A 474,671-nucleotide genomic window follows, 5' to 3' on the forward strand; every position below is an offset into this window, starting at 1 on the left:
TAGAATACGGCGCTATCAACATTAAAGTGAGTTTGAACGTGGTGTCACAGTCGGCGCACGAGCGATGGCATCCAGCATCTCCGAGGTAGTGATGAAGTGGGGATTTTCCCGTACGACCATTTCACGAGTGTACCATGAATATCAGAACATCAAATCTCCGACATCGCTGCAGCCGGAAAAGATCCTGCAAGAACGTGACCAACGACGGCTAAAGAAAATCTATCGACGTAACAGAAGTGCAACCCTTCCGCAAACTGCTGCAGATTTCAATGCTGGGCCATCAACAAGTGTTAGCATGGGAACCATTCAAAGAAACATCATAGATATCGGCTTTCGGAGCCCAATGACCACTCTTGTATCCTTGATGACAGAACGGGACAAAGCTTTACGTCGCGTCTGGGCCCGTCAACACCGACATTGGACTGTCGATGACTGGAAATATGTTGCATAGTCGGACGACTCTTGTTTCAAATTGCATCGAGCGTATGTATGTGTACGGCTATGGATACAACCTCATGAACCCATCAACCCTGCATGTCAACAGGGAACTGTTCAAGCTGATGGGGACTCTGTGGGGGCTCTGTAATGGTGTTCAGTGTGTGCAGTTGTAGTGATATGGGACCCCTGACACGCTTAGATACGACTCTGACAGGGGACAACTACGTAAGCATCCTGTCTGATCACCTGAATCCGTCAATGTCCATTTTGCATTCCGACAGGCTTGGGCAGTTCCAGCATGACAATGCGACACCCCACCCATCAAGAATTACTACAGAATGGCTCCACGAACAATATTCAGAGTTTAAACACTTCCGCTGGCCACCGAACTCCACAGACATGAACATTATTGAGCTTGTCTGGGATGCCTTGCAATGTGCCATTCAGAAGAGATCGTCAGCCCCTCATACTCTTATGGATTTATGGACAGCCCTGAAGGATTCGTTGTGTCAGTTCCCTCGGCCACTACTTCAGACATTAGTCAAGTCCATGCCACGTCATGTTGCAGCAGTTCTGCATGCTCGCAGAGCCCTACACGATATTAGGCAGGTGTACCACTTTCTTTGGCTCTTCTGCGTAGGATGCATGCATAATTGTCGAATTTGTACAAAAACTTTAATTTTGCTACGTTGTCAGAAAAATTTGTCGTCCAAATTCTTGCTTTTCTAGGTGTTTTTTTCTTTTAAAAGATAAAAATCTGTTGTTTTTTGTGCTTTATACAGCCATTTATTCAGGCTGGAAAGAGCAAGGGCGGACCATAGGTGTCATTGAACACTCTTACTTGACGACAGAAAATACTCCATATTTTCATCAATGTTCTCTCAAGCCCTACATTTGAACTTGAAACAATCACTTTGACAGAAGCTCTGTTTGAGCGTATGTCATTTGAATACATTTGTACTGTATGCAAACTCTAGAGGACTCTCAGCGAGGTGACATTCAAGTAGCTGGAACAACCGAAATTGAGAGCAAGTAATCGGTACTCAGATCTTTCCAAAGGCAACCAACATCACACAACAAACAAAAGTGCATTGAATGACTGTAACATGTCTTCAAATGATTCCAGAATCAGTTACATATTATATCATGTCATGATCATAAATAGCAGGGCAAGGGAGGCATCAGTGTATTTTGTTAGTGCAGGTTGCCTACACCAGGGGCACACCTATTGTCCTCCTTTCATTGACAGGTCATTAATTTATTGTTCTATTAAAAGGATTAAGACCCCCTGGGGATAATCTTTCCTTTTGATTGACAGGTCCTTAACCTATTGTTTCCCCACCCCTCCCCCTCCTCCTCCCAACCCCTCAGGAAATCTCCAAATCCTGCTCCCTAGCTGCTATAGGTACACTTTCTGGTCTTAGTTATTCAAATAGTCCCCTCTCACCCTTATCAATTTGTTGACTACTTATTTAAATTGATCAATTAATTAATCCATCCCCCTCCTGGTAAACACTCTATCCCTCCCCCTTCCCACCCCTGCCTAAAAGTTGGCAGCTCTGCGGTGGAGAAGATGGATCTGATGACAGAAACTTCACAGGCATATTGTTTATTTATAAAAAAAAAGATCAGTGTGCAGGGACTGGATTTCTTTTGTTCGTCATTCCCTGCTCCTTGGAAAGATGCAGGTCTTGTAAGAAGTAATTAAATCGAACACTCTTCTTCTCACTTCAGTCACGCAAGGAATACCATCATGAAAAAACTGTCACACGTAATTACGTTGTTAAAAGTTTTTCGATTTCGAAGCACACACTACCCACTATCCCATCCACTGGACCACACAGAACACTACAGCACACACTGCCAGAATTCGAGTTGTACCAACTAGCACCTGAGAAGCGGCCACCAGACACAGGTGTCCCTGCTCAAACACCCACAACTGACAGACCAGATGTGACACAAATCCTCGAACAAAAGCATCAGTTGGCAGTGTCATACTTGACACCTGAGAAATTCCTGTCGAAATTCATGACCTTTCCCTGTTTCACCTTATGTTCTGCCAAGCATGCACGACAAGAAATACAATTTTGTAGCACAGGATATACTTTTTATTTGTAAAATTAAATTTGGTGGGTAAAACTCACATCCAACAACTACATGTTCTAATTATGTAATTACACTGTAGCAGATTTAAGGTATCGTCTTACTGGAAAATTTTCCTTTGTGTGCTCACCTTGACATGCAGGGATCGACTGAGCTAGTGACAATGCCACCACCAAAGGACGTTCCACCCCTTCCCCCCTACCCCTGGGCCCCTCCCATCCCTCCAAGAAAAATTAGTAGGAAAAAGACTCACTGTATGCTGAAGAAGGATCTCATGACACGAAATTCAAATCAAAATCATTAATATATTGATGTATATTCCTTATTTAGTCACTTTCTGGGAGATGGAGTTCCCCTACTTGGGCAGACATCGTGACTGCACCCCCTCCACCCTTCCTCCCCACAGTGTAATAACTTTAGTCACAAGGGAATGGAATGTAGTTCGATACAGTAGCCGCCATTTGGGCTCTCCCACATGTCTGTTTATCATCAGGGCACCACCACGAAAGTCAAAACAGCCCAATGTCCCAATTACAGATCATGTTACTAAATACCACTGACCACGGACCGGATATTGGCTCCTTTGATTTCGTGGCCCCCAAGCAAAGCCTCAAGTGGCAGCATTCTGTTGATCGGCAAATTTCAGATTCGCTTCCTTCCTCTGTTGCTCCCAAGAAGCCACTCCCTGCTTGTCTGTGTGAACCAGCGTCTCCAAACATGAAGATGGAGGCTGTCATCTCTCCTCAGAATACTGTATTCCTATTGGCTAATACTGGAGACAAAGGGAAAGCTGACTCAATTTCTATATCAAAAATAGAGTGAAATAATTCATTTGCACTATGCTGTCAAATTGTTTAACAATTTACAGGAGTCAAATAGATCACTTAAAACACTCACTTCCACCTTACTATGAGCCTTCTTCATAATAAAACATATTTGCAACATTTGAGTATCACACACACAGTAGTTTGGAAATGCTCAACAACGCCGCAAAACTTTTCCACTTTCCATATGTTGTGACTGCGTTTTATTTAAGATCGTCCAGTGTGTGTGTTGTGGTAGCTGCAGCAACATGCATTTACACTGTGTGATGTCCAGTTTTCTGTGAGAGCCAATGGATCGAAACGTGTTAATGTCAGTTTAGAACCTGACACCAACCTCGAAGTCATGGTGGCAAAAACAAAACGTATGTTTGTGCACAAATCACCTTACAGCAGAAAAAAAGAATGTATTAAACAACAAAACAGGGACACTCTCTTGCGACTGATAGTCTGTGGAATACGGTCCTCCTACAGTATAAGCGACGAAACTTTACACTGGCCTGCGCAAACGACTTCAATCACTGGCCGCCTGCTCCAGTATATCAGTACCTGCAAATTTATTAGGATCAGCACATATGCTCAATGCCAGCATGCAGACGGTACTTGTTTTTGATATATTGGAAGAGAGAGATGTGGTAAAAATCTTAACAAGTTATCTGTAAGATGAAGTTAGCGGAGTTTTCTAGTTCATAGATTTCCTTTGTTGCATGGTACAAAAGAACGAAGATAAAATGTTTGGATGAGAAAGGTTAATGTATCCTGAGGGAAGCAGATCTGCTTCAGACTGTAGTGGCCGTATGTAATTTGGAAGCATATTGCAACGCAGAAGCACAATCATCGTCCCTTTTCCAGTTCCTATATGATGTGAAGTCTTCCTAATTTCCCCCAATAAGAAACACCACCAGAACTGCTTGTACTGTCTTTTATACTATCTTGTGTTGCAGGAGCAGGCATTGTTTCGCGCTGACTTTACACATCATCCATGGTTGGCGGAGATACGACAACACGCTCCCACACAAACTGACTCTCATGATCAATTTAATTAATTAGTGCATCAATCTGATATCAGGACATGCTGCCTGGCGAGTGAAGGTGATGGCTAGGGCACTATGAATATGATTCTTCACTTACTTTCTTTTTCGGTGTATTTAACTATATTTCATTCGTCCACCTACACAGGGAGAGATCACCATCGTCATACAATTTGATGTGTCAGCGAATTTATAAAGTGATACATAGTACAAAATTTACTTTTACAACTTCTCTGTGCTGTTACCTTAAGAGACTTCATATGTGGCGAGACATTTGGTTACCTTAAGAGTGAGTTCGAAAGTGAGGGGGCGTCCTGTGACAGTGGTAGATCTTAGCACTCCGTCGTGAGCCAAAAAATGAGTTTCATATTCTAGTCCTGTGATGCATGAGATGACAGGTAAAGAAAGATATTTTTTCTACTTGATGAAAGAACACTTAGAGCGGGTATACTGTATGCCATAAACCTGTACAGGATTTTCACAACGAGTAACCATACTTTAGTTCAAAAAGGGGTCCACTACTCAGGAACACTCATCTTCAATAATTTGCCAGCGAACATAAAAAATTTAGTTACAAATAAAGATCAGTTTAAAAGGAGTCTGAAAGACTTACTAGTGGCCAACTCCTCCTACTCCATTGACGAATTTTTTAATAGTAACAAATGATGTATTGTATATACTCATACTATTAGTATTGTTATTTCAGCTAAAAAATGATTATTGTATACACTCATACTATTAGTATTGCTATTTCAGCTTAAAAAAAATTAAAAAAGTAAAAAAATTTACATGTTCCACATCCATGAGGATCTCCTCAGCACGGATCTATGGAACAAAAAGCTAATCTAATCTAATCTAAAATGAAAACCCGTGTATTGTTCGATTTCTTCTAAATTCGAAAGTAACTCGTATAAATGGGAGGAATTTACATTTTGTGTGAGAAATTAGAGGTGTATGGTCAACACCGTTGCCTGGGATTGGGTAAAGTAGATTTTTTTTAAACTGGTGCGTGCGCATCGCCCGGAGTGGAATTGTTAGAGCTACTGTATACGTCCAAGTTGCAGCTGCTTGTTTCGGAGCGCACCGCGGCTGCCCGCGATGGCGGTCACAAGGAGTCGGCAACCGAAAGAATCGGATTAGCTCAGTTTTTGATGTGTACAAAGAATGCACCTATCTGCCTCATCTTGCCCGCAGCAGCGAGGGCTGACGAACTGGCCAGTGTGCTGGATGAGTGCGACAGGAGCGGACGTGTGTTATGTGTTGCAGGGGAGAAGATTCAAAATAATGGATGTTTGCGCTGCACCTATTGGTCACATCCGAACTCTTAGTACTCCAATCATCTCCAGATGCCCTCCATGGCCGGAGCAGTGCACTCCGGCATACACACGCATCCAGGACTGCAACTACGGCAGTAACTTTCAATGACCTCTTAACGTCGTCGCTGGCGGACTACGATTGGGAACAGGGGGCGCCGCGTGTGAACGTCTGAGTGGTCAGTGCACAAGATGTGTCTGTTTTCAGCTGTCTCCAACATGTAGTCATAACGCTTATTGCTACGGACTGGATCTTGGTTGAAGTGTGTCGTTCAGTGCTTCTCAATATATTGCAGTGGCCTCTGTCTTGCAGTAGTATTTGCTGTTGTGTGTATTATCTCACGCACCTTCCTTCCTTCTTCCGAATGTGGCAAAGAGAGCCAATTTAGAAATTCTACAGTACTTTTAAAAACCCAATCGTGGCGTTAAATTTCCCATTGATCAGTTTATTGTTTCTGATAGTTGTACTGCGTGCACGCATGCGTTCGGTATGGGGAGGCATGGACAGGGCGCCGCGGCGATCAAGACCGACGCCCGACAGGAAGTGGCACGCACATCATGATCGCGAATGTGTCTCATCGTCAGGGTTTTTTTCCCATCAGATATGTTTAGGGGAAACGTTGTGGTGGATGAGGATACATACAACACCTTCGATATATTTAGCGCTACGATCTACTTGCGACGGAAATTCCATTATTTGATTTCCATAATGTTTGCATGTGATACTCAAACATTGAAAATATGTTTTATTATGAATAAGGATCATCGTAAGGTGAAGTGAGTGTTTTAGGCGATCTATTTGACTCCTGTAAATTGTTAAACAATTAATTTGACAGTATTTGGGGAGCAAAATAACTGATGATGGTCGAAGTAGAGAGGATATAAAATGTAAACTGACAATGGGAAGGAAAGCGCTTCTGAAGAAGAGAATTTTGTTAACATTAAGTATAGATTTAAGTGTCAGGAAGTCGTTTCTGAAAGTATTTGTATGGAGTGTAGCCATGTATGGAAGTGAAACATGGACGATAAATAGTTTAGACAAGAAGAGAATAGAAGCTTTCGAAATGTGGTGCTACAGAAGAATGCTGAAGATTAGATGGGTAGATCACATAACTAATGAGGAGGTACTGCATAGGGTTGGGGAGAAGAGGAGTTTGTGGCACAACTTCACTAGAAGAAGGGATCGGTTGGTAGAACATGTTCTGAGGCATCAAGAGATCACCAATTTAGTATTAGAGGGCAGCGTGGAGGGTAAAAGTCGTAGAGGGAGGCCAAGAGATGAATACACCAAGCAGATTCAGAAGGATGTAGGCTGCAGTAGGTACTGGGAGATGAAGAAGATTGCACAGGATAGAGTAGCATGGAGAGCTGCATCAAACCAGTCTCAGGACTGAAGACCACAACAATAACAAGATAATTTGACAGGTATTTCATTCTAGTTTTGATATCGAAATTGGGTAAGCTTTCCCTTTGTCTCCAGCATTAGCCAATAGGAATACGATATTCTGAGAAACGATGTAAAACCTTCATCTTCGTGTTTGGAGACGTTGGTTAACACAGCCAAGCAGGTAGTGGCTTCTTGGGGGCAACAGAGAAAGGAAGCAAATCTGAAATTTGCCGATCAATGGAATGCTGCCACTTGATGTTTTGTTTGGGGACCACGATGTAAAAGTTATTGTGATATTTACATGGAAGTAAGACACTGCGCCAAATTCGAAAAAGTTTGCAATTAAAAATACAGATCGCTATGATTTTGCGTTTGGTGATTATTACATAATACGTTGTTACATACGAAATTTAGATAACGTATTGAATTTTTCGTTAGACTTCGGTAGAAGTTTCTATCTTCACCAATTTCGAGAAAATTGATCTGACGTAGCACACTCATTTACGATCTCACCGCGCCAGCGATAAAGCCAGTTTGAAATATCCAAAATATTCCTCATATTTCATAAACGGTTTCAGATATCGAAATGAAATTTTGGTAAGTTACAGCACGTGAAGAGGTGAGTATTTTGCCATAGCGCTTATATGTAAAACTTCAATATCTACCATGTAATTCCACTAACTAAAGATTTTTTCGATGAAAGAATGTAGTTTTCAAGAGCCATCGATAGCTGGTGAAACGAGTAATGCTATGGGTTTGCGAACAACGTAAGTGAAGACATTGCACGTTTTTTTGTACTGGGGAAGTCCTTTTTCAAAAACTACTGACCTTACTTTTCCTCAGTTCCTCGGTTAATAAACCCAATAAACCACTATTTCTTTTTAGACACTAGCCAAGTAGAGGTGACAGCAGATCATTTTGAATGGTCAGTGTGGGCATGAAGAGACCCCACTTGATATTTACAAAACATACAAATGTAGGCTTCAGTTTAGAATGCACTTCCCTTCCAGCACTCAGCATTTCCCCTACAGCATCTGCCCGCAGTCCCCACCACTGCCGCTCTCCCTACGCGTAACCCTGCTGTCAGCACATCTACGAGTCACAGCATTCTGCACGCACTATACCCACAGGTTTCTAGACAAAGAAGCACATTAACAAACTCCAGTGTTCTCAATGTATTATATAATTACACATAAAATTCGATTTAGTCTTTACGTAAATTCATTTAAACATAACAACAACAACAAGATTAGTCCTACATAGATGATCAGTACAGACTATCTTTGTGTTTCTAATAAATCCTGAAGAGTGTCTTCAAACCCATTACATCAGAGACAATCCTACACATTATACATAAGAAGGAACAACTCGGTGACAGTCTTGACCAGAGAATGTCATTAAAAAACATGCAAAAGGGCATCCTTACTGATGAATGAAGTACAAACCAGCCTATAGATAAACAAGCAGCGCTAAGGACTGTATATAATAGTGAACAAATAGGGCGAAGGAATTCAGTCCAATGACAAACTGCTGCCAGATGGTACACATTCTTAAGATACTGTCATAATAAGCAAAAATCTTGTAGGGCAACAAAGATAACTGCTGTTTCACTCAATCTGAGCTATATCTGACAAATTCAGCGGCTGTGTACTTAATGCAATCTTACAACATGCAACAGAGTATCCTAACCTGCACTTTGCACAGTAAGAAAACATTGCAAGAACATATAAAAACAGAAACTTTCATCGATGTCCTTGTTCACATTTTGTGTAGAGCCAGTGATATCAGACGACAATTCCACCCTTCAATGGTTGCACCAAATAAATATTCTTGGAGAAAGACCATAAGACAAACATAGGGGGCACTGAATGTCATTTACGAAAGCTAACAGGCCGTAACAGCAATAGTGGAAGCAATCATTCTTAACATAGGCCTACTACCCCAAGAAACACACACATATATGACTTCTTTGACTCAACATGAGATAAAGATGATGGGAAAGGAAGAACTATAAAGAAATGGTGCATTGTCCTTGGTGGGCAGATAAATGACATAGGCTAGGATCATTTCAGGCTCTGCCTTATACAGCTAGTTTCGGTGATGCAGCTGTTGTAGCTATTGGTTTCAGAAAGAACAGAAGTGTTGCCTTTGTACCACTGCAAGGCAATTAACAGTGTTATTTCACTAAAAAGATGGAGTGATGAAAAGACTTTTCTCAATTTTTGTTTTCTTCTAATGTGTCAGAGGTCAGAGTGTTTGATGATGATTAGCCCAAATGTCTTTAGTCTTAGAAAAGTCTTGTTAGTGAAAATTTCATATCAAATAATGTACCAGTCTGCATTAAGTGATAACAACAATAAAAGAATGCTCCCCTTTGTTGAGTCACTATCTCCATGTTATTAATGAAAATATCTACAATCACCAAAAGAATGGGTTAAAAAACCTGTAAGGTTCTTATACTATACTATACTATACTATACTATACTATAGTGCGACTTCAATTATTCTCACCTACCATTTGGATTGGTCTGGGATTTCCATTGAGCATATTTTAACCACATAAATCACATTGGTTGCAAGCAGATTATCGGCCAACACACAGTTTTTTCAAGAAGAAAATCATCCTCCAATTTCTTGATTTCAGCCAACACAGAGGGATTTAGAGATCTTTCCACATCCATATAGCTGTACTAGGATTTGAAAACCTGTCCTCCTTAACAAAAGCTTTAACTTACCTTTTTCTCCCTATATAAAACAACAACCAAGAGTGTCAACTGCCAGACTGTAAGTAGCCTGTACTCACAATATAACAGGCTTTAACAAGACTAAGGGTGTCAACTATCCCACCGTGGCTCATTCACTAAGTTACATCATATGACATGGGAAAATAAGAGAGGTGAACATTACAAAGTGCAATAAAATGCACATTCTAACTATATTTTCTACTTTTGAGTATATAGACATCCTACCGTACAGTATGTAGGCAGAAATCTTGCATGCACTTAAGTATTAAAACTGAGAACATCTCTCCTTTCTTCAGTATTTATCCTGATCTCTTTTCCAAACACTTCATCACCAATAACCCCTAGCAAGCCCTCGATTCATACACGATACATCTATTCAAATTACATTCATTCACAAAGTACACTGTATTCTGTGTGAACATTGACTATCTTATTTAATGCACTCTACAGAACAAACATCTTACCTATTTTTCATTCTCAGAATAACCTCTATGAAATAAAACCAACCACGAACTAGTGGTTCCCAAGCAATTGAGTACAATTTCACCAAGGAAAGTTTAGTATTGTAGGCTTAGTGTTATTTCCTTCTAAAACAATGCTGAATGTTTTCAACATTTTTCTGATTCCAACTACAACAAAGAAAATGAAGTGAAAGTTGGTTTTAATTCCCTGAAACAGTCATTTAATTAGATGTATCATACTTAATATGTTAGACCTTTTGAAATTTATTTAATACACTTTTGAGCAAGAGGCAGTTGATACCACTTTCCCTGTTCAACCTTACTTCCAAAAATATTTTGTTTTTCTGTGAAAGATGAAACGCTGTCACAGGCTATCTTGACACCAAGGGAAGGGAAGTTGATAAAAAAAGGAGGGGAGAATGTAAGGAAGATAACATCAATTCAACCCCTACCCCACTGGTCAAAAACAGAAATGTAGTCAGCTACAAATGGCTGTTGAAGAAATAACAGCATAACAAACATTACATGTTTGAACATCAGGTTTTTGTTTGCCTTACTTGGGAAAACAAGGTTCTTAAAGATGTTACATATTTGATATAAATATGTCCTATTTTGTAATGTTGAAATGTAATTTATTCCATAATAAATAACAATGATGAGATAGCTTTCAAATAATTCAGTAAACTAAAATATAGTGACATTTAATTTCAATCATGTCATTTTGCCCTGTTAATAACTTTACATATCATATCCATATTTCCAAACAAGTATAATGGAACTGGGTACCAGTTGTAGGTTTTTTATCTAAAGACTTCCAGGGGTAACAAAATTTTGATTTTCAATATTTTGCATAATTATTGACCAAACTGAAACTGCTGTCATTATCTACTTGTTAATAGGTATAATCTTATATTAAAAGTTTGACACTCTAAGACAATTATTAGTTAGAAACTGTGTATACAAATATCTGGGCTTCACGCATTCAGTTCTTGTGAATGAGACCACTTAGTAACTTTCAACAAACATTCCACAGAATTTCAAAATTTTACAAAACAAAACATTTTCTTACTGATAGCCCCTCACCCCATTATCACTTACATTTTGATTGTTGATGCAGTAAAATGAGTATCAGCATGATGTTTTAATTCTTCAAACTTCATTTTTCTTGTGTACATTGATATGGTAGTAGTAAACCTATTGCCTTGCTGGGCAGCATCTCAATCACTATCTTGTAATATTGGTCCACATTCTGTATAAATGTTTTAAATATCATCATCTTGTTTTCAGCATCTTTACTACTGACTACATTCACAACACATTTTGCAGACAGTATCTATAGATACTTTGTTAATCTTTTCTCACTTACATGCTTAATATGAAATGCTTGACAAATTAAATCATTTGTAAATTAATCAGCATCTGAAGCTGTTTTGTATGTGGGAGTTCGATTCTTTAAAAGAACTGGGGATTTACTGGTATGGCACACAATCTACAACATAGTGTAAGCAATCAAAAAAACACTATTCATGAATATACTATATTCAGAGGAGTAAATCAACTCAATAAAGCTTGACAGTTTCAATTTACTGTATTAATTTGGTTTCAGGTCTATAGTCGTTAAGTGATTCTCCTCCTCCAGCTCTTTCACTAATGAATTTGGCATCCTCTGAAAGTTTCATTTGACCACAATTAATTCTCTTGCAGGCAAACAAACTCTCATCAGCAAATACTGCAACATGTAGAAGGAACAACAAACAGAATTTCGTTCTTAAAATGTACAGATTTGTATTAGAGACTGATTTAATTTCAGTGAAGTCTTCATTCACATACTGGTACAGCAGCAAACTCTGAAAGTAGAAATAAAGGCAAACTGTGAATGCTGCAAGCATCATAGTGTGAATTCTCAGATTGTAAACATCAGGGCTTGCTACAGACATAACATTATAAATAAATGGACATTTACTAACCCACAACAATTGGGATCTCACAAGCAAGTAATTATAAATAATTTGATACCATTTTCTGTATCGCAGAAGTGGGTTAGGTACAGGTCACGGGCTGTGAACTGTTGGTATGGTACCATTTCCTATTAAAGGGCATGTCTATTCATCACCAAACACTGCTTCTAAAACTGACTTTTGAAAAAGGATGCATCAAACTGTAAATGCATCACACATGTGGACAATATCATATCCAATGATAATGCATTATCCTATTCGATGGACGACTTTTCCAACTGTACAAACACTGAGGATCAATAGTTATCAGGAGTGTTTATTTGAGAGTAATACACAAAAGTTTATGCTTGACACCAACATAGCCAATGCCAGGCCATCATGCAACAAATACATATAGTATTTCTCTCCCCATTGAAATATCAAGGATGTGGTACTAACAGAGAATGTCCTTCCTGCCAGAATACTTACTTCCTTAACCACATTGGTCTAATGGTTCAAGAGGTCTTCTAAGAACAGCAGATATTGCTGGTTCCATGCTCAACACAGTCTCACCAATGCATTACAGCTGCATTACTTGTTTTAGTGGAGTTTGTTCACTGACAGATCCAGCAAAGCTGCCCAATAAACATCAAACACGCAGAAGCAGTACCAGTAGCTTCTATATGAAGTGCAAAGTGTCCAATGTGTTTGATTCCTTGAGCAATTCAGTGATCCTCTCTGCAGTAGACTACAATCTGCAGTGCCTTACAGGTTTCTTTGTACTCAACATCATCATCTACCTGGTTACAGGATCAGATACCACAGTTTCTGGTTTGAGGACAGAAATGCGACAAACATCAAGCAGTTTTCTGGTCCTGACACTGAAAATGGCATTTAGGGCCACAGTTTATGACACCTTATGCAGTATGGTAGTGCTTGTTTATGAAGTGTTAACACGAAGGCTGGCTTTCTACAGATCAGTATTAATATATCTGCATCACGTTACTGCATCTATGACCTGTAAAGTTCTCTTCATTTTCCCCGCAGATGCTCCCGAGTTACCTACACTTAAAAGTTTTGTCTGTTGCAAAATTTTAATTCAACACGTTAGCTTAGCTCTGCTAATACTAGATATTTACGTAATGCTTTGACATTTCGGATTTGCAGTGTCTGGTGAGTAACTTTTGTCTATAGAAATGCGTTTTGAATTTTAACAATTCCTTTTGGAAAAAGAGAAGTTTCACAATAACATTACTCTGAGAAATCCTTCCGATTGTACGTGTTCAAGTATTGACATAGTTCCTCAGAGTGACACTATGAAGACCTAGCCTCTCTTGACAGGTGATTCAACTACACCAAAGAGTCTTCTCAGTCTATGATTATCTGTTGATAACTAATCATTTATTTCCACTTATATTACATTAATACTCCTACATACAAATATGTTGTGTTCTCTGACACATGGAACATGGAATACTAAACTGGATCAAGAATTAAAGAATAACACACAGAATTATGAGTGTCCTGGAATATTTATGCACACTGCCACTGTGCCCGTCATCACAGTGTGATACCATACGTGACTACGTGACCTCTCCCTCCCCCCCCCCCCCCCCCCCAGCGCCAATGGTATCTGAGGTGGAATTACACAAATCACCCTGCATGTGTTGTCAACTATTTTTTTTGGAAACTGGGTATATTGTTGTTGGATTCGGTGATACCATCGGAGGGTTGTGGAACTGTACTCGGTGCCCCTTTTCCATCACAGCGCCCATTGGTTGCAAATCACAATGTCTATGTGCACATGTTCAAAATGCTAACTTGGTGATAAGGATGTGCCTAATGGTGCTTTAAAATGCTCAGTGATCTTATTTTCCTGGCAAACCATGGAGTATTTGGCAAATGTTTCACAGTCAGATCTCCATTTCTGGCCAGACAAAACTCTGACTAATTTCACCATTCCTCAAACCCTGTGATAAGCCAACCTGTGCACTGCCACAACTGCTTGTGACCAAAGTTGGTGAGGTATGAACAGACATACCTTTGCTCCAGACACATCACAGCATTTGTTGCTGTACAGCCATGCATTTTAACTTTAATCCTGCTGGGTGAGCCAGTAATCTGCGTAGTTCACCATTGTGCTGCTCAGACTGCGTGAGGACCTTGTAATCAATTGCACAGGTTATAGCTTCAACATTTGGGAGAGCGTTTGCTGGTACATTCAACTTTCCTAGCATGCAGACTATGAGAGATGCTTTCTCTGGTTACATACTGAAAGCATATGTCAGTAGTTTATGGCCTATGCATGTGGTACAGTGTTGAACTTTTAATGAGTGCTGGAACTTCCTAATTGCAGCATTTGCAGCATGTAGTTCTTCATCGTAAGTTGCTCAGCATTGCTGTGATGGTGACAGCTTGTGACTAAAGAACACGAGTAGCTGCCAACTACATTCAACTTGTTGCAAAAGTACAATGCCAACTGCAGTAGATGATGCATCTACCCTGAGTGCACATGGAGTCTGCAATATTGGGAGAGCTAACTGTACCCTCTGCTAATGCTATTTTTACAGCTTGGAAAGCTGCATCTCTTTCACATGTCCACTGCATCATGTTATTCGACTTCCGTGCACCCTTCAGAAGCTGATTCAGTGGGTCTGTTATTGGTGCAGTATTGTGTATGAACTGATTATAAAAATTAATGCTGCTGATAAAATGACATTGCTCCCTAACTGTAATGGGATGGGAACACTTGACAATGGCTTCCAGCTTATCTTTAGGACATCGGATGCCACAGACATCGACTGTATATCCAAGAAACTGGAGTTCTGTTGCCCCGAAGGTATGCTTTGTTGCCTTCATAACCAGGCCTTGCACATCCAAACAATCAAATATCTTCGTTAAATGTTGTAATGTCCTGCTTCTGATGCACACATCATTAAAATGTCGCCTATGTAGACATATCATAAATCCAAATTTTTTTTTATTACATCCATAAAGCACTGAAATGTCTGTGCTACAATAAAACAGTTCAAAAGGCATTCTCACAAACTCAAAGATCAAAGGGCCTTGTTACAACTGTCTTGTGTATGTCTGCTGGTGTAACAGAAATTTGATAGTATGTTAACACAAGTCAATAACAGAGAATATTTTCTTACCACGTATGTTGAAAGCAAAGTCTTCTATTTGTGGAAGTGGATACCTATCAGTGGTGGTCCTTGCACTGAGTTGGTGGTAACCGCCACATGGGCATCATCCATTATTTTTCTTCAGCACCACATGTAACAAGGCTACCCAACTGTTACTGAAGGCTTAACATATACCTTGTGTCAGCTTGTCACAGAATTCCTGCTTCACAACTTTTAATTTGTCTGGCGTCACACACCTATGACATTCATTCATAGGCTGATGGTCCTGGTGTAGTAAGGTATGATGTACTGTTGTGTGCTCCAATTGTGGGTTTGTTTTGTGACCTGGGAGAACTTCCATAAGAAGTGTATGTACGGAGTATTCCCCGAAATTGTGCGTAGTGTATTGAGGTGACGACATATCTTTTCCTCAGCTGTATACATTAGTAGTAGAATCTATCAGTCACCGATTTTGTAGATTGGTGACCAGGTCGTAGAAAGATAAGAAATCAGCTCCTAGAATGGGCTGTGATGCATTTGCCCCCGTGGAACGCCATTTGAATCTGCAACGTAATTCAAGATTGAATAATAGTGTCATGTGCCCCTCTGATTGGGATACATGTGTTACTAACACATTTTTGATAGGTGCATATCTCACGGTGTTTGGGAGTGCAGCAAGGTGGTCTTGCACTTTTACAGCTAAATCTTCATTCAGTGATGCAACAACAGGGGTATTAGATTTCATCTGATGGTATCTGTGCTAACGTGAACTGGCTTTTCAATTGTGCAAACCGTAACACTGGGTTATGTTGCCAGAACAGTGAGAGTCTGATCATGATTCTGCTGATCTCGTTGCTAGTAACCAGTTCTGGTGAGGCTGTAATTTCAAACTGAAAATAAGTGGGATGAGGCTGGCGTGGATTGCAATGCAATCCAGTGTGTTAGAGCCAGGGTAGTTGTCCCGATATAACGCTATGTCAACAGTCACCAAATATGAGGTTATCTTTTGATAATTCACTATTTATTTCCACACATATTTCATTAAATCTCATATGTATGAGAATGTTGTGTTCTCTAATAATTGGAGCATAGAATAGTTAACTCAATCAAGAGGCAGAGAATAACACAGAATTATGAGTGTCATGGGGTATTTTTGTACACTGCACTAAGGTGGTTGTTGCAGTGTGTTACCCTAGAAGTTGTTGAATCCAAAAAAAGCTTCAAACCTTCCCTTCATCAAAAACAATTTTACAAATTACATAAATAGATGCAAGGCTGTAATACTATTGGCGATTCGATCTTGCTTCAATTTGTCCCACGCAGCTGAACACACTATTTCCTTCTTAGCAGAGAAATGTTTCCTTCACACAAAGTTCATGTGGTTCTCCAAAATGTTATTTTGGACAGTAATTAAAATTTCGTAAAATTTACAAACTAAAAGTTCTGTGCAAATTCAATGTTTTTTACAAAAAATTATGAATTATGGGTCAGTACATGATTTATATCTCTGGTTGATATTAAACAGATGGACTGCAAAAAAGACTGACACACTGTAACAAATTGCAAACCAAAGATATGGTAAGCTATCACTTTTCAACACTCATCATGTGTATTTCCTCCTTGAAAATAAAGTCTTGAATCAGGTTGCACATTGAACAACTTTGGTGCCCTTTTCAAGTCCATGTACAAATTTAGCATTTATTGTATTGTGCAAATAGTTACTATTTTCTTCAGAATATAATTCAGTGACAGAAATTGGTATCCGAAACCCTAGAAATAGTATTGAAATGTCATATTTTCACTCTTGGTATTTTCCCAAAAAGATTCCCACTATTAAATATAAACGCTCTATTTTCAAGGTTATTCTTTCTGTGTCCGATAGTTCCACTACTGCAAATATTCAAATTATACCATTCATGGTGGTAATATTGTTACCATCACAATTCATATATAAAACTTCAATTTCTTGTGACACATACTCTAAGGGAATACCCAAATATTCACAAGATTTTGGTCCAGTTTTGTTGCTCCACAATTAAAAAGTTTTAAGACTACTTACCGAGAATCAAATACCAAGGTGCAATTTGATCTGCTGAATGAATGCATGTGGTTTCACTTAAAACCAATGTGAAGATGAAATACAATAATGCCACTTTGCGGGAAATTGTTTTTTCACGGATCCAGAAGTTTCAAAAATAGAGATCATATACTTATTTCAAGAGAACATTGCAAAGTTTTATTATTAAGAAGTTTGGAATTGTGCTTGCCACAGAACTGATAAACTTTCTGTTATCTGAAAGCAACCAGTAATACAACGTATTTCTGTGTATGAACTTGACATCTATTTGGCAAAATATGTATTTTGTACCAAAACTTGCTGAAAGCACAGATAATAGATTTATAAAAATTCATAAAAATACATAGATTTTCCAGTGCACTTCTTTCTCCTTCAATCTCAAGGATAACTTAAGTGTTACGCACCAAGCACTCAGTTTTAGAATACGGCACCTGAACTCTCAAATCACTGTTTTTTTACCATCCGATTTCTTTGGATTCCAGCACATAAGTATTCTTCTGATGTCCCTATTGCTCTGATTATCTGGTGAATGGGAAACACCAACTATTCCTGCCACCTTGAAGTGAAGTCTTGCCATATCACTCATTGCACATGACAGAACAGTTAATACTGAATGATGCTGATAAATTTATTATTATTATTATTATTATTATTATTAAGGCATTTTATTATTAATTAGTTAATCAAATTTTCTGTAAAATGTAGTAAACAGGCTATTAAGTAAATTGGGGACTACTTTTTTTAAGTTTTTTGCACCTATACAACTTTCATTCTCACTTTACCTAAACTAATGCTGAATACATCAATATGCATCTCATTTTGACATTCTAGTAATGAAGTGATGTCACAGTAGCGAGAAAATGTGAAGGTCCCTGAAATGCATATCAACAAGTTCTAGATATTGCAAGCAAGCTACCAGCTGCTGGCTACAAAACCACTCAAATACAGTTGGGGTTAAAATGTTGTGTGATAAAAACACCGTATTATCAGTATCACTTCTTTGTCAAAAGATACATTCATACTATATGTTTCTAACTCAGGAACCCACAGATATCATAATGGAGTGTAAATAAATACTAAGCATAACACCAGAAACAAAAATTAGGTTATATAATAACAACACATGGTGTCTATGCAATGCAGAATGTTGTGCAATTTAATTGGCTTTGTTTATTTGTGTTGTCTTGACACTGTTACACTAAAGTTATGAGAACATCTGAAATAATCATATAGCCATAAAAAAAGGAGTTTATTTAAAACAGTGCGGAAGTAACAGTTTTCAATTTTATGCAGTTGACAAATAGTAAAATTCTGCTCTTCTGGTGATTAAACAGAATGTATTTTGCATCAACTGGTTTATAACAACATTGATGAGAGATTGTGCTAATCCATAGAGAGAATTTCCGCTTTGTCTTGACGCAATAAATGTGGCACATTTTTCTTATGACAGTGATTGATTCTTAAGAGACAGAGTTTTAGAATGCCATTTAGATACAAAAATGGAGGCCTCTTTCATGTAGTTCAATTTTCATTTATTTCAAACAATTATTACAGCTGTTATTGTTAACCAGTGACACCAGAATGAACAGCATTTCTGCAAATGTTACAGTGCTATGCAATGGCAAATTACGATCTCACCCAAACACACAATTCCATCACAGACAAAAATATCAGTTAAATGACAGAAAAAACTAATTCTTCATAAATTAAGTACATGATTACCACAAGCTGCATTAAAACAAGACTTTTGTGTATTAAAAAAATTTTAAAACATTCACATCTTTCAAAAATAATGTAATTCTGGGGCAATGGATAATTTGATCTTTTAGTGCATAAGAATACATACACATAAATATGACAATAGGTGTCTCCACAGTCATGGATCTGCTGCAATTTTCTATAAACAGGAAAACAAACTATTTCCTAGAGTGAGAAAACATAAACAAATTGATAGTTCACATCTCAGTATCATCTGATATTACAAGACAATCAATATGTTAAACAGATGAGGATGGTATGGGAATCATGCATCCCTTTAATCATGGTTAAATCTAGTATGAAATATACCTTAACTTCAAAAAAATCAAGTTGTTTTTCTGGTCTCATCGTAATATGTTGCTACAGCTGAAATACTGAATCAAAATTACTACCATTCTTTATTTAGCTTCACGTTCTTGACTGAATTCTCTCTCTTCTAAACACAAAAACTAACATCTGTGCCAATACATTCTTATACTACTTGTAAAATTTTGCAACAAAATTTACAGTACTGAATAGAAAAATATGATTATTTCATATTGTACTGAATTTGTATAAGATTAACAATAGGATGAAGCAACACAATGCAGCAGAACCACGAAGAGTTTGGAACACAATAAAAAAAATTGAGATAATATATGAAAGAGCCAAAACAAGCTAACTTAAGATTACTGTGCAACTATAATCTGTTTCAAAGAGAAAGAGTATTTTTCAGAAGATAAAAAAGCATAATATCTATTTGCAGACTTCAAATCACAGCAATTTCCCTGAATTACAGGATTATAAAATAAAAATACCACAAAGTACTTTGTTTCTTTTCAATAAGAGTGTCAATTTGGACAATAATTATGATTAGGAAGATCAAAGACATAGCTCCCTGCAAAACAAAGGCGTTGGGAGATTAATCTGGTGAACACTCATAAGAGAGATCACCTAAAATTGTTTACCTGCATCCACTAGTTAGTTTTAACAGTAATACTATCATTGCTCACACCCTCAACAAAGATTTGTATATAAGTATAAACTAGGCTCTTTTCAGTTGCAAAAAATGTACATAATTTGCTTAAATAGTTTGCAGATTTTATATATACTTCAATATATATTCTTCAGATATACTATACCTATATTCATACATACAAAACATCAAAACATTTTATATAAATAGAGAAGTTGCTCTGCAGCCTCAACCAAGAAGTAAAAACATGAGATTTTTCCCATCTTGCTCCCACATCAGACAGATCTGAACTCATAATGCAAGATTTTCACTGCTCAGACCACAATATATCATGGATCACTGAGAACAATTATGCCACACAAAACTGGCAAGGCTACATTATCAGATGCAAACATTGGTCACACACTGTGTGTTAAGACCTAGCATGCAGAAGAAAATCTCTGGAAGACTGCATCAGGATGCTGCAGGAGAAACAACGGCATATTTATAGCATCAATCAAGGAGTAATTAACTGAAATTAGGAAATTGGAATAAACTATAAATTTAATGGGGTACTTTTTGGTTTTTTTTCTGAATCAACATTGGCTAAATCCATTTCTGGATGAGCATATAATGTATGTTTACTGCAATGTATATATAATAGATTCTTAAAACTCTTTATTTAAAACAGTATCTTTGTTTATGACAGCACATAAAAAAGACTACTATACAATGGGGTAATTGCAGCAAATATCTACTTTTTATGCAAAGTTTTATACAAAACTGGTAAAGCAATATCATAAATGGCGTGCATGATACAGATTTTTCTCTCAGTCTTAATAATACCTACCCACTACTACAGAATCTGGAAAAGTTTCTTCAGCTCAACCATGAGCTGCCAGTCTGTCTTCACTAAATCATCTCTGAAGTAGTCCTTGCAAGCATCAATTGACTGTCTTGAAATCTGAAAAAATACAAAAGAAGCAAGTCAACAAAAAAAAATTAAGTCAGGAGCCATGAAAGTTTTAAGTGGTCTGTGAGTGCACCACTCAACATCTAAACACCACACTACAGACTGACAAGACAGGCAAGCAACAATACACTCAGTAAAAAAACACCTGAATCACCACGAGTGTTATTTGCCTTAGGACATGTCTTGTGACAGCTGCTTAAAATCGAGTCTGCCTCCTACTTTCTTCTGGCCTTGCCAAGTTTATTTCATCTCTCTTAAAACCATTCTTGAGAGACTGAGACAAAAAAAGTTTCACATTTCTTTATTTGGACTCAGTATTCAGTTATGTTTCACAGTGTTGTTGAGCTCAAGAATGAAAACAGGATCCACACAGGCTGAAATCTGTTTATTGTCTAGACTAGTAGCTAATTAAGACTATCAAATATGAAGACATATAATTGCAAAACGTGATGTTTTAGATCCCTAACACATGTCAAGTGACAACAATATAAACTGGAGAGTTTTTGTACTCATGAAAGGGAAGTGCAGAATCCATCATCAGATTAATATTTTGATTTTGGATAAAGTTCCACCCTTTCATATAGGCACATGCAAATAACTGGAAGCTACATTTTGACAGGAGAAAAACATACAAATCAATACAAAATGTTAACTGAATTACAGGACTTAATCATAAGATTATTTTAAATAATCATCATATTTAAAAATATCTAATTCATATCTATTTAACAAATGGATACAAGAGTTCTTGTAACGTATTACAATGAACATGTGTATGTTCACAAGCTATACTACAACAAAAATAAACTAGTCAATGTATGACATGTAGCAAAGATTGTTTCACAATAGATCTACTTGCTACTCTGGTAATTTCAGTGACACACAACTAAGCACCATCAAGTTTCATTTAACCTGGTCAAATGAACTAATTCCAAATTTTTGAAACTGGCAAATCTTCACTACAGACATATAATTATTTTTCAGTGGATGTAAGGCATGAATCTTGAATATCTGTAGACTAACTCATATGCAAACAATAAAGAGATTATCATGATACAGTATGTGGAACAATATCAGAAAAGTTTCGCACATGTGAAAAAAAATTTCAAAATCAGAAGAAATGTGAAATTGAGGAGCAATTAAAATATATTTGGGAGGACACAGAAACTGATGTGTGTCAGGAAACTACGAGTAATAACTTTGTGTTCCTTGAATTGCACAGGATGCAGAGTTAAATTGTCACACAAATCTGATTTCTCATGGGAATTCCTTCCCACAGCAGCAGACAATGATGATCTCACGAACAACAAGTAAAATAATGTTCTCCAACGCTAAATAAAAGAAATAAAAAGGTTGCCAGTTGTGAAAAGGTATTGTCAAGAGCCGTTCTTACACTGAAAAATATACAGGGTGAGTCACGAGGTTTTCCCCCGGTTTCTGGAGGGTATTCTTAGGTTGTTTGGAAAAAAAATTCAATAAAGTAATGGGATCAGATCCACAATTAAGGAGCTGCGGTAACTCAGGCAAATGGCAGAAAAAAAGCTTTTGTTGTAGGATTTCACTATCAAAAATGCACAAAATAATTAATTTAAACAATTTTGTAGCAGTCTCTTGCATTCAGAGTGAATTTAAAGCAAGTGTTCAAAATTTCCTCACCTGCGTTTGTAGGGAAAGATTCGCACGGGAGTGAACCGCGCGATTAGCATTTCGTAATTTCACATGCTCGTTCCTCATTAACGTTGCAGCATCGAAAATGCGATGTATCAATTCTTCTCGTTTTTTCACCTTAACTTCGTACACGATGTCTTTCGTCCACTCTCAGATGCAGTAATCTAGGGGTGTTAAACCTGGAGATCGGCCAGGCCAGTTGATAGAGCCCCCGCGACCTATCCATCTATGTGGGAATTGCTGATTAACATAAGCTGTTACCATGTGGTGGAAGTGTGCAGGTACCCCGTCATGCTGGAGGTACATGTGGCGTCTTGTTTCCAAAGGAACGTCTTCAAGAGGCTGCGGTAAATCTTCTCGTAAAAAGTTACCGTGCATCTGACCATCTAAATTTCCCGGGAGAATAAACGGCCCCAGTAACTGGCCACACATAACACCACACCAGACACGGACACTGAATTTGCGTTGAAATTGAGATACTACCATGGCATGGGGATTTTCGTCTTCCAAGACATGTATGTCATACATGTTGTTGATACCATCTCTTGTAAAGGTTGCCTCATCACCGAACATTATGAAGCGACAAAGCTGCCGATTTCCATTTAACCAATTACAAAAGTGCAAATGGTTAGCACAATCATGTGGTTGTAAATGGTGAACTTTCTTCACATGAAAAGGATGCAGTCCACTCTCATGAAGGACTCTACATACCTTAGATTGTGAAACGTTCAATCGGGTAGCTAGGCGTCTTGTACTTGAACGAGGACTACGCTCTACTGAATTAAGAATGTTTTCCTAATCTTGAACGTCACGATGTCTTTCGGAGTGAATACGAATACTGGGAAGAGTACCAGTGCCTAGCAAAGTTTGATATGTTCCACTAAATGTTTTGTCACTCGGAATCCTAAGATTTGGATACCGACGGTGATATTCGGCAACAGCAGCTTTCTCATTACCATCACAAAAGCCCAAAATGTATACCATCTCTCCGTACTCATGCGATGAAAACTTGTACGGCATCGCAAAGTGTACTGTACACAGGAGACAATAACAGTAAACAGTGCCTGCAGTATCAACAACGTGGTTGTTATGCAAACGTACCAGTCGCTGCTCTTGTTTACCTAAGACTGATCGTGTGTCCTGTGAACACAAGTGTAGCGCTCTGTACACCGTGGCATGTTTCGGAACTCTGTTGTGGCTCCCTAATTATGGATCTGATCACATTACTGTATTTACATTTTTAGTTCCAAGTAACCTAAGGAATAACTTCCAGCAACCGGGGAAAACTTCGTGACTCACCCTGTATTTAACTTCACGAAAAGATGGGGCGAGACACAGCAGACGCTCTGTGCTTTTCATTCTATCAACTGATTCACATGCGGAACATGCTGATGTTTTAGGCCCAAAAAATAACTGAATGGTGGATTTCAGGTTGGTTTCGTGTTTCCCAACTTCCAAATATCTTTCAATACAGTTATATATCGTTACTTAATAAATATCATTTCGCTCATAGGAGATTGGAACAGGTATACAAACTAGACTGGGAACTTATCCACCGTTAACAGTGAAGCAACATCTCGTGTGCTTCGAAGTAGTATGACAGGGCCATTACTGTCCACGAAATATACGAAAGGCTTATCAGATAAAGCTTGTTGGTCTCGGTGTCAGTTAGTGGATGATTCATTCGTTAACAGGGAAGTGTAAATGTTGGATAATTATTACGAAACAAAGAGAGTCTTGTACTAGACGCAAAAGCTGACCCGTAACATAATTAAAGATAAATGCCTGTAAACAGACGCCAATACCGGAGCTTAGTCACCAGAGCCAGCAAGATGAGGGTTTAATGTCACGTCCACGACAAGGTCAGAAGCGACTGAGCCACAAGTTCTCATTGAGAAGGAAATCAGCCGTGTACTTTTCACTTAACCCATCCCAACATTTATCTTCAGCGGTATAGAAAAAATACGGAAAACATTAATCCGTTTGTTTGGATGGGGACTTGAACCCTGGCCTTCCCCATTACGAGATCAGCTGGAATCCGTAATAACTATCAAGTTGGTAGGTCTACCTGTCCAGTGCAACGTAATGTTAAATGGTCACATACAGGGGTCGGACAAAAATATGAAACACGGCGAGAAATGCCTGCTTGAACATAAATGCTGATGCAAGACAAAGCTTAAAAGTAGTGCTGTTCTATGTGACTACGAATGGCACCTTTGCAATGTCGGTATTACGTTTCATACGTGTCAGTCATTGTCAGAACAGTGTTCTGTGTTGCTGTTACGTAAAAGCTGTGTGAATTCAGATGTGGGTGGTGCTCGTATGGTGGATGCTTCCTTAACCAAGGGAGCCCAAGTGTTTGGTTAACTGAAGACATGAAGTCTTGTAAAGGAGTGCGCGACCATGTAAATGGCACTTCGTTTGTGAAGATCCATCTTGGTCACACAATTGTTTTTTCCTACAATTCATAATTACCGGTTTCGGATACTGCCATCTTCAGATCATAAAATCTATATATTTAAGTACACAGTAAGTACCAAGATGGCAGCAGCCGCAAACGGTAATTGCGAATTGTAAAACTTTGTGTGAACAAGACATCAAAGATTTATACCGCTTACAGGGAAAGCGAAAAATAATCATCTGCTAAGCCACAACACAGACGAAAGCGTGTGTTGACTGATCGTGACAGATGGCCATTGAAGAAGACTGTGACGAAAAACGTAGGGGCAACGGCTCCAAAAGTCACTGCAGAACTAAATGTCGCAGTCCCGAACATTATTACCACCAAAACAACAGGAAAGGAGCTCCATAAGCAGGGAATAGCAGGGCGGACTGGAATTCAAAACCACTTATCAGTGAGCCCAATGCCCTCAACAGCAAAATTTGTAGTCGAAGCCATAAAACTTGGACTACGGAGCAATGGAAGAAAGTCGTTTGGCTGGATGAGTCTTGTTTCAACTGTTTCCAATTTCTGGCCCAAATTACATCTGTCATATACTTGGGAAGTCACACCGCGGTATTCCATGGACGCCATGGTTACTCCGCTAAGTCGCATTACTACCAAAGATCATGTGGCCATTTCATCTGATCAGATCCATCCCAGGTTGAACGTTTGTTCCCAATGGTGATTCTGTGTTCCACGACGACAGGGCCCCTCTTCAAGCAGTTTGCGTCACCCAGGACTGGTTTAGTGAGCACGAGGATGAAAGAACTGTCACATCTCCGCTGGCCACCATCATACAGTATCTCAATACTCCCGGGATTGAGCCTTTGTGGTCTCTCCTGGAGAGAAGGGTGCTTGATCGCTATCCACCTCCATCATCGTTACCTGAATTTGCCATTGTTTTACAGGAAGGATCCTCTCCATCATTCATCCATTCCGATATGACTGGAAGCTGTTTTGAATGCCAACGGCCAGCATCTCGTGGTCGTGCGGTAGCGTTCTCGCTTCCCACGCCCGGGTTCCCGGGTTCGATTCCCGGCGGGGTCAGGGATTTTCTCTGCCTCGTGATGGCTGGGTGTTGTGTGCTGTCCTTAGGTTAGTTAGGTTTAAGTAGTTCTTAGTTCTAGGGGACTGATGACCATAGATGTTAAGTCCCATAGTGCTCAGAGCCATTTGAACCATTTGAATGCCAACGGGATTCCTATATCGTATTAGGCATGGTGATGTCTTGCGTTTGTCGTGTTTTCGTATTTTTGTTCAGAACCTGTAAATCTAGACGTGGAGATGTCAGATGCTTGATACAGATATACCAAAGAATCGTACGAAAGTGTAATCTATAATAGCATACGGCGCTTACAAAACTATCGTTAGGCTGTTTTTTCTCTTGTTTTGATACTGGAAATTTCATTAATGGAAGAGAGAGAAAGAGAGATAATATTCAAAGAAGAAATATTTGGTTCCTCAATCACATTTGTTGGAAGCTAGGATGTCACAGAAACGCTGAACACACTGGAGCAGAATACACTGGAAGAATGGAGTTGTCCATTGGGGAGAAGACTCTCCCTAATGTACAACTTCAACTGTCCAATGGGAGTAAAGAAACATGTGACTTCAAATATATGTTATGTAATAACTGGGAGCGTAAATTTTGAAGAATTCTGGCTTATGAACTTGAAAGCCGTGGTTATTATAGAAGTATCAGTCACTGTTGCAAAATATTGACACGATACGTATTTACATAAGAATGGAAAACCTCGCAGAAGTCAAGATCAGTTTGGGTCCTGAAGAAATCGAGGAACATGCGAGGCAATACTGATCCTATGTTTATGATATTGGTAGATTTAGGCAAAGCGTCTGACAATGTTGAATGGAATAACAATGCTAACAGGGATAAAATACAGGGAGCAAAAAGCTAACTGTAATCTGTACTGAAGACATGCGGCAGTTGTAAGAGTTTAAGGTTATGAAAGGGAGGCTTTAGTAGAGAAGGGAGTGAGGCGGGGGGGGGGGGGGGGTGGTAGTAGTAGTAGTAGTAGTAGTAGTAGTAGCAGCAGCAGCAGCAGCAGCAGCGGATGTAGGACCTATTCCACATGTTATTCAATGCGTACATTGAACAAGGAGTTAAGGAACCGAGGAAAAATCTGGAAAGGATATTTGAAGTAAGATAGAAGGAAAAATTACTTAGAAGTTTGCCGATAACATTGTAATTCTGTCGGAGATGGCAATGGACTTGCATAGGGCAACTTCAATGGAATGGATAGCGTTTTGGAAAGAGGTTATAAGATGCAGAACATCATATATAAAACATGGGTAATGGAGGGTAACTGAATTAAATTAGGTATGCTGAAAAAAGTAGATTAGGTAATGAGACACTCCAACAGCAGACGATTTTTGCTGTTTGGCCAGCAAAATAATTGACAACGGCCAAAGCAGAGATGCTATAAAATGTAGTTTTGGCAATAGCACGATATGTTTATATAGAAACAATAAATTTGTTCATAGAGAATATAAATTTAAAACTTAGGAAGATTTTCCTTGAGTTATCTGTTTTGAGCGTAGCCCTGCACTGATGGGAAATTGTGAAGATTACGCGTGTGCACTGGGAAGCCAATGAAAAGGTTCAATCGAATCGAGGAGAAGGACGAGAAGAAGAAGAGAATTGTGTTGTGATAAAAGTAGAAAGCAAAAAGAGATTTAATGATAGGGCACGTCCTCCTGAGGCGTCTAACTATCGTCAGTTTGGGAAGGGAGGAAGCGCGGGTGGGGGGATAGGAGTTGGGTTTTTCTTTTTTTAATGGAACATTTTTCCTGTTCAGGTGACTTTTTACTAATATGTATTAGTACGACGGGTTTTGGAAGCATGCTGCCATCATCATCGGTTGCTTTACAGTTAAATATACATAAAGTTGAAGTGTGACTTTTATTTGTTGGGTATGTCAGTGAGTCTATGTAGTGAGATGTAACCGTTTTTTTCTTAACATCTGTTTGTCTGGCTCACAGATCACAGTAATAAGTACGTCCCCACTTAAAATTTTCACATTCAGTTGTTTAAATTACTGTGCTCTGTGCGCAGACAAACACGGTGAAATCACAGTGCATAATCTCACTGGCAGAACCAGCAAATAAATCTCATCACATTTCAGTCTTATGTCCATGTAACTGTAAAGCATCTGTTGATGACATCACTACAGTAATCAGTGATCCGTTGAGTGTCGCCATTCTGGCTCGTTTGTCTCCGAATTGCACCACGTCAATATCTGGTTCCGCAGGAAAATGCAGCGCCAGTGCTAGGACGTGCACGCGAGCGACAACGGCCCAAGTGCCGCGAGCGGTGTGCGCTGAATGACGGCGGATCAATACCGTGTCGCGCTGCGCGGCGCGCTCAATGGGCGGGGCCCCTCATTCACACCTGACGAGGCACATGTGCGCGGGCGGGGCGCCGGAGTCGCGCAAGGTCGCCCACAGCCAGCCTTCACCTTGCCCGCCGCCCAGACGACGGGGCCCGCCACTGATGGCACGCGCCACCACGTGGGTATCAGAGCCAAGGTGGGACGTGACGACGTTCGAAATCTTGATCTGTCCTTGAAAATTAGCGACGATAACGTGGACGGACGCAAAAACAAGATTGAGGATCTGCTAGACGACGATCAGTTTAGCTCTCGGAAAGAGGTAGTTCTGACGCTGCGCTTGATAATGCTTAAGAAAAAATCGAGATACCTTCATAACTTGTTAACATCGAGTATAGATTTACGTGTCAGGAAGACATTTCTGAAAGTATTTTTATGGGATGTGAAACATGGACGATAAATAATTTGGACAAGAAGAGAATAGAAGCTTTCGAAATGTGGTGCTACAGAAGAATGCTGAAGATTAGATGGGTAGATCACATGACTAATGAGGAGGTATTGAATAGAATTGGGGAGGAGTTTGTGGCACAACTTGACAAAAAGAAGGGACCGGTTAGTAGGACATGTTCTGAGGCATCAAGGGGTCACAAATTTAGCATTGGAGGGCAGCGTGGAGAGTAAAAATCGTAGAGGGAGACCAAGAGATGAATACACTAAGCAGATTCAGAAGGATGTAGGCTCCAGTAGGTACTGGGAGATGAAGAAGCTAGTACAGGATAGGGTAGCATGGAGAGCTGCATCAAACCAGTCTCAGGACTGAAGACCACAACAACCTTCATAACATTTTCCACTTGAAAAAAGCGTTCGACAACTTAAAATGCTGAAAGATGTTTACATTTCTCAGAAAAAAGGTATAAGCTGCAGAGAAAGAGAGGTAATGAGAAATATGTATAAGAACCTAGAGGGAACAATAAGAATAGAAGACCAAGGGAAGTGTTTGTGATTATACACGGTGTTCTACGATTCCCGATACAAACTTTTTGGGCTTGTAGAGGGGGAGTAAATGCATAATATTTTAAGTAGGAACGCATGCTTGGAAACGACCGTTTCCGTTCTACGACGGGTCCACTTCTGCTTGGCGAACTGAATTAGGCGTGATGCAGAACAATTATTACGTAATAATTTGAAAGGAAACTTGACGAAACGTCCATTTACCTCTTAAGCACATTTGTTTGTTTTAAAATCATGTGTTTACATTATTCAAAACAAAAAAGAACTCAGCATACTATATGTAATGTTTAAGCGTTAAAGCAGACAAATGTGCTTAGTGATGAAGGGGTGTTCCGTTATGTTTTCTTTCGAATTGTTACCTAATAATTGTACTGCGTCACTACTAATTCAATTCCTCAAGCAGAAGTGGATGAGTTAAACAGCTGAACTGAAACCGTCCCGGACACGGGTTCCTATACAATATACAGAGTCCTCCAGAAAAATGTATACACACTGTCAGGCTCTATCGAGATATCGATATTGTCGTTCCATTTGAGTTACGAGTGTGTTGTAGAATGGGCTTTGGCTCAACAGATGTTACTGCTTTCATCTAGATATTGAGAAAACAAGATGGCTGCAGCACGCTTGACAGTCGAGCAACGAAAATGTATTGTGACGTGGTTTTTCAAGTTTGATAATGCTGCTGAAGTGCAACGTCAGTGGAGGTGGGAGTCTGCAACAGAACCGCTAACCCGCTTAACGATTAAACGCATCATTGACAAGTTTGAATTGCATGGAACGATTTGTGATATTCACAAAGGAAGATCAGGAAGACAGCGTACAGCTAAAAGTCCTGCTTCGTCGGCTCTCTCGTTCGAAACGTTTATTCATTCTCCACAGAAGTTAGCTACACAACGTGCACGTGAAGTGGGGGGTAGCAGTACAAGTGTACGAATAATTCTGAAAGCTGCAAATTAGAAAGTTTACATTCCACGATTACTGCACGCGATTAATGACGACGACCCTGATCGCCGAATGTAATTTTGCGAATGGTATCAGCAATTGGTAACTGATGACGAACAATTTGTGACGAAGGTAGTGTGGAGTGACGCGGCACAATTTAAACTTAATGGAACCGTGAATCGGTAGGACAGTGTGTACTGGGCATCGGAAAATCCGCATGTTTATGTGGGTAAAGTGGTCAACCTACCATGGGTTCATCATCTAGGGGCTTAGTAGGACCCTTTTTCTTTGATGCTACTGTCGCTGGAGATGTGTACCTGGAAATTTTACGCATGTCAATTTTTGCCAGGTATACTTGTGCTTTATGGAGCTGAAGATGTCTTCTACAAACAGGACGGGGCGCCACCACACTACCACCTAGCCATATGAACTTTCCAGGGTGACAATTTTCCGGGCCGTTAGATTGGACGAAGAGGGACCATTCAGTTCCCTCCACGGTCGCCAGATCACATCTAAAGACTTTTACTTGTGGGGAAAAGTGAAAGATAACGTCTATCGACGTAAGCCACGCACGCTGGAGGAATTTCGCCAGGAGATTACAGTGACATGTGCACGATCTCCACTGTAACACTGACTGACGTAGTTGCGGCGACCGCTCGTCGTTTCATTATGAGTATATCCGCCAACGGTGAACATTTAAAGTAAACGTGTGCTAAACTGAAGGTTGTACAACATGTGGGATCAATTATTAAATGCTAATAAACACATAAGTAATACTTTTCGTTCCTTAAAGTTTGTAAGGGGAATTTCCGAACACCCCATGGAGGGGGTACGGTAGGAACATAGTCTCCCTTTTCACTGTTCAACCTGTTCATCGATGAAGAAATGATCGAACAAAAAGAAAAGTTCAAGAGTGGGATTAAAATTAACGCTGGAACGATATCAATGACATGACTTATTCTCAATGAAACTGAAGAAGAATTCTTGGACCTACTGAATGGAGCCTACAAACATGGGCTGGGAGTAAGCTAAAGAAAAACTAAAGTAACGATAAATAGTAGACACGAGATCGGTATCCACATCGTAGACGAAGTGAAGGAAATGTTCCTCCCTAGATGTTAAATTACGCGTGACAGACGAAGCAAGGATAATATAACACAGACAAGGAAGGGATTGTAGGCTAAGATAATGCCTGTTAATATATGGCGTTATTTACGCCACACAATGCGGATGCATCAGTCGGCAGAAACGCACTGAAGCGGCCACCATCTCTACCTCAACACGTAAAATAAACACAAATACCCACCTAAAGAAGATATGTTAAAATACCTCAAACGCATCGTGTTTTCCAATGGTTCCAACCCAACTGGTTCTCCCTTGCATGCCCAGTTATTCCTTACGTTTATACACAGGGTGTTTCATATATGACGCAAGCGCACGCCCTAAGTTCGCATGGGAAGCTCAACGGCAACTTCCCTCGGCAGCTACCGCATGATAGCTCCGCGCGTCGTCCCAGAGTTGAGCATTGACTAACAAACAATACAACTGAACTACGCTTACCTTCATTTACAGCATGCAGCAAGAGAAACTTGACACCTTCTGAACACATTGTCAAAGACTCGTACAATTTCAGCGGCGAAAACTGTCTACTAACCCTACGAGTGCGTATAGACTGATTTTTGACACTATCTTTTAACAACCCCAATATATGAAAATCACACCTAGATATCGGAATGAAGTGGTCAGTTAACTATCTTGTCATCAAAACCACCTTGTAACATTGCCATAGACGCGTTGGCAGTGTGTATTCTTGCAAGGTCCAGCATGAAATAACTGTGGATCACTTCGGCAGCTGTTAGTTCTCTGACCGTTGTTCACATACGTTTGAGAAATTATGGGTTCGTGAAAAAAATTGCTCCAATGATTCACGCTGCATTAATTGCACACCACATTCCGTTTTCACATCATACAGAGACACTTTAGGAAACAGATGAGAATTAACTCTAGAACACTAAAGGGGAGGAAATGTTACACCTTTACTCAGCCTGTACACAGGTTATGCATTAGTTAACTACAATTATTAGGGCTCCAATGATGTATTACATACAAAATAAGTACAAACCGTTCCGTTTTACACCCTATCCTGACAATACCAGTTTGGCGGGAACTGCGAGTTGGTATTAACTGCAGCCGCAAATTTTACGAGGATTTAGTAATCAAGGGTTAACAGAGCTCCAACGCAGTTTTTTCTGCTAATTCACGACAAATGGAGTTACGATTCATCAGAAAAAACTTTAGAATCAAGTTAATCATGCAAACACTGGTCTAGACTGCTGCACTACTGACACTGAGCTACAGTATCTGTGTTGGTCAGCTGATGGACTATTGTTGAACTGTAAGTTTCAGCTCGTCCAGATATCTGTAAGGAGATGCTACTGACAGGTTAGACTGAACTGTTAACGATTTTCTCAGACTTCTTTCCAACCCTGTTCTTAACCTGTCTAGTTCAAGCTCAGTTAAAACACTGGTTTCCATACTTTATTTGTCCAACACGGTTAACGTCTGCCGAAAAAAAGGTACACTCGATCGTACAGTAAAAACAAACACACACACACACACACACACACACACACACACACACACACACACACACAGTCCAACGATGAGCTAGAGCACATGTGACTATGGTCGGAATTTGCCGACGGGGTATTCGTTCCCCGTAACGCCGGAGATGCGCTGGTGTTGAACGTGGAACAACTTGTATCATGGCATATGCGGCAAATGTTCGACGGAAATAGAGGACATATACGTTTCGCTCTTCGTCAGCGGCCAACAATTTGTCTCAGCGAAAAAAAAATATATTTTTTGTCTTACCATTAGGTTGAAGCGGGTCGCTTAGAATTCCTCCCCTGTTCCAATCTCTGTATTCCCCTACAGTTTTTACTCTCTACAAGCTGCCTCAAATACTATGGAAGTCATTTCTTGATTTCTTAACACATGATGTATCACCCTCCCCTCAATTTTCAAAATCTTTCCACATGTCACACTCTTCGACTCTCATCCTCTTCTTCGGTTTTCCCACAGTACATTATAGTTCATTAAACACATTTGGTACATTTTTAACTTTAAGTCATTCATTGTTTTCCTTTTGTGCCTGTGTTTTAACTTTCTTCTTTCTGCGTTTCGGCGTTCTAGGGATCACGTTCAAACTTTTTTTTTTTCATTTTCTTCCACTACTGTTTCGCTGGTTTTTTTTATTTCTTTAGATCACCAAAACCGTGTTTTCTTTAATTTCATTATTTGATCTGCTAGGCAGTAGTGCGAGGTGTCCTGATGAACACTCGCCAGTCGACGTGCAGGCATGGAAATTAGGACGCGCTCAGTGTAAAGACACTTCAGCTATCAAGATATTAGCAGTAAATTTTCAGAGTGTTCGGAATAAAGTTCCTGAATTTACTGCCCTCCAGGAAGCGCGTGGCGCGCAAATTATTCTCGGGACTGAGACGTGGCTGAACCCTGAGATAGGAAGTTCTGAAATATTTAGTGAGGGTTGGAACGTGTATCGGAAAGACAGATTAGACACCGTAGGAGGTGGTGTCTTCATTGCAGTTGACAAAAATATTAAGTCTACTGAGGTCGAAGTAGAGTGTGATTGTGAAGTTATCTGGACACGTTTAACAGGGCTAGGGGAAATAAAGTTAATTGTGGGGTGCTATTACCGGTCACCAGGTTCCACCGTGACAGTTCTAAAATCATTCAAAGGGAGTCTACACACTGTATCTCAGAAGTATCCGAATCATGCTTTATTAGTCGGAGGCGACTTCAACCTACCTAGTATAGACTGGGATGTCTATGAATTCATTACAGGCGGTACAGACAAGCCGTAGTGTGAATTACTTTTGAACACATTATCCGAAAACTGTCTAGAGCAGCTAAATCGACAGCCAACGCGTAATGGAAATATTTTAGATCTGGTAGCCACGAACAGACCAGACCTCACCGACGGTGTCAGTGTTGAGACAGGGATTAGTCATCATGATGTCATTACGACTATGGTTACGAAAGTTAAAAAGTCGGTCAAGAAGGCTAAGAGAGTATTCTTAATAGAAAGAGCAGATAAGCAGTTGTTAGCATCTCACTTAGTAAATGAATCGACTTCATTTACTTCCGGTATGATGGACGTGGAATAATTATGGGCAAATTTTAAACACATTGTAAAATACGCATTGGACAAGTATGTGCCGAAAAAGTGGGTTGCGGACGGAAAAGAACCACCGTGGTTTAACAGAGCAATTCGGAGAATGCTCAGGAAGCGAAGACAGTTGCACTCGCGGTACAAGAAAGATCGGGAGAATGAGGACAGGCAAAAGTTAGTACAGATTCGTGCTGCTGTAAAAAGAGCGATGCGTGAAGCATACAACCACTACCACCGTCATACCGTAGCAAAAGATCTTGCTGAAAATCCAAGGAAATTCTGGTCTTACGTAAAATCGGTAAGCGGGTCGAAGGCTTCCATCCAGTCACTCACTGATCAGTCTGGCCGGGCAACGGAAGACAGCAGAATGACAGCTGAAATTTTAAATTTAGCATTTGAGAAATCTTTCACGCAGGAGGATTGTACAAACATACCGCCGTCTGAAACTCGTACAGATTCCCGTATGGAGGACATCCCTGGGGATGTAAAGCAGCTGAATGGGTTGAAAATAAATAAATCGCCAGGTACTGATGGGATTCCAATTCGGTTTTACAGAGAGTACTCTACTGCATTGGCTCCTTACTTAGCTTGCATTTATCGCGAATCTATTGTCCAACGCAAAGTCCCGAGCGGCTGAAAAAAAAAGCGCAGGTGACGCCTGTATATAAGAAGGGTAGAAGGACGGATCCTCAAAATTACAGACCAATATCCTTAACATCGGTTTGCTGCACGATTCTCGAACATATTCTCAGTTCGAATATAATGAATTTCCTTGAGACAGAGAAGTTTCTGTCCATGCATCAGCACGGCTTTAGAAAGCATCGCTCCTGCGAAACGCAACTCGCCCTTTTTTCACATGAGATCTTGCGAACCATGGATGAAGGGTATCAGACGGATGCCATATTCCTTGACTTCCGGAAAGCGTTTGACTCGGTGCCCCACTGCAGACTCGTAACGAAGGTACGAGCATATGGGATTGGTTCCCAAATATGTGAGTGGCTCGAAGACTTCTTAAGTAACAGAGCCCAGTACGTTGTCCTCGATGGTGAGTGTTCATCGGAGGTGAGGGTATCATCTGGAGTGCCCCAGGGAAGTGTGGTAGATCCGCTGTTGTTTTCTACCTACATAAATGATCTTTTGGATAGTGTGTATAGCAATGTGCGGCTGTTTGCTGATGATGCTGTGGTGTACGGGAAGGTGCCGTCGTTGAGTGACTGTAGGAGGATACAAGATGACTTGGACAGGATTTGTGATTGGTGTGAAGAATGGCAGCTAACTCTAAATATAGATACATGTAAATTAATGCAGATGAATAGGAAAAAGGATCCTGTAATGTTTGAATACTCCATTAGTAATGTAGCGCTTGACACAGTCACGTCGATTAAATATTTGGGCGTAACATTGCAGAGCGATATGAAGTGGGACAAGCATGTAATGACAGTTGTGGGAAAGGCGGATAGTCGTCTTCGGTTCACTGGTAGAATTTTGGGAAGATGTGGTTCATCTGTAAAGGAGACTGCTTATAAAACACTAATACGACCTATTCTTGAGTACTGCTCGAGCGTTTGGGATCCCTATCAGGTCGGATTGAGGGAGGACGTGGAAGCAATTCAGAGGCGGGCTGCTAATTTGTTACTGGTAGGTTTGATCATCACGCGAGTGTTACGGAAATGCTTCAGGAACTCGATGGGAGTCTCTGGAGGAAAGGAGGCGTTCTTTTCATGAATTGCTACTGAGGAAATTTAGAGAACCAGCATTTGAGGCTGACTGCAGTACAATTTTACTGCCGCCAACTTATATTTCGCGGAAAGACCACAAAGATAAGATAAGAGAGATTAGGGCTCGTACAGCGGCATATAGGCAGTCAATTTTCCATCGTTCTGTTTACGAGTGGAACAGGGAGAGAAGATGCTAGTTGTGGTACGAGGTGTCCTCCGCCACGTACCGTATGGTGGATTGCGGAGTATGTATGTAGATGTAGATTATCAACCGTATTGCACAGATAGCGGAAATGGAGATGTTTAGATTACGTGATTCGCCGTTTTCAGTGGTAGGAAGGAGAAGGCGCATACGTCATTCACAGCTATGTGGAACTGTACTCCACTTCAGTAGCAATGGAAGAGTGAACGATAGAATATCCCGTGTTCGTGTACGATACTTTTGTCTTTTTTGTTATTATTATTATTATTATTATTATTATTATTATTATTATTATTGGGTTTCGGGTCATGCCCATACAGCCATCTCAATGGTGGAAAGACGATAACACAGTGTGGCTGAGGTGACTTTCGTGTCAGTTACTACGACACGAATATAAGGACAACAGAACACTCAGGCGACAAATGGAGATAATCTTCGCAAGACCGGGAATCAAATCCGGGTCCAGTCAATCACACTGTCGTTTCAACGTAGCGGATATTACGTGGCCCATTTCAATTAGCCAGTTCCAAATCGCAACATGATCCTACGATGAGCTACAGCTTTCAGGACAATTAAAGAAGAGGTGGCTGTGATTAACCGACGCTTGTTGGCGCGAGTCACGAGTTATTTCTAGCAGGGCGCTGAAAAACTCTATTCGAGAGAATGGTGGCCACTTGGTTCACAAGTAACCATGTAAATCGAACAGAAAATGTTAACCGCAGATTTTGTAAGAATAAGAAAACCGTCACTTTCCTATAGGTCACCCCGTGGTGCTATGAATTTTATCTACTGCTCAGAATACATCGTACGTGCCCTACACTGTTGTAACGCTTTTTACAAAATCAGTCTATCAAATTCAGTCTTCCCTGTGTATCATAGAAATGTTTGTATCTACTCCAAACGCTGGGGAGCCCATATGCACACTGTGTCGTAGACAGTACTCATAATCAAAGTGAAAATAATTTTGTTCTGTTATTTTCAGCACATCTGTAAACTGTTCGATTCCGCAGAGGAAAGGCCATGTTTAATTTTAAACGTATTTTTACGAGTTCTCTTGCCTCACTTCCAAGACTGAAGCGTTTGCGCTCTTTAAACCCAGTAGCAGTATAGAGGTTTATTAAAAATGGCTCTGAGCACTATGGGACTTGACATCTGAGGCCATTAGTCCCCGAGAACTTAGAACTACTTAAACCTAATTAACCTAAGGACATCACACACATCCATGCCCGAGGCAGGATTCGAACCTGCGACCGTAGCAGCCACGCGGTTCCGGATTGAAGCGCCTAGAACCGCTCGGCCACCACGGCCGGCAGAGGTATATTACAGTTTCTTTTGTGTTCTACTAATGACGGTGGAAATAGTAAATGAGTTTAGCTATTCGGACAGCAAAATACAGCAGAAGATGATATAAAATGCAGACTGGCAACAGCAACAAAGACTTTTGGGAAAAGAGAAATATATTAACATTGTTTATAAATTTAAGTGTTTGAAAACTTCTCTTAATGTCATTTCCTGAAGGGTAGTCTTGTATGGAAGTGAAACGGAGAAGATAAAAGCAAGTTTGTGTTCACGGAAGATTAGACGGATATATTGTATAACCAATGAATTTGTTAAAAAACAGCTTCAGTCAATTTGGTAATGCAAAGAGGGGTGGTGAGATATGAAGTAGGAGCCGATGGGGGGGGGGAGGGGGCGAGGGAGAAGGAGGGGGGTGGAGAATGAGAGAAAGAAAGAGAGAGGGGGGGGGCGGTAGGTAGGTACGGGTACTACGGTCTACAGTAAGCTGGTTCAAATGGATTTAAGTTGCAGCAATTATGCAGACAGGAAATTACTTGGGCAAGATAAACGAGCATAGATAAAAGCACACAGTCTCCACACTGATGATTATAGCATTAACAAGTTACGTGGTGTTCCATAAGGATCTCATTTCTCACTCGATAGAATTCATCAAAGATTTGTACAACTATTCTAGGCAGAATGTACACGCCTCTCCAAAAATCATACATGCTTTCAGTGGGCTGCAGGGTACACTTGTTTAATTTTTCTCAGTATTTTTTTCACATTTATGTAGAAACACTGGTTAGGGATAAATTTTACTTACGTGATGATGTTAGGGAGGTTTTTTTTTCTTCTTCTTCTTCTAATACGAGGGCTGTTCAATACAGAATTATCATAATTTCTTATAGTCATAATTTCTCGCGCTGTAGTTTAATCTTACGACATTCTGTTAGCTTAATGTGTAACAAACACGCCGTAGTGGTTTCATTGTTGGGACTCCTGGTTCCCGCCTGTGAGAGGCAGACAAGGTCAGACATGTTCAGTATCGCCACCACCGCAATGGAGGTAACACGCGAGGAACAGTATGCGGCTTTGAAATTCTGCTTTCGCCTCAAAAAAATCTTCAGCTGAGGCCTATACGATGTTACAGGAGGCCTATGGAGAGAGTGTTCCTCCCTACAGCACAGCTCAAAGGTGGTTTAAAATGTTTAACGAGGGGAAATAATTTCAAATGAAGTTACTGCTCTTACGGACGAAAAAATCAACACTGCTGCTATCAAAGTGATTGCTTCTGCTGGGAATGTTATGGTCATTTCATTCTTTGATATTCATGAAATGGTTTATCAGCATGTTGTACCAGCATACACATCAGTAACTGGACAATCTTACAGGGCTGTCCTGACAACACTGCTCAATATCAGGCGCAAAAGACCACATTTCCGTGAAGCAGGCTGGATGCTGCACCACGATAATGCGCGGCCGCATATTGCCGATGTTGTTGCTGAATAACTTGCAAAAATCAACGTGGTGTGCATCCCTCCTCCCCCCCCTCCCTCCCCTCCAGTCCGGATTTAGCCCCATGTGAGCTTTTTCTATTGCCTAACATGAAGAAACGCCTTCGTGAGAGGCATTATCAATCATCAGAAGCAGTGGTGAAGTCTGCGGTGGCGATTTTGGACTTCTCAAAAAAATGATTTCCAGCATATATATGAAGACTGGCAGAAACGCTGGGACAAGTGCATCGCATTCATGGGAGACTACTTTGAGAATGACCATCAACATTATGAGGATGCATAAAGGTTGTTGTCAAAAAAATTATCATCAATCTTTATTGAACAGCCCTCGTACAATTCATTCGTCACTACTGAAACTTACCCTTTCCATCTTTTCGTACTAAGATTTTGTTGAACGTGTCCTTGATTTGTTTGTTGAGGTTTATTGTTTCTGTGCCATTTCTTTCTCGGTTTTTGGTTTTGCTACATTCAAACTCTAGTGTCAGATTTCTCTTTTATAAAATTTTCAATATATCTTCTCACTTCATGTGTACAACATTTTTGAATATTGCTATTTAATTGAAGATATCGTATCATTATCCCAGAATAATTTGCCGCAAACGCTCAATTTTATTTTAACATCTGCTTTGTTCCACTCGATATTTCCTTTCTTTAGATTTCCTTGTACAGATAACATCTTTTGCCGTTTGCACAAACACTCTCCTTAAATTAGTTGATACCTTTCGCCTCTCTCCAAATGAACTACACTTTACAAGATGCTCAACTTATTTCTTAAATTAATCTGGTATGCCATCCTATTCTTACGTAAATTATCATAATCTACATTTCTTACTTCCTGCCTGACAAGCCAGTCTCTTTCCACATTTGCCTCTATTTATATTCTGCATTTACGATAATTTGTTACTCAAAAGTGGCTAATAGCGTCCTACACAATTTCTTTATTATTTGATAAAATATCACCAACTTCAATTAAAGTTTTATTTAGTCCTTCTCAAAACCATTTTCTAAATGACAAACACGTTGTTCTCGCAAATTCTACTAACATATGACTTCTGTCATTTCCAGTGTCACACCCATACGCAGGTACTGACAGGTGTGAATACTACCGATCCATCAGAGTCTTATTAGTCGGGATTGCAAAATAATAACATGAATTATTTACGCAAGAATGGAAAGAGTGGTAGAAGTCGATCTCGGGATAGACCTGTCTGGATTCTGGAGAAATGTAGGACAATTGAGGTAGTATTGACCCTACGACTTACAAGGTAGATTAAGTCAAGGCAAAATGTTTGTAACGTTTACAGAACGCTTTTGACAATTTGATTAAAATACACTCTTATGAGACAATTTGAAGGTAGTAGGGATAAGATAAAGGTAGAGGAAAGTTATCCACAATTTCTACACAAAACAGATATGCATGATGCCTATCCCCAATGATATTTATTCTGTGTATTGACCAGCCACTAAAGAAAAAAAACGGAGAAATTTGAAACTGTTATTAAAGTTCATGGAGAAGAAATATAAACTTTGAGGTTTGGCGATGAAACTACAATTGCGTCAGAGACGGCAAAGGACCTGGAAGAGGGAGCTGAACGGAGTCCAATGAAAATATGCTATAAGATGAACATCAACAGAAGTATAAGATGCTTACTGGCATGACGTAGAATTAAATCATGTGATGCTGAGTGAATTAGATTAGGAAATGAGACACAAAGTAGTAGGTAAGTTTCGCTATTTGGGCAGAAAAGTAACTAATGATTGCCGAGGTAGAGAGAATATAAAATACAGACTGGCAACAGCAAGAAAAGTGTTTTAGAGTCAGAAGGTATTTTCTGACGTTATTTGTACGGAGTGTAGCCTCATACGCATGTGAAACACGGACGATAAACAGCTAGGTCAATAAAAGAATAGAAGCTTTTGAAATGTGAAGGTAAAGAAGAATGGTGAAGGAACGTAACGAATTTGGAACATAAGAAATTTATTGCAGAAGTTGGCTATAAGAACTGAACTTTTGAAAGGGAATACCCTGAGGCACCAATGAACAGTCAATCTGATAACGGAAAGAAGTATGGGAGGCGGCCTGGGGAGAGTGTGTATGTGGGAGGGGATGGGACGGAGGCACTCAACGACGAGGTTTTGTGGGGACGGAAAATTGTAGACACACACGAAAGCTTGACTACAGTAAGCAGGTTCAAATAGATGTAGGTTGCAGCAATTATACAGGCATGAAAAGACTTGCACAGGATAGGCCAGTGTGGAGAGCTGCATCAAAACATCTATCAGACGGAAAACCACGACCCACCACTCGAACTTTTCCATAAAAGAATTATTGTTTTACTTTGTTGTCTTGCTTTCACATTAAAAACTCTCATCATATTGAACTAGAAGTTGCTATCACGTATCAGTTACCGTAATTTTTGTACAACTCTTCTATCTTCTCATAAGAGTATGAGCACATTGATTCACAACCTTTGTTGATTCCCAGAAAAATATCTTTCTTTCATATTCAAAAAGGGTTTGCTCGCATATTTTAAATTCCTTCAGAATCAATAGAAATAGCGAGAATTTTTCCTTTCAACAAAATTTGCATTTGAATTTTCTACTTATTGTGTTCTCCTGTATTAAACTAGATATTTTAATTTTATTCGACCTTTGCTTTTTCGTCGCAGTTCTGTAATCTCTCATATATATTATTTGATGTTCTCTTCCGATCGCCGATCTTTTATCCTACAACTGTACCTATAATGTTTATAGACGATATTTATGTTTGGATTGGACACTGGCATCTATTCTGTTTGGTTTCCCGAATCTCACTAAAAAGTAATTAAGATGTCTGATGGAGTTCCTGACTGAGTAGCTTTTTGGAGCATTATTTTGTATTACGTGCACAGTAACTCTGTACATTCCGTACTGAAGATACTTTGTCGCTCACTTTTCGCAGAACACTGTTGTTAACACACTTCTTTAGTCCTTCCGACACTACAGAGAAGTTCCGAAATTCTGATCAGGGCATCGAGGCTGTCATGATATTTACTCCACCTTTTTTGTCTTTGCTATTCAAACTCTCGTGATGAAAATTTCTCCCGCCAGCAAGACAAGACCGGCAACCTCCACCCCCGTGTGCCATGGTATTGCATTGGTGTGCACATGAGAAGGCGGGTGGTGTGGACGAAGTGCAGTAGCATGGGACACTGTGCAACACGACACTCCAGCCAACAGAGTCACACTGTCGTTTCGTTTTGGGGTAAACGTGAAATGTTTAGAGTTGATTTTCATATTATTTTACTTACGATGAAGGTACTTAGCCGCTGTGGTGTTCATTATGGATGGCATAAATCAAACACTGCACGTATTACATTAAAAATTGGCAGCAATAGTTTTCCGAGCATACAAATGTATTTATGGACAGTATGAAGTACAAACAGTGGCCCACTACTGCGCTTTCGCTGCCGTTGCTAGTTACCAAGGTGAGTAATGGTGTAGGTATAGCATGGGACAGAGAGAACCCTATCCCCATCTGTGTAGAACGCATCACAGAACCATCTTCTTGCTTGCACAACACTAATAAATGCCATAAGAAATTCAATAATGGAGACAAGTTCCCAGTTATGAATCATTATGTAATTTATTATAAACATATCTTTAGTATGGATAGGGACTGTGATGGCTGTGTGCCGAAACACAGAGGTACGCATGAAAGACTATACGAAATTGTACTAAACGCATTCTCTGAAAATTATTTCGAGCAGTTAGGTCATGAGCCCACGCGAATAGTAAACGATTGTGTAAATACACTTGACCTCTGAGCTAATAACTCGCATCAAAACAAATACAGGGATTAGTGAACACAGAGTTGTCCTAACGACATTGAATACTGCAACCTCCAAATTTTCCAAAAATAAACGAAAAATGTACCTATTCAAAAAAGCAGATAAAAATTCACTTGACGCCTTGCTGAGAGACAATCTCAACTCCTCCCAAATTAACAATGTACGTGCAGACCCGATGTGGCTTGAATTCAACAGCAGCAATTGAGAGATTTATACCAAATAAATTAACAAACGACGGAGCTGAACCCCCTTGGTACACAAAACGGGTCAGAACATTGTTGAAGAAGCAACGAAAAAAGCACGGCAAATTTAAACCAACGCAAAATTTCCAAAATTGTGGATCTTTAGCAGACGCTCGTAATTTAGCGCGGACATCAATGCGAGATGCTTATAACAGTTTCCACAACGAAACTTTATCTCGAAGCATGGCAGAAAATCCAGAGAAATTCTGGGTTGTACGTAAAGTATGCTAGAAGCAAAGACGCGTTCAATGCCTTCTCTTCGTGACAGGAATGGAAACACTATCGACGACAGTGCTGCGAAAGCAGAGTTACACACAGCCGTTCGAAATTCCTTGAACCAAAGAAGACGAAGTAAATATTCCACAATCCGAATCAAGAACAGCAGCCAACATGAGTAACTTCGAAGTAGATATCCTCGGAGTAGTGAAGCAACTTAAATCATTTAATAAAAGCAGGTCTTCTGGTCCAGAATGTATACAATTAGGTTCCTTTCAGAGTATGCGGACGCAATAGCTCCATACTTGACACGCATATACAACTGCTCGCTCGACGAAAGATCCGTACCCAAAAACTGGGAAGTTGCAAAGGTCACACCAATACTAAAGAAAGGTGGTAGGAGTAATCCACTAAATTACAGGCCCATAACATTCACGTCGATGTGCAACAGGATCCTGGAACAAATATTGTGTGAATTACGTCGAAGAGAACGATCTACTGACGCACCGCGAACATGGATTTAGAAAACATCGTTCTTGTGAAACACAACCTAGCTCTTTACACGCACCAAATGCTACTGACAAGGAATTTCAAACTGATTGCGCATCTCTAGATTTCCAAAAGGCTTTTGACACTGTATCATAGAAGCAGCCTTAGCGAAATTGCGTGCTTATGGAATATTGTCTCAGTTATGTAACTGGATACGTGATTTCCTGTCATGGGGTCACAGTTCGTAGGAACTGAAGGAAAGTTACCGAGTAGAACAGAAGTGATTTCTGATGTTCCCCATCCAGTGTTATAGACCCTCTGCTGTTCCTTATCTATATCAACAATTTAGGACACAATCTGAGCAACCGTCTTAGGTTGTTTGCTGATGACGCTATCGTTTATCGTCTAGTAAACTCAAATGAAGGCAAATTGTAAAATGATTTAGAAGAGATATCTGAATGGTTCGAAAATTTGCAGTTGACCCTAAATAATTAAAAGTGTGAGGCCATCAACATGAGCGCTAAAAGGACCCATTAAACTTCGGTTACACGATAAATCAGTCTAATCTAAAGGCCGTAAATTCAACAAAATACCTATGAATTACAATTACGAACAATTTAAATTGGAAAGAACACGTAGAAACTAATGTGAGGAAAGCAAACTGAAAACTGCGTTTTATTGGAAGAACATTTAGAAAATGTAACAGACCTACTAAAGAGACTGCCTACACTACAGTTGTCCGTCCTCTTTTGGAGTAATGCTGCGCAGTCTGGGATCCTTACCAGCAAGGATTAACGGAGTACATCGAGAAAGTTCAACGAACAGCAGCACGTTTTGTATTATGGCGAAATAAGGGAGAGAGTGTCACGGACATGACACAGGATTTTGGATGGGAACCATTTTAACAAAAGCGTTTTTGGTTGTGGCAGAATCTTTTCACAATCTTTCAATCTCCAACTTTCTCCTCCGAATGGGAAAATATTTTGTTGACGCACGAAAAGATATAGGTGTTCGATGCCAACGGTCTTGTCGCAGTGGTAACACCGAATCCCGTCAGATCGCCGAAATTAAGCGCTGAAGGGCTTGGCTAGCACTTGGATGGATAACCGTTCTGCCGAGCGCTGTTGGCAAGTTGGCTGCGAAGTAGCGGCTCTGATCACGAAAACTGACAACGGCCGGGAGAGCGTTGTGCTGATCACACGCCCCCCCCCTATATCCACATCCAGTGACGCCTATTGTCTGAGGATGACACGGCGGTCGGTCAGTGCCGTTCGGGTCTCCCGAGGCCTGTACTGATGGAGTTTCGTTTAGTTTACAAACACATTGAGTATCTTCGTAATTTATATTGTAGCACCATTTTCACTAGCGTCATTTTCACTAAGTAATTTCCAGTTTAGAAACCAATCAATTAGTAGTCCCAGTTCCAGAAATTTCTGTTGTTCAATGAACTAGTGGAGCTATTCGTTCCTATTTCTCATACACAAACAGCAGTTGACCGGCGTTGCCCGGTGAAACGTTGTTGTGATGCCTCGTGTACGGAGAAGAAATGCGTACCATCACGTTTCCGACTTTGATAAAGGTCGGGTTGTAGCCTCTCGCGATTGCGTTTTATCGTATAGCGACATTGCTGCTCGCGTTGGTCGAGATACAATTACTGTTGGCAGAATATGGAATCGGTTGGTTCAGGAGGGTAATACGGAACGCCGTGCTGGATCCCAACGGCCTCGTATCATTAGCAGTCGAGATGACAGGCACCTTATCCGCATGGCTGTAACGGATCGTGCAGCCACGTCTCTACCCCTGAGTTAACAGATGGGGACGTTTGCAACACAACAACCATCTGCACGAACAGTTCGACGACGTTTGCAGCAGCATGGACTATCAGCTCGGAGACTGTGGCTGCGGTTACCCTTGACGCTGCATCACAGACAGGAGCGCCTGCGATGGTGTACTCAACGACGAACCTGGGTGCACGAATGCCAAAACGTCATTTTTTCAGATGAATCCAGCTTCTGTTTACAGCATCGTGATGGTCGCATCCATGGTTAGCGACATCGCGGCGAACGCGCATTGGAAGCGTGTTTCGCCATCGCCATACTTGGCGTATCACCCGGCGTGATGGTATGGGGTGCCATTGGTTACACGTCTCGGTCACCTCTTGTTCGCATTGACGGCACTTTGAACAATGGACATTACATTTCAGATGTGTTACGACCCGTGGCTCTACCCTTCATTCGACCCCTGCGAACCCTACATTTCAGCAGGATAATGCACGGACGCATGTTACAGGTCCTGTACGGGCCTTTCTGGATACAGAAAATGTTCGACTTCTGCCCTGGCCAGCACATTCTTCAGATCTCTCACCAACTGAAAACGTCTGGTCAATGGTGGCTTAGCAACTGGCTCGTCACAATATGCCAGTCACTACTCTTGATGAACTGTGGTATCGTGTTGAAGCTGCATGGGCAGCTGTACCTTACACGCCATCCAAGCTATGTTTGACTCAATGCCCAGGCGTATCAAGGCCGTTATTACGGCTAGAGGTGGATGTTCTGGGTACTGATTTCATAGGATCCAACCCAAAATGCTTGAAAATGTAATCACATGTCAGTTCTAGTATAATATATTTGTCCAATGAATACCCGTTTGTCATCTGCATTTCTTCTTAGTGTAGCAATTTTAATGGCTAGCAGTGTATCTTAATATGAAATACAGTCATTTAAAATTATGAAACTGAAATCTGAATGGCACACGCAACGCAAATAGATAGCTTCTCTCACCAAAGGAGAAACTGACATGTCAACACGGTTAGTGTCCTACTCATGGGCATGTTAGAGGTCCATTTCACCTGAAACCAAAAATGCTCACTCAAAAGCACGTCCAGGAACACAGTTCTTCGCACAGTATCTAAATAATTCTGAGATTCCTCATTCAGTTGAGTAGCAGTTAATTACAGCCTTTAGTTAGGATTGGTATTTGCGGCGAACTAGAGCATGCTTAGAGGGGATTCAAAAATGCTCCTTGGCAACAACCCACCCTTACTGATGCTGACTTTGGGGCGGATGCTGCAAGCACTTGTGTTAAGTCTGAACCTCTGAGATCAATTCTCTTTAGATATGAAGGTCGTCTTGTTGACGTATTAGCACCAGTCCATTATCTAGCCGAAATTTCCCAAAAAACGTTATTAAAGTGGGGCTGACGTGCGTTTCTCCTCTCCAAGTGACATGTCTAAGCAGTTCTTCGAAAATGTGTTCTTGACAGACACAAGGCACAGATGAAATTTCCTTCGTCGTCCTTCACTATCGGCAAAGTCTTCTTTCCCCTAGAAAACTGATGTTCTTTTTTTTTTTTTTTGGAGAACAAAAACAGTAAACAGCCAAGAATGTCACTAACTGCTTCCAGATTATTTAAACCGGTAAAATAAATTGACAGATGAAACAAAAGAAATATGCAAGTCAAACTATTTCCGTGGTAGCCTTTAAGGTATCTACATAGTCTTTGCCAGGCAACAAATTTTAACTGAGCGGGTTCGAATCCTGCCTCGGGCAGCGATGTGTGTGTGATGCCCTTAGGTTAGTTAGGTTCAAGAAGTTCTAAGTCTAGTGGACTGATGACCTCAGATGTTAAGTCCCATAGTGATTAGAGCCATTTGATTTTTAACTGAGCGGTTCTCAAACTTTATAGGCGACAGAAACGTTATGAAATATTAAATACTTTACAGCACCTGGTTTTATGCTCATTCTTTTTAATCAAATATACAAAGCAACATACAATAATTTTTTTGAGTCGTCAGTCTTGATTGGTTTGATGCAGGCAGCCACGAGTACCTCTCCTGTGCCAACTTCATCTCAGAGAAGCACTTGCAACTTACGTCCTCAGTTATTCGTTGAATGCATTACAATCTCTGTCTTTCTCTACAGTTTGTACCCTCTACAGCTCCCTCTACCACCATGGAATGTATTCTGTGATGTCTTAATAGATTTCTTATAATTCTTTCTGCTTTTCTAGTCAGTGTTTTCCATATACTCCTTTCCTCGCTGATCCTCCGGAGAACATCCTCATTCCTTAACTTACCAGTCCACCTAATTGTCAACATTCTTCGGTGGCACCACATCGCGAACGTTCATTCCATTCAGCAGATCCGTAATTCTTCAGTTTCACTGAGGACACCGGTGTCATCAGTGAATCTGTTCACCGACATCTATTCACCTTTAATTTTAATCCCAAGCTTGAACCTTACTTTTATTTCCGCCATTGCTTCTTCGGTGTATAGATTGAATACTAGGGGGCGAAAGCCAACATCCCTCTCTTGCATTCATTTTAATCCGAGCACTTCGTCCTTGGTCTTCCACTCTTACTGTCCTCTCTTGGCTCTTGTACGTAATGTATATTTCCAGTCTTTCCCTATATCTTACCTCCTATTTTCTTCAGAATTTCGAACATCTTGCACTATTTGACATTGTCGAACAAATCTTATGAACTTATTTTGATTCTTCTTCAGTCTTGCTTCCATTGTCAACCACAGCGTCAGAACTACCTGTCTGGTGCCTTTACCTTTCCTAAAGAAAAATGATCGTCATCTTTCTTTTCCGTTCTTCTGTATATTATTCTGGTCAGCAACTTGGATGCAAGAGTTCTTAAGCTTATCGTGCGATAATTCTCTCACTTCTCGTCTCTTCTAGTCTTCGGAATCGTGTAGATGAAGCTTTTTCAAAAGCCAGATGGTATATCGCCCGACTCATACATTCTGACACGTAAATAAGCGTTTTGTTCCACTTTCCCTAATAGTTTTAGAAATTCCGATGTAATGTTACCCATCCCTTCTGCCTTATCTTCCAAAGCTCTTTTAGCTTCTAAATCTAATACTGGATCCCCTGCCTCATCGACTCCAGTTTCTTCTTCTATCACGTCATCAGTCCTCCCTCTCACGAGGCCTTTTCGCCTTAGCTTCTCTGCAGTTTATTTTATTTCATTCCTAGGTGACTTGTATTCCCGTATTCCGGAATTTCCCAGAACATTTTTGTACTTACTTACTTCATCGATTAACTAATGTATTTCTTATGTTACTCATGGTTTCTTCGCAGTTACCTTCTTTCTGCCTATGTTTTCCTTTCCACTTCCGTGATTGTCTTTTTTAGATATGTCCATATCTACTGAGCTATTCCTGATCGCTGTTTGTGTATATATAGCCTGAGAAAACTTTGTAAGCGTATCTCTTCATTCCTTAGTACTTCTTTGCGCATTAATTCTTCTCGACTAGTCTCTTAAACTTCAACCTATTCTTCATCACTACTAAATTGTAATCTGAGTCTATATCCGCTCCTGAGTATGCTTTACAATTCAGTATCTGATTTCAGAATATCTTCCGGACCATGATGTAATCTAACTGAAACCACCTCGTATCTCCCGGCCTTTACCAAGTATACCTCCTCTTCTCGTGGTTCTTGAATACAATATTCACTCCAGAATGAGATTTTCACTCTGCAGCGGAGTGTGCGCTGATATGAAACTTCCTGGCAGATTAAAACTGTGTGCCCGACCGAGACTCGAACTCGGGACCTTTGCCTTTCGCGGGCAAGTGCTCTACCACCTGAGCTACCGAAGCACGACTCACGCCCGGTACTCACAGCTTTACTTCTGCCAGTATCTCGTCTCCTACCTTCCAAACTTTACAGAAGCTCTCCTGCGAACCTTGCAGAACTAGAGTTCATTCATATTTTGGGTCACATACTTCACAGTTTTTTGACTTCATAAGAATTGTTCTTTGTTACGTGTGAAACAGTCTTCATTCTTTTCTTTGCAATCGTGTTGTATAGTTTCTAACGTGGGTGCATCATAGCAAGTACCACGGGAACTATGTGGCAGTAGCTTGCTACATAACATTCAGAGCTATCAGCCGTTAGAATCAACGTATCCGAGATTGATGTGAAGTTCCTCATACATTCTTTTTTTTTTCTACCTTTATTGAGTCGATATATGGCTTATGGCTTGAAACCACCTAGCTTGAAGGCGTTATATCACCGTCTTGAATCTCATAGTCTTCATTGGAAACGTTTGAGATTGGTGCTGCATCTTCCGGACTAACAACCTTTGAACTTTCGATGTGAGACCTTGTTCCAACACCTTAAAGCGCAACGCTTTTAAAATCAACAGTTTAATTTTACACGATGACAAACGCAGGGTAAAATTGTCACAAGCTACTGAAATTCGCAACTGTAATCAACAACAAACACGAATCGAATATACTGCGGTCCGAGGGCAGTGCGCGGATTCGCCGTGCCACATCAGACTGTGCGTTGCAATCTAACAAAAAATGGTTCAAATGGCTCTGAGCACTGTGGGACTTAACTTCTGAGGTCATCAGTCCCCTAGAACTTAGAACTACTTAAACCTAACTAACGTAAGGACATCACACACAACTATGCCCGAAGCAGGTCTCGAACCTGCGACCGTAGCGGTCGCGTGGTTCCACACTGTAGCACCTAGAACCGCTTGGCCACTCTGGCCCGCGCAATCTAACACTCGAGTACGAACTGCACTCTGTGCTGCACGGGTTTATGCTTCACTCCCCAGTGCTGTATGGAAAGCGAAGCCACAAAATCCTCCACCGGAGTCTGAGGTGTGTGCGGATGAGGGAGGTGGAGACAGCGTAGTGGAATGTTCGCGACATGTATAGATTAGGCAACGGGGTGGGGTCTGGTGGGGTGGGGAGATCGCATGGCTGCAAGCGTTTGAGGTGACGAGTATCGAGTGGCCACATACCTACTCGTACAAATTAAATTCTTTTGTTTGGAGTTTTTTATCATAGCATTATTGTAGATTTATTATAGTGCTTGTCTCCTTATTTTCGGCTATTACACACTGGGAGAAAAAATAGCTTTTATAAAACCAACACTGATATGGTATTTGAATAAATTGTTTTTCTCAGTGTCTGACAAGACTTATGTGCTTTGTTCTTTCGATTGATCTTACTTTAGCGGAGCCATTGCAGAGGCTTCGCAGTGTCTCATGGCTCCGCAGATCACACAGAGTATCGCTCCTCTAACCATTACACCATGTCAAAACATGAATTACACGATGTAATACAGGAAAATATCGCAATATCTGGTGTTTTTATTATGTACACAATTATGAAACTCTTGCGAACTCATCACCACCATATCTTTACCTGCCCAAATCACTGGGGCCATGAGTGCCTTGACTTATTTCCCCCCCCCCCCCCCCGGAATAAGGAATGATCAAGGCTGCAATGAATAAGTGCTCCTAGGCAGAAGTTAATTAAAGAAGCCTACGATGTGTGCCCGGAAAGCAATGTAATTATTTGTGCTAGTGCTTAAAATGGCAGCGGAGCGTTCTAACTGTAGAGTTAGGGGGGAGGAGGGGTGACACTTAGCTTCAAAGAGATGTCTTCAACATGTCTGCTCGGAGCAGTTGGGAGCGTCAGGATCTTTGTCTCTGCACATCCCTGTTTAGTGCCTGTGTCACGAAACGCGGTGGAACTGTCACTAAAACAACTTGAAACGATGAAGTTTTGTTCAAAATTGAATAAATCTCCTGCGGAAACCACGTAATTGACTGTAGAAGCTTAGGGGGTGACTGCTCTATCGCATTCGCAAGTTTCACAGTGGTTGAAACTGTTTACGCGTGTGTGCGATCTATTGAATTCTGACCATCGATTGAGAGTCCAGATAATTGCAGAAATCTCAACATCCCCAAAACAACTGTGCACAAACTTGTGGCCGATAAACTGCACATGAGGAAGGGGTGTGCCAAGCTGCTACCTTATCTTTCGGCGGACAATCAGAAGAAGCACCGGGTTACTGCCACAACAGAACTTCTTGAACTCATGGACATGTCATTATCGCGGATGAAACATAGTGTTGCGAGTACGACTCGGAAACAAAACGTCGAAGATGCGAGATGCATATTTCGGGATCCCCAACACCGTAAAAAGCAAGAATGAGCAAGTAGAAAGTGAAAACTACGTTGATTGTCTTTTTCGATGCCAAAGGTGTGGTTCGCTCCTCAAGGTCAAACCGTGAACGCCACCTACTACGTTGATGTGCTGGAGAAACTGTGTGAAAAAGGATCGTCTGAGTGAGAAAGACGGTCACCAGTACTTGGGAGCTCCACTGCGACAATGCTCCAAGTCATACCCTTCGGCACGTCCTTGAGTACACAAACTTCGCAACACCGCCGACAGTACGCATGGCTCCAGTCGACATTTCTCTTCCCGAAGATCGAAACCGCCCTGAAAGAAATCTGTTTTGGGTGTACTGAAGCCATCCAAGGCACCGTAATGAGGGCCCTTGCCCAAGTCCCTGTTGAAGCCTTCCCAGAATCTGTACTGAGTGTGGTAGAGTCGCTGGAAAAAGTGTATAGAGGCCCAATGGAACTACTTCGAAGAATATTAACGTTTGTAATGATATTTACAATAAATCTGTGTGTTAAAAATTGCATTACTTTCTAGACACATCTATCTCTACACAAAAATGCAATTTATCAAATAAGCAGAAGTTAAGACAATGAACGCTTGAAATATTTCAATTGAACCTGGGGACAGTTCCTTCAACACATCCACGACCTATAAACACTTTCAACCACCACAGCAGCTGTCGCAGTGGGGCAGTAATAAAACACTATACTCATATTTTGCAGGACTCCTCATCTGACCATCCTGTTATATATTTTCTGTGATTTCCCTAAATTGCTTAACGCAAATTCTCGGGAGTTTCCTTTGGAAGGGCATGGTCGAATTCCTGTTATATCTTTCCCCACTTCTAGTTTGTGCCAATCTCTAATGACCTCATAATCGACGGGAGATGAATTCCATATCTTCCTTTTTTCACTCCTTGACCAAAAAAGGGGAAAAACCTGAGAAATACAACCACAAACAATTTCATCCGTTACGGATATGTACCGCAGCGGCGAGGCAGTGATGGGCTCATTTCCATATTGTACAGATAATCCGTATTCTGTTCTATTTTTGTCTCACACCTTATTTACGAAAAAGAGAGAAGTGTTTAAAAAAATGTTATCGACACCGCGTATCAAGAACCTCCAGGCATAAAAGTAGTTTACAAGACAGTGTCCACTGCATATAAATATTTCCACACTTCGTAAAAACGACGCGAATGACTTCTATTTCCCAGATAACATCGTCTTGCCCCAATTAGGAGTCAATCCAACTATGTACTGACAATTAAGGAGAAAGTACGATATAGTGAATGGCTGGTTAACGTAACACTCATTATCAAGTCACATGCCTGTACTTCTCAGGATGAATACTCTGTATCTTTCATCCTCACAAGCAGTTGTGTACAAAAGAATAATGGAGATTTTAACAGATGAAGTAGTTGCATTTCAAGAATTCTTTGCAGTAAATCAACACAGTTGTAGCACTGTAAATCTATTAGGAAGTACAGATAATGTGCCAAAATGCTGCCCCCCAATACACACATTTATATCCACGTTAAATTGCTTCAACTGTTTACATCACTATTACACTGCTGACCATTAATATACTGTTGGCCATTAAAATTGCTACACCACGAAGATGACGTGCTACAGACGCGAAATTTAACCGACAGGAAGAACATGCTGTGATATGCAAATGATTAGCTTTTCAGAGCATTCACACAAAGTTGGCGCTGGTGGCTACACCTACAACGTGCTGACACGAGGAAAGTTTCCAACCGATTTCTCATACACAAACAACAGTTGTTCGGCATTGCCTGGTGAAACGTTGTTGTGATGCCTCGTGTGAAGAGAAGAAATGCGTACCATCATGTTTCCGACTTTGATAGAGGCCGGATTGCGTTTCATCGCATCGCGACATTGCTGCTCGCGTTGGTCGAGATACAATTACTGTTGGCAGAATATGGAATCAGTGTGTTCAGGAGGGTAATACGGAACGCCGTGCTGGATCCCAACGGCCTCGTATCGCTAGCAGTCGTGTATCGCTAGCAGTCGAAGTGACAGGCATCTTATCCGCATGGCAGTAACGGATCGTGCAGCCACGTCTCGATCCCTGAGTCAACAGATGGGGACGTTTGCAAGACAACAACCATCTGCACGAACAGTTGACGACGTTTGCAGCAGCATGGACTATCTGCTCGGAGACCATGGCTGCGGTTACCCTTGACGCTGCATCACAGACAGGAGCGCCTGCGATGGTGTACTCAACGACGAACCTGGGTGCACGAATGCCAAAACGTCATTTTTTCGGATGAATCCAGCTTCTGTTTACAGCATCATGATGGTCGCATCCGTGTTTGGCGACATCGCGGTGAACGCGCATTGGAAGCGTGTATTCGTCATCGCCATACTGGCATATCCCCCGGCGTGATGGTATGGGGTGCCATTGGTTACACGTCTCGGTCACCTCTTGTTCGCATTGACGTCACTTTGAACAGTGGACGTTACATTTCAGATGTGTTACCACCCGTGGCTCTACCCTTCATTAGATCCCTGCGAAACCCTACATTTCAGCAGGATAATGCACGATCGCATGTTGCAGGTCCTGTACGGGCCTTCCTGGATACAGAAAATGTTCGACTGCTGCCCTGGTCATCACATTCTCCAGATCTCTCACCAATTGAAAACGTCTTGTCAATGGTGGCCGAGCAACTGGGTCGTCACAATACGCCAGTCACTACTCTTGATGAACTGTGGTATCGTTTTGAAGCTGCATGGGCAGCTGTACCTGTTCACGCCATCCACGCTCTGTTTGACTCAATGCGCAGGCGTATCAAGGCTGTTATTAAGGCCAGAGGTAGTTGTTCTGGGTACTGATTTCTCAGGATCTATGCACCAAATTGCATGAAAATGTAATCACATATCTGTTCTAGTATAATATATTTGTCCAACGAATACCCGTTTATCATCTGCATTTCTTCTTGGCGTAGCAGTTTTAATGACCAGTAGTGTATTACCATATGAAGCCTACATGCAACAAACACCCAATTGGCACTTAGTGTTCTACATGCTTGGATATGCGAATGGCCAGGATTTCAGTGCTACTGCACAAAGTGGGTAAGGGAATGCCATCTACATTTTGTATAAATGAAAAGATTATGCAGTACGTATTTCATTCAGAAATCGTGTATGAATGTTGGTCGCCTGTGAGAAGCTTGTGTTATGCATTGTGTATAGGGGACTAACGTCCACTATGACTTATGGGAATTCAACAGTGACATACCATGGTCTATAAAGACTGCAGTTTATCACTCTGCAATATTGTAGCTTGCATTGGTCGGGATCCCACAACCGTCATGCAAATGTGAAATTGATGGGTTCAGGAGGCTGTAGCTATACGTATTGTCATGCACTGTATAATTGGTCCTCCACATGTAGCACATGAGAGGGCAGATACTATTTCCTAGGTTGCACAGGATAGTACAGCCACATCACGTACCTTGAACCACAACATTGGATTATTTAAAGTAACACACATATTCACATGGGCCACGCGAAAATGTATGGAACACCATGGATTGTTAGCGCAGTGATCACTGATACAATTTCCTTCGAGACAGTAGCAGACAGTGATGGGCCCAACGACAACAAAGGATACAGAGGTGGGACCAAATTGTGTTTTGGACATGTCCAGGATCTGGTTACAGCATCACAGGGGATGTACATGTACACACATGAAGAATGAACATTCAATCACCGTCAAACAGGCCCTGCACCTGGCATGGTAGCACAGGGTGCTATTTAGTACATAAAACATCAGCTCTGGATGATTAGCTAGTAATTTGAACAACCATAATTACATTTCTGACTTGTTAAGACCAGTGCTCTATCTTCAAAGTCCTGCAACATGATAACCAAAGACCGAATGCTGTCCACGCTGTCCTTGCTCTTCTGAATACAGAGGGTGTTCAACTGTTGCCCTAGCCAGCATATTCTCCAGATCTCTCATATGCTGAAATGATCTGGTCATTCGCTGCTGATGGACTAAGACCATCACCTGCCAGTCACAATCACTGCTGAATTCTGGCATACAGCTGAAGCTGTATGTAATGATGTGCAGATATCTGACATCCAAGTTCTGTTTGACGCAAGTCCCATCCTGGTTAGAGCTATTGTTTCTGACCGGTGGTGACAGCTCTCTACTATATTTCTTATCCTGTATACCATCAAATCATGCACTAATTTAACCACGTATTCTTCCTACCATACCCTAACTAATGTTTTTTTTATTTGCTATCCTTCTTGATGTTACAATATTAATGAACTGTAATCCATTTCCAACAAATCAATTATCTTTAATTATTACATTCTCTTGTTATCAACTTAATATGAACTATACAATACTGCCAGGAAGACATCTAAAGACTACTTGTATTTTCTTCAGCCTTTACTTTGTCACACTGTGTTTACTTATAAGGTCATATAAAATTTAATTCAATGTAATACTGACAAGTGGATGTATATGTAATGGCGGTGGAGGAGGAGGAAGAGGAGGAAACTTGTGTTTAATATCCTGTCGACATCACGGTCATTAGAGAAGGAGTACAAGTTCATATCATGGAAGTATGGAAAAGGAAATATTCCATGCCCATTCGAAGGCACAATTCTCGGAATTTGCCTAAAGCTATTTAGGGAAATCACAGAAAAACCTAAATCAAGATGGCCAGATGCTGGTTTGTACCGTCGTCCTCCACAATGTGCACAATGTGAGTCGGATGTGCTAACCACTGCGCCACCCCACTTGGTGGAATACTGATGAATCCACAACTCTATCAACTAGATGAAGTTCTATCAGAGCATGTAGCCTCAATACAGCTCTGGTCATTTCTTGATCTCCAAATGGCGAATACTGGATCATTTTGAAGTCTAAAATAACGCCACTGATTCATAAAATGAGTAAGACACAAGACAACAGTCAATGAATTACACGCAAACAAACGATGCACATTCTTTCTAATCCAAAGGTTAGGCCATCAATGAGTGTGGCTGTTATATTCTGGGATCACTGGAAACAAAAATATGTAAGAAATCACGATAAAAACATGCCATTCTTATGGTTGGTGAAACTGTGCTCTGGATCAGAACAGTGCTACTCCACTGGTTTCCTAGAACAGGTCAGTACTAAATGTCTCATTTTCTTCTTCTTCTTCTTCTTCTTCTTCTTTAGTTCTACAATTCATTGCCAACCTTGGACTCTTCAATTCTCTGCAAGTTATGATCCATGGCTGGTGTTTTCGATCCCCAGGAGAGCCCATTTTCTACATGTCTCCCATGACTCCATGTATCCTTCTGTTTGTCGGGTTACCCCATTTTCTTCGACCCTCTGGATTTCCATCTGATATCCTTTTAGATTCCGCATCACTCATTCACATTCCATCTCAATGTGGCTGATTTCACTATTGCTCTAACAGGCTAATATTTTAAAACACTGTATAGCTCATAACTGAAATACATCATCATCTATCTTTCGCAGATTGACCTAATGATCCTTCAGGTGAATTTCCTCTGAAAGGCGCCACGCCCAACCACAGCAACCAACTCAGGACAGTGTGGGCCTCGTCCTCCAATGACTGGCCTGGGCCTGGGAGGGCCCAACCACCAACGACCGACTCGGAGCCCATGAGGGCCCAACCGCCAACGATTAACTCATGGCTGTGCTGACACCCCCCCCCCCCCCAGTGGCTGCCCCAGGGCGACGAAGGACCGACCACCCAAAAGACTAACCCAGGGCAACAGACACCATTCGCAATAACCAGCCCAGTGTGGCAAGCAACTGTCACAACTGGACCAGGGGGTGTGCAAAGCTCCTCCCCATCCCATAGACTGTTAATGTACTAATGGCACATTTGTAAATAATACAAATGCTTCCAGTGTCCGCATACCTCTCTGAATGACAATGTGGCAGATTATCTCTGTGTGTAGAAGAGGTAACCGCAAGAGATTTGTAGGCCACAGTGCTCAAAGATTATCCCATCACTATTGACGCAATAATGGAATTATTACACAATGGACTATTCACGTTAGGGAGCAATAGCCACAAGAGTTTACTAACGAAAACAGCCTCAGGAGCACACTTTAGAGATCTCCTTGCCAAGTTGCAGGAGGCAAGACAAAGGATTGTGAAAGTTTTCCAAGGGACTGTTTCTGCTCCAAATGCTCCAGCTCATTCTGCACAGGATACAGTCACACATGCTGTTTCTCTGGCCTATCATATGTTGCCTCCCCCAACCCTGTGTTATCCTGACATAGCATCCGGATACTTCATTCTCTTTCCTTGGTTGAAGAAAATATGGTGTGGCAGACATTTCTTGATGAATATACGGCGGGTTTGGAAATGTAACATTTCTTGAACAGTGAAAATGCGGACTTGTAAAACGATGGTCCCTGCCAAGACTCAACCATTGAGGAAAAAAAGGTCGCACCACATAATGAATAAGTACAGAAAGATTAAGAGCATCACGAAGTTTCATAGTACGAATATGAAGATGGTATCTGTTCTTTCGGACATGTCCGGAAGAACAGATACCATCGTTGACTGTGCAGCTCTCTAGAATGAAATGATAATTAAATCAAGACCTTAAGCTGCCGACAGGTGTTGATATACATCAACGGGGCCAGTTGAAAATGTGTGCCTCAACCGGGACTCCAACCCAGGATTATCCTGCAGGGGCACTACGAATGTAGTGTGTGGACATTAAGTTGGGAATGTGGGTCTCACGGGGAGCGTCCAAGGGATAAATCCCTGGAGTCGCACTATCCTCTGTGCCCTCGGTGGGTCAGATGGATAGAGCGTCTGCCATGTAAGCAGGAGTTCCCGGGTTAGAGTCCCGGTTGGGGCACAGATTTTCAACTGTCCCTGTTAATGTATATCAACGCCTTTTGGCAGCTTAAGGTCTTGATTTAATTATCATTTCGAGTTTCATGGTCGTCGTAATTAATTATTGATAAGCAAAACTTTATGACTGGCCATGGTACATTCATTCAAAGAATGGTTTCGTCCTCCTCCAGTCAAAAATCGGAAAATATCCCTATCGATACGAAAGTGCAAAAGTATTCTCACTTGGAAATGTGGTATAACAACATATCGCTATGAATCTGGTAGGGTTGTGAAAAGAAAAAACGTTTTATGCCAAGAAAATGAATTATTTATGCGAAGGTCAATATTGACGAAATACTGCTGGTAATGACTTGTGGGCTGCTGCTGTTGTATGGTACGGAAAACTGAAAAAAATTTATAAAAAAAAATCACGAGGGACAACGAGAAACATGACTAATTGCGACATTCAAAAAATATTAATAAGTTACCACGGACTATTTGGCTACTCTCTATGGAAGCAAGTACGAGACAACAGTGACAATAACAGAAATAACCTTCGCTATTCACTAAATTTTTGGCTAAAGAATCAAGCGTCACTACCGATAGCAGATTGTTGTTGCACGCTTCTCAACCCTTTATTCCTCAACGCGCCGTTTCACAACTGTAGACATACTAAGGAAAATATGTTCACACTACAAGCAGTACATTGGGAAAGCAGAGATGTTGGAGCAGTAAGTAACTCGCAGGTCGAGCACGGAACGCAGGTTCTACTGACATGCTTGTTAAAGGACGGGCACTCACCGGACGGTTACGGCTAGGGTGCTGCGCCGGACGCGGAAGCGCGGGCGCTCTCCCGACGCGAAACAGCGAGCAACTAGCGCCCCGACGCCCGCTACCAGCCGCCACCGCCGCGGCGCTCTGCCGATGACGTCACGGCCCGCGAGAGCGGCGGCCAGCCGCGGAGGACGCCTGGCTGCCGAGCGCACGCCCATCGATTCGCAAAACACGCACCTCGAGCACCAACGGAACCGCGTCCCTATACGTGGCCAATTCCGATCGCAGACAGACTTCCGTGAGGCAAACGTTTTCCCCGACGTGCTTGTATTGCTTGCCAGAAGAGCACGTGCGCGATGCACAGATGTTATCCTCGGAGATGGATTAACAACTGTTGGTCTGACAGAGCAGAAAGGCGCACTGTGGAAGCTTTCTTACAACCGGCCAAAATCCTGGATTCGCTCATCTCCCGCTCACAAGCAGAAAACATAAAACAAAATTACACGATTTACAATTCTCCGTCACAGCATGTACGAAAGTCTAACTGCAGATTAAAATAACGTTGAGGTAAAAGTAGAGTGCGTACGAGAGGGGAGAGATGGGGGGAGGGGGGGGGGGGGGAGGACTGGAGATGTTACTTTCATTGAATCTATGTATCAGTGACTGTGAAAGTTCTCTTCGTTCTTCTAGCAACGAATGAGTAACAGCTGTAGGAAAAAGATGTCACTGAAGCTGGGGGATAAAAATTAATAAAAAAGAAACAAAGGTAACGGCGCTAGAATGAAATAAAAGAGTAAAGATAATGCTGGATGGAGAAATACTAGACCATGTGCAAAGTTTGGACTGCAAGAGCAGCATAAAAATTAAAATCAGGAGAGCAATGGCGAAGAAGAGAAGTTTACTGCAGCAATATGGACAAAGATGTGAGGAAACGAATGATGCTGTGTTTCGTACAGAGTGCGATTCTGTAAGATACTGAAAGGTGGACAGTGAGGAAAAAAGACAGTAAGGCTGGAGACATTTAAGATGTGAACGTGGCGCAGGAGGAAAAGAATGTTAGACTGCTAGCATAAAAACGAGGCGGTGCTGAGAAGTGTGAGAGGGCATGCAATTACAGTAATAAAAAGAACAATAAACTGGACAGAGCATATTTTACGATAAGAAAGGCTTATATAAACAATCTTAGAAAGGTACTGTATGTGGGAGGGAAGAGGAGGTAAGATAGGAAAAGTAGACAGCAAAAACACACTGCTATAAACTCCGAAACGTCCTTTTACATGTCAGAAAATGTTCACCCATGTAACAATTTCATGTGTAAACTGTTAATAAAAAAAAGTCGCCTTCAGTGAGTTTCGAAATCGGGACCTTTGGAACGTCGATCTGACGCTCTACCGACTCACCTACCAGAGATATTCATATTCAATTTTCACAGAAAGGCTTTTCCTATAATCCTTAGTTCTGGTGTTTCTTTTCATTACCGTTTACGTTTCTTCTACTGGACGACAGCACACAGCACGAACTTGATCGGTGTGTTGGTTGATGCTCCATCGACACACAATGTTTGATACCGATCTGAGGGTCTGACAGCTGGAGGTTTTGGTGTTGTCACATAGTTTTACACAAATTTAAAAATTGGGAACTTACCTACAATACGAACATCTTAACCAGTAATACAGTACTAGTTGCAGGTAGCCTATGTAAAGGTTACATGGCAACAAAATTTTCATTTGCAGTATTTCGTATAATTATCGACTGAATTTAAAAATTTAAAATTGCATCGTAATCTACTCGTTGAAGGTTTAACAGTTAATAATTGTCTCAGGGAATCGTAACTCACGGCGCACAAATTAGGACTGCTCACACTATGTTCACCGTATATTTTAGAATGAGAGCACTTCGCGACTTCCAACAAACTTTACACACAGTTTCATACCTTTACGAAACATTTTCTCGTTGATAACCTCCTCAGAACAATGAAAGAAAAAATGTTTATCGCTTACTACATTTTCTTTGCTTACGTAGAAAAACTTCAGCAGCTCGTACTTCTTTACTAACAACTCTATTCGCAGCACACTTTGCAGGCAGTATCTACGCATACCAATGAATATACCTGCACAATTATATCATTGTACGACACACAGTTCAGCAGATATTACATAACAAAGATTGTAATGCTTAGAAAATTAACTTTTGCTTAAAACGGGGTAAGAATTACCCACAATATACTAATCCAGTCTTTGACAGTGAGAACATTAAGCGACTTCCAACGAACTGTACACCAAATTTCGAACATTATCTATACTTTTTCGCTAGTCTATGGGTGAATAATCCGAAGCTAATGAAACCAACATACCGATCGTTACGGCTTCGAGGATTGAACCGTAAAGGTGTCACGTGCTTGAGGTCGAATATTTAACGTTCTCCCAATAGGGTCATGCAAAGAAATTTACACATCCAAACTTATCCCAACAGATTCTTTTGGAGGGCAGATTCAAGCACATTAATATCCCACACTGCACGCAGATGACGGCCGATTTCATGATAGTAAGGGGCGATAGCTGAGATGAGATCTATTTCCACTTTGTTTGCGTAGCATAAAAGTTACAAGTACGTGTGACGCCCGTAATGAGCGCCAGACGTTACGTCGTTTCGAATATTACAAACACAAATTACAGTAAATTCGGGATGTCGCCTCAACAACAGTATAAACTATTTGCTGTCTATGGTAATGGCGAAATGCCACAAAGCTGAAAGCGCTTTCACGTTATTTCTGCGCGGCATCGAAGTTCGCGGCAAGTGGCTACCAGGCCCATTGAGCTGCCGGGGCTCTCGAATGAATGGGGGTCGCTACCCCTTCGTGAATGACGCACCCCTGACGTCACAGCGGCACGTGGCGGGCCGCCCTCGGGATTCGGGTCACACGTGGAGCAGCACTGTTGCCGGGCACGAAGAGAGCATGGCTGCTGAAGCAGCTTGGAACACCGTAATCTCTACGTAATAAGTTTCAAATGTTAACTAACAACACATTCTCACAGTTGCGAACGTTGTCACTGCAATATACGAATGAGCTCTAGCGACAAATCTTTTATTTCTTTAATTTTTTATTTGTCTTTGACAGTGGACATCAGGTAATGTTGTCCCAGAAGGAAATTTAAAGTACTTCCAATCCCCCAGTTTGGACCAAAGATTTCGGGAGGTTTTCCTTGGTTATAAGGCAAACGTAGGTATAGGTAACCCCCCCCCCCTCCCCCCCCCCCGGCCCCAATTCATTCTCAACTGTGATTCCCTTCCGCGCACGACCAGCTTGCCTGGTATTTGGCTGCAAAGATCCGAGGCTCTATAATGGGCCAGATTTTCAACAGGCCACTATATTCCTTGTTGCAGAGTTTTGGAGGAGACTCTTCACGCCTCTAAAACAGACCACAGATACTTCACTCGTTCTCTTCCCAAAGAGGGAACGATGTAAACAAAGTTCTATCTTTGTGATTACAATCAAAGGAAATACCTACACAGCTGAGAACATTTCTCGATGACGTATAGATTTTTACAGACCAAGTATAAGGTCAGATGTCACAGCGACAGGAAAGGAAACCGGCAGAACAGTTGCTGAAGGGGCCATTCCGGAATTTGTCAAGTGATTTAGACGCCGAAAAAGCTGGTTGGCCCGACTGAATTTTGATTGCGATCCGCCCGAAAATGAGCCCTATGTGTTCCTCGATCGCTCGATAGGAGTAACGATCCCTTTATAAGTAAGGCATGCGTGACATCTATTACCTAAAAGTATTTTATCACTTTTTAATTAATTTTATAATGACACTTATTCCGATTAGTCAAAATTATCAGATAAGCAAGCACAAAATAACTTACACAAGATATGACCGCGAAACTAATAGAATGGTAAATACTTTTCTTAGGGTAATTTCCCCGGCATAAACTGCTGACAAATTACCTTCTGCGATTAGAAAACGTTCCCTTCATGACTCATGTTGACAGGTAGGCGCAGGAAAAATTTATTTGTTCCAGTAACTACCTGATAATTACGTGGACGACGTTCTGGCGCAAGCTACGAGGATGTTATCGACAGAAGAATAGAGGAGGGTGCCGACGACATGAATGAAACGGCTCGAGCTCAACCGAGGCCACTGCTGAATGAAGAAGCGGGCGGTGGCCTCGTGAATGGACAAGTGGGTCACTGGGTCGGCTGTAGGCCAAAATCAATGGCGTGGTGGTGCCACGTGCCGGTTTAGGGGAGGTTGTCCCGGTCAATGGTGTGACGTCACGTGCAGGAGACCCGTGACGTCATATCGAGCGGCCGCGCGCGCTGGGGGAAGCAGCGGCTGCCGGAGACTCGAGTGAGAGAGCAGGCGGGCAACACCGGCCGGGCCGGCACGTGCCTGCCCCCGAGGCGCCCCAACCCCCTGCTCGCTGGCCTACTTCCATTCACAACACGGCGGGATCCGCCCCGTTCACAACACGACGCACCGATATTCGACGCTCTCAATTATCACATTTCAATGCCACTTTCAGAACTTCAAAACAATCTACTTCAATTAAGAAAACTTTACGCGGCGGTCTATTCGGAGTCATTAAAAGCCTTCTGAATCAGAAAATATTCCGCAAGTTTATGGGAATCCGTTCGGAAAAAGGAGCAAACTTTAGAACAAAGCAAATAACCTGTTTCAAATATAACAGCATGACCTGACGCGAGAGGCCGGGTCAAGCAACTGCTGGATCATCAACGAAAGGGAGCGGCTATGAATGAGCCCGGGAAAGGTGAATGGGTGGCTGGAAGTGGGTCAGGCGAGGCGGCACGTGGATGACCTACCCTCCCTCTCCCAGTCCCGCCATTCATGTCCTCGAGCTGACGCTTACAGAACCGTGAGGTTCGTGATCAAGAAAATAAGTTATTCTTTGTGATGATCTCAGAACGTGTTCACTAATTCATCAAACTTCTGTAACAGCCCCTACTTAATTCAAATTTCCTTATCGTGACCTCCACAGCCGTTTGATCTAAATCCCAACGCCATTTAGCATTCATCAGAGAGAGAATTTGAGGAGGATTATAGGGAGCTTGAAGAATCTGTTGACAATATAATTCGAACATCTTGTAAAATTATCCAATTTCCGGAAATCTGACAGTGTAACAGAGTGGTGTTGTCTTTAGTTTTCGTCTTGTACGGTAATATCTCTGGAAGCGACCTGAGTCCACTGTACCGCTTGACCAATCGAAGTATGCACCTGTCATGAAAACAATCTATTCTTGAACAATGTGATGCGTAGTGCGTACAGGCTGTTTCTGTTCCTTATGCTTTTGTAAGCTTCCTAAGAGGAAAATATTATGAACCTTACCATAAGTGCTTACTCTCTACTTCCACTTCCCACTAACGCTGAGTACACAGTTGTTAGTTTCTCACTGAAGCAAACACGATGTAATATTAGTTTGATCATCTGGCGCACTCTTTGCGTGGATCGATTATAAGTCACTGACCCACCTGGTATTGTGTTGATGTAACGTCCTTTGGACGATGCAGTGTTCCAACGGGTTAGTAGCTCTATCCGTGAAAAATCACTGGAGCAAGTTTACATAGTGTGATTGCACCACACACAAGTCACACAAAACTTCGTCTGCTGAGCAAAGAAGGGGCACTTTCAACGCAAATTTGCTTGTATCCAATGTGCACAATAATTGAAAGCACTACAGATGTATTTCTGAAAGAGTGTGTCAGAACAGGAAAACGCTCGTTTCACGATACTGTGCGGATTCTGCCCGAGGAGTGTATTCATAATTGAATGAGGCAGATAAAAAAACTGCTTACTTCTGGAAAAAGTGTAGCCGTGTCCTGTAAAATGGGGCAGGTCTTCCACGTGGCAGCTGGATGCAAGAGGCGAGTTCGGGTGCGTCGACCCGCGTTTCCCCTCGGCTGACACGTGCCGGCCTATCGATTCGCGGCGCTCTGCAACCCTGCGGTGGAGAGGGCAGGAAGGGACGGACAAGCTGGTGACCAACATGGCCCATTCACACAAGCTGCTTCCATTCAAGCCAACGCACCTCCATTGATACTCTCCACCAGCGTGCCCTTGAGACGTGAGCTACCCCTTTTACAAAAACAGCAGTTACTGCCGGAAGCAAGACAGAATCGCAGTTGCAGCTGCAAGGCCATTAATCATTTCTTGAACAGCATGGCAATCAATGGAAAAACACGAGGATACCGAATTCCGAAGACACTGGTGATGGGTTGTGGACGCGTTTAGTGCTTAAGTATCAATACCACGAGAGCTGGAGAACAACCGCTGACCCAATAAGTTTCGATGAAAAATGACTGACTCCTGCATTATGACCGATCGCAGTGCTGCTAGTTGGCTTGAACCTCCGTCTGTCCGATTTGGTACAAACCAGTTCACGTCAGCTAGTTATGTTATCCTAAACGTAACAAACGGACTTTTAAAACGAACACTTTACGGGAACACCTCTTTCCGAATCTGCGTGGTAACTACAAAGATATTAAATGGTGTCCATGACATTTGATCATCCCCAACTGGAGACCATATTTCAAAAAATCTACTGGGTTAATGGATAGTGCAGCTGTAATGCAAATCACGGTAGTACCGCAAAGCCCATGATCTCCCATCCATCTCGAACGAGCACCGTTGAAGGTGTCTCCTGATTACGAAGAGTCGTGCGCTCGGTGGAAATACCGAGAGGGGTGGCATACTAGACTCGCATTCGGGAAGACGACGCTTCAAACCCGTGCCCGGCCATCCTGATTTAGGTTCTCTGTGATTTCCCTAAATCGCTTCAGGCAAGTGTCGGGATGGTTCCTTTAAAAAGGCACTGCCAACTTCCTTCCTCATACTTCTCTTATCCGATGGGAACGATGACCTCGCTATTTGATACCTTTCCCACAAATCAACCAACCTATCAATCTATCTATCTATGGAAATCCGTCAACAAGTTGCGTACAGGTGTCAAGGGATTCTAGGACACACTAAAGCAGTGCGATATCCTCGAACAGAATTGCTTTGACACTATAGCATATGACGGACAGCCCTCTATAACTAGACAGTTGTCCACATCTTAGCTTAGTAATGGCTAGTAACATTTTCATTAAGGTGGTCGTATTCTGAGCTGATCAGTACCAATACTTTCTATATGCATAAATAATGAGCGTCATGATTCGTAATACCAGTCACATTTCTCTTCGACTCACTGCATTACGCAAATGGTGGCTCTCTTTCCCTTCCTTCTTTTGGGATTTGAGGTATACATTAATATTGCCGTTTCATTTTCATCGTCTTCTCCTCGGTCTGACCACTGCTTTTTTCTCCACTGATCTTTTAAATTTAATTTAAATTTAAATTTAATTTTGTCGAAAGCTGTACAGCTATTGCAACTGCTTGTTAAGGTTAAATCTTAAACATATCGCTATTTCATACAAATATAAATTTACAAATGTCAGTATTTGATAAGCCAGAGATTTATATTCCCTTCTTGTTCGTAACGTGATACTGACGTTAATTTAAAAATTCTTTTTGACTCATTACTATTTTAATATTTGTTGGCAAGGGGTTATGCATTTTTAAAGGTTTCCCTACGGTTTGTTTTGATGTGGAGCATATTTAGAACATCCGAAAATGATGTGGTTAAGATCTCCGTCGTCTTCTGGATGTTCGCTGCATGTGGGAGAGTATCACTCCGATTCTGTAGAGATCGTAAGCACTCCAAACACCAAATGTTATTTTTGAGCCGTCAGTGTAAATAAATGTGGCATCCTCCATTTGTGCGCATAGCGCAGCAAATGCCCGACGATAAACGAGAGGAGGGGTACTATCCTTGGGAAGCTCACAAAGGTCACGGAGTAGATGATGATGATGTTTGGTTTGTGGGGCGCTCAACTGCGTGGTTATCAGCGCCCGTACAATTAGCCGATCTTTGCTCAGTCCAATTTCGCCTCTTTCCTGGATGATGATGAAATGATGAGGACAACACAAACACCCAGTCATCTCGAGGCAGGTGAAAATCCCTGACCCCGCCGGGAATCGAACCCGGGACCCCGTGCTCGGGAAGCGAGAACGCTACCGCGAGACCACGAGCGGCGGACGGTCACGGAGTAGGCAGATCCAGGGGCGAAGCCAAGGTGGTGCAGTAACCCCAGTTGTCAAGAAAGTTTTAGGAAAGTGGAAGGAAAGAGAACGTAGCAGTTGACGGAAGCGGACTCCCGGTGGTAGTAGAGAGGAAGGGCGGCCTGCATACCCTAAATCCAAGGAGGCATCGAAGAAAAGGGCATGGGCCCGATGAGCAGGCATGGAAGACAGATGACTACCGTAACAACTCAGAAGGACAGCTCGCCGACTGGACAGCGGAGGTTCAGCAGTCTAACCATAAAGGCTTTCCACGGGGCTAGTGTAAAAAGCTCCACACGCTAAACACAATCAACGGTGGTGGACAGTGTCGCGACGCCGAAGAATAGACGGCCGAGCAGAGGAGTAAACTAGACTGTCATAGTCCAATTTCGAGCACACTAAGGCGAGATACAGGAGAAGCACCACTCGGTCCGCTCCCCAGGAGGTACCATTCAGAACACGGAAGGTGTTGATGGATCGCAGACAGCGAGCCGGAGTATAGGAAACGTGGTAGGACTAGCACAGTTTTCTGTCAAACATAAGTCCCAAGAATTTAGCGACGATCGCGAACGGATGGTCGACAGGGCCTAGATGTAGGGAAGGCGGAGTAAACTCCGTACGACGCCAAAAACTTACACAGACTGTTTTACTGGGAGAAAAGCGGAAGCTGTTTGCGATGCTCCATGAGTGGAGGCGATCGAGACATCCTTGAAGACGTCATTCAAGAAGGCTGGTCCGTTGAGAGCTGTAGCAGATAGCAAAATCGTCGACAAAGAGGGAGCCAGAGACATCAGGAAGGAGACGATCCATAATTGGATTTATGGCGACGGCAAACTGTAAAACATTTAGCAAGGAGCCCTGGGGCACCCCATTTTCTTGGGAGAAAGTACGGAAGAGAGGAGTATTTACCCGCACCTTAAATGTGCGCTCTGTCATAAATTCACGAATAAAAAGGGGTAGCCGACCTCGAAAGCCCCAAGAGAACAGTGTGCGGAGGATGCATGTCCTCCAACAGGTATCGTATGCTCTCTCCAGATCAAAAAGTATTGTACCGTTTGGCGTTTCCTGAGAAAAATTGTTCATGATATAAGTGGAGAGAGCAACAAGATGATCAACTGCAAATCGATGCTTTCGGAAACCGCATTGCGCAGGTGTTAAAAGGTTTCGGGACTCCAGCCACCAGGCTAAACGGCAATTCACCATACGATCCAAAACTTTACATACACTACTCGTGAGAGATATGGGGCGATAGCTAGAGGAGAGATGTTTGTCTTTTCCAGGTTTCGGAACAGGAATGACGATAGCTTCCCGCCATCTTCTGGGGAAGGTACTGTCGGCCCAAATTCGATTATAAAGGCAAAGGAGGTAACGCACACTACGCTATGATAAATGCAGCAACATTTGGACGTGGACGCCATCCGGTCCTGGGGCGGAAGTGCGAGAAGAAGAGGAGTGCACGTTTAAGTTCCCACACAGACAAAACAATATTACAGCTTTCGCTATTTTGAGAGGAGAAAGCAAGAGGTCGCACTTCTGCTGCTCGTTTTTTCGGGAGAAAGAGAGCTCGAAATCTCAGCAAAGTGTTAACCCAATGAGTTAGAAATTGCGACTGGGTCCACTAAGGTATCATGCGCGACAGTGAGCCCAGTGATCGGGGAGAAACTAGACGTGCCGGATAACCGTCGAATTCGACTCCAAACTACTGAGGAGGGAGTGAAGGTGTTAAAGGAGCTGGTAAAGTAGTCCCGGCTTGCCTTCTTGCTATCGCAGATAATGCGACGGCATCGCGTACGTAACTACTTATAGCGGATACAGGTGGCCAACGTAGGATGGTGGCGGAAAACGCGAAGAGCACGTCTCCGCTCACGTATTGCTTCACGGCATGCCTCGTTCCACCAAGGGACTGGGGGGCGCCGGTGCAAATCGGAGGTGTGAGGTTATTGAACGCTCCACCGGCTGTAAGAATAACTTCTGTAAAATGAGTGACCTGATCGTCGAAGCGAGGAAAGGGACGGTCATCGAATGTCGCTAGAGAGGAGAAAAGTGTTCAATCGGCTTGGGAAAACTTCCAGCGTCTTGGGCTCATAGATGGCGGTTGTGGTTGTAATCTAAGGATACGTGGAAAATGGTCACTCGAGTGTGTATCAGCAATAGCGAACCATTCAAAGTGGAGAGCTAGCTGAACAGTACCGACCGAAAGGTCCAAATGAGAGAAATTGGTCGTGGAGATCTCCAAAGCAGGTGGTGGGCATTGAAGTCCCCAACCAGCAAATGGGGGGGGGGGGGCTACCAACGAGAAATCAGCTCTTGCCATCGGTGTGGACGATGGAATGTATGTGGTACAAAGATAGAAGGTGTATCCAGAAAGGGAAAGACGGACAGAGAGAGCTTGGAAGGAATTGTTAAGGGAATTGGGTGATAATGGACAGTATCATGGATAAGAATCATAAGTCACCTATGTGCTGGAGTGCCATCAACAGAGGGGTGGATCAAACCGGACTGACTGGAAATGAGGGGAAACAAAGCGATCGTGGGGATGCAGCTTTGTTTCCTGAAGACAGAAGACGACTGGGGAGTAGGAGCGTAAGAGGATCGACAATTCATCCCGATTGGCTCGAATGCCGCAGATATTCCAATGGATAACTGACATAGGGTGGACAGAAAAGGGAAGAATCTTACCACAGTTGCTGTCAACTCGACGACCGCTGAGAGCCGGCGGCCGATAGCGTCGAACGGCATTCAGCCAAAGGCAGAGAAGATCCTGATCCATACGTTGTTCGGGGGCAGCTCCTGCCACCAACGATCAGCCGGTTGATCGGCCGCCAGCGGTGCGCCTCGGCGGCACGGAAGACGGCCAAGGGCGGTTGCCGCCGGGTGGTGCTGTAGATGGGACACGCCGTGGCGGAGAAGGAGAGGAACTTTGTTTCTTATGAGCCTTCTTAGAACTGGACGTTGAGACGAGGGAGGAATCGATGGTTGTGAAGTCGGGGAATGTAAAAAATCTTCGCGAGTAGGCTCTTTTTTGGAAGTCCGGGCGTCCGATTTTTGGGCTCGTGATTTAGCAGGAGCCTGTGAAGGGTGAACCGTAGAGTGAGCAGGTGATAGTGGGGAGGCTGAACGGGCGATCTTTGCGCTGGCAGATCTGACGACCGTGGCACTAAACGTGAGATCGCAAGTCTGAGTGGCTACCTCCTTAGTACGCCGAGGAGACGCAAGGACAGTGCTATATTTACCTGCTGGGGGAACAGTGGGCTTTCGACTGGCGAATATCTTACGAGCAGCAAATGTAGACATCTTTCCCTTCACTCGGATTTCCTGAATAATTCGTTCATCTTTGAAAATAGGGCAATCTCTAGAGGAAACAGCCTGGTCGCCCACACAATTGATGCAACGAGGGGATGGAGGTGGACAATCACCCTCACGGGCATCCCTGCCACATGTAACGCATTTGGCCGTATTGGAACACGAATGGCTGGAATAATTAAACCTCTGACACCGATAGCAACGCGTAGGGTTGGGGATGTAATGGCGAACTAAAATTATCTCATATCCCGCTTTAATGTTCGATGGAAGTTGAACTCCGTCAAATGTCAAGAAGAGAGTACGGGTTGGTACCAAGTCCTTGTCAACCCTTTTCATGACTCGATGTACAGCCGTTACGCCCTGGTCAGACAGGTAGTTTTGAATTTCCTCGTTGGACAATCCGTCGAGTGAGTATGTATAAACCACCCCGCGTGATCAGTTTAAAGTGCAGTGCGTTCCACCCAGACAGGGAACGTGTGTAACAGATGAGTTTGCAGAAATTTTTGTGCCTGGTGGGCACTGACTGTTTCTAACAACAAGGTGCCATTTCGTAATCGGGAACACGAATTTACAGGACCTGCAATTGCGTTGACACCTTTCTGAATAATGAAAGGGTTGACTGTGGAGAAGTCTTGACCTTCGTCAGACCGAGAAACAACTATGAACTGTGGCACTGGTGGAAGTATTATGCGTGGCTGAGACTCATCGAACTTTCGCTTGTGAGCAGAAGTTGTAGACGTAGAGGAAACCATTGCGAAAGCATCCCCCATGATTACCAGCGTCTCCGATGGCGCGCTCCTTCCTCATGGGGGCCCTCTCTGAGGGCACTCTCGCCTTAGGTGTTTGTTCACACCTCAGGCCACACCTCCTGAGAAACGGACAGAGGGACCAATCAGCACGTTAGAAGGTACCAGATCGAATTATCACACCTCCGTGGGCCTGGCCTGTACCAGGGGGTACATACGTGTCCTACCTGTCTAGGGTTAGGTTAGTGTTGTTTAACGTCCCGTCGACAACGAGGTCATTAGAGACGGAGCGCAAGCTCGGGTTAGGGAAGGATGGGGAAGGAAATCGGCCGTGCCCTTTAAAAGGAACCACCCCGGCATTTGCTTGAAACGATTTAGGGAAATCACGGAAAACCTAAATCAGGATGGCTGGAGATGGGATTGAACCGTCCTACCTGTCTACCCACGGCGGGGAATTACGCGTTACCCCATCACCGTCTACGCGTGGGTCGGCCTTCAGACACGCGCAAGGAAGGAAAAAAGAAAGAAAAAGGGAGGAACAAAGAAAGGGAAGAAGAGGGGTCTCAAACGACGCAGCGGAGAAGAATGTGAAGAGAAGAGGCAAGGAAGAAAGAAGGACAAAGGGAGGACAGAGACGTTCCAGCATAGAGAGCAAAGAAGTGAAACAATGTATTACAGTTACAAGCTTCCATCTCCGGACGTAGGTACGGAATATACTCCCAAAGAGGGAGAAGGGGAAGGAAAGAGGCGGTGGGGAGGGGAGATGCATGTGGAGAAGGAAGGTATGCAGCCCGGAAAGGAAAAAGAGTCGCACTAGCTCGGGGTCCCGTGCTCGCCAACCACGTATCCACAAGAGAGTTGTGGACCTCCTGGGGGCTATTGCTAAACTGTTGGCCTAGTCTGATTAATAAGTAAGAGACATCATCATGACAGACTACTGTTTCATAATCTTTACTTCCGTGTCAAAGGAAATACGAATGTGAGGCAACGGAAGCTTATCGCTAACAATTGTGTAAGTTTGCTTTCTTCTGGGTATCCTCTGTCTGCCAAAAGCTAAGGTTTAGCCATGACAGGATTATTAATTATTACGAATCCTCTGACGCTTTTTAGGTAGTAGTTCTCTACGGGTATCAAGAGGCATTTCTTCACTTCCTACTAGAAGGGCGTAAGTTCGTGGCGACGTCAATGCTTCTAGGCACCACTACCTACTTGCCCGATATTGAAGTACACTTAGTTTTTGCAGTATACGCTATACAGAATTTGCTAAAAGAAAACTTCTGAGACCATTCCAGAGATTATCACTCTGTACAACAAGATGGTGAGGATGTCCAGTTGGGCTACTCTCTATGCTCGACTGGCAGCAAGTAAAACACCGAGAGCTTTTCCTGTTTTGTACCAATATGATTAACGTGTTTGATCAGGATAGTCTGTCGTCCGGAAGAAGCCCCAATACCTAAACCGATGCAGGAATGTTAAATTTAAAAGGTCTCACAGCTTACTGTATTCGTTGCGTACTTTCGGCATTTTTTCCTAAAGAAAACCACAGATTTGGAAAGTGGCAGATTGAGACCTTTCCTCAGGGTCGACTGATAATAGGTCAGCTACATTATTCATCTATGAGCGACGCTGTTCATAAGCAGCAGACGCTGTAGATATGAAGATATCACATGTGTATTTTAGCACATGAACAGTGTGGCCAAATACACTATATGATGAAAAGTATCCAGACAACCCCTAAAACATACGTTTTTCGTATTAGGTGCTTTGTGCTGGCACCTACTGCCAGATACTCCATATCACCGACCTCAGTAGTCATTAGACATCGTGAGAGAGCAGAATGAGGTGCTGCGCGGAACTCACGGACTTCGAATGTGGTCGTGTGATTGTGTGTCACTTGTGTCATACATTTGTACGTGAGATTTCCACACTCCTAAACATTCTTAGGTCCACTGTTTCCGATGTGATAGTGAAGAGGAAATGTGAAGGGACAAGTACAGAACAAATGTGTACAGGCCGACCTCGTCTGTTGACTGACAGACACCCACTCAACCAATATTTGAATATTGCTCATCAGTTTAGGATCTGTACCACATATGAATGACAGTGGAAGTGGAGAAGGATTTAATTTAGTAAGTACAAAAGCATCCTGGAGACGATCACAGAGTCAGAGGTTCAGTTCCTGGCTGGGTCGGGGATTCTCTCTGCCCGGGGACTGGGTGTTTGTGTTGTTCTCAACACTTCATCGTCATTGTCTTCATCACTTGTGACAGTGACTAGATTGGATTGTGAAAAAAACGGACTGTGTAAAAATTGGGACTTTGTATGGGCAATGATGACCACACTTGAGCACCCCAAAAACCAAACAACATCATCATCATCATCATCATCATCATCATCATCATCGTCGTCGTCGTCGTCGTCATCGTCGTCATCATCATCATCGAGATGTTCAGCCAACTCTAGCAGAAGGCACAGCAAGAGAGGTCTTTCGCATCACAGTGTGGTCTACTGTTGAAGTTCTGAGTTTGCATACCTAGACAAGTCAAATATATTCCTTCCATCCACCCAAACACCTCGGACAAGACCACTAAGGTACAATTAGGAAGATTCGGGCCACATGTATGCTTACCATCAACCATTCTAGCCATAAACCATTTGCAAATTGAACAGGAAATGGGAGAAATGATAGCAGTACATTCTCTACCTGCTCGAAAGTATTCGGACACTCCTATGCAAAGGGGAATTGACAGTTTCCTGTCACAAGAGGTGGATCTACCTGTATAAAAGGAGGTGGAGAGTATTGCATTGTCAGTAGAAAAGCAAACATACAGAACGGGTCAGTCAGGAGAACTGCAAATTTGAACTTGGTCTAACACTGGGTGTCACCTGAGTAACAGGTCTATCGGAAACATTTAAACCCTTCCATGGCCATCAATAAAGTTCACAGTTGGTTATAAGACTGTGAGGTGGAAACATGAAGGAATGACCACAGCTAAATCATGAGCAGACAGACCGTATGTACTGACTGATAAGGACCATCTAGCAGTGTGGACAGTGTTTGTAAACTGTCGCATGAAATCATCAAAAGAAATCAATCATAAGCCCCAAATTGTTACCAGCAATCCAACCAGCATGACTACTGTGTGTAGAGAGTTAATAGAAGTGGTTTACAATGATCGAACAGCTCTTCGTAAGCCACATATTTCTGTAGTTATCGCTAAGCAACACTTGATGTGGTGTAAAGAGTGATGAAGTGGTGTAAAAAGTGACATCACTGGACAGTGGACAACACGAAATGAGCAATGACTCAAGATGGGTGATGTGGAGTGATGAATCACACTATACCCTGTCAAAATCCGATGAAAAGTTTTGAGTTTGGTGAATACCTGGACAAAGTTACCTGCAGTTATGTGTACTGCCAACAGTCAAGTATGGATATGGTGGTGGTGTAACAGCGTGGGGTCTTTAACACATTTTACAGCATTGTGTAGTGTGTACAGTAGAGGAACAGTTAGATGATGATGACTGATTGTGTGAGAATGACAAATGCAGCCTTATCATAAAGTAGCATGTATGAGACAATGGTTTGTGGACAATAATATTTTTGAAATGGACTGGCCTGCCCCAAGTCATGACCTGAACCCTACAGAACACCACTGGGATGAGTTAGAATATTGACTTTGCTCCAAACCTCAACATCCAAGGACCTCTCTGGATCTGTTAATTAGGAAGAATGGGCTGCCATTTCTCCACAGCCCTTCAGACATCTCACAGGAATTGTCCCCGGTACAGTTCATACCGCCATAAAGGCAAAGGTTGACATGTACCACATTAATGTCCACTAGTAGATGTTCATATACTTTTGATCAGATTGTGTTAAGTATCCTCAGTTGTACACCATAAGATGGTTTGTGAAGTATATATAGATAGATAAAGATACACATCGCAGCACACAAATAAACTGCACCATTTGAGGACCTTTCTCAAAATACACTGCAATCATCATGTTTTTCACTTCTCCAGTTTACAAATAAGGACTAACAATGTAAGTATTCAGCAAAGACACTTTTCTATTCCCTGTTAATTTGGCAACCCACAGAAGTTTCTTGTCCTTATTAAGGAAAGCTGGTAATTTCTGAGTTTTACAGAATGTTTTCTGCTTCAGTGTGTTGCACTATAGTTCACTATCAGCCTTTTAGGCTCAGGGCAAGTCTCTTCATATTTGTTATTACCGCTATCTCACTCACAGAGGATGCAAGCTTGCTTTCTGAATACCTTTACTCATGTCACACCGTTCTCAACTGACATTCATTACAAGGACTTACCTGACACAGCAGTCATACTTCACCAGTTTTGATGCCAGACCTGTCTAGTAACTAAGCTGGTATTTTTGACACCTAATAAATATTCTATAACTCAATAAACTGAATAAACAATCAATATAAATGGAGCAAAAAGACATCAATGAGTATGTTACGACATTTCTGGGTAACGTGTGTCCTTAATTTAAGTATATGGTATGTTGCACAATATTAAGTCATGTAGTAGTACTAACCTTGCTGACTAGGAAATCCTTCTCATCAAAATGACGACCAAACATCTTCGGAGCTTCTCCGGGAATTGGCTCTATCTTGATGCATACTTCTTGGCCCTTGCGTGCACTCTCCACATTTTTATGGTTCACTTCAATACTTGTAACGATGCCCAAGTCGACAAACTGAAACATCAACAATAAAGTAGAGGTGAGACACGCTATAACAGATGAGTGTAGCGAAAAACAGCAGGAGAAATAGTAGGAGGGGTGAGTGTGGAATGGAAGTTAAAAAGCTATAGCACACAATATATTTATTTTTTATTTAATTGCTCACTCTCAATGCTCATTCTTCCATGGCATCTATCAAAGTATATTACACTTTGAGTTTATAAGCGTGGATGCCTCATACTGCTGTATGCATTACAAGTGACCAAAAACTTGAATATGATTGTCAGTCTGGTTGAAACGTATACAGTCTTTCATACTGCTCTTACCAATTTCCGAAAGAATTGTTTTTAAATTATATATTCAAAATCCTGTTTCAACTTTCTGGTATGTATCCCGCATCTGTTCATTCCATTCATTTCGCGCCCACAGTGTTTCTGTGTAAACTCTTATGGCCTGGAAATGTATTGCTGCAAGCATTGGCAAGTTCCAGTGGCTGTCAACGTAGGTGAACACGTGATGCGATTCGTGTGGCCAGGAATGTTGTCAAGCTATAATATCAGCGATGTGCAATTCCACTAATAGCCACAGCCTGTAAATTGAGCATTGGAAGTAGAGGCTGTGTTATGCAAAGGTGGTTTTCAGACGGCTCTTGCTTTCATTCAAGCTGCTTTGTAGAGGAACAGAGTATTCAGTTCAGGACTACTAAAAAATGCAAATAGAGCACACGGAAGAAACATACAAGGAAAATGGGTGTTGGTCACTATGCCAGGTCGTGCAACCATAGCTTCATTTTTTTTCTATTCCACTGTAACCACTGAATAGTAGTCTGCCATGCTGCGAAACTGATTCTTCCCATACTTGCAAAAAGAGGTCTAGTACTGAAAAAACACTGGTTCGAACAGAATAGAGCAACCCACAAACAGTGAAATTTGTGCTTAATTCACAATAGGCCTGGTCCTTATGCCTACTGCAAAACAAAACGACGCCTGGTGGTGTTGCAGACTGATGATGGGGTACAGAGATCCAGCCTGTCACCAGCGATGGAGGGTGGAGCTTTGACAAAGCTAGTCACTCATGCTGGTGAAACTCCACAAAAATCGTCAAACAAATGTCAGCCAAAGAACCCGAGACAAAAGCCAAAAGGCAATACATCAACAGTTCGTAGTAATAGACGGAAAGTCATCGAGTAAAACAGAAGTAATATCTGGCGTTCCCCAAGGAAGTGTTATAGGCCCTCTCTGTTCCTGGTCTATATTAACGACATAGGAGACAATCTCAGTAGCCGCCTTCGATTGTTTGCAGATGATGCTGTCATTTACCGTCTAGTAAAGTCATCAGATGATCAAAACGACTTGCAAAACGATTTAGATAAGATATCTGTATGGTGCAAAAAGTGGCAATTTACCCTGAATAAGGAAAAGTGTGAAGTTATTCACATGAGTACTAAAAGAAATCAGCTAAATTTCGATTACGCGATAAGTCAAACAAATCTGAAGGCTGTAAATTCAACTAATACAAATTGCGAATAACCTAAATTGGAACGATCACAAAGATAATATTGTGGGTAGAGCAAACCAAAGACTGTGATTCATTGACAGAACACTTAGAAGGTGCAACAGGTCTACTAAAGAGACTGCTTACACCACTCTTGTCCGCCTTATTCTAGAGTATTGCTGTACGGTGTGGGATCCACATTAGGTGGGACTGACGGATGACATCGAAAAAGTAGAAAGAAGGGCAGCTCGTTTTGTATTATCGCGAAATAGGGGAGATAAAGTCAGAGACATGATACGTGAATTGGAGTGGCAACCATTAAAACAAATGCGTTTTTCGTTGCGACGGGATCTTGTTATGAAATTTCAATCACCACATTTTCTCCTCCGATTGCGAAAACATTCTGTTGGCAACCACCTACATAGGGAGAAAAGATCATCACGATAAAATAAGATAAATCAGGGCTCGCACAGAAAAATTTAAATCGTTTTTCCCGCGTTCCGTTTGAGAGTGGAACGGTAGAGAGACAGTTTGAAGTGGTTCATTGAACCCTCTGCCAGGCACTTTATTGTGAATAGCAGAGTTATCACGAAGATGTAGATGAAGGCCCTGATCTCTTAAGACTAAGTAAACAATAAACGAATATTCTTCTGTAATTCTGTATGTATTCTACTAGCGTTTCCCAAACTGCAATTAATTCTCGGGAAGCCGGAATATCTTACAGCCAGTCTACAAGTTTAAGACCACGCCTGAGTGTGCTACAAGAACAAGAGGCTGTCGTAGGTATTACAGGCTGTTTATAGTCCATGCTTCCAGTAGATTCGACGCCAAGACTTGGAGACAGATCGACAAGGCCACAAAGCTGCATCGATCAGGCTCCTCTTTGCCATAAACATCTTCACTGTGATAAGTCTGATCTTTGAACTATTGTACATAAACGGTAACAATTTCATTCAAACAAGCAAAGAAGCCAGAGTATCCATGGGCAAACAAAGAAATACCACGATGTAATAAGAAAGGAAGGAAAATTAAGAGTATAAGGTAATTTCGGCGACAAGGTCATTCGATTCAGAGCGCTAACTCAGACTATAGGAGCTAAGGAAAAGAAAGCGACAATGTACTTTTCAAAGGAAGCTTCTGGCATTTGCCTTAATCGGCTTACCTAAACTATGGAAAAACTAAATATGGACGGCCGGACGGGAATTCGAACCACCGCCGTCCTGAATGCGAGGGTAGTATTTTACGACTGCACGGACGGGAATTCGAACCACCGCCGTCCTGAATGCGAGGGTAGTATTTTACGACTGCACCTCGCTCGGTGCTGTGATGGGGATGCGGTCGAAAACTCTAAACTTTCAGAATTTTCGTGAATGCCGAGATGGTCTGTCACGGTATTTATCATTCAGGTTTTAAACTGGACAGCCGTTTTACGCACATTCAAGTGCGGCATCTATGTTAGTCACCAGACTCGTCAAATTAAAGTTCTGTTTCTCGAAAAAGCTTGAGAAGCGCATCGTACTAGAGCGGCATTTCTTACATCTAAGTATGTCTTACAATAGTGCGAAAGATAAACACAGTAAAGACGAAAAACACAGTGACCCATTAGGTGTGTAGTTCTCTAGTCTGTAGAAGTTGGCCTTCTCTAACTTGAGCATAGTTGACTTTCGGTAGCCTTCATACTGCATGCTAAATGCTGCTGTTAAAGTTCTAAGAGTAGTGTAAGAAAAGCAATTAGACAGCCCTTTTTTTTTGTCCAGCAAAATTGTTCGGTGTCGTCGTTCCACAATTGGTAGCAGCGCTGAAAGGCTTCAACTGGTAGGGCCTTTAGCATATCAGTCACATTCCTTTGAATGCTCTCCACAGCCCCAAACTGACGTCCTTTTAAGGCATTCTTCTATTTTTTTCAGGAAAAGGAAAGTCACAAGAACTCAGACCAGGTGAGTAGGGGGAGGGGGACGGTGGCGTGTGAAACAACTTGAATGCCTTTTGAGATCAAAGATTTGATGATGGAAGTAACCACCTGTCTGCAATATGCGGTCTCGATCGATTCACCTTTTTCCTGAGCCTTTCAAGGGCATCTTTGCGCAAAGCACTTACTTGACAGTTTGTCCTGGAGGTCTGATCTCTCACGAGTAAGCACACGTTCGACGTTTTCCTCGGTTTTTGAAGTTGAAGGTCTCTGTGAGCGACGTTCGTGCTCTTTATAGGTAATGTTCCAAGTAAGCCTATCCTCAACTTTCCAAGGGCCACACTCGCGGATTTCCGAAGTTTGGAAACTTGATGACATAACTTTGCTCAGAAGTCCGCTATTCCATTTGCCTAACACACAACACAAACACAACTTCGCTGATGGCGCTCTTCGTGAGCTGAAACTCGGACTGAGCACCTGGATTCTGGATACGATGAACACACCGGCCTACACTAGTAAAACAACAAAGCGTTGCCAGATCGCTCGCAACACTGCGAGCGATATGGCAACGCTGTGTTGTTAGTTTCATTATTTTCCTCATACGCCTCGTATAGTCAACCAAGTGTCAGTGGGTTTCCCATTACGTCAGGAAAATGTTACCTTAAGATTAGACGATAAATATAGTACGAGAGGTATTGGGAAGACGCAGCACTTTGCGTGTACTGCAGGTAAAGGAAATTAGAAATTTAACAGGAAGAGAATTATCTCCAAATTATTCTCAATAAGCATTGTAATGACAATGAATTGCCAGGATATAATCGAATCGTGTCCGATCAAGTTTGCTTCGTATGTCAGAGATAAGGTTCCAGGCAGACAAATTTATTTCGCAAGTCGCATTTGAGGCTGAAACGCCAAACATTCGTCGCCACTGCTATCCATTCAAATTAAATGGAAGTCAGCGTCATCGATAGACTGTGTATGACGTGGCCTGCAAATAGAAACTTCATTTTCTGATTTGTGAGCACGGCTAACACTGTCTAGGCGGCCCTAATCAAATATTTACAGGCCCTGTGTTACAATGAATTTTTGGTTTATAAAACAATAAAAAGAAACTGAACAGTAGGATACTTCCATGCCTTCGAATGCTTCTGTCGCCTCTTTGAATCGCTCTAAAAATATATCTTTTACATTACCGGTACTGTTGTAACAACCAGCAAGTTTTTCATAGACGCTCTTCTCCGCAAGCATTTCCACGTTTTTACCATACAGTCTAATTACACAGTGTTTCGTTTAGTCTCAATTTCTTGCTTCAAGCCCATCGTCATCCGATACGTGTCATAAGTTTTCTTCATGAAACGGTCAGTATCTTTGGCAACGTATGTTGTGAAATAAACGACAGCAATCTCATTTTTCAAATCGTCTCATCGAAAATATGTTTAAGGACTGTGTTCGAAACACTTGTAATGCATGCATAATGCTGAAAGCTAGTTACAGTTCCACAGATCATCTGAATGATTCTTTAACCGAAATGATGTGGAACTGGTCTGTTTACAATGTGTACATGGTTAGTGTTAACATTAATTAACACATTGTATGCCTTGCGTATATTAGCGACTCGGTCAATGACAAACTCTTATTAAAATGCTGGGAAGTTGCTCATAAATAAAATGTTTCCTGCTTGCAGTTCTTAATACATTCATCAGATTCTTTTTTCTTAGAAATTTGAGTTGTCATCAATATCACATTGTGCAATGCCTGATCTTGATAGAAAAAGTAAGCAGCAATAGATGGGTAACAACTTTTAAGATATGTATTGTGTGTCTGCGCATATCTACTGTACCTGTACATGCATTCACACCTACAGCTTGAACAATGCTGGGCATCATTCTGACCCGTATTTCAGTGGATTCTCTTTCAATGTTGCGTGCTACTGTCGCAGGATGAGATAAAATATTCGAGACTTTCCCTATTCTGAACCGAAATTTACGAGCTCCTAACATGAAGCGCGAAATCGTCCCTCTGATATTAATGCAAACAGACGAAGGTCTCTGGCACATATTTCTACTCGCTTTTGAGGTACTGTAGCTTCCACTTAAAAAACGGGTTATGCTTCAAAACTTACACTTTGTTGTGTTCTGCAGACGTACCTTCAGACGTATAGCGACAGTCATTTTAGAACCCATTACTAAGATTTTTTTTCTTGTTTTGGACCATACTACCACCTCTGAAAGTGTCATACCCCCATTCGTAGCGACAACAGCACCGGTAAATGCAGTCCACTGTCAGAGAGATCAGTATGATTTTCGCTGCTAACTTTCGACTCGTTCCTTTCCACACCAGAGACCCTTATCTCAAATTGATACATTTGTCCGTCCTGATCTCCCCTGAAAGCCGGAGAGAGAGAGAAAAAAAAAGGTTCAAATAGCTCTGAGCACTATGGGACTTAACATCTGTGGTCATCAATCCCCTAGAACTTAGAACTACTTAAACCTAACTAACCTAAGGACATCACACACATCCAAGCCCGAGGCAGGATTCGAACCTGCGACCGTAGCGGCCACGCGGTTCCAGACTGAAGCGCCTAGAACCGCACGGCCACACCGGCCGGCAAGCCGGAAACATCAGTACGGAATCACTCTCTATATGCAGACATTTACGGACGCCAGAGCCTATAACTGGGACGCTCTGTGGCGTCGTTGGATGAAGTTTCCGGACGTGGGTTCCTACGTCAAACTGGGTAGTCCTCTCTGAAACCTCTGGAAGTGTGAAATACCTTGTACGTATTAGTGCTATTAGAGCCGTGTGATAAAGTTGGCCAACTGGAAACTGGGTTGAGTATGAAAACTATTTCACGAGCATAGGAGAGCAGGAAGCTGATCTGGGTTCACCGATTAATGTCATCCTCGCCGACGGCAGGGTAATAACGTCGTCAGCGAGTCTGCTAATAATTTTAGGTTATAATTCATATTTGCAATTGGTTTCTGAAAGCCTGTCAATCCTAAAGAAACTGTTACAACAATGGAACAATGTCAAAACCCTGATTTGACACATTTTGGAAGCTTAGGTCCATCTGGAAGTGACAATCCTGTGCTTACGTTCGTGATCATAATTCCAATACAACGTGATTGTATGTTTTACAGATCTGTCACAGATGCGATAGTGTGGTCCTGGTGGCCCATGTATCCGAACATCAAATCTGATTATTCGTCTTGGGGAAGAGGGTGGTGTCACACTGACCTAAATCTGGTGAATATGAGTTTTGTATAACTGTCATTTTAGTGCAGTCGAAAATTCGTAAATAATGTACGCTGTATATGGTCGTGCATGTCTTGCTACATAACCCATCTTTCGCACACCACTTCTGTAGACTTTTCTGCTGTAGCGCAAGTGCAAACATTTTACGGAACATTACGATACAATCTCTATTGTTGTCTGTCCAGCAGGGAAAAACTCTCTATGGACAATCGCATCAATGAGATCCGATCAACAGGGACATAATGTTACTCTTGAACTAAAGAGTTTTCATTTTGGTTCAGTTGAAGGAGGGCTTTTCCATTGTACCGATTGCCCCTTAGTTTCAGGATCGGAGGCATAAACCCAAATTCGGTCATCAGTGAAAAAAACTTTCAATGACATTTTGATCCTCTTAAAGCAGCAGTAAGACAAACTTCGTCGCGATCCGTCTCGTGTTCAGTTCTTCTCACTGTTCATTCCCGTGTACTATAACTTACTCCCTAGGTGTTACGCAGGTCCTGGATGATCTGGCTATGATCCTGCAATGTCAGATCCCCTTTTGAGATTTTTCTGGTGTGGTGTCTGTTGACAGACGATCGAAAGATCATCGTCATTGCTCGATGTTCGTCCGTTTAGCAACACTTATATAGTCTATAATCTGAAGAGCGAGCAGGTGTCTCAGACTCAGCTGTGAGGGTTCACTTTCACTAAATATTTAACAATATACGAAATATAGAAATTAGTAACTAATATAATTAATACAAGAAATGCACTTCGACAAAATATACTTACATCACCGCATCACATATCAACAGATCTCTGTACTGCGCGCACGCTGCAATAACTACTAGATGAGAAACTGATTCATAAGTCCTGTACATCTGCACGTAAATATCACACTGTACGGCAGGTACGGCGTTCTGCTGGGAAACGGGCACTTTACCCACTACAAGGCGTTGTCGCTATTATTTTACAGACAGGTTATATCAGTCTTAAGTCTGCGAGCGTTATCTCCAAACGCATGCTTCATCTGGTGCGATTCTGCATATGTTTTCCCTAGTTTGAAACAAGGCTTCATACAGACAGGCTGCTCTTTGAGGCCAGTTACCGACAAACCGCAAATTGACGGAACCGAGGCAATGGTAATAGTCTAACAACTACAGAAACTCACTCAGCTCGCAGCCGCTTGTCAAACTGATTCAATGTGGCTGTATGAGGTGAGACGCAGCGGTATTTCAGCGCACTTTTAACCATTTGAGCGCAAAATTCAAACTTACGGAGCTTTCTCGTATGACCTCGTGTAACTAAGAATTTTCGCGTAGGTTGTATGACAGATGGGTTCTTTGAAGAAGTGTCTCCCTCTCTTACGAAGGCTCAGCGCGAATCTATTCATTTACGTATCTTTAATCTCCATTAGGAGGAAACACCAAAACTGAGGCACACTTTGACATCTTATGGCCCAGACTGGGAAGAAGTAGCAACACAGCAGAACCTTCAATAGATTGCAACTCTAAGCTCTGCCAATGACACTAGAAAAGTTTAAAGTTGTTTAACTAGCTGACAAACAATAAGCCTACACTTGATAGACAAATACTACGACGTAAGTAGCACATACTTCCACGCATCTACTGCTATTACGTTTTAATTTCATCCCAAATTATCAGCAGCGAATAAAGATACTAAATTTTTTTAGAACACCTCTGACAATACCAGCGTCACGCACAATATTGCTGGCAGGCGTTGGAGCCGTAATACATTCCTGGACAACAGGATCTGTGTCCCGAGGGGTCCAAGAGTGATGCTTGTCCCTTATCGCAGCGAAAGTAGGCTACAGGGGCCTGCCGATAACCGCATGAATGGCGGCCGTTGTTGTGAATCGCGAGCTTTGTGGCGGGGCGGGGCGGCGCGGTGGGCCAGGTGTCGCTGCCTGGAACCGCGAACCAGCCGGCCGGCCGCGCGCAGCGCGACACATCCTGCCTTTTGTGTCACCAGCTGCGGGGGTCCCTCCACAGCCACTGCAGCGTGCGCTCCCATAAACACGTGGCGAGCAACTGCTAGACGCCACCGACACCCGGCCGAATTACAGGCCACGCTTTAATCTAACGCCAGTTTGGCGAGAAACCTACTGGGGCAAAACAAAAGAAATAACGAAACGATTTTCATCTCTCTATCGTTGTTGACGTTGGTAACTCAGAGCCGAAATGTATTTGATGTGTTAAACATTCCAGACTTCCCAGGCTACACTTCACTGACGATGATTTCGGAGCACACAGTCCATCATCAAAAACCAATCACATCTAATACAGAGGGTACATAAAGTCCGGCAATACTTTCAATTATTTATTGCACAAGAACTAAACATTGTGCAGATGTCATACATATTGCATTCTCAAGAGAAACTTTGAAAGTATTTTTACAAACATTCGATCTGCGAACCACGAGTGACCCGCCACGCGTCAATACGGTAAACGAATTCTTGCTATACCCGTCCCAGCATGGCATCATCGACTGTGGCAGTCGCTTCCCGTATTCTCTCCCGCAGCTCTGCTACATCACGTGGTATAGGCGGTACATACACCACAGAAAAAAGTTACACGTAGTGACATTTGGTGATCGGGGAGGCCGTTTCATGTACTCCAAGACACAGAACGCTCACTCCGCACCGGAACTCGGCATGTTTGCGACTAGCGCTGATTGTCGGCAAATTACCAAACTACAATGTGGCAACATGTATGGAGAAAAAAAAACTTTCAGGGTTTCTCTTCAAAATAACGTATCTATGATATCTGTACAATGTCTGGCTCTTGTGCAAGGAACAACTGAAAGTGTTCTCGGACTTCATGTACACCCTATATACAGATTCAATGCAACACGTCCATTAACGGATGATAGACATCCACTTACATTTTGCCCTACCACCTTCTACCGTAAGCAAAATCACGTCGAATTTATACGACTACTTGTTATTTAACACCACGTACGAAACCCTAACTACCGTGTAGTGTACTAACAAGTTAAAACTGATACACTTGCTTTGTGTGCTCCACTGTCAGTTTGCGTTTCGTAAGTGTTGTTGACAACATTGTTTTCCCGTGAATTTAACGTGATTTAACTTCAAGAATAAAGTGGTAGGGCAGGACCCCGGTGGTTATCGGTTATCTGTGCATGACCCTTTGTACGAAACACAGGTCGCTTTATCATCTTACGAGTGGCTGATATTTGCAGGTGACAGAAGTCGTGGGGTAGAGACATGTACACATACAGATGGCGGTAGTGTCGCGTACAAAATGTATAAAAGAGCAGTGAATTGGCAGAGCTGTCATTTGCAGTCAGATGATTCATGTGAAAAGGTTTCGGACGTAATTATGACCGTACGACTTACGGACTTTGAATGCGGAATGGTAGTTCCAGCTATACGCATGGGACAGTCCATTTCGGAAATCGTTAGGGAATTCAATACTCCGGGATCCACAGTGTCAAGAGTGTGCTGAGAATACCAGGTTTCAGGCTTTACCTCACACCACGAACAACTCAGTGACCGACGGCCTTCACTTAACGACCGAGAGCGGGGGCGTTTGCGTGGACTCGTCAGTGCTAACACACAAGCAACATTGCTTGAAATAACCGCAGAAATCAACGTGGACGTACGATGAACATATCCGTTAGGACGTGTGCGGTGAAATTTGGCGTTAATGGGCTACGACAGCAGACTACAGAGGCGCGTACCTCTGCTAACAGCATGATATCCCCTGCAGCGGCTCTCCTGTGCTAGTGACCATAACTGTTACACCCTTGACGACCGGAAAACTGTGGCCCGATTTCGGCTGCTAAGAGCTGATGGTAGAGTTCGAGTGTGGAGCAGATCCCGCGAAACCATGGACCCAGGTTGTTAAGAAGGCACTGTGCAAGCTGGAGGTGGCTCCGTAAAGATGTGGGTTGTTTTTACTTGGGAAGACTGGGCCCTCTGGAACAATTGAACCGATAATTGACTGGAAATTGTCATTTTTCGTAGCTCTGAGACAATCTGCAACCATTCATGAACTTCATGTTGTCAAACAACAATGGATGACAATGCACTAAGTATGTCACCGGGCCACAATTGTTCGCGATTAGTTTCAAGAACATTGTGGGTAAATCGAGCCAATGATCTGGTTAACGCAGATCACCCGACATTAATCTCTTCGAACATTTATGAGACATAATCGCCAGATCAATGTATGCACAAAATGCTGCACCTGCAGCACTTTCGCAGTTATGGCCAGCTATAGGAGCAGCATGGCCCAATACTTTTGCAGGGGACTTCCAACGACTTGTTGAGTCCATGCCACGTCCAACTGCTTCACTGCGCTGCTCAAAAGGAGGTCCTACACGATATCTGGAGGTATCTCATGACGTGTCACCTCACAGTACATGACGCAGGAGACTCCAGATTTCCAAAAGGCGTTGCTGTGTAAGATTTTGCTTGCGCGTAAAGCATCGTTTACGAGCCATGGGTAAATCAGTTGTTGCAATATGCACACTCCTGGTCATATGAAAATCGATGCTAGTCGAGATAAGAGGGTAAATAACGATCGTGGTGTGCCAACATGTGATGCGGGATTTTCAACAGTCGCATCACTGGTCCCAATTTTATTGATGGACTCTCAACAGTCATAAGTATTTACAGTTTCTAACACTTAGATGTGTGTTGGGACTTTCAGTATGTTAAAGACCTTGGAGGCAATAATAACAGTAATCTCAGAGTTTTTGCAGATGATGCGGTTATCAATAACGAAGACGTGTCTGAAGATAGCTGCACGAACATACAGCTGGGTCTTGATAAGATTTTAAAGCGGTGAAAAGATCGGCAACTCGCTTTAAATGTTCAAAGATTATAATCACAAAACGTATGTTACCTATTTAGTATAAAATTCAGCATTAACCATTTTTAATGTAAAAACTATCCAATGAGTTTAAACACTTAGAAAAGATTCAAAATGTTAATCACAGAACGTTAGCATGTATCACCCAACCGTAACGCTAATAACAGCCAGACACTTATTGACCTATTGCTTCTGTGTTATCAAACAGTTTCTTGTCATTCTTAAGTAGTTAAAAAACGGAAAGACCAACGGAGTCTTCAAATCTAAACAGTACAGCGTGTTACTCCAGCATGTGCAACAATAAAGTCGAGTGCAGAGGGACCAAAATCAACTGGATTGTGTAACTTCCAATAACAAGCCCACCAATGGTCAGATTGGAAGTTAAGGAATCCAGCTGATTTTGGACCCGCTGCACTCTACTTCGTTGGTTGCACATTGTGGCGTAACATGCTCACTAAGTTGTACTGGTTCCATTTGAATATTCCGTTGGTCTTTGTCAACGTGGTTGTACGTTGGTGACAGTTTACTTACACTTGGGGCCTGAAGTTGGCGCTTTTTGGCATCGAAACTGGTAGCATGTTTTGAACAAACGACGTTGGATTACAGCATAACTGTTAGTTTCAATTATTACTCAAGTGCATCACTCACAGTTGTCGAGCCGTATGGCGGGCAAATGTCAGGTTGGTATGTCAGAGCTGTCTGGGGCATCTTCGTTGGTCATCAGGGCTCAATTCGAAGTAGAACTCATCACTGAAGACAATTCTAATTTGGTTAATGAGATTCCTGGCCGAATATGCCCGACACCACTGCAAACGGGCTTGTCGGTGCATACAGGTCAGGTAGTCGCCACGAGGGGTGCCGTGAACTCACCCCTTCTCTGTGAGCCAGTTATTAACGGTCCTACTGGTCACTGAAGCACCAGTTGTACGTTGGATTGATGATAATGACGACTCCGGGGGTCTGAGTGCCTCTCTAACAATTGCTCGGTCCTCACGTTCTTTCATCTCTCTAAGTCGACCGCTACCTTCTTGACGCTGTGTTCAGCTAGAATTCACCCACTCCTAACAACATTGTCGAATAATAGCATCTCTCCTATTCAAACGTCGAGTTAGTCGCTGACTACTCCGATCGGCTTCTTTGACCCCAACTACACGTCCTCCCCCAAATGCTGACATTGGGATACATTGTTCACGCCCCTGTCTGCGAGGCATAGTTACTGTCCAACTGAGCATGTGGAATGAAATTCGCAGAGACTTTATGCCCTGGTATCGACATGATCCCTACTTACTATCCTTGCCAGCTGTGTGGAGAAATTATGCTGTACTGTCACAAATTCATTGATCAGCCGCCGAAGTTAACATTTTTGCATTTTCGGGCGACACCTGTATGAATGTCGATTTGTGAGCAATTTGCGTAACTCCTTCGTGGTGCGACGTTGTCCCCCCCCCCCCCCCTTCTTTCAGTGCATTACATGTTCTAAGAGTGACATGTGTATTAAACATCACAACATCGTGTTAAATGCCAATATTTAAAGCTAGTTCTGTTCACTGTACCAACAGTGTCTAATGTAGCCTACTTCATTAATTACGTAATAGGTTATTGCTTTGGCAGAAAAACGTTGGAAATATACACCCGCGATAAGCCTCCGGTAAACAGCCGTTTCACTCACAGCTTTTCGGAACAGAGCGACTGTGGGGGAAGCCGGAGTGCTGAGCAGATTGGGCTGCACTCGCGGAGCGCAAATCGAGGCCAGGCCTGTCAGACATCTATACTCACGCTCATAAATTAATGATAATTCCAGAATGTGGTACCACACAACGTGGCACTACACAAAACTGGCGCTAAAAGCATAGGCACATAGGGAACACAAACGACACAGATCTGTAAGTCCACGGTACTGGTGATAAGTTGAGAAAACCGTCCCGAAACACATGTGCTAAAAAACGCCACTGTTTCCTGCGCATGTACTCCGGCATCAATATGGAATATGATCACCATGCACACGTACAGAGACCGGACAATGGGTTAGCATACTGTGGATCAGGTGGTCGAGCAGCTGCTGGGGTACAGCCTCCCATTCTTGCACCAGTGCCTGTCGGAGCTCCTGAAGTGTCGTAGGGGTTTGAAGACATGCAGCGTTACGTTGACCGAGAGCACCCCAGACGTGCTCCATGGGGTTTAGGTCTGGAGAACAGGCAGGCCACTCCATTTGCCTGATATCTTCTGTTTCAAGGTACTCCTCCACGATGGCAGCTCGGTGGGACCGTGCCTTATCATCGATCACGAGGAAGGTGGGATGCACTGCACCCCTGAAAAAGTGGATATACTGGTGCAAAATGACGTTCCGATACACCTGACCTGTTACAGTTCCTCTGTCAAAGACATACAGGGGTGTACGTGCACCAATCATAATCCCACCCCACACCATCAAACCACAGACTCCATACAGGTCCCTTTCAAGGACATTAAGAGGTTGATATCTGGTTCCTGGTTCACGCCAGATGAAAACCCAGCGAGAATCACTGTTCAGACTATACCTGGACTCGTCCGTGAACATAACCTGGAGCCACTGTTCCAATGACCAAGCACTGTGTTCTTGACACCAGGCTTTATGAGCTCTCCTGTGACCAGGGGTCAGTGGAATGCACCTTGTAGGTCTCCAGGTGAATAAACCATGTCTGTTCAGTCGTCTGTAGACTGTGTGTCTGGAGACACCTGTTCCAGTGGCTGCGGTAAGGTCCCGAGCAAGGTTACCTGCAGTACTCCGTGACTGTCTGCGGGCACTGATAGTGAGGTATCGGTCTTCTTGTGGTGTTTTACACTGTGGACGTCCCGTACTGTAGCGCCTGGACACGTTTTCTGTCTGCTGGAATCGTTGCCATAATCTTGAGATCACACTTTGTGGCACACGGAGGGCCCGTACTAAGACCTGCTGCGTTTGATCAGCCTCCAGTCGCCCTAGTATTCTACCCCTCATAACGTCATCAATGTGTGTTCTTTGAGCCATTTTCAACGCACAGTAACCATTAGCACGCCTGAAAACGTCTGCACGCTTACTCACTGCGCCTTGCTCTGGCATGCACCAACACATCTCTGTGTATGTGGACTGCTGCCAGCGCTACCGTGCAACAACCGCAGGTCAAATGCACCGTATGGTCATCCGAGGTGAGTTAAACCCGCAAATCGTCCACCAGAGCGTTGTTTCAGCATGTATCAGCATTATCGTTAATTTATGAGCATGAGTGTATTTAACTCGGTAAGGGGTAGATCAGGCATTATTACTTAAACGTTAATCGTATTTGTACATCAAACAAATAATGTTGTCTATCTACATGTAATTGCTGTAGGTTCGAACCTGCAGTACATGAAGAATCGTTCGTTGTTGTCGTAAGTTTCCGAATTGTATGTTATGAGCCCCCAATAGATTAGCTGCAGTGAGAGTGCTATAAGTTGACAGCCAGGGGCCCTAATCTGTATCCTTCCGCCATTCTGCCGATCGGTTCGGTACGCTATCGCACCGAACGGTCTTGATTTCGAAGGAGAGCCCCAATGTTATTCCGTAAGCATTTCGGAAGCGATGCCAAACGGTTATAGTGAACCGAAACGATGTTGTCAGTCAGTTCTCCTCGCGCCAACCAATCAAAATCAGGCTGCCTCAGATCCCCGCATGCGCACTGCAGCGCCACAGTGGCACGAACTCAAAGGGGCTAGCTGCCGACAAAGGCACGCTATTCTTCACAGTACCGAAAAGTATGGTTAGAGTACATAATACTATTCAAATTTCGCTGACCACATGCTTCCATGAATGCATGATAACGATAGAAAATTGACTGTGTTCTGGAAACTGTCATAAATTTCGCTGGAAACTGTCATAAATTTCACATTATGTCTCTTTATTCTCATTCACGTCGACGTCTTGTTTTGGATTTTACATTTCGGAATACGAGTTAGAAATGGACTGTAGTGACACATTATAGTAATACATCTATAGAAACACCCGAAAAATTCGTTATTTTTTCTTTTCCGTTGTTCCTTAGTTGCTTCAAAATTCATGGAGATATGTTCCGTCTATGCAACTAATTGAAGGCAGTTGATGCTTCACAAATAAAAGCAGCGAAACGGGAATGGCAATAAAGAAACTGCCTTCAGTTAGTTGCATAGAAGGAACACATCTCCATGAACCTGAAAAATTGTGTAAGGGTGAGTCAAAGAATAAGAAGATGCATAAAATGTGGCTGTAACTCGCTCCTAGAGATACAAATGATGAAGTAGCCTATTTCCCTATATGATACACCAACCGTTTGGTTCATAAAAACGAAATTTAAAAAAATCCTTTTCGAGAGCGTGTGTCGAGTGCAGCTATAAAAGTTCGTTGTAGTTTATAACATGCATCTGATGAATCAAAGTGTTTCATATATGGTGGTACAGTCTGAAAATATTGTGGCAGATAGAGTATAAAGATGATTGCTGCTAATTTCATTCGCAGTAATTTAAGTTGTGGTCTTTGACTCCTGTCTGACTACACTCTCGGAAATCGCTAAATATTCAGAAAAATATTGTGAATTATTTGTGACAAGAAAAAGTGTAACTGTCAGTTGTTTCACGCACACCAATTTCATCTTTTATTCTTAAACATATGGAAGTCACGAAACCGAAGATACTCTTTACTGAGAAAGCGCGCTCTTACATGTAAATAACAATAATATTTCAGAAAAATGCTTAACTTTGGTGATTAACGAAGTCTCAGAATGTGTTTCAAACACGAAGACGGAAAAAAATCATATCCAGCAGTATGCGAACCTACGACCTCTGATTCGTCAGTTCGTTACCTTATCGACTTCGCTACTACGACTCGTTTGTGTTCGGTCTTTTATTCCACATAATTCCAGTCGACAGCGAGAGAGAGAGAGAGAGAGAGAGAGAGAGAGAGAGAGAGAGAGACTGGCTGACCGCTGCCGAATGTTGCATGAAATTGTGGAAGGTTTCCTCTGTCAGGCTTCACAAAATTCCATAGCATTGTTACTTAACAGTTTTAAACGCGTTTCTATAATTAAAACGTAAACCATTTGCGGAAAAAAGTACGCCAAGTAACTGGTAATTTCAGCTAACACTCATGTGATATACGTTAGCAGAGCCGACCTTTTGAAATTTAATATTTTATACTCTTAATTACGTAAAAATAACACATTTTGTGAGAATATTGACCGCAACTGTTTTTTATGTTATAATCATTCACAGTAACAACAATACATACCATATTTCTAACAAAGGATTTCCACCCGGACGTGTCCTGGTAATTCTTCAGCAACACAACCACTAAATCTGAAGCTAAAACCGTTCAATATGTTTAAAATGACAAATTATGTGTGTAAATAAACCACAATGAACGGAACGAGAGGGCCATACCGAAATCCAAAACCTCTTGGTACAGTTGTCGAAAAATCGTCAGGAGGACGGATCGGTAACAGGTCTCAGAATCTTACTGAATAGGAATTACTGATAAAGAACCGAACATGACTTCACTAGCGAGGCTAACCTACTGCACCGATCGGCATGAACGATATAGAATAGGGCCCCAGCCCTGAGAAATGATCGTTACAAGTCGGCACCATTCGGAACACTTCGTGTCGACTGTTCTCTGTTTCAGAATACTGCCACCTACACACACCTCTAATTGTTTGACAAAGTGTTCTATGAGCAGACGATTAAATGATTAATAACAGTAACTACATTTTAACGCATTATGCAACATGTGTCAGGAACACAAATATTTACTAAATGTTTTCAAGTTTCTCTTCTATTTCTTGCATTGTATTGCTACGGGCTCAATTTAGTTTCATATTCCTTCCAAGAATATGTACCGCATTTGAGGTTGGCCGTTGTAATGCGCATTCACGATTCATGTTACTTCCGCCTGAAACCTATTCCATAGCAGCTGATCGGTGCGAGGCACACACAGCCATTTGGAAGACAAACAATGTATTAACCCCCCACCCCAAAACACACACACACACACACACACACACACACACACACACACACACACACACAGAGAGAGAGAGAGAGAGAGAGAGAGATGTACAAGCGTTTCATACACAGCACTATCCAAACACTAGACGCGCCACGTATACAGTTATTACAATCACAGAGATCGGCTTATGTTTTATAGGTTTCACACGACATTTCGTGATGCCGAATTTTTGAAGGCTGCAATCCATGATTGATGCTGGGCAGCATAATCATAAACGTAACACCTTTCCGCTGGGTAGTGTCTTCGCGCAGTGGTTAGCGCTTAACAAGGTCGTGGGTTCGTATATCGTAAATTAGTGCGATTTTCTTAGGTTCTAAATCTAATCAAAAGATTTTCATTATTATTTTTATGCAATTAACTGATTTAAACTTTTTTAAAGTTTCTAATGCTTTGCCACGTTATTTTCATTATAGTATTCACTTTATTTGCTGTTATTTTTCTTCCTGTAATTCTTTTTTCTTTTCGAATCTGCCTGTATCGTCTGTAATTTACAACGAAGTGTAAACCAGGACAGCTCATCGGTTGGTAAAGAAGCAGTTCGTGTAGCCAGTGTTATGATAGTTTCAGGTAACCAATGAATGATAGCGAGATATTACAGTTTGCTTCTGGCGCTGAAACCGGAATTTTTCTTTCTTGAGTTTGCCCATTGAAGTTAGATAAGAATCGCCGTGCAAAAAGTTATCGTCATTTTAGTTCTGCCACTGATTGCTGATCGCCGTTTTCTCGGATACATTGCAAATCAGGAGGTCGTGGTTAGGTTACGGCACGAGTTTAAATTCAGGGCTACAAAACGAGTCGTCTGCCACAGTTTAGTCATTGGTCACTTAAAACTAGCTGTAGAAAGAGCACCTCGCATTTCCTCGCGGCGGCCGCTTCCAACATTGCTCCGCCTAGCACATTAACAGCGTTTGTGAGTGATCGCCGTGTTTGTGTGTCGCCTATAACCGAGCGGTAGCCGGCAGCCGATGTGACAGCGCCGTAGCGGCAAGTGGCAGACGTCAACATCACGTAATTTTAATCTGACTACAGACGCAAAGCGTTACAAAGCACGGCCGTAAACCGCGGGCCGCACGTGGCACGAATCAAGTTGACGATCGCTGTTACAAAAGTGACTTCCTTGCAGATTCTGCAGATGATCTCTTCATTTTGTATCTTCTAAGTCTATTTAATTTTCAGCGTCCTCCAGAAACACATCTGAAACGCAGGATTCCCAACTATATGCAAAATTTCGAAACAAGTACTATACTCGTTTTGTAGCGAGTTAAATCGAGGGCAGGTTCACACTTCAAATTACAGCGACACACTTGTCAGTATATAAAACGCACCCGATTGAAATATGCCACACTGACAGGTGGCGCCAGCCGGAGTGGCCGAGCGGTTCTAGGCGCTACAGTCTGGCACCGCGCGATCGCTACGGTCGCAGGTTCGAATCCTGCCTCGGGCACGGATGTGTGTGATGTCCTTAGGTTAGTTAGGTTTAGGTAGTTCTAAGTTCTAGAGGACTGATGACCTCAGCAGTTAAGTCCCATTGAGCTCTGAACCAATTGACAGGTGGCTCACAACACCAAAAGGAAAACAGATTTTGTGAAGGAGTTACACCTACTACCACCCAATTCGCAATACAGCTTAGAAAACATTCCTGTGAGAAGCCTCGCCAGCAGACAAGGGAACAGGTCCGCGCGTCCAGTGGCAACTTCCCCGTCGTATCTCCGCGCAGCGGCCGGAGTGATTAATTAAGCGAAGGCAGCCCCCACAGTGCGGGAGGCGGAGGCGGGCACGCCGCGGCTGAGCGGGACCCCGGGCTCGCATTACGTAAGCCCGCCTAGCCTCGGGGGCTGAGAAAAACCGTGAGACTCAGATAAGGTCACTACAATCTGTGGCGCTGTTGGCTCGTATCTCGCTCACTTCCGGACGCCTTCAAACGTCGGCACGATGTTCACCCGTATACGAATACGCGAAAAAGTGCGCTCAGATTCTCGACACAAGTGCCCACACCGTAACGATTCTCTCTCTCTCTCTCTCTCTCTCTCTCTCTCTCTCTCCTCTGTCGTGCATCTGACTTACTGCTGTTACTGTAAACAGTCCATCTTTTTTTTTCTTTTTTTTTCTTTCCGTCGAAGGCTAAATTTCTGTCGACAGTGACAGTATGAACCTATGACATTCTGTCCACTGGCAGTGTAAGTACGTTCCTTTTGTACCGCATTAGCCAGGATTTGACAATCAGCTCAATATTCTCCTACACAAGTCGAAAAGATGGTCTAAGTATATGCTAACTACGCATCTCTATAGGGTGTTCTGAAATTCACATTACAAAATTCTAGGACCCGGAGAGGAGAGCGAGTGTATAATATTTTGAATTGGAACCCATGTCTGGTAACACGTGCATGTATGCTGAGGGAAAGAGAAAAGTCTCAGTTGCTCGTCCTGGTATGCGATAGGGTAGACAGGGTGATGTGTACTACTTCTTGTGGCGTCGTGTGTAGAGTTTAATTTACAAGACTTCTGTAGAGACAGAAGATGATTTGCTGGCACGAGCTCTGGCTGCTGCAATAGAAACTGAAGAGAGAACACATTTGTGTATTAACATCGAACTGCTATTGTAATGCATCACTACTGTTCTGCACATACTGTACGCAAAGTTCTTTATTGTTTTGGAACATTGTAAACACGTAATGTTTAAGTGTTAATACAAACAAATCTGCTTAAGTATTAAGCTGATGTTTCATTATGATTCCTTTCTAATTGTTAGCTAATAACTGTACTGCGTCACACCTAATTCCATTCCTCAAGTATTAGTGGATGAAATAACCATCTCAACTGAAACGGTCATGGAACACAAATGGTTTGTTTCCGGACATGGGCTCCCATTCAAAATATTATGTACTCACTCCCCAACACAAGTCCTAGAAGTCTGAGAGGCGCACCTTTTCCTCCGGTGGCTGTCTGGACTGAATTTGCGGGAGAGGACGCAGTTTGTTGCCCTGAATTTAAACTAGTATTCTAACCTAACCAGAACCTTCTGATCTGCAATGTGTCCAAGAAAACAGGTATCAGAAAGCAGCAGCAGAATTAAAACCACGATCGCTTTGTTCACAGCAATTCTCAGCTAAAATATAGGATCAAACTCAAGACAGAAACTCTGGTTTCAGTGCTGAAAGCAAACTGTAATAGCTCACTATCGTTCATTGGTTACCTGAAACTATCATCACACTGGCTACACAAACTGCCACTTGATCGACTAATGAACAGTCCTGGTTGACACTTAGTTGCAGATTATACGCGATACGGGCAGATACCAAACAAAATAAGAATTGTAGGAAGAAAAATAAGAGCAAAAAAAGTGAATATGATAATGAAAATGATGTGCCAAAGTGTTAGAAATTTAAAAAATATATATGTTTAAGTCAGTTAAATGAATAAAAATAATAATGAAAGTCCTTTGATTAGATTTACAAGGGGAAAAAACACTATAATTTGTAAGAATGAACCCATGACGACCTACATGGCTGTTTAATGAGTTAAGCACTGCGCTAAGACACTACTCTGTGAAGAGGTGTTACATTTATGACTCCGCTACCTCAGCAGCAACCACGAATTGCAGCCAACAGCTACAATCATCCTGCCAGTCAACTGCCACTCTATTGCCACTTCTGCTGTGCACAACATTGTGCTTGGCAGTTATCAAGCAGAAAATTTTTCTTTGCACGAAAATTTCACAATTTCAAGAAAAGAATAGTAGCTCTGCACCTAATTAAAACCAATAACACATTTTTGACACCGTCACAGACATTACAGCGATTGATGGGATATGTGAATTTCAGAATTTTTGTAGGAGATGGAGGCTTTCAACTTCATACTAGTTGCAAATAAAATGACAACATTAAAAAACCCTAGTAATGCAAATAATAAAAATAAAAAAGCACAGTTTTCCATAGTTTATACATAGCAAACACAATCTGATACACAACTGTAGAAAGATATACTGCCAAGCAAGGTACTGAGAGGCGATATAGGGTAATTAAAGTGAAGCTGCTCACAGAGGTGCAAAGGGCTCTCAATAACATTTAGAAGTCACAGTACACTTGATAGGCCCTCTGGATGTATTCTCTTCAAAGAATGATGGACTGAGAAGAAAGGTACCAGTAAATCCATACCGCACAGTCACATATAGCAGTCGCAATGGCTCTTCTTGCACAACATGCAGTTTAACATTATCACGAATCTGGCAGCTCTATATAGTGTAGTGTAAAATGTGTCATCCACTCCACAGAATATTGCCGAGCCACCTGTCATCAATTTCAATCCGTGCCAGAAACCGAAGAGCAAATTCAGAATGTTGCAGCAGATCACGAGATTTCATTTGCTGCATCACATGAATCTTTTATTGGTACCAGTGTAAAATGGACTGCAAAACTTTCCATACTGTAGACCATGGGATGGAAAATTCTCATGACACTGCACGATCCGGGCACGTACTGCACGGTTTATTACAGCAACAACAACAGGAACCTCATCAATAACTTCCACTGGGATAGGCTGCTTTGCTGTTGTATGCGCCACATCAAACTCAACTGTATTTTCAAATTTCACTAGCATGATCTTTAAACCATTTAATGACATCTGGCATTTCCTCAGACCTTTCTGATCTAAATCTACATATATACTGATCTGTGTCTAACGCTATTTGCTCATTCTTTTCAATCATAAGCTTCTGCTTGGCTATTGTGTCTACGTTTCCTTGAAATTCAAAATGAGTTTTGCGAATTACATCCCAGAAGAAGAACAATGTGTGTTTATGAAAAACAACAGTGCAATTTAAGTGATCTCTGCAATAGCAACAGTGCACAAGAAAATGTGGAAAAGGATAAAAGCATCACACAAGTCTTCCTAGACACAGAAAAAGCCATGTATCAAAATCCCACATCTGGGAAGGTCTAGAGAGAAGAAATGGACCCAAGGCACTAACTGAGAAAGTAAAGATGCTCTACGGAAGATGTGTCAGTTGTGTTCAAGTATGAAATGAGGAAGTGCTTGGTTCAAGACAAAATGTGCCTTGTCTCCACTGCCCTTCATAACTGTGATGGAAGATATCATGAAAATGATGAAGGAGCAGTATTGACCTGCACTGAAAGAAACTGTGTTCACTGATGATGATGGTATGAGCTGGGGAGAGACAAAGTCCAAGAAAAACTGAATTTATGCAACAATATTTTTGATGAATCTGGTACCAAAGAAAGTGAACCAGAGATAGTGGCCACGAATAAAAGTAGATGGTGAGAACAGTCAAAGTTACAGTTGAATGGAAGACCCCCGGAGAATGAGTAACATTTCCTATATTTGGGGCAGTGTGATAGAATGTAAAAACTTAACTTGAAGAGAAGTTCTAATAGTACTCATTAAGCTGCCCAGTTTTACAACTAGGTAAGGTGCCTCCTTTGGGAGAGCCAGATGTCACATGAGATAAAACCAGCCATCCTCAGCACCCATTATAGTCCTATCTTGATCTATTCACTGGAGACCTGTGTACCGGCAGAGAGGGATAGGGGGGAGGAGAGGGCAGGAGAGAGGTGGAGGAGGGGGGGGGAGAGAAGAGAGAGAGAGAGAGAGAGAGAGAGAGAGAGAGAGAGAGAGAGAGAGAGAGAGAGAGAGAGAGAGGGAGGGAGGGAGGGAGGGAGAGAGAGAGAGGGAGGGAGAGAGAGAGAGAGAGAGAGAGAGAGGGAGGGAGAGAGGGAGAGGGAGGGAGAGAGAGAGAGAGAGAGAGAGAGAGAGAGAGAGAGAAATTCAAGTCGCTGAAATGAAGTTTTTTTAGATTCATACTGCAGTAAAGGAAAAAGGATAAGGTGAGGAGTAACTGAGCAGAACAGATGCAGGCGAATAAATGAGCAGAACAGATGCAGGTGTAAAACAAAATGTACTGGGGAAACTCCCCCAACTTATATTAAGATGGTGTGATGAAACAGATGGAAGATATCAGGATACCTCAGAAAGTTCCTTGAAGTTTGAAAACCTTTTGTACAGCCAAGGTTAGAAGGATCAACATAGTCAAGAAGTGGCCTCCTTTGGAAAGTATCCATGAAGAGCTGTATTGGAAGAGGCTCATTACCAGCAATCAAAAAACTGGAGCTGTGACCTAGTGGTGGTGGTGGTGGTGGTGGTGGTGGTGGTGTTGGTGGTGGCGGTGATGATGATGATGATGATGATGATGATGATGATGATGAATACATCCCATACAACTTCTTTATTGTCTTATACAATACTCTCACTATTTTTTGTTCCATTTGTATTTATCGAGTAATTTCTTATTAGTTTTCTTCTGGAAGCAAAACATTTTGAAGTTCTCGGCAAATTTAATTGACTCGGTCTATTCTGGTAGTGAATCAAAATTTTCCTGCTGAAGAAGCATTACCTTGTTTCTGACCTACTTCCACATCAAAGTCACCTATTACCATTTTGTAGTGTCTGTCTAAGGTCCTTTCTATATTTGTGTTATTGTTTTTATCCTTCTTGTTTACAATGAAGCTTTACCTGAATTTCTTCCCTAGTTTGTCCCTTTGCAATAAATTGCCTGGACAGGAAGCTGTATATCTATTATCCAAATATTTACCTCCTGCATAAAACTGTGCAGTAGTATGTGTGTGCTGTTTTGGAAATGCCTGGAAGTATAAATCTGTGTTCCATAAAGGGTACAAATCCAAAAGTATTAAAGGCAGCACTGAAGCTGTAATGGCAGGTTATGAGTTGTGCCTGCGTAGTTCAGTTGATAACAGCACTGCCCATGATAGATGAGATTTTAGAATTAAGTCCTGGTATGGACACAGTTTTAATCTGTCAGGAAGTTTCAATTCATTTGTTATCTTCATATATTGCATGCTAACAAACTGCAAGAGATGGAGAGGTAAACAACCTGATATTACATTTTACTGTAGTGTGAAAGTTTATGAGACCCTTCACTAAAATCAAATCAACATAGTAGATGACAGAGTTCATTAAATATGACCTGTTGAGTATATTGATAGCACTGTACCACAACATCATTTGCTATCTTCTAGGATTTTTGCTATTGTTAATCTATTAATAAACAATTATTGGTTGCTGATAGAGTAAGTGATCATGGAAGTAATATTTCAAGCACTTCCTTCATCTAGTGGTTTTTATCTTCAACACTGTAACATATTCATGTCTCAACAACAACTTACTGTATGTTCCAAATCCAATACAGTGAAAAGATATAAATAAATGTGTATACATATTTGGAACTACAGGTTATACGTTAAGTCTGGGAACACTTTCAATTATTTATTGCACAAGAAATAAACATTGTACAGATGTCATACCTACCGCATTTTGAAGACAAACACTGAAAGTTGTTTTTCTTTTTTCTTTTTTACAAACATTCGATATGCAAACCATGAGTGACCCAGCAAACGTCAATACGGTAATCGAATTCTTGCTATACGTGTCCCAGTATGGCATCGTCGACTGTGGCAGTCACTTCCCGTATTCTCTCCTGGAGCTCTGCTACATTACGTGGTAGAGGTGGTACATACACCAGATCTTTAATGTGTCCCCACAGAAAAAAGTGAAATCTCGTGATCGGGGAACTCCAACACACAGAAAGCTCGTTCTGCACCTGAACTCGCCATGTTTGCGACTAGCGCTATCAGCAAATTACCAAACTACGCTGTGACGGTATACGTCGAAAAAATAACTTTCAGAGTTTCTCTTCAAAATGACGTTTGTATGATATCTGTATAATGTTTCGTTCTTGTGCAATAAGTAATTGAATGTGTTCCCGGACTTTATGTACACCCTACATTTGTTACATCACTCCACAATACACAATAATGCAGGTAGTTGAGACTAATTTTCTCTAGACAGTATCTGTATTCATCTACCGTATATGTCACTCCTTCAAAAATAATTACTGGTTCATAAGTCAGAATGAGATTTCTTGTTTGTTAAGTCTTTCAGTAATATCAGTATCTTGAACAGATTCTCAACCATTTTTAAGCATGCATAGGATTTTAGAAAGGCAATAACACTTCCAATTTTACTTATCTGACATGTTTGTTAACAATCAGTAATTAAATCTGACAACAATTACTCATGCCAATGTAGACATTTACTTATTTATCAGTTTGTGTTGGATAATAATAAGTTACTTGATACAGAAACATTGATTTACAGCCCAGTATGGATGAAAAACATTTCATCAGCACTCAATTCTTGTGACTATCATTAGTAAGAGATACCCTTCTAAATTCTTTGCAATTTCTCTTTAGTTTTTTATGTAGTTCTCTCATATTTTAAGTTCTCAATTTACACTGCCTGCGAAGGAACATGAAGTATACAGCAGAGGAGTGGCAAACAAAATGGAGCCTCACAGGTTGGCAGGGAATGCAATATTGACAGCAATCACAGAATCAAGTCAAATTGACAAATAACTTGCCATATGATCCACACACTCTATACGATGTGGCATCCCCTCCGGGTTGGATGCATCCACTGATAGAGATGGGAAGTGTGTCATCAATTCCTTACATCCTTTTCTGAAGCAAGCATGTGCACAACTGTTTTAACTGGTCCTTCATATCCTCAATACCAGCACTGGGATACAGTTAACATCAAAGACGTCACATGTTCTATCAGGGACAGATATAGGGATCTCGCTGGCCAAGGGCGCACCTCACAGTTCATATTATATATATGTGTGTGTGTGTGTGTGTGTGTGTGTGTGTGTGTGTGTGTGTGTGTGTGTGTGTGTGTGTGTGTGTGCGTGCGCGCAGTGTGTGGGTGAGCACTGTCCTGTTGAACAATGGCAGCACAGGATGTAACACTTGAGGACATAGTATGTTGATGATGTATCACTCTGCCACCATAATTCTCTCAGTCACTATCAGCTATGACCAAAAGTCACACCTGAGGCTCTCCAAACCACATTACCACTGCTGTGCCCCTCCAAAAATTGGAAGAACTGAACCTCTCCCCGGGTCGCCACCTTACCTGCTGACAATGGTCATTCGGGATAATAATGGGATACTAACTCCCTAGTCCAGTTCCTGCCAGTCTACAACCAATGATGTAGGACAAAACAGAATTTTGCAGAGCGTCCATTACTTGTTTCGGATGAAAGACACAGATGTGCTTGGTGAACAATATAGTGATCCTTCATTGTGGTGGTCAGACATGGTTGACTGGAACCTTGGCAATGGATATCCCTGTCCTCATATTCACCTGTAGTCCAACATCAAGCCACTGTCATATCTCAATGACCCACAAATGTGAATATTGCACTACTTGACCAGGCAGCCCAATGGAGAGGCACAATGAGATCTCTTTCAAACTCTGTCTGTTGCTGATGCTGTCCCCTCACACTAGTATTTCACAACTCTGTGTTCTTCATAGTGATCACTAAATGCCCGGACTGGTAACAACACTAAACAAAAACAACACTACTGCACTATGGCATTTCTTCTAGTGCTCACAGAGAATTTTAACTCTAATCATTTACAGACATACCAATGGTGTGTATGTCTATGAAGCTACATTGATGTCCAGCAACATCATCTTTGTGCTTTTACTTTATGCCGGGCTGTGTATATTAACCTAATCCAGGCGACTAAAAGACATGTTTGTGATATTTTCAATACAGAGAAACGTAACCTGAGATATAAAGGTTTGCATTCTTTGACAAAAGGTGTCACTTAAATACTCATCCCTACGGGAACATGAAAAATGAAACAACATTATTTTTGAGTGAAGTTTTAAGGTCTAGGTGGAAATAACATACTTACCTTTTCTGTCACAAGATCTGATCATTGTTCATAAAATTACCACAAGTAAGAAAAATTCTCTCTACATCAGTTCATCAAAGCAATATATATCAACAGAAATATAAAAATTTCAACTTTCATCACACTAACCGCTATTCATGTCTACAATTTCAGATGTTAAGTACGTAGTATGCTACTCACATCTTTACTTGGTACACATATAGGAGTTCCTTCTTTGACAATTCCTGCTTCAACCATCACACCCATCACAATAGGATCACGAGAGTTGAATATATACTGTAACAATAAAAACACAAGTTCAACATAATTTGTAGAGATGATTCAATAAATTCAAGACCTACATTATATCAAGATATAATCAGAAGTATTCTCAAGGAACAGGAAACTTAGCACAGATGTTCCACAAATTGGACTTTTATCTTCTTGCATATACACTGATTACATGTACCAGGAAAGAAAAGCTTATCAGTAGAACTAGAGTAACCAAAAAAGAATATAAAATATGTATTTACAGTTACTAACATCTAGATAACTATGTCATTGTTTCATAACCTCATTTCTGATACTGCTGATCTTACAGGAAGAAATAGTTTATATTTAGTTTGTAAGAAAGGCATGAAATTTATCTTATGTGACAATTTTAATGTAATTGCAACAAGAGAGTCAGTGGCATTTCCAACTAGACTACATGGAAACAGTAGTACAAACATATATAAAATACTCTTAGATTTTTCAGTAGCTGATGGACAGACTGTTGGATCATAATTAGAAAATGTTAACACACAAAGGAATTGATTCATAGAAATATCACGAATTAGTAAAGACAGATTTAGAGCTATGGGTGCCCTTCCAACGCAGAAATTCAAAACCAATTTTGATGGGCATACTCTGACAATATTTACATTATGAACTGTCTAAACAACAAATATGTTTCTATGCACCTTTATCTCTTTCACTGACAGTTCTTATCCATTAAAAAAAATTGAAAGCAGAGCAGCAGTACTAATAGGCAATCAATCTGAATAACTAATGACATTCTAATATCATGCAGTAAGAAACCAAAACAGTATATAAGTATGGAGGACAGTGACAGCCCAGTCACAAAATTTTGCTACAAACAATACTGTAAATAATGGTAGCTATCAGAAAAAATTAAAACCATGTATTTTGTTCTGCATGAAGTACTGGAAAAGAAAGTGGGTGTTAAACATGTTACAGCACTTCTTAGGCAGAATGAACCTGGTAGTGATCAAACACAGATGAACAAAATTTTAAATAAACACTTCCTGACAACAGTTGGCAAGCTGCATCAAATTATTCAGAATTTTTAAATCCAAGCAAGGAAGAAACTGAATCTAATTCATTCAAGAGTAAAGAATTATATGTACGTGGTGAAATATCGAGTACACTTATGAAGGCCAATGAAGCATACTTAATGCTGTATTCCATCACTGAGTAAAGTGTCTTTCAAGCGAAACAAATAAATTTAAATAGTCTGAAGTGAAACCACTTTACAGAAAGGGAGACAAGGGTAATGTTAACAATCATGAGCCAAATCCCTTGTTATCAGTACTTTCTAAGATATCTGAGAATGTGATGTATAAGATTAGTATCATACATTAGTACTAGTTAGATTTATATCTTATTATAACCCAGTACACACAATTTGATATCAGATTTGCAGTTTGAGTTTAGGAAGAAATTATAAACATAAAATGCAATTTATTCTTTTGTGTATGAAGGAATTGCAGAACAAACTGATTAATCAGTGGTGGTGTATACACTGATCAAAAAAAAATTGTGACGCCAAGGAGGAGTTGTGCAACATAAATTGTAGGCATGTTTCTACCTCTAAAGGATGACATCCATTCAAATTCCGTGCCAGTCACAAAAGAGTGGTGCTGTTAGCATCACTATGAGGATACAAATCAGGTTTCCTTTAAATACATACAATCTTAAGTTTTAGTTACTTTTGATATTGGACGTGGTGAGATGATTTTAGTCAAGAATGCCTTTAAGGCAACAATAACACCATTAATTGAGCTATGAGAAACTGAATGTTCCTTCTACAATATTGCAACAGAACTTGGCTGGAATGTAAGCAGTGGGCACGATTGCTGGTGGTGGTGACGAGAAAGTGCGGTCACAAGAAGACCAGACTCTGGACAGCCAGTTGGCACTGTGAAGAGGGTCTTGTTCAGTGTACGGCTTTGGCACATGGTATTGCAACTGCACCAGTAATTTGAGCAGCAGTTGGCACCACAGTGACACAGTCAACTGTCACAAATCAATTATTTCAAGGACAACTCCGAGCCAGATGCCTTGTAGTGTGCATTCCACTGATCCAAAACCACTGGCATTTGTCACTTCAGAGGTGCCCTCATTGGACGGCAGGGTGGAGGTTGCGTTTTATTATGGAAGCTGGTTTGCCTTGGTGCTAGCAGTGGCCCTGCATTGGTTAGAAAGAGGACAGTTGAGGGCCTGCAACTGAACTGCGCATGTGCTAGACGCACTGGATCTTCACCTGGAGTTATGGTCTGAGATGCAATTTTGTATGATAGCAAGGAGCACTGTTGTGTTTATCCCATGCACCTGACGGCAGACTTGTACATCAATCTGGTGACTGAATCCGTTGTGTTGCCATTCACAAACAGCAGTCCAGGGCGTGTTTTCCAACAGGCTAACACTTGCCCACATACCACTGTTGTAACCCAATATGCTCTACAGTGTGTCTACATGTTGCTTTGCCTGCTCAATCGCCACATATATCTCCAATCAAACACATATGAGACATCATTGGACAACTACTACAGCATCATCCACAAACAGCATTAACCGTCCCAGCATTGATCGGTCAAGTGTAATAGGCCATGGAACTCCATCCCACAAACTGAAGTCTGGCACCTGTAGAACACAACGCATGCACATTCACATGATTGCATTCCACATTTAATCACTAAGATGTGTTACCTAGACAAATGTATACCTGAAATTTCATTACTTTACTTTAATTAATTTTTTCTGATGCAATTTTTCCCCATTATTCTATATTCTTTGATTTAACAGAAGTATTCAATTGTGTGGACAATAATACATTGTTGATTATGCAGGAGAATTATATAATCAGGGAACAACCTCCCAACTGTTCACTACATATTTGGCAAAAACAAAGCAGTAGGTTTTCAACTAGTGTCAATAGATGGGAACAGATTTAAATTTTCCTTAGGTGCTGTGAATCGGAGAGTGTCACAGAGTTCTATTAAAGATCCACTGCTTCCCTTAATACAGTACACAGGCTTATCCATGTTCTGCCACAAAATATCACAAGATTCTAAAATTTTGCTTTTGCAAGTAACATAAAATGTGGAATGTTATGGTAATGATTGTGCAGAGAGGGTAGAGTGTAACTGCAAAGAACAGTCACCTGCAATGAAACACAGTGCATGCCATTTCTTCTTAAAAATGCTCATAAAAGTGCATTGTTATTGCACAGGATTTCTTAATAATCATGAAGATGAACATTTCTTGGAGAGAACAAGACACTAGAAGAGTACATGAACCCAATCCTAATCGAAGTCTTATGTCTGGAACCCTGCTTATGTGTTTTTCAGGAACATTTTGTCACTTAGATGTTTAGAAGCATGAAAATTTTTTTAGATGTATCAAAAGCACCAGAGGTAAGGTAAGGATTATAAACCAAATTAAAATACACTTCCACTGGATCATCTCAAATACCTCAAATCTGCAGGAAGAGGTAACGAAGAGTACAGTTTAACATCGAGCCAACAGCAAGGCTATAAAAGATGGCATACAAGTTTTGATTGGAGATAGATACTGACTGCGTCCATTCCATGGAACCATTCAAGTGTTTGCTTTAAGCAAAACCATGAAAATCCTAAATTTGGATGGCCACAAAAGGCTCTGAATCATCATCCTCCTTAACGGAAGTATAGTGCAGGAAACAAGGAGTTGGCATGTGCCTAGAATTCCTCTATCCTTTGAAGGGTGCCGCACACTTCTGTTGTTCTGCTGGTGCTTTCACATCTTCAGCTTTGCAGAGTGAAGGCATCTCAGTGCGAGGGAATTTATGATAAAGCACTTCTTTTTCTCAATATTTTGTCTGTGCAAACAGGGCCAGGGTAGCTGGAAGCAGAGAAAGAGGAGATAATGATGCTTCAGTAGTCTCAATGAAAGCGAATGGAAGAACCAATCCAAGGCCTGTTGCTAGCCTGAAAAAGAAAACTTGTATGACCTAACAGGAACAGGATTTTCACATATTAGTGAATCACATATTGCTCAAGAATATATAGGAACTGTTTTACAAATGGTCTTGTTAAGTGCAAATATCTTTTAGCACAGAAAAACAGGGCAAAATGAAAATTGTAAACAATACAATTGGCATTAGACAGACTCTAGACTTTGATGTTCAGATGTGTAGACACTCTCGGAGAAAATGTTGTAGGATGCAGCAGGGATTCATACTCCTCGTGTACAACATTTCACTACTAGGTCTTATGTGAAGCTCTTCAACTACTGGGGAGAGCCTGCTCAATACTTAATTCTGAATATGGTGATTATCAGAGTCCGACTGCAAATATTCTGCTTGTCTCAAAGTAGTAACTAACTTTTTCAAACACGACTGTGACAGAATTATTAACCCAATGGTCATAACTGTTTTATTTTAATCTTGGTGTGTTATGGAAATATACTGAATGCTTCGGAACGCATTTTTCAAAGGGGAACTGCAGTCAATTTAGCTGTGGTTCAATGTTATTAAACTAAGGCAATTCCTGCAATCCTTTAATATTGACTGCTATTGCTAAAATCAAATGAATTTTTTTGTAATTGATAACTTATCTTTCACATATTAAACTGGCACAGGCAATAGCTTTCTGATTTGCTACTGCCTACCAATCACCTACTGGAGTTGCCTTCCAATCACCTACCAATGCAGCAGAGAGAATAGCCTACAGTACAGCCATCCCCCTCTTCAGCAACTTCTCTTAAAACTGTCCTATGACATCCCAAATATGTTAAGTTGGTAGCCATCAGATAACTGAAATCAACAGTATATAGAGAAACACATTCGCTAGTATCCAGCAGGTACCTGCCCTAAAGAGGACTGCTGCAAACTCAGTAGAAATGTCAGCACTTTAGTTGCTTTAGTATTTTATAATGACACAGCCTACTACCCAAAATTATTTTATTCAAGATAAAGACTTGACTCTACTTATAACCACTTTCTTATTTGCAGTTTCAAAACTAGAATTGCGCTGCTGTTCTGCATTAAAAACATGACAATTTTCAAATTTTGGTTCTAGTACAAACACTTACTCAGATATGTATGCATCAAACACATTTGCATAAAGCACTAAATAACATTACCTGAGGTAACACCTTCAACTTGCAAGGAAACACTGCAATATGCTTAAATTCCTCTCTCTTCCTTTGTCGTAGTTCTTCTCGATACGCCATGAACTTGTCGAAGAGGTGATATATAATATCAGCTTGAAATATTTTCACGCCTAAGGTATCTGCTAGCTCTTGGGCATCTCGCTCGACTTTCACATCAAAAGCCAAAATTGTAGCGTACCTAAATAGAATTAGATTGCTCTTGCATCACATTGTCATTCTGCTTTTAAGCAAATACAATGAAGAGTGAAGACAAAGGATCCATATTTCTGTAGTCATGTATACTCACTGGCTCTCATGTTCCAGCATGGTCGACGCTTTCATTACATCTTTCTTTACAACAGGTCCAATTCGTATGTTGGAATACTGCAACAAACAATAAACGAATAATGTAATAAAAATGTGGATAAAAAAATTTTCATTTTACGTGTACTTCACTTTGCAAAAATGCATTTTTAAATGAATTGCCAGTAGCTTATGCCACGATACTGTGGAATATTAAACACAATGCGTACACTAAAGAGTATTCTAGGACCATAACCATACTTGTCTCTTTGATAAGCATTTTTAAACGATTAGGAGAAATTGGAGAAAATAGAAAAGATTTGACAGTTTGTGATCGTAATTTGCTCATTATGGAACTGGTCCATATTGTTCAAAACATATATCATATGTTAGATGAAACACTGCCGTCATAAGACTGAATGATTTTAATGATTTTACAATTTCTGCCAATTATACACAATGTTTAAAATGCATCTCTTGAACAACATTGAAACAAAGTCTGAATGAAAAACTTCTTCACTTAGTGTTAAATCTGCTAACATTTCTCTGAAGTACAGAAACCCAATATGTGATTTTCATCTAAAAAGGATGGTCGGGACAAACTCCAAGATACGAGTATTGGGTGTTTCAATGGAACAACTTTTAATTGAAAATATTTACGTTACCTCCTTCAACGTACTCCCCATCACACATATTAAAGTGGCATAGGCAATAGCTTTCTGATATGCTACTGCCTACCAATCACCTACTGGAGTTTTTACCAATGTTTGAAACTCTTGCAAAACTTAATTCATAATGTAGTATCTTGCTTCTTCAGTAGTTCTATCTTTCGCCAATGATGACAAAATGTCATCTTTTCACGGTTCATTTCAAACCCACGAATATTAAGAAGTTATATTAGTGGATGCCTCACACAAATATTGACTCTAGATTTTCTGATGCAGTGTTGAGCCAAGAATTGTTCATGGTTTATTAATCATGAGCAGAAAGTTAAAAACTGTTTAGCCACTAAAATATTTTACACAAGTCTTTGACTGTAATAATCGTTATTAATTATAAGCTTTATTTTAGCTTTAGAAGCTATAAGGGGACTAACGTCTGGTGAATACTGACGTGAGGTATCACAAAGATGGCAGCCAGTTAAGGAAGACGTACACTGCCATACAGTAAAAAACATAAATTGTTTCAGCATGAAGCTGAGAGTTCTCACTGTATTGCTTTGTGCTCACTGTACAAAATTTCAACGTTGTATTTCTTTTTGAATACACAATCTGTTGGTGCACATGCTATTGAAATCAACCTCACGTTCAAATGAACTTTAAAAACTGTTTGCAGTCTTGGGTTTTGGGAAAAAATGTTCGGTTTCAATAATTGGGGTTCAGTAACAACGTCAAATATCCATCACTTGACATCAGTTAAAATTTGTCTGGACACTGTAAGCTTCAGTAATCCTTAAAAGTGGTCATTTGGAATTGCTTTTGATCAAAATTCGATAATTTCGGAATGCCTTGTTTTTCAAGCTAAAAACGTGCAACAATAAATGACTAAAATAAAATAAAAACTGCTTAGTATGACCTCATGCAACAACATTATGAACTACCTCTCTGATACTGACTCGGTGACTGTCAGTAGTTCTGTTGAATTTCTTAATATTGTCCAGTTGGTGGTGGATTGGAGTGCATTACATCTTCACTGTCTACACATCCTGCATGGAAACGTTAGTACAACTACTAAAATAGTTGTTTTAATGATAAACGCAACACATTTCCAACGTGATGTTGGACTTTTTTCCATTCTTCATAACTGACAGATGGTGATAAGTATTGCTTTTGGAAAGGTAATTCAGTTCTAATGTGGCTCTTGATAATAGAGGAAACACTAAAGTATAATCAAGATACTTTAAAAGGAGTGGTGAAATTAGAAAAAGCGCCGACTTTGTAAAGTATGGGCATAACTCTGCGATGCAGAGGTATGTAAGTTCTCCTTCCTCTTCCGCTTACGAGAAGGTTTTCGCTCGGTCCACGACTCTTAATGGTACGCTGCTGTCAGTGTCATTTCATGTAAGTTGCAACATACAGAAACAACTACTACCCTACAGGCCTCTAACATAGACAGCGTTTGTGTCTTAACAGTGCTCTCGCTTCACACGGCCTGCACAGTCCCCTCATGTTCAACAACAGCGTTCCTCCTGCTACTTCGCCGCGGTATTGTAAGGCCTCACAAGTCGGCGAGTGGGTGCAGAAGCAAATATGCTGTTTCACCGAAGGCTTCCTATTTCAGTCGAGTTCTGGCCATTAAGGGCGGTAACGAGACTTTGAAGTAGAGTGCTTCGAAGTATTTGACAGAATAGCAACAAAAAATACAAAGCAGGACCCACATCTTTTCATCTGATTATGATTTCGCATCAGAAAACATCGTAAGTAAAAGCGCTGTTCTCAACTCGAAAAATGTGCAGATGGTTTTGGTGCAAAGTCGAGCATAACTATCCATATATCGCAGCTAGGTCACGAAATAGCTGGTTTGAAATTCCAAGTGACAGAGCTTATGAAGAGCACTGACGCAGCTTCCCATTTGGATATTATGAAGTTGTTTTTAAGTATGGATTAAGACATGCATATCCAAACAGTGAAATAGCTTTATTTTACAGGAAGTGGGGGTGTGGGGAGGCGTAGTTATGGCAAATCTTCTCAGGGGCGCAGGATTACCTCGGTAAAGCTGTAAAAGTTGCAGCTTAATTTGATATTCTTTTTCAGAAATGTTTATTTTTCTATTATTTGTCTACACTTTTATATCCTCTCTACTTCGGCCAACATCAGTTACTTTTCTATCCAAATAGCGAAACTACTCACTTCCTTTTAGTGTGTTATTTCTTCGACTACATTCCATTACTCTTGCTTTATTGTTTTTTGTTAATGTATAGCCTCTTTTGAAGACGCTATCTATTCCATTCAACTGCTATCCCAAGTCCTTTGTCATCTCCTTGACAACCTTGAAAGTTTAGATTTCTTCTCCCTGATCAAATTTACCCTTGTTTTCCTTACTGCGTGTTCAGTGTACAGTTTAAATAATATCGGCGATAGGCTAGAACACTGTCTCACTCCATTGTCAGTTACTGCTTCCGTTTCATGTCTTTCGACTCTTCATATCTGCAGGCTATTTGTGCCCGTATTTTATTCCTGTTACCTTCAGGGTTTTGTGGAGTTTGGTCCAGACAACATCGTCAAAAGCTTTCAGTAAACCTATATAAATGCAATGAACGTAGATTTAAGATAAGTCGTACGAGCAATACTGTCCTCACATTCCTGTACTTCTCCGGAACCCAAGCATCTTGGCCTAAATCGCATTCTATGGGAAACTTACAATTCCTAACACTTCGTGCAAACGTGACGTTATAAGCTGTATCGAAGACTAAAAGAACTGCCTATTAACCTTCATGATCGTTCGATTCACATCACGCGAAATGAAGATACGTTCAAAACAATGCCGTGAGGGGTAGCCGCGTGGTCTCAGGCGCCTTGTGACGGTCCGCGAGCCTCCTCCCATCGGAGGATTAAGTAGTGTGTAAGCTTAGGGACTGATGACCTCAGCAGTTTGGTCCAATAAGATCTTACCACAAATTTCCAAAACAATAACATTCACCTCAAATAGAGAGAACGGGAGGTTAAGCTTTTTTCTTTACTGCAGGGCATGTTAACCTCCAAGTTACGTGGTTTATAAATACGTAAAGTTAAGCATTCATGTGGACTCGGCAGTGGGTACTAGAGAAATTAAACTATTGGTAAGAATATGCCTTCAACAGCGAAAGTGGACGATTTACTGATTTACAAGCAAAGTGAGTGAGAGAGAGAGAGAGAGAGAGAGAGAGAGAGAGAGCGCTGAAGGCAGCCAGCATAGAATCCAATAACGTATATAGGTACTCAACAGTGTTCATTAAAGTTTCTCAACAAAATAAGCTTATCTTTAGAGACTCTGAAACATAGTTTCAGAAATTGGTCTGTAATTACAAAGGATTGGTAGCCATTCTAGCAGACGAATTAAAGCAGAAGCTCATTTAGCTTACATTCAAGGAATAGATGGTGTTTCAAAACATCGATGATCTCTCGAAAACGTTTTGGTATTGGTAAAATTTGTTGTAACAAAATTACGAAAAACTTCATACTGGAGGTTAAAGAAGTGTCCTAAAAGAACTAGCTCGTAAAATTTGTACCATATTTTATAGATGTAATTTTGAGAACATTTCTCGTGGAACACAACGGTCTGGCAAAAATTACTTTAAAAATGGATACAAACAGGCTCGACCGCAGAAATACTTATTTTGATGGTAAACGGTTTTGGTCAGTTTTTTACCATCCTCATACCATCATACTGAAATATGAACAAATAATGGATTTAGAGAATGTCTGATAATAGTAGTAACAAATGTTACAAGAAGAAATTATACCCATGATGAGACTTGGTGGCGGGGAATGGAGCGGGTGTTCACCGCCAACGCTTACCATTGTAGGTATGATTTCTTCTTTTAATATTTTATATGTTACTACTATTATCAGACATCCCTATAAATCCGTCCTATGTTCATATTTCAGTACGAGGGTCTGAGGATGGTCAAAAACTTATCAATACCGGTTATCACTAAAATAAATATTGCTGCGGTCGAGCCTGTTTATGTCAGTTTCCAAAGTACTTCATACATGGCTGAGATTAGGTTACCTTTTAATTCTTTTGCAAATATGTTAGTCTTTGCTATGTTTCTTGTTCTGAGTGGTAGTTTGTTTTACGTGTTGGATGCTTAATCTGTCATAACGTGGAATATTACAGAACACATTTCTATTAATTTAATAAGGTTGTTCCAGAACATTTTAGGAACGTGAAGGTGAAAAAAAATTCATTTACCGCAGGGCGCGAATCTCCCGTTAAAGCTACCCAGCCCACCTTCATTTAACACACAACCACAACACCAAGAAGAGCCAGCGAAAGTTTGACTTCTGTACTGCAACTCAGATCCTATGAAGGCTTTGTAATGGTACTTTAATTACATAACCATTACGGCACCTCACCTCAACCTCTCGATACCAGCAATATTCTACTGTGTTTCTGTAAAATAGTTAACATATTTCTGTGACAACATTCAGATTTGATTTCATTAATGTAGAGGTACTTCGATACATCGATATGTATATAGTGCAATGATATTATTGTTATGTGTATTCTTTCTTTTATCACTATGATCTTTGACGTACTTGTAACTCTGATTTTTGGGCGCGTAAGCGGTTATTAGAGAGTCAAGTTTTGGTCGTCATCGTAAAAAGACGCTAATTGTAGTCAGTTTATGAAATGTGAACTTTAACAGTGAGGAAGATATTTTCAAGTATGTTTTATATTGTGAAGTGATGTTTTGGTACGAGTTACGTGATATTGCAACAAAAGTAATAAAAAAAGAAGTGTAATTTAAATTCGGAGTGCTGATTACTTTTTTACATCACCATTGTTCTAACTTGCAGAAGTTTAATCTTCAAGAATGGTTTATGAAACAAATCTATAAAACTTTTGAATATCGCAGAATAGGCCTCTTTGCATCCGAGCTTGGAATCATCACTACCTAGATTTTCGACGATTGAGCCATGAACTGACAACGATACCAGCGTGGGAAACACGAAAAGATGAGTGCCTAGTTTACCAATTATTCCAAGAAATTACTTTATTAACTGTGCTCTAATGACACCTGCCACATAATATAACTTTGTTGTTGCCCGAAAATGCAATATTTAGCAGCGTGAGCAACACTACAATCATAATTAATTTTTGAACTTTGTTGTGGTAGGGTTGTTAGAGCTTCAACCGGCAATACGCGTTTAACTGCAACAAATCGTACCAGTAATGACGCGTCTGTGTAAATCTTCAGTATATCACAGCCTCGAAACCGTATTTTCATAATACACAAGTTACGATACGGAATTACGCAATCCACTGCTTCCCAACAACCCAGCATCGAATGTCAACGAAAGTCGATAGCAGTTCGATAAGTGCGCGTTACGTCACAATGACGTCACGTTTGCACAAAGTCTTGTGAACTGTAAGTTACCCGGCTTCTAATATTTCAGAGATGCTACGTGACCAATACTGATGGGCAAGAGATGCGACTAACGGAGTGTTAACTAGAACGCTCGAAGAAGAACCGCTGCTCAGCGTTCCTGTCACCAGGAGCTTGTGACGAAGGTGATCTGCAGCCGTACAGAGGTAAACACGGCTGACAGACTGGGAGAGCGGTGTAATTGCGGGCAGGAATCCCGGAGTGGCACTAACTGTAGTATTGTGGCGCGTGGGCCGCGGCCGGCACAAAATATTCAGAGGCCGGCCGGCAGGGCCGCGTGGGACGGCAACCTGCGGCCCACAGCGGCCGCGCCCCGCCCCGCCAGCCGCAGCTGCCACGACTTCCTCAGGCGCATTCCACGCACCACGCTCCTTTGCTCTCAATGCAGTCCGCGACTCCGCACGTTCTAGCCACCGTACCGCCATTCCACGTTGCATGTATACCAACATTCATACTCCACGGAGTGTGGAGGGGCCTACTTCTGGCACCATGATAATTCTCCGCACCCTACCCACTTTTCTCTGTTCCGTTCAGCAGTAGCGAGAGGGACGAATGGTTGTCGCTAAACTTCAGAAAAAGCTTAAATCTATCCAATTATCTAGTTGTGGTCATTTCGCGAGACGTGTCGGGGAAGAAAATAACACAGGGTGAGTTAAAAAGGACTTTACAACTTTGGAACGATATCGAAATTTATTCAGATAACTTGCGAAGTCGGTACATGTGTCATTTCGTAGCAAACAACTTCTAGTTGCACGTAAGAGTTTCAAGCGTCATTTTGGTTCGATACGACTACCATTTACGATGTGGCAAACATCCCACCGGTAATCAATTTCTTCATATACGAGTACTCCTTGCAGCAAATCAGACGTAACTTGTGTAACCTGAGCGTAGATTCAACTTTTCATGTCGGCTAAATTGTTTGGTTGATTTCGGGATAGGGACCTAACAGCGAGGTCATCGGTCCCATCGGGTTAGGGAAGGATGGGGAAGGAAGTCGGTCATGCCCTTTCAAAGGAACCATCCCGGCACTTACCTGAAGCGATTTGGGGAAATCGCGGAAAATCTAACTAACGATGTCCGGACGTGGGTTTGAACCGTCGTCCTCCCGAATGAAAGTCCAGGGTGCTAACCACTACGCCACCTCGCTCGGTGTTCGCCAGGGGAGGATCACATACACTCTCTTTCATGAAACAACTGAGATAGAAATCCAGTAGTGTCTAGTCTAGGGAGCGAGGTGGCCCCGCGATTGTCCCTTCACGGCCAATCTACCGAGCTCGGAAGCGATCATAGAGGAAACCTCTAACTTCCGTGTGGAAATGAGGTGGTGCACCGTCCTGCTGGTACTAAACCATCCCATTCCGGTCATCTTTCTCGATCCGTGGAACTAAAAAGTTTATCCAGATACACAAATACCAGTGATAAGTTTTCTCTATGAAGAAGAGGGGCCTTGGACTTTCAGTCTGTTAAACGCACGAAACACACTTTGGGGCTGTCGCGAATGTGTTCCAGGGTTCCTTAGACGTTCTTTAGCGTATTCGGCGCAAAATGTATGCCGAACAGTTGTTGCACAGTTCATGTCATGAAACCAAAACACACCGCCAACACTGTCCGCACCAATGAAAGTAGCCATATTAACTGTGCACTACGCTGGCGCGACTGGTGGTCGAATGGGATACTGATGCACTACGTGAATCAAACTTGATGTTCTTTTCTACGAAATAACATCTACCCATTCTGTAAGTTATCTCAATAAATTTCTGTATCATTACAAAGTTGTTACGTCCTTTTTGACTCGCATGTATATTTTAAGATTCTTTCCAGAGCGCACGCTCTCCGAATATCAATAGAAATCTGTCCGTGATACACACGCCTCTCCTGCAGAGTCTGTCACTGGAGTTTGCCGATCATCTCCGTAACGCTCTCACGCAAACTAAACGATCCCGTGACGTAATGCGTCTCCCTTCGCTAGATCTTCTCTACCTCTCCTACAAGGGGCGAACAAAACGTTTCCATTCGAAGCCCGTAGAAACGGTATGCCAATCAGGCAAAATCCCCGTGAGCTTTGAGGAAATCATCCCACCGATGCAACAGGTTGAAGACAACCGTTTCGTAAAACAACGCGTCCTGCAGCGTGAAACAGTCCGTTAACTTCCTGCTGCACTAATTCGCCCGACAGGAATCTTCAGCCCTTCAAGGCATTTTTAAGGGACCGAAGGCGTGACAGTCGCAGCAGGTAGTATCAGGACTCTAGGGTGAGTGGTCGATTGTCTCCCAGTTGAGCTGGTCTGACTTCTGCGTTACTGTATTAGCGATATGGGGACGTGCGTTATAATGTAACAGCAACATGCAGACCGACAGACTGCGTACCACGTCTGGACTCTTGTCCATCTAATTTTGAAGAACCGATGGGCTGTACCTTAATGCCCTCTGAGTTTTGCGGGATTTGTGTTGGTGTGTGTGTGTGTGTGTGTGTGTGTGTGTGTGTGTGTGTGAGAGAGAGAGAGAGAGAGAGAGAGCGGAGGGGGATTGATTTTCCGTGGCTTAAACTCTGACGTGGTGGGTGATTAGTGTTTTTCAGGTATTTGTAGCCGACCCGGAATGAGTCAGTGCCTAAGGCTGTGATGAGTTGATGAAGTGAATTTTCTGAATTTGTGTAGCATGATTGGGTTTTCTGTTCAATGACTGATGAGATGGTGGGTATATTTCTGTCGGTGTTTAAGCGTATTCAGGACGAACTAGAGAGCATCAGTTGTTATCCTAGCTGCCTTGTTTTGATTATCTGCAGCTTTCTTATGTGAGCACCTGCAGCCACACTCCAGATCTCACAGTTGTAAAGTTAGAAACACCACAATCTTCCATAACTTAACTTGTGTGGTCAGTCCATTACCTGTGGACAATGAGCATAGCTGACAAGGTCTATTCGAACCCCGATTACAGGCGTCGAATGTGTGTCCTTTCCACAACTACTTCTTATAGAATTTCAGACCCAAGTATTTGATCGTGTCACACCAGGAGAGGTCCCTACAGACAACTGAGACTTGACGGTTGAGAGAGTGTGAACATTTGGCACTGCACTTGGTCCGATTAATTATAACTTTCCAGAAGTTACATGATTGTGTAATCTCGCCCAAGTGCCTTTGGATGTTCAACACCATTTAACTGGGGATCGGGTGACTGGAGCAGACAGCAGTGTCATCCGTGAAGAGGGCAAAGGATCACCCCTTGTCAAACTGAACTTGGTGCACCATTCTACAATGGTGGTTTTCGACAAACATGCTGCCCCATACACATTCTTCACTCTCCAATGGATGTCTACCGGTGTTTTTCCTTCGGCAGACAAGAAAAGAATAACAGCATGTTGGTCCCGCCGTTTGGACGCTTTTGGTAATACCGGCGCCACAGTTCACGTTTCCGCATTTACCGCAGGCACAAAAGCAAAATACACAACCTACATGTCGATGTTTTTATACCCGCTTCGGAGTCGCGCTACGTTGCATATACGTTGCAGCAACACCCTCAAACGGAAACTTTTTGATCACCTTGTATATCAGTTCTATCTGTAAGGGACCTAGTCTGAAGATCGATAATCAAGAATCAGTGGAACAAGTGTTTTCTTATTTAACTAGCTTCTTTCGTGTATGAATTACATTCCCTTCGTATTCTTCCCATGAATCTCAGAATGACATTTAATTGTTCTACAATATGTTTTGTGTGTTCTGACAATTTACGGGAGTCTTCGACAACCTGTGATATTTCGACAGGTGAACAACCCGTCATTTTCAAGGCGTTTGTGTCTGTAATATAAGGGGCGTTCACCTGTCGAAATATGGACCGTTGTCGAAAATGTCACCCGGCTGTAGTCCCGTAAGTTGTTGGGACATTTAATACGACAGGAGGAACTCATATTTTATGGGTCATTCCACTGTAGGTACCTCTAGATGACTATTACTGGGTATTTTGCTGTAGTTAGCGTTTCCAGTGATTTGCTGCCGATAGTGTAATCTACCCGAACAGTATTTCTTCGGCTATTTATGCACAATAAGTTATATTTATTTACATCCAGGTTTAACTAACAGTCTCTGAACCGCCAACAGCTTTTTTATACCTATGTTGCAAGAGTAATGGCCGTATTGTGGCCTCAGGATACACCGATCTTTACGTACGTTGAATTTGTTCCGTTAAGAGCGACGTATTGAGTTCTATTTGAAGCAAAGTCCTGAATCCAATCAAAAATCCGTTATGGTTCACAGTGAGTTCTTACATTCTTCACTAAACGACAGTGCGGAACTGTCCTAAATTCAGGGAACACAGCATCAACCTAAGAGTAGTCGTTTTCGTTCACCTCATGCCCCTACGAAGCGCAACATGACACTCGCCAACAAAGAACCTGGCGTGAGAACGGTGAACCAAATCACGTATTTTATTACACTGCGTCCCATGACCCGCATAATTTGTGCAAATGCTCACGTAAGCCGACTTAGATATCGCACACTAGTGCGATGAAGCAGTTCCTTCCTCGTAAAAACTTCAACTTTCTTATCATATTTGGAGACGAGAGCGAACCATCAGCCGAACCATTAGCACCGGCCAGTCTCAGTGTGTGGTCGGAGTAGATGGTGAGATGCCTCAGCGCGGAAGTTCGCGGGGGCACCATCATGTAGTAGCGAAATTACACTTCTTACCATTATGGCACGCATTCCAGCAGCGGTGGCAAGGTCACCCCAATGAAGCACAGATGTGCCCTGACTGTTGAGGCGATGCGGAAGGTTGACTGGCCTCATACCACACACTGAGGCCGAACCGGTGCTCATGGACCGCTTCCACCACACCACCAAAACAGTAGTGCAGAAGAACAATTCCACTTGCCTGACGTCTTGTCACGTGCTTTAAAATCACGGAAAACTATAGTTTCGACGATCTTCCAAATTTATCTTCCAGTGGTGAACCTCCCTCGGAATGCATTTCCGGCCCATATGATTTTTTTTTTCTCCTTATATTCTCAGGGATAGTTTCCTGCAGTTTGACCCCATTAGGCAAAATCATCCGGTATATTATATATCATCCTGCATATATGTGAATGAGTTGCCTAAAACATACACCCCTTTATTTCGCGAACAGTTCAAGATGTCGAAGCAAGTTTTTTGGGAGATGATAGTACGCAGAGAGATACCTAATTTTGTTGTATGGTTAATCCATTACATTTTTATATCAACCGAGATAGTAGAGCAAGCATTTTTCTTTTAGTGGAATTACTATGTTTTTTCAACGTATTTTCTCTTGTTACTACTTCACACAACAAAGGCACAGTATCGGCTGCGATTCGTGTACATGCAACTTTATACTAACGTGTAATGTATCAGAAGCGGCTTCGGAAAACTCATCCTAATGTGTGTGTATATTCATATTTAAATGAACAGTTTTTGTGGAAACATGCAGACGAAAGGCTCATAAAACGGTAGAGCCCGGCACGAGAGCCCAACCTGGTGACGTTTCCACAACAGAAGTGAATTCCGGCAGTCTTGCCTATCAAATTTAGCATATTTTCGGATATTCGTGCTGAAAGCTTCAAGTAAAACATTACCGAGTGGTATATCACTATACTCTTATTTTGAAGAGTTTTTTACAGCGATTAGAAAAAAGTATATCGTTCCATTTACCACATTTGCTTCAGTATCTCAGTTGATGCAGGAGTTAAGACTATTACCCATTCAACAAACATACGTGCCTTCTGCCTACAACCATCTGCCGTAAACACTGTTTCGATCTTTTGAACCGTTTGCGATATAAAACAGGTGCAGTTGTAGATGGTTCATCTTGCATACGTATCTAATACTTGCATACATGATAATTTGGTGGCGTAACTACACATAGCGTCTTTCGACAGCCAAATTCAACCGCGAGAGAACATGGTGCCTGTTAGCGCTCAGGTAGAATGCTTCTATGCTATTTGCTAAAGCATGCCTCCTACAATCAGTGATTTATTTCCCACACTAACGGAGTAACGGATTGTTTGAAGTGTCTCACTGCGTCCGCGACTCATGTGTAAGTAACCCAATAATATCACCAAATTTTAACGTATGTGGATCATTCGGTACATTCTATATAGAAGCGATTGGTTGCAACTTCTCAACAAATTGTTCGAATTTTTAATCGTTGCTGTTACGTGTATAAAAGATATTGTGATATACAGTTGGTAAATCACCAGACTATCCACCAACACCCTGGGTTAAATTCCAAATCTCTAAATAGCGTCTTATGAAGTGGGGTGCAGTTATTTCACTATCGAAAATGAAAGAATGTGAAGGTGTTGTCATCTGCTGTGGTGTTATCACGAACTTTGAACAACCGAAGTAATCTGACAGTTATAAAAATTCTTGTTATCTCTTTGGAATGCGTAGCTCCTCCGTGATTCGGAGCCCACGTTACACCGTAAGTCCCCTACGGATGGCCCGGTACGTCTGTTCACGAGTAGGAGGAAGGCAACGGCATAGCGCTCCCAACAGAACCATGCATACTAATGCACTGTGGCGTTCAAAACGATATTCGCAGTGTACAGCTTTCACTACTTATTTCCCTCTTGCTATCTCATTCTTATTTTTCCCCTTGGTTTTGTACCACTACGCAGGCCCAGTGTGTGCCGTAATTATCGTATGGCAGCGAATCTTGGTAGATTATTCTTATGCCTCAATGCGCAATCAATTAACGTTGAAAAGAAAAAAAAATAGTTGCACTGGTGGCCACCAAGTGCCAATCTGGTGCTGTACACTGTCTGTATGACGCTGTTTTCCATTTGACAAACCATTTCTGATCGAATAGTATGGCTATCGAGAAGACAGACCGCGCGCTGTTAGTGAAACTGTTTTATGTGAACGGCAGCAATTGCAGTACTGCATTGAGAGAGTATCGCCGACTGAAACGTCTAAGGAGAGGCTGGATGTCATTAAATGGTCTAAAGAAGATGATAATGAAATTCGAAAACAGGGATGAGCTTGATTTGGCACCTGGAAGAGGAAGGCGTCCAATCCCGGTGGAAGTTTATTTTACTTCTTTATTTAGAAAATGCTCCATTATGGAATTTACAATACTACGCGCGCACGTTCTCCTCACGAATAGCAGCAAGGCGGCCGCCAAGCTTAACGTCGCCATCCGACGGACCACTGCCCTCATTTCATGAGAAGCTGCGGAGAGGTTTGCTATTTCACGTGCTGGTGATCTGGTGATCACAAACGTTACGCCATCTCTCCTCCCCTTGCCGGCCAAATACTAGCAGTGAAAATTTTTTCCACAAACCAGGATTCGAACTGGCCTACCCGCGGGTCGAGCGCCACCCCACAAGTTTGCACCAGCGTCCTCTGACACAGAAGAGGGTCCCCATGAAAGTTACTGAGGAGTTAGCTGTTGCTGTATCTGACCATGCAGCGTGTCCCGTGTGGTGCACAAAAAGTTTTGCGATCTATTTTACATAGGTTCCCATACGATATACAGGCGCTTTAACAACTGAACCTTATGATCCACAACTACGTTCTAAATTTGCTCTTATGTTTCTGGCTCTGACAGAAGTTGATGACATGTGGCAGAGAAATATTATATGGAGTGACGAGGCACTTTTACACTGCAGTGTGCAATGAATACGTACGCAGAACTGTCGAATTTGAAGTACTGTTAAACCGCCTGTTGTGCGCGTAGATCCACTGCATTCGCCCTATGTCACTGTGTGGTGTGGTATCACAAGCACCTTTATTCGCAGTCCGTTCTTCTTTGAAGAGGATGCACCCAGAGGGCCCGTCAAGAGTATCGTGCCATCTGCACGTTATCGAAACCTCCTTGCACAGTATGTGGTTTTTCTCTGGAAGAGCGCAACTGTGTGGCAACAAGTTTTCATGCAAGATGGGGCAACACCTCATGTCATCCGTCCAGAGAAAGATCTGCTAAATGCACGAACGTGTTATCTGTAACTGTTGGTTCAAATGGCTCTGAGCACTATGGGACTCAACTGCTGTGGTCATCAGTCCCCTAGAACTTAGAACTAATGAAACCTAACTAACCTAAGGACATCACACACATCCATGCCCGAGGCAGGATTCAAACCTGCGACCGTAGCAGCAGCGCGGCTCCGGACTGGAGCGCCTAGAACCGCACGACCACCACGGCCGCCTATCTGTAACTGTTTTCCAGATGCAAGATCACTTGATCTGAATCGATGTGCCTTTTGGATCTCAGGATATCTATAACAAAAGAAAGCGTTTACCTGGGACATTTTTGACCTCTACCTGATCTGAAGGTCAGTACACAGGAACACGTTGCTCACATTCCTCCAAAATACCTGCAGGCAAGTTGATCAAATCGTTTTACGGATGCAGCATCTCGTTTGACGTCTCCGGTGCTCGTATTGAACAAATTATGTAAGCGATGGTTAATAATAAAATCAACATTTGGACTTTCTCACTTGTTTGACTTTTCTGCCCACGTTCCGTTCTTAATCCATTACATATGGAAATATTTCTATGGGTCTTGGTAGCATTCACAGCGCCAGTTTTGCATCTGGTGGCCAAACTGGAACTAATTTTTTCCAATGTACCAGGTGATAAAAAGTCAGCATAAATTTGAAAACTTAATAAACCACGGGATAATGTAGATAGAGAGGTACAAATTGACACACATGCTTGGAATGACATGGGGTTTTACTAGAACAAAAAAAAAGTATTGCTAGACGCGTGAAAGATCTCTTGCGCGCGTCGTTTGATGACGATCGTGTGCTCAGCCGCCACTTTCGTCATGCTTGGCCTCCCAGGTCCCCAGACCTCAGTCCGTGCGATTATTAGCTTTGGGGTTACTTGAAGTCGCAAGTGTATCGTATCGACCGACATCTCTAGGGATGCTGAAAGACAACATCCGACGCCAATACCTCACCATAACTCCGGACATGCTTTATAGTGCTGTTCAGAACATCATTCCTCTACTACACCTATTGTTGAGGAATGATGGCGGACATATTGAGCATTTCCTGTAAAGAACATCATCTTTGCTTTGTCTTACTTTGTTATGCTAATTATTGCTATTCTGATCAGATGAAGCGCCATCTGTCGGACATTTTTTGAACGTTTGTATTTTTTTTTTTTTAGATGTGTGTTGCATTTAAAGTTAACAATGAGAAGCAAAGGTGGCGGAAGATATGGCACTGAAAACAGTTGAAGCTCTACAGAAATAATCATCAAAACGTGTATAAACGTTAGTTTTGCACGTTCTCTCTTCAGGGTAGTAAAAACAGAAAATGCTTTCCAGCGAAGGCCAAACTCACAGGACGACATTCACCAGCATAATCGAGGGGAAAGTGGGTTACACAAGCAACAGACGCGCGTAATTGGCAGAACGAAACACCTGGCTTCAGAACATCGAAACCAAGAGGAGTGTTGGAGGAACGTCTTCGAAAGGTCTGTGCCGCGAACAACTGCCAGCGGAAAGCGCACAGAATATGAAGGTAGTGGCAGAGGAAATGTGAGGTCGGTGGCGAAGAGCTGGACGGTGGCTGCGAGGTGTGAGGGAAAGCCGCGGGCGCAGGCGCGTCCGTTCCCGGGCCGAAGCCGTTGCCCCGCCCGGCCGAAGCGGGCGCGTGGGCGCGGGCCCGGCAGGCTGAGGCGAGGCGGGGCGCTCCCACCCTGCTTTACGGTGCGCCGGCAGCCGGCGGCCGCGGCCGGCGCTGGCTGGGGACAGCCGCTGCGACGTGACACGCGGGCCGGCGGCGCGCCACCATAAAACTCCCCACGACGCATCGGCCCGTGCGTCAACCTACAGTAAGACGACCAATTCTCCCGGGACCTCCTGTATTACAGCAATTTTTCTTTAATCATTCAGACTCCCTTACTCACCGCCTCTTTCTCCTGTGTACACTGATCGCCCAGAACATTACAACCTCTTACTTAACAGCCGGTATGTCCATTTTAGCAGGGATAACAGCGGCGACGCGTCGTAGCATTGACGCAATAAGGCCTTGGTAGATCGCTGCAGGGAGTTGACACCTCATCTGCACACACAAGTCACCTAATTCTCGTAAACACCGGGGACGGGAGCGATGATCTCTGACGCCACATTAAATCACGTTTCAGATGTGTTCGTTCGGGTTCAGATCTGGCGAGTTATGCGGCCAGCACATCAACAGGAAATCGCCAGTGTTCCTCGAACCACTCCATCAAACCCCTGGCCTCGTGACATGGTGCCACATATTGCTGAAAAATGCCGCTGCTGTAAGCAAACATGATGCGGTGTATGTGGTCTGCAACCAGTGTTAGATACTGCAGCTCCACTGCACTCATGAATACCCACATGTATGTTCCCCAGTGCATAATGGAGCTGCCACCAGCTTGTCTTTGTTCCACAGAACAGGAGTCAAGGAGGTTTTACCCTGGAAGTCGATGGACTCGCGCCCAACCGTCGGCATGATGAAGGTATCGGGATTCATCAGGCCGTGCAACACAATGCCACTGTGCAAACGTCCAGTGCCAACTGTCAGGTGCCGTTTCAGTCTTAATTGCCATGTTGTGGTGTTAACACTGGAACATGCACGGGAGGCGGAGGCCCAACGTTACGAGTGTTCGGTGCGGTGTGTTGAGACACACTTTTACTCTGTCCGGCATTAAAGTCTGATGTTTGTTCCCCTACAGTTCGCCGCCTGTCCTGTTTTACCAATCTGCCCAGCCTATGACGTCCAAACCCTTCAACGTCTGAACGTGGGTTCACCTTAGTTGCGCCACATGTTCAAGACACTTACCACAGAAATCCTCGAACACCCGACAAGCCGTGCAGTTTCCGAAATGCTCATGCCGAGTCTCCGGGCCTTCACAATCTGCGCTCGGTGAAAATCATGTAGATTGCGAGCCTTCCCCATTCCACACACAGATAGCAAGCTCACTGATACCACACGCACCGTACGTGTGTATGATTAACTGTCATTCCTCGCCAGGCGACACTGCTATAGCCTAGACAGGTTTATATTGATAGTAGGTCGGTGGTGATGATGTTCTGGCTGATAAGTGTATTCTGACAGTGATCATTATCGTAAATATTAATCCCGTGAAGTACTATTGATAGTTCAAAATTCCTGACCAACAAATCTCAACACATTTTCGTATAATAATCGCTGCTATTGTCGACCTATAGTCTTTTTTTCTGTTCGTGCTTCTACGAAAAAAGACAGTTTGCCTCAAGGCATTGCGAGGAGCGGAGGAAGAATGACAGAGCCTGTGTGTCCAGAAGGGTTCTCAGACGGAGAATATTTACTTGTTGCTCGGCCAGTACTGGTAAACAACGGGCGAGCTCGCCTCGTACCAAACTGCAACTGTGGTATAAATAAGACACAGAAGTAACAAGGACTCGCGAAATCATATTATAGGGAGATTCAGGATTAAAAACAGTCGTTACATTATTTATTTCCCTTCTGACACGCACATGCTTACTGTGTGCTACGTAAGCGTGGCTTCAGCATCGATCATAGGGGTAATGCCGACTGCAGCCAACATTCTTGTACTGAAATTCATAATTGGAACGAAAACAAGTGAAAGCGTCCTCAAATTTGCTCAAAAATTTGGTAGTGGCAGCAACGACACGAAAAACGTGTGTCAGCGATAGTTTTTCATACTGTCAAACATAGCTACACAAGTACGGGTTGCGGAAATAAATTATCTATCGAAGGATGTTTTCCACGATTATAATTTGGGTAAGATGATGACATGTGGTCGAACTAAGGCAGAAACAGTTGTGAAAAAGATTTTGGCTCCAAAAAGTGTTCAGAACTTCATTTATATCTTGAGAGACCCAGCTATATCACGCAAGTCTTTCTCTATAACAAACCGATGCCTAAAACCACAAAAAAAGATATCTGTTACGTCCTCTTTTATTTTGATCCTGAGAAAGCAAGAAGGAATAGGATTTTGTACTTCACTGAACAAACTGATGACATAGCTAACAGTGTTACAGTCTGATCAAGTCTTCACTGAATTTTCATAATTTAGATGTAAGGAACATCGCTGCACACTGCGCCAGTAAGGCAAATGTGAATAGAAGACGACAAGAATTTAGTGAAAACAAATCCTCAAATCACATACTGCGTAATGCAACGAAAGATGCTTGTGATGCGTTAGATGTAGATATTGAAAAGTTTGTCTTGACAATGTATGGACATTCCTCTGTATCACCCATTCCAAGAAAATGCGATGCATTTGTACAGCTTAAATTTACTGCAATTTAATCTTCCTTAAACCTCCATTAAAATCATGGTCAGATGTAAGTGACCTCCATTAAAACCACGATCTAATGTTGGTCGCCCTACGCTAACGCTATCTAAGCGCTGTCAGATGTCCCGATTTTCGCAGCATCTCCCGATTTTTTTGGGGTGTCGTGAGCGGTCCACGTAAAGCCTTACGCTGGACGCCTAATGTCCCGATTTATGAACACTGCTAACAATTCAAAATATAGGGTGCTTATAAATTGGTGTCCATAAATGTACGGACGCGCTCCTGACAACAAAAGGCCAGTAGAAGTCCATACGAACATGGGTCCGTAACTGCTTCCTAGCGAGTCACGAAAAGGATTTTCTGTAGTATACTGTTGTTATGCAACGAACCTCAGATATGAGTTTTTACTTACAATCTTCTTTACAGATGGTCATGGTATTTATTTTTAGTTTTTCTGGCAGTCTTTTGTTCAGCATCAACGTGTGGTGTGGAATCATTCTTGATCATCTTATTACTTCCAATATCTTCGCATAACCTATTATTTGACAAATGTACCTACGGTTCCTCAGAAGCGAGGTGCTTCATTTACATGGTGGTATACCTAAACCTCTCATCCAGCGTATGTAGTTTATGCATGATGGTGATCCATCTCACTTTGCCCTTAATGTTATCCGCTGTTTCGGTAGCCAGTTTCCAAATCGATTATGAACAGAGTAAACCTTGGAATGCAGATTCAGGACATACATCGAAGCGCGACGTGGTCACTTTGAGCATTTTTGTAAATGTACGTTGTTAAACGTATCACATCTAATATTAGCAAACCATGCAGCTCGCTATCATAGGATTTCCGGACGAAGTACATCCAGACATCTTGTACAGTTTTGGTGTCAGGTATAACTCGTAGTCACTTCAAAAATGGTAGGGTGCACGAGTTTCTGAAGGCGCCTATGACGAGAACGTAAGCGTTAGAATGCGGTAGCCAAAACGTCGCGACCAGCCGATAATCTAAAACGGGCTAATCAATTCAGGCTAGGAGTGTACTCAGCCGCGTGGCTTCCACTGTTTTCCGAAAGATGGTTCGATTTCTGCCCTCCTCTCGCCCACTGACTGGCTGCGACTTCTCTTAGTACCATCTTTCCATGGCGGTGATTCGCACCCTCCTACTCGTTCATTTCGGGCTTTCGCATGCCGCGAGAATCAAAAGGCAAGGCAGCTGTGATGATGATGATTGGTTTGTGGGGCGCTCAACTGCGGGGTCATCAGCATCCGTGCGAAGTCCCAACTTTTTCAAGGCCCAATTTTTGTACACAGTCCAGTCTAACTATTGTCACGAATGATGATGACCACGAGCTGCGGACGGAGACAGCTATGACGTGTGTGCACAGCGCCGGCCGACCTTCTCAAATATTCAGTCGGTGGAAATACGACTGGCAAGCAAGTTATAGAATATGAAGGTATTTCGTAACACAATAAATGCAAACAATTTGAATAAAGATGGGGAAGGAATTCGGCCGTGATCCTTCAAAGTAATCATCCCGACATTTGCCTGGAGTGATTTAGGGAAATCACGGAATATCTACACTCCTGGAAATGGAAAAAAGAACACATTGACACCGGTGTGTCAGACCCACCATACTTGCTCCGGACACTGCGAGAGGGCTGTACAAGCAATGATCACACGCACGGCACATCGGACACACCAGGAACCGCGGTGTTGGCCGTCGAATGGCGCTAGCTGCGCAGCATTTGTGCACCGCCGCGTCAGTGTCAGCCAGTTTGCCGTGGCATACGGAGCTCCATCGCAGTCTTTAACACTGGTAGCAAGCCGCGACAGCGTGGACGTGAACCGTATGTGCAGTTGACGGACTTTGAGCGAGGGCTATAGTGGGCATGTGGGAGGCAGGGTGGACGTACCGCCGAATTGCTCAACACGTGGGGCGTGAGGTCTCCACAGTACATCGATGTTGTCACCAGTGGTCGGCGGAAGGTGCACGTTCCCGTCGACCTGGGACCGGACCGCAGCGACGCACGGATGCACGCCAAGACCGTAGGATCCTACGCAGTGCCGTAGGGGACCGCACCGCCACTTCCCAGCAAATTAGGGACACTGTTGCTCCTGGGGTATCGGCGAGGACCATTCGCAACCGTCTCCATGAAGCTGGGCTACGGTCCCGCACACCGTTAGGCCGTCTTCCGCTCACGCCCCAACATCGTGCAGCCCGCCTCCAGTGGTGTCGCGACAGGCGTGAATGGAGGGACGAATGGAGACGTGTCGTCTTCAGCGATGAGAGTCGCTTCTGCCTTGGTGCCAATGATGGTCGTATGCGTGTTTGGCGCCGTGCAGGTGAGCGCCACAATCAGGACTGCATACGACCTAGGCACACAGGGCCAACACCCGGCATCATGGTGTGGGGAGCGATCTCCTACACTGGCCGTACACCACTGGTGATCGTCGAGGGGACACTGAATAGTGCACGGTACATCCAAACCGTCATCGAACCCATCGTTCTACCATTCCTAGACCGGCATGGGAACTTGCTGTTCCAACAGGACAATGCACGTCCGCATGTATCCCGTGCCACCCAACGTGCTCTAGAAGGTGTAAGTCAACTACCCTGGCCAGCAAGATCTCCGGATCTGTCCCCCATTGAGCATGTTTGGGACTGGATGAAGCGTCGTCTCACGCGGTCTGCACGTCCAGCACGAACGCTGGTCCAACTGAGGCGCCAGGTGGAAATGGCATGGCAAGCCGTTCCACAGGACTACATCCAGCATCTCTACGATCGTCTCCATGGGAGAATAGCAGCCTGCATTGCTGCGAAAGGTGGATATACACTGTACTAGTGCCGACATTGTGCATGCTCTGTTGCCTGTGTCTATGTGCCTGTGGTTCTGTCAGTGTGATCATGTGATGTATCGGACCCCAGGAATATGTCAATAAAGTTTCCCCTTCCTGGGACAATGAATTCACGGTGTTCTTATTTCAATTTCCAGGAGTGTATATCTGGATGGTCGGACGCGTCGTCCTCCCCAATGCGAGTTCAATGTGCTAACCACCGCGCGACGTCGCTCTGTCTTCCGAGCGTCTGGGTGTAGGTAGCTAAAAAACAATGGCAACATCGATCCGACGCCTGCGAGAGCGGAGACCTGCTTCTATCTCTAGTGACCTCACGGTCTGACAATGAGTGCCAAGCATAGATGTCGGGGCTAACAGTTAGTGGGACTATTTCTAATGTGAAATTTTGGTGCCAACGACTGAACCGTCAAATATTCTATATACCATGCAGACTATGTACAAACATTCTTCAGGAGTATTAAGAACAACTTAGCTTCAAGGCAATTACTTAAAAATGTGCTTCATTTTCAAGTTTTCTTGAAATAATGTCAAACATGCAATTTTTATAACGGGTGGCACAGGAAAAACTAGGAAAGGATAGCCGTACCACTACACACATCTGCATTATTTGAAAAATTTAGGTACACTATTGTTTACAATGCATCTGTTCCTTATTTTGGAAAAACTGTTTGTGAAAATATTTCCCAAAATGTGACATGTTTCTGAAGTGATTTAATTCGCACCTTAAACCCCAGCACGTCTGATTAAAGTGACTACAGTCAACTACAATTTTCAGAAGCTGGTTAAACACTTCTCCATTATTTGCGCTACTTAGGAACGAACATCCGAAATCAGCAGATATAAGTGCCTGAAACGATTTGTATCCTTCGATGGCAATTTGAAACACTAGATCAAGTGATTTCTTTCAGGCGCCACTGCGCAGATTGAGAAAATATGACTTAATGTCACTGTTTATCCCGTTTGCAATGAACTCGTCAGTACTAACAGTAACCGATTTACATTTATCACAACCACTTATGAATTTTAATAAGCAATGTGTACCTCACATCCAACACATAACAACACACTTAAATCATCCTGAGAGGTTTCCATTTTGGTTGCATGTTCATGAATATGTTGCAAATATGTAACAAGACTAAATTTACTCGCTAATAACAGTTTTTTGTTATTTCGATAAACATCCCGAATGACTGTCACATAAGCGGTGACATAAAGGTAGACAATTCATGTTTTTGAATCCAGAAAACTCTATGAAACAGAAAATGCAGATCATTTTGCCATTTTCATTGCGAAATTGCCGGCTTATTCATGTCTGGGGTAATAATAGAGGGCTGTTTGCCGGGGTTGTCTGCTACCGTAGTGAAAGGTGTTTGCTACTGCAAGGGAGGTCTGGTTTATTTTCGATTTTAATCTCGTTGGAGGCAGATAGACTATCAGTAAAGGAATTTTAAGAAATTCTCGCGCCCCCAATATGTTTTATTGCTCCCTTTATTCTGTACCGGCGCCCTGTGGATGTCGATATGAAACTCTTGTAGAATTTCATACTTGTTACTGCCAACTTTTTCCGCTTCTGTCAACTGAATTTACTTAAGTGTGGCACTAAATGATTTTTAACTGAATTTCGTTATGAATCTTCACGCATTGCTAAATTTGCACACTTTCATGGTAGGTCAGCAGCGGTAATCCAGTATGACTGGTCTGAACGTTGACACAGACCATTTCGGGGCCGAATGCGCATAATATTTTGCTGATTCGTAACGATCTGGAGTACACTGTCTTACTAAAACAATTATGTTATCTCGATATGCTGAAATTCATTTTTATTAGTACAGTTCACACTAATTAGCATTTCTTCTTTCATTTAAATCTTATATTTAGGTGGTGTGGTTAACACACTAATCAGTGTTGATATAGTCTTGCACATGATTGAAAACAGTCTGAAAAATTTCGGATAGTTTTTCAGTTTCATGCCTGTGCATAGTATGTTGGTAGCACTTCGTCGCCTTGCCTGTTATGCTGTGTAGCAGACTTTAAAGCTGTGCGGATTAGCATAACGAAAAGGCGAGGGGTCTCGCTAGTTTTGTCCACGACTGTACATTAGATCGTGCTTATTTGAGACAAGACAATTATGCCTAGGGGCAGTGCGACAACGTCTGAAGCACCACGAGATATCACTACAGTGACCAAGTTGCGGCTTCCCTAGATGTGGCAGCAGAAAGGGACGCGCCAACAATGGTAATACAAACGACAACAATGGAGTCGAGAAAGGCACCACGTCGTCTTTTCTGAAGAGTCCTTAGTCGGTGTTCAGCGTCAAGATGGACATACCCGAGTATGGAAGCTCCGAGCAAAAAGAACATTGCCAGACTTGTCGTACGGAGCCAGTACGTAGCGTGATGATATGGGGTTCCATTGGGTATACAACACCAAATTCTCTGGTTCGCGGATATGGCTATTTTGAGAGCAAACGTTACAGTTCTGAAGTGGTAAGGCTGAGAGATGCGCCCTACCTTCGACGCCTCCGTGACATCCTTTTAACAAAATAACGCAAGACCTCATGTTGGTTCTGAGCGCTATGGGACTTAACTTCTGAGGTCATCCGTCCCCTATAACTCAGAACTACTTAAACCTAACTAACCTAAGGACATCACACACATCCGTGCCCGAGGCAGGATTCGAACCTGCGACCGTAGCGATCGTGAGGTTCCAGACTGTAGCGCCTAGAACCGCTCGGCCACTCCGGCCGGCAAGATCGCATGTTGCCGGCCACTCCGGCCTGCAAGATCGCATGTTGCCCGTACTGTTCTGACCTACTTTGGTACAAAGGGTATTTAACTGTTGCCCTCTCCAGCGCGTTCTCTAGGTCTCTCACCTATTGAAAATATCTGTTCACGGACTGACGAGAGAGTAGCAGACACTCGCCAGCCATTACGATTGGTGGGCTCTGGCACAGAGTTAACGCAGCATGAGATTGCGTACCCGTGTGTCATCCAAGCTTAGTTTGGCTCACAGCTCAGTCGGGCAGTTATTGTAAACTTACTAACGTAGTGAAATATTGCATAGTTACACGAACAACTCAGCGATAGAAATATGGCGATACTAATAGATGTCAACAAAAAGATGCCATAATCTGCATGATATTTATGCGAGGTTCCGCAGCTGGAGCTTCTGTGGTGACGTGGCGACCAAGCTTTACCTGATACAAGGGGCACGACGGGTTGATGGCAGTGAGGCTGATGGGCAGAACTAGAACGGGGAAGGGTCAGATCCACAAAAAGCTCCGAGCGGAGCGGAAGCAGCAATTTGGTGGGCGGCTTGTCGGGAAGCGACACCTCCGCTCTGGCCCGGCGGCACTTATCGCTGGCAACCTCCATGTGTGGTCCGTCCGACGCAGGAGCAGCAACTGACAAAAACTGTTACTGCCGCAGGAGGCGAAGCTGATAACCCACAGCACCATCACCTTCCTTCCTGGACGGATGGGAATATATGGGTTTTTGGATGCACGCGATCAATTTGATCCATTAACAGACATAGGGAACTGCAGGAAGGGAAAAAACCACACTTCACAGGCTCACGTGGTTCATTCCTAAATGTCGGAAGGTATGGGAAGACTTTTTCATTTGACGAAAAATAACAGGAGAACACGACATACAGAAAATCTAACAATTCCCGGTCCGGCACGCAGTGTTAATCAGCCAGAAAATTTTTAACAATCGAATTTTACTAGCTGTATAAAACTGAGGAATGGATTTAAAGGTGAGCGATTGGTGTGGAAGAAGAGATTGGGCTTCAGTAGTCCAAATTAACGAACTCGCTAATATTCCAACACTAGCTGAGGATAAAATGCACTACAGCAAGCTAAAATTCTTCAGAAACTCCGAAGGAAATAAGAATAATAAGTAGGACAGCGTACTTCCTCTTTAAGCTTGCCCAACAGCCAAAAATCTATGACCATATCACAAGATATTTTCAGGAGGCGGGCATTCATCTCCAAATTCCAAGGTATGAAGATATCGAGCCACAGCAACCAACCGTATTACTGTCTTGCTCCACAAGCCCACTCCATTCAACTAAAGGCAGAAGGAGAAAACGTCTACATCCATTTTCGTAACTGGTTGTTTGTTCAAAGCGTTAATCCCTTGCCTAGCTATGGCATGTCTCACATCCTTGAGGAGCTCCTCACTAAGAATGTATGGTACGAAAAGTGTTTGTAATTCGTATTGCTAAACTGATATTACGGAACCCAATACTAGTTGCAGGTTGCCTATCAAACGGCTTACGGGGGCAAAACGATTTGATTTTGTGTGTGTGGCTGGTGGGTGGGTGGGTGGGTGGGTGGGTGGGTGGGTGGGTGGGTGGGGGGGGGGGGGGGAGCGCACCGCACGCAGTACTCTCGGATAACCATGTGTTCAATGTGTCATCCTGTCCAGTGAAGGGAAAATCGGTGCGATACTCCTTGATGGCATGGTGACTACCGAACAGTACAAGAACGTTTTGGAAGATGATTTCATCCCCCTTAACCAAAGTTACCCTGATTTCGACAAGACGTGGTTCATGCATGTTGGAGCTCGAGCCCATAGAAGCAGGAGATTGTTTAATGTCCTGGAGAAGTACTTTAGGGACCGCATTCTGGCTCGGAGTACCGAGAGGCCACTAGCATGGGCCTCGATTAGTCGCCATATTCTCCGGATCTGAACAAATGCGACTACTTTTTGTGGGGCTATATTAAAGACAAGGTGTACAGCAATAACCCCAAAACCATTGCTAAGCTGGAAACAGCCATTCGGGAGGTAATCGACAGCATCGATGTTCCGACACTTCAGCGTGTCATGCAGAATTTAACTATTCGTCTGCGCCACATCGTCGCCAATGGTGGCAGGCATATTGAACATGTAATAACCTAAATCGAGTATCTGAAGCGGCATTTACATGTTGAACGCCATAGTTTGTAACTAATTCACGTTTTTTTCATATAGTTCAATAACTGTCACCCTGTACGACTGGATGAAGCTGGGGGAGGGAAACAAAGGAATCCTGACATTCGCCTGGGTTTAGGAAAGCCAATTTAAATTTTGATAGCCGAGCGCGAACTTGAGCCCTTCTCCTCGAGAATGAGTCAGATACCTTCACCAATATGCCATCTCGCTCGATATATATATAACCTCCGTCCGAACAGGCCTTGGTAGGCGCAACGGTACCGACCGGCCGCTGTGTCATCCTCAGCCCACAGACGTCACTTGATGCGGATATGGAGGGGCATGTGGTCAGCACACCGCTCCTCCCGGTCATATGTCAGTTTACGAGACAGGAGCCGCTACTTCTCGATGTGATCTGACTTCGGTGATCTGACTGGAATCAATGTGGCAAGGCATTTGGCTATCTTAGTATGTGGTACCTTCATATGTCAACACATCAGCGTGTTGCTTGCTTTCTCTCTGGGGCGAAAAGTCTTCCTACAAAAAGGTGACAACTTTACGATCTAAACCACTAGGTGGACTACGCCTGACGGTATAGATTGACCGTTTCGTGTCGATGTGTCCACACTTCAATACCAGACCTGCTTCCCAGCTGAAAATAATCATTAATGGCTTGCTCTTGCCTCATGTACTTGGAAGTATTAACCAACCTAAAAACATACTACGCCTAATAGCTATAACTATTAGTCTGCTAATGAAGTAAATACTGATGCCACATTTTTTTAGTACACCATCCTCAGACATCAACAGAAATACATGCCCTTATACCCGTTAAGATCTGTTTATTAAAACATCTCATTCTGTACCATAGCATTGTCAATAGCCCCCTTGGGAGGAGAACACTTCTCCAAACGTTTTTGCTTGTTCTGTAGCATTTTTTGTTAAGATATCCAGTAGGGTCCATCTTGTAGGATTCCGCCCGGATCTCTTCCACTTTGTCAAATCTCTGTCGTTCAACTTTGTGCAAGAGGATACCACACGTAACTAAGTCAAGCTGAATGAACGATACAGATGAAAGGATTGAAGTAGAGGAACCTAACAGAGCCTTCGTGAAACTACCGGCCTGCACATAACTTTTATGACATCGCAGACGCAGATCAGCGTGCTGCCGAAAGTAGAGCAAGACTCGAATTCTCTCTCGGCAAAATTTTCAAATTTTTAACTAAGTATATTATCTGAATGTAAAGTAAAACCCGTTGTAATCTTATTTCCTACCGTAACTACATATTTAGGGGGAATTTGTCATCATTTAACATGTATGGTTGTGTTAAAGTGGAGTAATCATGACAAGTCAAATAAGCATATACGGATCATTTCTCATTGATGTGAGCTACGAACTCCTTTAGTTGTGCATTAACTAAGTTCTTTATTCTTCTTTCCCATTCTCTTCATCGGACTGGAACTTGCACTTAGCTGCCTTAGATACTTTGGATGTGGTAATGTCAGCACTTCACTATGTCTAAGTAAATAAAATGAAAAGTAGTAAAACATGTTGGTCGCAAATAATAAATTTGAACCCTATAATGTGCTCTTTTTCCTAACACTAAATGTAGCTGTTCCCTCAGCAAATCTCGTTTATTATTTAGCCTTTCATCACCGGAATTAACATCTTTACGAGCTGACTTCACTAACTTCATATTGTCCACAGATTCTCGTGCACTACCATACGTTCTATGGGGGATGTCCAACACACTGTCAGTCTTTGTCTACTGATTATAAACTAGCTTCACCGTAATGTCTTCAAATACTGTGACAGATGCAAGAATTCTTGGTATGCATTCTACAAAACACACTTCATACGATAAAACAAAAGTATCTTCAACCGTAGTGTTCCAAATTCTAGAAACGAGCTTAAGAGCAAACTCTTGCACAGAAATCTGCGAATATTTTTATTTCGTCATTAATACATTAAAATCTGAACTGTAATTCGTCGCTATCAAAATTTATATACATTACTTACCCATATTCCTTGCGAAAACTAACACGGGTGAAAGTGTATCAGCTGGGGGTGGGGGGGGGGGGGGGGGGGCAGAGGGCAGCAAATGTTACGTCGCTTGTGTGGAAAAATGTTCTCGAAGCGGCCCTCAGTGTTGCGGAGGTCTTCAATAGTATGTTATGATCTCACCCGCACCCCCTTCCTGGACATTTTCTGACGTGATTTCAACTGACGGTCGACCAGAACAGTCATGGACATCAATCGAATTTGCCCGTTTTTTAAAGCTTATACCAATCGAAAGCCTGTCTTTGACCGAAAGTTTTGTCTCTTAAAGCTTGCTTCAACATTTGGTGCGTTTCTGCAACGTTTTTCTCAATTTCAAACTTCGTACAGACACGATGTTCTTCCAGGTCAGCCAACGCAAAACAGCAAGCTCATGGAAATACGCTCACCAACAACTGTCTAACCACTCAGCTCATAGCCGCTAGAGACAATGATCAAGAAGTCTTTATGGGGAGCCTCCCAATAAAATTTAACTGCACACTCAGACACTTACGCACAAAAATCAAATACTTTGAACTTTTGAATACCACCTAGCTGTTTCACGAATCTCTAGCACCGCGCTACATGATCATATATCACGTGCGGTGCGTGCAAAGTGAGTTGGCCTGTACTTGCGGAGACGGCGCGGTATTGGAGGTGACGTCGGTAGTGGTCAGTGGGTTTCCTTGTAAAACGCAATCGCGCGTTAGGGAAGATGCAGTTCGATTGTTGAAGCCAACTCGCAAACAAGTATCCTGCATGACTTTCAGGCTACAGCTAGTGAGTCTGCAAACGATTATATTAAAATACTCTGTCAGTCAATAAATAATTCAACAAATATAGAGGTTCGGTGTCAATAGCTTCTCATCAGAGGAGCGCAATAGTCGCATAAACAATGGACTGAACATAGCAAAACTAGTGTGGCCACGCGATGAACGAGAGCAATCTAAAACAATAGCAGACAGTCCCTTACCCACGATCGCTCAACAGTATGCATACTGTTCACAAATAATCGCAGTGCGTAAAATACTTGCTTACAACAGCTGCAATTGAAAAAATAAATTTTCTCACAGACTTAAGGGAGCAGGGCAAAGTTACAATTCTGTAAAAATTCCTGCAGCGACGGCGGAAAAAAAAGAGGAACCGTATATGTGGAACGCAACTTCCTGTTTTAAGAATAACATCCTCCGGGCAGAGGGCGTTCGCAGCAGTCTGAAAGCGAGAAAGAGGAGAAACTGAAGCTAGCTAAAAGTCTGAAAATACGTCGATCTATGCGCCAATTTCACAGAAACGTTGCTTTGGTTAAGACTATACATGTAAAGCGGAATTCTCTAATATTTTGGAGGAGTTATTCGGCTATCTGGTGAAGTTGCAAACAAATTCAGGAGACACGCAATACAGGATATATGCCACCTTTCGCGACTGTAATAAAACTCTTATTTAGATTATACGCGTTTAGCTATATTTCAAAGCATCTTCAGTGGTCACGGGATTAACAAAAATCAAATAGCTCTGAGCACTATGGGACTTAACATTTGAGGTCATCAGTCCCCTAGAACTACTTACACCTAACTAACCTAAGGACATCACACACATCCATGCCCGAGGCAGGATTCAAACCTGCAACCGTAGCAGTCGCGCGGTTCTAGACTGAAGCGCCGGCCAGGATTAACAGCAAGAGAAATAAACGAAAGGGTACAAAAGGCTTTAAAGCCGTCTGATGTGTATCAAACGAAAAGTTTACTATCAGTGAATATATAACCACTAATCAGTTACCGCACTGATACTTTAAATATTAAATCATTCAAATACAGTGTGTTGCTCATTGAGCATTGGCGACAGACAAGTTGGGAAGTATCAGGGGAGACAGAAAAAACAAATGCATGGACTAGGAAACAAACCACAGACGGAAACATAACAATCAATTTAAAAAAAAATGAAATGGAGATGTCCATGCACGTATACTGGCGAACAGATGGGGGATTAATTAAGTATTTTCTTTGTCGGTCTCCAAGGGGGAGGGGGGGAGGCACAAAAGTTGCACTAATGGAAGATAGATACATGGCGTTAAAGAAACACGCTGGAATAAGTTGGATATAACTGAAGACGGCAATTCAGCATATCCTTACTAACCAGTGGGCGTCAATTGGATGATGACGATGATGATGATGGATGATGATGACGACGACGACGACGACGACGACGACGACGACGACACAGCTACACGCCAAAGCGATGACTGCACAAGTTCACACCACTTTCATATAACGATATGATGATAACGTTTTCTCCTTATAGCTCGAAAAAAAAAAAGTTTGAACGTAATTGGACGTTCGTGTAAGAATTGTTGGGAAACTGTTTTTCAAAATTCGATTATGAACTTCGTAGCAGAAATTCAGAACTATCATTCCGTAATCATCTGAATCTTAAATTAGACACGAGAGCTGTCAAATAGAATAGCTTTCTGAAAAGAGTTTTATTTAAAAAAGGTTGCGAACATTTAATCAGTAGTGCCTCTCTTTTGTAGTGAAGGTTTGTAACACGGAGGCAACACTTTGCAGATATTACTGAAATCCACAATTCCTCAACCTCATTTACGTAAGTGCAACTGGCCACCATAAGATAAATTAACCCTCCTGAAACGTATCGTGAATGAAATACAGCACATAATAATGACAACAGTAGGCAGAGTGTTTCTATTTGAAATTCTATTTTTAACAAGCACTCGAGGCAACGGGTACCTTATCTAAGATGGCTATTTTTTCCCAATGCCTGGTCGGTCGCGAAATGGAAACCACAGTGAAAACAAAAAAAGTTTTGTTTGCAACGTTTAGCTACACTTGCTCTACATCGCCGCCGCTCTCCAACTTCGACATTTGTCGTAGCTTGGTACCAACTTTCCAACTATCTCGTCATATAAGGCAGCCGCCTGTGCTTTCCGCCAATTCTGTACGCTGGTCTGCAGCTCATTGTCTATGGAAAATGCTGCCTTCATAGCCAGTGGTCATGCGAGCGAAGATATGGAAATAGAAGGGAGCCGTGTCCCGTCCCTGCTATATGGTGGGTGATTAGTATCAAAGACTTCCCATCGGAAACGCTATAGGACCGTCTTCGTTGAACCTGCGGTATGTGGCCAAGAATTGTCATGAAGAAGGAAACGCGTCAGTTGCGTTATGAGGGCTGCAGTAAATCAGGCAAAACCCCTCGGAAGTGCTTCACACTTGGCGGGAGACACTACCGTCCAGTAACTTTTACGTTCTCACTATGCATTCAGAACTAAAACATTTGACGTGACGCAATAGACGGGCGTACCAGATACACTACGCAACACATCTGCGCAAAGCTTCATCGGGTTTTCATTGTGGTTTTAATTCTGCGACCGATCGAAAGCCCGCATCTCGTGGTCGTGCGGTAGCGTTCTCGCTTCCCACGCCCGGGTTCCCGGGTTCGATCCCCGGCGGGGTCAGGGATTTTCTCTGCCTCGTGATGGCTGGGTGTTGCGTGCTGTCCTTAGGTTAGTTAGGTTTAAGTAGTTCTAAGTTCTAGGGGACTGATGACCATAGATGTTAAGTCCCATAGTGCTCAGAGCCATTTGAACCGATCGAAAGTTGAAAAAAAAAATATCCCTCGTACACCTGCCACACTTAAATGTTTAGCACAGGATTCACAGAACAACTTTCAGACGATTTCGCGGCTGTTCCACTATAGAATAGCGCATGGGCAAAATGAATACTGAAATATTTCCATGCAAACTCGGATTTCTCCAATTTTATTACGATAATCGTTTCCCGTTTCTACCTTTGAAGATGGAAGTCAAAAAATTATTTTCGCAATAAGAGGAGAAAGTTGGAGACTGAAATTTCGTGGAAAGATCCGTGAAAGGATTTAGCCACGATGTGCCACCCTAACTCGTATAGCATATCTGTTAACACTCTTCTAGTCACCATAGTACAAAACTATCTGCACTTTTTTTAACTTTTTCGACGACGTCCGTCAACCTACCTCGAAAAATCCCACATCGTGCAGCAATATTCCAGAAGAGGACGGACAAGCATAGTGTAGCCTGTCTCTCTATAGATGATTTCCTGCATCTTCCAAATGTCCTGCCAATAAACTGCAGTATCCAGTTCGCCACCCCCCCCCCCCCCAAAAAAAAAAAAAAATCGGTGATGGTTCTGATTTAAATTGCTTGTAATTGTAATCCGAAAGAATGTAGTTGAATCTACAAACTGTGTTCTTTATCGAGTAACTGAAATGCAATGGAATTTTTTAGCACTCAAATGAAGGACCTCACTTTTTTATTGTTGATGATCAATTGCTATTTTTCTAGCCATTTGCGAACCCCAGATATCACTTCTGCTTTCCTCAATGACCTTCCAACCATTGAACGAACCACGACCTTTCGGAGAAGAAATCACGAATATAGGCTACAAACTGAGAGGATACTCTACAGGCACACAATTTGATTAGAAGCCGTTTGTGAAGAACGGCCTCAAAAGCCTTCTGGAAGTCTCTGAGTTTTCTTCGACCTATTTCATAATGTTGGAACACAGTATAAATTTCAAAATCGTACTGCAAATCGATATTAATAATATTGTTATTATTGTCTTTACGCCGAAGACTGGTTTGATGCTGATTTCCATACTACTCTATCCTGTGAAAGCCTCATCATCTCTGAATAACTACTGCAACCTACATCCTTTTGAATCTGCTTACTGTATCCACCTCTTGGTCTCCCTCTACCAATTTCACTCCCCACACTTCCCTCCAATACTAAATCGACATCCGTTTATATCTCTGAATGTGTCCTACCAACCGATCGTTTCTTCTAATCAGGTTGTGCCACAAATTTCTTTCCTCCACCATTCTATTCAGTATCTCCTCCTAAGCTATAAGAGTTAGCCATCTAATCTTCAGCATTCTTCTGTAGCACCACATTTTAAAAGCTTCTGTTCTCTTCTTGTCTAATCTGTTTATCGTCCATGTTTCACTTCCATACGTAAGTCTATATTCGCTGCTAACAAATTTCTCTTCTTCAGGAATGCTTTTCTAGCCATTGCTAGACTACATTTTATGTTATTTTGCTGCCCAAATAGCAAAACTCACCTACTACTTTAATGTCTTGTTTCCTAACCGAATTCCCTCAGCAACATCTGATTTACTTCGACTACATCCCCTTATCCTTGTTGTGCTTTTGTTGATGTTCATCTTCTATCCTCCTCCTCAAGACACTATTCATTCCGTTCAACTGCTCTTCCAAGTCCAATTGCTATCTCTGACAGAATTAAAATGTCATCGGCAAACCTTAAAATTTTTTATTTCTTCTCCCTGAATTTTAATTCATCTGCAAATTTTTATTTTGTTTCTTTACTGCTAGTTGAATGTACAGACTGAATAACATCAGGGATAGACTAAAATATAATCTTACTCCTTTCTCAACAACTGCTGTCTTTTCATGCCCCTCAGCTCATAATTGCCATCTGATATCTGGACAAGTTGTAAATAGTCTTTCGTTCTCTGTATTTTAGCCTTGCTACCCTCAGAATTTGAAAGAGAGTATTGCAGTCAACACTGTCGAAAGATTTCTCAAGGTCTACAAATGCTATAAACGTAAGTTTGTTTTTCCTTAACCCGTCTTCTATGAGAAGTCGTAGGGTCAGTCATGCCTCGCGTGTTCCTAAATTTCTCCGGAATCCAAACTGATCTGCCGGGAGGTCGGCCACTAGCAGTTTTTTCCATTCTTCTGTAAAGAATTAGTGTACGACTGAATTTGTGTTCGTATTTTGCAACCATGAGTTATGAAACTGATGGTTAGTTAACATATGTCAGCACCTATTAATAATACAGGTCTGTGTTTCAGTGGATTCGTTCTACTTCGTTTCTTGTGCATCGGGAAACAACGCCGAATGTGTCAAGTTTCGACATATGTCTGAACAACATCTGAAATTTTGTTCGTGTAGTTGACGTTCTTCCTTCACATTCATTCCACCTTCAAGGTTTCCCAACTTTGCTAAAGCCCCTTTTACACGATCATTTATCTTCTCTCACTGAAGCACTCGGGACAAGTAAGTCTACTGCAGCGCCCCTGGCGTTTTATTCCTGCACTGAGCCTCGTCTGTTTCGAGTGGTTCTTTTCGTTTACACATCAGCGCCAATATTTCTTGTGTTGTGACAGCTGTGCGTTGGTGGTTTGACGTGTGAACGAGTGCAACTATCCTTTGTAGGAAAATATAACAATAAAATATAGGGTCAAACAATAATAATAGAATTTATTAATGATCAAAGCAGAATTTATAGGGGAAGTTCTTGTCAGAGATCGTGTGGTAAGTTCTTTACACGCATGAGGACAGAACGAATATGAAGTGTCATACGAACATTTCAGAATATGACCAATTGTTTGTTCGAGAAAATACTGCATACACTTGCAAACTCATCAAACAATATCTAGAACGCAGTAAACAGCACCGTTTTGCTTTACCTTGTATTCTTGTTAAGTGCGAAATAACATCGAAAATTATTTTTTTCGTCAAATAATTCTTATTTTTCATTGTTGAAATATTTTCATTAAAATACATTCAGAAATTTACTCTTTTCTTATTTATGCTTAGCATAGGCTTTTTCTCTGTAAAACGTAAATATATCTTGCAGGAGAACTCTAGTAGGAAAATATAACAGGACCTTGTGTAGCTTTTCAGTGTGTCGCGAAAACAAAGCAAACAACGCAATACAGACTAAGAAGACTCGGAAGCATAAAATCCACTTCTATAGTATGAGCGAACTCGGACAGAACAAGTTAATTTCCGTTGTTAGCAGACACTGTCATAGTCCTCTCGCTTACACGATGCGCACTGTCCGTCCAGCACGGAAATTTCTAATTCCACTCTCGGCAAAATCTATGGATTACACAGCTCTACAAAATAAATTTTTTTTTTCGTTGCCAGGGAAGTTTGAACGAAAATGGGATATTGTTATGATACTCATTCCGAGTATATTTGTACTTTTTCCAAATTGGCTCTGGTTTTTGAGATATAGGTTATTTGTGGAAATGAGAGTTTCATGTGGATAATATCGACTGCAGGGTCCATATATGGTGTAATGTATTTGCTACCTGTTTTTTAATTAGTGATATTGTACTATCTTTATTAAACAATTGTGCTCAGGGAGTGTGGTTGAGGATTACATCATGCAAACATCACACTGTCAGCATCTGTTCAGTCCTGTTGTGCGGTGCGTGTGTTGAAGATATTGAGGGTTGTGCAGATTTGAATTCGGCGGTACTCGACATTCATTTGTTGGCCGAGGTAATCCCCGCAACAGCCGATAGGTAGCGTTCAGTGTAAACAAGAAAAATGGCGATGGTCGAAAGTCACACACATGTGCAGTGCAGCTTCAAGGAGATAGAACCTTTTCATCGTGACGTAGCAAATAAGAGGTGAGTATTCATTTCACACAAAACAATTAATGATGTTTGTTGGATGTGATTGACATGCAAATACAAGAAAGTTCTGCATAATATGTAGTATTTGTGCAATTTTGTTTTAGGAAAACATGAGTTCTTCACGCCGTCTTTGCGTGAACCATCCAGATGAGTTCTGCTACATTTGTGGTGAATACGTTCTTCAAAAGAACAGGAAGAATATCACTCCTTTTGTGAAGGAAGCGTATCTGGCATATTTCGGAATTAAACTTGGAGATCAAGACAAGGCGTGGGCACCCCATAAAGTTTGTAAATGCTGTGTGGAGTGCTTACGGTAATGGACAAAACGAAAAAGGAAAAGCTTAAACTTCGGAGTGCCTATGGTATGGCGAGAGCAGAAGAACCATACAGATGATTGCTATTTTTGCATTGTTAATGTGAAAGGTTTTAATAGGTTCAAAAAACGAAAGTGGGAATATCCCGATTTGGAGTCAGCAAGAAGACCGGTGGTGCACAGCAACGATGTTCCTGTACCAACCTTCACAACATTACCCACGCTAACATCATCAGATGACGAGGTGCACGGCGAGGAATGTACAAGTAGTGGTTCGGAATACGAAGGACGTGAGACACAGCCCCAGCAGTTCGACCAGAAGGAGCTCAGTGACTTGATACGAGAACTCAATCTTTCAAAGCAAGCATCAGAACTCTTAGCATCCAGGCTTAAGGAAAAGAACTGTCTTCATCCAAGTGCTAAAATAACAGCTTACCGGACGAGAGAAGAAAACCTTCTTCCATACTTCAACCAAGAAGAGGTTATAGTGTATTGCAGCAATATACCTGGACTTTTACTTGAATTGGGGCTGCCGGAATATAGACCAGAGGACTGGCGTCTCTTCATAGACAGTTCCACTAGAAGTTTAAAATGTGTTCTCCTACACAATGGCAATCGTTACGCATCTATTCCAATTGCCCACTCAACAAAACTTTGTGAAGCATATGCTAACATCAAGATGGTTCTGCAGAAAATTCAGTATATGCAGCACCAGTGGTTGATTTGTGCTGATTTGAAAATGGTGAACTTCTTGCTTGGACAACAAAGTGGATACACAAAGCACCCATATTTTATCTGCATGTGGGATAGTAGGGCAAAGCACGAACATTGGAAGCAGAAAACATGGCCTCCAAGGGAACATATGGCTGTTGGTGAAGCAAACATCATTAATGAACCTCTGGTTAGTAGGGACAAGATTGTTCTTCCACCATTACATATTAAGTTAGGACTAATGAAGCAATTCACCAAAGCTTTAGACAGAAATGGTAATTGCTTCACATACATCTGCAATACGTTCCCTGGACTCAGTAGTGAAAAACTTAAGGCAGGAATATTTGATGGTCCTCAAATTCGCAGGCTCATCAACGATACCAATTTTACAAGTGTCATGACTGTCACTGAAGCATCGGCCTGGAACAGTTTTGTCGCTGTTGTAAAATGTTTTTTGGGCAATCATAAAGCTCCCAATTACGAGGAACTGGTCAAAAACATGCTCACTAACTTTCAAAACTTAGGAGCTAACATGAGCATAAAATTGCACTTCCTTCACAGCCACTTGGATCGATTTCCTCGTAATCTAGGTGATTTCAGTGAGGAACAAGGAGAGCGGTTCCATCAAGATATGAAAGGAATAGAGGATAGATATAAAGGAAGATGGGACGGGCATATGATGGCAGATTATTGCTGGAATCTGCAACGTGACTGTTCTGAAGAGACCTATAAAAGGAAAGCGTGCAGGAAGCGGTTCGTCATGGACGGAAAATGATATACTTATAGAGAAGCTTTTCAATTATGTTTTATACGTGTACAAATGCCTATCAGGTTTTCATAGAAGCTATTTATAAAGATTATTTTCTTTTTTCATTGTATTTTGTAGCGCTCGAGTTCAGTGTTAGCAATTTTTTCTAATTTTTTGAATAAATCATGCATTATCTCAAAAACTAGAGCCAAACTTCATAAATGGTTGCTATATTCGTCCTCAGCACCACTAACCCATCCTAAAGCCACTCAAATATCCTTGGCAAGAAAATGAGTGTTGACCAGTGTTATTGAAGTCATACACACATACGCGTCGTGGTTGGTTGTTGATATACATGCAGGCACGGAAGGTGCACGGATTTCTAGTTATGAATTTGACCAGAAAGTCGCTCGTGTAAAACGGGCTTTAGTACTGGTTAGCGCGTGAGAATAAGTAGTGCAGTGCGGCGCGGCGGCGAGGCTTCCGCCAGACGTGGGCCGCACGACTTCCGGCGCGTGGGCCGGCCACCCCGCGCCCGCTTATCAGCCCATCATTGCTATGCCGGCCGCTTTCCCCGCGGACGCCCACAGGCGACACACCTCTCCCTCTCCATCTGCGTCTGCGTCCTTCACCGCGCACATGTGCTTACGCCTCCGAAGCACTAGCCACCACACGGTCTCCACACCCATATGTCGTAAAAGAATTGCCTCTTAACCGTTTGATGCCCATTACGAGGGACGACCGGAAAGTATATATATATATATATATATATATATATATATATATATATATATATATATATATAATCTCCTGGTATTGCAGATGCGAAATGTAGTTCCATATTTGTGGGCCAAAGTGCATAAGTCGAGTGAAATTCACTAGGACAGGAACAGCGTGTATAGGAGCGACTGTATGGATCATAGCTACACTATGTGATCATAAGTATCCAGACACCTGGCTAAAAATGACTTAAAAGTTCGTGGCGCCCTCCATCGGTAATGCTAGAATTCAATATGGTGTTGGCCCACCCTTATCCTTGACGACAGCTTTCACTTCCGCAGGCTTACGTTCAATCACGTGCTGGAAGGTTTCTTGGGGAATGGCAGTGTAGCGGGACTTTGAATTTCACCGCGCTACACTCGTTCCCTCAGACATAAATTATACCGTCGCAGCGGTACGAGCGCTCGACAGCAGAGAAAATCATAAAATTGTAACTCTTTTTTTTTTTCTATCCGTTTCTATTGTCTCTCGAGAGCGGAAGCTTAATGCAGACATGATCTGATTACGACGAAAAAACTTATTAATGTATAGACATTGTGGAAGTTGTTATGAAATTCGGAGGATGGAGAGAAGCAACTAAAATAAATTGCATTTAATATCAAGACGGTTTTGTATACATTAGATATTCCTGGACAATGAAACTTATTGCAAGATTTCGGAGCAGACTTTTCAAGCAGAAATGAAGGAGATTTTTGAAGACCTGGACGCCGCACGAAAGAAGACATGTTAACCTGGTAAAGGATGAACTCTTATCTACGCCATTTCCCCCTGTCAGTTACATTTTGTTATTCTCTGTTCTTTTTCAATAATTTTTGTAGTAGAAATTGGTTTAACTTTTGCTCAAAAACGCCACAAGGACCACCCCAGCAATAGCTTTTCCGAAGCACGAAGCCCGATAGCTTTTCTATAATACGAAGTCCGATTTGCTTTTCATTCTTTCCTTTTTTCACGGTCATTTACGATTTTAAAGCCCCCTTTTTATTCACCATTTATTCCCACCATTTTCAACCTTTTCTTTTATTTTATTTTCTTCTCATTTTCTTTTTTATTAACCACTACAGCAGCCCATTCTTAACGGAGTGCTGCACTGAGGAGAGGTATCGATGTCGGTTGGTGAGGCCTGGCACGAAGTCGGCGTTCCAAAACATCGCAAAGGTATTCTATAGGATTCAGGTCAGGACTCTGTGCAGGCCAGTCCATTACAGGGATGTTACTGTTGTGTAACCACTCCGCCACAGGCCGTGCGTTATGAACAAGTGCTCGATCGCCATCCCCAAATTGCTCGACAGTGGAAAGCAAGAAACTGCTTAAAACATCAATGTAGTCCTGTGCTGTGATAGAGCCTCGCAAAGCAACAAGAGGTGCAAACCCCCTCCATGAAAAATACCACCACACCAAAACACCACCGCATCCGAAATTTTACTCTTGGCACTACACACGCTGGCAGATGACGTTCACGGGGTATTTTGCCATACCCACATCCTGCCATGGGATCGTTACATTGTGCACCGTGATTCGTCACTCCACACAACGTTTTTCCACTGTTCAATCGTCCATGTTTACACTCCTTAAACTAAGCAAGGCGTCGTTTGGCTTTTACCGGCGTGATGTGTGGCTTGTGAGTAAACGCTCGACCACGAAATCCATGTTTTCTCATCTTCCGCCTAACTCTCATAGTACTTGCAGTGGATACCGATGTAGTTTGGAACTCCTGTGTGATTGTCTGGATAAATGTCTGCTATTACACTTTACGACCCTCTTCAATCGTCGGCGGTCACTTTCAGTCAACAGACGAGGTCGGCCTGTACGCTTTTTTGCTGTACGTGTCCCATGACGTTTTCACTTCACTATCACGTCGGGAACAGTGGACCTAGGGATGCTTAGGAGTGTGGAAATGTCGCGTACAGACGTATGACAAGTGATATCCAATCACCTGACCACGTTCGAAGTCCACGAGTTCCGCGCAGCGCCCTATTCTGCTCTCTCACGATGTCTAATGACTACTGAGGTCACTGATACGGGGTACCCGGCAGGAGGTGGCAGCACAATGAACCTAATATGAAAAACGTATGTTTTTGGGGGTGTCCGGATACTTTTGATCACATAGTGTATGTCTCCAGTGTGTATTCATCTAAGAGCGTCATGTGAGCCTTGGTGATGCGCCACGCTCCGGACGGCCAGTTGACAGTTGCAACCCCGCGCAATGTCCGGAGCCAGTGAGGCAGGAATTTTGAACGAGCAACGTGCGCAACGTCGAATATTTTCGCAGCAGTTCGGCGCTTCATATCATGCGGTGTATGATATTGTTCATGACACGTCAAACAGACAACCACATGGGCCAGCGAATGATGACAAGCTTGGCTCTCTTAACGTGTTACGCCGCAGAAAGGTGTGACTTTCTGAAAGGAATTGTCACTGGTGATTTCATCACGTAAAGAAATTCCTGGCCGACCAACGCTTTCCGATGGATGTGGAAGTGAGATCAGTAGTCCGTAGATGGCTGTACTCCAATCAAACGGACCTCTGCGAGAAGGGCATATTCCAACCGATACCACGACGGGAGAAATGTGTTGAGAACGTTGTTGACCATGTAAAAAAGTAGGTAAAAGATGTAAGTTCGTACGTGATTTTTTTACCTACTAAACCTTTTGGTAATAAAATTTTGCGCGTTTCTTTCCGATCTTCCCTTGTACAAAAAGAACAGGTGCACGGTCTACACCTGACAAAACTGTAAGAGTTTCCAGCTCGGCAGTTGATAAATGGCGGTCAGAGACCCATCACAGCAAAGAACGTGTGGGCTGCTTTTCTTCCCTTCCCAATACACCTCATGGCATAAGCCAGACGATTATTTATTTCACAATATTTTGTGCATGTTACCGCAAATGTCATTGTATTTATCGTAACTTTACACACTTTGCATTCCACTACCACTTTGCAAGATGGGCTTCTCTCCTTTCCTCGCTAAACACAAAGGATTTTCCGCTATTGCAGTATTCACATTTAGCGACATACAAAATCAACTCTGAAAGTCTGCTCTTAATAATTCAAATGTTATTTTCATTATTTACAATGCTAACATCTTGTTCATTTTGGTACGATGTTTCAACTTACATTCTGAAGTACTGCCTGACGAGCTATTGGGCCTAACCTCACTTCGCTGCACAGTCACAATTTCTTCATTTTTAACACCATTTCCGTCAACACGCTTGTGTTGATTACCGTAAAATTTACGACTGCTATTATATTTTAGTTTTTGGCATTTCGCGATGCAAAATCGTCGAAATACGCCTACAGCAGTCACGACAAGAAGTTATGAACACGCGCGGAGAACACGAGTAAACTACTTGTATCCACAGATAGGTCGCTTGCAATAAATCTCTGCTAGCAGTACAGTCGATATGTTCAAGGACATTCCACAGACGAGTTGCTAAGGAAATATTGGCACCGAAAGCAAATAGCAAGAAATTTTAGGCAATGTTTTGAGTTTTACAGTAGTGTGACAGCTATTCATTTACAACAAACGTGGCGCATCTACTTTAAGAAGGTATTTCAACACGAAAATGATGAGGCAATAATCACAAGGTTTATATTTTTAGAATCAAGAAGAGTAGCACAATTTTATTAAACAGAACAACAATTTCCATTTCTGAGTCCTCATGATGTCCACGTCTTCTCAGGAAAACTGCAAATACGGAAGGATATGAACACATTTTACAGAATTGTGTACTGCGTGCAGTAGAGTAACAGTTCAGAGACGATGACAGACTGTATCAGTATGACGATCCACTATGTCATAAAACAGCAAAGGGGAGGCAGTGGCTTGGGGAGAATAACGTTTCTGAAATGGTCTGGTCAACCCAGAGTCCCGTCCGTGAACCCACTGGAGCACCTTTGGAAAGAGCTGGAACATTCACTTCGTTGCAGATCCCAGAGTCGAATATCATTTTTTCTGGTCTAGGCTACTGAGGAAGAATGAACTACCATTCCTCCACGTTCAGAAAGCTCATGGGCCTCACTGAAAGTATACACAGCAGGGTGTTCAAGCCGTCATAAAAGCGACGGATGGACACACCTCATGTTCACTAATAGGTGTACGAATACTTTTGATCTGATAGTTTACGTTCTACAGTCCCCCCCCCCCCTCTCTCTCTCTCTCTCTCACACACACACACACACACACACACACACACAGGCGCAACAGAAGAGTGATTACGAAATCGGTATAAATATATCATTTTGGTTCGATGTGACCAACATTTGCGATGCGACAAACATCCCACCGGTAATCAATTTCTTCCCACATTCGTTGCAGCAGATCGGACGTAACTTAAGCAACGGCAGCGTAAATTCGATTTTTCAGGTCGGCTAAATTGTTTGGTAGGGGAGAAACATACAAACGATCGTTAATGAAACCACAGAGAAATAAATCTAATAGCGTCAAGTCTGGGGAGCCATGCGATTGGCCCTTCACAGCTAATCTACGACCATGGAAGCCATTATCGAGTAAATCTCGACCTTCCGTGTGAAAATGAGGTGGTGCACCGTCTTACTGGTAGTAAACCATCCCACTCTGGTCATCTTCATCGATCCGTGGAATAGATACACAATACCAGTGATAAGTTCTCTCTATGAAGAATAAATACGTTAACTTCGGGGCTGTCGCCAAAGTGTTCCTGGGTTCCTTCGTGATTCTTTAGCGTATTCGGTGGAAAATTTGCGCCGAACAGTTGCTGCACAGAGCGTTTGATGAAAGCAAAACAGACGGAGAGCACGGTCCGAACCAGTGAAAGTAGCCGTTTTAATTGTGCACTACGCTGGCATTACTGGTGGCGAAATGGGGTATTGATGCATTACATTAATCAGACTTCAGTTTGATTGCTACAAAATGACACGCTACCGATTCCGTAAGTTATCTCAATAAATTTCTATATCGTCCCAAAATTGTAACTTCTTCTCGAATCACCCTGTAGCGCAACCTAGTTGAAGGCAGGAGAAGAGCAAGTCATTGTATCTGTTGGAAACGAGAAACCAGGTGACAGAATAATACCCCATGAAACCTCTACATACAGACAGCAGCCTGCCAACGGTACGGAGAGAGTCCTGCCATGTGCGCGCCACAGTAGAGATGAATGGCAAAAAAAGCTGTGGTGGGAGTCGTGGCGGAGGCGAGGCAGTGCCATGCAAAGCAAGGCTTGGCGAGGCGTACGCTTTCCGCTGGCGTTTGGCGCGAAACGGGCGCTCCTTGAGAGAGACGCGGGCCAGGTGGAGGGGACAGGAACAATAATTGTGGCGTGGGCGACGCCGGTGGGCGGCAGCGTCGCGGCGCTCTCACCCCCTCCACCCCACTCCCAGGCAGTACTTTCCCGCGACCGCCAGAGCCTTTCCACTGCAGTCCGCAGTCGGTGTCGCATCGTCCACGCCCAATTGCTGCTGCCGTACACACAAATACGAGGACCGGCCTCTTCCAGCCCTGTCCTATCGTAATCTGTCGCTAAATAGATCGGCTATCTCATTCCTGATACCTGGAAGCAGCACCATTAACTGTGCCTCTTGTCGTGACGCCTGTTTCCAACTAGCAGCGCATACCCAACGACAGTTCTAAACATAGTTGATACAGCACTGAAATACCTGACTTCGTGCAGAGTTCATCGCTATCGTCCTCCTCCCAAAATCGTTATTCGTGTCAAAATACATATCACAATACTACTAAAAACGTTGCGTCTCGCCCAACAAATCAGTAAAAGCTAATGATGTACATTGCTTGCCATTAAAATTGCAACATCAAAAAGGTTTGCAAACAAAAATTTTCTTATTGTTCGTATATAATATATTAGGAAGAATACATGATTAAATTTGTAGGCAATTTAGGGATGTACGGCACCACCTCTGGTAGCAACAAAGGCTTAAACATGCTGAGCATCGCGTCGAACAGAGCTTGGACTAAAGATGCGGGACGTCATTCAATGCTGCTCCAACTCTTTGTCAGAGTTCGTCATCGTAGTGGCTAGTAAATGTTGCGTGCCAGTCTCTCGGCAAATCATGATCAGATGTTTTCAGTGGGTGAAGATCTGAACAACGTGACGACCACGGTAGAGACGGCGGTTATCGTTGAAACAACCTGCTTTTGGTTATATCTTTTTTTTGTTTTTTTTTCCTCCAAAGCCAGTTTAACCGGACTGTTAAAACCTCTCAAATAAACGACTTCCGAAATAACCTATTTACGATTTTTTATTCCTATTATTTCCTGTAATAAACGTAAAAATCGAACGAGGCTGAAAAATCTTGGCTCCTTCAGTTTCAAGATACTTAGAATCAAAGTACTGCATCAATTTAAATAGGCAAACAGAACAAAACATAGTCCGTCCACCTTTCGCTGCTTTTCTCGAAAAGTGGTGTGTGATTACGGCAAAAAATCACTAGTATTCTCCTACCGATTCTCATTTTTTGAAAAACTGCTCAAAAATCATGTTGTGATTGGGGATTATACCACTACTTGGACATTACGAGTAGTCAGTGCTAAAGGGTGAAAAATGAGGTTGAAGAACACTGTCTTTCGTGTTAATTTGTCCGTTTTCAAAGGCTACAAGCAGAAAAGGCATGTTATGTAGACACAGGCAGCGTATAAGCTGTTTTCTATTTATACTGTAACTATGAATTAATTGTTAAATTTCAAGTTTTCTTCTAATGTCATGCCACAAGTTTGTTGTGGCTTCTCTGGTTTTCAATCTTTGAAAGCCAATCAAGAATTGCACCTCATTGATAACACACTTCGTACAATGATTTCAGACTAGGGATGGTGCCATTCGTAATACTACTGGTGTCTGGCGACGGCAGTGAGAAACTACCAAATAGACCAAATGGGCAAGTCTTGCACTGCAAGTCCATGCGTACAATCTAATAAGCCACGCTGCATGCTAACAGGTACATTACTGTCTCAGCAGCGCTTTACAAATTATTATGCCACGTATTTTTTGCATCCTTCTGTCGGCGTCGTTATTAAAATAGCAATGATCGCTTTCCCATTTTTCTATAATAATGCAATATTTCAAAGCAATACAAATTTTACGTATAAAAATTACTCGATCTTTACGAAAGGATTACTTAAAACAGAAAAATTTTACCACAGCTGCAATGGCCTCGGGAAACATGCGTTCTCAAGGTATCTTGTTAACACTGCCATCAGCCTTGCCGCGTCAGAACTGCTGTCACAATTACAGGCTATGAGAAACACATCTAATTGTTTTACGTACCTAATGGCACCCCATACCATCACGTAACGCGTTGGATGCTTATGATGAGGACGAATGCAATCTGGCAACGTTCTTTCTAATTGTCGCCTCTACAAACGGATACGTCCATCCTAAAACTGTGTGCAAAAACAGAAGAGCGTCAAAGGAAGCCGAAACAACGACAGCCATGCTGACAGCTCGTGGTGCTCCAGATGGCGTCGCACACTTCGTATTCGTTCTTGTCTTCTGAATATTCATGGCTACTCGGCATATCAAATTCAAGTCTTCGCAGAGGGTTTATCGAAACACGATCAGACTATTTCTCTACCGTTCCACTCTAATAGATGTTTGCCCATCATCTTTTAGGCGCACTACGAATGTAGTGGTGTGGACATGATGGGAATGTGGGTCTCACGGGGAGCGTGCAAGGGATACGTCCCTGCAGGCGCACTATCCTCTGTGCCTCAGATGGATAGAGCGTCTGCCATGTAAGCAAGAGATCCCGGGTTCGAGTCCCAGTCAGGGCACACATTTTCAACATGTCCCCAATTAAGTATATCAACGCCTGTTTGCAGCTACGGTGTCCATTTAACTATCATTTCATCTGTCTATACACTGACATGGATCTGCGCCAAAGGATAACAGAAAGAAGATGGAGTGATTGGTTCAGAGGAGTTGTAACGAGGTGTGACTTAATGGTACACTAATGAAGCAGTCTGCAGAGAGGGAGATGTTGCTGCAGGTCATTTGTCACGCATTTAACCATGTTTTTCCGTTGTGGTTTCGGGGAGCATAAGTTGTGTGGTATAACTTGCGATCGACCTGTATATAATTGCATATTCTGTGTGTCACTTAGAGCGCTATCTACCTGCAATCGTTAACAGCAAACCTCTCTATAGCACTGTCAGCAGAGGCTTTCCAAGGCATGTGAGATAAATCATGTTCATCGATGGAAAACCTAATTCAGCACCCTCCTCTAGATAAATGAAGAGCCGGCCGGGGTGGCCGAGCGGTTCTAGGCGCTACAGTCTGGAACCGCGCGACCGCTACAGTCGCAGGTTCGAATCCTGCCTCGAGCATGGATGTGTGTGATGTCCTTAGGTTAGTTAGGTTTAAGTAGTTCTAAGTTCTAGGGGACTGATGACCTCAGAAGTTAAGTCCCATAGTGCTCAGAGCCATTTGAACAAATGAAGATGTTTGCGAAATAGTCCATTTCTCTGCCAAATCTTGGACGTAAATCGAGTCTTCAGTTTCTTATACGTGCGAAGCGTCTGTTACTATACTTTTCATTTTCGACCTATCCTAAATGTATGCAAGTGGATCATCGGGGAGGCCAGTCTTAGCATTTTTTAGTATATTGGTACATAAGATGTGCAAATATTCTCGTAGGAAATAAAGCAGCACATGGATGTCAGCAATATGACGATATACATACACAAAAAATATGAAAGATGACAAAATTGATAAAATTCGAGGAAAACCTGGTATAATCACTAAAAATTGACGTGAAATACATAAAAATTGAGAGAAATGCGATTTCAAATCGCAGAAACCGAGTAAAATTATGCTGTCTGAGAATACATAAAGTTAGAGAAAAATAGCATGAAGTGAGTACTGGACGAAATCAATTAAATTGAGTGTTCTGGAGGAAGAGAGTAGACTGATGCCAGGGAAACGGCAATATTATCCGCACATGAGCGGTACAACTAACATCGGACCACAACTTCTGTGTGCTAGAGGAAGGTTACCAGGGGGCACCGGTAAGTTGCGGCAAGACTGTTACATCTACTCTGGCTACTGACAGCGGTGTTTATTTCCTCGTAAGATGTCACTGTTTCTTCGTATGCATTTTCGGCTGCCGACGATCATTTTATAGGACTCCTGTGAACGTATCACAATTTCCGAACTGTAATCGAGCTTGAACTTCGTAAATAGCAGGCGTCATACACCTCCGGAAATCTATGCAGTATTTGTGTTACACAGAATCTATTTTTTTCCTTGGCGTGCTAGGTAGTTGTTTTATCACCTTACAGTTTGTCACCATAGTTTATCGTAGGGGAACTTACAGGGATAATGTGACATGCGCTGGAAATATAATTCTTACATTGTAATATCAACAGCGGTCCATTCCACACAACTAATAGCTCGGACAACAATCATTTCTCTCTTTCTGATATCTTCTTGGTGTGAACACCAAACACCCGAATAATATTTCGGAATTGATAGCACAGTTGATTTACGTAAAATGTTTCAATCTCTGTCCACCTGGAGCTCCATCATGCATAAACCATACGTTTCTTCTTAACCGTCCGTTATACCATCACAACACTCTCATATATCTACTATACACCGACAAGGGATGCTAACTTCCACGACAAGTGCACATCTGGTGAGATCTTGTGCACTTGGATGGGTGCTTAAGTACGATTGGTGCAGAACAGTCTCCGCTGAACGGCAGTTACGGGCTCTGCTCACTCTGTTCCTTCATGAGACTTTGAATGTTGTGGGTATAGTACCCTCCTACTTCTGGTCAGCTGCAAATTAAATTGGCGACGGGGTTGGTTAAAGGCAATGCGGGGAGATCTTTCAATCTCCAACTTTATCCTAAGAATGCGAGAATACTCTGTGACTCCCATCTACGTAGGGGAAAGATGGCCAATCGTAATCGTAAATTCCGCAGTATGACCGATGGGCTAGATGTGGATAACCGAACTACATCGTTATAGGACGCTGTCTGGTATACTTTGGTGTATACGTTCGAGAATTAACCATGAATGTATGTACTGCGCAGTCATCTACCTATATTCGCAATCTAGTATATGACGCACGCAAAGTAGTGGAGAGGTGGTTTAGCGATGATACACAAACTGGGAAGCATGCTGCCATGTCGGCGTTGAAATTACGAAAAAACTGGTAAAACTGCTAAAATTGATCGCGCACTATCAACTGTGGCGATTCCTTACACAACACACCATCTATTGTACGTGATCACTCTCAATCATCCATCATCATACCTCGCCTATAACCCCGTGGACACATTGCAGAACCTCTGTTACACTGTCTACATAGTATCGAGATAGAATGTGCAACAAATACTGTTTGTTAGCGCGGGTAATATCTAGCAGCGGCAAGATGGACCAGCTTTTATTTTTAAAATTGTATCTGAACTTCCCACCATTGACAAAATACATGACATGGTAATGCAAGAGAACCGAATAAAAATTCGTGAGATTACTGAGACTGTAGGCACCTCAACTGAGCGAGTGCGTACTATTCTGCTCGGAGAACTGGCTCAGAAGCTGTGTGCGAGCGAAGTGGGCACCGCGACTGCTCACAGTCGACCACAGGCACAGCTGGCACACTATTTCAACACAATGTCTGGTGATATTTAATCGCAACCCGCAAGACTTTATGCGATTATTTGTAACTGTTCATGAAACATGGACCCATCATTACACACCAGAGTCAAAACGGCAGTCAAAACAATGGACGAAGTCTGGTGCACGTGTACGAATTTCCCATTCTATGTGGCACGACCTTGCCGTGGTGTATGAGCTTAACTCACTGACAGTGCCACAACTGTTGACAGCCGAATTCATGTAGTCATGCACACTGAACAGTATGGATGGTGTATTATGCAACTCAAACCATACTCATCGTATTACGGTCCTTCTATCGCCGATCCCACTTGCGTTAAGACGCTTACAGCTCCAGCTACTAGTAAACTTTTCGTTAAAATTTTCTGATCTATGACGTTCCCTCCTGCGTCAATAATATGCAGTTCAAATTTGGGATCATTCTGAGCTGTCGTCGTCTTTCTACAGCGTTTAATTATGGACACCCTTACAATATGGAATTTTGATGAAAAGAACATTTCTTTACAGATACGTATACGCAAGAATGGTAGGCAAATCAAGGCGGCCTACACTTGCTTTTCATACAGTACATTGTATTTGCGATATGCGCGATGTATGCATGTATAATGTTCATTTCATCGCAATTCCTTATTACACCTTGATTATACGTCTTTATGAATGCAGTACAATTATTATTATTATTTTTATTATTGTTGTTATTGTTGGTTTCCGAAGAAAAGTCAGTGATTTGGTGAGAGATTAGGAAAAAAGAGAAGTCAATGGCAAGCCTCCACTGCAGCACAGTCAGACAAGTCTGCCGCGCCGCCTTAGCTGGTTGCACTTAACGCCATTGATCGTCGATAGTAGTATTCAACAGGCTCGTAAAAACTTGATCTTCGATTTCTGAAAACGCTTGAGAAGCCCATTGCACCGGAGGAACGCTTGTTGCTCTTATGTATGTATTCCACTAGTCCGAAAGATGCGGTCTAAGGCGCTGCAGTCATGGACTGTGCGTCTGGTCCCGGCGGAGGTTCGAGTCCTCCCTCGGGCATGGGCGTGTGTGTTTGTCCTTAGAATAATTTAGGTTAAGTAGTGTGTAAGCTTAGGGACTGATGACCTTAGCAGTTAAGTCCCATGATTTCACACACTTTTGAACATTTTTTGAAGTTCGAAAGATGAACAAAACTGGTGACCCGTCGGGTGTATGACACACTTGTTAGATCTGAAGGAAGGATTCCGGGAAAGCGCACTGCATATGTAAAGGAAATGGCAGCCAAGACGCTAGTGTAAATTATTCTGGAGCGCTGTTACAGTGATTGGAGTCCTTATCAACAACGTATGACAAGAAGTGAAGAATGAATTCAGAGACGTAACAAGTCAAACTAATTGTGAACAATTGTGGCCCGGTGACATAGCGAATCGTCACCCACAAAAATTCCATTTTTGTTTGGCAACATGAAGCTCATGAAGGGTTGCAAATGGTCTACAAGTAGACAAAAATAACCATTTCCAGACAGTGAACGGCTCAATTGGACCAGGGGGCCACGTCATTTCCGTGTAAACACAACGCACACCATTACGAAGCCGCCACCGGCTTGCAAAGTGCCTTGGTGGCAACTTGGGTGCGTGGCTTCGTGTGGCCTGCGCCTCACTCGAACCCTTCCATCAACTCTTACCAACTGAAATCGGGACTCATCTGACCCGGTCATTGTTTTCCAGTCGTCTAGGGTCCAACTGATATATGGTCAAGAGCCCTGTAGTATCAGTGCAGGCGTTGTCGCGTCGGTAGTTGTTCCCATAGCCCATTAACGCCACATTTCGCCCAACTGTCCTAACGGATACGTTCGTCGTACGTCCCACATTGATTTCTACGCTTATTTCAGCAGTGTTACTTGTCTATTACCACTGACGACTCTACGCAAACAGCGCTGCTCTCGGTGGTTACGTGAAGGCCGTCGGCCATGCGTTTGTCCGTGGTGACAGGTAATTCCTGAAATTTGGTATTCAAGGTACACTCGTGACACTGAGGATCTCGGAATATTGAATTTCCTAATGATTTCCGAAATGTAATGTCCGATGCGTCTAGCTCCAACTATCATTCCGCGTTCAAAGTCTTAATTCCCGTCGTGCATCTATAATCTCATCTGTAACCTTTTCACAAGAATCACTGAGTACAAATGACAGCTCCGCCAATTCATTGCCCTTTAATATCTTGTATACGCGATATTACCGTCACCTGTACGTATGCATATCGCTATCCCATGACTTTAGTCACCCACTGTATAACAGCCATTCGGAAGAGAATAAAGCAACCTGCGTTTCATAAAAGTTCGTTTCGTAGCATACTCCTAGGGATTGTATGTTTATGCTTCCAGTGACTGTTGTACAATCGCATAATGATAGAATAATGGGTCTCCCTGCCTTATAAAAGTGTTGCAGAGGTGCTAAGAGAATTTAAATGGGTATCTCTGGAGGGAAAGCGACGCTTTTCTCGCGAAACACTACAGTGTAAATTAAGAGAAGCAGTATTCGAGAAAAAGTGTGCGACCTCCCTGCTGCCACCGTCTTATAATCCGCGCAGGAAAAGGAGATGAGGGCGTGTACAGAGCATTATAAACATGTTACTCTTGGTCAGTACTTGAGTGGAACAGGATAGTAATTCGGCATTGTACAGTGTATGTAGAGGCAAACTGAGCTACGAAGTCTGTGACTAGGCTGTAGATAGACGACACGGCGCCGATCGCGAGCCCCGCACGGGAAGATGGAGCAGGGGGAGGCGCGGCGCGGCGCTGACAGGGCCCCGCGCCCCGTTCTCAACGTGTGCCCGGTTACGAGCGCACGGCAGATGCGTTCACATCCGGCCCCGAGCGATGGCGCGCTATATATAGCGGCGACAACACGCACACGCACCAGCACGTGGGCGACGCGCCGCCCGCTGCCGCTGCCCACATACGCCACGGCTAGACGTACTACCTGCTGTCACTACACTGCCCGGAAGTCAATCGCTCGCGACGGGCTACACAAATAGCCGACATTAAACAATGTAATCAACTGCCGCTATACGGCCCGATTTAAGTGCTGCATCATGGGTCGCCAAGAGTGTCGATAGTACAGTACTTTGCCTTCTAGTTATTTCATGTTTTTACACTAACTCAAAGTGGCGATTCGTATTTGTTAAACTGTTTGGGAACAGGTACATGCCACAAAATTTCACCCTCGGGGGGCATGAACAGTAATTTCAGTATTTCAAATTTGATCCACTTGTAAAAGTTTGTAAAAATTCACCTTAATAGCAACAAAATTTAAGCATTAAATGTGGTAACCGCTGCTATCACCGCATTACAGTATACTACGTGCGATAGTTGGTAGATCAACTTTGGTATAACTTGCTTTTGATTTTCGTGGTATCTCTTCAAACAGTTTTTGCCTGATCTCAGGCAAAAAGGTACTTTGCACACTGAACACATCCACTCAGTTCCGACCAGGCTTTTTCTTGAACTGCAAACTGCACATCTTCTACAATTTACATGATGAGTGAATGGGCTAATGTTCACTGCTTTCGTGGCTAATACATCCCTCTACGTATGGCTTCTGTGCTTGATCTGAGATGATAAACTGTTTTTGTATACAGAGAATGAAGCAGCAGACACAAACTATTTTAGCAGCAAACAAATTTTTTTACACCTGTGGACAAAAGTGAATGTCGGGTCATTGCCATCACTGTCAACACTGTTGTCACTAAAAGGAATTTCATCAAATAATATTCGGTAACATTCTTTCTCAGTTATTCTTTTTTGGCGAGACAAACCAGAGGGAGAGGAAGGGCGGTGGTTAGCGCTTCAAAATGGTTCAAATGGCTCTGAGCACTATGCGACTTAACTTCTGAGGTCATCAGTCGCCTAGAACTTAGAACTAATTAAACGTAACTAACCTAAGAACATCACACACATCCATGCCCGAGGCAGGATTCGAACCTGCAACCGTAGCGGTCGCTCGGCTCCAGACTGTACCGCCTAGAACCGCACGGCCACTCCGGCCGGCGGTGGTTAGCGCCACAATCCACACAGAAATCCGTCTGAAGTATAGAAAATTCTACTCGAATAAAATATAATATTACTTGTTTTATGGAAGGTCAACACAAATATAAACAATTACTACCAAAAATGGCAGTGTAAAGAAGGGCTACAGAGAGAAATGCATGACACTTCCATGAACACCACCAACAATGCATGAAATATCAGCTCCTGTCGTAAATACGCGGCAAAAGTACTTCACTGTGATTCTCGTACCATCTAGTGAAACTTTAGTCAAGAATTACTTGGTTAGTTTTAAAGGAAATTTGTCAATAATCCGAAGGTTGATTTGAACAGCACAGTGCTTTTTACTTGGCATGGTTCCACTGGAAGCGTTACATCTACATCTACATCTACATCCATACTCCGCAAGCCACCTGACGGTGTGTGGCGGAGGGTACCTTCAGTACCTCTATCGGTTCTCCCTTCTATTCCAGTCTCGTATTGTTCGTGGAAAGAACGATTGTCGGTATGCCTCTGTGTGGGCTCTAATCTCTCTGATTTTATCCTCATGGTCTCTTCGCGAGATATACGTAGGAGGTAGCAATATACTGCTTGACTCTTCGGTGAAGGTATGTTCTCGAAACTTTGACAAAAGCCCGTACCGAGCTACTGAGCGTCTCTCCTGCAGAGTCTTCCACTGGAGTTTATCTATCATCTCCGTAACGCTTTCGCGATTACTAAATGATCGTGTAACGAAGCGCGCTGCTCTCCGTTGGATCTTCTCTATGTCTTCTATCAACCCTATCTGGTACGGATCCCACACTGCTGAGCAGTATTCAAGCAGTGGGCGAACAAGCGTACTGTAACCTACTTCCTTTGTTTTCGGATTGCATTTCCTTAGGATTCTTCCAATGAATCTCAGTCTGGCATCTGATTTACCGACGATCAACACTATATGATCATTCCATTTTAAATCACTCCTAATGCGTACTCCCAGATAATTTACGGTATTAACTGCTTCCAGTTGCTGACCTGCTATTTTGTAGCTAAATGATAAAGGATCTATCTTTCTGTGTATTCGCAGCACATTACACTTGTCTATATTGAGATTCAATTGCCATTCCCTGCACCATGCGTCAATTCTCTGCAGATCCTCCAGCATTTCAGTACAATTTTCCATTGTTACAACCTCTCGATACACCACAGCATCATCTGCAAAAAGCCTCAGTGAACTTCCGATGTCATCCACCAGGTCAGTTATGTATATTGTGAATAGCAACGGTCCTGTGACACTCCCCTGCGGCACACCTGAAATCACTCTTACTTCGTAAGTTTTCTCTCCATTGAGAATAACATGCTGCGTCCTGTTATCTAGGAACTCCTCAATCCAATCACACAATTGGTATGATAGTCCATATGCTCTTACTTTGTTCATTAAACGACTGTGGGGAACTGTATGTTATGTCGCCTTCCTTCCACCTTTCAACTGGCTTACCCAGCCAGTTATAGCGGGAACTACAGTTTACTGTAAACTGTGGAAAAGGGTCAACTGGGCAGTTTTCACATCAGAAAACGTTGCCACAGGTGAAAGAAGATGTAAGCAACAGGCAAAAATCGTAAATCTTACCGGTAATCGAAACCGGTAACTTGAATCCGTAGTCCTGCACTTTCCACTTAGCCATATTAGATTGGTAAATAATTAAGAATGACATTTTTCCTCGACACGCAAACATACTGTTCACTAAAACTATGCGCATGGCATGATTATTTACTAGATATGAATATCACACAAGAAAACATAACAATGAAATACTGGTAAATAGTGAATTCGTGAAGAGATTTTAGGGTGTCAATAACGCAGATACCACTAACTGCAAACGTTAAACGCACTCCTTAGAGGCCAATACGGAGAAAGAATAATTATTTAAATAAATGTAACTTTTATAGTCAGTCCCGAAAATCTCTGCTTGTGAATTTTGAATACCTACGACAATACGTCTAGAATTTAAAACAAAAAAACGTAAGACGCATGCAAAACGTAATTTAGGTAAGAATATTTCATCTAATTATATCTATTTATACGCCCCACGTTTTTCGTTTTAAATTTTCAGAGTATTGTCCTTGCTATTAAAAATTCATAAGCATAAATTTTCAGGACTATCTGTAAGGGATTAAGAATCTGTATAAAGCCAGGAGAATTATTTTATACCTCTCACAAGGGAATGGTCAGACTTGTCATGCCGAAACATGTATTGCTTTTTTTAGCACTGTTATTTAACTGTGCAAAAGGTCCGTATGCAAAATTGTAGCTGCTGACATGAACTGGAAGTCACCTAAAAAAAATCACGAACAAAAGTGTGTTTCCTGCTTGGCGCTTGCAGTGAGAGCTGGCCACCCCTGGAAATGGCGAATCGCGAGCGTTGTGCGCATGGTCGGGAAGTGCGGCCGTCTTATCGCGGCGTTCATTGAAGAGGAATATCGCTGCACGGTTTTGGTGGAAAGGGGAAACGAATATTAGTTTCTGTAGGATGCACGTCCTTTTAATTTCTGGTACGTATTTCGAAACATACCGTCCTGAAACTGGTTAGAGATGTGAAAGATGTTCTGTACATGTTCACCTATACTCCGCAAGCCACTTTACGATTTACATTCAATCTCCCCTCACAGGTGATGGTGAACCATGTAAATGTTTTGCTGCTTGCCATGGAGATATACCACAGACGCCAAATGAAGCAATCAACAGAAAACACGCGTGAAGACTATGTCTTGTGTGACATGGTTGTTAAACTTCTCGACGAGCATGTAAATGGCGCAGACATGTGGCTATAAACAACTGAAACACTCGATATTGCAGACTGTGAATCTACAGACGGCGAAGACACCGACGAAAGTTGCACTCATGAAAACTCCTCGAGTAATAGTGCCACGTACCATCATCAATTATCTCCGAAAGTAACACCAGCAACTACAATTACCTTATCAGACAAAGAAAAAGCTGTGACGTATTGGTTGAACGAAAGTGGTAAGAAACGCCTACGTGTCAGTACTGTTCAAAATAAGTACCGTTTTGTCCGTTCTGAACGGGAATTGTATAGATGGAAAAAGGAAGCCGCTGGACGACGTAAGAGTCGACTGGAAATTGCGACGGAGATAAATGCGCGACTTTTTGAGCTATTTACCGATGCCAGACAACAGTCATTTAGTGTCAGCGATATAACTTTGCGTAATTGGGCGTTAGAGATTGCCAACGCGATAGGCGCTAAAGAATTTACAGCTTCTCGAAGTTGATTAGTCGCTTCAAAAGATCACATAAAATTGTGGCAAGAAAAATAACAAAATTTGTATCGAGATTTTCTTACGAATGCAAAAAATGAGATCGCTAGTTTTAGTGAATCGTACGTGTACGATGCAGGTCAGTCAGGTTTTCAAAAAGAAATGCGTGCGGAAAGAACACTGTCATTCAAAGGGGAAAAACATATTGAGGCGATTGCGCAGTCCACGACTGCACTCACCCATTCATATACTACAATTCCCATAATTAGTCTGGCTGGTTCATTGCTGTCTAAACTATATGTGTGTCTTCAAGAACCAACTGGACGTTTTGCACCACGTGTCAAAAAAACAATGTTCTACGCAAACAATCTTGTGGTAGACGCATCGAAGTCTGGAAAAATGGGAAATGAAAATGATACACTTTTCATGCGTCATGCTTTTCTTCCGTTCTGCGGGAACAAATCTCTTCTTCTAGATTCGTGGTCAGGTCATAAAAGGTCTGATTCATTAAAAGCTGTATTTCGAGCCCACCCTGACAAAGAAGTAGAGATACTTCAGATTCCACCCGGCACGACGAACGTAATTCAACCTTTAGACAGAGAATTTTTCCGTCAGTGGAAGGCATTTTGCAGAAAACTAACAGAAAATTATTGTGTGCAGATCATTGCAATTTCCTGTCTATCACCGTGACAATATTCTCAAGCTGCAGTCAGTAGTACATTATCAATTTTCCTCCCCACGGTTTCAGAATTTGATTAAATATGTGTGGCACTCGTCGAAATATACTGATACTAGGCCTGATTCATTCCTAACACCAGCCCAGTTTTGTCGACGGACATCTAACAACGTCTGTGATTCGCAGGGCTGCCATATGTAGTCTTTGCTTGTATGTTCTTGGTGCACAAAAAACCTATTTTTTGAACATTGTATCAATATTTCGCATTTTTGCGGTAACTACAAGAAATAAAATTTGGACGTGTTCTAAACCGTATATTTATTTGTGTCTATTTCATAGCTATTTGGAAAGTATTTTGTTGATAACATATCAGCCATATTTGTCAACGAATGTTTCATTATCATACGATCGCTTTCACTGGGGGAATCAGCTCTCACTGCTGTGGCGAGAGAGCGGCGCGTAGCTAATGCCACCTTGTCCCTAGATGGCGTTGGTATAACGTAGCGAGAGACGTCAGGGTTGTACAAGACGCGGTTATAAGCGCGGAAACCATGCGACAATAATGTCTTACTTTACAAAATTGTTTACATACTTCCAGGACATGTCAGCAGCTAAAATTCTGCATACAGACTTCTTGCAATGTTAACTCACAGTGGTAAAAAAATCAACACAGGTTTCGACATGACAAGTCTGACCATTCCCTTGTCAGTCCGTTTTAAAAACGTATTATACTGAAAGTTATTCTTCTTAAATAATTATATTCTGCTTTATAGTCTGAAATTTCCCAGTCGATTTCAGAGCTTTTGTTGAGCTTATAAAAGATGGATGGTAACTATCTCTTCACTTCGCACAACCAATATACTGCTTCCCCATTCTAATAAATACAGTCATGACACCCTCTTATGCACTCCAAAGCAGCCAGAAAGCTGACACTGAATCGCGCCTTTAGGACAATATTAATTTTTAATTGTTTCCTACCAAATTAACGAAATAGTTATAATTATGCGTTACACGAGTTTAGTAAGTTACCAAGAGAAATGAATTATAGTGAAACACATGTTATTGTTATGATCGTAAGCACTTTCCTTGACGCTTAACCATTTTTATATAGTCTCAGGATCTTCCCATTCTTAAAGTCACTCGGCTTTCTAATAAACGAATAATTTTATAGATGTAATTTATGTTGTTTCAAAAGTAAAATTAATTACATTTTCACAATTATTCGTTTTATACAGCCGAGTGAATGTAAGAATGGGTAAATCTTTACACTACATAAAAGTGTGTCGTGGAAAGCGCCTATGATGATAAAATAGACAATAGAAACAAAGGCTTTGCATGCATGAAGTTTGTATGTGTTGAAAATTCTTGCCCTTTGTCGCTCAAATATAGCAATAATCTGGAATTGGTGTGACAGTTGTATTGCTTTCGACGTGTTATTAACGCGTTCATGTTATTTACTCTCAACGTACAACTATGGTGGCTTATTTCGTACATTAAGGGGACATTGTACGTGAAATTCGTTGAAATTTGACATTTTCTGTTTTCTACTCCATAAAGTACTTTGGACTTTCCTCAACATTTTGGTGTATAATACATTAAAATCAGACAATAGTGAGACCTTCAAATAATATTTTCAATGTTGACGTGTGACTGTCAAATTTCGCGGCTACGCGTACTATGCCACAGTTGAGCAGTCATATCTTGGGAACTACAGTGTCTAGAAGACTGTGAATTGCTTTGTTTTGTGCCTACTGCTACGTCTCAGAAGTTGGCATTACGAATAAACAAACCAGTCCTTGGTTCCTGATACTAGTTTTCGTTGAAAGTAGTGTGATTATCGGCTATTTTTGTAGTAAGCTAACTTCTACTGCTTTTTATACGTAAATAACATGACTAAGCGTAAAAGTAACTTCAAGAAACGCAAATATGCCGGTAACAAATATGTGAGACCTTTGTTTCATCATATCGACCAAGGAAAAGCCATGTCATGCTTTGTGTCCACCTCCACCAAACGTTTGGTCTAAATACAGGCAAGCTGAATTTCCTGTACCCTGCATGAATTTACAAATAAGCATTCTCTTCCTTTGGCAGTAACTGAGGCAATCAGACCTATTTACAGAGATTTGGCAAATACTGAGCTACGAAAGTAGTTTTTACACGGGAAGACCCAGTATGTGAATGGGTCCTTCAATAATGTTGCATAGTGCCGTGTGCCTAAAAATGGATTTGTTGGCCTTACGACTCCACAATTTACAGTGTCTGATGCAAGAAAGAAAAAGAGGAGGCAAGCGCACTGGGCTGTTGTGACACGGACGGGGACAATTCTAGTGCATAAAAGAAGCAGAAATGTAAGTCTCTATAAGAATTTGTAATAAAAAACTTTTAAACCTCAATATCTCTGAATTACATTTCTTGCATTAAATGACCCGTTTTCTAAACATGTTCTGATGGTAGAGACATGAAATTTTCACAGCGTGCCAAGTGAGAGATTCAACACATATGGAACTTGAATAATTAAAATATACCGAGTTGTTTTGTTTTAATGTTCATTTATTTACAAAATTCTGTCAAAAATTGAGTGTTTGAAAAAAAAAAGATAACATGCCCCACAATACAACTTTAGTAATAATTCTAGTTCACTCTATCTAGAAAGATGCATTCAATAATTATGGAAAATTGTAAATTGGTGTCTTAAAAAAATTTCCAAGATAATGGTTCACAAAATTCGATAATTTAACATTGGCGGCATAGTACATACAATATCCTCTTAAATCATACACGTATTACATTCCATATAAATTCCCTTCTTTCCAAATTCACTGATTTGGCTGAAAGTGTAGCGAATAAAACAGCACTTCGTCGGGTAGATACGCAACGTCATCTGGAAAGAGTCAGGTATTCCGGTGTTCATTAGAAACTTTTTTTTTAAAAAAAGGCAGTATTCGGTAAATTTCTGTACGTTACAAGAGAATAGTAAATAAACCATCCTGTAATGTACCGTTTTGTATCTCCCAGAGTGCTTAGGAAGTTAAAGAATGACAAATGTGGTGTCATTCTGTAGTTATGGTCGATTTTATGACTCCCTAATGTAAACACTACGTTACAAATGAATATAAACGTTGTATTGTATTGTATTGTATTGTATGGAACTTGGGACCTAGAAACGACGGAGAGGCTTCGTCCCCGCCGCAGCCAGCAGTGGTACACAACCCCACAACAGGCTATAGCAGTCCACTCACCCCACAGCCGCCCCACACCGAAACCAGGGTTATTGTGCGGTTCGGACCCTAGTGGACCCCCGACATGCCATTTCCTTTCCCATTCTAGTCCCACCTGAATTTGAGCTCCGCCTGTACTGACATTCATGGGAATGTGAAATTCTAACCTACTTTCCTCCTGTAAGAAAATGTATCTTAAAGTAAAAGAAACGTCACGTCAACTGCCAGACCAAAACGGCTGGACCGTTTGGCGTTTGAACTCTGAAGGAAGCTTCTTCCCCTGTTTTCAATCAGAAATGTCAGATTTTAATTGTTCTAAAAACAAAGTATGTAGCAAAAGGTAGAACCATCCTTCTAAAGCGAAAACAGGTGAATAGACAGAAATTTAAATACCGGCATGAGATTGGAGAGGGGGAAACTCGTAATTTTTAAACGGAAAGGTATTATTTGACATCATACAGGCAGAAAATTACAGGAGAAAAACAACGACTCCTTCCATTTAAGCACAGCTTGCTTCGTTTTCGAGTTATCACTGATGTTCCTTCCTTACAGGTGGCAGAACGTTCATCACTCACAGTGTCGTGGTGAAACATGTCGCGAATTCTTGCTGAATACGTCGCAGACAATCCAAAAGGTAAACGACAGAAAATGGCTATGGAAGAAGCAACATCGACCCCTGTCCTGACATAGTCCAGTACGAATTCATAGCTCGGTACTCGTCGCATCTCGCAGGGAACTGGAGTCATCCGTGAATCAACACAGAAAATTTTAGCCACATATAAGTAACTCCATGCAAATATGGCATGGAACCAGATCTTCGAATTGATTATAAGAAATGGTGACATGCAAGCTGGACGAAAACTGTTTCCCGTTTTACGTATCAAGCTAATTTCTACGTGAACGGAGGGGTGGGTAACGAGAATCACAAATACTGGTCAGATGTGCATAGAAAGTGATAGTTCGATGTGGAATGTTAGGTTCTCGCATTCCTGGTAGGGATAGGAAAAACCGACCGGTTAAAACCGATACAGGTATTTTAGTTCTGAAAATTGGTATTTGTTTTGTCTCGGTTATAAAAGGGGTTTTTATTTTTTACTAATAACTGGGTAAAAAAAGAAAATATCAATTAGGTGTAGAGCTAAAATTTTGCGTTTTTAAACAAGCCTGTTTTAAGGGACGAGTAAATTTTATTCGTAAAATTTGCATTTTTTTTGAAACACTGCGTTATTATAGAAAATTGGAAATGATATAGTGGTATTTTAATACCGATGACGACAGAAACGAGTAGCAAACACATGACATGAGAATTGGTACAGCGTTGCTGAGACAATTTATATAACAGTTCACTCACAGTGACAATAAAAATATGAAGCACCTGACCTGCTGCTTGTGTCTACATAACATCCCTTTATCTGCTTGTAGACCTTGCAAACGGACAAATTAACATGAAACTAGAGTACTTCAATCCCAGTTTTCCACCTTTAGCAATGAATATTCCTAATGTCCAAATAGCGGTATGATCCCCGACTACAACATGATTTTTGAGCGAGTTTCAAAAAATTAAAATCCATAGGAGAATACTGGTGGTTTTTGTAGTAATCAAAGGCCGATCACTTTTCCAGAAAAGCAGCGAACGGTGGATGGAATCAGCTTTCTTTATTTGTTTATTTAATTTAATGTTTTAATTCCAAATTCTTCAGTCTTTGTTCGATTTCTACTTTTATTACAGGACATAACAAGAATAAAACAAAAGAAAACAACTTTTTTGAAAACTTACTTTGAGCGATTTTAACAGTCTCGTTATTAACGTTGAAAAACCTATATGACCGAGAACCGATTGTTTCAGCGATAACCGCCATCCCTAATTCCTTGATCTTTCTTCACTCACGGCACACTAACATCAGCCCTTTATATGTAACTGTGAAGACTCAGATGGCTGCTATCGCTGCTGTCTGAAGTGGGGACGTTACCAACTTTCTTTAGCACGTTGCCGGCCATTTCATTAGCTGGCCACTTCATTAGCTGGCCACTTCATTAGCTGTCCAGGCATAGCTGGATATCCAGTTTCCCAGGAGATGGTACGTTATAAAGGTTCGATGGAGTGGTTGCCCCGTTCCCTGTATTTGATCCGTAGTTGTCAACGTTTGGAAATCTTGGGGAATGCTCATCATGATACATTTTAAAATTCGTAATTACCCCCTACATATTTAGAGTAAATGTAAATACTACAAAAGTAATTTAAAACACATCCTCGCTTCCCTAAATAGGGAAAGACAGGAACAGCTCCTCCTGACTATTGTTTTGCTGGTGAATTCGTTCATTAGAGGTGTGTGTATGGCGTATTGAACCGGGGACCTAGAAACGACGGGAAGGTTTCGTCCCGCCGTAGCCCTCAGTGGTTCACAACCACACAACAGGCCATCCACCCCACACCCAACCCAGGGTTATTACGCTGTTCGGTCCCCAGGCATCTGCTCTCTAATTGATATATATTTTGAGACGTCCACCTGTAACTAATCTTATTAAGCCATGTCAGAATACTGACAAAATTAGAAGACTCATTAACATGACCACGTAAGTTCAACCCTTGGCTAACCAGGAAAAATATTGAAGTAAAAATTGTCCTTAAACAGTAGCGGTCTGCATTTATTTTGCTTTAGGACTAACTGATGAAACCCCTTTTTTCATGAGATTTGAATAGTTTTAGAGCAACGGACCAGTTCTTAAAGCCGTACTTGACGAACGCATTATAGGAATCCTTGTTCGCAGTAACACTTTTTGGGGGCAAACTCTTGCTTTCGCACATAGAAGTACACAAAAAAACAACTGTCATCTTTTTCGTCAGATTGAATCCATGTATGTGTTTTTACCCTGCGTTTTTAAACAGTCATGCCCTGTGGCTGCCACTTTCAGCACCGGTATCATTTTTCGTGGAATTACCAGAAATAGTAACAGGGACTTCATTGCTACAAGCCGCTGAAGATTATCACTTTTACTGCTACACGCTGTCGATTCGGTATCAGTATCACCATCTTGATAATCAGTCTAAGTCCTTTTGCATTTCACTATATATTTATCCCTTTTAACAATTCTGACACTAAGACATGAAGACGTAATTCCAAGCACAGGTGACACAGGTCAAACAGAACACAAACTAACGTCTAGCGGTCTACACGTTCTGACTTCGTTGTTCGTTCAATTGCTGAAGTCTTGAAATTCAGTATAAGTTAGACTCATAAATGATTTCATAAGAAAATATCTTTCGCTGCCTGTTTCGTGATTGTTGCAGAGCTGCCAATTAAAGAACAAAGAACTTCGCCAAGCTGTTATGAGTACTGTCCATTTACTGAATGTTTTAGCTGCGAGGCACATACTTCGCAGCAGGCATGTCGGCTCACTGGTAACATATGTGGTTCTGTCAAAAGGTTATCTTAAAAGAAACCCCTAATTGAATTCGTACTTTGAAGTATAAACGTCTCAGGAAACGAATTGTTCATGCTTGTGTCCGCATTCCGGTTCAAGTGCATGAGTGAACGGATAAGGACAAACAATACGGAGTCAAAGCACTCGTTCCGGCATGTGTGTTAAGCTATTTAGGAAAATTACAGGAAAGCTAAATGTAAATGGCCGGACGGGGAATCGAACCGTCGTCCTGCCTAATGCGAGACCAGTGTGCTAACAACTGCGGCTCTCGCTTGGTGATGCAGTAACCACAATTTGTACAGCGTAATTCCCTTGCCGCTTGTCGCACAGTCACTCATTCCTGCTATCCAGAGAATGGAAATCCTGATAATACTTAAAATCAAACTCGATAATTATCAGCACTTAAACTACAGAGCTCTGTTTTTATTATCATTATTCTAAGCTGAAGATCCTGTTAAAAATTCGGAGGTAAACGTTCCAAAAACAGTCGAGCAACATATTACTTTACCTCATATAGCCCTCAAGTAACGACCATACAAGAAAAACGGAGAAATTAATAATTCATGAGAAGGCTTACCGGCAGTCGTTCTTTCCACTAACCGTTCGCCAACGTAACAGAAAAGCAGGCAAATCGAGGACGGGACTAGCAGTGCTCTTCACCGCACACTATAAGGTAGCTTGCGGAGTGTACACGGAGGTGAATTTCTGGCTCGTGGACCTGTTTACAGTGCTTGATTTTCTTTTCTCTAGTGTAGTCACACACGAGACTCGGCGTAAAGCTTTGTGTCGTGCAGTCATCAAGGTCCCCGAGTGGACCTTCGGCACTGAAAGCCCATATCGATTATGTTTCGTTGAATGGTTCGCACGCTGACACTTTTTGATGGCCCAGCACTGACATCTGAAGCAATTTGTGGAATGGCTGCACTTCTGTCACGTTGAACGACTGTCTTTAGTCATCGTTGGTCCCGTTCTTGCAAGATCTTTTTCCGGTCGCAGCGATGTCGGAGATATGGTGTTTTACCGGTTTCATGGTACAGTCGTGAAGTGGTCGTACGGGAAAATCCCCACTTCTTCGGTACCTCGGAGACGCTGTGTCCCATCGCTCGTGCGCCGACTATAACACCACGTTCAAACTCACTTAAATCTTGATAACCTGCTAGTACCCGACTTACAACTATACCAGACGGTAGTTGTCTTACATACGCGTTGCCGACCGCAGCGCCGTATTCTGCCTGTGTACATATCTTTGTATTTGAATACGCATGCCTGTATCAGTTACTTTGGCGCTTCACTTTATTTTATTAAAGTAGATACCGACAAAGGACTAAACTGGTAAAAATTGCAAATCGTTAAGAGCAATTCCGACTCATCGAAAGCCTTGCCGTTCAATTCCAATGATAGTAACTTTATGGAACCAAACTTTGTTAATCATGATAACCAATATCGAACAGTTGAGTCAGATATTTCACATCGTGGTAGCAAGATTTTATATGAAGAGGGCGTTCAGCGGACGGATCTCTCTGATTAGCATAGGGAGCGCCATGTGCGTTTTCCCGCCCGCCCCAGTACCGCGGTCTGCTTCATGATTGGCAGCCGGTCACCCTGAGCCGTAGGCAACGGCTCGCCAGTTTTAATCCGATTTCCTGTCATGGTGGGGTGTCCTTCACGTACTGTGACGAAAATCCCTTCCGGCTTAGCGGCTACTACCCGGGCGAGAGACATCAGTTCCATATGGCTAGGGGGAAACCAAAAGCAAGACTTCCGTCTGTATCTCGCTCCTCTACATCTGATGCATGATGGCAAGTACAGTAACAAACCGAAAAACCTGTCCAAGTGCCACATTGGGTAAACAAGCCTTATACATCTGACATGCTACCAACAAATACGGCGCCCCTTATCGAATGATGATAATCGATCTATTCGACCAGTATTTGTTCCATCCCATAGTGGCAGAAAACACAGATTGATGCTTTATAAGGTGTAAAGTGGAGTATAGTAATAACTCGCTCGTTTTTTTTAACAGAGCCTGATAATATGTTCCACAATGCGCAATGTAAAACATATTGAATTCGTTACTTTGACTGACAAGGTAACGTGAGATATGTGTTTAGATAAAAACGCTTGCGCAAGCCTAGAAATGGCTACAAAGGACTATCAATTCAGCGAAAACAGTTACACTATAGTTCGAATAAAGTCACTTTGTTCAAAAAATGGTTCAAATGGCTCTGAAAACTATGGGACTTAACTTCTGAGGTCATCAGTCAGCTAGAACTTAGAACTACTTGAACCTAACTAACCTAAGGACATCACACACATCAATTCCCGAGGCAGGATTCGAACCTGCGACCGTAGCGGTCGCGCGGTTCCACATTGTAGCGCCTAGAACCGCTCGGCTACCCCGGCCGGCAGTAACTTTGTGATCGTCTGTACGTTGGATGACGGGCAACACTCGAACACGCGCGCTCGAGAAGAAATTGTGACAGTTGTGGCTGGCCCTCAACAATCGTTCTCGCTGAAATACCACATACAAAATTATTTTAATTGTAGTTGCTACGAGGGTGAGTCAAATGAAAACCTTAAGTTTGTAATAACCAATCGAAATTTCGCGTCGTTATCCCGTAAGTTGGTAAGCGTGCTACAAACAGTAGCGCCCTTGGTAATGGATGCAGGAGAAAGTTACAGTAATCCAATCTGTAGAGAATTTTGTGCTCTTTTAAAAAGGAAATAGAGGTCAAATCGCTAGACGCACACAAAACTGATATTTTTTGAAAAACTGCAATCCGACATTTCCAGTTAGTCAACACACATTTTAGTAATTTTTGAGAGCATTTCTCGTAGAGAAACTGCTCAGGTGTCATTCGTGAAATCATAACACCCGCTCTGTTCACTGCCATCGCCTACCACTTTGGCACGAGTGTCTGAAGATCAAATACTGACTGATCCGGTAACCACCGAAATAAATATTTTTGATGTCTAAACTGTTCGTAATCCTTTAACAAATGAAAATTGTTGGCAAAACCTGGTTTTTCAATCTTTCCAGCCACATGAACGCATTAAGAAAATAAAATAATCTACCCCACCTTTTGCCAGGTACAGGCTTTCTTTCTGACAATTTGATTGGACTATAAATGAATGCGGCTTTTTTACTTCGCTTAGGCTGGTATGTCTTTATTTTTTCTGTCGGTTTCGGCTTATGAAGCCAATGTCTTGTGAATGTCTTTTAAATTTTCCAAATGCCTAACTGGGGCTGTATTCATAATCTGTGTCTCAATTCGTACTGGTTTACATATTTTTCTACGTATTTTGACATTTAATTTGTGTCGAAAGTGTCAGAACACCTACCACAGTTTGTAAATCAAAGCGAACTGAGGCACAGATTGTGAATACGCTGCCAATTTGGCGAATTTCAAAGAGATTCACTAGGCAATGGCTTTATAAACCGAAACTGGTGGCGAAGAAGAAGGAAAAAAAACACTATATGCGAAGAAAATATACCATATTCATTCAATACACACTTGGCTGTGGTAACCTCCACAAAGAAGATACTTAAATACAATTTTCAAGTAAAGAACATTTGATTCTATCGTGCTGATGGAACAGTGCAAGTGCTCGTTAACAGACGTGTGTGGAGGGTGGCGGATGGCAGGGTAGGAGGAGAAGAATGGGAGAAGTAAAAGGCTGTGGAAAGTACCGAAATATAACGCGAGAATATTGTAATCATCAGTAAGCACGTAGTTAGGTTTCAGCGGGAGATCAGGCAAAGACTGGCTGGAACAGGGTATGGGAAACAACAGAAGTTGAATGCTGACAGGTGTGAATATGACGTAATTATTTTAATACGTCACTGTCCCAAAATACTGACTCACATGATGTACAGAAAAATGGGACAATTCTGATCCTACGACTTATGTCAAAACACAGGTCAAGGAACCTAGGTTTATTGCATTGGTAGATTTAGAGAAAGCTTACAACGATGTTGATCGGAACAGACGCAGAAATCTGAAGGCAACAGTGATAAAATACAGGAGGCGTAAGGTTACTTACTACTTGTACAAAAACCACACTGCTGTTGTAACAATCGAAGGAAGTAAAAGGGAAGCAGTAGCTGAGAAGGTGGTTGTTATTCAATCTGAACATTCAGCAAGCTGTGAAGGAAACCACAGAGAAATTTGGAAAGATTACTGAAGTGGCGAGGGAATAAATAGGAACTTCGCGGTTTGACAACGGCACCGTAATTCTGTCAGAAACAGCTGAGGACTTGGAAGAGCAGCTGAACGGAACGGACAGTGTCTTGAAAAGAGGTTGTTAGGTGAATATCGACGAAAGTAAAACAACGGAAGTCGAATCAAGTCAGGCGATGCTGAGGGAATTAAATTAGGCAGTGAGAGCTATAAATAGTAGACGAGTTGTGTTACTTGGACAGCAGAAAACTCAGTGTGGTAGGCGCGGAGAACATAAAAAGCAAAACGGCAACAGCAAAAACAGAAATGTTGAAATACTGAATGTAAATTTAAGCGTTAGGAAGTCTTTTCTGAAGATACTTGTCTGGAGTCAAGCCTTGAACAGATGTTAAGCGTGGACAATAAACAGTTCAGACAAGAAGAAAACGAACTTTTGAAACGAGGAGCTACAGAAGAAAGCTGAAGACTGGACGAGCTGATCGAATAACTAATGAGGAAATACTAAACCGAACGGGAGAGAAATAAGTTATGGCCAACCTGGTTAAAAGAAGGGATCGGTTGATAGGACACCCCTTAGGGCATCAACGAGTAGTCAAATAGGTAATGGAGGGCTGCGGAACGAGTACTTATGCAGAGACGATGACATTCGCGCAGGTCAGAGCAGCGTATGATGATGATGTTTGGTTTTTGGGGCGCTCAACTGCGTGGTTATCAGCGCCAGTACAATTATCCAATTTTTGCTCAGTCCAATTTCGCCACTTACCTGGATGATGATGAAATGATGAGGACAACACAAACACCCAGTCATCTCGAGGCAGGTGAAAATCCCTGACCCCGCCGGGAATCGAACCCGGGACCCTGTGCTCGGGAAGCGAGAACGCTACCGCGAGACCACGAGCGGCGGACGTCAGAGCAGCGTGTAGAACAGCGTGAAACATTCGGGCTACAGACCACAACAACAAAGTTTAAAGGGATTGTACACAGTATGAAAATAATCGCCTAACCATACACCTCTAGACAGAATGCCTTGGAGAATAATTTCAGGCTCTTGTACTACTCCTTCAGCTACAATACAATCCTGAATTCGTGCACAGCGACAGTAACAGACAAGTCCGGCGCTACATTGAGAGACAAAGTTTCACGTTAGTTATTGCCTGTTTCCACAAATAGACAACGGATACTGACGGTAATTCCTTGCTATCACATCCCACACACGCCCAAAGATGGGCCGGTGATGGTGCTACACAGAGATGTTGACGACCATCGTCACAACGAACTGGTCAACGAGAGAAATATATGAGCTACATTTCATTTACAGAATTTGAGGATAGCTTCCTTACACCAAAACAAGAAAAAAATGGGCTCTAAAATGCATACCTTAAGAGTTATGAGTGCTAGTTCACCTCTGTTACTGTGAAACATCCCTTCTACTGAGAAAGTGCTCACAGTTATGGTCCATACTGCCTCCTCCCAACATATGGAAAGCAGTGTGCAGTAGAAGAAATGTGTTTCACAGTATCGAAGATGAACAAGTACTCATAGCTCCTTAGATATGCATTTTAGCACTCATAGCTTATTGCATTTTACAGTCCAAATTTACTAGACACTGTTTTTGAGTAAGGATTCCGTCCTCAAAAGTCTGTAACTGTAATTTAGTTACACGCTGGATATACGGGTAATACGTGCTTGAGAGCTCTTGTTCATTACGGGTGAAAACTCAAGAGGATGGATTGTATGATGCACTGAACAGCTCCTGCACTGCTCCACGAACGCCGCAGGTTTTAACAGCAAATATGTCACCTCTCAAAAGAACACAACTGACACTTAGGGCTGCTGTAGATAGTGAAAAGATACCAGGCGATCAAGTGACTCTACAGCATCGACGTAAGTCATGGCGATGACGTGGTGTGCATGTGCCTGTCGGCTGTACGGAAACAGCGCAGTAAAGGTCGACACAGGGACCTGGCAGATTGTCAGAAAAAACCTATCGTGTTTGGGCGTGCCCTTGACCACATTATCAATAAATTTGCACAACTGTTGGTTTATCAACAAGGACTGTCCAATGTGTGTCTAACAAATGATGTACTACTCGCAACCATGTAACACTGTGCAAGAACAACCATGAAGCACAGTGTAAGAACTTTTGTGGTAAATAGGCCCTGATCGATAGGGACCGAAGACGAGCATCAAGTCTTATAAATGACAATGGGTTTCAAATTAACGGAGATTGCTGTGAATGCAGGTCCATCTCTACCATCCTCCAAGCAAAAATCACGAAGAGATCTGCTTGCGATGGAGACTTGAAATCGGGTACCACGCAAAAGGTGCACATCTTCAATGGAAGTGAACCGATGGCCAAATGAGGCGTCTAATCCGCAGTGCGTGGAGGGTGCGGTTCAGGTCGGCGGTGGTTTTGGAAAATTTTCTCGTATCATGACTTGGATAGGTTATTCAGGTTACAGCAAACATGAACCACTATGCTTGCTTATTTCTTCATTCTCGGTGACAAAGTGTTGTCCTTTCTTCCATATTTTCATACGAGTATTCAGTGGACACACTTTTCTTTCAAGATGATGACAACCAGGTTCACAAAACTACATGCTGGTTCGCCGGCACTCAGGCACCATACAGCAGCTAGACCGACCCACTAAATTACTCGATTTTAATCTAATAGAAACTGCATGGGACTATGTAGAACAGCGGGTGAAACGTAGAAGTGAACGTTCTAGCAATCTGGTAGCTCTACGGGATCTGATAATTTATGAGTAGGTTCAGCTGGATACGGCATGCATGAAAATTACTGTGCTCTTCCTTCCTCCCAGATTTCAAGCAATAGTACACGGTACTATCTTGTGTGTCCTATGGGTGAATATATATATTCAGTACGCTTGTAGGCCGGTAGTTGACCCTCTCTTTGACCACGTTGCATTCTCAACAAACCATCACTGACGTTCCCATCACTAAACAAAACTTAGTACCATCGCGTCTTTCGTTACACCGTCGGAAGCGGACACTGAACACGACGACATGTGGAAGGTATGTTGGAAGCGACAGCCGCCTTGTTCGTACCCTAGCTTCCAGAAAACAGTTTCAGATGGCTGTAAATGACATTTAGTGTGCAAACACTGATCCAGATTCTTGCCGTGCAATGAGCAACAGCTGCTCGTCTGATGTGGCGATCTGGTTATGAATCCGTATGCCACTGTCAGTTTGAACCAGAATGATAAACATGTGCACCGGCGGCGCAGTTAACACACCGCTAAACCCCCACACGACGTATTGGGCGATTATTTGCAGTGATATCGAGCCTCCTTCGGTCCCACAATACTCCCTCGCTGGAATTCGTATAATTGAACTTTGCTTGTTTATGCCAGCACAGTATGTATTCAATATTAAATAACTATGCAACATGCTGGAAACGATCGATCAATCAATCAATATTAAATAACCATGAACACGCTGGGAATGACCGATCGTTCATTCAGTACTTCAAATAGTTATTTGTTGACTCAGAACGTCGTTCACACTTACGAGCTGGGCGTTTGACTCTTTGTTTTCACTGAATATCAGTGGACCATTCAAACGTGGTGTTTTACGGCACGTCTGTGGATACGATCATTTTTCATTTTCGATTAGTTTCATAATTCGTATCACATTAATAAAAGTCATCCGTGTTTGATTTAACCTTTGAGTACTTTTCTTCTTTATTTGATTGGCACCAAGTGTTTTAAACAGGAAACATAAGAACTTGGAAGATAAAAAGTGTCGGAAGCATCAGTGCACTTGTCAAGTAGATCAAATCGAAGATAATACATCATTTTACTGATAAACGTCGTCGAACATTTTGGAAAATAAGACAAACGGTGTGAGCTACGTTTTGCTGCAAACTCCCAAAAAAGACAGACTGTAGTAGCATCTATCTCCTTCGTACGCTAATTGTAAGTCACGCCAATATGGCAGGTTCGTAGAATCTCCAAACCTCGACAAGGAAGTTATGGGTTAACATCAGACTAAAACTGAAATTTACAAGAAAAGAAACGATGTGCTCTGTTAATATGCAATTGCAATGCCGTATTTTCCATTTTCTGAATAACTCGCAGCATTCAGCATACCATTATGAGTACAAGCTATTCATTACTTCGCGGGCGAAGAGATGGCACAAAGTGATCAGTATTCTATGGAGTGCCAGTCATGTGATTGCACCAGTCGGAGAATATGTAGACAACAGTGCCATCTGGGAGGCATTACTCTTCAGTTCTCCTTGAATTATACATGAAATAGCGAACCCGGTAATGCTTCGCAATTGCTAAACAGGTACGAGAACTGGAAATTATATATATCTTAACACACTTCTCCCCCTCTCTCTGTCCATTTCCTCTTGCCCCTTTCTTTGTCCATTTCCATCTCTTTCTCCTATCACTCCCCCTCTCTGTCCATGAGCTCCTACCCCATCTCTCCCCCTCTCTCTGCATTTCTCCATCTGCTCCTCACTCCTATCTCTCTCCACTTCGTCCTCCCCCTCTACATCCAGTTCCTCGCCACCCCCTCTCCTCCCACCATCTGACCATTTACCTTTTTTCCCTCTCTTTCAACTTTGTTTATTGTTGTCGCTAACGAATCTTTGACCGGGACATGGAGTCGCTTAAAATGAACCGGTAAGTCGAATACGAATATGACAGGCCTCCCTTGCTGCAGCATCCGTGAAGATAGCAGCTTCAATGACGTTATTACGCATTGTCTTAATCTGGGAACTAATAGGACTACCAAGTTTCGGACTATTCAGATTCCGTAATAGCATTCTAATCAACAGTCGATAAACCATAATGCGACTTGTATGTTTTCTATTAAAACTGACTGCGAGGAAGAGAACAAAACAGCACATAGTTTTGCACATAGTTTTTCTTTATATATATGTATATATAAGGAGAAAGAATAAATACGCGAGGAACAATATGTCTAATGTTTAAATTCCCTGCTATTTCAGTTAAAACAGACTACAGAGAAAAAGTGAAACTGCACCTTTTCACAGCTCGACGTAGCACAATTTTTTCATGTCCGTAGTCGATTTTAACAGAAAGCCTGCACGTTGTTGTCTAAAAAACATATGTTCCCTATGTTCGCCTGAATATTTTTTAGAGTATCGTCTAAAAATTTCCAGTCCCTTTTTAATAACATTTCTCCTAGAATATAGTGTAAAAATTTCAAGTACATCGCTCAAGAACCTTTCTAACTACATTTCTCATTAATATATTATATACATATATGCATGTATATACCATATACATAAAAATTATACAGCTTATATCTGGCCAAATGTCTGCTGGAATAGTAATAATTTGAAGTAAACTGGTCAAGAACTTTTCGAGATTTTTGCTAACAACGTTTCCCTGTTATGTGATATAGTTTTATATATAACATAAGTTAAAAAAATATATAGCCTATGTCCGTGTGAATCTTTATTAGAGTGTCATATTAAATTTGAAGTAAATGGGTCAACAACTTTTCGATACTTTTGCTAATAACATTTCCCTTTTATATAATACACACATGTTTATATATCAAGAAAATGGGTAGCCTATGTCCACAAGTTTATTAGAGTACAGTGTAAAAATTTGACGTAAATCGGCCAAGAACTTTTCGGGATTTTTCCTAAGAACTTTCCCCTTTAAATAGCGTCTATATTTATGAAGAGTATATATTTAGGAAATGTGTAACCTGTGTCCGTCCGAACGTTTGTTAGAGTATCGTGCAAAAATCAGTCAAGAACTTTACGAGATTTTTGCTAACAACGTTAAAAGACGCCTTGTCTTTATGCAGCAGTACAGATTAGGACGACTTAAGAATGTTTTATACACTGTAGGAGCGGATTCCTCACACCAAAATACGAAATAAGTTTGTATATGTATGTTCGAAAATGCTTCACTTTTTGATTCATGAATTACATAACATATCACAATGTTTTGACGTCAGAAACTCACAGCAACTGTTCAAAACATTCTCTGCTCTCTTCAACGCCGGTAAGCATTCGTTACGTGAGAGAATGTCGCACTCTTTTAAACAATATTAAAAGACGCTGAATGATTTTGCAGACTACCACGACACGATGCATCTAGGAAAGCCTGCGCCCCTATAGATAGTTACTAGTATGCGTCTATGTATTCTGCCGAGTTGTTTCCATTTTATGCACAATATTTCGACGACCGACCCAGCCTTCTTTTTCAGATGTCGCTGGCCGGACCGCAGCCAGACTATGGAACGTCCAGCACCTGAAGACGACGGCTGGACCGGTCGTCGAACATTGTGCCTTAAGCGGAAACGACGACTCGCCCCAACATCCGGAAGCGCACTACTAATCAATCGCACCGACGCGAAAAGTTGAGCGATCACATATAGATAATAATCTGCTGGGTTGAGGCCTCTGCAACGAGAAGACAAGTGGCCATGGAACTGGTCCTCCCACGTGCAGCGTGGTCAGAAACAGACTGAAAAGCTTTTCAGGGTGTTGCAGGGTTATGCTGAGAAATAACAGCTGTTGAGAAAGAATTTGATATGTTGCGCCGTTTCCGAGTGAAGTAGCACTGAAGTTTTCCCACCAAGCTGTTGCGCGCGAAGTCCGAACAGAGCAGTTAGCATTAGGTGTTCTTATATCGTACACGACAGCGCACGAGACTGCTCAGCCCGTAGTTCGGGTACGATCGTTACTGCCGGTCCACGTCCTGATTTTGAATCGCTCTCTTGTTCGGTTTTAGGAAACCAAACGAAGAACACGCACAACGTACCCTGCAACACCCTTACAAGCTTTCCAGACTGTTTCAGATCACGAAGTATATACAGGGTGAATCATAATTAATACGCACAGTTGCAGACCATGCAATATTGAACTTCTGCTGGTGTCTAGCATGAAGCATTTTAATACTCCCACAACCATCTGTTAAGTACATGTAGAACCAAGATCCTAGTAGCAAAAAGATCTAGTAAAAAAGGGCTGTAAAATGAATACCTTAGGAGCCACGAGAACTTGTTCAGTAGAAGAGATGTGTTTCACAGCAGCTAAGATGAAGGCTCTTAAGGTATCCATTTTACAACCCATGTCTAAAAGCTGGTTTTGCTTCTATTATCGGGTACTTTCAACTTATGCTATGTTGGGAGAACGTCTGGAATTTCCAGACCATGCAATACTGAACTTTTGCTGGTGTCTAGCATGAAGCATTTTAATACTCCCACAAACATCTGTTAAGTGCATGTACATGTAGAACCAAGATGAGGAGATTTTGACCATGTGTTATTAATTTCTCATTCTTTCAATAGCAACAAAAAAGAGAGAAATTGGGAAATATGTCAACGTGGACTTACTTCCTGAACTGATGAGAAACGGCGCCAAAGTTTGTAAAGGTATTTCTGATACATTCGGTACTACGCATACCGAGAGTCAGGAAAAAGCGAGTGAGACTCACAAAAAAGTTTTCTTTGTGCTTAGTGCCGTACATCTGAATGCATGCAAGACATAACAGACACGTCTTTTATTTCACAGCATCTGAAAATTAAGTAGCGCTCCGTTTTCCGCAGGGTTTCCTTATTTTTTGCATGATACGTCGTGCAGGGCTACACTTCAGTGCCAACACGTAGCACAGCCCGTTTGAGCAGACTAGCAAATTTAAGGACGAGTGCCCCGAAACGACGGTGTACAAGGGTGGCATCCGACGCCCAGAACAAGAGCGCGTATTGAAGAAAGTTCAGACTCTATCATCTACGTCGGGGGAAAGCAGGGAAAAACCTCTGTTGATGAGCCGTTTCCTCTGCAATGAGCCGTATCCTGCGCGCCGTAAGGAGGAAGTCCTTCATTGCCCCGACCGCAGGCAGGGGTGCGCAGCGCGTCTCATCCCATCGACTCCAACTTTGCGCGGTAGCCACTAGCTGCTGGAGGAAGGTCTAGCCCCACACAACCGATTCTCTCTCTTCCGTTATCTACAGTCTAAGCTTGTATATCAACGGCAATACTGCTGCAGCGATCTGCTCGTTCAGCAGTGAGAGGGCGGAGCCACAGGGAACCAAACTCCGTCATTACATCCTTCAAGAAATACCTTCGCAGACCTCTGACTGAAAATTCACCACAAGAACTGAAGCTTATACGCTTAAGCTTCTTTTCCTATATAAAATTTTCAAAAAACAGTTATCCTAATTACGCTAAATTAAGTGTAAAATAACATATCCAATACTTTTACAAATTATGTTGTTTCTGTCTGCTTCCTTATTTGCTGCACTACACATAGGCCATAAACACGCCCAGTATACAATACGAGGATAATGTATTTACGGCTGTACGTAACAAATTGTACTTATTTTTCTGTGTAGTTCACTTTTACGTTAGTGTAATTTGTTCAATGGTTTTTCAATGAACAGATTCCATCCTAGAAGTGCGATTCAGGGAGGCCTGCAGAATACCTATTTACGGCTGCCATGACATCTTTGTGATCCCAACGTTTTTGAGCTGGGATATGGTAACAGATGGATGTCGAAAAGTACTAAATACAGTAAACATTGTGAATGCCCAACATTTCCAACTTCCGCCTTCCCATTCTCCCACTGAAAAATACCTTGTGAGCAGGTGCAGTGTCCTCATGAAAGATGATTTTTTTCTCCCTTTGGAATTCAGGCCTCTCCTCGTATTTTTGACTTATTATTTAATTAGCGTATGTGAATAAAAACAGAACTGACGTACATAAATTGCTTAATTTTACGAAATAAATAAAACTAGAACACTATCTACTGGCCATACTGAAAGTTAAGAGTACATTTTTTTAAAATGTGTAATCTTTACTTGTTAGACAAACCAAGCACATCATTTTAATCTACTTACTTTATGTTACTTTTCAACATATTTCCATTTCTTTGCACACCTTTTTCCACTGTTCTGCAAGTCTGAAAATGCTCTTACGATAGAACTCCGTTCTAGCTTCACCAAGACTGACGCACTAACTGCCAAACATCCAAACATCCTCCATCGTCTCCGAAACTGCACGCAGGATATGAAAGAGTTTCCCACCAAAATGTCCTGATTTTCTGCACACTGACACGAGCACTGTGAGGACGTGCGTTATCCTGTTTCAGGATGACCTCCTTCTCAGTGTTTTTATCGCGTAGTACACGACGGACCTTCGAAAGTGTCTGGGCATAGCGGACAGAATTTATGGTTTGTCCAGGTTAAGAAAATCAGTCAGAATCTTCCCCTGTTGCTTTCCATGGGGCAGTTCGAGACCGACCTCTACGAGGCTCATCTTGGATACTTGTGTTTCCATCTTTGAAATGTTTCACCCATCTCCTAACAACGCTGGCACCGCCCATGCAGACATCTCTGTGAGCATGATGAAGTCTGAGACGTATTTAAGCTGCACATTTTCCTTCTTCAACAAGTAATTCAATGACACCACGGTGTCGAAACGAAACATTGATGTCGGTCATTTTGGAAGTACGGCTTTGGTCACGTGACAGACATTACCGATGCCAGAATATGGCAACCTCGGGTGTAAAGTCTGTAGATTACGATGCTGCAGTCCTGTTTTTCCAACCCATTCAAGGGCTGCCTCTGCCACTTCAAAGAAATAGATTTCCGCTAAGCTTTTCTGCTACAGCTTGTTTACAATGTGTCTGATGGTCCGATGTTCATAGGCACAATCACATTGCGAAAATGAAGAATTTCCCCATCAGTGGCGACTTTCTGCACAGATGTCATGGCCTGCATAAATATTGTTAATTATCTTCCGGGCATGCCGCGGTAATGCCATTTCGGATGGTCTTGCACCGTGTCTTATTGGAGTCTGATACTGCTCATGGGCAATGCTGGGCTGCTAGATTGTCGCCTTTGGAAACACGAAAATAGGGACACTCCAAACACAACGCAGCATCTAATATAGGACTGTGGCTGGAACTTACAGACGTACACTATGTGATCGAAGGTATTCGGGCACCTAGCTGAAAATTACTTACAAGATCGTGGCGTCCTCCATCGGTAATTCTGGAATTCTATATGGTGCTGGGCCACTCATAGCCTTGATGACAGATTCCACTCTCGCAGGCATATATTCAATCATGTGGAGGACGAGAAGGAGATTAGTGTTTAACGTCCCGTCGACAACGAGCTCATTAGAGACGGGAGACAAGCTCGGATTAGGGAAGGATTGGAAAGGAAATCGGCCGTGCCCTTTCAAAGGAACCATCCCAGCATTTGCCTGAAACGATTTAGGGTAATCATAGAAAACCTAAATCAGGATGGCTGGAGACGGGTTTGACCCGTCGTCCTCCCAAATGCAAGTCCAGTGTGCTAACCACTGCACTACCCCACTTGGTGTTCAATCACGTGCTGGAAGGTTTCTTGGTGAATCGCAGCCCATTCTTCACGGAGTGCTGAACTGCGGAGAGATATCGATGTCGGTAGGTGAGGCCTGGCACGAAGTCTGTATTCAAAACATCTCAAAGGTGTTCTATAGTATTCAGGCCGACTCTGTGCAGGCCAGTCGATTACAGGGATGTTATTGTTGTGTAACCCACGCTGCCACAGGCCGTGCATTTTGAACAGATGTTGAATCCTGTTGATAGATGCAATCGCCATCCCCAAATTGCTCTTCAACAGCGGGAAGTAAGAAGGTGCTTAAAACATCAATGTAGGCCTGTGCTGTGATAGTGCCACGCAAAACAACAAGGTGTGCAAGCCCCCTCCATGAAAAACACGACCACACAACACCACCGCCTCCGAATTTCACTGTTGCCACTACACACACTGGCAGATGACGTTCACTGGGCATTTGCCATACCCACCCCCAACCATCGGATTACCACATTATGTACCGTGATTTGTCATTCCGCACAACGTTTTTCCGCTGTTCAATCGTCCAATGTTTACAGTCCTTACAACAAGCAAGCCATCGTTTGGCATTTACCGGCGTGATGGGTGGCTTATGAGCAGCCGCTCACCATGAAATTTAAGTTTTTAGGTCGAATGAATGACAATATAGCTACAGTAGTGTGGTTCGAGTCTTAAGTTTAGCAGTTACGCTTTACCAGGTAGCCATTGCTATGCGTCAGGCGCTCCGTCCATATTTATACGGGAACCGGCAGCCTTCCTTTTTCACGTGCTTCATCTGGATTGAATTGATTGCTTATTTTTCTTTGATCTGATAACTGCCGTTCTCTTTGTTATAGGTGTTTACGTCACTAAGCTGAAAACGCATTATTGTACTGTGTCATGCATTGTTTGCCGCATTCTGATAATGAGTGTTTACGGCCTGTCGCCGCTCGCGGCATGGCTTACTTTTGTGCGTGCTACAGGATCAACAAGAACCAGATAATAGACTGCGTATGATAGATGATGTTCTGAACGAGAGTTTAGCGAAAATTTTTCTCCGTTTGAAAATCTTTGCACACGCCTCTTTAGTACATAACATTCTGTACAGAAATTAGAGTCATCTTAGATTTAAAAATCTAGTCAATTGCCGTGCTTTATTTCTGACTGTATCACTATTAGGCATAAGAATAATACGAATATGAACATGACATGATATGTACATTCTTCCGCGTTTACTGTTGTCTCATCTAATTTCGTAGTTTATTAGGCAGACAGGATTTAAATGATATAGCAGCAAACACGACACAATACATGGCAAAATGTTTATATTCGTATTATTCTTATGATGAAGAGAATACTGCATGTGACTCACAATTCATAAAAGTTACTATTAGCAACCATATCTTCTCACAGGTAGGAAAAAATTCAGAACGTAGAGTTGGCCATATTGACAAACATCCCGAACAGTCTTGCCAGTCGGATTTTCATAGTACATTGAAAGACTGCTACATTCGAAGATGAACAATACGGAATTTGTATTTACTTCCTTGGATAATGTATAGAAACGCAGTGGTCGAAACTTGGGGTGGAGAAAAAAAGCTCGTTTTCCACCTTTTTTTTAATTTATTTACTGGCACAGAGGTTTTGGAGCCAGTATTTATCTTTGTGACTGCAAAGCATGGCTGTGTAGTGCTACATATATTAGATGGCAGAAGTTAGTTGTGGTGGCACCTGCCAACATTTTTCAGAACTTCCTCTTATGTTGCACTCGATTCTAAGCCGCAGGCGGTTTTTTGGATTTCAAAAATCGGAAAAAAAGTGCGGCTTAGATTCGAGTAATTACGGTACATGAATGGTTCAATCTTTGAGCATTTTACGAGGTGCATTCAAGTTCTAAGGCCTCCGATTTTTTTTCTCCGGATTGGAAAGAGATAGGAACATGCGCATTGTTTTAAAATGAGGCCGCATTCATTGTCAATACATCGCAGAAATGGCAGCACCATACGGCAGATGGAATTTTACCGCCAGCGGAGAGAATGAGAACTGTTTTAAATACTTAAAATGGCGACGTTTTCCTTATTTGAACAGCGTGCAATCATTCGTTTTCTGAATTTGCGTGGTGTGAAACCAATTGAAATTCATCGACAGTTGAAGGAGACATGTGGTGATGGAGTTATGGATGTGTCCGAAGTGCGTTCGTGGGTGCGACAGTTTAATGAAGGCAGAACATCGTGTGACAACAAACCGAAACAACCTTGGGCTCGCACAAGCCGGTCTGACGACATGATCGAGAAAGTGGATAGAATTGTTTTGGGGGATCGCCGAATGACTGTTGAACAGATCGCCTCCAGAGTTGGCATTTCTGTGGGTTCTGTGCACACAATCCCGCATGACTACCTGAAAATGCGGAAAGTGTCATCCAGGTGGGTGCCACGAATGCTGCCAGACGACCACATGGCTGCCCGTGTGGCATGTTGCCAAGCAATGTTGGTGCGCAACAACAGCATGAATGGGACTTTCTTTTCGTCGGTTGTGACAATGGATGAGACGTGGATGCCATTTTTCAATCCAGAAACAAAGCGCCAGTCAGCTCAATGGAAGCACACAGATTCACCGCCACCAAAAAAATTTCGGGTAACCACAAGCGCTGAAAAAATGATAGTGTCCATGTTCTGGGTCAGCGAGGGCGCAATCCTTACCCATTGCATTCCAAAGGGCACTATGGTAACAGGTGCATCCTACGAAAATGTTTTGAAGAACAAATTCCTTCCTACACTGCAACAAAAACGTCCGGGAAGGGCTGCGCGTGTGCTGTTTCACCAAGACAACGCACCCGCACATCGAGCTAACGTTACGCAACAGTTTCTTCGTGATAACAACTTTGAAGTGATTCCTCATGCTCCCTACTCACCTGACCTGGCTCCTAGTGACTTCTGGCTTTTTCCAACAATGAAAGACACTCTCCGTGGCCGCATATTCACCAGCTGTGCTGCTATTGCCTCAGCGATTTTCCAGTGGTCAAAACAGACTCCTAAAGAAGCCTTCGCTGCTGCCATGGAATCATGGCGTCAGCGTTGTGAAAAATGTGTACGGCTGCAGGGCGATTACGTCGAGAAGTAACGCCAGTTTCATCGATTTCGGGTGAGTAGTTAATCAGAAAAAAAATCGAAGGGCTTAGAACTTGAATGCACCTCGTATTACTACTGACGAGAAACTAGAAGAATTCAGAGGTCGTTGCAGCTCCAGACAACGATACATTCCCAGCAAACCAGCCAAATATGGCATCACAATACATGCTCTGTGCAATGTTTAGCCATTCTACTTTGGTTTGTTGGAAGTGTTTTGTGGCAAATAACCAGAAGGACAATTTTGTGTTTCTAACAAGCCATCTGACTGACTGAGCTGATAACAGACACAAGTAGAAATGTGACACTAGTGACTGGTATACTAGCTATCCACTGGCTCTCTCTCAACTTTCGAAACAAAGACTTATGTAGTAACCTTAAGGAAAGATAATAAAAAATTCCACGTGAATTTTTTTCCCAACAAGAGCGGAGAAATCGGATCCACAGTTCTTGAATACCAGAAAGACATTGCTCTTGTACTGTATGTAGCTAAATGCAAAAAAATCTGTTTTACTAACGTCCACAGTGCGCAATGAAGGAACATTGGATGAGGCCACTACAAAACCTCACATTATACTAGATCAGTGATTCTCAACCTTTCTGAGAACATCACACCTTAGTGCAATCAGATATTAGTTAATTTCTCCCCCCCTCCCTCCCCCCCCCCTGCCCGCGTTATCACCACCACCACCACTATGAAATATCAACATAAACGCCTCACTAATCGTCCTTTGAACAGTTCCCCTTCTAAATGATGAAAGACAAATGATAATAAAGTTACCTCACCACAATGAGGGTAGATAATTATTACAAAAACATGTTGGCTGTGCATTACTACCCTCCCTAACGACACTTGCTGCACCCTGCGCTCCAATTTAAAATCGACTAAATTAAGATATGTACAAAAAACTTGTTGTTTTAAAATCATTTGATTACTGGACTCCTTACTTCTGAAATGGCAGAAATTGGACAACTTCCGGCTGTAAACTCTTTGTGTTTTAAGACTGCTACTACTATTACTACTACTACTACTGTTGTGTTCCAGAGTCAATTAGTTGGTTTACTGCTGCAAAGAGAATAATGAAGCAATTTCTGTTCTACTGTGGGAACTACTACAACTTAGAAACAGCATTTTAATGAGATATTTAAGCACATGTAATAAATCAATCTCCATTTTACTGTCGTAGAAGCATGGTAAGAGGTATGCACCTAGTGAATGGGTTACATGAGAAAAACGTTGTCCATAAATTCATTTTACAAACTGCAATGTCCACCACATTGTATCACACGTTGATGCTAATATTTAAAAGTGTATTTTGGCAACTCATGTAATCAGTATTACAGTGTCACAAATTAGGAATAATAGAAATGGCTTTTAAACAGAAAGAGCAATCAATGAAGAAAAAAGGTAGACGTGGAATTTAGCAAAGAATAGTTCCCCAATAATAAAATATTCCTCTTTTAATAAATCTGTTTGCAAAAATCATTATCAAACAACAGTTCTCAGCAAAAAATGCAATAAATTATAAATCAACAGCATTCAGCAAAGGTGGCAGGGGTAAAATACAGGGAGCGAAAGGCTATTTACAATTTGCACAGAAACCAGATGGCAGTTATAAGAGTCGAGGGACATGAAAGGGAAACAGTGGTTGGGAAGGGAGTAAGACAGGGTTGTAGCCTCTCCCCGATGCTATTCAATCTGTATATTGAGCAAGCAGTGTAGGAAACAAAAGAAAAATTCAGAGTAGGTATTAAAATCGATGGAGAAGAAATAAAAACTTTGAGGTTCGCCGATGACATTGTAATTCTGTCAGAGACAGCAAAGGACTTGGAAGAGCAGTTGAATGGAATGGATGGTGTCTTGAAAGGATGATATAAGATGAACATCAACAAAAGCAAAACGAGGATAATGGAATGTAGTCGAATTAAGTCGGGTGATGTTGAGGGTATTAGATTAGGAAATGAGACACTTAAAGTAGTAAAGGAGTTTTGCTATTTGGGGAGCAAAATAACTGATGATGGTCGAAGTAGAGAGGATATAAAATGTAGACTGGCAATGGCAAGGCAAGCGTTTCTGAAGAAGAGAAATTTGCTAACATCGAGTATAGATTTAAGTGTCAGAAAGTCGTTTCTGAAAGTATTTGTATGGAGTGTAGCCATGTATGGAAGTGAAACATGGACGGTAAATAGTTTGGACAAGAAGAGAATAGAAGCTTTCGAAATGTGGTGCTACAGAAAAATGCTGAAGATTAGATGGGTAGATCACATAACTAATGAGGAAGTATTGAATAGGATTGGGGAGAAGAGAAGTTTGTGGCACAACTTGACTAGAAGAAGGGATCGGTTGGTAGGACATGTTCTGAGGCATCAAGGAATCACAAATTTAGTATTGGAGGGCAGCGTGGAGGGTAAAAATCGTAGGGGGAGACCAAGAGATGAATACACTACGCAAATTCAGAAGGATGTAGGCTGCAGTAGGTACTGGGAGATGAAGAAGCTTGCACAGGATAGAGTAGCAAGGAGAGCTGCATCAAACCAGTCTCAGGACTGAAGACCACAACAACAACAACAACAACAACAACAACAACAGCATTCAACAGCCACCTACCACACCACTTATCATCAATGTGTGCATAATACACTGTGTGCCTGCTCCTCTAACATTTAAGAGCTCACCTGCTCTAGAGTTAAGGTTGCATGTTATATGTTCTTTACTTTTCCTTAAACATTCACTCCATTTAGTTTCCTGTCCTAATAGATTTCTTCAATTTCTTTCGAGTTAATTTCCTGCATTGAAATCATAATATTTCTACACCAAAGTTGTATCAAGCAAGATGTTTGCAGTACCATAACTTCTGTTGTATGATTGTTCACCGAGATTCCAACAGAACTTGGGACAGACTTGTTATTTCTATATTCCATTGTTTTGTTACAGAAAAGTCGAAGTACATGCAATTATTGTCAAAGGATAATTCAAATAACTCTGTATTTATGTTCTTTCTGTCATACACCATGTAAACCAAACTTCACTGACAAAATTTCAAAGGTTGTTCACAGATATTGCTCAAGTGGTGGTCTCCAGTGGCTCCTTACAGGCTAATGATTTAATTACGATTTATTTAATGTGTCACCCCATGGGAAAGCACCTTCACACAGTGAGAAAGCCTGTAATAAGGTACCATAAAACATAAAGAAATGCAACCAACCCTCAAACAGATGGAAAAGTAGTGTAATAGGGTTGCTGTCAATGGAGGAACTTATCAGCATAGTGTTGTCATGCTGCTCTTCCATTAAATGCAGTGAACACATACACAAGGTGCTTTTAGGCAATCTCTCCATCAGTAAACCTATCCGTACTGCTGTGCATCACTGTTAACCAGGGCCAGAAAAGATATGCAATGGGAGGAGGTATCAAGGTTCAGAGGTAGAAGGCTCAGAGAACAAAGACTGTTAGGAAGAGGACCAGTTAGGTGGGATTGAGAAGATGGGAATTATTAGAAAGTATAAAGGATGAGAGCTTCAATGATAGAGTGAAGGATAGAAATCATGGGTGATGGAAAGAAAGAATAGAGAATTGGAGGATATGGCAGAACTGTGTGTGTGTGTGTGTGTGTGTGTGTGTGTGTGTGTGTGTGTGTGTGTGTGTTGTTGAGGCTGAGAGTATGCTGGTGGTAGCCTAGCTACCAGTAGGACCACCTGAACTGGATAGGCTTTAAAAATGGAACCACATGAACAGGTCCTGCATCTTATCGAAGGAGGTCTCTTTAAGTGAATCCAAACATTTTAAATAAGTAACCTTCACATCAAATCCATGTCCCAAGGCTGGACACTGAACAAGTAGCTAGTAATGAACTAGTGGTAAAAACATTTATTATTATTAGTATCAATACAATTTAAATCAGATGAAGCCACAATGCCAATTACATAATAACACAGAAATGAAAGCAAAACACCTAGTTAGTACAATATAAGCAGCTAGCAATTCCAGCACTCTGACAGACAATATTCATGCAAGAGCCTCTAAAGGTCACCAAAACAACAAAATTTTACCAGAAAAACAACACTGTGAAAGATACCATTTGTAGACTGCTACAGAACAGGAACCTGAGGCAACAGTTTCAAGAAAATTTGTGACCAGTAAGAATGGAGAGTTGGAAATAATTTACAGACTCTACATCTTGATCCTTGGGGCATACCATACAAAACTGTATGTCAAAAAGTAAAATTAGTGATAATGTTGTCAATTTTGAAGAGTAAGAGTAGAAGTATGAACTGAGCACAACCAGATTGGTTATTAATGGATTTGTAGTTTTCAGACCATATTTTTGGAGACCAATGTGTGCAATGTGTGTGGCCAAACATGCAAAATATAGGAGACTTCACAATAAAAATAGAGAGATGTACATAAGTGAACGTGTAGTGTGTCCTTTTGTGAACAATGAAGTCCAAAAAGAAATACTGAAAATATAATTAAAAAACTGGGTCTCTATGGCATTCCTGTGGAAGTTTGGCAGTCTTTTTATGCGCAGATCAGTCCACAAGTCAGTCAGCTGAACAACGAATGTCTCCTACGGGACATAATATCAACATTATTGAAAGAGGAAAATGTAATAATCTTAAAGAAGTGTGAGCACCAGGGCCCTTTTGTTCCAAAGTTCTATAGGTTAATCTACTGTTACACAATTTTCCTTATGTGTTGAAAAAATTGCTATGTTGCAAATTGAAGGTGCAAAGAGTGCTGTACGGAGTCAGTCATCACCACTTTGGCCTTAGGAAAGGGAAGTCAAAGAAAGATTATTCTAGGAATGAAGCAACATCCTTAGTACGAAATGCTCCACACAACTATGTAGCAACCATAATGACAGACATTGCTGGGGTGCTGAACTCTTTCACATCAAAGAGAGTTGGACTGCCCTACAGCTCTACACAACTGTCTAAAAGGTTACTGACAAGACAGAGAGATAACAGTTCAACATTAAGCTCTCCAAAGGCAGCACACAAGGAGCCATTTGTCTCCCTTTGCTTCTGAATTTTATGCTCGATTCATTCCAAGAAGAGAGGGCATATTCTGATGACATAATGGTCCTCATAAAGGATAACTCAAGAAGCAATATTGAAGCAGGTTACATTACATTGCAGTTAAAGAAGTGCACAATTGGTACCAAAGCGTAAAGTAAGCTATTTAAAAAAATACAGACATGTTGTTAAGAGATCTACTAATGTGACTTAATAACACTCCCATAAAAAGAAAATCTGTATCCAGATCATCTGGAAATACGAGGGCGAGTCAAATGAAAACCTTAAATATTTTTTACATGTTATTTATTGTGCAGAAGTGGTACAAAGTGGTATCACTTTTCAACATAATCTCCCCGCACTCAATGCAAGTCCTCCAGCACTTACAAAGTGCATAAATTCCCTTAGAAAAAAATTATTTTGGTAGTTGGCACAACCACTCATGCACCGTGTGGCGTACCTCTTCATCAGAATGGAACTTCTTTCCTCCTATTGCGTCTTTGAGTGGTCCAAACATATGGAGATCACTTGGGGCAAGGTCTGGTGAGTATGGTGGATGAGGAAGACACACAAAATGCAGGTTGGTGGAAGTGAACCCAGGTTTCGTCCCCAGTAACGATTCTTGCAAGGAAGCCATCACCTTCTCGTTCAAAGCGCTAAAGAAGTTCTTCACAAGCACCAACACATCATTCTCTCATTTTAGGAGTCAGCTGCCATGGCACCCATCTTGCAGACACTTTGTGAAATTGGAGCACATCATGCACAATGTCATGTGCCGACCCATGACTAATCTGTAAACATGCTGCTATGTCATTCAGTGTCACTCAGCAGTTTTCCTTCACTATGGCTTCAACTGCTGCAATGTTCTGTGGAGTCACAACTCGTTGTGCCTGACCTGGACGAGAAGCATCTTCCACTGAAGTCACACCATTTGCGAACTTCCTACTACATTCATAGACTTGCTGCTGTGACAAACAAGCATCACCGTACTGAACCTTCACTCGCTGATGAATTTCAATAGGTTTCACACCTTCACTACGCAAAAACCGAATAACAGAACGCTGTTCTTCCCTGGTGAAAGTCGCAAGTGGGGCAGCCATCTTTACACTGATACTGTGACAGTATGTGTGCATCTGCACTGTGCTGCCAACTACAGGCCATTCTGTATGCTATTTGTAGCAAGCTTACGAACTTACAGGATAACGGCGCAAAATTTCGATTGGTTATTACAAACTTAAGGTTTTCATTTGACTCACCCTCTTAACATTTTGCAACCCAATCAGAAAACCTTTTCAACAGCAAACCTGACACTAAACCCTGCCTTGAACAGTTCTGGCCACGATCCCAACTTGATCCACCACCACTGTCTCAAAATCATCCCTTATAAGCCTTCCAAGAATTCTCCACATCCATCATTGCTTCACAATCCTACCGCAGGCCCCTACAACATGTCCCTAACCTGGCCTCTGCAGAACTCTTCATTCCCTAAAACCTGATGACTCCATCATCATTCTACCAGTCGAGAAGAGATCTACCGCTGTTGTACTTGACTAATGGGGGTATGTAAATGAAGGTCTATACCAGCTGTCTGACACCCATTCCTGTGATTCAAACTGACCTACAATCCCTCCTTAAAATCTCAGGGCCATCACAAGGACTAACATATCAATCCACAGAACTTTTTACTCCAACCAAAACCGTAACCCCACCTTTTACCTTCTTCCTCAGCTCCACAAAACCAACCAACCTGGCCATCCTACTGCTGTTAGCTTCAAAGCACCCTCCAAACATATACCTGGCCTTGTTGATCAACACCTGAAACATAAAGCACAAAGACTCCCCTCCTTTATTAAACACAGCAACCATTTTCTGGATCATCTGAAATCTGTGCCTGTCCCACTCCCACCACACACTTTGCTTGTCACCACTGACACCACCACCCTCTAACCAACATCCAGCATGTACAAGGTCAGTCTGCTGCTCAACACCTCCTCAGTCAGCATCCACCTAATTCAAAACCTATGACATCCTTCTTGCTCCCCTTAATCAACTTTATACTTACTAAAAACTACTTCACCTTTGGGGTTAGACATACAAATAGATCAGTGGCACAGCTATGGAACTAGGATAGCTCCTTCCTATGCCAACTTTTCCATGGGCCATTTGGAGGGGGTTTTCCTGGGATCCATAAGCCTCCCACTTCTGGTATGGTTTAGATACATTGTGACATCTTTGTGATATGGACTCATTGTGAGGCTCACCTGTTAAAATTCTTGGAAAACACATTTTCCCAATTAACTTTAACATGGCCCTATTCCAAATCCCACGCTACTTTCTTTACATTGTACTCATCCTCGCCACAGGTCTGTTACACATTTCTGTTCACATTAAACCTACTAATAAACAACAATACTTCCATTTGGACAGTTGTCATCCTTTCAACATCAAATGTCCCTCCCATATAGCCTTGGTATTCGAGACAAGCATATTTGTCCAAAGACAGATGCGTTATAGCAATACATCAATTCACACCTCAGCCTTCACTGAACATAATTACCCCATGAGCCTACCTCAAAAGGTGATTTTATGGACCATCACATCCAATCCTGGTACTGCTGATCCCTCTAAAAAACAACTTCGGAACACACCACTTGTCACTCAGTATTATCCTGGGCTTGGAAGTATTAATTAGCTACTTCAATTAGGCTATGTCTTCCTAGAAACACCCTCTGAAATGAGGTCCACTCTGTCTGACATTCTCCCCACCACACTTAGAATAGCTTTTTGTTTCCCTCCAAATCTCCGCAATATCCTTGTTAGACTCTATACTACTCCTGCACCACTTTCCCTACCCTATGGATCCTACCCCTGTGACTGCCCCCACTATAAGACTTGGCCTATGTACCCTACGATCACAACCTATACCTGCCCTTTAACTGGCAAAACATGTACTATCAAAAGGAAAGCCACCTGTGAAATAATACGCCGTATACCAGCTATTATGTAAACACTGTTTTGGCTTTTAAATGGGTGGTTTTAAAAGTTCTCAGAATCACCAGGAGAGGTCAGTGCTAGTGCGAGTTGTTCACATGATAGTCATTGGACTGTTACCTGTAAACACATGCCACATCAGTGCTCTTGGAAGAGAGCTGTGGCAGTGACATGGCAGTTGTTGTTCCTGCGAAGTGATTTGCGAAGACGGAAAGAAATTGTGATTCACGCAGTGGTTAAGTATTTCGTAAAGAAAGGCATAAAAGCAAAGGACATTCACGTCAATTTCCAGAAGACACTGGGGGACTCTGCTCCTTCATATTCAACTGTTGCCAAGTGGACAAATGAATTTAAATTTGATCAGGAGAGCTTAGATGATGATCTGCACACTGGTTGGCCAAGACGTGTCACTACTCCAGAAATCACTGCAAAAGTGCACAAAATGGTCATGCAGGATCACTGATTGAAAGTACATCAAACTGCTCACACTTGCCAGATGCCATCTGAAAGGGTATATCACATTTTAAATGAAGAATTAGATATGAAAAAATTATCTGCAAGATGGGTGCCGCGACTCTTGACGCGAGCCCCCACACTGTCACCTTGGCAAAATTACGCGAACTAAGGTATGAATTGTTGCCACACTCGTTTTCGAGATGGGATGAAGGCGCTTGAACATGGTTGGACGAAGTGCGTTAACCTACAAGGAGACTACACTGAAAATTTAAAAAAATTTCAGTAATGTAAGTACTTTTTTTCCGTTCCATGAACTTTTCGACCACCCTTGTACATTTGTATGACTACCAACAAGTTACAAGTTAGGATGAATAGACCTATGCAGAGGGTGCAGTACCCTGTTGCACAGCATGCTCTACAACATGACAGTCGTGGCTTCAGTGCCTGTTGCACCACAAGTGCCATCTGGATTCTTCCCCCAGACACCAGTTTCTCAGTACACTGCAGGTGGGGACCGGCACTACAACATGTCCTTCATTCTTGCCATCTACCTGGCCTCAACTACGTTAATTTCGTCAGTCTCGCCATTCCTTCACAGTAGCTATTCCTTTCTTCAATCCCTTTTCATTTTCTGTATCTTGCGTTTTTGACCTGTCTATTTGCCTCCCCCCCCCCCTCCTCCTCCTCCTCTCTCTCACCTCTATCACATGCAATGCACTTAGCTTTCTGCTCTTGTTAACTCATGCACAATGTTTTGGCAGTAATCTCTGTCTTGTATATTACCCTATCTTCCACCCGCCCACAACAATCAGTCTTTCCATCTCATCCAATCCAGTAAGTCTCTCCTGACCCAGGATTCTGGGTGACTTTTCTGAAATCTCTCCATTTCTTAAACCTCACCAGTCCTCTTCCTTCACCCCTCTTCCTTCCACTTCTACCTTTCTACCAAGAGGAGGAGCCACTGGTTCCAAAAGCTTTCATATTTAAATATCTTTGTGTGTGTATTTTCCTGCCACCACTTGGTGTGTAGATTTTTATCCTTCCAATTACATAACATTTTCAAAAACTGATTATTTTCACTAATGTATCGAGATACATAGGTGGATGAGCAATTCAGTTTCAGCACTCATCTAGAGGAAGTGGATAAGAGAGGTCGAAAAGTAATACAAAAGCAGGATACACTTAGTCAGGCACCACTGCAATCAACACAACTGTATAACAAGGCTATTTAACTGCTATTGAGTGTTACTGAGCAAGTGTCAGGCTTCACATGTTGCTACTGATAACATCAGCACATGCTACAAAAAGAGTACATGGATTGCTCCTCAGGCTGTTTGGAGTTTTTGGTGCCATCTCTGCAGATGCGCTTAGTGTATTACTTGCAATGTGTCTGCTTGGCTTAGAAACAATGAAGAAAACAGCTATGCACTGTCTGAACAGGAATGAATACCGCAAAATTCAGGCCACAGAGCAACAACAAACAAGAGACTGGATTCTCCTCTAGCTGGGATGATGCTGAAAAGGAGGCTGAACGTACAACTTCTTTTCAAATAGTCAAGGTTTGGATTACAACACCTGAAGCCCCTCAATGTGGCCGACCTACTTTCCGGTAGGTGACAGTCGGCTTGGCACGTACTCATACCAAATCAGAATAAAAGAAATAAATGAACGTACAAGGGGAGAAGAAAGCATTCCAAAGAACACTAAACTGGGAATTGGAATGCACTTAGTATGTGGATGTGACTCGATCTGTGTGTAAACAACTGATTAGGGCACAATACCAGATGTTCAGGAGATCTGTAACCCGAATTAACATTGCAGATCCTTGATAACAATGGTGACACTGAGTGTAAAAAGGCATAGGAGGCACACCTTCATTTACACCAACACACTCACCCCTTACTACTAGAACAGCAGTTCCTCTAAGTACCAATCTGTGCGCACAAGGAATCCTAAATACTGGAGAGAATGGGACATTATGCAGTGGTGGCAGTATTCAACATTGCAACACACTGTAGATCCAGAGGTTATCCCCAGCAAACAGGGAGCACAGGAGAAAAACACACAGACAAAGACTGCTGTCGAAACTGAAACAGACAAATAATTCAGATTTCTTGATAATGTCCTCTGCAATATCTATGGAGTCAGCAGTGAACTTAGTGACCGGTATGCCACTGAGTGACTTAAGATTTTCTGACACAAAAACTTTTTAAACAGGGAGACAGTTTTTTGAGGTTCCAATCATGGTAGTGTCTGCAGCTCATGGTCTTGCGGTAGCGTTCTCGCTTCCCGCACATGGGGTCCCGGGTTCGATCCCCAGCTGGGTCATGGATTTTCCCTGCCTCAAGATGACTGGGTGGTGTTGTGTCGTATTCATCATTCATCCCCATTACGGTCGGAGGAAGGCAATGGCAAACCACCTCCACTAGGACCTTGCCTAGTCAGCGGTGCGGGTCTCCCGCATCATCCCCTACACTCCTCGGAGTATGGGACCTCATAATCATCATCATCATCATCATCATCATCATCTATCATGGTAATAGTAGAAATCATAATACAGGCATAATGTCATGTGGCTGGGATCTTGTCATACCTTTTACTGACTGACTGTGTAGAAGCTGAATACGGAATGGACATGAAGTACCACCAGAGTCAACTGTCATGGGCAACAATATTCTGAAAACTGCAGACTGCAATAGTAGATAGATGGACCATAGTGCAGCTTATCACTTTTCTTTTCAGTGCTTGAAAACGACAACAACCACCACCACCACCACAACAGACAAATAGCAATACACAGTCCCGAACCACAAGCTCACTGTCTACATCTACAGTCCGCAAGCCAACTTACAGTATGCAGCAGATGGTACTTTCCCTACTCCAGTCATGAAGGGTACACTGGACGATTAACTGTTGGTAAGTCTCCATGTGAGCTCAATTCTCTCTAGTTTTTTACCTTTATAGTCTCATTTTGCCAGAATCTGTGGTGGACACAGAGTGTGAAAGAGGAGGAGGAGGCAGATGTGCAGTTGCTCAGTGGTGGAGGAAGCTCACAAGATAGGGAACATAAGAGCCCGACGTAAAACCAGATGGTGAGCACATATTTAATGGTCGACCCAGTAGTCTACCAAAAGCAATGCATTCACAGCTCTCACAGAATAGTGCAATAGCAAAACACAGAATTAATTTATGATTACAAATCAAATACTAAATCAACACCGTGCAAGGCGGACCACTGCAGATTATGCAATTTGAATGGGAAGTGCACCAGACACACTGCCGAAAATAATTTTTAATAAATGAAGTCTGATTACCTAAAAGCAAAAACAACCCAAAGAGCACTATCACAGTAATAGAAAGCAGTATACTAACTGACTCTTCTATGAGTCTAAGCTCTCAAAAATTTTAACAGTAAGGCACACAGTGATGCTGAAAATATCTCTTGCAGCATGCTGAAAATTTCTCTTGCAGCATCTGCCACTTGAGTTGGTTGAGCATTTCCATGATGTTTTCATGCTTACTAAATAACCTGTAATGAAAAACAGTGCTCTCCTTTGGATCATCTCTATTCCTCTGCCATTCCTATCTGGCAAGGATCACAGGCTAATGAGCAATTTTCAATTATAGTTCAAACAAAATGTTTGTAAGCTGCCTTCTTTGTGGGTGGACGACTCTTCCTGAGGATTCAGGCAGCCAATCTCAGTCTGGCATCAGCCTCACATGCAGTAAGTTTTATGTGGTCATTCCTAATTAAATTTCTTCACACACACACACACACACACACACACACACACACACACACCATTCTAGATGTCATATGAAAGTGGCTGCTTCCAGTGACTCTTCTGCAATTGTAATGATAGAATACTTGGTCTTTTTACCTATTTAATGCAAAATATGTTACATCTATCCGTGGGCTTCCATTGCCAGTGTCATTGTAAATTACTAAAACAACTAAACTGCTGACATTTCGATCAATTTACTGTGGTCCCCAATTTTTATCCAAAATGCATTACATTTGTTTATGTTGAGAGCCAACCTACACTCCCTGCACCTAGTGTCATCCTACTGCAGGTCTTCCTGCATTTTGTTATAATTTTCTAGTGTTGCAACTTTTCTGTCTTTACATATGTCTGCTTGTGTCTGTATATGTGTGTGTGTGTGGGAGGGGGGGGGGGGGGGGGGCCACGAGCGAGCGTATACCTGTCCCTTTTTCCCCCTAAGGTAAGTTTTTTCGCTCCCGGGATTGGAATGACTCCTTACCGTCTCCCTTAAAACCCACATCCTTTTGTCTTTCCCTCTTGTTCCCTCTTTCCTGATGAAGCAACCGTGGGTTGTGAAAGCTTGAAATTTGTGTGGGTGTTTGTGTGTTTTTTTTTTTATTGTGTCTATCTACCAGCGCTTTCTCGTTTGGTAAGTCACAGCATCTTTTTTAAATATAAAGTATGAAGTACGAAACTTACAGTTACAGCACTGGTAATAACCATTGGAAGGGTTGATACTAGGTGTAGGAGTCATTTGTTTTCCCGAAGTTACACAATTTTTGCCGAACCAGCACTAGGGTGCTACTGGACAGGAACTGTTGTATGTCACTCATAAATCATAAGCCACAACATGGCTCATTAGATTATCTGCATTCAGTGAAGTAACACACATATTAGAGGCAGTTGCTTTAATTAGGCTTACTTATGAGCTGCAGTACCATAATTACTGTATTTCTAATTATGTGAGAACTGACAACATGTGTGAAAGAAAGAACAAAAGCATTACAATCACTGAAAACTATGGATTTTGAGGGTAGTGAATGAAAATAGTAATATAAAGTGAGTGAATTAGAAATTGCTATGTCTACCATAAATTCTATTGTAGTGAAGGCAATGGAAATTGAGGACAGCACAATTGTGTTTGGAATTCCTGCTAGTACGTGGACATGCATTCAGGGTGGGAAATATAAAGATGTGGAGAACTGCAGTGGATCCGGCCGGCAACACACAGCAGAAGGCTTTCCTACTAGCAGCCCAATGCTTTGAGGCTTTGTGAAAAAGCAACTGAATTGTTGGTCAACTCCGTATAGAAAGTTCAAGGCTTCAGTAGGTTGGCTGCATAAATTGAGGTTAGATATGGCATCAGTTGTCAGAAAGTGTATGACAAAAGCAAAAGTGTTGATCCTGAGACAGTGCAAGATTGGACAGAAATTCATCTGAAAGAATAATACACTCCTAAAAACATTGTCAGTGCAGATAAGACCGGCCTATTTTACAATGTAATGCTTGACTGCACAAAGGAATTCAAAGACAAGAACTGCCATGGAGGAAAAACAATTAAACAATGTGCAAGAGTTCTGCTATGTAATAATAGTGGTAGTAGTGAGAAGCTGATTTAAAAGAAAGTCTTTCATGCTTGGAACCAATGAATTAATGAAAGACCATGACCACAGAAGGAGAATAACTGTCAAATGTGATCGCTCAAAGTAAGGCTGGCTTTCAAACAAGAACAAAATTGTCTCTTAGATCTCCTCCAGCCTGAATTTCACAGAATTATAATACAGGTGCTTCCAGCAATTATAATATTCATACCCTGTTCAAGCTTGGAACAACAGTCTGTTAACCCCTGCCCAAGTCCAAAACTTCTCAAAACATTCAGACAGAACCACTATAAAAGTGCATTCTTCACCAAACTAAATAACACACAAATAACTAGGACTATTATCACGTAACACCAACAGTGTTAACAGTATGACAAGGCATATTGCTTAAGCTACAGACAAAATATTTTGAGTAAAAGCAATATACAATTAAAGACTTCAAAACATTATCATCATTACTCACTGGTATCTTGGAAGTTCGCAGAAATTCCAACAATGCCTCAAGTGAGCCAAGGGTAGATGCCTGCACATACACCCCTCTTTCAGCAAGCTTTATTTTACTTAAAGCTGAACGCAATTCTCTTGCAACTTCATCTCGCAAGATGTCCACTTCATCTGGCTTTTGTGCAACTAGCAAATTGAGCCCTATAGAAAAGAAACAGAATAAACTGATACATCATCACAATATTTTATTTTCCAGGCAGATTAAAATATGTCACCATTAAACCTCTTTATAAGATAGGTTTTAAACAAACTTAAATAATTATTACCCAATTTCCCCACTGAAATCTCAATTTTCGAAAACAAATGTATTGAGGAGTAGCCTCAAATTTAAATAGGAACTATTTATTTTGGACATCACAGTTTGGATTCCAGAAGGGTTGCTCAATGAAGAATGCTGTTTGTATGCTCGCTCACCAAGCATTAAATAATTAAATAATAATAATAATTAAGTAATAAAATATTGACAAGTGGTATTTTTTTTATCATTCCAATGCATTTGATTGTGTAAAACACATTGGTTTCTTAGAACAACTTAAGTTTTGTGCAACTGATGGCTTTACACGCAACTGGTTTCCATCATGCTTAAACAGAATACAAATAGTTGGGCTGAATAATGCAAGCATTGTTGGATGGCCGGAAAATTTTAGTGACTGGTGAGAAATCACAAAGGGCATCCCACAGGGTTCAATTTGGGTCCACTTCTGTTCTTTACAAATGTAAATGAACTTCCATTTGACATTCATCAGGCATAGATGGCCTTTTCTGCAGATGACACTAGGGCTATAATGGACCCCATAAAGGAGGAAACAATGGAAGCAATTGTTAAAATTTTAAAGAATTATTAAATGATTCACTGAAAATGGACTCACTCTAAATTTTGAGAACACACGCTATATTCAGTTTTATATAATACAGTCCAACAAACAACTGATGCAGCACACGAACAGACATCAGCAAACATGGTAGAATGCGTCCCAGATTTCTGGCTGTATGTACTGATTAAAATTTGAACTGACCTGCTAGAACAACTACCATTGCTATTTCTATAATTTTTAGTCTTAGAAACAAACGAATCAACACCCTAACAAACTTTGCAGATTTCCACTCAATGGCTTAGGGAATAATTTTCTGGAGTAACTCATCACTTAAAAGAAAGTATTTTGTAGTCAAAAGTGAGCAGGAAGAACAATATGTGGTGTCGAATAGCAGTTTTGTGTGTGTGTGTGTGTGTGTGTGTGTGTGTGTTTAAAATGACTCATTCTACAAAGTTCCAATTTAAAAAAAGTTATAACTAAACATAAAAAGTTCGTTAAATTATAAGCTGAGCTTCTCACATCAATGTACGACAGTGAAAAATCTAAAGGCAGTTATTTGTGAGTGGCACCCATATCATAGCATCTTTTGGAAATTACAGAAACTGAACAGATGCATCTTGGTGCATGCGAGATAGTGTCGCGTTACAGAAGAAGTAATCTGAAGAAAGGGGGGAATGGTTATGCATACAGAAAGTGGAATAAAGTTCCAGCCATAGACGTCTGTAAATACTGTACTGAAACCTATGCGAGTGATGTGCTTCAGTAATAGACTTGGAAACATACACAATAGTAATTCTGACAATCTATATGCACACAGCAGGAGAAATAACTGGGAATCGACTGCACAGGGAAATTTCAATACACTTTTTATCTCAGATAGTAATGATCACGATACTGCGTGAAGAGTTTGACAGAGCACTGAAAGACCTGAGTCGAAACAAGGCCCCCGGAGTAGACAACATTCCATTGGAACTACTGACGGCCTTGAGAGAGCCAGTCCTGACAAAGCTCTACCATCTAGTGAGCAAGATGTATGAAACAGGCGAAATACCCTCAGACTTCAAGAAGAATATAATAATTCCAATCCCAAAGAAAGCAGATGTTCACAGATGTGAAAATTACCGAACTATCAGTTTAATTAGTCACAGCTGCAAAATACTAACAATAATTCTTCACAGAAGAATGGAAAAACTAGTAGAAGCTGACCTCGGGGAAGATCAGTTTGGATTCCGTAGAAATGTTGTAACACGTGAGGCAATACTGACCCCATGACTCATCTTAGAAGCTAGATTAAGGAAGGGCAAACCTACATTTCTAGCATTTGTAGACTTAGAGAAAGCTTTTGACAATGTTGACTGGAATACTCTCTTTCAAATTCTGAAGGTGGCAGGGATAAAATACAGGGAGCGAAAGGCTATTTACAATTTGTACAGAAAGCAGATGGCGGTTATAAGAGTCGAGGGGCATGAAAGGGAAGCAGTGGTTGCGAAGGGAGTGAGACAGGGCTGTAGCTTACCCCGATGTTATTCAATCTGTATATTGAGCAAGCAGTGAAGGAAACAAAAGAAAAATTCGGAGTAGGTATTAAAATCCACGGAGAAGAAATAAAAACTTTGAGGTTCGCCGATGACATTGTAATTGTATCAGAGACAGCAAAGGACTTGGAAGAGCAGTTGAACGGAATGGATAGTGTCTTGAAAGGAGGATATAAGATGAATATCAACAAAAGTAAAACAAGGATAATGGAATGTAGATGAATTAAGTCGGGTGATGCTGCGGGAATTAGATTAGGAAATGAGACGCTTAAAGTAGTAAAGGAGTTTTGCTATTTGGGGAGCAAAATAACTGATGATGGTCGAAGTAGAGAGGATATAAAATGTAGACTGGCAATGGTAAGGAAAGCGTTTCTGAAGAAGAGAAATTTGTTAACATTGAGTATAGATTTAAGTGTCAGGAAGTCATTTCTGAAAGTATTTGTATGGAGTGTAGCCATGTATGGAAGTGAAACATGGACGATAAATAGTTTGGACAAGAAGAGAATAGAAGCTTTCGAAATGTGGTGCTACAGAAGAATGCTGAAGATTAGATGGGTAGATCACATAACTAATGAGGAAGTATTGAATAGGATTGGGGAGAAGAGAAGTTTGTGGCACAACTTGACCAGAAGAAGGGATCGGTTGGTAGGACATGTTCTGAGGCATCAAGGGATCACCAATTTAGTATGGAGGGCAGCGTGGAGGGTAGAAATCGTAGAGGGAGACCAAGAGATGAATACACTAAGCAGATTCAGAAGGATGTAGGTTGTGGTAGGTACTGGGAGATGAAGAGGCTTGTACGGGATAGAGTAGCATGGAGAGGTGCATTAAACCAGTCTCAGGACTGAAGACCACAACAACAACAACAACAACAACAACAACAGCAGTAATAATCAAGGACTTCTTGAGTTACTGATGACCAGCTTTGGTGTGATCCCCATAGTAACACCCCCAACAAGAACAGGACATACAGTAACAGCAACTGATAATTTATTTCTAAACTCATGTGCCTTTTCAAAAAAATCTGAATCCCAAGATGGTTTATTTGATCATGATGGTCCAATGGCAACTATGACAGGAAAAGGAAAATTTCACCGAATTCTAAATGTTAACTCAGTTACATCTTCAGGATGGAAGGACACAAAGAAATTCAATTATTTTCCCCTTACGATATTCTAAGTAAATTATGAAGTCAGATTTTCTTTACAATGGATCAAAATAAATTACAGTGGAAGCCAAGATATGGCCAGCTAACATCTAGGAACAAAGTACCTTGTGTCAAGAAGAGGTATTTTTATTTAATGTAAAGGGCCAAGCTCTAAACAAGACTTAAAATGCACAATAATCCATTATGTAAAATTCACTAGTATGTAACCAAGAAAACAAAAACCACACACAATGAACAAAAAATTCAACATTCTGAGGAGAGAGCAGAGAAAATTTGGAGCAGTTTTAGGCATTGTTTAACTTAGTAAACCAAAAATATTCCACTCCTGAATGACTGTAGCAGTGGGGCATAGGGCACAAAATTCGGGACACTGGCTACTAAATTCACAAAAATCCTTCTAAAAGTAGCTGGAAACACTGACAAAAACTATTCATAAATGGTGGAACCATTCGATATATTCAGAAAAGCATGACACACTCCACCACCAGACACCTGTTTTGCCGAATCCTTTATTAGAGGAGTCACAAAAATTATTAGGGACTAAAATGTACTAAATCTTCTGGCTATGATGCTATCTCAGCCAAAGTACAACAATTTTGTGCTAACTTGGTAGCACCATCCTCACATTACCTTTGTAACCAATCAATGAATCAAGGTGCAATTCATGAAAGATTGAAGTATGCAATAGTAACATCCATTTATAAAAGCTGGAGATAGGTCACCGACCTCAATGGAAGAAAAAGGAAGTAATATATGGATTCTTCATTCTAACAATATTATCATCATTTGAGATGCAACACTACTACTTATGAATACAGATGGGCAAAATGGTCTGCTGTAGCCTTGTTGAAAGTAAAATCCCAGCATTCATAAAAAAAAAAAGTTGGACAGTCTTGTGCAACTCTGTGTTGGATTTCTGTCTGAAAATACAGCCATTCAAAACAGAATTCACAAACACAATTACACACTTTTACATCTATACAACAAAGAACCTTGCACTGAAAAACATGAACAAAAAAACAGCTTCTGAAAAGGAAGAAGATTGAACCCTGATACATTCTTAAGATTAATGGAATTAAAATATAATATGTTAATAGAATCTGACTGACTCTGAAGGATTATTGAGATTCTTGGGAGAACCAGCCAGGATGAAACTATTCTACCTGGTGTGCAAGGTATAGCGGTTGGACGAAACTATGGGAACACCATGAGAAATGCATCCTTGAACATAAATGCAGGTGCTAGCCAAGCCTACAGGTTGTGCTGCGGTATTTGACCATGAAAGGAAGCGGACATCGAGGTCATTACAGATGGAGCACAAGCTCTGATTTTGTCAAGGATGGGAAAGGAAATCAGCCATGCCCTTTCAAAGGGATCATCCCGGCATCTGCCTGGAGCAATTTAGGGAAATCATGGAAAACTTAGACCTGGATGACCAGACACAGGTTTGAACCATTGTCATCCCGAATACGAGTCCAGTGTGCTAACCACTGCGCCACGTCACTCGGTGACAACAAAAATCACCCGTGCAATGTCTCAGTATACTGCAAGTGTCAGTTGTGGTCAGGACACTGTTCTGTGTAGTTGTGAGTGCATTATCTTGGAGTTAAGTGAATTCAAACGTGGGCAAATTATTGTTACTCATATGGCAGGTGCTTCCATAACCAAGATACCATATTTACTCGAATCTAAGCCGCACCTGAAAAATGAGACTCGAAATCAAGGAAAAAAAATTTTCCCGAATCTAAGCCGCACCTGAAGTTTGAGACTCGAAATTCAAGAGGTGAGAAAAGTTTTAGGCCACACCTCCAAATCGAAACAAAGTTGGTCCATTGTAATATGAGACACAATTTAGGTCGAATAAATGACGATACAGGTACAGTAGTTTGGTTCGAGTCGTAAGCTTAGCAGTTAAGCTGCACCAGGTAGCCATTGCTAGGCGTCAGTCGCTCCGTCCATATTTATACGGGTAACCTCCTTTTTTCACGTGCTTCGTCTGGTTTGAATTGATTGCTTATTTTTCTTTCATCTGATAAGTGCCGTTCTCTTTGTTATAGGTGTTTACGTCACTCTAAGCTGAAAATGCATTACTGTACTGTCATGCATTGTTTGTCGCATTCTGATAATGAGTGTTTACGACCTGTCACCGTTCGCGGCATGGCTTGCTTTTGTGCGCGCTACTGCCGCTTAGGCGCTTACAATTTAAAAAAAAAAAAAAAGAGAGGAATCGTCTCATTATCGAAACAATGACAAGAGACTGCTATTTGTTGTTAGTTACACTGCTGCTTTCTTTGGTAATGATCAACAAGAACCAAATAATAGGCTGCGTATGATAGAAGATGTTCTGAACGAGAGTTTAGCAAAAAATTTTCTCAGTTTGAAAATCTTTGCAGACGCTTCTTTAGTACATTATATTCTGCACAGAAATTAGTCATCTTAGATTTAAAAATCTAGTCAATTGCCGTGCTTCAATTCTGACTGTATCACTAATAGGCATAAGAATAATATGAATAAAAACATTACATGACATGTATATTCTTCCGCGTTTGTTGTTGTCTCACTCTAGTTTCGTATTTTATTAGGCAGACAGGATTTAAATGAGATAGCAGCAAATACGAAAGAATGCATGGTAAAATGTTTATATTCGTATTATTCTTATGGTGAAGAGAATACTGCATGTGATTCACAATTCATAAAAGTTCCTATTAGCAACCATCTCTTCTGACAGGTAGGAAAAAATTCAGAACGTAGAGTTGGCCACATTGACAAACATCCCAAACAGTCTTGCCAGTCGGATTTTCGTAGTACATAGAAATGCTGCTACAGTCGAAGATGAACAATACGGAATTTGTATTTACTTCGTTGGATAATGTACGAAAATGCAGTGGTTCGAAACTCGGGGCGGAGAAAAAAGCTCATCTTCCACCTTTTTGTAATTTTTTTACTGATGCAGAGGTTTTGGCGCCAGTATTTATCTTTGTGCCTGCAAAGCATGCCCGTGTAGCGCTACACATATTCGAAGGCAGAAGTTAGTTGTGGCGGCACCTACCAACATTTTTCAGAACTTCCACTTACTTTGCACTCGATTCTAAGCCGCAGGCGGTTTTTTGGATTACAGAAAACGGAAAAAAAGTGCGGCTTAGATTCGAGTAAATACGGTAGCAGAAATGTTTGGCCTCTCAATAGGTGCCGTACTGAAGATTTATACTGCTTACAGGGGAAACCGAAAAACATCATTTACAAAGCCACAACATGGATGCAAGCATGTGCTGAGCAATCATGACAGAAGGTCACTGAAGGGGACTGTGACAACATATTAGAGGAGGACATTGCAGAAGTTGCAGCAGAACTGAATGTCACACTCATGAACCCTGTCAGCAGCAAAACACTGCAGAGGGATCTCCATAAGCAGGAAATTTCAGGGTGAAATTGAATTTCAAAACCACTCATTAGTAACCCAAATACTCATAACAAGAAAACATGGTGCCAAAGCCATAAAACCTGGACTATGAAGCAATGGAAGAAAGTCTTTTGGTTGGAAGAGTCTTGCTCCTTGATTACATGTCCCAAGAGCAAAGTTAGGTGGAAATACAGTGATGATTTGGGCAGCCAAATCATGTTGTTTCATGGGCCCCATGGATACTCTTGCAACGTCGTATTACTGCCAATGATTATGCGACCATTAGCTGATCAGGTCCATCTCAATGTACAACGTTCATTCCACAATGGCAATGCTGTGTTCCAAGATGAAACACAGCGCATTATCCAGGACAGGTTTTGTACGCACAAAAGTGAATTGTTCCATCTGCCCTGGCCACCACAGTCATCAGATATCAATGTTATTGTGACTCTGTGGTCTATGTTGGAGAGGAGGGTGCACAATCGCTATCCACCTCCATCTTTGCTACCTGAACTTTCCACTTTGCACTAAGAATGGTAAAAGATTCCCTTGAAAAACCATACGGGAGCTTTTTTCATCCATTCTGGGATGACTGAAAGCTGCTCGGAATGCCAATAGGTTTCCTACACCATATTACGCTGGTAAAGTGTTGCGTTTCTGGTGATTCCTTATTTTTGTCCACACTCGGTATATAAGACTGGCAAATTACCATTACACTCTAATAAGACTCTAGTAATTCCAATTCCAAACTGGGCAGATGCTCATGTGATGACGACGATTGGTTAGTGAGGCGCTCAACTGCATGGTCATCAGTGCCCGTACAAAGTCCCAATGTTTACAATTTCTACACAGTTCATTTTCTTTTCACAATCTAGCCACTCTCACAAATGATGATGATGATGATGATGATGATGATGATGATGATGATAACACAAACACCCAGTCCCCAGGCAGAGAAAATCCCCAACCTGGCCGCAAATCGAACCCGGGACCCCGTGATCCAGAGACAGCAACGCTAGCACCTAAACCACGAGCTGCGGACAGAGATACTGACGTGTGAATATTACCCAACCAGAATCTAATAAGTCATGGTTGCAAAATACTGACACACATTATTTACAAAAGAATGGAAAAAAAAAGATCATGTGAGGCAATACTGATATTACAACTTATCGTAAATTTGTAGATTTGTAAATTTAATGTTGACTAGAATACAGTCTTTTAAATTCCAAAGGTACTAGGAATAAAATAAAGGGAGCATATGTTTATCTACAACCTATACAGAAAAGAGACTGCATCTAGAAGAGCTGAAAAATATGAAACAAATGCTATAGATGAGAAGGTAATGAGACGGGGTTGTAGCTTATACCTGGTGTGGTTCAATCTGAACACTGAGCAAGATGTGAAGGAACCAAGGAGAAAGTTCGGAAGAGAATTAAAATTCAGGGAGAAGAAATAGAAACTACGAGGTTTGCCGATGACATATTAATTATATCAGAGATGGCAAAGGACTTGCAACAGCACGTGAACGGAATGTACAGTGACTTGAAAAGAAATTGTAAGATGATCATGATCGAAAGTAAAACAAGGGTAATGGAATGTAGCTGAATTAAATCAGGTGATACTGAGGGAATTACATTAGGTAATGAAACACTGTAAGTAGCAGATGAGTTTCACTATTGGGAAAGTGATATAACTGATGACGGCAGAAGCAGAGAGGATACAAAATGCAGACAGGCAATAACAAGAAAAGCACTTCTGAGGTAGAGAAGTAGGTTAACAATTAATATAAATTTAGAGGGTATGACTTTTTCTTCTGAAGACATTTTTCTGATGTGCAGTCTTGTACAGAAATAAAATATGAAACAGTTCAGACAAAATGAAAACAGAAGCTTTTAAATGTGATGCTACATACGACTACTGAGGATAAAATAGATAGTTCAAACAACTAATGAGGAGATGCTAAACCCGACAAGGAGAAAAAGAAATTCATGGCACAACATAACTAAAAGAAGTGATTAGCTGATGATACATCCGAAAGGCATCAAGGCATCATCAGTTTTGTAATGGAAGGCAAGTGTGGGATGTAAAACTTGGACAGAGAAACCAAGACTTGAAACCATAAACAGGTTCAAAAGGATGTATTGGACAGAGAAACCAAGACTTGAAACCATAAACAGGTTCAAAAGGATGTATGTTGCAGCAGTTATGCAAATATGAAGATACCCGGAAAGGACAGACAAGCATGAAGAGCCGCATTAGATAACAATAACAACAACAACAACAACAACAACAACAACCGCCGCGACCACCACACCAAGAACAACAACTTCGTTATGGAATAGAAGCACAATAATAGTCATTACTCTATCATGCACTAAGAGGAAACATATTGCTAATGATGCTTCATCCTTTTACACAACTTTAAAGAGCAAACAGAGTGAAAAGTACTAACCTGCAATTGCTTTTTCTAATTCCTTTGCTGCTATCTTGACACCCTGTGCTGCTTGTATCTCCTTGTACTCCACATATGCATTCTGCAACAGGAAAGTACATATACTGATTTAATATTTCCTCAAACATTACAACATCATACAAAGATCTCTCAAGCAACTACTTGTAAATTAGCTCAAAAGGGTGGTAAATACTTCATTTTTCACAGCAAAATTTCTTCTGCAAATGTAAAATGTGTTTATTTCTTTTGCTCACCCACACTTGTTATATTACAGTGCATTAAACTTGATTCTCATCATATCACTGAAGATACTCCTTCAAAATCGAATCTACAGAAAATGACTGACTGACTGACTGAATAAGTGAACGAGTAGTAGCAGCAAAGGGAGGCAGCTAGTAGTTCACTGCCTTGCATGAAATAAGTATGGATTGGAGGAAACGAGACTAAACAGGGATGAACACGGAAAGTCACTCAGGACGTCGCGAGAGGTACAGCAGGATAAAGACATTGTGACAAACTGTTTCCTTCCTATAAACACTGCATGGTAATAAATAATCTATCCTGTTAATTGCATTCTGCAGTGAAACCCCTATTTTACGTTTTCGTGTGGTCCATACTTAAAAAAAAAAAACTGCAAAACTGAAGAAAATGCAAAAATTGAGGAAAACGTTAAAACATTCCCAAAATACAAGCAAAACATATGTAATTTGCACATATGACTGAAACTGTAATCCTCTCCAACACAATATAAAATCTGTGTAAGTGAAAGAAATTAAATGTGTAATACAATCTTATACAATAAATGGTGGTAATCAATTTCACCAGTTCTGAAAAATCACAGATATGTAACCGCAAGTAAAAACTCATCAAAAAACTGAGTGGTATCCGGGTACAAGGTAAATGAGCCTTTTCCAACATGCTACAACTACAAATTATATGTCATAACATTCAAAACATGCATTTTTGAGAGATCTTTCCTTTGTGCTCACTCAGAAAAAAAACAAACAAAAATTGATTACATGATTAATTACACCAAAAACTGTGAACCACAGTGAAAGACATCAGAATCTTAACATATGGGGGGGGGGGGGGGGGGTGCACGCTTTTCCTTCTGTAGACAATGGCAGTGAATGCAGCATACTCCGGTGACACGAGTGCAGTAACCTCTAATATGTTCCTAGTAAACTTTTCCTTGTTCATTGTGCCAATGGATCCAGTATGTTTCACATTATCTTTTGCAGGAACTGATGTAATCATGATGTATGGCACTGTGAAGGTGACCAGAAATGAGTCTATCAATTTAACAATCACTACAGCACTGAGTACATTTACGGATGTGTTAGTGACAGTAGAATTTCAGCTGTAGTTAGAACTCTTTACGGAAATGTGTTTGTGGTTGCACAACGTGCGATATATTTGTAAGGAGGAATAAAATGAATGTTATTGGTCATCATTACACTTGCAGCAATATAAACTGTTCTTTTAGGTCCACGCCTAGCCACAAACTTGGAAATCATCACACATACGGAAATGGAAAGCTAAATATTTATTTCATGCTTTGTTTTCTAATCAGACGGAAATATGAAAAGATCCAATACTGCAGAACCTAGTGGTATTGCATTCATAAAAAAGTCCCAGACTGTCTTAACAATGTTAAAATGGAAAATTTTTATAATGTAGCAGGAAGCGAACCTACCACCTTTAACTCTGTACGCCACGACATTATTCATTACGCTACAGATTAATTCATGAGTTTTGCCTCTTATGATAAGATCTCTTTAAGCCTTCCATCTCTGATGCTTTATTAAGGGACATTTAATGATGGGGATGATGTGTTTGTGATACATTTTCAATGAACTGCTGCTTTGTAGTAACATACTGAAGCACACGCACTTCAAAGGAAATGAATAATCAAAATGCACACAGTTCACACTGGGGGTCATTCATATGTGCGCACAAAAATTGGTAGTTGAAAGCCCACTATTGACTTCATGACTGCAAAAAGTAGTGTGCAGTCTACTCGACCCCACATAGAGTTGTCGAAGTGGAGCATTCTGCAATACTGCCAACATGTGCCATTTGTAATTCAAACTTGTCACTTGCTGTAGTGTAAACACAGCAAATTTCATGATAGTACATGTATACAAACAAGTTTTCCTTCATGTGTGGTACTTATTCATACCAAAGAATACGAAATAGCTGGTACTCCAGTGTTTCTCTGCCCCAGCAATTCATTACATTTATAACAATCTGCCTGCCATCACAATGTATTAAACATGACTGAGGACTGCAACAAATACAAACAATGCAGCACCCAACAGTTCATTTAACACATCCTGTTAACTGTGGTGCTGCAAATAGCAAATGGAGAAGCCTATCTTGGCTGCAGTCATTTGAGGCTCAATATGTTTCACATTGTGTTGACAAACTCCTAGAAGAACCACTGTAAGCAAAATTAATGCATGTTAGTGTAGGGCGTACGGGGTATAGCTACATAAATTAAACCTAGGTGGAAGCTGCGGTCACTCCATTTGCTGTACACCAATCACATCTGCCATACTTTGGATCTAGCCACCAAATAAGCTTCCTGTTTATCACTCTATACGTTAGAAGACAATATATTAGCATCAAGTCACCATGTTATACAGCTACTGGATGCAGGTGGAAAACAAACATCTGAGATGTTTTAATGTGGCAGTTTTCACCATATTTTGTAACTTTCTGTTTATTTCACCAATTAGGCAATAAATTTTTGTTATTTTTGAGGTGAATATAAAATGAAAGAACTCTCAAAACAGCATGTTTTAATATATAATTTGTCGCAGTAGTGTGTTGGGAAATGGCTCAATTACCACAGAAATTTGCAAAAGTCTTTTCAGTTATGTACCCTACAGTGTTACTAGTGGCAAAACCTACTTTTCTCCTAATAGGTTTATTACATGAAGTAAAATTTTCAAATTTCTTTCGCATTTGTTTACGGACTTGCCATCTGGTTATGTCAGTGAATGTTAAGAGAGTTAGAAAAATTGCTACCTAGGAGGAGCAGAGTGAAGTTCTCTCACTGACTTTGATTAATAGCTTCTGTCCTGTTTATAGATTATAATCCAGTAATTTAGGAATTTCAAATGCTTCGTAGGCTAAGGTCTCTAAACTTATTATGTAGAGAGCTAAACAAAATGGCATGCTCATGTTAGTGCGAAAGTGTGGTGTGGTGGCTGCGTTGACTGTTGGGTGACATAACAATACACCAGCCAGTAAAAGCTCACTAGCTAGAAACGACCAACTTTTCTTGATTCTGACCGGGCATATTCTTTAAAACTCAGTGTCTGAATTTAAAAGGTTGACGACTGATATTGATGCTAAATACAGTACATCAGGAATTCAAGATGAGACTGAGTTATAAGTGGCACAAGAAAAGATGGTGACTGGACCCCTTCATCACATATTGGCTCAGTTCGGAACACTTCCTGTCCTTTCGTCTCCACAACAGCCTAAAATATTCCTTAACTCCGCCACTACTCAGGTGCAAACCATCTGTCTTTTGTGCCACTTATAATTTGTTCAGTCACTTCAAATGCCAATAGGAAGAAAACAGGATGAAGTCAAGCAAGACGAGTAAGAACAAAGAATCGAGGTCAACCTTACTAGGAAAAAAAGTAAAATTGGGGAATTTTCAGCAAAGATCTTTTAGTTTTTTCACGGGGGGCTACGAATTTATGGTGTAGATCATGAAAGATGTAAAATCGGCAGTGCTGTTTTTCTGGGGGAATGCTGGGGGACGCGTACCCCTAAGCTTTTTCATCGACAAAGTCTTTTTTTTACGATGTTGAGATCTTGGAAGAACGCCAAAGATTTATTTCACGGACGTAAATCTTTTATTTCATTTTTTCATGTTGGTAACTGCAATACGAACGATACCAGTGCGGTTTTTGGAGGGAAAAGCAATGTCATTGACTGTTTCAAGCATTTCGAAGCTGGGCAACCGTTCTTGACAGCTGAATTGCTGGCAGCCAGTTCGACAAGCATGTAGAGCCCTCGCCCGCTAATAGTGGGCGATGGTAGTGCTAAACGGATATGCATACCACATTCTCTTGTATGTTTGGGTGTTTCTCGGCATCGCCTGCTTCATTTGAGCTGTAAAGTCAACTGAAGAGTCCAATACTTTTTTTAGTTCTACATGTTGATGATGTCATGGCTAAAAGCAGACGGGTGGTATCCCATGCTTCAGTTACAAGTAATTTTCGTTGATTATATCCAATGTCAGAGTACCCTCAAACTTTTTTTAGAAAAAAAGCACTGAAAATTGGAGAACATAAAATTGAAGTTCCACTGCATATAGGGCTCATTTCTTCGTCCATAAATCATTAACAACATGTAACACACGCAGCAATGAGAAGAATAAACAGATTCCGTCAGTATGAGATTTTCACTCTGCAGCAGAGTATGTGCTGATATGAAACTGCCTGGCAGATTAAAACTAGCAACTGAGCTACTCAAGCATGACTCATGCCCCATCCTCACAGCTTTACTTCTGCCAGTACCTTGTCTCCTACCTTCCAAACTTTACGGAAGCTCTCCTGCAAACCTTGCAGAACTAGTACTTCTGAAAGAAAGGATATTGCGGTGACACAGCTTAGCCACAGCCTGGGGGATGTTTCCAGAAAGGCAAAGGTCCCGAGTTCGAGTCTCGGCCCAGCCCAAAGTTTTAATCTGCCAGAAAGTTTCAGATTCCATCAGTGCCAATAAGAAACTGGAGGAATTATGCATGCAAAATTTTAGAATTTAGCACTTAATTTCATTTAAAAATACATCTTAAGTAGTTCCAAATGGCTTCACAGGCAGCCATGACAATTCTCTCTTTTAAAAAAATAAAAAAAATATTTTAAAAAATTTAATGCGAATTTTTGTTGATGCTTCAAATTGAAAATCTGTCCAAAATTTCAATGTCCTTTCTTATCAACACATTACTGTACAGTAACTATGTCAGTAAATTAAAATTTTCATTGCTAAAATATGCACTTGCAAGGAAAAACATTATGACTACTTTCTTAATCGCATGTTGGCCCACCTTTGGAATTCAATGCAATACAGCAATGTTTCCATGTGGCATGGATTCAAGACATTCTTGGTAAGTTTCCCATGGTACGCAGCACTATATGTCTACACAGAGGTCATGGGGGGGAGGGGGGGGGGGTGTTCAGTCCTGAGACTGGTTTGATGCAGCTCTCCATGCCAATCTATCCTGTGCAAGCTCCTTCATCTCCCAGTACCTACTGCAACCTACATCCTTCTGAATCTGCTTAGTATATTCATCTCTTGGTCCCCCTCTACGATTTTTACACCCCAATGCTAAATTTGTGATCCCTTGATGCCTCAGAACATGTCCTACCAACCGGTCCCTTCTTCTTGTCAAGTTGTGCCACAAACTTCTCTTCTCCCCAATCCCATTCAATACCTCCTCATTAGTTACGCGATCTACCCACCTAATCTTCAACATTCTTGGTAATTTTTACATCTGTCAACACCTGCATTCTTTGGGATTGGAATTACTATATTCTTCTTGAAGTCTGAGGGTATTTTGCCTGTCTCATACATCTTACTCACCAGATGGTAGAGTTTTGTCAGAACTGGCTCTCCCAAGGCCGTCAGTAGTTCCAATGGAATGTTGTCTACTCCCGGGGCCTTGTTTCGACTCAGGTCTTTCAGTGCTCTGTCAAACTCTTCACGCAGTATCGTATCTCCCAATTCGTCTTCATCTACTATCCTCTTCCATTTCCATAATATTGTCCTCAAGTACATCGCCCTTGTATAGACCCTCTATATACTCCTTCCACATTTCCGCTTTCCCCTCTTTGCTTAGAACTGGGTTTCCATCTGAGCTCTTGATATTCATACAAGTGGCTCTCTTTTCTCCAAAGGTTTCTTTAATTTTCCTGTAGGCAGTATCTATCTTACCCATAGTGAGATAAGCCTCTACATCCTTATATTTGTCCTCTAGCCATCCCTGCTTAGCCATTTTGCACTTCCTGTCGATCTCATTTTTGAGACGTTTGTATTCCTTTTTGCCTGCTTCATTTACTGCATTTTTATATTTTCTCCTTTCATCAATTAAATTCAATATTTCTTCTGTTACCCAAGGATTTCTACTAACCCTCATCTTTTTATCTACTTGATCCTCAGCTGCCTTCACTATTTCATCCCTCAAAGAGCTACCCATTCTTCTTCTACTGTATTTCTTTCCCCCATTCCTGTCAATTGTTCCCTTATGCTGTCCCTGAAACTCTGTACAACCTCAGGTTTAGTCAGTTTATCCAGGTCCCATCTCCTTAAATTCCCACCTTTTTGCAATTTCTTCAGTTTTAATCTACAGTTCATAACCAATAGATTGTGGTCAGAGTTCACATCTGCCCCTGGAAATGTCCTACAATTTAAAACCTGGTTCCTAAATCTCTGTCTTACCATTATATAATCTATCTGATACCTTTTAGTGTCTCCAGGATTCTTCCATGTATACAACCTTCTTTTATGATTCTTGAACCAAGTGTTAGCTATGATTAAGTTATGCTCTGTGTAAAATTCTACCAGACGGCTTCCTCTTTCATTTCTTAGCCCCAAGCCATATTCACCTACTATGTTTCCTTCTCTCCCTTTTCCTACTGTCGAATTCCAGCCACCCATGACTATTAACTTTTCGTCTCCCTTCACTACCTGGATAATTTCTTTTATCTCATCATACATTTCTTCAATTTCTTCGTCATCTGCAGAGCTAGTTGGCATATAAACTTGTATTACTGTAGTAGGTGTGAGCTTCGTGTCTATCTTGGCCACTATAATGCATTCACTATGCTGTTTGTAGTAGCTTACCCGCACTCCTATTTTTTTTATTCATTATTAAACCTACTCCTGCATTACCCCTATTTGATTTTGTATTTATAACCCTGTATTCACCTGACCAGAAGTCTTGTTCCTCCTGCCACCGAACTTCACTAATTCCCACTATATCTAACTTTAACCTATCCATTTCCCTTTTTAAATTTTCTAACCTACCTGCCCGATTAACGGATCTGACATTCCACGATCCGATCCGTAGAATGCCAGTTTTCTTTCTCCCGATAACAACGTCCTCTTGAGTACTCCCCGCCCGGAGATCCGAATGGGGCGACTATTTTACCTCCGGAATATTTTACCCAAGAGGACGCCATCATCATTTAACCATACAGTAAAGCTGCATGCCCTCGGGAAAAATTACAGCTGTAGTTTCCCCTTGCTTTCAGCCGTTCGCAGTACCAGCACAGCAAGGCTGTTTTGGTTAGTGTTACAAGGCCAGATCAGTCAATCATCCAGACTGGTGCCCCTGCAACTACTGAAAAGGCTGCTGCCCCTCTTCAGGAACCACATGTTTGTCTGGCCTCTCAACAGATACCCCTCCATTGTGGTTGCACCTACGGTACGGCTATCTGTATCGTTGAGGCACGCAAGCCTCCCCACCAACAGCAAGGTCCATGGTTCATGGTTACGGGCTGGAGATTTGTGGTTCCAGAAGTGTTATATCAGGTTCACTTCTGGTGAATTTGGTGGCAAAAACATCAATATGAGTGCACTACCATACTGCTCAAACCATGATAGCTGGTCTTGTGAAGACCCAGTTAGCCTTCTGGAAAGTGCCCGCAGGCTTCGAGGAAGCATCAAGTATGTAGCATCAAGCCGGTGGTCGACAATAATGGTCATTTAGTCCACTGCTGTCACAGTATCTTTGATTACTGTGAAACATCCTATGGACACCCAGATGAACGCGTCCCCTACAGCACAACAGTGTCCCCATTTGCCTTATTCTGTGGTGCAGTGCATGTTTTGAGCAGCCAATTGCCTAGATGACAGCATATCCAAGCATGACCATCAAGCTGGTATAATAAGAAACATGATTCGTTTGACGAGACAACACATTTCTATTGGGTCATGTTCCAATATCGATTAGCCTGTGCCTGCTGCAATCACAACTTACGATGTCCAATCACACTTACGAATTGTCTGCTGTCTATGTTAGACAATGTCTGCTGAATTGTATACTCAAAAACACTTGTGCCCGCACCAGCTTTGTACCCTGTTATCAGATGTGCTGCAGGTCACCACCTACCCCACTTTACATAGTGGACAAACCTCCAACCTTCACATTCTGTGGTGAAACATCTATGTTAAACATCTTGTTGCCTGGCTAAGAGTTCTCGGGCTTCCAGCTGGGTGGCGGAAGCCCGAGAACTCTTCGCCAGCTGTATATGCCGGGAAAGCATACATTCACATCTTGTTGCCTACTCATTGTTTCACCAGCCTTCAACTGCTTTCCAGAGATGTTCACAACAGTAGCCCACAAACAGCAGTCCAGTGTTGCAGTTTCCTAGATGCTAGTTCTTGGCACTATGCCATAAGAATCTGCTCTTTGGTAAAGTTGCTTGCTTCGGTTCATTTTCTCATTTGTAGCCCTTCCAGTCATTATAATGATTCCCCATCCATCTCTGCTCTGCTTATATAATTTCCCGACAGTATTATGTGCCTACAGTACAGCCAGGTGGCATTCGACTTTGCAGCAGGTTGTGGCCATAATGTTTCGACTCATCTGTTTATATAGTATTTACAAATTAAAAAAAAAAAAACTAATTAAAACCACTGACTTTATCTAAATTATAGGCCAGTATCGACAGAAATGAAAAAACAACAAATTTGGATGTAAGTACAAACCTTCACACGTAATTCCTTCATGGGCTGCGGCATCAGGAGGGATCTAATCTGCGTCACAATCGGACCATCTGTGCCTGCAAGGACCATGGTGTCACCTTCTCGAAGTCTTCCATTGACTAAAATTGCATCAATAGTTGTTCCCAGGCCAGGTATAGCTTTCACCTCCAAAACTGTTGCCTGTAAGGAAAATTTACAAGATTAGTTGCAGTTTTGAAACACCACACAGATTCCTTAGACAAAAATTAAATAATTTTTAAAAGTTCAGTTTTGTTCAGAGAAGCCTTCCAATTAATGGCAAGTGTTAATAACAAAAACTAGACACCACAGTTTGTCACTGAATACGAGGATCGCCCAGAAAGTAATGTACCACTTTTTCTTTCCTCAGTCAACAACAGTGGTATGAACGTGAAATTTTAGGTATACATTATTTGATGTTTCTGGTACAAGCATACAAATTTTTCAGTGTCTCTAACCAGCCCCAGATCTAAGATATTTCCAAAATGGGGCAAAAACTCTAGTGTTTGAGATGCAATGCAACAAAAAAATTTAAAAAATTCAAAAATATGTTCATTTTGTAGCACACATCTTTCTGAAGAGTTCGACACATATAAACATGTCCCTCTCCCTATCCCTCACAAACACCAACCACAACAGAACCTTCAACAAACCCCCCTCATAGCCAACAAACCTAGCCTAGCCACCCTACTCAATCTCATGCCACATATCACCAGTCCCAATTCAGTCCTAAACCTCTCATCCAGAGACATCTGTTCTATCAAAAGGCTTAACCTTTAGCCCCACACCTAAATTCAACCACACTGCCCTGGTTAAAGATCTCCTCTCATTCACCCAGAACCTCATCTGGAAATATCACTTCACTACCCAAACACAGCCCCCAAATACTAGACCCAGTGTTGAACCCTGTCTAGAACAGTTCCGACTGCCTTCTCAAAGGGATCCTCCTCCCCTCCCCCAAAACCATCCCTTGCAGACATTTAAGGAATTCCTCACACCCAGTGTTGCCTCCCAGTCCTTCTAGAAGAACATCCCGACAACCCCCAACATCACCCCAGCTGAATCCCGTGCCATTAAGGAGCTGAAAATAGACCGCTCTATTGTCATCCTCCCGGCGGATAAAGGCTCCACAACTGTCGTACTTGACCGTGTGGAGTATGTGGCAGAAGGACTGCGTCAACTCTCCGACACCTCAACCTACAAAGCTGTTCCCCAGGACCCCATTCCCTCCATCCAGACTGAGCTGCAAAAAATCCTAAAAACCCAAGGTCCCTCACAAGGCCTCACAACGGCTTCCATAGACTTACTCACTCCACCTGAGCCACGTACCCCTACCTTCTACCTATTACCCAAAATCCACAAAGAGAACCATCCTGGCCGTCCCATTGTAGCAGGCTTCAAAGCCCCAACCGAACGTATCTCAACACTGGTAGACCAGCACCTACAACCTATCACCCGCAGACTCCCATCCTACATCAAAGACACAAACCACTTCCTAGAATGCCTCAAATCCATTCCCATTCCTCTCCCACCTGAAACCTTTCTTGTCACCATAGATGCTACATCCCTTTACACAAACATCCCACATACCCATGGTCTCTCTGCCCTTGAGCACTACCTCTCCCAACGCCCACCCGAAGATCTTCCAAAAACCTCATTCCTTATCACACTTGCCAACTTCATCCTCACCCATAATTACTTCACTTTTGAAGGCCAGACCTACAAACAAATCAGGGGAACGGCCATGGGAACCAGGATGGCTCCGTCCTATGCCAACCTCTTCATGGGCCGCATGGAGGAGGCTTTCTTGAAGACCCAACAGCTGCTTCCCCTGGCCTGGTATAGGTTCATAGATGACATCTTTGTGGTCTGGATTCATGGTGAGGAACCACTCCTAAATTTCCTCCATAACCTCAACTCCTTTTCGAATCTGAATTTCACCTGGTTCTTCTCCAAAACCCAAGCCACCTTCCTGGATGTTAACCTTCATCTTGTTGAAGCTCACATCCACACCTCTGTCCATATCAAACCCACAAACAAACAACAGTACCTTCACTTTGATAGCTGCCATCCTTTCCACACCAAACGCTCCCTTCCCTACAGCCTAGGTATTCGTGGCAAACGTATCTGCTCCAGTGACGAATCCCTCAACAATTACACCAATAACCTGACCAGTGCTTTCCTCTCCCGCAACTATCCTGCAGACCTTGTCCACAAACAGATTTCCCGAGCAATACATTCCTCCCCGTCCAACAACAATGTTCCTACCCCCTGATCACACAGAAGCGTCCCCCTTGTCACACAATATTATCCTGGCCTCGAAAACATCAACAAATTACTCCGCCAGGGATATGACTTTCTCAAGTCAACCCCTGAAATGAGATCATCCCTTGACAAAATTCTCCCCACACCACCCAGAGTTGCCTTTTGTCGCCTCCCTAACCTCCGTAACATCCTTGTTAAACCCTACAATATTCCCAGACTACCTTCTCTACCCAGAGGTTCCTACCCCTGTAACTGAACCCGCTGCAAAACCTGCCCCATGCATCCCCCCACAACCACTTACTCCAGCCCCGCTACTGGTAAAACATACACAATTCAAGGCAGGGCTACTTGTGAAACTACACACGTCATTTATCAACTGACATGCCTGCACTGCACAGCCTTTTACATCGGCATGACAACAACTAAACTGGCTGAGCGCATGAACGGACACAGACGAACTGTCCGCCTAGGAGATGCCCAATACCCAGTAGCGGAGCATGCCCTCCAGCATAATTCTAGGGACCTAGGAACCTGCTACACCGTATGTGCCATTTGGCTTCTCCCACCCAACACCAGTCCCTCTGAACTGCGGAGATGGGAACTTGCACTCCAACACATCCTTTCATCCTGCCATCCCCCTGGACTGAACCTACGTTAAACAACCTCACTCCCATTCACTCTTCAGTCTTCTCCTCTTTCCCTTTCCTCTTTAGCCATTCACGCATCTTTTCATCCTACATAGTTGTTTATCTTTACTATATATCTCTTTACTTCTGTATGCATCCTCTTTGGTTTGAAGCTGGCACAGTACTTACAGTAGAATATCTTTGGCTTCCCTCTGACAACCATGCCTCCATCCTTGCTACCCTCCCTATCTTCCTTTCCCTGTTGCTTCATAACCTGGGTTGTGAGTAACTGAATCTCCTTTCCCTTCTTCTCTTTCTTTCCCCTCTCTCCTCCCCGATGAAGGAACATTTGTTCCGAAAGCTAGGAACGTAAATTTTCGGTTCTGTTTTATGTGTATCTATCGGCTGTACTGAGCTGAGGTAAGTACTGGCCAGCCCCTTTGTTAATGTTCAAGGAAATGTAAGACATGTTATTTGGTCTCAAGTGTGCCAAAGTGCAGTGCCACATCTAATCGCACAGCTTTCTTCTATTGCAAATAACAGTATTTTACTCTGTGGAATTCAAACACGTGTACAATGGAAACCATCAAACCTCTATTCAGGACAGTGGGAATTAAAATGTCCTGTGGTGCCCCTGCGGCTCCCAGTCACCGGTTTGATGACTTCTTCAATCCTTAGGTCCCAGCATTTTTTCCTCTCTAATCTTGCTACAGCTTTACATGGCAGGCTTTCCTTTATGCAAAAGGATCTATTACCTCATCAAAGTTCATCAAACATTTTGCTACATGAAAAATCAAAATGTCACTGTCTAATACTGAAAAAGCTGTTAATATGAATAGTACCGAAGACTGGTGTGGTTTCTCAATCTGATTACGCTTTTTGTCACTATCTGCTAGATAAAACAAAATAGGCCTTTCTAATATTGTAACAATTGTAACATACACCAAATAAGTCACACTCTTTTGACACAAATGGTTATTATCTACCTCATTTACATAAAAAATGACATAATATAATTCACAAAGTGCCAATATCAAATGCCTATTAGGCCTACTACAAGCAAAAAGTTTTATGCTAGAAAACAGTTTCACATTTCGTTCATATGCTCCAGTTTCTCAAGCAGGAGATCAAAAGTGATGGTTGTGGGGTGGTGGTGGTGGTGGTGGTGGTGGTGGTATTTTTATATAAATTTGAAATAGTTATATTCTTCCATATAATTTGTTTGATGTCCCCATTTCTTCTCGTTCCTTGTTCTAACAAAAAATATTGGCATCACTAATTCTGTAACTATTCTTGCCATTGTCAAAACTTATTCTCCAGTTACCTTCGCAAACCCTGCCAGAATCACTGGTTCTGTTATCCATTGTTTATTTTCCAGTTTGGTGTTATTACATGTTCATATATGTTTTCTGCACTATTTCAAGAGTAGAATTTAAGCAGCCGCTAACCGGGGACTGTACAAATGGTCCTTAGTGGTACAGAGTTGCTGCAAAAATTTTCTATCAAAATTTCATTTTCTTGGATACACTGATAAGATGATATATAATCTTTCTTAGCTGCTATTCCTGTTAGTCATTCATTTCCACTCTGGAAGTCTGAATCAATAATAATTATAAAAACAATTATCATTGGCACACCCAATCAACCACATAAAAAATCAGCGATTGGCATTCACCTGTTTGGGTTTATTCTGCTCAGTACGTGTAGCACTGTCCCCTGTTGTCTGCGGGAAGTTTTTTTATTTCTAGATGCGATGGGGATTCCCCTGGCAGACACGTCATGTACACTATTGCACGCATTCAAAAATCAACTTAAGATCTGTTCAGTAGTCAATTTAGAATGTGTTCAAAAATATTCAAAAACAAACAGTCATGTATTTCAAAATCATATGAACAATTTATAGAACCAGGTGCACTGGATGCTAGGCACTTTGTGGAATAAGGTTGTTTTCTGCAACGAAGTGAATTTGGGGCCACCTGAAATTGCTGCCCAGAGCAAATACCCAGTTTGACACCCCCCGCCACCCATATTCCGGCCTGCCTCCGACAGATAGCATAGCTGCAGCAATGTTTCAAAATGGTTTCTGTAAGTGATGTACTTCAGAGGCAGTTTTGGTAGAGCTCCGAGATTTGCAGCATTCGTGGCAATCATTCACAGTTGTCACACCTGACAAGATCCACTTGCAATTCAAGATGCCAAGAGGCAGCACCATTAATTCCGAAGCATGTATGAACACATTAACCACAGTCAAAAAGTGTTTCCAGTGACTTCAGTGTGATAACAACCCAGGTGACTGATTCAACATGATAACATTCAGCCTCCCACATGTTTGAAGATTTCAGAGTACATCACGAAACATGGTTTGACAGTGTCACCCTATCCCCCCCACAGCCCTGACCTAGTTCCCTCAGCCTTCCAGCTGTTTAGGCAGTTAAAGGATGCCACTCATGGAAAACATTTTGAGGACAATAAAGTGATTCGCACTGTGAGAAAATGGCTTTGTGACCAGAAAAAGGAGTGGCACCGACAGGGTGTATATGGTCCTGTGTTTCAATGGATGAAGACGACAGGATGGGAAGGAGATGAATGGAAAAATAAGGAATGTAGAAGAAACATCATTCTTTCTTGTAAGCACCTTTCATTGTGTTCAATAAAAAGTTGTTGAAAAAAGAAGTGATGCATTTGCTTCTGAGCAACCCTCGTATGCTCAGAACATGAACAAAACAAAATCACACATCGAACTGGACAACTGCAAACACATCTGCCTCCAAATGCTATACTAACAACCATGCCAACAAAATTTAAGAGGAAAGTTGAAAATATGACAATGCAATATCAAACTACAAAAATACTCATTAACTTCAGAACACAAAATTAACTCTTCCTGTTGGCAGAAAAGGTTTACGGACTTCCATATACATAATCAATTCTTCCCTCCCAAAAAGTGAAATGGAACCTTTGAAACAAATATTTGGTATAAAAATAATGGTTTTCAGAACAAGGGTGCAGATCTGCTTCCAAAGAAGAAGTTATTGTTCCAATTTTTTTTTAAATTTTAGACATTAGTTCCGTAGTACCAAATGAGGAGCAAGTTTCCATGGTCATGGAACCTGTCAGTGCAAGAAATTACAACAGAAAAGTAATAACAAGTAATAAAAGTTTATGAATCCTAAAATGATGTCAATCTACAATTTTAAGTAAATGCAATCAAAAATATAACACCGAAATCAGATTAATTTTTCAAGGAACTTCTCGACCGAATAGGAGTGACCCATGAGGAAACTTTTCAGTTTAGATTTGAAAGCACACGGATTACTGCTAAGATTTTTGAATTCTTGTGGTAGCTTACTGAAAATGGACACAGCAGAATACTGCATGCCTTTCTGCACAAGAGTCAAGGAAGCACAATCCATAAACAGACTGGATTTCTGCCTAGTATTAAATGAGTGAAAGCTGCTAATTATTGGGAATAAGCTGATACTGTTAACAAGAAACAACAGTAAAGAATGCATATATTGATATGTCAATGTCAGAATACTCAGACTAATGAATAGTGTTCGACAAGAAGTTCGTGAACTTATACCACTTAAAAGCCGAACTGCCAGTTTCTGAATTAAAATACCCTTTGAGAAAGTGAAGATTTACTCCCAAATATAATGCCACACATCAAAAGCAAATGAAAATAAACAAAGTGCACACATTTTGTGTCAAACAATCACTTACTTCACATACTGTTCTAAAATGCAGCATTAAGTCTTTGAAAAAGATCCTGAACATGGGCTTTCCACAACATTTTGCTATCTATCTGAACACCTAGAAATTTGAACTGTTTGGTATCACTGATGATATGCCCATTCCATGAAATTAAAATGTCAAGTTTTCTTGAATTGTGTTTTGGAAACTATAAAAACTAAGTCTTACTGTGATTTAGCTTTAGTTTATTTTCTGCAAGCCTTGAAATTATGTCTTGAACTGCACTATTTGAAACTGTGCCAACATTGCACACAACATCCTTTTCAACCAAGCAAGTGTCATCAGCAAACAGAAATATTTTAGAATTACCTGTAACTCTAGAGAGCATACCACTTATATAAATAAGGAACAGGAGTGGTCCCAGCATTGATCCCTGGGGTCGTGCCCCACTCGAACCTCACATGATAGCTATTGTCAATACTGTTGAGGATAACCTTTTGCTGTCTGTTCTTAAAGAACAAGTTGTGAGTTATTCCTCTTATTCCATCTTGGTCCAACTTCTGGAGCAATATTTTGTGATCAACACACTCAAAAGCGTGGCGAGTGTGACGTGGTGAAAATAGCCTCGGCAACGACCCATACCAATGTTGGGCTGGTGCCTGCTTTCGTGCGGCATGATCAGTCCCAGTTGAACTGCTCCGTCAGGAGGGTAAATATGGAGTTGGATCAGTTGCTTAGGGCGGCCACTCTGTCAGACATTGGATTGGTTCCTGTCAAGGCTATTGATAGGCACGGCCTACACCTCAATATGAAAGGGAAGGGTAAACTGGCAGGGTTGTTAGCGAAATGTATAAGGCAGGACACTAGTACTCATGGATGTACCTCTTTTTTAGACTAATATCAGTGTCCAATGAGAAGTTCAGGCAGGCAGGTGCTAAAGAGGTCCAAAATTCTCACAACAGGAAAGTAAATAATAATGCTACCACATTTAACCAAAATACTGGTGGATTAAAGAAAAAAAGTAGATTCTCACGAAAAGTACAAAATAATGTTACCATTTTTCACCAAAATATTCCGGGATTGAAGAATAAAGTAGATGAGCTCCTGGTTTGTTCAGATGACACTGAATCTGATAATGTAATAGATACACTACGCCTGTCTGAGCATCAGATTGTGTCTTATATGGAAAAGATAAATATCAGTGGTTATAAACTAGCTGCACATATGAGTAGAGAGAATAAGGTGAGAGGAGGAGTTGCCATATATGTCAAAAGTTATCACTGTGTAAAAAACTTAGATACAAAAAAGTTTTGTCTAGAGCAACATATAGAAGCATGTGCCTGTCATCTTAAACTGAAGGAGGGCTCTTTTATAATTGTAGAACTATATAGGCCCCCTTCAGGAAACTCATTTATTCCTGGAAAACTTGCATGCCTTGTTATGCTATATGTCAGATAGGGGAAAGCAAATTACTATTTGTGGGGATTTCAATGTTGATTCACTGAAAGAGTGTAATAGGAAGAATGACCTGTAAGTCTTGCTCGGTTCTTTCAGTTTGACATCTGTCATTAATTTTCCTACTCGGGTAGTAAAGGACAGCAGCACATCGATAGATAACACTTTTTTTAGACCTAGAAAGGTTTAAAAACATAAATTCTTGTCCTGTTAAGAATGGCCTTTCTGATCATGGTGCTCAGCTAGTTACAGTATATGACATAGCTCCATTCAGTAATTCAAAACTAGCCTCCAAAGTTGTGCGTTCAATTAATGACTCAACAATTAGAAATTTCAGATAAAACCTTCAGCAGTTAGACTGGGATGAGGTGTACAAGGAACCCAATGCTAATTTAAAATATAACTTATTTCATGATACACTTGTAAGAGAATTTGAAAACTGTTTCCCCAACAAAGTAGTTAAATCCAATTATAAGAAACCATGAAAAAATCTTGGCTTACTAAAGGAATAAAAATATCTTGTAACCACAAAAGGGAAACTGTATCTAACAACAAGAAAGACTAATGACCCAGAAACAGCCAAATATTATAAAAACTACTGTGCTACATTAAGAAACGGTATTAAAAAGTCCAGAAGCATGTGCATCATGTCTGAGATTAATACCTCTGATAACAAAATCAAAACAATTTGGAATGTTATTACAAGGGAGACAGGGCAACCAAGAGTACAGGATGACGGCATTACCATCAAAGCGAATGGAAACTTGATAAACAACAAGCCGGCAGTCGAAAACATTTTGAATAATCATTTTTTAAATGTTGTAGAGAAAAAAGGCTCTAAATGTTCCTTAGAAGAAGCAAGGCAGTTAATGGAAGAGGCCTTACCCACACCATTTGATACAAATGAAATTCCACCCACCTCTCCTTCTGAAATTGGGAAGATGATAAACTCTCTCCAGAATAAAAGCTCACATGGAATTGATGGCATTTCCAGTAGGATAGTAAAAGCTTGTTCCCAAGAAATAAGTGGGATTCTTAGCCACATATGTAATAGCTCTCTGGAGCAGGGTATTTTCCCAGATAGACTGAAGTATGCCATTGTTAAACCACTGCATAAAAAAGGGGATATGTCTAATGTCAATAACTACCACCCAATCTCTCGTCTGACTGCCTTATCCAAAATTCTTGAAAAAGTAATGTATTGTAGAGTAGCTTCACACCTCTGTAAAAATAAAGTTTTAACAAAATGTCAGTTTGGTTTTCAGAAGGGTTTTTCAATTTAAAATGCTATATATACTTTCACTAATGAAATATTAAATGCTCTGAGTAACCGGAAGACACCCGTTGGGATTTCTTGTGAACTCTCAAAGGATTTTGACTGTGTAAATCATGGAATACTTCTAGATAAGCTCAAGTACTGTGGTATGAATAGAACAGTGCTCAAATGGTTTAAATCATACCTAACTGTAAGAGTGCAGAAAGTTCAAATAAGCAGTTCATATAATATGCAAAAAACTGGTGATTTCTCAAACTGGGGAATAATCAAGAATGGGGTGCCGCAAGGTTCGGTCTTGGGTCCTCTGCTGTTCTTCATATACATTAACGACTTGCCATTCTATATTCACGAAGATGAAAAGCTGGTACTTTTTGCCGATGATACAAGTATAGCTATCACACCCAACAGACAAGAATTAACTGGTGAAATTGTGAATGATGTTTTTCAAAAAGTCATTAAGTGGTTCTCTGCAAATGGGCTCTCATTAAACTTTGACAAAACACAGTATATCCAGTTCCACACAGTAAATGGAATGACACCGTTAATAAATATAGATTTCGATCAGAAATTGGTAGCTAAGGTAGAATATTCAAAATAAAGTGTGTCCATTACACAAAAGCATGTAATCCGAATAATTGCTGGAGCTCATCCAAGATCATCCTGCAGACACTTATTTAAAGAGCTACAGATCTTCACTGTAGCCCCACAATATATATATCGTGGCAAACGAATCTGCTCCAGTCCGGAATCCTTGAACCATTACACCAACAACCTGAAAACAGCTTTCGCATCCCGTAACTACCCTCCCGACCTGGTACAGAAGCAAATAACCAGAGCCACTTCCTCGTCTCCTCAAACCCGGAACCTCCCACAGAAGAACCCCAAAAGTGCCCCACTTGTGACAGGATACTTTCCGGGACTGGATCAGATTCGGAATGTGGCTCTCCAGCAGGGATACGACTTCCTCAAATCCTGCCCTGAAATGAGATCCATCCTTCATGAAATCCTCCCCACTCCACCTAGAGTGTCTTTCCGCCGTCCACCTAACCTTCGTAACCTCTTAGTTCATCCCTATGAAATCCCCAAACCACCTTCCTACCCTTGTAACCGCCCCCGGTGTAAAACCTGTCCCATGCACCCTCCCACCACCACCTACTCCAGCCCTGTAACCCGGAAGGTGTACATGATCAAAGGCAGAGCCACGTGTGAAAGCACCCACGTGATTTACCAACTGACCTGCCTACACTGTGAAGCCTTCTATGTAGGAATGACCAGCAACAAACTGTCCATTCGCATGAATGGACACAGGCAGACAGTGTTTGTTGGTAATGAGGATCACCCTGTGGCTAAACATGCCTTGGTGCACGGCCAGCATATCTTGGCACAGTGTTACACCGTCCGGGTTATATGGATACTTCCCACTAAAACCAACCTGTCAGAACTCCGGAGATGGGAACTTGTCCTTCAGCATATCCTCTCTTCTCACTATCCGCCAGGCCTCAATCTCCACTAATTTCTAATTTCAATTTGCCGCCGCTCATACCTCACCTGTCTTTCAACAACATCTTTGCCTCTGTACTTCCGCCTCGACTGACATCTCTGCCCAAACTCTTTGCCTTTGCAAATGTCTGCTTGTGTCTGTGTATATGCGGATGGATATGTGTGTGTGTGCGCGAGTGTATACCTGTCCTTTTTTCCCCCTAAGGTAAGTCTTTCCACTCCCGGGGTTGGAATGACTCCTTACCCTCTCCCTTAAAACCCAAATCCTTTTGTCTTTCCCTCTCCTTCCCTCTTTCCTGACGAGGCAACCGTTGGTTGCGAAAGCTAGAATTTTGTGTGTATGTTTGTGTTTGTTTGTGTGTCTGTCGACCTGCCAGCACTTTCATTTGGTAAGTCACATCATCTTTGTTTTTAGGTATATTTTTCCTTCGTGGAATGTTTCCTTCTATTATATATCAGTTACCTAATAGCATCAGTAGTCTGACAGACAGTCATAACATTTAAAAGGAAATTAAAAGAATTTCTTAATGGCAACTCCTTCTACTCATTAGATGAATTCTTGGATATAGTAAGTGGGTAATTTCCCAACCTTCACAAAAAAAATATTGAGTGTCATGTAATATTTTGTGTAATGTAATATCTTGTATAGACACCTTTTATTAACTTGACACGTTCCACATCATTACGAGGTGTCGTATTCATGATCTATGGAACAAGTACTAATCTAATCTAATCTAAACCTCAATTAAAGCAAAAAAGATGCTTAGTATTGAAAACCTTTTATTTAGTTCATCTAGTGCCTCACACAGGAAATAGAATATAGCATTTTCATTTGTTAAATCACTTCTAAAACCGAACTATACATTTGATAGCAAATTATGTGAAATACATTGATGAATTATCCTTACATACACAGCCTTTTCAATAACTTTAACAAACACTGAAAGCTCAGTAGTAAGTTCTAAAATTGTCTACATTATCCCTTGCTCCCTTTTCATAAAGCGGCTTTACTACTGACTACTTTAATTGTTCAGGAAACTCACCATTACTAAAGGAAAATGGCTAAACACAGAGCTAGTGTGTGCAGCACAGTACTTTAATATTCTGCTAGTTTCCCTACCATTTCCATGAAAGTCTTTAGTCTTCAGTGATTTAATTATTGATTCAATCTCCCACTTGTCAGTATCACAGAGGATTATTTCAGATATCAGTCTCGGAAAGGAATTTTGCAAGAGAGTGATATGATTCTCTGTACAAACTAAGTTTTTATTTAATTCACCAGCAATGTTCACAAAGTGATTGAACAGAAACATTTTTACTACGTATTGACTTTATATTCTCGACCTTGGCCTCTGACCAGCGCACTTCCTGCACAACTGACCATATAGTTTTAATATTATGCTATGAGTTAGCTATTGTATTTGTGTACCACATACTCTCTGCCTTCCTAATAACAATTGAAGCACCTTACAGTACTGTTTGTAAAGGGCTATAGTAAATTTTGACTATTTCTAACATTTTGACATAATTCCCACTTTTTTTTTCTAAATGATATACTTATCCCACTAGTTAGCCACCCAGATTGCCTTTACTGCTTGTGCCCTATTTAGAACATTCTAATGGAAAGAAACTTTCAAAGAGCATGAGAAATGTGTTAAGAAAAGCATTATATTTGTCAGCTATATTATTGGTTCTATAAACATCCTGCCACTCTTGTTCCATCAGGAGGTTTAAAAAAACACACTATTGTCGTTGGATCTATTGCCATTGGATTAGCTTTTCACATAGTTTGTAATCATGTATAGCATTTGTTTGAGTATAAAAAGCTTTTATTGTCAAAATTTACGTATCATGGTCTGAAAGGCTATTCACCCTTTTACTAACAGAATGCCCATCTAGTAATGAGAACGAATAAAAATACTATCTCTGGATGTGCTACGGTTTCCCTGCAGCCTGGCTGGAAAAAACAGTGTCTGCATCAGGTCATATGAATTTAGAATATCTTCCAACATCCTTGTTCTTTCATGATAACATACAAAATTAATATTGAAGTCACTATAACAACTAATTTTTGGTATTTCCGATAAAGTGAACAAAGAACCCTCTCTAGCTTGAGCAGAAATGCTCTGAAGTCAGAGTTAAGGGTCCTATAAATAACAACAATTAGAAGTTTAGTTTCATTAAATTCAACTGCACCTGCATAACATTCAAATTCCTGTTCAGTGCAGTGTAACTGGAATACCTCTTTTTATGTACATGGCCAGTTCCTCACCCCGCAAACAACTACTTAAAAAACAGCCAGCTAATCTGTATCCTGTTTAAGAAGGCCTCTGAATTGTCAACATCTATAAGTAGTTCACTAACTTTATCTCTAATACCTCTTATACTTTGATGAAATATACTAATTCCTTCACTACTTGGATACCTGACCACCTTTGAAGGTGGTTCCTTTGTTAGGAAAAGAAATCCACTACTTTACAGCTACACTATTGATGACAAACAGCTGGAGACAGCGTCTGCTATAAAATATCTAGGCGTAACTGTCCAGAGCAACCTTAAGTGGAATGACCATATACAACAGATAGTGCGAAAAGCAGACACGAGACTCAGATTCATCGGAAGAATCTTAAGGAAATTTAACTCGCCCATGAAAGAAGTGACTTATAAGGTGCTTGCTTGCCTGATACTTGAGTATTGTTCATCTATCTGGAATCCCTATCAGGTATGACTGATAGAGATAGAGAAGATCCAACAAAGAGCGATGCATTTCGTCACGGGATCATTTAGCTGCCAAGAGAGCGTTACGGAGATGCTAAACAAACTCCACTGGTAGAAGTTACAAGAGAGATTTTGTGCATCACGGAGAGATTTACTATTGAAATTTCAAGACAGCACTTTTCAGGACGACTCAGACACCATATTACTTCCCCCCACATACATCTTGCATACTGACCACGAGGAGAAAATTCGAGAAATTAGAGCCAACACAGAGGCGTACTGACAATCATTCTTCCCATGCACTACTCGCGAGTGGAACAGGGTTGGAGGATCTGCCAACCTACCCTTCCCATATCTAGTGAGGTGCAGATCATGCCTACTGAAACCCGAGCTATTGATAGGCTCAACCAGCATCACTGCAAAGTGAGCCACGCACTCTGCCACCAGTGCCTTCTCAAGCCCCAGGTTAACATGCCTAATAGCAGCGTTAAAATGACATTGACCATGAAGCTGAAACATTTGCATGAAGTGCACATTTGTGCCACCAGTTTGAGCAGCTACCTTTTCCTGGTCACCACCTACATCACACTCCTCGTCCCTATCAAGACTATTCCCAGCTCCACCCACAATCACTACCAGATCTTGTTTCATAAAATTCCTACATAACTTCTCTAGATTCACATTCACTTGAGTCAATCCTGCACTACGCTCCACAATGCTGGTGATATGGTACTCGCTCCCTGCAAGTGCTGGCCTACACCTCTACCATGAGAACTACCTAGCAGCAGAACATCCTTCCTTCTATTAGAATTTGCAACTGACTTAGGCTCTCTAATTGCTGAAGTCTGCTGCATGTTTCCTACAGCTATAGCTACAAAAGGCTCCTAGACCAAGTACAACTGTCTGAATATCTCCTCTTCCTAGCTGCCTTCTTACCAACAGCCAGTTCCCATTTCCAGCACCCTTTTCCCTCCACATCCTATCTAGTTCCTCCTTTGTGTTTTGTGACTGCACCTGAATGGCACAGACCTTACGCTCCTACTTCTCTATTAGCTTATCTCTGCTACAAAGTCTGCATTTCCTGGAGGGGGTCTCATTAGAATGCCCACTGGCATTCCCACTGCATCCCCCAATGAAAATACTTTGAACAAATCTCATATCGTAACCCACTACTCGCAAACCTACAACAAAGCCCACACTTCTCACTCATGGTAAAATGTTAACAATTACTGAAGAAAACTAAATGTCTATCTTTTCAAGTTCAGTTACTATGCTAGAATGATTTACAGAACTAACAATAGTGAACTCGACTTCTGTCCACTATTAAGAAAGCAACTACTTCTATTAATACTACTAAACCACAACTAATACCAATACCACACAAACTTCACACAATTTCTTATCTAAAACTAAAAATTCAAGCATCCACTGGAACAGTGACGAAAGTAAACACAGTGAACCAAAAGTGTTTTCTGAAATATTTCACTACAAATAGTAACAGCGCTGGCTGAAAACTGACCTACTAAAATTTAATAAATGATTACAACGTGCAAACAACTTTATGAAACACGATGAGTGAAAGTTTCAGAAAATTTATTTAACCATTATCTCACGAGAAACAGCATGAGACACCACTGAAGACTACTAAATTTAATAACCAAAAAGCAATTCACCAACAACTTTGTCACTATTTAACTTAAGAACCACTACCATTGCTACTGTATGCCACAAAATGTAAACACTGAATAAAGCAGTCAACAAAACATTCTCATGATTTAACCATCACTTGAATCAACAGTCTAATTTTATAGATTGCCTGTATGAATTCTGTATACTTTTGTTAATGTTATTTTTATACATTAAAAATACTTTGCAGCATGGACCAATTTCTAACCTTGTGCAGATAAAAAAATGTTTACCTATTAAAGAAATACTAGTGACATTTTGGACAATGCTGTCCAAAGTAACTTAAATAATATTCAAAATTGATTTCATGATCTCACCTGAAGTTCCTCTGAGTACATCAGTCTCTTTGCCAACATATTCTGACAGCTGTCAACAATAAGAGCCAGCAGATTTCCCATGCCCTCCCCTGTAATGGCACTTGTAGGTACCAGGGAGACGTAACTCCGGACATCAGGATTATCATAGAATAGAGCAGCATTGAGACCCTATTAAAAAATATACAAAAATTAAAAGCTGCAAAAAACAAGGTTGAGTTTCCCATCACACACACACACACACACACACACACACACGAAGTTACCTCAAATCAGTCTTCACTGTAACATACAAGTCAAAACATTTTAATATAGCAGTTTTTGTTGTAGCCTATTCACATCTGCAGGTACAAGATGATAATATTTCACAAGACATAATGCTCAGTAAACATGGTATGCTATATTATATTGGTGAACAATTACTATCATGAGTAACTGAATAACAGAACAGTCTAGTAACATGTAGCACCTCCTTCTGCTCGTATGGTTGCAGCGATACGTTGTGGTAAGAATTACAAGAGCCACTTGAAGCAATGGGGAGCCATCCAAATCCATGACTGCTCAATAGCAGCCCACAACTCAAGAAGATTGGTCAGAGCTAGAACCAAGATATTTATGGCGTCTCGTATATGTTCAATAGGATTAGGAAACATGACATGGGAAACCATACATCCACACTAATCATGTAGACTATTTCTCAATCTCACACTAATAATGTAGACTGTTTCTCAATCTAACTAAGCATGTAGACTATTTCTCAATCTCACACTAATAATGTAGACTATTTCTCAATCTATTCTGATACAATCTGAGAGTTATGCACTGTGTTGCTGATAGTAGAAATCATCTACCGGATGCTGTAGATGAACAAATAGTTGCAGATGTTGTAGGTGAGCAAATAGTTGCACATGACTGTACATAACTAAGTAAAATTGTATAACAAAGTGCACAAAATTGCTATAAATAACTCGAAAAATGTTAGAAAGTAATAGGGTTGGTTCATCAAACCAACTTGTGAACCATGCTGCCTGTTCCTTACCAATGCCATCTGCAAAGTCTGTCTATGACTGATACCTTGTGTGTCATTGCCTACAGCAGAGAACAATCCCTAGCCTAATTATGGCCTCTCCACTGATGTGCAAATTGGGCACAGTCTTCTGAAGTGTAGCATACTTATGTTCATAAACCACAGGTAATGAATGCACAAAGAACAAATCTATGCATCACACACCAGTAACCAATTTTTGAGTGCACTAGGAGCACGTCACGTCACATTTGTAGCTGCAAGGATTACCACTACAGCCATGTAGCAAGTTCCATCAACTCCAGCTTATTATCCCTCACTTCCAACAATTTCTCTTCCCACTGATTCAGTGGTGTCCATCTCAATGAGGAAACTGCACAAGGGGGATGGCACACTGTGTTACTAAAGATGTTGTGGATGCCTCCTAGGCTACTGTATGTGTCCATGCATTTCCCTTATATTTTGTACACCCTCAAATCCAGCATAGCATCACCTCCTTCCCTATATGCTATAGTCAGAAGATGCGGTGCTGGATGGACTGGACTGGTTTCTCTGTTGGGCACAGGCACTAGACAGCTTGCAACACACTTAAATGTTTTGAAGAGGCCGAGTGATTTCATAATTTGAATGAGTTCATCTGCTCCAATTTTCTCAAGAACAAGAATACCTCACCTTTTAAAAAAAAAACCAGAATTCATTTGCTACACTGATCATTAAGAATACTATCTGAGAATGATTGTAAGTGCAGACAGGCATACAACTGTTCGGTTTTTGTTTTGGTTTTGTTTTGCTTTAGGGCACAAAAAACAACTAGGGGTCATACGTGCCCAAGTCAAAACTAGGGAATACAAAGACAGAGAGGAGTTAAAAAACAACTATACGTCAGTCCCAATTGACATAATAGAAGACAACTAAGAACAGGCACACAGAAAAAGGGCTAAAAAGGATACCATATAGAAACAGAGCTCCAAAACTAAAATTTAGTGGCCTTTGCCACATTGCTTTGGCAGATAAAAAGTCAAACGTAGTCAACAGCTCGTGTGTCATTTGCTAAAATGGCCTACAAATCAGACGGCAAACCCAAGTGGGTATATAAACAGTTAAAAAAATGGGCATTCCATCATGAAGTGGTGGACAGTTAAAACTTGGGCGCAATGTGTACAATGTGGTGGGGCAGCGCCATGTAGCAAATGGCGATAGTTCAAAAAGGCAGTGCCCAAAACGCAACCTAATTAAAATGACCTCCTCCCGGCGGGAGGGCCAAGAGCAGGTCGTCCAAGCCACTGGGAAAGGCTTAATAAGCCAGAGCTTATTCCCATGAAGGGAGGACCATTGGCGATGCCAAAGGGCCGCCACCACCACCTGACAGGCGGAGACAGACAGATCATTGGAGGGAATATAGGTACTCGCAGGCTGAGGTACGAGGACTGCAGCCTTGGCAGCAGCGCCATCAGTCTCATTTCCTGGCACACCGACATGGCCAGGAACCAACAGAAACATCACACTGGCTCCACCAAGAGTGAATAAGTGACAGTTTTCTTGGACCCCCTGCACTAAGGGATGGGCAGTGTACAGTGCACACAGACTTTGAGGGGCACTGAGTGAGTCTGAGCAGAGGACACAATTGAAAAGGCTGTGTCGCCGGATGTATTCCATGGCCTGATACAAGGCAAAGTGCTCGGCTGTAAATACTGAGCAGTGTGCCGGAAGCCAATACTGGTGCCAATGATGAAGGCACACCTGACTCCATGGTCAGTGCAAAAGCCATTAGTGTATACAAAGGTACTATTGCAAAGTTCCGTGTGAAGCCACCAGTACCAGCTGGGTATGAATCACACGTTCCGTCACCTTGCAAACGCAGCTGGTAAGAGAAAAGGGGCAGTAGCTAGAAGGAAGGTTTTTGTCCTTACTGGGCTTAGGTATGGTTATGACAGTGGCTTCACGCCAGCACCCGGGAAATGTGCCCTCTGCCCAGATGCAGTTGTACACATTAAGCAGAAAGTGCTTGCCCGCAAGAGAAAGGTACTGCAACATGTGAATGTGGATGGTGTCTGGCCCTAGGATGGAGGATTGGGATGAACTGAGAGCTTGATCCAGCTCCTTCATAGTAAAGGCGGCATTGCAGCACTCACAATTTGGAGAGGAGAAGGGTATCGCCCAAGCCGCCTCCTCTCGTTTCCAATGGAGGAAGACAGGGTGATAGAGGGAAGAGCTCGAAACTTCCGCAAAATGGTGGCCCAAAGTATTTGAGATGGCAACAGGGTCCACAACAACTCATCTGCTATTGCCAGGCCGGAAATTGGGGATTGGATCTCAGTCCCAGAGAGCTGTCGGAGGTTGGCCCATACGACAAAGGAAGGGATGGAACTGTTAAAAGAACTAGTGAATGAAATTCAGCTAGCTCTTTTGCTATCCTGAAGAGCACGATGACATTTTGCACGCATTTGTTTATAATGAACGCAGTTGACTGTCATAGGATGACAGTTGAAAATGCAGAGAGCACCTCTGCATGAGTGAATTGCGTCGCAGCATGCCTTAGTTCACCAAGGGTCTGCGACACGACGAGGTAAAGAGGAAGTATGAGGAATGGAACGTTCTGAAACAGTAAGGATAATGTTTGTGAGATAGTCCACCTGGGCATCACAACTGGGGAAATCTTGTTCTTCAAAGGTGGCCAGGGAGGAGTAAAGCTGCCAGTCACCCTTAGGTAAGCTACCACTTGGGTGTGCACGTGGATGGGGTATGAGTCAGCAAACGGATAGCACATGGTAAATGGGCATTCAAGTAGGTGTCAGAAAGAACAGATCACTCAAGACAATGGGCAAGCTGGGCAGAGCAGAAGGATAGGTCGAAATGGGAATAGGTGTGCGATCAGTTGGAAAGGAAAGTGGGTGCTCCAATGTTAAGGCAGAAGAGGCTAAGTTGGTTAAGAACGTCAGCCAATAGGGCACCACTCTGACAGGTCCTGGGAGAACCCAAAGTGGATGATGCGCATGAAACTCACCTAGTAGCAAACATGTGGGAGGCAGCTGTCCAACAAGCTGAAGGAAGTCTGCCCTGGTGATATCAAATGACGGAAGGACATAAGGACATAAATGGTACAGAGGAAAAAAGTCAGGTGGGGAAGGAAAAGTCGAACTGCAACAGCTTGAAGATGGGTAGTCAGGGAGATGGGTTGACTACGAATGTCATCCCGTATGAGCAGCATGACGACCACTGCGGAACGGAATGCCGACCTCAGGGGGAAGTTCAAAATGAATCAGTAAGTCATGTGAAAGCTCAAAGGGGTCATGAGGGCGCAATTTCGTTTCCTGAAGGCAGCGTATAAGGGGATGCTGTGAAGCTAAAAGCAGCTGAAAATTGTCTTTGTGGGACCAAAGGCCATGAATGTTTCACAGGAGGACAGCCATGATGAGAAAGAGGTGTAGGTGTGTCAACTCGGCGGCTGCCGATTGACAGCTGGTGTAAAGTCGCTACTACAGGGCACAGAAGCAGAAGGAACCTGCTCCATAGGGTGCACAAAAGCATCGACTTGCTTGTGCGGTTGGCCTGTGGAGTCCAACACTGAAAAACAGTTGGTGGTGCGCACCGGCGATACAGATGCCGGGCGGACTAATGTACCACGGGGAGACACTGTCTAAGAGGACCTTTGAGTCAGCGAAGGAGAACACAGTTTGCCTTTGGTGGATTTCTTCGAGCTTTTCCGGTTAGAGGAAGACTTGGCTGTTTGGCTGGAGGGATGGAGGAAGTCTTCACAGGAGTTCTCCTTATGTCATTTCCAGATCACTGGTTGTTTAGCTGGTGGCTTCGCCCCTTGAGGCGAGAGTTTGACAGTTTGTTGCACAGCTGGACAGGGGGGATGGTGATGTTACCGTGACACTGGGCGATTTCACAACCTCAGAGCTGAATTTGAGGTCACATGTCTGTGTGGTCATGTTCTTCATGCAGCGACGGGTAACAGGAACAGAACTATAGGTGCCACACAGGAGAACACAGGGTTTGTGACTAGCCAGTAGCTTGCAAGCTACTGTGTAATGCACTTTTTCCTTTATCCGGATCTCTTTGACAGCTCGCTCATCCGCTCATCAAGAGACACAGGAAAATCCTGAGAGGATGCGGCATGGCCTCCATTGCAGTCGATACAGCGGGGAAGAGGAGATGGACAATCGCCCTTGTGTGCATCCCTACCACAGGTTGGTGTCAACAAGATGTTCTAGTGTGGTTGAAACGATGACACTGGTAGCAGCGCATCAAGTTTGGAATGTACAGCCAGACTGTGATAATTTAATAGCATCTTTGACGGCAGCACCACTCTATCAAAGGTGAGGAAATGAGTGCGGGTGGGCACTAAGGAGGAATCTACCATTTTCATTACACAATGGACAGATATGACACCCTGTTTAGAGAGGAAAGACTGGATTTCAGCCTCAGTTAGACCACCGAGCAGCCTTGTGTAAATTACACCACGGGAAGAATTCAAAGTTCTATGGGCCTCGGCACGAACAGGGTGGCCATGGAGAAGCAAGGCAGCAAGCAGTTTTTCTGCTTGAGAATCAGAAGCAGTCTCCAAAAGTAAAGTGCCATTCTGTAGACGAGATCAGAATTTCACAGGGCCGGCAATTGCATCAACACCTTTCTGAATAATAAAGGGATTGACCATGGTGAAGGACTGACCATCTTCAGTAAGTGAGATCACGAGGAACCGTGGTGCAGTGGGAATGGTCTTGGAATCATTAGCCTCATTATGTTTACGTTTAATAGATGTATATTGGGAAGATGAGTGACTCACTGCGAGAAAATTCCCCATGACTGCCAGTGTCTCCAATGATGCACTCCTTCCAAGTGGGGGCTCCCTTCACAAGGGAGCGCACCTGCCTTAGGTGATTGTTAACACCTCAGGTCACACCACCCGAGCACCTGACGGAGGAACCAATCGGCAATTTGAGAAGGTTGCAGCTGAGGCAATCACCCCTCCCTGGGCCTGGCCTGTACGAGGGGATATGGGCGAACCCTACCTGTCAACCCACGACTGGGAATTACGCATTACCCAGTTGCTTGTTATGCGTCAGATGCATGTGCCAGCCTTCAGGAGTGCACAGGGAGGAAGACAAAAAAGAGGGACCTAAAATGCAAAAGCGGAGGAACAAGAGGAGTAGGGAAACAAAGAAAGGAAAAGAGAGTGAAAAACAAAGGCGAGACTGTTCATACCTCAGCGACAGACAATGCAGAACATTCCCAATAACATCCCAGACATGTTCCCCCAGGGAGGAAAAAAAGAATAGCAAGAGGATAGACGCGCAGCACAGAAGGGAAAAAATGCTGCAAGGGCTGGGGCCCCATGGTAGCCAAGAGTGATGAGCCCCCTGGGGCGGGGGTGGGGGGGGGGGGGGTGACAACTGTGATGCCAAATGAAAGGATAGTCTGAACAAAAAATATAGAGTACCATGCTTTCTTTGCAAATGGAAATGTAAAATAATTTTTTGTTTTATAATTTACTAAAGTTGGCTCCACTCCTATATAAGGCACGATATTTGGATGACACGAAGTATCATTAGCTCGTGTTTTGTGCAGATCATTACTGATTTTTTTGCAGAAGGATAATTTGAAAAATCTATTTCTACAGGAAGATGTTTAATTATTGGAAAACACATGACTTGACTGATACAGCCTGTGGAGTCGTAGCCAGTTCACTAATGGCAGCTCACAATCCTTGGCACAGAGGTAAGACTGCATTAGTGCAGCCAAACCACCTCGTAACAGGCAACATTAATAATCTTTAGCTATGCTGGTACTGCAGACCTGGAAACTTGGTGTTTTAATTCAGTTGAGATTGCATGAAACAGTACTATAAAGGTGTCCACGACCTGTAAGTAGAGCACTGCAAGGGTATTTAATGTTTTCAGATCTTTGACCCTAGAAAGGTGTAGTGGTGGCAACTTTGTCCACTTCTTGTCAAAAGCGAGCTCCAGAAGCCCTCACAACTTCCTTGAAACTGAGAACTATGTGGCTCATTGGAAGTACAGATTGGCCAATAAAGTTGTAAGAATGATTAGGCAACACGCATAGTTTATAAATGGTAGTTTTTTCTCATTCCTCCAACCACCTTATCACCACCTGCAACTAACACACGTCTGTTGTAATGCTGAAAGGGAGGCAGAAAACAGAAAATTACATTTGTAATACTTAAAACTGATCCTTGAATGTCTCCCATTCTCTTACTCATACGTACTTCATAAAGTGTCACCATCTTGATACCTGAAAAATTATATCAAAAGAAAGGACTATAAGAGTACTGGAAGTGTGGGAAGTTGTTTCTCGAACCCCTTTCTGTGTAACTGTGTGGGGATGTTTTGCTTCCCAAATGTTATATACCTGTAAGATGTCGGTGTGAATTACTGTTTCCAGCAATAGTAAGTTATCAATAGCAAGTGATAGCTCCTGACCCAACACTGAAAGTAATTGAGTAGCTTCCTGATTCTAAGAAATCCCGATGTTGACTGCACATTCCACGGCCTTGACCAGCAGCACAATGAACATTCCTCAGCTATCTACGAAGAAACTGTTACAGTCTCATTTCTTAGATGCTGCAACACACTGCATGGATTTCATTGCATCTAGCAGTATTCTTGTGAGCCTCAAATGTCAGATTCAGAGTCCTGTACAGGGGAAGGCCAGTTACATCCCTCAGTGTTGTTGGAAAAAAAATTTCACTTGTCTTCCTCCAGTAGTACTCAGCTGGAGTGGAAGATTGGTACCTGTGTTTCTACTGTACAGACTAGAAAAAAGAAGAGCACACTGTCAAGATGTTATCAGGAGTTGTCTTATTGCATCCCTGTCTGAGTACATAGTTATTGGCAACCTGGTACCTTCCTTTTCTGGCCTTATCCTGTGTATCACAAGGTTGGCATATTGTTCTGGATGTGGTAATGTTAGTGACAGAGGGTGGCTGAATGCCATTCCTGTCATGTCCCCCCTTGGGACAGAATGTGTGTACCTCATCAAAGTAAGAGAACATTTTTGAATCGAGTAACTGAGGCAGTACGTGAGTACCAGCCCAGTATTCATCTAACCAGATGTGGGAAACTGCTTAAAACCCACATCTAGATCTTTGTTTTCAATCCATCAGATGGAATTGATATGGGGAAAATGCACTTTCATGTTTGATAGAAACACCCCTATAGGATTCCAATACTTTCTTGGAGCTAATGCAGCATTTTAACAAGTCTAAAACCACCTGTTCTGACCACCTTTTGCTAAACCTGATTGTTCTTTGTGCTCTTGCGACCTGAAATTCTACGTCATCCTAGGCAAGTTGTTAGCATTTAAATAGCCACAGACCTGTGTGCCTGCCAATAATTGCCGGGTCCACAGAAGCTCAGGTGAATACATCCACAGCACAACACTGTTCCTACTGCCCTGTGTCCATGGTGTGGTGCATGTTTCAAGCAGCCACTCACCTCGATGACAATACATTTGGACACTACATTCACCCAGCGTAAAAACAAACATTACTAATCTGACCAGGCAACTTGTTTCCGCTGACTGGTGCAATCTCAATGACCCACGTCCACTGTAAATTTAATTGACAATGTTGTTGGGTCAACGTAGGAAAAATAGGGAGTGTATGCAGTGAAACCCCATGTTCAACAATGTCCACCAGTAATGTACACTCTCAGATCTGTCCTAGATCGCCACCTATCCTGCTTTATAGAGCAGGCCACTCTCCAACCACAATGTTCCTTGACAAAATATTGACATCCAACAACTTTTTGTTTACTCTTGGTTTCACTGACATTCAACCCTTTCCACATACACCCCACAACAGCACATGAACAGCACAGCCACCTCCATCACTTCTGAGAAGCTTGTTCTCAGGTGCAGGTGTCATAACAATTTGCTTTTTGTCAAATTTGCTTATGTCTTTGGATTTCACCAGATGTGGCCTGCATCATTACCAGCATGATTCCCCTGCTCAACTATATATTTTCCTTCCTGTGTCATGTGACCACAATACCAGGCAGCATTCTATCTCACTGCGGGAAATTGTGTTCTCATTCACTGGTGTAGATACTGCCAGAAAATCTAAACTGATGCCACCATTTTGCAGAATAGTGTGAAGCACCAACAAACCTGTTCTGCAAACTGGACAATGACTTCTTTAGTCCTCTGCTCAAATTCCAGTTGCGTATTTGCAGCTTGGCCCTTGATGATGTCCCGCACATCCTTTCTGTTCATTGTCTGCCAGTCATACAACCTGAAAGGAATCACAATAAAATTAAAATACTGTGATACAATATGGGAATTGAAGGGCTATATACAAGAAAGTGTACAGTTGGTGTCAGTTATATCTACTGAAACACATTATATGCAGTTCCAACTAAAACAGGGATGAAAACTGCCAGCAAAGAAAATTTTTTTCTTAAAACTCCTGATTCAAAGCACTCAGAAAATTAAACGTCACATTCACATATCATAAACACACTAATCTGAGTGAAAATAGCAACACTAAGAAGGAAACAGATGAAATTAACTTAATACCCCAAGAATCTAGTATTGTATGAATCCCCTACATGATGCCATCAGGGACTAAATTTTGGAACACACAAAAACACAGAGCGCCTGGGTATATTCCTTTGAACATCCCTCCTCATGGCTTGTATGCTAGTCCACTAGACATCAATTATAATTGATGGATGCCAAACCACATTACAGAGATGTAGCATGGGTAACTTTTCAGATGGACTTGGATACCAGAAAAGCAGGATCAAACAATTCCTGTATATCCCATCCTACATATGGTAGCACATGATACTTCTGAAATATCTCTTATGGAGCTGCATGAGGAAAGAACATCACCTCATACTAAAGCCTCCCTTATATAAGGTTCCTGTTGATATGACAAAACATACAAGGCAAAACTGCACATTGCATGCAACACACCTGAAACTATCATGCCTGGTGTTCGTTATGCTGTTCATCAATGAAGGTTGTCAGACTTCAGGCATCACAGAAATAGTTTTTAAATAACGGCTATCACTGTACGACAGGCTGATGATGTTCTTGCCTGAAAATGCTACATTTTGCCACTCAGAGAAGCAGTGCCACAGCAACAAATATAGATGTCTACTTTCTACCCCATGGTTCAATCCATGATCACTGTTTTAACAACACACACTGTATGAAAGTCATGGTACGACAAACCCATTTCTCTGAGACTAAATCTTCTAGCCCATTCACTCTCATTCACAGGCCGTTATGATGTGTTCTGGCATCACTAAAGCATACTGATACTTGCTTACACATTACCAGACAATTTACCAATGGCCAAGTTTATCGAAACAATGACTATTCCAAGCATACAAAGGAGTATGTCAGGCCTTTACATTTATCATATAATAATAAATGAAAAGCACCAGTTTGCTTTTGTTCTACAATATTACTTTTTTAATTTTTTTTATCATATAACTTTTTGCTACAACACTGTTCCACAAATTCTCATAGTATGAAATCATTTGGACTATTCTTTTTGTGTGTTGTAATTCTGAAAAACACCAGAAGGTATTCTGTATACCAGTCCTGCTTCAAAACAGTTTCAGAGGTGATCAGCTTACTACTGTTCAAATTACAAACCCTGTAAAAATGTTTTCACCAATGTCTGTCATACATGTGGTTCAGCCTTTGCTATTTGAAATTCTTTATAGAAATGTTAGGAAACGAAATGGTCAAAATGTGCAGAAGAATAGGTGGTGGTTTATTCCACCAGACAAAACAAGAGTACAGAAGGGAGTGAACAAAATCTTAATTCTTTTTTCCCCTATTCAAAGCAGTAATTACAACAGAGGAGAGAGAGATCCAAAATTGTTTTATTTATAAAATCATTTGGGTTTCTTAATTTCTTAAAAGAATCGGGAGGAGGAGGGGGGGAAGGGGGGGGGGGGGGGAGGAGGAGGAGCAGAAAACAGTTACAGTTCTCAGATCACATTGTTGACCACGAAATTTAAATCAACAACTGGATGGACAAGGCAACTGAATTTGTGACCTGGTATATTGTGAAATTCACAACAGAAGAACAATAATACATACTTATCAAGAGGACCTGTTATAATACCGAGAAACATCAGTAACTGATCACCTGCCAGCCCCCTTAAGGGGAGTACATGTGCCCCATACCTACACTGTTAAAACTGCAATATTAATGACCCATTATTCCAGAAACTGACAGATAGAGACCTGAAATTTTTCGGAAGTACTGGATAACAGACTTGCATGTCCAAAGGAACTTTCAATCATACTTATGAACAACACAGGCACTGCAATATCATATTTATCTGGCAGACACTGGGCAAGCAACTTTGAAGTAAAGTGTCTCCCCTGTATGGAAGTATACATAATGAATGTACGAGTGCAGGCTGACGACATATGGAAGTTGGGGTCTGGACGTGAGTCATGCTCGGAGAGCCTAATGACAAGGCGACCACATTCATGGTTAGAGGGAAATGCAGTTTCGAGCTCCAGCCCAGCATAAATTTTCATTGTCATCATTCCATTATGAAACTGATGGTTGTCATTATTCGCAAATGTGAATATGTGTCATGTATAAGTTTTCATTTCTACAAGCATATTTTATTGATATGTGGGTCCAAATGACATTACTGAAAGACTCATTCAACCATGGAGACACTCAGAAAGAAGATCATGATGAGCTAAATCTCTATACACTGCAGATGGTATGCTGTTTTTGTGCCTAAATCGTTCCTCTGTACCTTTGCCTGAGCTTAACTACTTGTGCCGTCAATCGGCACCCAGTGGACAAAGATCATGTTAGGTGGTACGATCACTCCATGACCTGTGGAAGAATGTAGGTCATATGTTGTATCTTATTGCTGTTGCATAATAATGTTGGAGTTAATGTTTTTAGCTGCATATATTCCATTAGGATTTAGAGTTTATCTATTACCTTTACAACACAACACTTAGAAAGCACTAAATGTATATGGAATACTGCCACTTCTTTTTACACAGTGCATCCAACCTCATAACATGAACATAAAATGATGGAATAAATAGCTGAAAACCATAGCCTTCTAGATTGAATACTTCCAAAGATAGAGATAATTATGTAAATCAATGCAGAAAAACAGGATTTTATTACATTTGTACTAATACATCTACATCTACCTACACTCCTCAAGCCACCATGCGGTGCATAGCAGAGGGTACCCTATACAATTTCTAGCCACTTCACTTCCTGTTCCACTCGCAAATAGAGCAAGGGAAAAATGACTACCCATCTGCCTCCATGTAAGCCCTAATTTTTCGTATCTTATCTTTGTGGTCCCTATGCGTAATGTTGTTGGTTAACAGCAGAACTGTGGGGCAGTCAGTTTCCAAAGCCGGTTCTCTAAATTTTCTCAATAGTGTATCTGAAAAAGAATGTCTCCTTATCTTCAGGGATTTCCATCCGAGACCCCAAAGCATCTCCGTAACGAGCAGCCCGCCTTGGAATTGCTTCAATGTCTTTCTTCAATCTGGTCTGCTATGTATCCAAAAAATTTGAGCAGCACTCAAGAATAGGTGTGCCAGCGTCCTATACGCAGTCTCCATTAAAGGAGAATCCTCTTTTCTAAAATTCTCTCAATAAATTGAAATCGATCATTCGCCTTTCCTACGACAGTTCGCACACACACATTCCATTTCGTATCGCTTTCAATGTTATGCCCAGATATTTAAATGACTTGGCTGTGTGAAGTAGGACACTAGCAGTACTGTATCCAGAAATAAAAGGCTTGTTCTTCCTACTCATCCTCGTTAACTTGCATTTTTCACATTTAGAGCTAGCTACCATTCATTACACCAACTAGAAATTTTGTCCAAGACGTCTTATCTTTCTACAGAACACTCAACTTCGATATTTTACAGTACACCACATCAGAGTAGTGGATCTACTGTCAGATGAGCAAACTGTGTGTTCAACAATTATGTCCTAAGCGCAATCTGGTGTGCAGCACTTCTTTCCTTTGGTGAGGTTGGCACAAAGTCTGCCATGCCTGTGTGAACAATTAGAGTGACTGCAGTTTGTTTCTGCCACCTCCAACCATTCAGTTTCCTACTGATGCACGATGCATTTGTTGGGTGATGACATGATAGTATGCAAAGAGACAGCACATTGATGTACAATACCATCCCAGCATGCTTCTTTGGGTGCTTTGTCAGCCATGTCATTTCCCTGTATCCCGATGCATCCAGGTACCCAGTAAAAGACCACCTCCTTTCCATGGCATTGGAGCAGCTGTAAGGAATCATGTATGAGTTGAATCAACTGGTCTACTGGATACATTTGGTGGACCACTTGTAGCACACTGAGCAAGTCAGAACATGAGAAACCTTGCACTGTGATGCTTGCGAAGCCACTCCTGTGCCGTCATAATACTATGTAATTCTGCATAACAGTTTGTGAATTGGATCAGGAGGCATACTTTGAATACCCTGTCAGGGAAAACAGCTGAACAACAAAGGGCATTCTCTTTCTGGGATGCATCCATATAGACAATGCTACATGGTGGTACATACTTGGAACAGAAGACAACAGAGTTGTAAAAACATAACCTGGAGTACAAGTTTTCCTGTACTGTATCAAGGCTAAGATCACTTTGAGCTTCTGAAAACGGCAAGGCGGGAATCTGTTCCATCCCTGGCTGCATACTCGGAGGTCTGATATATACAGATTCTTGAAACAGTCAGTAAAATATAGCACAAATGGCTTGGTCGCATGGCGCCAATTCCTCAAAAGCTGCTCAAAGACGTGGTACACCATCACACAAAATGCCAATGACAGTGACAGAGCTGAGATTTTCAAGGCCAGTCGAGCTAGGAGGTGCCGCCAATCCAGAATGGTGGTTCACCAGCCCCTGCACACAGACTCTGAACTGAGTTGGTCCGAAAGGCTCCAGTCAATATCCAAATGCCTTAATGGTGGACAGTGTCTATCATCTTGAGGTAGGATATACAGACTGACCCATAAACCATGCTGCCTTAATCTAACAATGCCCTGTCAGCTCCTCATGCCTTTCCACTGAGGCACTACAAAATATTCAATGATTTGAAGCCCTTTGATTATAGGTCTTTCAGGTGCAGGAGCTAGGTTAATTTCGAGTCAAATAAAATGCCATAAAACCAACCAGTGTTCTTAACATGTAAAATATTGCCCCCATTGTGAGCTTGGTTAAAACTGATGCACCCAGTCTCTGGTGAAAACCTAAAACAAGTTTTACTGGCCCATGTCTCCCGTCTTGTGATAGCTGTAGCAACTGTGTTGTTGTTGAGACTGGAGGCAGAGTAGAAGACTGCAAAGTCATCCGCAAACAATGAGCATTTAAGAGGGCTCCTGACTGCAGAGGAGATGCCACTGTCCCATGAACATATCAATCAGACAATGTATCACAAATGAAATATCAAAAGCACCAGTCCTCGAGAAGGGATTGGATAAGAAGTAGCAGATGCCCAAGGAGTCCACATTCATGAAGCTAGTGAAGGATGCTGTACCTCCATGTGGAGGCGTACGCTTCTTTGAGTTCAAAAAACACACCAATCAAATGGTTTCGGTATAATAAGTGATCCTGTATTGCAACCTTCAGTAGAACTAAGTTGCCAAGGGCAGAAATGTAGCGTCCTAAACCACACAGCACAGGTGACCTCAGGATTTGAGGAGCCAGACAAGGCGACGGTTGGCCATGTTCTCAAGAGTCTTTCCTACACAACTGGTAAGTACTAAGCTCCAGTAACTTATAGGGGAGGTACAATCCTTGCCTCATTTTCACGATGGAATTAATATTGTCTCCTTTCAAGTCATAGGGTGCTGGCGGAGCGTTCTTATCTCAACAGTCCTGTAGAACACCTGGTATGTAGGGGCTGTCTGAATGACACAATGACAGTAAAAAAATGTTCAGCTAAAACCTAAGATTTGTCTTTAGGCATGTCCACCAAGACTGCATTTCTCAACAAGCTTGTAAGAGAAGATTTACCGACTTTGCCTGAAATCCACCTTATTGAGTACCGAACTTGTATGGGGAAAGTGGATCAATTAATGGAACTAGTGAATTTCTTCCAGGTGTTCATCTTCTGTTCTTTTATCACTCATCTTGCTTATGCTCTCGCAGATCTCAAGGCACAAAGGTATTCTGTAGCTGTATGGTGCTTGAATTTCCAAAAAAGCTTTGTGCCTGGCTCCATTTATCGAGCAATATTCATCACTCCACCAAGGGATGTCATCTGAGTTGGTTAATAGACTGGGGAACGGAATGTGTGGCAACTTGTTAGATCTCACAGGTGGTATGGTCCACCATCTCCTGGGCACAAACCTGTTGTTCGAAGGTGGCATGCTGATTGTATCACAACCAATTTCCATCTTCAAGGTCTCCTGCTCACCACTATCCGAGTCAGTAGATGAACCCACACCAAAAAGTGATTACTGGAATGCAAATCTATGGCCACTATCCACTGAACTGAGTCTGCAATAGCTTGGGAGCAAAAACAAAGGTCAATGGCTGAAGATGAGACTGTAGTTGTGGAAAAATGTGTCACCTGACCAGCATTCAGAAGGTTGATATTCTCTGAATGGACGAGGCACTTTTTGACCCCTGGAGTAAGTGGTAGACCAGCCCAACAGCACACTGTGTGCACTGGAGACCTATGAAGATGAAGATGAATGGACAGGGGTGTGCCTGGAAGAATTCTGTCAGTGCATCTGCATCCAACAGATTATAATGTTGAAGATACGAAAAACACATTGAGATTTTAACTGGCCTGATAACATCCACTGATACTGTTTATATGACCGTATCATCCTTCCTGCAGGGGTGGTAGCCCTTTGTGCAGGTGTGTGTGTGACTTCAAAATGAGTTTCTTGCAGAATGGTTTCCCCTGTAGTTCTTCCAAATGCAATCAGTATGCATTTAAGTTTCACTGCAATACAGATGTCCCTGTGGTAGCCACTGATTAGTCATAGTTGTACTTGTCCTTCTCCTTGGCAGCAGCGATTTAAAAGGTCAGAGGGGGAAGCGAGGAGGGGGGTTGTTAGATGGTGCCTGGCTCTCTGGTTCCTCCATGTGGATATTGATATCCTCAACAGTAAAATAACTATCAGAGAGGGAGAGGGCTCACTGATCCAATCAGAGCACATGACAACACCTATATAGACCTTAAGTGTGTTGTGCAACTCAGCCACAACAGAATAATCACCTAAGGCCCTACATCCCAGAAGCTTAGATACTTGATTTGACATGACTCTTTCGATTACAAGTGTTCTATTATGAAGCTGTTTAACACTTTTGAAGGACTCAGCAATACCATCCAATGCCTTCTTCTCAGACAAAATGACCAACAGAGCTCTCTTTGATGAATGGGTGTACAGTACGACCAGTGTACACCTGCCCCGTCAGGAGTAGACAGGAATTTAGGTTGCCCCATAAAGATCCCATGAGCTGCAAGGGAAACAAACTAGCTGACCATGCAGAGCTCTGGGTGCAACAGCAAGTATTGTACAACTGGGAGGCAGCAGGTGCCCAAGAGGTTGCCCACTAGAGACTGTTTTACCTCAACAGCCATTCACCTCATCTAACACTGCCCCCCCCCCCCCCCCCTTATATAGGTGTGTACCTTCCTCATGATCCAGGTGATGAAGCAAAAGCCCCCACTCTCCAAAACAAACAACATTCCACCACTGCACCTAACGATGGTTCCTGAAGTATGTCCAAAGTTTACAGCAGAAGAGGTCTGGTGGCAGTGGCCAGTCCCCAGCCTAGGAAACCCGAGGTCACCAGGGTACAAGGGCTATTTTGAACAATGAATGAATGTCAGCCCAAGTTTTGAAAGCAGCAGGGGCAAACGTTTAAGAACATGTTGCTGAAATATTTTACTACAAGTACTTTAGTTTCAATCACTTCTGGGCAGTTATGGAATGTATTTTACAAAGGTGCGTTAAGGTACATTTATTACAGATCAAGGTCAACTGTGACAGTACAATGAATCACTTTCAACAGCAAAGGTTTTCTGAGTGAGCAAAAATCTTCTGAACATGCAATGAAAAGAAATCAGTGACAAATCAAATGCAATGAACTGACGCTCACGAAGGAACCTGCCATAACTTATGTTGACTCTGTGGTTATGATACTTTGAGTGAAAAAGCTGATGAGAAAAGCAGATGGAAAATGCTGAAAGGGAGCAAATAAAGAGAGAGAGGTGGAAGAGCCCTACTCAGATGGACAATGCAGTGGGTCAGAGTATACAGAAATACAGAGTATTATAGAGCATTCTGAAGTAGAAATATGATGGGAACATATGTCAACACACACAAGCAATAACACTAATAATAAAATCCACATTCACTTCCTATTAATTTAAAGTGTTTCTATATAAAACTTGTCTATATCAAATGTACCACAGAATCGTTTTTTGCTAACTGGGACAGCTTTCTATTGAATTCCACTTGAACACCAAATGCAACATAATTTTTTTTTTTATAATAAGTCTAGAATCTTATAAAAAAGTTCACCCAGTTAACATTATCACTAACCTGTCAATTTTGTTTAGTGCTACTATGAACGGTGTCTTCTTGTTTTTCAGCAAATTGATTGATTCAATTGTCTGTGGTTCAAGCCCATGCATGATATCAACAACTAGAATTGCTATATCACACAGTGAGGAACCACGACTTCGTAAATTGCTGAAAGACTCGTGTCCTGGTGTATCAATGATGAGCAGACCTGGTATCTTCAATTCCGTCTCAGAGAACTGAAATTTTTAGTTCCATTATACACATGGACAAATACGGGCAGATGTGATAAATTTCAAGAATATTTGCAATATACATCAAACATACCCCTTTAACATGTTTGGTCTGTTCCTTAATTGCATCAATAGGGACATTTGTTGCACCTATTTGCTGAGTAATTCCTCCAGCTTCTCCATCTTGCACATTTGTACGTCGTAATTTGTCAAGAATCTTTGTTTTGCCTGGAAGAAAATGTGTTATATTTTAAAACTTAATGCAAAGGATGAAACTATGTGTATTTAATAAATATGTGAGTCCCCTAAAATTACAGACACTTTTCAATTTCACCCCCCCCCCCCCCCCACACACACACACACACACACACACACACACACTGATATATACAGGGCGTTTGGGGAGGAAAGGTCACTATTTTAAACAGTGATAGTATAAGCAATTCTGAACGAAAAATGTTATATGAACATAGGTCGGCAATGCTTCATTAGGGATGTATGGGTATTGAAAGGAACTTTAATTCTGCAAAATTGATGTGCACAACATGAACGTATACGCAATGCAACTGGACCGTAACATGATTTTCTTGCAAAGAATGCACAGGTACATGCCATGTTTACGCTATGCAACCTACAACGTATTATGGTGTGTGACATACATAGTACAATCACAAATTGTTCACGCAGTTGTGCCGTGTAAGCCGCATTGTGTAGCGTACTGGTGATGGATTGATTAGCTGTGTAGTATAGTAACTGGCCTCCAAGATCACCTGACCTTACACCTTTAGATTTCTGTTTATGGAGATGGATGAAATAAGAGGCGCACGAAGTGAAGGCAAATACATGAGATGAACTGCTTTGTCGCATCATGAATGTTGCTGGATTGATTAGGAACCAATCACAGGCATTTGAACAAGCAGCACAACATGTTATCCCTAGAGCTCAAAAGTGCATTGACGTTCATGGTGGGTTATTCGAACCTGTTCTGCGAACTGTACAAAATCTATACGACAAGTGTTAAAGCCGTTTGTAGAAGACGTGGTACGTCTTTTTCAACTGAATACATGTACTGTGTGTCAGACAGACTGAAACTCAGGACCTTCACCTTTACCAGGCAAATGGCAGAAGTAAAGCTATGGGGGGAGGTCGTAAGTAATGCTCAGTCGGCGAAAGGCAAATGCTCCCAGTTTGAGACTCAGTCTTGCACACAGTTTTAAACTGCCTTGAAGTTTCAAAGTGAGCACTGCTTGTGCATGCATGCCACTATAACTACACAACCCACCCTTGCAGCCCAATGAGAGTTAAACTGTATGGCAGCCCCAGAGCCCTTATCCACAAAGCAAGTTTTCGTCTGGAGCCGCAAGAGGTGGGTTAGAAAATTTGGGTGACAAAAGAGGGCAGTGCACCAATGGACTATGTATGGGACTTGACGTAACAGTTCTATTCCAGAATGTTTGAGAATGTTCTCGAATGTGCCCTTATCCTGTTAATAGTTTACACCTCATCAGACTATATGGCAAGATGCATGGATCAGCGTAATTTCAGAAATGAAGTACAGTGGATCAAAGTAACACGGAAGCAACAAAATAATGGAAAATCCAGGGTGGAATGTAACGAGATAATGAAAAGGATAGGTGCTACTCACCATATAGCAGAGATGCTGAGTCGCAGATAGGCACAACAAGAAGACTGTCACAAAATGAGCTTTTGGCCAACAACGCCTTTGTTGAAAGTAGACAACACACACACACACACACACACACACACACACACACACACACAAAGTGCAACTCACACACAGATGACCACTGTCTTTAGCAGCTGAAGCCAGACTTCAAGCAGCAGCAAATGGTGGGAGAGGTAATCAGGTGGGGTAAGGAGGAGGCTGGGGTGGGGAGGGGGAAGACAGCAGGGTAGAGGTGGGGAACTGTGAAGCACAGATAGAGGGAGCGTGCAGGGAAGAGGTGAAGCGAGTGTAGGACAGCCAGGTGCAGTCAGGAGGTCAGACAGAGGGCAGGGAGAGAAGCTGGGGCGATAGAGGAAAGGGAGAGAAGTAATAACACTGGGTGCATTGGTGGAATAGAGGGCTGTGTAGTGCTGGAGTAGGAACAGGGAAGGGGCTAGATACAATGACCAATGAAGGTTGAAGCCATGAGGGTTACAGAAATGTAAAACAACTTGTAGGGAGAGTTCCCACTTGCACAGTTCAAAAAAACTGGTGTTGGTGGGAGAGAGTCAGATGACACAAGCTGTGAAGCAGTCACTGAAATGAAGAAAGCCATGTTGGGAAGTTTGCTCAGCAACAGGATGGTCCAATTGTTTCTTGGTCACAGTTTTTTGGTTGCCGTCAATGTGGACAGACAGCTTGTTGGTTGTCACACCCATATAGAATGCAGAACAGTGGATGCAGCTTAGCTTATATATCAAATGAATTGTTTCACAGGTAGCCCTGTCTTTGATGAAATAGGTGATGTTTGTGACTGGATTGGAGAAGATGGTGGTGGGAGGATGTATGGGACAGGTCTTACATCTAGGTCCATTGCAGGGATATAAGCCATGAGGCAAGGGGTTGGGAGCAGGGGTTGTGTAGAGATGGACGAGGATATTGTGTATGTTCGGCAGGCAGTGGACTATCACTGGGGAAGGAGTGGGAAGGATAGTAGGTAGGACATTTCTCATTTCAGGGCACAACCAAAGGTAGTCAAAACCCTGGTGGAGAATGTAATTCAGGTGCTCCAATCCTGGGTGGTACTGAGGCATGAGGGATACAATCCTCTGTGGATGGACAGCGGGACTTTGCAGGGAGTTGTGTGTGATTGGAAAGATAAGGCATGGGAGATCTGTTTTTACAAAAGGTCGGGAGGGCAATTACGGTCTGCAAAGTCCTCAGAGAGGCCTTTGGTATATTTTGAGAGGGACCACTTGTCACTGCAGATGTGACAGCCATGGGTGGCTAGGTTGTATGGAAGGGACTTCTTGGCATGGGATGGGTGGCAGCTGTCAACGTGGAGGTACTGCTGGTGTTTGGTAGGTTTGATATGGACAGAGGTACTGATGCAGCCATCTTTGAGGTGGAGGTCAACATTAAGAAAGGTGGCTTTTTGTGTTGAGTAGGACCACGTGAAGTGAATGGGGGAAGGTGCTGAGATTCTGGAGGAATGTGGACAGGGTGTCCTCACCCTCGATCCAAATCACAAAGACATCATCAATGAATCTGAACCAGGAGAAGGGCTTAGGATTCTGGGTGTTTAGGAAGGATTCCTCTAGAAGGTCCATGAACAGGTTAGTATAGGATGGTGCCATGCTGGTGCCTGTAGACGTACTCTGAATTTGTTTGTAGGTAATGCCTTCAAAGGGAAGTTATTGTGGGTGAGGATTAGTTGGTCAAGGTGACTAGGAAGGAAGTTGTTGGTTTGGAATCTGTCAGGCATTGGGAAAGGTAGTGTTCAATAGCAGTAAGGTAATGGGCATTAGGCATGTTAGTGTAAAGGGAGGTGGCATCAATAGTGATGAGCAGGCACTGTGTGTTGAAGGAACTGTCGTGAGTCAGTGGAGGAAATGGTTGGTATCTTTTATACACGAGGGTAGATTGCAGGTAATAGGCTGTAGGTGTTGGTCTATGAGAGCAGCGATTCTCTCAGTGGAGGCACAGTAACCGGCCACAATGGGTGGTTGGGTTTATGGACTTCAGGAAGCATGTAGAAGGTAGCAGCAGAAGGAGAGGTGGTGGTGAGGAGAGAGATGGACTCCAGGAAGAGGTTCTGGGATGGGCCTAAGGATCTGAGGAGAGACTGGAGATCCTACTGGATTCCTGGATCGAGGTCATTGTGGCAGGGTTTGTAGTTGGATGTATCTGATGGCTAGTGAAGTCCTTCTGCGAGGTAATCCTTGAGGTTCAAAACAACAGCAGTGGAGCCTTTGTCAGCAGGTAAGATCATAAAGTCGGGATCAATTTTTAAGTGGTGGATAGTTGTTCTTACTGCAGATGTAAGATTAATTTGCATGACGTGAAGCAAGGTTCGAGGTTAAGAAATTCTGTAAAGTTAACAGTGGGTGATTTGGGGGCAGTGGCAAAAAAGTTTTTTCCACTGGAGGGACTGGGAGAAGGAAAGATCTTTAACAAGTCCTACATGATTGAATCTGAGAGTGAGGCAAAAGGTGAGGCTTTTGGAGAGGGCTGATATTTCTGTGGGGCCAAGGTTTTTGGAGGAAAGGTTCATGACTGTGTTTCAGGTCTCTCTGGGTTCTGGATTCTGTGTGATGGTGGGAGTGAGTTTTGGAGAGTGGGATAAATTTAGTAGGTTTGTGAGATAGGGTTTGTCAGCTATGAGGGGCGTGGAGGAGATTTTGAGGTTATTGTAGATGTGGTAGACAGTGGTAGCCCAAGGTGGAAGAAGGAAGTGAGCAGGGTGGAGAATTTTTTGAGGTGGCATTGTGCATGTTGCTCTAGTTCCTAGAGGGCAAGAGTTTCACTGTGTGTTGTGGGATTCAGGAATTTGGGATTGCATAGCAGGAGAAGTTCACAGATGGAGAGAAGGTATTGCAAGGAGGTGTGGGCTTGACTGATATGGTTTTGCAGAACTATGTTGGTGAGGGTTATGGATTGGCAGAATCTGAACAGATGGAGGTCATTGTGGAAGGAAGAGTGGCAGCCAGAGATTGGTCATTTGATGCCAAGCCATATGGGCAGATACCATGAGCCAAGCAGCAACACAGAAACACTATGTGGGACTGGCTTATGGCAAGGGATAAGGAAACTTTTCTGTGTTGACAAATATGGCAGGAGCAAGGATCCATGGTGGTGGAAAAAATGCTAAAAAATACTTAAGTAACAGAATCACATCTCAAAAATTTGCAAAAATACACAAAAATACAAGGGAAAAACCATGAAAAGTGTGAAACAGATGAAATATGGGGAAACAAGATGAAATCTGAGGGAGCACACAGACAGTGAAAAGTGAAACACCAACTAAAATTTGCGTGAAGTCACAAAGAGATCAAAGAAAAAATATAAATAAAAAGAACGCTTAATGTAGGCTGCAGATCTGTGGATGGATAAGTGTGAAGAAGGGGAATGACAGATGTGACAGGATGACATGAAATTAGTAGGTACAAACTAAAAATATACTGAGGGTCTCAGTGAGGACTCTGCCGACCGTAATTACACTCCCAAACTTGCACAAAAATAGATCTCCCATGCCTTATCTTTCCAGTCACCCACCACCTCCAAAGTCAGACAGTCTGGCCACAGAAGAGTATATCCCTTGTGACTCAGTACCACCCAGAGTTTTGACACTCTGCCAGAGTTTCGACTATCTCTTTGTCGTGCACTGAAATGAAAAATGTCCTACCCACTCTCCTTCCCATCCCTCCCACAGTGGTATTCCGCCGCCCACCAAATCTATACAATATTCTCATCCATCCCTTCCAACCCCTTGCCTCATGGCTCATAATCTTATAATAGACCTATCTCATACATCCTCCCACCACCACCACCACCTACTCCAGTCCACTCATAACCACCATCTATCCCATCAAAGGCAGGGCTACCTGTGAAACCAGTCATGTGATCTACAAGCTAAGCTGCAACCACTGCTCTGCTTTCTACATGGGCATGACAACCAACAAGCTGTCTGTCCACATGAATTGCCACCAACAAACTGTGGCCAGGACCCTTCCATGTTCCCATTCCAGCACTACACAGCCCTCTATTCCACCAATGCATCCAGTCTTATTACTTCTCTCCTTTTCTGCTACCCCCACTTCTTTCCCTCTTGCCCTCCACCTAACCTCCCAATTGCACCTAGGTGCCCTACACTCCCTTCACCGCTTCCCTGCACGCTCCCATTAGCAGCACTTTATCATCCCCCACCTCTACCCTGCTATCCTTCTCCCTCCCCATCCCAACCTTCTCCTTACTCCTACCCAGCTGCTTCTCCCATCATGTGCTGCTGCTCGTAATCTGGCTTCAGCTGCCAGAGACTGTGGTCATGTGTGTGTGAGTTGCATTGATGTGCCTATCTGTGACTTAGCATCTCCACTATAGGGTGAGTAGCAACTATCCTTTTCATAATATTGTTAATATGTGATAGAATAAACTAATGTCACTTGCTTAACGTAGAGAACAGTGTGTTAAGTGGAATTTGTGTGTGTTAAGTAAAATTAACATTTAATAGGATGCTGATTTTGCCAGTGGTGAACTGAACAGAAGGAAAAAAGAATTATAGTGACGAAATGAAACATACGAAGCTCAAGTGACATGTCTAGCTTCACAGTGGAAGAGATTGAACAGATTGACAGCAAACTTAAAAGACGAACACACTCGGCAAGAAGACACAGAGAAGGTGCTGAAGAAACAAGATTACAAAATGAATGAGGAAGATTTCCTCTAGTGCTGACACAGACATTTAGAATTTTGTTTTTTCAATGTGTATTTCAGTCACCCCAAACAAATATACTCAGCGCATCTTTCATCCAAAGCCCACTGTCAATGGAAAGCATTGATTTGTTTCACTTTACAAACAAAATTACTTTAAAGCAGAACGTAACATACACATTTCATACACAAGTCTCAAAAAAGTCTAACTCTGTACTTGTGTTATCGATATGTATTAACAGGGACCATAAAACAAGAAGAATAACCAGCAGTACAATAGTAACAGCACTTTCCTGGTCCAAGATGATTGCTACCGCCAAGCAGAAGCACAGCTTAGTCATTGTGGAGTACTGGTTATCTTCATGTTTTACTATCCCACTTTATAAATATCGATAAAACAAATACTGCACTAAACTAATTTGGGATCGCTCTATCAGAGGGACACACAAAACCCTACTTTAAAAATCATTCTTGTTTCTAATGGGGAATGAACATATGCTTTTTGACAATGGGCATGGCATGAAAGATGTGATGAGCAGTATTTGTCTGGTCTGCCTCCAGCTACACATTGCAAATATGACACTGCAAATATCAGCTGAATCATCAGAGAAAATGTGCCTGACAACTCGTAGGAGGGATGACTGATATATTTGAATGACATTCCACTTAACATTCATCACGTAAAATTTGTCATTTTCGTAGATGATATTAGCGTTATAATAAAACCCATTAATGAGAAAGTGGCTGATGAGATGGTCAATGATGTTTTTCAACTAATTATTAAGTGGTTCTCTGAAAATCGATGTGCTCTAAATTTCGAGAAAACACCTTACATTCAGCTCTGTACAACAAAGAGTCCTACCAACAACTGACACGGCACATGAACAGGAGTCAGCGAACAGGGGAGAACGCTCCAAATTTTTGGTTGCACATATGGGTGATTGTACTCAGGTGATTCATGTGAAAAGGTTTCCGACATGATTATGGCCACATGACAGGAATTAACAGACAATGAACGTCGAATGATACTTTGAGCCAGATGCATGGGACATTCCATTTCAAAAATGGTTAGGGAATTCAGTGCTAACAGACAAGCGACACTACGTGAAATAACCGCAGAAATCAATGTCGGAAATATGATGAACGTATCTGTTAGGGCAGTGCGGCTACATTTGACAATAATGGACTATGGCAGCCAATGACTGATGCAAGTGCCTCTGCTAACAGCATGACATTGCCTGCAGTGCCTCTTTTGGCCTTCTCACCATATCAGTTGGACCCCAGATGACGGGAAAACCATGTCCTGGTCAGATGAATCCTGATTTTAGTTGGTAAGAGCTGATGGTAGGTATTGAGTTTGGTGAAGATGCCACTTTGCCATGGATTCAAGTTGTCAAGAAGACACTGAGCTGGTGGTGGCTCCATCATGGTGTGGGCTATGTTTACATAGAATGGACTGGGTCCTGGTTATGTTCGGCTCCTTGCAGACATTTGCAGCCATTCTTAGATTTCATGTTCCTAAACAATGATGGAATTCTTATCCAACATGTCATAGGGCCACAATTGTTCCTGAATGGTTTGAAGAACATTCTGGACAATTCGAGTGAATGATTTGGCCTCCCAGCATGAATCCCATTATCAAGAGGTCAATTTGTGCATAAAACCTGCACCATGAACACCTTCACTATCATAGATAGCTATAGAGGCAGCAAGGCTCAGCACCTCTGCAGGGGACTTCCAACGAAAGGAAAGAGGCGGTGGGTTTGGTATCAGGACGACATTGGCAAAGATACTGTTCCATGGCCACAAAGCCAGGAGCATGGGGACTATTGGCGTACAAGCGGACAAGAAGAAGTCTGGTGGTAACAGAACATAAACTGTGGAAAGGTTGTGAAGGAAGTGAGCAGTGTCTTGAATGTAGGATGGGAGGTTACAGGATGCATTGAGGTCTGAGCTGCCAGAGATGGCTACCATGTGTGCATGAAGTGAGTTAATTTGTGTGAAAGTGTGTGTTTTCTTTTCTGAAGAAGGCTTAGGTGGAAAGATAAATGTGTGATAGTCTTTTCGTTGTGCTTGCCTGCAATTCAGTGTGTCATCTTTAAGGTGATCTGTCATTTCCCTAATAGTAGCGATGCATCCTTTCCCTAATATTGTAGAACATGATTTATGATGTATGTGATATACAAACAGAAGCCAGAACATTAAGCGGATTCCAGCTGATGGGAGTATCCAAGAAGAATCTTCAGCTAAATTTGAGGCAGTTCACACAAAAATTGTGTAAGTGGCATCTTTTACAGCAAATGAAACAGTAAACACTCAGAAGCAAGACAGCTGCTGGTACAAAGGAAATATAGGGTGTGCGTAGTTATGTGGAAAACCATGAAGGAGGGCTTGTTGCCCCCTTTAGCTCTTGCAGGGGGGGCAACAAAGCATCTATACTCTGCACATCACTGCACACTGAAACCAACATAGTGGCATCCGTTACGTAATAATAGTGACATAAACAGTAATTATTACTTTCTGTTGTATGCAAGTCAAGTATGAGACTGTCCTTCAATCTTGAATCACAAAGAAATTATTATTAAAGATACCTTCAAATACAACTGCAGGTATCAGCATCATCACAGGCTTTCATTCGCAGAGCAGTCAGCCACACCGACCTCTACAGACAGCCAATATCATTTGGAAATAAATGTTCCCACTTATACAACAAAGAGAAATAACTTGGAGGAAATATGGCAAATCAGGATTTTTAAGTGAGAACAGAAAAATAGAAAGTCAACTGTAAGTGGCTGATTGCTCTTCTGCCAATGATAAACTGTTGCTTCTCCTGTCACAAACACACTGTCACAACAATGAAAGTCTGTTCGCTCTGATCAACATTGAAATATTACTTCCTCCTGCAAAATTCTGACTTAATTCTCCCTTGCCAATAATGAAAAATACATATCCCTCTTCATTATAGTAGTTTTGTGATTTAAAAAACCACGACACAGATGTTTTCTTATATGTAAGGAATGTCCTTGCAATGTGACTACATTTCTACTTAAAAATTTGCCAGAAATATAATGTCAAGATACAGCAATTTCTGGGAAAGGTATAATATGAACTGATTTTCAAAAATATTGAAGCTCAGTAAAGTAGTTCACTCTAACTTTTGTTCTGATGGCCACACCCAATTTCTGTTTCCCCTTACCAATACAGTTCTGCAATAACTGCCATCCTATCATATTTTCAACCCTTCTGCCTGCAGAAGGAGTCACTGGCTCCGAAAGCTTGCCAATCACAATAGTCTTGTGTTTGTGTTCTGCTGCTGCTTGGTGAGTAGATTTTTTTATCTATCCAATTAAATGATATTTTGAACTGAGCAACGTTCTTTCTTTATGAGTGTCTAATTTTTTGGAGTTACCTGAACTTGTACTTAACTAGTGTCAGAGAAGGTGGTTCATCTCTCAATCTGTTTGTTTATCATCCCATTTTCAAATCACTCAGCTTTGTTTCTTACATCAACATATTGAGGAATTTTGTATAGGCTGCAGGCTATGGAATATTCAAAAAGTGCTAGAGATTTGTAATTTTTAGAAAAACTGTATTTGAAAAAAAATATGGGTTATTGTTGATACAATTGTTGCTATTTGTCCACATAATCACCATCCTGTTCAATGCATGTTGTAAGCTGTGGTGCAAAGCTTCTTTACGGCCTCCTTGAAGAACTCTCCCGCCAGCTCCTTCCCCAATTTCACGATCTCTTTCTGCACTTGCTCATCGGTTGAAATTATTTCCATTTGTGTGCCTTCAGCTAGGTGAAAAGCTGGTAACCTGAAGGTGCCACACCAGGGAAATATGGGGAAGGAGGGGGGGGGGGGGGGGGGGGGGATGGTTCAAAACATTCTAACCAAGTGAGTCCAAGGGCATTTGATGGCTAAGGCTGTAGGAGGATGGGGGTTGCTGTGCAACTAGCATACCGCTCCCATCAGCATTCACCTCCTTTTGTTCTAAATGCTCCTTTTGAGTTTATTTTTAGAGTCTCACAATATTACAGTTCATTGATGGTTTCCCTTTGAGGCAGAAATTCAACCAAAGTGATGCCTTTTTGGTCCCAAAACACTGAGCCCATGATTTTTTTGCCTTAAATTTTGGTTTTGAATTGTTTGGCAGCTGGGGAAATGGTGTGACACTGCGATACCTGTCTTTTTATCTCAGGCATGTAATGAGCCACACACATCCCATCTCCAGTCACAATGGAACTCAGAAAATTCTCACCTTCCAGCTCAAATCACCCAAAAAACTGAGCACTACTGACTATTTTCCTTGCGCTCTATAAACTGTTTTGAGAAACACCTTGCACACAATTTCCAGAATCCCAGCGTCTCTATGAGTGCCTCGTGTAAGAGTTTCCTTTATTTTTTTTGCATGAAGCTTGCTCTAGTCAGATGGATTTTCCCCCTCCCCCCTCTCTTCCTCTACCACTCAGTGTTACCAACTCCCCCCAAAAAAACAAAAAAAAAAACAAAAACAAAACAAACAAAAAACACAGCCCACTACGGTCAGAGTACACTTACTTTCTGAATGTGTGTTGTACGTGTCACTGTTCATGTCATAAAATGCACACTTTTCTGAGTGATATCTATGAGTAGCAGAATAGTGTTAATTTCAAATCAGAGAATTTTCTTTGCTTAGGACACATCTGTACAGATGATGTACAAGGGCACTCTTCTGTATTCTTTTATTACATCTATATCACATCTGGTAAGTATGAAAACTTATGTATTATTTATAGCTAAGACAATGGAAGTTCATTTCTTCCTTGCCTAGTAAAAAAAAAAAAAATGCTTTATGTAAGTAGTTTTAAATAAACTATTTTAGGCCATTATTTACGCATTTGCAGTATTAATGTATATATTCTTACACGGAATTGTTTAGTATTACAGAAAAACATTTGTAGGGCACTACAAAAAAATGTAATAAAATTAATGGTAACTTGTAACAGTACCTAATAGTGGTACTGAAGTTAATACATACATACATTAATCCTCGTTTCATAGATCATGAATACGACATTTCGTAATGATGTGGAACATGTCACGTTAACATAAGTTTTCTTTACACAAAATTATTAATTAATTAGTTAGTTAATTTTTTTACAGTTACTACTTCATAGCCAAGAATTCATCTACTGAGTAGAAATACTTTTAATTTGCTTTTAAATGCTGGTTGCCTATCTGTCAGTATTAAACTATTTGGCAAATGACCAAAGATTTTTGTGGCAGCATAGTTCACCCCTTTCTGTGCCAAAGAGAGTTTTAATCCAGAATAGTAAATATCATCCTTTCTTCTAGTTTTGTAGCTATGCACTTCGCTGTTATTTTTTAATTGGGATGGGTTATTAATGACGAATTTCGTAATTGAATATATGTATTGCGAAGGTATTGTGAATATCCCAAGTTCCTTAAATAAATGTCTGCAAGGTGATCTTGGGTGGGTTCCAGCCATTATTCTGATTACACATTTTTGTGCAATGAATACTTTCTCTCTTAATGATGAATTGCCCCAAAATATGATGCCACATGAAAGCAGTGAATGAAAATATGCATAGTAGGCCAATTTACTGATATGTTAATCACTAAAATTTGCAATAACCCTAACAGCATAAGTAGCCAAACCTAACCACTTCAACAGATCATCGATGTGTTTCTTACAATTCAATTTCTCATCAATGCACACACCTAAAAATTTTGAGTATTCTGCCTTAGCAACACTAAGATACCAAAAAGAGTGGCTATATTTTGAAAAACAGTGAAGGTATGAGCACTGGGCTCAGAAGAACACAAACTCAGCAAATGGAATGTTGAGTGAAACAATTCAATCATTATAGTGAAACAATTCCAATGTTATCAACAAGTGTTTCCATTTGTTTTAAAATTATGTCCATTTCTCATTGACTTATGTAGTGATATACACAACATTCTATTTTACAGTTTTTTAAAAGATGTCATATTACACGATCATTAACACTCTTCCTGCAACAGATTAAGACGTTAAATCAGCTGCACTGTACATGTAATCCCATATACTACCTAACAACATTAAATTAACATCGTAGCAATATTGGCTGTGGCAAATTAAAGTCCTCTAAAAGAAAGACTTACATTCAGAATGTAAAAATCAATAAAGATTCACAGATAAAGCCATATACTATGAAACAAACTGAAAACTTTGAAAATGAAAAGAAATACTCATAAATACTCATTTTTTCTCAACTCTTATTTGCTAACAAAACCTAAAAGCTAATAATAATTATCCTTTCTAAACAGAACTACTACAACCTTTGTTTTCTCTTTAGTCCACAACTGTGCACATTACCTGTATCTACATGACCCAGGACACACACAACCGCTGCACGGAGAACATCTAGTGACTTGTTCTTCTCAGCATCTTCACGGCGTTTCTGAAGCAACAAGATACAGAGTTTTGAGATAATGCAACTTTTCTTATTCAAATACTACTTTTTTTCTAAGGTGAGGATAGGTTCAAACAACTGAGGGAACAAAACTTAATAGCAAAAGTTGTCAAGGAAATAATCACTGTATGAAGGACAATAAATGCTGGACAGAGTGCCTGGGGATGAACTGAGGAAAATGTATGACATACACCTCACCTCAAAAATTAATGTTTTAAATGTCACAGGGGCAAGGAGGATGCTAAATTTTTTTTTTTTTTTTTTTTTTTTTTTTTTTTTTTTTTTTTTTTTTTTTTTTTTTTTTTTATTTTAATTGAGGTGGTGGACCACACACACACAGTGCCCAGTGCCCGTGCATGTACACAGTCAACGAGTGCAGACTGTAGTTGTTAACAGCAATGGAGTCCCAACTGGCAGGGTTAGATACGATTTCCGAACTACAGGAGGTGAAGCTCATCTTGTAGGTGGATGAAACGCATTAGTCACACACGTAATGAATTTTACCCATAGAGGATGCTGTTGAACTCTGTGACTGTTCCTTTAAAGGGACTGCTAGCAGAAATTTTTCCATGCCCTATAGTCACACATGTACATCAACAGTTTAGTATGCAGGATGATATAATGCCCCCTGCTTGCAACAGTACCCTGCACTGGGACCAGCAATTTTGAAAAACCATAGATCATCCAGACTGGCATCAATCACATGCAGGCGTCATTGACCAGAAGCCCAAGGAAATAGGTTCATGCTGTGGCACAACTGAACATACCAAACTCCATAGTGGATGATGTCATGTACAAAAACTTGCATCTACAGTGTTATACACTCCAATTACCATAGTACCTGCAGCCAGATGATCGTCCTTACTGGAAAAAGTCTGCTGTGTTGCTATTTGACTGTGCCAAAGGTAATGCCTGCCTGTTGATGATAGCCTGTTTTGAACAAGCCCAGCCTGAGGGTGCTTGTGTGATACTGCCTGCTGAAGGCTGGCATCATATTTTCATGAAACCAGTGAATGGGACCACAAATATGGATAAGCTAGAAAATTATACCATTCCACAAATGCCAACAGACACAATTTTTCAACAGGACAGCACCAATTCGATTACTCTGATATTGTGTGCATCATTTTTGATGATTAGGGACTGGTGGACCAACACTACAGGCACCACACTCACCAGACCTGACCCAAATGCACTTCTTGTCATGAGGATAGAAATGGGCAAATCTTTAAAAATATCGATATGTACTGTGCTGATGTTTATAAAAGGCACTGGTATTATCAAGACAACGATATCAATATTTTCATATATTGTATTTTTGGTCCAACTCTTTGCAAGAGGAGTCTCAGGAGTGAAACACTTCGGATGTGTGTTCTGCGCCTGAAATATTGTACATACCATAAACACATCAGACAACAGAGTTCTTTTTCCATTAAATCCCAGTGCAGTAATTTGGGTGACTTTTGTGCTCAATCTACATTACTTTTATGGTGTGTGTATCTTTTCTTGATCCAGGCACTCAAGGGGTAAAGAGATTGCATATTCTGCCTCTCAGTTGGGAGCAGAGAATGGTTATTTCCACCAATCTCATACAGTGCTGTCACCAAACATGTTTGCTTTGCACCTCATACCTATCATTTTCAATGGAAGAAATGACACACGGAAGTAACAAACTTTCATGAGTATTTCAAGATTTTCATGAATATGCAGTACACATTCATTCATATACAAATCCGGTGTTCATTTTTAGTACCATACGGAATACAAAATTAAATTAAGCCAATTGTAAGAGACTTACTGTTAGATTGCACAGATTGGTGGTCACTGGAATGGGCAAGAAATCTGCTGATGAGAACTATAGTTCCTATGAGTGAAGAAAAGACAGCCAACAAAAAAACATCACTTTCAATACTTAATATTCAATATCCATTATTTAGATATTGGTGAAATATATCAATATTGTAGTAAAAAAATATCGATATTTTGATGTATCAATATTTTTTGCCCATCCCTACATGGGGGTTTGTAAAGAGACAAGTGTACGACACATGTGGCTTGTATTACATATCTGAGTGGCCATATTATAACAGTACTAGGACTGGTCATACCAGCAATTCTTCCAAAGCGTGACAGGAGAATGAGTATCATCGACATCTACTAAAATTCTTAACAGAAGAATTTCTAGAAGTGCTAATGTAAAAATCTGGGTTAGTATCAGCAAGAGTTACACTAGTTGTCACAAAAATTGACAAGTGTGTATCCTCCTATATCGGAAAAAATTAACTAATGAATGTTAAAGAATGAAGATAAAGATAGGACAATAATTTGGTTACATTGTTGACTACATGCACAAATAATATTCACATCATATATGAAACACAAAAATTATTTTTATCTATAGGCTGCAGACATGTAGTTGCACTGTTCCAATGGAAAATATAGAATGACTACAGGCAGCTATAACAAATTGCATTTATTTAACAAACAGCAACCAAAAGGTAGCCACAAGAAGTTCTTCACTTGCAGAAGTGAGTACCACATTTTGTGTTTTCAGTATGACTACACATTGCAAGAAACAACTGAATGACACAGCACTGATGAAAGAAAAAATGATGGGGTGCAGGTGAGGGCGGATGTCACAATTGGTAATAATGTTAGTTTCATTTGTACCCTGAATTCATCAACTGACTACTGCTGCCGAGCACACGAGATAGATTAATTGGCTATGAGGGAATAATGTCACTTTAAAAATGGTTCGAACAGCTCTGAGCACTATGGGACTTAACATCTGAGGTCATCAGCCCCCTAGAACTTAGAGCTACTTAAACCTAACTAACCTAAGGACATCACACACATCCATGCCTGAGACAGGATTCGAACTTGCGACCGTAGCGGTCGCGTGGTTCCAGACTGAAGCGCCTAGAACTACTCGGCCTTACCGGCCAGCAATGTTACTCTAAAGTGTAAGTTTACCATTATTATTTTATGCACTGTTTGGTATTCTGAACAGCAGAAAAAAAACACATTTTAACAGCATACCTGTATACGAGCAAGCGCCCGTTCCCTCTTTCTTTCAGCATCAGTCTTGTGCTCTTCTTCACTATCTTCAGAATCTTCCTCGCTACTTTCATCCTCTGATTCTTCTCCAGATTCAGATTCTTCTTCTTCTTCCTCCTCTTCTTCCTCCTCTTCCTCTTTTTCATCATCTTGACTCTTTTGCTTTTCTGGTGTTTTCTTTCCTACCTCCACTTTCTCCCCTTCTGATTTCTCTGCAAGAAAAAAGTACTGAAACTGATTCTTCAATGATAAGAATATGGTATGCCGAATTCGTTTACAAGATACCTGAGAGAAAACCTGATGGAAGCTACTGAATAGGAAACAAACTTGTCTCAATCATAAGCATCTTGGATATTAGACAAAGGGATACAGCCAGTTGAGTTCTTAACAGTTATCTTTTCTGAACACTAGGTGGCCATGTTCATATATCAACTCCATTTCAAGCAAATCAAGTCATACACTAATCAACTACACTACTACTATGTATCAGCATAATCAATGACTAAGATGCATTCAGTAAAATGACGCAAACATGTATGGAAACACCTTTCTCATAACAGTAGAAATAAATTTTAAAAAATGCACAATCAGAGCAGAGAGATCTTCTTGGCACTTGACAAAAGAAATCGAGCAAATCAACCAAGAATTGAGCAGAAAATTACCCATACTGCAGCATAGATGGAGATGTTAGATTTTTCAGTGAATTGCTTAAGCATAGTTTCCTGAGTCTGGGAGCATAATAGTGCCACACTTTTTACGAGATGTGAATATCTAAGGAAGGGGTAGTGATGGTGGTGATTGTTTCACAGGACAAAACTGCGAAGTCCTCGGTCCCTTCAACAACAGAATGCTCAGGAGTTGCTGCAGTAAAAGCTCTGGTTGTTTTCCATTCCATGAAACTAGATGTGACAGTGAGATGGGGTCCAATGAACAGAATGATAAGTATGTAGATGACTGTATTTTTTGTATGTGTTGTAGTATGACGGTGGTCTGTTTAGGAGGATTTAGACAAGGGGAGGACCTGACAGGTGGTCACTCTAGGATGAAATTGCAGAGAGGTTCTCAACTTCGATCTCCACTTCCAACATCTATAAAGAAATAGGGAGGAGTGTTCTTGTTTATTGTAATAACCAGCCTAAGAATGGATGACATCCTAACAACAACAACAACAACAACAGCAACAACATCCGGCCTAAATTTCTTCTCTCCTCAACCCTTCATCAGTTACCCAATGAGTAGAATAATAAATATGTAAATCATTGTACTTTTTGTAAATTTTGTTGTATGGTGATGGTCTGTTTAGGAGTATTGAGACAGGATGAGGACTTGACACTCGTCTATTATCTTCAGCATTCTTCTGTAAAGCTGCATTTCAAATACCTCTGTTCCGTCTTGTCTGCACAGATTACCGTCCATGTTTCACTTCAAATACAAATATTTTCAGAGAAGATTTCCTAACACTTAAAGCTTTATCTGATGTTAACAAAGAATCCTTCAAAGGTTACACACTTGCACATTGTTCACTGACTACCAAAAAGGGGGGACATCTGAGGGGTGTAATCTTGGAAGAAAGACTAGTAGAAAGTAATGAACATTATTGGAACAGGATGCCAGGTAAGTTTCATTAATCACAAACTATGGTAAGACATAACAGCAATTGGTGAGGCAGAGTGGTTCATACACTGGAGCACTAAAGAATCTGGTATAGGCATGCAAATTCAGATACAGATATATGTAAACAGGCAGAATACAGCACTGCGGTCGACAAGCCTATATCAGACAGCAAGTGTCTCCCGCAGTTGTTAGATTGGTTACTGCTGCTACAATGGCAGGTTATCAAGATTTAAGTGAGTTTAAACGTGGTACTACAGTCAGCACACGAGCAATGGGACACAGCATCTCCAAAGCAGCGATGAAGTGAGGATTTTCCCATGCGACCACTTCACGAGTGTATTGTGAGTACCAGGAATCCGGTGAAACATCAAATCTCCGACATCGCTGTGGCTGGAAAAAGATCCCACAAGAATGGGACCAATGACAACTGAAGAGAATTATTCAATATGACAGGAGTGCAGCCCTTCCACAAATTGCTGCAGATTTCAGTGCTGGGCCATCAACAAGTGTCAGCGTGTGAACCATTCAACGAAATATCATCAATATGGGCTTTCGGCTTTCAGAGCCAAAGGTCCAATCGTGTATCCTTGATGACTGCGCAACACAAAGCTTTACGCCTTCCCCAGGTCTGTCAACACCAACACTGGACAGTTGATGACTATAAACCTGTTGCCTGGTCACACAGGTCTTGTTTCAAATTGTATCAAGTGGATAAGTGGATGGATATGTATGGATATGGAGATCAGCACATGAATCCATGAATCCTGCACGTCAGCAGGAGACTGTTCAAGCTGGTGGAGGCTCTGTAATGGTGTGGGGTGTTTGCAGTTGGAGTGATACAGAACCCTCGATACATCTAGATACGACTCTGACAGGTGACACGTACATAAACATCCGTTCATGTCCATTGTGTATTCCGACAGGCATGGGCAATTTCAGCAGGACAATGTTACACCCCATATGTCCAGAATTGCTACAGCGTGGCTCCAGGAACACTTGTCTGAGTTTAAATACTTCAGCTGGCCACAAAACTCCCCAGACATGAACATTATTGAGCATATCTGGGATGCCTTGCAACGTACTGTTCACAAGAGATCTCCATCTCCTCATACTCTTACGGATTTACGGACAGCCCTACAGGATTCATGGTGTCAGTTCGCTCCAGCACTACTTAGATGTGCTCGCGGGGGCCCTACGTGAGATTAGGCAGGTGTACCGGTTTCTTGGCTCTTCGGTGTATAATAGGAGTGATTTTGTAGAGGACATAGGTAACAGATAGAAAGAAATCCAGGAAGAAACAATTGTTGAATTCGAAATCCTGGATACAGTTCCAACAGAAAATGTTTGTTGTGCCAAATCTAGAATTTGATATTTTGTTGGATGCGGATTGGCTTATGGCCCTTAAAGCAAACACTTCATTCACTGACAACAAAATGAGTCTTCAGTGGGGGGATACTTAACTGAACACAGAATTCATTTTACAAACTTATTTTTTTGAAGAAGTGCATACTAAGAACCTTTAGAATGTGAGTATAAAAACAAATTTCTCAAAAGTAGCTGTGTCAGAGAAAAAGAATACCAACGGGATATGTGGCAATGGTCATGTGATGCACAAGATGAAGAAAATGATTTGCTTGCGTTCAGACAGATCAATCACTCAACAGCAAGAGCAACTAGAAAACCTGTTGAGCAAGTACAAGCTAACTGGGAAATGATTGAAGGTTACATATGACAATTAAAAGTAAAAGAAAACACTAAGTTTTACAAACCTGCTCATCCAATACCCATGAGTATCAAGACAGAAGTCAAAGTTGAAACAGTGGAATATTACTGAACATTCAAATATTAGATACAATAACTCCATATCATCTGTTCAAAAAGCCGATTTGGCATAATTATGTCTAGTAGTAGATGCAACAACAGTCAATCAGTTTTTAGAGTTAGAGTTTGACCGTCCTATTAATATTGAAGAGATTTTGTCCAAACTTCGGATGGTAAAATACTTCAGTACCATGGACCTTTCTATAAGATACTGACAGGTGCTACTGGCTGAATCCTAGAAGTACACTGCCTTCCTATTTGAAAGAAAGTGTTATCAGTTTAGTGAGCTGACTTTTGGACTGAAATTAACAATTTCAGAACTCATTAGAGCACCCGATCAGGTATTAAACCAATAAATAATTGGTCGTGTCATTCTGTTCGCAAATGACTTACTTATTGCATCTCAAACGTGGGAAGAACTTCGTCACACTATACAGGCAGTGTTGGAAAGGTTGAATGAGAAGAATATTACTCTTAACCTGGAAAAAGGCCAAATTTGGCAGAGCCGAATTGAAATTTCTAGGATACATTATAAGAAGTGAAATCATAAGACGAAATCTTGGAAAGGTTGGAGTCATTCTAAAATGTCTGGAATGCAGAAATATAAAATAACTTAACCACTTCTTGGTGTAATAGGGTTCTAATAGCATTTCATCCCATATCAGACACAAAATAGTGTACACTTAACAAACCTGTTAAAGAAAGATGTATGACGCCATTGCTCCTCTGACTGTATGAAAGAATTTCAGAGAATCAAGCAAGTACTAAGTGAGCCTAGAATTCCAAGCCATCCTGATTTTACAAAGAAGTTTCACATCGCTTAGCAAAATTCAGTGTCTGATGCCGCATCGGGATTGTCACTGAACATGAACGAGGGGCAACTGATATCACCTCTGACAAACCATCATGAATTTATTTTTCAAGGATGGCAGATGGTAGCTGTGAAATAAAACAACTACTCAAAAATATAAGAGCGAGCAGTTGATTTTTGAATCAGTAAGAAATTACAGAAGTTAGCTGAAAATCCAAGACATGAAGAAAAGGGGATGACATTTTTGCTTCATGAGGGCATACCGTTAAGTCGTTTAGAGACAGAAATACAATACTGGGGAGCATGCATACCTGAGGACTATGTGATATCTTTGATCAAGTATATCCACATAGGGTAGTGTCACTTTGGGCCCAAGATGCACCTAAATCGTGGGAGAAAATAACATTATTTTAACTGAATGACTTGCTGGATAAAGAAAATTTTAAAATCTTGTGAGCTAAGTGTTAAATATAAGATTCAAGCAACTAAAGATAAATGTTATCCAATAGTGCCAGAGCAGATCTGCGATATCACATGTATCGATTTCTACGGCAGTACACACTAGTGATTATGCAAGTGTGGTCTGAGCTCAAAGTTATATTCCAGGGTCAAATTCTACAAGCAAGACTGAAGAGAATTATGGACAATGAGTATTTTAACAAAATGAGAAAACCAGGTGAACTTTTGTCACACAATTGACTACACATGTGTTTAAGGAATTATTAGTTGAACAAGGAGTATGTTATGTACTAACACCCGAATTTAACCCACAAGCCAATCCAGCAGGGTGAGTGATGAGGGAATAGGCTGGAGTATTCTGCACATTGTATAATGAAAGAGACAATCAGAGAGAGAGAGAGAGAGAGAGAGAGAGAGAGAGAGAGTGTGTGTGTGTGTGTGTGTGTGTGTGTGTGTGTGTGTGTGTGTGTCGAAAGTCACAGGAAAAGTAGCAATGTTGACAAACATTTTAAAAAGGCTTATTATTAGTACCACAGACATTTAGAGATTGTAGGGAAAAGGCACACAAAGGCTTTCGTTTTGCAAGATCCAAAAATAAAACAGGCATTAGGACTGTATAATGTGAAGGATATGTTCGAATTACTCCCTCACAAGAGGAGGTAAATAACATACAAGTGAACAAAACAAAGACTTTAAGGAAACAACTGAGTCTAATATCAAGAATTGGCAAAAGAGTATTCAAATAGATATCTGGAGGATAGACCTAAGAAAAACTATAATTCATGGTAATAGATGGCGGAAATGATTGGGTTAAAAGGATCATATTACAAGATCATCAGTCCCTTAATCCTTTGTGTATCAAGTCAGGAACAGATGCCAGCGAGGAAGAACACAAAAGACAAACCCAATGACTCAGTCATATCCAAAAATCAAGAAAATCAATAGACAGAAACAAGTAGAAGGGAGAGAGGGGTATGAGGATGGAGGTGGTTAAGTTGCTCTGTCCAAAAAGCAGCTGGAGGTCCATAGAACATGTTATGCAGTTCAAAACACACTGTCTGGATCCAACTGGTGTTTCCTCAATCTCTCCATTACTGCATGAAAATGAGCAGCACAGATAGTGCACACACTGTCAGGAAACAAAACAATGACAATGAAACAGTAAACCAATCACAGATGGAAAAGAATAAGAAGAATTAAAATGGTGGGAAGTGCAAGTGCCAAGCTGGACCACCATGAGCCCACAATCCCTCAAGTGGCCATGAGGATACTGTGCTCTGTATCACAGAAGCGTAAAAACCACTTTCACAGTAAAATAAAAATCAGCCACTTTGGAGTCATCTGTTAGCACCAGAAGTAACATGTCCGCAAGTTTAAGATTTTGCCACAAGATGTCCAAAATTAGGGTTGTCCAGTAGGATATTGGTCACCATGAGCCGGGCACCATACCGATAGTAGGGTGGATCTTCACACTGTGTCAGCCAAGTGTGGCTAATGCGAAGCCAGCAGAGGACAGTAGATTCCCTGCAAGAAGCATGAAGGGAAGAATGCCACATGGTCCTGGACACTTTTATGGTTTGCGGTTTAGTCGGAGAAACCAAGGCACACCTATCCAGATTCCAAGCCTCCAGCAATTGTCAGCAAAGAGTTGACTGAAGGTCCAGTTCCAAATCCAGCATGGTGGAGATACTACAGGAGATCCTGGATAGTCACAACCAATGGGTGTCAAGGGTAGCACTGGTCAACAGCCCAAAGACAACTCAAGGAGACAGTGCTTATTAAGAATTACTCAGCACAGCAAGAATGTAAGTGGCTGGGAGATCAAGCGACAGCCCCCAATTCTTCAGTGAATACACTGCATCCATTCAGCATGGAGAATATTTCACTGCAACTTGGATTTGTGTAGGCAAAACTAGTTTGTCCACTGACCACAGAACCATCAGGGTATACCACAACTGAGCCCATAAATGCATCAAGGGCATCCAAGAACAGGTGGCAAAAACCCATAGTGTGTGTTGAATCTTTGGCAACGGCCTTGCCGCAGTGGACCCACCGGTTCCCATTAGATCACCAAAGTTAAGCACTGTCGGGCATGGCCAGCACTTGGATGGGTGACCATCCGGTCCGCCATGTGCTGTTGCCATTTTTCGGGGTGCACTCAGCCTCGTGATACCAACTGAGGAGCTACTCGACCAAATAGTAGTGGCTCCAGTCAAAGAAAACCATCGTAACAACCGGGAAAGCGGTGTGCTGATGACAAACCCCTCCTATCCGCATCCTCAGCTGAGGATGACATAGCGGTCAGATGGTCCTGATGGGCCCCTTGTGGTCTGATGACGGAGTGCTTTTGCTTTTTTGTGTTGAGTCTTTCGGTCTAAAGGATAGGTCAAAGCTGATCTGAGGACTGGGTACAAACCATAGAGGTGCCTGCGATTTCTCAGTGACAGGAGGCGACAGTGGGGAAAGAGACACTGTATGTGATCAAGACTCCAGACCTTCGCCTTCATTGTAGGAGGTAGATCCCCTACCAGGAAAAGAACACAGTAGTTTGGATGCTCAGCAAATGTGTATGCTTAGTTGAGCAGCAGTTGTTGGCACCTGAACTGCAGGGGAGGGATGCCAGCCTCTGCGAGCAGGCTGATCGCAGGGCCAGTCCACAACTCAGACTCACAATGGTGTATCGGGTTCAGCATCCGCAGTGCTGAAGTTGATGCAGAGCCGTATGCCAGACATGACAGGATCAGAGCTTTGTAGAGTCGCAAAAACATAGAGCGATCTGCACTTCAGCTGGTGTTTCTGAGGCAGCAAGTATTATTACAGTGTGGCCTGCACATTTGCTTAAGTTGGTGAAGACAGGGAAGCCACGTCAACCAGGAATCAAAGACCAATCCCAAAATACAATAATATTCCACTAGAGTGATCATTTGGTCATTGAGGTAGAGTCCTGATCAGGTATGGAGAGTACAATGGTGACAGAACTGCATAACATGTTTTGGTGGGGGGAAAACCAGAAGCCATGGGTGAGAGCTCAAGAAACCTCATGACAGCAGTAGTATGGCAGTTTCTGCATAGAGACTCTCAATCGGACTGGTGTAAAAGGTATCACTGGCCAAACGGATTCCCTGCTGGTGGATTGTATTTGGATGGTGTAAGATGATGGATGTGAAAATGCATAAACGGAACACCCATAGTCTAGTTTGAAATGGACAAGGGATCAGCACAAATGGAGGAGTGGTCTGCTCCCCAAGAAGTACCACTTAGGACATGTAGGACACTGAGGGACCGGGTGCAGTGGGCGGCCAGGTACGACACGTGTGAGGACCAACAAAGTTCTCTATCAAGCATGGGCCCCAGGAATTTTGCAGTTTCAGCGAATGGAAGAGCAACAGGCTCAAGATATAAAGACATTGGAAGAAACCCACTGCACTATGAGAAATTCATAAAAATGGTTTTTTTCAGTAGAAAAGCGAAAGCCATTGTCATGCTCCATGAGTAAAAACGACTGAGACATAGCTGAAGATGCCGCTCAAGGACACAAACCATGGAGAACTGCAATAAATCTTAAGATCACTGACAAAGAGGGACCTGGAGGTACTGGCGGGAGACAGGCTGTAATAGGGTTAATGGCTATAGCAAAGAGGACGAAGCTCATGACAGAGTCCTGAGGCACTCTGTTTTCCTGGATAAATGCGTCTGACAAGGCAAAACCCACACATCCTTTGAAAACTCAGTCTTTTAAAAATTCCTAAAGGAAAGAGGCCAGGTGGCCATGGAAGCCCCACATGTAGAGAGTACAAAAGAAACCAGTCCTACAACAGGTATCATAGGCTTTCTCCAAATCAAAAAACATGGCCATAGTCTGTTATTCCTGCAGAAAACCTTTCATGACAAGGGTTGACAAAGTGACGAGATGGTCAACTGCAGAACAGCACGCTCTAAATTGCCAGACTTGAGCCACACCACCAACCGCGCACAAAACATATGCTCCATTACCTTGCAAACACAGCTGGTGAGAGAAATGGGGCAGTAGATAGAAGGAAGGTGTTTGTCGTTACCAGGGTATGACAGTGGCTTCACACACACACCTGGGGAATGTGCCATCTGCCTAGATGCCACTGTACATCTACATCTACATGGTTACTCTGCAATTCACACAAAAGTGCCTGGCAGAGGGTTCATCGAATCATTTTCATACTACTTCTATACCATTCCACTCTCGAATGGCACATGGGAAAAAGGAACACCTAAATCTTTCCGTTCGAGCTCTGATTTCTCTGATCTTATTATGATGATCGTTTCTCCCTACATAGGTGGGTGTCAACAAAATATTTTCGCATTTGGAAGAGAAAGTTGGTGATTGAAATTTCTTAAATTGATCTCACCGCAAAGAAAACCACCTTTGTTTCAGTGACTGGCACCCCAAATCGCGTATCATATCAGTGACATTCTCACCCCTATTGTGCAATAACACGAAACGAGCTGCACTTTTTCAATGTCCTCCGTCAATCCTACCTGGTAAGGATCCCACACCGTGCAGCAATATTCCAGCAGGGGATGGACAAGTGTAATGTAGGCTGTCCCTTCAGTATGAAGGAGAAAGTGCTTGCCCACAGGTAAAGGTGTTGCAACATCTGAATGTTAACATCATCCGGCCCTGAGTTGGAAGATGGGGATGAAGTGAGAGCAAGACCTAGCTCCCTCACTGTAAAGGTGGCATTGTAACATTCATGGTTCTGAGAGGGGTAGGGTATTAACTGAGCCCCCTCCATTCGTTTCCAATGGAGGAAGCCAGGATGACAGTGGGTAGAGCTCAAATCTCCACAAAAAAGCAGCCTCAGCAATGGCGTCCACAATGACATCATCTGCTATGGTCAGGCAGGAAATTGGGAAATGGACCTTGGTCCCAGAGAGCCATCGAACGTTGACCCACATGATGGGAGACAGAGTGAAAATGTTAAAAGAACCAGTAAACGAAATCCAGCAAGCTTTTTTGCTATCCCAAAGAATGCGACAACATTGCACATGCGACTCGTTTATAACAATGGTAGTTCCCCTTTGTAGGATGATAAAATTGTTTAGAGCATGATTCCACACACAAACTGCATTGCAACATACCTCAGTCCACCAAGGGACCGCGACAGGGTGCAGTAAAGATGAAGTTCAAGGAATGGAATGTTCTGCAGTGCTATGAATTGTAAGGTATTCTACCTGGTCATCACAACTGAGGAAATATTGTTCAGCAAAGGTCACCACAGAGGAGTAAAGCCTCCAGTGGGCACTAGAAAGCTGTCAGTTGGGTTTACCAGCAGGAGTCAGCGAACGGATAGCACATAGGAAATGGTCACTCGAGTACGTGTCAGAGAATGGACCACTCAAGATGACAGGAAGCTGGGCACTGCAGAACGAGAGGTCCAAATGGTAATACATGTCTGTGGAGCCTGAAAGGAACATGGGTGCGCCATTGTTAAGGCAGACGAGATTGAGTTGACTGAGAAGGACGGCCACAAGGGCACCTCTCAGACAAGTTCTGGAAGAGCCCCAGAGGGGATGGTGTGCATTAAAAGTCAATGAGCAGGAAAAAGGAGTGAGGGAGTTCACCAATTAGCTGGAAGAAGTCTGCCCTGTGACACCGAATGACGGAGGGGTGTAGATGTTACAACGAGAAAATGTGAAGCGAGGAAGGGAAATACAGACAAACAGCTTGTAGCCAGATGCTCAGTGAGATGGTTTGACTACAAACATCACCCCTGATGAGCAGCATAAGCATGACTTACCCAAGAAGTGGAATGCTGTCCTCAGGGGAAAGGGGGGGCTGTTGGTCAAAGTGGACCAGAAAAAATGAAAGATGTCACATCAGTCAAGAGGACGCAATTTAGTTTCCTGGAGGGAGAAAACTCATGTATGCTGCAATTCCCAGAGCAGCTGCAATTCCTCCTTATTGGATCTAAGGCTGTGAATGTTCCATTGGAGGAGAGTCATTATGGGGAAAGGAGAGGAGGGAAAAAAATGAAGGATTGTCGCCTCAGCGGAAGCTGAGTGTCAGTCTTCAGAGACTCAATGTTACAAGGTGCAGCGGCTGGGCAAGCCTGTTCCATGAGATCTACACAGTCATCAGCATTTGCTCTAAGTCGGCCAGTGGATTCCAGGGTAGACACAGAGTTGGCGGTGTACACCAGTAAAACAGAGGTCGGTCGGGTGAGGGTATCATGCAGCGACACCACTGAAGAAGATCTCAGAGTCAGTAAAGGAGAAGACTGTTTATCTTTGTTAGTTTATGAGCCTTTGCAATTGGTGCTGAAGACTCGGATGCTTGTTGGCTAGAAGGACATAAGAAGTCTTCACAGGAGTGCTCCTTTACACCCTGCCACTTATGAAGCAGAGGATTTAGCCGCCAGGGGTGAAGATTTGGTGGCTTGGTGCACAGCTGGAAGAGAAGAAATGAGGATGCTACAGTGACTTGGTAACAGAATTTGACGTCACAAATCTGCATGGCCATGGCAATCGGGGAGCAAGGCTTGGCAAGAATGGTACTGTAAGTGGCAGATGGTGAAACACAGGGCTTTTGACCAGCCAACAACTTGCAAGTAACAGACAAAGTACTTTTTCCTTCACCCAGGTCTCCTGGATGGCCAGCTCATGAAGATATATGGGAAATTCTTGGGATGAGGCAGCATAGTATCCATTACAGCTGCTATATCGGGGAGGAGGAGGCAAGCAATCACCCTCATGAGCATCCCTACCCCAAGTAATACATTTGGCAATGTTTTTACAGGACATTCGAGTATGGCTGTTAAGTTTACAATGGTAGTAATGCAGCATGTTTGGAATGTACAGTCAGACTGTGATGACTTCACTGCCTGCTTTGATCTTCGATGGAAGGACTACTTGATCAGCAGTGAGAAAATGAGTGCACGTAGGAACTCAGGTGGCATCAACCATTTCCATTACCCGATTCACTGCAGTGATGCCCTGATCAGAGAGGCAAGGTTGGATATGTCCCTTGGTCAGACCATCAAGCAAAACCATGCGAAGAATTCAGCATTCGGTGGGCCTCAGAATGAACAGGCTAGCCATGGGGGAGACAAGATGTAAGCAGTTATGGGCTTGAAAATCACAATCGGTTTTCAAAAGCAAAACTCCATTACATAGAAGAGAGCAAGATTTCACATGGCCGGCAACTGCATCTACAACTTTCTGAATAATAAACAGATTAACTGTAGCAAAGGACTGACCTCCTCCAATAGGTGATACCATGAAGAACCAAGGTGAAACTGGGAGAGACTTCGAATCTTTATCCTCATTCTGTTTACATTTAACAGACAGAGACTGAGATGAAGGTGAGTGGCTCATAGCAAAAAAATCCCCCATGATTATTAACATCTCCAATGGGGCACTCCTTCCAACTGGGGCCCCTCGCAGGGGGAAAGGAGGGGGGGGGGGGGCGTTCACCCACCTCAGGTGATTGTTCACACCTCAGGTAACATCTCCTGAACTTCTACAGAGGGACTAATTGGTAATTTAGGAAGGTTACAGCTCAGACAAGCACTCCTCCCTGCACCTGGCCTGCATCAGGAGATACAAGCAGATCTTTACTGCTGACCCAGGAGCTGCAAATTACTTGTTACCCAGTCACCTGTTACACATCAAACGCATAGGCTGACCTTCAGAAGTGCACAGGAAGGAAGAATAAACAGAGGAACATCAAACAGCAAAGTGGAGGAAGGGTGTGAGACGGAGAATGAAGAAAGAAAGAACAAACAGACAAGAGACTGTTCTGACGCCGGCTTATCGAAACATCAGAATATATTCTCAAAAATACCCCAGACATGTTCCCAAAGGGTGGGGAAAAAGGACAGAAGGATAAATTATAAGGTTCCAGGTGATGTGTTGTAAATGGTAAAGGAATTTGCTCTACCCGCTTTTTGAGGACACGAAATGCAGGCTGACAATCCTCAGATGCAGAGGCTCAAGCATAACAAAAAGTAAAATGTTAAGCAACAGCATCTGGACATCACCATTCACAGAGATACTAATTACAATCGCAGGATACTGGACCCCATAGAGGCATCAAATCTTCAACCAAACTTGCAAGGAGGGGTATGTGGTCCAATGGTAGCAACATACCACTCCCCGCACTCTCATTCCTGTCATTTTATGAGGTGGTGGTACAGAGCTGTTAATAGCAATGAAGTGATACATCGAAGGATGTCACTTACGGCATTGGAGAGCCTGCCTGCAATCTCTAACAGCCACGGTGATTTCGGGGGTCCTCTAAGGTACTGTCTTTTGATGGGGGCTCCCAAGGAAGAGGGGATCAAGTGCCCTCGGTTCATTGTCACACGATGTTCTGCCTTCATTAAACTGTCGCACCCACGAACGCACTTTCGACACATCCATAACTCCATCACCACATGTCTCCTTCACCTGTCTATGAATTTCAATTGGTTTCACACCACGCATATTCAGAAAACGAATGACTGCACACTGTTCAAGTAAGAAAAACGTAGCCATTTTAAGTACGAGGGCAGTTCAATAAGTAATGCAACACTTTTTTTTCTGAAACAGGGGTTGTTTTATTCAGCATTGAAATACACCAGGTTATTCCCCAATCTTTTAGCTACACAACACTATTTTTCAACGTAATCTCCATTCAATGCTACGGCCTTACGCCACATTGAAATGATGGCCTGTATGCCTGCCTGCACGGTACCATTCCACTGGTCGATGTCGGAGCCAACGTCGTACTGCATCAATAACTTCTTCATCATCCGCTTAGTGCCTCCCATGGATTGCGTCCTTCATTGGGCCAAACATATGGAAATCCGACGGTGCGAGATCGGGGCTGTAGGGTGCATGAGGAAGAACAGTCCACTGAAGTTTTGTGAGCTCCTCTCGGGTGCGAAGACTTGTGTGAGGTCTTGCGTTGTCATGAAGAAGGAGAAGTTCGTTCAGATTTTTGTGCCTACGAACACGATGAAGTTCGTTTCTTCAATTTCTGAAGAGTAGCACAATACACTTCAGAGTTGATCGTTTGACCATGGGGAAGGACATCGAACAGAATAACCCCTTCAGCGTCCCAGAAGACTGTAACCATGACTTTACCGGCTGAGGGTATGGCTTTAAACTTTTTCTTGGTAGGGGAGTGGGTGTGGCGCCACTCCATTGATTGCCGTTTTGTTTCAGGTTCGAAGTGATGAACCCATGTTTCATCGCCTGTAACAATCTTTGACAAGAAATTGTCACCCTCAGCCACATGACGAGCAAGCAATTCCGCACAGATGGTTCTCCTTTGCTCTTTATGGTGTTCGGTTAGACAACGAGGGACCCAGCGGGAACAAACCTTTGAATATCCCAACTGGTGAACAATTGTGACAGCACTACCAACAGAGATGTCAAGTTGAGCACTGAGTTGTTTGATGGTGATCCGTCGATCATCTCAAACGAGTGTGTTCGCACGCTCCGCCATTGCAGGAGTCACAGCTGTGCACGGCCGGCCCGCACGCTGGAGATCAGACAGTCTTGCTTGACCTTGCGGCGATGATGACACACGCTTTGCCCAACGACTCACCGTGCTCTCACCGTGCTTTTGTCCACTGTCAGATCACTGTAGACATTCTGCAAGCGCCTATGAATATCTGAGATGCCCTGGTTTTCCGCCAAAAGAAACTCGATCACTGCCCGTTGTTTGCAACGCACATCCGTTACAGACGCCATTTTAACAGCTCCGTACAGCGCTACCACCTGTCGGAAGTCAATGAAACTATACGAGACGAAGCGGGAATGTTTGAAAATATTCCACAAGAAATTTCCGGTTTTTTCAACCAAAATTGGCCGAGAAAAAAAATGTGTTGCATTACTTATTGAACTGCCCTCGTATTTAAAACAGTTATCATTCTCACCGCTGGCGGTAAAATTCAATCTGCCGTACGGTGCTGCCACCTCTGGGACGTATTGACAATGAACGCGGCCTCATTTCAAAACAATGCGCATGTTTCTATCTCTTTCCAGTCCGGAGAAAAAAAATCAGAGGCCTTAGAACTTGAATGCACCTCGTAGATAGCAGGGTGAAGATGGACTGTACTAAGCCTACTAAAATGCAGTTTTTGAAAGCCATGGTTCTAAACCTCGCCTTCTGCCCTCAGGATGGCTCTCTGAAGCTGCTTTTGGTGATTTACACTTATGCAGCACTGCAGTTGAGGCATATATATCCACATATATTGATGGTGTTACCTTGGGTCCCACATCAGAATTAGCCCACTGACAAACTGCAGAAGGTGCCATGCTCAGGACCGACGCCTGGGGTACTCCAAAACATACATTTTTTGAGGATCACTCTGATATGAACACTGAAAAACTGTGGAAATAAGAAATTCTTTATAAAGATACAAAGATGATTCCAGCAACACACTTAAGATGCCCAAGAATGTTTTGTACTTTTCTAACAGTTTTTGAGACATCAGTCTTCTGACTGGTTCGATGTGGCCCACCACAAACTCCTCTCCTGTGCCAACCTTTTCATTTAAGAATAGCACTTACAACCTACATCCTCAATTATTTCCCGTATGTATTCCAATACCAGTTTTCCTCTAAAGTTTTTACCCTCTATGGCTCCCTCTAGTACAATGAAAGTTATTGCCTGATGTTTTAACAGATATCCTATCATCCTGCCCCTTGTTCCAGATTTCCCACAGTTCACGTTTCATTACTGTGCTGTGCTCCAAATGTACTTTCGCAGAAATTTCTTCCTCAAATTATGGCCTATGTTTGATACTAGTAGACTTCTCTTGGACAGGAATGATCTTTCTGTCTGTGCTAGTTTGCTTTTTTAAGTCCTCCATGCTTCGTCAGTTATTTTGCTGGCTACATAGCAGAATTTCTTAATTTCATCTACTTTCTGCGCCCCATTTCTGATGCTAAGTATCTCGTAATTCTTGTTTCTCTATTTCTCATTATTTCCATCTTTCCTTGACTTACTCTCAATCATTAGTCTGTACTCACTAGACTATTTGTTCTATTTGGCAGATCCTGTAATTCTTCTTCACTTTCAGTGAGGAAAGCAATGTCGTCAGCAAGTCTTATTACTGACATCCTTTCACAATGAATATTAATCCTACTTTCTTTTATTTCTGTCATTGCTCCTTTGATGTATAGATTGGACAGTAGGAGCACCCTTTTTAATCCAAGCGCTTTGTTCTTTGTTTCCCACTCTAACTGTTTGCGATTGGTTCTTGTACATATTGTACACCAATGAACCCAGAAATGTTTTGCAACAGCTAAATGTGTATGAGAATTGTATATACATCATAACTTGTTCCTCCTCCCTCTCCCAGTTCCTCTTCTGTCTTCTTCTACCCCTCTCCATGTACATTTCCTCCCACCCCAATCTGTAGTCTCTTACCAGCTTCCCTTACCTTGAACCCTGTTTTTTGTTATGAATGGGTAAATTGGTTGATATCATTGGTATATGGGGTATGAGACAGACCTCCCCAACTACTGGATCTGTGAGAATAGTAATGTCAGTGATAACATTTCAAATTTTTTAAATCTGTGAATGGGTAGGATTATAAATATTCAGATTCCATAACAACATTATAATCATGTATTTATATTGTGTAAAAGTTTGTAGTCCATGTTTGTCTGAACATTTATTATCATATCATGTAAAAATCTGAAGTAAATTGGTTAATTACTTCTCAATATCTTGTAACAACTTTAAGCAATGACGTGGCTTTGTACAATTGTATAGATTATTCATCTTTCCTCTATAGCTTATCCCTATAGCTTTCTCAATATTTCAAACATCTTGAACCATTCTTCTGTATATTAATATTGTCAGCAACTTGGATGCATGAGCTGTTAAGCTGATTGTGCAATAATTCTTGCACTTGTTGGCTCTTACAATCTTCAGAATTGTGTGGATGATGATCTTACGAAAGTCTGATGGTATATCGCTAGCCTCCTACATTCTACATGCCAATGTGAATAGTAGCTTTTGTGCCATTTCCCCCAATGATTTTAGAAATTCCAAGGAAATATTATCTACTCCTTCTGCCTTATTTGATCTTAAGTCATCCAAAGCTCTTTTAAATTCTGGTTCTAAAACTAGACCCCTATATCTTCCCTGTCAACTCCTGTTTCTTCTTCCATCAAGTTATCAGACTAGTGCTTCCCCTCATAGAGGCCTTCAATGTACTCCTTCCACCTATCCACCTTCTCATTTTTAATAGTGGAATTCCCACTACACTCTTATTAATGTTGCTGCCCTTGCTTTTGATTGCACTAAAGGTTTTTTTGTTTTTTTACTTTTCTATAAGCTGAGGCAGTCCTTTTTCAGTTTCTTCACATTTTTCATGCAGCCTTTTCATCTCAGATTTCTTGTACTTCCTATTTATTTCATTCAGAAATGGCTTGCATTTTTGTTTTCCTGAATTTGTCTCATCATTTTCTACTTCTTTCTTCCGTTGCTCAACTGAAGTATTTCTTCTGTTACCCATGGTTTCTTCACAGTTACCTTCCTTGTACCTATGTTTTTCTTTCCAATTTCTATGACTGCTCCTCTTGGAGATGTGGGTTCCTCTTCAATTGAACTACTACTATGCTATTCATTCAGAATTTCAAGCACCTCTCTTCACTCCTAAGTATTTCTGTATCCCACTTCATTGCACTGATTCTTCCTGACTAGTCTCCAACTTCAGCCTACTCTTCATCATTACTAACTTGTAATCAAAGTCTATTATTTGCTCCTGGGTACACCTTACTATCTAATATCTGATTTCAGAATCTCTACCTGACCATGATGTAATCTTAATCTAACTGGAATCTCCCCATATCTCTAGGTCTTTTCTAAGTATACCTCCTTTTCCTGTAACTGAACAGAGTATTTGCTGTTACTAGCTGAACTTTATTGCAGAACTCAATTAGTCTTTCTCCTCTCTCATTCCTACTATCAAGCTCATGTTCTTCCACAACCCTTTCTTCTGCTCCTTCCCCTACAACCAGACTCCAAACCCCCATTACTATTATATTTTCATCTCCCTTTACGTACAAAATTACCCATTCAGTATCTCATATACTTACTTTACCTCTTCATCTTCTGCTTGCGATATCAGCAAGTACAGGGTGAGCAAAAAGTCTTGCCCTGATAATAACAATTTATTACAGAATAACCGTTTGACATAATAATTAACATTTGATGCCGTTACATAGGTTAGTGTTACAATTTTTTAAGACCACTTATGTTAGTAAACCTCAATGTGTGCTCGCTTGGTAGCTCGGAGAACGTTGAGGCGGTACTCCAGTTCCCGCCAGGTGTTTCGTAACATGTGTTCTGTCACAGTACCCACAGCAGCTTGTATCCTAGTGTTCAGTTTGTCAACGTCAGCAATTGGTGCTGATGACTTTTATTCCAAATTTAAGCAGTGGTAGGTACTTAATCCAGGACCGAGGAGTAATTAGTGAAATAAATAAAGGAGGACCAAAAAACTACTCTTTAATCCAACTGTTTCATCAAGGTATTAACATTACATGGGGTGGTGCACGAATAGACATTATGTCTGGTCAGAAATGGAAAGTGACGCGGACCTCGATCAAGCGTGACTTCCTTTTAACTGTACGGTATATGTTATATTGCATTTAGGAACTTTAGGGTGATTTAACATGTATCAATAATTACGGATCTCTATAGTTGTATATATACGTTTGGATGTAGCTGTATTGCATTGATGGTGGATATTGTGTGGTATGACTCCTGTAGTTGATACTATAATTGGTATAATGTCAACTTTATCCTGGTGCCACATGTCCTTGACTTCCTCAGCCAGTTGGATGTATTTTTCAATTTTTTCTCCTGTTTTCTTTTGTATATTTGTTGTATTGGGTATGGATATTTCGATTAGTTGTGTTAATTTCTTCTTTTTATTGGTGAGTATGATGTCAGGTTTGTTATGTGGTGGTGTTTTATCTGTTATAATGGTTCTGTTCCAGTATAATTTGTATTCATTATTCTCCAGTACATTTTGTGGTGCATACTTGTATGTGGGAACGTGTTGTTTTATAAGTTTATGTTGTAAGGCAAGCTGTTGATGTATTATTTTTGCTACATTGTCATGTCTTCTGGGGTATTCTGTATTTGCTAGTATTGTACACCCGCTTGTGATGTGATCTGTTTCTATTTGATGTTTGTAAAGTCTGCATTTATCTGTTGTGGTATTGGGATCTTTAATAATATGCTTGCTGCAATATCTGGTATTTATTGTTTGATCCTGTATTGCAATCATGAATCCTTCCATCTCACTGTATATATTGCCTTTTCTTAGCCATGTGTTGGATGTGTCTTGATCGATGTGTGGCTGTGTTAGATGATACGGGTGCTTGCCATGTAGTGGTTTCTTTTTACAATTTACTTTCTTCGTATCTGTTGATGTTATGTGATCTAGAGGGTTGTAGAAGTGGTTATGAAATTGCAGTGGTGTAGCCGTGGTATTTATATGAGTGATTGCTTTGTGTATTTTGCTAGTTTCTGCTCGTTCTAGAAAGAATTTTCTTAAATTGTCTACCTGTCCATAATGTAGGTTTTTTATGTCGATAAATCCCCTTCCTCCTTCCTTTCTGGTTAATGTGAATCTTTCATTTGCTGAATGTATGTGATGTATTCTATATTTGTGGCATTGTGATCGTGTAAGTGTATTGAGTGCTTCTAGGCCTGGGCTTGCTGTGTCTGCTTGATCTTTAGGTTTCAGATAAGTTATTCCTTGTGTAAGTGTATCAGGGACTGTGTATGGGTCTGCAATGTAATTGTTAAATAATTTAGTTAGGTGTGAATGTGTTGAAGTGAACTTCTTTAGCCAGAAATTTGCTATTTTATCATTTCCAGGGGCTTTCCAATTGTGCTTAGAATTAATTGCTTGGGTGACAATTCATGTTGCAAGATTATCACTTCAGGCATTTGTGGTATCATCTTGTATGTGTCTGTTTCTGCTTGTATCCACCGTGCATCTCTATTATGTTGTACTGGGTTTGACCATATGTTGCTCCAAAAGTGTTCCATGTCTGTTATGTTTGGTGGATTGTCTATTTTAATGTGTGTGTTATCTATTGTCTGGTAAAATTTCTTTTGGTTTGTGGTGAATGTTTGGTTTTGTTTCCTTCTATTTTCACTTTTTTTGTATCTTCTAAGTCATTTGGCCAATGCTTGTAATTTCTGCTTCTTTTTATCTAACTGCTCTATCGCTTCTTGTTGTGAGATTTTACCTAACCTTTTTCGTTTTTTGTCAGATATTTCATTTCTTATAAATTGTGTTAGCTGTCCGATGTCTTTTCTCAGTTTTTCTATTCTGATCTGTAGCCTGTGTTGCTCTGATCTGTAGCCTGCGTTGCCATGCTGGTTTTGTGGGTTTCTTCTGTGTGTTGGTTTGTTCTGATCTCTGCCTAGTGTATATATTTAGTGTAGTAAGTGCTCCTATATAAACCAGTAGTTGTAACTCTTCCATAGTTGTATTTTCATTTATTTTGTTGTGTATGATTGTGTTATTATTATTATTATTATTATTATTATTATTATTGGTTTGTGGGGTGCTCCCAATAAATCCATTTCTAGCGTTTAAGATGATAACAGGCTCAGGTACAAAACTGTTTAAAGGTCAGGAGGTGGTCGAGGCAGGGAGAGAGATGCTGTTTGTAGCATTTGAGGGCATGACACTGGTCTTTAATAGCTGCTGCAATTTTGAAGGTCCACCAAGTCTTCCGTCACCGAGTAAACAAGGAAGAAGGAATCGCCAAAGCAGCTGTGAGAGGATGGCACTGCTCAAACTACTTACAGACTCATCAATGCCGCCATGCAGTAGAGCAGTCGGGATGGCAGCCGACGAATAGGCATCCCAATCTGCATTAATAAAGGCCCACCTGGGAAGGCATCCATATGAGTGATGCTGAAGAAAAGATAAGAATATTGGAAAAAGATTGCTGACGCACAAATAATCATGAACTCCCTATTCAACACAGGGAAGGAATCCAAGGCTCCAGATGGAAAGAGCAATAGCAGAGAAAGTGCCGTATGTCACACTGAAAGTGTGTGGGGCCTCCAGTGATATGGAGGCAGAAATCAAGCCCTGCCAGCATGTCTTCAAACAACCCTATCCCAGTTAGTGATCATGCTACTGCTCCAAAGAGGGTTATGGGCATTAAAATCCCCAAGGAGAAGGAAGGGGGGAGGGAGCTATCTAAGAAGGGTAAGGGGCATTAAAATCCCCAAGGAGAAGGAAGGGGGGAGGGAGCTATCTAAGAAGGGTAAGAAGAGCAGGAAGCATAAGACACCAGTATGTAGCAAAGGTACATGTTAAAAAGTACTGGTTGGAGATGGTCGAATTTCTGTCTGGTCTCAGAGAAGGACAGATGGTTGAGAGTTTCGAATTTCTGAATCTTGCCTTCCTTTTTGTTGATCAGGTAGTTTGGCGAGCAAAGAGAGTCAGAAAAGTTCATGCATTTGGGCGGTAGGATGCAATGACTCACTACATGGAGAGGGCGGCCAAAATCGCCACAAATAGGATTCGCTTCACATTACAAAGACATGTGATTAAAACAGAGACATTGGAAACAGTATATGGGAGGTGGAATATAAGGCTTCAAGTCACGACGGTAAACCATGACTTTGACTGTTTCTGGAAGGTTCTCCCTCAAAAGCCAGGGCAAAAGCACTGATATCAATTAGATTCTCCTCAGGATCTCTCTGGGCTTGCCGGACAAAATAAATGTTGCACCATTCCAGATTAGTCCTAAGTTCCTCATCAGAGTAAAGGAGGCTGTCCCTGTGGGATATAATGTTCTGTATCACATTAGAGACTAGTGAGGAGCAATGCTCAGTGAAATGTCTTCCAAGCACACACAAGCACTAAGTGAAGCTGATTGACTGGCAGAAGAGGTTTTAATCAGCAGGGATCCAGACTCATCTTACTAAGGGAGTCAACTTCAGCAAACCTATCTTCACTGTGTGCCACAAACAAGAGCAGTCTGGTAGTGGTGAAAGTCTCTCCGTTTGTCTCAAAACAAACCCAGTAATGGCGAAAGGGTTTTGTCACCCAGGGGGTGGCCTTGGAGGGAAGGCGAGGGAAGCAAAAGTAGGAGCAGAGAGAGAACTGTTCCTTTCTGAATACATGGCTACGGAAGAGCGGCCAGGAGTGTAGTCCTTAGCATCCTTCATCTGTCTGGTCCGCCTCCGTGTTTCACCTCCCTTTTTAGATTCTTTTCAACTGTCCATCCCAGTACCATCCCCTCCGAACAGGGTCTTACCCTGCGGGCACCACCCAGCTGCACAAGGACCACTTGGTGTGGCAGTCATTGCCAGGAGTTCCAATGCCCTAAAAAGACCAGCAACCACTCCTAGACGTATGCGAGGCAGTGACAGCTGATCTAACAGAAATGTGATCCCTTTGATGTCAGGGGCCTCAGCAAATGCATATGTAACAGCCCCACTATATGAACTGGCTACACATGCTGGTGACCTAGGGGTGGGGGATGGGGGGGGGGGGCTACAGTGGGGGAGGAAGGTGGCAGCAGGGGACAGAGTGAGGGAGGCAAAGAACCCATGCAGGAGATGCTACGGAGGAAGTTCTTCCCCAAATGGCTCATACAACAGAAAAAGAATCTAAAAAGGGAGGTGAAACACCGAGGCGGACCAGTTGGAAAAAAAAAGGGAAGAGTGAAAACACGAGAGACAAGACCGAAAAGGAATAGCACACCTAAGGGAACAGTTGGGACATCATAAAGGGAAGCACTGAGGGAGAAGGGAGGGGGAGGGAGAGGCAAAGGTGGAGGAGCTAGGATGGGGAAGAGTGGGTATAGTGAAGGGAATGCAGTCTGGGAGAGAAGAAAGGCTGCAATACTCTGAGTCCATGCACACCACATGTGTACCCACAAAAGGGCCTAGAACAATGCAATCACGGACTCAAATCTAGTAATTACTACACTAGGATGCACAGAAAGGGCGCAGAAGTAAGAAAACACAAACACAATTTTAAAAGAAAAGGAAGAGGACTGAATTTAGACAAGCTGTTGGCCTTAGTGCTAATTAAAGCGAACAGTGAAAAATCTTTCCCACATCGCACTCCATAGCACACATCGGCACTACCTTAGGCAGCAGCCTGCTGACATAACAAACAGGCTATTTTGTCAATAAATAGAAATAGTTTCGCTTGCTGAGCTTGTCCGAGTTTGTAACTACTTTCTGATACATTAAAACCTTTGATGGTTTCTTCAACACTGAAAGACTAAATGTTATGGAGAGAAGTATGCCTTGGACCATAGGAAAATGCCTGTAGTACAAATATCAGCACTATCACAAACACAGGTTATGAAGGCCTACAGTCTAAGCTTGTTTACCCAGATCTTATCTTTCACCTTTTCACTGCGATGCAGACACACCTCGACAGCACCAATTTTTCTGAAGGTGAAGAGAAACTCCATTTCAGAATCTGGGCATCATGTCTACAATTGCACAGAGGCACTGTTCTGAGAGTGCATCCATCGCATGTGATGTGACCTCACCACTGTGAACTGTAAGCTAATGGAGCTACAAATTTTTCTCAGTAATAATTTGCATCACCATATATGGGAAAAATTTAACAGTTTAACATGCCATATGATGGAAGTAGATTCTATAATATCAGTTAATAAACAGAAGGAGAAATTCAATAGCTTGCAAAAGAAGAAATTAATCACCCTACATCGGTCTGCGCACGATAGTGCATGGTACCAACATCTTCCTAAAAGCTATGCATGAAAATGTGATTTTTCATGGGGTCATATCTCGTGTTTTGGATAGCACTTGCCTTAGTGACCATTTGTATACCTATCCGAAGAACAGGCATACTACTGCTATTCTATGGTACAGGACCAAAACTGAAACAAACACTTAAATCCAGGCCAGTCACACTGATCAAATCAGTTGGTTCTTTTGCATTAGGTGTTGTCTAGGGTGGACCTTAGCCAACTTACTAAAATATAATTTGTTCATGGACAGTTCGTGAGTACTTACACCCCACCCACCCACCCACAAAAAAAGTTTAAAAATTAACAACTGTGGGAGAGGCCAAATCTATCATTCCTATTCATAGCAGATCATCAAAAATTTTACCTTATGTTGTTAAGATGATATTCTCAAGGAATTTCGAAACTTTTTCGATACCATTATCCGTTACTGAGAACCAGAAGTTCAAAGTTACCATACTTATGCATGTTAAATCTGGGATGAGGTGTAATGGGAGATTTAACTGAAACAGTGAACATGCGGCAAGGGTTCTAGGGTCACCGCAAGGGATCTGAAGTCACCAAACTAACATTTTATTTTCAGCATTTTTTTCACTAATAAAACTTTAGGATCTGCTGTCTCTGTATAGTGGGCACTTCAAGTCTATACAAATATGCCCTATGTAATACTGCAGTGACAAAAAACTGGGTTAATAAGGGTCTTAAAATGTCTGGAAAGAACTTAAACTAACTGACAAAAGTTATATAAAACTGCAAAGACTGCAAATTCAGTAAAATATTTGTAATATGAGCAAAGCACCCACAAAATACTTATTAGGCATACTTATCTGTTGTTTGTGTGTGTCAAATTATATAAAACAAATTGTCAAAACTATAATGACCTATAGAATTCATTTTACGTAAGTAGTACACACTGGTCTAGTAAGGAAAAGAACGAAACCAGAGGAAAAACGTCCTGTTGAAGCACAAAAAAGAAGAATATGTTTCTCTTTAAAAGACTCTGACAGAGAAGTGGGGAACTTTTTTGTGCTGAAAGAGAACAGTAGAGAGATAGTGATGGTGGCGCAGAGAGAGAGATTGGGGGAGGGGAGGTATGTCAATAATCTTACAAATTATGAGTAAAAATAATGTAAGATTTAACATTGTTGTACCACTAATACTAACAAATGAGTAAAGAGAATGAAATACAAATCAATCACTTTGCTTTTTGCAATGCAGTACTCTAAAGAAAGATGAGAAGTATTTCTTTTATAAAAACCTTCTTCCTCTTCATCCTGAGATGATTCTGCATCCCATGCTTCTTTAACGTCGTCCTCTTCATCCTTAACATCTTTATTGTTTACTTCTGTAGGTATTTTGTCCACGATTTCAACTTCCACCTTGCGTTCAACTGTAGCTGAAAGAAATTTTTCTATTTATCATCTGCTTTTTACTAAGAAGACAATATGTTTTTATATCAACATTTACTGAGTAAGGGGATAAACAAAAATAATTTACATACCTTCCTGTTGGGCGGGAGTGGGTGGTTGCGCCTTTACTTTGTTTGGCCTGATTCGTGTCCCTGGTCTTGGTGTGGTCTGTTTCTTCTCACCCACATTTGGAACATCAACACCTTGTGCCTTCAGTGCTTCGATCATTGCTTGTGCTCTAGCACGATCAGCCTTTTGTTTTGCAGTCAAAAGCTTGCCTTCAGCCTTCAGTCTTTCCTTACGTTCCTTTTCCTTCTGCTTCTTTCGTTCCTTTCGTTCCTGCTCCAAACGTTTCTGCTCTTCCTTTGCTCTCTCTGCTTCCTCAATTTTCCTGAGCCTCTCTTCTTCCTCCCTGGCTAGCCTCTCTTCCTCTTCTTTCAGTTTTTTAAGTGCCTCTTGCATAGCAGCTATAGCTTTCTTTGTTGGACCTTTTGTTTTTTCCTTCGTTTCCTCTTCCGGTTTACCTTTCTTCTTTTTCTTTTTCTTCTTATCATCTTCATCTGCGAACAAATGCCATAGCTGAATGTAACAATAAAGAACGTACAAATGTTTGTAAGCTCCCATGATCAGCAATGCACAAAGTACACAGGTAGTTACTGATATGAAATTCTGGTTATAAAGCACCCTCTAGATAAGGTCAGGCATGTAATGCACTTAAAAGCAAGGCATTTCTGGCAACATTTGTATTTATCTACACAAATCAGCGAACATTTTGAAAGTTCCCTTTTGTTTTTGTTTTGTTTTAGGGCGCAAATCACCTAGGGTCATAAGTGCCCATGTCAAAACTATAGAACACAAAGACAGACAGGAGTTAGAAAACAACTACATGTCAATCCCAATTGACATAAGAGAAGACAACTAAAAACGGGACAACTGAAGACGGGAACGTAAACTGTTAAAAAATAGGTATTCTGTCAGGAAATAGCAGACAGTTAAAACTTGGGCACAATGTGTAAAAAGTGGTGGGGCAGCGCCACTTAAATGACGATGGCTAAAAAGGCAGCACCCAATACACAACCCAGTTAAAATGACGACCACACAGCAGGCGGGCTGAGAGGAGGTCGTCTAAGCCACTGGGAGAAGCTTAATAGATTGTAGCTTATTCCCATGAAGGGAGGGCCAGTGGTGATGCCAAAGTGACACCACCACCTGACGGACAGCAACACAGAGATCATCAGAGGGAATATAAGAAATAGTGGGCTGAGGTACAGGGACTGCAGCCTTGGCAGCAGCATCAGCAGCCTCATTTCCTGTCAGATCGACATGACCAGGAACACAAACAGCAGTGGCTCCATCAAAAGTGCAGATTTCCTGGACCCGTAGCACTATGGGATGGGCAGTGTACAGCACACAGAGGCTTCCAACGGTGCTGAGAGTGTCTGAGCATATGACACAATTGAAAAGTCTGTCACCGGATGTACTCTGTGACCTGATACAGGATGAAGAGCTCTGCTGTAAATACTGAGCAGTGTGCCAGAAGCTGATAACGAAAAACATCGGCATCTATGACAAAGGCACACCCAACACCATGATCAGTCCGAGAGACATCAATGTACACAAAGGTACAGTCGTGAAGTTCCATGCAAAGGTCATGAAACACTGAAGGCGACAGAATGAGGCTGGAGTAGTGTCCTTAGGAACCAAATGATGGCCAAGGCGAACATGGGCCACCACACGAAACCAAGATGTTGAAGGGTTCATACCCACTGGGAAAGTTGCAAGGAGTGAGAAGTTACACTGCCGGAGCAATAGTGAACACCAGGAGGTAACAGAGAAGAGGGACGTGCCCCATATTGGCAATCAAAAGAGTCATCGAAGGAGGAGGTATAGGATGGGTGGCCATGCATGGCAGACAAAAGGCATGCATATCTGCTGAGGAGAAAGTCACAGTGGTAGGACAGTGGTAGTTCAGCAGCTTCTGCATACAGACTCTCAACTGGGCTAGAGTAAAAGGCGCCAGTGGCCAAACAGATGCCATGATGATGGATAGTATTGAGACGGCGTAAGAGGGACAGACATGCAGATGCATAAACAAAGCACTCATAGTCTAGTTTCAAATGGACTAAGGACCAGTAAAAATGGAAGAGGGTGGTTTGATCTGCACCCCAGGAACTACCACTGAGGACACACAGGACACTGAGGGGCCGCGCTACCAGGTATGACATGTGGGATGACCGAGAGTGTTTCCTGTTGAGCATGAGCAGCAGAAGTTTCGTAGTTTCAACAAAGGGAAGAGCAACAAGTCCAAGACGTAAATATAGTGGGAGAAACCAACTGCGCCAGCCAGAAATGCATACATATGGTTTTGTCAGTGGAGAAACGAAAGCCATTGTCAATGTCCCACGAGTAAAGATGATCAAGACATCGCTGAAGACTCCACTCAATGAGACAGGCCCTCGGAGCACAGCAAAAGATGGCAATATCGTCAACAGAAAGGGAACTGGAGATGCCCAGCAGGAGACAGGCCGTTACAGGGTTAATGGAGATAGCAAAGAGGACAACACTCAGGACAGAACCCTGAAACACACCGTATTCCTGGATAGAGGTGTCCAACAAGGCAGAACCCACATGGACCTTGAAAACTGGGTATGATAAAAATTCCTCAAGGAAACAGGGCAAGCAGCCACTCCCCACATGTAGAGAGAACAGAGGATACCAGTCCTCCAGTAGATGTCATAGGCTTTCCTCAACTCGAAAAACACAGCCACAGTCTGGGATTTCTGCAGAAAACCATTCAGACATTGGTGGACAAAGTGACAAGATGGTCAACTGCAGATGACGCGCTCAAAATCCACACTGTGCAGTGGTTAGTAAATTGCGATACCAAGCCACCATACCAGCCAGACATGAATCATATGTTCCATAACCTTGCACACACAGCTGGTAAGAGAAATAGGGCAATAGCTAGAAGGAAGGTGTTTGTCCTTACCGGGCTTAGGTATGGGTATGACAGTGGCTTCACGCAAGCACCTGGGAAACGTGCCCTCTGCCCAGATGCGGTTGTACATATTAAGCAGAAAATGCTTGCCTGCAAGAAAAAGTTGCTGCAACATCTGAATGTGAACAGTCAGAGGGTCCAGATGAAGTGACAGCAAGACCTCACTCCCTCACAGTAAAGGCGCCATTGTAGCACTTATGATTCTGAGAAGAGAAAACTATCGTCTGAGCCTCCTCCACTCATTTCCGACAAAGGAAAGAAGGGTGATACTGGGAAAAATTTCCGCAAAACGGCAGCCCAATGCATTGGAGAAAGCAATCGGGTCCATGATGACCATCTGCTACTGTCAGGCCAGAAATTGGGGAAGGGATCTTGGTCCCAGAGAGCCGTCGGAGTTTGTCCCACATGACAGAGGAGGGAGTGGAACTGTTAAAGAACTAGTGAATGAAATCCAGATAGCTTTCTTGCTATTCCAAATAATGTGACGACACTATGCACACATCTGTTTACAATTAATACAGTTTTCCATCATAGAATGATGGCCAGAAATGCGGAAAGCATGTCACCGCACGCGAATTGCATCGCAGCATGCCTCAGTCCACCAAGGGACAGGGAGGAGGCATGGTGAAGAGGAAGTGCAGAGACTGGAACATTCTGCAGCAGGAAGGATAACATTTGTAAGATAGTCCACCTGATCATCACAACTGGGGAAATCATGTTCATCGAAGGTCGCCAGGGAGGAGTAAAGCTGCCAGTAGGCCTTAGTAAGCTGCCACCTGAGTGTGCACATGGGTGGGGTAGGAGTCAGGAAACACACAGCACATGGGAAATGGTCACTCGAGTATGTGTTAGAAAGAACGGACCATGCAAGACGATGGGCAAGCTGGACAGTGCAGAAGGATAGGTCAAATGGGAATAGGTGTACGAGGAGTTGGACAGGAATGTGGGTGCTCCTGTGTTAAGGCAAAAGAGGTTAAGTTGATTAAGAAGGTCAGTCAAGTGGGCACCTCTCTGATAGATTCTGGGAGAATGCCAGAGGGGATTGTGTGCATTAAAGTCACCGAGCAGCAGAAATGGGTGAGGTAGCTGCTCAGTAACCTGGAGGAAGTCTGCGCTGGTTACATCTAATGATGGAGGGACATAAATGGTACAAAGTCAGGGAGATGAGCAGACTATGAACGTCATCCGGTATGAGCAGCGTGACTTCCCCATGAGATGGAATACTGAACTCAGGGGGAAGGTCAAAATGGACCAGGACGAAAAGTGAAAGCTCAAATTGGTCATGAGGACACAGTTTTATTTCCTCAAGGCACAGAACAATGGGACGTAGAGATTCTAAAAGCAGACAGAAATCCTCTTTGTTGGATTGAAGACCATGAACATTCCACTGGAGAAGAGTCTTGATGTGGAAAAAATTAAGGGGTGTCAACTCGGCAGTTGCTGAGTGCCAGCCTGTTAAGGCTCGCTGCTACACGGCATAGAGGGAGGAGGATCCTGCTCCATGAGGTTCACAGAAGCATCGGCTTTCTTGTGCTGTCGGTCTTTGGAGTCCAATGCATAAAAATGATTGGTGCTGTGCACCGGTGACACGGTGGCCAGCCGGGCGAAGGTATCATGTGGCGACAGTGTCGAAGAGGATCCCCAAGTTGGCAAAGGAGAAGACCATTTGCCTTTGGTGGACTTCTTCGAGCCTTTCTGGTTAGCAGAGGAAGACTGGTTGGCTGGAGGGACACAGGAAGCCTTCACGGAAGTACCATTTGCGTTCTTTCTGGCTCGTTGGTTGTGTAGCTGGTGACTTCATCCCTCGAGGCGACAGTACAGCTGGATGAGGGGACAGTGATGCTACCTCGACACTGGACGATTTCACAACCTCAGAGTTGAATTTGAGGTCACATGTCTGCATGGTCATGTCCTTCATGGAGCGAGATATAGCAAGAACAGTACTATAAGTGCCACAGGGTAGAACGCAGGGTTTGCGACTTGTCAATAAGTTGCGAGCGACCGGGTAGAGAACTTTTTCTTTTACCAGGATCTGTTGAACAACCCGCTCATCGAGATACACGGGACAATCTCGAGAGGAGGCACATGGTCGCCGTTTGCAGCTGACACAGCAGGGAGGAGGAGGCGGACAATTGATCACCCTTGTGCGCATCTCTAGCACAGTTTACACTTTGGCCAGGTGTCAACAAGACATTCGAATGTGGTTGAAATGATGACACTGGTCGCAGCACATCAGGTTCGGATGTGCGGTCGGACTGTGATAACTTCATAACCTGCTTTGATCTTGGCCAGAAGCAAAGGTGAGAAAAAGCGTGTGTGTGGGCACTAAGGATGAATAGACCTTTTTCACCGCCCGATGGATGGCAATGACACCGTGATCAAAGAGGTTTGTTTGGATTATGCCCTTGGTCAGACTGTTGAGCACCCTAGTGTAAACAACACCGTCGGAAGAATTCAGAGTTCCATGGGCCTCGACACGAACAGGATAGCCATGGAGAAGCGAAGCGGCATGCAGTAGTTGTGCTTGAGAATCTGAAGTAATCTTCAAAAGCAAAGGGCCATTCTGTAAACAAGAGCAGGATTTCACAGGGCCGGCAATTGCATCAACGCCTTTCTGAATAATAAACGGATTTACCTCTGCAAAGGACTGACAATCTTCAGTACATGAAACCACGAGGAACTGTGGTGCAGTTGGAAGGGTCTTAGAATCATTATCATCATTCCGTTTACGTTTCGTTGTTGCTGATTGTGAAGATGATTGGCTCATTGTGAGAAAATCCCAACGATTGCCAGTGTCTCTGATGGCATGCTGTTTCCAACTGGGGCCCCCTTCACAAGGGTGCACACATGGATTAGGTGATTGTTCACACCTCAGGTCACACCTCCTGAACACCTGATAGTGACCAATCTGCAATTTGGGAAGGCAGCAGCACAGACAATCATCCCTCCCTGTCCTGGCCTGTACCAGGGGCTACGTGTGAAACCTACCTGTCAACCTGGGGCTGGGAATTATGCCTTACCCAGTCACCTGATACATGTCAGACGTGTGGGCCGGCTTTCAGGAGTGCACAGGGAGGAAGAAGAAAAAGAAGAATCTCAAACGCTGAAATGGAGGAAGGACAGGAGCAGGTAAATAAAGAAAGGAAAAGGGAATGAAAACAGTGGTGAGACTGTTCTTATGTCAGCGATGGACAATGCGGAACATTCCCCTGACATGTTCTCCAAGGGAGGGGGAAAAAGAATAGCAAAGAGGATAGACATGCAGCATGGAAAGGCAAAGATGCTGCAAAAGCTGGGGCCCCATGGTAGCCAAGCACGAACCCGCCAAATAATGCAAGCCCCCTACAGGGAAGGCTCTCTTTACAGTGTGTTTTTGTTACTATAAAACCAAAGCAGAATAAACTTATTTACTTTGTTCATTATTCAAGTATCCTCAATATTGAAGTTAAGAACAGTAGTGATAGTAATTATGGTAGTGCTAGCAACTGCACTTTGTAGCACATGCTACAAAATCAAAACCAGTTTGAATTTGTTTACGAATGGATCGCACAAAGAAATTAAGTTTGCTGTTAAAATCTCTGGCCACTTTCTGCTTCAGTGTCAGCTCAGTGTGGAACAGTGCATCCACAGACACTAACTGGATGAACTACATCTGCTCCCTTGTCTTCTTGGTCATGTATTCTCTAAACCACAGCTACACATTTTCCATCCCTTATCCTTAAACATTGAGAAGTATGCCAATAGTGTAGAGTTAACACCATTCTGCATACTCTTCACTACTTGGCTCCCTTCCCCCGAACGAATATGACCAAATAGATGCTTACTTCTTGGATACATTTTTAGGTGCCATGTGGATAATCTTCAGGGACATCTTGTCCAGTTTTCCTTATTTAATAAGGATGGAGTCCTGCATAGCTCAGGCAAAGGTCAGAAAGTCTAACACAGAACTCGTGCACTTATCGGGTCACAAGTCAATTGCTGCAGCCATCATAGATTCCTAGTCAGCAGCTAAGGATGCAGTTTTATTTACAACCTCTTTGACTCTGAACTGCCAACCCTTGTAATTCCAACTGCAACTGCCCTGTTTCCCTCACCTGGCTCCTGCCACACCCACACCACAAGAATGTGGATCAATCCCAAGATGGGAACTAGAGCCAAAATTCATCACTGCAGCTAACTCGCTTCTGATTATGTGGGATGCTGATGCTGTAGTGTTTCAAAATCACCAGTTTTTACCACCTGAGACATACCAGGTAAGCTGAAGTATTTATTTTTAAGTGTTATATGGTGTTGTGAATACTGTACTGAAGCAGTGTGTGTTTTATGTCTATCATATATAAATCACACGAGTTCCTGACAATGATCTCTTGATGAGACGAGAGGCATTGGGGTCACTATATGAGGTCAGCCGATGACCAGTGCCCAGATGATATATTGGAAGACCCTGTCATGATTCTCTGAAAGACTATTGTGAAAAAAATAATAAATAAATAAAATGAAAGTATATTGAATTAGTAATGCTCCCATATCTGATCTCGACGAGTACATTAAACCTGTGTCAATCTAATGTGTTGGTGAGAACAGTGTTCCTTGCAGTGTGATTTATAAGCTCAAATAACTACTGCACTGAATATTAAAAGTGATTCATAAAATATCAGGAATTTACATGCTGGTTTACTCATTCTATCGTTTTGTTATTTTTAATGGAATATCAGAAATAATGAAGCTGACTATTTTTTTCTGATTGTTATAATTAGGTACCAGCTACTTATTGCATTAACAGATAACTAGAAAATAATTTAGGACATTACTAAAAAAGGACAGGTATAAACTCGCACACACACATGGATGTGTGTGTGTGTGTGTGTGTGTGTGTGTGTGTGTGTGTGTGTGTGTGTGTGTGTCACTTTACCTTGAGTAATAACTGTTTTAGATGTTGGTTATTTGGTAAATAAGGTTTCACTGTAAATCATGCAAGAACACATTTAGTCACAAGACAGAACAGCAACTCAGAATCTTACCTTCTTCTCCCTCAACAGGCTGTTTCTCTTCTTTCTGTTCAGGCTTCACCTTCTCCTCAGGCTTTACTGTGGCAGGTCTATCGCTTTCTTGAGTCTCTTCAGCCTTCTTAACTGGTTCCTACAAACAGGCACTTCATCTTTTGGTAACTGACACAAAGAGAGAGGAATATACATGTCTCTTAACTTCATACTGTTAAATGTCAAAAAGCTAGCTTTACAAATAGTGCAACTATTTACAGGCTCGGTAGTCTAGTGGTAAAACATGTGGCTGGAAACTGTGAGGTAGCAGCACAGAATCCCTGTCCAACCACAGAAATTTTTCACAGTGTGCCATTAACTTAGCCTCCATCTCTCAAAGATGTGCAGGTCAATACGTGGTTCAGACTCAATGTTGAACTGTCGGTCCCCTTTTTCCAGTTGGATTACTCGATTGGGCTAGGAACACTGAAATTGCTGCTGTGGAATCCAATGGAAAGACCTGGACCAGGCCATAGAGTCACAGAAAATTGTTTTACATCTAATAATGAATGTAACAGAAAGATATATGAAACAAGAGATGGAAGCAGATAATTTGTATCTGCCTTAATAAAGCAAGAGAGCTTGAGTTTCAATCACATCAGCTGAACACAGAAGATAGAAGTGCAAAGAAAAAGCACAATAATCATGTATGAGGGTTGATTGAAAAGTAATGCCTCCACCTTCATTAACTGGGTTTGGAAGGGAATATTTTAATAAATCATACGCAGAAATAATCCTCAGAATGTGTTCTTTAATTACCAATATTCAACTTTCCACATAACCACCAGCCAATTGGATGCATTCTGCCAACGATGAACAAGTTTTCTGAAGCTGTCACAGAAGAAGTTGACCTGCAAGCACAGTCTCTCAGTTCTCTCAATGTGTTCACTAGAAGCATAATGATGTCCCCACAAATCGTCTTTCATTATTGGGAACAGATGGAAGTCAGATGGTGGTAGATCTAGACTGTATGGAGTATGCCATACGGTGGTGAGATTCAGTCTCTGAAGTTCTGCTGTGGTGGCACGTGAAGTGTGTGGTTTGGCATTGCCATGCTGTAGGAAAGCATTTCCCTTTTCCTTTCAGACTCTTGTTAGCCATCATTTCAGAGTTCGCAGCATTGTTGATGTAATGCTCTGAATTTATTGTTGTTCCACAATCAAGGAAATTCACATGGATAACACCATCTGCGTCCCAGAACACTGTGGCCATGATTTTTCCAGCTGAGGGCTGCTTCTGGAATTTCTTTTTCAGGGGCAAGTCTTTGTGTCAATATTCCACAGACTGACGTTACATCTCCGGGTCATAATGGTGTACCCACGTTTCGTCTCTTGTCACAACTGAATAGAGAAAGGCGTCATCTTCATTCTTGTCATGCTACAGGAGTTCCTGGCAAATTTAAAGTCTGTGCGCTTTCATTTCAGGTTTCAGTGTCCGGGGTACCCATCGTACACAGATCTTCAGATAGCCAAGCAAATCAGTAATCTGACCCACACGTTCTTGTTAAATGCCGATTGTGCTTGCAGTTTCTCTCCGAGTGATATGACAATTGTCCTGAATCAATCTGTCAAAATTCTGCTTGTGAAACTCGGTGGTTGCTGTCACAGGCCGTCCAACTCTTTGTTTGTCACGCAGGTCAGATGTTCTCGCCTCAATACCTTTAAACTTACTTGCCCAACGATGCACAGTACTCCCATCAACACAATCACCATAAACTGCTTTCATTCTCTGATGAATCTCCTTTGGAGTGACACCTTCTGCTGTCGAGAATTCAATGACTGCACATTGCTCAAATCGCATTACTGACCGTCTGTGCAGGGTTCCATACTTCACACTGTAACAACACAACCATTCAATGCTAAGGCTTCTCGCCAACCGGAGCTGTAGAGAAGAGGCTACAGAACAAGCCAGTACCTGCTGCATAGCAATGCTGCCAACTGTTGAAGAGTTACGAAGGTTGGAAGCATTACTTTTCAGTCAACCCTCGTAAATGGTGTCCCACTCTAATGGGCTTGGGAAAAAGTGCTATAAAAAGCTTAACAGAAGATAATATGAAACTGAATTTATGTATGACATACCTTTTGCGGTTGGGAAATGAAGGTACATTACAAGAGATGTTGGAAGTGACCTACTCACACAAACGGCATTGCATGTTGGCGAATGTTGCTGAGAGTATCAGCTTTCACTGCAGATATCCTCACGTAACTCATCAGTGTGGCAGAAACTGCAAAATGTGGCAACAATGAGGTTCCATGGGCTGTGCGAGGGTCTTGTGTCTCAGTATAGCATGGCTTACTGTTCATGGTGCTTCATGTGACTTTTTTCCTTCCAGTGCTGTTCAATTCTGACGATGTATCAGTATTTTGTATAAGAGCAGTTTTCCCTGTAAAACAGTATTGAATATTGGCTCCCTTATGAAATGTAAGCAACTGTTCCTTGAATGGTTCAGCGGTCAACATTAACCATCTACACACTGTATTCAAGGCTTGGGCGGAGGGGAGGGGGGGGTTATCAGAGAAAAGAGTGGATGACGTACAGACATGATTGTTGGTGTCACCCATATAGTCTCTTAGCCATTTAGTGCAAGGATATGTACTATCATATAGCTTTGTCACAGAGTTGCTCAGAAAGCAGGCATGTATCATTACAAGTTTGCAGGCATTCATTAACTGATACAGATTGACCGTGATAAATGCCTAACCCACCACCACTGATGTCACTAATTTATTGTTGCAAGGCTAGGATTACTGCCGTACACACAGACCAGTGATGATGTGTGGTTGCACTTGTCAGGGTAAGTGAGCTAACAAGACGCCTGTTTAGGGAGCAGTAACAACCAGCGTATAGCAGGTGAGAAACCCCTTCGTTCACAGAAGGTGGGCGCATTCTGTGCGTTATCACAATGGCACACCAACAGACCAACTTTTTGTTGACATTATGATCACCATTAAGTAAATCAGATATGATTTCATGAATTTACGAACCAGTTTGATGGTGAGGCTACTGATACTTGGCTGGTAACAGTAAGATGGGACAAAGTCTAAAGTGATTAAGGCTTTGCAGTGGAATAATTTTTCTGATAGTGATTTCCACCAGATCATGGCCCCCAAAATCATCTGACTTGTTTTCTGTTGGCTCACCATAACAGTAACGAGTATAAGAACTAACCACACACCACCAATGAGCTACATGAGAACATCTGTCATGAAATCCAGGCAGTCACACCCTATACTATGGCTGAAACATTCATGAACATGCAGTGATGTGTTGAACTGTGATCATAAATGGGGGGAGGTCACTTCCAGCACCTCTTGTAACGTACCTTCCTTTCACAACCTAAAGGTACGTCATGTACCAATTTCGGTTCACATCCTCTTTTATTAAGAGTTTTGTAACGCTTTTCCCAGGCCCTTATGAGTGGGGTCCATCATATTCCTAGCCAAAGCCAGATGGCAGTTTCTGAATATCACCTAGAGAATTACCACAAAGTTAAGTGACGCATATTACCTGCTGTCACATGTTATCAATTAACCTTATGATATATAACAAATGAAATATATTTAATGTTTCATTACCTTCTCTTGACAGAATCCAAATTTTATAAATAATAATCTATTGCATAGATGAATTATATAAAGGATCAAAATATCACACAGAAGGTTACCTACAAAAATGGGTCTTAACAGAAGAATGTTGATTAATATCTAAACTTGTCATGGATGTCATCTTTTTCTGGGGAATAACTGTCAAAGTACTATAAGGTCACTTTAGTTACTAGAATGTCTCAGCAGTGTAGTATACCCTTATCTTCCTCTTCTAACCGATTCACAGGTAGAGAGGCTGGGAGAGAGAGGAGGGAGAGGAAATTCTGTGACTTTTATAAGATCTGATATGCAAGAGCATGCAGGGAAAGAATGGTGGTGATGGTTCTTGTTGTTTCATGGGAGTATTTTCTTTTTTTGTCAGCAGTCCCTACATCCTCAAAATGCTCAGCTCACAGTGACAATGTATGTGACGAAAACCAGGGTGCCCTCTCTACATAAGAGGTTTAGTTGTTGTGGCATATTGATATCGAAACTCAAAATAATGACTACCAAGTTGCCTTGGTATTTCACTATACAGTGCTAATTAAAAGCATTATTAATCTGTGGAGACTTAAAAGGGGAGGGGGAAAGGGGTTCGGGTGAGGGGGAGGGGAGAGGTGAATGGGAGGAAATGTTGGGAGTATAGGTGCAAATGAGTGGCCAACCAGATACCTCTCGAGGTTGATATTGCAGGGAGAGGTAGTCCCTTATACCCACCCAACAAAAGCACCAAATGTGACTCGTTACTGATGCGTTTCTCAGAGGGCTGTGCTCAGGATTTTAGTAGTAATTTACAATACGCAAAGATAAAACCAGCTGTTAAGTAGTGGTACTTACACAAGAAAGATTTGTGGGTGTTAAAAAGTAAAAAGGATAGAACTGTTAGGCTCGACAGAAATTTATACACTGGCAATCCTGACTGCTAGTGCAGAGTGTTTTATCTGTTGGGGTATTTCTTCAGGATAGCTAGCAGACCTTGAATTTTTGAAGTAGTGTGATACAGGAGCAGAACTGACCAACAGCAGCTGATCTCTAGATAAAAAAGGCAATGTAACTGACTGACTCATCACCACCCAGTCCAAACCGCTATGGGTAGAAACTTGAACTTTGGAGAAGGTGTGGATCTTATACTGTAGGCATAGTTTAAGAAGGGATTTTTCGAAATTCCAGCCCTAAGGTGCTGAAATAGGGGTTGACTTTTTTTTTTTTTTTTAATGTTGCTATTAAAGCAATTTTGAAGTAAGACCCACAAAAATTGATACTTGCTTTCTCAAGCAGAAATAAAGAAATAGGTGTTTCAGTATTTTTGGAAATTTAACCCTATGGAGGCGAAATAGTGGGGTGAGAGCTTTTTTTGATAATATATCACCATTAAAGAACTAGTAAATTATTTTTAAGACTATATCTATGAACACTGGTATTCGACTTCTCAGTTACAAATTAAAAAAATATGTTTTTCAGTGTTTTTGGAAACCGAACCCCCAAGGGTGTGAAATAAGAGATGAGACTTTTTAAGAAAATATTTTACTGTGAAGGCATTTTTACAGCCAACTCAATGAAAATTTAAATTTAGCTTCTCAGTTAGAAATAACAAAACATGTGTTTCACTGATTTTGGGAATTCAGCCCCTATGGGAGTAAAACAGGGATGGAAGTTTCTATGGAAATATTTCACTGTCAAACATCTTTAAGCTAAATCTACAAAAAATTGTATTTGGCTTCTCTGTTAGAAATAAAACATACACATGCCACTGTTTCTGGCAATTCAACCCCTAAGCAGGTGAAATAGGGGGTGAGGCATTATATGAATATATCTCATTATTTTTAAAGCTAAATATTTGAAAATTGGTGTTTGACTTCTCGGTTAGGGATGAAAAACCAGGTGTTTCACTGTTTTTTAGAAATTCAGCCCCCAAGGGGATAAAATAGGGTCAGACTGATTCACAGACTCATCATCGCCCAGCCCAAACTGCTAAGAATAGAAACTTGGAAGTTTGGAGAGGGCATGGATCTTATCTGTACCCCTCATTTAAGAAGGGATTGCCTGAAATTCCACTCCTAAGGGGGTGAAAGGCTTTCTGAAAGTATGTTGCTATTATGGGAATTCTGAAGCTAGAACTACGAAAACTGATATTTGGTTTCTTAAGACAGAAAATAAAAAATATTTTTGGAAATTCAACCACTAAGGAGGTAAAATAATGGCTGAAAGTTTTTTTTTTTTTTATAAATAATTACTAAAGAACAACTGAAAGGTTTTTAAGGCTACATCTATGACAATTGGTATTTGACTTCTCCATTAGAAATAAATGTGTGTGTGTGTGTGTGTGTGTGTGTGTGTGTGTGTGTGTGTGTTTCAGTATTTCTGGACATTGAATCCCTAAGGGAGTGCAATAGGGGATGAAAATTTTTAATGAAATATTTTGTTACATTAAAAAAGTTTTAAAGCTAAATTTATGGAAATTTGAACTACACTTTTTGATTAAGTATAAAAGAAGTATTTGTTAGGGGATGGAAGTTGCTACAGAAATATCTTCACAAGAATGCAAAAGGCATGATTAGCAAAAACTTTGGCCTCCAGCTAACAGAATCACTTTTTAGTCATAAGTATATTTGGAAAAGATCATGCTTCTATGGCCTTAATTAATGTGAAAAGCTTAGAAGGTGTTTCAATTTGTGAATAAAATAAAAATTGGATTAAATAAAAACAAAACAAAAAATCTCTGCAAGCCATACAGTCAAACAGGAGCGAATCAACAGGCACTAAGCCAGTGTTGTATATTAATAATCAGGCAAACAACATTAACAATGATCTCAGATTTTCTACTGATTCAATTATCAACGGTGAAGCACTACCGGAAAAAAAGGTGCAAGTATTGTCAGATCTTGATAAAGTTTCAAAGCAGTGCAAAGATTGGCAACTTGCTTTAAATATACACAAATGTAAAAGTGTACACTTTACAGAACATAGAAATGTAGTATCATGTAACAAAAATAGTAATGAGACAGAACTGGAATCAATCAACTCTCACAGATACTTAGTTGTTATAATTTGGGGGAGAGGGAGATGATCACAAGGGTTAAGTTACAGGTAAAGCAGGTTCTTAGTAAGATATTGGAACAGTGCAATTAGTCCATGAAGAAGACTGCTTATAATACATTCGTGCAACTGATCCTATCATATTACCTGAGTGTGTGGGACTCATACCAAATAGGACTAACACAGGAAAATGAAGATACATAAAAAAAATAACAGTGGCACAAATGACCACAAATTTGTTGACCAACAAGAGAGCGTTCCGAAAAATGTCAATTGGCAGATGCCTGAAGATAGACAATCCAAATTATAAACTTTTAAGAACCAGTATTACACAAAGAGTCTACAAATACACAACAGTCCCCTACATATAACTTTCAAATGGCCTGTGAAGATAAGATTAGACTAATCATGGTGCACAGAGGCATTTAAGCAGGCATTCTTCAAGTGCTCCATATTCAAATGGAGAGGGAAGAAATAGTTACAGATTTACAATGGAAAGTACCCTCTGCCAAACACTTCACACTAGTTTGTGGAGTAAAGCTGTAGATACAGGAACAGCTAGCAGGCAAGTCATTGTGTCACAGTACAAGCAGAATCTGGTATGTTACAAATCCTAGATGACTGTTATGAAAGTGGCAGTGGACATCCTGGTTGCACCTGGCAGATATTGTAATTTGAAACCTTGGGGATGTATAAAAGGATAGCAGCTTCAATAACTGGCTATAGAACCAGCCATCGGTAGATAGTTTCATAGAAGGGTACTCACTGAGGACACTGTCAGTCATCAGAATACTGTAGACTCTAGTTTCCCTCTTTGATCCAAAGTTACAGACATATCTCAAGACAAACTAAAGACCAATGAGGTACCTGACAAGAGTACCTAAATATGTAGTCCTGCAGAACATTCTTTAAGTCATTTCTTAAACTTGTAACAGCACCACAGCTGATTTGTCAACAGTGGGACAGTTCATTAAAAGCCCATATTGTTGATTATGAAACAGAACTGTTACATGGTGGTCATGTATGGTCACTTTATGGTGCTCAAGAATTTGGTCTTCCGCATCCTTGTGGAATATGAATGAAAGCAGTTAGTGAAACAAATTAATTCTTTCATTCCAATCAGTCTTACTGTGATGATGTTCCATAAAAAGAATTAGCAACTTTTTTTGGAATATATGGCAATGTCAATGTGTTTGGGAGGGCAGACCAGCAGGCAGCTACTACCACCTCCCTTCCCCCATTCCCCTCTCTTCATTCAGAGCCCAAAGGTAGGTAGATTATATTCAAGTTCGTGATGATTAACAGTTCAGATCATTAGTTCTGATTATCACAATGTGAAACAGCTTTCAAAACTTAGCAATTTATTAACAATACCTGGCTGTATAAAAAAAGGAGGATGTCCCTCTGAGATAGATCTGCAGGGAGAGCCAACATCTGCTAATCCAAACAGTGCCTGTCCTTCTGTGTTCAGAAGTTCTGGGACATTCCACAACATTCCCTTACATCATTAGAAGCTAATATTAGGTAAGAGTGATTGATAAATAATGAACAATTTAGTAGAACGTAATATGTGAAGAGAAGAAATAATCAAACTGTGCACTTGGAAGGGTGGAATAAACATATCCACACCACCACTATATAACTTGAATGTGGATGGGAAGAAAGGAAAGGAACTACTGATGTCAGCACCTTAGGGACTTTTTGCAGAATCTGCAATGACAAGTGAAAATGTGTACCAGACCGAGATTAGAACCCAGGACCTCCCACTTAGTAGGTAGTTGGTTGGTTGACTCGGGGGAGGTCATTGGTCCCATTGGATTAGGAAAGGATGAGGAAGGGAGGCAGCTGTGCCCTTTTAAAGGATCCATCCTGGCATTTGCCTGAAGCGGTTTAGAGAAATCACGGAAAACCTAAATCAGGATGGCCAGACGCGAGTTTGAACTATCATACCCCGAATGCGAGTCCAATGTGCCTGCGCCACCTCGCTATGTATACTACTGGGCAGTTGCGTTAACCAATGCACCATTTGGACACTTTTTATCACAACTGTGCAGACTACCTTGGCATGTCTCCCAGCCAACCCACATTCCCATTTAGTGCCAGCTGTCCACAGTCCCTATCCATGTCCCTTAAGCTCGCTACTTTGAGATTCCTGCAGGGAATGAGACTGATGAGCACTTTATATATGCTGCTACGTGAAGCAAACATTTGCACTTCATTTGCAGGTATTTCTTTGAGTGTCTTCACCTTAAGGTGATGCAGCACCCACCAAATTGAAACCTAGGAATTTACCAATATTTTGAAACCAAAAGTAATTTCCCATAATCACACATGTTATACATTAAAAAATCAATGAGGAAGATTAAAATTTACACATGTGGTCTTTTGCAAAATAAAGTTAATGGTTTTAATTCACTACAATCTCTGAAGAATGAAGCACATGTGACATTCTGTAGTTACCAACATTGAAAATGTGCACAAGCAAGAAAAATCATCTTCAAAAAGTTGAAAATGGATATAGTTGTTCATTGCAGACATTATGCTAGTTATTGGAATAGCAAACAGGGTTACACTTAAAATACTTCCCATAAGGGCAAAATTCCCCTGGATATACACCACTGGACATTAAAATTACTACACCACGAAGATGACATGCTACAGACGCAAAATTTAACCGACAGGAAGAAGATGCTGTGATATGCAAACAATTAGCTTTTCAGAGCATTCACACAAGGTTGCCGCTGGTGGCGACATCTACAACGTGTTGACATGAGGAAAGTTTCCAACCGATTTCTCATACACAAACAGCAGTTGACCAGCGTTGCCTGGTGAAACGTTGTTGTGATGCCTTGTGTAAGGAGGAGAAATGCGTACCATCACGTTTCCGACTTTGATAAAGGTCGGATTGTAGCCTATCGCAATTGCGGTATATCGTATCACGGCATTGCTGCTCGCGTTGGTTGAGATCCAATGACTGTTGGCAGAATACGGAATCGGTGGATTCAGGAGGGTAATACGGAATGCCGTGCTTGATCCCAACGGCCTCGTATCACTAGCAGTCGAGATGATAGGCATCTTATTCGCATGGCTGAAATGGATTGTGCAGCCACGTCTCGATCCCTGAGTCAACAAATGGTTGCAAGACAACAACCATCTGCACAAACAGTTCGATGACATTTGCAGCAGCATGGACTATCAGCCCGGAGACCATGGTTGCGGTTACCCTTGACGCTGCATCACAGACAGGAGCGCCTGCGATGGTGAACTCAACAACAAACCTGGGTGCACGAATTGCAAAATGTCATTTTTTTGGATGAATCCAGGTTCTGTTTACAGCACCATGATTGTCGCATCTGTGTTTGGCAACATCGCAGTGAACGCACATTGGAAGCGTGTATTCGTCATCGCCATACTGGTGTATCACCCAGTGTGATGGTATGGGGTGCCATTGGTTACACGTCTCGGTCACTTCTTGTTTGCATTGACGGCACTTTGAACAGTGGACGTTACATTTCAGATGTGTTATGACACGTGGCTCTACCCTTCATTCAATCCCTGCGAAACCCTACATTTCAGCAGGATAATGCACAATCGCATGTTGCAGGTCCTGTACGGGCCTTTCTGGATACAGAAAATGTTCGACTGCTGCCGTGGCCAGCATATTCTCCAGATCTCTCACCAATTGAAAATGTCTGGTCAGTGGTGGCCGAGCAACTGGCTCGTCACAATACGCCAGTCACTACTCTTGATGAACTGTGGTATCATGTTGAAGCTGCATGGGCAGCTGTACCTGTACACACCATCCAAGCTCTGTATGACTCATGCCCAGGCGTATCAAGGCCGTTATTACAGCCAGAGGTGGTTGATCTGGGTACTGGTTTCTCAGTATCTATGCACCCAAATTGCGTGAAAATGTAATCACAAGTCAGTTCTAGTATAATATATTTGTCCAATGAATACCCGTTTATCATCTGCATTTCTTCTTGGTGTAGCAATTTTAATGGCCAGTAGTGTGCAAGTCTGAAAATGAATTTCCAGTTCTATAGCTAAAATATCACTTACATAGAAAATATTTTATAAAATGCTAACAACCACCCACAAAAACCCCAAACTGAGGAGCAGTCTCAGGATGACATACCTCCAGGTCATATCACAAATTATTTTAGTGTCGATAAGACATTATGAAGTGGTATTGCTGTGGAAATAATTCATTCTTCACAGCCTCCAACAGTGTGATATTATTGAGTTTGAATGGTACATCTTGATGCCACTCCAGAAGCAGCTGAGGAGTCTCTTTGGTTTTAAAAGTCCTCGTTCAATGAAATTCGATTGCGCATTCCATAGTCTTTCCCAATCATTTCATCAAAGAAACACTGCAGTAGCTTTTTGGAAATATCTCCCAACTTCAGAAGAGGGATCACAAAGGTTTCTCACTACATGTTGAATTTCCCTCAGCTGAAATATTATCGACAATATCATGAAGAATCTCTTTGTATCTTACATTTACATACTGTACATTTTATTTTGAATAATATCTGGTAGTGGAGCTATATTGTTAGACAATGATAGAGCCAATTCCAATTTCCAAATGGAGAAGGGACTATAGTATGAATCCTGGTTGATGAGGTTAAAATCCAACTGTTACGTCTCCATGTCTTTGTCACAGTGATGGAAAGAAGAACCTTGGCATTCACAGGCATTAAATTGTAAACATAATGTGACATTTCCTCAGCCAATTCAATGGGAGATGTCAGTAACTTCCCCATTGCACAGCAATGACAAATGTTGATATGCAAGACCAGAGATTCTTCCAATTGACTTCTTTTCTGTGGGTGCTGAAATGGAGTGACTGACTACTTTCATCAACTTGTGCCACGACTGCCTTCAGCCAGGTTCAATCACTCTACACACTGTTGGTCTTTCTACACAACAGGTTGCTGGGTCTTCTGCTGATAGTCTGCACCTGAATCTTCAAAAAGACAGCTATCTGACTTTTATAGCAAACCAGCATTCTTCACCACATTGACCAGAAGCAACTGCACTGGCTGCTTCAGCGGCTTGATAAATCACACGTAATGAAATTCACAATGTACTGAACACTGCCACAGCATTTATACACAGACAGCTGGCTGTAGAGCACCCAATTCACCGATGTAAGTAGCTTCCTTCCTGACACTGGTCTTTCAGGAAACAAAAACCCAGTGAGCCACATCTTCAAGAGCAGCCAGGCAGAAGGGTAGGTTAACAGCTGATAACAACCTTGCTGCAGCACTGAAGTACAGCCTTTAAACACTATTCAGGTGATAGATGCACCAAGGTGTGAGACTGCGGCTTTCTGCAAGTAGATTCCAGGGACAGATGTTGGCAGAGTCTCAAAACATGTCAGCTGCACTGAAAAATCCTAGGATAAGTGATAGCTTCATAAGGTGGTGATAGAGAGCTTTTATGTGTAGTCATCAAGTTACAGGTTAAAGAGAACTCACCACTACAGTAACACACATTTCACCTGCACCTGCTTGAAATTCAAGCATAAGAGGTATTGGTGAGGAGTGGCATTTGTCAGCATAAAAACCAGTTCTATGTATAGCCCTGTCACCAATAAGACCATCCTTTTTGTGCATATTGCTGCCCGCTAACACAGGTGCAGCAGAACCTTCAAAGTAGGTCTCCAGGAGATAGAAACACAAGGCTCTTCTCTACACTTAAATTCTTATGCAAGAATCCTGAAACCAGCCATATTCTATTTTATTATGGGGCCTATTTTTAGTGGTGTGGTATGACTTCAATATACTCCTTTTTTTTTGGGGGGGGGGGGGGGAGAGGGGATAGTGTCCAAGATAATGGGGGCCATGTTTTAAGCAGGTAGGTAGGCAGGCAGGCAGGCAGGCAGGTAGGTAGGTAGGTAGACTAGAGCCTTGATATTATAGAGCAGTCTTCATTTATACACGAGATTCCTCCTCCAATGTTTTTCATCCGCTTATACATTTTTTTAATTGGAGAGGGTAGCTAGGTTTGATATGACAATACACTACTGCCATTTGAATGTGGCTCCTGGCCAAATACTTTCCTACTTGCCATTTCCTTTGGTTTCACTTGTGGTGGTCTCTGAAATTCAATACAGCAAACTGTTGAGATTACCTCGCTGGATCATTTGCAGTTGCAGTTAGTATGAACGGCAATATCACCTTCTGTCTGCATGGCGTTACGTATCTTTGCTTACTGTGACATTATTAATGACATAGCAAAACTGGAGGCTACATGCTTTAAAGGCTTCCTTACTTCACCATCAGTACGATATTCATTTGCCAGCCTTCAGTTTCTGAATTTTTCTCTCTACAGCAAAACGATTTATATCCCTTGCTCCACAATGGATGGTTGCCAAAGCAATTGATGTGGAGGGAGGGGGGAGACATGCTTACCAGAGCAACTACTCAAAAAATAGGGTAAGAGGGAGTGCAAGGTGTCCCCGAGATCACTCCATAGGTTGCTTCACCATTACATTAAGTTGTAATGTGTTCCAAACTTTCATCCAATGTATGGGTTTGGTGGAACGTAGTAACACATTATGAAGTGAGTGAGTCCCATTTTGAAGTACTCAGGAAGTGTTGGAGTGTCCAATGTAGGAATGAAAGCCTTGTTTTTCCAACTCCCTCCATTTACTCATTTCATGGCATTATTCACCTTTCCCACTCCTCCTCCATTTCTGATATCTTTACGTGTCACAACAGTATTGCTAAAATAAAGGTTGAGAGTTTTTCTTTGTAGAGGTTTCTACTTTTCTTATCAATGTGATTAACACACACTCCCTGTAATGCATATTCTCCCACAACACCCGATGGTGATCATCAAAATACGTACTTAGCTTATAATTGTAGAATGTTTGTAGCATTGAACAGTTCCCATTTCAACAAGTCTATCCCAACCATTACTGGCTAAGGCCCTAGGGGAGAGGCATTATACACTATGTGATCAAAAGTATCCAGACACCACCAAAAACAAATGTTTCTCATATTAGGTGCATTGTGCTGCCACCTACTGCCAGGTACTCCATACCAGCAATCTCAGTACTCATTAGACATCTTGAGAGTGTAGAATGGGGAACTCTATGAAAATCACAGACTTTAAACATGTTCAGGTGAGTGGATGTCACTTGTGTCATACATCTGTATGCAAGATATCCACACTCTTAAAGATCCATAGGTCCACTGTTATCGATGTGGTAGTGAAGTGGAAACATGGAAGGACATGTACAGCACAAAAGTGTACAGGTCGACCTCGTCTGTTGACTGACGGAGGCCGCCGACAGTTGAAGAGGGTTGTAATGTGTAACAGGCAGACATCTATCCAGACCATCACACAGGAATTCCTGCATCAGGATCCACTGCAAGTACTATGGCAGTAGGCGAGAGGTGAGAAAACTTGGATTTCATGGTCGAGAGGCTACTCATAAGCAACACATCACATCGGTAAATGCCAAACGACACCTCGCTTGAGAAGTGTAAACATTGGACAATTAAACAATGGAAAAACACTATGTGGAGTGACAAATCACCGTACATAATGTGGTGATCTGATGGCAGGGTGTGGGTATGGCGAATGCCCGGAAAACGTTATCTGCAAGTGTGTGTAGTGCCAACAGTGAAATTCTGAGGCAATGGTGTTACGGTGTGGTCATGTTTTTCATGGAGTGGGGCTTGCACCCTTTGTTGTTTTGTGTGGTACTATCACAGCACAGGCCTACATTGATGTTTTAAGCACCTTTTTGCTTCCCACTGTTGAAGAGCACTTCGGGGATGGCAACTGCCTCTTTCAACACGACCAAGCACCTGTTCATAACGCACGGCCTGTGGAGGAGGTGTTGCACGACAATAACATCCCTGTAATGGACTGCCCAGCGCAGAGTCCAGACCTGAATCCTAAAGAACACCTTTGGGATGTTTCGGATGCGAATTTCATGCCTGGCCTCACCAACCCACATTGATACCTCTCCTCAGTGTGGCACTCCGTGGGTTGCCATTCCCCAAGAAACCTTCCAACACCTGATTGAACATATGCCTGCAAGAGTGGAAGCTGTCATCAAGGCTAAGGGTGGGCCAACACCATACTGAATTCCAGCATTACCAATGGAGGGTGCCATGAACTTTTACGTCATTTACAGCCAGGTGTTCAGATACTTTTGATCACATAGTGTAGGTTGCTAGGCATATGGTGGCTCATCATTACACAGACCATGAATGGCAGCTAATATCAAACATGACATTCGCTTATATTAGAAGGTTGCTGACAGGACTTCCCAAAATGATTCAATCTGGGACCAAACAACAACTATGTTGAATAGACCGTATTCTAAAAACAGTTACCAACCACTTATTCAAAGACTTTTTTGTGTTAACGCATTTTTTCTATGCCATTACCAGTTCTGAATTTTGGTTGTTTTGTCTGCCATGGTGCCCAACAACCAACATCTGATTAGCAGGTCGTCTTTAAATGCAGCCACCTGATGAATGAAATTTCAAAATTGATAATGGCATGGAAAAATACAATTGTCTTTAAATTAGTGGTTGGTAGTGGTTTTTATAACATAGTTCATAATACACCACAGAATCCTCACAATGTCAATTGCTGCCAAATTGACTTTATGTTGAGTAGGATCAAGCAGGTCTAACACCAACATCACTGCAGATCCACACATTATGCATCCTAAATCTAGTCAAAATATGGTAAATGACTTACAAAAATAAAAAAAGTGAGTGATTAGCTCCCTAAGTAGTACCTCTGAGGGACTGGATAGTCTTACGCATTCTCATAGTACGTATTCAGTGGGCATGTGTATGGCATACATGTCAACTTCTTACTCAGGAAACAATATTGTTCAACAACTTTTGACAATTATCACAGTAATGCTCAGCTTGGGGTGCAAAATCCAGAGTCCGCATAAGAGTACAATGCATTTTATCAAAGGTTATAAATGAATATTTTTCAGAGTTCAACTCTGTGTCTTCCAACTGGCTCCTTGGAGCTGACATTCAGTAGCATTTATTGGTGTAGCACTGTAGCGTAGGTGGCGCTTCTACGGCTAGAACACGAACTACAGCAGTGATGGTACTGCTGATGGCAGTAGTGGAAAGGGTGCCACTCATAACTTATTCCAAAAGTGCAACAATCTCTTATACATGTTGATTAGTGAAGGTAACTCCAACCTGAATGTGAAACAGTGAGAGAAAAAAAAAATGAATGAAAGTTGTGAATCTGCCCTCTAAGCGCCATTAGTAAAGTGTGGAGAGGATATGATAGTGTCAAGTGGCACTGGAATTTTTTCTATGTTCCAAGCACACCAAACAATTTGCACGATACTGTCAGAAAACTGGTCTAGAGCTTATGACCTAACAGCATGGTTCTACACCATCTGACCCCAGTTAATAACAATTTTCCTTTCCTTTCTCTAATTTTCTGCTATATTTTCAATCTACATCTACATTCAACTCGCAAACGAACACAAAATGTATAGCAGAGTGGAAGTTCTAATGTTCCAGTTATTAGGGTTTCTTCCCATTCCATTCATGTACGGAGTGTGGGAAGAATGGTAGACTGAATGCTGTAATTATTCTAATCCTGCCCTCAGGATCCTATGTGAACGGCACGGACAGGTTGTGGTATATTCCAACAGTCCTCCTTCAAAGCCGGTTCTTGAAACTCTGTTAATACACTTGCTACATTTATCTTCAAGAGTCTACCAATTCAGTTTCTTCAGCACTTCTGTAACGCTCTCTCACAGATCAAACAAATCTCTGACCATTCATACTGCCCTTCTCTGAATACATTCAATATCCCCTGTTAGTCCTATTTGGTACTGGTCCCATAGACTTTAGAAACACTCTAGAATGGGTCGCACAGTGATTTGTAAGCAATCACCTTTGTAGACTGATTGCATTTCCCTTGTATTCTACCAATAAACTGAAGTCTACCATCTGCTTTACCCACACGAGAGCCTATGTGATCATTCCATTTCATATCCATACAAAGTGTTACACTCAGGTATCTGTATGAAAGAACTGATTCCAAAAGTGACTGGATATTATAGTTATAATATACCAAGTTTTTTCATTTTGTGGGCAAGTGCACAATTTTACATTTCTGAACATTTAAAGCAAATTGCCATCTTTGCACCACTTTGAATCTAATCTAAGACCCTGAAAATTCATGCAGCTTCTTTCACACACTACTTCATTACAGATACCTGCATCATCTGCAAAAAGTCTGAGGTTACTATTGATATTGTCTGCAAGGCCATTAATATACAATATGAACATGGGTCCCAACACACTTCCCTGGGGCACACCCAAAGTCACTTTTACATCTGACATTGACTCTCCATCAAAGATAACATGCTGTGTCCTTCCTACCAAAAAGTCCTTAATCCAGTCACAAATTTCACTTAATACTCCACATGATCCAACTTTTGGCGACAAGCTTAATATTAGAGTCAAATGCTTTTCAGAAATCAAGAAAAAAAGCATGTACCTGCCTGCCTTGATCCAAAGCCTTTAGTATGACGTGTGAGAAAAGTGCAAGTTGGGTTTCACATGATCGATGTTTTCGGAATCCATGCTGGTTGGCACAGAGGAGCTCATTCTATTTGAGATACCTCATTATGTTTGAGCTCAGAATATATTCTAAAATTCTACAACAAACTGATGTAAAAGATAATAGACAGTAACTTTGAGCATAACTTCTAGTAACCTTCTTGTAGACGGGTGTTACCTATGCTTTCTTCCAACTACTAGGCATGGTTTTGTTTGAGGGATCCACGACAGTCTGTAGTTAGAAAAGGAGCTAAATCAGCTGCAAATTCAATGTAGAATCTGATAGGGATTCCACTGGGCCCTGGAGCTTTGTCCAATTTTAATAATTTCAGTTGTTTCTCAACACCGCTGACACTGACACTGATTTCACTCATCTTTTCGGTGGTATGAGGATGAAATTGGTGCAGTTGCAGTTCTCCTGGGTTTTCCCTGGTAAAGGAAAACAAAATTAACCATTCCAGCTTTTGCTTCACTATCATCAATTTCAGTTCCTGTCACATTTGCTAGTGACTGGACACTAACTTTGGTGCCACTGACAGTCTTCACATATGACCAGAATTTATGTGGTTTCATAGACGATCGTTTGACAACGTTCTGCTATGGTAGTCACTGAAGACTTCATGCATTGCTCTTTTGACAACCAAATGTGTTTCATTAGCATCTTTCTATCTGTAGTCCTTCACTTTCCTTTACAACTACTATGCAGGAGTCTGTTTCTTTAGAAGTTTCTTTACAGTGACTGTACACCATGGAGAGCCCATACCATTATGCACTGTTCTGGGTACATATCTATCCAGTGCATGGGCAACTATTCTTCTAAACTTGAGCCATAGTTCCTCTAAATGCTTTTGAGAGAAGGCATTCAGTCCCCCCCCCATTAATTCTTAGTTGCTCCAAAATTCGGGCAGGTATGTTCCTTCTATGGAATTAATTGAAGGCAGTTTGTTTATTCCACACACGTTTCGCTTCTTTTATTTGTGAAGCATCTTCAATGGCTTGTAATACACATTTCTTTTCATACACATAATAAATGTATAGTTACTATGTTAATTTTGTCATGTTTTTCTTTTGTTTTTCAGGTTAGAATCAACTTTTGTAGTACAAATTCCGTGATGTGAAATTATTGTTCAGTGTTAATCAAGATTTCCAGCGGAGATGTATTCATTAGTCTCCACGCTCCAGATGGCTGATACAAAGAACATGTAAGAAGTTGTAAATATGAAAACAGCCATTCTATCTTTGCCGAAAACCTGATAAAAATGGACACAAACCACCCAAAATGGAACAAGACATGACAATTATTAGAGTGAATAATCACAACAAAAAGCTTCTGACGTTGCAAGAACTTTCACATACAAAGAGAGCTTGCAATGAAAAAGAAGGTAATTAATGACCAAATCCCTGTAAGCAATAACTATGATCATGGTAGCCACAAAAACAATAACTAACAGGAATCTGAAACATAATCAGAATAAATAATTAATGAATCTTCCTCCTCCCCCCCCCCACTTCTCTCTCTCTCTCTCTCTCTCTCTCACACTCACACTCACACACACACACACACACACACACACACACACACACACACACAAATATCCATTAAAAAATAAACAGATAAAACTCAGGCTCTCATGAGCAACACACACACACACACACACACACACACACACACACACACACACACACACACACACACCAAATGAAAAATATCAAACCACACATACAACACAAACAAAAGATAAAAACACACAGCAATAGTTGGCAACACTACACACTGTAAACACACACAAGTTGATCACAAAATGTAAAGTGCAAGTGACGTACGCGATGTGTTCATCAAATGTGGGTGAAAGAATGTCAGAAATTAGCCACCTGGAGTACTGAGACTAATGAACACATCTCTTCTGGAAACCTTAAGTAACAGCAAATGATGATTTCACAACACAAAATTTGTGCTACAAAAGCTGAAAAACAAGAGAAAAACATGACAAGATGTATAGTAACATGTTGTAAGTATCACATAATACATTTATTATTGTATAAAAGGAAACATGTATCACAGGCCACTGAAGAAACTTCACAAGTAACATATACGAAACTCGTATGGCAATAAACAAACTGCCTTCAATTAGTTGCATATATGGAAAACACCTCCACACATCAGTAATGTTTCACAGGACATCTTACTGTGCCCACCACTAACAAAACTAATTCAATTGACTGTTGGATGATTAAAGCCTCCAACGATGATTACAGTGTGAGTGGGGAACTTACATACAAGCAAACTGAGGTTTTCTCTAAAGGTTTCTGTTAGATCAGGGAGATGAGTCTGGTAGGTGACCGAAGGATCCAATTATTTTATGCCCACGTCTGATACTCAAACTTGCCCAACACTGTTACATAAGAATTCCCCATTTAAATTTGTTGTTCTGTTATTCCTTTTCCATAGAATTATTATTCCTTTTGGATAGAATTATTCCATGTGTAACAGTAGTTTGGGTACAGAGCGTGTTAATCAAAAGTCACAATTAATTAGAGTTAGCACTATATTTTGATATATGTAAAACTTTGTGGGCTAATCAGCATAATTCAATATAATGACCTACATCATTTGAAGCCTAAGCATTTCTATTTTTTAGAAACTTATTTCAAATTACCTAAAACAATCACCTTCCAAAATAATTAAACTTTAACTTCTTAATCTCGGACAGTTTTCATTGCCATCTTTGCCCTGACTGTTGTTGGATTCTGAATTATGAATACGTACTTTCATTGATATAATTTTTCTGCATAAAATGATATATGGCATTAATTAACTCACTAGTTAAGAATTTAATGTACTGTAATCTAATTTGCAATATGGTATTAATATATGTAAAAAGGAGATCCAAATCTCATGAGATCCATATTTTTTTTCTTAATTACTAACCAGGTAATTTTCTGTAAGCCAAAATAACATTAGTTCTGTTATTTCATCCAAAACAGTGAAATCCAATCTAGCCAATTTTCAAAGAGTTAATGGAATAACAATGCAATCTTACACTAGTCTTTAAGTAGTCCGACATTAATCAAAACTGGTAGTTTCTAGTTTTAAAGCCCAAGAGCATGACCTATGTCAGTTGCTCTCTCAGTGTTGACTCATGCCATTATCATAACATTCTGCACATGAAAATACACGCATCGACATCTGCAAAACTCCAGAACTTTAATGTTTAAAGCCTTTTTCTGTGTGTGTGTGTGTGTGTGTGTGTGTGTGAGAGAGAGAGAGAGAGAGAGAGAGAGAGAGAGAGAGAGAGAGAGAGAGATAAATTACTACAGGACTGCGCTAGGTGCAAACTGTAATGTTTTTGCATAAATCTGAGTTTTTGTTTGTGCCACAATTAAATAATTAACTTTGCCAATGAACTGTACCTGTTAGGTATGGTATGTGCTGATATGATTCTGCGCGCTGGTAAGGTTTTCATACAAGATAAATTGGTAATCATCACTAATAAGTTAATGATTGTGTATTAGTGCAACTCTAATTATGGTATCACGTACATTCCTAAGCAAACAATATCCCACACTCATTGAGATTTTCAGCTTTGAGATGATCAAAAGTGGTGATACCAAGAAAAGACTGTCAGTCTCACTACAAGCTCTCCAAAAAAAAATTGGTCTTTTCATTTTTCAGTATGATCCCTTCTCACCAATCACTAAAAAATTGACCTTCTTGTCATATAATACAATGTGTATCTAATAAGCACAGACACTGAGGCACAAACGAATGGCCAAAAGGAGACATGCCCATGGCCACACCATGCATGAAGTTGCCCAACATGTTGGTTTATCAACGCAAACTGTTCAACATCTTTGCAAGGAACAGAGGATCACACAGCTACAGCTACATAACACAGCAGAAGGACAGTAGTCATAAGAAGTCCTAACTGAAAGGGACTGGACACAAGTGCCAACCTTGTCATGACAATCTGTTTCAAACCTGACAGCAGCTGCTGCTTTCAGTAAATGCAGGTCCAACTCAACCACTTTTGAAGTGAACATTGTGAAGTTAACAGCATGCAATCAATGTTTGGAGTCAAGTATCTCACAAAATGCTATTGTGGAACATAAAGCTGTAAGTCTTCAATGGTCCAAATGACACAAACTGGACAGTAGCTGACTGGAGGCACGTAGTGTGGTCTAATGGGTTGTAATTTTCCCTCTTTTCAAGTGATGCAGAACAATGAGTGCACCAACAGTGTAAGTATTTAACTGGCAGTGTGTGGAGAGTATAGTACAAGCCAATAGTGGTTCCGTAATGTTTTGAGCGACTTTCTGAAACCATGACATTTTCCCAGTCATTACAGTTACTGGAAACACAGACCAAGGTGTTTACTTCATCATTTCTAGTACCATTTTTATACATTTTCATGGTGAATATGCGCTGGACACATATTTTCATTGATGACAACAGCTATGTTCACAGGGCTCTATGAATAGGTTTCTGTCCTGACAAACACTCAGGCGACCTATCACACCTTAGTTGGCCCACTTATCACCCAATCCTAATCCCACATGACACAGTTGGAGCTATTTTGAACAGCACATAAAATGTAGCAATCAACTTCCCAGCATATGATAGCTCTGCTGGATGGGATCAAATCATCAACGAGTGGCTTCAGTTAGATCCGGTATATCTGAAGAAATTACTGATGTACTTTTTGGTTGTATAAATATCACACACACACACACACACACACACACACACACACACACGGGAGAAAAAGGGAGATGGGATAGGGGGTGGAGGGGGGGGGGAGAAGTGTAGGGAGTTGGTTGGTTGGTTTAAGGAGGGAGAGGGAGAGATCAAACTGGGTGCTCATCGGTCCCTTGCTCCTATAAAAGTCATCAAGGGTTAGAATAAAACAAAAGACACTTACAGCACAATACCAAAAGGAACGAAAAACCAAAAGAAGAAAGAAAAGGTAACAAACAATAAAAGGAACAAAAGAGGACAAAGAAACAACAGAGACACCCAAAAAACAATTAGAAAAAAGTAAAACAAGAATGCAGATTACAGTGGCTGGCCGACCACAAGAATAAAAAGGAGAAGCCAGCCACTCTGCAACACATTAAAACTTCCACTCTAAAAGCACTAGGGTGGAGGGTACAGAGGAACAAAGGACATGCGCTAAAACTCCAATCAAATGATAAAACCCACCCTCACAAATTAAATGTAAAACTGAAGCTGCTGTTGAAGCACTGTTGCCCAACACCAAAGGTAGGGCACTGGGAAAGTTAAAAGCCCGCCACAGAGTGGCTACAAGTATGCAGTCCAGCGAGAGGTGGACAACCTTCATTTAGAAGCCGCAGTGACATTGAGGTGGGTCTTTGCGACGGAGGAGGTAACCAAGTGTGAAGCACGTATGGCCAACGTGGAGTCGACAAAGGACAATTGATTCCCTGCAAGAAGCCGGCAGGGAAGACTTCCACACATTCGCAGCCTCCTTAATGACACACAGTTTATTGTGGGTACCGTTATGCCACTCCACCTCCCAAAGCCGAAAAACCCTGCGGCTTAAGACAGAACGCAGGTCAGTTTCAGAGAGAGAACCATTTCCAGAAGCGGTTTCTGCATAGCTGTTTGGCCAGCCTGTCAGCAAGTTCATTGCCTGGGATGCAAACGTGCCCTGGGGTCCAGAAAAACACCACGGAATGACTGGACCATTCCAGGACATTGATGGACTCCTGGATGGCCGCTACCACAGGATGACGAGGGCAGCACTGGTCAATTGCTCGTAAGCTACTCAGGGAGACCGTACAGAGGAGAAACAACTCACAAGAGCATGAACGGATGTACTCAAGTGCACGAGATAAGGCCACCAGCTCTGCAGTGACTACACTGCAACCACCGTGTAATGAATGCTGTTAAATATGGCCGCCGTGTATGTAGGTGAAGGCAACGCATCCATCAGTCGTCAAGCCATCAGTGTAAACCACTTCAGAGCCCCGGAACACTTCAAGAATCGAGAAGAAGTGACAGCAGAGAGCCACAGGGTTAACGGAGTCCTTAGGGCCATGTGAAAGGTCTAGGTAAAGCTTTGGCCTAGGGCTACACCGTGGACGTGTACGTTAATGGGCCTCGAGGAGAGCTGGTAAAAGCAAGGACTCCAGTTCAGACAGAAGCGATCGTACGTGAACCGCAATCATTAGCACTGACCTGGGGCACCTATGCGGGAAGGTAACCGCCGTGGTTGGGAAAAGAAAATGGTAATTAGGACATACAGGAGAGTTACACATGTGTGCAACGTAACTGGCGAGCAGTTGTGCACATCTGATCCTGAATGGAGGGACTCCGGCCTCCACCAATATGTTGGCCACTGGACTCGTCCTAAAGGCTCCTGTCACTAATCAAACTCCGGAATGGTGCAATGGGTCAAGCAAACACAATGCAGAGGGCACCGTCGAACCATAAATCACACTCCAACAGTCAAGGCAGGATCGAACAAGGGCTCTGTAGAGCTGCAGCAGCATGGAGCAATCTGCACCCCAGTTGGTGTTGCTCAGGCAGCGGATGGCATTGAAGTGCTTCCAGCACTTCCGCTTAAGCTGAAGAAGGTGTGGTAGCCAAGTCAATATGGTGTCAAAGACCAGTCCTAAGAATCGATATGTCTCCACTACAGTTCGTGGATCACCATTAAGGTAAAGTGGTGGTTCCGGATGAATGGTACAATGCCGACAGAAATGCATGACACATGTCTTCACGGCTGAAAACTGGAAGCCATGGGCTAGAACCCACAACTGTGCCTTGTGGATGGCTCCCTGTAGGCGACTCTCAGCAACACCAGTATTGGTGGAGCAATACAAAATACAGAAGTTGTCTACATACAGAGAGGGTGAGACTGAAAGCCCTACAGTTGCTGCTAGACTGTTAAAGGCCACTAAAAATAAAGACACACTCAATACAGAGCCCTGCAGGACGCCATTCTCCTGGATATGAAGGGAACTATGGGAGGCACCAACTTGGACATAGAAAGTACGGAGAAAAACAAATTCTGGATAAAAATTGGCAGCAAGCCTCAAGAGACCCCACTCCCATACTGTGGCAAGGATATGATGTCACCAAGTGGTGTTATACGCTTTTCGTAAAGCAAAAAAAGATGGCAACCAGATGTTGGCACCTGGAAAAATGTTGTTCAGATAGTACTCGAGGGACACAAGATTATCAGTGCGAGAGCAACCATGGCGGAAGCTGCCCTGACATGGAGCCACGTGACTCCAGGACCCAACCCAACTGCCGACACACCATACGTTCTACAGCTTGCAAAGAATGCTGGTGAGGCTGATGGGCAAATAGCTATCCACATCAAGCGGGTTTTTACCGGAGGTTGAGCACCCGAATGATGGTGCTCCCCCGCCATTGCGATGGAAAGATGCCATCGCACCAGATCCAGTTGAAGATGATAAGGAGATGTCACTTGTAGTCATATGGGAGATGTTTAATCATCTGACTGTGGATTCTATCTGGCCTAGGAGCTGTGTCGGGGCAATGTGCAAGGGCAGTGACGAGCTCCCACTCTGTAAATGGGGCATTATAGGATTCACCGCCTGAGAGTGCAAAAACATGTTTGACCTTTGCCAAGACTTGGGAAGATGACGTATGGCACCCAATGGTCGAGACTTATCTCTCCCAACACTCCTACTTCCGTCGTTTGATAAGATGGCGAATGCGGGTACAGAGCTGTTTAAAGGCTATGAGGTGCTCCAGGGAAGGAGGCTGCTTATGCCACTGTAGAGCTCTCCAACACACCTTAATTGCTTCAGCGACTTCCAGCGACCACCAAGGGACTGCCTTTCGCCAGAGGCACACTAAAGAGCGAGGGATTGCGCTTTCCGCAGCAGAAACGATTGTTGCAGTCACCTGCTCCACCATCGCATCAATGTTATCGTGTGTGTGTGTGGGGGGGGGGGGGGGGGGGGGGGGAGATTCAATGGTGACAGTAGAGGTGAAAGTTTTCCAGTCCATCTTGTTTAAAGCATACCTGGAAAGGGGTCCATGGGCAGTGACAGGAAGATGGAGAAGTGGTCACTACCACACAGGTAGTTGTGTGCTCTCTAGTGGACAGATGGGAGAAGTCCTGGGCTACAAAGTGATAAATCGATGGTCAAGTGACTGCCATGAACCACACTGAGGTGTGTGGTTTAAGAGGCAGAGACCGAACTGAGACAGTAAAGTATTGACATCTCTGCCTCGGCCAGCAAGCATGGTGTCACCCCACAAGGGGTTATGGGCAATAAAATCTCCCAAAAGTAGGAAGTGTTAAGGGAGTTGAGCAATCAGTGCAGCCAAAGCATTCAGGGGTACTGCACCATCTGGAGGAAGATATACGTTATTTCCTGTGTCGTCCTTATCCTGACAGCCACAGCTTCACGAGCAGTTTGAAGGGGGCACCGTTTCGCTACGTACCGAGTTTAGGACATAAACGCAAACTCCACCTGACACTCGATTATACTCACTACAGTTCCTGTAACACTCAATTATAGTCGCTACAGTTCCTGTAACATCCCTTATAGCCGCAGAGGGCAGGGGTCCACATTGCCGGGAACCAGGTATCCTGAAGGGCAATGCAGAAAGCAGGTGTAAAACTTAACATTTGCCGTAACTCAGCCAGAAGGTGTAAAAAACTGCCGCAAATCCACTGAAGGTTGACGTCATTGTGAGACTGGGAAGGCATGGAACATTCAATAAGGCAGTTTATGCCTCAGGGTCACCTGCTACCACCGACTTATTGCCTGAGCAGTCTATATCCATTGTGTCTGAGGGTCTAGCGAGATCTAGGTCCATAGGGGATGCCAGAATGCCCACCCCATACTCAGATGCAGAGCTTGTAGGCAGCGGTGAAGTGGGTGCTACTGCAACTATCTTGTTCTTGGACCTCTTCTTTCTCAATTTCTTGCACTGTTCCTTGGGTTTCTCTAGCTGGGAGGGATTCTTTGATTCAGTCTCCGGGACTGAGGAGGACTGTGAAGCCCTGCAACCAGCTACATGTGGCTGCTTCAGCCACTGACAGGTGTCTGCTTTGCCACTGATAGGAACCTGGGAAGGGAGCGACCCAAGGGACCCCTTCCTGGCGAGAGGAGCCGAAAAAGACTTACGCTTCTGCAGCTTAGAAGTGGGGACCGATGTCCTCAATGGTTGGGGGTGTGCCGCTCCCAAAGTAGGTGGTGCGGGAGCAACAGAGAGGGAAGTGCCCCCCACCATCAAGGGAGCCGATGTAGTCTTACAGCTTTGAGAGCTGACTGGAATTGGTAAAATGGATAGGGCTAGAACAGTAGTTATATTGGCGGCATAAGATGTTGTCATGCACACGGTATGGAGCCTTGCGAATTTCCTTTTAGCCTCTGTGTAGGTCACTCGGTCCAGGGTCTTGTATTCCATTGTTTTCCTTTCCTTCTGTAAAATCCTACAGTCCCGAGCAAGGGGAATACTGCTCTCCACAGTAGACACAGATGGGAGGCGGCGCACATGGAGTATTGGTATGGGATGGACAACCACAATCTCGACATATGAGGCTGGAAGTGCAGCAGGAAGACATATGGCCGAACTTCCAGCACTTAAAGCACCGCATCAGGGGAGGGATATATGGCTTTATGTCACAGTGGCAACCCAGCACCTTGACCTTCTGGGGTAATGTATCACCCTCATCACCATCGAAGGCCAAGATGAAGGCATCAGTGGCAACCTGATTATCCCTTGAACCCCACGCACTGGAGAAAATAGACACCTCGCCACTCTAAATTGGCGCGCAGCTCATCGTCAGACAGCAAAAGGAGGTCCCTGTGAAATATGATATGCTGGACCATATTTGAGCTCTTATGGGGTGTGATGGAAACAGAAACATCCCCCAGCTTGTCACAAGCAAGTAATGCCCATGACTGGGCAGAGGAGGCTGTTTTGATCAAGACTGACCTAAGTGGTGGGCAGAGGGGGGAGCGGCGGGCAGAGGGGGTCGAAGGGCGGGAGAGGGCAACATGAGAGTTAGTAACGCCTATCTTTTACACATTGCAATAATAGAAATTTCAGTTTGTACTCAAATTTTACTTTGCTGTCTTAGACATTATATATCACCAGGTAAGTGATCAAAATTTTTTTTGTTGCAGCATTATGCACCGCCTGTTTGTGTTAAAGACAACCTTAACATGAAGTAATGAATGTCATTTTTTTCCTTTTGGAATTGTAATTATGTAAATCAGTGTTCCTCTCGAGCTGTAGTGAATTATTTACAAAAAATTTCGTGTTGGAATAAATATACTGTGAAGTAGTAGTCAGAATGCCCAACTCCTTAGATGTCTACAAGAAGATTGTGGGTGAGCACCACACATTATTCTTAAAACGTGTTTTTGGGCAATGAAGATTTTCTAGCTTAAAGATGAGTTACCCCAGAACATTATTCCATATGGCTTTACTGAATGAAACCATGTACTATAAGACAACATACTGATTTGTCTCTAACCAGGAGTTTCAATGATTCTACGTGCAAATGTGGCTGAACTATGTGGTTTTAGGAGTCCCAATATGTATGTTTTCCAGTTTAAATTCTCATCAATATACACACCTAAGAATTTTTACGTTTCCACTATTTATTATTTCCTCATCAGGTATTACACGTATCACTGATGCAGTACCCATAGATGTGTAGAACTGTATCTGCAAATAGTATCTGATGTTTCCCATTTTTGTGCCAAATTTTAATTTTTTGTAAATACTCACCTTTTCATGAAAATACAAAGATATTTTTATTAAAAAAATATTTTTCAGTATTAGTTAATTGACATGCTCCATTGTTAACAAATATGTTGTTTAAAAAAGTTAAAGGAAGGTAAGCTATTAGTGGGATTTGAATCACCAACATCTTTATCAGAATCTGCTGACACTATGCACTGAGCTACCAGTGAATTCATTAATGGAACTTCCTGGCAAATGAAAACCTTGTGCTGGACCATGACTCTAATCTAGTTTTGAGTATCAGTCCGACACACAGTTTTAATCAGTCAGGAAGTTTCAAATCAGCACACATTCTCCTGCAGAGTGAAAATTCATTCGGAACACGTTACTGCTCACATTTCATCCGTTCATGACCTCAACACAGTCCTGCTCACCAACTATGCACACTGGGCACCCCTACAACCATACTGTTTTATATTTCGGCCACCTTCACAATGTAGGTGGTTACAGTAAGAGAAGTAGCAGGTATTGAAGCATACACCAACTTTATGTTAATGGAAGTCTGGTGGCAATGAACAAAACTTACTCCAGGCACTGGGTGAGGTGGTTTAGAGGTAAGTTACTGGACACGAAATTGGGAGGATGGTGGTTCAAATCTCTGCCTGGCATCAATGTTTATGTATTCCAAGTTTTCTCTAAGTTGCTTAAAGCAAATGCTGAAATGATCCTCAGAAAAGCACACGGCTGATCCCCTTCCCCAGTCCTAGCTTGTGTTTTCTCTCTTCCTGCTGTCTTTCACTGAAACTGAGCCACTGGAACTCACTTCAACCATTTTGGGAAAACTTGTTTTGTTCGGCGTCAATAAGAGGCAAACACAAATGAATAGGATCTATTAATCGTCAGCATTTCAAACGTATGCTGAATGCTGTTGCCCCTTAGGGAAATGACAGCAAGGGACAGGAAAGGACATCACATGCACTCAGTGTGCATACCTAGGGACCTCATTAAACATGTTGAAGAGGCTATTCCAGCATCCACTGAGGGGACAGGGTGCAACCAACCGCAGCCTGTGGCACGCGTGGAACAAATGATGCCTGTTGTCTGGTCTCCAAGGTCATACATGGGCCATTCCAGAGACTAGCAGAGAAGTTTGAGGAGACCAGCCTTGAGCACGGAGTTTCAACAATGAAGCTCACAATTTGCAGTATAGCACCCAGAACTGATTGTGACCCTCTAGTTCCAAGTCAAGTGGAAGGACTGAACCAGAGAATTTAAGGGTTCTGTGAGAAACTGCTGCTACTCATGCACCTGACTGTGCGTGGGCTGCATACAACAGCTTTTTAGATTAGATGAATCTCCATCCAATGCAGATAAAGATAGCTGTAGGAAATCCAGAAGTATCAGTGTAAGGTCAAAAGAAATGCCTCCCACAGGTGAAAGTACTAAAATCATGCTGGTTAACTACCATAGCATCCGCAAAGAAGTGCCACAGTTTGAAGTGCTCCTATAAGGTGTTAATCACGTAATACTAGGTACAGGAAGCTGATAGAAACCTTAAATTGAGAGCAATGAGCTTTTTGAGGAAAATTTAGACATATACAAAAATGATACGCAAATGGGAAATGGAGATGGCGTATTTGTCACAGTACACAAGAAACTTAAAACATTGAAGATAGAAATTAAAGCTGCATGAGAGATTGTTTGGGCAAGACTCAGTATCTAGGGTGGGCATAAAATGATAACTGGACCCTTCTATCACTCACCACACTCATCTCCAGATTAACCATAACTCATACTGTAAACACAGGTGGAGACTGTTAAATCAACCAACTATCAATTGTAGAAATTAGAGTTTCGTTAGTGGTGGATGTGGTAAGAAGTCCTTCAAAATATTACTAAATGCCTTCTCTCAAAACTACCTGGATTGGATAGATCGGTACCTCAGTCATGATGGAAATATATTGGATCTAATGGCAACAAATACATCTGATCTCTTTGCGGATGTCCACACTAAAACAAATTAGTGATCTCGAAATGGTTGTGGCAACAATGATTACCAAGGTAAAAAGGGCAATTAAAACAAGCAGAAAGATAAACATGTTCAGTAAAGTAGATAAAAAATCAATACTGTTATCTCAGCACAGAGCAGGGGCATGTAGAGGAACTATGGCTAAAGTTTAGAAGAATAGCTTACCATGCATTGGATAGATATGTACTCAGAAGACCAGTGCATGATGTGAGGGACCGTCCATGGTATCAAGTTACTGTAAAGAAACTTTTAAAGAAATGGACTATTGTATTATAGGACTATAGATGGAAAGATGCTAATGAAACACATTTGACTATCAAAAGAGCAATGTGTGAAGTCTTCAGTGACAACCATAGCACAATATTGTCAAATGATCTTTCTTGAAACCATTTAATTCTGGTCATATGTAAAGGCTGTCAGTGGCACCAAAGTTAGTGTCCAGTCCCTAGCAAATGAGATAGGAACGAACTGAGGGTAGCAAACCAAAATCTGAAATGCTTATCTCTGTTTTCAAATGTTCCTTTACTTAGGAAAACCCAGGAGAACTGCCCCAATTTCATCCTTGTACCACTGAAAAGATGAGTGCAGTCAGTATCCCTGTCAGTGGTGTTCAGAAAAAGCTGAAATTGTTAAAACTGAACAAAGCTCCAGGGCCTAATGGAATCCCTGTAACATTCTACATTGAATTTGCAGCTGAGTTAGCCCCTCTTCTAACTATAAACTATCTTAGATGCCTCAAACAGAAAACCATGCTCAGTAGCTGGAAGAAAGCACAAGTCACACCCATCTACAAGAACGGTAGTAAAAGTGATCCTCAAAACTACTGTCCAGTATCTTTGATTTATTGTAGAATCTTAGAATATATTCTAAGCTCAAACATAATAAGGTATCTCAAACGGAAGAACTCCTCCATGCCAACCAGCATTGATTCTGAAAACATCAATCACGTGAAACCCAATTCGCACTCTTCCCACATGGCATGCTGAAGGCTTTGGATCAAGGAAGTCAGGTATATGCATTATTTCTTAATTTCTGAAAAAAACATTGACTCAGTACCACAACTACACTGACCAGTCAAAGGTGCAACAATTACGAGTATCAAGTGAAATTTATGGCCTTTTTGGTAGGGAAGACACAGCATGTAATCTTTGATGGAGAGTCAACATCAGATGTAGAAGCAACTTCAGGTGTGCTCCAGGGAAGTGTCGGGATACTTGTTGCTCATGTTGTACATTCATGGCCTTATGGACAATGTTAATAGTAGCCTCGGACTTTTTGCAGATGATGCAGTTATTTAGAATGAAGTAGTGTCTGAAAGAAGCTACATACATTTTCAGTCAGATCTTTATAAGAGTTCAATGTTGTGCAAAGATGGCAATTCCTTTAAATGTTCAGAATGTAAAATTGTGCAGTTTACAAAAAATGTTGTACACTATGACCATAATATCAATGAGTCACTGTTGGAATCAGTCGTCTCATACAAATACCTGCGTGTAACACTTTGTAGGGGTACGAAATGGAATGGTCACATAAACTCAGTTGAGGATAAAGCAGGTGGTAGACTTCAGTTTACTGGTAGTTTACTGGTAGAATACAGAAGAAATGCAATCGGTCTAAAAAGATGATTGCTTACAAATCACTTGTGCAACTGATTCTACAATATTGTGTAAGTGTGTGGGACCCATACCAAATAGAACTAACATGGGATATTTAATCTCTATAGAGAAGGGCAGCACAAATGCTCACAGGTTTTTTTTAATCTGTGGGAGAATGTCAGAGGTGTACTGAATAAACTGAATGGATAGTAACTTGAAGATAGATGTAAACTATCCCGAGTAAGTCTACTAACAAAGTTTCAAGAACCAGCTTTAAATTATTACTCTCGGAATATACTACAACCCCTACACATTGCTCTCACAGGGACTGTGAGGATAAGATTAGAATAACTACAGCACGCACAGAGCCACTGAAACAAACATTCTTCCTGTGCTCCATAAATGAATGGAACAGGAAGAAACCCTAATAACTGGTACAATTGGGCATACCCACTGCCCTGCACTTCACAGTGGTTTGCAGAGTACAGACGTAGAAGTTAGGCATCTTGGGGTTACCACAACAAACTACCTGTACACTCCATGAGGAACTAAGTTGCACCATCAACAGAGTTTATGTAGCTTGAAGACTGCCACAAACACAGCAAACATTGTCTTACAGAAAACTACATTACAGTCAAGAGAGATTTTATTTAGGGTATTAAGATGTATTGTTTCACAATTCTTGTGCTAATTAAAAAAAACAGAAACTACATAGACACCCCCACCCCCACCACCACCCCCACCACACAAAGAAAATTTAAAAAAATAAAATAAAAGACTGTAACAAGTAGGTGCCTTAAATATACTGTACACTGTATCAACGCAATGCTAGTTTTACAAAGCAGCAATCTGTCTCACAGACCAACTGTAATGAATTTCTCTTTAAAAGAAGACATGCAATAATCTGCGGTAAACTCAAGACCAGTGAGTGAGCCCCTACTCTGCCTATACAGCTGTGTCATAAGGCACTTCTATATGCTGTTTCACAATGTAGTACCAGCCCTGCTGCAGCACATGCTTTAAATCTGTTGCAACACCACGTACAGATACATTCTGGCAGCATTTATTTTTAGATAAATACATTAAAACCACAAGGAATGAAAAGACAATAGCTACTTCTTAAACACAACATTATAGAGTAAATAATATTAACATAGGAATGGAAATCAGCATCCTACTACAAACACAGAACTGAATGCCTGTTCATGTCAATGTATGTGCTTCCACTGCTATTTGTAAAATGAAACCCATACAGTGCAATCAATCTGTAGAGTTTGTTCTTACTTTGTGTTCCTATTAAATGGTAGTTTCTTCGAAGGGTTTTGTTGAAACATAACAATTATTGCAACACAAAGAATGTTATAAAAGTAATTTCGGGTGTTGTATTAGTCTGATTCGCACTACGTTTTTGTCACTGTCTTCACAAACATATCTGAAAAGTACCTGCACAACATTATGCATATTGAGTATTTAGTCTATTGTCAGCTGTCAAAAAGGTTACATGTGTTTTGGTAGTAGCAACAATATTTTGTTTTGTATTTAAATATATTAGAGAATCTGTATTAAATTTTGTTATATGAATGGAATGAAGTGTGGCTCAAATGGTTCAAATGGCTCTGAGCACTATGGGACTTAACTACTGAGGACATTAGTCCCCTGGAACTTAGAACTACTTAAACCTAACTAACCTAAGGACATCACACACATCCAAGCCCAAGGCAGGATTCGAACCTGCGACCGTAGCGGTCACGCGGTTCCAAACTGAAGCGCTTAGAACCGCACGGCCACACCGGCTGGTGGAATGAAGTGTGTCAAATTTTTAGAAATGGTAAATATTTTGAGGAGTATATGAGTAAAACAGGAGATTACAAGTGGTACAAACATTCCAAAGCAGGCCTTAGGGCACAGCAGTTTTACAAGCATAGGTGAGATATAAAATGCATAGTTAAGAGAGCTATAAACATTCCAAAGAAACAGTTCCAACAGTGTTTCAGGAATTGGAAAAAGCATTGACACAAATGTATAGTATGTAATGAGGAATATTTTGAATAGGATAACATTGCTGTAGATTAACAAATAAAGTTATTATCAAAAAATAAAAATTAATATATGAACTCACCTTGAACATCAAGCTTTTTACGTAGAAGTCCATAATCAGTATACATTTTTTGAAGGAAATTTCAGCAGTGTTCTGAGTATGTATTGCATGTGTGTTTTAAGCAATGTCTCTTAGAATCAGGTGAATAGTAACTGAGACAGAGATTTGCTTTGGACCACATTTGACTGCTTTTACCTTGGAAAACTGTTTAACACTTTTACTACCATGTAGTAAATTTCTACCAAGAGAAACTATATGAATACAGTCAGGTTTGAAAGCACACAATGTATTTTTTAAGAAATTATTCATTGCCTATTTATATACATCATATTTTACAGGTCATCATCAGCAATGTGACTGTCAAGATTGTTGTCAACACTTTTTAGCTTAATAATTATGGCACCTAGTATGTCTTCAAAAATCCCATCCCATAATGTCGGCACTGTTTTTAGTTTTATTTGAAAGTTCTCCATCATTTGTCGTATAACCGATTTTGTGAAACTGTCTATGATGATGGGTTTCCTCCCAAAATTATTAGTTGTCCTTCGTGGCGATTCCAGTAAACCATGTGGTTTATTTTCGCGTTCCTTTCTTATGTGTCCTATATACCAAAGTCTATCTGCAAGTACACAAAGTTAACTGACTGACACTGGCAACTAAGATACCATGAACAGAATCTGCATCATATACCACTGCATGCCAATCTACTCCACTAGACAGGTAACGGCAGACTGATTTTGGATGCCCCTGTAGTGAGGCTGTAACTTTGTGCAATAATTTTATTAGCTATTGGTCAGTTTGTACATCATGGTAATTATAAAGCATTTGTGTGGAAGTGGTCAAACATCTACTGTTTGTAGACCATTTATGAAGTAAGGCGTTGGCAAGAATGTCAAGGCCATGCTTAAGTTTTTTGTCTTAACATGTGATCTATGAACAGTGGACGTATGACCATTTACACACAAACTTTTGATAATGCCAAAAAACAAACTTGCCAACAGCAAAGAAAAGTATTATATGAAGTCACAGCAGCAGCAGCCTTTAAGCAGTATTTGATCACTATGTGGATCCGGGTAGGAAGAACACACACACACACACACACACACACACACACACACACACACAGAGAGAGAGAGAGAGAGAGAGAGAGAGAGAGAGAGAGAGAGAGAGAGAGGGGGGGGGGGGGGGGGGGAGAGAAGATTAAACATTTACATAAAATGATCAGTTTTCTACCCGGCCCAAAGAGAAATTATAAGAAATTATAAAAAGACATAACAGAAACTAACTTACCACTTTCTTCTGAGCAAGTTTCTTCTGTTTCTCTCTTTCTTTCTTCTCCTTCTTCTTCTGTGCAGCAGTCTTAACAGTACTTTCAAGTTCCTCACCATCAACTATAGTCACATCATCGTCATCAAGTTCCACGTCTTCAACGTCAATTTTAGATTTCTTCTTACTTTTCTTTTTAGAATCTTTCTTCGCCCCTAAATCACCATCTGCACTAACTTTTTTCTCCTCTGTACCTTCAACCTGTTCTTTCTTCACACCTGAATATTCCATCTCCAGTTCAGCTAACATTCTCTCAATGTCCTCCTCATCATCTTCATCCTTCTTCCGCCTGGCTTTTTTCCCTTTCTTGCCACCACTCACTGCACTTTTATCTTCTTTCGTCCTTTCGCTATCATCCTCAAAACTATCAGTCCTAGACACCACCTTTTTATTTGACTTTGCCTTTTTTACTTCACGCGTGTCTTCTTCTGAGTCTCTATTCTTATCCTTATCACTAGCTGAGCCAGAGTCACCATCTTCTACATCCAACAAAGCAAAACTTTTCTTAGCCCCCTTTTTCTTGTTCTGAGAGACAGGGGTTTTAGATTTTTCTTCACTCTCACTATCTTCATCTTCATCAGCCACCATAATTTTTTGCTGTTTCTTTGCCTTTGAAGGTTTAGAAGGCTGCTTTACAGTATCATCATCTTCATTCAGATCGGCTCCTTTATTTTTCTGTGGAAAAGAAGTCAAATAAATGTTCACATTTACAAAAAAACACCCTTCAGATGTTATAACAAAACCTCAATTTTTACTTAAAATCACCACCAACAAAAATTTCTCATTTTTTGTTAATTAAACAAAACACACAACTAAGAAAAATTAATTTGTACTTCCAAACAAACAGTTTACTGCAGTTCACACCAAGCATACAAATGTACATAATATTTGCAAGACTTTATACTCTACTGCTGAATGTCAAGAAAACAAGAATTACAGTTACTAGACCTACCACTACATGGGTTATTTCAATGCTCAGTTATCTTGGCGCCAAGATGGTGACTGAAGCCACGAAATCCTTGTTACCTGGCAGAAAGACAATGTCAAACCTTGACAGGGTGTGTACGTTGACAGATTTCCCTGTTAAAAATACACTTTTTCCCATGTGAAAATATACTGTACACTGGGTGAAAGTACATCACCCCCAATATTAAAGGACAATACACTTTGCCTCGGAGTTTTAAACTGATCAATCCTTTGAATGGTAAAGGTTCCATATACCAGCATAGAACTTCCCAGCACTTAAGGAAACAAAATACAGCAATAAACAACACATTTTGAAAAGACCTTTGCTGTGCAGCAGCATGTTCACTGCATATTTTTGTATTACGAAAGTATAAAATTTCTTAATCCAACATTGAGGTCACAACCTGCTTTGTTGATATGAGCTATCGAAAACCAATACACTTATCTCCACCAAATACTGCACGGTAGCTACAGAAGCACTGAAATCGAAATTTATGTGTGATGCACTTTCATCAGCCAATCATAGCTCACGTCGCATGATCTCACCAGCCAATGACAGCAGATATTCAGAGCATAAGCTATGTGATGTAGTCAGCCAAACATCATCACTGTTCAGTAGTGTGCATGAACAAATAGGAAAACTCAATGGCTTAAATCAATGTACATACAGTATAGCTACTTGAAAAGCTAAGATTTCACATATAATATTAGTCATCAAAAATTTTCAAGGGTGTGGTTGGTTAGGATCCTAAAGAGCACAGCTTAAATAACTGCAGCAGAATATTTCTGACAAGCATGATTATAAATTCCACTGTTTTACACTGAATATTTCGTGGATAACTTTGATGAAATACATGTTCTGTCGAGTGCTTTGACTTTTACATAAAAAAGGCAATTAAGCATAAAATTGCTCAAGAATTCACTTCTCCATTTTTAAAGGATAACTATACTTTTAGCTATCGTTATTGTAAATTTGTTATAAACTAACCTTGAAGCTTGGTCTTTCTATCAAACACAAATGTGCCAGTAAAATTTTAAATAATGGCTTAAATGGCTGGTTTCTGGGCCCAAAATTTTTCTAAGTGGCTGGTCTTCAAAGCGTTGTTAAGTTTTGAATGAGAGTCAAACACTCAATGATTTACGAAATTCTTCTCACATTCTCATACATAATATAATTCATCTTGCATCAAAGGGAATTTACTTTGGAAAGTAATGTCTCTTACACAACCATAAGCAATATTTGTAAACAGTTGTGACTTCATGCTCATTGAAAGCAGGTTCTTGTAACAAGGTATTGCATAGTTGTCGTCCTAAAGCCTTTGACACATTTTGCTGTCAGCAGATGCTTGTGTGTGCACTGTGTTTTGTTGTTGTAAATAGCAAATTTTCTTTGCAACTAAAGTTTTATTTTGGTGTTATTCTCTCGTTTGTGTGTTACTTGCTGCAGTGCTATTCTGCAGCCGTGAGCCACAGTGAAAATCTTTGTTAGAGTATCAGTTCGTACTGGTCAAAATTACAAAAATTTAACTGAAAACTAAAACAATGAAATATTTCTAAAATTCTAAAAAATTCCAAGGTTTCTCCCCGATCAAAAAGTTCCCGTGTTTTTTCCCGGCTTTCCTGGAGCAGATACACCCTGCTTGACAATGTTTTAAGGAGCTGAGGCATAACTTTAACAACAAAGATCCATACAGTATGGGCTCTGGTCTTTCCAATTGTGATAAAAGAATTGTGTGACACCTGAACCTTAACAAAGGCTGAACGGTGTAGAACAGAAACCTTTCAATTGTGGTGTTCAATGAAACTCCTTAGAATTCCACTGACCCCAACAGGAAAAAACAGGTCAGTATTACAACAAAAAAACCAGATGGCTCCTTGGAAGGTATGATACTGACAACAAAAACTGACCTACGTTGGGCACATTATGAGAAAACACGATTCACTAGAAAAGACATTAACACTATAGAAGATTAAATGCACTAGAACAGGATTGTAAAGAATGATATGTATCAATAGCATCACAAAAGTAATGGATTCCAACTTGGAAAGTCTACAAAAAAACATAGGATAGAAGAAACTAGCATGCCTTAGTCCATGGGATTATGGAGGGTTGGAACTGATTAAACAGAGAGAGACAGAGAGATAGAATAAAATTTCTAAATGTCCATATCATAACATCACCAATGAAAGCTGTAGTAAAAATAAACTACAAGGCATAACTTAACAAATTTAATGATAATTTTACATGTGGCACGAAATAAGATAGGTCTGATCACAAAAAGTATTAATTCATCTCAAGTTTGTAAAAAATTGCAACAATTGACAAACACATTTTGTGAGTGCTGGAAAAAGCACAAGCAAACCAATAGAAAATTATTCAGAGTGTAACAAATTTCAAGAAATGCTGACATTTATACTGGTTTGTAATTTTCTGCAATGAGTTGTTAGGTTATGCAGGTGTTGGACAAAAATATGGAAAAACAAAAAACAACACAACACATTACTGTGACTAATACAGTGTTGGAACGCATTGGCATTCAAAGCATCTTCCAGACATCTTGGAACAGATAAATACAGGTCTCATACGGTTTTCAAGAGAATCTCATACCATTCTTCCTGCATAATAGTGTCAAGTTCAGGTAACCATGAAAGAGGCGAATAACGATCACACACCCTTCTCTCCTAAGTATACCACAAAGGCTCGATAACAGTGAGAGGTTGTGAATGGTAGCAATGCGTCAATTCATCCCTGTGTTCACAAAACCAGTCTTCAACAATCTGAACTGTGTGAACGAGGACCCTGTCACCTTTGAGCACAACACTGGGTACTAACACTGTGCTAGGGAATGGGCCTGATCAGTCAAAATGGTCACTTAATTCTTGGCACTAATGTGACCTTGCAGAGTAGCGATGGGGCCCATGGAATACCTCGATATGGCTGTCTACATCACTGAACCCATACCATGTTTTACTGTTGGGACATAAACTAAGACAGAAGTTGGAAACAGCATGAAACGAGACTCGGACAACCAAATGACACTCTTCCTTTGGTCAATAGTCTAGGTTTTATGGTTCTGGTATCATGCACTGCTGTTTCAAGATTATGCATCACTGATGAGTGGTTTTGGAATTCGAGCTCACCCTGTAATTCCATGCTTATGGAGATACATTTGTGTTATTTTGGTGCGGACAGGGTTTGTGACTGTTACATTTAGTTCTGCAGTGACGTTTACAGCTGTGCTCTTCCCTTTTTTGGCCACAATCCCTCAACATACACTGTCATCTGCTTTATGATTAGTGGATGATGTTTTGCATTTTCAAAGTATGTGGTATAAATCTTCGATACAGTGCCACTTGAAACACCAAATACTTTGCTCCCTTGGCTACAGAAGCTCCCATCATATCAGTAATAACAATTTTCCCATGTCTGAATTCACTTAGCTCCAACAGATGCACTAACAACAACACAGAACACTGTTCTGACCACAAGTGACACTTGCAACATACTGAGGATGTTAAGCAAATGCTCTTAAGGGTCAAATACAAAAGTGCAACCTGAAGGCTTGGCTAGCATCTGCATTTATGTTCAATCAATCATTACTTGCAGTATTTCCAAATTTTTGTCCGACCCCTGTACCTCACATTTGCCTCCTAGCTGAACTTACTATAAAGGACAATATTAATACTTTTCATTACCCATAACATGGGTGAATCACAGACTCCTTTCTACAAAAAACACACACACACACACACACACACACACACACACACACACACCTCTAGCGAAATACAGAAACTCAAAAAACTCAAGTAATACAAATTATACAAGAGTATCATGTCAACAACAAAAAGAATTGGTACATACAAGTTAAAGATAAGCTTGCTATTCTGAAGCACATAGTTCTCAGAGAAATTTTTCATTTTTATTATAAAAAAAATTTCAAGTGTGGCCAATAGAGATTTGTTTTTAGATTCACTAATAGACGTTCTAGTCTCAAGTGGTGGAAGAGGTATAGATAATGTAATTCCATTGTGATTTTGATCTTCATCCAAGTTTCCAGCTTGTAAAATTTAAGGAATATCTTCACATAGGACAAATCAGTTTTTGATATCCTGATCAAAGCAAGGATGCCAGTTTTTGAAATGGTTGTACTCAGGAATTGATCACTTGCATTTGGTACATCCTGGATGTCTTCAGTCTTCATGGAGGCAACACTAAATAGTTGTGCCCTTTTATCATATTTGCAGCTTCTCTCTGCACCACTGTCTTGCGGATCTTCTTCCTTGACTTGATAATGCCAAAATCTCTGCCACAAAAACATGTAAGTATCCAGCCACTAAAAATTTCAAATAAACTGTTTCAAGATAGTTATTAGCTGTAACTGAAATAAGTACCATAAAAACTATGCAATTCTCTCTTAGTCCTGCAGTCCAGCACAATAATCACACCAAATCTGCAGAGATATTCTTTGGTAAGTGCATCCAGGTGTTACAATATTTCTGAACAGACAAGATGCAACCTCATTTCCACCTCATCCTGCTATGTTTCATCCCACAGACTCGTGAAACATCACCCATTTCCACCACATCCTGCTATGTGTTCATCCCATTAGACTCATGAAACATCTCCCAATTATACCAGTGAACAGTCACACACAGTAATCGACAACCGTTTGCTATAAAATATACTAAACTGGGTCAACATTGGTGTGAATATCACCTACTGCTTGTCCATATAGTGCATGGATAGTACTTTAAGGCATTTGAGATTCGGTCTTTTTAAATTCAAGGATTTCCATAGATTTTTCTGTTTTTCATAGACATAATTTCTTTTTGGCTATACTCTAAGCTTCTCTGGTCACAGGTAGTGCAGTATCTGAGCAGAAGCAGTACAATGAAAGCTTCTGTAAGTTTTTCTTAAAATTCGCCAACAGAATCACGGATTAACACACACTGAATGAACTATCCAAAATTTAGTGTACATCCAGAACATACTTAATGCAGAATATAGGAATACCTTAATTACTTTGTACTATGGATAATGACTTCTTTTTCTTTTGGGAAAGAAGAAATTCAAGCTTCAATTAAACTGACATCCTGTTCCATAAATTTTAATTTAGAGCGACGAGACAGAGATTTCGATTAAAAAATGTGTTGGTTAAGTATAATGGTTTGGTACTTGTCTTCTAGTGGGCTGGGATTCAAGATTGTCACCATTTGGCTGCCTCCTTTTTATCTGAACAAGGTGTATTAGCCCAAAAACAAAATGGACTTCATTTTCTCACATTTGTTCACAGCACTGTTTACGTCTGCCAAGTTCTTTTATTCTTTGACACTTGAAGGAAGACTTAACACATGACCTAATAAAAGATAATTAAAAATTTATGCTTCCTTGAGGAGAACAGCCATGATGAGATATTTACCCTACATGACAATAAGATGTGTCTACATACTGGTTGGAAAGGTATATTCCTCTATACATCCTGTCCACTTGATCAAATACATAAATTATTTCTAAAGCACTGTTGTGAGTGTAATAACAATGAAAAAGATGAAGGTTCCTTTGGCCAAATTTTGTCATATGATATGGATTTACTACCTTCTCTGTGGCAAGCCCCACACACTTTCACCAAAATCATCTTTGAAGAGATGCCGAAAGAAATTAGTTACATATAGAGACTCGCTAGGACCACCATGCCATTGACATTTTACATGCCCCAGTTGTTTTGAGAAGAAGATAATTTGAATTTCACAATGGAGAAAGAATTTTGATGTTCCAAGAATAAAACTAAGTAGTTCATGTCTACTATAAGCCCATACAACAAAGATGCTGTCTATGAACTCAACAGGATCACCACTCCTGGCATCCACGAAAACTCCTTCTAATTACTTGATTAAGACATTCACAATGAAAGGAGCCTTGGCTGAACCTTCAATTTGTTGTAATTGAAAACTATGTACTGATTTGCAATCAGAGATTTACTGAGAAAGTATGTGCTTGCCAACAGATAAATCACAAAATTGTCCACTTTAGTATTTAATAGGAATGGAACAAGTACTGATTTCAGGCAGTGAAAGATACAGTTAGCCTTTCGAATAAATTTACAAGACTTTTCTGAGAATAGGTTAAAATTATCAACTCCCTAATACAGAAACTCATTCCATGGTGAGATTGGGGGCTATTTATTCTGAAATGGACAACACTTAAATGATCGTGGGAGATTTTACATGTCCTCATCTCAGATACTTTACAGACACCTCCGTCACACTCCATCACAATCTCTGTACAAGTACCATGAAGTGGGATAACAATAACGGAAAGTGATTATGTTTCGACAACAATATGGTGGATGAACTGGTAGGTACTGAATTAGTACTAATTACATACACTTTTAAGGCAGAAATCACATAATGGTACTTCAGAAAATGTGTGACAGAGCTGTATTAATCTTTCTTTGTTATTACTCCCACTTTTGGTAATATACCATCTTCTCACTATCTGTATCAGACAAAAAAAAAATTACCACAGAAAAAATGAACCATTATTGTCTGATTGAGGGTGTACACAGAGTAATACCTGAAAAAACACTAGTATTACTCGCATGTCATTACAATTAGTGACAGAGAACGATATTTTAACTATAGGTTCTTCATAATTGTGCATCTCTTGTATGGTAGTAAATGTTCTAACACAGAAAAAGCAATGACCCATTAAATGGTAACTAATTTTGATGAAGTGTGCATTTAAATAAAACAGATACCGAATACGGCTGACCAAGGAAGTCAACAACACACAGATGTAACATTGTTTTTCGCAGCATCGATTTACACACATTCTTTGACAATATAAATGAAAAAAACAAATTTTTTTATGATTGATCACAGGTAAGAGCCTACAATACCGGTCACTATTTAAATATACAAAGAGAATGAACCAAAAATAAAATTAAAGAAAAACATTGAACAAAGTAATTACAAAGTAACAATCACTATTATGACCATTCAAAGTCAGTTGTGACCCTAGAAAAGAGATTAGAATAAATCACAAACACTCTCTCTTCCCCCCCCCCCCTTTTTTTTTTTTTTTCAAAAGTCCAATAACAAATGAAAAGCTAGATCAGATTTAGGAAACAACTGATCAGGCACTAGAAAATGTTTCTGAGGAAGCAGGGCTGAAAAACAAAAAGAGGGCAGTGGGGAGGTTTGCACGAATACTGGGAAAAACTCAGCAGCACTGGATTCTGCACCATGTCTTGATAGGCTGTGTGTGGATGGTATTTAAATATTCACATGGAACTGCCAGTAGTTCCTTGGGATAAGTAGCCTAATTAAACACTGGAATGTGTGACTGATGACACAAGAAACTAAGTGAAACCCACGTTCTGAGAGCAGTACTGACACCATGTAGAAGTTATGGTTTGCAAAGTTATGACATTCTTCACATGTGGGACAAAAAGATCAAGTAACATTAGTCTACCAACGCTGTTACAATGTGAAATGCGTTTTAAGTGTGCGGCACAAAGTAGCAAGGGAAACATACTGATGCACAGGAATCTATGTGCAACTTAAAACTATTGAAAACGATGTGAAGGACAGAGTTCCACTAGGAATTAGTTAATCCTTCAGGGGTGGGGTCAAAACAAAGCAAGATTTAAAAAAATTATGTATAATAAAGATTTCACCACGATTAACATACACTCAAATTAGTAAAAAAATCAGAAGCATCAATGTGAGTATTTATTGTCATTTCTATTACTGCTACTGCTATTATTATTATTGTTGTTGTTGTTGCTGTTGTTAATGGCCTACTTCCGTTTTGCTTTTCTTTGATACACAGATTTCAGAACTAGCTCATCAAAATAGGTTGGTCTTCTTTTAGAGATGGGCCCCATTCAACCATATATTTAATTTAGTGTGAGTATGACCCAAGAAAGGTTTACAAACTTTAAGCTGCTGAATTTTAATAGTTTGCGTGTAGGAGATCCCTGTTATGGCATAAAATTCCCCTACAGTCCAGAGCTGTAACCAGGCAGCATCATTGCCAGCAGCAGAGGGTAGCTACCTGCTGACCCTACAACCCTCCGCCATGCACCCACTTCCACATGAAGAGACCCCCATTCCAGATGTTTCAATGCTGCCAAGAAACATGGCTTCTTCCACAATGGCCAGAGCTATACAGCTGCATTTAAACCTTGGTCCAAGCAAGGAGGTTACAATCAGCACAAGAGTGCTGTCCACGTCACACCCTTCTCCCAAGCTATGAAAAGAATCCAAGATGCCTCACATGGGTGTCGAGCCTAGTCTGACACACCAAGATGGCTCCCACCCTCCAGTAGTGATCGGTTCGCATCTCCAACTTGTGACATTGTGGTGTCACAAGCATGATGGTTGAGAGACAAAGAAAAAGGTACACTTCATTCCGATAACAGCAGACTGCAAAGCTGATTCAACTAGGACAGTAGAATATTTAAGTAGCAGTGAAGATCTTTGAATTTCACTCATGAGAAGCATACATTCTGGTATCTTTGTATCATTTGTAACCTCGTTTCATTGTTTTTCAATGTGTCAGATTTTGTTTCAGTTGTAGTACTTGATAAAGGCCTGATGACACTGTCTTCTGCCACTGGGACGCTGCCACCTACTGCAAAGTTGGAAGACATCACTGTCTTACCCTATGCCCCAGTGGGGGCGCCAAGGTGCTCAGTTACCATTGGCAATTTGGCTTCTGGTGTGCCAGCAACACTAGCTCAGCGCACTGCCACCAGGGCAGTACAAGTACACTGTATGGAGCATCTAGCTCACCTGCCACTGCAATTGGGAATGTTACAAGATGACAGTGAATCGCACCAGAGATGTAGGTGCACTCATATGGCATTCCAAGTTTAGTGGGTTAATAAAGAACAATTTATGTTCACTGTTTGCTTCTCTACAGCTGTCCACAAAACCACACCCATCTCCCAAGCCATCAAAAGTACCCAGGATGCCCCAGGTGGTAGTCGAGTCCATCCTGAACACACTGAGATGGCTCCCTCCAAACTTTAGTGGTATATTCACACATCTGATCCTCTAAATCTCCCAAATGAAGGGTGCCCAAATGTCACGGCGACATTTCAAAAATTTTAGCCACATTCGAAGTGTTGTATTTCAGTGGATACTAGTGGTAAAGTTGCAAAACCTGGCAAGACAGCTAAACAGTTTGCACTGTGCACATTCTGTAAATTGTGTGTCATTTAGCTCACCATTTTTACTCCAAGTGCTACACAAAGCTGTCAATACATTATTGTCACGACACATTTTCTCCCAAGTTCAAACAGCATGATCTCTTTTTGTAGTTGGTTTAAAAAGTTCCCCTTTTGTAACCTTAGCAGTTTGTTTATAAAATCTGTAAGTTTCATCACTTTTGGTTTGACAATCCTTGAGATCAACGAGTGTGAAGTTGCCTGAAAACAGATTTGCTGGTAAAAGTAATTAATTTTTAAACCCATGTCTGATCCCTTCTATTTGAAAGAGTATCTCTTTCTCTTTGAAATATCTAACTTTTAGAATGCTTTATTTCTTTAAGGTTTAAAACAATCCAGTACACTTTCTTCTACAAACGACTACTGGGTCATTCTAGAAAAAGTGTGATACAGATGATAAATTAATTTTTAACAAATTTAATCCTCCTTAACATCAAATTGACACTGAAGTTCTATATTTTATTGTTTTGCTATCAATTTCTCCCAGAAACAAGAAATTTTCAGAATACAGGACGGTGAACACAGCAAAGTTCACCAAAAAATTACAGAAATGTTTGTATGTTGGTAGACTCATTTTCTGGCCGCCTCTGTTTCTCAGGAGGAAGGTGATGCAATACTACAGGCTATTCCAACAATATGAGAAGCATTAATTGTTTTCTCAGTTGTATAGTTATATTTATTTTTGGTTATTCTATTTTCCAGTGTGTGATGTCCCACAGGTCACATAGAAACAGAATATTTATGAAACATTTGGCTTATTCTGTTTTTCAACTTTTTAGAACTATATTACACAAAAAAGTAATATAACTTAAGGCTGCTAAATGCTGGAGAAATTTCTCCTGAACAAAAAGAACTGTTGTTGAGTCATTCTAGTTTATGAATGTACAATTTGTTATTATCATAAAGCTACTTTGCAGACAAAATCTGAATGTCTGCAAATATACTGTTGCAATCCTTTTTCGTTGAAGAATATCACAACTGGAAAAATCTTAGCTGCATAAATGCAAATTTGGCAAATCAGCTGAACCACTGAGCAAAAGTTGTGTTTAGCCTTTGAGCAGGTGTATAAAGTGCACCAAATAAAAATAAAATGATTTTGCACAGTTCCATTTTTGTTTCACAGCTGCAAACCCATACCTATTCCTTCATTATTTGCTTCATGTAACACAGTGATAAATTGTGTTGTCACACGTCCAAGTGAGCAGCAGTAATATAAAATATAAAGTGAGCCAGACGAGAAAAAAATGTACGATCCGTGCAAAAAAATTACATAGATTACGAACTAGCAACTTATTCCCACATTGAGGCAGTTTTCTATGAGATACCTGGTAATCGAATAAGCAGCTGGCTGGGATATGATGCAACTGCACTGCTTAATGCTTTGAGTGGGTCGTTACTGTCTCTGTAACACCTGTCCTTAGCAACAGTGTGTTATAGTGAAAATTTATTTCATTATTGTTTAATAAAACAGTGGTTTAGCTCGAATAATATATGCTTACTTTCTCGTTGTTTAAATAAAGTAAGATTAAACTGTGATTTTGATCATACATGACTTACCTCGGTAACATAAAGAAAGATATTCTATACACGCATACAAAATGCGCCACGCGTCAGCTCATGATATGAAAAATGGCGCGCATACTCGAGTGTTAAGCGGTCACATGGAAATCTGTAAGAAATTGGCTTGATGTCACAGCTTCAGCTTTTGTCTGATGAAGATGCACAGATGGAAGCAAATGATAAGTTTAATAGCATTTTGAGTTCCATTGGGGGTGCTTCTTTTTTAGAGAAATGAGTAACTGTGATTCAAAAGGCTATACAAAACACAATGTTAATTAGGTACAACATTTAATAAGTGACCAAGTAAGTGCCATCTGCTAGTGCAGAAAATTCATTTTCCCACATTGGCATCAAGGTGTTGGTCCAGTAAAAAATCTCAATAGAATTTTGTGTGTCTGAGAGATAGGTTAAAGTAGACAAATCTTGAAGTGAAAAGAGTGATGGTTTAAAGAGGGGTGGGGAGGGAGCAAACTGCTAGGTCATCGTTCCGATTAAAATAATTCCACAAGAGTGGGAGTAAAATAATCGAGACATACAAAACACAGTTGGAAGAAAGGAGAAAACCACAAGAATAACAGAAGGGCAACAAACACTAAAATGGACAAAACTGGACAAGAAAACCACAGAGAGACACAAGAAAAATGTAGAAGAGATCAAAACAAGAGATCAGATTACCATGGCTGGCTGACCATGAGAATAAAAAGAAGAAGCCAGCCACTCTGCAACACATTAAAACCTCCACCTTAAAAGCACTTTGGTGGAGGACACAGAGGGACAAAGGACATGCGCCCCAAATTAGATCAAATGAAAAAACCCACCCTCACAAATAAAATGTAGAACTTTAGTTGCTGTTGAGACATTATCGCCCAACACCAAAGGTAGGGTGCTGGGAAAGTTAAAAGTCTGCTGCCGAATGGCTCAAAGTGATTCCCTGCGAGACGACCACATGGAAGACTTCCACACATTCGTAGTCTCCTTAATGGCACGCAGGTTGTTTTGTGCGTACTGTTATGCCATTCCACCTCCCAAAGCCGAAAACCCTGCGGCATAAGGCAGAACACAGGTCAGTTTCGGAGACGCCCATCTCCAGAAGAGGTTTCCGCATAGTCTGTTTGGCCAGTCTGTCGGAAAGTTTGTTGTCTGGGATTCCAACGAGTCCAGGGGTTCACACAAACACCACTGAACGATGGGACCATTCCAGTGCACACATGGACTCCTGAATGGACACTACCAAGGGATGGCAAGGGTAGCACTGGTCAATAGCTTGTAGGCTGCTCAGGGATTCAGTACTCACAAGGGAATGGTCAGACTTGTCATGTTGAAACCTGTGTTGCTTTTTTTACCACTGTGAGTTAACATTGCAAGAAGTCTGTATGCAGAATTTTAGCTGCTGACATGACTTGGAAATCTGTAAACAATTTTATGAAGTAAGACATTATTGTCGCACGGTTTCCGCGCTTATAACTGCCTCTTGTACAACCCTGACCTCTCTCGCTACGTTATACCAATGCCATCTAGGGACAAGGTGGCGTTAGCTACACGCCGCTCTCTTGCCACAGCAGTGAGAGAGCTGATTCCCCCAGTGAAAGCGATCGCATGATAAACATTCGTTGACAAATATGGCTGATATGTTATCTACAACATTCTTTCCAAATAGCTATGAAATAGACATAAATAAATATACGGTTTAGAACACGTCCAAATTTTATTTCTTGTAATTAAAGCAAAAATGCGAAATATTGATACAATGTTCAAAACAGAGGTTTTTTGTGCACCAAGAACATACAAGCAAAGACGATATATGACACCCCTGTGAATCACAGACGTAGCTAGATGTCCGTAGACAAAACTGGACTGGTGTTAGGAATGAATCAGGCCTAGTATCAGTATATTTCGAGGGGTGCCACGCATATTTAATCAAATTTTGAAAGCGTGGGGCGGAAAATTGATAATGTACTACTGACTGCAGCTTGAGAATATTGTCACGATGATAGACAGGAAATTGCAGTGATCTGCACACAATAATTTTCTGTTATTTTTCTGTAAAAAGCCTTCCACTGACGGAAAAATTCTTTGTCTAAAGGTTGAATTACATTTGTCGTGCCGGGTGGAATCTGAAGTATCTCTACTTCTTTATCAGGGTGGGCTCGAAACACAGCTTTTAATGAATCAGACCTTTTATGACCTGACCACGAATCTAGAAGGAGAACAGATTTGTTCCCGCAGAACGGAAGAAAAGCATGACGCATGAAAACGTTCTCATTTCCCATTTTTCCAGACTTCGATGCGTCTACCACAAGATTATTTGCGTAGAACATTGTTCTTTTGACACGTTGTCCAAAACGTCCAGTTGGTTCTTCAAGACACACATATAGTTTAGGCAGCAATGAACCATCCAGTCTAATTATGGGCTTTATAGTGTATGAATGGGTGAGTGCAGTCGTGGACTGTGCAATCGCCTCAATATGTTTTTCCCATTTGAATGACAGTGTTCTTTTCGCACGCATTTCTTTTTGAAAACCTGACTGATCTGCATTGTACACGTACGATTCACTAACACTAGCGATCTTACTTTTGCATTCGTAAGAAAAGCTTATATCATTTCGATTTGTGTCACTTCATTTTCCGACCTGTTTCTCGATACAAATTTTGTTATTTTTCTTGCCACAGTTTTATTAAATTTTTTGAAGCGACTAATCCAACTTTGAGAAGCTGTAAATTCTTTAGCGCCTATCGTGTTGGCAATCTCTAACGCCCAATCACGCAAAGTTGTATCGCTGACACTAAATAACTGTTGTCTGGCATCCGTAAATAGCTCAAAAAGTCGCGCATTTATCTCCGTCGCAATTTCTAGTCGACTCTTACGTCGTCCAGCGACTTCCTTTTTCCAGCTATACAATTCACGTTCAGAACGGACAAAGCGATACTTATTTTGAACAGTACTGACACGTAGGCGTTTCTTGCCACTTTTGTTCAACCAATACGTCACCGCTTTTTCTTTGTCTGATAAGGTAATTGTAGTTGCTGGTGTTATTTTCGGAAATAACTGATGATGGTACGTGGCACAATGACTCGAAGAGTCTTCACGAGTGCAACTTTCGTCGGTGTCTTCGCCGTCTGTAGATTCACAGTCTGCAATATCGAGTGTTTCAGTTGTTTCTAGCCACAGGTCTGCACCATTTACATGGTCGTCTAGAAGTTTAATAACCATGTCGCACAACACATAGTCTTCACGCGTGTTTTCTGTTGATTGCTTCATTTGGCGTCTGTGGTATATCTCCATGGCAAGCAGCAAAACATTTACAGGGTTCGCCATCACCTGTGAGGTGAGATTGAATGTTCACCGTAAAGTGGCTTGCGGAGTATAGATGAACATGTACAGAACATCTTTCACATCTCTAACCAGTTTCAGGACGGTATGTTTCGAAATACGTACCAGAAATTAAAAGGACGTGCATGCCACAGAAACGAATATTCGTTTCTCCTTTCCACCAAAACCGTGCAGCGATATTCCTCTTTCGTGAACGCCGCGATAAGACGGCCGCACTTCCCGAGCATTCGCACAACGCTCGCGACTCGCCATTTCCAGGGGTGGCCAGCCGTCACTGCAAGCGCCAAGCGGGAAACACAGCCATGTTCGTGATTTTTTTTAGGTGACTTCCAGTTCATGTCAGCAGCTACAATTTTGCATACGGACCTTTTGCACAGTTAAATAACAGTGCTAAAAAAAGCAATACATGTTTCAGCATGACAAGTCTGACCGTTCCCTTGTCAGAAGAAATGACTCGCCAGGGCATGCGGGGATGTGATCAAGAGCACGAGATATAGCCGTCAGCTCTGCAGTGGAAACACTGCAGCCATCTGGCAAAGAGTGCTGTTCAATATGTCCTCCATGAATATATGCAAAGCCTATGTGACCATCAGCCATCGAGTCGTCGGTGTAAACCATTCATGATCCCAGTACATGTCGAGAACCAAGAGGAAGTGATAGCGGAGAGCCGCAGAGTTAACACAGTCCTTAATGCCATGCGAAAGGCCCAGAAGAATATGCAGCCTAGTTGTACACCATGGAGGGTGTACGTGAATGGACCTCGAGGAGAGGTGGTAATGGGAAGGACTCCAGTTCAGACAGAAGGGACCAGATGTCAACCACAACCGTAAGCCCTGACCTAGGCCACCGACGAGGGAGATGAACCGCCGTGGTTGGGGAAAGGAGATGGTAATTCAGATGCGCAGGAGAACTACGAACGTGTGCAAGATAACTGGCGAGCAGTTGCAGACGCCTAACCTTCAATGGAGAGAATCCAGCCTCCACCAGGACACTGGTCACCGGACTCGTTCTAAAAGCTCTCGTCGTTAGGCGAACCCCACAGTAGTGAACTGGGTCAAGTAAATGCAATGCTGAGGGCACCGCCAAACCATAAACCAGACTCTCATAGTCAAGGCAGGATTGAACAAGGGCTCTGTAGAGCTGCAGCAGCGTAGAGCGATCTGCACCCTAGTTGGTGTTGCTCTGGCAGCAGAGGGCATTAAGGTGCTTCCAGCACTTCCGTTTAAGTTGATGAAGGTGAGGTAGCCAAATTAATCCGGTGTCTAAGACCAGTCCTAAGAATCGATATGTCTCCACTACAGTGAGTGGATTGTCATTGAGGTAAAGTTCTGTTTCTGGATGAACGGTGTGACACTGACAGAAATGCATGACACACGACTTCGCAGCCGAAAACTGGAAGCTGTGGGCTACAGCCCATGCCTGTGCCTTATGGATGGCTCCCTGTAGGTGTCACTCAGCACCACCAGTACTGGAGGAGCAGTACGAAATGCAGAAGTCATCCGCATACAGAGAAGGTGAGATGGACGGCCCTACAGCTGCTGCTAAACCATTAATAGCTACTAAAAATAGAAAGACACTCAATACGGAGACCTGCAGAACGCCATTCTTCTGAATATGGGTAGAACTATGGGAGGCACCACCTTGGACATGGAAAGTACGGAGCAAAAGGAAGTTTTGGGTAAAAACCGGGTGTGAGCCCCGGAGACCCCGAATCATACAATGTGGCAAGGATATGATGTCACCAGGTTGTGCTGTATCCTTTACATAAGTCAAAAAAAAAAAAAAGAGACTGAAATCAGATTTTGGCATCTGGAAAAGGCTGTTCGGATGGTAGACTCGAGGGACACAAGATTATTTGTTGTAGAGTGACCCTGCCAGAAGCTATCCTGACATGGAGCCAGTAGGCCACATGACTCCAGGATCCAACACAACCGCTGACACACCATTCGTTCCAACAACTTACAAAGAAAGCTGGTGAGGCTGATGGGCCAGTAGCTATCCACATCAAGTGGGTTTTGACTGGGTTTGAGCACTGGAATTATGGTGCTCTCCGCCACTACAATGGAAAGATGCCATCGCACCAGATCTGGTTGAAGATGGTGAGGAGGTGTCGCTTGTAGTCATATGGGAGATGTTTAATCATCTGATTGTGGATTCTATCTGGCCTAGGAGCTGTGTCAGGGCAATGTGCAAGGGCACTGAGGAGCTCCCACTCTGTAAATGGGACATTATAGGGTTTACTGTGGCATGTAGTGAATGGGAGGATTTTCCTTTCCATCCGCCGTTTAAGGGTGCGAAAGGCTGGGAGTAGTTCTCCAATGCAGAGGCTCAAGCATAGCGCTCAGCAATGTGCTCGGCAATCGCGTTTGTGTCAGTACATAACATGCCATTGATGTTAATGCCAGGGACACCTGTTTGAGTCTGATACCCAAAAAGACATCTGATCTTCATTCAGGCTTGGGAAGGTGATGTATGGCACCCAATGATCAACACATACCTCTCCCAACACTCCTGTTTCCGTCGTTTTATAAGCTGGTGAATGCAGTCACGGAGCTGCTTAAAGGCTCTCTAGGTGCTCTAGGGAAGTGTGCCGCTTATGTCGCTGTAGAGCTTGCCGATGCTGTTTAATTGGCTCAGCGACTTCCGGCACCCACCAAGGGACTGTCTTTCACTGGGGCACCCTAAAGAATGAGGGATCGTGTTTTCCGCCACAGAAACCGTCGCTGTAGTGACCAGCTCAATGACAACGTCGATGGCACCATGTGGGGGAAATTCAGTGTTGACAGCAGAGGTGAAAGCTTCCCAGTCTGCCTTGTTTAAAGCCCATCTGGGTAGGCGTGTGTGGGCATGACACCGGGGGAATGATAGGAAGATGGGGAAGTGGGCACTACCACACAGGTTGTCATGTGCTCTCCAGTGGATGGATGGGGGAAGGTCAGAACAGCAAACCGTGAGATCAATGGCCGAATATGTGCCATGTGCAACACTGAAATGTGTGGGGGCACCTGTATTTAAGAGGCAGACATCAAGTTGTGACAGTAAATTTTCGTACTCCCTACCTCGGCCAATAAGCATGGTGTCACCCCACAAGGGGTTATGCTCGTTAAAATTTCCCAAAAGTAGGAAAGGTTTAGGGAATTGATCAATCAGTGTAGCCAATACATTCAGGGGTACTGCACCACCTGGAAGAAGATATACCATGCAGACAGTTATTTCCTGCACCATCCTTATCCTGACAGCCACAGCTCCAAGAGGGTTTTGAAGCGGCCCATGTTCACTACATACTGACTTCAGGACACAAGACGCAAACTCCGCCTGATCCTCTATTATAGTTGCAATGGTTCCTGCAATATCCCTTATAGCTGCAGAGGGCAGGGGTCGGTCGGCAATGCCGGGAACCAGGTTTCCTGGAGGACAACGCAGAAAGCAGGTGTAAAGCTTAACAGTTGCCTTAGCTCAGCCAGGTAGTGGAAAAAACCGCCACAGTTCCACTGCAGGATTATGTGATCGTGAGACTGGCAAGGCATGAAACACTATGAGGCAGTCTATGCCTCAGGGTCACCTGCTGCCACCAGATGAGTACTTGTGTCATAGACATTCATTGTGTCTGAGTGCCCAGTGAGATCTAGGTCTTCAGTGGACACCAGAATCTCCACCTCATCTTTAGACACAGAGCTTGTGGATAGTGCTGGTTCTTGGGGGTCTTTTTCTTTTTAGGTTTATCTCGCTGCTCCTGTAGGTTTGTCCAGCTGGGAGGGCTTCACTGATTCTCAGGGGCTGAGGAGGACTGTGAAGCCCTATGACGAGCTACCTGTGGTTGCTTCAGCCACTGGCGGGTGTCAGCTTTGCCACTGGTCGGAAACTGGGAAGGGAGTGACCCAAGGGATCCCTTCCTGGAGAGAGGAGCCGAAGAAGACTTACGCTTCTCTGGCTGAGAAGTGCGGACTGACATCCCCGATGGTTGGGGGAGGGTGGGGGGGTGTAGCTCCTGAAGTGGGTTCTGCAGGAGCAACAGGTAGGGAAGTGGCCCCCCTCCCACCATCAAGGGGACAGCTCTAAGAGCCAACTGTATGCAGCAGAACAGAAGATGGTAGAATTGTTGTCATAGCGGCAGCATAGGTTGACGCCATATGCACTGGATGTAGCCTCTCGTTTTCTCTTAGCCTCAGTGCAGGTCTGTCGGTCCAGGGTCTGCTATTCCATTATTTTTCTTTCTTTCTGGAGAATGCTGCAGTCTGGCGAGCAAGGCGAATGGTGCTCTCCACAACTGCCACAGATGGGAGGTAGGGCACGGGGAGTATTGGGATGTGAAAGACGTCCACAGTCCCAACAGGTGACGCTGGAAGTACAGCGCGAAGACATATGGCCAAACTTCCGGCATCTCAAGCACCGCATCAGGGGAGGGATATACGGCTTTATGTCACAGCGGCAGCCCAGCACCTTGACCTTCTGTGGTAATGGATCACCCTCGAAGGCCAAGATGAACGCATCAGTGGAAACCTGATTATCCCTCAGACCCCACGCACTGGACAAAACAGAAACCTCGCCACTCTAAATTGGCGTGCAGCTCATTGTCAGACAGCAAAAGAAGGTTCCTGTGAAATTTGATATCCTGGACCATACTTAAGCTCTTACGGTGTGTGATGGAAACAGAAATATCCCCCAGCTTGTCACAGGCGAGTAATGCCCATGACTGGGCAGAGCATGCTGTTTTGATCAAGACCAACCCTGACCACATTTTGGACAAGCCCTCCACCTCCCCAAACTTGTCCTCTAAATGCTCCACAAAAAACTGAGGTTTCATTGACAAGAAAGATTCCCCATTAACTCTCGTACATACGAAGTACCAGGGTGAATAAGCTTCGCTGCCATCCTTAGCCTGGCATTCCTCCTATTGACAAAAAATTTAAATCACTGCAACACTAATGCTGTTTTTACATTAATGTAAATACATCAGTTTTGGAACCATAATGATACTGAAACATGAGGCTTAGAAAAAACTGCCAAATCCTCCAAATGCTTCACAACTTGTTTAAGAAACCTACGCAAGGCTTGGGAACAGTTATAAGCAACCCAGTAACAACTATCAGAGCTGAGAACTTGGAACAAGTTCCCAACCTATGGTGAACTTGTCTGGCTTTTGAGTGTGGCCTTTGGTGATGAGGAAGCTAGTTTTTTACTTACTGGTAGTGACAGTAGCAACACTGACTGTTTTCAGATACCACAAACGGCTACAGTATGAGATTGAATACCCTTCACAGCATAGCTGTGGTGGCAGAGTGATCTTTAATATAGAAGTTGAAAATTTGGTTGATGAAACGCAAAGCAAATGAATGTGAAAGCCATGTAAAGGTTGTGATAAGAGATTGAGCTGTTGTGTAGCCTAAAGTTTGTATTAGCACCTTACTAAAGCATTTTTCATCACAAAAATTAAAACTGCAAGATAAATTCAGAAAACCCAGGTAACTCAGGTAACAGGCAAGTCCCTGCCATGTGTTTTGATAGATACATACGGTGAAACAAAACCCCAATACACTTTCAGAAGTAGCAGTGCAAACCAAAACAAGACAAGAGGTCCAGCAAATATGCAATCTAAAATGAGTACCTTAAGAGCTATGAGCACTTATTCAGGAGAAGAGATATCTCCCTCAGTATCAAAGATGAAGTAGTGTTTATAGCTCTTCCAGTATGCATTTCAAAAACCATGTTTACTAGGTATTTTTTTTCAAAAGAAAAATTCGGAGTAGGTATTAAAATCCATGGAGAAGAAATAAAAACGTTGAGGTTCGCCGATGACATTGTAATTCTGTCAGAGACAGCAAAGGACTTGGAAGAGCAGTTGAACGGAATGGATAGTGTCTTGAAAGGAGGATATAAGATGAACATCAACAAAAGCAAAACGAGGATAATGGAATGTAGTCGAATTAAGTCGGGTGATGTTGAGGGTATTAGATTAGGAATTGAGACACTTAAAGTAGTAAAGGAGTTTTGCTATTTGGGGAGCAAAATAACTGATGATGGTCGAAGTAGAGAGGATATAAAATGTAGACTGGCAATGGCAAGGAAAGCGTTTCTGAAGAAGAGAAACTTGTTAACATCGAGTATAGATTTAAGTGTCAGGAAGTCATTTCTGAAAGTATTTGTATGGAGTGTAGCCATGTATGGAAGTGAAACATGGACGGTAAATAGTTTGGACAAGAAGAGAATGGAAGCTTTCGAAATGTGGTGCTACAGAAAAATGCTGAAGATTAGATGGGTAGATCACATAACTCATGAGGAAGTATTGAATAGGATTGGGGAGAAGAGAAGTTTGTGGCACAACTTGACCAGAAGAAGGGATCGGTTGGTAGGACATGTTCTGAGGCATCAAGGGATCACCAATTTAGTTTTGGAGGGCAGCGTGGAGGGTAAAAATCGTAGGGGGAGACCAAGAGATGAATACACTAAGCAGATTCAGAAGGATGTAGGTTGCAGTAGGTACTGGGAGATGAAGAAAAGCTTGCACAGGATAGAGTAGCATGGAGAGCTGCATCAAACCAGTCTCAGGACTGAAGACCATAACAACAACAACAACAACATGTTCATACTACCATCTCTGAGAGGTTATTGGTGGAACACTCTCTCTCTCTCTCTCTCTCTCTCTCTCTCTCTCTCTCTCTCTCTCTCTCTCTCTCCCCCCCCCCCTCCCCCTCCCCCTACATAAAATACATGGGGAAACAAAACTTGTACCCTCCTAAACGTTGATTTGCATGACAAACATTAATGGATAATTATTGACCTTTAGAGTAAAAACCATTATTGGAAACTGACTATTTTGTGGAGAAAAAGATGTTCTTTCAAACAGTAATTAAAGCAAGTATGCATTAGGTATCCCTTTTGAAATAAAGGGTTCAAAAATTACTTTTGTAGCAAATCTATTTTTGGGTACATTCACCCATCAGTCCCAAGAACTATAACCCAAAAAGTGATAATCAAGCTACTAGGCATTAAGGTCAAAAAAGAGGATTTCTTTTAAACTAACTAGCCTACATAAAGATATCAAGCTATTTCAACTTGGGAGAAATTTTGTCATGGCAAAATTTACTGACTCCTTTCTATGGCACTCTGAGCAAAAATAGTGAGCCAAAAGACATAAAACTTACAGAAAGTGCACAACACAAACTATCTGACTACCTTGCCACATTTTGCAGCTTTATCACAGTTATCCAGTGAATTACAGCACTCTGAAAATTATTGAAATGTCACCGCACCATTTGTGCACCTTTCACTTAAAGAGGTCCCTACACACAAAGTATTACATTTTACACATAAAAATTTGTATATCTTCCTTTGGTCATTTAGTAAATCTGCACACAAAATTACAACAAAATATGATATTGTCCAGCGGGGTCCATTTCTAAAAATAGACCACTTGATGTGGAATTATCTTTTATTCAAAGCTCCGTTGGAAGAAAAAGTGTAGACAGATGAAAGAAATTCTCAACAGTGCAACCACTTATCGTCCACTCACAAAAAGCTACAAAGAGAAAGCATAAGAGTAACTAACAGAGGGACATGCACATGAATCAGTACTAATGTAAAGAGTTCACAGCACTGCAAAAAAAGTCGTTTTTCAATACAGATTTCTAAGAAACTCTTTTCAGTCCATTGTATAACATCACACATTTTTAACCAATCTCAATGCCACACATCTTTAAACAATCTGCTCTCTTCTTTTTGTTTTCAGTCATTGAAAAAATGGATCTTAATGTTCTGAAAACTTTTACCTTAGCCTGCTTTTTTCCTGCATGCTCTGTATCGATATGCAGGTTCTCTAGCTTTTTCTCGACACTGTCTGCCTCGTGGTCGTCGTCATCATCGTCCTTCTGTTTCTTTTTCTCCTTTTTTACCTTCTTCTTCTTTCCTGATTCATCTTCATCACTATCAGTCTCACGATCACCACCATCTTTGTGTTTTTTCTTCTCCTTCTTTACCCTTTTCTTCTTTGTTGAATCATTTTCATCATCTATATCTTCCAAATCCTGTTCATTTTCATCCTTATTCCTGAAACATAATTTATTTGAAAATTAAACACTTTATCAAATACTGAACATAATGAGCGTAATAGCTTTGCGAGGTAAAAGTTTTTGTAGAATTAACATATTGAAAAAACGTTGTTAAGAATATGCTGCACAATGGTAATTCCATATTATTTATAAGGTCTACACTACCAAATATTAGTATATTACTTTTGTGAATATAGCTACACTGCCTACAATAATGGCTAGTCTTATGATTTTCAAAACTTCACAATACTAGCTGAATGACAGAAGACCTCACCTATCGACCTCGCCAATCCCAAACACAAGAGTACTGGGAGACACTTCTTTTTGTAATACATCTAAAAACAAAGATGATGTAACTTACCAAACGAAAGCGTTGGTATGTTGATACACACACACACACACACACACACACACACACACACACACACAAAATTCAAGCTTTCGCAACCCATCAGACACCGTGCGGATGGATGTGTGTGTGTGTGTGTGTGTGTGTGTGTGTGCGCGCGCGCGCGCGAGTGTATACCTGTCCTTTTTTCCCCCCTAAGGTAAGTCTTTCCGCTACCGGGATTGAAATGACTCCTTACCCTCTCCCTTAAAACCCACATCCTTTCGTCTTTCCCTCTCCTTCTCTCTTCCCTGATGAAGCAACCGTGGGTTGCGAAAGCTTGAATTTTGTGTGTCTATCAACATACCAACACTTTCGTTTGGTAAGTTACATCATCTTTGTTTTTAGATATATTTTTCCCACGTGGAATGTTTCCCTCTTTTTGTGATTTGGTTGATGTAAGCACTTGGGCACATTCATAGCTAACTGAGAAATCAGACCGGTCGATTTGAATCATGATTGGTACACTGGCTTGCTACTTAACTTCTTCACATCCTTCATGGTGTCAGCCATTAACATTCCTACGGAGAGAGGGAGCTGACCATCCTATGACACTGTTAAAGCTCAGTCATTTCACAGGTAATATTCTAATATTCTAGTTAGGTAAACATATATCAAGGATGAGAACGAAGTTCTTCGCGGCAGCACTTATGTATAAAATATTCTTGGTATTCTTGCAGCGTCAGTTCTAGATAAAATCTCGAGCTTTCGACGATTACCTCCATCGTCATCGTCAGGAGCTGACTGTCTCCACTGCTGCTATGGTAGCCTCTATATAGCCCGAAGACGGCTTCTGATTGGTCGGCGATTACGTGCTGCTGTCTCAGACGGTGCCACTGTGTGCGCCAGTGGCGCCACCGCTTCCGTTTGAACATAAACCTTGGAAGGAACGTCTCTGCTGCTTCTCTGCATCAAGCGCTCGTTTCCACGCACAGCTCAGATGGTATCCGCTATCGCGGTTAAAGTTCTTTTGGCTCATTCTTATTTCAACAGCCTCCTTAATAACAGAATCCCAGTACGTGGAGGCATGGGACAGAATTTTAGTTTCATCGAACAATATTTTGTGTTTGTTTGTGAGGCTGTGCTCCGCAATTGCCAATTTCTCCAGTTCTCTATTTTTAATATGGCGTTGGTGTTCTGCACAGCGGTCGGAAACGGTACGAATAGTCTAACCTATATAATTGCTTCCACACTCACAGGGTATATTATAAACTCCAGGGACCCTGAGGCCGAGATTGTCCTTAACAGGGCGCATCATCTCCTTAATTTTCTTAGGAGGACGAAAAATCGGTCTTATACCACGTCTACGCAGGACTCTTCCTATTTTGCTGGAAATTGCGCCACAAAAAGGAAGAACCGCAATCGGTGTTTCATCCTGTGAGGTTGCAGCATTATCACGTTTCCTTCTTTTGGAGAACGCTGCCTTTATATCGCGTGCACCATAGCCGTTCTTTCGGAACACGTTCTTCAGGTGATTAATCTCGGACCTTAAGTGGTCCTCATCAGAAACAGTTTTGGCTCTATATACCAACGTGTTCAAAACGGCTCTCTTCTGAGCAGGGTGATGGAAACTCTGTGCGTTCAGGTATAAATCGGTATGCGTCGGCTTACGGTATACAGAGTGGCCAAGACACCCGTCCGTCTGTCGTTGTACTAAAACGTCTAAGAAAGGCAGTCTCCCTTCCTTCTCCATCTCAACAGTGAACTGGATGTTCGAATGGATGCTGTTCATGTGTTCAATGAATTCTTTGAGAGCTTCTTCGCCATGTGGCCAGATCATAAATGTATCGTCAACGTAACGATAAAATAAGGATGGACAGAGGGGAGCCGAATTTAGTGCACGTTCTTCAAAATTCTCCATAAAAAAGTTAGCCAGTGATGGAACAACGGAGAGCCCATTGCCATACCGTCTGTCATTTCATAAAATTTATTACCATACAAGAAGTAGGTGGTCGTCATCACGTGCCGGAACAACTTTATAGTTTCAGAAGGAAAAATATCCGCCAGCATTTTCAAAGTGTCCTCCACAGGAACTTTTGTGAACAGCGACACCACATCCAGGCTGACTAAAATGTCATTTGGACCAACTCTAATATCTTTGATTTTCTCAGTGAACATCTGGGAGTTTTTGATGTGATGTTCACACCGGCCAACTATAGGAGTCATCAACTTTGTTAAGTATTTGGCCAGCTTGTAAGTAGGAGAACCAATTGCACTGGCAATAGGTCTCATGGGAACATTATCCTTATGGAGCTTCGGTAGTCCGTACAACCTGGGCGGTCTAGGAGCTTGGACTCTGAGGTTTTTTGTAATATCGTCTGGAAGCCCGGAATTCTTCAGTAACTTCATGGTTTTTCTGCTGTACGTCAAAGTTGGGTCCCGTTTAAGACACTTATACGTACTGTCCTCCAACAGTGAAGTCATTTTTCTACGATATTCAGTAGTATTAAGGACCACGGTGGCATTTCCTTTGTCAGCTGGTAATATGACAAGATCTTCATCCTTCTGAAGTAAACGGAGCCCCTCCCTCTCCTCTCGACTGATGTTAGACCTGGGAGGCTTAGCTGAGGCCAAAAACCGACTGGTAACAAGTCTCACTTCGTCGGCGTCGTCCTATACAAGATGCCGCACATCCTGTTCTACTCCACTGATAAGATCCACGATGGGTATAGTACGTGGTGTAGGAGCAAAGTTCAAACCTTTATTAAGGGCCGAGATGGCTCCTTTGTCCAGGTTCTTGCCCGACAGGTTTGAAGATATTAGAGTTGGTCCTAATGACATTTTAGTCAGCCTGGATGTGGTGTCGCTGTTCACAAAAGTTCCTGTGGAGGACACTTTGAAAATGCTGGCGGATCTTTTTCCTCCTGAAACTATAAAGTTGTTCCGGCACGTGATGGCGACCACCTACTTCTTGTATGGTAATAAATTTTATGAAATGACAGACGGTATGGCAATGGGCTCTCCGTTGTTCCATCACTGGCTAACTTTTTTATGGAGAATTTTGAAGAACGTGCACTAAATTCGGCTCCCCTCTGTCCATCCTTATTTTATCGTTACGTTGACGATACATTTATGATCTGGCCACATGGCGAAGAAGCTCTCAAAGAATTCATTGAGCACATGAACAGCATCCATTCGAACATCCAGTTCACTGTTGAGATGGAGAAGGAAGGGAGACTGCCTTTCTTAGACAACGACAGACGGACGGGCGTCTTGGCCACTCTGTATACCGTAAGCCGATGCATACCGATTTATACCTGAACGCACAGAGTTTCCATCACCCTGCTCAGAAGAGAGCCATTTTGAACACGTTGGTATATAGAGCCAAAACTGTTTCTGACGAGGACCACTTAAGGTCCGAGATTAATCACCTGAAGAACGTGTTCCGAAAGAACGGCTATGGTGCACGCGATATAAAGGCAGCGTTCTCCAAAAGAAGGAAACGTGATAATGCTGCAACCTCACAGGATGAAACACCGATTGCGGTTCTTCCTTTTTGTGGCGCAATTTCCAGCAAAATAGGAAGAGTCCTGCATAGACGTGGTATAAGACCGATTTTTCGTCCTCCTAAGAAAATTAAGGAGATGATGCACCCTGTTAAGGACAATCTCGGCCTCAGGGTCCCTGGAGTTTATAATATACCCTGTGAGTGTGGAAGCAATTATATAGGTCAGACTATTCGTACCGTTTCCGACCGCTGTGCAGAACACCAACGCCATATTAAAAATAGAGAGCTGGAGAAATCGGCAATTGCGGAGCACAGCCTCATGAACAAACACAAAATATTGTTCAATGAAACTAAAATTCTGTCCCATGCCTCCACGTACTGGGATTCTGTTATTAAGGAGGCTGTTGAAATAAGAATGAGCCAAAAGAACTTTAACCTCGATAGCGGATACCATCTGAGCTGTGCGTGGAAACGAGCGCTTGATGCAGAGAAGCAGCAGAGACGTTCCTTCCAAGGTTTACGTTCAAACGGAAGCGGTGGCGCCACCGGCGCACACACTGACACCGTCTGAGACAGCAGAACATAATCACCGACCAATCAGAAGCCGTCTTCGGGCTATATATAGGCTACCATAGCAGCAGTGGAGACAGTAAGCTCCTGACAATGATGATGGAGGTAATCGTCGAAAGCTCGAGATTTTATCTAGAACTGACGCGGCAAGAATATCAAGAATATTTTATACATGTATCAAGGATGATAATCAAAGAGGGCTAGGATGCATCTCGATTTAATTGGGCCGTTTGGAGAATTGCTGGGCGCTGGGGGGGGGGGGGGGGGGGGGGGTGACTATGCACGATGTCCACAACAATATTCACAGCCAGATCCAGGCAAAATATCTGAAAATTCTAGGATATTCCAACGTCAGTAGGGTGTTCAAATTGAAGACAACATACAGAAAGAAGAAACTCAAATTCCACACTTAAAAATGCACACACACACACACACACACACACACACACACACACACACACACACAAATGAGACGTAACGAAATAAGTATGACAAGCCATCACACCTCGACTGTACCCCTACTAGATTTTGCACTGAATACTGTGCAAAGTTAGAAACACTTCTACTTTGTTTTTGTTGAGACACACTGGAGCAGTGAACAGTCCCACTGCAGACGACTGTACATCACTCATGTTTGTAAAAATAGTGAAAGAATGCATGCATAGAATGCCAGACCAATATTTTTACGATTAGTCTGTTGCAGAATCTTAGAGCACATTCTAAGCTCTAACTTTAAAATGTTCCTTGGGCAAAGAGAAGTTTCTGTCAACTAGTCTGATTGAATTCAGGAAAAACGACTCAGTCAACTTTTTCACACAATTTCTTGCAAATAGTAGGTGCATTTCACCTCCTAGATTTTCAACACTGTACCACATTGACAGTTGATGTCTGAGGTAGTACGTGGTGCCCTCTTCACAAACATATGACGACTTTAAGAATGTTTGACTAACAGAACACAGTATGTTACACAGCACTTGTGCAGCAAGAGTGAAAGCAAAATTGGGTGTGTAACAGGGAAGCATTACAGGATAACTAGAATTCTCAATACTCATACACAATTCATTAAATAGTTTCAGAAGCAGTAACATACTGTTTGTTGACAATGCTGTTGTCTACAGGATAGTATCATCACTGGATGACTAAGTAAATACATGATGACCTTGGGATTTCACTTCGTATAATGAATGGGAACTCACTTTAAACTTTGGATAAATGCAAAGATACTTCCTATAACAAAGGAAATATTGACAGGCTCAAATTATAATATTAGCAATAAAAATCTAGAGCTAATTACGAAGTGGTATGAAAGCATGTGAACACATGAAATCAGTTGCACAGATGGTGATTTGAGGGGAGGGTTCTGTGAAAGTGTAGTGCAACTCCAGAAGGAAGTACCACACAAGACGCTAGTGCAACCAGTACCACATAATTCCTCTAGCAATTGCTGTCCTTATCATATACACGTAATAGCAGCTGTTGAGGTTGTGATTTTCAGTCCAAAGACTACTTTGATGCAGTCTCCATATTAGCCTATGTACTGCAAGCCTCTTCACTTTGGTGAACTCTAGCATTTGATACCACTCATTGGGTTTGAGCCATGACATCAAGTGTGATGTCATTTGTTTGCAATGTGAAGCTTTTAAGTGTCCAAAGATTAAATATCTACGGATGTCTCAGAAACTGGAGAAAACTGTGATTACAATTAAGATGAACAGTGAAGTATGTGTGCGATTTACATTTATTTTGAATTGGAGGTAAACAAATTTTATTTTCGTAAATTAAACTTCTGTTCAGTGTGGTAACCCCTTTTAGTGATCAATGTTATGTTGTCTTATAGTTGTGTGACACATGTACCTTCTCTTTTACTTCTACGGTACATACCCTTCTTTCTTATAATGTACATAATATGTGGTACATGACTGGTTTGATTAGTTGGTTATTTTGGTTTTGAACGTATCGTGTATTTTTTGCAACATGGACCCAAAATTAATATTCAATAGCTGAATGCTGTGGAGTGAGATGGAATGTATGGAATACACTGTGAATTTTTATTTATTTTTTTTTTCAAATGTTAGGAGACAGTACGGAACTCTCTAAATGTCAGATATGTGGCAACAAAATGAGATTGACAAAGGTTTGCTGTCAACATTCTTCAAACGTCTACATGTGATGGTGTCATCAGAATAATATGTGGCGGTCCATCAGGCACAAAATGTGGTTTGAGGCTTCAAGATTCAGCCTTTATGTTATAGTTAAACTGATGTACTATTTTTGTTACAACTCCTCAGTTTAACGTGTGTTTCCGAAAAGTACAGTAACTGATCAGTTTTTGTTCTGTAAAAATGTCTGCGAGGAATTCATTTCTTATATTAAATGATGTGTACTTTCTTATTGTTACTGTGTATTTTAACTGACTTGTGAATTATATTATTTCTTCATTGTTCACTGCCCCCCCCCCCTTTTTTTTTTTTTTTTTTGTGGTTTTAGGGCGCACAAAAAGTACATGGCAGGTTAAGATCGAGACGCAGTGCGTTAAAATCCGGACAGGACATTAAAAGGTGGCGGACCGTCAGCAATTGCCCACATGGGCAGAACGGCACCGGCGCAGCCGTCAGCAGATGGCGATGGCTGAACCGGCAGTGTCCAATTCTTAACCAGGCCAAAACTACCTCCTCCCGCCGAGAAGGGCGTGAGGAGGACGTCCAAGCCACGGGAAGAGGTTTCAAGGCCCGAAGCTTATTGGCTGTAAGGGCAGCCCAATCGGCATGCCACAGCGACAAAATGCGCCGACAAATAACCCTGCTAAAATCTGACGAAGGGACACAACAAGAAGCTGTCCGAGGCTGGAGGACCGCAGCCTTGGCCGCGGCATCTGCAGCTTCGTTCCCAGGGATACCGACACGGCCAGGGACCCACATAAAGCTAACCGGAGAACCGACGTCCACCAGCTGCCGAAGAGAGCGTTGGATCCGGTGCACGAAAGGGTGAACCGGATACGGATCACTGAGGCTCTGGATGGCGCTCAGGGAATCAGAGCAGATGACATAAGCAGAATGTCTGTGGCGGCAGATGTAAAGAACAGCCTGGTAGAGGGCAAAGAGCTCAGCTGTGAAGACCGAACAATGGCCATGGAGCCGGTATTTGAAACTTTGTGCCCCGACAATAAAAGAACACCCGACTCCGTCATTGGTCTTAGAGCCATCTGTATAAATGAAAGTCATATTGATGAACTTCAAACGAAGTTCCACAAAACGGGAGTGGTAGACCGAACCGGGGGTAACCTCTTTTGGGAGCGAGCTGAGGTCAAGGTGAACAGGGACCTGAGCCTGGAGCCAAGGTGGCGTGTGGCTCTCTCCCACTCGAAAGGTTGCAGGGAGTGAAAAATTAAGGTGTTGAAGGAGGCGACGAAAGCGAACTCCAGGGGGTAGCAGGGCAGACACATACAACCCGTATTGACGGTCGAGAGAGTCATCAAAAAAGGAACGATAAGACGGATGGTCGGGCATTGACAGTAGCCGACAGGCATACTGACAAAGCAGTATATCGCGCCGGTAGGTGAGTGGCAATTCGCCAGCGTCAGCATGAAGACTCTCTACGGGACTAGTATAAAACGCTCCGATCGCAAGTCGTAAACCCCGATGTTGTATGGAGTTGAGGCGGCGTAAGATGGATGGCCGTGTAGAGGAGTATACGAAGCTCCCATAATCCAGCTTGGAGCGGATGATCGACCGATATAGACGAAGTAAGACGGTTCGATCCGCTCCCCACGACATACCACTGAGAACACGGAGGACATTTAAAGAACGGGTACAACGGGCGGCCAAATATGACACATGTGGAGACCAGCTAAGTTTCCTGTCAAATGTAAGGCCTAAAAATTTGGTTATCTCCACGATTGGGAGAGCAACGGGACCAAGTCGTAAGGACGGTGGGAGAAACTCTTTGTAGCGCCAGAAGTTAATACAGACCGTCTTCTCGGCAGAAAAACGGAAGCCATTGGCGACACTCCAGGAGTAAAGACGGTCAAGAGAACGCTGAAGACAGCGCTCCAGGACACGTGTACACTGCGCGCTGCAATAGATGGTAAAATCGTTCACGAAAAGGGAGCCTGATACATCAGCTGGGAGGCAATCCATTATTGGATTGATCGCGATGGCGAAGAGAGCGACGCTCAAAACTGAGCCCTGTGGCACCCCATTCTCCTGGCGAAAGGTGTCTGACAGGACAGAACCCACACGTACCCTGAACTGTCGATCCATTAAAAAGGAACGAATAAAAAGAGGGAGGCGACCGCGAAGGCCCCATGTATACATGGTGCGGAGAATGCCCGCCCTCCAACAGGTGTCGTAAGCCTTTTCCAAATCGAAGAACACAGCCGCGGTCGGGTGCTTCCGCAAGAAGTTATTCATAATGAAGGTCGACAAGGTAACCAGATGGTCAACAGCAGAGCGGCGCCTACGAAATCCACATTGTACATCGGTAAGTAGGCGTCGAGACTCGAGCAGCCAAACCAATCGAGAGTTAACCATTCGCTCCATCACTTTACAGACACAGCTGGTAAGCAAGATAAGTCGATAACTGGAAGGCAAGTGCTTGTCCTTCCCCGGCTTAGGAATCGGGACAACAATAGACTCGCGCCAGCATGCGGGAACATGTCCCTCAATCCAGATGCGATTGTATGTACGAAGAAGAAAACCTTTACCCGCAGGAGAAAGGTTCTTCAGCATCTGAATATGAATAGAATCAGGCCCTGGAGCGGAGGACGGTGATCGGCCAAGTGCGTTTTCGAGTTCCCGCATGGTGAATGGGGCATTATAACTTTCACGATTCGAGGAGCGGAAGTTAGGTGGCCTAGCCTCCTCTGCCTGTTTGCGGGGGAGGAAGGCAGGGTGGTAATGAGCGGAGCTCGAAACCTCTGCGAAAAAGCAGCCGAAGGCATTGCAGACATCCTCAGGGGCCACAAGGACGTCATTCGCGACCGTCAAGCCAGAAACTGGTGAGTGGACCTTAGTGCCAGATAGCCGGCACAGGCTACCCCAGACAACAGAAGAAGGAGTAACACTGTTGAAGGTGCTTGTGAAAGCAGCCCAGCTGGCTTTCTTGCTTTCTTTAATAATACGACGACACTGAGCACGTAATCGTTTATAATTGATACAATTCGCCACTGTAGGGTGGGGTTTAAAGGTGCGTAAAGCACTTCGACGAGCACGTAAAGAGTCTCTACATGCTGCGGACCACCAGGGGACCGGTACGCGACGTGGAGAAGAAGTAGGGTGAGGGATGGAATATTCAGCAGCAGCGAGAATGACTTCCGTGAGGTGTGCGACCTGACGATCGCAGCTTGGGAAGGTTTGATCCTGAAAAGTCGCCCTGGAAGAGAAGAGCCCCCAGTCTGCCTTGGAGATGGTCCAACTAGAGGAGCACGGAGAGGGGGTATGCTGCAGGAGATGGATAACACACAGGAAGTGGTCGCTCGAATATGTATCAGAAAGTGCATACCACTCAAACCAGCGTGCAAGTTGGGGAGTACATATAGAGAGGTCTAAATGGGAATAGGTGTGAGATGTGTCCGAAAGAAAAGTAGGGGCGCCAGTATTGAGGCAGACAAGATTGAGCTGGTTGAAAAGGTCTGCTAACAAGGAGCCCCTCGGGCAGGATGCTGGAGAGCCCCAAAGGGGATGGTGGGCATTGAAGTCTCCAGTTAACAAAAATGGTGCAGGTAGCTGAGCAATAAGTTGCATCATGTCTGCCCTGGTAACGGCAGATGACGATGGAGTGTAAACGGTACAAATGGAAAATGTAAAAGTGGGGAGAGTAATGCGGAAGGCAACTGCCTGCAGGCCGGTGTACAACGTGATGGGATCGTAGTAAATATCATCCCGGACCAGCAACATAACCCCTCCATGAGCTGGGATACCTACCACAGGGGGTAGGTCAAAACGCACAGAGGTGTAGTGTGCCAAGGCAATTTGATCGCATGAGCGTAGCTTCGTTTCCTGGAGGGCTACAACGAGCGGACGGTGCAAGCGGAGCAGCAACTTCAAGTCCTCTCGGTTGGAGCGAATGCTGTGAATATTCCAGTGAATAAGTGCCATCGTAAGAAAAGGAAGATGAAAGAAGGGGTCACCTCGAAGGCCGCTGAGGGCCTTGCTTCGAGCGAGCACTGCCGCCGCTATCAGTAGGCGGACAGTCATCGTCCATTGGGTCTATAGGTTCATCGGCCATCTTGGGAGAATGGCCGGGAGGGGGAGCTTCCTCCGCCGGTGAACGGCCAGATGTTCGGCTACCAGCGGTGCGGCCAGGCGAAACGGATGACGGCCTGGGGCGGCAACCGTTGGGTGACGCAGGAGAAGAAATGCGCCGTGGCGGAGAAGGAGAACTGTGCTTCCTATGAGCCTTCTTGGAAGGACGTTTGGTGGAAGTACCGGTCGAAGGCTGGGAGGTCGAGATACGTAGGAAGTCTGCACGGGATGGTTCCTTCTTGAAGGCCCGTGCATCCGACTTCGGGGTCTTTGTCTTAGCAGAAGCTGATGAAGGGGCTGGTGTCTGTGGGGTGATGGGAGGAAGAGGAGACGTCGACCGCGTGATCTTAGCACTGGCCGAACAGACGACCGTGGTGCTGAAGGTCAGATCGCATGTCTGGGTTGCCACCTCCCTGGTAGTCCGAGGAGAGGCGAGGACAGTACTGTATTTCCCCGCTGGGAGCAGCGCGGGCTTCCTACTAGCCAATAGCTTGCGAGCAGCCGAGGTGGACACTTTCTCTTTGACCCGAATTTCTTGGATACAGCGTTCTTCCTTATAGACAGGACAGTCGCGGGAGGATGCGGCATGGTCACCCTGACAGTTCACACAACGAGGAGATGGAGGTGGACAGTCACCCTCATGGGCATCCCTGCCACAAGTGACACATTTAGCCGCATTGGAACAAGACTGTCGAGTGTGATTGAAATGCTGACACTGGTAGCAGCGCGTAGGTGTCGGGACATAGGGGCAAACAGAAATAACCTCGTAGCCCGCCTTGATGCGCGATGGCAGCTTAACACTATCGAAGGTCAAGAAAAGTGTCCGGGTCGGTACAAGGTCATTGTTGACCTTTTTCATGACCCTATGGACAGCCGTTACGCCCTGCTCAGCGAGGAAAGATTGAATCTCCTCGTCAGTCAATCCGTCGAGGGAGCTAGTATAGACTACACCACGAGACGAATTCAAAGTTCGGTGGGCCTCCACCCGGACAGGGAACGTGTACAGGAGTGTGGCCCGAAGCAGTTTTTGTGCCTGAAAGGCACTCTCAGTTTCTAGTAATAAGGTACCGTTACGCAACCTGGTACAAGATTTGACAGATCCGGCTATGGCACCTACGCCCTTCTGGATAACGAAAGGGTTGACAGAGGAAAAATCCTTTCCGTCCTCAGATCGAGAAACGACGAGGAACTGTGGGACAGGCGGTAGTACTTTTGTCACTGGTGGCTGGTCACGTTTCCATTTTTGGGCAGAAGTCGAGAGAGATGGAGTGGAATCCATTGCGGAGGAATCCCCCATGATTGCCAGCGTCTCCGATGGCGCGCTCCTTCCTTGTGGGGACCCTCTCAGAGGGCACTTCCGCCTTAGGTGAATGTTTACACCTCAGGTCACACCTCCCGAGAAACAGACAGAGGGACCAATCGGCATGGTCAGAAGGTATCAGCTCAGGCAATCACCCCTCCCCGGGCCTGGCCTTTACCAGGGGGTACGCGCGTGCCTTACATGTCTACCCAGGGCGGGGATTTACGCGTTACCCCGTCACCGGCTACGCGTGCGAACGCGTGGGTCGGCCTTCAGGCACGCACAGGGAGGAAGGAAGAAGAGGAAAAAGGAGAGAGAGAGAGGGGGGGAGAGAGAAAGAGAGAGAGAGAGAGAGAGAGAGAGAGAGAGAGAGAGGGGGGGGGGGAGAGAAAGAGAGAAAGAAAGAGAGAGAGAGAGAGAGAGAGAGAGAGAGAGAGAGGACAGACTGTCTCAAATGCCGAGGCGGAGACCAGAGAAGGCAAGGAGAAGAAGGCAATGAGAAGGCAAGGAGAAGAAGGCAATGAGAAGGCAAGGAGAAGAAGGCAATGAGAAGGCAAGGAGAAGAAGGCAATAAGAAGGCAAGGAGATTTTGCAGGGGAAAGAGTAAGGAAGACAGTGAGGTGGAGAAGAGCAAAGAAAGGAACCAACCAAAGGTAGGAAGAAAAGAGAAGTGAAAAAGCAAAATGACCGCAAATAGAGGTCGTGGAGCCGTCCGTCTCCGGACGCAGGCGCTAACTACCCCCGTGAGGGGGATGGACTCCTTGTAGTCGCCTCTTACGACAGGCAGGAATACCTCGGGCATATTCTAATCCCCGGACCCGCAGGGGGGTTGGCCTCTCTGTGTCAGTATTGGTGTTCTGTGCTATACAGGTCAGCTGATGTTGTCAATACAGACATCCATCAGTTTTTGCAATTTTTTTTTTTTGCTTTGTGTATTGGCCTTCCTTTTTTCATAGTGCAAATTGTTTAATGATTTTTGTATTGGTATAAGTCTCTGAAGTTACACTGTATAGCTCAAATGATGGTGTCAGCACTATTTACAGATTTTCTGATCTGATTGTATGGTTCTCTCTTCTTTCAGTCAAGTTATGTCACAAATTTACTTTTCCTCAATTCGATACAGTACCTCCACTTAGCTGTTCACTTTACTCACTAATTTGTAACATTTTCCTGTAGCATCATTTCTCGAAAGTTGCTTTTATATTTCATTTTTGTCTAAACTACTTGTCATCCACATTTCACCATCGTACAACAAGGAACTTCACACAGGTACCTTTAGACATGTCTTCCTAGAACTTACATTTATTTTAGATGTTAACAAATTTCTCCTTCTCAGAAATGCTTTTCTTGCAACTGCCAGTCGGCAGTTTATATACTCTCTATTTCAGCCACTGTCATTTATTTTGCTGCCCATATAGCAAAACTCTTCTAATGCTTTTCGTGTCTCACTACCTAATCTAATGGCTTCAATACCATCACATTTAAATCTCAATAATTCGGAGTATACGTCTTCTACTACAGGGGACTCTTTTTGACTTTGGTCTTTCAGTGCTCTGCTAAATTCTTCTTGCAGTACTGTACCTCATATCTTATCTTCATTTACTACCTCTTCTTTTGCTGAACATTGTCTTCAACTTTGTTTTATATTATGCTACTATCATCGGTCCTTCAAAAGATTTTGAAATGACACTATTCATTTTGTCACTGACACCCTAAAGCCAACAACAAAAACAGCTAGCCTACTGGAGCTACATTATCTGTACATGCTGTGATCTAGTTCTACGGGTAGATACTAAGCATTAATGCACTTCACACTGGTTTGCAGAGTATAGATGTAGATATAGGAGCTTCCAAATTATAGCTAACTTTGGTTGCCTCAGAATTAAACGAAAAACTTATTTTCTAGTTGCCTCTTTTGGTGACAGTGCACATACCAATCTCCATGGATGATAGTGTCAAATATCATCAAAATGTCAACCAAAGATACTCTTATCAAACCATCAGAGGTTTGCTTTATAAAACCACATGTTCTACACATGACTTATCTGGTTGATTACCACCCAGCTGGAGATAAAAGCGATGATACATTACAGTTGTTTGTTCAGTAAAATGCTGTCAACTATTTTATAAAAATGGTTGCAGTATGACCTACAATGATGGGTCTTAGCATAAGCTGGATCTCTTCCTGTTTCCATTTTAGGGGCCATTCTTGCTTTCCTTCCAAATTTAGGAATCTTAACATTCTCCACTTCGACCCATAGATTGCCAGATTTTTTTTTTTTTCTGGTGACAACATTATCCTCGATAGTTCCTGCCCACACATCTACATCCACATCCACACTTCGAAACATGATGCATGTCATAAGGTACCTCGGACCACTACCAGTCATTTCCTTTCCTGTTCCACACACAAATGGAGGGATAGGAAAACTACCCTATATATGCCTACATATAAGCACCAATTTCTCGTACCTTACCCTCATTGTTCTTATGCGAAACCTACATTAGTCACAACTGATTCACTCTACAATCAACTTTAAATGCTGCTTCTCTAAATATTCTCAACAGTGTTTCATGAAAAGGAGTTCCTTCCCCCCAGGGACTCCCATTTGAGTTCACAGAGCACCTCCATAATACTGGCATGTTGGTCGAACCTAATGGTACTAAATTAAGCAGAACACCTCTAACTGATTCAATGTCTTTCTTTAATCTGACCTGGTGAGGATCACAAACACTAGAGCAGTATTCAAGAATTGTTTGCTCTAATGTTCTGTATGTGGTTTCCTTTACAGACGGACCACACTTCCCCAAATTTCTCCCATCAAACTTAACTGATCCCTCACCTTCCTTACTACCATCCTTACATGATCATTCTATTTCATATCGCTTTCCAATGTTATGTCTAGATATTTAATCTATGTGGTTGTATCAAGCAGCACACTACGAATACTGTATTTGAACATTATGGGATTATTTTGTCTACTCATCTGCATTAACTTACTTTTTTGCATTTAGATTGAGCTGCCATCCATGAAACCTACTACACATTTTGTCTGTTATCTTGTATCCTCCTACAGTCACTCAACGATGACACTGTACTGTAATGACAGTATCGTCAGCAAACAGCATAAATTGCTGCTTACCCTGTGGTCCTCTACATATTTCTTCCAACTTTCAGCCTTCCCTAGACTAGGTGGGAAAAGAGCAGTGACTAATGAAGGTTGAGGCCAGGAGGTTACAAGAACACAGGAGAGTTCTCATCTATGTAATTCAGAAAAGCTGGTGTTAGTAGGAATGACCTAGATGGTGCAAGCTGTGAAGCAGTCATTAAAGTGAAGAAGGCTGTGTTGGACAGTGTGCTCAGAGACTAGGTGTCCAGCTATCTCTTGGCCACAATTTGTCTGTGGCCATTCATGCGGACAGACAGCTTGTTGGTTGTCATGTCCACAGAGTACGCAGCACTGTGATTGTAGTTTAGCTTGTAAATCACAACTGCTTTCATAGGTAGCACTGCTCTACCTCTGCTCCCAAGCCTTTGCCTCCTGCCAACTGCCATAACAGTCATGCAATCTAGACATTAAGCTGCAACCACTGTGCTCCATTATATGTGGGCACGCCAACCAACAAGCTGTCTGTCCGCATGAATGACCCCCTAACAGTCAATGGCCATGAGGCAGCTGGATCACCCAGTCACTGGGCACACTGCCCAACACAACCTTCTTCACTTCAGTGACTGCTTCACAGCCTGCACCATCTGGATCTTTCCTACTGACACCAGCTTTACTGAAATGCACAGGAGGGAACTCTCGCTCCAATATATCCCATATTCCTGTAACCCCCCTGGCCTCAACCTTCGTTAGTCACTGTCTTTCACACATCTATCACCTTCCCTGCTCCCATGCAAGCACTGCACAATATTCTTCTCCACCTACAAACCAACAGTCTGTTTACTTCTCTCGTTTTCCTCTTTGCCCCTTCCCACCCCCTTCTAACCTCCTGACTACACTTAGCTGCCCTAATTTTTGTCCATTTCAGAGGTTATTGAGGGCTACTGTGAAAATGTATACACCTAAGGTAGTCAGTTGAATAGAGTGTGTGTGTGTGGGGGGGGGGGGGGGGGGATGAAGGAAAGGGGGAGGGAATTCTCTTGGTGTCATTTGTGGGGGTGATTGTGGGGGAGGGGTAGGATTTTCCATTTCAGGGTTTTTAAATGTAGTTATTTTTTTTACTTATATTTTTGTTAAGTTACTGTGATTACTATGGTTAGTAGGTATAGGAGGGCGCAGGTGGTTTGGGGGAGGGGTGTTTGTGTTTTGGAGGTATGGCTGACATTTATGATTTTGTGCTGTTTTTGGTGGGTGGGTGGCGCGGGGCAGCATACATGTGTGTGTTAGCAGCTTTCGTAAGTCTTTTTTTTCTTTTTTTATTGTAGTTTTATTTTATTTTTATTGTAGTATGTATGTCATGTGTATTTATGTTTACAATGTGTGTGACTTTTACACCAATATTGGTGGTGATGCAAGTTTTTATGAATTTTCAGTTTGTTTTGATAGTGTTCTGTAACTATGCCGGAATGTGACTGGTAGATTGGTTTAAAAGAGGGGGGGAGGGGGGAGGGGGAGGGGAGGGACCAAATTACGAGGTCATCGGTCCCTTGTTTCTCATACAACAATGTCGCAAGTGTGAGAATAAAACAGACAAGACATATAACACAAAACAGAAAGAAAGGAAAAACCAGAAGAATGAAGGAAAGGCAAAAAACACCAAAAGGAACAAAACAGGACAAGAAAACAAGAGATGCTAGAAACAGAAGAGAGTAAAAGAAGAAAGCAGTTTACAGTGGCTGGCCGACCACGAGAATAAAAAGGAAAAGCCAGCCACTCTGTAACACATTAAAACCTCCACCCTAAAAGCACAGGGGTGGAGGACACAGAGGGACAAAGGACATGTGCTGAAATTTAGATCAGATGATAAAACCCACCCTCATGAATAAAACATAAAACTAAATCAGCCAATGAGGCGTTGTCAGATAAAATGTGCGGCAACGAGTCCGAGTCCAGTAACCCAAGATTTCGTCGCTGGGCAATCAAAGTGGGACAGTGGACCACTGTCAAACGGGCGCCGCTCCGACACTGAGGTGGGTCTTCACGGTGCAGGAGGTAACTGTGGGTCACTTTGGGTTGCCCAAGCGTGGCCAATGCGGAGCCGGCAGAGGACAATTAACTCCCCGCAAGATGACCACATGGAAGACTTCCACAGTATTCGAAGTCTCCTTAATGACACGCAGTTTGTTGTGCGTACTGTTATGCCATTCCATCTCCAACTGAAAAACCCTGCGGCCTAAGTCAGAACGCAGGTCAGGTTCAGAGATGCCCATCTCCAGAAGCGGTTTTCACATACCCTGTTTCTCCAGCCTGTCAGCAAGTTCATTGCCTGGGATACCAATGTCTCCTCAGGTCCACTGAACGACGGGACCGGTCCAGGGCTTTGATGGACTCCTGGATGGACCCCCAGATGGACTCCTGGATGGACCCCCAGATGGACTCCTGGATGGACGCCACCAAAGGATGGTGAGGGTAGTACTGGTTGATAGCTTGTAGGCTGCTCAAGTAGTCAGTACACAGAAGAAACGATTTCTCGGGGCATGAACAGATACACTAAACTGCAAGAGATATGGCCACCAGCTCTGCAGTGAATACACTGCAGCCATCAGGCAAGGAATGCTGTTCAATATGGCCTCTGTGGACAAAGGCGAAGCCAACATTACCATCAGCCATTGAGCCCCAGAACACTTCAAGAATCGAGAAGAAGTGACAGCAGAGAGCCGCAGGGTTAATGGAGTCCTTAGGGCCATGTGAAAGGTCCAGGTGAAGCTTCGGCCTACAGTTACCCCCATGAAGGTGTACGTGAATGGACCTCGAGGGGAGGTGGTGAAGGGATGGACTCCAGTTCAGACAGAAGCGATCGCACACAAACCGCAATCATTAGCCCTGACCTGGGCTGCCTATGCAGGAGGTGAACTAGCGTGGTTGGGAAAAGACGTCAGTAATTAGGATGTTCAGGAGAGCTATGAATGTGTGCAACATAACTGGCGAGCAGCTGTGCACGTCTGATCTTCAATGGAGGAACTCCAGCTTCCACCAGTACACTTGTCACCGGACTCATCCTAATAGCTCCTGTCGCTAGTCAAATTCTGCAATGATGCAATGGGTCGAGCAAACGCAATGCTGACGGTGGCACCGAACCATAAATCTGTGATTGGTAGATATGATGGATATGGGTTTACTATGTTGGTGAGGTTTTCAATATTAGATACGTGAGCGAGGTTTGGGTTTGTCACATTACAAACTTCATTTGAGCTGTATTCAGTAAAGTGAAGTGTTGGATACTGCCTTTGACGATTTGAGTATTGTTGTTTTCTGGTATTGTGGGCTTCATGTGAGCTATACAGAGTAATTTAAATAGCAGTACCAGCTTTCGGAGCTGTGCATAGATTTGTGATACACACTTTGTTTGAGCTATATGCTGATATGCCAAAACATTATGACCACTGCCCACCATGATGATGTATGCTAGCTGGTAGTGTTGCAGGCATGTGACGTGTTAATGAAAGTATGTAAGCAGAGCAGACATGGTTGGGGAATCATCCTAGCAAAGATATGGGCTGCAAATGGGGAAATCCATTGAGAAAAATGACTTTGACAAGGGGCAGATTATTATTACCCAGAGCCCGTAAATGAGTGTCTCAAAAACAGCGAAGCTGGTAAATGTTGTTGTTGTTGTTGTTGATGATGATTATTTGGCTTGAGGGAGCACTCAACATCATGGTCATCAGCACCTTGACAAAAACTCAACATGAAATCTCATAGGTGAGAATGAAGGCTGTTCCCACATGCGGAGCAGTTTGTAACGTACTAAAGTCTGCTGCCCTTTCCCACCAGTTTAGGGATGATTCCTGACAGTTCACAAAATTTCACTACTCTGATAACACTGGTATAGGTATCTGCGAGAATGGCGGGCAGATCTCCAGTGAGACCAAGGGCTGCCCTAATATCAGTATACAGGACACACGTAGCCACAAAATGCCGAACTGAAAGCAACACGCCACAAACTTCACAGGCGAAGGAGGAAGCTATGTGTGAAAGTGCTATGCCCAATGCGCAATCTGGTAAGCAAAACCTCCTTCCAGTGGCGAGGCTGACATCAAGTCTGCCAAGCCTTTGTGGTCGATTTGAGCCACTGCAGTTTGTTGCCTGACACCTGCAACCATTCAGGCTCCCACTGACGCATGATGCATCTGTCAGAAAATGAGAGAATGGCATGCAACGGGATGGGACACTGATGGACAGCACCATCCCAACACGCTTCCTTGGCAGATTTGTCAGCCATGTCGTTACCCTGTATCCCAACGTGGCCAGGTACCCAGCAAAAGATCATCTCCTTGCCACGGCACTGGAGCCACTGTAAGGAGTCATGGATGAGCTGAATCAGTGGGTCTACCGGATACATTTGGTGAAGTGCTTGCAGCGCACTGAGTCGGAACAGACAAAAAAACTCTTAAGATGACGTCTGTGAACCCTCTCCAGTGCATCAGAATGCCATATAACTTCGCATCTTAATTTGTAAATTGTTCTGGAAGATGCACTTAAAAAACCCTATCAGAGACAACCACAGACCAACCGAGAGCATTCTCCTGCTGGGATCCACCAGTATAAATAACGATAAAACTATGGTACATACTTAAAACAGATGAAAACAAAGTCGTAAAAACCATATCTGGAGTACAACTTCTCTTGTACAGTGTCAAGCTTAAAATCACTTAAGGCCTCTGAAGACACCAAGGCGGCAGTGCGTTCCATCACTGGGTGTGTATTTTCATACCCGAGAGATCCAGATCCTTGAGACAGTCCGCAGTACGTATACCAAATGGCGGGATCGCTTGAGGCCGATTCCTGAACAATCGTTCGAAGGTGGGTTGGATCACTGAACTAAATGCCAATGACAGAGATGACACTGGTATTTTCAGCACCTGTCAAGCCAAAAGGATATGTCGCCAAACCCAGAGTGGTGGTTCACACAGACTCTGAACTGGGCTGGTCCAAAACACTCACTCCAGTCAATATCCAAATGCCCTCATGGTGGACAGCATCGAACTTTCTGAGGTAGGAAGGACGGACTGATCCATAGCCCACGCTGCCATAGTCTAAGCGTGATCAAACAAATGCAAACCTGTCAGCTCCCCATTTTTTCCACCAAGGCATTTCAAAATGTTCAACAACCGGAAGACCTTTGTTCGTAGGTCTTTCAGATGTGGGAGCCATATTAATTTCGAGTCAAATAATAAACCCAGAAAGTGCACAGTTTCTTGAAAACATAAAATATGGACCCCCAGTGTAAGCTCTGGTTTATTAAAATTGTGCACACAGAGTCTTCTCAGGTCATAACTGAAAACCAGTTGTCTGGGCCCAGGTTTCCAGCCTCCTAATGGTCAACTGTAGCTGCATCATCATCGTCGTAACATCAGAGGAAGAGTAAAAGATTGCAAAGTCATCCACGAACAAAGAGTGTTTGACAGGGCTCCTGACTGTGGAGGAAATGCCATTGATAGTGATGGCAAACAATGTGACGCTGAGGACACTGCCCTGGGGCACACCATTCTCCTGAACAAAGCAATCAGACATGGCACCGCCAATGCGATAACAAAAATGCCGGTCCTCCAGAAAGGATTGGATCAGAAGCGGCAGGCGTCCATGTAGTAAACATTCATGAAGTGGGCAAAGGATGTTGTACCTCCGAGTAGTGCCATTTGCTTTTTCGAGGTCAAAAAACACACAAACTAAATGGTTTCGGTGTAAGAAGGACTCCTGCATCGCCGTCTCCAGTAGAATTAAGTCGTCAAGAGTGGAACGGTAGCATCTGAAACCGCACTGAGAGCAGATCATGTGACCTCGGGACTCGAGCAGCCAGACGAGGAGGCTATTGACCATGCGTTCAAGAGTCTTACCCATAAAACTGGTAAAGGCAACACTCCGATAACTATTAGGGGCACTACAGTCCTTGCCAGGTTTCCAGAATGGAATTAATATTGCCTCCCTACAAGTCTTGGGGTACTGTCCATCAAACCAGATCTGACAAACAAGCGAGGAGCTGACCTTTCACTTCAGGGCACGAACCACGGCATAATGGATCTCATCAGGTCCTGGAGCAGTGTCTCTGGCTGCATTAAAGCAGATTCCAGTTATCACATGGAGAATGGAAGGTTGTAGACTTCCTCATCATGTGGGAAGAAATTGAGCTTCCTTAACTCTGCAGTCTGACGGAATACCTAAACAGCAGGAGCTTGTAAAGAAGTGTTCAGCTAAAACGTGAGCCAGGTCTTCTGGCGTGTCCACCAAGACCCCATTATTGGACAAGGACATAAGGGGATGTGGACTACCCTAGGCTGAAATCCGTCTTAGTGATTCCCAAATGTGCACAGCGGAAATGGACCAATTAATGGAAGTCTTGAATTCCCCCCAGGAAGCCCTCTTCCATTCTTTGATCACTCATCTCGCATGTGCTCTCGCAGACCTCAAGGCGTGAGGATTGTCTGTAGTTGGACACTGTTTGAAGTTCCGCACAACTGTCCGTCTGGCCCTGATTGCCAATCGACTAGTCATTCCACCACAGTACCGGCCATCGTCTGTGGTGGTTACTAGACCTGGGGATGGACTCTGCGGCAGCCCTTTGGATCTCGTGAGTGATATGGACCACCGCCTCCTATGCAAAATCCTTTCATTCAAAAATAGCCTGTTGACTGTACTGTAATCAATTTACCCTTTGTATCAACCACCTGCGTGGTCTCCTGCTGGCCACCGTCCTAGGCGGCAGATGAATCCACACTGGGAAGTGGTCACTAGAATGTAAATCTGGAGCCACTTCCCACTGAACTAAGTCTGCAATAGCTGGGTAACAAAAACAAAGATCAATAGCTGAAAAAGACCCTGTAGCTGTGGAAAAGTGAGTCATCTGACCCGCGTTCAGAAGGCAGCTTTCTCAGAATGGACAAGTTGCTCAATCATTCGACCCCTGGAGCAAGTTGTAGCCGAGCCCCACAGCACATTGTGAGCACTCAAGTCCCCCACAAGGTGGAATGGGTGTGGGAGTGCCTGAAAGAGGTCTGCCAGTGCATCCGCATCCAAAGCGTCATTGATGGGCACGTACAAAGAATACACTGTGATAGTAAAGCATGTGAGAACTTTCACAGCAATTGCTTGCATGGTCGTGGTAAGAGGGACAGGAGAGCAGTGGCATCTGTCATCAAGGAAAATAACCACTCAACCTTTAGCTCCGTCTCCAGTAGCATCGTCCTTCCCATATGTGTGGTAGCCCCGTAATGCAGGTGTGTGTGACTTTAAGATGCGTCTCTTGTAAGCAGATGCAGAAAGATTTATCCTGGAGCAGCAGCTGCAATTCTTCCAAATGTGAGCAATATCCATTCAAATTCCATTGCAACACAGAAGTCCGTATGGAAGCCATTGGTTAGCGATGGTGGTTCTTTTCTTTCTCACTCGGAGGCGGTGATTTACCAGGGAGAACATTAGCCAGTTCCGTGCTCTCTGGTTCCTCCAATTGGAAGTCCATATCCTCAAGAGCATAATTGCCATCAGAAAGTGAGAGCGCTCGTCAATCCGAAGGCTTACCTACCGCTTTCTTGGACTTAGAACTACTTTGCGAAGGATGTTTTTCTTTACTGACAGGTGGAGGCAGCTGCCTGGGTTGCGGAGATGGCTTAGTTGGCTTCTGATATTGGTAAGTGGTATGTGGCTTAGGTGGTAAGCCTACTGCTGACGGCTTCCAAACAACATCAGTTGCAAGTGGAGAGTTTCCCCCACAGGTACATCGACAAGTACATGTGCTCGTAGTTGAATCTGTGATCTGAGTTTGTGAGGAGGCATCACACTTAGCTATTGACGTCTTAAGGGCTGATGCAATGGCTTTGTAAGCCTTTTTAGCTTCACCATAGGGTATGCATCTCTTTACTTTCAACTCTTGAATTTTCGTTTCCTCATTGTAAACCCCTCACTTTCTGCTCCACACTGGGCGATCCCCAGAGCAGTTTACACATTTCGGTGGAAGTGTACAAGAAGTCCCCGACTCGCGAACGGAGCCTCCACAATTGCCACACACAGCCTTCCCGTTACATCCCATAGTGGTATGGCCAAATCTTTGATATTTATAGCATCACATGGGGTTAGAAACAAATGGGCAAACCTTGAGGCGGATATAGCCTGCACAGATATATTCCAGTAATTCGGAAGTATTAAACATTAGAATAAACATTGCCAATTTTTCCAATTTCCCATTGATTCTCCTCATATAATTCTGCACCTCCATGACGCCCACAGTCTTCCATTCTTCACTTAACTCCACAGGGTCCACCTCCATTATTTCGGGGCAGGTAACTACGCCCTTACTATAGTTAAGGGTGTTACGCAATTCAGCCTCGACTGGATAGTTACCTTAGGCCTTACATCCCAGAAGCTTAGATATTTGGTTGGAATTAGCAGTTTCAACTACAAGTGTTCCATTACGAAGTTGTTTGACACTGTTCAGAGACCCAGCAATACGTTCCAAAGCCTTGTGAATATAGAAAGGGGATATCTTCTCAAAGCTTTCCCCGTTCTGCTCAATTACAATGAAAGGTTATGGCACACTCTAATGCCCTGTTACTAAAGACCCCCGTTCTCCGAAACATACAACATTCTACCACTGCACCGCACGGTGGTCGTTTAAGTATGACTAGAGATTATGGTGACAGAGGACTGGTGGCGCTTACCAAATCCCAGCTCAAGAACCCTGGGGTCGCCAAGCCCATACTCAACAAATGAATGCTGAGCCCCTGAGTGGGCGAAGCTGGTGAAATGTTCGCGTGCTAATGTCTTGAGCAACTACGAAAAAAGGTAGGAGGACAACAAAACTACCACTAGGCGCTAAATGGTTGGACATTCATGACTCTTCACAGAACGCGTGGTTTGGAGGTTTGTCTGTTGTGTAAAGTAGAATAGATGATGATCTGTGGCATCTCTGCTGAAACAGCATAATGTTGGTAAAACAGAAGTGTTTCGGTGCACACTGTTCATCGTACATTGTCGAACATGGGGCTCCACAGCAGACCACCCCTACATATTCACACATTGACCCAACGACATTGTCAATTATGATTGCAGTGGGCATGGGAGAATCTGGATTCAACCTTCCATCAAGGGAAACATGTCAGCTCTTCGAGCGAATCACATTTTTGCTACATTAGGTTGATGCTCATCTCCATAAATGCCATAATCAAGGTGAACAGTGGCTTGAAACATGTAGTGCACCACGAACACAGCACGGTATAAAAGGACTTTTATCTTAATAATATGAATATTTACATATGTGTTTGGAGAGAGAGAGTGAGATTGATTTTGATTGAGACTACTTTAAGTCTTAACTGGTACCTGAATTTTGGTAGCTGCCTCCTTAAATGATCAGCTTCTGCACTAGTTGGTGACGTATTATAATTTGGAGGAAGTTATTGTTCTTTAAGATTTAAAGTATGACTCTATTGGTTACTTGGGCGTATAACAGATAGCTTTGAGCCCAAGTTTTCGTAGCTTATCATACCTAAGGGACCACTGTTGTAAGTAAATAAGATCAAACAGCAATCTGCTTTTCATGAGAAAAGGAGATTGCTTGGCACACAAACTTCCTTCAAACTACATGTCCTGCTACATCAAGAATGGTCAGTGGAGTTCATCACCATACTACAAAAACATAATCCAATTACTGTAATTAAGAAATTATGAGAGGTTGTTATGTATTGAATGAAAACTATAGAGAATGCATTTCTTTTCCTGTATTTTAGTGAACTTTGTACACTTACAATTCTGCTGATTGATAGACGGCGACGACAATGAAGTTCACTTCCTTTTCCAAAAATAAGATATTTCTATTCTTCACTTCCAGAAAATTTGTATACATAAATGTATGGCAACTCTTACACATATTTTACTCAGTTTTATCACTAAAATGACAATTTTCATTAAATGTAACAATACGTTCTGAGTGACTACCTAGCAACACGTCCCCTTTTTTACAGTGCACACTCAAAGATTCACAACTACTATTGTGCGGGGATTGCACGCTAAAGAGTTTCTAGCTGTCCAGCTGCGCTGCACTTCACTTCAAGTACTTTTTGAATCACATTTACATTTACAGTATTTACATGCATTACTGAGCTTCTCAGAATAAAATTAGACACAAATTAGTTAAGAAAAGGGCAGTGAGGCTCACATAACATTACAACGGGTAGGAGCTGTATTATGCTAGGGGAGACATTCTCCTGCTCTTGCATGGGACCAGTGGTAGTAATCCTCCACAAACCTACAGACAAACATTTAACAGCGAAATTCGTCAAACAGCTGTGCAACTGAGATGTTATTTTATTTTATTTTCACTACCAGTTTCAGCAATTCATTATGTCATCTTCAGGCCCCATATGCACCACTCAAAAATAATCAAAATTGGCATGCTGGGGCCATATGTTTCTGGATGTTATGAATTCATGGCTCAGGTGCTTCCTTTGAAGACTTGACTGCAATTCCAACAAACTGTCGGATATACAGAATCAATTATGTATTTCATTTCAAAGACAGACAGACAAGCTATTAAGCAAGTGGTCATAATGTTTTGGCTCATCAGTGTAGAAATCCAATGAAATTTCCGATACCGATTTGTTTTTCATTTTTTTATATGCTGATTTTGTTGATTGCAAAGGATGGCATTTGCTTTATTTTTGGGTTTATATTTGGTTTGGTATGCTTTCATTATTCAGACTGATGCTTATTTAGTTTTTCACAACGAAAACTCTTAATTGGAGTGGCTGTCCCATTAATTTCATTTTATTCTTTTAATTAAATATTTTTCGTATTATTTATTAATGTTTGTGGGTGTAGTGAGTGATATCATGGTTGTCACACTGTATATGGTGGAAACAGGAGTGTCCACCATCTTTATACTGTCGTGAGTCACAGCTGATGGGTGATCCTGCTGGTTTTGCTATAGACTAAAGAATCTGTAGGCTTTCTGAGTCACCAGAATGAGGACTGCTGAGTTAAAGATTTTACCGATTGTAATTTGTCACCACATAATCAGAAAGTATGCATTAGGCGGGCGTCGTAGCTTCCATTTTCCAATTACGAGTGTGCAATGCATTTAAAATATCCTTGCAGTGACAAGAGGAGATGTAAATTAATAGTTTGTTCACAGGTGTTCTGCTGAGTTGTTGTTTCCATTTAATACAGAATATTTTGTTCATCAACACAGCTGTCTTCCTCAGTTGCTGCGAGTTTCCCTGTTTGTGTGTTCTTACTGCCCAGACTCCAATTAGACTGAACTAATGTTGATCCCATGTTAGTATTTACAGACGAGTTTGACTCCAAGTGCCTACTACTCCCTTTTATTTCCACAATTTTTACTGGTATTCCATGAAACTTAAATTCTACAGCATTTTCCAAGTCTGGTGGATGTGATGGTCAGGGAGATTTTAATACATTGAGTGCCAGACACAAAGGGTTATTTGAACTGAAACGCTGTCCCTGTTTATTAGGTTTCCCGACATCTTTATTTTGAAAGGCTCCTTAATTATGCTTTCCTAAAATTTTGGCATATGAATCACACTTCTGGTCACACTGTTTCATTTCATGATTATATTCAAGGCAGTGCTATGTGACATCTGATTTGCTAAATTGTTTTAGTCAAGTATGTTGCTGTTACTTGCCTCTCTTGTCTACTGTTCTCGTAATCCAACATTTGTACTGCTGTGATAGTCCAACACACGTAAGAAATGCCACATTTGCATTGAATTTCATACATACCTGGCTTTTGGAAACCTAGATCATCTTCAATATCACAAAGAACACAAGGGAGAAAATACACTGAATGGCACATTTCTGTAAGCACCTACCATCTTTTCCGATATGGGGTCTGCATAAGATAGATAAGCAATTTTTAGATTCTCTTCCTCTGTCTCAGTCTAATCATACTTCTCAGAATTACTTTATTTTGACCTGTTCAATTTCCTGACGTAAGTATACATTTCTTAAGAAAACTATTTCTAGATGTTTTAATTCGTCAACAAGGATTTCCTTGCTTGAAAGTGTTCAAGCTCTATAGACCAAAGTCTACAGCAGCAAATTTCTTTGTGACGGATAATGATGGCTCAAGATGTGGAGATAGAGGTATGTGCATGTAGGCTTTCTATTTATACTGTGACACACAGATCTGGCCATAAAGCTGCCAAGGTTGTTTCGAGTATGCTGCAGAAGTTCCACTGGGAAGCCCATAAACATCCTCCATATAGTCCCCAACTCTCCCCAGGAGGTTTCAATATTTTTGGAGGCCTGAAGAAAGACATTTGTGGCCACCAATTTGCTTCAGTCGAAGAGATGCACACCTGGGTACAATCTCGGATCCATTGTCAGCCACCAACATTTTTCCATGAAGGCAGCAACCATCTTGTCTCACAGTGGGATGAATGTATTAACACACACACACACACACACACACACACACACACACACATATGCACGCACACAAAACTTTCAAAGTTTGTGTGATGAAATTTTAGGAACCCCTATGACAAATTCCCAAATTTTATTGCACTTGATTAAATGACTGCAGCAATATGAAAAGAATAAATAAATTAGAGGTTTTTGTAACCATTTTTTAGAAAACTTTACCTGTCACTGTGAACATAATATTACAGTTCCTGTAATTTTTGAACTAGGACATGGTGAGACTTACCAAACAAAAGTGCTGGCAGGTCGATAGACACATAAACAAACACAAACATACACACAAAATTCTAGCTTTCGCAACCAACGGTTGCCTCGTCAGGAAAGAGGGAAGGAGAGGGAAAGAAGACAAAAGCGAAAGCTAGAATTTTGTGTGTATGTTTGTGTTTGTTTATGTGTCTATCGACCTGCCAGCGCTTTTGTTTGGTAAGTCTCATCATCTCATATATTTTTCCCACGTGGAATGTTTCCCTCTATTATATATATATGAGAATAGTGTTGTCTTTGGAAACCACATCCATCTCTTTTGTCTTACATTGCTTGTTTTTGTAAAGATGACAAAGTCATTGCCTACAAATTAATTTATTTTTTTCCATTTCCCCACTTTGGATTTTGTACAAGCTTTTATAGAATCATTAAGAACCAATGAAGACACCATAGCAAAATCAAGAAATAAAAGGCAATACTGAAAACGCCTCAATAAAAAATACTCGACTGCAGTAAACCATTTATGGGTGACATACAATGAAATCAATATTTTATTCACATCCTGATATTACTTACTCTGTTTTTTACACAATGTTATTAACTGCTGCCTTAAAAAAAATAGTAAACTGCCAAAATTTTCCAATTTTATTTAAAAATTTCCTGCACAAGTTCCTCTGCAACGCACATTCCAAAAGACAACGATTCTTGACTTTTTGTGGTTGCTATTAGTTAAGTGAAATTTATTTACACCCTATTATCACGTCTCTTATGTTAAATAATGGAAGGATGCTGAAGTAGAGAATGTTCCCAGAGACATTACACTGAAGAAGAGCAGGAGTTACTATTATGGCACAGTCATGTTCTGTCTTTGTCATTTCATAAAATGTACTTACATTCTAAACACAACAAAATATATTTATTAAGAACCTCACTACATAAAAAATGGTATATTGATCCTTTCAGGTGCCACAAAAAAACAGTGTCTTCTGGCTTGCATTAAGTTACATTACAGCAAGCAGAGGAACCAAGAGAGAAGAGACTTTCTATTGTTCAAGAACGGAAATGGAGGAACTACTTCAGAGGGTACCAGTAAAACTGGAGACTGGACTATTCAGTCTCTATAAAAAAATAAACTAGAAAAGTTTATCAAATTTGGGACTGTCTCCAGCTAAACTGCATTCTATTTCTCATCACAGGAGAGCTGCAATTGCCAAATGAAAACTGGACGCTGAAACGGACACATTACAAAATAAACTTTCACATGCATACAATGTTGAACTGAAAGAGAAATATGAGAATGGAAACTATGACCATAAACAGAAAATAATCCATTTTGATAAATTAATGAAACAAACAAAAACAGAAAATGAAACATTCCAATAATCCAGAAAAAATCTAATTTTGACTCTTGTGCCAGAGGCTTGCGCTCGACTAAAGGGATGTGAAATGTTTTAAGTCTTTGAATATTTGGTATGCCGGGCACATACTCTTTTCGAACAAAAGAGAATTTTATCACTGCCTGGACAGAACACAAGAAAGGTATTACCACAGGAAACAGCTGGCAAAGTAAAAAATTTCTATTTGGATGATGAAAACTCAAGAATAATGCTAGGAAAGAAAGACGAAGTGAGCATCAGGAAAAATGTACATGAACAGAAATGAGCGATTTTAAGTACTTTACCTGAATCGTACCCTCTACACAAATATAAATGTCCTAAAAACACAGTAGGCTTTTCTACACTTCCTTCAGCCGAAACAGTTGCAACACTAATCACAGAACCTGTATGCTTCGTCTCTGTGACAAATGTCTCCTACATCCCTATTTCACGAACACCTGCAAAATCAAGTAGAAGATTTTGAGCCCGATGAAAGAGTTCAATACAGGCAGTTGGTTTCAACTGACAGGATGAATTTGGTTCTTCATGCAAAAACACTGTCAGAAATCTGCGAATAGCTGGTAGAGAAGATAGAGAAACTTGCAGCCCATTCCTTCAATGCAAAATCTCAGGTTAATTATTTGAAAATGAGAAAGGAAACTCTTCAAGAAGGAACTGTTTTAATGTTGATGGACTTCTATGAAATCTTCAGCTTTGTTGTGCATGACAAAGCATAACATTCTTACTGGAGTAATGGCAGATTTACTATTCACACAGAATGTGTGTACTATAAGAAAGACCAAAGTTTGCAATCAAAACACCTCTGCATTATTTCTGACGATTTAGAGCACGATGTAGCCATAGTTTATGAAATGCATAAGACTGTATTGCAGTTCTTGAAAACAGAACTTGTATTGCTTATAAGTGATACTGAATATTTGACAGATGGTTGTGCTGCATAGTACAGAAACTGCAAGAATTTTCTGAATATATGAAATCATGAACATGACTTCAAAATCAAATGCACTTGGTTATTTTTTTCAACTAGCCACAGTAAATCTCCCCATGATGGAATTGTTGGCACTTTGAAAAGGCTTCTCAGTAAAGCAAGTCTGGACTGTTTTGTGGAAAAATACCTAGCGATGTGGAAGTTTTTCAATTTTATCAAGGACAACTTGCAACAAGTGTCACTTTTCTTTATTACAAACCTGGAGCTAGCTGAGGATTGTAGTTGTCTTTCTGCATGGTTTTCAACTGCAAGAACTGTTTCTGGAACCGGACCCATGCACCACTTCTTATCATTTCCAGTAACTCAGATTTGAGCCAAGCACCTCAGCTGTGATACCAGTTTCAGTGCCATTTTTTACTTCCCTTGAAGTGAGCTGTTAATGCCTGAAGTTCGTGTGCATGCTAATTGCTGTTTTGGTTGTGTGAATGATTCCTTCTGGCATCTAGGAATTATTTTGAAAGTGAATGATGATGAAAGTGAGGCAAGAGTTAGATATATCCATCAACATGGGCCATAATTGTCCTTTTATTGGTCTGAAAATGACACTTGTGATGTTCCATTCTCCCTTATTTTATGTCAGGTAGAAATCAACACAATGACTGGAATGTATACTCCATGTCAGGTCTCTTCTAAATTGGTGGAAGCAAAATGGTCCTTATTTAAGTGTAAAATGAATGTGCAATGAGACAAATTACTGATTGCAGTGTTGCTACTTGGTTTGTGGTTTGACTGACAGTTGACTTACAATATTTCAAAACGGGTGTAATTATTGCACTGGTATGTGAGCCGAGACTGTTTGCCTGCAGTGATCAGGTCCTGGTGGGTGATGTATCTGAACAGTAAGTATGAAGTGCTTGGAACTAGATAGTGACAAGCAACATTTTTGACATATGCATGACTTTCCGTATTACGTACCAAGCCAATCACACCTTACAATGCACTCTCAAGAAACAAAATTAACATTTTGCATTAAGATGCCATCATAAAAATTGGAAAAAAATTCATGATATTACATATCAAACAAGTAAACAAAGTTTATGTTGATACTTCATGCATGGTTGCCAGGACCTCAATGATTTGACATGAAATAATTTAGAATAAACAGTTTGCTTGCTATTTTTGCATCTGTCCCACTTTCATTTGACTGCCCCTTATCTTTTCCATTGAACAGGGAATTGTTAGATATTCGAACATGCCTAAAAAATTGTATGAAACAAAAGGTGAATGTGGAATTCTAAAGAGAATCCTACATCAAAACTAACCATTGTATCCGTACCATGGAGCCACAATTGACTAAGTCAGTGAACAAAGTCAACAGAGTTGTAGAAAACGTGTTCACACTTCATCACGTACTTGCTGAGAATGTGTTTCTGTTATTTTGCCAGATGGTATGTAGGTGTAACAATATTACTAGCTATTTTATTCCTATTATTTATATCCTGTTTCAAAGAAGTTGTCCATTGTCACCTATTGTGGTGAACCTATACAAAGAGCACTTTGAAGCAAACACACTTGAATCCACAAAGTTGAAACGCATGTCTTTCCATCGGTGCACGAATGATACATTTGTGGTGTGGTCACATGGGGTCTAAAAGCTTCTAGCGTTCCTAGAATGTTTAAACTCCATCCATCACAATATAAAATTCAGATGAAACCTGAAAAGGGGGGTTAACTACTTATCCTTGACATGTTAGTTTAGAGAACAGTGGATGGATTCCTGGTTCACAATGTATGTGGAAAACCTATGCACACCTACCTCTATTTCCATGCCTTGAGCTATCACCATCCAGCAAAGAAATTCAGTGCTAAAAACTCTGGCCCACAGAGACTGAACACTTTCAGGCAAGGAAACCCAAAATGTAGAATTACAACACAGTGTTCCAAAGAAGTGGGTACTCTGATCATAAAATTGAATGGGCAATTAAGTCAAAATTAACAACACCTGAGAAAGAAGTCGAGACTGAGACCAAGGACGAAAAGCAAAATATCGCTAATCTACCAGGCTCAATAACCTGAAATATCACTAGATTCCTAGAAGACATGGCATCCAGTGTATTTCGCTCCCTCCAACTAAGATACAAAGTATTTTTTTGTAATGTTAAAGACAATCTAGGTCTTTTATTTTATCCGTAAGTGCTATTTTTCAGCAAATGTAATATATATTTCAGAATAAAATCCAACCATCAATTGTACAGATATATTTATTTCACTTTACTGGAATGATAAATTAATTTACAGTAAATGAACCACACCTACTAAGCAAGTTTCTTCTACTTTACGTAAATGTACAGCTGAGGTCTAAAAATTTACAATATCACTAATTTTGTAGGCTTCTGAAGATAACAATTAATATCTCAAAAAAAGTAAAGTGAAATAAAAATATATGTGCAACTGAAGATTCAATTTCATTCTGAAACAATCTGGGTGTCCGAAAGCTAGGGGTGTGTGTGTGTGTGTGTGTGTGTGTGTGTGTGTGTGTGTGTGTGTGCGTCACATTGCATGTGAATGTGGCACATCTTACATAGGGCAGACTATCAGAACAAGTGAAAAGAGATGCAAGGAACATCAGTGACAACCTTACTAAAACAACCAAGCCAATCAGTTGTCACCAAGCACTGCCTCGAATACACAAGGTGTTGAATAAAGTGTCAAATACTTTTGAGGGCCGATAATATAGACCAAAACAAGAAAAAAATATCCAGTACACATGGACTCTAAAATGCATACCATAAGAGCTAAACCACTTGGGCAATAGAATAGATGTGTTTAACAATAGCAAAGATGAACAAGTGCCCATAGCTCTGTAGGTGTGCATTTAACAGCTCATGCTTATTTGGAAATTTTTCTTGTTTCAGTCCACACTACCAACTCTCAAAATATTCATCACTTTCATTTTTTACAGCCTGCAGTCATGGAATGAAATACAAAGACACCATTATCACAGTCCATGTGGCAAGTTTCTGGGACAAAATACTTCAGCAGTGTATCAAAACACAGATGTCAGAAAACCTTATAAACAGGAATGATAGTTTCAATTTAAACAACACTTGGTGTCAGGCACAGAATTTATTAAAATCTTGTTGGCCATCACAATCACAACAGTTGGGAAACAGAGAATTTGCATTTCAAGGAATATCAGTGTGTGGCATCGATAGGTCACATTGACTGCGTAAAGCATGATGTTTGAACTGTAAGTGCTCCGATGCGCCACCATGTTACTGTGACAGTCGGCCTTTGTACCTTGTACAGTGTACACGTATATCTTTCTTTGTGCTGAAATATATGCGTCATGGGCACAGTTTGCTGCATATGCAGTTATCCGTATTCCCATTTCCCATATTGGTGACCCCCAAGTCTCTACGTCTTCCACAACTCCCACACCGACTGTGTGGAATCAACAGGTTTTACACTCGACGCCATAGCTGCCTCACCCAACGTTTTATATGAAGATTTGGAGGCTTAGCTACTACTACCAGGCCACTCCAATTCCCTGCCAACGGTTGTTTCGCCACTAACGGACAGTGATTCGCGATCTCCAACGAAGTTAACCTCAAACTTTACAGCTCTACAACGGCCAAGTGTTACACTGTTACCTCAAACAATGGACTCAGGTTTCATGTCACTGGACTGTGCATGCCAACATGTGAAAAGTGAAGTGGCCTATTTCCAGAATCATGTAGCGATCGATCGCTCATGTAGTGTTCAAAGGTACCCAAATTCGCACACGTGCTTTGAACCTCTACGCGCCACAACGTTTGATACAGTAGTGCCGTGTGCAATGCCGCCATTTGTGCAAAACGCACAGGCGGTCAACTACTATCAAGTTATGCCAGTTTTGCCTTCCTCACAATTTAATAATGGACATTTTTCAACATCAAGTTCGCCAGGTGCAACCACCAGATCTGTCGCCCAGTTTTTCGACCACATGGGTTCGAGCACACCCGACAGCGCTTCGCCATCCAGGAACGTTGTAGCATGACAATGTGACAGCCAGCAGGTTTCACCAGTGATTATGGTCCTACAATACGAGGTGCATTTCCAATGTGCACAGAAAACTCTTGCTGGTACTGTGCCTTTAACCTCCGGTCCAGTTTACGGGCCCACCTAATGCGCTGCTCATCCATTCGTTCCCATGGTACCGACCGTGTCTGCAGCACCTTGCTTGCATGACTCATCAGGGACATTGCAACCGGCCATTGTTTGGGACGTGTTTGCTAGTAACACACCCACGCTAGTAGTGCCGGGTTACAGGACAGCCTATCCTACCACAGGATAGCAGGCCTTCCAACATACGCCGAAAGCCACCCTCGTCCTCCCTCCCCCTGGCCATCTGCCAAAGCTACCACCTTTGTACGAGGACAGCCCCATTTCATGGTTCGCACTTGTGTAGCACCTTTTCAAATTGCATCAGGTGACCGACGATAACTCTAAATTTCTATGTCTCATCACTCACCTCCATGACCACTCAGATTTAATTTGTGACCTCCTCCTTTCACCACCGCCACTGCCAAGATACGAGTTTGTCAAGAAGAAAATATTGGACCAACTCGCCTGCTCGCCACAGGAATTAATAATCAAGATCCTGTATGAGGAACACTTGGGGGACTGCACTCCGTCAAAACTCTGGTGCCGCCTTCGCCAGTGGGTGGTACGGTCTGCCAAGTTACCTACCAACCTGCAGATACATCTGCTACCACACTCCTTCGAGTCTATCAGCTTTTGCCTTCACATTGCAGATCAGCTGTATGCACTTCTGCATCAAAAACAACCAGCACACCTCTCACCGCTGATTGGCACTACGTCGCCTGTTTACCGGCTGTCTGCGGGCAGAGGCAGGGCTCATTCCGCCTCCACGCCATCTACACCACCGGGCAGTACTCATTCGCTCTCTCCTCTTTCCAAGCACTCAAAAATCGCACACGCACCATATGTCCCAGTTTACGTTCCGGAACAGATCAACGGCAACAAACCACCTCCGCTGTCACGATCACTGCCACCACCAGATCCAGCTCATCCGTACTGTTGGTACCGCAAGATTTTTGGGGATGAGGCCAAGAATTGCAGATTACCTTGCCAGCACCCAAATGCTGACCGCAGGATCTAAGAGATGCCAAGTCCTGCGGGGAACTTCACAGGCATCCTCAAACATTGCACTTCATCCACTTGTCCTCTCGGCCAAGCGGTCCTTTAAACGTGACCAACATTTCGTCGCAGCTTGTTTCCTAGTCGACACAAGTGCTGACGTGTCCATCATACCTACATCATTGGCTCCTCCCATATGCTCGCCGTTCCGTTTCTGTAGCAACATGTCATTTGGTTTGCGAGTGCTTCACCCTCGTGGACAAAATTGTGACCTGTGTCACCTATTTACTGTCAGAGTACGATGCAGCGGCGCAACTCCACTGGCAAAACGATGAGTTGAAACAATGCATTGCTCACACTTTCGACGAGTTCACCGTGGCTCGTACCTCGCTGCTGCTACTGCCATCCACAGTTCCTTCACCTGATCGACCTTCATCAGCAGACACCAGCATGGACACTCATCAAGTTAGTTTAAAAACATTCATTGCGTGTGACGATTTGCGTTCAGTGATCTCTGCACCCACCACATGCAGTGCCATGTGTTTCAAACAGTGCTCCTAATGACAGTCACGCGCGTGACACGAACATGCCCACAACGCAGATAGCCACCCCAGGTGTTAGTAAACATTCCCCCTTTCTCACGCGCCAACCAGGTGATTTGGCGGCCATCGCCGTTCCCCGTACAACGCCAATGCCTCTCTCGCCCGTACTGGTTACTCAAGGCAAAGCTAACAACAGTCAGTCACTGCGCGCCCCGATCTGCTTCGTGTTGCGCGCGCACCCAACCTCTCCAAACAAGCACACGCTGCACTCACATAATAGGCATGTGACTTTTGTGCTGTCTTTTCCAACTTGCACTAACAGCTACGCCTCATCATGTCCCACTCATCCCAAAACTTCACATCAGGATGTTACTCAGCCTCGTGTGCAGTTCGCAGTCTCTTCCGTCACTGACGGAACGACGCACAAGATAATTACCACTGCCAGTTGTTCTACTAGCGTGACCTGGCAGCAAATTAACAAACTTCTGGAGGCACGCATTCTACAGCCATCGGACAGCAATTGGTCTTCACCGATTCACCTTGTCACCGTCACCAAACACAACGATTCTTTTTGAAAGTGTGGTGATTACAGACACTTAAACGCTCGCACCATCCTGGACAATTACCCAGTGCCGAACATAAACAATTTCACCCATATGTTATCGGGTGCCACAATCTTCAGTGTGATTGACTGTAAACGTGCTTATCACCAGATTCCTGTAGTGCTGGAAGACATTCCAAAGACTGCTATCCTCATGCCGCTCGGTTTGTTCCAATACAACTTCATGCCATTCGGCTTAAGGAATTCAGCACAAATGTGGCAATGTTTCATTGACTCAATCTTACGACAGAGCTTTGCATACCTAGATGACATCCTCATTTTCAGCAAGTCGACTGAGGACCACGAAGATCATTTATCCCAGGTCCTTCAGACCTTTAACTCCAACGGTGTTTCCGCCACTTCAACCTGGTCTCTCAATTTACTACGGAGATACACTACATCAAAGGCATCGAAAACATCCTCACTGATTTCTTTTTATGGATCAATACTGTCTCATGCATCGTCAATTTATCTGACCTCGCCGCTCTCCAGGCCTCTGACGAGGAATCTCAAGCTCTCCTCATGGAGCCTCAAACATTGCTTGTGTTTACCAAAGCCAAGTTCCCCAGCATTTCGGATGAAGTGTGGTGCGACTCTTCTACTGGCACTCTGTGGCTGTTGTTCCGTCCCTTGTTGCACCGACAAGCCTTCGACGCCTCGCAGAACCTCGCCACCACACGCCTCATCACCAAGTGTTTTGTTTGGAAAAATGTTAAGCAGGACTGTCAAAAACCTGGGCACACAGCTGCATTTCCTACCAACGCAACAAAATCGGCGATACCCCCCCCCCCCCGGGCAAGTTTGACATTCTGCAAGGACGTTTTCATCATGTACATATCGACTTTATCAGCCCTCTGCCACCGTCAGAGGGCCACAGATATATCCTCTCCACAATCGCACAATCGACCGCATGTCTCGTTGAGTGGAAGCTGTTCCTCCTATACCCAACATCACAGCAGAAACCGTGGCCAAGGGATTCGTCTCGTCATGGATCACTAGGTTCGCTGCCGCTGCTGCCACCACCACCACCACCACCACCGATCGGTCACATCGACCACGTAAAGCATGATCTTTGTACTCTAACTGCTCTGACGAGCCGCCATATTAATGTTACAGTCAGCCATTGTATAGTGTACACGTGTATCTTTCTTTGTGTTGAAATATGTGTGTGTGTATAAACATTTACGGGAACAGTTTGTTGCATTTGCAGTGATCAGTGTTCCCTTAAGTGCAAGCTCTAAAAAACAGAACAGCATCAAACAGCAGAGTGTGTGTTGGGAATCAAGCTTTGCCACAAACAGCAACATGAGGCCAATAGCTCACTGTCTGTCTGGAGACCAGAAAGCAAAGATACATAACAGCAAAATTCACGGAATCTGAAGACACTGTTGAATTGTGCATAAAAAGGAAACAAACAACTAAGCTGAACAGCAGGAAGCAAAGTATTATCAAATGCGCCATGCAAACCTGAGACCACAACAGGTGTAAAAATTAGTCTGCATAAACGGACAGGGAAGTACCCTGTGCTGTGCACTTTCCAAGGAAATACCCTTTAGGGATGTGAATTCCAGTTGAAATACAATTATATCACATGCCTCAAAATGTGTAGGCCTACCTCCTGTGTATCAGATACTCTACAGAAATCTCAAAGCAGAAACTGAAGATACTTTTAAGACTTCACATGTTGATTGTGATTGGTTGGTTGATGTGGGGGTAGGGACCAAATGGCGAGGTCATCAGTCACATCAGGTTAGGGAAGGATGGGGAAGGAAGTTGGCTGTGCCCTTTCAAAGAAACCATTCCAGCATTTGCCTCAAGCAATTTAGGGAAATCACAGAAAACCTAAATCAGAACGGCTGGATGCGGGTTTGAACCATCGTCCTCCCAAATGCAAGTCCAGCGTGCTAACCACTACACCACCTCGCTCGGTGTTGATTTTGATATGAGTCTAGAAACTTACGATAGAAAGTTACACAAATTGAGGTCAGCAAAGTTTCATTAGCAAACATCCCCTATTTCAACTGAGTTATAGCCTATTTGTAATAAAAGTTTTAAAAAAATGCAGTAGTAAAACAGAATATTAATAGTCCGTAAATTATTTAAGGTCCGACGTAGCCCATGCAAACTCTTGTCATTTACAGGCAAAAGGTACATTAGTTTTGTAATGTTAAGCCTAAAGGGAATTATGTAAAACACGTGTCTGTTAAAAATGTAAATTCAGTAAAGCTTGATTTATCTCAAAACTAACTCTAGTTGACAAATAACTCTAGACCTTGTTCTGCTGAGCCACTCAGTTGTAGAGATGAATGACAGGGGTAAGAAGTGCCTTAATGACACAGAATGAAGAGAAATGGGTGCACCAAGAGCTCATTGACATAAATATGAATATCTATAAAAGGAGAAAATAAATCTCTATGTACACAACTATTATCAATCATTGTGTAATAATGAACCATTGGCAATAATGACACAAAGGATAACCATTCATACCTGTTAACAACACAATCAGAAAGAAAAGCTCGGCAGAGTTGCATTTAAAGCTGTAGAGATGGCAAAATAACTAGAAACGGTGCACAAGCTGATTTGATTAACATACAGGGAGAAAGCAAGTGTTCTTTTCTAAGGAAATATTCTTGCGTTTGCATGAAATTATTTATGTAAACCACGCAAAACATGTATCTGGATGGTTCAACAATTGCTTGAATTGACTGTCCTCCAAAATGCAAATCCATTGCGTCATCCCTGCACAAACACTGCTCTGTACATGCACAAGAATCTCAGTAAATATATTGATTTAAGCTAGATAGCAAAGGAGTGTCTGATGTCTCTTCATCAGAACAAGATAACATTTTTAACAGCAGTGATGGCACACAGCTCTGCAAGCTGAATGCAAAAATTTCAATTAATAGCTCAATACGCCATGAGGAAGCAAACATAATATTCGATCACAAGAAAATGTATGAAGAGAAAATAAATACTTGTCACTCTGCATGAAAAAGGATGACTGTAAACAAATTGCACAAGGTAGGGTCTATAGCAACTTCTTAGGTTTGGCACAATTCACTTAAGTACCTTCAGGCACTACCGCATACACACACTATAATGGTCAGCCTAACCCTTAACAGGTGCCAAAATCTGAAGACAAGCACCAGTACATAACGAGCTACAGAAATTATTATTATTTTGATATTGCCAAATATTGAGCATCACAATCACCATGCAAGGCTGGCTGTGGCTGAAACTTGTCATGAAAGCCAGTTCTATATCCTCAAATTAACATGAAACCAAACATGTGGATGTACTTCGCCATCTAAATGATTAACTGACGATTAACTTCCTTAATATGATCAACCAGTTTTACAGTAGTATTAGTTCTGGAATGAATTCTCAATGAAATTATGGCACTAAATTAGGATGAAAAAGTACACTAAAATTGAACAGTGTTACTCACCTAGTTTTAACTTTCTTTTCCTTCCCTTTAACAGGTGTTTCATCAATAAATTGCGATTCCCCAACATCATCTTCACTAAAAGTAAAAAGTATGCACACGTTAAATAGAACTGGGAAATACGTAACAACTTTAACTATACAGTAATAATGAAACCTATTAGGCGATAAATTTTACGAAATTGACACGTAAAATTCTTGAAACTCAAGTTAAAAAAAAGAAACTACCGGCGCCTGCGGGCCACTGAATTTCATATCTGACACAAGCGTTCGGATAATAGCTCTTTAATGGAAAACAAACTCGACTTCATGCTCCACAAAAACAACACATTTCTGATGACACTTCGCGGCGATAATAAGCAAAAACAGCTGGCCTAAAATATATAAATGCTTTTCTCGCTCTATTTGTAAGGTGGTGTTGAATATATCAGCTAGTGTCAAAGTAAGCTCCACTTACATTTCCTCATCCTTGGCACCTTTTTTGCCTCTTTTTGCTTTTCCCATCGCAACTTTTAAATTGTTGCTTCTCTAGACACAAAATTAAAAAAGGGTATTTCTTTGATAAATATTTTATTTCCGAATCTCCTCTCATATAGAAGGCAAAAGTAAACAATGCTCGTCTGTTTTACACGTCACTATTCCTCAAACACACTATTTCACAAGGGTGTGTGAGCACATATGTTCAATAACATACACTTTACGCTCAGATGGGACTGAAACGTGCTCTTGGCCAAAGATTCTACTCTTTGACCGGCATTTCTCATCAGTCTTTTGTCACCTCACTTACAAATCCCCCCCCACCCATGGCTCAAGCTACAATGTAATTTCCTTATATGTAAACATGAAATAGCCGTGTGGAACAACATCGCGGAAAACTTAACACATATAAAAAAGAGTAGCGTCGCTGCGTAAAAAACAACTCCAGTGTTTCAGTTGTAGGTCAGTTCTAGACGTTAACAAAACGGCAGGCATCGTCAACAGCTGGGAGCACCGTACCGGTAACCTCAACACTTCATTTCCAGTCCAACACCGCACGCTGTAGGTGAAGTTATCCTATATAATTCGTGACACAAACAGTCACAATATACTCTTGAGTTAAGGCAATGACGATAATTAAATACATTAATGGCCAAAATAATTTCATAAAGAAACTTCTAGACAAACTTTGTTTCGCAAACTGCTGAGATGTAACACAACAGGACAGTTCGCCGACAATTTTCAAAATATCAACATTAGTTGCTACCGTAAATGCAATCAACAAACAATATTTATTAGGCAAGAAACATAGTTTGTTTGGCTTCACTAATGATTTTTCCCTTTTTACATATCCAGTACTGATGCAACTTATTTTTCCACTTCCACAGAGTTCACTTCGTCACACTTAAAAAAGGTTACTTCACTAAAATAACGTCATCAATCTATGTATTATGCCACAAAAATAAAGCTAAATGATAAAATCATGACTAAAAAGGTGCAAAAGCACAAAATCCACATCTATGATAAAAGTTTTCATGACAAGAATAAGTTAAAATCCAACGTCAGCAAACCATTTAGCAGACGCCGACATAGTCACTCAAGCCAACGTCAGAGTCAAAAATTTCTTTCCGAGAAACTTTGCTTTAGAGGCCGATTTACACTGGCCGTCACGTCACATCACGTCATGACACCGTCATGTCAGGTTGTCGATGCACATTGGGCGTCAAGGGAGAACAGAAGGCAACGTCACTGAGCAAAGCCTAATTCACACTGGCTGTCATGTTTTGTCTCGTCCCATCAAAAGATCCTTCAATATATTTCAAATGCCGACATCCACACAGGACGTGCCGTCATGTTACCTCACGTCATGCCACCAACCAGATTCCTTGTGAATATAGTTCTGAAGGCTAACGTCATCCATCCGTTGTTCATCACGTGGTCCCCAAGCTAATTTTCTTCCGATACACGGCGATGCCCACATCTCAATTTTCCGTTTCATCGTCGTTTATGTCAGTTGTTTGTTGTTCGTTATTTTTGTTATTTATTATAAAATTATTGGTTTCGTTATTTCCTTTTTCTGAAGTTTATAATTTTATAATAAATGACTAAAGGTTAAATGAAGCAGTGAGGCAGCAATCTGAACTGTACAACCTAGTGTGCTAAATTACTTGCCATCTGCAACATTTGTAAAGTGGATTTTATACATACCAGTACTGTATTTAATATTTTGCAATGAAATGGATTGCAATAAGACTGCAGCTTAAAGTGGAAAAAGTACTGTGGGTAGAAAAGATAGATTAGTAAGTGGAATCTGTTAGTATGTCGCCAGGTATCAGTTGTTTGTTGTTAGTTATTTTTGTTATTTATTATAAAATGTTTGGTTTCGTTATTTCTTTCTCTAAAATTTATAATTTCATACTAAATGACTAAAGATTAAATGAAGCAGTGAGGCAGCAACCTGAACTGCACAACATAGTGTGCTAAATTACTTGCCATCTGCTACATTTGTAAAGTGAATTTTATACATACCAGTACCGTATTTAATATTTTGCAATGAAATAGATTGCAATAAGACTGCAGCTTGAATTGTAAAAAGTACTGTAGGTGGAAGAGATTGATTAGTAACTGGAATCTATTAGTATGTTGCCAGATATTTGTAATGTTTCATAAAGAAATGAACTGAGCCCTTCAGACACTGCAACAGTGACAAATGCTTTTTTTTTTTTTTGCAAAATATACATCAGCTAATGTATTAGAGTTGTTTGTTTAAATATGTGCCGGCCGTTGTGGCCGAGCGGTTCTAGGCACTTCAGTCTCGAACAATGGGACCGCTACAGTCGCAGGTTCGAATCCCGCCCCTAGGCGATGTCCTTAGTTTAGTTAGGTTTAAGTAGTTCTAGGTTCCAGGGGCCCGATGACCTCAGATGTTAAGTCCCATAGTGCTCAGAGCCATTTAAATATGCTAATTTAATGTTAAGTAGCTCTCTGGATTGTTTTTTTGAAACAATTTTGGAAGCAGCAGTGATCAATATTTACGTGGTTTCACTAGCTAAACCCAGTACAAATAAGGCACTAGAACTTTTAAAAGCCAAATACAAGATGTAAATAAAACCTATAAATCTTCGACAGAAGGGTACTGAAGGAGATATGACTATTGCAAAAATTTTGCACTGGGCTGGTGACTCAAACAAACCAGTTTCTCAAGGGCTGTTACGGCAGCTCGTAACACAGTGTTCCTTTTAGTAATTCTGGGTGCAATTTGATGTAACAGACATAAAAACTGGAGCTTCGACTTTGTAAAACATAAAGGCAAGAGCTGCTCAGGCCTTAGTGGCAACAGCAGTTTTACCTCAGAAGGCAGCTCCCACACTTGTAGACAAAACGTCAGAAAGCAGTTTTATATATCGACCTCAACCCCCCCAGCTTGAAAGTTTTAGCTGAAGAAAACTCAAACTTTTTATTTCTGCTCCCTAACCTTTGATTTCTATTGCAAATTTTCCTTTTTTCCTTTAACTGCTTGCTCAGCATACAGACTGAATAACATTGGGTCCGGCTACAACACAGTCTCACTCCATTCTCAACCACCACTTTCCTTTCACGCCTTTCGACTCTTATATCTACCTTCTGGTTTCTGCACAAGTTATAAATAGCCTTTCATTCCCTGTATTTTACTCCTGCTACCTTCAGAATTCAAAGAGAGTATTCGAGTCAACATTGTCAAAAACTTTCTATATGTCTACCAATGCTGTAAACATGGATTTGTCTTACCTTAACCTCTCTCCTAAGAAAAACTGTAACGTCAATACCGCCATACGTGTTCCTACATTTCACCAGAATCTAGATTGCTCTTCTCTGAGGTCGGCTTCTACCATGTCTCCCATTCTTCTGTAAAGAATTGGTGTTAGTATTTTGCAACCATGACCCATAAAACTGATAGTTCGGTAATATTCACACCTCTCAGCGTCTGCTTTCTTTGGAATTGGAATTATTATATTCTTCTTGAAGTCTGAGAGTATTTCACCTGTGTTATACATCGCTCATGTCAAATGGAATAGATTTAGCATGGCTGGCTCTCCAAATGCTGTCACTAGTTCTGATGAAATTTTGTCTACTCGAGGGGCCTTGTTTCGACTTAAATCTTGCAGTGCACTCTCATATTCTTCTGGCAGTGTCATCTCCCCCATTTTATCTTCATGTATGTTCTTTTCTCTTTCCACAACATAGCCTTCAAGCTCATCTCCATGGTATAGATCCTCAATACTCCCCTTCCACCTTTCAGCTTTCCCTTCTTTGCTTAGTACCAGTTTTCCATTGATACAGCTGTATGGTTTTGCTCCAAAGGTCTCTTTAGTTTCCCTGTAAGCGGTATATATCTTCCCCCTACGCAATTTGTTTCTAAATTCTTACATTTGTCCTCTAACCATTCCTGCTTGTCCATTTTGCACTTCCTGTAATCTAATTCTTTAGACGTTTGTGTTCCTTTTGAACTGCTTCATCTGTTGCAATTTTATAGTTTCTCCTGTCGCCATGATGTCATTAGTTACGGAACAAAAAATATAATAGATAAGGTATACAGTTGAGAAAGGATGGGTCACTTTCTCACTATCCTCCATATTCAAGGTTACAATTTAATATTGATTTTTCGCCCAGGACATCATGTTTATAAGACAACAGGAAGTTATCAGCATAAATCGGCATTGATGGAAACATGAGCATTGTTAATGCATGCATGTTCTTTAGGGTGTCTCTCCTTCAAATAGTACTTTTTCTGGAGTTTCGAACTAGATGGCAGTTGGCCATTTAACAATAAATCTTGTGGTGGACATTTAGGGCTTGAAAGCCACATGCAGCTACTAGGGTAACGAACGTCTCAAAACACTTACTGGAGACAGAATGCTGGACCCAGGAACTTCTCCCACAGTGTGCAGACAATGCGTTTGGCCGATGGGGAGGAAAAACGGCCTACCTGAACCTACCTGTTAGCTACCTCTTGCCACAGCAGAGGCCCGTGGTGGGAAAGAAATCTAGGTCGCCCAGCCAACATGCTACAACAGCACTGTAAACTACCTTTGTGAAGAGGATGGCAGTCATAAAAATTAGCAAGTTGCCAAGTTGATCATGGACAGAATGCTATCGAGGGAACCATTAGGTGGTGTCAACCCCTTGCTTGCAGAGTTTTCTGGGAAGCCTCACAACTTCAAAACAGTATTAGAAGGAACACATCATTTATGGTGACTTTGAAACGATCCATGCTGGGACACAAAAGCAATTCTCTTGGTTTAACTGAGGCCCCTGGTCGGATACACCTTAACATTCAGGCCATCCAGATAATTATATCTATGATAAATGTGTTGTTCACTTTACAGCTTTACGGAAACTCAAAATAACACGCTGCCTAAAGGGGCCACGAAAAAAAAAACAAATTGGGAACACAGTGAGTCAGGGACTGGCCATTTCTCCAGAAAGTTAAGAATATTTGTTAAATTGGTTTAGGGTTGGCTGATGTGTGGAGCAGACGAGTTAGAGGAGAGACATGGAGATCGTGGAGTCTCGTGATTGGCATAAAACCCTTGTGGGGGTGGTTGTGGAGATTCTTTTGGGAATTTATTGAGACTTGATGGAAAGGGAGGAGAGGTGGTATTTGCTCTTCCGATTCAGATGGCTGTCTGGAATGGATCTTTCGATTCAGGCTTCGGTCTGGAGAGGAAACTGCTCTTGACTTTTGTTATGAGTGGGATGCAGTTGGGACACTTGCCCTGAGCATGACACCACACTAGCACTGATTTTACCGGGGAGACTGTGGTGAGGACTTAGCTGTACTGACAGTATAGACCATAGTCATTTCGGACAACTCGCTGTGCCTAAGGCAATCTTATTCGCTTCACTTTGACGTTTGTTCTCCTTGTGTGCACTGCCATATACGTGAGTCAAATTGCCCCATGATATGATGGGGGAGGAGAGTGTCACACACTGGAGTCCATCGAAATTTCAGGGCTGTGTTAGAGGGTAATTGCGATATGTCTAACAGATTGCTAGCCTCGACTATGCATATTTCGTGCTCATGTTAGGGAAAGTGTTGCACATTGCCATTATGCAGGTGCTTGAACTATGACCAGCACCTGAGACAGTAACGCACATCGAGAAGAGGGGTACCATATTGCTACTGGCTTGTTAGGGCAAAAAAGACCACAATCATGCCATTTGTTCTCAGCTGCACCGATGTAGTATAACTTCTGTGTAGAATACATCTATCAAGCTCTATTCAGTGTTAAGTAATTTAGATTGCATTATCCATATTTTGAGCCAAAGTAAATACTTCAATCAGTCAAATCTTAGTCTGCCAATCAGCTGTCGCACAGGGTTGTTAACTGTTTGTTGCATATTTTTGCTGCCATCACATCACGTTTTATTTCTGTTATTACATTTAACATGTATTTTTGTCCAATTTTAATCAATAAACTTGCGCCATAACTTTTATAAGAGATGAATCCCTTGTTGATACACACACATCAAAAAAAGTTTTGCATCACCTCAGTTCCGAGAGTTCCAGAAACTGTACTGAAAATCGGAATGGAGATCAACATAAACCTCAATTCCGCCCTCATTAAAACCACACATTGCATGTTGTACAACCACACAGTGAAACCTTCAGAGGTGGCGGTCCAGATTGCTGTACATGCCAGTACCTCTAATACTCCATAACACGTCCTCTTGCATTGATGCATGCGTGTATTCATCCTAGCATACTATCCAAAAGTTCATCAAGGCACTGTTGGTCCAGATTGTCCCACTCCTCAAAGACGATTCGGCATAGATCCCTCAGAGTGTCTGGTGGGACACACGGTCCATAAACAGCCCTTTTCAGTCTATACCAGGCATGTTCGATAGGGTTCATGTCTGGAGAACATTCTGGCCACTATAGTCGAGCGATGTCACTATCCCGAAGGAAGTCATTCACAAGATATGCACGATGGGGGCATGAATGGTAGTCCATTAAGACGAATACCTCGCCAATATGCTGACGAAATGGTTGCACTATCGCTTGGAGGATGGCATTCACGTATCGTACAGCCATCACAGCGTCTTCCATAACCACCAGTGGCGTATGTAGACCCCACATAATGCCACCCAAAAACAGCAGGGAACCTCCATCTTGCTGCATTCGCTAGACAGTGTGTCTAAGGCATTCAGGCTGACTGGGTTGCCTCCAAACACGTCTCTGACGATTGTCTGGCTGAAGGCATATGCCACACTCATCAGTGAAGAGAACGTAATGCCAGTCCTGAGTGGTCTATTCGGCATGATGTTGGACCCACCTGTTGGAAACGCACCTCGAGATGTAGGACCATAAACCACTGGTGAAACTTGTCATGGTACAACGGTCCTGGATGGCAAAGCACCGTCGAGTGTGCTCGAACGCAAGTGGTCGAGAAACTGGGCGACAGATATGGTTGTTGAGCCTGGCGAACGTGATGTTGAAAAATGTCCGTTATTAAATTGTGAGGAAGGCAAAACTTGGATATCTTGATAGCAGTTGACCGCGTATGCGTTTTGCGTGAATGACGGCGTTGCAGACGGCACTACTGTATCAAACGTTGCAGCGCGTAGAGGATCAAAGCACGTGTGTGAATTTGGGTCCCTTTGAACACTACATGAGCGATCGATCGCTACACGATTCTGGAAATCGTCCACTTCACCTTTCACATGTTGGAGTGCACAGTCCAGTGACATGAAACCTGAGTCCATTGTTTGAGGTAATAGTGTAACACTCAGCCGATGTAGAGCTTTAAAGTTTGAAGTTAATTTCACTGCAGATCGCGAATCGCTGTCTGTTAGCGGCGAAACAACCGTTGGCAGGGAATTGGAGTGTCCTGGTAGTAGTAGCTAAGCCTTCAAATCTTTGTATAAAACGTTGGGTGAGGTAGCCATGGCATCATACGTAAAACCTGTTGATTCCACGCAGCCAGTGCCGAAGTTGTGGAAGACTTAGAAACTTTGGGGTCACCAATATGGGAAATGGGAATACGGATAACTGCATATGCAGCAAACTGTGCCCATGACTGTTTATACACACATATATTTCAGCACAAACAAAGATACACGTATATACTTTACACTGTACAAGGTACAAAAAATACTTTGTATCTTAGTTGGAGGGAGCGAAATAAACTGGATGCCATGTCTTCTAGGAATCTAGTGATATTTCAGATTATTGAGCCTGGTAGATTAGCGATATTTTGCTTTTCGTCCTTGATCTCAGTCTCGACTTCTTTCTCAGGTGTTGTTAATTTTGACTTAATTGCCCATTAAATTTTATGATCAGAGTACCCACTTCTTTGGAACACTGTTTATAGGTGTTGTAATTCTTCATTTTGGGTTTCCTTGCCTGAAAGTGTTCAGTCTCTGTGGGCCAGAGTTTTTAGCACTGAATTTCTTTGCTGGATGGTGATAGCTCAAGGCATGGAAATAGAGGTAGGTGTGCATAGGTTTTCCACATACACTGTGAACCAGGAATCCATCCACTGTTCTCTAAACTAACATGTCAAGGATAAGTAGTTAACCCCCTTTTTCAGGTTTCATCTGAATTTTATATTGTGATGGATGGGGTTTAAACGTTCTAGGAACTCTAGAAGCTTTTATACCCTATGTGAACACACCACAAATGTATCATTCGTGCACCGATGGAAAGACATGCGTTTCAACTTGGTGGATTCAAGTGCATTTGCTTCAAAGTGCTCCTTGTATAGGTTCACCACAAGAGGTGACAATGGACTACTTCTTTGAAACAGGATATAAATAGTAGGAACAAAATAGCTAGTAATATTGTCACACTTACATACCAGCTGGCAAAATACCAGAAACACATTCTCAGCAAGTATGTGATGAAGTGTGAACACGTTTTCTACAACTCGGTTGACTTTGTTCACTGACTTAGTCATTGTGGCTCCATGGTACGGATACTATGGTCAGTTTTGATGTAGGATTCTCTTTAGAATTCCACATTCACCTTTGCTTTCATACAATTTTTAGGCATGTTTGGATATCTAACAATTCCCTGTTCAACGAAAAATATAAGGGGCAGTCAAATGAAAGTGGGACAGATGCAAAAATAGCAAGCAAACTGTTTATTCTGAATCATTTCGTGTAAAATCATTGAGGTCCTGGCAACCATGTATGAAGTATCAAGCTGAAACTTTGTTTACTTGTTTGCTATGTGATATCAAGAATTTTTTCCAAGTTTTTTTGATAGCATCTTAATCGTATTCATCGTAATGGAATCAAATGTAATGTGCTGCACAATTCATTAGAAAAAACTAAAACTAAATTAAATAGCCACAGTATCCATATAAACTATTCTAAAATTATGGAATGTGTATTGTACATTCTTCATAAACTGAGATTTGATGTAAGGTAAAAAGTATTGGGAAAAATGTTTTTTTATTTGATTTAAGAAAAAGCATAACCTCTGTTTCTAACAAAGATGTACAGTAGCAAACAAATTAATATGAATATATATATATATATATATATATATATATATATATATATATATATATATATATATATATATATATATATATATATGAAGTGCTTGGGGAAAGGTAATGACATACCACAAAATGCTAATTTTTTTTCTTGACAGTGCATTGTAAGGTGTGATTGACTTGGTACATATACGGAAAGTCATGCATATGTCAAAAATGTTGCTTGTCACTATCTAGTTCCAAGCACTTCATACTTACTGTTCAGATACATCACCCACCAGGACCTGATCACTGCAGGCAAACAGTCTCGGCTCACATACCAGTGCAATAATTACACCCGTTTTGAAATATTGTAAGTCAACTGTCAGTCAAACCACAAACCAAGTAGCAACACTGCAATCAGTAATTTGTCTCATTGCACATTCATTTTACACTTAAATAAGGACCATTTTGCTTCCACCAATTTAGAAGAGACCTGACATGGAGTATACATTCCAGTCATTGTGTTGATTTCTACCTGACATAAAATAAGGGAGAATGGAACATCACAAGTGTCATTTTCAGACCAATAAAAGGACAATTATGGCCCATGTGGATGGATATATCTAACTCTTGCCTCACTTTCATCATCATTCACTTTCAAAATAATTCCTAGATGCCAGAAGGAATCATTCACACAACCAAAACAGCAATTAGCATGCACACGAACTTCAGGCATTAACAGCTCACTTCAAGGGAAGTAAAAAATGGCACTGAAACTGGTATCACAGCTGAGGTGCTTGGCTCAAATCTGAGTTGCTGGAAATGATAAGAAGTGGTGCATGGGTCCGGTTCCAGAAACAGTTCTTGCAGTTGAAAACCATGCAGAAAGACAACTACAATCCTCAGCTAGCTCCAGGTTTGTAATAAAGAAAAGTGACACTTGTTGCAAGTTGTCCTTGATAAAATTGAAAAACTTCCACATCGCTAGGTATTTTTCCACAAAACAGTCCAGACTTGCTTTACTGAGAAGCCTTTTCAAAGTGCCAACAATTCCATCATGGGGAGATTTACTGTGGCTAGTTGAAAAAAATAACCAAGTGCATTTGATTTTGAAGTCATGTTCATGATTTCATATATTCAGAAAATTCTTGCAGTTTCTGTACTATGCAGCACAACCATCTGTCAAATATTCAGTATCACTTATAAGCAATACAAGTTCTGTTTTCAAGAACTGCAATACAGTCTTATGCATTTCATAAACTGTGGCTACATCATGCTCTAAATCGTCAGAAATAATGCAGAGGTGTTTTGATTGCAAACTTTGGTCTTTCTTATAGTACACACATTCTGTGTGAATAGTATATCTGCCATTAATCCAGTAAGAATGTTATGCTTTGTCATGCACAACAAAGCTGAAGACTTCATGGAAGTCCATCAACATTAAAACAGTTCCTTCTTGAAGAGTTTCCTTTCTCATTTTCAAATAATTAACCTAAGATTTTGCACTGAAGGAATGGGCTGCAAGTTTCTCTATCTTCTGTACCAGCTATTCGCAGATTTCTGACAGTGTTTTTACATGAAGAACCAAATTCATCCTGTAAGTTGAAACCAACTGCCTGTATTGAACTCTTTCATCAGGCTCAAAATCTTCTACTTGATTTTGCAGGTGTTCGTGAAATAGGGATGTAGGAGACATTTGTCACAGAGACAAAGCATACAGGTTCTGTGATTAGTGTTGCAGCTGTTTCGGCTAAAGGAAGTGTAGAAAAGCCTACTGTGTTTTTAGGACATTTATATTTGTGTAGAGGGTACGATTCAGGTAAAGTACTTAAAATCGCTCATTTCTGTTCATGTACATTTTTCCTGATGCTCACTTTGTCTTTCTTTCCTGGCATTGTTCTTGAGTTTTCATCATCCAATTAGAAATTTTTTACTTTGTCAGCTGTTTCCTGTGGTAATACCTTTCTTGTGTTCTGTTCAGGCAGTGATAAAATTCTCTTTTGTTTGAAAAGAGTATGTGCCCGGCATACCAAATATTCAAAGACTTAAAACATTTCACATCCTTTTAGTCGAGCGCAAGCCTCTGGCACAAGAGTCAAAATTAGATTTTTTCTGGATTATTGGAATGTTTCATTTTCTGTTTTTGTTTGTTTCGTTAATTTATCAAAATGGATTATTTTCTGTTTATGGTCATAGTTTCCATTCTCATATTTCTCTTTCAGTTCAACATTGTATGCATGTGAAAGTTTATTTTGTAATGTGTCCGTTTCAGCGTCCAGTTTTCATTTGGCAATTTCAGCTCTCCTGTGATGAGAAATAGAATGCAGTTTAGCAGGAGACAGTCCTAAATTTGATAAACTTATCTAGTTTTTTTCTTTCTAGAGACTGAATAGTCCAGTCTCCCATTTCACTGGTACCCTCTGAAGTGGTTCCCTCATTTCCGTTCTTATATTATGTAACCTCCCATCTGCAAGTTGGGCATAGATTTTTACCAGGAATAATAGAAAGTCTCTTCTCTCTTGGTTCCTCTGCTTGCTGTAATGTAACTTAATGCAAGCCAGAAGACACTGTTTTTTTGTGGCACCTGAAAGGATCAATATACCATTTTTTTATGTAGTGAGGTTCTTAATAAATATATTTTGTTGTGTTTAGAGCGTAAGTACATTTTATGAAATGACAAAGACAGAACATGACTGTGCCATAATAGTAACTCCTGCTCTTCTTCAGTGTAATGTTTCTGGGAACATTTTCAACTTCAGCATTCTTCTATTATTTAACATAAGAGACGTGATAAAGGGTGTAAATAAATTTTACTTAACTAATAGCAACCACAAAAAGTCAGGAATCGTTGTCTTTTGTAATATGCGTTGCAGAGGAACTTGTGCGGGAAATATTTAAATTAAATTGGAAAGTTTTGGCAAATAAATTTTTTTAAGGCAGCAGTTAATAACATTGTGTAAAAACAGAGTAAGTAATATCATGATGTGAATGAAATATTGATTTCATTGTATGTCACCCATTAATGGTTTACTGCAGTCGAGTATTTTTTATTGAGGCATTTTCAGTATTGCCTTTTGTTTCTTGTTTTTTTTTTCTATGTAGTCTTCATTGGTTCTTAATGATCCTATAAAATTTTGAATATAACCTAAAGTTGGAATATGGAGAAAAATAAATTAATTTGTAGGAAATGGTTTTGTCATCTTTATAAAAAACAAGCAATGTAAGACGAAATAGATGAATGTCTCTTCTTTTACTGCCAGTTCTATACAGTACGTTCTCCTTGGTTTGACTATTTGCTCATGTAATATTCAGCATTCTTCTGTAACACCACATTTCAAAAACTGATTCAAACTGTTCATCATCCAAGTTCCAACTCCAAATAAGGCTACACTTCAGACAAATACCTCCAGAAAAGATTTTCTAACACGTAAGTTGACATTCGATGTTAACAAATGTCTCTCCTTCAGAGACACTTTTCTAGCCTTGGCAGTCTTTATTTTATATCCTCTCTACATTGACCATCATCAGCTGTTTTGCTGCCCAAACAACAGAACTGATTTACAACTTTAATTGTCTCATTTCCTAATGTTATTCTCCTCAGCATTATTTGATTTAATTCTACTATACTTGATTATCCTTGTCTTGCTTTTGTGTATGTTCATCTTATATCTTACCTTCAAGACAATAACCATCTGTTCAACTGCACTTTCAAGTCCTTCACTGTCTATGACAGAAGTACAATGACATCAACAAAACTCGAAGCCATACAGTGTAGGCTTTCATTGCTGACATCTTTTTCAGTTAAAACTGTTGTGCTAAGTGGCTGTGGTCAATGTATAAAACATCTTCGTGGCATTCCACCTCACAGTCACAGACAGTGCTGTATGGCATAGAAAAGACGCCTACAAGATTCTCTGAGGTGGAGGGCCAAGGAAGAATGGAAGCAGGACAGTCACAAACTGACGTGGCTCGCTGGCTTAATGTGAATTACTCTGTTGTGTCTTGGGAGTGGCGACAGTTTAATCAGTAAGTGTGCCTCTGACGCGTCTTCATAGAAGGAAACGTTGAGAGTGGATTTGTCAAAATGCCACCTGAACAGTGGAACAATGGACCAATGTTCTTTCTGCAGATGTGTCCCTATTTCGTCTGGAGATTGATTCTTGACGGGTTCTCATCTGGAGGGAACGTGGAACACGACTTCAGAAACCAAACATTGTGGAAAGAAACCAGTACCAAGGAGGATCCCTAATGGTGTGGGCAGGGACTACGTTCGCCGCTCGAACACCTCTTCTTGAAATTCCTGGTTGAATCGGCAAGATGTAACTGCTGTCAGGTGTTGTGAAAATATCTTGGGACTTCATGTGCAGCTGTTGTGATGTGCTGTGGGCCAAGACTTCGTAATGATGGCCGATAATGCTCGACCTCATAGAGAACAGGTGGTTGATGTGTTTTGGGAGACGGAAAATACTGCACAGATGGCGTGGCCTGCTCGCTCTTCTGATCTGAATGTCATAGAATAAGCCTGGGATGCACTAGGGACAAGGGTTGCAATCACTCTCCAAAACTTGCAGGCAGCTCTGCAGGAGGCATGGACGTTACTGCCTCAACATGAGATTGATGACGTCATTCACAGCATGCCCCATCGTTGTCAGACCTGTATTGCTGCCGTAGATGGTCATACCCCATACTGAGCACATTGACCAGTTGTCAGAATGTGTGCGCAAATCTGTTAAGTTGGAAAAAACGAAGAACATTTTTCTCTACTGTTATGCATGTTGCAGTTTGTTTACATTATGTATTATTTACATTGTTTCTACTTTACTGTCGCCTGTTTATGATATTTTGTTGCAAAATAAGTGCAACCTTGAATAATTTCCGTTTGTTGCTTTAATTTTGGTCACCAGTGTAGATGGTGGCCGTTGTTGCTCAGTACTTCCGACTTCTGTTCTCGATCAGTCTCCTTACTAGCATATTCATTTTTCTTGAATATAGACTGTAAATGATTGAATTCATCCTGCAAGTAAACTGGATCATGGCTCTGTACACCAAAGATTTCATGACACCTGTTTCTTGTGCAGGCTGATAGTTTACTTCCTCATGTAGGCATCTGTCAGTGTGTGTGTCATTTCTATATACCTAATGGCCAGAGTCCCATCCACCTATTTGATTGCGGGTACTTACAGAACTTTTAAGTTGAAACTCGCCCTCTTTCTTCATTGTAGACTGTATTTCAGTTTAATACCATTGAGATGCACCAAGAAGTCATCTAGTTTCTCCTCACCTTGGGTCCATACAACAAAGGTATTGTCCACATAACACTACCCCTTACCTGGTCTTTTACTGGGCGTCTGCAGCTTCTTTTGTTTGAAAAACTCCATAAATACATTGACTATGGCTGGACGAATAGGGCTGCCCATAGTAACGGTGTCAAATTGTTGATAAAAATCATTGTTGTACTGGAAATAAGTTCGGTAAGGCAGTGTCTAGATAAACCCAGCATGCCATTCAGTAAAATGTCTGCTATATATGAAATAGCTTCGTTTATGAGAACCATAGTAAACAATGACATTGCATCAAAGCAAGCTAACAAGAATAACACTTGGGCTGACGATAATCTCCTTCAATAAAATTACAGAGTTTTTAACGTAACTGTTGGTTCTACCAATATAGAGCTACAACATACAGGCGAGATACCTTGCCACCTCATGGGTAGTAGATTCTATGGTACTCACAATAAGTCTCATACAAACATTTGGCTTACGCAACTTTGGCCGGTATTACACTATCAAATTTCTTTGTCAAAGATTTGATCAAAGATGTGATCCAATATTCCGTCCAATATACTTGACAAAGATCTTTGACGTAGCGTTAGAGGGGGTATTACACTGTCATCAAATTTTTCGTCAAAGTTCAAGATGGCTGACAACAACTTGTTATTAACCGCAGCAGTTCTACGTACGCCAATTGCATTGTGTGCACATGCATAAAAGAAGTGGGGGAAAAAATGGAACCATACATACGAGGCTGACAGCCTTAAAAGTCCTGGGATTACAACTTGATAATAAATTCAGTTGGGAGGAGCACACCACAGAACTGCAGAAACGCCATAACAAATCTGTATTTGCAATTCGAGTGTTAGCAGACATAGGCAACATAAAAATGAAAAAGCTTGCATACTTTCATTCCATAATGTCATATGGGATAATATTTTGGGGTAAATCTTGAAGTCAAACAAGTTTTCACGTTCCAAAAGCGTGTAATACGTATTATTTGTGGAGTAAATTCACGGACCTCCTGCAGAAACCTCTTCAAAGAACTGGGTACTTCAGATTCTTGCATTGGTACTGGGGGAAAATAAGAAAGAAAATGAAACTGTTGGCGGGCCAGAAGTACAGTGAGACTGTCGTTTGGACATACGAGATTTGCAGGTTAGCTTTTTTTGTTTTGTATTTCATGCCTAGATACTTCCGTAGAGATATTGTTGCATGTGGATCATTATATGTAATGATTATTACAATACATGCAACGATATGTTTGTACAGTTATCGAGGCATGAGAAACAAACAAAAAAAAAAACTATAACTCTCGTAGGCCCAAATGACAGAGTCTCACTATACTTCCGGCTCGCAGGTTAACTACTGCCTCTCAGTATATTTACTTCTTAATAAAATTTGTCGTAATTAATATATCTCTTTTTCTAACAAACAACTCAGTTCATACATACAATACCAGGAACAAAAATGATCTGCACAAGGACTTAAAAACACTTACTTTAGTTCAAAAAGGGGTCCACTACTCAGGAACACTCATCTTCAATAATTTGCCAGGAAACATAAAAAATTTAGTTAGAAATAAAGATCAGTTTAAAAGGAGCCTGAACGACTTACTACTGGCCAACTCCTTCTACTCCCTTGGCGAAATTTTTAATAGAAACAAATTATGTATTGTATTTATTCATACTATTAGTATTTTTATTTCAGCTTAAAAAAAATCGACATGTTCCACATCCACGAGGATCTCCTCAGCACGGATCTATGGAACGAAAAACTAATATAATCTGGGTGAAGCCGTGGGTTTTACGACGACATGATAAAAGCATTCAACAAAACTTGTTATGTGAGCTTACAGTGGAAGACGTCAAGTCGTACATCAATTACTTAAGAATGGATGTGCATACATTTCTGTATGTGCTCAATGAAGTGTATCCTCATATCACAAAGCACAAAATTCACTTAAGAATTGCTACATCTTCAGAAGACAGGCTCACTATAACACTCCGATTCCTTGCTACAGGAGAGGGTTATGTTATGTTAGGTTAGGTTAGGTTAGGTCAGGTTAGGTCTCCAATCTTCTTAATCTATTTTTGTATTCAGGGTGCCTCACGTTGTAAAGCGCCTCATAAGCTTCAGACATCTCTATTAATTCTGTAGTTGTCGGCACACACCAATTGTATTTACCGGCAATGGTTATAAAAACACTACAGACGACAGAACGCTGCAGCGATGCTAGCGCTCCGCGTGGTAACATATCGCATTGCAGTGAACAGAAGACAAGCGATTTCTTTGATCAAATATACGGCCTCGGCCTAGATTTGATCAAATATTGGACGACATTTGTCAAAGATCCCTGTTACACTATCAAAAATCTTTGACAAAGAAATTTGATAGTGTAATACCGGCCTTTGGTAGGGCATATGGTCTGGATCGATTAGCTTTTGTTACGCAGAGTTGTTGGTTATTGGCTGAAGAGAAAGAAGACTGTTTTATACCATTTGAGTGGTGATTCTCAAACTTTCTTTGTAGGATCCTCCTGAAGGTTTTTACAAGTAGTGGGTCCAAAAGGTCACTATTCTTCTGGTAATATTTGCTCTTCATCAAAATTGTGGTAGTACGTTCGTCAGCTGTAAGTACAAAGGTGCTCTTGTCTGCAGTGATCTCTGTCAGCATCTTCCTTTCCACTTAAGATAAATTGCTGTTAGGTGGCTTAGCATTGCGTAACATTCTGGCCATTTCTGTCCTAATTTCATAAGCAGATTGTGGGGATAACAGACATAGCCCTAACTCCACTTTTGCTATAATGCCCTCCACGAGAATCTTCAGCGATGTCACTGCAAAATTACTTCCTTTCGATAGAACTAAACTTTCTTCTTCGGTTAATTCTATCCCAGACAAATTAATAATCGATCAAGAATTGACAACGACTGATGTTTCACGTCTGCTTTTCTGTAAGCCGCTATACTTCCTTTTCTGCCGAATGTCTGACACTTGTGTGCTGAGTTCCATAGTCCTGAATGTTAGCCCATCCACCTTATTCCAGTCACAACCATGCAATACATCACTGATACAAAAATGGAGAAATAACAGCTTACTGCCAGCTGCTGCCATCCTCGTCACATCTGTAGCATCATTAGTTCCATGTGGTTGTTAATATGATTAACTTGTGCTGTATTTTCTTTTTTACTGTGGTTCCTGAATCGAAGCTATTTCATACATAGCAGATATTTTTCCGTCTGACATAGTGGCTATATTTAGACGCTGCCATACCACAACTTATTTCCAGTACAACAATGACTTTTTCCAACAAATCGACAGGGTGTCTGCAGACAGCCCTCTTAGTCCAGCCACTGCCAATTTATTTCTGAAATCCTCCAAACAGAGGGCGTTGCATATGATCAGTAAAAGACCAGCTAAAAGGTACTGCTATTTGGACGATACTTTTGTAACATGGACTCACGATGGAGATGAACTGGATGTTTCCTTGGTGTATCTAAATGGTATTACACTGAAGATACAGTTTACATGGAGAAAGAGAGCAAGGGCCAACTCAAATTTCTAGATGTAGCTGTAATCAAATGGGAGGGCGAAATTCTTAGCCATAAGGTGTATAGAAAGAAAAGACAGTGATCGAGTCCTCCCCAAGAAATTAAACCATCAGTCTACACAAGAAAGATGTCATTCTACACAAGATCCTTGATGGACAGAGCCAACAAACTCTGCGAGCTGTTTTATCTGCAGACAAAATTAAATCGCATACAGTCGACCTTCAGGAAAAATGGATATGCTAGTAAGGAGATTGATCGAGCACCCCATCAAAGAGCAGAAGAAACCGGAAGTTCTGAGCAACAGTGACCACCACCTCGAAAACTTTTTCTCCCATTCAATAAGAAAACTATGGCTCGCATCAGTGACAATATATAAGGGAAAAATGAATTGAAGTTTGTGTTGGGGAGGGCACTCAGCTTAGGTAGTTCGGGCAGCAATGTTGACCGTTGTGCTGTGGTAGTGTTGTTGTTGTGGTCTTCAGTCCTGAGACTGGTTTGATGCAGTTCTCCATGCTACTCTATCCTGTGCAAGCTTCTTTATCTCCCAGTACCTACTGCAATCTACATCCTTTTGAATCTGCCTAGTGTATTCATCTCTTGGTCTCCCTCTATGATTTTTACCCTCCACGCTGTGCTCCATTACTAAACTGGTGAGCCCTTGATGCCTCAGAACATGTCCTACCAACCGATCCCTTCTTCTAGTCAAGTTGTGCCACAAATTTCTCTTCTCCCCAATTCTTTTCAATACCTCCTCATTAGTTATGTGATCTAACGGAGCCGTGTCACGGCTCAGCTCATTTGATTTACCCGTGACATTATTCACTTGTTTCCGCTGCATCGATAGGGGGCGTTATCGCTGAGCGCTGTTGGCGCTGGCGCGCGAAGCAAGAGTTTTGGAGGACAACTCGGTCGGGAGATGGTGAGAGGACCAGTCTGGTCAGTCGGTTAGTTGCTCAGTCTGGGAGTCGGTGCAGTGAGACGACAGAGTCAGTCAGAACGCAGACACTCGCATGTCAGTCGGTCGGCTCTAAGTCTCAGTCGCTGTTGGGTTCGTCGTTACTCCGCAGTTGGACGAGTTAGCAGTCAGCAGCAGGCAGGACCGCACGGTGCAAGTACGCGCCGTGGCCGTGGTCGACGCAGACGGAAGGCCGTTGGTCGATCGGTCGGCTGGTCGTCGGATGACGACAGGACGGAAGCGGCTGGTAGTCAACTGGTGCCGGCCGTTTAAGGACTGCAATAAGATTGCTGTTTGTGAGCATGTGGGGAGGACGGAATGCTCACTTACTTAGTGTGGTTGTCCATGACCAGCTGTTGTTTGTTGGGCCTAGCGCTCAAGTGTAACAGGAAACTGCATTGGTGTGGTTCTCATCACCTGGCTAAGGCCGAAATTTTCATATACTTTTATTATATTTCATGATCATTACTTATTATGGGGTTGGTACTTGCACAACATTTTGTGATTCGGAATAATTCAGAGAACATCATCACGTGCCAAGTGTCTACTGTGAATAATTCTTAATTTCTTTCATAGTGTATGGCACAGTATCCACTATCATCGATCATTTTATCAAAGTTCTGTCCAAATTATTATTACATTAGATCTTGTTAAACTTGGTGTGTTTGAATTGTAAATTTCCTAATTCTACTAATATTGCTGAAGGATTTAGATTTTGAGCTGTGTTGTGTATGCACTTAAAAGGACTGTTGTGAGTGAGAAGCACACTTCAGTGTGTAATGTTTTACAGTTTCATTATTACGAAGTGATCATTATTTATATGGCGTGATTTGTCGGATTTCGTAGTGAGTGGAACTTTAATTTGTGTGATTCTGTTTTGTAGAATGTTTTTCGTGGCAGCATTTGAGAATCAGTTGTTACAAGAAGTTGCTAGCTCTGAATTGCCACCTCGTTAATCAGTCATTTATTGACAGATGTGCTTGTCTGTCTGTAGCAAGTAAGAGGCAGCAACTGTAGCTTGTTAGTATAAAAAACTGTTACACAGAAATTTGAATGGGGAAAACGCAGTCATCTTTATTATGAAGTTGTTTTATAGTATGTTGGAAGATCATTCTTTTGAGCTGTGTTTATTCTGTATCAATCAAATTTAGGTATCACATAGATGTCAGAAATGACTGTTGAGCTCGTAATAGACTGTATGTGTGAAATAATTCATGTGGTTTTGTGAGTGATGTGTTAAATTATTTATTTGTAAGTTGTATTGAAGATCTGCATTTTAGGTGTTTTCACCTTATGTTGAACCAAAACAATATTCTTGAGGTCTTGATGACTGCACATGATATACCTTTTACTAACAGTACCTTTATGTAATGTTTCAGAGTGGGGCTGCATCTTCTTCTGGAGAATGTTTAAAAAAAATTCTATTGCTAAAATTTCCTTTAAACTGTTAACTGTAATAACTTGGATGTATAACCAATTATTGTTAAATAATAAATTTGTGTCAACAAGGCTTGGACCAAATAAATGTGCCTACACCTTCCCCATCCTGGCTCTGCTACTGTCTGTACATCACACTAACCATCTAATCTTCAGCGTTCTTCTGTAGCACCACATTTCGAAAGCTTCTATTCCCTTCTTGTCCAAACTAGATATCGTCCATGTTTCACTTCCATACATGGCTACACTCCATACAAATACTTTCAGGAATGACTTCCTGGCACTTAAATCTATACTCAATGTTAACAAATTTCTCTTCTTCAGAAACACTTTCCTTCCCATTGCCAGTCTACATTTTATATCCTCTCTACTTCGACCATCATCAGTTATTTTGCTCCCCAAATAGCAAAACTCCTTTACTACTTGAAGTGTCTCATTTCCTAATCTAATTCCCTCCACATCACCTGACTTAATTCGACTACATTCCATTATCCTCGTTTTGCTTTTGTTGATGTTCATCTTATATTCTCCTTTCAAGACACTGTCCATTCCGTTCAACTGCTCTTCCAAGTCCTTTGCTGTCTCTGACAGAATTACAATGTAATCGGCGAATCTCAAAGTTTTTATTTCTTCTCCATGGATTTTAATACCTACCCCGAATTTTTCTTTTGTTTCCTTTACTGCTTGCTCAATATACAGATTGAATAACATCGGGGAGAGGCTACAACCCTGTCTCACTCCCTTCCCAACCACTACTTCCCTTTCATGTCCCTTGACTCCTATAACTGCCATGAGGTTTCTGTACAAATTGTTAAAAGCCTTTTGCTCCCTGTGTTTTACCCCTGCCATCTTCAGAATTTGAAAGAGAGTATTCCAGTCAACATTGTCAAAAGCTTTCTCTATGTCTACAAATGCTAGAAACATAGGTTTGGCTTTCCTTAATCTATCTTATAAGATAAGTCGTAGGGTCAGTATTGCCTGACGTGTTCCAATATTTCTACGGAATCCAAACTGATCTTCTCCGAGGTCGGCTTCTACCAGTTTTTCCATTCATCTGTAAAGAATTCGCGTTAGTATTTCGCAGCCGTGCCTTACTAAACTGATAGTTCGGTAAGAATGCCGTAAGATGCACGCCAGCCCCAAGTGACACCTGGGTTATGTGACATTCTGTGCAATTGTGGGCAAGTGTATATTGTCAACGTCCATATAACCGAACCCGAAAGGTACTGTCGTCTTGAACATACTGAAGAATCAGCCAAAAAAGAGAACGTTTTTCTAGACTGGAACTAAGAAATAAAATTCAGCGAGACAAGTGTTTTAGACAGGACATCGTATTATCGTGCACACATATATAGAGAAACAACTGAGATTCATAAACACCATAATAATTTTAATAGAAAAGAAGAAGGTTTGAAGTTAATTAAAATATGGATGTCGACTTCGCGCCAACAGAATGACAGTCGCTTACTTTTAATGACAAATGAAGACACCATCCAGAGATAGTCACGAAGTCAGTGTTCCACGTTCCCTCCAGATGAGAATCCGTCGAGAATCACTCTCCAGACGAAATAGGGACTCATCTGCGGAAAGAACAGTGGCCCATGGTTCCACCGTTCATGTGGCATTTTGACAAATCCACTCTAAACGTTTCCTTCTGTGATGACGTGTCAGAGGTACACGTACTGCTTAAACTGTCTCCACTCTTAAGAGACAACAGAATAATTCACATTAAGCCAGCGAGCCACGTCAGTTTGTGACTGTCCTGCTTCCATTCTTCCTTGGCCCTCCACCTCGGAGGTTCTGGTACGCGTCTTCTCTATGCCACACAGCACCGTCTGTGACTGTGTACACAGTGACTGTGGATATGGTACTACTCAGTAAGCACTAACGCATTTGATAGTTACCCTGCTGTCATCATGGGCGGGGTTCTCTGTTGCCAGGAATGCAAGTTCCGTGCGGAACATGATCTTATGGATATCTGTTGACAGTTTATGTGATTATATCGTGAAGGAGACAAAGGACCGGGAAATAACAGTTTGTTGCTTTAATTTTGGACACCAGTGTAGAAAAGTAAAATTATGGATCACTATGGTAAAATATGGCCAAGTGTGTGGTGGAAATGATGTTTAGAACTACCAAGATTATTAATGAATATTTAAGAAAAGCAAAAGATACAAGGCAGACTCTAGCGAGATCTGTGGTGTATAAAATGCCGTGCTGTTGCAGACAAGTGTATATTCGAAGCACGAATAGAAGTGTCAACATCTGCATAGCCGAACACAAAAGAAACCGTCTCCTGGAGCATACCGAAAATCGGCCATAGTAGAGAATGTTTTTCGAGAGGGAATCCATGAAATAAAATTCAGTGAGATGAGCATTATCACATTTTTGTACATGTGTGTATAGAAAAGCAGTAGAGATTCATAAACAACCTAATAGTTTTAGTATAAAAGAAGGTTTGAAGTTGCACCAACTTAACCTATTTCTTTTAATCGAGAATGATGACGCCATTCAGAGATAACCATATGGTCAGCAGCACACGACGTACGAAGGTGGCCTCTACATGCTCTATAAATCTGACAGCCCCTCAAGCCTTGGTACCAATAGCTGTTTTACCTTGGGGAAATGTCTCCCACAATTGGAGGTGGAATGTCAGGAAGCTGTTTTATACATCGACCACAGCCATTTAGCACAACAGTTTTAACTGAAAAAGATGTCAGCAATGAAAGCCTACACTGTATGATTTCGAGTTTTGTTGATGACATTGTAATTCTGTCATAGACAGTGAAGGACTTGAAAGTGCCATTGAACAGATGGTCATTGTCTTGAAAGTAGGATATAATATGAACATCAACAAAAGCAAGATAAGGATAATGAAGGATAGAAGAATTAAATCAAATAATGCTGATGAGAATTACATTAGAAAATGAGACAAAGTCGTAGATGAATTCTGTTGTTTGGGCAGCAAAACAGTTGATGATGGTCAAAGTAGAGATGATATAAAATGGCCAGGAAAGTGTTTCTGAAGAAGAGACATTTGTTAACATCGAATATGGACTTATGTGTTACAAAGTCTTTTCTGAAGGTATTTGTATGGAGTGTAGCCTTATTTGGAGTTGGAACTTGGACGACAAACAGTTTGGATCAGCTTTTGAAATGTGGTGTTACAGAAGAATGCTGAATATCACATGAGCAAATAGTCTAACTAAGGAGGACGTACTGCACAGAACTGGCAATAAAAGAAATTTGTGAGACTACTTGACTAAAAGAAGGGACCAGTTGATTGAAACATTCTGAGAAATCAAGAGATCATCAATTTAGTATTCAAGGGAAGTGTGGGAGGTAAAAATCGTAGATGGTGACCAACTGATGAATACAATAAGCATATAAGAAGGATAGTTATTCAGATGAATAGGCTTGCACAGGAAAGAGTAGTATGAAGAGCTGCATCAAACCAATCGTCACACTGAAAGTCACAATAACAGAAAACTTCGTAAAAAAATTGCATTTTAGTCCTTCATTACAACAGACTTTTTTTACTGAAAACGTTATTTAATGAAAATTGCGTAATCAACTTCTGTTCTTATTTACAAACAATGTGACCATCATCTATGCTCTGTCACTGTAAAATCTAAATAACTGTTTGCTTTCAGATATCTGCCTCACTTGTGGAAGAATACTTAAGGCCAGTTCAAAAAGGCCATCATGGCTCCATCACTTCATGGCACTATCACATCAGGGTCCACTGTCTTACACATCATGTCATGTCAAGTTAATTCAGGTTATGATCTCAACTCTCATGGCTGTCCTCAGCTGTTTTCAATCTATAACAAATAAAAATATAAATGAACAACAACAAATAATGAATAACAAAGATACACAATAACAAGTGATATCAACTACGAAAACCATGACCTAATGAAAGCACAGCGAAGTCAAGGATGGAAGATGAGAGCATGGCTGTATATGGATGAGTCTGGTTGCACACATGAAAAGTCAGGCATAACATCATTATGATGTATACATGCCATATCAAAAATGACAGAGGCCATATAATGACTTTTGTGATCGTTTGAGACATTAAACTGCAGTAGTCATTCTTGTAGATGAATTAAAGGTGCAGTTCATTATATCTTCAACAGGTATATTCATTGCAATTTTGGAAGCTATTGATGCCTCCTCATTCTCTGAAAGTGAGAACTCGCCAACTTTGCAAAAAAAAAAAAAGAAAAAAAAACATGAAAACATGACCTCACAATATGATTTGTAAATGAGAAATTTGAAAATGTTGAAGCAAAGTGATTTTGGTTCAGTTGGTTAAATGCTATGGACAGAGATACAGATTCTGTCTTCAAACCTGCCCATAGTCATGATTTGTTTTCTTTACATGAAAAATGCTGACAAGTAGCAGCATGATACAGAGTTCACATTAAATGCAATGCAAGTACGGAATTCAGTAGGGATTCAGTAGTTAAAATTAAAGACAGTAGTGCCTCATGCCAAAACATAGTTTGACAGATACACTCCACATTGTCAACCAATTACATATATCATTGAAGAACTGCATCATTGTGTCTGAAGGTGCCCTAGCAGTTTTTTAGTAAGGATTATTAAATGTGATCTTCAAACATACTTGTGAGATTTTCAGTCTCACCAGGGAAAAAGACAGGTGCACTGAGACATCAGGGAGGTCATTAGTCACATCATAATGCAAAAGTTTACTTTTCATTTAGAATCTGTGTGCATGAGGGTTACAGTAATTTGGTTGAAGATAGATGAGCAAAGAGCTTTTTTTCTCAAGTACCAGTTTCAAGTGACTATAATGAGAAACAATACTTAAAAACAGTTATTCATATCAGTAAAATTTAAGGTTTTGTTAATCTTACTCATCACAATCCGAAAAATTCAGTGCCTGATTAATGGTAATATACCTGTGCAAGGTAGTCTTCCCTGACACACGAAACATAAAAAACTGCTCTTGGATGTAGGAGTGCATAGCATACCATACATTATTTTTCCAAGTGTGGCATATCTTATTTTGATTTAACCATAAAGCATATGTCATTTAGGAGGCATCAGAACAATGTTCAGGGCAAAGATGCAATATAGACATTCCCCCACCAAAAGGATATATACACAAAAAGATAAATGACCATTTCTAAGTTTTTTTAACTGATGTCAATTTTTATCTCTCTCACTAGCTGTCTTTTCCTTTCCATGATTCCATAATTCAGAATTTTGATGGACGTGTTGCATGGGGCACAATGTATATTTGTGCAAAAGTTTTTTACAATATATCTTCTGGTAAGGAAAGCAGTTTCTTTCATTTGTAAAATATTCCTCCTGCAAATTATATCTGGAAGCACAACAACCTTCAGTCATCTAGAACAACAGCGACCTCAATTGTGATTATATTTTATTGTATTATTTATCATGACAATGGATGATGTCTCCTTCTCTTCGAGAAAGGAGAGGTAAATATCATTCTGTTAAAAGGAGAATTAATTTACTAATCAATTAGACTGTATCAGTGGTAGTCATAATGAGAAACTGTGGAAGTGTGAATTTAGATGCATGAATTGTTCTCTAATGAAAGTAGTCCCCAGCCACACGCCTCGAGATAATCCACATTATTCGACTCTTCCTTACGTCGCCAGTGCTTTAGTAACTATAACTGATGACTGTCAAAATGATGGTGCCAGGTATAGATAATATAAATTCTTAAGATGTATAAAACCAGTTGTAAAATTTTTCTATTGTATTAATTATCTTTCGTCTTCTTTGTTGCATGAAACGAATAATGTTGCCAAGAGAATCATGGATGGAGTATAAGATTTGTATGGAAACTAGGAGAAAAAGAAATTGTGAAACTCATCAAGAAGGTAGGAAAATTCTAATAGCTGCATGGCTGCACTTGGTAGTGCATCACTCGTTTCTAACAACAGTAGTAGCACCTGCCCCTCCCATCCTAAAATTGGAGCATTTTAATTGTAGTAAAATAGTGTATTTATTAAAAAGCTTTTTTGGATGAGAATTCTAACTGACTGTAAGTGCAGCAACAATCAGTTTCTCAGTATGTCACAGGATTGTTTAAAAAATTTCTGACAGTAATTAAGAAAAGGATATTCATTTTAAAATTTTGAAAGTAGTAAATCTCATGGACAAAAACTGATATGGCAGATAAAACCATTGTTGACATTCCAGTAATTAATGTACAAGCACAAAATGTTGCCACAACTAACACAATGACAAATAATAATTAGATTGAAAATGTTGGTGAGATAAATGACAACTGTGAGTACTATTTAAGCTCAACTATGATTGAGGATAGCAGTTTTGTGATTAATAACATGAATTAGCTTATGATGGGCGAAATAATTTCACAAATATCACCAGAAAGTATTCTTTCACATGAGGCTAGTGAAAGGCGAAGTAGTACATATTCTAGTAGATCTAAAATTTCCACATTGGCCAAAACGGAGCCGAATATAAGATGACACGAGTCAGTAGCTGATGATACCTCACCATTGATACAACTTATGCAAGGGATTATGAACACTCTTAATGATTTTAGGAATGGACAAACACAAAAATTTAATGTACAAACACAAAACTTTAATTATCTAACATGAAAACTTAGTAATTTCACACACTTCTTCAAAACATCAAACACTAACATATAATGGCTCTAGGAAACCTGTGACGCAAAAATATGAGAAATTTTCAAATGAATAAATGTAAAAATTTGATGACATAAGTAAAAAGTTGCGCACTGACCTGTCAAATGATTCAACATGTTACTTGTGCAAAAAAGGAAAGGAATTAGAGGTGGAATAAGTCATAGATCTTTTCCAGGAAATAGATAGCTAGGTAAAAAGGTACTGGATGTTGACAAAGCAGGTAAGCTGAAAACATGAATGACACACAGATTAAAATGTATGCAACTCAATCAGAAACTATAAAAGTGTAAAGGAGATGCAAGATACAATTACCGAGTTGCAATCTATATGTAAAGATTTGCCTGAAAAAGTACAGGAACTGTATGTACAACTGATTAATTTACAATTAAGCATTAAGTTTGTAAAGAAAACCCAAGAAATAATTGATAACGTTGTAAAGAACTTAATGAAGAGAGCTGAATCAGAATTACCAGGAAAGGGTACAACACTAAACACAGAAGGTAGTGCAAGAGCACAAGATCTCTATGGAAGGGCTTGAAGCTCTAGTCAAGGAGATGGAAAAACAAACTAATTGCGAGAATTGAATCAGGTTTAAAGGTAGCAGAAGAAAAATTTCATAACAGTTCAACTAGTGGTATTGATATCACAAACGAGCGACTAATCACAAGCGATCAGGTGCAGTCTGGCAGAATAGAGAGCTTCAATACCTATCTGTCTTCTACCTCTAGCCGTTCAGATGGAGAGGAAGGGAGAATGTAAAATGCAACAGGCACCGAAAGTGTAGACACCATTTGCATCAGTATGCACTGGTTGCACCCATATGGAGCCGAACAATGCAACAGCAGTAGAAGACGGCACCTCCTGCAGGCCTACACTTCTAGCTGATGAAGATTTACTACAGCATAGGCAGTTCCATATTTTTACTACAGAGGGTAGAAGAACACACACCTGGGTATTCATCAGAGCCTTCGGTAACATGTTACCATGCAACTGGACTCAGGCACATAAGATCATGTTCGTTGTGGGGTACACTGAAGGCGATGCTCGATTGTGAACCACCAATATGGCCGAGCGATGCCATACTTATAAACAGTTTGAGAGTGCCTTCTTGGACAAATTCTGGTCCATAGCAGTCCAAGAGAGGCTAAGGAGAGAGGTAGCACATATCATGGACAAATCAATCACAATACCCAAGATTGATTTGGTACACTTTTCATCCATTCCAGATTCGATTGTCTTGATTTATGAAGAGGAGCAGCCACAACCCCATAACTACAATGTGCCAAGAGAACATTCGCGAAATAGTGATGTGCAAAGTAGTACGGTGGAAGCAACCAAAAAAGTGGGCGCTCGCAACCCCCATGTAATAATTATCATGCACAAGGTAACTAAAGTAACTGGGGAAACCAAGGACACAAACGAGGTTTTAAAGGAAACCACAACCTTAATTACAATGGACCAGTGTATACCAAACAAGGGGCTTTTGGATAACAGATTCAAAATACAACCCAGGCCGACAGTAATAACCAGTACAATAACTGCCAAGGGCCAACCAGTGGTAGATGGCCAGGTAGTCCTGCTAGCTACAAGAACTGGAACAACACTTACGTACGGGGCAGAGGTCTAGGTAAAAGGGAATTTAATTCACAAACATCACAATACACAAAATGGCGAAGTCAAGACAACACTGCACATATCGTGAAGGTTACACAGAATGAAGAGATTGCTCTTTCCCCACTAATTCGGAAAACCAAAACAGGTCGCGATAACACTCGAAATCCCGAAAAAATGGATATCTCGAAAAAAAGGGATATCACGAAAAAATCGATATCTCTAAAGTAGTAGGTATCTCAAGAAGAACCAACTCTCGGAAAATATACATGAGACGAAACTATCGATACCTCGAAAAAGAAAGATATCTCGAAAACAATCCTTTCCCCAGAAAACTGGTTACCACGGAAAGCATCAGCCGCGCGAAATATATCGAATCTCGAAAAGAGCGAACTTACAAGAAAACTGGTTACTATATAAAGCATCGGCCGCTCCAAAAACGTCGATATTTCGAAAAGAGTCTACTTCTCAGAACATTGATACAACGAAAAGCGTCGTCCACTCGAAAGATAACGATATCTCGGAAGAAGAGTCGACGTCCCCGAAAATTAGTTACCACAGATGTCGGTGCTTTTCGAGATATCGGTTATTTTCGAGGGAAACCATTTTCTGAGAAATCAAGTTTTTTCGAGCGCCCGCTGCTTTCCATGGTAACCTATTTTCTGAGAAGACGAAGCTTTTCGAGATATCGATATTTTTAAAGATATCGACATATTTACAGATATCAATATTTCACATTGTATCTGAGCTATTCGAGACGTCGATATTTTTGAAAGTATCGATGTTTAGCGCGTCACAAACACTTTTCGATATATCGATAATTCTAGCGATAACGATTCTTTCCAGGCCAACAAAGCGTTCGGGATATGGATTACGTTGAGATAAAGATAGTTCTGCGATATCGGTATTTATCGAGATATAGACATTATTCGTGGTATCGATATTTTTCGGGACAACGATTTCTTTAGGTATCATAATTTTTAGAGGTATCGTTGATTTTTGAGGTACCGTATTTCGAGGAGCTGATTTTTGTCAAGGTTTCGATTTTTCTTGGGGTGCTGATCAATATGGAGATATCAATTATTTTCGAGATATAGATATTTTTCAGGACATAGATATTTCCCAAGGTATCAATTTTTTTCGAGAGTTCGATACTTTTCGAAGTAGAAATATACTGAGAAATGGTTTTTTTTAGAGTGTGCAACACTATCTGTGGTAACCAGTTTTCTGAGAAGTCGAATATTTTCAACCGTCCGACACTTTCTGTGGTACGCAATTTTCAGAGATATCGAAATTTTTCGAATGGCCGAAGCTTTCTGCGTTAACCAATTTTCTAATAATTCGACTCTTTTCGAAATATCGTTGTTTTTTGAGCGGGCGACGCTTCCTGTGGTAACCAATTTTCTGGGAAGTAGACGCTTTTCGACATATCAATGTTTTCAGAGCAGCGAACACTTTGCTTGGTAACAAATATTCTGCAAAGTCGCCCTTTTTTGAGATATCGATATTTGTAAAGAGGCCGACACATTCCATGGTAATCAATTTTCTTGGAAGTCCTCTGTTATCAAGATATCGATAATTTTCGAGTGGTTGACGCGTTTCGAGGAAACCAACTTTCTGGGATATTACACCTTCTTGAGAAAACGATAGTTTTCGACATGTCGACGCTTTGTTAGGTAAACTCTTTGGAGTAGTCGACCCTTTAGAAGATATCGATTATTTTGAGCGGACGACACTTTCTGTGGGAAACAATTATCTGGGAAGTCGACACTTTTCGAGAACACGATATTTATCGAGCAGCCGACGCATTCCGTTGTAACCAATTTTCAGAAGTGTCTGTCCGTTTCGAGATATCGATATTTTTCGAGCTTCCGACGCTTTCTTTCAAAAGCAGTTTTCTGAGAAGCCGTTCTTTTTCGAGATATCGACATTTGTCGCGAGGCCGACACTTTACGTGGTAACGGATCTCATTCATTAGTCGACTCTTTACGAGATATTGATACCTTTTGGGCGGCCCCTCTATGGGAGGTAACGATTTTTCTGAGAAGCCAACTCTTTTCCAGATATCGATATTTTTAGAGCGGCCATAGCTTTGTCTGGTAACCAATATTCAGAGAAGTTGATTTTTCTTTAGACATATCAATATAATTCAATCGGCGGATGCTTACTGTAGTACTAATTTTCTGAGAAGTCGACTATTTTCGAGATATCGTTATTTTTCTTCATACTGATATTTTGGGTGTTGTCAGTATTTTGCAAGATATCGATATTTTCCCTATATTGATCTTTTCGATGTATCGGCGATATTAAGAGTATCGATTTTTACGGAGTGTCGGTTTCTTCGGTATGTTCATATCTTTGAGATATCCAGTTTTCGCGCCATATCAAACTTTTTGAGTTATCGATATGTTTCGAGAGGAAGAAATTATATACCTATCGTAATTTCTCGACGCCACAGTATTTTACGAGCTATCGATAGTTTTAGTCACACACTGATTATTTTCGTTACATTGACTACTATTAGAATTATACGTTTCTTTCTAGACTTCTATTTCTTTCGAGCTATCGACTTCTTTCAATGGTACGACACTTTCCGTGGTAACCAATTTTCTGAGAAATCGACTTTTTTCGAGCGTTCACCACTTCCCGTGTTAGATATTTTATGAGAAATAGGCTTTTTTCAAGCGCTCTACGCTTTCTGTAGTAACAAATTTACTGAGTAATCTACTCTTTAGAGATATCGTTATTTTTCGAGTAGCCACGCTTTCTATGGTAACCAGTTTTCTGGGAAGACGACTCTCTTCTTGATATCGATATTTCTCGAGTCGAAAATGCTATTCGTGGTACCCATTTCTCTGAGTAATTGACTCCATTGGAGATATCGATATCTATCGAGAGACCTGTGCGTTCTGTGGTAACCAATTTTATGAGAGCTCAACGCTTTTCGAGATATCGATATTTTTCGAGCGACCGCTCATCACGTGGTAATCAATTTCTGATCACACTGCTGTCTTCGAGATATCGATATATTTAGAGCGTTCGTCAAGACACGAGAGAGTAACTTCAATTGGAGTCGATACGTTTCGATATATCGATTGTTTAGTGTCTTCCCATAATCTGCAAGCAACAAACTTTTTGAGAAGTCGAGTCCTTTCGAGATATCGATAAGCCTTTAGTGACCGTTGCTTCCCGTGGTAACAAATTATCTGAGAAGTCGATTCATTTCGAGATATAGATTATATTCCAGCGCTCCACGCTTTCCATTGTAAACATTTTCTGAGAAGATGACATGCTTCGAGATATCCATACTTTTCGACAGGCCAAAGCTTTCCATAAAAATAATTTCAGAGTCGTCGACACTTTTCGAAATATTGATATTTTTCGAACATGGGACATCTTCATGGTAAACAATTATGTGGCAAGTCGACCCTTTTCGAGATATCGATATGTTTTAGCGCCCATCACTTTCCGTAGTACTAATTTTCTGAGAAGTCTTCTCTTTTCGTGCCATTGATATTTTTCCAGTGGCCGACTGCCTTCGTGGTAACCATTCTTCTGAGTAACGGCCCTTTTCAAGATAACGATATTTTTCGAGCGGCCGACGCTCTCCGGGGTAACCAACATTATGAGAAGTCTACTCAATTCTATACATCGATATTTTACGATATGTCCACACATTATATGGGACATTTACCCTTTATTGTCGACTTTACTCGAGATATCCATATTTTTCGTACCGTTAATATAGTTACAGGTGTCGAATTTTGCGAGACATCGAATTATTTCCAGCAACCATCATTTACTGTGGTAAACAATTTTCTGGAGAGATGTGTCATCTTGAGCTATCGATATTTTTCGAGCGACCGAAGTTTTCTGTAGTGATCAATTCTCTGAGAAGTCTGCTCTTTTCTAGATATCGATATTTCTACAGCTGCCAATTCATTCTTTGGTAACCAAAACATTTATAAGACGACCCTTTACGAGATATCGAGTATTTCATAGCGGCTAACGAATTCTGTGGTAACGGATATTGTGAGGAGTCGACTCTTTCCGAGTTTTTTCGTGGTACCAATATTCTAAGAAATCGTCAGATACTTTCTTTTGCAATCAATTTTCTGAGAAATGTACTTTTCCGAGAGCCCGACACTTTCTGTGGCAACCAATATTCTGAGAAGTCGACTGTTTTTGGATATCGATACTTATCGTTATGTCAATATTTTTCGACATGTAGTCATTTGATGAAATATCGATATCTTTCATGGTATTGGTACTTCTCGTATTATCGTTGTGTTACATTTTACCAATATATTACGTCGTATCAACATATTCTGTGATGTATGAATTTTCGGATATAACGATATTTTTGTATATAATGCTTGTTCAAGTTACCAACTTTTTTGACGTATCTATATTTTCTAAAAATCGATTTTTTTTCTGGTTTCAATTTTTCAAAGTTGTTATTTTTGATACATCGATTTTGTTTGTAGTATCGTTTTTTTGGAGGTCAAGAACTTCTTGAGAAATCGACTTTCTTCAGGTCGTCTGACACTTTCAATACTCACCAATTTCCTGTAACGTCGTTTCAATTCGCGATATCGACATTTTGCGAGTGCCCATTATTTTCAGTGATATTTAATTTTCCTTGAAGTCGACTCATTTCGAGATATCGTTATTTTACTAGCGGCTGGCCCTTTCTGTGGTAACCAATATCCCGTAAGATCGAATCTTTTCCACATTTCGATATATCTCGAGAGAACGATGCATCTCATTGCTTCCAATATTATGAAAAGTCGACTCTTTTCGAGATATCGGCATATGTCGAGCGGGCAACAGTTTCCGCAGTGACTAATTATCTGAGAAGTATACTCTTTTAGAGATATCAATATTTATCATGATGCTGATATCTTTCGAGAAACCGTTATTTATTCGACATATAAATTTTTTTTGTGGTAGCATTCTTTTTCGGGTAACCGATTTTTTCGAGATATCATACGTCTCTTCCATATATCAGTATCTTTCGAGGTATCGATGTTTCTCGACAGCTGACATTACTAAGTATCTCGATTTACATGGAATCAGATAGATTATATAAAGGTAAGACAGAAATTTAGGAGCCAGATTTTAAACTGTAAGACATTTCCATGGGCAGATGTAGAATCTCACCACAATCTATTGGTTATGAACTGTACATTAAAACTGAAGAAACTGCAAAAAGGTGGAATTTAAGGAGATGGGACCTGAATAAACTGACTAAACCAGAGGTTGTACAGTGTTTCAGGGAGAGCATAAGGGTACAATTGACAGGAATGGGGGAAAGAAATACAGTAGAAGAAGAATGGGTAGCTTTGAGGGATGAAATAGTGAAGGCAGCAGAGGATCAAGTAGGTAAAAAGATAAGGGCTAGTAGAAATCCTTGGGTACCAGAAGAGATACTGATTTTAATTGATGAAAGGAGAAAATACGAAAATGCAGAAAATGAAGCAGGAAAAAAGAGACTGACACAAAGTGCAAAATGGCTGAGCAGGGATGGCTAGGGGACAAATGTAAGGATGTAGAGGTTTATCTCACGAGGGGTAAGATAGATACTGCGTACAGGAGACCTTTGGAGAAAAGAGAGCCACTTGTATGAATATCAAGAGCTCAGATGGAAACCCAGTTCTAAGCAAAGAAGGGAAAGCAGAAAGGTGGAAGGAGAATATAGAGGGTCTACACAGGGGCGATGTCCTTGAGGACAATATTATGTAAATGGAAGAGGATGTAAATGATGATGAAATGGGAGATATGATACTGCGTGAAGAGTTTGACAGAGCACTGAAAGACCTAAGTCTATGAGACAGGCGAAATTCCCTCAGACTTCAAGAAGAATATAATAATTCCAATCCCAAAGAAAGCAGGTGTTGACAGATGTGAAAATTACTGAACTATCAGTTTAATAAGTCACAGCTGCAAAATACTAACGCGAATGATTTACAGATGAATGGAAAAACTGGTAGAAGCCAACCTCGGGGAAGATCAGTTTGGGTTCCGTAGAAATGTTGGAACACTTGAGGCAATATTGACCATACGACTTATCTTAGAAGGAAGATTAAGGAAAGGCAAACCTACATTTCTAGCATTTGTAGAAAGCTTTTGACAATGTTGACTGGAATACTCTCTTTCAAATTCTAAAGGTGGCAGGGGTAAAATACAGGGAGCGAAAGACTATTTACAATTTGTACAGAAACCAGATGGCAGTTATAAGAGTCGAGGGGCATGAAAGGGAAGCAGTGGTTGGGAAGCAAGTGAGACAGAGTTGTAGCCTCTCCCTGATGTTATTCAATCTGAATATTGAGCAAGTAGTAAAGGAAACAAAAGAAAAATTTGGAGTAGGTACTCAAATCCAGGGAGAAGAAATAAAAACTTTGAGGTTCGCCGATGACATTGTAATTCTGTCAGAGACAGCAAAGGACTTGGAGGAGCAGTTGAATGGAATGGACAGTGTCTTGAAAGGAGGATATAAGATGAACATCAACAAAAGCAAAACGAGGATAATGGAATGTAGTCGAATTAAGTCGGGTGATGCTGAGGGAATTAGATTAGGAAATGAGACACTTAAAGTAGTAAAGGAGTTTTGCTATTTGGGGAGCAAAATAACTGATGATGGTCGAAGTAGAGAATTTTATAATGTAGACTGGCAATAGCAAGGAAAGCGTTTCTGAAGAAGAGAAATTAGTTAACATTGAGTATAGATTTAAGTGCCAGGAATTCGTTTCTGAAAGTATTTGTATGGAGTGTAGCCATGTATGGAAGTGAAACATGGACAATAAAAAGTTTGGACAAAAAGAGAATAGAAGCTTTTGAAATGTGGTGCTACAGAAAAATGCTGAAGATTCGATGGGTAGATCATATAACTAATGAGGAGGTACTGAATAGGATTGGGGAGAAGAGGAGATTGTGGCACAATTTGACTAGAAGAAGGGATCGGTTGGTAGGACATGTTCTGAGGCATCAAAGGATCACCAATTTAGTACTGGAGGGCAGCGTGGAAGGTAAAAATCGTAGAGGGAGACCAAGAGATGAATACACTAAGCAGATTCCGAAGGATGTAGGCTGAAGTTGGTGCTGGAAGATGAAGAAGCTTGCACAGGATTGAGTAGCATGGAAAGCCTCATCAAACCAGTCTCAAAACTGAAGAACACAACAACAACAACAACAACATCGATATTTTTGAGATACTGATACTACTCGAAACACTGGTATCTTTCCATAGATCGAAGTTTTACATGGTATGGGCATTCAGCGAGATTTCGTTATATTCGAGACACCATTTTTTTTTTCAAGATATTTATATTTTTCGAGTGTAGACGCTCTCTGTTGTAAACAATAGAGTAGACTCTTTTAGAGATACCGAAATTTTCGAGTGGCCAATGCTTTCCGTGGTAAGCAATTTTCTGAGAATTCGACTCTTTTCGAGAGATAGATATTTTAAGCTCATTCAGAAGGACGTAGTCTGCAGTAGGTACTGGAAGATGAAGAAGCTTGCACTGGATAGAGAAGCATGGAGAGCTGTGTCAAACCAGTCTCAGGACTGAAGGCCACTACAACAACATTAGTTATTTTTCGTGGTGTAGACATTTTTCGAGATATAGATTTTTTTCGTTATATGGTTTTTTTAGAGACTTTGCATTTTTTCGAGATATCAGATATATTAGATGTATCGATATCTTTAGATTTTGCCTTTTTCCCTGGTATCAATGTTGTGTAATATCATTACTTTTAGATATAACGATATTTTTCAAGATAACGTAATTCTTCAATAACCGATATTAACCGGGATATTGATTTTATTTACTGATCTCTTATTTCTTCATGTAACGAATTCCTTCGAAAAATCGATCATTTTCGAGATATTGATTTCTTTGAGGCATATGTACCCTCGAAATACCTTTAACGAAATATTTGGCGTTTCAATATCGTTGATATATCGGTATTTTCGTGAAATCAATTATCTTCGGCATGGGGCTGTTTTTCCAAATATCCACACGCTTTGAGATATCAATATTATAGGATATCCATACTCTTTGCGTTATCAATATTATTGGAGATTTCGATATTATTCGAGATGTCGTTTTTTAATGGTACCGATACATACTGAAATATCTATTTTTTTCCAAGATAACGACATTTTCGGAATGTCGATTTTCGATGAGATGTTGATGTGAGGTGAGATACCGATTTTTTTGAGCGCCTGACGCCTTTTGTGGTTCCCAGATTTCTGGTAGGAGGACACAATTCGAGATATCGATATTTTCCCAAATATCTAATAATAGGTGCACATATTTTTGTTGCTGTATCGATATCTTTCGAGACGTGGCTATTACGACACATCGATTTTCTTAGAGTTAATGATATTCTTCGATACATCGAAGTATCTGGGCTATTAATTTTTTCGCGTTTCTGATTCCTTTCGTAATGCCGACATCTATGAGATACCGGTGGGTGTGATACTCATATCTTCGACCTATCGGAATCTGTGGCATATCTATATCTTTCGGATATCGGTATTGTAAGAGATGTCCTTATTCTTAATGTTATCGATATTCTTTGAGGTGTATATAGTTTTCGACATAATTATTTTTAGAGATAGTAATATTTTTCGATGTATTTATTTTTTCGAGGTTTCGTCGAGATATAGATTTTTTTCGCCTTGCGGTATTTTTCGACTGGCCGACGCTTTCATGGTAATCAATTTTCTGAGTAGTTGACTCATTTGAGACATCGAAATTTTTTGTGCACACGACGCTTTTTGTGATAACCATCTTTCCACCGAGTCGATGTTTTTCAAGATATCGATGTCTTTCGAGTATCCGAAACTCTCTGCTATATTAAATTTTCTCATAAGTCGTCTCCATTCGAGATATCGATATATTTCGAGCGGAGGACGAATACCGTGTATCCAATTTTCTGATATGCCGCCTCTTTTCGAGATATCGATATATTTCGTGCGGCCGCCTCTTTCTGTGATGACCAATTTTCTAAGAAGTCGATTCTTTTCGGGAGTCGATATTTTTCGAGTGGCCAGCGCTTGTTGTGGAAACTTGTTTTGTTGGAAGTCGAAACTTTTATATTTTTCGAGTGGCCAGCGCTTGTTGTGGAAACCAGTTTTCTTGGAAGTCGAAACTTTTTGAGATATCGATATTTTCCGTGTGGCCAGCGCTTTCTCTGGTAACCAATTTTCTCTGATGTCGACTCTTTTCGAGATATCAAAAATTTTCGTTATATTGGTATTGCGGAGATGTTGATACCTAATAAATATCGTTATGTAACCCATTATCTTATTCTCATTTTATATCTTTTACTTTTGGGATTTCGACTTTCTGTGATATCGATTTTCTTTGCATTGTACTGATATTTACATTGATTCGATTTTCCGCGAGGCATTGATATTTTTCTAGTTTCCAATATTACATGGCAACTCGAAATTTTTACGACGCATCGATTTTTTAGCCATTCCTATATTTTTCGAGATGTCGATTTCTTTGAGATGTGTTTTATTCGAAGCTTCGATATTCTTCGAGTTTACGATTTCCTTTCGAGTTACCGATTCTTTTCGAAATAACGTTTTCTACAAGCATCTGACACTTCCAATGGTAACCGATTTGCTGAGAAATCGACTTTTTGGAGCGTCCGACACTTTTAGTGGAAACCAATTTTCTGAGAAATCGACGTTTTTCGATAGCCCTATGCTTTCTGTGGTAACAAATTTTCTGTGAAATCTACCCTTTTCGTGATATCGATATTTTTTGGGGGCCATCGCTTAGTGTGGTATTCAGTTTTCTGAGTATACTACTATTTTCGAGATACCGACATTGTTCGAAATTTCGATTTTTACTATATGTCGATATTTAGGTGCAGCTGAAGCTTTCTTTGGTAACTAATTTTCTCAGTAGTCATCACTTTTTGACCTATCGATATTTCTCGAGCTGCTATCACTGTCCGTGTTAACCAATTATCTGAGAAATCGGCACTTTTCGAGATTTCCATTTTTGTCGGGATTACGGTGTTTTTTGTGGTAACCAATTTTCTGAAAATTCGACCTATTCGAGCATCCGATGCTTTCCGTGGTAACCAGTTTTCTGAGAAATTGATTTTTTTCGAACGTCCGACACTTACTGTGGTAACCAATTTTCTAAGAAATCGACTTTTTTCGAGCACCCGACCCTTTCCATGGTAACATATTTTCTGAGATATCGACTCCTTCGAAATATCGAAATTTTTCGTGCACAGAACGTTTTTCAACCACTCTTTTTGAGATTCGATATCTTTCAGCAGCCGACGTTTTCCGTGATAACCGATTTTTGAGAAGTCCACTCTTTTCGTGTTATCGATATATATCGAGTGGGCGCCTCTATAAGTGATAACCAATTTTCTGAGATGTCAAATCTTCTCGAGATATCAATAATTTTCGAGCGGTCGACGCTTCGGTGGTAACCAATTATCTCATAAGTCGACTCTTTTCGAGATATCGGTGTTTTCGACCGGCTTGCGCTTTCGTCGTAATCCATTTTCTGAAAAGTAGGTCTATTTCGAGATATTGTTTTTTTCGGAATATCTTTTTTTTCGTGGTATCCAATATTCGACTTATTTCGATCGTCCGATGCTTCCCGTGTTGACCAATTTTCTAAGAAATCGACTTTTTTCGAGCGCCCGACGCTTTCCGTTGCAAGCAATTTTCTAAGAAGTCAACTGTACAACATAACGATATCTTTCGTTATTTCTATATTTTTTGTGAAATCGATATTTTTGCGATATCTTTATTTCGTTGTATCGATACTTCTCTTGTTAACGTATTTCGTGTTATCCATATGTATCGTGATAACGATTATTTGTGGTGGTAATTTTTTTCGAGTCATTCCATGGTAACCAATTTTCTGAGAAATCGACTTCTTTCGAGCGCCTGACATTTCCATGGTAACCAATTTCCTGAGATATCGACTGTTTTCGAGATGTCGACATTTTTCGAGCAGTACATGCTTTCTGTAGTAACTATTTTTCTGACAAGTCGACTCTTTTCAAGATATCGATAATTTTTGTGCGGCCTACACTTTCCGTGATAATTAATTTTTTGAGAATTCGACTCTTTTTCAAGATATCGGTCTTACTGCTTAACTGTATACTATTGGATTCCATCTTATTGTTCAGTTCTTTATGATTAAGTTCAAGTTCAGCACATAGTAATTGAATAAAATACAACAATACAATGCATCCAACTTGGTGGCTCTACATTGCCACTTGGCATTTCCACCGCTTTTAAAGGAGTGTCTAGCATTCCCTGACTTGGATGAATTTCAGACATATTGAACTCAGTTTCATTATCTCATAATTGAACTAATTCTATCATTTCCTTTTTTCATCTCAACTTCAATTACCGCATCATCAGACAATGGTTTCAACTTTGCAGTAACATTGAAATTCAATTCCGATCCTACTTTTGACAAATCACACTCTGATTTTCAGTTTATTACTTTGACAGAACCATCCTTACTAATTTCAGTTTCTGATTCTGCGGATGCATTGTCAGGGACTGGTTCCATCTAACTTTAACATTATTCTCATCAATATTTCCCATTTTAGTGGACTACTCAGTTGTTACAGAACTTGACTGCGAAAGGAAAAGGTTCCAAGTTCGAGTCTCAGTCTGGCACACAGTTTTAATATGCCAAGAAGTTTCATATTAGTGCACACTCCACTACAGAGTGAAAAACTCATTCTGGACACATGCTCCAGGGTGCAATACCCTTTCTTCCAGAAGTGTTAGTCTTGCAGGTTCGCAGGAGAGCTTCTGTGAAGTTTGGAAGTCAAGAGATGAGGTATTGGCAGAAGTGAAGCTGTGAGGATGGGTCACGAGTCATGCTTAGGTAGCTCAGATGGTAGAGCACTTGCCCAAGAAAGGCAAAGGCTCTGAGTTCGAGACTCGGTCCGGCACATAGTTTTAATCTGTTGGGAAGTTTCAACTAACAAATATTTTAAATATTCTTGACTTGATTTAACTACTTGATCCTGACGCATGATGCTGGTGAGGTGTACCAGCAAACGTGATGCGAAGCGTCTCGACGTAATGCAGGCAGCAACAGCGGCTGTGGCAGTGAGTACTGCCTACTGTGGTAGCTTCATGAGTGGCAGGAGGGGTGCAGGGGGGAGGGGGCGCCAGTGAGTGTGCACAATAGCTTGCAGGTGGCTCGCAGGTCCACACAGCTCCATGATGACGCACCATCTTCTTCTAACCTCAGCGCAGGTGGCAGTCACGATCTAGAGATTTGAGATTTGTAATATGTCTGAAGTTCAAATATATGTTGTTAGTTGAAGCAAATGAAATGTCTACTTATTTTTATACGTAGAGAGAGTCTTAAGAAATTCCTGTACCTATCAGCATACTTCAGAGAAGAAAGTGAAAGAGAGTTTGCAGCAGCAGTCTAACCAGCAACGATATTCAGCTGAGAAAAACGAGAAAATAAGCTGGGAACAAAATTTTGATTTGAGAAATTGAGAAGAAGATTCCAGTGTGTTTCTCTAAGAAAAAATGCCTAGAACACTTTGATTAAGAAGATCCAGTGCAGGGATTGTAGAGCTCTCATATACATCGCAGGTATGCAGGTGCAGAAACCGACATCCGACGCTGCTGGCACCAGTTGCTGTTCACCAGCGCTGACCTGTTCCACATTCGCTCACCGACACAGCACGAATTCTCTGCCGGGTGAGCATAAATCAGAACTTTATTGTTTTAGTACAAAGTGATACAAACGGTTCAGTGAATTTTATTACGGTAGTTACCATACTTGAAGTTAGTTAAATTCTTACAAGATCTAAAGCTTGCAAGAATAGGGATAACATACAAGTAGTCGAGGAAACTCAAGAACCAGCTATGGCCATGAGATTTAGTAACGAAGTGCCACACTGGACTGAGATAGTAAACTTAATCTAAGCCAAAAGTGCAGCTTCAAATGCTCAAAATACGACTCTAAGTGAAAAACTAGACTCAATACATTCTCAATTAAATAACCAGAGTGAAACCTTAAGTAGTCAAGCAGCAAATATAAGTTTGTTAAATACCAAAGTTTACTCACAAAGCAAAGAATTTAGTAATCTGTGTGAGAGCATGGATACTTTAAAGACTGAATTCAACACCTTAAATAGTAAGGTAGAGAATTTAAAATTAGATTTAAAGAACGAATTGACTAGTTCCTTGACCATTCATGTAAATCAAAGGTTCACTGACTCACTGACTTAGTCAGAAACAAAACGATAATTTTCAGGATTTGACAAAAAGGTTACAACTGTATATTGAAGACAAATATAATAGTGTAGAATCAGAGCTTAATGAAAAGTTAGGATCCTTTGAAAATGTGTGTAATGTTAAATTTAATGCTGTAAAGCAAGGGTTGAGTACTTTGAAAGAGTGTCGATAAGCAGGATAATTTAATGCCAATACTTCAATCACAAATTAGAGCTGTTAATAAACGAGTAGATAATGTGGAAAGGAACTACAAAGAGAATTTAGCAAACTCTGATATCATACATATAAGTAGTTTGGAGGAAAAGGTAGAAGACATAATAAATCGAAAAGTTACCAAGGGAGTAACATCCGGAAACGCATCTCCTATTCTATCTTCTGAACTTAATGATACCAGGAAACGTATAGATGACCTGTGGAAAGAACTCAAGCTGATCCAGAATAAAGTAGAAAAAAAAGAGTATCGTCACCTAATGTCATGTTAACTAGTGAAGGGTGACTGATTTGCAGTAGGGAGACATTCAAAATAAGTTTAAAGAGAAATACTGGTCTGCCAGTGCACAAGAAAATTTAATATCAGATCCATGGGACCCGAGCGGAGTCATATATTCCCACAGTGATGTTAACATTCTGAGTTAACGGGCGGAGTGACGACCGTTGGATTCTGAGTTGTTTTCGGTGTTTCTTCCAGAATAGTTTTCCTGCAATGAATTCCTTTAAAATCTTAAAGTATTCTGTCATCTATTCCTAAAATCTTACAACTACCCTACAATCAAGTGCTTAGAAAACTGGATATGACTGCAAGATAAAGAAAACCTAGGAGAAAGAAAGTGATATTGACATAAAATAAAATGAACAGAGTATTATATTTATGGATAATATAATATGAGGTGAATAATTAAACAACTGTGATACCATAGTGTATAAATTTTCTATTTTGTATAGCGTATTTTATACCTTTTATGAGATGTGATGTTAATGGGAGGGTTTCTATAGGTTTTAAAAGGGGTGGGTATTGTAAATAAAAGCATGGTTTACAAGAGAAAATAAATCATGGCTAACAAAAAACACACATCACACCTTTCAGAAAACCCTCACAAACAAGTGTGCCTGTTCTTCACCATTTGCTATTTCCATAGGTTTGCTAACATTTCCTTCAGGGACCTCAAGGGTGAAGGTGGGAATGTCCGTTCTGTAGAAAATGATGTAACACCAAACCTACTCTGGCATCTCACTCAAGTACCTGAGGGGTAGGTTATCCTGGGGAAGGGAGGTGGGAACGGTTTCCTGTCTTTGGGGCTATCTTCTTTCTCTTCTTAGATCTTAGCAACCGTATTTTTTTTCCTTTCTTACTTCTCATTTCAGGACCTATCTACTTTTTCCCTCTTTCCATATTCACAAAATTCTATCACTGAAGTTCTTCCTTGTTTCCTTCGTTTCTAATAACTTACATCTTATCTTTAGATAAGAAGGCCAAAGAATCTTACTACACAAACACACATCCGCATACACACAAAAATACATTTAGACACAAACATTGAAATTATAGACTAAAAAGCCTATCACAATGTAAGAAGAAGAGATGTGAGCAAAGAAAGAAAAAGAAAGCAGGAGTGGCATTAGTCATGCTGATAATTAGGAAACGTCAGTTTAACAAACACTCTGACGAACTGTAGGATAGTGGACTTGAATGGTATATATAGACATAGTATCTACTAAGAGTATAGAAGTTAAGAAGTAGAGGAGGACTCTAGGGAGTAAATGAAGCAATAAAAAGTGAATGCAAAGTGTAAAATAGATTTTTTATTTTCTAGAGAATACTTAATTATAGTATACATAGGAATGTATATTACGATAATAAACCATGAGGCCTACCCGGCATTTGCTAAGTATATAGAGCCTCTACATGGAGATAGGACGACCTGTGGCCTAAAAAATAGGAATGTTTTATAAAGGGGCGTACCTACCAGAATGGAAAGAGGAAGTTGTCCTTGATTGTGAGTGTTCATCGGAGGTGAGGGTATCATCTGGAGTGCCCCAGGGAAGTTTGGTAGGTCCGCTGTTGTTTTCTATCTACATAAATGATCTTTTGGATAGGTTGGATAGCAATGTGCGGCTGTTTGCTGATGATGCTGTGATGTACGGGAAGGTGTCATCGTTGAGTGACTGTAGGAGGATACAAGATGACTTGGACAGGATTTGTAATTGGTGAAAAGAATGGCAGCTAACTCTAAATATAGATAAATGTAAATTAATGCAGATGAATAGGAAAAAGAATCCTGTAATGTTTGAATACTCCATTAGTAGTGTAGCGCTTGATACAGTCACGTTGATTAAATATTTGGGCATAACATTGCAGAGCGATATGAAGTGGGACAAGCATGTAATGGCAGTTGTGGGGAAGGCGGATAGTTGTCTTCGGTTCATTGGTATAATTTTGGGAAGATGTGGTTCATCTGTAAAGGAGACCGCTTATAAAACACTAATATGACCTATTCTGGAGTACTGCTCGAGTGTTTGGGATTCCTATCAGGTCGGATTGAGGGAGGACATAGAAGCAATTCAGAGGCGGGCTGCTAGATTTGTTGCTGGTAGGTTTGATCATCAAGCGAGTGTTACAGAAATGCTTCAGGAACTCGGGTGGGAGTCTCTAGAGGAAAGGAGGCGTTCTTTTCATGAATCGCAACTGAAGAAATTTAGAGAACCAGAATTTGAGGCAGTGAAATTGTACTGCAGTCAGCATTTCCGTAACACTCATAAACTTACATTAAACGTAACAATGCTAGTTGTGCATAGAATTCAAACTTTCCAGAATAATCCCTATATGCATGTATTGTATAGGGACACTTACTTTATGTCTTGGCTGTGCATGAGGCAGCACGTATGTAATTGTATGGGTGTTTTGTCGATTCTGACATTTATCTTGGAACCAGCTGACTTGCTGGAGCTTGTACAGAAAAGTTGTTTCTTTGGGGATGAGAGTTGAAAATATATTGTTTTTGAACTGAAAAGATTCTGCAAGTACATGATTTATTTCAAGAATAGAGAGTCGGTTAATATTATTCCCTTTAATACGATACAGTCTATGGAGAAGTATTAAACAGTGAGAGCGACATAGCTGAGGACCCAAAGAAGAGAATCAGCTGCACGCACAACATACGAGTCAACTGGAAGAGACATGTGAGTCATGCAACCCAACACAGCACTGTCTCTTGTTGTACAAGAAAGCGTTAAGAGTCTGAAGTTCAAATAGATGTCATTAGTTGAAGCAAATGAAATTGGTTTGTCTACTTATTTTTATAAATAGAGAGAGTCTTAAGATATTCCTGTACCTAGCAGCATACTTCAGAGAAGAAAGTGAAAGAGATTTTGCAGCAGCAGGCTAACCAGCAAGGAAAGTCGACCAAGAATGCCAAGTAAGTCATCTCACAAAAGAAGTGGAAGTTAGTATATTTACTTCACACTTAAAATGTCATCCAAAGCCATTAGAAGGTTTATTATTTAATGGGTCTAATCATATGCTGTAATCAGAACTTTCTATCATTAATATAAATGGTACTTAATCTACTCCAAATAAGGACATTTTTGTTCCAAATTTAGTTCTCAGTAAATTACTGAAAAACTATTAGACAGCTTCATGGGGTCCAATAGTTAATGTTTTTATTTTGAACTGAAGCTTCATTCAAATTTCATCTTTCTAAGTCCAATACTTAGCACCTCCAATTTTTTGTAAAATCTTGGATTCTGACCAAAATTCTCTTCTGACCAAGTTGAAATATATAACTTATTTCGACATACTTTTGCACATTCTGACCTATTTTTGGGTTTATAGCTTTCTTATTTAGCGCCACTTGTTTTTCACTCAATACCATTTATTTAGGGAAACATATTCATCTGATCACTCTGAGATTTAACAATTTAAACATTCTTATACTGAAGCATATGTTGACAAAGTTTGGAAAAGCAACTTTAATTTTTAATTTCATCCTTAGATTATAGCAATACGCACAGGCACATTATGACGACATGGTGCTAATAGCAGTGAGCTGGAGTAAGTCCTGGCACACTCACTAGCTTCTGTATCTCTCAAATGATCCAGTGCTTATTTCACCACAAACTCTCCGAGTTCTTGAAAAATTGTGAGAGTGCCTATAGTACAGTAGAACTTAAGGCTAGAGACTTACTTCTAAAATTTACAGTTGGTCACATAAAGGGCAGGACCTGAAGAAAACTGTTGGTTATAGATAATATGGAGACTTGGTCTGATGTGAGGGCGATACTGGTAGAAAACTATGAAAATAAACATATGCCTGACTATTATGCTTGTAAAATGTTCGGTAGCCGACAGAGCGAGGACAAAAATATGGTATAATAGGGTTCCCATGTCGACACTATGCAGTTTCACTTTAGGGAGAGCATGAGAATGATCATGGAGGAGTAGGAAATATTTGGCAGTAACGCATTGATTGGAAAATTAGGCAGGGCCGTGTTCACACGGTTTGTGCAATAAATGAATTAAGACAGTGATAGAAGGTCAAGGGGAAAAGCTAATGATTTCAGAAGCAACTGATTTAGCAGCAACGGAAAAATGCACCTTCACATCCAACAAAGAAAAATAGCAGGTAACCGTGGTGCCAAAGTTAGGGCAACAGACAATGGCCAGCTGCTTTAACTGTGGCAGGGAAGGACAAGTAGCATTCCAGGCTAACCCAAGTGGGCACAACTTCTCACCAAGGAAATCAATATCAAAGAATTCAAAGAGAATGGGTCACAATCCCAATATCTGCCACTCATATGGTGCACGCAGTTCAATTTATCTGGCACACTCCCCTGTGCAGCAGGGCCAAGCCAGTGACTTGCTACACATGTCAATGAACTAGTCACTATGCCTGAGAGTGTCGGGAGAGTAAGAGGGCCAACATAAGGCAGAAAACCGTTCCAGGACGTGAGAGATAAGTATAATGACACCGTCCCACTATGCTGCATTGGATATTGTACGAACCATTGACTACACTGGGACAAATGATTACAGTATGTTCAGTTACAGAGTGCCGATGTAAAAGGTAATGACATAAGTGTTAATTGATAGTGGAGTGCATGTCAATTTCGTTAAAACCAGTGTGTCAAGTGACTGGGTACAGTGTGAGACCAATGAAGCTGTACTGACAAAAAGCATTGCCTATGGAAAATTCGGATGCAAGGGTCGGTACAAGTAAGACTGAAAACAAGGATGAGTAATGAATGGGTCACCAAATTTCAAGCCATAGATAATCTTACTGGCTTGCCATTTGGCCATCTACTTGGGAGAAAGCAACAGGGTCATTTTAGATTTCGACTGCAGAGGAATATGGGCATACGACGACTGGCTGGAATTGCAGAAGGTATGGGAAGGTACACCCATAGCTCCACTCACAGTTAAAAATAATGAATAATTGGGGACCACATGAGATAGTTATGCTCTTGTAACAAAATGTGGCAAGATAGGGAACCCAGGACGTTTGAGTGTAGGCGTTGCATAACACAGAGTCAAATATGCCTGCAAGCAATAGTGACACAGCTGACCGAGTCTAATGGCCCACCTCAGATCCTAAGTAACCAGAAGCATTATGAACAGATAGCTGTCAGGCTGTCTCTGATGCTCTTGCAGGCCACTGCAGCGAGACATGGTATATTGAGTGAGCAACAGAAAAATCGCTGAAGGAACCCAATAAGTCAGACAAACAAAAGTCACTTTCCGTGACAGCAATCACCAACAGTTGCTGTGTGGAGACAGTGATTGGCCCACGAGGAGAACGGATAATAAAGATACACATGACCTGTAAGTTTGGAACAGAGGTACTAGTATCCAGGCAGGTAGTTAGACCAGGGGCGTATATCCCTGAAACAATTGTGACTGCGCGAGGCGGAACATGCGTAACCAGTGTGCTGAATACGAGGGACCAAGGTATTAGGTTCGCTGCATCCAAAGTATTTGCACAGCAAATACCACCCCCTGTTCATTACAAGGTCTGCCTTGTCATGACGGAGAAGAAGGAAACGGCAAAGTCGTGGCAGAAATTATTGAGAGAGAACATGCTCACCAGTCGTTTAAATAGCGAAGAGAAATCAGTGTTAGAAGATTTCTGTGTTGCATACCATGATGGGTTCCATGTACCAGGAGATATGCCTACTCATACCCCATCAGTAAAGCATCAGATCCCACTGATACCAAAAGCAGAAAGCGAATAATAAATCAGAGACCATATCGCATCCCTCAGATACAACAAGAGGTGTTACAGACTACAGTATAAGGAATTTTAGCTAATGGCATTACCTCTGCAAGTACAATTGCCTGGTATTTCCCCATCCTAATGGTCTCAAAAAGATAGATGCCAGTGGAGAGCAAAAATGATGACAGCTGACTACCGGAAACTGAACGTCAAATCACTAAACATGATATATCTGCTGCCCCAATTGATGAATTCCTGGACAGTTTGGGGAAAGGCTAAATACTTCTCTACACTGGACCCTGCCAAAGGGTACTTCCAGGTACTCACAGACAAGTAGGATCAAGAGAAGACAGCCTTCAGCCCTCCAAAGGGGCATTATCGAATATAGAGATGGCTATGGGTCCAAAAACAGCTATGTCCACTTTTCAGCTTTTAATGAATACTGTGCTGACCAGAGAACAGGAAAATAAAGTATTTATGTATTTGGATGATATTGTGGTGGTGGGCACTTCGCTAGAAGAACATAACACATGCTTGGAGAAAGTGTTCCATCAACTACGAAAGGGAAATCTAAAACTACAGGTAGACAAACGTGAGTTTTTGCAAAGGGGGATGACATTCATAGGGCACATAGTAATTGCATCTGGAGTACAACCAGGACCCACCTAAGTGGAGGCAATAAAAAGTACCCACAGCCAAGGACCACTTTGCAATTAAAGTCATCATCATTTTGTGAGTAATTTCAGCTAAGTGGCAAAACCACTACATAACTTATTAAGGAAGGGAGTCCCATACGAGTGGGGCATGCGACAAGAGGTGGCCTTCGAGTAGTTGAGAGAGAAACTGATCAGCCCTCCAATACTGTAATATCCCAATTTCACTAAAGAGTTTTTCATTACGACAGATGCGAGCAGCTATGCGCTGGGCGCATACCCAAATCAAAGGCAGTTACAAAAAGACTTACCAATAGAAAACGTTTCCTGGGCACTCAGCAAAGCCGAGCAAAATTATAGCACAGTGGAACATGAGCTATTAGCCATAGTATAGGCATCAAGTATTTCTGACCATACATGTTCAGTAAATGATTTAAGATAATCATGGATCACAAGCCACTAGTGTGGTTAAGCAGCATATCTGATTCTTTAGCTAAGTTGATGAAGTTCTGATTAAAACTAGAGGAGTATGGCTGAAATACTCTACAAAGAAGGCAAATAAAATCATGTGTCTGACACATTATCACACAATACGAGTTTACGTGATGCAGAACCAGACTCAAAAGGATTGGGCAATGCAGCTGAGGATCGTAGTGAAAAGCTGGCTGAGGTAGCCAGTGCGGAGATAGTGGAAGCCACTGAGACAACATAGCCAGCCACTGAAGGTGAGCTGTCATCAAGCACGGGATGTACTGAGCGCTGTAGACAAGCTGGCTGCATTGACCCAGATGCACCACATATTCCCCATAGGCAGACATCAAGGGATGGGTAGAACTTATGAGCAAGTAAAACAATATTACACTAGGTCCCAGGAATGAAAGCTGATATCGAACAGTTCATTAAAAAGTGTGAAAGCTTTCAGAAAACTACAATAAACCAAGTGAAAACGAAGCAGCCACTGGAGTTAACCCCTACTCCAGAGCTCATGCTCGAAAGATGTGACATTGACCTCATAGGGCCAAAACTGCAAACACACGCAGATAACCATTACATTCTGACATTCCAGGATTCATTAACAAAGTTTATAGTAGCCAAACCAATCAAGCAACAAGACACTGATATCATCATGTGGAAATTAGTCGAGAAGATAATCTTGAAGTTCGGAATTCCTGCGGCTCTATTGAGCAACATGGCAGCAACACCATCAAGCAGGCCTGCAAACTGTTAAGAATAGACAAAATTCAGACCACGAATTACCATCCACAAGCAAACAGGGCACTAGAATATACACATCATACTCTGACAGAGATACTGCACCATGGTTGTGTACATTACCCCACACAGTACCACAGGGTACTTAACTGTTTTTTGGTAGGAAGTGTAATTTTCCCAGATGGTTGCAGGAAAAACTGGCAAATATAGTCTGTGTGAGGGTGATCCAACAAAGGTTGCAAATGCTGTATCAGGAGGCTCACACAGCAATGCAAGAGCAAAATAAGTTCCACTAGGATAAAATACAGAATCCTAAGATGTTCTGGAAGCATGACTGTGTATTACTATATGACAAGAGCATGTGAAGAGGACGCTCTAAGAAACTGGATAGGCAGTGGTGAGCACCTCATACTGTTGTTGAATCAAAGGGACTAAATGAAGTCATTTGATTATAAGGAAAGAAATGCATAAAAGTGCATGCATATTAGCTAAACGAATTCTTTTAGAGTCCAGATGCCAGTGAGACAGACCTTTTTGGGAAGTATGCTGGTGGCCCGTTTTGCACACCAAAGGGCGCTGTTCCCAGATATGTGAATGTAGTAGTTACAGTCTCCACTGGGAATATATTATGATGATTGTGGTGTAGTCAGTCTGTACAGTACAATTTGGAGGATTGTCAGGAACTTCAATCTGAAAGAACTACACTATAAATTTGAACAAATGGCCCACCGATCTGTAATGCATTGTATTGCCAAGTTACACCAATTCAAGGTAAGCGCCAGTGAGTGTGAATATGTGCACCAGACTATACAGTGGCATGTGAGAAAAATTACATGCTGCAAAGCAGTTAATTGGCCAGTTGTCTAGGTGCGAAAGAACATGGGAAAAACATGGAATCCCAAACTTTAATGGCGAGGCTAGTAAGATACTGTTTGGTACATTAGACAAGAATGATGCCTCCTTCTTTAAAACAAAGATAGATGTGTTAAAAGAGAGAATTGTTCTGACTTTGCAAGGAGCTAGTAACTGTAGTCAGAGCATGACTAACAGGAATAAATCAGACGATAACCACTGTGACCAAGAATGAACAAATTATTGCTGAAGGTATTAGAAAACTGAGTGCTCATGTACAGGGCTATGAAACAGGTAAGAGGCTGCAGCATGCCATGATTCTGATAACTATAACAGAGCAAGTGGTAAAACTCACAGCCATGCTTAATGAATTGGAGAAAGAACATGACTTATTGATTTCCGCCATAGTAAATGTGCGGAAGGGCCTACTGGAACCACACCTGATAAATTCAGTACATGTTGTTAAGTATCTTGAGCTCATTAAAGAGGACTTGAAGGATGAGAGGTTCTTGATTGTGCTCACCAAGGACTGAGGATATCAAATACTCCATATAATAGATTTGGCTGTATTTGTAGCAGATGCCACAATAAGTCATGAGCTAAATATAGCCTTAGATGATAGAAATACATATATCTTGTACAAGTTTTGGACCTCTGCTGCCTGAATTTGAGAAAACAAATAAACTTTTCACTTATATAGCCCCAGAAAAGGAATTACTGATTACTGATGACACAAAATGACAGTATGCACAACTGTTCACTGACCAGCTTCTATGTAAAACAGTCACAATGTGACATCAATTCTGTAAACAAAACTTCATACTAATGTCTATGTACAATCAAGAACGATGAGAGGCCGCCATGTTATGATAAGTACATGGAATCCCAAAAAGTTGCAATCTTAAATAATTGTACACAGTACTGAACAAAAGTATCTGGACACAGATACAAACCAATGAGTGGTTGTTTGTTACCGCAAAGGATGAAGAGCTAACAATATTGTGTAACGACCTACCGCCCACTGACCTCACTGTGTGAGGCAAGGGAAAACTTAAATTCTTAAGTAAATGTAAAGGGTATGGAGCCCAAGTTCTACTGTAACCTGACCATACGGTACACACAAATGTCAGAAAAATTGACATAGTTCCCAACCTAAGTATACATACAGACTGTTGTTCAGTAGAGGACGAGGAATGGTCAGTGTCCCAGGTACCTTTACTCTTACCATTAGAACGTGGTTAGAAATTAGATTACCTCAAGGTCGCAGGACATAAAATGGTTATAAAATGAAACTGACTGTCAGCAATGTTCAACCTTCCAAGGTTGGTCAATAAAGAAGTACACCATGTGGGGATACATGGGTTCAGTAGTATTTAGTATTGTAATTATGACTTCTTGTTTGTGTTTATACTATAAGTATTGCACAAGATGTGGTACACAAAATACCATAGTAACTAGTAATCCCTCTACGAATGTTGTAAGGTACGCAAACCTGACCCAAATTGAACCATACATTGAGGCAGAGGAGTTAGTCGCACTGAACACTAGAGCCGAGCAAGAAAGTATTCTGGAGAGTCGGACGCTGAGATCAACCAGAGACAGGAAGTGATACACGCATGTGAAGGGCTGACAAAAGATAATGGAAACAGAATGTCATAATCAACATGCTCTACAAGGCAAGCACATCTGACTTATGTAAAGTTTGTGGAATAATGATGATTAGCTTTTAAGAATTTGTGTACACTAAAATTGTAATAATGACCCATGTGATGATAAATGATGTGATGACTGATAAATGCAACCTTGATGTTGAGAATGGTGATCCATAAAGTGAAAAGAAAGAAAACAAGTATAATAATGAAACTCTAATTCTGTTTGTGTAATCTAATTACAACTATACTATGACAACAGTTCCTGTAAGTAAGAGTTCTTGGTTGGCCAATGCTGTGAAGTCTTGTATTATGTAAAAAGGGTTTTCTGTTCTGAAGTAACATATGATTGAAGTGTTCTGTGTTGTAAAACAATGAACATTGTAATACTTTAGTTAATAAACCAGTTCCCATTTATGAATCATAACCTATGTATATGAATAATGTTTTGGATATTTATCACTTGGAATTTTTGAGAAAGTTTAACAATGAGTTGGTTTTAAGTAAGGATGAAAAGTCCATCTAAGGATGACATGTGGCTACTGTCCAATACACATATACTTGTGTCAGGTATAATAATAATGTGTGAAGGGCAAACTGTTTTTGGTCATAGAGAGGATCTGTGTGACTAAATGTAAAATGTGCTTGAAAAATAAAGGTACAGGAACTTCCACTGTCACACACAACAAAGTAACGAAAATTTTACAACCTTGGAGATTTGAGCTTTCAAATTTTCCCCCGGGAAAGGGAAGTGTCGCAGATATAAAAATTACTTGTTGTTGTTGTTATTGTCTTCAGTCCTGAGACTGGTTTGATGCAGCTCTCCATGCTACTCTATCCTGTGCAAGCTTCTTCATCTCCCAGTACTTACTGCAACCTACATCTGTCTGAATCTGCTTAGTGTATTCATCTCTTGGTCCCCCTCCACGATTTTTAACCCTCCAATGCTAAATTTGTGATCCCTTGATGCCTCAGAACATGTCCTACCAACCGGTCACTTCTTCTTGACAAGTTTTGCCACAAACTTCTCTTCTCCCCAATTCTATTCAATACCTCCTCATTAGTTATGTGATCTACCCATCTAATCTTCAGCATTCTTCTGTAGCACCACATTCCCTTCTTGTCCAAACTAGATATCGTCCATGTTTCACTTCCATACATGGCTACACTCCATACAAATACTTTCAGGAATGACTTCCTGGCACTAAAAATCTATACTCGATGTTAACAAATTTCTCTTCTTCAGAAACACTTTCTTTCCCATTGCCAGTCTACATTTTATATCCTCTCTACTTCGACCATCATCAGTTATTTTGCTCCCCAAATAGCAAAACTCCTTTACTACTTTAAGTGTCTTCTTTCCTAATCTAATTCCCTCAGCATCACCCGACTTAATTCGACTACATTCCATTATCCTCGTTTTGCTTTTGTTGATGTTCATCTTATATCCTCCTTTCAAGACACTGTCCATTCCATTCAACTGCTCCTCCAAGTCCTTTGCTGTCTCTGACAGAATTACAATGTCATCGGCGAACCTCAAAGTTTTTATTTCTTCTCCCTGGACTTTAATACCTACTCCAAATTTTTCTTTTGTTTCCTTTACTGCTTGCTCAATATACAGATTGAATAACATTGGGGAGAGGCTACAGCCCTGTCTCACTCCCTTCCCAACCACTGCTTCCCTTTCATGCCCCTCGATTCTTATAACTGCCATCTGCTTTCTGTACAAATTGTAAATAGCCTTTTGCTCCCTGTATTTTACCCCTGCCACTATTAGAATTTGAAAGAGAGTATTCCAGCCAACATTGTCAAAAGTTTTCTCTAAGCCTACAAATGCTAGAAATGTAGGTTTGCCTTTCCTTAATCCATTTTCTAAGATAAGTCGTAGGGTCAGTATTGCCTCACATGTTCCAACATTTCTGCGGAATCCAAACTGATCTTTGCCGAGGTCGGCTTCTATCAGTTTTTCCATTCGTCTGTAAAGAATTCGCGTTAGTATTTTGCAGCTGTGACTTATTAAACTGATAGTTCGGTAATTTTCACATCTGTCAACACCTGCTTTCTTTGGGATTGGAATTATTATATTCTTCTTGAAGTCTGAGGGTATTTCGCCCGTCTCGTACATCTTGCTCACCAGATGGTAGAGTTTTGTCAGGACTGGCTCTCCCAAGGCTGTCAGTAGTTCTAATGGAATGTTGTCTACTCCCGGGGCCTTGTTTCGACTCAGGTCTTTCAGTGCTCTGTCAAACTCTTCACGCAGTATCGTATCTCCCATTTCATCTTCATCTACATCCTCTTCCATTTCCATAATACTGTCCTCAAGTACTTTGCCCTTGTATAGACCCTCTATATACTCCTTCCACCTTTCTACTTTCCATTCTTTGCTTAGAACTGGGTTTCCATCTGAGCTCTTGATATTCATACAAGTGGCTCTCTTTTCTCCAAAGGTCTCTTTAATTTTCCTGTAGGCAGTATTTATCTTACCCCTAGTGAGATAAGCCTCTACATTCTTACATTTGTCCTCTAGCCATGCCTGCTTAACCATTTTGCACTTCCTGTCGATCTCATTTTTGAGACGTTTGTATTCCTTTTTGCCTGCTTCATTTTCTGCGTTTTTATATTTTCTCCTTTCATCAATTAAATTCAATATTTCTTCTATTACCCAAGGATTTTTACTAGCCCTCGTCTTTTTACCTACTTGATCCTCTGCTGCCTTCACTACTTCATCCCTCAGAGCTACCCATTCTTCTTCTACTGTATTTCTTTCCCCCATTCCTGTCAATTGTTCCCTTATGCTCTCCCTGAAACTCTCTACAACCTCTGGTTCTTTCAGTTTATCCAGGTCCCATCTCCTTAAATTACCAACTTTTTGCAGTTTCTTCAGTTTTAATCTACAGTTCATAACCAACCCACAGTCACTTCATCCACTCTGCGTTCTTCGAAAAGATAAGATCTCTCATCACACTTTTAGCAGTCCTCCTCCTCTCTCTCAGGACATGACACTGTCCCACCACAGAGGCAGATGTATATACTTAGGCCAGTATATTAAATCAAGTTAGAGATGCGAGCTTAGAGCTGAGGCACTGCACTGCTTGCGCCAGCAATTGGAAGTGACAGATCATTATTTAACATTGGCAACAGCTAGTGGCAAGCCACCCGCATTATATGCAATGGTGGCCTATGTGACCCTAGACCAAGCAGCTCATGTGAGGCTGCAAAGGAAATTTCCATGAAGCCAAATGTGGGACTCATTACATACAAGCTGCATGGTCGACCACCCCTTGACGTCATTGTCAGACTCTCTCGAAGGTACAGAGGACAAAAGAGGCAGTATAAATAGGCCCCCCTCACCATACTGTAGAAGGGCAGTACCAGCACTCGTCCGTTGGGTACAGACTTAGGAAAATCTGCACCAGCCTCAGCCGATGTAGGAGTTAGCCATCATAGAAAGGAGCCATCAGAATGTTCTTAATTGGGAACTTTTAGTTATTGCAGATAGGTTGGAAATGTCAGCAGTACAATCTTGAATTTTAGTACAGAACGGTCTTAGAATATTCTACCTTGTATCCCATGTTATTGTCAATTTCTGTGCTCTGCACCACCCAAAGCTTGCCTTTTCAGTAGTAGTCGGAGAAGCAGCAGGCAGCCCACTGTCACTTCATCCACTCTGCGTTCTTCGAAAAGGTAAGATCTCTCATCACACTTTTAGCAGTCCTCCTCCTCTCTCTCAGGACATGGCACTGTCCCACCACACAGCCACATGTATCAATTTGGTATAAGATTGAAGCAAGGTAGAACATGTAATAGGTACTGCTTAGTAGCAAATATACCTATAGTCATTTGTCAAGGAATCTCATAACAATTTTGTTTTTCACTGATGTAACTGTAACTGTAGCACTGTAACTGTAGCACTGTACCTTCAAACTGCAATGTTTTCTCCCTGTGTTAGCAGCCTCTGTCAAAGGTTACTAATGAACAGGGTTATAAAAAGCATTTCCAAGTTTCTGAATGTTACCTGCCTATCATCAAAATAATAAATCTAACAAGTTCCCTGCTCCCACTCCAGCACTAGACAGCTTTGTATTCCGTCAACGCATCCAATAGTGTCTTTCCCCCTCTCTCCTTTTCTCCTCCCCCAGTCAAACCTCCCGATTGCACCTAGCTGCCCTACCCTATCCCCACCACATCCTTGCAAGCTCCCAAAGGCACACTTCACTTATCCTGTTGTGCCTCCCCTCTCGAACCACCTCTTTATCTCCATCACCCATAGTGCTTCTCCCGTCAGGCACCATTGTTCACAGTCCAGCTTGCGGCCACAGACAGTAGTTTTGTGTCTGTGTGTTTGTTTTGTCTACTTTAGAAAAAGGCCTTTTGGCCAAAAGCTCAACTTGTATGGCAGTCATTTTGTTGTCTGTCTGCAACTCACCATTTCCTCTATAGGATTAATAGCAATCCTACCATTTCCTCTATAGGATTAATAGCAATCCTTCCATTTCATAATATTGTTGTTATCCCCCTTGGATTTTCCATTGTTTGATTTTAACAATCACCCAAATTATACTCTTTCAGTTAAATACATTGCAGACATCATGTACATACTGCAAATATGAAGAATTGGTATATTCACTGGTTACACACAGTTCTTCGATAATTTTACTCTTCCACCTATGGCACAGAGCAGCCAATTTCTGTAGAAACAAAGCCTTTATCATATACTTAACATTTCTGCACCTGGCATACCTAATCCATTTATTTGTTATTGTAGAGATTAAAAAGACTGCTTCAGTTGAAAAGTTTTTTTTTTTTTTTTTTTTTTAACTTGCAATGCTTAAACGACGAGTGGTTTCGGGATATTATATGGCCGTCATCAGGTGTTATACTGAAACAAACCAAGAGACTTTTACATGCAGTAGTACACAGGAGGAAATAAAAAAGAGATAGCATAAAGATTTTTTAGAAAATGTGGTAAAACATAAGTCAGTGCCAAAGTGACAGCAGACAATACAATGGACAACTAAAGGGCAAAGTAGTACGGAATTAACACTGAGAAATTTACACTTTGTGCTGTGACCTCAAGTGCTGTGATGGAGAGTATAGCATGTAGTGTACCTTCAGCAAGCGCTGAGCATGGAGTAGCACAAACGAAGGAGGATATAAACCATTTAACAAAATAGTAAACCAGATTGGCAAAAATATTGTCACCTGTTGACTGGAAGAATAATGCAGGATCAACTAGCCAGGCCATTCACAATTTCAATTAGCAATTTACATGCAAAAGGAAGAAACATACCACAAAGCTGCATGAAAATCATTAAGAGTACATTCCGAGTGATAAAGAAACATACTGAAACAGGAGCAGTACAGAACTGTAGTAAATCTCCTAACTGGAAGCCAGCAATTTGAAGTTTGTGAAGAAACTGTAGAACACAATGAAATATTTTCCAAGAGTGGCATGCAAATTTTAATTTAGTGGGGACGTTTGTGGCACGGAATAACACATCATTCATGAGCTAAAAGAACATACACATATGCCACTCCAATTAAAAACAGTTTGCTGCTAGCCAAAATGGAAGGCAGCTAAACCTTAAAAGTCCTATCAAAAATCCCTATATTATTTAATAGCTAGCAGCAACAGCAATTAAGGAACACACTGAAAATAGGAACTATACAGCACGGTAATAAAACTGCTAACTAAAAACTGGTGACACAACAAGGCTGATGTAAAATAAGATGAGAGACATTTAAATTTACATAATGAATGATACCTAAAGTTTAATTTAGTGAGGACACATTCATGATCTAAATTTGTCTCAATGTCTTGTGTAAGGCTCGTTGAGGTGCTGGCTTTTAGTTAGCAGTTTTATTTTCTTGCTGTATTGCTCCTGTTTTCAATGTGTCCCTTAATTGCTATTGCTGCAATCTATTATATATTATAGGGGTTTTTGACAGTGGGGATGTTTTCCATTTTGCATAGTAGTGAGATGCTTTCCAATAGGAGTGGTCTATGTGTATGTTCTTTTAGCTCATGACTATGGCACACTATTCCGTCACCATATGCATCCTGATTCAATCAAAATTTGCATGCCACTCAAGGAAAATTTTTTTTGTGTTCTATGGTTTATGCAATGCATAAGCTTTAAGTCACTGGTTTCCAGTTAGGAGTTTACTGCAGTTCTGTACTGCCAGTGTTTTAATATGTTCCTTTACCTCTCAGAACGTATTTCTAACAATTTTCATGTAACTTTTTAGCATGGTTTTCCCTTTTGCACATAAATCACTAATTCATATTGTGAATGGCTTGGCTAGTTGATCCTGTATTATTCTTCCTGTCAACAGACAGCTGTACTTTTGACAGTCAGGTTTACCACTTTACTTCGTCTTTCATGTATGGTGCTCCATGCTTTGCGCTCACTGTTGGTACACCATGATCTATACTTTGTGGCGCTTGGGATTGCAGCACAAACTGTAAATGTACTGGTGTTCATTTCACACTTTTTTAATCATGCAGTCATCTGCTGTATTGTCTGGCGGGTTTGGCATTGACTTATGTTTTACCAGCCTTTCCCAGTCCTGGTTCCTAAAAATGCTATAAGGTACTTCTTTTTTTTTCTCATGTGTAGTACAGCATGTTAACATTATTATTTGTTTCGGTCTCTTGTTTATCTTCAGTATCAAGCCTGATGATGGGCTTGTAATAGCCTGAGAGCAGCCGTGGTCTAAACATTGAAAAATAAGAAACTTCCAATTGGAGTGGTCTTTTAAACCTCTAGTATCATGGCCAGTTGCAGATTTTCCTCCAGCAGGATTGTTTCTATTTGTTATTGATTGCACTTTAAGTGTATTTTTTATACTTAATACAATTCATTAATTGCTGGAAATTAAGGAACAGACTTCCACAAACTTGACCCTACTTAGGATGAACTTCTGTTAGTGATAAACAATTCAAAATGATGACTTTCGTGTCTGCACAGAATTTCAATTTACCCTCTTGAATAAAATTCCAGTACAGCTACTTTAAGAAGCTGTAGCAAAAACTATGCCACAGATTAAGTTGACAACTGTCTTGTGTTATTTTTACAGCCTATACAAACATAACAAAATTTCTTTACTGTAAATATTCTCTCCGTTCCAGGGCTAAGGCTTTCCACTTTGACCTCATCATATGTGGTGCAAGGATTATGTGGCATGAACCATCAGGCAATGAAAGAAGAATGTTTAACACTAGAACACCACGAGGAATTATTTGACCCTTCATGCGATTTATAAAAAAATCCACAACATGATTTAACACAATGTAACTGGATGGATAAAAAATCTACTCACCAAGAGGCGGCAGGAGAATACACATAAGAAAACAGGTATTACATATGCAAGCTTTCCTCCTCCTTTTGGCAGAAGGGTTGAAGGGGATGGAAGAGGAGTGAAGGAAAAGGGGTACAGTTCGGAAAAGTCACTCAGCACCCCATGTCAGAAGAGACTTACTGGATGGGATGAGAAGGAAAGACTGATTGCTGGAGACTGCACAGGATAAGTTTTAAAACCTGGGAGCTTAAAGGTGGATGACAGGGTAATACACAAGACAAAGATTACTGCTAAAACCTTGTGCACAAGTTAATAAGAGGTGGGAGGGGGACAACAAAAAATAGACAGGTCAGAAGATTAAAGATGTAGAAAATTAAAATGGAATGAAGAAAGGTATAATTACTGCGAAAAAATGTTGAAATACAAGAAATTACTGTAAATTAAGGCCAGATGGGTGGTGAGAAGCAAGGACATATTGTAACACCACCAGTTTCCATCTGCAGAGTTCTCACTAGCCACCTGGCCTTAATTTACATTAATTTCTTTTGTCTCAGTGGAACTGTACTTACTTATGATCATACTGTATATAGTCTATATCACCTGTGGACTTGTGGCTAGACGGAAACATTTATGGAGGTTTAGTACCATGGGGGGGGATCTTGCAACATGCATTGGTATCCTCCTTCAAAAAACCTTAGTTGAATGTATATGAATCCTTTGATCAACTACACCTATACCATAATTTGTGGCATTATAGAAAGTAACAGTTTCTGGTTTCTTCTTTCCTTCTTTGCTCACTGCTGTTTCACTATGTAGTGCACTGACACCCAGACCTCCCGATATGTCAGTCAGATCAGTACAAATCATTGTATATTGAAAGAACATCGACCAAAACTCTGATATAGTTTGTGCTATGTGCTGTTGTGCAAGAGAACGTCCATAAACGTTAAGTATTAAGTAACACCTGACTTACGGAGCACAGGAAAATCATAAATGTGAGCATCCGTTGTACAGCGCTCCCATTGGGGGAGTCGGTAGAGCGTTAGTTTATCATTCCAACAGTAATAATAATAATACTTCTGCACATATGATGGCAATTATTTATATATTCTTCTCTTCCAGTTATTTATGTTTATTCTGTGAAACTCAAAATGTACTCTATGGATTTGCTGCTTACAAATAAACAAAGCGAAATGGTAATGCCAAGACATGTGGAATGACAAACTAACACTCCACCAACTTCTCCACGGGAGCTCTACACGACACACACTCACAGTTATGCTTTTACTGTTCCCCATTGTTCAGCTGTTATTAGTTACTGTTTACACATGTTCTCCCGGACAACAGCACGTAACGCAAGCTATATCAAAGTTTTGGTTGATACTCGTTCGATGTACAATGTTAGGCACGGATCTGCCTGATTGACTGACATCTGGAAGGTTGGGTGTGACAATAATGACACACTTATTCTTCTTCTCTTGGTATGCTGTCAGGTGCACTGTATCTTATCAGTAATTTTCATGATGATTATGATGATGAACCTCAAGTTAGAATTATTGTTATTCAGCCAGTGGATATTTTTCAGCTTCAAGAGATGAAGAACAACATAATTTCCCAATGGTTAGTTGTCTGGTCAGCCTTCCTTCTTAACAAGATATGGGAAAGCATTGTGAATGTACCTGCATGCCATATTTATAGCTATACAGAAACTACAGTCTTAATGTGTTACCTTTTTTCTTTTTTTCATAAACTGGTTCTAATTGCACCTTGTAATTAGCTGCTCATAAACTGTAATATTTTCACCTGGGCAGTCACAGTGGAGGCAGTTTTGCATGAACATGTTTCATATTTCAGAAAGAAGAATGAGTTGAGCTCAGCATAACCTTTCATTGAAGTGGAGGAATCTGGTAAGTTTACTGAATCTCTCTCATGTCATTTTACCCTGATGAAATTAAGCCCATAAAAATGTGACAGAGGTCATCTGAGGTATCTTTAGAACACAAAGCACTTCTGGCCTACACAACAGCAAGCACTGTCTCCAGTTCCTTCAACTATATTGTTCCTTATTTCATCCAGAGCATTTGATTGTATATTTTTTATGATATACGGTACTAATTCATCAAAAAGAAGTCTTTTCTAAAGGCAACAGCGACAGTCATCCATTTGGCAGCAGGCACATGCCATGGGCCCTCCTCTCCTTCAGGGCATTCAAAGCAGCCCTTTTTCCAGGAGGCGGATTGTTTGCATCATCCCATTTCATTCCATCTCTAGCTGCCATCTTCACTATTGTGCCATTGAATCCTGAGACAGTTGTTGAAAGAACTGAGATGGCAAACATGAGAAAAAGTAAAGAAGTTTTATGGAAAAATGTTAAAAACTGAAATCATTATTGTGGAAACAGAAGTTGAAAGGTTTCTTGAACCCTTTTGCTGTTCCAAGGAACAACACATTGGCATTAATGGTCAGTATATCTGCCAGGGGCATGGAGGACACAGAATTGATACACACTACTGTTGAGCGACTACTTAATGTGTAACTTGAGCTATCTACATATCTTACATTTAGAAGGGAACCACAATATGCCTGTACCTACCTTACAAAATTATATATACAAACGTTTATTTGAGACAGTAGGAAGTCCAGATTGAAATATGAACAGTATTGTGAGAAAGGTAAGATTGCTACTTGCTGTAAAGATGACATATTGAGTTGCAGACATACACAACAGAAAGACTGTTACACCCTGAGCTTTACGCCAAAGCTTTATTCAGAAGGAGAAAGATACATTCTGGGACACCCTCAGGGAGACTACTGAAAAAATCCCAAGAAGAAAGGAGCTGATTATCATGGGAGATCTGAATGGAAGGGTAGGAATTAGAGAATCCTGTAGAATAGTAGGAAAACATGGAGAAGACAAATATAATGACAATGGGGAATGATTGATTGCAATTTGATCTAAAAATTACCAACACATTTTTCAAACATAAGGACATCCATAAATATACTTGGCAACAGAACACTAAAGACCTTTGTTCTATAATAGAGTATATTATCATTAGGCAAACAAGTAGTTTCAAGACAGTAGACATCAGATCTTATAGAGGAGCCCAGTGTGGATCAGACCACTATCTAGTAAAAATGAAGTCTTTCTGGCCATGGAAGAATGCAAGGAATGATACAAGTAATATAAATAAAACGAACCAAACTGAGGAAGATGAAAATTTACCTTTTAATATTGACAGCCTACAAGACGAAAGTATCAAAACACTCTTTGCGGCCAGGATGGAAAGGAAACTGGTTGAATCATTTGAAATAAGTACTCGGAAATATATGACTATATAAAAACTAATGTGAAAATCATAGCAACAGAGGTGTTGGGTAAAAAAGATAGCAACCACAACTGTGCAGCAGAGTGGTGGTCAGAGGAACTAGAGGTCCTCGTTAGAGAAAAACAAAATGCGTTCCTTCAATGGTTGAATGATAAATCAGAAGAAACAAGATATATATACAAGGAAAAGAAGAATGAAGTCATGAAAAAAATAAGGATGGCAAAAAATGAAGCATGGGAAAGAACATGTGCCAAGGTGAATAGCAAAAAGCAGGGTCAGTATTAAAAGGGCTTCGACAGAATACGAAAAGCAAAACTAATCTCCAACTAATAACACAAAAGGAATGGGAAGTGTATTTCCAAAAATTATTCAATGAGGACAGAGAAGAATATCTAGAAGAAGGAACAGCTGAAGAAAAAGGACATGAAGTTGATGAGATCCAGATTTTAGAAAGTGAAGTACTTCAGGCGTTGAGAACAGGAAAGAATGGTAAATCACCGGGACCAGGCAATATCAATCTGGAGTGTCTGAAATATGGGGGTGACAAAATTCTGAAACTGATAACACAGCTCTTCAACAAAATGATACATGGAGATTCAGTACCCAACGAGATGAAGCTAGGTTACATTAATACAACATTTAAGAAAGGGGATCGCAAAATTTGTTCAAACTATCGAGGAATTTGTGTTACAAACACATTAATGAGAATTTTTGAGAAAGTAATTAAAAACAAACTGGAAAAAAAATTTTAGAACCCAAGAAGAACTACATGGATTCACGGCTGGGAGATCATGTGTAGACCATATTTTCACATTAAGACAGATTTTGGAGAAACATAGGGAAAAATCAAAAAATATAGGATTAATTTTCATAGATTTAGAAAAAGCGTATGATACTGTTCCAAGAAAATTACTTTGGAGAACACTACATATGGCAAACATAAACCCTTCCTTGATTAAAATAATACAACAGATGTATAAAGATAACATTTGCCAAGTGAAAGTCGGTAATAAACTTTCACAGAAATTTAGAACAAGCAAAGGCCTTTTACAGGGGTGTCCCATGACACCATCATTATTTAAAATCTATATAGATATTAGCCTTAGAACATGGTCTCGTAAATGTAACAGTATGGGATTAGAAATAAGAGATGGAGTTTACCTGCATCATTTATTGTTTGCTGATGATCAAGTAGTCGTAGCACAAGATGGGGAGGATGCTAACTATATGTGAAATCAACTAGCAGTAGCATACAAAACTTGGGGTTTGAAGATTAATTACCAAAAAACAGAATACATGACTAATGATTCAGATGAGCTATACATTGAAGGAAAGAAAATCAAAAGGATAAACACTTTTTGTTATTTGGGATCCATTTTAGAAATCGAGGGAAAATCTGAGTCAGAAATCAATAAAAGAATTAGTAGCAGACGGAGGGTCATTGGGATGCTTAACTCAGTCTTATGGAGCAGGAATGTAATGAGCAGAACTAAAAAAATTAATATACAAATCCATATTAGAGAGTGTAGTTCTGTATGGAACGGAGACCTGGACAATTAACATGAAGCACATTAAAAAATTACAAGCTCTAGAGATGGACTTCTGGAGAAGATCGGCAAGAATCTCCAGGAAAGAAAAGATAAGGAACACCGAAATAATAAGGAGAATGGAAATAAAAGAAAGAATATATGACGTTATGGATAGGAAGAAATTACAGTGGTACGGGCATGTACGACGAATGGAGAAAACCAGAATACCAAAATTGATACTGGAATGGGAACCGGAGTGGAGAAGAAGAAGAGGACGACCAATGACCACCTGACTCCAAAATGTACAGCACACAATGAGGAGAATGGGCAGAGAGGAAGAGGACACACAAGATCGAAACACCTGGAGGAATATTTTGAAAATATAGTTTAAGAACGTTTATTGTTTGTATTGTAATTTCCAAGTAAATTATTATGTTGGAGAGAAGCCTCCGTACTGAGGAAAGCTCAAAATAAATTTTATATATATATATATATATATATATATATATATATATATATATATATATATAAAACTCTTTGTCTTTAAATATGTCTGCTTGTGTCTGTATATGTGTGGATGGATATGTGTGTGTGTGTGCGCGAGTGTATACCCGTCCTTTTTTCCCCCTAAGGTAAGTCTTTCCGCTCCCGGGACTGGAATGACTCCTTACCCTCTCCCTTAAAACCCACATCCTTTCGTCTTTCCCTCTCCTTCCCTCTTTCCTGATGAGGCAACAGTTTGTTGCGAAAGCTTGAATTTTGTGTGTATGTTTGTGTTCGTTTGTGTGTCTGTCGACCTGCCAGCACTTTCATTTGGAAAGTCACATCATCTTTGTTTTTAGGTATATATATATATATATATATATATATATATATATATATATATATATATACACACACACACACAGGGTGTTAGGTGTTACAAAAAGGTACGGCCAAACTTTCAGGAAACATTCCTCACACACAAAGAAAGAAAATATGTTATGTGGACATGTGTCCGGAAACGCTTACTTTCCATGTTAGAGCTCATTTTATTACTTCTCTTCAAATCACATTAATCATGGAATGGAAACACACAGCAACAGAACGTACCAGCGTGACTTCAAACACTTTGTTGCAGGAAATGTTCAAAATGTCCTCCGTTAGCGAGGATACATGCATCCACCCTCCGTCGCATGGAATCCCTGCTGCAGCCCTGGAGAATAGCGTATTGTATCACAGCCATCCACAATACGAGCACGAAGAGTCTCTACATTTGGTACCGGGGTTGCGTAGACAAGAGCTTTCAAATGCCCCCATATATGAAAGTCAAGAGGGTTGAGGTCAGGAGAGCGTGGAGGCCACGGAATTGGTCCGCCTCTACCAATCCATCGGTCACCGAATCTGTTGTTGAGAAGCGTACGAACACTTCGACTGAAATGTGCAGGAGCTCCATCGTGCATGAACCACATGTTGTGTCGTACTTGTAAAGGCACATGTTCTAGCAGCACAGGTAGAGTATCCCGTATGAAATCATGATAACGTGTTCCATTGAGCGTAGGTGGAAGAACATGGGGACCAATCAAGACATCACCAACAATGCCTGCCCAAACACTCACAGAAAATCTGTGTTGATGACGTGATTGCACAATTGCGTGCGGATTCTCGTCAGCCCACACATGTTGATTGTGAAAATTTACAATTTGATCACGTTGGAATGAAGCCTCAACCGTAAAGAGAACATTTGCACTGAAATGAGGATTGACACACTGTTGGATGAACCATTCGCATAAGTGTACCTGTGGAGGCCAATCAGCTGCTGATAGTGCCTGCACATGCTGTACATGGTACGGAAACAACTGGTTCTGCCGTAGCACTCTCCATACAGTGACGTGGTCAACGTTACCTTGTACAGCAGCAACTTCTCTGATGTTGACATTAGGGTTATTGTCAACTGCACGAAGAATTGCCTCGTTCATTGCAGGTGTCCTCGACGTTCTAGGTCTTCCCCAGTCGCGTTTCATAGGCTGGAATGTTCCGTGCTCCCTAAGACGCCGATCAATTGCTTTGAACGTCTTCCTGTCGGGACACCTTCGTTCTGGAAATCTGTCTCGATACAAACGTACCGTGCCACGCCTATTGCCCCGTGCTAATCCATACATCAAATGGGCATCTGCCAACTCCGCATTTGTATACACTGCGCTGACTGCAAAACTACGTTCGTGATGAACACTAACCTGTTGATGCTACGTAATGATGTGCTTGATGCTAGTACTGTAGAGCAATGAGTTGCATGTCAACACAAGCACCGAAGTCAACATTACCTTCCTTCAATTGGGCCAACTGGCGGTGAATCGAAGAAGTACAGTACATACTGACGAAACTAAAATGAGCTCTAACATGGAAATTAAGCGTTTCCGGACACTTGTCCACATAACATCTTTTCTTTATTTGTGTGTAAGGAATGTTTCCTGAAAGTTTGGCCGCACCTTTTTGTAACACCCTGTGTATATATATGTATTCACTCGCGCACGCGAACACACACACACACACACACACACACACACACACACACACACACAAGCAGACATATGTCTGCTTGTGTCTGTATATGTGCAGATGGGTGTGTGTGTGTGTGTGTGTGTGTGTGTGTGTGTGTGCGCGCGCGCGCGTGCTTGTATACCTTGTCTGCTTGTGTCTGTATATGTGCAGATGGATATGTGTGTGTGTGTGTGTGTGTGTGTGTGTGTGTGTGTGTGTGCGCGCGCGCTACTGTATACCTGTCCTTTTTTCCCCCTAAGCTAAGTCTTTACGCTCCCAGGATTGGAATGACTCCTTACCCTCTCCCTTAAAACCCACATCCTTTCGTCTTTCCCTCTCCTTCCCTCTTTCCTGATGAAGCAATCGTGGGTTGCAAAAGCTTGAATTTTGTGTGTGTGTTTGTTTTTGTCTATCAACATACCAACGCTTTCGTTAAGAAGCTTGCTTTAAGAACACATGAACTTCCTGCCGGAACGTAACTATCATGTCGCATTGAACAAAAGCAGTAATCCCGAGTGGGGTGAGGAAGGAGGAGGGATAGCAGGATGTGGATGGAGGTGAGAGAGGAGAATTGTCTGGCAGAGTATGTAGGGACTAGATGGCAGCAGGCTAAGGCTGCCAGGTGCAGTGTTGGGAGGCTGTGGGGGAAGGAGGTTGGTTGGTTGGTTTGGGGAAGGAGACCAGACAGCGTGGTCATCGGTCTCATCGGATTAGGGAAGGATTGGGAAGGAAGTCGGCCGTGCCCTTTCAGAGGAACCATCCCGGCATTTGCCTGGAGCGATTTAGGGAAATCACGGAAAACCTAAATCAGGATGGCCGGACGCGGGATTGAACCGTCGTCCTCCCGAATGCGAGTCCAGTGTCGAACCACTGCGCCACCCCGCTCGGTGGGGGAAGGAGGGAGGGGGGATCAAAATTGGGGAGGAGCAGAGAAAGAGAAAAAAACCAGTATGTACACTGCCAGAGAGCAGTGCACAGTGAGGGTGAGGGGACATGAATTTGGAGGAAGTGATATGTCAGAGGGGGTGGAATGGTTGGGTGGAGAGTGTGGGGACAGTAGGTTGAGGCTGAGATAATTTTCAGAGCAGAGGACGTTTTGTAACGATAACTCTCACCTGTACAGTTCAGGAAAGCTGGTGGCGGAGGAGAGAACCAGATGGTCCACACCACTGAAATCAAGCACGTTATCTTCAACTACATGTTGTGACACAGGGTTGTCCAAGGTTGTCCACTTTGCTCTTGGCCACACTTTGGCAGTGACTGTTCATCCCGGTGGCCAGCTGGTTGGTAGTCATACCTATAGAAAAAGTTGTGCAATGATTGTGGCAAAACTGGTACATGACATGGCTGCTTTCACATGTGGCCTAGCCTCTGATGGGCTAGGATAAGCCCGTGACAAGACAGGAATAGGAAATGCTGGGAGGATGGATTGAACAGGTCTTGCAGCTGGGTCTTCCGCAGGAATGTGATCCTGTAGCAAGCGGTTGGGATTGGGAGTGGCACAGGGATGGACTAGGATGTTGTGGAGGTTGGTAGGTAATGGAATATCACTTTAGGAGGGATGAGAAGGATTTTGAGCAGGATGTCCCTTATTTCAGGGCATGACAATAGATAATCAAAGCCGTGCTGAAGGATGTGATTTAGCTGTTCAAGTCGGGTAGGATATTGAGTGATGAAAGGGAATGCTTCTTTAGAGCTGGTTCTTGGTAGTGGTGATGGGAGGATTAGGGGTACATGGGGTTATGGTGCAGCAATCCATTTGCAGACTAGGGCTGGTGGTTAGTGCCTTTCTGTGAAGGCCTTTATGAGACCTTCAGCTTACTGGACAAGCGAATTTTTGTCACTGCAGATACGCAGCCCCTGGGTGGCAAGGCTGTAAGTGAGGGACTTTTTTTGTGTGGAAGTGATGGTAGCTGTTGGTGGTTTGTGGGTTTAATGTGGACAGTGGTGTGGATGGAGCCATCAGAGAGGAGGAACTCAATGTTCAGGAAGCTGGCACACTGAATTGAGGTGGCCCACGTGAAGTAGATGAGAGGGAAGGTGCTGAGGTTGTCAAGAAATGAGGATAGGCGTCTTGGCCTCGAGTGCAGATCATGAAGATAACATCAATGAACCTGAACCTAACTAGGGGTTTGGTGTTTTGGGGGACTAGAAAGGTCTCCTCTAAATGGCCCCATAAAGAGGTAGGCATAGGAGGGTGCCATGCAGTTGCCCATGGCTGTGCTGTGGATTTGTTTGTATATACGTTTTATCCTTATTCCTTCACAACTTTTAACATCTTCTCTCCCATCCACTCGGAGCTTCTCAACTCAGCATGCCACCTTCCTAGACATTCACCTCCTCCTTACACAACACAGGGACGGAGTACCTGCATTTTGTGGTTTGTGGGTTTAATGTGGACAGTGGTGTGGATGGAGCCATCAGAGAGGAGGAACTCAATGTTCAGGAAGCTGGCACGCTGAATTGAGGTGGCCCACGTGAAGTAGATGAGAGGGAAGTTGCTGAGGTTGTCAAGAAATGAGGATAGGCGTCTTGGCCTCGAGTGCAGATCATGAAGATAACATCAATGAACCTGAACCTAACTAGGTGTTTGGTGTTTTGGGGGACTAGAAAGGTCTCCTCTAAATGGCCCCATAAAGAGGTAGGCATAGGAGGGTGCCATGCAGTTGCCCATGGCTGTGCTGTGGATTTGTTTGTATATACGTTTTATCCTTATTCCTTCACAACTTTTAACATCTTCTCTCCCATCCACTCGGAGCTTCTCATCTCAGCATGCCACCTTCCTAGACATTCACCTCCTCCTTACACAACACAGGGACGGAGTACCTGCATTGACAAGAACTGCCTAGCCCAGTATGCTGAAGGTCTCACAAAAGCCTTCACAGACAGGCATTCCCCCAGACATAGTCTACAAACAGATTTCCTGTGCACCCCCCCCCCCCCTTCCGCCACAATCCCTCCACCACTCCCATAGACCAGTCACAGCACCCCTTAATCACCCAATACTATATCGGACTGAAACAACTGAATCCCATCCTTTTGAGGGCTTTCATTACCTACAAGGTGTATCCCGAAAGTACGATTCACAATGTTGTTTCCTTTAAAGTAGATGTGTTTAGCCAGGATAACTGTGCATATGCAACAGATCTACAACCTGACAATCAAATGCCAGCCTGACAGGCAGTACCCTGAAAATGGTATCTTTTATTCGTTTGTTCTCCCACCGTCTGTGAGGTTCGGTCAGTGGTCTGAATCCTTAATGCTCAAAACACAGTATCCACTGAAATTAGTCAACTCGGTCAGGTCTAAGGACAGATCATCATGAGCAAAAAGAGAGTGTGTTACTGGTGTAGGCTTTTTTCTAAAAGTCATGAAAGTATCCATGATTGAGAGTGCAGTGAGCCACTGTCCCTTATCAATCATCACCTGGTTGAGCTGGAGTGGCAGATCATCCTAGAGAACTGTTACTTCACGATTAGGGAGATCGGCAGTCACTTTCCGCAGATATTGCAATCCTAGGTGCATGAAATAGTCACTAAGCACCTGCTATTCAAGAAGTTGTGTGTCAGGTGGGTGCCTTAAAACCTGACACATAAGTACAAAACAAAATGCTTTGGAGCAGCACGGCGATAAGCTTTTTTTTTTTTTTTTAATTTATTTATTTATTTTTTTTAATTACACATCAAGTTCCATAGGAACAAACTGAGGAGCAAATCTCCATGGTCACGGAACATGTCAGTACATGAAATTAAAACACAAAAGTAATAACAGATAAAAATAAAATGTTTATGATCCCGAAATAAGTCAAGCCGTAAGTTTAAGTAAACGCAATCAACAATACAACAAGAATCAGCTTAACGTTTCGAGGAACTCTTCGACAGAATAGAATGAGTGACCCATGAGGAAACTCTTCAGTTTCAATTCAAAAGGGCGTGGATTACTGCTAAGATTTTTGAATTATAGTGGTAGCTTACTGGAAATGGAAGCAGCAGTATACTGCACACCTTTTTGCACAAGAGTTAAGGAAGTCCAAAGGAAATGCAGGTTTGATTTCTGCCGAGTATTAACTGAGTGAAAAATGCTTATTCT

The 474,671-nt window shown here is 41.5% G+C and overlaps 1 protein-coding gene and 1 pseudogene across 3 annotated transcripts; one reads left to right on the top strand and one right to left on the bottom strand.

The window, feature by feature from the left end:
* Nucleotides 1-10,942: 10,942 nt before the first annotated feature.
* LOC126175441 (eukaryotic translation initiation factor 5B) lies at nt 10,943-403,843 on the bottom strand. 3 transcript variants are annotated; one of them, XM_049922245.1, is made up of 22 exons: nt 403,568-403,843; nt 403,115-403,189; nt 363,027-363,303; nt 340,129-340,839; nt 305,191-305,308; nt 297,264-297,731; nt 297,021-297,158; nt 272,281-272,510; nt 269,145-269,229; nt 256,500-256,633; nt 256,194-256,411; nt 247,754-247,877; nt 238,603-238,770; nt 223,052-223,228; nt 214,319-214,400; nt 204,905-205,086; nt 109,663-109,739; nt 109,347-109,554; nt 104,142-104,237; nt 76,491-76,652; nt 20,980-21,093; nt 10,943-12,145 (listed from the first exon to the last, which is right to left on the bottom strand). In XM_049922245.1, the coding sequence occupies exons 1-21, from the start codon at nt 403,612-403,614 to the stop codon at nt 20,986-20,988; spliced, it is 3,885 nt and encodes a 1,294-aa protein (XP_049778202.1). In that variant the 5' UTR covers nt 403,615-403,843; the 3' UTR covers nt 10,943-12,145; nt 20,980-20,985. The 3 variants fall into 3 exon arrangements, with proteins under 3 accessions (XP_049778202.1, XP_049778201.1, XP_049778200.1); XM_049922244.1 differs by lacking the exon at nt 10,943-12,145 and adding an exon at nt 18,948-20,611; XM_049922243.1 differs by lacking the exon at nt 10,943-12,145 and having other exon boundaries at nt 18,948-21,093.
* On the top strand, nt 279,029-279,146 carry LOC126177320 (5S ribosomal RNA; annotated as a pseudogene).
* Nucleotides 403,844-474,671: the final 70,828 nt, after the last annotated feature.

This window comes from Schistocerca cancellata, chromosome 3 (genome assembly GCF_023864275.1).
Source record: "Schistocerca cancellata isolate TAMUIC-IGC-003103 chromosome 3, iqSchCanc2.1, whole genome shotgun sequence".
Classification (NCBI taxonomy): Eukaryota; Metazoa; Arthropoda; class Insecta; order Orthoptera; family Acrididae; genus Schistocerca; species Schistocerca cancellata.

Bases quoted from the DNA above. Each gene is read 5' to 3' on its own strand.
- LOC126175441 (XM_049922245.1), bottom strand. From the start codon at position 403,614: ATGGGAAAAGCAAAAAGAGGCAAAAAAGGTGCCAAGGATGAGGAAAT. The intron at 297,159-297,263 runs GTATGTAAATTA...AATTTCTTTCAG, and splicing joins CACTCCCGCCCAACAGGAAG to CTACAGTTGAACGCAAGGTG. The intron at 269,230-272,280 runs GTATGCTGTTAA...TTGTTGCTTCAG, and splicing joins GGGCGCTTGCTCGTATACAG to AAACGCCGTGAAGATGCTGA.